Source organism: Pipistrellus kuhlii, unplaced genomic scaffold (assembly GCF_014108245.1).
Source record: "Pipistrellus kuhlii isolate mPipKuh1 unplaced genomic scaffold, mPipKuh1.p scaffold_m20_p_1, whole genome shotgun sequence".
Classification (NCBI taxonomy): domain Eukaryota; kingdom Metazoa; phylum Chordata; class Mammalia; order Chiroptera; family Vespertilionidae; genus Pipistrellus; species Pipistrellus kuhlii.
The window spans coordinates 29,432,643-30,009,358 of record NW_023425404.1 but is presented as its reverse complement, the minus strand read 5'-3'; the positions used below and the strand labels follow the sequence as shown (position 1 = coordinate 30,009,358).

General features: G+C 40.4%; 11 protein-coding genes, 3 long non-coding RNA genes and 4 pseudogenes across 66 annotated transcripts; 5 read left to right on the top strand and 13 right to left on the bottom strand.

Annotated features, from left to right (window-relative positions):
• Positions 1–3,755: 3,755 nt before the first annotated feature.
• LOC118709459 (tRNA wybutosine-synthesizing protein 3 homolog) lies at positions 3,756–5,882 on the bottom strand. Its single transcript, XM_036421543.2, is given in 5 exon segments — positions 3,756–4,201; positions 4,293–4,497; positions 4,500–4,676; positions 4,679–4,932; positions 5,473–5,882. Coding segments are annotated over 5 exon segments (1,263 nt in total). The 3' UTR covers positions 3,756–3,984.
• A 9,525-nt stretch (positions 5,883–15,407) lies between these two features.
• LOC123652257 (histone lysine acetyltransferase CREBBP-like) lies at positions 15,408–17,940 on the bottom strand. The gene is made up of 2 exons (XM_045581016.1): positions 17,787–17,940; positions 15,408–16,435 (listed from the first exon to the last, which is right to left on the bottom strand). Exon 2 carries the CDS (start codon positions 16,422–16,424, stop codon positions 15,921–15,923), a length of 504 nt encoding a protein of 167 aa, XP_045436972.1. The 5' UTR covers positions 16,425–16,435; positions 17,787–17,940; the 3' UTR covers positions 15,408–15,920.
• Positions 17,941–27,848: 9,908 nt separating this feature from the next.
• LOC118709451 lies at positions 27,849–28,342 on the top strand (annotated as a pseudogene).
• Positions 28,343–32,439: 4,097 nt separating this feature from the next.
• LOC118709449 lies at positions 32,440–33,719 on the top strand (annotated as a pseudogene).
• Positions 33,720–46,961: 13,242 nt separating this feature from the next.
• VCPKMT (valosin containing protein lysine methyltransferase) lies at positions 46,962–54,740 on the bottom strand. Of its 3 annotated transcripts, XM_036437443.2 has the most exons (6): positions 53,793–54,740; positions 53,591–53,701; positions 53,350–53,422; positions 52,519–52,638; positions 50,515–50,619; positions 46,962–47,723 (listed from the first exon to the last, which is right to left on the bottom strand). In XM_036437443.2, the coding sequence occupies exons 1-6, from the start codon at positions 54,059–54,061 to the stop codon at positions 47,709–47,711; spliced, it is 693 nt and encodes a 230-aa protein (XP_036293336.1). In that variant the 5' UTR covers positions 54,062–54,740; the 3' UTR covers positions 46,962–47,708. The 3 variants fall into 3 exon arrangements, with proteins under 3 accessions (XP_036293336.1, XP_036293356.1, XP_036293347.1); XM_036437463.2 differs by lacking the exon at positions 50,515–50,619; XM_036437454.2 differs by lacking the exon at positions 53,350–53,422 and having other exon boundaries at positions 53,602–53,701.
• Positions 54,741–54,890: 150 nt separating this feature from the next.
• SOS2 (SOS Ras/Rho guanine nucleotide exchange factor 2) lies at positions 54,891–147,414 on the bottom strand. 10 transcript variants are annotated; one of them, XM_036437384.2, is made up of 23 exons: positions 146,676–147,412; positions 125,462–125,587; positions 122,235–122,366; positions 120,978–121,142; positions 116,346–116,549; positions 109,943–110,086; positions 106,591–106,701; positions 97,181–97,279; positions 82,472–82,599; positions 81,377–82,032; positions 80,730–80,811; positions 78,862–78,984; positions 74,923–75,026; positions 72,899–73,121; positions 69,313–69,432; positions 69,002–69,164; positions 67,506–67,623; positions 66,354–66,526; positions 63,115–63,231; positions 61,012–61,273; positions 60,453–60,494; positions 57,515–57,624; positions 54,891–56,392 (listed from the first exon to the last, which is right to left on the bottom strand). In XM_036437384.2, the coding sequence occupies exons 1-23, from the start codon at positions 146,760–146,762 to the stop codon at positions 55,883–55,885; spliced, it is 3,999 nt and encodes a 1,332-aa protein (XP_036293277.1). In that variant the 5' UTR covers positions 146,763–147,412; the 3' UTR covers positions 54,891–55,882. The 10 variants fall into 10 exon arrangements, with proteins under 10 accessions (XP_036293277.1, XP_036293293.1, XP_045436964.1 ...); XM_036437400.2 differs by lacking the exon at positions 63,115–63,231 and having other exon boundaries at positions 146,676–147,414; XM_045581008.1 differs by lacking the exon at positions 109,943–110,086 and having other exon boundaries at positions 146,676–147,414.
• LOC118718649 lies at positions 75,033–76,260 on the bottom strand. The gene is made up of 3 exons (XR_004987864.2): positions 76,050–76,260; positions 75,851–75,852; positions 75,033–75,752 (listed from the first exon to the last, which is right to left on the bottom strand). It is a non-coding gene; the product is annotated as an uncharacterized LOC118718649 (long non-coding RNA).
• Positions 111,825–112,900, bottom strand: LOC118718641 (annotated as a pseudogene).
• A 7,442-nt stretch (positions 147,415–154,856) lies between the features above and the next one.
• Positions 154,857–193,719, bottom strand: L2HGDH (L-2-hydroxyglutarate dehydrogenase). 2 transcript variants are annotated; one of them, XM_036437417.2, is made up of 10 exons: positions 193,487–193,718; positions 190,629–190,744; positions 189,801–189,952; positions 183,156–183,287; positions 176,383–176,545; positions 174,525–174,559; positions 167,962–168,129; positions 166,892–167,049; positions 165,070–165,201; positions 154,857–155,796 (listed from the first exon to the last, which is right to left on the bottom strand). In XM_036437417.2, exons 1-10 carry the CDS (start codon positions 193,627–193,629, stop codon positions 155,601–155,603), a joined length of 1,395 nt encoding a protein of 464 aa, XP_036293310.1. In that variant the 5' UTR covers positions 193,630–193,718; the 3' UTR covers positions 154,857–155,600. The 2 variants fall into 2 exon arrangements, with proteins under 2 accessions (XP_036293310.1, XP_036293314.1); XM_036437421.2 differs by lacking the exon at positions 183,156–183,287 and having other exon boundaries at positions 193,487–193,719.
• Positions 193,486–203,097, top strand: DMAC2L (distal membrane arm assembly component 2 like). Of its 5 annotated transcripts, XM_036437483.2 has the most exons (6): positions 197,441–197,458; positions 199,353–199,406; positions 199,526–199,637; positions 200,923–201,131; positions 201,964–202,135; positions 202,789–203,097. In XM_036437483.2, exons 3-6 carry the CDS (start codon positions 199,531–199,533, stop codon positions 202,919–202,921), a joined length of 621 nt encoding a protein of 206 aa, XP_036293376.1. In that variant the 5' UTR covers positions 197,441–197,458; positions 199,353–199,406; positions 199,526–199,530; the 3' UTR covers positions 202,922–203,097. The 5 variants fall into 5 exon arrangements, with proteins under 5 accessions (XP_036293404.1, XP_045436955.1, XP_036293368.1 ...); XM_036437511.2 differs by lacking the exons at positions 197,441–197,458; positions 199,353–199,406 and adding an exon at positions 193,486–193,608; XM_036437475.2 differs by lacking the exons at positions 197,441–197,458; positions 199,353–199,406 and adding an exon at positions 193,732–193,862.
• A 1,464-nt stretch (positions 203,098–204,561) lies between these two features.
• Positions 204,562–252,318, bottom strand: CDKL1 (cyclin dependent kinase like 1). 4 transcript variants are annotated; one of them, XM_045580989.1, is made up of 10 exons: positions 252,179–252,318; positions 250,691–250,942; positions 231,922–232,043; positions 221,171–221,243; positions 218,386–218,476; positions 217,296–217,496; positions 215,115–215,197; positions 211,224–211,280; positions 209,220–209,411; positions 204,562–206,981 (listed from the first exon to the last, which is right to left on the bottom strand). In XM_045580989.1, exons 2-10 carry the CDS (start codon positions 250,856–250,858, stop codon positions 206,874–206,876), a joined length of 1,095 nt encoding a protein of 364 aa, XP_045436945.1. In that variant the 5' UTR covers positions 250,859–250,942; positions 252,179–252,318; the 3' UTR covers positions 204,562–206,873. The 4 variants fall into 4 exon arrangements, with proteins under 4 accessions (XP_045436945.1, XP_045436943.1, XP_045436939.1 ...); XM_045580987.1 differs by lacking the exon at positions 252,179–252,318 and adding an exon at positions 251,710–251,901; XM_045580983.1 differs by lacking the exon at positions 252,179–252,318 and adding an exon at positions 251,134–251,265.
• An 8,984-nt stretch (positions 252,319–261,302) lies between these two features.
• MAP4K5 (mitogen-activated protein kinase kinase kinase kinase 5) lies at positions 261,303–355,426 on the bottom strand. Of its 15 annotated transcripts, none has more exons than XR_006741448.1 (34): positions 355,286–355,426; positions 354,751–354,990; positions 336,038–336,095; positions 323,471–323,561; positions 322,755–322,819; positions 319,984–320,039; positions 311,775–311,822; positions 311,644–311,686; positions 310,354–310,426; positions 304,328–304,459; positions 301,873–301,935; positions 299,408–299,489; positions 298,492–298,608; positions 297,507–297,585; positions 295,334–295,392; positions 294,151–294,218; positions 292,702–292,744; positions 291,920–292,073; positions 290,510–290,607; positions 290,301–290,342; positions 289,425–289,509; positions 285,456–285,535; positions 285,066–285,126; positions 280,932–280,934; positions 280,725–280,839; positions 279,783–279,841; positions 278,078–278,181; positions 277,414–277,591; positions 275,038–275,106; positions 270,215–270,307; positions 267,999–268,069; positions 265,361–265,679; positions 265,194–265,249; positions 262,764–262,903 (listed from the first exon to the last, which is right to left on the bottom strand). XR_006741448.1 is itself a non-coding variant. In XM_045580938.1 (33 exons), the coding sequence occupies exons 1-32, from the start codon at positions 354,859–354,861 to the stop codon at positions 265,204–265,206; spliced, it is 2,484 nt and encodes an 827-aa protein (XP_045436894.1). In that variant the 5' UTR covers positions 354,862–355,117; the 3' UTR covers positions 261,303–262,903; positions 265,194–265,203. The 15 variants fall into 15 exon arrangements, 5 of the variants coding, with proteins under 5 accessions (XP_045436894.1, XP_036293222.1, XP_045436896.1 ...); XR_006741450.1 differs by lacking the exon at positions 355,286–355,426 and adding an exon at positions 269,804–269,841 and having other exon boundaries at positions 354,751–355,118; XM_045580938.1 differs by lacking the exons at positions 265,361–265,679; positions 355,286–355,426 and adding an exon at positions 269,804–269,841 and having other exon boundaries at positions 261,303–262,903; positions 354,751–355,117.
• Positions 305,283–306,395, bottom strand: LOC118718507. Its single transcript, XR_004987838.1, has 2 exons — positions 306,175–306,395; positions 305,283–305,950 (listed from the first exon to the last, which is right to left on the bottom strand). It is a non-coding gene; the product is annotated as an uncharacterized LOC118718507 (long non-coding RNA).
• A 72-nt stretch (positions 355,427–355,498) lies between the features above and the next one.
• On the top strand, positions 355,499–408,581 carry ATL1 (atlastin GTPase 1). 4 transcript variants are annotated; one of them, XM_045580948.1, is made up of 15 exons: positions 355,499–355,611; positions 368,865–369,037; positions 377,220–377,467; positions 379,438–379,572; positions 380,022–380,126; positions 382,628–382,678; positions 385,777–385,833; positions 391,507–391,599; positions 392,908–393,046; positions 399,711–399,838; positions 401,144–401,200; positions 402,471–402,542; positions 403,778–404,209; positions 405,829–405,843; positions 407,751–408,581. In XM_045580948.1, exons 2-15 carry the CDS (start codon positions 369,004–369,006, stop codon positions 407,859–407,861), a joined length of 1,677 nt encoding a protein of 558 aa, XP_045436904.1. In that variant the 5' UTR covers positions 355,499–355,611; positions 368,865–369,003; the 3' UTR covers positions 407,862–408,581. The 4 variants fall into 4 exon arrangements, with proteins under 4 accessions (XP_045436904.1, XP_036293113.1, XP_036293103.1 ...); XM_036437210.2 differs by lacking the exon at positions 355,499–355,611 and adding an exon at positions 355,713–355,731; XM_036437220.2 differs by lacking the exon at positions 405,829–405,843.
• On the bottom strand, positions 401,326–402,093 carry LOC123652240. Its single transcript, XR_006741470.1, has 2 exons — positions 402,047–402,093; positions 401,326–401,798 (listed from the first exon to the last, which is right to left on the bottom strand). It is a non-coding gene; the product is annotated as an uncharacterized LOC123652240 (long non-coding RNA).
• On the bottom strand, positions 407,653–431,889 carry SAV1 (salvador family WW domain containing protein 1). 7 transcript variants are annotated; one of them, XM_036437268.1, is made up of 6 exons: positions 431,744–431,889; positions 427,776–428,219; positions 418,438–418,708; positions 414,246–414,389; positions 410,544–410,731; positions 407,653–407,832 (listed from the first exon to the last, which is right to left on the bottom strand). In XM_036437268.1, exons 2-6 carry the CDS (start codon positions 428,212–428,214, stop codon positions 407,801–407,803), a joined length of 1,074 nt encoding a protein of 357 aa, XP_036293161.1. In that variant the 5' UTR covers positions 428,215–428,219; positions 431,744–431,889; the 3' UTR covers positions 407,653–407,800. The 7 variants fall into 7 exon arrangements, with proteins under 7 accessions (XP_036293161.1, XP_036293147.1, XP_036293150.1 ...); XM_036437254.2 differs by having other exon boundaries at positions 410,530–410,731; positions 431,709–431,846; XM_036437257.2 differs by having other exon boundaries at positions 407,653–407,829; positions 410,530–410,731; positions 431,709–431,846.
• Positions 422,118–422,878, top strand: LOC118718439 (annotated as a pseudogene).
• Positions 431,890–446,986: 15,097 nt separating the features above from the next.
• On the bottom strand, positions 446,987–550,059 carry NIN (ninein). Of its 11 annotated transcripts, XM_045580888.1 has the most exons (34): positions 549,782–550,055; positions 549,227–549,279; positions 540,262–540,465; positions 528,528–528,609; positions 519,324–519,413; positions 517,594–517,775; positions 503,365–503,404; positions 501,557–501,747; positions 497,405–497,551; positions 496,199–496,366; positions 495,313–495,449; positions 494,650–494,790; positions 494,235–494,409; positions 491,623–491,733; positions 491,147–491,236; positions 488,053–488,191; positions 484,645–484,766; positions 483,010–483,515; positions 479,709–481,844; positions 478,322–478,447; positions 478,144–478,213; positions 476,248–476,460; positions 474,459–474,572; positions 471,246–471,368; positions 470,137–470,250; positions 469,219–469,365; positions 466,729–466,908; positions 464,615–464,764; positions 460,508–460,609; positions 456,937–457,137; positions 453,427–453,540; positions 450,876–451,175; positions 448,874–450,647; positions 446,987–448,663 (listed from the first exon to the last, which is right to left on the bottom strand). In XM_045580888.1, the coding sequence occupies exons 3-32, from the start codon at positions 540,442–540,444 to the stop codon at positions 450,966–450,968; spliced, it is 6,504 nt and encodes a 2,167-aa protein (XP_045436844.1). In that variant the 5' UTR covers positions 540,445–540,465; positions 549,227–549,279; positions 549,782–550,055; the 3' UTR covers positions 446,987–448,663; positions 448,874–450,647; positions 450,876–450,965. The 11 variants fall into 11 exon arrangements, with proteins under 11 accessions (XP_045436844.1, XP_045436842.1, XP_045436857.1 ...); XM_045580886.1 differs by having other exon boundaries at positions 448,874–451,175; XM_045580901.1 differs by lacking the exon at positions 460,508–460,609 and having other exon boundaries at positions 448,874–451,175; positions 549,782–550,059.
• Positions 550,060–576,716: the final 26,657 nt, after the last annotated feature.

Below are 576,716 nucleotides of genomic sequence, written 5' to 3'. Positions count from 1 at the left end.
GTGGAGAAAAAAAAAAAAGTCAGTCAATAAATGCCTGGCTGGGTACAGATAGCAGATTCTGTTGCGATTTTTATGCCTGCACTTTATGCCAGGAACTGGCAGCTTCTGCTGTGTATTTTTTATGCCCACACACTCACTTTCTCCTCTGCTCTGCCACCCGCACAACCACATCGGATGCCGGACTATAGGTCACGCCTCCTGAATCTCACGTGACTTGTTATCTATACGCATGCGTAATAGATAGCAAGTACTGTGGCCGGGCGAGATCACAAGCCTCCTATGTCACCGTGCGTCATTGTGATGGAACGCAGCGGAGTGCAGTGATGACAGCGCGGTGCGGGCCACATTGCAAGGCCTGGCGGGCCGGATTTGGCCCGCGGGCCTTGTGTTTGACATGTGTGCTTTAAGGGCTTAGGCGTTCACATCAAGATAGTGGGGCATTCACCATGTTTATAACATTTTGGAAGTTACAGAGTTTTGGGGTCACCACATAGCAAACATTTTACACATTAGAGGGGTTTCCTTATGACCATAACACTATAACATTCCACCCAGTGGTCTCGAAGGGACACATAGGGAGGGGAATCCGAGGGGGCCAAAATTAATTTTGTTTATTATTTCTGCAGCCTACTAGTCTAACGAAGAGGGAGAGGAGGTAGATAATGGCTTAGAGAAATAAAATGGTTTTAGCTGTTTGCCAAGCAGAAGTGAGGGAGTTCCATCCTTTTGGGGTGGAATAGATGGGGGTAAAAAAATTCCAGTGTGGGGTTCAAGGTACAAACCTCCAGACGGTGGTCCCAGAGTCACGGTGTTTGTCGAGATCGGCCAGGTCCACAGCTGTGTTGAGGGTCATGCTGTTTAGTATCAGCAGCAGGTGGTTGATGGCTTTTGATATTGCTCCAAGTTTCTTGATGGTGTCATCAGAGTGTTTCTGGAGTTCTTTTTAACATAGAAATGGTGATATTAATGGAAATGGGGGTGGTATAATGCTTCTGTATTATACACAATCTGTAATTGTGTAAGAGTGTAGGGAGATTTAGGGTAGAGTATCCAACTGGGTGTTCGCTGCCTATTGTATTGTAGAAAGAATAGTTAGACGAGAATAAATTGCAGCCAACAGGTTTAGAGAAATCAACCATAGCGGCTGAATCACTCCAGGTTGGGAGGGGGGTGAATGGTGGGGAAGGAAAGTCAGAGAGTTCCGCCAAAAATTGATTCAGTTGCTGTTCCAGTTGGGAGAACGGAGTGTTTCTAGAAAAAAAGATAGAAGGGGGTAGGGAGTAATTACTTGTAAAAGATACAGAGGGTGTGGTTATAAATTGAGGAGCAAGTATCTAGTAGTTAGTGTAGAAACTCGCAGACCTTAGTCTCACTTGTTTTATTATTAGCGGGGAACAATTATGGTATGGACACCACATACAGTGGAGGGTCAACGGAATCGTCAAAAGTATGATAGGGAGGAGGAGAGAGAGGAATATGCAAGTGCAGGCGATCCTTAAATTCATTATTAAAAAGAAATTTAATCCGAAAGTATAGTGTAATAAAAGTGAGGACTGAAGAAAATATAAAAATCTGAGATAAAGTATTGATGTAAGGTATGTATCATGTCCTAGGACTGGTATCTTCTATTCTGGTCTGTTGGAGATGTCCTGAATCATTAACTGTCCAGAATAGGGATGATCTTGAGTGAGTGATTATTTCCTGTGGAGATAAGGAGCCATCCTTAGTGGATTTAGCCAAGATTTTATAGGGAAGTTTTTTAGATGAGTTTGGCGGAGGTATGTGATCAGCAATGGGGTTGTTAAGGACATGTGGTTGGAGTAATTTTTAAAATATATTTTATTGATTTTTTACAGAGAGGAAGGGAGAGAAATAGAGAGTTAGAAACATCAATGAGAGAGATACACCCCCCACTGGGGATGTGCCCGCAACCAAGGTACATGCCCTCGACCAGAATCGAACCTGGGACCCTTCAGTCATCAGGCCGACACTCTCTCCACTGAGCCAAACCGGTTTCGGCTGGAGTAATTTTTTTTTTTTTTTTTTTTTTTTTTTAATGGGGGAGAGTCTGTTTACTCTAGGTCTGGAATTTAATTGTAGACATGCCAGATTAAGGAGTTCTTGTTTAAAATGTTTTAAATGATCTGTCTATGAGGAGGGTCTGCATTTTATATTTAAGAAGACCATTATGTCTTTCTATTTGTCAGGCTGCCTGTAAGGCAGGTGGAAGGTCCAATCAATATCTAATCCTTTAACATGTTGCTGTACCGCCGAGGCTGTAAAGTGGGTGCCTTGGTCTGATTCAGTAATTTGGGGTGGGCCATAAAGGGCAAACCATGTGGTGAGTGCCTTAATGGTGGTTTTGGCATGTGGGCGCCTTGAGGCGTAAGCATAAACTATGCCAGTTGCTGTGTCCACTATAGTGCATGCATATTTGTCCTGAAAGGGTACATGCAAAGGTCCAATGAAGTCAATGTGTAGGACCTAATTAGGTATAAATGGCTTGAATAATCTAGGTGGGGTGAGAGATTTAAAGGTATATGTATCTTTGCATTGTTCACAGGAGTTAATTGCTTGTTTAAGGAGTTTAATGGGTGCCTTCAAGTTTCTTTTAAGGAACCAATGGGCTAGTGGGGAGTGTCCTAAATGTCCTAAAATAGAATGTAGCTGTTGTATAAATTGTGTGTGACTGTGAGTTCTGATGTAGATGGGAATAATTGTCATTTTCTTTCCTAAATTTAAGATGTCGCTGGGTTGAAGGCTGCTGCTCTCCATTCGCACTGGTCACCAGTTACGGAGGCTGATCTGTCTGTAAACCAGGCATTTTAAAGCTTAGGACTCTATTGTGGCCCTTTCACACCGATTGGATCAGGTGGTTGAACAAACTTGTTGGCACAGATAGGTGGTTCTACCTCAAGTTCGTTGACCTCCTCAGTGAGAAGGGCTGGTTCACTGGAGCCAGAGGTTTCTCATGTGTGAATGTACCACTTCCATGCAAGAACCTTTTCATCAATTTGAGAACCTGCTGATTCTTCAGCTGACACTTAGAGCCATGCCTTAAGGGGCAGTGTGCTGCTCACGGTTATTGGGTTAAGTCCGGTCAGCGGCTCTGCATGCAACAGAGCCACATATAGTGTCCAGATTAGTTTCTCAAAAATGAGAGAATTTGTGGTAAGAGTAAGGGAATCTCTGAGTCCAGAATCCTACAGGCATTCTTTTTTTGTCTTCTGTTCCTCTTTTGTATAGTCCCCAACTGCCATGTTCTGTCATGAAACTAATATCTAGTACTATTTTGTCCCCTGGTCTGATACTTTGTAGGGATTGAAAGTGGTGTAAGCAGTCCTTTAATTGTTTAAATGCTTGTTCCTGTTCTTGGGTCCATATGAAATCTACTGCCTTCCTGGTGACTTTGTGTATGGACTTTGCAATGTCAGCTAGGTATGGTATGTGTTGTCTCCAGTACATGAGATGTTCCATTAATTGTTGTGCTTCTGTTTTGTTGGTTAGGTAATATGTTTTTTACTTTGTGGCCCTTTCACACCGATTGGATCGGGTGTATAAATTGTGGTGTGAGTGTGAGTTCTGATGTACATGGGAGTAGACGTCTCTTTTGATTGGTTTGGGTGTTTTTAGGGCTCTAGGGGTGCTCTATGCTTTTGCAGTCCTCTATGCTTTTGCATGGGGAGTGAATATTTCTTTGATTCCTTTGCTGTGAAGGCGAATTTTTTTTGTATTGACAATCATAATTTTATTTCTGTAATGAATTTCTGTAATTTAAAAGATGGTACTTAATGAGCAAATATTATACACAGCTATTTTAAAAAGGCATCTATGTTTATGAGTGCCTCTAAAATATAGAGAAAAATTAAATCTTGCTTTTCTGATTGTCTGATACACTCAATAAACTAAAATACTTTTATAAAGAGCAGTTTTGTAATAATTATTAGAAACATCTTTTTACCAAAGAAACTGTAGAACCAAATCTCAGTAACCTTCAGGGAAGATAGTAACATTGACTCCAGGATCATCGTCATGTTCAAGTTCTTTATCATTGACTTCAGTAACACATTTGCCACATGCTTTTTCTCTGTTTCTTTTTTTCTTACGAGAATATGAATTATTGTTCTTGATGATTTTCTCTTTGGGATGTAAGTCAGTAATTCTTTCTCTTTCCAAAGCATGTTGTAGGCAGTTGTAAAACCTGCTCCACCATCCCGCTGTGGCTGACACACGCCTACCATGTTCCACGCTCTGCTGCTTGCTGCCAACGCCTGCCATGGTCTGCGTGCTCCCTTTCCATTCTCTTCTTGTTTTCATCCACTTTTTGATTTGCTGCCTCTAGTAGGAAGTCGACATATTCCTCTGTTACCATCAGTTTTCCCTTCTGGCTTAATGGAACCTCTAAGCCACGTGTGCTCCGGACAGCCAACATAGTCTCTCCTCTCTTTCCCACTGTGATGCCCGAGCTCCTGAAACCAGAATCCATCGCCACAGATTTTGCAACTCTCGACCCTGCACATGAGGAATAAGGGGTTCAAATTTCAAAATGGCATCACCATTCGCTTTTTTCAGAGCTACAATAGCATCGCCTTTTACACAAGGCATGTGTGTACCTAGGAGCCAGCAACAGTTTTGTTTCTGAACCTCAAAGCCATGTATATCGAGGAGGAGGATGCGCAGGAGCTGGTGGTAAAACACCATTCTCGCGCATTCAGGAGCTGCACAAGCTCAGCCACATCCTGGTCCACACTGTCCTTCCGGCTGAGGTCCGCTCTGCTCAGACACTGCGCCTTCCATCTCCTGAACTCCGCGCTGCGATCCACGCGGGAAGAGATGTGGGATCTGCCCGTTCCCCGTGGCCCTCGCCTTCCCTGGGGGCAGCCATATTGAAGCGAGGAGTGCGGGGGAAGGTGAAGGCGAATTTCTTTTCTGCTAATGTTACGGGGAGACCCGCGAATGACGACCACCAGTCAGCCAAATTGGAATTTAGGAAGCCTTTATCACGAACTAGAGTCCGGGCTCACGTCTCAACTGACACAGCAGCGAGCAACGAGAGCCCTGACCCACTCTAAGCATGCTACTTTTATCCCCGTCTTAGGGATGCCTGGCAGATTATGATTGGCTAAAAGTTTTAACAAAGAAACGTCACTTATAAGTTATAGAAAAATTCCACTAGTACCGTAACATTTAAAGTTTATACAACACCTGGGTTGGGGGTTTATTTTCAGCTTAAGCAGTCTCTGTTTGACCTGGTTTAGTCTGTTTGTCCTGCCTTGCGGCCACTGGAAACAGTACGTGCCTGCCTGGGGGTTGAGCCTTGCAACAGAACTACTTATGACTAACTGTTATGCTACATTCTTTGTTGTGGGTCTGGTTGCTCGGACCTTCCCTGGCCTGGAGTCCTGCCTCGACAGGGTCTTGCTAGCCATCTGGAGCCCTGCCTCCACTGGTCTTGCCGGCCACAACACTAACAGGTCTTGGTGCAGTTGGATTTTCTTTTTAACATCCTCTGCAGTGCTGGACCCTGCAATGAGGTTTTGAAGCTGCGTTTTGTAGCCATCGGGGGCATTTCTTACTAGTACTTTGACTATCCCTTCTACATCTGAATTTTCCCATGGCGTGTTCAAATCTGGTTTATTGAGGCTAGTTAGAATCACCAGTTTCCTTAATTGGGTCTGTAATTGTGTAAGAGATTCTGGAAACTGTCCTGAAGACAGGTCCAGTGATGGAAATGCTCTTCTCCATGCATCTCCTATCCAGCTCCATAAGGATCTGACTGTATCTGAGTGCTGTTCTGCAGTTTCCCTTAGTGCTGTTTTTAACTTGGCCAATTCTAATGCATCTTTCACTGCTGTGAGTTCATCTGCACTTAACATAGACATGTGGCCTCAAAGTTCATATACTTTTACAAGCCACTCGATGTCTGTTAATTCTCCTTGAATCAATAGTTTTCTGAGTTCTGCTAGTTCCTGCCTTGAAAGTGAGGTGAATTCTACTGATTGCTCAGTTGGTTCATTTTCTGATTTTATTACCTTCTTTTTTACTATTACTGGCTTGCTGGAGTATTTTGCAACTACCTTCTGTGCTAGTGATCGACCCTAGTCAGTGTCCTCCTGCAGGGGATGGATTGTTTGTAGTGATATTACTGCTACCTCTTGTGGTGGCGCTCTTTCTATTATTGGAATCAGATTGTTAGGATCTACTATGTTTTGTTTCCGCCTCACTCAGCACCATGCAGAAGGTTCAAGACTTCTTCAACAAGCTTTTCAAAACATAGTAGATCCTAACAATCTGATTCCAATAATAGAAAGAGCGCCAAAACAAAACATAGTAGATCCTAATAATCTGATTCCAATAATAGAAAGAGTGCCACCACAAGAGGTAGCAGGAATATCACTACAAACAATCCATCCCCTGCAGGAGGACACTGACTAGGGTCGATCACTAGCACAGAAGGTAGTTGCAAAATACTTGGTCCGTACCTACCAAACGGACAGAATCCTTGTGTATGCGATGTGTCCCTATTGCCGTATGTGGTTTCTAGATGGAGAGTGTGTTAGTTTCCTTAGAAAATTAGGGAGAGTTTTAGCTAGCTTCTTCAAAATTTTGTTCATAAATTAGGCGCTGCTGTAAATTTATTCTTCAAAAAGTTTCATTTTCCTTTTACTTTCAGTTTCCTTTAGTTCCTTTAATTTGAAGGGAAGTTTCGATTTTGGACCCAACGTGGGTGACCCAGTTATGCTCTGGTGTAGAGTCTTCGGATTGGGAATAGGTCGGTTGGTGTAATCTGCCAACTCGGCTCTGCTTGGACAGAGAGACTCCAGGACCCTCATGCATTTGCCATTCGGGAGTCAGCTTCTCCTGGGTATGCCTTTGCGGTGGACGACCTCTGACCCATGACCTTAGAGCTAGTTTGCTTTTGGTTGGTGCCAGGTTAATTCCCTTTACACTCGGTGGTCATTTCCTCAATACTCTGACCGAAACCTGAGTGTTTTTGCCAATTTAAATAATTATCTGCCTGTGCTGTGGAGAAATTTGTTTTGGAATCCTGCCAACTATGCCATTGTCCCAATTATGCCCTAATTAATTAATTATCTGCCTAGACTTAGTGGGACATACGCAGGTGACCAGGGGTCAGCAATAATGGCCTGTCCCCTGGTGCTTCAATGTCTAGACAGTGGAGCTGCACTGGAACACATGAACCCACAAGACAGAATTAGGAAGCAGTCACACAGGGGTTATTTACCTGTTCATAGTGGGTCCTAGGCTGCGGCAAAGGCCACCCGGCGATGCACACTGAAATACGGACAAAGAAGATGAGACAGATGGGCCGCTGCAGTTGGTTCAGGCTCGCAGAGCAGAGCAGTCAGCCAGGGGCTCGGCTCACGGAGCATCGTGAAGTCCCCCTCCCTCAGGCAGGAGATGGCACTGAAGACGGCCCAAGCCAGCTGTGAACAACTCTGTCCTATCAGTGTGGGCCCGAAGGTGTGCCTTAGGCTAGAAGCAGGGCGTTTACACTTTAAGGGCTTAGGCGTTCACATCAAGATAGTGGGGCATTCACCATGTTTATAACATTTTGGAAGTTACAGAGTTTTGGGGTCTCCACACAACAAACATTTCACACAGTAGAAGGGTTTCCTTATGACCATAACATTATAACGACGCGTATTCCTCCCAGAAGCCTTGGACAGCAGATTTGGGTTTGTTATCTGGCTGGGACGACATACAGAGACATTTCCAGTCCTGAGTAAGGAGTCTGAAGCTCATGCAGGGGTGACTAGCCCTGTTACCTCCCTAACCAGTGGCGGAGCAGTCACTGAGAGCTCAGTTGGATTGGATAAAAACAAAATCAGACATGGGGCATAATTCCTGGCATATGGACTAATTTTGTGAAATAATATTGATTTCATTTCATTTGTTAAATCAGTGGTTCTCTCTTTTTAATGCTTCAACCCTTTAATATAGTTCTTCATGTTGTGGTGACCCCCCAACCATAAAATTATTTTTGTTGCTACTTCATAACTGTAATTTTGCTACTGTTAATGAATCGTAATGTAAATATCTATGTTTTCTGATGGTCTTAGGCTCTACAGCAGAGGTTGTCAATCTGTGAGTCGTGACCCACAGGTTGAGAACTGCTAGCAAATTCTAAAAGTAGTCCTGAGCATCTTATTGATACATGTCCATCATAGATCAGTAAGGTCTCTACTCCTCTACTGCAGTCTGCCCTCAGTGAGAGACAGGCCAGCAAGCTTCCACCATCAGGGCTGTGCTGGTTACAGGCGGAGGAAAAGGAGCATGCAGGAGCCCTGTGATGGTGCCTAAGGCTTTGTGTGGGAGTTAACTATCATGGTGTTCTCCTCTCATTGGCAAGGGAAGTCTCATGGCAACACTTAACTCCAGGGGCTTGGAAACTACGATCCTACTGTGTGCTCAGCAGAAGTAAAACTGCATCTACTTGGTGAGCAGCACTGATACTTGCCACAGCCCTGAAGAGATGTGAATGAGGGAATTAAAGGTAAAAAGGTGCTTTTAATTTTTCCTAATAAATCTCACACCAAAACAAAACGCTCAGCATTCTCATTTGGGATAAAGCACTCAAAATTATAGCAAGAAGGGCACTCCCACAGTATCAGGAACAGCTTATCTGTCTCCACCTTTCCAATACAGAACGCCCTGTCTTGTCTCTATCAGCTGCTGAAATAAAATTTGCTGAACTAAAGGAAACCGGGACCAGCAGTGTGCATCACCAGGCATCCCTTAGAGAGCCATTTCTCATCTTGGTTCTTATTTGACCAAACTCTGTCTCCCAGGCAGAGCAGGGAGGGCCGGGTGCTTTTCCAGCTCACTGGGTTATGGAGGGTGTTGTGGGTGGCCAGGCTTTCTCAGCTGAGAGCCTTGAGCTTGAACTCACCAATGTCAGGGACTCCAGGAGGGAGCCTCAGGATCAGACTGCCCCAATAATGCATCTCACAGGTGAGGAAACTGAACCCTAAAGAAAGTAACCACTTGTATGTAGGAATATATGCCCTCCTAAGACCCTTTGTTTTAACATTTTCCATGCTTATGTCTGAATTGACTTTGCAACCTGGATAGCCTGGACCCCAGTCACGTGCTTTCTCTGTCTTTCTTTTTTACTATGTTAGCCATGCTGTGAATTGTGAATTGCCATGTGTTTAGGAAAAACTGAGAGAGAGGGCTGCAGGAGAGAGAGAGAGAGAGAGAGAGAGAGAGAGAGAGAGAGAGACAGAGAGACAGAGAGAGAATTATTTAAATAGTTCTGGCAATTCTGCCTGCTATTCTACTAAATGAAGGGAGGAGAATCTGCTGCTCCCAATCAGTCTTCCTCTCTTCCTGACGGCCAAGGCCACTCTGAACTTGGGAATCTTAATCACAATGTCCAAGAACTGCTCAGCTGCATGGCCACAGCGATCTCACGGTACACCGTGCCCTTCTAGAACCCAAGTGATTGATGTCACTGTTGGCAACTGGCCTCTTTTGTCTAAGTGGAATAATACGTACGGAGCAGCTGGGAGTGAGGAGTGCAGGAGAGAGGTTCAGAACCTCCTGCCGGGGGTAGGCAGCCCTCTCAGCTTCTCCTTCAAGGCCAGCTACTGCAGGAGCCGTAGAGCCACTCAGAGCTCTGGCCTGGCTTACTGATCTTGGCTGGACAGACAAGAGTGGAGAGCTCACAAAGGACTTGTATGCATGCACATAAGCCTAATCAACGGACACAGACAACAGGGGGGTGGGTGGGGGCGTGAATGGGAGGTGAGGTAATGGGGGAATAATGACACATATATAATACCTTAGTCAATTAAAAAAAGAGAGAGAGTAGAGAGCTCAGGTGCCCCTACGGTGTGAGGCGGTGAGTCTAGGGCAGCTGCGCCTGCTTGGATAACAGCTGAGGGTTCAGGCTAATGCTGCTTTGTGAGAAGGATGGATTTGTTCACCAGCCGGTGTGCAGCTGCCTCCATGGGACTTTGCCATGAAGAACTGTTTTGTCTGATGGCTATATGGCCACCGGCTTCTACAATAAAGACTCATTCCCACAGCTTTGTCTCTAAGACTGGTGGCTCCTCTGTCTCTAAGACCGGTGTCCAAGAAGGTCCAGCCCCTGGCAGAGGGGCTCAGACCCGACAATTAGTCAAGCAGTGTTTGAGAAGGAGCCTACTCTGACACTTGCTGTAGCCATTAGTGGGATTCAGAAGAATATATGGACGCTGAGCAGCTGTGCTCTAGCTGTGCTCTGACAATAGTCAAGTGAAAAAAGCAAAGTGGATGAATATGTATTTTTTAAAAAATGTGCTACTTAGAAAGGGAGAATGGATATGTATACTTAAAAGAAATCTCAGAAAAATGGACAAACAAAAAAAGAATTCCTAAAGACTTAATAGCCAAAATAGTGTGATTGTCAGGTCTCAATCTCTGCTGGTGAAACTGGAAAGAAAGGGCATGCCTGCCTGCTTCTCCCCCAGGTTCAGATGAGAGAGTGAGGAGGATACAGACAGGTGGCTGGGGAGGGGCAGAGGCCCATGAGCATTTCCTGGGTGTCTGCCATGTACAGCGCCTGAGCCAGGCCCCTCACATGCATTTTCTCCTTCAATTCTTCTCAGCTTCGCTTTGAGCTAGGTGTTTTTATTGTCCCCACTTTATAGATAAGAAAAGGAGAGCAAAGAGAAGTTAGCCGACATGGTCAAATTCATAAAACAACTAAAGTACCAGAAAGAGGGCCTTGTACCTGGGCCTTTGGAATCCTAGCTGTAGCTTCACCCTCTTTTTAAATATATATATATATTATCGATTTTTCACAGAGAGGAAGAGAGGTGGGCAGAGAGCTAGAAACATCGATGGGAGAGAAACATCAATCAGCTGCCCTTCCCTTCCCTTTGTCCCCCCCACCCCCCCACTGGGGATGTGCCCACAACCAAGGCACATGCCCTTGACTGGAATCGAACCCAGGACCCTTCAGTCCACAGGCTGTCCCTCTATCCACTGAGCCAAACCAGTTCCAGCTAGCCTCACCCTCTTGCTGGGCTCCAGGTAAAGCCCTTAGGATCAGGCCACTTGGAGGTAATGCCTCCTTAGAATCCAGTTTCTGACTTCTTCTCCACCCTCTCCTAGAGACACCAGGCCTGGCTGCTAGGCCTGGGCCCCTAGCTTCCTCCCTCCCGGCTTCTCCTCCTCTGGCTGCAGGGAGGAGTGCCCCTGAGCCACTGGCTTTGGATTTGATTGCATATGAAGTCACCTGAGGAGTTTCAAAAACTACTGACCATCAGATTCTGGTTTAATATGTATGGTTTTAGCCCAGCAGCAGAGCCTGCCCCTATAACGGGGCCCTTGGGTAAGGGAGACCCTGACTAATCACAGGAGAGCAGAGGCCCAGAGCCATGGAGAGTCATTGCATCCACATTTCTGTTCAATGCTTCAGCTTTCCCCACTCAGCAAGGGCTGCTCCTGGGCGGTGCTAAGCAAGTATTTGAACAACACTTAGTTCCTAAACCAGCAGTGGCCTGAGCCCCAGGTTCAGAACCTCCTGCCGGGGGTGGGCAGCCTTCTCAGCTTCTCCTTCAAGGCCAGCTACTGCAGGAGCCATAGAGCCGCTCAGAGCTCTGGCCTGACTGTCCAGAGACCGCTCCCGGCCCAGAAGTGTGAGCCTGGGGAAAGGGAAACACAACCAAAGGCGCAGGGGCTGGCCCCTCCTCCTAGCTTCCTCCCCAGGACACAGAGGGCTCCTTTCTTTGCTGCGGTCCTTTTGCCTTTGTACTCTGGGCTCAGGGGAAGTTGAGCCTGTGTCTATCCCTGTGAGATCCAGAGTGAGCTTTGGATTCAAGTTTCTCCATCCACCAAATGGGAATGGTAGTGCAGCTGCCTCCTGGGAGGAAGTGGAAGGCAGGACGGGGGCTGGGGGACAAGATGAATACCCCGCAGCGCGGGCCTCACCCCAGGCCTGGGGTCGGCCTGGCTGTTCAGCTCTCAGAAGCACCTGGACAGACTCGGGGTCTTCACGTTCCTAGACCAAGTGTACTCTCTCATCCCATTGACCCTTTCTCTTTGCTCCAACATAGCCTCCTTGTTTTGGAGTTACATTTACCAGGGAAGTGTGGCCTCCTCATGGCTTGTTCCCAAAGGTAGCCAGGCCCATACCTCCCCCAGCCACCCAGATCCCCTCCCCAACCTCAGTGCTCTGACATCTGAGTAAGAAACAAGGCATCTGCTTGTGTCCAGGCATGAACAGACCCGCCGGGCTGTCTCTGCTCATCCCGATCTCTATCATAAAGGGCACATTCCCGAGGAGAGATACCGCACATTCAGGGCCCTGGGTGCCTGGGGTGCCGAATCCATGAAAGGCAGTGGCAAAAGGAGCAATGCGGGCAGCAGAGGCAGCAAAGAAGAGCTGACGAATGTGGCCATCAGTTCATCCAAGGCAAACCCTTCCAGAGGGGTCAGCAGGGCCCACCCTTCTCACTTCCTGGTTTCATGGCCACTCAACCCCCACCTGAACTCTGAGTCACCAACCAGGGCTGTTAAACCAGGGGCTCCTGTCCTGCCTCCAGCAGCCTAGTCAGTGCTAGTAGCCTGCAGGGGAGAGGGCGGCCCCGCTGCAGGGCCTCACTTCCATGTGCAGGGAAGTTTCCAAACCAAAGCAACCTTCAGACTCAGCTACAGTTGCCCAGTTAAAACATTCTCAACTCCAGACCCTCCCTCAGTAAACTTCTTGTCAGGACCAAGTGTGGGGCCCCAACTTGTCTGTGGCTTGAGGATCCGGCTCTGACTTGTGGGAGCTCTGAGGCGCAGGAAGTTCCGTTCCTGAGGAGTTCCTGGGTCCCCGCAGCTTTGGGCATTAAGGCCACAGCAAAGCGCGGTCATGGGATGGGGGCTTCTACCAGCTGGTCAGTGTGACCCCGTGGTGGGAGGAGCCCCTTCCTGTCTCCCACGGGCTTAAGCTGCTCCCACTGCCCCCACATCAGGTGACCAGCTGCTTTGGGTGATGCTGCTGGATAGTGGGTCTCTGTCCAGCTACTCTTCTGGAACCACAGGCTCTTTTACCTTCTACCATCCCTGATATTTCCCAGGCCCCACTCATCCAAGTTCCCCTCAAGTCTTTCCCTTTTCTCCGTCCTCTCCCCCCTCTCTGCATCTCTCCCTCCTTATGGTGACCTTCTCCTCCCCTTTCCTGCTGCCAGAGGACTGAGGCCACCTTTCCTCCCAGCACAGTGGTCAGGGGCCTGACTAGCAGGTCTCTCTCTGAATCTACAGGGAGCCCAGAGGTGAGCATCAGAGGCCCAAGCCCCTCCCTGTGGTGGGGGGAAGAGGAAACATTTCTACTCCTTCCTAGTGAGCCACCTCCCCACCTCCCCCTCCCACCACAGAAATTAAATGGGGTGGGGGGCGTGCTTCTTACACACACACACACACACACACACACACACACACCCCAGAATGTCAGCTTACAATAAGACAAAGACTCAAGCAAATTATAACTAATAAGATTCAGCTTGTTTGCCAGCTACAGGATCAGCCTGCACATATTAACAGCATCTCTCCCACCCACAACAGCAACTAGAAAATATTACTAAAAGGAAACCATTCACAGTAGCAATAAGGATCACAAAGTATCTGGCATTAACACTAAAACTGCCTTATAAACTTTACGATTTTTAATAAAGGAAGCAAAATGATCTGAATAGTAGAGTACTTCCCATGCTATCTAGGATGACCTAATACAGAATGCCTCATCTTGGATGGCTTTATTAAGACCTAATTAAATTAATGATTAACCTACCAATTCAGTGCAATTCCATTCATTCAAAATTCCAATTGGATTTTTTTTTTGAGGAACTCAATACATCATTAGGGTAACGTTATTTGTTTTTTCTTTTTGTCTGTTGTACGCAGTTTATTTAACAATATGATATATGAGTGGGTACTTTCCATCCTATAAGGGATTGATCTTTTTGAATTTCCCTTTTCATGGTAGTTATAACACTTGCATGATTGACACTAGAATTGCTTTTCCTCACTTCAAGTTTCACACAGAAGGGAAAATGCTCTTCTCTGTTAACATTAGCATGGTCTAGGAGAGTGATCCTCCCTATTTTTTGTCTAAAACCAGTTTTATCAGAGAAACAAAGCAACATTTTCTGTATCTGCCGGATAAGAGTTTATCTTAAGCCAGCATGTCCTGATGCCTGTGTGGGAGTGTGTGTGTGTGTGTGTGTGTGTGTGCGCAGGAGCCAATTCCTATCAGTGCTGGGAGAACGCCCAGAGTTCACAATAGAAAAATCTCCACGACATCAGAAAGTTGTCGGGATACACTATAAGCCTGCATTATTTCAGGTATCAGTTTCTGAATATTGTTTTTTCTTCTCACTTTTAAAAAAATATTTAAAATCATAAAAATATGGGTATAATAGACTTGATTTTCCCATTAAAAAAGGCTTGAATCACCAGCAGTGATGACAAAAAATCCAAAAAAATCCAAAATTCTCTCCCCCAAGAACAAAATTTTTTTTAAAAAAAGCAGAGAGCTGAAACCGGTTTGGCTCAGTGGATTGAGCGTCGGCTTGCAGACTGAAAGGTCCCAGGTTCGATTCCAGGCAAGAGCATGTGCCTTGGTTGTGTGCACATCCCCAGTAGGGGTGTGTAGGAGACAACTAATCAATGTTTGTCTCTCAGCAATGTTTCTAACTCTCTATCCCTCTCCTTTCCTCTCTGTAAAAAATCAATAAAATATATTTTAAAAAGCAAAGAGAAACCAGATATTTAAATCAACTGTTTTTTTTGTTTGTTTGTTTGTTTTTTTAACAAAAACCTATGCTTTTTATTGTTTCTTTAAATAGCAGTCTACCCTTCTGTGGCTTGGAAGTAGCAGTTCCATCTAGGAATAAAAAGAGCCCAGATTCTTGGCTTTCAGTACAAAGGGTCCAAGAACATGAGAGGGGGAAAAGTGATGCCCTCACCATGCTACAAATCCTCCACAAACTTTTCTAGGGAGTCTGCTGTGGTGTCACCCACCGGGGACAGCTCACCGGGCAGTGCCCTCCTGTGGGATCCTCAGCTGTGGTGGCATTGCGTGTCTGGGCTTCCCCACGGGCCCCTGATCTATGGAGTGGGCCATGGTGACTGGGAGTGCTGGGCGGGGAGAACCAGTCTGGGGGGAGACGTGGTGTGGTGAAGGCTGGGGCGAATCCGTGGTGATGGGCTGGAATGTGGAGGCTGGGACTGGGGTCTGGAGACTGGACAGGGGCCGGAGATCGCACCTGGCTACCGAGGGGTGTGGCCGTCTGCTGGCCAGCGAGGGGGGCCTGTGGCTCTCTGAGGGCATGTGCCGCTGGGGCTCCTGGGGTTTGTTAGGACAGGAGACAGGCCAAGAGACGTTGTTGGAGCTTTAGAGATTTTATTGGTAATACACACCAGTATATCCATTTCAGCAAGCAAGGTTAGGGAGGGCGGGATATTTATGTGTGTGTGTGGGTCGGATGTGGGTGCGGGCGGTGGCAGGAAGCTGGGTCTAGAGTTGCTTTTCTCGGCTGCTTAGCTGTCTCTTGTGACACCTGAAATGAGAATAACAGGAAAACGGCAGAGGGGGCAGGAGCCTCCTGTTGTTGGTGCTCAGCCGGGACAGGTGCTGCTCCTGCTGCACCTCCCGTGCGATCTGCCGGCCACTCCATGGCTGCCGGCGGGCCTGCGCGGGGGCGGGGGCTGGCACCTGGCTAGTGGGCTTCCCGGTGCAAACTGTGGGGGGGCTGAGTTCTGGCCACTCGGGAGAAGCCGGCTGGAGACATGCTCACAGGCGAGGGCTGGGGCAGGGTCGGGGGTGTGGTGTGCAGGGGGCTGGGATGCAGTGTGCGGGCCGGGGCGGTGCAGAGGGGAAGGCACACTCGGCGCTGCTGCTGGCGCACCCGCGGGCGCGGGAGCTAGGCGTGCTGCCGGCGGTACTGGATCTCCTGCTGGCGGAGCTTCTGCTTGATGTTGAGGCAGTAGGGCACGGGGCACGGGTTTTCCTGGCAGTGCTTGGCGTGGTAGCAGCACAGGGCGATGAACTGCTTGCACACGCCGCAGCCTCCGTTGTTCTTGCGCTGGCAGGCCTTGGTGTGCTCCATGACCCGCTTCATCTTCTGGCAGGTGGGCAGCGGGCAGCCGGCGTTGCGGCACTGGCGGGCGTGCCGCAGGGACTGGATGCAGCGCTGGATGGCATGGCGCCGCCACTCCCGGAGGCTCCTGAACTGCGGCTGCCCCTGGTTGCCGCCATCATCCAGGCCCAGCCCCACCTTCACCATCTCGTGGGGGTGGCCCTTGGCGGTGTAGCAGCCGATGCAAAGGTCGTAGGTGCACTGGGGGCAGTGCCAGCGGGTCTCCATCTGCTTCTGGCACTCACCGCAGGTGTGGACACGGAGGTCCTGATCCAGCACCCCCGCCATCGCTAAGGTGACTAGAAAAGAGCAGAGAGAGGAGAGCCTCGGTCAGCAAACACCTACAAAACCTCAGAAATAACAGGGTGGTGCCGGCTCTGTCAGAGCCACAGGGCAGGGCCCCAGGGCAGAAACGCCATTTCACCTGCACACTTACCTTCCCAGCGGGCCACGCCACAAGTCACGGGTTTGTCGGGCTACTTGCTACACTCCTACGTCCTAACAGGTGCGCCTAAGGAACAGCCACGCGAGCACCTTGGGGTCCCTGAGTGACCGGGATGAACTACAAAAAGGGGGCTCCGGGGAGAGAACGGCACTGGCTGCCCCACAGGCCGCGCGGTGAGCTTCCTCCTTAAGTCAGCGGCAGCTACCATGCCTGTGAGGCAGGAAACTGAGGCCGGCGGGTGCACAAAGCACAGGCCGCCGTCTCTTCCCAGGAGAACAGTTGTGTCGCTACTGAGAGGACCAGCTCCCACCGCCAGAAGAGCTAAGGGGATGCACTCAGGCTGAGACCAAACACCAAGGATTCCACCAAACAGCCCCATTCTGAGCATCCGGCAACTTCTACCCCTCCGAACCCACCCAGACGTTCAGCTCGCCTACTCAAACAACCTCAGAAACTGTCCTTTAGGCCGAAACCGGTTTGGCTCAGTGGATAGAGCGTCAGCCTGTGGACTGAAGGGTCCCAGGTTCGATTCCGGTCAAGGGCATGTACCTTGGTTGCGGGCACATCCCCAGTAGGGGGTGTGCAGGAGGCAGCTGATCGATGATTCTCTCTCATCGATGTTTCTAACTCTCTATCCCTCTCTTCCTCTCTGTAAAAAAATAAATTACATATATATATATGAAACTGTCCTTTAGGTCATTTGGCCTCTGACAGTCGCTTCGGCTTAGACCACATTCCCTTTGCTAAGACCAGTCGCTTTCCGTTCCATCCTTGCCCAGGGTCCTGACCTGCCCAGAGAATTTCCTGCACGAAAAGCCCCTTTAGAGTCTTTTAAAACCTCTGGCACCATTTGGGGGTTGAGCCCATCTGCTTTCCAGAAGAGGGTGATCAATTAATTTATAATTCTCTATCACTTTGGCTCTCGTGCCTGTTAGGTCTGATCAAATAATCAAATTGATACCCCTCCCCCGGGAAACTGACTTAAAGATCATTTTGCAGCCGACATTCCCTTCAGCTTAGACCGCATTCCATTTGCTAAGACCCAGTCACTTTCCCCTCCGGACCCGCCCAGAGAATTCCCAATGAGGAAAAAGCCCCCCGCCTAGATCTTAAAAACTCTGACTCCCGGATCTCCGAGTGCTGGCACCATTAGGGGGTCAGCCCATCTACTTTCTAGATGACCTAGTAAATTTTTAATTCTTTACCTCTTTTGTCCTCGTGCAGTTCCTCCTTTGCTCCTTCGCTCCTTCTGCGACCCGAATGGAAGCCTCCCAGCTTTAAGAAGGAAGATAACTGGCAAAACTTCCTGGTTCCTTTTAAGCAGTTGCCTAAAGGCAGAAATTCCTGAAGAAATGCGGGATCGGCTCCTCCCCTTCGCCGCCTCCACCCTCTTCCTTGTCTCCCCTCCCTTCCCCCAGCCCTGCGCTGGGATCTCAAGGGTGTGTATTCCTCCCAGAAGCCTGGGACAACAGATTTGGGTTTGTTATCTGGTTGGGGCAACATACAGAGACATTTCCAGTCCCGAGTAAGGAGTCTGAAGCTCATGAAATTCTCTGGGCAGGTCAGGACCCCTGTTACCTCCCTATCCAGTGGCGGAGCAGTCACTGAGAGCTCAGTTGGGCTGGATGAAAACAAAATCAGACATGGGGCATAATTCCTGGCATATGGACTAATTTTGATTTAATTTTTTCATTTGTTAAATGCATCCATCAGACCGCTGTGATACGATTGACTGTAGGTTTGGAAAAACTCAGGTTTGTGTTTACATGTATGCACCCATCCCATACATACTTCAGAAGGAAAGCCCTTTCTAAAGCTTATTAGAACGAAAATAATCACGTTTCCCAAAAGGAGGGAATTAACTTTAGTTCTGTTGGCATTCCAGTGCACTTGCCAAGCAGTCTGAGCTTCTGGTTTCTAGATGTGCTTAGATTTCGAGAGGAAAATAAGTAACATGGAAGGCATTTCCCAGAAGAAAAATCCAAGTTGTCGCTCAATTATAATATTAGAAACACAAAAACGATCTCACTAAAATATATGGCACAAAAATCAGGTCTTATCAATTCTGTTTCCACTCTCTCTGCCTGTTGCCACTCATCAAGTGTTTCTATAAAGTGGAAACACTACTGGTTTTAGCAGGAGTAGTCTAGGTTGTGCTGTATAACAAGCAAACCCCAAATCACTGAGGCTTATATCTTGATCATTGTTGAAGCTAAGTAATGGGTATAGAAGTTTTAATATATTATTATCTCTGCTTTTTTATAGGTATGGTGTTGTTGTTTTTGTTTTTTTAAACCTCTGTGGCTTAAAGCAACAGAATTCTGGGTTTTTTTGCTCACACTGCATGTCCATCAAGGATCAGTAAGGTCTCTACTCCTTACTGCACTCTGCCTCAGTGAGAGACAGGCCAGCAAGCTTCCATCATCAGGGCTGCGCTGGTTACACGCGGAGGAAAAGGAGCATGCAGGAGCCATGTGATGGTGCCTAAGGCTTTGTGTGAGAGTTAACTATCACGGTGTTCTCCTCTCATCGGCAAAGGAAGTCTCATGGCCACACTTAACTCCAGGGGCTTGGAAACTACGATCCTACTGTGTGCTCAGCAGAAGTAAAACTGCATCTGCTTGGTGAGCAGCACTAATACTTGCCACAGCCCTGAAGAGATGTGAATGAGGGAATTAAAGGCAAAAAGGTGCTCTCATAAGCCATCATTTTCCCCAGTGGGTTCATCCCAAAACAAAATCACTCAGCTTTCTTGTTTGGGATAAAACACTCAAATCTATACTAGGAACAGGAGTCCCAAAGTATCAGGAACAGCTTATCTGTCTCCACCTTTCCAATACAGAGCGCCCTGTCTTGTCTCTATCAGCTGCTGAAATAAGATTTGCTGAACTAAAGGAAACCGGGACCAGCAGTGTGCATCACCAGCCATCCCTAGAGAGCCATTTCTCATCTTGGTTCTTATTTGACCAAACTCTGTCTTATATGACCTCCCCAGGCAGAGCAGGGAGGGCAGGGTGCTTTTCCAGCTCACTGGGTTATGGAGGGTGTTGTGGATGGCCAGGCTTTCTCAGCCGAGAGCCTTGAGCTTGAACTCACCAATGTCAGGGACTCCAGGAGGGAGCCTCAGGATCAGACTACCCCAATAATGCATCTCACAGGTGAGGAAACTGAACCCCAAAGAAAGTAACCACTTCTGTTTGCTTTAGGAGTAGATAGCCTCCTTAGAATCCAGTTCTGTCTTCCTCACCCACTCCTAGGCCTTCACCAGGCCTTGCTGCCAGGGCTGGGCCTCTAGTCCCTCCCTCCCGGCTTCTCCAGGTCTGGCTGCCAGGGAGGGAGACGTGCCTCTAAGCCACTGGCCTGCGCTGTATGCTACATCGCTGACCTCAATAACCCAGGAGGTGGGGGACAGTGATACTGTCTTAATTTTGCAGGTGAAAAACAGAACTCGGAACGGCTCAGGGCCTTGAGGCCAGGCAGCTATCGCTAGAGATGATCAGAATCCACCCTGCACTCTCTGTACCCCACCGTCGTCTTCAGCCTGACTTGTTTTCTCTGGGGACTTCCAGACGTGCTGCTTCTCTCCTGCCTTTGCTAGCACCGTCCAGCCCAGGCCTTCCCCATCTGCTTCCTGAAATGCTGTCACCGCTTCCCAGTTATCCTTTGCATCTACTCTTTAAAAAATCCGTTTTTACTGATTTTAGAGGGAGAAGAGGGGGGAGAGAGAAACATCGATGTGAGAAACACTGATTGGTTGCCTCCCCGACTAGAGATTGAACCCCCAACCTGAGTATGTGCCCTGACTGAGAATCAAACCTGCGACCCTTCAGTGCATGAATTAACGCTCAGCCAACTGAGCCACAGCAGCCACAGCTGCCTCTACTCCACTTTGCGCCAACTTGCCGGTGTCCAGCTGCTGTGTCATTCTCCCATAGTGCCCGGCGAGGACGCTGAAACACTCCCCTCCGTCTCCAACACAACCACCGCACACCTAGACACTCAGATGTGGCGAGCTAACATCTCCCACTTACTGAGTGCTGCGGGCCCCGCTTTATATACACATTGCACTTAATGCTCACAATGAAATGAGGTTCATCGATTTTTTCAGATCCCCAGAGAGGCCAAAGTGAAAGCCAAAGTGGGAGTGTGGAGACTTCTCGGTAAAGGAAGCCTGGACTGGGTTCCCAAGGCCCCTTCCAGCTGTGTATCATCCTATGAGCCGAGAGCCACTGTGTCCTCAAGCCTCCCCGTCAGCCACAGGGCGGGCCTGGCTTCCATTCTTCCCGACAAACAAGATGTGAAATGGCACCATCATCCTTGGATGTCTGCTTTCCAAATGTACTGTTTTAGCCGTGCTGGTCTACGCAGCACCCCGAGTTCGCCTAGAGCACATGTGTCAAACACAAGGCCCGCGGGCCAAATCCGTCCCGCCAGGCCTTGCAATGTGGCCCGCACCGCGCTGTCATCACTGCACTCCGCTGCGTTTCCATCACAATGACAGTTTATGACTGTTCAGTAAACCATTCGGCCCACGATTTAGGCTGGATTTTAGATTTTGGCCCCTTCTCTGATTGAGTTCGACACCCCTAGCCTAGAGCCTCCGGGGGCTCCAGGCAGAGAGAGATCCTGTTCCCTTCCTCCTCAAGGCTCAGGCCCCGCTCCCCTCTTCCTCCCCCATTCCCTGGGGGAGAGAGTCAGCTGAGTTCCTCTCCTGTGAGTGTGCAGCCTGAGGCAGGCCCTGGGCTTGGCCGAACTGGAGCCCGGAATGACGTGACCTCCCTTTTGATGTCTGATTTCAAAGCACAGGTCTGAGATTCTATCCTACCTGCACATTTCTGAGCCTTCATTTCATTTTCCATCCCCGCCTTAAGCATTCCAGTCTGCCCATTCCAATCTCACCCCCCCCCCCCCCCCCCCCCGCGCCTTCCCCTGCCCTCCACAACCTCTCATCCTCTGTCTTTTTTTTTTTTTGGAAGATATTTCACAGTTGAAAAAAGAAACATAAAAATTAAGACTTCCTTGTGATAAGAAAGTGTGTACAAAAGAAGTAAAATCCTGAATTCATTTTTTAAAATATGTGTTTTTTTTGTGCCTGTTTTAAAAAAAATACGTTTTTATTGATTTTTAGAGAAAGAGGGACAGGGAGAGTGAGATAAAAACATAGATGAGAGAGAACTATGGATGGGCTACCCTGACTGGGAATTGAACCGGTGACCTCTTGGTGCTTGGGATGACACCCAACCCCGGGAGCCACACACGGGCTGGCCCAAGTTCCTTAAAACCCGTCATTGAGGAATGGGCATCTCTGGAACCATCCTTTTCACCGGGCTGAGAGCTGCAAAGGATAAAACCCATCAGAGACTCAGAATAAGAAACACACGCATTCATTATGAGCAGCTGCACGCAGCTGAGTACCCGGAGGGATGGGGGAGAAAGGGCTGTCTGGAAAGGGCTGGTGCCAACAGCACCCAAGGAACCAGGCCCAGTGCCATGGGTGGCGCCTACCAGGTCCGCATCCCCTCAGGCAGGGCCATGTGGGAGGACTTTCTGAGCGGCTCTCCCCAAACCCTCCCCGGAGACAGTCCAAGGGCCCTCCGTGTGCGGCCTGCCTGACAGGTGGGGGAGGGGCAGGACCCAGCTGGTCAGCGTGCAGCCCCCCAGGGATGGAAATCCTGCCAACTGCAAAAGAAGGCCCCTTCACTTCCCGTTGGACCTTCCATTTGTATTTAGCCAATAGATATATGGGACACCCAGTTAAACTTGAATTTAAGATAATGTTTCAGTATAAATACTTTCTAAAGACTGCATGAGGCATATGTGCATCAAAACATTTTTATTCAATATCAGAAGTTCAAATATAACTGGTTCAAATATAATTTTATCTGGCTCCCCGCCCCTCGCAGTCTTCACCTCTGATGGCCTTCCCAGGGAATAGTTATCTTCCCGGTGTGCTCTCCAGCAGAAAGCTGTGCACTGCTGATTCTCCTGGGATTCCTGGTAAAAAGGCAGACTTCAGGCCACACGGACTGAATAAAATCTCCAGGGGTGGGATGAAGAAATAAGCATTTTGTCAAGTTGTTGTCTCGGTGATTCTGACACACATTTGCACTGGTTATCTCTTGCTTCTGAACAGATTGCCCCGAAACACAGATGGAAAAAAGCCATCTCTTACGCCCAGTGTGTAAGGCCGGGAACTCGGGAGGGACAGCTCTGTGACGCTGGCTCAGGGGCTCGTGATGCTGCACCGGGTGCGGGTACAAGCAGCGGCTTCTCACGAGGCGGCTGGTGCCGGAGAAGCTGCCTCCCAGGTCCCTCACGTGGCCTCTCAAGGCTTCGAGTCTGTGCTGGCTGCTCGCTGGAAACATCATTCCTCACCACAGGGCTGCTGGCTTCTCCCAGGGCTAGGGCTGGGTGTGGGGTTGGGATCGGGAGGGAGACTTCCCAAGACAAATCCAAAGAGAGAGAATTACACTCCAAGGAGGAGAATTACACGAGATGATGAATACGAAGAGGTGGGAGTCGCTGGGGCCGTCACAGTGTTCCCGTTTGAGAATGGCTCCTGCAGATCAGTCCTCAGCACCCTACAACCAAGACCACATTTTAAAAATGGTAGTCGGCCAAAACCGGTTTGGCTCAGTGGATAGAGTGTCAGCCTGCAGATTCAAGGGACCCGGGTTCGATTCCGGTCAAGGACATGTACCTTGGTTGCGGGCACATCCCTGGTAGGGGGGGTGCAGGAGGCGGCTGATCAATGTTTCTCTCTCATTGATGTTTCTGACTTTCTATCCCTCTCCCTTTCTCTCTGTAAAAAATCAATAAAATATATATTTAAAAAATAAATAAAAATAAAAACGGTAGCCAGTTTCTTTTATTATTGTTGTTCTTCTATTTCCATTCCATCTAGTATCCTTTGTGGATTTGAGACAACAATGAGGGAAGAAGGAAAATAATCAAAATGACAATTTTAGGAGAATAGCAAAAAGTTAACATTTTAAATGCCTACAAATATTATTTGAGTAGAAGGAAATTATTGGCAAATACCATACATATATAGCTTCGCACTCCTAAACAGTGCTAGCCCTCAAGATGGCTCTTGAGGAAACTCCTCCAAGGACTTTCGAAACGTAAGAAGGGTGACCAATTTTCTCAATTCTCCCACATCCTGGAAAAGCCTCCATACAAGCAAAATGAAATGACTGGCCAGCTGCTGCTGCTGCTGCTGCTGCTGCTGCTTCTTCTTCTTCTTCTTCTTCTTCTTCTTCTTCTTCTTCATCTTCTTCTTCTTCTTCTCCTTCGTCTTCTTCTTCTTCTTCTTCATCTTCTTCTTCTTCTTCTCCTTCGTCTTCTTCTTCTTCTTCTTTAAATATATTTTTATTGATTTTTTACCGAGAGGAAGAGAGAGGGATAGAGAGCCAGAAACATCAATGTGACAGGGTCATCGATCAGCAGCCTCTTGCACACCCCCTACTGGAGATGTGCCCGCAACCCAGGTACATGCCCTTGACCGGAATCAAACCCGGGACCTTTCAGTCTGCAGGCTGAAGCTCTATCCACTGAGACAAACCGGTTTCAGCTGGTAAGCTTCTTAACAAGAAGCCAGTGAGAAACCACATCAGCCACTCTGCCCCGTGCACAGACTGAGTCCACCTCGTGAAGAAGCCCAGCAATGTGTGCCCTCGGCCTTGGCCTTAAGCTCTCTCATCGGGAAGACAAGGACCATAGCGCTGCTTCAATGAAGTCTTATAATAATGATGCATGAGAGGTGCCATCTAGTTACGCTTGACTGCTGATTTGAAGAGCCACAACCAGCAGGAAAATGATCACCACCTCTTTACACCAAGCATGTCAAACTCAAAGGCTGACATGGGCCAAATAAACAAGGGTTAAGGTTATGTGGGCCGCAAAAAACAAAAGCTTCAATTTTCATAGAAACATAGGTTTATTTCAATAGAGACATGCTGAATACAAAGGGCTGAAACAAATGAGTAATCGCTAACATAAAATAATAGAACATTTTAATAAAAATTAGTATTTTTTCTTAAATATTAACCAGACGCTGATTAACTGCACAAGTTAATAAGTGTAATGCAAATGAAACCATTTTACTTGCTCTCCAAAAGCAAAATACTTCCTGTTGCGCACACTAAACAAGTCAGTACAAGACTAAAGACCTGGCCATCGGCTGCTAAAATACTCACTGCTGGTATTAGTGGAGAGAAATGGTGAGCCTGCGTGTAAGGCATGTAAGGGAAATGAATGCAACAGGATTACAGTAATTAGTCTCACTTTCTCTTTCTAAAAATCAATAAAAACATATCTTAGGGTGAGGATTTTTTTAAAAACAGACAATGCCATTTATGCATGGCCCTGACCCTAACGCCTCCTCCCCAGGGACTGTTCCCCTCCACTTTGCAGCCTAGTAACCTAGGACCTCTCTGAGGTCCAATGAGAAGAACGATACCTGGCCTACTGGCAGCAGGGGGTGTTTTGTGGAGACCAAATCGAATAAGATGAGTGTAAAAGAAAGATATTTAAAAACCTTAGAGTGTCGTATAAATATAAGGTGTTTCGTTTTGATTAGAGTCCTTCCTGTGACATGTTTCAGGTACCTGGCATCTGAGCATTCCCATAGTATTATTATTATTATTATTATTATTATTTTTAAATATATTTTATTGGTTTTTTTACAGAGAGGAAGGGAGAGAGATAGAGAGCTAGAAACGTCAATGAGAGAGAAAAATCGACCAGCTGCCCCTTGCACACCCCCCACCGGAAATGTGCCCGCAACCAATGTACATGCCCTTGACCGGAATCGAACCTGGGACCCCCCCAGTCCGCAGACCCACGCTCTACCACTGAGCCAAACCGGCTTCAGCCCCATAGTATTATTATTTGCATTATTTACTAGGTGAGAATTTCTACTTACCGACCCTAGCAAGCTTACCTAATAATTATAGCAATCTCAAGGCTGCCCATAAAGCTGTTGCCTTATGATTTCTGTTTTATAATCTTAACTCTTAAGAGGCTGATTTTTGCCTCTGCCATTTAGACCCATCTCCAAGGTGTGTCCTCTCCCTGACTTTCAAGAAGGTGATATTGCAGTTTATACAGAATGTAGCTTTTGCCGAAGCCAGTTTGGCTCAGTGGTAGAGCGTCGGTCTGCGGACTGAAAGGTCCCAGGTTTGATTCCGGTCAAGGACATGTACATTGGTTGCGGACACATGCCCGGTAGGGGGTGTGCAAGAGGCAGCTGGTCGATGTTTCTCTCTCATCGACGTTTCTAGCTCTCTATCTCTCTCCCTTTCTCTCTGTAAAAAATCAATTAAAAAAAAATATATATATATATATATATATAAAGAATGTAGCTTTTACTTTTCCACCATTTCTACAGAAGTACTGTGTTTTAAAGATCTGTTTTTGAAGTCAGCAGTTCTATCTCAATAAAATTGATTTTTGAAAATGAGCAATGTTTGGCAAGTCTTAAACAAATCCAAGGCATGTACCTCGGATGCAAGCTCTTCCCTGGCCTGTGCAGGAGGCAACCAATCGATGTGTTTCTCTCACATCAATGTTTCTTTCTCTCTCTTTCACTCTCCCTAAAAGTCAATGGAAAAATATCTTCGGGCAAGGATTAACGAAATAAAGAAAGAAAGAACAGTATAAATAAACAAAACAGAAACAGAATCACAGACACATAGAACAGACTAACAGTTGTCAGAGGGGTATGAACAAGGTGAAGGGATTGAGAAGTACGGCTTGGTTGTTGCAGAGTAGTCACAGGAAGGTAAAGTACAGTCTAGGAAATACAGCCAATAATCTATAAAGATAAAACCATAATATGCTAATTAGACCGGATGTCCTTCCAGGCGACCTTCCGAATGAAGTGGGGGCTGCGAGGGGAGCCGGGTCCCGGGTGCCAGAGGGAAGCTGGGGCCAGCAGCCAGGGGAAGGAAGGCTACTCTTGCATGAATTTCGTGCATTCGGCCTTTAGTATTGTAAGAATTACGTACAGTACCAGCTGGGTACTGGAAATATCAGGGGACCACTTTGTAAAGTATATGATTCTCTAACTACTGTGCTGTTCACCTGAAACTAATAAAAATAATATTAAGTACAAACTGAATTGAAGGGTGGGATATAAGTGCCAGATGACTGAATAAGGCAAAAACAATTATCCTCCTGTGCACCAAAAGGGCATGGGTTCGATTCCTGATCAGGGCACATATCCAGGTTCCGGGTTGATCCGTGGTTGGGTTGCATATGGTGACGAATGATGTTTCTCTCTCCCTCTGACTCTCTGAAATCAATTTTCTAAAAAAGGGACAGAGTAACAGAAGCAGGCTTTGCATGACCACTCCCCTGATCCTGGTCAATTCTTGGCACTGGTTATTTGGAAAGATGGTAGCAAAACGCCCTGGGACCTCCTGGATGAGTCAGTCGTGAGAAGTGGCAGGAGAAGTGTTTCTGGAGAGAGTCACAGCTGGCGCCATGTCCTCCTCCTCTTGACCTGGGAGGCTGCTCAGGCCCTCTCTGCAGACTCCCACGCCTCGCCTTATCCCCAGGGAAGGACAGCAAACAATGCTATTCTTTTGGCTGCACAATAATGGACACATTTTCCGAGGCTATCTGGCAAGATATGCCTGTGCCCATGAGACATTGCTAAGAAAAATAAAGCCAAAGAATTTCTCCAGCCCTTTATCAATTAATTTTGTACCTACTTACAGCATTCACGCTTCCTTACACACACACACACACACACACACACACACACACACACACTGCTCAGGTTACCCAGGTCTGGGCAGAGATCTTTATGTAAATGCAAAGCTCTGAACTGTTAAGTGGCATTATTAGCTTGTGTCGTATGTTAGCCCTAATCACATTTAAACATTTAAGCAAGATCACATAAGGCAGCACTTCTATCATTTTGGCAGTCCTAAGCCCATCTATGTGCAATTACAACATTTAATCTGGTTTCTTATTGGCTGGTAATTTAATTCTCCTACAACTGCAGCCAATCATCTGTCAATCATGAAAGCTGCTTTTAAAATCAAACTACACGCATTGTGGGAACATAAGTGAATGGTGGTTTTATGTTTTTCCATAAATGAGCCCTGTGAGTGTAAGGAATCATTCTGGAAACTTTTGAAATTCACGGTCTTCCTTTTTCTGCTCAGTTTGGTTTCAGGATGATGTATAATCACAGCGTAAAGACCTTCGGCATCCCATGTAAGAAATCACATTTTTAAACCACCTTACTGGGTTAAGCTCATGTGTGGTGGTGTATCGGCAGAGGCTTCAGCGAAAGTGTTTGGTGCGATGTCTCACACCAATTTGCTGGAACAACCTACCAAGACACCAGAAGGCAGAACTTATGCTGACTATGAATCAGTGAATGAATGCATGGAAGACGTTTGGAAAATGTCTGAGGAACATCTGAAGAGAATGGATCCTAACAGCCCCTCTATCACATATCAGCCAGCTGTTTGATTTTATTGGTGATCTGGCAGATCTCAGCTGTCTTGTTTATGGAACTGATACCTAGACAGACCAGCCTTATAACAAAGATTGGGTTAAAGAGAAGATCTACGCACTCCTTCGTTGACAGGCCCGACAGGCCAATAGTTGTGTTGGAAGCATTTGGGGGTTGGGGGTGGGCTTGGAACACAGGTGTGTACAGCTGTCTGTGGTGGAAGTTTTGTATGAGAGTAATCCTGATTCACTTTGGTACACTCTAGCCAGGACTGAATGTGTTAGATGAAATGTGAGGATGTTGGCCAATCTGAACTCCCATTCTCTCTCTCTCTCTCTCTCTCTCTCTCTCTCTCTCTCTCTCTCTCTCTTTTACTTAAACATTGTTATGATGACTTAGAAGGAAGTTTTTCTTTGTCAGTTAATGTTGATTCCAATTCTTCACATCTGCTTTATAACATTCACTGTACTAACCCTTCTTCGAGGTAGGGTGGGGGTAGTGACACAGTTTAATTATGTGCTAAGATAATGTCTTAGTGAAAAAACAAAAACCAAAAACATGTTCTTTAGTTATATTAAAAAACACGCACACACTACCTTACCAACTTATTTGGAATAACACGGTGTGAGTATCAGTTGTATGGAGTTTCAAATCTGGTGATATAAAAGATAATTAGGCTTACCGCAAACTTTTCAAATACCTCAACTGCTCTGGACTATTACATCTAAAGTCAAGTGTGCATTGTGTATAATATCTGCACCCCGAGGGTCAGTCAGCTCAGCCCCCCAGGTCCCCTCTGGCCTATCTTGGGAAAGGGGAGGTTTGATCTCGCCTCTCTCTGAGGGCCCCACGCATGGTGGGTGCCCTCCCTGCTCTTCCGCCGTCCATCTGGTGAGCTCCGCCTGGTGTGTGTGTGTGTGTGTGTGTGTGTGTGTGTGTGTGTCCGGGCAGAGGGCGCTGCTCCCTTCCCAGGGGCACCCGGAGGGCGAATGTGGGTATGTTTCTTACACTGGCCTCTTCACGCCCTGTCACCACAGTCAGGCTGTTCCCTGGTGCCAGGCTTTTCTGACAGCTGCATAACTGAAGGGAATCACAAGAAAAGAGGTAAAAAATTACAACTCCACACTAAATGGAGGCTTTTCCTGTCACTCGAGAGAGGAGCAGCGTGGGAGTTTAACCTTCCTCAGGGGACACCTTCCGTTCGGAATGTGCTCTCCGGGCGCAGACTTCGCTGCCCAAGAAGTTACAACCCTCCCTCCGGGTTTCAGGCACCCCTATAAACATCGGGGTTGTCCCAGCCTCAGAATCCACCTGTTCTCCTAAGCTGTTCGTATTCTCAACTATTGCGTATTCCCCCTAACTATGATCCCAAGATGGGGATGAAGAGGTGGAGGGGTGAACACTGGGGGCAAAGGCGGTGGATTTGCTTTTTTGCTTTTTTTAAACACAGTTAAACCACCCCACAACAGGAGTCTGTTTCTTCACTTATGCTTTCTGGCTAGTTTTATGATGTTTGCTTTTGTAGTTTGATAGGCCAAGATCTCCACAGAATGATCAACAGCCAATATTCTAGGAAGGTTGTGAGTCACGTGCCACGCAGCCCACTTCCCGGGGAAAGTGCGGCTGAAAGGCTGTGGAGGCAGCAGGAGGGCGGTGGTTGGGAGGCGCTACAGCCATTCAGGGCCTGCCCACCGGTCCTACATGGAAGGGAAACCCAACCCCACGCCAGCAGAACAGAGTCAACTGGCTGGTTCCAGAGGCTCAGACTGAACGTCAGGACAGAGTCCCGATTTCTCTCTCTGCCGCTTTCCCCTGTGAGGACTGTTACTCTCGGGCAGCTCCTGAGCGTCAGTTACCCCAGAAAAGAAGCGCCTCTTACCCAGGAGTGTTCTGAGAGGCGGACTTGGGCCGTGTGACACCCACCCCCACGCTGTGGCTGGGAACATGAGGCTCTCGATGGCCGCGCTTGGTCCTGGGGCGGGCGCAGGGGTCGGTGCGGTGGGGCAGGCGCAGGGGTCAGTGCGGTGGGTTTGGACAGAAATCTGGTCTCGTGGAGGACAGAAGTCACCGCTACAATGCCCCACTCCATGAAAGAATCATGAGCTACGACAGAGGCAGCAAAACACACTGTGCATGCAGACAAATCCACTTTGGTCAGACAGCAGGAGGGAAGCCAAAGAAGGTAAGGATATTGATTGCCAGCGTGGGAGTTCTTACTCAGCAGGCAAGCAGGCTCTGGGCTGTATTTTTTGTTTGTTTGCTTTTTGTTTTGTTTTGTTGTTTGTTTTTGTGCAGGGTGATGAGCAGTTTGAAACTCCAAGTTAGGAGCGTGCTCTGCTCTACTGTTTGCACAGATGAGTGTAAACCTATGTACGAGAAGTGGGAGGCCACCACAGGGTCATAAATGACAGGTGTTTAGGCCCAACCTGAGGCCGTGGCAGTGAAATCAGAGAGAGGAGAGGAAGACTGAGCCCCTCTGACGGGGAACTGCACGCTGCACCGATTTCACTCAGAGGCAGAAAGTTAAAGATGGAGAGAGGATAGCAATGCCACGAGTAAAAGTAGGAAGTGAGGCAGAAGAGTCCACTTGGCAGAGGTTTTGCTAATGGACATAACGCTAATGGGGCGGGAGGAGGGAGACAGCAGGCAGGCAGGTGAGGAGGTGGCCAGAGCTCAGTGAGGGGCCAGAGGCGGAGGGCTGGAGGTGGGGAGCCTACAGTAAGCTTGCAGTTGGGAACATGAGAATTGCAAGGTGTATGAAGGAGAGTGCATAGAGGTGAGCTGTGAAAAGACAGAACTCTGGAGAACCGGGAGGTAGGCAACAGAAGGAAATTAGGCAACTGATCATTGGGAGAGGGGGAACGTTGAACCTACCTGAGTCTGACAGGAGGGAAGTTTATATTCCCAAAGAGGAAATGATTAGACCTGCATGTTCCACATGAACTTCCAGTGTTGGCTCTGTATCCTTCCTTTCATAGTCTCCTTGTTCCTTCTCACAAGTGAATTGACAAACAAGATCCAATGAGCAGCCACAGAGGCTAACGGTTTATGGTTTTCTTAGCACCAGTTATTTCCACCGTGATCTAAGTTGTATTAGTTTGAGACCTGAGCTTCTTATCATTAGTAGTAGCATTTTTTTGGGCGGAGGGGGGATCTTCTCTCATTTCTCTAGAATAAAGACCAAATATTAAAATAACAGTCAAAGCACCACTGTTCCGCAGACAACTAAACTATTGTTGACAGGCAGGCAGTATCACTATGTTGATTTGGGGACAGAAGCACAAAATATGAACTTGGCACAGGAAAGGCCTGTGGAGGAGTCACTGTATGAAGGACACTAATGGGAGTTGTGTGACTATCAATGTATTTAAATTGAGGACTGCTTGTCCCCGAAGTCAAGGAAGAAGACATTTTCAAGGTTGCTTTTATTGTTTCATTTTTTCCCAAATATTCCTCTAAGCTTAGTATTTCTCAGGGCTTATCTTGAATGTCTTTTTTCAATCTCTATATTCAGGGTGATCTATAAGACCTTGTTATTCACCATCCACCCTATCCTCTGCCCCTAAACCTATGTACTTAGCTGCCTATTACATTATAGCTAACCAGAGTGTTCAGGCTAAGAACGCTGTTGGAAAGGGAGAAGATTCACATGGTAGATATTTTTGTTTTGAAGTCAAAGCAAAAAGTTAAAAGTATAGCCATTGATTCCAGAGTTGTACAATTTATATACATGACAAATTTCTAGTAGGTGGCAATAAAATCTCTACTTCTAATAAAATTAGTACAGGGTATGTTAAAACACTTGTCCAACATAAAGTGTTTTGGTTTTTTTTTAAAGGAACCCTTTCTGATGTGCACAAGGGCATGATAAGGCCTGTGCAGGCCTTGGCTCCATCGGGATGCTCCATGGCACCGACACCACTATTTCTCGTTCAGTGAGGTCCACAATGGCTCTCAACTCCTCCCCTTCCTTTCCATTTTCACGGCTAGATCCTGTGTTCAGACCCTCCCAACCCGATATCTTTGTCTGGGCCACTATTAACGATGCCTTTCAGATCTCTTTGCCTCATGTTCTGCTCCCTTCAGCCCACCAGGGGTCTTCAAACTACAGCCCTCGAGCCACATGCGGCCCGCAGAGGAGTCTGATCCGGCCCGCCAGGTGTTTTGGGCAGTGAGCGCAGCCGAGATGTTACAGTAGGAATTAGTAGTTCATATAGTCCGGCCCTCCAGCTCTCTGAGGGACCGTGATCTGGCCCCCACTTTAAAAAGTTTGAGGACGCCTGATAGACCGTCAGAGTCTTTCTAACATGATTCGAGCAAGTGACTTCACTGTTTAATAATCTTCTCATTCCCTACAGAATCCAATTTACACTCCCGAATACGGTATGGACTCTCCATGCCCTTCCTCTGCCCTCCTGCCTGCCAGTCCTTTGCTACATACACCCCATGTTCCAACTGGCACCACGTTTGATACAGTTGCAGGTATTTGTCTAGAACAGCTGATAGGTTGCCTAATGAATTCCAATTCATTCTTTACAAATCAACTCAATGGTCCTCCCATAAAATCTTCCCTGATCACCTCAGGCGGAGTTAACCATTGCCCTCCTTCATACTGCTGCTATGGCTAATTTATACCTTTATCATTGTTCTTTAAGAGTTGCAATTATTTTTGCATATGTATTTCACATTATGGATGAGTGAGCAGCTGAAGGTTATGGATTGCATTTTATAGATTCGTTTGCCCCTAATACCCAACATGGTAAAGTGGAACCTCCGTTCTCAAACTTGGGACTCAATTCATTCTAGAAGGCTGTTTGTGAAGAGATTTGTTTAAAAACCAAGTCATTTTTCCCGTTAGAAAGAATGTAAATTGAATTAATCCATTCCAGACCTTCAAAAGATTCTGTTTTAACCTTTCTTATATATAGTATAATAAATAAATATAAATAAGTACTTTAAAAACAAAAAGGACAGCCGAAACTGGTTTGGCTCAGTGGATAGAGCGTCGGCCTGTGGACTGAAGGGCTCCGGGTTCGATTTTGATCAAGGGCATGTACCTTGGCTGCGGGCACATCCCCAGTAGGGGGTGTGCAAGAGGCAGCTGATCGAGATTCTCTCTCATCGATGTTTCTAACTCTCTATCCCTCTCTCTTCCTCTCTGTAAAAAATCAATAAAATATATATTTTTTAAAAGAATAAATATCTTAAAAAAAAAAAAAAAGGACAGAGGAAGGACGGACACTGGTGTTGGGGAGACTATACCTACCACGTCTCCGGTGCTTTGCCGAAACCTCAGGCGTGTGGCCTTCTGGCCAAGCGTCCGAGATTTCCTACTGTTGGAGCCATCACTGTCTCCCTGGGGCTTGCAGCTTCCTGGAAGTTTGGTGTAGCTGAACTCAGAAAGAAGGCACATTCAGATTTGTACAGAAGTTATGATTCCAGGAAAGATTTTGAGGAGATGAGGGAGGAAGATTGGTATCTTTCAGAGTACAAAGTGATCTTGGAATGTAAAGAATTCCTTTTGAGTTGAATTCCATGAAAGTTTGCCACTGACCTGTGTTCCTAAACTATGAAACATGAATATTTGAGCTAAAGAATAGTCTCTCTTGGTAAATGAAATACTGTGGACAGTAAAAAAAATAAACTAAACTAAAATAAAAAAGAACATAAAATGTAAATGAAAATTTAACAAAAAGGAAATAAAATGTACAATACCAGTGAAAATTTACATACACACTAGAGCTTACCTTTAATGTTGAGAGCTACTGTGAGTGGAGAGGAGGGATGGAGGGATTGTTTGGAAGGGGAGACCCTTCCATAAGAAGGTCAGGTAGCTTTTCTGGGGTTCTTTCTCTCTCGTCTCTTTGCTTCACTAGAACTTGCTTCCTGCTCACTGGGCCTGTCTCACTAAAAACCTACCCTATGATGCTGAAACCGGTTTGGTTCAGTGGTAGAGCATCTGTCTGTGGAATGAAGGGTCCCGGGTTCAATTCCAGTCAAGGGATGTACCTTGGTTATGTGCCTATCCCCGGTGAGGGGTGTGCAGGAGGCAGCTGGTCGATGTTTCTCTCTCATCGACGTTTCTGGCTCTCTAACCCTCTCCCTTCCTCTCTGTAAAAAAAAAAAAAAAATCAATAAAATATATATTTAAAAAAAATATATTTTTTAAAAAAGCCTACCCAATGATGTTTGTTTTCGCTTGTGTTTTAACACTTACCTGAAGTGACACACTGCATTGTCATTGAACATGTTTATTGTTCGATTTGCTACTTGTCTTCATGATATTTCTCAACAAAACTTTGCATTTCTCCCCATTTCTTAAGTATTTCCTTTCTTTCTTTCTCTTTTTCTTTTCTTTCTTTCTTTTTTTTTTTTTTTTTGCTTGTTTGTTTTTGTTTGTTAATCCTCACCAAAGGATTTTTAAGGAGAGTAGAAGAGAGAGGGAAAGACAGAAACATTAAAACAAATCGATTGGTTGCCTCTTGAGTCCTGACCAGGGCTCCGGCCAGGGAAGAGCCGGCAACCAAGTACTTGCCCTTGACCAGAATTGAACCCAGGATCCTTTGGTCTACCGGCTGACACTCTATCCACTAACTGGCTAGGACCCAAGCATTTCCCTGATTAGTGAAGTAGGACTATCCTCCCACCCTCCACCTCTGAAGAGGGCTCCTCTGCTCCTGCCTGCGGCTGCTCCTCTGAAGGTCCTGGAGTTCCTTGGTGGACAGCTCAGTGTTGTGGTCCTCCGCCAACTCCTCCACATCACCACCATTCACCTCCAACCTGCAGACTTGCCCAGAGACACGGCATCCTCCACAGCCAACACGACTTGGCCTCAAAGCCTTCAAAATTTCAGCAATGGAGTCAGGCCACAATGCCTTCCAGGCTGATTACTGGTCTGGAAGACACTTCCCTCCAGGCTTTGTCTACGAGCCTCAAGCAAGTGAGGACGTTCAAGTGTTCCTTCCAGAATCCCCTGAGAGTTAACTGAGTTTCAGAGGTCACCTCAAAATGTCAGAAACAGTGCCTTTGTGTCAAGTTTCTTAAAATTAGAAATGACCTGCTGGCCATTTTCTTAAAATTATAAGTGACTGGCTGAGAGGAGCTGTTAGGCGGCCAGAACCTGGTAGTGATGAAGCTGTACTCTTCCACCAAGTCGGCCGCCAAGCCTGGAGGTGGGCAGGAGCATTGTCTGGTACAGGACATGCCCTGAGTGGCCATTGTTTTCCCCCGGAGGTATTCCTTCACACGTGGGGCAAACACTTCATGAATCCCCACAATAAAAAATTGCCTGGTTACCCAAGTATTGCTATCAGTTTTCCACATGACATTCAACTTGTTTTCCATGCGATTATTTTTTCTTGAAAACTTATGGGTTTTCAGAATGGTAGACGAGTAGAGGATTCAGTTTAGAGTCTGCACTCACATTCCCACACAACAATAACATCAGCCTGCCTTCAGGGGCAGTGACTCCTGCTGTGTGATGTAGGTCCTCTGGGGCATTTTCTTCCCGGAGAGGCCTGTCTCATCACAACCGGCCCTGCGCTGGGGAACAGATCTGCTGGCCTCCATGTGTTCTTGAAATTCTGTCTTAATATTATCAGCAGCTACTTTGTCAGAGCTCACAGCTTCCTAGTGCCTCACTATACTATGAATGCCATTTTCCATAAATTTGTCAAACCACCCCTTTCTAGCTGTAAACAAATCACTTTCAGCTCTTGTTTCAGGGTGTCCTTTAGGAGGTCAGAATGCAGCATCTTCACTTTTTCACATATCATTGCCTCCCAAATGCTGTCACCGGCTAACTGCTTTTCATATCCAACTCGATTGCTGTGATGGTTGTTTTGTGAGCACTTTCACACCCTTAGCAATATCAGCACACTTGATGGTCTCTTTATGTTTTAAAATTGTGCTAACATAGACTTCACCATGACACACTTGGTGGCCAGATCAGACATGCAAACACCTCTATCATACTTAGCAATTATTTCCTTTTAACGCTCTATTGTTGTCTTCACAACTCTCCTTTTCACTTTACTGCGATCACTAACCTTCCTAGGACCACAGGGACTTACTGTACATATTTAATAATAATACGTATTTAATGCACAGCAGCAAAAGCCAAAAACCCCACAAAAATATTCACAGCAAAACTTCCTGACACGCAAACAATGTGAGGGTCAGTGGAAAACTGACTCATACTTACGCATTCTCTCCTTTGCTTGCCGCCTGAGAGACGCTGGAGTGACTGACCATGCAGGTACCAGCATGAGAGGGCTGTCAGATGGAGAACCGGCTTTGTTAGATAACAGAGGCATTTTTCCACAAACAACTTGGTTTTGAGAACCAAATTTTTCAAGATGGGAGATGTTTGAGAACTGAGCTTTGACCATACTAATATGTATCCCAGACATCCAGCATAGTATATATTGTCTGAATTGAAAGTGAATCAACATGTGAAATGTTTCAGATAAGCGATGGGCAGTGGCTTTGATAAAGGCAGAAGGGTAGAAGGGGAGGTAAATGTGGGAAAACTTCAACAGCAACAAGCCATATTTCATCTGCTCTCACCTCTACAGGACTCTAAGAGTCTCCAGGAACTTCTCTGCTAGGTTCTGTGGCCTCCTCTAGTCTGCTGCATTGGGGGCTCTTTCTCTGTGTTGTTTGTTTCACTTTGGTATTACATTCTGCTGGGAAGTCCCAAATCAGTAATGCCTTTTCCCTTATTGACATTTTACAGGATCTTTTTGGGAACAGCAATCTCTAAAGAGGAGGCGAAGAAGTCCTGGTGGGACATAAAAGTAAATGACAGGCATGCTGCTGAGCGTGGAACCTCCCTTTTGACCAGGAGGCTTTTGTTTTTCCTGGACCACATACCGTGTTGTTTACTTAAGGAGACTCTGCACCTCCCTAATTTGTATGAGTTTACCTTTCTGAATCCTCAGAGTGAAGAGCAGAGGCTTATGCTGGGGAGATGCCTTCTTCCCTACCCTCATCCCATGTCACCTAGTTTAACCATCACTACAGTGCCATCCAGTAGATGGTGCTCTCATTTTACACAAAGGGACAAGGTTTAACTTGCCTAAGACACACAGCTAGATTAGATAGTAGTTTAGTGAGCCATTTCTCAAGATAAAAAACAAAATGTTTGAGCTGGGATGCATAAAAAGAAGGTGATAGGATTTAGAACTGAACTAGGGCTGTCTTCCAGAGCAAATTGGGAATTCGGTTTCTACCCACACTAAGCTTCTGATAGTCCCTCCTCGCCCTTGGACTTTCAGGTTAACAGCCAGAAACTCAACAAGACATAGAGTAATAGACTACATGTGGGTGTCAAATTCACACTACAGAATGAAAGTTCTGAACAACAGAATTAAAAAAAAAAATCCCTGTGACAAGATTTAGAAATGGCTATTTAAAATAAATATATTTTATTGAATTTTTTTTTTATTTTTTTTTTACAGAGAAGAAAGGAAAGGGATAGAGACATCCATGAGAGAAAAGCATCTATCAGCTGCCTCCTGCACACCCTCTACTGGGGATGTGCCCACAACCAACGTACATGCCCTTGACCAGATTCAAACCTGGACCCTTCAGTCTGCAGGCCAATGCTCTAGCCATTGAGTCAAACCAGTTAGCATGCCCTTGACCGGAATCAAACCTGGGACCCTTCAGTCTGCAGGACAATGCTCTAACCACTGAGCCAAACCAGTTAGGGCTAGAAATAGCTATTTTAAAAGCACATTATTGTACCTACAGTCATAAATGGAACTGAAATCCAAAGACATTTTCTGGTTAAACATTTATTATTTATGGGAGTGTGAAACTTGTTTTTCCTGTTTGTAGGTTTCAAGAGATCAGGCCTATGTTCCATTTGAATGATATGCCAGAAGATTATTTTTTGCATGTATTCTGAGTGTAAATGTAATGCTTCCCATCTAAGTTTTGGATAAAACATGCTATTTTTACTTGGAAGGACCCTAATATGCAGTTGTACTGTGTGTACAGTACAATGGGTTTTCAGAACACATTCCTAAAAGAGCAAGGTCATTTATTGAATGTAGATACATGAAATTGTTTGTATTGTATACACATAACTTGGACAGTGATTTATCAAAGCCATAATGAGCCAACATGAAGACCTGGAACTCAGACTGTTAATGCATGGGCTCAAGTTAACAAATGGGAATAAAAGTTAACCTTTAAAAGTTTACACCAACTGTGTTTAAGAGCACTGAGCCATTAGAGGTCTAACAGACTGCCAGTGGTTCTTTATTAGCACGAATACCATGAAGGAAATGTGCTAACTACTGAAACATCCAAGCCTCTAAGAATTGCATCTAGAGTAGCTTTTCCAAAAAACCTTTTTGTTTTGTTTTGCAAGGAAGAAATAGCAGTTTTCAACCATGTGAATTTTAAAGTAAACTTACTCTTCATCAGAATGTTACTGTATTATAGGTAAGTAATAAGTGTTTCTAAAAACTAAGACTATTTAGTGTTCATGACAATCTTTTCCATCAATGGAAAACAAAAAGGTCTTGAAAGTTTAATATAATGTAGTTAAGCAGGTGCCACTTTTTGCTGTCTGGTAGAGAAGCAGATACAATTCAAGGTTCTGACCTTCATTCTTGTCTGTTGGTACACAGTTTAAAAGATTAGTTAAGCTAAGTTACTGTATCCCACCACATATTCTTATCACATGGTAAAAGATAGTTTATTCAGAAGGCAACTGCTACAGAGCATTTTAGGGTCATCTTGCTCCTTTAAGAGTTAATTCAACTAAACTCTGAAAATGGTTATGCAGATACATCAAGTCCCAGACTTCAAAAATAATGACCTCCTGCTGTACTTTGCCTGCTATCTAATTGGTCTCAGTTTAACAGACATAAGAACCAAAGAAGGAAGAACTGGCTAAGAATCCAGGGCAATGGAATCTCCAGCCAGAAAGCCCAGACTCCCGTGTTTAGAAATGAGGATTTTTTTTCTGTCCCCACCCTTTACAAATGATTTTTAGATAGAGAGGAAGGGAAAGGTAGAGGGAGAAAGATCAATGTGAGAGGGAGATGTCAATTGGCTGCCTCCTGCACACCCCCGACCAGGAATTGAGCCCACTAACCCAGGCATGTGTCCTGACCAGGGAATCAAACCAACAATCTTTCAGTGAATGGGTCAATACTCAACCAGGTCACACCGGTCAGGGCTCTGAATACTCAAGGAACATGCTTTAGAACCATAAAAATGAACACCAAAGGTTCTCTTCCACCATGATTTCTTTCTTTCTAAAATTGTTCACTTGTTCAAATCACAGCACTATGCAAGTGTTCTCCACCTCCTCCCGCCGTGGTGGAGGAGTGATGTTTACATGGGTCCTATGCTGTCAAACAGATGCTCACATTTTGCACTGCATCACAGACAGAAATTAATTTGCATTATTTACATTTCCCAGTCCCCACATGTAAAATAATTCCACTCCAACTATAATCACAACTTTTATAGGACAATTACATGTATCATATGTATTCTGATTTAATCCCTATGGTGAACTATGAAGTAGATGCTACCGTGTTTCCCCGAAAATAAGACATCCTCCGAAAATAAGACCTAGCACGTGGAAAGATAAGACATCCCCTGAAAATAAGACCTAGTGCAACTTTGGAAGAAAAAATTAATATAAGACACTGTCTTATTTTTGGGGAAACAGGGTATTATGATTGTCAACTTACATGTGAGGAAACAGAGGCACACAGAGTTTAAGTAACTTCCTCAAAGGTCACACAGCTAGTAATGGCAGAACTGGGATTCAGACCCAGATAATCAGGCGCAGAGCCTGTGCTCTGACAACACTCTGTTTTCAGAATGCACATAAACATTATAAAGAGGATTTGCTCTAACATTTTTAAAGTTTACTATTTTCAAAACTATCTTGTTAATAATCTATACATATAAAAAGCTAATATGCTAAGTGTTTGACTGTTCGACCGGTAGCTATTATGACCACTGACCACCAGTGGGCAGATGCTCAACACACAGTCATGGAAACATGGAACAGACTGATGAATCTCAGAGGGAAAGGGGGAGGGAAGCAGGTGGAAGAAATTAACCAGAGATTTTATATGCATACAAGAGGCCCGCTCAACCTGGCCTGCACCCTCTTGCAATCTGGGACCCCTTGCCAGTTTGGGCCGATCCCCACAGCCCAGGCTGAGGGACCCGCCAGCGCATGAACCTGTACATCGGGCCTCTAGTCAGTTACATAAATTGAATTATATAAAATGCGTCTCACAATCAATGGATACACTAGATCTTTACAGAACTCCACCAACACATAAGACCTAAGACAATGTCTTAAATGACCTCAAATACTAACAGTTTTAACCTAACTGGTAAAAATGATTTGAGAATTCCCCGCTCAAAATAAATATGTTGCTTTTCCATTACTTGATTTTCAGTAAAATTTTGTTGCTCATTGTTTTCCCTGTAGTTGTATTAACCTGGAGGTCTCCATGGTATAAAAACTGGACAGTCTACGTTTACAATGTTTATCTATCTATAGAAAAGGCTAAGTGACCAACCAACCATCCATCCATCTCTCTGGCTGGCCGGTACATATGACATGCACTGGCAATTTAAAAATAAATGTTGACTCACACATGTATGATATATATAAAGTCCCGCTGGCACCAATCACATGCATATGTTTCGATCTGTCATTGTCAATCGTGAATTTGGTTGTTTTTGTTGACATTCTGAAGCTGAAAGAAAGCAAAGGTGTCATAAAAATATATCCAAACATATGAGTCTTTGTCCTAAAAATGAGCATGTTCATAAATTAAAGAAATTTTGGGTATATTCCATGGAGATTTTCACACCTATTTGAGTGATGATTTTATTGATTCAACAGATGATGCTGAAAAGGAAATTTTTCTCATAGAAATTCTTAATACAATAGTATTACTCCTTCAGGAATGCCATGTCATAAATTAAAATTGAAAGTAGGTGCAATCATCATGCTATTGAGAAATCTTAATAGTAAATGGGGTCTTTGTAATGGTACTAGATATATTACCAAAAGATTGTGACCTAACATAATCAAAGCTGAAGTATTAACAGGATCTGTGGAAGGAGAGGTGGTTCTGATTCCAATAATTGATTTGTTCCAGGATGACACTGGCCTCTCACTTAAATTAATTCAAAGACAGTTTCCTGTGATGCCAGCATTTGCAATGACTATTAATAAATCACAAGGACAGCCGAGACCGGTTTGGCTCAATGGATAGAGCGTCGGCTTGGGGACTGAAAGGCCGGGGTTTGATTCCAGTCAAGGGCATGTACCTTGGTTGCGGGCATATCCCTAGTAGGGGGTGTGCAAGAGGCAGCTGATCGATGACTCTCTCATCGATGTTTCTAACTCTCTATCTCTCCCTTCCTCTCTGTACAAAATCAATAAAATATATTTTTTAAAAATAAATAAATAAATAAATAAATAAATCACAAGGACAAACTCTAGCCAGAGTGGAAAATTCCTACCTGAACCTGTTTTTGGACATGGTCAGTTATAGGTTGCTTTCTCTTGAGTTTGAAGAGCATGTGATGTTAAAGTTGTAAATACTTCATCACAAGGGAAATTAGTCAAGCTCTCTGAAAGTGTTTTTACTATTAATGTGGCACACAGGGAGATATTAGAATAAGTTTAATCAATTTATCATTGTTTTTAACAATGTTTTTATATCATGTTTTTGTTGTTTATATTTCATGTCTTTGTTGTTGTTGTTATATCATGTTATTTATTAATCAATCAATAGAGGCCCAGTGCATGAAATTCATGCATGTGTGGAGGGGTGCCCCTCAGCCCAGCCTGCACCCTCTCCAATCTGGGACCCCTTGAGGGATTTCTGATTGCCCATTTAGGCTCAATCCCACTGAAGGGGGATAAACGGGCAGTCAGACATTCCTCTCATAATCCAGGACTGCTGGATTATGCTTGCCTGTCTGCCTGCCTTTAACTGTTTCTGCCTGCCAGCCTGATCACCCCCTAAGCACTCCCCTGCCAGCCTGGTTGCCCCCAACTACCCTCCCCTGTAGGCTTGGTCACCTCTAACTGCCCTCCCCTTCAGGCCCTGTCCCTCCCAACTGACTCCCCTGCTGGCCATCTTGTATTCACATTGGGGAAGCCATCTTTGATCACATGGGGGTGGCCATCTTGTGTGTTGGAATGATAGTCAATTTTCATATTACTCTTATTAGATAGGATTTTCACATACATTTTACTAATTTTATTTAATCTTTGACACTTCTATTATAGAGAAAAGGTGAATAGTGATACTAAAATATTTCTTCTAATTTCCTTTCAATGTGCATGAATCCATGCATCAGGCCACTAGTTATCAATGAATCGAAAACTTTCAAATTCTGATGTTTCTTGAAGAAAAACTGAAAGTCAAATAGCTGGCCAAAGATCACAGAACATCAGTCTTTGATGTAACAGCTACTTACAATTCTAGTGAGGAAGATACACTGACTTGAAAAACTAATTAAAATTAATTAGTAGTTTCAAGTACCTCAGATATAAAATCTTGCATTATATAAAAGGTATCTCCAAGGTGAATTTAATTTTTAGAACTTGAATTTAGCCTCTTAAATGTCTGTCTCTCATAGAAGATTGCAGAAAAATGGCTTATGAATCGCAATTTATGTAGCTTTATGAGACATTCAAAAATTCAAAAGGCATATAGAATACAATGGACAAAAGATAAATCAAATATAATTTCATAAGAAAAAAATTACACTGTTTCACTTATACTGTTATGATTATGTCCTTCCCCAAATTCATATGTTGTAACTTATTCTCCCAATGGGATGGTATTTGGAGGTTGGGCTTTTGTAGATGAGCAGATCATGAAGATGAAGCTCTCATAAATGGGATTAGTGCTGTAATACAGGAACCCCAGCCCTGGCTGGTGTTTCTAAGTGGTTAGAGCGTCAGCCTGAGCACCAAAGGGTTGAGGGTTTGATTCCTGATCAAGGGCACATACCTCGGTTGCAGGAACATCAATGTGTATTTCTCTCTGACCCCCTTCCTTCCAGTCTCTCTTAAAAAATCAACAAAAAATATATCCTTGGATGAGAATTAAAAAAAAAAAAAAAAAAAAAAAGGAGGGGGATCTTAGGGAGATCACTTGCCTCTTCTGCTATGTGAGGTTATAGTGAGAACAGCTGCTCATAGGAAATAGGCACCTTGATCTTGGACTTCCCAGCTTCCAGAATTGTAATAAATTTCTGTTGTTACTTATACATCCAATTTATAGTAATCTATTATAGCAGCCCAAACAGACTAAGATAATCACGTTATAGTGTGAAAGTAAGTCATAATAGTTAGGTAGGATTACTCTGTAAAACCTAATATAATTCATCTTTTAAATGCAAGTGTGATTCCAACCGTGATTCCATTTGAAAATATTCTTTTTTAACAACTTCCTTTCTATAAATTAAAGACAAAGTCAAGCATCGCCACCTACAGGGGACCTTTAGAAAAACAAGTCATGTTTCCATGACTCATTTCTCAAATGATACATCTGTAAGCTGAGTTTAATATTGTATTTGGCATCATATGTCATATATCAAGAAATTTTCAGGAAAAGGGTAAGAAAAATTTGAAAGATATACTATGTTAAAAAAATCCAATTACCAATCATTCTGGATTAATACTTCCTAAAATAATTAATAACCTAACCACTCCCAAATTCACCAAACATATGATCTGTGGATCCTTCTTTGGTTATGAACTAGAGCAGGTTAAGATTCAAAGCTATGCTGAAACCGGTTTGGCTCAGTGGATAGAGCATCAGTCTGTGGACTGAAAGGTACCAGATTCAATTCCGGTCAAGGGCATGTACATTGGTTGCAGGCACATTCCTGATAGGGCAGCGTTTTTCAACCGCTGTTCCGCGGCACACTAGTGTGCCGCGAGATGTTGCCTGGTGTGCCGTAGGTGCAGACAAGACAAAAATTTTATAATTTTTCACTATTTTGTTTACTTAATATTTCATAATAAAGTAATTATAAAATACTTTCTTTGTGTTTATTTGATTCCTATTCAAGAGAATTACTTTATATATAGTCAATATAGGCACAGAGTTAAATTTTTTAACATTTTCTAATGGTGGTGTGCCTCGTGATTTTTTTCATGAAACAAGTGTGCCTTTGCCCAAAAAAGGTTGAAAAACACTGCGATAGGGGATGTGTAGGAGGCAACTGGTCAATGTTTCTCTCTCATCAACGTTTCTAGCTCTCTATGGAAAATCGATTATGTGTGTGTGTGTGTGTGTGTGTGTGTGTGTGTGTGTGTATATATATATATATATATATATATATATATATATATATATATTTCAAAGCTATGCAGCCTCAAAGATCCTTAGTTGTAACTGGTATAGAGTGGCAATACCTGTTAATGATTTTCTTTTTCCAGCTATTGATTTCCCCTTTCTACTTTATTATCACCTTTACTTTCTTGGCCAGATTCTCTAAATTTTGAGCTAGTCCATTTCTAAAGCTCAATGTTTTTTTTAATATCTACTTCATAGTAGATTCTACATTGAATTCAAAGCTCTTTTCCTCCCTATGCAGTCTAGGTCCACTCTAATCATGAATAGTTTGTTTTTATATTTCTCCTCCCTTTGCTCTCTTCATTTTGGGAAGCAGATGCCGTTTCCTTATAGCAGTAGCCCTCAATTTAGGCTACACACTAAAACCATCTGGAGCCCTTTAACAAAAATACCATGCCTCTGATATAATTGGACTCAGATGGGGCCTGAATATGGCTTTTAATTTTCAAGGTGATCCCATGTGTAGCTTAGTTTGAGAAACTGTCTTACTGTGGGGGTTCCCTAATTGGCTATAGCCATGTTCTGATAAGTGCCCTAGGGATTTCATGGTGCACAGTGCAACCTGAGCAGCTCCACCCAGCACTGGCTATCCTGAGATCTGTTTGCTATATTCAGCCAATTGGCATCACACCTCACTCACCTGTTGCACCTGCCTTTGAACCTCCTCAAATTGCCACACAAGTTCTCTAGCCCCCAATTCACATATCATCTCTCTCAGGCTGGCAGGATCAGTCTCCAGTAACTCTGCATGACAGTCCCATTACCTCTCCAATTCCATTCCTGGGCTCTGGATACAACAAATGTGCAGATCTGCTGGGTAAACACATCCAACCAGGTGGAAAAAATGCTGATCTGCCCTTCTTGGAGGCATCCCAAATTTTGAATTATTCTCAGGCCTTCCTCCCATGGTTTCTAAGAGCAGATGCCCCACTTCCTCCTCAGGACATTCCTCTACAATGTGCTCCTCCCAAAGAGCCCCAGGCTCCCTGGCCGTGTCGGGGACGGTGGTGCATGTTGTATGTATGAACTGGCGCCTTTCAGTAAGCCCTGCAGCGCTCACTGGTCCAAACCACTGATCGTAGAACGTGGAGACCTGGTAACTTTTAACTCCCACTTTGGCCTTATTCCAGAATAGGGAAAAATCCTACTTGACTTTCTTTAAAAAAAAATAAAATATTTTATTGATTTTTTTACAGAGAGGAAGAGAGAGGGATAGTTAGAAACATCAATGAGAGAGAATCATCGATCAGTTGCCTCCTGCACACCCCCACTGGGTACATGCCCTTGACCGGAATCAAATCCAGGACCTTTCAGTCCACAGGCCAACGCTCAATCCACTGAGCCAAACCGGTTTTGGCCCACTTGACTTTCTGTTACAAATTACTCTTAACTCTACAGTTAGACATTTAGGTCAGTTCCCCAGAAACAGTGATGGATGTATGAAAATGACTTAAGATGTTAAGTAAATGACTGGGAATAGGATGGGAAGGGGAGAAGGAACACACAAGTGTGATTCTGGCCAAGTTGAACAGAGCCTGACTCCTCCAGGAAGTTTTGGAGTGTAAGGTACACCTGTCCGAGATAAAGGAACTGGCCTTTTATACAGGAATGTCAAGGGGGCACTTTAGGCCCAAAACCCACAGGTAGACAGTATATCCTGAAGAGGAGGGTGAAAGGATCTGAGTAATCTGGGTGCCCTATTACAGCTGGTCAATATCAAACTTAGCTTTACAAGTTTCATAATGTTATAGAACAAGCTAGGAAGTGATAATTAGTCCTAAGACTTCACTAATAACTGGTGCTCTCTGCAACAAAGTATCACATATTTAGGTTATCTAACTGCTTAATAAAATGCTAAGGACAAGATGAACAAAGTATTCGAAAAAGAACAGTAAAACAAACTAAAGACTAAAGTGAGCCTGAAGGAAAACTGTTCTCGTGTTATTCTTAATTTCTCTACAGAGGGCTGCTTGTCTTTCTGGAAAGCAGTTATCTGCTTTAGACATTCATTTTCTTCAAAGCCATTTCTGAAGCATTAAAGAAAAATCACAAGACCTCAAAAAAAGTATTTTATTTTTATTATAATTTCTAATCCTCAAATGAGGATATTTTTTCCCATTGATTTCAAAGGGAATGGAAGGGAGGTAGGAGAAAAAAACATGGACACGAGAGAGACGCATTGATTGGCTGCCTCCTACTGGGGCTCGGGAAGTGTGTGTCCTTGACTGGGTATTGAACCCACAACCCTGCAATCTGTGGATGGACACTCTAATCACTGAACAAAATTGGCCAGGGCAAGAATATTTTAACACATAAAATGTGCCACCTAGCACCAATGCCTGTAAGTACCAGAATTCTATAGTTTATCATTACTCTATATAACTGGTGGTGAGACTTAAGTTCTTGACAGATCAGTCTGTGAGCAGATGATTATCATAACATAAAAAGACTACACAGAATCAAAACCATTTGCTAAATGCATAGAGAATTACATTTGCAGTTACAGTGGTTTTTAGCCATTTTCCCCTGGAAGATTATATGAGAAAAGTGAACCAGCCTGAAAATGGGCTTTTCATTTTCACTCCAAGCCCCTTTCTAATCTCATGATTTCTTAACTTTCATTCTTACTAACTCACTGCAGTATGATTTACTTCCTCATGTATGGCAGAGGAACAGAATAAAACCTTGGCCAATGTAACTATCCAAAATACTTTGGGGCTTTTTTAACGTGAAAGAACATTTAAGTAGTAAAGCTATCTTAAAAGCAACAAAGTGGAAGATACATGATAAAAACCACTGCATAATTGTTAAAATGAAAACCTTTTAAATTTACTTATCTTGAAGACAAACTAAAATTTACTGATTTGAATTTAAACTTTATTATAGCAATATATTTTTTTCTTTAGAAACTGGATCAATTTATTTCATTTCCAGAAAATAAACCAAGTCAACCATGAAGCTTCACTGTTTATTTTTGGCAGACTTTAGGCTAATCTCAATACCTGTTTTTATTTGAGCAGTGACTAATACACAATGTTTCTTATAAGCAGAACTTGATACTGAGCTAAAAGTAAACTATGTTGGATTTCAGGTCCATTTGCTGGCAGACCGGCAGTCATTTTCTGTTTTGCAGGCAGCCCATGGTGGTGGTTGTCTATTATCAGATCTCTAAAGACATGCTGGAAAAATCTGTGAACACAATCTTCCCATGCTCCATTCACATCTTTAGCTTACCCAGGTTGTTAGAGGCTTGGGTAAGATGATTAAAGATTTCACGATGGAAATTTCTATAAGAAAAAAACAAACAAACCCAGAAACTTTACAGAATGAATTATTACAAATGAAGTATTTGCTGGGTACTTAATACTAGGTAATAGCCTACTAATGTCTAAATGCAATACAAATGAACCACCATGGATAATGTTTAGAGATGATTCTTTGCCGATACCTAAAGCACAAGTAACCAAAGAAAAAACAGATATATTCAACATCATCACAATTAAAAACCTTTGTGCTTAAGGACATACTATAAAAAATGAAGAGACAACTTAAAGAATGGGAGGAAGTATTTGGAAGTTATGTATCCAGTAAGAGTCGAATATTTAGAATGTATAAAAAACTTTTACAACTATAATTTCTTCGTACCTACTAAAATGGCTATAAAAAAAAGATGGACAATGACAAGTATTGGTGAGGACATGGAGAACTGGGACCCTCACACATGGCCAGTAGGAACATAAAACATTTTAGTAGCTCTGGAATAGTTTGGCAATTCCAAAAGTTAAACAAAGTTCCCATCAGACCTGGCAATTCTATTTGAGGAACATACCAAAGAGATTTGAAAACATGTCATACAGAAATGTTTATATGCATATTCATAGCAACATTATTCACTGGAGCCAAAAAGTGAAAGATACTAAAAGGCCTTTTAACTGGAGAACAGATGGATAAGGTATTGTGTGTCCATACAAGGAAATATTATTCAACTATAAAAAGGGAGTTAAGTGCTGATGTGTGTTACAACATAGCTGAATCTAAAAACATCGTCCTGAGTGAAAGAAGTCAGACCCAGGAAGCCACAGAGGGTGTGATTCCATTTACTGGTATCTCCTGCACATTCCTGTGGAACCTTTTATGAGCTGAAATGGCATAAAGTAAAAAGTATCCCTGCTTTTGCATTATGCCACTTCATTTTTACGAAAGGCTACACTACCTTAGTACTCATTTTCATTAAGCAAAAGAAATCCAAAGAGAATGTTCGCTTTTATAGAAGCCATTACCATACGATTATGTAAAAGGTCTTTTGTAAAAGCAAAATGGCATAACATGAACTTTCTGAAAGCAAGGGATTCCTATATACGATGAAATGGTCAGAATATGCAAATCCAGAGAGACAGAAAGAGATTTGTAACCACAAATTAGGTGCTGGGGGGCAGCAGACACGGGAAGTGACCACTAATGAATACAGGGCTTCTTTTTGGGGTAATGAAAATGCTTAAAATTAGAAAGTCGTTTCCGGCTGGCATGACTCAGGTTTGATTCCTAGTCAGGACACATGCCCAGGCTGTGGGCTCTGTCCTCAGCAGGGGGCCTGCAGGAGGCAGCCTATCAATGATTCTCTCATCATCATGTTTCTCTCTTTCTCTTCTTCTCCCTTCCTCTCTGAAATCCATAAAAATATATTTAAAAAAAATTAGAAAGTGGTGATGGTTGTGCAACTCTGTGAATATACCAAAAACCACTTTAAAAGGGTAATTTTTATGGTACATGAATTATATCAATTTTTTAAAAAAGGAATTATTCTTTGCCAAATTAAAGCCTTTATATTTAGAAAACAAACTCATTATGCCTAAAAATATTCTACTTTTAAAACGACACCACAACTTCGAATAAGGACACATATAATACCTTAATAAATAAATTTTTAAAAATGGACTCTTCTTAAGGCATAAACCATTTTTTCTTTGTATCTCCAGCATCATGCCACGTAAGTTTGTTGATTTGAATTATTAATCCCACCAATCCTCTTACTTTATAGTCCTAACATCTAATATTGATCTCAAAAATTACAAGTTATTTGCTTTTGACCAGAATTTACATAATCAGAAAACTTCATCATGAACAAATTCAAAACAAAGATAACAGAAAAAAAATGTGCTAAATTTAACATCCTAAATTCATAAAATTAATCATGTCCCTGCTTTATACCAACCAGTCACATACAGAAGGTGCTGGGATAAAAATAGACACAATTCTTCCTTTCTACAGACTCAAACTCTAGGCTAGGGGTGTCGAACTCAATCAGAGAAGGGGCCAAAATCTAAAATCCAGCCTAAATCGCGGGCCGAATGGTTTACTGAACAGTCATAAACTGTCATTGTGATGGAAACGTAGCGGAGTGCAGTGATGACAGCGCGGTGCGGGCCACATTGCAAGGCCTGGCGGGACGGATTTGGCCCGCGGGCCTTGTGTTTGACACATGTGCTCTAGGCATTGCAGTGGCAACCTGCATAAAATGTAATTGTAGTAAGAAGGAAAGGAAGCAGCAAAAGGGGAATATACATAAAACAGTGCATTTCTCATTATCAGACAGGTCTTATGTTTTACTTTAAAATTTTTTTTTCTTTATTAAAGTGTAGATGACATAAGTATTATATTAGTTTCAGGTGTACAACATAGTGATTTGACATATAACTTTCCTGACAAGGAATTAAATTTGAACTACAGTGGTGAAAGTGCCGAATTCTAGCCACTAAACCACCAGGGAAGGGTTGTTATGTTTGACTATTAAAAAATTCTGAATGGTTGAATAAAGTTCACAAAGATCAGAGCTGGCATTTTAAACTCTCTAATAAAAGATACCAGAAACTTATAAATAGCTAAGTCACCTGTCTGAAATAATGCCCGGTTTTAAAGCTGTATAATTTACAGCTGGACAGGACCTGTAAAGAAGCCTGCCTTAGAGGAAGAGCCTGAGGCCGGAGTCCAGACCAACATCTACACCACCTACAGGCTGAGACAGTGTTCAGCTACACAAACTCCACAGAGGATAAAGAGCCAGGAATGTACAGTATTTACCGATTTTTTCTTTCTGAAGTATAAAATATGAATATCTTCACTTCGATATTCTTCATCATGCTTTTCCAAAGGAATTTTTTCAAAGTCAAAGTCTAGTTGAAGGAGCTATAAATTTAAAAGAGATATACTTCAAATTCAATAATATGAACTGTCCTGTGTTGAGAGAAGTCAGAATAGTGGAGTACTGACTGGGAAGGGACACACTGGGAGCCTTTTGAGACTGTGAAAATGTTCCATGTCCTTATGCTGGGTAGAAATTACATGAAAAATTGAGTTGAACACTTGAGATGAACTTTAAAAAACACTGACCTGAGTGACAGAAGCCAGACTCAGAAAGCCACATAGTGTAATTCCATTTACAAAAGCATTTTACATATTTTATGTATCTGATACATTTTAACTCAATTGGAACTGTTTAACAATACAAAACTTGCAATGATAAAGTTTCAAGAGCTCATTAACATTCCTCACATTTAAGAGAAACATAAAAATAGTCCAGCCTGGTGGTGGCTCAGTGGTTGAATGTCCACCTATGAACCAGGAGGTCAGGGTTCAATTCCCTGCCAGGACGATTCTCTCTCAACATTGATGTTTCTATCTATCCCTCCCTCTCCCTCTGAAATTATATATATAAATTAAGAAAACCCCACATAAAAATAAAAATATTTTAACATATATCTGAAGCAGAGTCATATATTTATTTTCTCATTTAACCAAAGTAGTCCTTTCAGTGAATAAAACTGCAGGGCTATATATACAGGGGTAGGCAAAAGTAGGTTTGTAACTGTGATTACACAAAACAGAGTTTATTCTCTCTTTTTTTAAATAGATTTTTAAAAAACTGATTTTCAGAGAGAGATGAAGGGAGAGGGAGAGAAACATCACTCAGCTGCCTCCTATTATATATATACCTCCTACCAGGGGTAGAGCCGGAAACCTGGTCTGGGTCCTGACTGGGAATTGAACCAGCAATCTTCCAGTGCAGAGGACACCGCTCAGGACACCTGAGCCACACCAGCCAGGGCTAGAGTTTGTTCTTCTATTGTTATTTATTCATAATTGTATTATTTTCCATATGAACAACTATAAACCCATTTTTGCCCACCCCTGTATGAACCACTTATAATGTGATGGATTTTGTGCATTAAAGGGATTGGGCCGGCTGAGTGGCTTAATTGGTTAGAGTGTTTTCCTATACACCAAAAAGGTTGAAGGTTTGATTCCTGGTCAGGGCACATACCTAAGTAGTGGGTTTGATTCACGGTCAGGGTATGTATAGGAGGTAATCAACCAGTGCTTCTCTCTCTCATGGATGTTTCCCTCCCACCCCCTCTAAATCCAATGAACATATCCTTGGATGAGGATTAACAAGTAAATAATTAAATGAATAAATGTTTGGGTGAAACACATCAAATGGTTGCCTCCTGCACTCGCCCTGACCAGGTTGGGCATCCAAGCCTGCAACTGAAGTATGCGCCCTGGACTGGAATTGAACCCGCAACTCTGTTCACAGGCCAACCCTCTAACCATTGAGAAAAATGGCCAGGGCTGTGATTTTTTATGTTAAAAAACAAAACAAAATCAAACCCCGAAAACATAAGATTATCTTGGTTAAAGCTTCCACAAAAAAGTAGATAAACACAGAAGTAAAAACATACCATGTTTCCATGATGTACACACATATATATAAAGTATGTTCCCCAAAGCCAACATATTTAAATAAGGAAAACATTTTCTCAGAAAAGACGAGGGCATCATTATTATTATTTTACCTTGTTTTTTATATATTAGATCAACTAACTAGAAAATAAAAAGGAATAAAGGATAAAAAAAGATGAAAAAGAGGGAGAGGACTTAAAAGAATGATGGGCTGTTAAGAATCCTCCTTGGGTTCCTACAACCAGAATGCTTTCCTGACTCAAAATTACCGTAATATACTTAAACCATCATACAGGGCTCCCTGAAGGATAATCACTACAAAGACAGATGTAGTAGAATACCCACCTCAAAATACTTTTTCTCAATTTCTGGATTTTTCCCCATTGTTCGCTGTTCATAACAACATATAATACAAGTCTCAGATCCACTGAGATCTTTTAGAGTTTTCAACAGCGGCTCCAAAGACTGTTCAAAAAAGAATTATATTTTTACTGTGAAAGGGAGGTAAGGAAGGTGGAGCAATAATTGTATCTCCCCTACAATTTACCCATCTTTGAATCAATCCAACAAAGTACAAGTAGTTAAGACTCTAATAATTAGTAAACTTTTTTTTTTTTTTTAGTAAACTCTTAACTATGTATTGACTACAGTTTCTAAAGGGTTCAAATAATTGCATTTTCAAGATCCCATGGGAAAACAAATGGAATTGACTTTTTAAAATGTTAATTATTTAACTAGGGATTTAAATAATCAACAGTTTATCTACAAAAGCAAGTCTGACCTAATCTGAACATAAGTTGGCTAAATGTTCATTATTTCTTTAAAAAATGAGTGATGTCTACAATTTGCACAAGTTGATAATTTTTAAAAATCATACTGTGAGTCTAATAAATCTTGCCATAGAACAATGAATTCCTTACAATGCAATTTAATTCTCAGTATCTTGATTAACATGTTCACTAGGAACAGCTAAGTAAAAAAAATAATAATCTTAAATCAAAATCAACATGATTACAGGCCTGTATTCCCTGGTGACCTTAATTTCTCTTTATTGTGTCATTAACTATAGGGCAAATATCCTGAATTCAGATATCCTAAAGTGTGAAGAGATGTGTGCTCCAGAATCTAGGAAATACGGTACATCTTCTAAACAGACTTCTCTCATTGAATTTTTACCTCTTCGTAGTATATGCAGTCGGCCATCAGTATGTAGTCTGGCGGAGAAGGAAAGTCTTCTATTTCTTCCCCCCTTAAAAATGCCAACGAAATGTTTTAACTGTTGCTTTAATAAGTAAAATATTTTTGTTTGAAAAACAAGACCTTGAAGATCTCTTTTCTATTAGCCATTATTTTAGTAAAACGCAATTTAAAGCAAACTACAAATTGTTATTAAAACAAGCCGAAAGGCCATACAAACCATTTCAGTACCTTGGCTTGAACAGAACCAGTGACAAGATGCTTGTTCATATTAATATTCATCTTCAGCAAGTCTTGCAATTCCTCAAGATCGGTGACTACAACATCTGCCCTACAAAATAACGTCGACTGAGACGTAGGCAGCCGGTGGGAAGCTAGTAACCAGCTTCCAAACCACGAGGGGCCCTCCCGCCAGCGCTTACCCGAGGGTCGCGGCCATGAGCCCCACGGCCCCGGTGCCGGCGCCCAGCTCCAGCACCGACCGCCGGCGCAGCGCGTGGGCCCCGTCGCCGGCGAACGCGGGCGTCTCCAGGTATTTAGAGAGAACGATGGCGGCGTCCCACACCACGCAGCCCACGCCGCCGGAGCTGTACTGCTGCAGTCGTAACGCCGTGCCATCTCTCTTCTCCAAAACTCGCACGAAGTTCCCCAATGGGTCCTCCGCCGCCGAGGACTCCAGAGCAGCCTCCATGGCTGCCCGGCAACAGAATGCGGCGCACCAAGTGACGTCACGCCCCGCGCCTCCCCCTGAGGCCCCGCCTCTCGAGGGCCCCCGCGCCCCCTAGTGGCGGAATTAGAGCCTCGCGTTACCAGCAAAGGCACAAAGCCGCGAGGCAGGTTACCTGGGCGTGGCCAGCGCCGGCCGCCAGCTTCCCGCAGCCTCACTCCCCTAGATTATAAATCTGGCTCAATGAACCGGCAGTTTAAATCACTTTTCCAGACAAAGAGAGTAATTTAATCTGCTCTTTAAAATACAAAGTCAATCTCAGAATGTTTTTACCTGATTGGAGATTAACTCATACCGTAGTTATTGGCCTTAAATCCATTTTACCAAGGATGGCTATAATCCTGCTTAATAATTGACAACATGCTCCTAATTATTCATCTGAATTCATAAAAATTACTAGAATTTACGTAATCTTGCTGATTACATTTAGCAGTCAAGACAGTTATCCTCTAAATTTATATCACTTAAATACTTTGGGATTATGTAACTGAAGCTGTGCATAACCCTTTGAAAATGTGTATATAAATATTTCTACAAAACTGAACAATCTCCCCCCCTAGTTCCTGATACTGAAAACACATATTTTAAAAGTCTTTTAAAAATTAAGACTGGGGTGATTTATTAATCTTGTTCAGCACTCTGATACAAAGCATATTAAAAGGCCACAGACCAGTAAATAAACAACGTGGCTTTGGCTACCTTACAACTGCTGCTACACCATTATCAACAAAACACACTTTTTCATCACTTTTAAGGAAGGAGTCCAAATAGTAAATAAAAGTTTTACTACTTCTCTGATTAAAAAGTTTAATAAAGCTTTAAGTATTTGCTGGTTTAAATATTACCAATCTAAAAAAAATATTTAAAAAATTTTAGTTAACACAGATTTATAGAAAAAGTTACTAGGTTTTGAAGGCAAGGCATTTGGTTCCTATGCCATAAGAAACTTTTCCTTTGAATTTATCAATTAGTAAAGTAGCAGATTGTATTATAGACCTTGAGTCACTTAAATTTACATAGGTTATTAGCATTATCTTTAAATATACAATATAAACAAAACTGTACATACATGGCATATTAACTTTGTTTTTCCAAAATAATAGGCAATTCATTAGCTAAAGACACCATAGTTTGCAAAAACAAAAGGCACATCTGAAAAAATACATGCCCTTTTCTCCTCTATAATGAAGTTAGGTAGTCTTTTTGTTTACATTTTGGCTATATAATACACAGTGCATTCTATTCTTTTCATTCTATTTTTCATTTTTGTCTTTAGCAGCAAATTCTGGCATTTAAGACATGGCATTAACAAGTTTAAGAACAATGGGTGTTCACAATTCTCCTAAATGTAAAAACTAGAAGATGGTCAAAGAAGTTATAAAATCAGCAATACCATACACCTCCCATATTTGTCTAAATTTATTGCCTTAAAAAGGCAGCTATCACTCAAATCTGAAAAATTCCACAAATGCACTACCTTTTTTCAGTGCAACCAGTCACTTTAAACCATATTTTAGCAGAGACTACAGTGCAAATATAAATTCTTTATACTGGCCATTTGGCAGCACTGAGGATCCAAGACAAGGCAATGCTACTGATCACCTGAGGATAATGACGAAGGACTTCTGTATTTGTGTTTTTCTGATTTTAAAAGCTTATTTGATCAGTAGCATTTTTAAGAGCATTATTTGTAAAAAGTACTAAAATACTATGCCTTTTTTAATAAATTAAAAAAACAACCTTTACAAATATCATTCCAGTGTCAATGACTACATATGGCTAAGGTCATTGAGGAGTTTCTGCATTTTCTAGCAAAGGTAGTCTATACGCTGGGGGGTGTGAAAGCTCCCGTTTGTAAGTCTTTGGTGGCAGTTTTGGTAGGTGAGGGCTTGAATTCTGCCTTGGTGGAACAGGGGGAGCTTGAGGATGAGCAAGATTATTGTGACTAGAACTGAGCACGTAGCATCGACGTGGCACCCTTGGAGAGGGTGTGCTCGGAGGAGTGTTTGGTGAATTTGGACACGTGCTAACGTCTCTGAACCAGTCTAGATCTCTGTGAAGATGTCCCAGTGGAGGTGGCTGAAGATTAAATGGACAGTTTATAAAGTGTTCTGGAGGCCGAAGGGGAACTGGTGGAGGAGTATCAGGAAGAGGATCTCTCGGCGGCGGTGGTGGTGGACTACACAGAGGCCCATCAAATGCACCAGTAGGAACAGGAACTCTGGGTTTTACCTTTGGAGGAGGATGTTGTCTTGGTGGAATAGCAGGAGGGTCATCATCAGATTTCATATTTCCCTTTAAAAAAAAGTAATTAAATTATATTTCTATTCTCCTAAAATATCTGCAAGAAAAAGTTATTAAAAGAACTGCCCTGGTCAGTCCTCAGTGGTTAGAGCGTCAGCCAGCATGCCAAAAGTCAAGGGTTCAATTCCCAGCCAAGGGCGTGTACCTGGGTTGCAGGTTTGATCCTGGCCCTGATCATGGTGGGTTCAGGAGGCAATCAATTGATGCCTCTCTCTCACATCAATGTTTCTCTTTCACTCTGCCCTCCCTTCCTAAAAATCCACTCTTCCTAAAAATCAACAGAAAAAATATCCTCTAGTGAGGATTAACAATAATTGAATGAATGAATGAAAGAAAATTTCTATGTGTCAAGTTAAATCCAGGAGTTCAAAATAGGGTATTTTGATTCATATTTATGACTAAATTACTCTCAGTTTAATTCAGGGCCCCAGTTTAATATTTTTTATATATGAGGTGTTTTAATTGAAATCCTAGGATATAACGCCATAGGTTGTCTTGCTTTGTATATACATTTCATAAACTTACGTATTTTTATTATAATAATAGGCAAGTGAATGAAAAGTATATATAGTTTTTCAGACATGAAAGAACATGATGTTAAGAGGATTAACATCCAGCTGCTGCTTTCTGGCTACCTACTTCTACGTTTCCCAGTGAGACTTAGAGTCATGATTTAAAAAGTATGATCCAGGGACCAGCAGTAACTGCAACAGTGGGGAACTTGTTAGAAATGCAAATTATTGAGCCTCACTCCAGACCTACAGAATCAGGAACTCTTGGCAATCTGGTTTGATAAAGCCTTCCAGGAGATTCTGATGTATCCTAAAGTTTAAAGAATGCTTTGAATATTAAAGTTATATCCACCTCTACTAGTTCAGGAATGAAAATGTATTTCTGAGTATTTGTGAATCTGCCCAGTCACTTTTTTAGAAAAAAAATTATGAGTAATTATTTTAAAGTATTTTTCAATTGTTTCAAAAAACAATCCAAATGTTTAAAAACCATTAAGGATACCCACATTTTAACTGACAGACTCTTTAGAAGGACAAGCACTGTTTTTTAAAGATTTACAATTTTGAATGAGATGAGGTAAACCTAAGTCCTGTTGAGTACCTTGGAATTTGAAGCATCATGATCAAATTTTTTTCGAGGAGGAAGTGGAGGAGGAATCAGTGGCTCTTCACTTAGTTTATGTAAACTACCACACGAACTGAAGAAAGACTCTGTGGGTTAAAAAGATTAGTTTAACCACAATTTATAGTACATTGAGTATATAAATTTAATTTCAGTTTGTGATAACCTCTGCTAAGGCATCTGTCAGATTGTACTATAGCTGACTATTGGCTTATCTAACCTCTCCATTAAACTGTAAGCTTTCTGAGGGCAGCATGTATTTATTTTTGTATCCCTAGCACTTAGCACAATGGTACTACCTGGCACATAGTAGGTACTATAACTATTGTAAATAAAAGTATATAATTTCATTAAGATTAAATAGAGTTGTTGAATACGTCACTGAATATCTGAGTCTAAAGGTCAAGAGAGATTCTAGGTAGAGGAAAAAATTGGGGAACTATCATCATATAGGTAATATAAGACTGAATGAGACAATCAAGTGAGAAAAAAAGAGGGCCAAGGACTGAGTCTCAGGGCTTTGTTAATAGGTTAGGAAAATGAAGAGAAATCAGTAGGAGAGATTAAGGAGCTAAAAGTAGAAAAACCCAGAGAGTGGATGAACAATGTCATCTTCATGTATGAGATGATATTTTTGAATAAACAAAGGCTAAAACTTCGTCTTTCTTGTTTGCCACTGAATCCCTTGTACTTAGCAGAGTGACTGGTACAAAATAAGTACTCGATTTTCCGTTGAATGAATAAGACCAAAGGGAGTGAATATTTTTATGATTTGATATGTTTTCAGATTTCTTTCTAGAAGGGTCAAACTAATATACCAATCTATAAGGGTTAAGTAATGTATGAAAGAACCTTTTAACATAGGCTTGCTCATATTTTGATCTGGATGGTTTATTCATGTCCATTGTTAATGAATTCTTGCTATTTTTCTCATTGCATGTGAGCACTTTTCATATTTATTATTTTATTTCAAGATTTATTTTAGGATAGTCACAATTTTAGGCAGTTATTCTCAGTATTTTTAAATTAAATTTCAAACAATTTTTTTTTATCATGTGAAATATATATTTTATAATAGTGTTAGCCCTAGCTGGTTTGGCTCAGTGGACAGAACATCAGCCTCCGGAGTGAAGAGTCCCGGGTTCCATTCCAGTCAAGAGCACATGCCCGAGTTGCAGGCTCAATCCTTAGGGTGCAGGAGGCAGCTGGTCAATGATTCTCGCTCATCACTGATGTTTGTCTCTCTCTCCCTCTCCCTTCCTTTCTAAAATCAATAAAAATAAAATTAAAATTAAAATTAAATGACATAGTGTTATGGACTGAATTGTATTCCCTCCCAAAATATGTGTTGAACTCTAACCCCAGTGCCTATAAATGTTCACTTTATTTGAAAATATGGTCTTTACATATATAATCACGTTAGTGTGAAAGCAGGCCCTAATCCAGCATGACTGTTGTTTTTATAAGAAGAAGAGACAAAGAGACATGGAGAAGATATCCATGTGGCAGCAGAGACAGAGACTGAAGCAGTGCATCTACAAACCAAAGGATGCTAAGAATTGCCAGCAAATGCCAGAAGCTAGAAGAGGCCAGGAAAATTCTCCCCTCTGGGTTTCCGAGCGAGCATGGCCTTGTCAACATCTTGATTTTTGGTTTTCTAGCCACTAGAAATGTGCTCTATTAAGCCACTCCGTTGTAATATTTTATTACAGCAGCGATAGAAACTAATATACATAATAAAAACATTTCTACCACAGAACAAGAAAATTAATAAAATAAAAAATGTCAATTAAACCAGGAAACATCTGAATCCCGAAGCATCAATGCATGAAGGTAGACTACAATGTCTATGAAGGAGACAAATGGATAAGATGAAACTCATATGTCTACAGCCAGTAATATTGAGAAAAAGCAGCAAATATGCCCCAAAGAACCAAGTGGTGAGGAGTTAAAGGCACTTGGCACAATGGGCGGCACGGGAGTGAAAACAGAAGACTTAAGTCCATATAAAGGGCAACTAGAACTCCAACTCATTCTCCACTTTGTGAGGCCAAGCAACTACCTCATCCCACCACTGGGACTTTTATTCTCTGGAGAATCTAAAATTCAGACATGAGACACTAGTTTATGATAGGGAACTGCTGTTAATTTCAAGTGTCTTAGCATTATTTACTTTTAAAAAAATTAAAGTTTGGAATTAAACACTTAAAAGAATAAACTTACTTTTCTCATAAGACAAAGGGCTCTCTTGCTGCTATCTAAATCATATACATTTTACCATGATAGAAGCAGAAGTCCTCCAGAGGGGAGAATTATTCCCAAAGATGCTATGTCCTTCCTGAGTTATTTTGTTTTAAATAAATGACAATAGAAAGAAAGGTGACAACATTTACATCATAAATTATGAAATAATTAGGAGTAGCAGAATAGTGATATACTCAAAATACTGCTTTAATAAGATCATGTGACAAAATAAGTGATTATGGGCTAGCCTGGGAACCTAATAGACACTTAGTATATTGTGCTTATGGGAAAATGAATTGGAAGGGGTGGGGAAGAGGTAACTGATATGGAATCATTACTCATTCTATGCCCAGTTATGTGCTAGATGCTCTACATAAGTTATATCATTTGATCCTTAACAAGCTTACAGATGCTAAGTAATTTGTTCAATGTTCACACAGCCCCTAAAACATTGATAGTCTGCAAAATGATGAAAACAAACTTTAGTAAAGTTTAAATAGTACCCAGTTGTAAGCAAATAATCCAATTTATTTTAAGAATTTCACTAAAATATCACATTTTAAAAATGCCGTTAAGCCCAAAATACTCATATACAAATTTAATCAACTTAATTATCAACTTAATTATTATCTTCATAATCATTTAATTAGAATCAGCTAAAAATCTTACTTACTTGATTGTGGCAAGAGAACTGGAGCAAAAATGCTATTGCTGCCTATGGGAATGAGAAAAATTAATTTGAAAAGAAAGATATGTATGACTTTTTTAAATATGACTGCTTGAAGTAACATGTAATAACACACACACAGAATTTTATCATCTTTTGCCATCTAAATTTTTTAAAGAAATGAACCGAGTACCCTGTACCTGGAATCCAGCTTTTTCTTTATCAGCATTAGTTTACTCTCTATCACAGTCTCTTTTTAAATTTCCTTTACAGAACTTATCTGCTTGTTTTCTTAATCATTGTCTATTGCTCTCTTTAGAATAGTAGTGGTGTTCAAAAGGTACTAAAGAAATTTTGTTGAATGAATAAATTAGAAAATAATGTGCATAAACAATGCAGGAATGATGTTTTACTTCCTTGTGTTAAAGCTGTTTTCACATTTCACTGTCACTTTCTATGCTAATAGAGTTTGAAAAGGATTCTATAGTTTCCTAATTAAAATAATGAGAATTACCTTAAACACAAGATTCCTTTTTTTACCAAATGGTTTACATCAAATACATACCACAGGAACTGTTCAGATCCACATCTAAAAACACACTAAGGTCTGAAGAAGCAGATACTGGTGGAGTAGATGGTGTATTTGGAGAGGTTGGTGCTGACACTGTTGACTCCAGCTCAGTTTCAGCAATCCGACTAAAGCTTATTTTACATGGTTCTCTTTCTAATGGTGTTGGATGACCTCGTAAAGTGCCTGAGGTAGAGCCATGTCGGCCTGTATTAGGCCTTATTCCAGGGGACTTTAAAGAGAAAGTTGATTTCCTGGGCTAGGAAAAGCAAACATTATTATCATTACTAATTTGCATGTATTTTATTTTTATAAGTTAGTGCTACTTTGTTAATTCTTAGCATATAGTTATAAGGGTACAATAAAATCCCAACATCCTAGTAAAATACTTTGGATATATGACACAGACAACAGTGTGGTGACAGCCAGAGGGAAAGAGGGTTGGGGAGGTGAAAAATGGGCAAAGGGGGCAAAATCGGGACAGAAAGAAACTTTACTTTGGGTGATGGATTCAAAATACAGTACAGTATGTAATGTTTTATTGAGCTGTACGCTTGAAACTTGTATAGTTTTTTTTTTTTAATAATATATTTTATTGATTTTTCACAGAGAGGAAGAGAGAGGGATCGACCAGCTGCTTCTTGCACACCCCCTACCGGGGATGTGCCCACAACCACGGTACATGCCCTTAACCGGAATCGAACCCGGGACCTTTCAGTCCGCAGACCGACGCTCTACCACTGAGCCAAACCGGTGCCGGAGAAACTTGTATAGTTTTATTAACCAATGCCATCCCAACAAATTCAATTTTTAAAAAAGAATTGGCTTGGGGTTTGATTGGCTTAATTTTAAGATGGACTTGAATATAAGTAAACCTCTTTTCATACTGCAGAAATAAAATTCTTAAAAATCTGTATGAATAACTTTTTGCTCTCAAAACACTTTTGCCTTCAAGTCATTGATATCAATTTTACAAACATTTTCTATGGCTATAATATATGCAACATATTATTAGTGCTTAAGAAAAAAAAAGAGAGAGACCTTGCTTTTTTCTTCCTAATAGTAAATGACCAACTTCTACAATGCCACTCTAGAGAAACTGCTATCATATCCCCCCGCATATCCACCTGCTCTCTTTAAAAAATTCTCATAGTGAAATAAAAACACATAAAACTCAGATTCAGATAACTTAAATTAAAATCTCAACTATATCAATATCTTAGCTATGAAGCTCTGGAAACGTTATTTAAACTCCTTTGACCCTCAGTTTTTATGCTGGTAAAGCAAGAGTAAGATGCATATCATACAACTGTTGTAGAAATGAGCTAACAAGAAGCTACAAGCGTACTGCTCAGCCCGAGTGTTTTTACTTCCTTTCACATCTTGCTTCACTTCTAGCAACCAAGAATTGGTCTTCCACTATTTCGACTGCCACTGTAAACCCAAGGAATAACTAGGAACTGTAGCACAAATTTTAACAAAAGAGGTGGGTTCTAATGACAACCACGGTGTTCTAATGGCAGGAGTCATGGCCAAGCCAGAAGAACCATGATACACCTGCTTACTTCTCCTCAGGCCTTCCCATCATTTCATGTTTCATCCAGCTACCTGTCATTCTAGGTTCTCATTTTCTCACAGCTTTCCCCCTTATATTAGGATGGATAAAAGTGAACAGATAAGTAAGTGGTACTAAGATAAATGATAAACCAGATTTTATCAGAAGGCTAACATTTCCCCCCACAATATGTAATTTTAGAAATAGTATGCTACTATAAAACAAAACATTTAAAAAATAGCTCTTTAAGCTCTGGCTGGGCGACTCAGTCAGTTGGAGCATGGTCCCATACCCCCAAAAACTTCATGCTCCATCCCCAGTTGGAGTATGTATGAAGGCAACTAACCTCTCTCTCTCTCTCTCTCTCTCCCCCCCCCTCTATTTTTCTAAAATCAATTAAAAAAACAACATATCCCCAGGTAAGAATTAAAAGAGACCCAGCTATTCAAGTAAATTATAATTTTAATGGAAATAGGTTGTTAAACGTTGAAGATAATATTGTTTAAAAAAATTTTCTTTTTTCCCCAAAATTGTAACGAACTTACAAATCGAGGTGGCTGTTTGCAGTTTCGGGGTTCAATTTCTAGTGATTTGTTGAACAAATAATCTGTAAACTCTTTTTCAGAAGCACTTCCCATAGGGTTAAGGTTTTCAAAGAACCGCTAGAATTAAACATCCATAAGTATATGTTTTAGATCTTATTAAAACATTTATTTTAGCAACAAATTAAGAAATAATGTCTAAAAGTCCACAAGGATTTCTGATCCCAATCTTTCTGCTTTCAAATAAAATTGTATAGAAGTTACATATTCTAGTCTTAAAGTTCTATTAGAAGATGAATAGATTTTCACTTATTGCCAAATAATGGCTTTATCCTTCAGTTAATATATCCCTACTCATTATAACAACAAAATTATCACCAATAAATTATCAAAAGTGTTTACAACAGAATTATAGTTACAATCCACAATGAAACTTAGACAATTAGAAAAAGAGAAAGCTAAATTGGACAATGGTTTATTCAAAAGCAATTTTGAGAATAATAATAATAATAAACAAGTTTATCTTGTAAAATAACCTTTTTCTTTATGAAATAATATATTATAAGCTTAAGTTTTAGAAAATTTATCAATAAATGATTTAGTAAAGTGCAAAAAGACAAACAGTAATCTCATTAACTAGATATTTCACTATAATGTTTCACTATTAAATAATTATTGTTTTAACTGTGTGTGAGTATTTATGGATACATAAATTACATTTGTTATGAAAGATTGGGATCATATCACAGTTATTTTTAACCTTTTAAAACTTTATTTTCCCCTTGTGGTTTACTTATTTTATAAAATACAAATATTAACTCTCTGTATAACTATATAAAATCTGTTTATCTATAGTATGTCATCAGATAGATGTTCCAAAAAATATTTCACCAATTTCCATATACGTAATTATCTATACAGGTGCTTTCTAATTCTTTCTATTACAATAATAATTATTGTTATTTTAAACTCCTTATGCATTCATTTTTCTGTACATTTTTTATTTCCTTAGAAACATTTCTTTGAAATAAATTACTGGATTTAGCTTTATTTTATTTTGAACTGGTGTAGTTAGAATTGTACAATATATATGACAAATATTGAGTTTTAGCTTTAGCAGTACACAAAATTAACAACAGAATTTCTAGTATGAAATACTTTGATTTTCAAGCATCCTGTCAATTTCAAGAAAATTATATTACATTGAAACAGGATAATTATGTTAAATCATATGAATCAATAGCAACTTAAAGACTTTTTTTTATAAAGTTATCAGAGGCTCAATGCACGAAATTTGTGCAAGGAGCTTGCACCCCTATCCCCTACTCCTCCCCCTCTGCCCCTCCCCCCTCCCCTGCTGCAGTTGACTCTGCTTGGGGGGCCCCCCCTCAACCCTCCCGAGGCTTCATCTGGGAGGATGTCCGGTCTGATTAACATATTTTGCTTTTATTATTATAGATAACAGCAGTGTTCTTGTTTTTTTCACTGTTTACTTTTTAATATAATTTAGCTTGGTTAATTATGGTTTGAAAAGTAAATAGCTACTTGATCTACATTTGAAAGTTACTTTGGCTCAATCATAAAGAAAGCATTCTCTGCATACCACACAACCTCATCTCTAAGAGAATGCTTTAAGAGATGGTAGGAAGTATATATAAGATCATATATGAATGCTAAAAGTACTATTTCAAGTATAACCAAAGTACAATTATTTCTGTGGGGAAAATATATTGTGAACTCTAATCTGGGTTTCAAGAACATATTTCCTTAGCCATGGGAAGTTCCACATCCAAGATGGTTGGCCTGATGATGAGAGAATGGAATGAAATAGTAGCTCATCACCGTTTTTTTCAGAGCAGGTATCTGGCTACATTTTCACAATGGTGTACTTTAGACTTTAAGTCATTCATCCTTAGGATTTTAGGGTACTTTGTTTTGAACTGAGAACAAAGAACAGTGACCATCTTGTAATTTAGGAGGGAAGAATGGTGGCCATTTTCATTCAATATGCCCAACCTGCAGACTACATCTGAAAGTTTAGCATAATTTTAATGTGAGATAAACTTATTCTGATAGTTATCTTATGTTCTGAATTTCAAATAAGTATAATGCAATAAAATTCATTTAACATAAATAGCCTATATAATAAAAGGGTAATATGCAAATAAACTGAACAACAGAACTGATCAATCAAAGTATAATATGCTAATGACATATAAGCCTGCTCAACTGCTTGCTATGACATGCACTGGCTACCAGGGGGTAGATGCTCTGACCAGTAGGTTAGCTTGCTGCTAGGGTCCGGCCAATTGGTACTGAACAAGATGGGCGGGACATGCCCTGGAGGCCTCTTGCAGTCCCTCCCCAATTGTGCGCTGGTGGAGTCCCTCAGCCTGGCCTGTGCCCTCTGGCAATCCGGGAACCCTCAGGGGATGTCGAAGAGCCAAGTTTCAGCCTGATCCTGCAAGCCACTCCCCTTGGGAGGATGCCAGACACAGGGCTCATGGCTGGCAAGCACTGCTGAGGCAGCAAGAGCCTCTCCTGATTGGGACTGACTGGGCATGAGCCGCAGCAGGCACAGTGGGGACAGGATGAGCGGGAGCAGCAGGTAGGAGCTGCAGGCGGCATTGGTCACCCAGAGGGACCCCACCCTTGCAGGAATTCATGCATTGGGCCTCTAGTAATATCATAATTTACTCTAATTTAGAAGGTATTCCACATCTTACAGTACCACAGAACCAATATTAGGAATTATTGCTGAAAATTAGACATCACTTGATAGAATGTTTAGAAAAATAATTTTTGCTTTGCATATACACATACCATTCTACGAGCACCTTTTTGTTTAAACCCAGTGTTCTTATGAAGATATTAATATTTATTAGTCTAAAATAAAATAGATACAACTTGGCGATAGTAATAACAGTGGATTTTCTTTTTTACTGCACAAACATCAGAAAGGTTCTTTCATTCCATTTTCTCATATATTTTTTGCAAGTGTTATTTGAACCAGTTACACAAAAAAGCAGTATTTTCAAGAGAAAACACCTAATTAACTTTAGATTGTTAGTGTAGAATATGTAATATTTGCCATTTCTATCTATTGATTAACTATTAACAAAAGTATATTATTTTGATAGAAAATATATAGCAAAATGCGTGGTTATGATATTTTTTAAGAGATGACAGGATTTAACATGTTCTCTTTTAAAGATAAGCAAAAAATATATATATATATTTACCCTCATTTCTGGTTCAATCCGTAAACAATAAGGTTGATTCTGATACTGCTGAATTTCTCCAGTAATTTCAGCCACTTTTCTTCTTTTACTGAAATTGATTAAATCTTTCCCTTTCTTTTTTAAAAAATCATTATTCCCTTCTTCAGTCTTCAGAATATTTGTTAAATATATTCCTAGTAAAAAAAATTGTATTTGAAGATAATTATAAAATTGGTTATTTAACCATTTGGGAAAACAACCTATTTAGAAAAGTTGAACGATATCCTAAAATCCATCAATTTTACTTCTAAATATTGATTAAGTCTGACAGATATAATAATTAATTCTACATTAAGAATTTAACATGGAAATAATTTAAAATAAAAAGAATACTAGGGTTTTGAAAAACTTTGTCATTTCTTAGACTAGTGACCTAAAATAAAAGGGATTTGTTCACAAAGTTTAAATTGTAGTGCTAAATCTATTCTAACCATTTTAATATTTAGTTATAATATCTAATGCCAATGATCTTAAATAATTACTGATCAAGAAATTAATTTTAAGCTAATTCTAATTAATAAGACTAGAGATTTATAAACAAATTTTGTTCCCAAATACCCATAATTTAAATAGAAAAAGAATTATTCCTCATTCTGGGACAGTAAGAAAATTTTCGGTTCCTTTTTCATGCATAATTATTGATTTATTTAAATTAGTAGCTCTCATCTGGGAGCAATTTTGTTCCCTACGGGATATTTGGGAGTGTCTGGAGACATTTTTGGTTGTCACAACAGTTGTATGTGCCAGTGTGTATGTGTGTACACTCATGCATGCTATGGTATGAATACTCAAAACTCATGTTGAAATCCTAATGCTGAATATGATGGTTTTAGGAGGTGGAGCCTTTCAGAGGTGCCTAAGTCATGAAGGTGGAGCTGTCATGAATGAGCTCTTATAGAAGAGACCCCAGAGAGCTCCTTACAACAGCTCTATGGGTAATTATCAGTCTTCATATTACAGGTAAGGAAATAAAGTCTCTTTATTAATATAGATAGTTAAAAAAGGTAGATGGCTCTCAGATATCAAATAAGGACAACTTCAAGGATGGTTTCTTTTGTATACAATACTAGTACACTTTCCCCCAAAATATAAGTACACATCTAAATAACTTACCAAAAAAAGGCACACAAGGTGGATTGATTGACTTAAGTTTTACTAAGTATTTTTTAAAGTGATCTTGACTTAATTCCACAGCTTCATCCAAAATTTTCCTTTTTCTTTCCTGCAAGGCCTTTCAAATATATAATTAAATGTAACTTATTTTTACAATTTAATAATATTTTATGAATGCAGGCAGAGCTCTTAACTTTATACATTTTTGTAAATATTTTAACAAATTATTTTTAAATTAAGAGATAAGTATTCCTTTTTGCACTTGCCTGAAATTTCTCTTCTGAAATCTATAAATATAAAACTTAAAAATCTAGTTTTTCCCCCTAATACAAATTAAAGGATTAAACAACAAAAAAATTCTTCCTCTTAACTAATTGATTTATAAAAACCATGCAATTCCTATCAAAAACCAAACTTTTTAAAAAATGAACTTAAGCTGATTCTTAAATTTACATAGAACAACAAAGGGTCAAAAGTAGTCACTCTTGAAAAAGAACGATTGGTGGGAATTTACAGGAGGCAACCAATTGATGTTTCTCTCTTTCTTCCTTCCTCTCTCTAAGCATGTCCTCAGGTGAGTATTAAAAAAAAAAGGGAAAGGAAAAAAAGAGAATAAGCATAAAATTCAGAATCAAAACGGTAGCTGGCTCTGAAGAGACTGAATTGGTAGAAGTTCTTAAATTAGATGCCATGTATAAAGGTGTTCTTTATATTTTTATTTTTTATACCTAATAAACATTTTTAGAAATATTGTTCTGTACACAATATTATAAGAAACTAAACCTGAACCTCTCAAACTAAATACACTATTTAAGAGTATTTCAAAATCAGAATAGAAATTAATTTATTAAAAGATTAATATTTGGTACTATCTGACTGTTAATATCTTTAATACATAAAAAGTTCATACAAATCAACAAAATGAAAACACCCAAATAGAAAAATACATACATGAAAACCATTTATCTTCCACTCCCCTCTAATCACAACCTCTGATAGAACCAATGTTAAGAAAAATATATGTATCCTTCCACACTATTCTCAATGCTCATATAACTTCACTTACATGTTTAATGTTTGTTCTGTTTTGTTACATCAAGATGAAATCATATTATACTCATATTAAGTTTTAGAAATGGTTCTCTCCATGTTATTATTTCTCTATCCAAAGATGATTAAAGTAATTTGTATATTTATATCTGAAATCCTTTGTCATTATTTAAAACTATCAATCAATGTGCTTTGAAAAAAATCCATTTGGAACTTTATTACGTTTTGATAAGTATATTAACTAAATAAACAAAGTCACAAGTCCCAGGTTCTTTCATGAATCCTAGGCTTACTAGTGTATATTGGTGTAATTTTCTAATATCCTGAAATCATTGCATCTAAGGGAATAAGACAGATTTACAACAAAAGATAGGTGGTAGAAGGAATCTCTTTATATTAATTTTACTTTCCCTCAAAATAATGAAATATTTAAGCCTAAAACTTACATCAAGGGTATGTTCTAGTCTGTATACTGATACTGAGTTTATTGCACTGACTATTTCCAATACACCATTGAAATTATTCAAATCTTGAAAAACTTGCAGAATTTCTATAATTCTACTTAGTACTGCCACCCGTTCCTCAAAATTTTCTGCTTCCACAATGCACCTAACAAAAAAAGAAAAAGAAAAAAATTCATGGTTTAGAAAGCAATTTCCTTACCTCATGTAAAAATATATTTTTAGCAAGGATTTTGGCTTATATATTAGTTAATATTATTATAATAAAGAATGAGACACAGTAAATAAAAACTTACTTTTCAAACCAGAGTGTAAGATTTGTAGTATGGCGAATCATTTTTAATAAATTCGGAGAATTTATTTCTTTATCTTCTTTGGTCCATACACTCCCTACCAGTTCAGAAGGTTGAACTTTCCTGTGGAACCAAAAATCAATGCAACTTAACCTACAAAGGATTATCAAAATTATTTAAAGTTCTAATACTTAATAAGAAAAACGCAATTAACCCAAAAGATAAGTAGACAAATATAAGAAGAGGTAATTCACAGAGGAATGGACCCGACTAGCCACAAATATAAATAAATACTTCTCTTACTCAGGGAAAAGAACATTATATCATAATGAAATCCCATTTTAGTCCTGTTAGATTAATGAAAGTCTGATACCAAATGGGCAAAAATGTGAAAAAATAAGAAATTTCCAATACCGATGTGCAAGTAAAAATTGATATAGTCACTTTATAAAGCAATTTACCTATGTCTCATAATACTGAAGATATACATACTAGATCATCCAGCAAATCTATGCATGTACTCTAGATACAATAGGTTATAAGAAAACATTTATAGAAATATTCAGTGAAGCATTGTTTGTGAGAGAGAAAAATCCCAAACAACCTAGAGGCCCATCATTAATTGACTGGATAAATTATGGAGTATTCTTACAATGGAATACCACACAGCAATTAAAATAAGCAAACTAGCCCAGGAGGTGTTGCTCAGAGGTTGAGCATCGAACCAGGAGCCAGGAGGTCATGGTTATATTCCTGATCAGGACACGTACCTGGGTAGGGGGCTCAATCCCCAGTAGGGGGCATACAAGAGGCAGCCAATCAACGATTTTCTCTCATCAGTGATTCTTCTCTCTCTCGTTCCCTCTCCCTTCCTCTCTCTGAAATTAATAAAAACATTTCTTTTAAAAAATAAATGATAAAAACAAACAACTAGAGCTATATTTCTTAACTTGAACAAGAGCCAGAAACAATTTAAATAAAAAATAAGTTGCAGAATGATAAAATGTTAAAATGTGAAACAAAGTTATATATTGTTAATGAATGTTTATATTGATATAAATTATAAAGATATAAACAGGAATAGTAAACACTAAATATAAGACAGTGGTATTACTTGGGAGAAAGAGGAGGAATGGGGTTGGGAAGAATTATACAAAGGATTTCAACTTTATTCATAATGCTTTTGGTGTTCATGAGTGCTTATTATATTGTTTTCTACAGTTTTTTGGAATAATTGAAATATTTAATAAAAATGTCAAACAAAAGAACTGATTAAATAATTATACATAGTGAGTAAGGATTAAATAATTTAAAAAATTGACCAGCACCCTGGCTGGTTGTGGCTCAGTTGGTTGAGCATTGTCCCATTCACTGGCTCGATTCATGGTCAGAGCATATGCTGGTGTTGTAGGCTCTATCCCCCAACAGGGGACAAGCAGGAGCAGCAGATAGATGCTTCTTTCCCTCTCCTTTCCTCTCTCTAAAATCAATAAAAACATCTTTTAAAATAAGTTTTCTTAAAGTGGTTCTATTATTTCACCAGAAATTTAGTTTAGTGTTAATGTCTTATGTATGTTACCCATCTTCCATAATACACATATCATCTAACAAAGGTATTCCTTGTTCTGAAAGCAAGTCCACACAGAGTTAGATGCTTTTTTCTTTCTATGTCTATTCGTGTAACAGTCACCATATGAAGAAAAACTTGATTCAGTACTGTTATCTCAAGTAACAATTCCTTCCATTCCTACCTATCACAAATCCCACATTATAAACAAAAACAACTTGTACTCCAAATTACTTAAAATATAACATGACACTTTGAGTCAGATGTTGACAACCTCCAACATGTGTGCTATCGATAAATTCCGAATAACACAGCCAAGGCAAAGCACAGGCCCAATGCTAAAGAAGGCAGAGTTTTATGTCTAGTGCTAATGAAGAATATGCCTTCCTAAATTCTCTATTAGCACTAAATTTTATATAATCTTATTTTTCTGTGTAATCCCTGTAAAGAAAAAATTGGCTGCTAACCAGGATAACTTCTTTTTATATATACAGTGTCCCTCCCAAAATGTATACACACTTTGAATAATTATAAAGGCAGTGTTTATTAAAACACATTTCATTTTCAAAATTGAGCTATCAGCTGTTAAAGTGTGTAGACATTTTTTGGGACACCCTGTATATGTATATTTTTAGTCCTCACTCCAGGACATGCTTATAGGGAGAAAGGAAGAGAAAGGAAGAGAGAGAGAGAGAGAGAGAGGGAGGGAGGGAGGGAGGGAGGTATCATTTGAATCAGCAACATTTTGGTACACAGGACAAAGAACTACAACTAAGCCACTCCAGATAAAGAGTGATGGCAAGAACATTATATATAAAAAAGGTGATGGAATACATATTAAAATAAATAGCCGAGCACATTTCTAGTGATCCTTACAAATGAAAGAAAATCACATTTCTAGTGATCCTTACAAATGAAAGAAATGGTTTGGAAGGATTTAAAAAAAAATAATAATTTCATTGATTTCAGAGACAAAGAGAGAGGGAGAGTTGGAATTATCAATGATGAGAATCAGCGATTAGCTGCGCCCCGCACATCCGCTGCTGGGGATCCAGCCTGCAACCCAGGCACGTGCCCTGGTCATGACCTCTTGGTTCATAGGTCAATGCTTAATCACTGAGCCATACTGGCCAGGCTGGAAGTTTTAACTATGGCTCATCATTGTACTACTACAGAAATAACTTTTCTTTAAAGTTAATATTTACTTCAAAAAGCTAAAGTTATTTGAGATGCCTTAAAAGAAGTTAAGAAATCTTTATTCCTCCAACAATTCTGTTATTCATTTGCCTAACAAACCTAACTCTGCCAAGCTCCCAAGTAAAATTCTGATTATGTAAAATATGAAAAAAAGAAAAGCAAAAAGAATAAAGCTTGTCTCACTAAATATTCAATCTACTTAGCTGCCAGAGCCTAGCATCTATACTGACTGATTTAGCTGAAACAATTCAATAAAGCAATCTGAGAGAAGTAGTATCAGGAGCAGGAGCTCAGTGACTACTTTGAAAGTGGCTGCTATTCTATTGTATTAGTATTCTCTCTGCCACTGCTCTTGGGAAGGATTGCTAAATATCAAATCTGGGCCTAAATAGCAATACATTTTAAGACTTTAACCAGCCGAACAGACTGAAGTTAAAAACTATGCTATACCCGAAGCCAGTTGGCCTGCAGACCATAAGGTCCCAAGGTTCAATTCCGTACCTTGGTTGCAAGCTCCTCCCCAACCCGGACCCTGGTCAAAGTGCATGCAGGAGGCAACCAATTGATGTGTTTTCCCTCACATCCATGTTTCTCTCTGTCTTCCCCTCTCTCTTCCATTCTCTCTGAAAATTAATGGAAAAATATCCTCAAGTGAGGATTAAAACAAATAAACAAACAAAAAAACTGTGCTATAAACTTTCCATCATGACCAAAAGAATACACTGAGGTATTTTTAAACACCCATGACTAATTTGCTAAATGTTCCGAAAACAGGTATGTTCAAGGTTCTTGAAAACAGAGCAGCATATTATTGATAATGTCTACCTGTAGAGATCAGATTCCAAAAGTGTCAGCTGACGTGCAATTTCTATTGGATGAAGTGTCATGAGATCAAATGTTTCAAACTGTCCTGGTCTGCTGATATGCCATTCAATTGGAGGAGGTGGATTTTCAAAGGTAATATTATGGCTTATTCCATTTGCCTGAGCTTGTTTCTTCCTCTTGATGATCTTAGCAATTGACTCTACCCATTTCTTCATAGCTTTCCCTAGATAAAGGTACAAAACAAAAATGCTTTTTATTTGATAGATAACATAAACCTTTACATAATGTTTAACATTTACCTAGCTTCAACAAGAACCAACTCAATGGTGTCCTTTTGTTTCATCTAACCCCAATCATGTCCTCCCTTCTATCCCTGTTATTTAAAAACAAATCAAATATTTAAGTATACATTTATTCAAAAGTTAAAGATTTTAAAAAATAATACCATGATCACATATAAAAAACAATAACTTCTTAATATTATCAAATATTAGTGTTCAGTCTGGCTGGCGTTGCTCAGTGGTTGAGCATCAACCTATGAACCAGGAAATTAAAGTTCAATTCCCTGTCAGGACACATGCCCAAGCTGAGGGCTCAATCCAATGATTGAGGCAGCCAATCAATGATTCTTTCTCATCATTGATGTTTTTATTATATCTTCCTTTCCCTCTCCCTTCCTCTCTGAAATCAATAAAAGTATATTAAAAAGTATTAGTGTTCAAATTTCCCTGACTGTCACATACATGTTTTCTTATAGTTGGTTTGAAATAGGATTTGAATGAGATCTATACATTGCACTGAGTTAGTATGTCTCAAGTCTCTTTTAATCTCTCATTTTGCTTGTAATTTATTTTTTGCTCTGTGTTTCCCCAAGTCTGAATTTTGCCAGTTCCATCCCTGTGGTATCACTGCCATGTTTTGCTGTCCTTGTATTTTCTGAAAATCAAATACATAAAGACCTGATTTGATTCAGGGTCAATTTTTGACACAAATAATTGCTAGTATATTTTTAACAGGAGGCATAGCATATCCAGTTACTTCTCTTTTTGTGATGTTACTAGGAATTGAGAAATGGTAATCTAATTCTATCAGCCTTCTTCACTTACTAGTTATAATACTTCTATAAAAAGAAACTTTCACAAATCAACTATTTGGTTATCCTGAGGTATGTGTATAGAAAAGGCCTTTAAATATTAACTATAGACATTAATATAAAATTTACTTGTATGTATTATAAAAGCTTCTTACATTACATACAATCTAGTGTCTCCATTGCAATATAATTTAAACTAATTTAGTACTATAAATAATTTTAAAGTACGCCTGAAAATTTTATCTTGAACATCTCAAAATTTAAACTAAGAAATCATATCCTCTATTTTAAGTAAAATTTCCCTTAAAAAATAAGTAAGTGAAATAAGCTAGGTTTAGATATAGTATTCTTAATTAACACATTATACTATCAGATAAAATATAAATGTCCTTGATTCAATAACATACATTTAATGACAAATACATCTGTTTAAATGTTCATGGCCTAGAATTTCATTTCATGGGCTGTGTTCTGCTACTTCAGGTAGGAAACTCCTACCCTACAGGTGCCAAAACACACTAAAAACTTTTCCAAGGGGAAGTAAACATTATTTAAAAAGTTCTTAACTTTTCAAAACTAAAGAATAAAACTAAAGAGACTAAAGAAATAGATAAAATTATACAAAAATATAATTAGTTTAAGGAATGGCAACCTTGACGTGAGATAAAAATAAATGGCTTAAATTTATTAAAGAGGACTTTTGACTTCTTTAAAAGAAAGATTCTACTAAAAAATTTGAAAAAGCAAGGTTCTAAGACTTCAGGTGATTCTAAATATATACAAGCTCCTTGGAATCTTTAAATATCATTCCAAATCTTATTTCGGTTTTTAAAAAATAAAAACTAGTTTAGCTTTTAAATTAAAAGTCACACAAATTTCAAAATAAACTCATGTGTGACATAAGATTCAATCAAACCTTTAAATAATATACCTCTTACACTTGAAATGAAGGATTCTAGTCTTTCAAGCAACTCCAAATCTCTTTCAAAGTCATAAAAATGGTGTTCAACCCAGTGCCGAAATACATTTAAGATCCTGATAAAATGGGGAAACAAACAAACAAACACATTTTAATAAAACCTAAGCATTAAATTATACTTCTTTTACCTCTCTATTGCCATGGTGATAACTTTACATACAAAGGCCATAACATTCAGAGTCTAATTTGTATTTAATTAATAACTTAAGTGCTTCAACAATATGAAGACAGATCTCAGACTGTTCATTATTTTAAAATTACACTTTTTAAAAATTTTACAAGCATAAAATATGGTTCTTATAATGGTTCCTTAATTACAGATTACTCTTCAGCAAAAGTACCTTTTCTTTTATTCATACATACAAAATCATTCTCTATACTATACAAAGCTATTTTAAATGCTTATATTAAAAAGGATTTTTATTATATAAATTTTTATATATTTTCCACATAAGATGGAAAATAAACTACGATTTTGTATATTTGGTTAAAATTTCTATGTAATTTACAGATATGTCCACATTCTTTTTTTTTCAAAAGAAAAAATATTTCTGACAGAGCTATTTTGTTTTGCAGTATCATAAAAATATTATTTATGACTGTCCAATTAGAGATTTAATCAATCTAGACAAATATAAGATTCTACTGAGACTTAAGAGATACAGTAAATTAATTAGATTAGCATTTTTTCTTCAATATTTCAGTGGGTGACTATTCCTATATTTTTATTCAATTATTAGTGACATTAGTTATAGGTCTTAGGTGTACAATTTTATAAGATACTAGTGGCCCTGCGCACGAATCCCTGTGCCAGTAAGCTTGCCAGTAGCTCACTGTCGCCCTCCAGTAGCTCTCTGCCCGCTGCGCCACCCTCCTTAACTCCTCCCCCACTCCCTCTTCTCCCTCATAGCTTGCTGCCCTGCCCCTTCCTATAGCTCTCTACCACCCGCTTGCAGCTCGCTGCCCCAACCTCCTGCTGATGTGTGATCCAGTCAGTTATGTGGTCGGTCATTATGCAGTTGGTAGTTACGCTTCCAGCGTAATGACCATGTGCATATTTATCTTTATTATATAGGAACACCTGTTAATTGTATTGTGTTCACCACCCCAAGTCAAGTCTCCTTCCATCACCATTTATCCTTCTGTTGCGCTCTTTTACCTCCCCCATCCCATTTTCCCTCTGGTAATCATCATACTGTTGTCAGTTTATGAGGATGGGTTTTGTTGTTTTTTTCTTAATTTCTTCATCTTTTTCATCCCGCCCACCTATTCCCTCCCCTCTGACAGCTGAGTCTGTTTCTATTTTGTTCTTTAGATTCCACATATAAATGAAATCATATGGTATCTGTCTTCCTGACTGGCTAATTTCACTTAGCGTAATACTCTCCAGGTTCATTCATGCTGTCACAAAGGGTAAGATTTGCTTCTTTTATATGGAAAAGCAGTACATTCCATTGTATAAATGTTCCACAGATTTTTTTTTATCCACTCATCTACTAATGCATACTTTGGCGGCTTCCAAATTTTGGTTACTATAAATAGCACTGCAGTGAACATAGGGGTGCATATATTCTTTCAAATTAGTATTTCAGGTTTCTTTGGATATATTCCCAAAAGTGGAATCACTGGGTCATAAGACAGTTCCATTTTTAATTTTGTGAAGAAACTCCACACTGCTTTTCACAGTGGCTGCACCAATCTGCATTCCCCCACCAAAAGAACACGAGGGTTCCCTTTTCTCCTCATCCTTCCCAACATTTGTTGTTCATTTCTAGGTTAGCTTTCTTCCTTTCTAACTGACAGACAATAACTTTTCTCCCAGGCTAAGAAAACTCTTTAAATTCTCAATCACTATCATGCTATCTGATCAAAATAACCTTAGTTTCTGTATGCCTGGTTAGTTCTGTGTTTAGAAAATATTTCAAGATATCACAAAACTGTTAGTTTCTAGTTTGCACAGGGTTAATTAAATAACTATTTCCATTTCCTCTCCTTCCTAGTTTCTACAGTATCGAATGTAATTTCAAAATTATCATGTAAGAGAAAAAAAATCTCATAATTAGATTTCATCAAAATGAAAAACTTCTGCTCATCAAAATATATTATTAAGAAAAGTGATATGTAAGCCCAGATTGAGAGAAGAATTTATAAACATTTATTTGACAAGACTAGAATCTAACCCTATTCAATAACTATAACAACTCAATAGTAAAAAAATAACTCAAAAAATAGGCAAATTTTAATAGATTCTTCACAAAATAAGTATGAATAACCAGTAAGAGACAATATAAAGTTTTCAACATCATTAGTCATCAAATTAAAACCACAGAGAAGTACCACTATACCCCCTCAGTGTGGAAAGGTATAAAGGTAATCATCATTAAATGCTAATGAGTATTTGAAGCAACTGGAACTCTAACACATTGCTAGTAAGAGTGTAATACAGTATAATCACTTTGAGAAAAATCTGGCAGTTTATTTTAAAATTAAACAAACACCTACCCTACAACTCACCATTCCACTCTGAATTATTAACCCAAGATACTATACGAAAAAGTATATTCACAAAAAACTTAAAAAATAGAAGTTCATAGAAGCTTTTTTCATAACAATAAAAAACGAAAATAACCAGGTGTTCTTCAGTAGGAAAATTAACAAACTGTGGTATCTATACATATATAAAGGCTAAATGTCTGACTGTCCACCTGTCCGACCAGCCAGTACATATGATGCGCACTGGCAATTAAAAAATAAACATTGACTTGCGCATGCACAAGATCTCACTGGCACCAATTGCATGCATGTGTTTTTATCTGTCATTGTTGATCGTGAATTTGGTTGTTTTTTTTGGCATTCTGAAGCTTAAAGAAAGCAACATCCTTGACAGAATATGTCTGAAGACCAACTACTGGCACAATTAATTTCCTTTCAATGTGCACAGATCCATGCACCAGGCCACTAGTATAAATATAATAGAATACCACATCAGCAATAAAATAGAACATACTACTGATACAAGCAACAACATGCAGTGAAAGAAGTTAGATACAAAAGAGTATATAAGAATCCATTTATATAAAATTCTAAAATAGGTAAAATTAATCTATGTTGTAAGATAAATACTGCTCTAGGCAATCAGAACAAAAGCCGATTAGAATGGGCATAAAGGGACTTTCTGGGGTGATGATAACATTTTATATCTTGAAAGGAATTTGGATTATAGAAATGTATGTATTTGTTAAAAGTCAACCAAAGTGTATTGTATACAGAGTTTAGAAAAAAAGAATAAATAAATGCCATTAATGATATACAAGTGGAAATGTTTAAAGAAAAGTGTACTTTAAATTACAACTCCCAATTAGATGATTAATGGACCAATAGAATGATAAATTAATGTATGATAAAATCAGTATAGCAAAACATTAAGCTTAAAGTTATTAGATATTCATAATGAGACATGAAGAAAAAAAGATGTGTGTGTGAGGGAGGAGTTGACAATAGGCAAACTCATATGCAATTTTATAAGTTTTACTTAATAGGTATCCTGGTCTGTAAGAATATCACCTGCCAGATATCTGATGCAAATAACATCTATTTTTTCCCATTTTTTATAAGGTATTATATATGTACATAACTTACCATTGCCCCTCCCACCCCACTTCCATACATGCCCTCGCCCTCCAGCGCTTTGCGTCCTTTGGTTATGCTTATATGCATCTATTTTAATAATTAAAATTCTTCAGGGTATTTAAGAATAACTTCATAAAGAAAGAATTTAACTGCTATGAGGTTAACAACAATGCCTATACCTGAATTAAGAGATAAGACTTTTGTGCTAACTATATACTGAAAATCGAACGGCACATTAAAGATATAATATACACGCCAAACCTAAGTTGCACTGGTTGGACGTATTCCTTGCGAAACCTTTTCAGGTCTACACTAATTGGTTGTTCGCCTTTCTCAGCTGCCAATTTATCTGCTTCAGTAGGTTCTGGCTCTGGAATTTCAAATCTAAGAAGAAAAGCAAAATGAGAGAAATTTTTCCATGTTTATACAAAAGTGAAAATAATTTCAAACACAGCAGTAAGAATATTTTAACTAAGCCAAAACCGGTTTGGCTCAGTGGTAGAGCGTCAGTCTGCGGACTGAAAGGTCCCACGTTCCATTCCGGTCAGGGGCATGTATGTTGGTTGCGGGCACATCCCCAGTAGGGGGTGTGCAAGAGGCAGCTGGTCGATGTTTCTCTCTCATTGACGTTTCTACCTCTCTATCTTTCTCCCTTCCTCTCTGTAAAAAATCAATAAAATATATTTTTTTAAAAAAAGAATATTTTAACTAAGCAATATTGTTTTCTACTATTTATGTGAAAAGTATAATTACTGATAAATTTTCCTTAAAGCATTACATACTACAAAAAATTGCCCTTTGACTATACAGTACTAAGGTTTTATAGTCTTACTTCTATAAAAAAAAGTTTAGTAACTAATATTTATCAACATAGAAAAGATCAATGGAAAATACTCAAGAAAAAAATCTGTAAGGAGTATAATTTCTTTACTATCTATAATATTTAGTTTTTAAATGCAAGTAAACTTTCCTTAAATAAATGAATATAAATCCAAAGAGAGGGTCCAAACTGAATTTTAAACAGTAAAGAACATACCTAAGTGGATAAAGTAAAAAGCGAAGTTAAAAAAAAACACACACCAAAAACTGCCCATAAGAAATATAGCTAAAATATGTCTAACATGCATGCTTTCCTAATTTTGGACATGAAAATACAACCAAGTAAATGTTCCCAGCTCATTATAGTGACTCAGTCTGGTAAACTTTGTTTCATTGAAAAACATGATAGATGTCAAGATAAAATTCTGGCATTAAGTTTTTAAATGTGAAACAAAAATTATTTTGGAGTCCAGATGCTACAATTAACCTTTAAAGCATTTTAAATGCTACATTTAACCTTTAAAGCATTTAAACTAAACTCAGTAAAACATAAAAAGTCAATCTAAAACTTACTTTTAAAAATTAATCACAATAAGAAAATATTAATTTTAGGTCTAATAATGATATAGATTATGTTTTTAATAAGAGTATAATACTTATCTTTTAGAAATACAACTGAAAATATTTACAGGTGAAATACACTTCTAGAATATACTGCAAAGACAGTTACCCCTTGGTATCCCCAGGGGGTTGTTTTGTTGCTGGCGTCCCTTAGCCCTCCATATCCTCAGATATGGAGACGGATAAGAGTAGTGAACCCATGGAAACAGAGACTATAATCCTGGGATTAGGATGGTGAAATGGTAGAAAAATAGGGCACAAATGAGTTGATAATTACTGCAGTTGGACGACTGATACATGAGCTTATTATATTTTCCTATTTACTCTTGTACACATTTTGAAATACTTCGAAACAAAAAGCTTTTTTAAAAGTAAAAAAGTCTCTTTTAAGAAAAAAATTGTTTTATTGTACAGAAAACAATTTAATTAAGATACATAGTATTTTTATCCTCTAAAATGGTTCTTTCTGACTACCACTATAAACTTTGCTAAGCTCTGAAAAGACCTCTATTATAAACAAGGATTTCAGTTTAAGCACACTGTTTAAGTGAACAGAAAACTGCTAATTTTATGCCAAATTACATTTAAAAACCACTTGAGTAGATACTAGGCACTCAGCATTTTACAAGATAAAAAACAGTTCTGTTTTTACAAAATGCAAATATAAGTGAAATAAAAAATTTTCTTACCGTTCAATCAGTAAGCTTAGCAATTCCTGTGGTTTACAAAATGAACGATATGTAGTAAGAAAAGTACGAACAAAATTGGGATCTGAAAAAATAGAACATAAAACAGGTTGCATATTCAATTTATTCAGCATATTTTGGAGGCCTTACTTCCTTTTTCCTTTTATCCTGGCTTTTCCAACTGTGGCTCTTTCTGCCAATCACAGTATTTCTTGAGAAATGAGGACTGTTTTCATATTCAAGATTTATGGATATACAATTTTTATGAATATTTATCAGTGAAGTTAATAATATTGTATTTTAGAGACATTTAGCTACTTTTTCTTTTTGATTCTGCAGTATTCTTTTCATATTTTAGAGGCATTTTTTTTTTTTCAGGCCTCAAGCCTTTTGAACATTTTTGAAAAGCTTTTAGCTCCAGTGGTCAGCAAACTTATTAGCCAAATATCAATAGTACGACGATTGAAATTTCTTTTGAAAGCCAAATTTTTTAAACTTCTTCTAACGCCACTTCTTCAAAACAGACTCACCCAGGCCATGGTATTTTGTGGAAGAGCCACACTAAAGGGGCCAAAGAGTCCCATGTGGCTTGCAAGCTGCAGTTTGCTGACCACGAAGCAAGACAATCACTTGTAATGAGTTTCACATACCTGCATACATATGATATGTCAATCTTTCAATTAACTTCACCACTGTTCCTCCTTTAATAATGGGGATTCCACTTCTACTTTGCAAGTTGTCTTCAAAAACAATGTTTTCCTCAGAGTCTTTTACCACAAAACGATAAACTTCAGGACTTGGTAATCTCAGTGGTTGCTCATTTTCTTCTTTCAATAATACTGAATCTAGCATTCGATCTAGAGTACTACGATAATGAAGAGAAATAAGTGCTGCCATCCAATTATTTTTCTCTTCAGCAGATTTAGCAGCAAATATTATGCTGTTTTCATCTTTCGATAGTAATTCAAAAGCATGTTTGTATTCACAAGTATCTTCTTTATCACATATTTGTATTTTTCTCATGACAAATTTTTCTTTTAATCTATATTCTGCACTACTGTAACCTGGAAGGCGTGACTGGCTATGATTGGGTTTGCAGCTAATCATTAAGCCATCAAAAAGAAAAATATGCCTTTCATGTTTAGCACCAATTCTTGTCAATGGACCTTCCATAATGAATTCATTACAACACTGTCCAATATCTTTGCCTTCCCATCCATCTATGTTTTTCTGAATTTCATTCATTTTTTTAATAGCCAGGTGCTTGCTTCTTAATTGACGATTGTAAAAAGGGAAAACAGGATCCCTAAAAAAAATACAAAGACAAAGATAGCTTATTTAATGACTAAGCAACCATAATTGCTTTAAGTAAGCATAAACTACCTCAAATCAAGTGACAAAAATATTAAATAATCAAACACAGCATTATTTTCTTCTACTAACTTTGCCACTACAAGCCTCAGTTTCATATTGTGCAAGAGAAGTACCAGAGACTCAATATTTCATTCCAATTGCCATACGACTTAAAATTAAATAATCCTATTTCTTATATATAAATTACACAAAACTTATCAACTATATCTTTTAAATTTTTTTACAAATCTTAACAATAATACAATGCCAATTTAAAAAGACTAGAAGACCAAAATAAAAACGTAAAACCAAAGCATAATTTTCAAGAATACAACTATCAGATGTAAGTGGGATATGCAGAAGCATTCATATTTTCAACAGCTTGGAATTACCCAGGTCGGCGTCGAGGTGAATACTGCTTGTAAATTCGGTCCATACTACCTTGGAGGTTCATAAGAGCAGTAATCGCTTGGTTCAAACATTCTCTATCTTCTTGTTCTTCACTACAAGCTTTCAATTGCTAGGAAGACCCAAAAAGAAAACTTAAACCTACATTGTTCAATTGTTTCCCTTTCTCATAATTAGAGGAAGCAGCAATATTATAACTCTAAATGAAGTTTAAATGCACTTACTAAAAACCACTATGATTTTATATAATCATGTATACTTCAAATCAGTCCTCTTTCTACATATGTGTATACAATACAAATATATAAAGTCATGTTAACAAAGCAATAAGGAATAAAATAAAATAAATTTGGACATTTTCTAGATATTTAAAAATAGCTCAAAACATGAAATTTAAAAGTGATTTTTATTTGTTAATAACTATCAATAAAGAAAATAAGAGACACAAATTATTTCATATCTATATCTATCTATCTATATCTATATCTATATCTATATCTATCTATCTATATATCTATATCTATATCTATATATATATATAAAAAGCCAGCAACCGGAATACCATAATGATCAGAATGACTGGTTGCTATGAAGCCCACTGCAGCCAGCAAACCTGCCTGATCAGGGGGTGGGGCCGGCTGGCCAACCTCCTGCAGCCCCCTAGCTGGCCCTGCCCCTGATCACTCCTCACACCCTAATAGGGGGCAGGCCTGATGGCCAACCTCTTGCCATCTTCTCCTCCTCCCGACAGGCCCAGCCCAATCCGCCCCAATTGGGGCCTGGTCAGCCAGACCCCACTCATGCATGAATTCATGCACTGGGCCACTAATTCTTCACAATGGCATTCTTAAATTTTAGAGATTATGTAAATAATCTTTGTTATACAAAATAATCAAATTGCTAACTTTAGCAATTTAATCCATCATAAATTTTTCTGAAAACAGCACCTCACAAAGGATTCAACTGATATTTACAACATAAAATTCAACCATTCTAGCAAATATCAAGAAAACATGAAAGTTAATAGTCTATCTTATTAATATTCTATCTTATTAACCCTTAGAAATAAGATGTATAGTCTACGGCCATTACCACCCTGAACGCGCCCAATCTCGTCTGATCTAGGAAGCTAAGCAGGGTCGGGCCTGGTTTGTACTTGGATGGGAGAAATAAGATGTATAAATTGCAGTATCATTAATCTTAACAACTCTGGATTTATTTTACTTATCTAAAAATTTCTCATCTTTCACTTTCAAAGTGGACAAAAATTTATTTTTAATAATTCATATTGCATGATACGTCAATGTTTTAATTTGTTTGACATAGAATAAAAAATGGAGCATTATACAGATATAGAGCACATATGAATACCATTGTACATTTACTCAAGAATCTGGAAAAATTATAACCGTTTCTTTAAAAAAATTTTAATTTAAATTTATTTCATGATCTTGAACTACCTTACTAGAACTTTTGTGATGAATATTCCTTATATTCCGAGATCTACATGAAAATCATTCAGCAATGGTTCTCCCTTCTCAGCAAGAAACTGAATGGATACTGACTATTAGGTCCATTACCTCTCATTTCTATGTCTTAGAAATTATTCTCCACTAGAGGCCTTGTGCACAAAATTCATGCATGGGGGTGAGGAGGAGGGGGAGGGGTTCCCTCAGCCCAGCCTGCACCCTCTCCAATCTGGGACCCCTTGAGGGCTGTTCAACTGCCCGTTTAGGCTTAGGCCTAAACGGGCAGTTGGACATCGCTCACAATCCAGGACTGTTGGCTCCCAACTGCTCATCTGCTTGCCTTCCTAATTGCCCCTAATCACTTCTGCGTACCAGCCTGATCACCCCCTAACCACTCCCCTGCCAGCCTGATCGACGCCTAACTGCTCTCCCGCCAGTCTGATTGTCCCTAACTGCCCTCCCCTGCAGGCCTGGTCACTCCTAACTGCCCTTCCCTGCAGGCCTGGTCACTCCTAACTGCCCTCCCCTGCAGGCCTGGTCCCCCTCACAACTGCCCTTCCCTGCAGGCCTGTCCCCCCCCCCCAACTGCCTTTCCCCACAGGCTCGATCATCCCCAACTTCCCTCCTCTGCCAGCCTGGTCACCCCTAACTGTCCTCCCCCGCAGGTTTGATCACCCCCAACTGTCCTTCCTTGCAGGCCTGGTCCCTTCCAACTGCCCTCCCCTGAAGGTTTGATTACCCCCAACTGTCCTTCCTTACAGGCCTGGTCCCTTCCAACTACCCTCCCCTGCTGGTCATCTTGTGGCAGCTATCTTGTGTCTACATGGGGGCAGCCATCTTATGTGTTGGAGTGATGGTCAATTTGCATATTATTCTTTTATTAGATAGTATATGGAGCACAGAGTCTTCATATATTTTAAAGATATTTGCAGAAGTATTGCTATCAAAAGATTTGCAACATAAATAATTTGAGTAATTACCATTAGAACTAAAACCATAATCTCCTAAGAAACAAAAAATTTTAAAAATGAAGGGAGTTTTACAAAATACAAAATAACACAGGCAGTTTAAAAATAGGATCAGTACTTGATCATTCTAACTTTTAAAGATGAAAATACTACCAAGTCACTTATGCTGTTTTATTTTTTTTATTATTACTATTTAAAAAAATATTTTTATTGATTTCAGTGAGGAAGGGTGAGGAAGCTAGATATAGAAACATCAATAATGAGAATCATTGATCGGCTGCCTCCTGCACACCCCCTACTGGGGATTGAGCCAGAAACCCAAGCATGTGCCCTTAACTGGAATTGAACCCAGGACCTTCCAGTCCACAGGCAAATGGTCTCTCCATGGGCCAAACCAGCTAGGGCCACTTATGTTGTTTTAAAGATTTCTTACAAAAAGATTCTTCTCAGCTCCACTCTAAAATATTTCCTTAATAAATATAGCTATTAATAATATAAAATAGTAAATTATAGGTTTTTTGTGGGTTTTTTTGTATTCTTACTGCTTTTATTGATTCAACCTTCTAAATTATCACTAATAATGAGATTCTACCAAAACGAGAACTGGCCATAACTAGTTTGGCTCAGTGGATAGAGCACCAGCCTGCAGACTGAAGGGTCCCATATTCAATTCGTCAAGGGCATGTACCTCAGTTGCAGGCTCCTCCTCGACCAGGACCGTGATCAGGACGTGTGCAGGAGGCAACAAATCAATGTGTTTCTCTCACATAGATATTTCTCTCTGTCTTTCCCTCTCTCTTCCACTCTCCCTAAAGATCAATGGAAATATATCCTCAGGTAAGGATTAACAAAAACAAACAAACAAACAACGAGAACACAAAATTTCTACTTGGTTTTCTGGCTATTCAAACTCTTCCACATAAATGACCATATCATTTCTAAATGTCCATGAATAATGACAGCTCATCAAAAAGAGATAAAAATTGAGGCTATTAAAGCATAGGATTTTCCGATGATATAAGTATATAAAATAATGGCTCTGTTTGGTATAACTTTAGTCTAATAATTTGCTAAACATCTCTTGAATGTTCCTCAGTGAGATTTAATAAATATCAGATTAGTAAATACGCAAGCTAATTCCCTACAGATATTTGAAAGAATGCATTCCTAAACATCTTACGCTGACATAGAAACTACTAATTGAAATGCCTCCTTCCTATAAAGTTCTTATCTCCGCCACCCCTTACATTTTGTCTTTTGAAATTAATACCAAGTTTATAGAAAAATTGTAAAAATAATACAAATTACCGTATTTTTCGGACCATAAGACGCACCGGACCATAAGACGCACCAGTTTTTAGAGAAGGGAAATGAAGAAAAAAAGATTCTGAAACAAATAGTGTCCTAAAATATTTTATGTGCATTAAAACCCAACATCACAGTCATAAACACATGTAATCAACCCTGTAAAGTAAACAGCAGCATTTAGAACCATTTTAGAGCCGGGCAAGCACACAGAGACCACACAGAGCCGGGCAAGTAAAAAAACTTCTTTTTTAAAGTATGTGTAGGCTATATTTGGACCATAAGACGCAGGGACTTTCCCCCCCCACTTCTGGGGGGGAAAAAGTGCGTCTTATGGTCCGAAAAATACGGTACTCCTAATACTGTCACCATTTTGCCAATATGCTTCATCTCATTCTGTGTATAAGTGAATGTGCACCATTTTCTCTTCGGAGAATAATTTATATATATAAAAGTCTAAGTAATCGAACAACCAAATGACCAGTTGACCAGTTGCCATGATGCACGCTGATCACCAGGGGGAAGATGCTCAATGCAGGAACTGCCCCCTGGTGGTCAGTGCACTCCAACAGCGGGAGTGCTGCTCAGCTGACCCACCCATCCAGGCAGCCCACCAGCCCGGCAGCAGCCACTCACTCCCTTAGTAGTCCTGCAGATCCAATCTCTGGAGAATGGGCCAGGCACCAACAGACTGGCGCCACCGGCATGATCCCGACAGCACCGCTGGCTTCCTGGAAGTTGGCCTCAGGCACAAGGTCACTTCCCCTCCCCAGATGCTCAGCAATGAAAAAATGATATAAAAGCAGCCGCCAGGTGGTTTCCAACAACCTGTGCGAACGTCAGCAGGACGGATCTAGATCCCATGCCAGTAAGGGCATCTCATTCACCCCATCAGAGAGCCGATTGTGTCCAACATGCCCCTCCTCCCACTCCCCCTAAGGATGGGCACCAGATACAGGACTCACTGCTGGAAAATGCTACCTCTTCCAATCAGGACAGACTGGTCGTGAGCCCATGGCAGACACAGGGGGGCCAGGATGAGTGGGAGCTGCAGGCAGGAGTAGAAGGCAGTGCTGGACTGCCAGTTTCGGCCCAATCTGCACAGACCATGCTGAGGGACCCCCACCGTGCACGAATTTGTGCCCAGACCTCTAGTCCTATATAATAAAGAGCTAATGTGCTAATTAGACCTAACAGCAGAATGACCTTCTGGATGAAGCCTGGGCTGTGAGGGCCAGCTGAGGCTACGAGGGCTGAGCCCCTTGCATAAATTTTGTGCATTGGGCATCTATTCTATATAATAAAAGCCTAAACGATCATTACAACAGAACAACCAGAATGACAGGTCACTATGATGCACACTGACCACCAGCAGGCAGACATTCAGTGCAGGAGCTTCCTCCTGGTGGTCAGTATGCTCTGACAGCTGGCGAGTGCAGCAGCGGTGGCAGGAGCCTCTCCTGCCTCTGAGGCAGTGCTAAGGAGCAGGGAGTTGAGTAGTAAGGAGCAGCGAGCAGGCTGGCTGTAAGGAGTGAGGGGTGCCAGACTGCAAGAGGAATGTCCACCTGCCAGCTTAGGGATCAAACCTAAGCTGGCAGGTGGACATCCCCAAAGGGATCCCAGACTGTGAGAAGGCACAGGCTGGGTTGAGGCGTCCCTACCCCCCTGCCCTCAGTGCACAAATTTTATGCACTTTATGCACTGAACCTCTAATATTACCTAATAAGAGACAAACATGTAAATTGATCCTACCTCCGCTGTGCCCACAGCCAATCAGAGAATTAGAAAGCCAAAGATGGTGGCTGCTCAGCTGCTTCAGATGCAGAGTGGCCAGGTGGGGCAGGATGTTTGGTATGAAGAGGGAGGGGGAGAGGGAGGGCATAAAGGGATCTACAAGAGCAGAGTGCCACAGTGAAGACAAGACTGCAGACTCGAGTCTGTACTGAAGACAAAGACAGTAGACTCCAGCTGGAGTCTGCAGCAAAGTGGAAGATGGCAGACTCTGGCTGGAGTTGCAGTGAAGCAGCAAAGATGAACCACCTGGAGCCTAACGCAAAGACGAAGAAGGCAAACTCTGGTTAGAGTGAAGGCCTTGGTCCCAGGTATGGGAGGAAACCCTGTGCTAGAAGGCAGGCCTACTGTGCAATGGGCTTCTAGTCTTTATATATAAAAACCTAAGCAACCGTTTGACCATTTTGACTGGTAGCTATGACATGCACTGACTACCAGGGGGTAGACACTCAACACACAGGCATGGAAACATGGAACAGAATGATGAATCTCAGATGCAAGGGAGGGCAGGAAGAAATTAACCAGAGATCTTATATGCATACTAGAGGCCCAATGCATAGATTCATGCTCTGGTGGGGTCCCTCAGCCTGGCCAGGGGGGATAGGGCCAAAACTGGCAGTCCGACATTCCCTAAGGGGTTCCAGACTGCGAGAGGGTGCAGGGCAGGCCGAGGGACCCCATAAGTGCATGGGCCTCTAGCTTGTGATAATATTCTTTCAGATCCTTGCTGAGGGAAAGGAACCATAGCTGAATGATTTTGAGATTATTTTTGAAATATGTGGAAAATTCAAAAAGTATTAACAATTACTCTCAAATAAGTATCGTTCTTTTTTACTCCTTTACTGTTTCAGTGGTATGTCTTAGAACAAAAATATTCTGTCACAATATAATAACCAACTTCTGGAAATTTAACACTGGTAAAAATCTAATATTATATATAAATATATTATTATATATTATATATTATATAATAAAAGTCTATTAATATATAATATGTATAATAAATATATATTATATATTAATATACAATATTACCTAGCACATGTCATTTTGTCACACACACACACACACACACACACACACACCTATAAAAGCCCTATATATCTAACACCCATATTAAATTTTTTTTTTAACTTCCCTAGACATAGTTACTCCTGAGTCAGTGGTCTCACAGTACTACTTATATTAGGTACTTATATTGTAACTAGAGGCCTGGTGCATGACATTTGTGCACTGCAGAAGGGGTCCTTCAGCTCAGCCTGCACCCCCTCGCAGTCCAGGACCCCGTGGGGGGTGTCTGACTGCCAGCTTAGGCCCGGGACCCCCTCGCTCCTGCAGTGGAGGCAGGAGAGGCTCCCACCATCACCGCTGTGCTCCCCTGCCACTTCTTGCTGAGTAGTGCTCCCCCTGTGGGAGTGCACTGACTACCAGAGAACAGCTTCTGCATTGAGCATCTGCCCCTTGATAGTCAGTGTGCATCACAGTACCAGTCATTCTATTTTTCGGTCTATTTGCATATTAGGGTCTTATTATACAGGATTCTTTGTTTCATAGTCATCTTCTTCACTAAACCATGACATCCTTAGACATGGGGATATGTTTTGCTCATTATTTGTACAGTATCTACAAATGGTAGGTACTCAATAAGATAATTAGAATGAATATTGTATAAATACTTATAATTTTAAATGTTTAGACAAATGACAATCATGAACATTTACTGAGCTCTTATTCTATGCATGTCCTTTTATGCATTAGCTTATTTAATCTTTGTTTCAACTCTGTAAGGTAGGTATTATTATTATAAGTGTTACAAATGATGAAAGTGAAGCACAGCACGGGTAATTCACCCAAGACGAGTAGGAGAGTTTGTATTCAAACCTGGGAACAAAATTCAGTGCCCATTTTTGCCATTACTACACTGCCTCTCTACAATGACATCAGATACAATTATGCAAAGTACTGGCCTATGCCTAAGTCTGGTGAATAGGAGTTGAAGGGGATTCCTTCTATGTTAAAAACAAACTGGATAATGAATAGTTTAAGAAATAAAATGAAGTTAAGTGTGTTTTGGAAAAGAGGTCAAAGATATTAATGCCCTTGCAATATGTGCTTAAGTAATAAAGTAGAAGTGAACTTTTATTAATTTGTAATCTTATTATCTTAATTGAGGAATATATTCCTTTTTTAACTGACAATCATTCTTCTCCTCAGTTATCTATAAGTATATCTTGTCCAAGATTTTGCACTTCATTTAAGTTTTTTCTTAACTCTTTAAGACTTCATTTAAATACTTACTATGTTTCTCTTGAATTCCCCAAAACTGTTATATCTACTATACATATCTGTGTGCCTAAAGCAAGGGAAATTTTAATAAGTTATAATCTGTCTCTAATTCATTGTGGATATATATGTGATCAATTCTTTTTTTTTTTTTAAATAAATTCCTCTCCAGATTTTCATAAAAATAAAATTTAAATAATTTGGTGGGAAATTCAACTCATTCGAATATTATTTTTCTTTGTGTTTTAAAAAATGCATTATCTTTCTTCAGATGTCTTTGAGTGATGTGTTAGTACTGAAAAAGTAATTATGTAGTAAAATAATCTTAATAATCTTTTTCAAAAGCCAGAACATTTTCTTTAATAACATTATCTCAAGCTCTTGATTTTATGAATACACTTACTCAAATATACATACACAGGAACACAAAGACAGTGACAAAGCAAATATTACCTGTTAACAATTAGTAAATCTAGGTGAAGAGAGATCACACTATACTATTTTTTTTTTTAACTTTTCTCTGTGTCTTTCAAAGTAAAAGGTAAAAGAGTACTACCTAAAAATTCAATTATCTCATATTTGAAATACTGGCTTATCTTTTCCAATGAACCTCATTGAAGTTATTAGTATAACGTTTTCCTGTTAAGCTTTTTTTTTTTTTTTTTTTTAATATATTTTATTGATTTTTTTCAGAGAGGAAAGGAGAGAGGTAGAGAGCTATAAACGTCGATGAGAGAGATAGATCCACCAGCTGCTTCTTGCACACCCCCTACCGGGGATGTGCCCGCAACCAATGTACATGCCCTTGACTGGAATCGAACCTGGGACCTTTCAGTCCGTAGACTGACGCTCTACCACTGAGCCAAATCGGCTTCGGCCGTTTTCCTGTTAAACTTTAAACTAAAGTAGGATAGATTAAGTTCTCGAGAGGAGAATTTTTATTCTTTCCATTACTAAATTTCTAAGGAATGACCAGAGTTAGAGAGCAAAAGGATGCTATTTGACCTTGGAATAAATCAGTTCTGAAGTGAGAAAGTAGATGTGTTCTTAATAACAGAAGCATAAACATAAATGTTTCCTTAGAATATAAGAAGTATATTATAAAGTTACTTATAAATCAAGAAATATAGTTTTTTCTTTTCCTTTTACATAAAAATGGAAATATATGTGAAGAAAAAAATCTAAAATTTATCTGAAAAACACACACCACACACACAGAAAATGAAAGTAGTTCATGATTAACCCCAAAGATGTTTAAATGCAAAGAACAAAAAGAATATATTATCTATAAAATACACTTTAAAGTATTGATATCAATAAGAATAATCCAATAATGTATTCTATCATAAATTTTGATTCTGGGAAGTAAAACTTGAATAATATTTAAATGCTACGTCAACACATAAATCTCCTTTGCTATGTGTCTGAAACACATATTTCAAATTAAAACTGCTCCAGATTGTATTTACTATTCCCAAAGGAATGTAAAAGCCTTAAGTCGCACTGGTCCAACCTCTTTTCTTATAGTTATCATGCAAAATGAGCATAACATGAAATGAAATTTCTTTTGGATGAGAACTTGAGCCCAAATAATATCACAACAAGGCAATCTACAGAACAGGAGAAAATATTTAGAAATGATATATCTTCAGAAGGTATTACTATTTAAATTATGTAAAGAACTCCTAAAACAAAATATAAACAACCCATTAAAAAATGGGCAAAGGACTTGAATAAAAGAAGATATACAAATAACCAATAAGCACATAAAAATATGCTCACAATCACTAATATTTAGAGAAATACAAAACAAAATCACAATGAAATACCACCTCATACCTATTAGGATGGCTACTATCAGAAAATAAAAACACAGAAAATAACATGTGTTGACAGGGATGTGGAGAAATTGGCACCCTGCACATTGTTGGTAGAGATATAAAATGGTACAGCTACGGCCGAAACTGGTTTGGCTCAGTGGATAGAGCATCACTCTGCGGATTGAAAGATACCAGGTTCGATTCTGGTCAAGGGCATGGTTGTGGGCACATGCCCGGTAGGGGGTGTGCAGGAGGTAGCTGGTTGATGTTTCTCTCTCATCGATGTTTCTGGCTCTCTGTCCCTCTCCCTTCCCCTCTGTAAAAAAAAATCAATAAAATGTATTTTAAAAAATGGTATAGCTACTATGGAATTCGGTATAGTGTTTCCTCAAAAAATTAAAAACTACAATTACCAGATGATTCAGCAATTTCACTTCTGGGCATATATCCAAAAGAATGAAAAGCGAAGTCTTGAGGAAATATTTGTATATCCATATTCATAGCAGCATTATTTACAACAGCTAAGAGGTAGAAGCAACCCAAGTGTAAAATGACACTGTTTGCATAGCAATATTCTTATCACCACTGAACTGTACACTTAAAACAGGTAAGATAGTAAGTTTCATGTTATGTAGTTTTTTCACAATTAAAAATAAATTAATAAAATGCTATATAATACCAACAGTATATAAAAATAAAATAACTTTTCATCTGTTCATGTGATAATTCACTTAGCCTGTGTCTAGAATTAATCCTTATTTCAGTGTTTTTCAAACTGCATATTAATATCCATTAAGGCATCACAATATTTTTTAAAAGTGGAAGAGAATAGGTGAGTACACTGCATAAAACTTTGCGTGTATGTGTTTGTGTATGTGTGTGTATACAGTCATAATATTAAATGTAGTTCTTACTATGGATCACTCCCACTGTATAACATACAGGGTGATTCCCACAGGACAATAAATGCCAGAAATAAGTGGGCCACTTTTTAATTAAGTATAAGCTTACCATAAATCAGTAGATGTTTCCAAATATGTTTATGCCAGCTGTGCTTATGTTGTAATTATGTAATTTTATCACACATTTTATAAGTCAAAGAAATATATGTATAAAAATGATATTTATGTGAAAACTCAGTCAAATGATTTTAAAGGCAAGTCCCTTTAAAAAGGTATAGGGACAACAAATGTAAAAGATTTGGAAGCATTACAAAAACATAGATTTCTGCACAAGATTGCTTTACAAGCACCTTCAAGTTCATGTTTCATCTAAAAGAAAAGTGAAATAGAAATCACAGAAGAAAATTTTTGTGATTTAAATCAGAAAGATTCATATTCAAAGAAAATATTTTACCCTAAGTTAACAGATTAGCATATATTTCCTATAAAAGAAGATATACAAATAACTAATAAGCACATAAAAATAGCTTAATATGCAAATTGTCCCCTCAGCCAGGAGTTCAACCAGGGGGAGGGGCTGGCCATCTGGAGGTCTTTCCCCCAAGCCTGTCCTGCCCCCAGCCAGCCCTCCTACCATGATTTGGGGCAGACCGATAGCAACCTCCTGGCTCCTCCCTCTAGCCTGGCCAGCCCAGCCCAATCGACCCCAATCGGGGTGGGCCGGCCAGACCCTACTCATGCATGAATTCATGCACCCAGCCTCTAGCAAATACGTAAGAATATGTAAAATTTCATTTTAAGATTCTTTGCTTTATTTTAATTAACTATCCAATTACTAATTCCAATCACAATAGCTAAGAACACTTAGAATCCAGTGATTAATTGGTGATAAATGTAGATATGGCCTCAGGATGAGTAAAGTCATTGTAGTTAATATTCTGATCCTAAGTGTAGATCTCAGGGACTTTAAAAACTAAACATCCAGATGAGAAAAAAAGAAGAAGAAAAAAAAACACCTTCAATTATAGACTCAAATAGCATTTAAATTGATTTTTTACAGAGAGGAATGGAGAAGGATAGAGCGTTAGAAACATCGATGAGAAAGAATCATCAATCAGCTGCCTCCTGCACTCCCCACACTGGGGATGTGCCCGCAACCAAGGTACATGCCCTTGACCGGAATGGAACCTGGAACCTTTCAGTCTGCAGGCTGATGCTCTATCCACTGAGCCAAACCAGTTTTGGCTCAAACAGCATTTTTAAATGTTGGCCAATATTAGAAGGCAATTATAACACTAATGATAGGACTTCCAATTAGATATGAGCATTACCTAAAATGTTTTAGACTCCAATTACACATCTGGAGCTGCCAATGTATTATTCAGATGAAGTCTATAATCTTTCTTTTATGAGTTCTTTGTGGATCCATTAGTCTCCATGGAGATATACACAATCAAGCTGCTCATCTATTTGTGCACAAAGCTAGTGAACTCCAGCATCACACATTATGGGTTATAAGATTCTATAAAAAAGAATTCTTGGGGTAGGCATTCATTAGAAATCATCAAATGGATATCTTGACTAGACGCCTACAAAATATAGTTATTCTGGTCTTTATTTTATTATTATTACTAATGAGTTAGAGAAAGTCTAAACAGGTTCTTTAAGCCAACAACCTGATATCCCAAAGGAGAGGTACAAAATGCTGAAGCAGAAAGATTTCTTACTTAAAAAAGAGCAATAAAAAAGTCAGGAAGAAAATTTTACTGAGCAAGATATGTTGAAATTACAATTGAAAAGGGAAATAATCTGAAAGTAGGCAAAAATCCTTAGATGTTAGCTGAAGTTAATAAAGATCAGTAGCTATGAGGTAGAGAAATGAGAATGGAGAGTCTTAAAAAAAAAAAAAATCTCCATCTCTCCATATGCTCTTTTGGTATCTTAAATATCAAGAGAAATTGCAAATGAAACCTGAAGTGGAAAAAAGAACACTCGAATTTTGATGCCTGTCCAAAGGCAGCAGATACTCTTTTATAACTAGGCAGTAGTGCTTTAAGGCTCAAAGAATGAATAATAGAGGGAAATCACCCCATCACTCATTAGTGAAACTATAACCCTTAGGATAAATATAGAGTACATTCAGGTTAATTAATGCATAGCAACAAGAACAAATAGAAACGTGGAATACAAAGGCAAACCACATAAGACATTCAAAATAGCGAAAGACTTAACTCCATAAAAGATTATCCAAAAGACCAATAAACATACTATACACACATTCACTAATAATAAAGACACACAGATTAAAATCATCAGAGACTATTATAAATATACCAGATGACAAAAATTTTAAAGTATGAAAATATGCATAAAGAAAGATATCTCATGCATTCTGGAAGGAGTGTAAACTGTACAACCCACTTTGGAAAGCTGCTTGGCATTATCTATTAAATCTGAAAACATATGCACCCTATAGACCAAGCAATTCCATTCCTAAGTACATACTCTAGAGCAATAAAATGCACGCACACATATAAGAGATACATAAGAGAATGTCCATAGCAAGTGTTATCAGTAATAGCAAAACAACCAGAAAAGAATAAACAAATCAGTTTATTCAAACTCGAAGAAAATTAAACTATAACAACATCAATAATATAACTGTGAGAGAAGATATAACATAGAAAATAATATATACAATTTGATCTAATTTATATAAAATTCAGAAACAGGCTATATATATATATATATATATATATATATATATATATAACATTAGTGATATATACATAGGTTTTTTAAACTGGAAACAAAAGCAAGGAAGTAATTGCCACTAATGTCAGGGGAGTGGTTTAGCTCTGGTGTTTACACATTATATTTATTAATTATGTAACACACTATGTTTCTGTTTTATTACATACTTTTCTGATAAGTATGTAATGTATCATAATAAAGTTTACATTGCTTATTAGAACCTTTAAGAATTCAATATATTTTTATGTTTACTGATCTTTGAAAAGAGTTCAAGTTTTACCATAATTTTTTAAATGTTGCTTGAGTCCTAGCTAAAAGAGGGAGAATATTACACTGCATGACAAAAATGTCAACTTCAAAAGTGCTTTTCTTAATAAGTTAAAGCAAGATGAAAATTTAGAACAATGTTATATATAAACGTTATTACTTACTTAAAATAAAGTTAAGCCCAGCCAGTATGGCTCAGCAGTTGAGTATGGACCTATAAACCAGGAGGTCATAGTTTGATTCCGTCAGGGTACTATATGCCCAGGGAACAGGATCAATCCCCAGTAGGGGGCGTGCAAGAGGCAACCAATCAATAATGTTACTTTCATCACTGATGTTTCTTTTCCTCCCTCGCCCTTTCGCTCTCTCTAAAAAAAAAAAATCAATAAAAACATTAACTTGAAAAAAAGTAAACTTAAAAAAAATTATATATATAATTGATTTCAGAGAGGAAGGGAGAGGGAGAGAAAGATAGAACATCAATGATGTGAGAGAATCACTGATTGGCTGCCTCTTGCAAGTCCCCTACTGAGGATCGAGCCCGCAACCCAAGCATGTGCCCTTGGCCGGAATCGAACCTGTGACCTTTCAGTATGCAGGCTGACACTCTATCCATTGAGCCAAACCAGCTAGGGATAAATTTTTTTTTTTTTTTTTAATATATTTTATTAATTTTTAGAGGGATAGTTAGAAACATCGATGAGAGAGAAACATTGACCAGTCACCTCTTGCACACCCCCTACTGAAGATGTGCCCGCAACCAAGGTACATGCCCTTGACTGGAATCGAACCTGGGACCTTTTAGTCCACAGATCGACACTCTATCCACTGAGCCAAACCGGTTTCGGCTAACCTTTTTTTTTTTTTTTTTTTTTAAATAACATTAGTACTTAGAGAGTCTATATTATGAAATGACAGATAAAGATACATTTTCCTGTCTCTATCCACCACATGAAAATGATATGAAGCTAAGAAATACAAGCTTTTCTTCATGGTCTGTAAAAAAAGGCAAACATTTAAGATAATTTATTTTTTATAAATAAAAAGTATTTTAAAATAACCTGATCAGAAAAAAAACTAGTTTTTAAGCCTCATAAATACCAGTACTTTTGATTCAGAAAGCTTTTATCTTACCTTTAATAATTCAAAATAATGCCAACAGTGATACACAGGTACTAGCATAAGTCGTGGAAGGACATAACGAACTGCCTCTCTAAAACCATCAGCAATGGACTGCAAAGCAAAAAAATATAATATTATACCGCTGATATCAAGGATATATAACAGCAGTGCCAAACAGAAATAGCTTTTAAAATTACAAGAAACAGACTTATCAAAACTATAGTGAAAAACATGTTCTTTATTAAAATTGAAGAGCTGTCGATTAAGTTTTTTTTCTCCTTCTTACTCCTTAAAGTTGTTAAATTTCTACATACTTAAATTTCTACATCTTTTACATGGCTAAAATAACTTTCACTATAGAGCTCTCAGCTTTTCTCTAAAAAATTAGGGCTCCACATACTCTACAGGAATTTTGAAAAATGATGAACTGTTCCTCACATTTTTATGTCACCATTTGAAATGCTTTAAATTTGATAGTTACAAAGGATATTTCTGGGGGAGATGTTTTATATACACACACACACACACACACACACACATACACACACATACATATACATATATAAATAATAAATACGATTTAAATACATTTCACCAATGATTTAAATATTTCATATTTAGCTCATTTAATTTATGAAAAAAGTCTGTCATTATCACTTATTTGACAGAGCCAATCTTCACTGTCAAATTAAACAGATCAGACTCTTTTTCTGCAAAAACTCTGACTTCATTCTTAAATTCAAATATACATGTTAATGTCATATCCCCCCCCCTCCCCCCCGCCACGTGATAATGTCACATTCTTAAGTAGTGAAGCATCTAGAAGAACCTAACATCCAGGTATGAGAACTTTAACTTTACAAAAGTCTCCATCTTCTTTCTCCCAGTGTCCAATGAATGGTGAAGTAAAAATAAAAGTTAAATCGCTGTTGCCGTCTGCCTCCAAAAATTAACATTAAAAAGTAAACTCCTGCTCAGCCAGTGTAACTCAGTTGGTTTTTTAAAAAGTTAATATTCACCCTGTTAAAACCATCTTACTTCTTAATTCTTAGATAGAATTGACAAGACATAGGTAGCTATGGCATGCCATTTCAACTACCAAGAGTTTTTAACAATCAAAAAAGTTCTCTTGGAACTCTTTGCTTTGCACTCAATGAACTTGTGACATTGTGACTTATAAGTTATCTCATCTACATCACAGTTCCAGGCTCCCCAAACCCTAGGAACTTTCTAAGTTTAGAGAGTGAAAAAAAGTGCAAAAAGTGCCTTTTGTTATGTTAATGATGACTTTTAGGCTAGGGCCTGGTTGCCAAGAGAACCAACCCTGTGATTAGAGGCTTGGAATGATCAGCCCCACTGCCAGGCCTGGTTTAGGGGAGGAAGGAAGGGCTAGAGATTGAGTTCCATTTCTAGTGGCCACTAACACTGTCAACCTGGAACACTAAGGAAGCATCCATGTAAGCCCATTAGGGGAGTTCATTGGTCTTTCTGGAGAACTTTCCTGTTGGGGAACCAGAATGTTTCCATGTGCACTACACTGAGGTCCCAAGGTCCATGGGGACAAGCTTTTTTGTTGGGAACCTCACCCCATGTTATCTATTCTTCTGGCTGATGCCTCATAACCTTTAATATCTTTTTCTTTGATATACTTTTATAATAAACCAGTAATCTAGTAAGCAAAATATTTCTCTGAGCCAGTTTAGCAAATTGAACCCAAGGAGGAAGTCACTAGAACCCCAATATAGCCAGTTGGTCAGATAAAGAGCCAAGGCTTGCTTGCTGCTGGCATCTGAAATGTGTGTGTATGTGTGTGCGTGCATACGTGCACGTGTATGTGTGGGTGTGCAGCTGGAGAGCCCAATATTGCATGATTGAGGACTTAAACTGTGGAATTTGGTCCTATCTCCAGTAGTGTCAGAATTGATTTGAAATCTTGCTGGTGAACTGATTTGAAATCTTGCTGGTGTCTGAGAATTGTTTGTTGGTAGGGGTGAACCACCCCTACTTCAGAATTCTTTTTCAGAAGAAATACATTTTTTTCCTGACTGGTGCCCTGGAAGTTTTTACACCTTGGATCAATGCATAATGGGAAATTCAATATGGTTATAGGTAATGAGTAAGAGAAATTGGAAAACAGAATGCAAAAACACAAACAAGGTGGCAGGCAGACTAGAAACTGATTCCCTTAAAATTATCTGTGCTCGTATATGGCCTGAAATATCTTAGTGTATAGCTAGGGTTACATATATCTCAGTTTTAAAAACTAATAGTCTGGCCTGGATGGTGTGGCTCAGTGTTGAGCATCTATCTATGAACCAGAAGGTCACCATTTGATTCTTGGTTAAGGCACATGTCTGGGTTGCAAGCTCGATCCCCAGTGTGGGGTTTGCAGGAGGCATCCAATCAATTATTCTCTCCCATCACTGATGTTTCTATCTTTCTCTCCCTCTCCCTTCCTCTCTGAAATAAAAACATGTATTTTTTAAAAGAAAACTAATAGTCTGCATGTAGAATACATGATTTTCTAAAATGTATAAGCGATTTTTTAAAGTCAGTCATGTTGATTTTTTTTTGATTTTTGATTTTTATTTTTTTTAAATAAATTTTTATTGTTCATATTATTACAAATGTTCCTTTCCCCCCCTTCTCACCCCACCCTTTGTCCTTTCCCCACCCCCCATTGTCCTCATCCATAGGTGCACAGTTTATGTTCAGTCTCTTCCCACATCTCCTTCTCCCCTTTTCCCCAAGAATAAACAGTTCACTCCCCTTCCATACCTCTGATTCTATTATATTCAAGTTAATATTGTTCCTCAGATTTTTTTTTTTTTTTTTAGTTTCCTTGGTTTTTAGATTCACTTGTTGATAGTTACGTATTTGTTGTTCATAATTTTTATCTTTATTTACTTTCTCTTCTGAAAGAACCCCCTTCAGCAATTCATATAATTCTGGTTTGGTGGTGATGAACTCCTTTAGCTTTTTTTTATTAGTGAAGCTCTTTATCTGACCTTCGAATCTGAGTGATAGCTTTGCTGGATAGATTATCTTTGGCTGTAGGTTCTTGCTATTCATCACCTTGAATATTTCTTGCCATTCCCGTCTGGCCTGCATGGTTTCTGTTGAGAAATCAGCTGACAATCGTATAGGTGCTCCTTTATAGGTAACTACCTTCTTTGCTCTTGCTTCTTTTAATATTCTCTCTTTGTCTTTTGCTCTTGGAATCTTAATTATGATTTGTCTTGGTGTGGTCCTCTTTGGATTCCTTTTGTTTGGAGTTCTGTGAGCTTCCTGGACTTGTAAGTCTAATTCTTTCACCAGGTGGGGAAAGTTTTCTGTCACTATTTCTTTCAGTATGTTTTCGATATCTTGCTCTCTCTCATCTTCTGGGACCCCCCATAATTCTGATGTTGGTTCGCTTGAAGTTGTCCCAGAGGTTTCTTACATTATCTTCAACTTTCTGGATTCTCTGGCCTTCTTGCGTCTGCGGAGGAGTGTCTTCTGGCTCTTTATGTTCCAAATCTTTGACTTGATTCTTGCGATCTTCCATTCTGTTTTTAGGACTCCATAAAATATTTTTTATTTCAGACAATGTATTCTTTATTTCTTGTTGATCCCTTATTATTTCTAGTTGATCCCTTTTCATATCCTCATAGGTCTTATTTATTTTATCGGCCTTTTCTAGGAGATTCTTGAACAACCTTATAAGTGTGGTTTTGAACTCTATATCCAGTCGCTTTTTGTCCTCCATTTCTTTCGTTTGTGATCTATTTGGTTTAGGCATTTTCGAAGGCAGCTTTCCTGATGGGGCGGGGTTTCAGGGTGGAGCCTACAGCCTTGGCTTCCGTCAGCCCCGCCCCATGCGACTCCTGAGACTCAGGGTCCTTCAGTACTTGTTGCGAGCGCCTCTGAGAGAAAGGTGCCCTCGATTTTCGCCTGCTGCCAAACTGTCTATGCTCTCCCCCAATGAGTCCGGTATTGGGGTTCAGTTCAGTTGGTAGTGGGATTGGAGGTGGCGTTCAGAGCAGTCTGGAGCCCCTGTCTCCTTCCCGTCAGGGCAATCCCGCGGCACAGCCGGCCAGCCCTTCTCTGCGCGCAGTGCGCGCGCCTCCGGGACCTCCTTTTGCCGCTTCCCCGGAGTCCCGCCTTACAGCCGGGCTCCCTATGGATGAGCCTGGGTCCCCGGGGTCTGGCCTAGAATTGGGGTTCAGAGTAGTTGGAGCTGGGCCCAGCACAGTCGGAGCTTTCCTCTCCTTCCCGCTTGGGACTGCCAGCCAGGCACTCGGCCTCCCTCCTCTCTGGCTCTGTCCTCTCGGCGTGCGCCACATGTCTCCGTACCTTGGGCTTTTACAGCTCCTCCGCGCTTCCTTCTGGTTTTCTCCTTGCTTTTTGTTGTAGAATTTCCAGTCAGTCGACTTTCCTGTAGTTCTGGGTAATGTCCATTTTATATTTTAGTTGTATTTTGTTGAAATTGTTGTGTGCAGCTGCGGCTAGTTGCCTACCCGAGCAGCCATCTTCAGTCATGTTGATTTTAAACATTACTATGCATGACTTATTTAAATTGGTATTTCTCTTCAGATAAATACAGACAGCAATATATAATATGAAGAATCTCATATGCTACCTTTAAAATATATCCTCATAGATAAACACACCCATAATTCTCACATATTAACTGAAATTAAATTATAATTTGTTCAACAGACTTGGCAACTATTAGTTGGGCCAAAGCTCGTATTTTTAAGGTGTGCTATAAAAATTCTAAAAACTTATTTATTTATATTTCTTTTTAAAATATATTTTATTGATTTTTTACAGAGAGGAAGGGAGAGGGATAGAGTTAGAAACATCGATGAGAGACATCGATCAGCTGCCTCCTGAACACTCCCTATTGGGTATGTGCTTGCAAACAAGGTACATGCCCTTGACCAGAATCGAACCTGGGACTCTTGAGTCTGCAGGCCAATGCTCTGTCCATTGAGCCAAACCAGTTAGGGCTATTTATATTCTTTATTACTGAAATTATTACATATGTCCCCCTTCCCCCCATTGTCCTCTTCCAGCCTGGTCCCTCCTCGCACTTCACCCCGTCTATGTCTGTTGGTTATGATTATATCCATACAATTTCTTTGGTTGATCTATTCTTCCCTCATCCCCAACTCCACCAAAAAAACTTTTTAAATAGTTTTTTTAAATGAAGCATTACTTTAGCTTTTTAAAGTTAATACAGTACAAGTGGGTTTGGCCTGCAAAGGGGTTTTATCTAACTCATTCAACTTCACTGATTAAATGGGGGCAATAGCTTAAATAATTGCACCCTAAACATTAAATTACTAATAACATAGGGATGAAACATGAAATGTGAGTGCTTTAAATGAATATGCAAATAATTATTGGCAGACTGTCCAATTTAACAAATGTTTACTTTATGGTTTATATCTACATATAAGGTTAAAAAATGATTCCTTTATTGAAGTAAGTTTTGAGAATTAGATATAATTTTTATTCCACATTGACAAGTTTTTGAATAGATGGAGAATACCAGGTGTACCAGTTAACAATGCAGATTTTGTAATCAAAGAAAACATGATAATTTCAAGAGAAACATCAAAAGTACTTTATTCAAAGTAATGTCCATCGCTAGCTACACACTCCCCCATCTTTTAGGTAATTTGTGGATACCATCCCAATAGAACTTTGCTTGTTTTGAGGCAAACCAGAGACCCTATTTTCCATTTCTTCGTACTTTTTGAAGCAATGCCAAATTACCACTTGTTCAGCGTGTGCTACTGATCAGAACAAGTGGTACTTTGAAGGAGCAAGGTCTGGTGAACATAGCAGGTGGGTTAATACTTCCTAGGCAAGATCATTTAATGTGTCTTTAACTGGTTTTGAAGTGTGTGATGGTGTGTTATCATGAAGCAAAATTACTTTGCCGAGTCTTCTGGCCATTCTGGTGATTTAATGATCAAAACGTGGTTCAAATTATTTGTTGTTGGTAGTGATCAGTATTAACAGTTTCACCTGGTTTTAGACGCTCATAATACACCACACCTTCCAGATCCCACCAAACACAGAGCACTGTCTTCTTTCTGAAGCGATTTGGCCTTGCAGTCGATGTTGATGGTTGATCTGGATCAACCCATGATTTTGTGCATTTGGGATTCTCAAAATAAATCCACTTTTCATCGCCAGTCACAATTCAATGCAAAAAAGACTTTCTTTCTGCCACTGAAGCAAAATTTTACTGATGACTTTTCGGTTTTCCATTTGTTTTTCAGTTGATGTGGCACCTATTTCCCTTCCTTTAAAATCTGTCCCATTGCTTGTAAACAATTCCCAATCTTTCTGCAAGTTGTTTTCAAGTTTGACACGCATATTCATCCAATAAAGGTTGTAATTGTTGGTCTTCAAACTTTTTTGGTTAACCTGGACATTCTTTGTCTTTCACATCGAAATCATCACTTTTAAAGCATTTAAACCAGCGGTCACAAGTATCTTGAGATGGAGCATGTTCACCATAAGCTTCCCATAAGCTTCAAGCAGCACTTTTCTTCAAAATAAAGTTATGAATTAAAACTTCCCGTGAACGCTCTTTTTTGGCACAAAATTCGACATTTTTAAGTGTAAAAATATCTATGTTAGAACCTTCAGCAAATTTAACATATGAAATTTTGAAGCATACATATCAAATTGCATATATGTCAACATATGTGTAACTACATCTATTGAAAAAAATCCTCATTATTAACTGGTACACCTGGTAATGGGAATTCACAGTAAACAAGGCAGGGAAAAGATGGTAAATGAGCATTTATATATCTGAAGTGCCCAAGGGATATCTAAGTGAATTAAGGCAGCTGGTTATATAAAGTGTACAAACATTGCTCAAATGAAATTATGGCTTAAAAATACAAATATGTAGTCACCAATAAAAGGAACTGTAACCCTTTGCAACAGCATGGATTGACCTGGAGATTGACCAACAGCTAAATGAAATAAGCCAGTCAGAGAAAGACAAATAGCATATGACCTCACTTGTATGTAGAATCTAATGAACAAAATAAACTGATGAACAAAATAGAAAGAGGCATAGATACATGGAACAGACTGACAGCTGTCAGAGAGGAAGGGGGTTGGAGCCTGGATGAAAGAAGGTGAAAAGATTAAGCAAAGAAAAAAATTTTTTAGATAGATATAGATATAGATAGATAGATAAAGAGGTAATATGCAAATTGTCCATATGGTGTCACATTAACAACCGAGGCCACGCACGCATGGAGCACGTCTAGGTCCCTGCCCCCCAACCCCCACAGGCGGCGGCGGCGGATCCCTCCCAGCTCCCGTGGAAGTGGTGTGGCTCCCTCCTGGCTCCCACGGGTGCAGGTGGGTTGCTCCTCCCTCCTGGCTCCACGGAAGCGGCATGGCTGCCTCCTGCCTCCCACCTTCTGCAGAATTGGCACGGGTCCTTCCCGCTCCCATGGAAGTGGCATGGCTCCTGTAGAAGTGGCACAGTTCCCTCCCGGCTCGCTCTCACCTCCCACGGATGCCGGCAGCTCACTCCCACCTCTGGAATCGGTGCAGGTCCCTCCTGGCTCCTGTGGAAGCGGCGTGGGTCCCTCCCAGCTCCCATGGATGCTGGTGGCTCGCTCCTTCCTCCAGAATCGACACTGATCCCTCCTGCCTCCCATGGAAGTGGCACAGCTCCCATGGAAGAAGCATGGAAACAGCCAGGTCCCATGGAAACAGCACATCTCCCACTGGCTCCCACAAAAGCAGTGGACGGCCTACTGCATGATAGGATACTAGTCTATATATAAAAACCTAAGCGACTGAATGACCAATCATTATGATGCGCACTGACCACCAGGGAGAAGATGCTCAACACAGGAGCTATCCCCTGGTGGTCAGTGCGCTCCAACAGTGGGCACGCCGCTCAGCTGACCAAGGGGTGCCAGAAGCTAGGTTCATAGCTGGCAAGCACAGCTGCAGCGGTGCAAGCCTCTCCCACCTCCGTGGCAGCACTACTGAGTGGTGGTGGTGGCGGGGGCAGGCTCAGCAGGCCCGGATGAACAGGAGTGCCGGGCAACTGGCCCAAACTCAGGCTCCTCCCCAGCCACCTGCTGCTTACGTACTACTACATTCCTCAGGGAATGTTGGACTGCTGGTTTCAGCCTGACGTGGGAAACCCCGAGAAGTCCCAGACTGCGAGAGGGCACAGGCCAGGCTGAGGGACCCCACCCATGCATGAATCCATGTTCCAGGCCTCTAGCATATATGTATATACGTGTGTGTGTGTGTGTGTGTATGTGTGTGTGCGCGCGCGTGTGTATCACATAGACACGGACAATAGTGTAGTGATAGCCAGAGAAAGTGTGGGTGGGGAGTGGTTTGATGTGGGCAAAGGGGAAGAAATAAGAATGGAAAGGGACTCTGCTTGGAGTGATAGGCACAGGATGCAGTATGCAGATATTTTATTGTGCTGTACACTTGAAACCTGTATGATTTTATGAACCAATGTCATCCCAATAAATTCAATGAAAAAAAAATGAAGTCATCAACATATAGGCAGTAGATAAAGCAAAGGATATAAATAAAGTCACTCAAGAATAGCATTAGAGGAGCAGAAAATCAAAGGCTGACCATGGGGCCTGCAATTAAAGAGACTGAGAAGAAGAAATCACTTGGTTTCATGGTTAAGTTCACTGACAAGGCAGTTTTTATTGTTATACCCTGATTAAGACACAAGTAGTAGAAACTTTGAAAAATGGTAAAAAGTAATACGAAGATAATCAGCTACTGAGGGGGAAAAAACAAAAAAAGAAAATGACAAGGTTTATTGCTTGTTTTAAGACAGTAAAGAGCTGACCATATTAATATGCTAAGGGAGAAGAGCCTGTTAGATCAGGAAGTTTCTACAGCAATAAGGATCATCAATGCCAACATAACCTTCATTTAGTGTTAAAAAGTAAAAATACAAATTTTGTCTCCACTTACTTTCACTTTACCTAACTGCATTACTGAACCAATTAACTTGTATACTTCCCATTAATATGTTTATCTCCTTAAGTTATAGGCCTGATAGAGAAATAGGTATGAGTACAAATGAGGATATTCTCCACTCCTGATTATTTCAGTTCTATCTTGTTGAAAATAAGAACCTGAAATAGCTTTCCATAATCATTTAAATTCCAGATCTAGAATTTGCCAGATCAATATTTGTGATGGCATTCTTTAAAAGATTTCTATATTAAGGGAAGATTAGTTTTTTCAATATGAAATAGGATTAAAATGAACAGATTTTGAAAGATTGGTGACAATTTTCCTCAGTTGCTTTATGAAAGATCCTAGAATTACAAATATTTAGAATAAATTGGTAAAATATTTCTTTAGTTGCTTTACTTAAAAAATGACTTTAAATTTACCTGAAAGTGTAGAGCCACTGCAGGTCTGGCCATCAACTTACTGAAATGTTCATTAAATTTTGGTGAAAGAATGTCCTGTGATAATGTTTCATAAGGATCAAATGCTTGCTCCTATTTTTTAAAAAAAGAAAATGTGTTAGGTTTAAAGATCATCTTTTCTATTAATATGGCACAGATTATTTAACGGCAAATTTTTTAGAACTCTTTGCCGTTTACTTTGCAGGAACAAACAGTGACTATGGCTATAACTGAAAAATTTTTTAAATGTAAATAATGACCTTGAGCTATTGATCACAGGAAGCTTCCAGTCTTAAAAATATTGATAGTTCACTGACTTTGTGTTAACAAGTATCAAACTATTAAAATGCTTATGCACATTACTCCCAATAAGTGAAAAGTGTATCTATTAGTAAAAGAAGGCTGAGATTTTAAATTTCAGTTATTCTTGCCTACATTGAAATAAGTTTACACTTAGGATACTTTCAAAGAAAGCAAAAAGCAATACTGCTCTTTGATGGTACTGTTCTTTTGGATAAAGATTAGAAAAAGAAAGCAACGACTAATGTAGAGTAAAATAACAAGTCAGAAACTACACATATTTTGTCCAATGTTTATATTTAAATTCCTACTATTTAATAATAGTCAGTATCTTCAATGTTTAGTTAAAATTAAGAGATTTGTTTCATTTTTGTACTTTAAAATATAGCATGTTTTTCAGAAATAACAAGTATTGGCAAAAGTGTAGAGAAATTGAAACCCTCATCTATTGCCAGTGGTAATGTAAAATGGTATAGACCCTATAGAAAATATTTTTGGCAGTTCCTCAGAGAGCTAAACAAAGAATTACCATATGACCCCGCAATTCTACTCCTAGGTATGTACCCCAAAGAACTGAAAACAAGGACTCAAACAGATACTTGTATAATATAACAACATAACTGTAGCATTATTCATAATAGCCAAAAGGCAGAAAAAAACACAAGTGTTCATCAACAAATAACTGAATAAACAAAATATGACATATCTGTACAATGGAATATTACTCAACCATAGAAAGAAATGAAGTTCTGATACATGCAATGACATGGATGAACCCTGAAAAGATTATATTAAGTAAAATAAGCAGACACAAAAAACAAATATTGTATGATTCTAGTTATATCAAATATCTAGAGTCAGCAAATTTATAAAGACAGAAAGCAGATTAAAAATTACCTATGGTTAAAGGGTGAAAAAAAGGAGTTGTTGCTTAATGAATAGAGTTTCTGTTTAGGGTGGTAAAAAAGTTTTGGAAATAGATAATGGTAATGGTTGTATAATTTTGTGCATTTAACTAACAACACTGAATTGTATACTTAAAAATGGTTAAAATGGCAAATTTGTTATATATATTTTACAATAAAAAACAAAACAAAATGCCTGGCTGGCGTGACTTAGTGGTTGAGCATCAACCTGTGAACCAGGAGGTCACGGTTCGATTCCAGGTCAGGAGGCAGCTGATCAATGATTCCCTCTCATCACTGATGTTTCTAATCTCTCTCTCCCTCTCCCTTCCTCTCTGAAATCAATAAAAAATATATATTTTTTTAAATTAGAAAATTCTTTTTTGAACCAAAATATCTTTAAGATATAGCAGGCAAGCAAACTACAAATTAATATGCCAAGTTATCATAATATAACAACTTTCTAATAAAAACCAAAGCTGAATATTTTGGTTAGGCATTATAATAGTAACTGAATATTTCAATACTACATTTCATTTTCTATAAAATAGATGTAATAAAAGTGACCTATATTTTCAGAAAATTTTAAACAAAAACTAGAAAATTTACATGAGCTCTAAAGATGTACTTTTAAAAAAATATATATTTTATTGATTTTTTACAGAGAGGAAGGGAAAGAGATAGATGAGAGAGAAACATCGACCAGCTGCCTCTTGCACACCCCTTCTGGGGATGTGCCCGCAACCAATGTACATGCCCTTGACCAGAATCAAACCTGGGACCTTTCAGTCCGCAGACCACCGCTCTATCCACTGAGCCAAACCGGTTTCGGCTAAAGATGTACTTTTAAAACCCTGTTTTCCAAAAGAAATTTAAAAATGGCCAAAGAGTATGACAGGATGTTCAACATCATTAGTTTGAAAAAACAAAACAGTGAGATGCTGGAGTTTATTTTACCACTAGACTGGCAAAAATGGCATAATTTCAGAGTTAGTGGAGGTATGAGGAAAAAAGCCTGCAAATACTAGAATTTATTTGGAAGTAAATTTGGCAAAATATTTCAAAGTTCTAAAAACATGCCAAGTCTTTAGTACTACAATTCCTCTTTTGGGAATATATTCTAAAACAATTATTACGTAGACTATGAAGTCAAGTATGAATATGTTTGTTGCAGTATTATTTACAATAACAAAAATGGAAACAATAGACATGCCTAATGATAACAGATGTTAAAATGTTATGATGTCTCCATAACAACATGGTACTATTCAGACTTTAAAAATTGTGTTGAATTACTTTTATTAACCTGGGAAACATTTGTGATATATTCATTGGGGGGGGAAAAGCAGATAATAAGAGAGTAAGATCCTATTTTAGCAAGTGCACATGTCTGTTTGAGTAGAAAATACTGTATGTTATAAGGATAACTTAATTCTGGGTGTTGCAAAATGGAGTGATTTTTATTTTATTTATATTTACCTCTGTGATTATTTTTACGTGAATTACATTACTTTTCTAATAATTTAAGGCAACAAAATGATTTTCACTTTGGAAACAAAATTAAAATACAAACTTCCTTTTCAAATTTTGGAAACTAAGACTAAAATTCACAAAAGCTAAACAGGTCTAGTCAATAAAGTTTCTTTTACTTAAAATGCATTTGCCATTAAAAAAAAATCTTAAAACTTGCCCTAGCTGGTTTGGCTCAGTGGATAGTGTCGGCCTGTGGACTGAAGAGTCTCAGGTTCATTTCGGACAAGGGCACATGCCCAGGTTGCCGGCTCCATGCCCCATAGGGGGCATGCATGAGGCAGCTGATCAATGATTCTCTCTCATCATTGATGTTTCTATAGCTCTCTCTCCCTCTCCCTTCTCTGAAATCAATAAAAATATATTTTTTTAAAATCTCAAAACTTACTATTCTATCAACTTTCACTATATGTATTATCATAAACACACTATAAAGTGTCATATAAATAGAGTGTAACTGTTCTTTGCTATTGGTTAAATCTTAAGTATTTTTTATAATAGCCAATAATGTCTTCTAATTTTCACAAAGAAATCTTACTAAATCTCTTAACAACAGCATTTAAAATTTAAATGAGAATAAAGTAGTTTAATAAACTTACTTCTGCCAAATCTTCAAAACAGCTGCCAGCTAAGGGGTGAGGACTGCTCTCATCAGTCATTTCAACTGTGTCTTCAATCAAACCTAAAAGTTTTACTGTCAACTCATGTATATCTGATATGTTACTGAAAATCTTTTCAATGTCCTGAAAAAATAAAAAAGGTCAAATGTGAGCTTGAGAATTTTGTTTAAAAGTTATTAAAGTAATATAAATATTAAGGGTGTATCTTACCCAATTATTATACTTACTAATATATTTCAAGACATAGAATATATTCTAAAACACAGCAAAAGTCAGTAACAAATAAGGGAAATTAAAAGCCTTTTGGATGACACATAATAAATTTATTGGAAAATATAGATTTTGGAATAGCTATTGTAAAATTTATTTTTCATTTACAGTTCACATAAAATATTATGTTAGTTTCAGGCATACAACTCTGTGATCAAACATTTATATATCTCATGAAGTGTATATAAGTCTAGCACCAATATGTCTAGTATCAATCTGACATAGTTATTATAATATCATCGACTATATTCCTTATGCTGAACTTTGTATCTCCATGACTATTTTTGTAACTGGCAATCTGTGCTTTTTAATCCCTTTTACCATTTTACCCATCCCCTACCTCCCATCTGGCAATTATCAATTTGTTATTTATATCTATAAGTTGTTTCTGTATTTCAAATTTCACAAGTGAAATCATATATACCGTATTTTTCGGACCATAAGACGCTCCGGACCATAAGACACACCAGTTTTTAGAGAAGGGAAATGAAGAAAAAAAGATTCTGAAACAAATAGTGTCCTAAAATATTTTATGTGCATTAAAACCCAACATCACAGTCATAAACACATGTAATCAACCCTGTAAACGCAGCATTTAGAACCATTTTAGAGTCGGGCAAGCACACAGAGACCATACAGAGCCGGGCAAGTAAAAAAACTTTTTTTTTAAAGTATATGTGTAGGCTATATTTGGACCATAAGACGCAGGGACTTTTCCCCCCCACTTCTGGGGGGAAAAAAGTGCGTCTTATGGTCCAAAAAATACGGTATCTATCTCTGACTTATTTCACTTAACATAGTACCATCTAGGTCCATCTATGTTTTTGTAAATGGTAAGATTTCATTTTTTATGACTGAGTAATATTCCATTGTACATATGTACATCTTTATGCTGTCATCCACTGAAGGATACTTTGGTTGTTTCCATATCTTGGCTACCATAAATAATGCTGCAATTAACACCTGGATATAAATACCTTTACAAATAAATATTTGAAAATTTTGGGTCAGGCATCTAGAAAAGAATCTAGATTGCTGGGTCAAATGGTAGCTCTATTCTTAATTTTTTGAGGACCCTCCATACTGTTTTCCATAGTGACTGTACCAATTTACATTACCACCAGCAATGTTGAGGGTTCCTTTTTCTCCATATCCTCTTCAACACTTATTTATCTTATTGATAATAGCCATTGAGGTACTATTTCACCGTGGTTTTGATTTACATTTCTCTTATAGCTAGTGAAGTTGAGCATCTGTTCATTTATCTGTTGGCCATTTGTATATCTTCTTGGGGGAATGTTGTGTTCAGGTTCTCTACCCAGATTTTTATTTTTATTACCATTATTTTTAATATATATATATATAGATAGATATTTTATTTCAGAGAAGAAGGGAGAAAGAAACATCAATGATGCAAGAGAATCATTGATCGGCTGCCTCTTGCACGCCCCCTACGGGGGATAGAGCCCACAACCCTGGCATGTGCCCTTGACTGCAATCGAACCTGGGACCCTTCAGTCCACAGGCCGACATTCTATCCACTGAGCCAAACCAGCCAGGGCCAGTTTTTTATTTTTTATTTATTTCTTTAAACAGATCAAGTATTTAATTAGTCATTAAGAAATTTAGAACACCAATTTGTGAGAATAAGTCCCATTTGTGAGAGCAAAGACAGAGCTAAGGTAGTCCTGGAGCTGAGAAACAGCTTTGATTTTTGGCAGAATTTGCAAGTTTACGGTTTTCTGATTAACCTTGCACTGTTCTATAATCTCATATTTCTCTTCCTCTCTGTCAAAGAGTTCACCATCCTGGTGTCTAGGCTTATGCAGCCTCTTCTTTTAAAAATAAATTATTTAAAAATCTTTATTGCCTTTTTGAGAGCGAGCAGGAGAGAAACGCTGATGTGATGAGGAAACACACTACTGAGATCGATCCCACAACCCTGCCTATGAATTGAACCTGCAAACTGGGTATGTGCCCTGACTGGGAATCGAATCTGCCACCTTTTGGTGTGGTAGATAACACTCCAACCAAATGAGCCACATTGGCTAGCTTCTTCTTGAAGCAAGCCTCAGTGAGATGTTTTGGGATTTTCATACCACTGATACCAATTTTAGTGGAGGTGGCAATGACAAATTTGTACTATGTTCTATATAGAGGAACTCAATTAAGGGACAGAGGTCCAGTCACAAGTAGCAAGCCATTGTTCAGATGCTTCAGGAAAACCACCCTCTTATCTCTGTGGTGCCCAGTGAGTATAATCAGAATAGTCCCTGGGGAGCCCACAGTTTTCTTAGAGGTTAACTTAAGTGTTTCTTATTATGGTCAGTAGAATAAGGTCTACGCATTTTGCTAAGTTTAACCACTCAGGGACCATCATTCTTCTGGCGACCAATGGTTTTTTGATGGTACCAAGAACTTTCTTTTACTTTTTAATCCTCAATTTAGCTGCTGAATACTTCTTGCAAATGGCCTTTCAGGAATACATAGCCAACTGGGAATACATGCCAATTCCTTTTACTAGGATAGGGTTTAGCTGCAGTGGGGCTTCCCCTTTTTAGGTGTGTTGCTTTGAGTTACCCTTCTTAACCTTGCCATCAGCATCAGCCTTCTTGGCTTCAGGTTTTTCTCCTTAGCATCCAGATTCTCATCTTTTTCACTCACCATCTAGCAAGTTGGGAAAGAGGCTCTGCCTTTTTTCCCAAATTAAATTGTGTTCTTTTTTTTTTTTTTTTTTTTTTTTATTTATTTTATTGATTTTTTTACAGAGAGGGAGAGAGAGGGATAGAGAGTTAGAAACATCGATGAAAGAGAATCATCGATCAGCTGCCTCTTGCACACCCCCTACTGGGGATGTGCCCGCAACCAAGGTACATGCCCTTGACGGAAATCAAACCTGGGACCCTTGAGTCCGCAGGCTGACGCTCTATCCACGGAGCCAAACCGGTTTCGGCTTAAATTGTGTTCTTATTGTTGTTAAAGTTGTATGGGTTCTTTGTATATTTTGAATAATAGTCCCTTTTCAGAAGTATTGTTTACAAACATTTTCTTCCATTTGGTTGGTTTCCTTTTTGTTTTGTTTATGGTTACTTTTACTGTGCAGAAGCTTTTCATTTTTATGTACTCCCATTCATTTATTTTTGCTTTTGCTTCTTTTGCCTTTGGAGTCAAGTTCACAAAAGCCTCTCTGAGATAAAGGTCCCTAAGTTTAGAACTATGTTTTCTTCTATGTATTTTGTTTCAGGTCTTATACTAAGTCTTTAATCCATTAAATTTCTGCATTTGGTACCTATAGCAGTCTAGTCCTGGCTGGTGGCTCAGTTGATTGAGCATGGTACTGTGCATCAAAAGGTCACTGATTCAATTCCTGGTCAGGGCACATGCCAGGTTGCAGGTTTGCTCCCCAGACCCAGTGTGTACTGGAGGCAACTCATCACTGTTTCTCACAGCAATGTTTCCTTCTCTCCTTTCTTCTAAAATCAATAAAAACCTATATAAAAAAAAAAATAACAGCCAAAACCAGTTTGGCTCAGTGGAAAGAGCGTTGGTCTGCAGACTGAAAGGTCCGGTCGGGGGCATGTACATTGGTTGCAGGCACATCCCCGATGGGGGAAGGGCAGGGGGCAGCTGGTCGATGTATCTCTCTCATCGAAGTTTCTAACTCTCTATTCCTCTCCCTTTCTCTCTGTGAAAAATCAATAATATATATATTTTAAAAAATAAAACAACAATCTAGCTTCATTCTTTTGCATGTGGTTTTCCAATTTTCCCAGTACCATTTATTAAACAGGCAGTATGGTTTTGACTTAGTATCATACTGTTTTGATTACTGTAGCTTTGTAGTATAATTTGAAGTCAGGGAATGTAATACCTCTGATTTGTGTTTTTCTTTTTTTCTTTTTTCAGGATGTCTTTGATTATTCAGGATCCTTCATGGTCCCATACAAATTTGATGGAGATTTTTTGTTCTAGATATTTCTTTGAAAAATGTCATAAGGATTTTGATGGGGAATGCATAAAGCCTGTATATTGCTTTAGGTAATATGGCCATTTTAGCTATGTTGATTCTTCCAATCCATGAACACAGAATATCTTTCAATTTCTTTGTGTCTTCTCAATTTCTTACAACCTGTGCCTTATAGTTTGGGTATATAGGTTCTTCACTTCTTTTAAGTTTATTCCAGGTATTTTATCCTTTTTTGTTGTTATTGCAAATGAAATTGTTTTTGTTTCTTTTTTTTTTTTTAATATATTTTATTGATTTTTTACAGAGAGGAAGGGAGAGATATAGAGAGCTAGAAACGTCGATGAGAGAGAAACATCGACCAGCTGCCTCTTGCACACCCCCCACTGGGGATATGCCCGCAACCCAGGTACATGCCCTTGACCGGAATCGAACCCGGGACCCTTCAGTCCGCAGACCGACACTCTACCACTGAGCCAAACCGGTTTCGGCATGTTTTTTGTTTCTTTTTATTATTATTATATTTTATTGATTTTCCACAGAGAGGAAGGAAGAGGGATAGAGAGCTAGAAATATTGATGAGAGAAACATTGACCAACTGCCTCCTGCACAACCCCTACCGGGGATGTGCCCGCAACCAATGTACATGCCTTTGACCAGAATTGAACCTGGGACCCTTCAGTCCACAGGCTGACGCTCTATGCACCAAGCCAAACCCATTTCGGCAAAATTGTTTGTCTTCATATCTTTTTTAAATGTTACATGGTTAGTCTATAGGGGGAAAAATTTTTTTTTAAACAAGAGTATTTGTCTATCTGAATTCTTTAGAGTTGACTTTCAAAGCTACAGATATAAAAAGATGGACAGCCGAAACCGGTTTGGCTCAGTGGTAGAGTGTCAGTCTGTGTACTGAAAGGTCCCGGGTTCGATTCCGGTCAAGGGCATGTACATTGGTTGCAGGCACATCCCCAGTAGGGGATGTGCAAGAGGCAGCTGGTCGATGTTTCTCTCTCATCGATGTTTCTAGCTCTCTATCTCTTTCCCTTCTTCTCTGTAAAAAAATCAATAAAATATATTTTAAAAAAAAGATGGACAAAACTTCCTGGATCCCCATCCTACTCTCTCCTCTTCTGCCCTGTCTTTTAACAGAGCAGCTCTGCCTTTGTTAATGTGATATTTTGAATACATTTATTCTTAAAAAGTTCCACTGTTAAAACTTTAAAGTACTGCCTTAAAGTACTTTCCAAAAGACAGGAGAACCCTAGCTGTTTTGGCTCAGTGGATAGAGCATCGGAGCAGGGACTAAAGGGTCCCGGTTCCAATTTCAGTAAAGGGGATTGCAGAGCTCAATCCCCAACCTATGAATGTGTGTGGGAGGCAACCAATCAATGTTCTCTCTCTGTGTCTCTCCCCCACCTTCCACTCTCTCTAAAAATCAAGAGAAAAATATCCTCGGGTGAGGATTAATGAAAAACAAACAAAAGGACAGAAGACAGCATGTCTTTTCTAGACCATACATCTTTTTCACCATCTTCAAATGAATGACAATAAATCTTAGCTGCTGCATAGCAGAAAAATATTTCATTGCAATGTGATTCCCCTTTCTCATTTTATGTCAAATTCTCATTATCATCAAACTTATTACATCTATACTAATAAAAGGGTAATATGCTAATTAGACTGGACACCTTCCAGACATCTTTTGGATGTTCTTCCGGACAAAGCCATGGTGTGAGGGGCCTAGGCAGAGGCGGTTAGGGATGATCAGGCCAGCAGAGGGGAGCAGTAAGGGGGCAATCAGGCCGGCAGACAGAGGTGGTTAGGGGCAATCAGGCAGGCAGGCGAGAAGTTAGGAGCCAGCTGTTGTGGATTGTTAGAGGAATGTCTGACCGGCAGTCGGACATCCCCTAAAGGTTCCTGGATTAGAGAGGGTGCAACCGGGCTGAGAGACCCCCCACATACACCCTATGCATGAATTTTGTGCACTGGGCCTCTAGTTAGCATTATAATTTACATATTTTAAAAACCCAGAAGTCCTACATGAAATAAATTTTTTGTTTTATATACTCATAAAGTTATTATTTATGATTTTAAGCTGCTATCTGACCTTTGGAGTAGACAGAATTTCAAACCCAAAAAGTTACTTACTGAAGAGTTAAACAGCTTTTTGTCAGAAAGAAAGGCTTCTCGAAACACTTTTATGATCATATTTAGTTCTCGCAGATACTGTCGTTCTTCTGCAATTTCAGTTCTGACAAGGTCGTAGTAGTTTAATTCACCTGAAGAAGTAGGTTCATCTTCACAGAGAGAAACCAAACCTATGTCATCCTGATCAAACATGTCCATCAAAACCTAAGAAATAAATCAATAATGCATAACTTATTTTCCTTACTTTTATAAAACCATCTCAAAATACTTGCAATTAAAACATTATACTAAACAATGCAAGCTATATATATTACAAGCCAAGATATGAAAAATTTCAAAATAAGAGAAATATGAAAAGTTGAAGGGATAAAATAGTTTTGGAAATAAGATAAATTTAATAGTAAAATGTGTGTGTATATGTATGTGCGCACACACACACACGTGCGCACACAAAGAACAATCTTAGTCAAAATCCTAGTTCAACTACTCATTCACTTGTGATTACAGATGATTATTCTTTTAAAGGTAGATTCCTAATCCTATATAATAAAAGCATAATATGCAAATAGACCAAACAGTGGAACAACCAGTCAGTGTGTGGGGGGGGGGGGGGGCCCGTGAGCAGGTGGTGCCAGGCCAGCCAAGGCACGTGCCAGCGGGCAGAGGGAGGGGACGACGACGATGGGATGGGATGGGCAGTAGCAATCAGCAGGGGGTCGGGATGGGGGCCAGCACCATCCCCATTACCTGCCCAGTCACCTCCTGCAGAGGGATGGCAGTGAGGCGATTCAGGGCGGGGCTGGCCCCTCACTCTCCCCAGGTCAGCTCGCTGGAATTGCCTCCCGCAGAGGGGGGGGCCAGACTTCGGCCTGGGAGGGGGCCTAAGCCGTCAGTTGAATATCCCCTGAGGGCTCCCAGATATTATAAATAAAAATATATTTTAAAAATCTCTTACCTCCCTTTAAACTATCACATTTGTTTTAAAAAATATATTTTTTTTATTGATTTCAGAGAAGGGAGAGGGAGGGAGGAAGGGAGGGAGGAAGAGAGGAAGGGAGGGAAGGAGGGAGGGAGGGAGGGAGGGAGGGAGGGAGGGAGGGAAGGAGGGAGGGAGGGAAGGAAGCACCAATGATGGCAGAGAATCATTGGATGATTCTTGTATGTCCCACCCTGGGGATTGAGCCCACAATCTGGCATGTGCCCTTGACTGCAATTGAACCTGGGACCCTTTAGTCTAGGGGTGTCGAACTCAATCAGAGAAGGGGCCAAAATCTAAAATCCAGCCTAAATCGCGGGCCGAATGGTTTACTGAACAGTCATAAACTGTCATTGTGATGGAAACGCAGCGGAGTGCAGTGATGACAGCGCGGTGCGGGCCACATTGCAAGGCCTGGCGGGACGGATTTGGCCCGCGGGCCTTGTGTTTGACACATGTGCTTTAGTCCATAGGCCGACTCTCTATCCCCTGAGCCAAACCAGCTAGGGCTATAAAAATATATATTTTTAATATAGTAAATAAAGAAAAATTGGACCTACTTAATTATATATTAATATTATGGAAACTATTTTCTTATCGAGTTCAGGGGGAAAAAATGGCATAATCTCAAAAAGGAAACTCCAAAATATAAAACGACTTCAAAGAGATGAGAGAAAATTCTGACAAAATGCTATGAGATAATCATTCATTCATTCTTAAACTTCTGATTGACTAATTCAGCCACTGTGCTAGATATTGGTAAAATATAGCATTGAACAAAATAAACAATGCCCTCCTGATCTTGTTGATTCTCAGAAATATTTCTTAAATGTGGTCAGTTGCATCTGTTATACTTTCTCCTATGTGAACTCATCTTCTTAGATGATTCCCAATAACTATGTAGATGATAATGACTCCTTAAATGTTTATCTCTAGCTTCAGCATCTCTCTGGCTCTAAATAAGTGTTATGTAAGACTTGCTAGTTATCTGCCTTTTTGACCAAACCTATATATGTAGATGTATTTCACCTCAGCATCACTATAGCAACATTATCTACTTCATCATCATAACTAGGAAACTTGTCATTACCTTAGACTTGCCACTTCTTCAACTTCTATATTAAATCTGTCCCCAAATCCTGTTAACTGTAATTCAGAAACATCTCATAAATCTGATCAGTTCCTTGTATTCTCCTCAGTCTAGACGTAGGGGTGTCGAACTCAATCAGAGAAGGGGCCAAAATCTAAAATCCAGCCTAAATCGCGGGCCGAATGGTTTACTGAACAGTCATAAACTGTCGTTGTGATGGAAACGCAGCGGAGTGCAGTGATGACAGCGCGGTGCGGGCCACATTGCAAGGCCTGGCGGGACGGATTTGGCCCGCGGGCCTTGTGTTTGACACATGTGGTCTAGAATGTCTTCTCTTACCTTCCTTACAGCTATTACGTTTATCTGAAAAATATATAGCCATTTTAATAACTTAGCTCGAGTATAATTTTCTCTGTATAGCTTTTCCTACTCTTCCTTGGTTCCCCTTTCAGAATCTTTTCCACTGACTTCAGTCCTCTAGTATCTTCCTTCTTTCCTATGTAAACTCCTATATTGAAATTTCTAAGAGACCGGAACAATGACACTCAAATAGCAATAGCTCATCTAGTATCCAGATCTTGTATCTGGTATCTAGTATCTTTCTAAATACCACAGGCCACAAAACAGAACCAGAATATTTTAGGAAACAACCAATTCCAGGCTTGAGCAGGAGGTAAAGAACAAGTTGAACCTAGAATATCTTACGTCAAAAGAGAGTTTTCAAAGAGTGATAGAGACAAAGAAGCCAACTTGAAGCCCCACTGGCCAAATCTGGGATGATTTAATAAAGTAATGAATTAGGGCCCATTGAGTAAAATAAGAATCCATGAGTCCACATTAAAATAAATGAATAAATTTAAACTGTGCTTATGTTTTTGTTTGTAGGACACTAAACTATGTTGGAAACTTACTCTCAAGTAGTTCAGAAAACAGGCAATTTTACTAAAAGTCTGAGATTAAAAACAAAGTTTTAAAAAGCCATGCAATCATAATTTTCCAAAGTAAAAATAGAAATAAGAATTTCTACTATGAAATTTAAATAAAAAATCATTTTTATGACTATAATATAGTATAGTATAATTGCTCATCAGACTCACTTGGGATACTTTCAAAAAATTTTGAAAATCTGAGGGTTGGAGGCCCAACCCAGGCTAAGTAAATATTTGCAGGTAAGAAGCATCAGTACACATTAAAAGCTTTCTGATAAGTTTGATATACAAAGTAGAGAACCACCATCATATGCCTGGTCCTGGGGGTCATTCACCCTTAGAGGTCTAGTTTAGGCAGCCTCTTTGTGTTCTTTGTCTTCCCTATTCCTTTAGTTTATTCATTTAATAACTTTAATTACATTATGCTGCAATTATTTGTTTATAATATTTTTATTTCCCCTTAAAATAAATTCCTTTTCACACAGGGTTTGTTGACTTTTTCAGTGCTGTATCTTCAATGGTCAGAACAGTGACTGGTCCATGACAGGTACCCAAAAATATTGATTTAAACGATAAGAAAAAAAGAAAGAAAAGTAGAAAGGGGAAATAAAGAGAAGAGAGAAAAAATAATGACTCAGTTTCTTTCCTCAGTAGCTTATAGCCAGGAAGAAGTATAACAAATTATCAAAAGGAAATAAGTTTGGCATTGCAAAGTTTTTTCTCTCTACCTGTGTCCCACTAAACTATCATATGAAAACAAATTATGTTTTTCAAAATTACTTATGTTTAAAAATATCTGAGTACACTATTTGTTCCTAAAAATGTAAAATTCTAAATAAATACTATCTAATAAAGGAGTAATATGCAAATTGACCATCACTCCAACATACAAGATGGCTGCCCCCATGTGGACACAGATGGCCAACAGGGAAGGGTAGTTGGGAGGGACCAGGCCTGCAAGGGAGGGTGGTTGGAGGCAATCAAGCCTGCAGGAGGCAATCAAGCCTGCAGAGAAGGGCACTTAGGGGTGACCAAGCTGGCAGAGGAGGGAAGTTGGGGGTGACCAGGCCGGAAGGGAAGGGCAGTTGGGGGGAGGGGGTATCCAGGCCTGCAGTGTAGAGCAGTTAGGGGTAACCAGGCCTGCAGGGGAGGGCAGTTAGTGGTACAAACAGGCTGGCAGGGGAGTAGTTAGGGGGTGATCATGTTGTCAGGCAGAAGCGATTAGGGGCAATCAGAAAGGCAGGCAGACGAGCAGTTGGGAACCTTCAGTCCTGGATTGTGAGAGGGATCCCACAGAGGGTGCAGGCTGGGCTGAGGGACACACCCCCCATGCATGAATTTCATGCACCTGGCCTCTAGAAAATAAATAAAACTATAAAACTTACACTACCTTTCTTAAACTAGTTTGAGGTTCTGCATGTTTTTTTCCCCTATAGATAAAAGATTCTTGTTGAGGGGAAAAAGAGATTCCTATCTTGTCACATGGTGAAAAATCTGGAAAAATCCTGGTTAGTCTGTAAAAGCCAGCATTTTTCTGCCTTCCAAAACCAGGAGTTATAAAAATTAAAAAATGAGAGGTAGAAGTAATATATAGTATCTATTATTCAAGTTTAATTTAAATTCCTTCCAACACTTACCTTATCTGCACACATTGACACTTTAATGTCCTGCTGAGATATTTCATAATGTCGAATATTAAAAACATAATTTCCAGCTAATTTCAAAATATCAGCTGAGATATACTCTAATACAGCCACAATATATAAGGACACATGGTAGTCCACTTTGTACCCTAAAACTTCCTGTGGGGAAAAAAATAAACAATTTAATTCTAAAAAATGACACTATCAAGTACCAAACACTAAAAAATTTCACTTAACATTATCACTTATAAAGGACTCTCTATAAACCCAAAGTCTAAACTTACAGATACCATAAGATATAAATGAATTACTGGTCCCAGTACTAGGGGCTTTTTTAAGAAGGAGACAGCTGCCCTGGCCAGTTTGGCTCAGTGTAAGAGCGTTGGCCCACACACTGAAGGGTCTCAGGTTCAATTCCTGGTCAAGGGCACCAAAAAAGGAGCGAGACATCTAATCTAAAAAATTTGCCTTTAGTATCAAACTAAAAGACACAGTTCATTTAATATAGAAATCTTTGGCTGGACTTCACTGAAAACTTCTTAATACATTACCCAAAACCCATTTGACAAGTATCTGCTATCTTCAAGGACCTTGCTTTAACCAATATCCCCAAATATCAATGGTTTCTATTGAGGAGAGGACATATATATGTATGTATATACATATACACATACACAGATATATATACTCTAGTACAGCCACAATATATAAGGACACACACACACACACATATGGAAGAGAGGGTCTTAGAATGCTACCAAGGGGTATTCAAATCCAAGCACACCAAGTATTTCCTATAGATTAAATAATATTCCCTAGTTTACTTTCCAATGTATAAAAAAATCTGTGATAAATACAGATTAATTTAAAAACAGTTTTGAACTCACAGTTTTTGATATTATGCATCTTCTTAAGAAAAGGTTGAAACTCAGGGTAGTAGTCATCAGTTTATGCCACAAAGATATTGCTTATCACTAACTTTTAATATTATTTGAAACATAATCTGATTTTTATCAAAGTGTACTTATTTTTATTTTGTACACATATTAAGAAATACATATGTACATGTAAGTACAAATATAAGCACATACAAGTGCACATATACAATAACATAATCCATACTATTTACTATATGTGTATGTATGTGTATATATATATATATATATATATATATATATATATATACATAACAATACTATATAAGTATTTTTATTATGAAGAACTTCCCCAATGTTTAATTTTTTTTATTACCTTCAGTGAAGGATGGATTTTGTCCACAGGCAGTAAGAGGGGATTTCTTCGTTTTCGTTTCTCTATGGCAGATTGTGCATCAGCAATAGCCCACTTATCAATTGGATGAGGAAAGGTCTTTTGAACTCGTTCCTATTTAGATGATAGCAGTACTATTATTAACAGAAGTGTTCATAAGTAGAAAATTCATACAACTTTATTACCATTCTTAATGGTAGTAGGTAGAGTAATACGATGTTTCTATTCTTGTAATAAGTAAAAAGAAAATTTTTTAAATTAACAGGACTATTAAGATTTTCCCAAATAATCCCCATGGGTAAATAAAAAGGTGAAATTTAAATAGAAAGCTTTAAGAGTAAACATAATTAAAATGGAACTGAAAAGAAAAGAAAAAGAAATAATATTAAGATAGATTAAAACTAGCCAAAATAGAGCGTTGGTCTGCGGGCTGAAAGGTCCCGGGTGTGATTCCGGTCAAGGGCATGTACCTGGGTTGCGGGCACATCCCCAGTAGGGGGTGTGCAAGAGGCAGCTGATGGATGATTCTCTCTCATCGATGTTTCTAACTCTCTATTCCTCTCTCTTCCTCTCTGTAAAAAAAAAAATCAATAAAATATATTTAAAAAAATAGATTAAAACTAGCATAAAATACTCTATCAGTGATTGCACAGTAAGGGTTCTTAGAAAAAATTCACTCATTATTAATAATTATTATACACTCACTCTCCTTTTGCTTATCTTAGATCTTCAGATATAGAGAAGAATTTTAAAAAGAAGAGCGATCATGTACCTCTTGGAGGATCAAGTGGGTGGCGGAACTTAGAGAATGACTTAAGGAAATGCATCTCTTAGTAAAAAAAAAAAAAAAAAAAAAAAAAAAAATCCAAGCCTTTTAGGACACTATTATATTATAGTTCATTTAACCTTAATTTGAACCAGTGATTGGTATGAATAATGAGAAGTAATGATAACTGAATCAATTTAGCATAATTTCTAATTTTTTAAATTATATTAAGCTTTTAGCATATTTAGTTATTGAAAAGTATGCTTTTATTATATTTATTTAATGAGCAATTCTTACAGCAGAGATTAGGGAAACAAATGCTTTAATGCCCAGAGTCCCTGAATTTCTTAATAGCTCAATTACTCCAAAGAAAGATTTTCCTTCATACTGGAAGCTGCTGCCTTATTATAGAAACAACTAGAGACCCGGTGCACGAATTCATGCACAGGTGGAGTCCCTCTGCCTGGCCGGTGATTGGGGCCGATTGGGGCTGATCGGGGCCAACCAGCAAAGGGAGAGACCATGGGAGGTTGGCAGGCCAAGGGAGGTTGGCTGTGGGAGTGCACTGACCACCATGGGGCAGCTCCTGAGTTGAGTGTTTGCCCCCTGGTGGTGAGTGCATCGTCAAAGCAACTGGTTGATAGGTCATTTGGTCGGCCGGTCATAATGGTCACTTAGGCTTTTATATATACAGATACTCAAAGGAGAGGTGATATAAACAGTATAGTGCAAAGACAGACTTATGGATAGAGGGCAGGCTGGCAGCTGGCAGGGAGGGGTGGCTGGCTGCAGGGGTAGAGGGACTAAGCAAAAAAAAGAAAAAAAACTCATGGGCCATGGACAATAGTGGTGACTGCCAGGGGGGAGAAGGGGGTTTGGAGGAGGTGAAGAGGGTATAGGGGCATAGTGATGGATGAAGACTTATTTATTTTAATCCTCACCAAAGAATATGTTTATTGATTCTAGAGAGAGGAAGGCAGGGAAAAAGCGCAGAACAGAGCAACATCAACTGGCTGCCTCTCACATATGCTCAACCCATGGTTCTAACTGTCAACCTACTATGTGCCCTGACTGGGAATTGAGCAGTTGACCTTTTGGTGTACAGGGTGATGCTCCAACCAACTGGGCCACACCAGCCAGAGTAATATATTATTCCTTTAATAGAATGACAATATTTACATGCAGTAAAATGAACAGATCTGAAGTGTACAATTCAAAGAGTTTTGAAAAATGCTTTCCTAATCAAGATACACAACATTTCTATCATCTCTATCTCCACCCATCAAAGGCAGCCACCCATGATCCTGATTTCTATCATCATTCGTTTTAACTGTTTCTGAACTTCATCTAAATGGTATTATCATAATATGTATTCTCTGGGGTCTGGCTCTACGTTATGCCTGTGAATTGCAGCTATGTTACTGCATATATCAATAGTTTTTTTTTATTTTATTACTGAGTAGTATTCCATTTTTATAAATCTGCCACAATTTGTTTACCTATTTTCTTATGAATAGGAATTTGAGTTGTTCCAAATTTTGGCTATTATGAATAAAATCGTTTGAACATTCATGTCTAAGTCTTTTGTAAACATATATTTTCATTTATCTAAGGTTAATTACCTAAGATTAAAATTGCTGGGTCATAGGCTAGATATATATTTAGCTTTATAAGCAACTGCCAACAATTTTCCAAAGTGGTGATACAATTTTTCACACCCACCAATGTAAACAGTTCTCCTTGCTCTACATCTCATCAACACTTGATGTTATCAGTCTTTAACTTTATCCCTTTCAGTGAGTGTGAAATGGTATCTCATTGTGGTTTTCATTTCTATTTCCCTGATGACTTGTGAGCTTGTTCACCTTTTCACGTAGATCTTCTTTCATGAAATACCTGTTTAAGACTTTTGCCCATTTGGAGTAAAAGAAAGATGTCTTTTTATTTGTAGAAGTTCTTAACATATTCTGGATACAAATTCTTTGCAAGGAATACATACTAGAAAACATTATCTCCTAGTCTGTGACACCTTTTAATCCTCATTAATTTTATTCTTTAATTCATACTATACCTGAGTCCTCTGTAAAAAATACTTGCTTAACTTCAGGTTATAAAGATACTCTCCTGCAGTTTCTTCTAGAAATTTTATTGTTTCAGCTTTTGTTTAAGATAATGATCCATCATGAACTAACTTTTGTGTGAAATTAAGTTTCAAGGACTTTTTGCCCCACAAGTGAATACAGTTGTTTAGCACTTTTTTTTTTGGCTGAAAATTTTTTCTTTCCCCATTGTATTGCCTTGATATGTTTGCCCAAAATGAACTGACCATCTAATCCACATAATGGCATTAGTTTCCACAATTTAGAACAAAATATATTTGGATTCAAAAATTTATTTGTATAGTGGCTCAGTAAGTTTTTTAAATAACAAGATAGCTTTTTACCTCCACATCTTGAACAGTCCTTGGTTGGGCCATGCATAATTTACTAAGCAGCTGAAAAATCAGCTCTTCAATATAATAGAGAGATTCTTCATTAGCTGAGAGATTGGGATGTACTTGCTCCTGAACCTTTAAAAACAAAATTCTCAGTTAATATTAGTTAATATAAATATTCAATAAAGAATATTTATTGAATAAAAGTCAGAATCTTATCTACAACAAAAGGATAATATGCTAATTAGACCAAACGTCCTTCTGGGCATCATTTTGGACGATGCTGGGCTGGAGCAAAGCCCGCGTTCCAGAGGCCTAGTGGCGACAGCCAAAGGGGAAGCACCCTGGGTCCCGGATGCCTGACAACGGTGGCTGCAGCAAAGCCTGGGTCCTGGGTGCCCAGAAGGAAGCCGGTGCTGGCAGCCAGAGGAAGGAAGGCCTACTCTTGCATGAAGTTTCATGCATCGGGCCTCTAGTATATAATAATATAGTAGTATAGTTACTCATTTACAGACACGAAACACACACACACAAATACCTGTATTTGTTGATCTTTGTCAACTTTTCTTAATCCACAGAGCAGTGGTTCTTAAATTTTTTGAGATCCTATGACAATCTATTGACCCTTCTCCACCTTACCACCAAAAAATTATATACACATAAAATATTCTATATAATTTCAGAGGAATCACAGACATTCTGAAGTTAATTAATATATTACTAAAAGTCCCTGCAACAGAAGTCTCTCTAAATAACCATAATACTTTACAAATTATAGAGCTGCTCTAAAATGTTAGTCCACTTTCTTTTACGCTCCTTCCTTATTGTCATCAGGTAGTTGGACTGGGCCTCTTTTGTTAAAATTTTTTTGTGTGTCCTATAATAATTTTTTATTTTTCAATTGACATATAGTATTATGTTAGTTTCAGGTATATAATCCTGTAATTAACATTTATATAACTTACTAGAAGCCTGGTGCCCAGGTTAGTACACTGAAGGGGTCCCTTGGCCTGGCCTGCAGGGATCGGGCGAAACCGGCTCTCCAACATCCCCTGAGAGTTCCAGATAATGAGAGGGCGCAGGCCAAGCCGAGGTATCCCTAGCCAAGGGATCCGTGCACTGGACCTCTAGTATGCATATAAGATCTTTGGTTAATCTCTTCCTGCCCTCTCCCCTCCCCTCATCCCTCTGAAATTCATCAGTCTGTTCCATGTTTCCATGTCAGTGGTTTCCGCTGTGTTGAGCGTCTGCCCCCTGGTGGTTAGTGTGCGTCACTGCTATCGACCGGTAGACTGGTTGGCCGCGCTTAGGCTTTTAAATATATAGATAAAGCGATCACCCTGATAAACCTATCCTGTTTCCCCAAAAATAAGACAGTGTCTTATATTAATTTTTTCTCCCAAAGTTGCGCTAGGTCTTATTTTCAGGGGATGTATTATCTTTCCATGCACTAGGTCTTATTTTCGGAAGATGTCTTATTTTCGGGGAAACACGGTAGTACTCATAGTCATTACAATATTAGTGATTATATTCCCTATGCTATATTTTATATCCTGACTATTCTATAACTATCAATTTGTACTTCTTAATCCCTTCATCTTTTTCTCCCATCCTCCCAACCACCCTCCCATCTGGCAGCTGTCAAAATGTTCTCTGTATCTATGAGTGTTTCTGTTTGCTTATTCATTTATTTTGCTCTTTAGATTCCACTTGTAAATGAAGTCATATGGCATTTGTCTTTCTCTGCCTGACTTATTTCACTCAACACAATACCCTAGGGCCATCCATGTTGCAGATGGCAAAATTTCACTCATTTTTTTTTAATGGCTGAATCATATTTCATTGTATAAATGAACCACTTCTTTACCCATTCATCTATTGAGGGACACTTAGATTGCTTCCAAATCTTGGCTATCCTGACCTATATAAAAAAGGTTAATATGCAAATTGACCCAAAGGTAGAACAACTACTAGTCGCTATGATACGCACTGAACATCAGCGGGCAGATACTCAACACAGGAGCTGTCCCCTGGTGGTCAGTGTGCTCCCAAAGGGGGAGCTCCTCTCAGCCAGAAGCTGGGGCTCATGGCTGGTGAGTGCAGCAGGAATGACAGGAGCCTCTCCTGCCTCCGTGTCAGTCAGAAATCCCCAAAGGCTCCAGGACTGGGAGAGGGCACAGGCTGGGCTGAGGAACGCCCCCGAGTGCATGAATTTCGTGTACCAGGTCTCTAGTTGTACATAATGCTGCAATGAACTTATACATGTATACATCTTTTCAATTTAGTGTTTTGGGTTTCTTCAGGTAAATACTAAGAACTGGAATTGATGGGTCCTTTATCTCTTTGTTTTAAAATCTTCTTTATCTGGTATAAGTATTGCTACTCAAGCTTTTTTGTTTTTTCATTTCCATAAAATATCTTTTTATATCCCTTTACATTCAGTCCGTGTGTTATCTGAAGTGAATCTCTCATAAGCATCTTATGTAAAGGTTTTGTTTTGTTATCCATTCAGCCACCCTATGTCTAATTGGAGAATTTAACCCATTTACTGTATTTTTCGGACCATAAGACGCACTTTTTCCCCCCCAGAAGTGGGGGGGAGGGGAAAGTCCCTGCGTCTTATGGTCCAAATATAGCCTACACATATACTTTAAAAAAAAAGTTTTTTTACTTGCCCGGCTCTGTGTGGTCTCTGTGTGCTTGCCTGGCTCTAAAATGGTTCTAAATGCTGCTGTTTACTTTACAGGGTTGATTACATGTGTTTATGACTGTGATGTTGGGTTTTAATGCACATAAAATATTTTAGGACACTATTTGTTTCAGAATCTTTTTTTCTTCATTTCCCTTCTCTAAAAACTGGTGCGTCTTATGGTCCGGAGCGTCTTATGGTCCGAAAAATACGGGGTGTGTGTGTGTGTGTGTGTGTGTGTGTGTGTGTATATATATATATATATATATATATATATATATATATACACACACACACACACACACACACACACACAATAATTATTGCCAATTATTATTCATGACAGCTTTGCTGGGTAATCTTGGTTGTTTAAGTCCGTCCTTATATCATGCCTCCCCGGTCTCCCAAGCTGAGGAACTGTAGCATGCACCCTCCTGTTGTTGTAAGTCCTGATTGCTGTTGGCATGACAACGACAGAGATTTACTGGCTGCAAAGCATGACCTTGACTACAGCAAAGGAGCTACTATGCAGGGCCCATCCTGTGGAGCAAGACACACTTCAGCAAAGAGCTCACCCTTTGAGGATGTCCCTTGTGGAAGTGGCTGAGTAGTGTCTGATGTGATCTGATGCTGTCCATCCAGTGTGTTGGCTCTGAGTCCTCCTGGGATGTATAACTAAGATCAGAACTGCCTGTGCCCTGCCTAGGGCCACATAGCACTATAAAACAATCTGCAGATGACTCCTACTTGTGCTGGGCTTAGAGGTGCCCAGGAGAAGCCAAACTATGAACTGAGACTGGCTGCTGTTAGTATCAGGCATAGGACCCCTTAGCAAGAGGTATGGGCATGCCAAGGCCAGATGCTGCTTTTTTGAGGTTTGTGAACCTTTGAGAGATTTTGGGAAAGTCCAACGTATAAGCCAACACAAGCCATTTATGTGGGAAAGCCACTGGAAGTGTTTTATAGGTGGGCTTGAAAGTTGGGTGGGGCGTTGTCTCAGGGAATCACCAGACCTGGGTGATCTGTGTTAGCCAAATTGATGGAGACTGGGCTATGACACCCGCCTGCCAGCGGGTGAGGGATTAGGCTCAACAAAGGAACAATAATGCCTCTACCAGCACTTCTGAGAGAAAGCTGCCCCTTCAACTCTCACCCCAAAGCCAGGCAATTTGGTTCCTCCCTGGTATCTTTCGAACTGCTATCCCAGAGCTGGAGCTTAGAGTGAGTTCAAGTAAGTCCTAAGAGGAACACCTGGGATTCCAACAGCCCGTCATCTCAGCCACAACCCTCCCTGGTTTCACAGCCAGGTTATGGGGATTTCTCTTCCCAGCTGAGTGGGGAGCCTGGTGTATGGCTGGGACCCTTTGCTCCTCAGAATAAACCTCTGAAGCAGAGATATCCCTCCTGATTTTTAACCACCACACATAGATAGGGACCAGCATGTTGCACATCTCTATCCCTCTACCAGTCTCCACCAGGCTACTTCTTTATATCCTTAGTTATAGGACTTGGGTTCAACTAGATTTCTTGCTGTCTGCATGACTGTTATTTTGAAGTTTAGTTGTAATTTTGATGTGGTTGCAGGAGAATATGAATCCCTCATTTACCTACTCCACTATCTTGGCCTGTTGTTAAATTTCTTAAAGTTAGAACTTAGTAATCTGTCCTAAAAAGAATCCAAACTGGATATAAGGAATAATAAGGTAAAACATAATGCCTAGTATAGAGTAAGTATCAAGTAAATACTGGCTGAAAGAATAATTGAGTGAAGTACCACTATAACTTTTTATGCTACAGTATTAGAAGATGTAAGTGCCATTAACATAAAAAGTAATGGAAAATTTAGCCATGGCCGGTGTGGCTGTTGGTTGGAGCATGGTCCTGTACACTAAAAGGTAGTGAGTTCAATTCCCCGTCAGGGCACATAATCAGGTCACGGATTCTATCCCCAGTCAGGGCGTATGTGAGAAGCAATCGACTGATGTTTCTTTCTGTCATTGTTTCTCTCTCAAAAAGTCAATAAAAAATAAAAGTTAAAAAAATATTTATAGTCTTACTGAAAAATTCATTCAATAATTAAAAACCTTCCCACAAAGAATAGCATGAAGTTGATCACTTCATCTAAATTCTCAAAGTTTGTCATAAAACTGTTATGTCCTCTTGTGAATTTTTAAGTGTGTAAGATCTTTAGCATCTCCTTTCATTCCTATATTTGTGTGTTCAATTTTTTTTCATGATAAGTCTCTCAGAGGTTTATCAGTCCTATTTCATTCAACTTTTCAAGAACCGATTTTTGGCTCTGTTGATCCTATTTATGTTGGTAGTATATTTCAATTATATCTGCTTCATGTTCATACTTTTTATTTACTTTTCCTAACTTCTTGAGATAGGTATATGGTCATTATTTTTCAACCTTTCTTTTTGTCATATGTATATTTCTCTAAGAACTACTTCTGTAAAAAACAACAAACCCCCCTCCCCCACAGATTTTTGACATGGAATATTTTTGTAGCCACACATTTCAAAATAGCATCTAATTTTCACTATGGTTTCTTCTTTGACCTTTAGGATTTACAAGTACTTTTCTTTTTACACATATGGGATTTTTATTTTATTTTTTAACTAGAGGCCCAGTGCATGAAATTTGTGCACAAGGAGGAGGGAGGGAGGGGAGATGGTGGTGTCTCAGGCCAGCCTGCACCCTCTCCAATCTGGGACCCCTCGAAGGATGTCCAACTGCCCATTTAGGCCCAATCCCAGTGGATTGGGCATCCCTCTCACAATCCAGGACTGTTGGCTCCCAACTGCTTGCCTGCCTGCCTTCCTGATTGCCCCTAACCACTTTTGCCTGCCAGCCTTATCACCCCCTAACCACTCCCATGCCAGCTTAATTGATGTCTAACTGCTCCCTGACAGCCTCTTAGCCCCCAACGTCCCTCCTCTGCCGACCTGGTCACCTCTAACTGCCCTCCCCTGCAAGGTTGATTGCTTCCAACTGCCCTTCCTTGCAGGCCTGGTCCCTCTCAACTGCCCTCCCTTGCAGGCCTGGTGCCTCCCAGCTGCCTTCCCCTGCTGGCCATCTTGTGTTCACATGGTGGCAGCCATTTTTGACCATATGGGAGCAGCTATTGTGTGTTGGAGTGATGGTCAATCTGCAAATTACTCTTTTATTAGATAGGATAGAGGCCTGGTGCATGGGTGGGGGCCAGCTGGTTTGCCCTGAAGGGTGTCCGGATCAGGGTGGGGGTTCCCTTGGGGCATGGGGTGGCCTGAGCGAGGGGCCTGTGGTGGTTTGCATGCCCCCTCGTGACCCAAGTGGAGGCCCATAAATTCCTGGTATCTGAAATTTATTTACCTTCTACAATTGAAACTTTGTAGCCTGGAGTGGAGCCAAGCTTTCTGCTTGCTCTGTGTGGCAGCCATTTCTGTTTGGATTTGTTTACCTTCTATAATTGAAACTTTGTAGCCTTGAGTGGAGGGTTAGGCCGGCAAGGGCAGGTGGAAAGCTTGGCCTCCTGCCTGGGAAACCCAAGCTTCCCTCCTGGTAGCCATCTTAGTTGGGTTTATTTGCATACTCAGATTGGCTGGTAGGTGTGGCTTGTGAGTGTAGTGGAGTGATGCTTAATTTGCATATTACTCTTTTATTAGGTAGGATACCTCCAACCTTTATTCTGCAATAATATGCTTGTATGTACAAAAAATTCATGGGCAGATATGGTAGACAACAAAAAAATTTCTTTGGGGAGGAGGATCAAGGACTTAAGTTCATCAAAGACATTTTACTGACTCTTCTGCAGTGTCTGAATATGTTTTTAAAAATCAGTGCAAATATTACCTTTTAAGTTAAAAATAAAAAATAAATTGCTAAAGAGATCTCAGAAGCAGTTTTGAAAAACTTACTAACATAGTAGGTACAGCAGCATCATAAAGGCTACTTTTAAAATATATTATATTTTTATTGATTTCAGAGAGGAAGGGAGAGGGAGAGAGAAAGAGAGATGGAAACATCAATGATAAGAGAAAATCATTGATCGGCTGCCTCCTGAACATCCCACAACGGGGATTGTGCTTGCAACCGGACATGTGCCCTGACCTAGAATCAAACCATAACCTTCTCGTTCATAGGTTCATAGGTCGACACTCAACCACTGAGTCATGTAGGCTGGGTTCCTAAAGACTTTTCATACTACTTTGGTCATAAAAATTGCTGTGCAAAGTCCTACTGTAAAACAAAAGTCCTTAATTTTCATCTTTTCCTTTTGTTTTCCTGTACACCGTCTCTCACAAACTGAGTAGAATGTTATTCCCTCTTCTGTCCCTCTTTTTGGTTAAAGGATACATGTAGCTATAATTAATCCTTTTTTCGTGTGTGTGTGTGTGTGTGTGTGTGTGTGTGTGTGTACATTCCATTGTCTGAATATGCCACAATTTATCTTTTATTCTAGATAGATCTTTGAGTTTCTTTAGAGGTATCCTATATAATAAAGATGTAATATGCAACTGGTCGTCACGCTGTGAAGCGTAATGACTAACTGCGTAATGACTAGATCATGGATGAGCAGGAGGGTAGGGGCAGCGAGCTACAAGCGGGGTGGAGAGCTACAGGAGGGTGCAGGGCAACAAGCTAAGAGGGAGAAGGGGTGGGGAAAGTTACAGGCAGGCAGGGCAGAGGGTGGAGAGCTCCAGGAGGGTGGCAGCAAGCTACTGGCTACAAGCAGGTGGCGGAGAACTACAAGAAGGGACAGGGCAGCAAGCTATGAGGGGGTGGGGATGCTACAGGAGGACAAGGCACCGGGTGGAGAGCTACTGGAGGGCAACAGTGAGCTACTGGCACATGAATTTGTGGGCAGGGATACAAGTTACTAATAATGTTACTTAGGAGCTTTCTTATACACTGAGTGGTCAGATTAATTTGATCTCTGAATGCATAATAATCTGGCTACTCAGTGTATATCCTATATAATAAAATGCTAATATACAAATTGCCCCTTCGACCAGGAGTTCAACCAGCAGGCAGGCCGGCCCACCACCCATGTCTCCTCCCCCTGGAAGGCTGGCCGGACCCAACCCATGCATGAATTCTTTTGAGAAAAGTTCTGACAATGTTCTGTTTTCTAACATGGGTGATGGTTAAACAGGTATTCCTCAAATTGTATATTTATGTTTTATACATTTTCTGGTTGTGTGTTACCTTTCACCGTGGATAAGGTTCTTAAAACTTAAGAGAGTCAAAGGCGATGTTATCAATAGGTCAAAAGGGCTCTCCTAGTTCCCAGCTCAATGAATTACATTAAAATGTTAAAACACTGGAGACAAAGAATATCCTACAGGTTTAGGGTGAAAGGAGAAAGTGAGTCATTAGGCTAGCTCCAGATTTCAACAGTAACATTAGAAGCTAGAAGGCAATGATTTCCAACCTAGATCCTAACAAACTATAAAATGAAGACTTGCTTAGCTAAAACATGGTAAAAAAAAAAAAAAATGTATCTCCCATATACCCTTTCTCATCAAGTTTTTATAGTTTGTACCTCACTAAAACAAGAGAATAAATCAAGAAAGAGAAAAATACTGGGTAAGGGAAACAAAGGAACCAACACAGAAGGAAAGTCAAAAGAACACTCGGATGGAGTGAAGAGAAATTATGAGAGTTGTACAAAAGGCAAAGAAGATCATCAGTTCAAATTGGAGCAGATCAGAGGTTCAAGGAGAAAATGTCTCAAGAAGATGAAATTGATAAGAGTATATGATGGATCTAAAAATCTTAAAAGGATATTTAAACATCTGATAGAGAGTTTGTGCTTGAATTAATAAGTATATAGAAAAGTATACAAACAAATAAACAAGATGAGCATTAACTCTAGTCTAGTAAAAACAAAAGGTTAAGTACAAAAATAAAAGTGGTTTAACTATAAAATAGCATCTATAATCATAATAATGTAAACTTCAAATATTGATCCAACTAAAATTAAGATATAACCATGAGGTTAGGGAAAAGGCAGAAAGTATATATGTGTGGTTGGAAAAATAAATGTATGTGTATTAAAGAATATGAAATCTTTAACTTCCATGCTGAAAAGTCAACAGATAATGCACACAACAGAAAAATAAAGAAGTAGCAATATAAGTACTTTATTCTCTTAGTGATATGGAATATTGAAACAAATCACTGTAAAAAATAGAAGTGATTGCCTGTAGGAAGCAGAAAATTTTGTGACTAGGGAGGAGATACTTTTTCACAGCAAGACTTACAAAGCTTTTTATTTACATAAGTAATTTTGACAAAATATGGACTAATTTATAAAGAAACATGATTTGAAGAAAGGAAGTAGGAAAGAGGAAGGACACATGAAACTTTAGACAATAAGACTTTTTAAAAAGAAGTGTGGATAAGAGTTTAAGTAAGGCAGTTAGAAACTCATATGGGACCAACACAAAAAAAATCAGGCTTTATGTTTTCTTATAAATTCAAAATACTAATAGATTTGGCGAAATAAATATTTCCTCTTACATCTTGCACTTTAACATGACAAGAGGAAACTTAACTACATCTGACTATATATTTCTATTAGACCCACAAATAAAAGACTTTTTATATGAAATAAAAATTTATTGGCAGGTTGACAGTGGTGTTCACAAGGCTATTTCTTATAACATCCTTCCATAAAAGCCAAGGGCCCTCCTCAGTGAAAATGTGCAAGAGAATTAAGATATATCTAACTGGTATGGATTTTTTTTCTATGATTATGATTTCAGTAAATAACTTGCAAAAGAACTTCAACATTGAGCATCAAAATTTTTTTTTTATGTCAGCGCTAGCTGATTTGGCTCAGTGGCTAGATCATCGGTCTGGAGACGAAAGGGTCCCAGGATTGACTCCGGTTAAGAACACGTACCTCGGTTGCAGGCTTCTCCCTGGCCAAGGCGCTGGGAGCACATGCAGGAGGCAACCAATCAATATGTTTCTCTCACATCCAAGTTTCTCTCTGTCTTTCCCTTTCTCTTTTACTTTCCCTAAAAGTTAATGGAAAAATATCCTTAGGTGAGGATTAACAAAAAAACAAAGTTTTTATGCTAAACTTCTTAAAGTAGTTGCAAATATGAAAAGTCATTAAAACAAATATATAATGTTAAAATCCCACCCACAAATATTAATAGGCCATCAAGATGACAAAAGATAATCATACTTTGCACTTCAACCAGTATTTACTATTTCAGCACCCTAAGACACAGTAGACTTAAAGCTACCACATTAGAACAAACTCACCTATCATTTTTTTTTTGAAGGTCTAGTCAGAAAAAGAGCAATTAAAATAATTTTTAGTCTTTAGTAGTAGATTAACAAGTCAGACCTGTATTTTAGTTACATCACATTTTCAAGTTGTCAGAAGGTATTTCCTTACACATACACAGTAAACAAAAGTCATAATACTATAGAGATCCAGGCACAGACACTATAAAAGCATTAAATTTTAAATTATTTTTTATCCTAATATACACTAGATTGACAAATTTCAGAATGTTATTTCCTAATTTATATTTTTAAGTTCTCAATATTCACATAAATAAAAATTCCTACCAGTATATTTGTTTAATCAACTAATATTTTAGTTTCTGGTACAATCCTATATAATAAAAGCTAATATGCAAACTGTCCCCTTGACCGGAAGTTCAACTGGGAGTTCAATCAGGGGGCAGGGCTAGCCTGCCAACCACCCGGCCCCTCCCCCAAGCCAGCCCGGCCCAATCAGCCCCAATTGGGGCAGGCTTGCTGGATCTCACCTGTGCACAAATTTGTGCACTGGGCCTCTAGTCTATTTATATAAGACCTAAGTGACCATTTGACTGGTCAACCAGTTACTATGATGCACACTAACCACCAGGAGGCAGACACTCAATGCAGAATCTGTCCCCTAGAGGTCAGTGCGCTCCCAAAGGGGAGTGGTGCCTGTGGGTGCCGGTTTCAGCCTGATTCCCGCAGGCCACCCTGAGGGACCCCACCGGTGCACAGTTCTGTGCAGCAGGCCTCTAATGTAGAAATAAATCCCTTTGGCTACACAGTGTGATATTTATTTGTTAAATTCTTTATTCCATTGCTAAGATTTCTACAAGGCTGCAAATGTTAAGAATACTGTAAGTTTTGATTGTCATGAAAGTTAAAATTCAATTTAAAAGGCAAAAACAAGGTTTTGTGTTTTTTTTAAAATATATTTTATTGATTTTTTACAGAGAGGAAGGGAGAGAGAGAGCTAGAAATGTCGATGGGAGAGAAACATCGACTAGCTGCCTCTTGCACACCCCCTATCGGGGATGTGCCCGCAACCAATGTACATGCCCTTGACCAGAACCGAACCTGGGACCTTTCAGTCCGCAGACCAACGCTCTACCACTGAGCCAAACTGGTTTCGGCCAAAAACAAGGTTTTTAAAATATAAATTGACAGGCTGATTCTAAAATTTGTAGAGAAATAGAGACCCTAATAAGCCAAAGCAATCTTTAGAAAGGAAAAAAAGAAAAGAAAAAAACAAATTTCATTCTAAAGATATACATTAACCACTATAAAATATTGCTGATAGAAAAAAAATTTAAAACCCTAAGTAAATTAAAAGGTATAGTTTAAGGGTTAGAAGACTCAATATTGTTAAAATTTTTCTAGTAATTCCTCTCAAATGATCTATAAATCAAAATTTCTGTATCTTTTTTATAGAAATTGATCATTTTAAAACTTCTTATGTAAATACACAGGTCCTAGAATAAAGAAAACAGCTGCGAAAGTTGTTAGGCTAAAGCTGGAAAGATAAAACTACCTGATTTCAAGGATTTTTATAAAGCCAACATAATCAAAATATTGTGGTACTGATGTAAAGCTAGGCAGAAAGATCAATGGAACAGAATAGACTTCAGAAATAAAACCACGTATTTATAGACAAATTATTTTGATAAAGGTGCAAAGGTCTTTAGCAAAGGAGAAAGGATAGCCTTTTTAATAAGTGGTGGTAGAGCTTTGCACAGTAGTCAACGAGGTTTATCCGAGGCATGATTATTGCTAATTAGAATAAATAAATAGTGGTCGAACAACCAGATATCCATATGCAAAAACATAAACATAACATATATAAAATTCTCATCATATATAAAAATCAATTAAAATTGATCACAAATCAAAATGTAAAGCCTAGAACTATAAAACTTATATATAAAAAAAGGAGAAAATGTTTGTAACCCTGGTTACTAAAGATGCTTAGATGGCACTAAAAGCACGGTCTCTTCAGAAGCAAATGGATACATTTCATTAAAATGTAAAACTTTTGCTCTTCAAAAATAATATCCTATATCAGCCATCGCCAACCTTTCGGACCTCACTGGTTGGTGACCAGTGCTACAAAGGTTTCCTTAAACCAGCGGTCACAAACCTTTTGGACCTACAGGCCATCAGTGGTCCGAGGACCACCAGTTGGCAACCACTGTCCTATATGATAAAAGGCTAACCAGTCTGGCTCAGTGGATGGAGTGTCGGTCTGCGGACTGAAGGGTCCCAGGTTCAATTCCGGTCAAGAAAATGTACATTGGTTGCAGGCACATCCCCGGTGAGGGGTGTACAGAAGGCAGCTGGTTGATATTTCTCTCTCATCGATGTTTCTAACTCTCTTCCTCCCTTCCTCTCTGTAAAAAATCAATAAGATATATATATATTAAAAAAAAAAAAAAAAGACTAATATACAAATTGTCCCCTTGACCAGGAGTTCGATCAGGGAGCATGGCTGGCCAGCCAACCGCCTGGGACCCCTCCCTCTGGCCGTCCCCGTCCCTGATTGTCCTCCCCAACCCAAATTCCATGCACTAGGCCTTTAGTTCTCCCAATTAAGTTGTTAAAATAATAAAAAATATATATGATCTAAGGTAGCAGTCTTCTCATCAAGGTATATAATCATTAAATGAAACCAAACCCATCCAGTGTGGCTTTGCGGTTGAGAGTCTACCCATGCACCAAGAGGGCACAGGGTAGATTCCCAGTGAGGGTACATGTCCAGGTTTCATACTCAATCCCCAGTAGGTGGCTGCAGGAGACAGCTGATCAATCTTTTATTGATGTTTCTATTTATCTCTCCCTCTCCCTCTCCCTTTTTCTCCACATCAATTTTTTGAAGTGGAGGCAAAAAAAAAAAAAAAAAGAATTGAAACCACAGTTATATGCTATAAACTCACTAAGGTCAGGAACCATTTCTTATGTTTTTGGTTTCTTCCTATTTCCCCACTTCTTTATTCTTAACACACAGGTAACCTAGTATTTACCATACCATGCATAAAGAAAGCACTCAGTAAATACTTGCTAAATAAATTAATTTACAGTAGCAAACAGATTTCTTGGCATAACTGAAAACTAGAGACTGGGGGAAATTAAATAATCCATAATATTTGCTTTTTATTTCACTAAATATGTACCTGGAGATTTAATTATCTCATAAAACATTATAAATGAAAAGTTTCCCCCATTCCCATTGTCTTTTAATATTCACTTCTCACTTTCATTCAGTGCTCTTAGTTAGGTGCTTTCTTAACAGGTTTTCAATGTAGTTTTATTTAAAATGAAGTAAGTTACAGGCCAGGTAAATCATTCTATTTAGGATAATATCAGGGCTTACCATAAAATAATCAAAACATGTAAAAGAGACTATTAGCTGAAGCTAAAATTTTTGTCATTAAAATTTTCCTTCATTGGAATGAAAGAGCATGTGATCTATAAGTACCTTCCCATACAGGCAGGCCATTAGATCATTGGTGCCCAACTTGTCCCAGTGGCAGAGAATTTGGAAATCGCAGTGCTCTTAGCAGAACATGAAATATTAAGATTTCATCAAACTATAAGCAGGGATAATGTTAGTATAAATGACTACAATATTTTAAACTATAGGCCCATGTATGTAAGAGAAAACAAAAAGTACCATAAGCTGTTTTCCTTACAATGCACCATAGATTTAAGAAAAACTTATGAAAAAATAAAAATAAAATTGGATTTTTCCCCTGTGAACTGGGAAAAGATCACAGTTACTAAATATTCTTTCTGATATACTTTTATTGATTTTGGAGAGGAAGGGAGAGGAAGGATAGAAACATCAATGATGAGAATCATTGATCAGCTGCCTCCTGCACACCCTCTACTGGGGATGGAGCCAGAAACCCAGGCACATGCTCTGACAAGGAATCAATCCGTGACCTCCTGGTTCATAGGTCAACGATCAACCACTGAGCCACACTGGCTGGGCACTAAATATGTTTTATTCAGCTATCCTTTGTGTGTCTGACCTAAATCAAGTGAGTGCTTTACAAAGGGTCTAGAAGTGTGAGACAAGAAACAGCAGCAGATGCATTCCTGTTGGCCTGGAGGAAGCAAACAGGTATAGGGAGAGTCATGTGGCAAGGAATGGTGGCAACTTCTAGGAACTGAGGGCCTCAGACACATAATGCAAGGAAATGAATTCTGCCAAAACCCACATAAGCTTGGAAGAGGACCCCAAGCCTCAGATGAGACTGCAGCTGCAGCAAAAACTTAATTTTATACTTGTGGGACCCTGAGCAGGAACCTAGCAAACCATGTCTGGACTTGCAACTTACAGAAACTGAGAGAGAATAATGTGCTGTATTAAGCCACTGGGGTTTTGACAATTTGTTATACAGCAACAGAAATTACAATAAACTAGATGTGCAGCTCCAAGGATTCAATGAAAATATATATAGTGTAATGAGGTAAAACACATTTTATCAATAAATATTGCCATTTCCTTGGCCAGGTGGCTCACTTGGTTGAAGTGTTGACCTGTATTACCAAAAGGTTGCAGGTCAGAGCACATACCTAGGTTGCAGGTTTGAATTCCTGAATGTGTGGGAGGCAAATGATCAATGTTTCTCTCCTCTCTCCAAAAATAAGTTAAAAAAAATATATCCTCAGCCCTGGCCAGTGTGGCTTAGTCAGCTAGGCATCATCTCATGCACCAAAGGGTTGCTAGTTCGATTTCCAGTCAGGGTGTGGGCAGAAGGCAACCAATTGATGTTTCTATCTCTTTATCTCTTTCTCTTGCTTCCTCTCTCTCTCAAAATCAATAAAGTTTTTTGTTTTTTTTTAAATACTACAAACGGGGGAAGAGAAGGAGTTTAGTACTGGTTGAGGTGCCTATTATACATCTATGTAGATGTATTAAGAAGTTAAATATCCAAAGGCAAGGTTCTCAGCCAAAAATATAAATTGGAAATAAAATATTGATTATATGTGAAGTAATGAGGCTAAGTGGGATCTCTAAGAAATCGACTGTAAGTAGAAACAGAAATCCAAAAACTAAGCTCTGGGGCAGTCAGGATGATGCAGTGGGGAGATGAGGAGGAATCAACAAATGAGATCGAGAAGACACACCAGAGAGGGAGAAAACTAGCTAAGTTTTGTGTCCTGGTAACGAGGAAAGGATTTCAAGAAGAAAGAGATCAACTTTCAAATGCTGCTAATGGGTCAATTAAGAAAGAATTACAAAGTGCTATGTAAGTAAGAGGTAATATTTGAATTTACAAAGTGATTTAATAAGAAAATTGGGATACTGAAAATTTTACTTGGAAGAGACAATAGTAGTGCTCACATCTAAATCTTGATATTATTTTCATTGTGTTACTTTATCTCTACACATTAAAATGTGAAGTGTGGAACACTATGTATTTCAAAACCTTTCTACTTAACTATCATATGTTTTATATGAGAAGAATTTTAGGTTGTTAATTTTTAACGTGACTAGACTACATGAGATAATGCTAAATCCATTAGTTCCATTAAAATTCCTTCCTAATTCAAATATGCAGACTAATAGCGGCTATAATCAAACTACTGTTCCCTTGAAAGAGAGGCCATGGTTAATATAATAGACATACTTGATTTATGTCAAGTGGTAACACAGGTAATGCTTTGCATACTCAGCATAAAACACTTTAATGGAATAGTTTTGCTGCAAATATACCATGCCAAACTTAAACTGAAATTAGACGACTACTAAATCATGCCTGACAGGGAGCTAAATGCAGTAAGTTAAAATGCATCCCCAATGCTCATCCAGTTCTGGCTGGAACCCCTTGGGTCATTTTGGGTCAATCCTTAGTTTGGAATAATTCCAAATGATTCTCTAGAGTTCTACTGTTATATTCAGTGGCTTTAGGAAATCCAGAACAACCCACAAAAATCATAGGATCTCCTATTAATTCCTAGCTTTCAATTGGAGTGATGTTTTCAAAAGGCAATTTTGATCAAGTTAATCTGATTACTTTGTTATATAAATAACCCTATAAAACTTCCTTAACCTGGTCTTCCCAAAGTTTCCCAACTAGCTCCATCTCTTTCCTTCTTTAAAACAAGTCAGGTTCCTACCCTTCTCTAGGCCACAAAACTTTTCTTGCCCCCTTTCCTTTGTTTTGTTAATTCCTGTTGATCATTCAGGTATTTACTTCTTCATTTTTGCCTTTCAGTCCACTCAGCCACAGCCATTTAGAATGAAAGTTTTATTAGAGCAAGGGTTGTGCTACCACCTCAGTATCAAAATAGTGCCTGGACACTTGCCAGAGTAGTTGAGTGAGTCGAGTGTCCACCACCAGCACACCAAAAGGTAGAAGGTTCAATTCTGGGTCAAGAGCATGTACCTGGGTTGGAGGTTTGATCCCTGACCTTGGCCAGGTCAGTGGGGTAGGCAACCAATCCAGGTGTCTTTCACACTGGTGTTTCTCTCTCCCCCTCTCCCCACTCCCTCTCTTCCACTCTTTCTAAAAATCAATGAAAAAAAATATCCTGGGGTGAGGATTAACAACAACAAAAAAGAAGAGTGCCTGGCACACAGGAGGCACTCAATATATAGCACTAGAATCTTTCAGGTTTCACAAAAACATTTCTGAATGTTTTTCCTTACCTGCTATTAATTAATTCAGACACTTTCTCACACTTCTTAAATCTTAGATATTTAAGAGCAAATTAATGATTAGGATGGGGAGTCGATATTTAATTAGTCTTGGGAACAAAGTAATTCAACCAATTCTTTTTAGCTCTCTATATCTGTAACTACGGATAGTAGGACAATAGATAATTTCTTTGCCATAGCTAATCTGCAGAGGAATACCTCTCAGAAAAGACATGCACAAAGGAAATATCAGGGACTGAAAAACCTGATAAAAAGACATTAAGTCCTTGACCATGTGGCTCCGCTGGTTTGAGCATCGTCCCATACACCAAAAGGTTGCAGATTCGATTCCCAGTCAGGGCACATACCTAGGTTGTGGGTTTAATCCTCAGTCAGGGCGCATACCAGAGGCAATGGATAAATATTTCTCCCTCATATCAATGTTTCTTTCTCCTCCTCAATAAAAATATATCCTCGGGTGAGGATTATAAAGGAAAATATCATTAAGACATGTTCCCATATATAGAATGCTTACACTAACATTTCCCAGCATACAATCAAACAGTACATGCACAAAGTACCAAAGGCATTTCTAAGATACAGGTAATAAACTGCATTTACAAATATATCCCACGCTCTTTTCCCCGCCCCCCAAGTAATATGATAGCTTCAATGTTCTTGGGGAGTAGTGGTGAAGGCATTTATGTTTCTGGCTCTTTTAGGTAAGATACATAATTTAGCAGTAATGTTAACAATGCATGTACCGGTATTACCCATTAGTAGCGTCATTTTGCTCTGATTTACCCTTTGTAGTTTTGTATGTATTTAAATGTATTTAACAACAAGTTAAAGAACAACACATTCCTATTTCCAACATTATTTTTCCATCAAAGTTCATATTTCTACATAGTGAAATGAATATTTAATGTTGGTTTAAAAAAAAATCCCTTGCATTTTCAAAATCAACAATAGTGACTTTGCCAAATATATATATATATATATATATATATATATATATATATATATATATATATATATATGGCTAATATGTTAAGTGTCTGACCATTGGAGGGATGGGGCCAAAACGAACTCTGACCTCCCCCCAGGGGTCCCAGATCTCCAGAGGACACAGGCCAGGCTGAGGGACCCCACCAGTGCGTGAATTTGTGCATGGGGCCTCTTTTGTGTGTGTGTATGCACTTTTTTTTCCTCTCACAAAAATTAGACAAAATTTGAAAATAAGCAAAACAGATTCCTAAGTGTTCTTCATTGCAGTGCTGTTGATAGCTCTCTATTGACTGGGCTATTACCAATCTATAAGATTAATTTAGAGCTTTTTATCTGTCACAGATGCAAATTCTAATCAGTAGAAAAGATAACCCAAAATTTACTGTTTATATTCTTGTAGGACAAGCATGTCAAACTTGCGGTCCATGGACCGCATGCAGCCCACAACAAATATTTTTGTGGCCCAGACAATATAACAATATGTAAGAAACATTTTAATAAAAATTTCGTAACTTAATTTTTACAATATCCCGTTATACATAATTATTAATAACGAACTACAGCATTCACTAATGACTGGTTACTATAATCGTGTTGTATTCATTTCCCTTACACACCGGCACACCATTTCTCCCCACTAATACTAGCAGTGAACATTTTAGCAGTCTATTGCCACATCATTAGTCTTGGACTGACTTGTTTGGTGTGCACAAAGGAAACATTTGACTTTCAGAGGAGAAAAATAGGTTTATTTGCATTATACTTATTAATTTGTGCAATTATTCAGTGTCTGTTAAGTTACTGTTCAAGAAATTTTTTTTAATTAAAATGTCCTATTATTTTATGTTAAAGATTACTCATTTATTTCAGCCCTTTGTATTCAGCACGCCTCTATCAAAATAAACCTACATTTCTATGAAGTTAAATCTTCTAAGTCATGAGTTGAATCCAAATCATCACCTTTATCGGGGGGGGGGGGGGGGGGGGGGGGGGGGGGAGGCCAAAGGTAGGCTTACAGTTGTTCAGATGAAAAATACTACTACCAACAACTGTAAACCTATTTTTGTCCCACTCTATTGGGTGAGTATTATGATTTTATCTTTCTGAAATTTTACACTGTAACAGTTTTAGAGCTTCCAAGATGCCCAGGTGGACTACCCTGATAGAGCCAATTAAAACTACATTGCTTCTTTCATATGCATATACAAACATTCCTTACAGAACTCTGAGCTCCTAATTGCTCTCATTTATTTAAACCAAAACCTCAAAGTTTAGAATTTCAGCCTAGATGGCAAGCACTTTTTGAGCAGGGCCTTTCTTTTACTCATCTTTGCATTCTTAGAATACAGTATGGTGCCAAGTACCTAAAATGTGTTCAACAAATGTTCAACAAAGGTAGAGAACACCACATGTTCAACAGCAACACCAACTGGAAGAGAAAATCCTATTAGTCTATTGCTGCTTCTACGAATAATGGTAGTAGTCTTTGTAACTATCTGGTCAGCTGGAGGAAGGAAGCCAAGTTCCAGATGCTTTGAATGTGAAGACAGAACCTCCCCAAAAATGGCAGGAATTCTCATTGTGCAAAGACATGGGTGTCAGGTACATGCCAGAATTTAACACATCCTGGAAAGAAACCCTTAGCGGAATTATAAACTTACATGTTGCTATATCACAAATACTTAAACAATACGCAAAACTAGACATAAGCCAAATTACTAACACCAAAAATTTTCTAAAAATATATAAAAAAAGGGTCTTCTGTGAAAATATACCCCAATTGTATAATAGGAAAATAATAAATTAAATAGAAATTGGTTTTTGAATTTATCTCAAAAGACCAAATTTTCTTAGATGTACTTATTCCATAAGCAAAGGATATACAAGAACTGTAGAGTAAGACAATACAGATCTACAAAGCACATGAGTTCCAGAAAAGCAAACATAACATGTAAGTGCAAAATAATAGTCTCAAAGCAACGGATGCTAGTCCTGGCTTTGCTTCGAGCATAACCTGAAGAAATCAATTTGTATCTGTGCATGAAGGATTATCAGGGTCAAAACTACCTATTAAATAAGTTATGCAACACATACTCATATACTATTTGCTAACAGGAAATACTAGTAGATACCTGCATCACACTGCCAACAATACAGACTCCATTCACACTTCTGTGTGGTTGAAGGGTCAATTATTATCTAAACATTTTTCTTTGCTCTTAACCCAGACCGGAATTCATTATCACCACTCAGCACACGTTCCATTTCTTTCCCTCTCCTTTTAGAATAGGGCTGCCCATAGAAGGAAGGTCGATTTAATATTTTAATACCTCATATACCAGTAAAATGATAACTGCCCCTAGTCACGTCCACCAAGTTCTTTAAAAAGACATGACTTGGCCCAAAGAGGCAATATAGTTCCTTGGAAGAATTATGAAAAGAATAGAAAATGTGGAACTCTGAATGCACGAGGACAATGTTTTTACCTTTAAAATATACTACTTTCCTTTCATTTATAAGAAATTTAATGTATATTAGTAAAATTTTAGTTTCCAAATGCAGTCTTTTAATGTTTATTTTCTTTATTTATTTTATAAGGTACTTTTATTTTTGTACAAACGGCAGAAGGAACTAAGTTTGCATCGATGGCATGCAAAGTCCATGTTCAGTAGGCATGATATCGTGCACTCACAGTCTCTAAATTTGTCTTTCCAAATTTGACTTTATTATAAACTTGACATTTATAATAAATTACCTGAATTCACAGAGGAAGATGACAGCATCTACAAGGGAGATGCACTCTAGCGATGCACCCAAACTCAAAAGATCGATTAAAAAAAAAAACACAACAAAAACTAGTTACATCTTTTTTTTTTCCTCTTAACATGATTGCAAGTTCTAAACTGCACCTCGTATAGAAAATGACCAACATCCACAGGGGGAATCTCTTGTAAACAAGGACTCTCAGGAAGTGGATGGAGGGGCGCTTTAAAGTTCTCTCCGGTAAGTAAACGGCAGAGCGCGGCTCGCTGACATTTCCCACATGTCAAACACACCATGTCACCGGAGAGCACTGCCCCCGAGTGAGCAGACGCCCTCTAACTAGCAAACTGCGAGGGGAACACCTCCCGAGAGCTCGACCGAGACGAACCGCCGGGCCTGAAAACGTGCTTTTGTTTTAGAAACTGCCTCACTGCCAGCGGGACTTTCTCTGGCCGAGTCCAGCCCGAGGACAACAAATTGGTCAACGGCGGAAGTTGCCTGACGAAATGAGACTGCAACAGAGATCCAGTATCCAGAGCATAACACAACCTTCCTTCCGGGCCCAGCCAAAAAATTAAAAACAAACACAAACACACACACACACAAAAAAAAAAAAAAAAAAAAAAAAAACTTGAGAAAACGTCCTTTGGGTTGGATGCAACAGGCCATTCGGAGCGCTCCTGCCGCCAGCCGGAGAGACAGGGCTCGGCCCGCGGGCCGGGACCCGGGATGCCGCGAGCTCCCTCCCCGTTAGAACCGGAGGGGCCGCGGCCGCGCACCCCGCCCGCCCGCAGGCCGCCGGCCCGGCCCGCGCCTCCTCCCTCCGCCCGCGGCCGCCGGCACTGACCTTCCGCAGGGCCGGGACCAGCAGTCCCCGCCATTTCGGGCTGTTCTCTTCGCTGAAGAACTCGTAGGGCTGCGGCGCCGGCTGCATGGCCCCGGCGGCAGCGCCTCCGCATCGGGGGCTGCCCGCGGGCCGGGCCGGGCCGGGCCGGGGGCCTGACAGGCAGGGCGCGGGCCGCCTCGCCTCGCCAGGCGCCGCCGCCTCCCGCCCGGGCCGCAGCGACGGCCTCGGCGGCTGGGAGGCGGCGCCGGCGGCGGGCGGGCGGGGGCTCGGGGGCGGCTGCCTCGCCCGCCCGGGTGGCCCGGCCTCGCGCAGCGTCCACGGAGGAAGCGCGCAGGCCCGGGAGCCCGGGAGTCCCCGGCTGCGGCCGCGGCGGCGGCCTCCTGTCCCGGCGGCGCTGCCCGGCCTCGGGCGGGTCCTCCTCCTCCTTTGTCTGGGTCCGCGGTCCGGCGGGGTCCGCTGGCCTCGCCCCCACCCCGGCTCCGCTACGGCTGCGGCGGCGGGCGGAGACGGGCGGCGGCGGCGGCTCTCCTCCTCATCGCCTCCTCCCCGCCTCTCAGGGCCCGGCCCGCCCCGTCACCTCCAGAGGGCCCCGGGGACCGCCCGGCGTGTGCGTCGGGGGAGCAAACCGCACTCGGGCGCGCCCAGGGCCGGCCGCCGCCGCCAAAGCCTCAGCAGCCGCCACAGCGCCCCAGGGCCGCCGACTCGGCCCGCAGCGGCGGCGGCTGGGCCCGCCCCCTGGGCCCCGCGCTCTCCGCCCGGCCGCCGGGCGCCGCACGGAGCATGCGCGCCGCGGGGGCGGCGGCGCCGGCCGGGCGCGGGGGGCGCGGGGGGCGCGGGGGGCGCGGGGGGCGCGGGGGGCGCGGGGGGCGCGGGGGGCGCGGGGGGCGCGGGGGGCGCGGGGGGCGCGGGGGGCGCGGGGGGCGCGGGGGGCGCGGGGGGCGCGGGGCAGCCTGCCTCTGCCCCGGACTTGCCGGGCGCCCGATCCAGACTCACTCCTCACCTCACTGCATTTTATACGAACTCTCCCTGCTCTGGGCCTCCAGAGACAGGACTCACACGGAGCTTCCCAGGACCTCGGCCGTGGGGAGCAGGAGGGGGCTGTGGGGAGAAGAGGCGTTCCGGCTGGGCACGATTTAGGTATTGTAGCGTGGTGCTTTGGAGACTGAAGAAGGGGAGGCGTGGAAAACCCTTCGCATACAGTAGGGTCAGAAAAAGCAGATAACAAAGACATTAATGAAGCCTGGACTTCATTACATTCTTTTTTAAAATATATTTTTATTGATTTTTTTACAGAGAGGAATAGAGTAAGAAACATCTGCCAGCTGCCTCCTGCACACCCCCTATTGGGGATGTGCCCGCAACCAAGGTACATGCCCTTGACCAGAATGGAACCTGGGATCCTTCAGTTTGCAGGCCTTGCTCTATCCACTGAGCCAAACCGGTTAGGGCTTCATTACATTCTTACAGGTCCTTTCCTCTCACAGTCCCCAATGTGTTCACAAAATCGTCATTCTTGTAAAACTTTACAAATATATTTTTGAATATTTTCCTCAATGATGTCCTCCAAATTGTGTAGGCATCAGGTACCACGAAGCCTGGATCTGCCCCTGTAACCCAGTCAATACTCAATAGCAACCACAAAAAAAATCCCCGGACCATAGCTTTCCTGAGTTGAAGAGGCTGACTCTAGAAATTTTATCATTAGCATACATTTCATTCCACTATAGATGCTGAGCATATGGATTGTAATAAATTGTTCCCAGCTACCAGCAGCAAGGAAGGGAAAGGGCCTGCCACAGTTTAGTTCCAGGATCAGTAGCTGAGTGATTAACCTCCCACAAAACACAAACCAAACATTTTGTCATTCTGGCAAGATCAGAATGGCAGGGTTGGAAAATTTACAAGATTATTTTTTCTCATCCAAGAATCCATTGAATCACCTATGTCTTCTAATAAATGGTGACATCTACATTCCCATGTCCTGGGGATAAAAGTGAAATGCGTGTATTTCTCCAAGTAATCTCTCTATCAGCAAGGGCAAAGATTTTGGCTTACATAAAGTGTCTTTGCTTTTTTCTCCTCTTCCTGAACTCCAGCCATAACTATTAAGCAAACTACTAGACTGTGATTGTATTTTCTTTTAGGAGAGTAAAGTTGTTATTGGAAGTTTCATTCTTGGCCAAGAATATTGGAAGCCTTCTCTAGGCCAAACCTGGCTTTAAAACACATTTTGTTCAGCCAAGGCTAAATTTAAATTCTCAGCGCTGTTGTTAACATTTTAAAAACCAGGAGATTTTGTATACCTGGATTTTCAGCTTCTCTTGATAAAGATCTGGCAACACCGGGCCCTGCTGCATTCCTGCAAGGGGATAATCAGCAGGCAGTGAGTATGTCACTCTTTAGAAAAGTATGCCATCCTACTTCCAGTTGGCTATATTCCCCACCTGGCACTCTTCACCCTTTTATGTAACCTGCCTAGTCTCTACAGGCATCTCAGTTGTGATCTCTGGGCGAGGCAAACAGAAATGTGATCCGTGTGTGTGGAGGATAATCCAAGAATGAGAATGACACCGGTAAAAAGTTTCCCAACCAAATGGGCCATCTAGAAAACAATGTTGAATCCATACCTGCACATTCTACCCTAAGATAAATTCCAGGTGTGTCAAAGATTTCAATGTGAAAAATTAAACTATAGAATAATTTGTTTATAACGTTTGAGTACTTTCTACTACAACATAAAATCTGGAAGTTTGATTCATTCTATTTTTAAATGTATTGCAAAAAGATAACACACAAGTTTAGCCAAAAGGCAAATGACAAATTAGAAAAAAATATCTGCAACTCATCTCCTAAAGAGTTAATTTCCCTAATATCTGAAAGAGTTCCTATAAATTAAAAAGACTAAAACTCAGAAAATGTCTTAAACACAATGCAAATTTTAGTTACACTGTTATCATTTTTACCTATTTGAATAGCACAAATCAGAATGCTTGAATACACACTATGTTGGCCAAAGTATGGGGAATCAGGTACTCATATATTATTGGCGAAAGTGTAAACTGGGTTCAACTTTTACCAAGGACAACTCAACAATATTTAAGGAAGTTGCAAAGGCACATACCCTTTGACCTAGCAAATTCTAGGCATATGTCTGTCCTATAGGTATCCTTGCTAAATGTGAAATACCTTAGTACAAGGTTATTCACTGCAGTATTATCATAGTAAAAACAAAACAATAACACCCTAGAAGTAAACAATTTAAATAAACATCAGTAAGGAAAGAAGAACAAAGTTGGAGTGATCACACTACTGGATATCAAGTTATACTACAAAGACACTGAAATCAAAACAACCTGGTACTGACACAAGAACAGGCATATAGATCAATGGGACAAAAGAGAACCCAGAAATAGACCCAATCTATTATTCTCAATATGTGACAATGGTGTGAAGATGTTGGGAAAATTGAACAGGAACATGTAAAAAAATAAAATTAGACAACCAACTTACATCATACACAAGAATAAACTCAAAAGGGATTAAAGACTTAAAAGTAAGTCATGAAACCATAAAAATCCTAGAAGAAAAAGTAGGCAGCAAACAAAATATCAGACATCTCATGCAACAGAATTTTCACAGATACATCACATAGGGCAAAAGAAACAAATGAAGAAAAGAAAAAAAAAAGACAACTAAAAAGCTTCTGCATAGTAAAGGAAACCAGCATTAAAATGAAAAGGGAACCCACTGAAATATGGAGAACATATTTGCCAATGACACATCTAATAGGGGGTTAATTTTCCAAATATTTAAAGTACTCACACAACTCAACAAAAGGAAGTCAAACAATCTAATTTTTTTTAAAAAATGGGTAGAAGACCTGAATAGACATTTCTCCAATGAGGACGTACAAATGGCCAAGAGACATATGAAAAAATGCTTAGTGTCACCAATCATCTGAGAAATGCAAATTAAAAAACCACATTGAGATATTAACACCTGTCATAAAGGTTATCATTAATACATCAACAAACAATAAGGGCTGGCAAGGATGTGGAGAAAAACAACCCTTGAACATTGTTGGTGAGAATGCAAACTGGTACAACCACTATGGAAAACAGTTTCCTCAAAAATGAAAAATGGAACTGCCATTTGACCTAATAATCCCACTTCTAGGAATATATCCTAAGAAGCCTAAAACACCAACCAGAAAGAGTGTACGTAACCCTATGTTCTTGGCAGTGTTATTTACAATATCTAAGATCTGGAAACAGCCCAAGTGCCCATCAATAGATGAATGGATTAAAAAAACTGGCACATATACACAATGGAATACTATGCAGTGTCAAAAGGATCCCTTACTCTTTGAGACAGCATGGAGGGACCTGGAGAGTACTATGCTAAATGAAATAAGTAGACAGAGAAAGACAAGTATCACACGATCCCACTTTTATGTGAAATCTAATGAAGAAAATAAACTGACGAGCAAAATAGAACCAGAGACACTGAGGCATGCAACACACTGATATATTTCAGAGGGAAGGATGAAGGCGGGAATAATTAAATCAAGAACTTACATGCATACATGCATAACCCGTGGACACAGACAATGGTGCAGTGAAGAGCTGGGGAGGGGGCAGGAGCGGGATGGAGGGAATTAATGGATGGGGGGAAAGGGAACATTGTACTCCTTTCGTCAATAAAGATAATTTTTTAAAATCATCAGTAAACAGAAGGGACTAGTTCAACAAAAAATAGTAAATCCATAGATGGAACCTATAAAGTAATTTAAAAAGAATCAGGTTACTGTGATCAGGCCACTTGAACATTCTCAAAGGTACACTACAAAGCAAAAAGAGCAAGATGTATAATACAGTGTACAGAGTATGTTACTACTTATGTAAAAAAATGAAGGCAATATATTTTATTACATATAAATCTCTCTGCAAAGCTGCACAAGGTAATGACAATTCTTGTTGCCTCGGGGGTGGGACCAGGTGGCTGGCAGAGAGACAACTTTTCAACCATATGAATGTTGTACTTATTCAAAACATTATTTAAAAGCCATTTTAAAATGAAATACTTTTAACCTCATTATAAGCATCTGCTTCAAGTGTTAAAAAAATGCAACTATTGCTCTGGCTGGGTGACTTGGTTGGAGCATCATCACATACACCAAAAGGTTACAGGTTCCATTCCTGGTCAGGGTACATTACTTAGATGGCAGGTTCGATCCCTAGTCAGGGAGTATACCAGAGGTAACCAGTCAGTGCTTCTCTTATATCAATGTTTCTCTCTCTGTGTCGCTTTCTCTCAAATCAATAAAATATATCCTCGGGTGAAGATTTAAAAAATGCAACTATTAAACATACTGATACTGTAAGGGGGAGGCGCTTTGGATATATAACAAAAAGCCCAATTATAAATTGGAGTTACAATTAAAATGCTATCATGGCAGTCATTTAATAGTAATTATGCCTTTTTAAAGTTTAGAATGGCTTTTGGGAGACAACTTGAATGACCCAAGCGTATCTCAAATTTTACAATGCAGACCAAATGTTACCACAACTATTCTCTCACTGAAAACATTTTCGTGAAGGACTTGCTCAATGTTTCTCCCATGTACTCTCTCTTCCTCAATTTATTTAAAGCTACAAGTGCTGCCAGTCAGTAGCAAACCAAAGCACCACCACAGGAAACAATAAATGTCATTGTCACTCACTTTCACGGTTCTTTGCTGTAGCTAACTTTGGCTCTCTTACAGTCCACCTGCCGGAAAGAAGTTGGAGCAGGTACTCAGATCATTTGCCCTGTAATGAGAGGCTCATGTCCAGGAGCCCGAACCCCTGTAAGACACAACATACCAAACATGTCTTCTCAAGAACTATATAACCTTCAGTGAATTTCCTAAAGATGGATTTGAACTCCCTTCCCTCTGCCTCCAACCCCTGGAAAGCACTGTGTTTATAGCTATCAACATTCTGCTCTGAAACAGAACCAATGCTCCCTGGTGCTCTGGGGTATAAAGAGGACCCGGAGGTCAGCCAGATATCGGCACCACTCTCAGACAGAAAGACATTTTTGTAAGTTGGAAAGTGTTTCACTTTTACCCAAAATATACACTGCTCTACCTCATTTCTAGACTACACATAGATACAGAAGGGTTTTGTGCATTTTTAAAAGACTGGCTACTATCTAGAGCTTTGACAGTTTAAGTTCTATAAACAAAACATTTATTTGAATCAAAGTCTCAAATAAATGAAACTAAAAATGATGTTCACAACACCAAGGCTCATTAAAATATTTTTTAATATTAATATACTTTCTTCTCTCTCAGAAATACACAAAACTTTTAAATATTACATTCATATTACACAACAAAATCCTAATGACATCAATAACTTACGTTTTACAAACAGAATAGTCTACACATTCAAAAACACTTTCAATAACTTTTTCACTCATATTTTCAGGTTAGTCCAGACCCAGGTGGAATGAGGGTTGCTTTAATGAGGGCAGTTATTTTTGTAATTTCAGTTTTTCACAGCTTCGTGCACATGCAATCTCACTGTTGATGAAATAGAGAATTGTAATATTTCCCATTTCTTAACAGTCTTGTTATGGAACAGAAAAACACATCCTGTGTGCTCCATTTCTTGGAGGAGTCAGTTGTTATGAAGAACCGTTAGGGCTTGTCTTTTCTGAATGGTTTCTGAATGCTTTAAATACGCTTACTCCAAGTTTTGAATAATTGCCTAGTCCAGTGGTTGGCAAACTGCAACTTGTGAGCCACATGCGGCTCTTTGGCCCCTTAAGTGTGACTCTTCCACAAAAACCACGTGTGGATGAGCGCATACAGTGCAATTGTAATTTCGTGGCCCACGTGCAGAAGTCAGTTTTCGGCTCTCAAAAGAAATTTCAATCATTGTACTGTTGATATTTGGCTCTGTTGACTAATGAGTTTGCCGACCACTGGCCTAGTCTATTTTTCCTGGATGTGTTACTTCTTGAACATGAGCAGATGGTGTGTAGGTTTTCAAATTAATGGATGAGGTAGTTCAATCAATGTAATCACAGAGGCTTGAAGTGTAAAGGAAAAAAAAAAAAAAGCGCTTTTTCTATTAACCAAAATGTACATACTTCTAACTCATCCATTACAATCTTTGGAGTGGTAAGAGAAAAGAAAAAACAAAGAGGGCATGATGAATCCTGAGAGTACATGTAAGGGAAAGGATGAAAATATCTCACCTAAATGGTTGTTCTGTAATAAAAGTTTTCCCAAGAGTAGGCTGCCTCATTTATATTTCTGTTTTCCAATTTTCTGAGTTACAAGAATCCTTTCAATAGATACCACACACATATATGCAGCATATTATATACACTATTGGCACTGGCCAACAATTTAAAATACTCATGAAGCACACGTAAGTGTAAGGCACCTTTGCGGTTTACAAAAGTGAATGCCTCAAAGTTGGGTATTTTCTAAAATGAAGAAATAGGATCCCTGAAAAACCAAGTCGGCATGAATCACGAGTGATCTTGGCCAACATCTGAGAATCTTGGTGTAACTCAAGAGCAGAGATAAGAGGTAAATAATTTTTAAATTACAGAGTTCTGTATATCAGTGCCAGGATTCTAAAACTGCTTTCATAAAAACCTATCAGTTCTATGTTTTTTTAGTTTCTCAACCAGAGAAAACTGATAAGTTGGCAACAATCATTCATAGTGTACTGCTGTTTAGATTTAGTGTTGACACCACACCAAGTTAGTTATAAAGATCTGGGAATAAAAAAAAACTTTGCATTTCTCTGAAAATTCTACAGTTCAATAGAATCTTACTCAAACTACTTAAAGTGTGAAATTTCATGTATATTTTAAATCAAGAATTCCCAAATACAAATATTGTTGCTCTAAATGTGAATTTCTCTCTGACTTTAAAATTAAAAGATCTGGCCCTAACTGGTTTGGCTCAGTGGATACAGCATTGGCATGCAGACTGAAGGGTCCCTGGTTCAATTCCGGTTAAGGGCACATGCCTGGGTAGTGGGCTCGATCACCAGTAGGGGCATGCAGGAGGGAGCTGATCAATGAAATGATTCTCTCTCATCATTGATGTTTCTATCTCTCTCTCTCCTTCTACCTTCCTCCCTGAAATCAATAAAAATTAAAAAAACAAAACAAAAAAAAACTAAAAGGTTTGTAATCTATATTATATTTTCTTGACTACAAGAGACCAAAAAGCTTACTCTAAAGCCAAAAGATTAAGGGGATAAGCAAATTTTTGTGCCATCATTCCCAGAAATTCCAAAAGAGCTGAATCTCTAGATTATGGTTGGTGAGGGCAACGTCAATTAAGAAAGTCAAGTCCTGGTCAGCATTGCACAGTGGTTAGAGCATTGGCCCACAAAGCAAAGGGTCGTGGGTTCAATTCCCGGTCAAGAGCACGTACTTGGGTTACAGGTTCTATCTCTGGTTCAGTTGCAGTTGAGTGTGGGAGGCAACCAATTAATGTGTCTCTCTCATATCAATGTTTCTCCCTCCCTCTCCCTCTCCCTCTCCCTCTCCCTCTCTCTCTCCCCCCTTCTCTCTCTATATATATATATCCTCCACTCTCCTCCCTTTCACTCTCTCTGAAAAGCAATGGAAAAAATGTCCTCAGATGAGGATTAACAACAACAAAAAGAAATCAAGGATTCAGGACAGGTACAACTGTACCTTTCCTCTTTATTCACTAAATAAAAGAGCATGGTCTTTAAAAAACTATTTCTCTGTTATATTAGTTTAACAATTCAGTGGTTATTACATGAGATAACTAAAAATGCCACTTTCAAACCATTTTTTAGAAATTAAAGAATTTAATGAGTACGTTCTTGTGGATGTTGCTGAATGTGGTGATTAAAACGTGTAGCTAGCTCCTTCCATTATTTACAGTTTAAATCTCTGTTGTACTTCATCTGCAATCATTCCAGAAATTGCAAGGGACGAAGTAGCAGCAGGGGACGGTGCATTTCTCACATGAAGAATGCGACTTCCAATAACCCCATCTCCTCCATCAAATACAAAATCGTCTACCAGATTTCCATCTTGATCCAGAGCTTGGGCTCTTACTCCAGCTGGACCTCTGCAAAACCAAAAGTCGCAGTCAACTGACTGGAAGAAATGGGACACTTTATAAGTCAGTGGTCTCAAGGTGTTCTGAAATATTAAAGTCTTTATACTTCTAAATGCACAATCATGTGGAAACCCAATAGGCTTGTCAGTTACAGCCTTTAAACTTATATCCTTAATACCTGCCACGTAACAGTGCCAATAAATGCTCATCAAATGAATTTACCAATGGGTAAGTTACAAATATCTTTTCTTTCCAAAGTAGTAGATAAATCCATATTTAATTAGAATAAATGTATTTTTATTTAAATGTATAAAATGAATTTATTATAAATTCAATAAATTAAAATAAGGCTCTTCTGATTAATACAAAGCAATAAAAGTAGGAGATATGCATGCCAATGCATTCCTAAATCCACCATAGAGTACTATTTTTGTGTTTTGTTTTGACTGTACACTATTAAAATTTATGCAGAAAAATATTTGAAAATGGCAGCAATTTCTTATTTTGAAGGTTGTTTTAATTTTTAACAGTTTGGTCTTCAATATTGGACTAACCTTCAATTATTTAAAAAGATAACAAGATAAGAACAAAAACTAATTTGATAGTATGTTAAAACAGTAAGAGACTTTACTACTAAAGTGCTGTTTTATAACATGAGATTACAAATTAGATTTTTTGTTTTTAAAGTAGTTTAGAAATTTACAGATGAAATGTGAGTAAAATATTTTTAGACTCCAAAAGCACCTTCATTGAATCTGCTCAAGAAAACACAATTTGAAAATACCTGCCTTATACACACCACCAAAACTCAAGAAATAGGACAATAAATTAATAAACATTTTTATTGATTCTGGGCCAACGCAGGTAAGTACTTAAATAAAATACTGAGAACAATCTGGGGCTCTGCCCTCTGAGGCCTCAGCGTGGCTGAGGAGAGATAATGATAACAATAGCCATTATTTACCAATTGCTTACTCAGTGTTAAGAATTCTCTCATTCTGAGGGGGGGAAATCAACAAAATATGTAAAAAAATAAATAAATAAAATTAAATAAAATTAAAAAAAAAGAATTCTCTCATTTAATCCTTGCAACAACTCTAAGAGGCTGGTAACAGTTTATACTTAACAGTGAAGAAACATAGAGTGATAAAGTAACCTGCCTGAAGGTACACAGCTAAACTATTCATATGCAAGAAGTAAAAATAACAAGGGTGAAAGGTTCTACAATAAAGATAAGTAATCTGCCTTACAGAAGCCTGCAGAGAAATCTGGACAAGATTTTTTTGAACTGTAAGCATTTCCAAGAATCAGATACTTAGAACACAAGATGCAGTCAGCCAGCCCTAGCAGGTGTGGCTGAGTTACTTGAGCACAGGCCCACATGATGTACATGGGCTGCAGGTTTGATCCCCGGCCCCGTTGGGGAAATGTGCGGGAGGCAACAAATCACTGTATCTCTCTCACATCGAGGTTTCTCTCTCTTCCCCCACACCCACTTCCTGTAACACAAGTATTCTGTAATAGGGGTGGGGGAGTCTTATGAATCTACTAGATCAAGTGTTATTCAAATGTATATTTTATTTGCTTGATGTCTTCTATCAGTAGACCTAAGATCACTCACCATAGTTGTGGATTTGTTGTTTTCTGCTTACAGTTGTGTTAGTTTTTATTTTCTGTAGTACTTCATTTATATATATGCAATAAATTTATGGTGATCCTCTTAACCTCTAATAATAATTTTTGCCTTATGGTGTATTTTATCTGAAATGAACCCAGTACTCATCTTTCTTCTAATAAACATTTGGGTAGTATTTAGATGGATTTTTAAAGTCCAATCTAACAATCTCCATCTCAAACTATTAAGTACATTTACATGTACTGTAATTACTGAAATGTTTGATTTCTACCATATCACTGGGGTATTACTGGGGGGTTTCTGGTATTTTCACATTTCCTTCTTGACTTACTAAGTTTTCTATATTCTTTTTTCCTCCTTTACTGTCTTGAAAGTTATATAATCTATTTCTATTCTTGCATTTAATTTTATTTATTCAGATGAGATTCACTTGCATCCTGAATTTCGTCTTTTTGACAATTCCAGAAAATTCTCAGGCACTCTTCAAAGTATTACCTCTTCTCAATTTCTCTGGAACTTCTCTGAAATGTAGGCTGGAATCTTCTCATTTTCTTTTTGATGTCTTTAGTATCTACCCACATGATCTATATTTGTCTTGCAACATTTTTCTATAGTAAATGCTTCAAATTTTAATTTACTGATTTTCTCTTAAGGTTTAACCAGTTATCAAACTTAGTCATTTGAATTTTAAAATTTAAGAACTATATTTTTCATTTCTAGAAATTCTAATTATTTGGTTTCCAAATTTGCCTAAGTTTTGCTTTTTTGTTTTTGTTCTTATTCATGTTTTCCATTCCTTTTGTTTTTAATTCACTGAAGCATATTTACTTTATGGTTTCTAATATTACCATTACTCAAAGTTGTGGGGTCTTATTCTGGTATTTATTCTATCTGCTTACTCTCGCCTATGGTGTTTTATAACTTTCGGTGAAGAGTTTCTGTTCAGCAGGACTCTATCTGGGGGGAAATTGTGGGGTTGGGTTGAGGTTTTGTCCCTTCGCAGAGGTTTTACATTTGCTTCTATCCGGTGCTCCAGAGGTATTGCCATCCTGGGAACACTTTTTTTAAAATGGAATTTTAAAACATGTACAAAAATAGAATGAACAGTATAATAAACTCCCATGTATGTATTATCCAGATTCAATAAATCATCAACATAGCCAATCTTGTTTCATTTATATTTACACTCACTGCCCACCTCTCTTCACTGGATTATTTAAAAGCAGATTACAGATGGCACATCATTTCACTATAGTGTATATTTCTTTTAAAATAATTCTTTTAAAAAATGTATTTTTATTGATTTCAGAGAGGAAAGGAGAGGGAGAGACAGAAACATCAATAATGAGAGAGAATCATTGCTCAGCTGCATCCTGCACACCACACAATGGGGATCAAGCCCGAAACCTGGGCATATGCTCTGACTGGGAATTGAACCATGATCACTCAGATATACGTTCATCCACTGGGCCACGCCAGCCAGACTAAAAAACTTATTTTAAAAATAAATTAATTAATTATTGCTTAGTATCATTAATATTTATTTATTTTTAAATATATTTTATTGATTTTTCACAGAGAGGAAGAGAGAGGGATAGAGAGTTAGAAACATCAGTGAGAGAGAATCATCGATCAGCTGCCTCTTGCACACCCCCTACTGGGGATGTGCCCGCAACCAAGGTACATGCCCTTGACCAGAATAGAACCCGGGACCCTTCAGTCCGCAGGCCGACGCTCTATCCACTGAGCCAAACCGGTCCCGGCGGTATTTAGTCTGTAATCAGATTACCCTTATTTTCTCTCTCTCCCTCCTTTCTTCCATCCTTACCTCCTCCTCCCTCCCTTTCTCTCTCTCTCTCTGTCTCTCCTGGTTAAAGTGAGAGAGAGAGTGAGAAGAAGAAATAGTTTGAAGCAGGATCCGAACAAGTCTGGGCCTACTTTTTAAATTAGCTCCTCAGTATAATGTTCCTAAATTAAGCTGGGTGGTATAAATTCAAACTCCAAACAGCTATGAGGAGAGGCCCAGGGTTCCAGATTTTTAGGAGATTCTACCCACCCTTCTTTCCCCCTTCCCTCAAGACCAGGACAGATAAAATTCCTTCACACGTCCTGGTGCCAAGGGTCTTTTTTTAAGACTTCCTTTTCACTGAGGGTGCAGCCCTTCAAGAGTCCCTGGACCTCTTTTCCAGGGACTCAGTTCCAACTTTTTTTATTTATTTAATATATTTTATTGATTTTGTACAGAGAGGAAGGGAGAGAGATAGAGAGTTAGAAACATCAATGAGAGAGTGTCATCGATCAGCTGCCTCTTGCACACCCCTTACTGGGGATATGCCCGCAACCAAGGTACATGCCCTTGACCAGAATCGAACCTGGGACCTTTCAGTCCCAAGCCGACGCTCTATCCATTGAGCCAAACCGGTCTTGGCTCAGTTCCAACTTTTTACTTTTACAGATCCAAGACCTCCTTTCCAGCACTTGAGTAGCAACTAAAATACAAGTCCCTAAAATGGTATCAAACATATCTTCTATAACTTTCTTTTTATATCTTGTTTTCTGTGGTTGATACATGAGTTTATACAAAAGGAAAAATTCACTGACCACTTAAGATCTGCATTACTTTAAATCACAAAGCAATTAAAAATAAAACATAGCTATATTTATATAAAAATTAGCTAATCCTCCCCATCCCTCCAGGACAGCAGCAAGCGCCAATTCCTCTCAGTATTTGGGTTTTCTGCTTCCCTTCAGTCCTTGCTCTGGGATACCCCTTACTTTCTCGCACTCCCGGCTATATGTATTTCAACGAATTTTTATTATACTTTCTCTAGACTCTCTTCGTGTTGGGTAGTGTGCGGGTTATCAAATTTATTAGTTTACTGGTTCTCAACCAAGAGAGATTTTGCCCCCTAGAGGACATTTGGTGACGTCTGCAGAAATTTTTGGTTGCCTTAACAAGGAAGTACTGCCTGCATCTAGTCAGTAGAGGTCAGAGATGCTGCTGAACATCCTACAGTGAACTGGACAGTCTCCCACACCAAAGACTTATTTGGCCCCAAATTTCAATAGTGCCAATACTAACAAACACTGATCAAGATCACCTTTACTGCAGGAATATCTGGCTCTCACCTTTGCATTTCACAATGACACAGTATAGTCTTTAGCTATCACTCAGGATGAAAACATCTTGCCTGAAAATTTACTCTAGAATTCCCCAAATAAGAAATTTTTCAAAGTGAAGAGTGAGACAAGAGGAGATCTTGGCATTTATGTCTTTATCTTTTACATCCTTGCAATGTTAACAGATACAAACTGCTATTAGATTACTATGTCCAAATTAACAACAGAGCAAGTTAAAGGAGCTTAGAGCAAAATTAAGAACCTTTGAAATCATATTTAACAAGAAATCTTTATGCCTGATGCATATATATTGACAGATTATAACTTTACATTCCAATCTAATATTCACCAGTTAAGTTACTGTCCAAGATACTCTGGCTAGGCAATGAGAAGTCAAGCCGGATGCTCATTGGTGGTTACTGAAATTTAAAAACATCATCCTGAGCTAAATATCCCACTAAAAGTGCTGCTTCAGTTCTCTTTTATGATCCAGAACTGCTTAATATGCTTCTGTCTCAATATTACTGGTACAGCATTTATGTTTTACCACGATGGGTTGCATGATAAGCAAGATCTGAACTTCACAATGCGGGAAAGTCTATTAATCATTTTTATTATCATTATTTAATATTTCAGGCATATGACAAAGTACAGAGACTAATACGATGCACACCTGTTTTCTTAACAAACAGCTTAAGAAATAAAGCATTATAGATACGATAATAGCCCCTGTGGACCTCTCTGGATCCCATTCCCTCCTCTCCCCACAGGAACCACTCTCCTGAATTAGGTGTCTACCACTGTATTTGTTTTTATTTTCACATTACATGTGCAATCCATAAATAACATGTGGTATCGAATAACTTTATATAAATGGTATCAAACATATCTTCTATAACTTTCTTTTTTATTGATAATTTCCCCCATTTAATCATGATAAAAACTGAATAAAAGGGAAGGAGTAAATGGAATTATTTATCTATCTCCAAAGAGAGACTAATCTGTGATTGGGGTGAGTTTGTCCCTAAATGCACCTGCCTACAGCGCTGCATACTCTTCTCTACTACCTGCTAATGAAACTGGCAACCGAAGGACTTGTATACATGCATATATTGCAAGTACAACCAATGGACATAAAACTCTGGGGAGGGAAGGTATGTGTGCGAGGGAGGGAGGGGGGCAAAAAAAAGTCAATAAAATATCAATATATTTAATTAATTAAATAAATAAATAAATAAAAAGAAACTGGTAACTGAAATCAGCACCCTCACACCCAGAGACAGAGAAGTGTTCCCCAAAACCCACCAGCCCAGTCCAGTTCTAACTTAGGAAATCCACTGGTCTAAAGCGTTCCCCTCAGGCTTTTACAAAAGGGTGGTAATCAAATATGAGTACTAGTGAATTCACTGCAACTATTTATACACCTATTGTCTTTTCCAAGGAATATCAATAGCAGTAACAGACACCAGATTTGACCAACTTATTTTCAGATATAAAACATAAGTTTGCTAAAGCAAACCACTAAAAACAGAAAAGCCTTTTTTTTATATATAGATGAGTGAAAGAAAATAAAGCCTAGATATTTTTATTCCTTCCATTTCTAAAGGTAAGTAGAGGGGTGAGAGAGATAAGAGTAAAACATTAGCTGGGTTTTAGTAGGTCTTCTAAGGATCAAAAAGGCTGGACTGCAAATGATATATTAGCCAGACTGAGCAGGACGTTCCCCTAAGGGAGACAGCTGACGTGATGACTGCTCTCTTCCCAGATAGCCAAGCTGCTGACATTTTACACCAGGCAAGTTCTGCAGCTGTTACCGAGGCGACAGACATTTAGTTCTCTGAAGATTCATGGGATGGATTCATGGAGGGGAGTACCTCAGAGGACACTGCTGATGAGGCCTACCAAATGGTTTATTTGGGGAGGAAAAGGTGAGCTCCATACAAATGTCACCAAAGAGAAAAGGAAAGTATTTAGGTAGTATTTAGGACAATTTACAGATCTAGTTTAGAAAGCTTTTGACCTTTAAGGAAAAAAAACAAGACAAAACAAAACAAAAAAAATCACCAAAACAATTTAAGTAATCCTTCCTTTGACTCACATTGATATTTACTATTGGGTCTAGTAATAATTAATGTCGTTTTTAAACATTCGTTTAAAATCTTGCTTGGCGTTGACTTGTATTGACATAACCTTCAAACACGTGGTATCTACAGAACGTGTGAAGTGCAATTAACAAGTTTTGCTTGAAAAAGTTTGTGTTTGGTTTGGTTTTTGTTGCAAAACTAGGGCTAAGATGATGGCGGATGAAGAGCATATTCGGCACTGCATGCTTTACGAGTTCCAATTAGGAAGAAAAGCAAGTGAGGCTGCAAAAAACATCTGTAGTGCTCTTGGTCAAGATGCAGTTAGCGCCAGAAAATGCCAGCGTTGGTTTGAGAAATTTCGCGAGGGAAATTTTTCGTTAGATGACTAGAGTGGTCGAGGCCGTGTGTCCAATTTTGATCAAGAAGCTCTTCAAGCTCTTTTGGTGCAAAATCCTCAAATTACCCAACAAGAGCTTGCGACAACTTTAAATTGTTCTCAAAAAACAATTTCCAATCAATTGCGTGCACTTGGCAAAGTCCAAAAGTTTGGAAAATGGGTTCCTCATGAGTTGACCCACAACAACCGTAATCAAAGAGTCACAATTTGCAGTTCGCTCCTCTCTCGTCAAAACCGTTTGCCGTATTTAGAGCAAATTGTTACCGGAGATGAAGAATGGGTGCTGTATGTTAATTGAAAAGGCGGCCTCAATGGTTGGACAAAAATGAGGCTCCACAGCCCACGCCAAAACCTGACTTGCATGTGAAAAAAGTGATGTTGTGTGTTTGGAGGAATTTTAAAGGAATTCATTATGAACTTTTACCATCTACCCAAACCATGACAAGTGCAGTGTATAGTGCCCAATTGGAAAGGTTAGCCCAAGCTTTAAGAGAAAAAGAACCCGCGCTGATTAATCGGAAGGGCGTAATTCTTCACCACGATAACGCACGACCGCATACTGCAAGAATCACTGCTGAAAAACTGCGCCAGTTGGAATGGGAAGTTCTCCCTCAACCTGCATATTCTCCTGATATTGCCCCTTCCCATTACCATTTGTTTCGTTCTTTGCAAAACTTTCTTCTTGGAAAAAAATTTAATAATGAAGAATGCCTCAAAAATGCATTGACCGAATTTTTTGCATCAAAATCACAAGAATTTTACAACAGAAGGATTAAAATGCTTCCTGAGCATTGGGCACAAGTAGTAGAAAACAACGGCAACTATATTGTTGATTAAATTTTGTTGTATTGTTTAAATAAATTCGATTTTAAAAAGAATTAGAAAACTGCCGGGACCGGTTTGGCTCAGTGGATAGAGCGTCGGCCTGTGGACTGAAAGGTCCCGGGTTCGATTCCAGGCAAGGGCATGTACCTTGGTTGCGGGCACATCCCCAGTAGGGGGTGTGCAAGAGGCAGCTGATTGATGATTCTCTCTCATCGATGTTTCTAACTCTCTATCCTTCTCTCTTCCTCTCTGTGAAAAATCAATAAAATATATTTTTTTTAAAAAGTATTAGAAAACGACATTAATTATTACTAGACCTAATACACTACTTCCCACTTCTTTCCTGAAAATATAGTTGCTAAGTGGAGTAGGATCCCCCAAACGAAAAAAAGCAGTAGAGAAGAAGCAAGATAAGATGCCAAGTACAGGAGTGTGTTTCTAGAATGTTTTAAGAATCAAACAAAATAGTACTGTAATGTGTTTATTACCTAATTAGTCAATGTGGTGACCATTGATCTTACACAGAATTAAAGTAAAAAGGTTTTGGAATCACAAGAGGCCAAGGCCAGGGAGATCTTAAAATTTCAGACAAGCCCTGGATGGTATGGCTCAGTTAGTTGGCATCATCCTGTTAACCAAATGGTTGACAGTTCGATTCTGGTTCAGGGCACATACCTAGGTTTTGAGCTCAATCTCTGGTAAGGGGTGTGCAGGAGGCAGCCAACTGATGTTTCACTCTCACATTGATGTTTCTCTCTCTCTCTCTCTCTCTCTCTCTCTCTCTCTCTCTCTCTCCTCCTCCTCTCTCTCCTCCCTCCCTCCTCTCCCTCCCCCCCAACCATCTCCCTTCTTCTCTAGAAATCAATAAAAAAATCTTTTTGAAAAAATTTCAGACAAGATTTATTTTTTATTATGAGTGATAGCTAGACATGAGGTAAGGGTGGCATATCAATACAGATGCAATGGAGATTTCCATTTAATGCTGTAAGGTAGTCTAGATAATTATAAATGGTAGAGGTAGTCCCAGCACTGAGGGCCACCATGCAGCGATACCCAACTCGTGCACTGCAAAGGGGATACAACAACTTGCTGGGAAAGGGAGCACACAAAAATTCAGTGGACACACTGACTGACAGGGAGCCTATGAATCACCAAGCCAGAACCACCTCCCAAGTTCCCCTAAATCATGACTGTTTACAACCCTGATGGCTTTTTCTTACCTTCGTATATCACTGACAGTAATTTCAGGGATAAACTTCTGAAGGTGCTTCACCGTGGCACTGAGAAAACAGGCTTTATACATCTCACTGACTCCATAGGAGAAATTCTGGGACACCAGTTTAATCAAGCCACTGGAAACAGAAAACAAAGCCTTTGAGAGAAAGGAATCCTTTATTACTATGAAACATCTTTACAACTATTAGACTTGGACAGGGGCATCACAGAAATCTAGGCAAAGTCAGAAAAACCACATATTAAAAAAAAATCAACCTTTGGCCACTAGAAGAAGGAAGCCTCATCAAAGGAAAGAAACCAAAACCAAAAGTAAACACCTTTCACACTTAGATGACCTGAGAATGCTGGTTTCAAACTAGAATTCTGTGGCGTCTGCCAACCAAAAGGCTTTCTGATACAAATGTTACATGCTTTCAAAACATGCTTTTATCTCAGGACATTAAAGAAGTAAGATAGATGTTTACCACTTTTTGTTTGTTGTTTTTATCAGCCAGCGGGAAGATATTCCAGTAATGATTCTCCCATGAGACTTTGTGTAATCTATGTATATATGTATTTTTAAGCACACATGCTAGAAAACCCCATCCCAAACCTGTTTCAGAATCTGTAGAAGGTGAAATTCAAGTACAGCTTAAAAAAGCTTTCTAGCAATTTTTGATGTGAAAACCTCTGGAGAGCAACACTGCTAAAATGAACCTTTCCCCCCAAAACACAAACAACACCTTACTGAGTTCTTACAATAAAGTAAAGATTCTGTGTTTTGGGTCAACACATTGTTAATTTTCCACAGATGGAAACAACTTTGGTTCTCCGAAGGTTCTCCAGTGGTTTTCAAAATGATGGTGACTGGCTTGAAATCACTTTATCAAAGTAAGCCATCTACTGATTTTGAAACTTTTCCCCCGCCCCCAAATGCAACTAGAAGGCTAGCAAAACGAGGTTTGGATTGTCACGTACGTATGTGACTGGGTCTTGGTCTTGTTATTTTTAACCAAGACTTCACCCTGGATCATCAGAATTTCCCTGAGGTACTTAAAGCGTTATTCTTTTTTTTTCTCTCTCTCTCTTTTATTTATTTATTTTTTTAAAATATATTTTGATTTTTTTTTGCCCCCTCCCTCCCTCCCACACATCCCCTCCCTCCCCAGAGTTTTGTGTCCATTGGTTGTACTTATATGCATGTATAAAAGTCCTTCGGTTGATCTATTATCTCCCCCAGATCTTCCTCCCCTCCCCACTGTAATTTGACAGTCTACTTGTTGATATACTGTCTCTATATCTATCTTTTGGTTCATCAGTTTATAATGTTCTTTATTATCCACAAATGAGTGAGGTCATGTGGTGTTTCTCTTTCATTGATTGGCTTATTTCACTCAGCATGATGTTCTCCAATTCCATCCAGGTTGCTGCAAATGATAAGAATTCCTTCTTTTTTATGGCAGCATAGTATTCCATTGTGTAGATGTACCATAGTTTTTTGATCCAGTCATCTGCTGATGGGCACCTAAGCTGTTTCCAAATTCTGACTATTGTAGATTGTGCTGCTATGAACATAGGGGTGCATATATCCTTTCTGATTGGTGTTTCTAGTTTCTTGGGATATATTCCTAGAAGTGGGATTACTGGGTCAAATGGGGGTAAAGCATTATTCTTATTCTTCAAAGCTCTTAATTTAAATCAATAAAAAATCAACATAATAATCACAAATGTGAGATTTTACCCAATAAATAGAATTTTAAGAAAGGCAAAATTTCACATGTTAAAAATATTAACACATACAATCACTTTTTAAAGTAGGTTAGTTACCTCTTGGTAATTACATCCGTAATATCTCTGGCACTGAAGTCAAAGGGTTTGTAGCCTTCTCGTTTAAAGGCAAGAACTGCATTAGGCCCTAGCCAAATGCTGCCATCCATCCTGGGTGTGAAGTGAACTCCTAGGAAAGGAAACCGGCTATCTGGGACCTATGGATTTAACACAGCAAAGAACTGTTAGCCCTGTTCCATACGGCATTTTAGCATGCATGCAAATATTCAATTGGCAATATAAATCACTTTCTTCCCATGCATTTAATTTGTATTATTTTGATCTGTACTGAGATATACTTTTTATTTACACTTTTCTGCCTAGGGATCCCACACAGAAAACACTGATGTTATTGACACTAATATACACTCCCATCTATTCTTCTTTCTAGGTAAGGATAAAAAGAAAAAGAAAAAAAGAACTGTCCTCCTTCAGGTTATTCCCCAGCCTACTCTCCCAACACATCTCCAACTCGGGGTGTATGTGGCTGGCAAGTAAAATCAGAGCTACCAGAAACACTAACACATTCATAGCAAAGGCTTCTGTAAAGTGGGAATGTACTGGGATAGAGCACATGCAATGGATGTTTTGGCAAGGTCAAAAACACTAAATAGGGGAATAAATACTGGCTCAACCTAGTATTTCCATGCAGAATGAACTCTTCATTTAAAGGGCTCTGTCTTCTCCAACATGAACTACAGAGTGGCCACGGCCCCTTTTTCTCACCTATGGGTAGAACTGAGAGAAAGGGCTGGGTATCTGGGCATGCAAAAAGGGCAAGTTCTCTTATGAGTGTTCCCTCCACCAGATAGGAGGGAGAATTGGGTTATTTCTTGCTAGCCCTTCCCATGATGCACTCATGCTTTCTGAAGACATGTACTTGTGGACAATTTAGTATAAGTTAATGACTATAATATCAGAATAAATGTTTGGGAATTTAACCATAAGAGAAAAAGAGAAAAAGTCCTTCAAAATATCTCTTAGTTCTGACCCAGATAAAAGTTTTTGTTTCATTCCCTTTCTGTCCCGTCATCTTGAGAAGGATGAGACTGAAAAAGCATCATACCTACCGGATAAATATTTCCTTTCACAAGGTAGCATTTTTCTGGCTTCAAGAGCAGGTAATCCCCCCGAAATGGTACAATTTGAGGATCAGGACTGCAGCCACTCAGCTCGGAAATACGGTCTGAGTAAAGTCCTGCACACGTCACCACGTACTGACACTGAACTTGCTCTCCCTGGTGTGTAAGAGAAGACGGTGATTTTTAGTGAGCAGAAAAACAGGTGATAGAAGAGACAATAAATAAGTATACAGAAAAGGACATTTTTCTTTTTATTCCTTTTAAAAGAGGAAATTAAATGCAAGTAACAGCAAAACAAATTCTTCAGCATTTAGGTGGCAGCTAGAAACTTAGGCTAGTGGCAAGCAAGAGGATGTCACCTTAAATTTTGTATTTAATGATTCAATGGTTGACATACTTAGTGAGAATACTTAACAAGATACACACAACACAAACACACACACACACACACACACACACACACACACACACACACACATTTTACTAAGACCATAGAACTTCTTAACTATTTGTTGCATGATGAAGCAAACTTCAGTTAGATGTCCCCCTCACCAGTTTGGCTGCCTCTGTATTTCAAACAGCTTCTCCTATCTTATCTATGAGTAATTATATTGATAATTATCAGGTTGCATCACACTATAACGGTAACCCACCACCAACCAATTTCTCCTTCCTGATCAATGTCTACTTTGCAAACGGGGGCTACTTTCAAAACCCCATTCATTCAATCCATATTTACTGAGAACACACACTACAGTCTAGGTTTGCTTTAACAACTAGGAGACAGCTAATCTTAGGCTGTGGTATTTCCCCATAAATTTTATTTATGATAATCACCCACATATTTTTAGATGAACTCCGCTAGGGTTAGCCAATTTACTACCCTATTCCCTAAATAATTTCATTTAACCCCAATTCACCACCACACTCCAATTCCCATCTCTTAACTTCTCACACAGTAAAAACTAGCATCTCCTGGCTCGGGTAATTTGTCTTTAGATTTCCTCCCCAGATGACCTGTTTCTAAAGCCTCAGAGTTCTCATCTGTCTTAATATTCTCTTTCTTTTCAGCTCTTAGTGGTTCAGCCTTAGCCTAACTTTGTATGCATCCTATTTTTGCTCACCTACCGAGGTAAGCCTCTTTCCAAGAGTTATATGCAAGTCACACTTCTGGCAAAAATCAGATGAAACTTCTCTACAGTGAATTCAAATTAGCTAGGCAAAACCATGGTAGTTTTAAGACACTTTAAGTCAAGGGATTATGTTAACAACAACAACAAAACATGACTTCTACATTGGTTAATATCTTTCCTGTTCATCTGGAATGATATAGAAGTACAAGAAAATATTTCATGTGATATGAATCTACCAGTCCTTACTTGAAATGCCAGCAATTCTCTCATAGACATAAAACGTAGATAAGCCACATGACAAATGTAATGATAAGAGAATGTGTAGAATGGTACCAGCATTCTAAGAATTTAACGGTTCTCTTAAAAAAAAAAAAAAAAAACCCCTCAAGGAACAGTTCCAAAGGGAGATATGATTAAAAACTATCACAGGTCTCTGAAATCATTTTATGATATACAATAGATGAAACAATAATTACATTCACACTGATTTCACATCCAAAATGTAAATTAGGTAAACAATGAATGATACAGCATTTGTTAAAATATATATTTCTTTAAAAAATTAAACTATTCACCTCTATTGCTATTTCATAAGTGAAACAGACTTTTCTCCTATATGCAATCTATACATTTTAGTTTCTAAATTCTCCCTTCAAAAGTTCATTTTTTAAAAAATTCTTTTTCTTTTAATCTCATAAAAGCACAGATGTTCAACTTGGCAAATTGACACAAAATTTTAAATTATTATTTAACTATACTAAAGGAATATGTCAAAATGAAAGTCAACAATTTTAGCAATTGTGAGTGAAATATAACCCACTGGTATCCCCTGCTTATCAGCCATCATATGATGCCATACTCTAGTGAAAATAACCTGTAAGGAGGGGCAGAAACAGACTTTTAATAGTTCTTTGAATAGAGACGCTGGTTGCTCTGCCAGCAGATCTGACGGGACTCAAAGTGTCTGGGGCAGAGTCATGTTTTACGGAGACGTTGGAAGGCCCCTGAAGGTGAAATCCAAGCACAGAACTTTACAACTTTGGAGGAGTTATACCATCCTTTGCAGATAATTATCCTCCTTCTGACAAAGTGCTTCTGGCTCTAACTCAACATTTGACCACAGCCCACCAAGCTACCATGTGAACTACCCATTATTAAGAGGGTATTGTCTGACTCACCAAGCCACAAAACTGGGTGTGTGCAGTGGCACTCTGTTATCAAGAGGAAGTCGAGTATACAAGATCAGGGTTGGATAGGTCCTGCAGGCATAAATAAGTCGCAAAGGCAAGTGGCTCAAATACTCATGATTCCTACTCCTACTAAATTACCTCCTCCTGCCCTGGCCGGTGTGCTCAGTGGTTAGAACATCGGCCCATGCATTGAAGGGTTATGGGTCCGACTCCCAGTCAAGGGCATGTACCTGGGTTGCAGGTTAGATCCCTGGCTCTGGTCAGAGCATGTGTGCAGGAGGCAACCAATTGATGTGTCTCTCACATCTGTTTCTCTCTCTCCCCCTCTCTCTAAAAATCAATGGGAAAAAAATATCCTTGAGTGAGAATTAACAAAAAAATTACCTCCTTCCTCTCAACTTGCCTGTGTGCCCCCATACCAAATTCTCTACACTCAGCCAAAGAAGGAAAAACAGAGGCCTGGTTTACAAATGGTTCTGCACACCATCCTGGCACCACTAAAAAGTAAACAGTGGCAGCACCAGAGCCCCACCTGAGAGTGGCTCAAAGGCCTGCGGAAATGCTCCCAGCAGGTAGCACCTTGAACACTGTACTGGTTGTTTCTCTCTCTCAGGAGAGATGGCTAGAGGTGGGCATCTATACAGTTGCACGTGCAATGACTAACGGTTAGGCTGGCTGGTCAGGAAAAGGAGCTCTGGAGAAGAGGCATGTGTGAAGGGACCTCTCCAAAAAGGCTCGGAGGATAAAGGTGTTTAAGTTCCATATGGATGCTCACTGAAGAGTAACTGGGGCAGAGAAAGATTTTAATAATCATAGACAAGGTGACCTGCTCTGTGGACATTGGTTAGCCTCTTTCCCCAGCCACCTCTGTCCTTACCCAATGACTTCACAAACTAAATGATATGGCAGTAAGGATAGAGGCGATGTGTGGGGTCAGCAACATGGACTTACTAAGGCTGATGTGTCGATAGCCACTCAATCTGCTGTTGGGAGAATGCTCAATCTCCCAATTCAAATAAAGGGAAGGGGGGCAGCACTTAGTCCTCACTGATATAGATTTGTCTTCCCTGCCCACAGTGTTTCTGTTGAAACCACCATCTGTGAACTTAGTCAATTTTATGGTATTTTACCCAGAAGCATTACTTCTGATCAGTGAGCTTATTTTACAGTAAATGAAATATAATGATAAGCTCATGCTTGTGGAATTCACTGATGTTATCATTTCCCCCAGCATCCTGAAGCTGCTGGGTGACAAAGTGGAAAGGACTTTTGAAGATTCAGTAACAGCAGTAGCTGACTAGCAATGCCCTGCAGGGCTGGGGCAAGGTCTTCCGGCTGCACTATATGCCCTATATCAGTGACTACTATATGGTATGTTTCTCCCATAGTCAGGAACCACAGGTCAGAAAATCAAGAGATAGAAATGGGAGTAGCACCTTACAATAATCCACTAGTTTCTGCTTCTAATCCCAATTTCTGCTTCCTCGCCCCACAACTGTGGGCTCTAATGGCAGGGAGAAATGCTTCTATTAGAGAATAAGCAATGGTTCCATTACGCTAGAAGTTAATACTGTCACACCTGGCCACTTTGAGTTCCTCGTGACAGTGAATCAAAAGGCAGAGGAGATTACTATACTGAATGGGGTAATTTTTAAAAATATATATATTTTTTATTGATTTCAGAGAGGAAGGGAGATGGAGAGAAAGATAGAAACACATCACTGACAAGAGAGAATTATTGTTCAGCTTGCCTCCTGAATGCCCCCTACTGGGATTCGAGCTCACAACCCAGGCAAGTGCCCTGACCAGAAATCACACCACCTGGGACTGAATGGGGTAACTGAAAGAGAGTTGCTACCACACTGAGAGCTTGGGAATGATACAGAGGAGAATGTGTGGGCTATAGATCTCCTGGGCTATCTCATGGTAACCCCACTCATTGCTATAAAAGTTGATGAAAACCACTATAACATAAAACAGGCAGGGCTGCTAATGGCAGAGACACTTCAGGATTAAAAGTTTGAGTTTTCCTGCCAAACTAGGAACCATGACCAGCTGAGAGGCTTGCCAAGGGCCAAGAGACTATGGAATAGATAGTGGAAGAAGGAAATTATAAATATGACCACATGATTAGTGACATAAATGAGGAATATAGTTATGAGAAATGTAGTAGTTATTTCTTTCTTACTGTGAAGTATATAATTAACCAATTCTTTCTTCTTCCTCGTTGTTATAAAATGTCCCCCTTTCCCCCAAATTCATATGTTGAAGCCTCAACTCCCCATTTGACTATGCTTAGAGAGAGAGCCTTAGGAAGATCATTAAGGTTAAATGAGGTCATAGGAGTGAAGCCCTAATCTGACAGGACTGGTGTTCTTATAAGAGAAAGACACACAAAAAATAGTGTGTGCTCACATTTTCATATTCTCTCTCTCCCTCTTTCTGTCACTATAGCAGCACTGTCACTATATCAGCATGCCCAGAGGAGACCAAGTGAGGTCACAGTGAGAAGGCAGCCATCTATAAGCTGAGAAAGGTCTTACTAGAAACCAGTCCTGATGGCACCTTGATCTTAGACTGTGAGCCTCCAGAACTGTGACAAAATAAATTTCTGTTATTTAAGCTTGTGGTATTCTGTTATGGTAATAAGCATGTCTTCATTTGTATAAAAGATAGTTGAGCCTTGTAGGTAGAAGCATGATTTTATTACTGTCTGTATCTGGAAAGTAATGTGGTTATAAGGGGTGTGAATGGATGGCAAATTGAAAAGGGATGGACTGTGGGCGGTTATACTGTGTCAATTTGGTTCAACTTGACACAATCCCCTCCCTATATGGTTCCATCTGAAAGTTGACCAACACATGAATTAAATGTGATTTGACAGATAGAAGTAAAGCAGCAAGCCACTATTCATTGAAGGTCACTCTAGGCCAAGGTAGTGATAAACAATCACTACCAAGTGAATTATCGCTCCACACCCAGCTCTGCTTCCCACATACTGATCCTGCTGACTAAGTGTTGTAGACAAGAGCTCCCCCAGATCTCCTCCTGAGCTGCTCATTTTCGGTTCTACTTCAGCAGGTGGATACACTTTGGCTTCTCAAACTGGCTGGATACGCCTCTAATCTACCAATTCCCCTTCTGAACCTTGGCTTCCCAGCTGGTTTCACAATGTGTCAGATCTAATTCCTACCATAAATCCGACTACGCTCATTATGGACTCTGCTTTCCTGACTGAACTCTGATCATTCAGAAACAACACAGTGAATGCAATACTTCTATCCATCAAATAGTTCTTGTTTTAGATTATGGGAAGAGGAAGGAAGGCAGTCTATCTCCCTCTGTACAATCTACACCCTGCTCCAAGTCTTCTCATTAGTAGAGTATTGGTAAGATAAATAAGCAGGTAGAACAATAAAATATCAATCAGTTTTGCCTTAAAATTAAATACTCCAAGTACTTAAAATCATATTCTTTGCTGCCACTGTCACTATATGAATACATTTCAAGATGAAACCCTTCTTAGAATGAAAACTGTTATATTATTCTCAAAGAATTTCTTTCAGAATAACCTTACATTACACAAATTTTATTCAATGACAAAATACAGCACGGTGGTTAATTCAACTTTTTAAGAAAGAAGAGGGCCGAGACGGGTTTGGCTCAATGGATAGAGCGTCGGCTTGGGGACTGAAGGGACCCGGGTTCAATTCCGGCCAAGGGCATGTACCTTGGTTGCGGGCATGTCCCCAGTAGGAGGTGTGCAAGAGGCAGCTGATCGATGACTCTCTCTCATCGATGTTTCTAGCTCTCTATCTCTCTCCCTTCCTCTCTGTACAAAATCAATAAAATATACTTAAAAATAAAAATAAAAAGAATAGAATATTATTTAAAAAAAAAAGAAAGAAAGAAAGAAAGAAAGAAAGAAAGAAAGAAAGAAAGAAAGAAAGAAAGAAAGAAAGAAAGAAAGAGGGTCCTGGACAGTGTAGCACAGTTGCTTGAACATCATCTCATACACCAGAAGGTAGCAGGTTCAATTCCCAGTCAATTCATATACCTGGATTTGGGTTCAATCCCTGGTCCCAGTGAGTGTCGGAGACAACCAATCGATATCTTTCTCTCTCTCTTACTCTCTTTAAAATCAATAAAATAAAATATTTTTTTTTTAAAGGAGAAGGAATGAAAGTAGATAAAATAGGGGAAAGTAGTTTTGCTTAAGAATCTTTACCTTTGTATTCCTTATAACAATTGGATATTTCATCCCTAAAAAAAAGGAAAAAGGAATTGGTGAAAGATTTATTTTTAGTAAAAGAAGGCCTACAGGTTTTGAAACATAATAGTAACAAATTTAAATAAGTTTCTTGTCACAACCATGATTACTCTCCACATTTCATCCTGAAGCTTTTACCAAGTAATAAGATTAAACTAATTCATATTTGACAATATATAAAACTCTGGCATGGCCCTAACCAGTTTAGTTCAGTGGATAGAGCGAGGGTCCCAGGTTTGATTCCAGTCAAGGGCATATACTGTGGTTGTGGACACATCCCCAGTATGGGGTGTGCAAGAGGCAGCTGATCAATGTTTCTCTCTCACTGATATTTCTAACTCTCTATCCCTCTTCCTTCAACTCTGTAAAAATCAATAAAATATATTTTTAAAAAACTCTGGCATGTTTAGATTATTTTATATGAATTCATTTCATCTCTGCTTATCAACCTCCCTCCACTTCATGACTAGCATAGGCAGTCCCAGCTTTTTTTCTCTGGCCTACAAATCTAACCAACATGCTATAAAATGCATCATCATAAATCAGTATGTATTTCCCACTGGACTAATGTTATGACACTTGTTGTCCAAATGTTGGTTACTGGATCTCTTAGATTCTAGGTTGTAAAAAGAAGCAAAAGTTTTTAAAGCACAAAAAATTTTCTAATAATAAAGTATTTATAAAATTAGTTTATATCAGATACAAGGGATTTCGAAGTCTTATAACACATAAGTGCAACAGTTAAAGAATATGATCTACTTTTATCTTGAATACATTTGATTATGCTCCCTACCTATAACAATCTTAATTATTTAAGAATTTTGCTCATCATCTTAGAATTTAGTAGGACACTGGGAGGATGATTCATATGGCCCATATCTCCAAAAAGAAAAACCTGTCAAGGAAGAATAAACCCAGCACTACATTTCCCCTCAAATTTCCCCAAAGCAAATTCAAAATTTACAAACCGATTCATTTAGGTGGTTTTTTTTTAATCCCCAAAGCAGGTAGTTCGGAATGGCTAAGACATGTCTTATCCACAGACAATCTGCTTCAGTAAGACTGGGTGATGCTAAAGTCTCCAATTTTAACAAACATCCCCAGGGATTCTGACTCTAACCTACAAGCTAAGGAAGGATTTGAAGGCTAATCTACAATAATAAAAGTGTAATATACTAATTAGACTAGACAGCCGAATGACTTTCTGACGAAGCTGGGGCTGGGGCAGAGGCAGGCCGCCACAGCTGCAAGAGCTAAAGCCCTCGCACGAATTTCATGCATTTAGTCTATACACAAAATCCTAAGCAACTGGTACAGCCAAATGACCAGAACAACTGGTTGACTAGTCGCTATGATGCACACTGACCACCGAAGGCAGATGCTCAATGCAGGAGCTGCCCCCTTGTGTCAATGCGCTCCCACAGCCAACCTCCTGCGGCTGGTCAACCTCCCACAGCCCCTACCGCCCCTACCCCTGGCCCTGATCAGTCCAATTGCCTGCCAGCCAGGCCGAAGGACCCCACCTGTGCACGAATTTGTGCACCAGAACTCCAGTTCTTTACAAACAGCCTTGGCAACTCAGGTTGTAACATCAGTCAGAAGTGTCCGATCAATGCCTAGTTCTATCAACATGAGACTCAATGAAGCCCCAGTTTTCCCACATCCAATATCACCTTCTGTACCTGCCTCCAGCTCCATGCCCTAACTCTAGCCCAGCTCCTGATGGACCTCCCCAAGTACTATCTCAGCCAAAAGCAGTCCCACATTTGTTTAGAAGTCAATACAAGTATTCAAAGAAAAGACAAGGACGGCTTACCATCTTCACTTCTTGAAGGACTTTCTCTAGCCATTTCAATATCTTTTACTTCAAAATTGGTCAAGACAGAGCCACCTGCATCTTGGAAATCCTGGGCAAATGACAAAGCCACCTGACGATAGTCCACAATGCCAGTATATGGGCAATCAATAGCCATTAGACCCTGGGATAGAATTATGAAAAAGTGAAGGCAATACAATTAAAAATCATCAAGAACAGTTTGTTGAATAAATTTTATTTTGTGCTGAAATTTTTTACTGGTTATTTTGATGGGTAACACACATTAGCTTTCTTAAGGGGGAAAAAACAAAACCCTGATAACTTGTAAGAAAAATAAAATAAAAGCTTGCTTCATAGTGCCTGAATTTGAACTTGAGTATACAGGGTGGGGCAAAAGTAGGTTTATAGTTGCTCATATGAAAATGATACGATAATTAAAAATATATACAGAACGAACTGTGTTTCATGTACTCACAGCTGTAAACCTACTTTTGCCTCACCCTGTATGTATATACTAGAGGCCCAGTGCACAAAATTCATGCACGGGTGTCCCTCAGCCAAGCCTGCACCCTTTCACAATCTAGGATCCCTCAGGGGATGTCCAACTGTTGGTTTAGGCTCCATCTCTGCAGGCCAGTCAGACATCCCCCGAGGGATATAGCAGTGTCCCAAGTGACAGGCAGCTAGGAAGAAGCCAGAACTGGGGCCTGCTGCCACGCCACTTATACTCATCCTGGCCTGCTGTGCCCACTGCTGCCACTCAGTAGTACTGCCACGGAGTTGGGAGAGGCTCCCGCCACCACAGCTATGCTCACCAGCTGTGCGCCCGGCTTCTGGCTGAGTGGCACGCCAAGGTTGCACTGACCATCAGGGGGCAGCTCCTGCATTGAGCATCTGCTCCCTGGTGGTCAGTGCACATCACAGCAACTGGTCAATCAGTCATTCTGGTCATTCTGTCACGATGGTCACTTAGGCTTTTATATATATACTAGAGGCCTGGTGCACGAAATTCAGGATACCCCTCCCCCGCAGCCTGCACCCTCTCCAATCTGGGACATCCCTCTCACAATCCAGAACTGCTGGCTCCCAACTGCTCACCTGCCTGCCTTCCTGATTGCCCCTAACTGCTTCTGTCTGCCAGCCTGATCACCCCCTAACCACTCCCCTTCCAGCCTCATTGATGCCTAACTGCTCCCTTGCCAGCCTGTTTGCCTCTAACTTCCCTCCCCTGTAGGCCTGGGTCCCCCGCAACTGCCCTTCCCTGAAGGCTCAGTTGCCCCCAAATTTCCTCCTTTGCCAGCCTGATCCCTCCCAACTGCCATCCCCTGCTGGCCATCTTGTGGTGGCCATCTTGTGTCCACATAGGGGCAGCCATCTTTGACCACATGGGAGCAGCCATCTTGTGTGTTGGAGTGATGGTCAGTTTGCATATTACTCCTTTATTACATAGGATACACACACACACACACACACACACACACACACACACTATGTCCTGATATAAGAAGTAATGCTAACTAAATAAGAACATTTCTATAATCAGAAAATAATTCTCCTTAAAGGAGTTCATTTTGCTAGGCTCTTCCAACTGCTACAATGAGTTTTTCTGTTTTATTCATCCCTCACCCTAATTCATATCTGAGTTGAATTCTGTATCGCTAAACGATTGTTTTTTTTAATTTAATTTTTTCCATCATCATTTATCCCCTCTAGGCTCTCTCCCACCTCCTCTCCCCACTGTTGTCCATATCTATGAGTTCTCTTTTTTTCCCTCAACCCCTCTCCCACCCTGCCCCCTTACACACACCAGAGCTGGCTGCTGGCTCTCTATGAGTCTGTCTCTATTTTGCTTGGTAGTCAGTTCAGTTTGTTCATTAAATTCCACATATGAGTAAAGTCATATGGTACTTGTCTTTCAATTACTGGCTTATTTCACTTATCATAATGTTCTCCAATTAAAGTTTTAAATAAACTCCACTGAGATTTTCTCAGTAGTGGATCATATGTCATACACACTCAGTGAGAACTTGGTATTGTTCATATGTTTGCAGAGCATTGATTTGATTTGCTGCAGACTCTATTTTCAAGACTGCAAATACTGAATGAAGATCACATATGGTTAATTCAAACTTTATCTTCAGGTAATATGAGAAATTAACAGCCTGGGTTGTTCTTCTGGTGGTGGTGGTGGTGGTGGTGGTGGTGGTGTGTGTATGTATGTTTTGCCAAGATATGTTCAAACTCTATAGATAAATTATTTACAAGCATTACTTATTCAATGTTTTGGAATAAATGTATCCTTTTCTAATTCTGAAGAAAAGGATAAAAGTAGAATTTCACACACTAAGTATGGACTACACTTTGAGGAATCCTTAGTAACAGCACCATTTTATCTTGCCTTAATGTGTATGAGAATATTAGTTTTCTCTATCAATCTTCCCAAAGAGGATTGCCTGGTTCCCAGGATAACTAAGACCCAGAAGCTGAGTATGACAGGTAAATGCTGCTGTCTTCTTGTTTGGCCAGCACAGCATTTCACTGTTGTGGTTTTATAATATTTGATATTATCCTTTCTAATAAAGAGGGAATATGCTAATTGAGCCTCACACTGCCACAAATATGGTGGCACCATAGCCAATGAGGAGGAAATATGCGAATTGACTGCCCTGCCCTCAAAGATGGCAGTGCCCACAGCTACAAGATGGCGGCGCCCAGTCCCCTTAGCCCCACCAGGTGGCAGGAGCTTGGCAAGGCCGGGCCCACCCACAGGCAGGCGCAGCTGCTCCATGTGCCTATCTCTGGAATTTCCCAGTCTCCTCAGCCCCCCAGCCGCCCAGGGCTGGCCCAAGGTGCAGGCAAGCCTCAGATGGCAGCTGCCCAGCCACCCAGGACTGCCTGAGGCTCAGGTAACCAAGGCTGCAGTGCCGGCAGTGGCAGCAGCAAAGGTGTGATGGGGCGTCACCTTCCCCTAATTGCCGGGTTGCCTCCCATCCCTAAGGGCTCTCAGACGATGAGAGGGGACAGGCTTGGCTGAGGGATCCCCCTCCAGTGCATGAATTTTAGTTTAAAATATTTTGTTATTGTATTCAGTGCCCCACCCCAATACATTTACCTGCTTATCTGCTGAGAACAAATTCCAGCATGTAATAATTTCAAGAGTTTTGCCAAAAGGTTGGTGAACCTTGGAGAGCTCAACAGGGTTGAGTGAAATGTAGTTTACCTGTTGGAAACGGCTAAAGGGCACTTCCCCCAAACCTGAATAGGATTGTTACTGCCAGACAGCTCAGAGCATTTTACTGCCTCCTGTTGGCCAAACACCTGAACAGCTGTAGGCTATTCCCCAAACTGATAATGCTTCAGTACAAATCCTTTGATATTGTACCCTTTGAAGTATATATTTCCACCTTGCCTTAGGATAAATCCAAGTCTTTGGTCAAGGGAGAGTCTTCAGTTCCTTTTAGCTTCTTCTGACCCCAATGCCTTTTAAAAATACATTTTGTCTTTGGACTCCTTTTCAATCATCTACGTGCAGCCCCTTTCTCCAGAATGCTGAACCCTTTGTAAGGCTGGGAAAAGAACCCCAGCACTTATCCTTCAAAGCTTTTGACTTTGCCACCTACCCCTGACCAATGTTGCCATGTGCCCAGATCATACTAAAGGCTCACAAAACACCCAATAGTCTCTTTTCACGAACTGAAAGCAACATTTGAAAAACTTCACCATTTTCCTGATGTCTGCTTCCAGAATATGAGAGCATTTGCCCAAGTACAGGAAATCATCCCTTTTGTTTTGATAGAGTAGATACACTCAGATTTTATATTTGACTTTATATGGCCTGACAATCCCTAAATTCATCAGTCAATAGCTATAATTCAATTTCAACCTATAAATAATATTTTGGATACAATAATCTTAAAATCTAAATTAGGATAATACCAAGAGTTTAGTCACAAAAACTTCCTTACCTAGCATAAAACTCTGTGACAAGTATAACAGTGGGATAAAAGTGTGCTGTAAAAATGCTCCATATCAAAAGATTTTTGGAATTCCAAATATCTTCATTCATCTTATATTCCTATTACCTAGTACAATGCCTGACACACAGAAGGCACTCAAACATTTACTCAATGGATGAACTTTTGAAGGTTGCTATCTTTAAACATACCAGATAGTTACCCTTTCTAGACATTCTCTAAAAGATCTCCTTTCTTTTCTTTCCCTTTCTATTGTAGTTTTGGCCTTGGCCTTGCCCCTCCTCATGAGATGCTGGTGGGCCCTACCTATATGTGTACGTTGGGGGAAGGTGGAGTGAGTCACGGCTGCCAACCAATCCAGTGCCCTGGCCCAGGATGGGGGTTGGACAGGCTAGCAGTCTGCCAGGAGCTGGGCATGCACTGTCCAGGTTAGCAAGTCAGAACTTGAAATCTTAGGCCACCGCAGGCCAGATGGCTAGAAAAGAACCAGGCAAGCAAAACAGGGAACACTAGGAGGTAGAAGTCAGGAGGAACAGATGACCATGTGGTTGACCAACTAAAGAAAAGGCAGATGGATCTGCACAGCTAAGGTCAGACGCAGCAGTCAGGATCTGCCCAGATGAGAGCTGTTAAGAGCTATCCTCCAAAGTCAAAGTTCATAGAGCCAGTTTAAAATTTTCCAAAATGCCCCCACTAAGAGTACTTAAATCTTTTGCTGAAAGGAATCTGCTCTAAGAAGCCCTTTAGAGCTGCCCTAATATACTTTTCCTTTTGGAGGTCCTAGAAGAAACAGAAGTAACCTTGTATTATGCAAATTTTGCCCATCATTGCTGGCAGCAGTGGTGGGGTTGGGAGAGAAAGGAGGAATTTACTCATGACACCTTTATGAAATAACCAGACTATATTTTCTACTATACTACTACTGCTATATTGCCACCCTAAATAGGCATTGGAAATTACAATGTGGCATTATATAAAGCAGATCACTTCTGCAGAGGCCTCAGAGAAAAGCAGAGCATACCTCTTTCACACGTCACACTATTTAGTCATCTTTCAAGTGCCGGTTTGCCTAAACTCTCTGACTAAACTAAAAGCTTCTGATAAGCATTGTCTGGCAATGAGTTAGAAGCCAGACTCTTTAACACAGGTACCTGGAGTCCAGTTCTTTTTCTTTTTAGTGCTTTTGTTGATTTCAGAGAGAGGAAGGGAGAAGGAGAGAAGACAGAAACATTGATGAGTGAGAACCATTGTTTGGCTGCCTCCTCCATGGCCCCCACTGGGGATAGAGCCTGCAACAAAGGCATGTGCTCTAACCAGGAACCAAACTGTGACATCCCCAACCACTGAGCCACACCAGCAGGCTGGAGTCCAGCTCCTGCACATTGTCCATAAAAGGGTAGGGGAGAAGGAACAGGAGATACAGCCATTCACTGGAACAGCCAGTGGAACTAGGGGGTTGAAGTGACAGTGTCTTAAAGGCTATCAAAGAAAACTGTTATGCAGAGAATTATTATTCATGTCTCTCTCATGAATAAAAGAAAGGTTTTTCCCCTATAGCTTGTTTTGAAGCAAGATACCCTACAACCTACCCTTCACACTCATGCCACCCTTATCTTCCTGAAATACAGCCACTCTCCTCAAAAATTTTCAGTGGCTTCTGTACCTACTATATCAACTTCAAAGTTATCAGCATGAATATCAGGCCCTTTAGGTGGGCCTAATCCTGCCTTTCTAGTCTTACTTTTTGTATTTTCCTACACACCCTGTGATCCAACCACACCTCATCACTCAGTGCTTTCCAAACATGTCATATGGTTTCAGACCTTCTCTTGCATTTGCTTATGTCCTTCAGACCTGGTATTTTTTCATTGGTGTGAGTGAGAAGAGGGGTCCTATGGGAAGTAACCTCACAGGGTGATCTGATCATAAATCCCTAACTCAACCAGTCATGGTAGGTACTCATGTCCCAGGCATATAACCTCTTTAGTACAAAATTTATCTTTGCAACCTGGCTGGTGTGGCTCAGTTGGTCTGAGCATTGTCTCATGCAAAAAAAAGGTCGCTGGTTTGAATCTTGGTCAGGGCACATACCCAAGTTGTGGGTGTGATCCCAGGTCAGGGTGTGTATAAGGCAACTGATCCATTTTTCTCTCTCTCCCTCTCCCTTCCTCTTTCTCAAATCAATAAAAAAAAAAAAAAACACTATTTTTAAAGAGATTTATATTTGCCTTAAGCAAGCCTAGTCCATTGTGTGTGTGCAATTAGGTTAACACACCATAGAAATAAACTGTAACCACCCTCAAGAGAGCACATAATCTTGTTAACTATTCTAATCCCTGCCTTGCTTTCTCTCACCATCCCATAAACTTCCCTCTTTAATTTCAAATGCATAAAAGAAGCTGCAAAACTTATTCTCCAGAGCACCTGAGATCTTGCTCCCTGGCAAATGTCATCAGTTTGGCGCAAATAAGCTTACAAAAATTCTCTACAGCAAGCATGTCAAACTGGTGGCCCATTTATGTAAATGAGGCTTGCAGCCCGCTGGCCGCAAGTTTGACATGCTTGCTCTACAGGTTTGGATGTTTCTTATAATGACTTAGGGAAAGAAGAAATCAAGTGTCCAGAGTTTGTGGCAAAGCCCTCTTGTGTTTGTTACCCCACTGCTTTCGTGACAGGATTATTTGTTTCTATATAATTCCTTCCTCCTATAAATTCACTTTCAGCCTCTATGTGCACAAATCCGAGCCCTAAATGCAAATGTCCCTGTGAGTATGTGTGTGGAGTTAGTGAATCACTTACCCTACAATATGGCTCCTTCTTTTTTATATCCTCCTGCTGGATCAGCTTCAGGCCCTGGACACCATTCTGCAGGCCTCTCTCATACAGGGCCTGAAGTCTGGGAATTTCTTCTTGTTCTACAGCTACTATAAGCTTAAAAAAAATGATAATGTAAATAGAGTTAAACAAATCATCAGCTATGAAAGATAAAGTGACTAGAAAAATCATAAATTGTTACATGACAAATTGGATTGATCTTTTAAAATTGCTTTTTCTTCATGTCTCTACTTCAACATTCCTTCATGACATCATTTTCCTCCTCCACTGGAAAAAGTTCTCTTTAGAAAATTGCATGAGCCCAGCCAGCGTGGCTCAGTGGTTCAGTGTCAATCTATTGATATAAACCAGGAGGTCACAGTTCGATTCCTGGTCAGGGCACATACCCGAGTTGCAGGCTCAATCCCCAGTGGGGGGCATGCAAGAGGCAACGGATCAATGATTCTTTCTCATTATTGATGTTTCTATTTCTCTTTCCTACTTCCTCACCCTCTGAAATCAGTAAAAATATATTTTTTAAAAAAAGTGCATGAAGAATTTTCCTCAAAGTTGAGATGTAATCTCAATTTCCACATCTTGGCCATAATCAATTGTTATCACCTTCACTCCCTCAGTCCCAGAAGGGAGAGAAGCACTCAATTACTTAATCTTTACATTAAAAAACAAACAAAATTTTAAAAATCAGCAACAACAAAACAGAATGGCCTTCTTTTTTCTATAAGAGAATGTAAAATACCAGTTCATCAAGAAAACATTTGGTGCCAAGACCGGTTTGGCTCAATGGATAGAGCATCGGCTTGGGGACTGAAGGGTCCCGGGTTCTATTCTGGTCAAGGGCATGTACCTTGGTTGCGGGCATATCCCCAGTAGGGGGTGTGCAAGAGGCAGCTGATCAATGACTCTCTCTCATCGATGTTTCTAGCTCTCTATCTCTCTCCCTTCTTCTCTGTATAAAATCAATAAAATATATTAAAAAAAAAAAAAAAGAAAACATTTGGTATTCAGTATAATGGGATATCATAAACATAAAACTATCCATTTTATTTCCTATAATAAAGTATATTACAAAGTATTTACTAATGCATCCCATTGCAAAGAAAAAAATAGGTAAATTTATCAACTTTACTCAAGACTCTTTTTCTATTTATTTTTGGGCAAAGTTTCTTCTTAAAATAGTTTCTTCCTTAACAGCTCACAGCAAGGAAGGCACAGATGTATATTCCCAGGTAAATAAGAATTTACAAATTATTATTTCATAGCAATGAGTCAACATTTAATAGAGATAATATTCTTAATCAAGGTGTAAAGGTTATTTAAATCAACAAATAACTAACCTTAAGAACAAAAGTGGAGTCAAAGGACTCTATCCAGAAAATGAAAAGACAAAGCACTGAATGGGAGAAAATATTTGCAAATCATATAGGTGATAAGGGACTAGTATCCAGAGTACTATATAAAGAACTCTTATATCTCAACCATAAAAACTATAAACACAGTTTTACATATTTTTTAACTTCATACTATTGTATGTCGGGACCATTTCCCCATATAATTTTTTTAAATCTTCATAGCATTTTTAATGGTAACAATGAACTTTTATTTTTAAAAATTACATGAAAAAGACTTACAAGGGAATATTACGAATAATTTATGCCAACAAATTAGATAATCTACATTAAGTGGACAAATTCATAGGAAGACACAAGCTTCTGAAACTGATTCAAGAAGAAAATCTGAATAGACCTATAACATGCAAAGAGATTGAATTAATAACTTAAAAACTTCCCACAAAGATCAGGCCCAGGAACTATACTCATGAGTGCTACCACATGTTTTAAAGATTTAATACCAATTCTTCACAAACTCTTCCAACAAAACAAAAAGGAACACTTCCTAACTAATTCAGTGAGGCCAGTATTAGCCAGATACCCAAGCCAGACAAAGATTAAAAAAACAAACAAAACAAAACAAAAACCAAGACTGCAGACAAACATCTCTTGTGAATATTGATATGAGTCCTGACTAGTAAACTGATGCAGCAACATACAGAAAGGATTATATACCCTGACCAAGTGAAATTTACTGCAGGAATGAAAGATCAACTTAACATCCAAAAGTCAATTAATGTAATATATTAATAGAATAAAAGACAAAAACTACATGATTGCTTCAACAGAAGCAGAAAAAGCATTTGAGAAAATCCAACACCCTTTTATGATTAAAACAACAACACAACTCTCAATGAACTAGAAATAGAAAGGAAGTTCCTCAATCTGATAAAGGGCATCTACAAAAAACCCACAACTAGCATCATACTTAATAGTGAAAAGTTAAATGCTTTCTTCTTAAGATCAGGAAATCACAAGGTTGTCCACTTTCATTGCTTTCACTTTTCAACATTGCATTAGAGATTTTACACAAGGAAATTAGGCAAGAAAAAGTATAAAAAGTATCCAAATTGAAAAAGAAGTTAAACTATTTTATTTTCAGATGGTATGATCCTACATATAGAAAATTCTAAGGAATCCACATACCAAAAGAACAAATACCTATTAAACTAATACCAAGGAATAAATTTAACAAAAGAAATGCAAGACCTGCACAATGAAAAATATGTAACTGTTGAAAGAAATATCTAGTTAATGAAAAGACATCTCATGTTCATAAGATTTAATATTGTTAAGATGGCAATACTCTCCAAATTGATCTATAGATTCAATATAATATCTATCAAAATCCCAGCTGCCTTTTTAGAATTACGGACAAACTGACTCTGAAATTCATATGAAAATGCAAGGCACCCATAAACAGCCAAACAATATGTTTTTTAAAAATGTGTTGCTTTTTTAGTTTTAAAATTTATTTCAGAGAGGAAGAGAGAGAGAAACATTGATGAGAGAGAACATCGATCGGCTGCCTCCAGCATGTCCCATACTGAAGATCAAGCTTGCAACCCTGGGCAGTGCCTTGACCAGGAGACGAACCAGTGAACTCCTTGTGCATAGGACAGATGCTCAACCAACTCTGAGCAACAGTTAGCCAAAACAATCTTGAAAAAAGAAGAACAAAGTTGAAGGACTCACACTCCCTGATTACAAAATAAAGAGTTAGGGTAATCAAAATAGTGTGATAGGATATAAAGATAGGCATATATCAATGGAATAGAATTGAGAATCCTAAACATACCCTCTGACATTTATGCATAAGTGAGTTGTGATACAGACAAAAAGCAATGTAGAAAAAATAGTCTTTTCAACAAATGGTGGTAAACAACTGGATCGACACATACAAGACAATAAAGCTGGACCCCTTCCTCACACAGTATACCACAATTAATTAAAAAGTGGCCCTGGTCAGTATGGTTCAGTTGGTTGGACATCATTCAGTGTACAAGAGATTGCTGATTCCTGGTCAGAGCACATGCCTGTGTAGTGGGCTCGATCCCCAGCAGGGGGTGTGCAGAAGGCAACCATCAGATGCTCTGCTATCACATCAATGCTCCTCTTTCCCCCTTCCTCTTTCTAGAGCTAGGGTGTCGAACTCAATCAGAGAAGGGGCCAAAATCTAAAATCCAGCCTAAATCGCGGGCCGAATGGTTTACTGAACAGTCATAAACTGTCATTGTGATGGAAACGCAGCGGAGTGTAGTGATGACAGCGCGGTGCGGGCCACATTGCAAGGCCTGGCGGGACGGATTTGGCCCGCGGGCCTTGTGTTTGACACATGTGTTCTAGAGTGAGGCAGGAATCTTCTGTTGGCAGGGTCTGTGGAAAGGGCGGCCAGCTGGCTGTGAAGGTGTTAATAAGTCCTTGAAGCAACCCAAGAAGCAGGCCAAGAAAATGGGTGAAGATGGTAAGGTATTCAAGCAGAAACAGAAAGAGGGGCAGAAGAAACTCAAGGAGCTAAAAGTGAAGGCTATGGGAAAGAAATACCATACCCGGGGAGATCCCACATTTGGAATTAAGAATTCTGGCAAAAAAAATAAGCTGTTCCTTGTACCTGGGTCAATGGTGATCCTTAATTCCATTTCTGTTTCAACATCTGGATTCTCTGCCATAACATGTGTTACCACTTATAGCTAGAATGAAATGTTGCACTGAAGCCTACATTTAATAATAAACTTTTGTTAAAAAAAAAAAATCGTTCTGTAGTTCCTCTTCTCTTTAGTTCTCAGCCATTCCTACCTCAGCTGGGAAGTCAGAGCAAACCCAGCCTAAAATTCTGCCGAAGTATACTCTACGGTATTTGTTCTATCCCAAATTCTTTAGCACCTGGAATTAAACCAATTCATCTGGGGGAAAAGGAAAGTGATGATAGACCCAAAGGTGAGAGCTAAGGTTATAACAAAACTCTTCAAAGAAAACATGGGAGTAATGTCCAGCCAGTGTGGCTCAGAGGTTGAGTGTCAACTCAGGAACCAAGAGGTCATCAGTTCGATTCCCAGTCAAGGCAATGCCCAGGTTGCGGGCTTGATCCCCAGTAGGGGTGTGTGGGCAGCAGCCGATCAATGTTCCTATCTCATAGATGTTTCTATCTCTCTGTCCCTCTCCCGTCTCTCTCTAAAGTCAATAAAAACATATTTTTAAAAAAACATAGGAGTAATTTTTCATGACCTAAGAATAGGTGACAATTTCTTGGGTATGACACTAAACATACAAACAACAAAAGAAAAAGATAACCTGGACTTCATAAAAATTAAAACTTATGTACTTCAAAGGATACCTTCAAGAAAGTAAAAATCTACAGAATGGGAGAAAAACTTTAGTAATATTTTTTAAATTACTGTTACCATTACTATTATTTTATATTAAAAATAAAAATATCTTAATGTTTTAGCAGTATTTTAGTAAATATCTTGTGGCTAATAAGGGACTGTATCCAGAATATATGAAGGACACTTACAACTCAACAATGAGAAGACAACCCAATTTAAAAAGCAAGCAAAAGATTTTTAAAAATATATTTTTTTTATTGATTTCAGAGAGGAAGGGAGTGAGAGAGGGATAGAAACATCAATGATGAGAGAGAGTCACTGATCAACTGCCTCATGGACACCCCCCAGTGGGGATTGAGCCCGCAACTCAGGCATATGCCTTTGACCAAAATCGAACCATGGACCTTTAAGTCCGCAGGCCGATGCTCTATCCACTGAGCCAAACCAGCCACGGCTGAGCAAAAGATTTGAATAGCATGTTTTCAAAGATAAATGAATAGCCAATAAGCATATGAAAAGATGCTCAATATCATTAATAAATTAGGGAAATGCCAATCACAATCAAAACCACAATGATTTATACCTGTTCAGATTGAGGATAACTAAAATAAAAAAGGCATAATAATAGAAGTTGGTGAGGATGTGGAGATATTAGAATCCTCATTAATTGTTGATAGGAATATAAAATAGTGCAGCGCTTTGGAAAACAGTTTGGCTGCTCCTCAAACGTTAAACATGGAGTTACCTCTAACCCAGTAATTCCATTCCTAGGTCCATGTCCGAGGGAAATGAAAACAAGTTCATACAAAAACCTGTACATAGATTCCATAGCAATGCTATTTATAATAGCCAAAGGGCGGAAACAGCCCAAATGTCCATCAGTGTAAAATGGATAAACAAAATTTGGTATACCTACACAATAAAACATATAAAAAGATTGAAGTATTGATTCGTGCTACAAATGAATGAACCTGAAAAATATATACTAAGTGAAAGAAGCCAGTCACAAAAGACAACATACTGTATGAATTCATTTACATGGAGCGTCCAGAATAGTCAGATCCAGAAAATACATTAGTGGTTGCCAGGGCCTGGGACGAAGCAAAACTAGGAAGTAGGGGGAGTGGGGAATGGCTATTAATGGGCATATGGTTTCTTTTTGGGAAAATGAATATGGTCTAAAATTAGATAATGGTGATAGCTACACCTTCTATGACTTCACTACAAACTAAATTGTGTATTTTATTTTATTTTTAAAAAAACATTTTATTGATTTTTTACAGAGAGGAAGGGACAGGGATAGAGAGTTAGAAACATCGATGAGAGAGAAACATCAATCAGCTGCCTCCTGCACACCCCCCACTGGGGATGTGCCCGCAACCAAGGTACATGCCCTTGATCAGAATCAAACCTGGGACCCTTGAGTCCGCAGGCCAACGCTCTATCCACTGAGCCAAACCGGTTTCAGCTAAATTGTATATTTTAAAAGGGTGAATTGTGTGGTATATAAATTATGTCATAAAGCTGTTACTTTAAAAATTACATGGAATGTCCTGGCTGGTGTGGCTCAGTTGGTTGGAGCCTCATCCCGTACCCGTTTCAGGTCCCATCCCGGTCGGGGTTCATAAGGAAAGCAACCGATCAATGTTTCTCTCTCCACATCAATGTTTCTCTCTCCCTCTCCTTTCTTCTCTCTATAAAGTCATTAAAAACCTACCAAATTTTTTTAATTACATGGAGTTAGTTACACCATCTTTTAAAAAAGTTATTCTCTAATATTAGATTCTGCAAATTACTTGATATAAAGAAAGAAAATCCAGGGTTTAAAAAAAATTCAACATTAAACATCAGTAAGAAAATGTTAAGTTATAAATAAGTCGAGTAAAATACCATACCTTGCCAACCTGCTTGTAAGAAATTCCCTTTTGGTTACAGTACTCATAGATGAGGGCTGCACCCTGTACACATAATTTAGCTTTTAGAGATTCCGGTTTATAATAAATTCCACTATGTATGACACCACTGTTATGTCCAGTCTGGTGAATAGCTACCAAACAAGAGAAATAGGATAAGAGAAAAATAAATGACATACAAAACCTAAGAAGTGGGGGAACAAACATTTGAAGCTATCAGAGACCACATTATTTAAAATTCTTACAGCCAGAGTACTGGTAAATTTTCCTACCGCCATCTTTGTTGCCTGTGCCACATCCCTCCAGCCCACCTTTGTAGTTACAACTTTGGTGCACAAACTCACCTCTCACTTCCAGCATACAACTTTAAGGGACCATTATAGTTCCCTGCACTCTGCCCCAGGACCTTGTCTAATGTGGGGAAAGAGTACTCAACATTCCTAGAGGCAGTCCTCAACCAATAGGGACAGGAGCTGGTGGATAAATGACCATGGTGCTGGGAAATGTTTATGGAGCTCCTCAGAGGTCCCAGTAGAATCAAACTCACAGCAGCACCTTCAAGAAGGTACCCTCCTGTGGCTCTCCCTCCTTCCCTGTTTACTGTCCCTACCCCCTCACTCCTGTCTCCTAGAGAACCTCTCAAATTACTTACACCCAAGTCCTAGTCCCAGACTCTACTTTAGGGAGAACTCAAACTAGCATAGTACTAACATCGACACTCAGCATTACAGATGCAGAATTGACAAAATAAGAGGGTGTTCTGGATAAGCCTGAAGAGCAACACTGATAACATACATAAGCCATACATACCTAATTCCTTCTCCTTTTCCAGAACACCAATGGAAAGTGCTGGATGCCGCAGGATGAGTGCTCTGGCAGAGGCGAGCCCCACAATTCCGCCACCGATAACGACTACATCAAATGAGCTTCAAGAGAAAGTCACTTTAAAAATAATGCACGTTTACAGTAGACCTCATCAAACTTCACATGCAACACTGTTGTCATCTATGGATAATTAATTAAACTATTAATTTATAGTTGTTAAAAGCAAATATGTATTGGTTTTTGTGCTATTTGGCTTCATACTCAAGAAGATACCCTTAAAAGTTACCAGCATTGCTGGTCAGTAGAATAACCAGCTACACCCGGCAGGCAGGGTGGCTAGTTGATCAAGATGCTCTAAATCTCCACAGTACTCTGCCTGGGCCAGCTACAGGTGTTAAGCATCACACTCTTCTCTACCATCTATTCTTCTAAAATTCAAGTGCAGTATTCTTGAGGATTAGCTAACACATTAAGTCTTCAACACCTTGATATGCAACAATTTATAATCTTTTCTGTTAAAAAGAAAACAGCTAATAGGTTCAGAACCACAAGTTCAGCCACGTCAAACCCTGATTATACAACCATTCTAAAAACTAGAAAGGCCTTGTAAAGTCTAACTGCAATGAGGATGTAAAAGATTCCCTTTAGCACTGACCTTATGGTAAACAAATCTAAGTTTTAAAGGAATATTGACACTCTTGCTTCTCCCCTCCCCACCCCCATTTGATCCCCTTTGTATTATATTATTTTGATGCAAAAGATATGAACAAACATATCACCAAAGAGGACAGATATACAGGTGGCAAATAAGAACATGAAAATATGTTCAATTCTGCCGAGACCGGTTTGGCTCAATGGATAGAGTGTCGGCTTGGGGACTGAAGGGTCCCGGGTTCGATTCCGGTCAAGGGCATGTACCTTGGTTGCGGGCATATCCCCAGTAGGGGATGTGCAAGAGGCAGCTGATTGATGAATCTCTCTCATCGATGTTTCTAACTCTCTATCTCTCTCCATTCCTCTCTGTACAAAATCAATAAAATATATATTTAAAAAAAAAAAAAAAAAAAAAATATGTTCAATTCCATTACTCATTAGGGAAATGCAAATTAAAACTACAATGATATATCAGTACACTCATATCAAAATGGCTAAAAAAAACACACGATAATACCAAATGCTGGTGAGGATGATGAAGAACTGGATCCCTCACATATTACTGTAAGGAATGTAATATTAACAGTCACTCTGAAAAAAGAATATGGCAGTTTCTTAAAAAACTAAACATGTACTTACTGTAGGTCTTAGTGTCTGCCTTTAACCCAGAGAAAGAAAAAATTTGCTCATACAAAGATTGCACATAAATGTTTATAGCAGCTTTATTTGTAGCCCAAAACTGTAAACAACCCAGATATCCTTCAAATGGTGAATGATTAAAAAAAAAGTGATACAACTATACTATGTAATGATACTCAACAATTAAAGGGAATTACTATTCACATAGGTAACACTTAGATGGATCTCAAGGTGAAAAAAAAAAAAAAGCCAATCTCAAAAGATTACATACTGTGTAATTCTATTTACAGAACATTCTCAAAGTGGAAAATTATAGAGCTAGGGAATAGATTAGTGGTTGCCACAGGTTAGCAAGAGGTTAGAAAGGTGTAGAGATGAGATGTGAATATAATACAAGGGATATTTTTGTATTGATGGAATATTTGTTTCTGAATTGTGGTGGTAGTTACACAAATTAACACATAATTAAATTGCACACACAAATGAGTGCATGTAAAACTAATGAAATCTGAACAAGGTTCATGGATTGTACAGATGTCAATTTCCTGGTTTTGATATGGACTATAGTTATGTAAGATGTTATCATTGGGGTAAATAAGAGTGCTGCTTTGTTGCAAACTTTTATAAATCCATAATTATTTCAAAATAAAAAGTGTAAACAAAACCTTCCCTAACCCTACTTTTCTTTCCTTAAAAAAAAGCTTCCCCAAATCCTATCCCATTTTAATCCCCCTCCAATACAATAACATAAAGCAACCAGAGTAAATTTTTAAAAATTGATTAGCATTCAATCACTCCCTCTTCTCAACAACCCTTTAAAAGCTTCCAAACGCTCTTAGAATAAAATTCACCTTGCAATTAAAATAAAATAAAACCCCTGATGTAGCCCGTCTCCGGTGTCATTCCACACCATCTCTGACGCTAAGCTCCAGTCACACTTAACTTTGTAATTCTCGAAACAGCCAAGATTTCCAATCTAAAGAAGGAAAACAGTGGTTTCCAATGTGACCTCCAAACTTTAAATCACAGGACCATGAATTCTGCAGACTTTGATTAGACACTGAGCTGCTTCTCCTTGAGGTAACTCTACGCAGTGTCCGCCTGGAACTGATCTAAGACTGGAATCAGATCTTCTAAGGAACACCAGAGATGCCAGCTAATAAACAGCGTGATTTGATTGCTTACAGTGGGCTGGGTCCTTGAACGCTCAAAACGATCACCTGCGGGAGAGCCTAGCTCCAATTGACAGCCGAACCTTCAAGGAGCTTAAGCAAACCCGCCCAGAGTAACGTAGGTCGTGGAGGGGGTGTATTCAAAGACAGACTGTAGTAGCCCTCTACTCAACACTCTTATTCTCTTTCCTCCCGCCCACAAACACAACGAATCCATCCTGCAGCTAGCTCCTGAGATCCGAGTTTGGAGCCCGCGCTCCCCCGGACCTCGACCTTCTCTCACGCCGGGGGCAGGGAAGCAGAGCCAGGGCTCAGGTCCAGCAAGGAGCGCCTCTAAGATGCAGCGCCCGCGGCGGGGGCGGGCCAGCGGCTACTCACCTCGTGCTGGCTCCGCGGCCACCCTGGCACAGCGGCCGCGGCCACCCCAGCGCGGACCCGCACGCCGCGGCGGGGATGCCCCTGGGGAAACCCCCGCGGGCCCACCCGCAGGCAGTGCCCAGGTAACGCAGCGCGGGCACCATCGCCTGCGTCCCCTCCCCGGCCGCAGCCCCAGCTGGGCCAACGGAGCAGGACGCTCTGCAGAGACCGCGGTGTCCTCTGGGCCTGCCCCCCGCGTACGGGCCAATGAGGCGCGCGCCTCCGCTCACGTGGGAGCAGCCGCCGGGGGGCCAATGAGCGCGCGCGGCGGAGGGCGAAGGGCAGGCCGGCGCTGCGTACACGCCGGGACGCTCGCTCGCGCCCTCCCTGCGACGCAGTGAGTTGAGGAGCCGGGCCCGAGCGGGACGGGCCGAGGGTGGTGGTTTCACTCTGCCCTTTTCCTTCTCCCCGCGCGGGGTTTACCGAGAACCTGCCCCGCCGCTTCGCGGGGTCTGACCTTTGACGTCCACCGGATGCGGGGCCCGGCATGATTGTAGTGAAAACTCGATTGGACGGGCCCAGCGGCCTCCCTTCTTTTCGGCCCGCCCAGCCCCGTCGGGTCCCGGGCTCCCCGGCTCCCCGGCTCCCCGGCTCCCCGGCTCTCGGGCCCCGGCCCGGGTCAGCTCGAGGCGGATGGCTGAGCACCCGCGGTCTCCATCCCGGCGCCGCCCAGACCGGTGCCCGGTGCCCGCTGAAGGCGCCCGCCGGCCGGCCTGAGCCCGCCCCCCGGACCGAGGCCCGTACAGCCGCGCGGTCTTCTCTCCGTGGGGCTCCTGACGCGGCCATCCACCCGGTTATTTGTGGAGATAATAATACTTACCTGTACACATACGGTGGCCAGACGTCCCGCTTCTGGCGGGACAGTCCCGATTCTTAACAATGTGTCCCGCGGCGTTTTAAAAAAAAGTCCCGAGGGACTTTTTTTTTTAAAACGCCGCGGGACACATTGTTAGAAATCGGGACGTCTGGTCACCTTATGTACGCACCGCCTGGATGAGCCAGGCCACCCTTTAGCGATGATGTGTTTCCTTATGGTTCATTCTGGGCCCAGATGCAGTCAGTGTTCAGTACGCCGTGCGGGCCTGGGTTGCCGGCTCACCTGCACGGGCCACCCTCCCGAGCTCCTACCTGGAGAGGGAGGAGGTGGGCTGTGAGCTCCCCAGTACCTTATTTCTCTTACATTATGTGGTTGTCACTGTGCCAGCTTAACGCCCTGCGGAATGGCAGTTTGACGCTTGTAGGGTCAGAACAGCTGGACAGAAAAACAGAATGACACAGCTTCACTGCTGGCAGGACTTGACCTGTCCGTTTGGATTTGGTTCCAGTCGTCAGGCCGGTGGCCTCTGGAAGCCAGTTCACCTCTGTGCCCGGCCCCGCCCGCCCCCCATGGAGTAGGGCTGATTAATGGCAGAGTCTCTCTCAGAAGGCTCATCAGGTTTTATTTAGCACAGTGAAGATTCGGGCATTATTCTGCTCCAACGGTTTTAACCCTTCTGGATAAGTTGTACATGTTTTGCTCTTTGTGAAAACAACATAGAATGTTACCTTTAAAAAAAAAAAAAAGGGATGGCTATTTTTGAAATTAAAAAATTTTTTTTTTGAAATAATTGTAGATTTCCATACAGTGAAGAAACAGAGATTCTGGGTGCCATTGATACTCAGTGTCCCTCAATGATAACATCTTGCAAAACAAGGGTACATTACTACCAGGCAGTTGACATTGACACAGTTCATCAATTTTATTTAGATTTCCCCAGGGTTACGTTTATGTGTGTATTTAGCTCCACATCGTTTTTGTCACGTGTGTAGGTTCTTGTGTCCACCCCCACTGCCAGGCGTCAGCACAGCTGCCTCACTGGAATCCCTCCCCGCCCCTTTATAACCACACCTCCCCACAGCAGGGCACCCTTCCCCAAGCTTCCTCCCTTTCTAAAAAATTGTCACTTTAAGAACTTATATAAACAGAATTATACTGTGTGTAACTTTTGGGAAATTGGCTTTTTTCCCCACTCAGCATGATCCCTTGAGGGATCATGATATGTATTGATGGCTCATTCCTTCTTCCTGTCCAGTAGTATGTCATGGTACCGCAGTGTGTTCAACCATTCACCCATTAAAGGATATCTGAGTTGTTGCCAGTTTTTAACTATTTTTTTTTTAAATAAAGCTGCTGTGAACATTACAGCTTTTTATGTATGAACCTATTTTTGTTTCTCTGAGAGAAATGCCCAAGAGTACAATTGCTGGATCATAAGATAAGCACCTGTTTATTTTTATGGGAACTGCCAAACTGCTTTTCCAAAGTGGCTGTAGCTTTATACATTTCTACCAGCAATACTCGAGTGATCCACTTTCTCCTGAGGATATTTTTCTGTTGATTTTTAGAGCGAGTAGAAGGGAAGGAGAGAGGCAGAGAGAGAGGAACATCAATGTGAGAGAGACACATCGATTGGTCGTCTCCCACACGTGCCCCAACCAGGGCCTGCAACCGAGGTTCGTGTCCTTGACTGGAATTGAACCCAGAGCCCTTCAGTCCATGGACTGACGCTCTATTCACTGACCCAAACCAGTTAGCTCGGTGTCACTATTTTTTATTTTAGTCATTCTGATAGGTATGTAGTGGAGATGGTTATTTTTAGTTTGCACAGATGTAGTAGTTGATTTGTTACTAGACTGAATACAGAATTAGACACTTCCAGGGTCTGTGATCAGACTTTCATGGACCTTAGTAGCTTTTTATTGCTCTGATTTTGAGCATGTGTTTCTTATTTAACAAGGTAAAAGCACTCCAATACATGTTTTATAAATTTTTTTTCTGCTTACCCTCTCCCCTTTCAGTTAAGTAATTTCAAATCAAGAGCTCACCTTACATTTATACACCCTGTAATATATTTGGTTAGCGACATTTGTGTTCCTGAGTGACCACCCTCAGCTGAGAGGTCTGGCCTTTTCTAAGTCATAAACATAATTGCAGATTTTAGAAACATTACAAATGTATGGCTCTAAGCCATGTTATGACAGTAAGAAGGTCTTTTTAAATTATTTTAAATACTGAATTATTTATTGCAGCAGTAATTTAGTAGTAATGTTTAACACTTTAACTGGTTTAATTCCTTAGAGTTAAATTCACCAACTCACCACTAGAGGTCTCCTCTTTCCATATATCGATAGAAAGCATTTCCAGAGGTAGCTTGAATTCATTAGAAATTGCTAATACTAATTAGCAGTTACATTTGAGAATGTAAAAACCTTCCAATTTATTTTTTACCTTTATTGATAAATAAAAATTTGATTTTTATATTTAAATTATTTTAATATATCTAGTATTTTTAGAAATCATAGCGGAAGTAGTAAATTTGGCCTTTTTCTTAAGCTGATTTATAAGGTGGGCCAAAATAAGTCAAAGTACATCAGTTTTTCATAGACCACTAAATTTACCTGCTTAATAACAGTTTCTCTGGTTTTTACCTTTCTCCATGAAAATATATCAATCATTAAAGAATATTAGCAAATATTTATTAAACTATTGCATTGTGCTAGGTACTACACAAAATGGAAATGAATAAGATATGATCCTTGGGCTTCCTTTTTCTCTACATACTTTTCTTTTTTCTGCCTAACTGGAAACTTTTAATCATCTTTTAAGAGCCATCCGAAAAGAAAAGTCTTTTAGGCTCTGTCAGAATTTGTTCATATTTCTACTAAGACACCATGTTGCATACTATTTCTTTATGTCTCCTGCCTTCATTAGACTATAAATTCTCTGAGGACAGGAACCATGTCTTTATCTCATGGTTCTGTTGTTTTATTTTGTTTTTCTATCTTCCTATTATATCTCTTGAACTAGGTATGGCAGACATTCAATACATATTTATTGAGTGAATGAATAGATGGATGGTTGAAGATGGCATTTGAATAAGATCTTGAAGTTGGGTAAGATTTCCATAGACAAGATTGGGTGGGTAGAGAGGAATGGTACAGCATGAGTAGAACTGAAGCTAGAAAACCCAGATTTATAAATGAGGTTGGCAGCCAGTGGAGTTATTAGAGGTGGACACAGATGGAGGAAGCTTTAACAAAAAGCTGGGAGGGGCTGAGGTTGTGAAAGAATAGCAGGGGGGAGGGAAAGTTTGCAGTAATGCAGTCAGAGTGATGGTGGAAAAGGGAGGGAGTGGGTAGGTGATTCCAGATTCTGTCCTTAGACCTCATCTCTCACTGTTCCACAACCTCAACATCCTCTGAGGTGGCTCCCACTCAGGCCTCTTTCTATTCCTCCCTTTTTCCCTGAGTTGCAGGGCTATCTTATGACTAAGAGCTCTGGACTGGGAGTAGCCAGAACTAGGTTCAAGTTTCAGCACTGCCACCAGTTAGCCATGAAACATTGGGCAAGTCCTTTTAAACACATGCATTTATTAAAACCCCACCTTGTTCTGGAAAGGATGTAGGGTGTCAGCCAGTTACTTAATATCAGGGCTTCAGTTTCCTCGTCTCTAAATGAGGTGACATGGGGACAGTTTAGTCTAGGTGATCTGAGTTCCTTCCAGCTATACCATTTTGTGACTCTGATTCTAATCACTTGTTGGTCATTTCCTCTTAGAAGTTCTGCCAACACTTCATATTTAGAATGTGAAGAACTGGGGAGTAAACCACAACCCTGTCCTTCTGACATTGATTTCATAATGGCACCATCATCCGACCAGTGACTCAGGAGCAAAACTTGGTGTCATCTTCAGTTTCTCTGGTCCTCGCCCCTATAATCTCACTTTCTGAATCACGTGGAATCCATTCTGCAATGTCATTCCAATTCTCCTCTCCCTACTCCCCTCTCCCCCACCCCCCAGCCCTTTCCCATGGCCACATGTAGTTGAAGCCCTTGTTAGCTGTCTCTTTCTGGTGCTAGTGTACTCGATCTTGACGTTGCTGTTTGAGTAATATTCCTGAAGCATAGTTCTCAAAATGCCTGTGTTGTGTGCTAAAATTTCAGTGACTCACAGCCACCTGCAGAAGAAAGTCCAAATTTCCTGGCTGATTATGCCAGAGCCTTTCTGATGTGACTGAGTAAATTGTCTCCTCTTCTCATTACCCTCATACACTAACTAAACTGAAATGCAACATGATTTAAATGTCCCTGCCTCAGCTTATCACCTGGATTATTGAAATTCTGGTCTGTTTTTATTTTAACTTTTGAAGTACGTATTTATCAGGCAAATCCTTTATTTTAACTACTTGATAACTTGTTTTCACTCACTCCACTCTGCCTTAAGTTGTTAGTTCCTCAAAGGCAGAGACTGAGTTTCATTTCTCAGTATACCCCCCTCTCCTCCCCCGCCCCCCGTCCCCCCACCTGGCATACTTCTAGAGAAATTTGAATTGACGTAAATCTAAGTGAGATCCAATTCAAAAATCACTTTCTCAACTCATGGTTATAGGTTTTTACAGCTGGAAATCATCTGCGTACATCATCTCATTTTACAAATGAGAAAACCAAGGGTGATGGAGGTGAAGTTACTTGCCCAGTCTTTCCCAGCTGCCCTTCCTCAGCTCTTTGCACTGTTCTGGTGACGCTATTTGCACTCTTGTCATAGGAAGATATGTTTCCATGTCACCTCTTCCTTCCTGGATGTAACTGTGTGGACCATGGCACATTGCTCACTAGGTGATTTTAGTGTGCCATTTTGGTACTGGAAATGTAGATTGGGAGTGGGATTGCTTTCAGTAATTTAAATGGACACCAGGTGGCAACAGTGCAGACAGACACCAAATGAGGATAGAACAATGGGACTTCATATCAAGGCTATAAGGAACCACAGAGCTTTTTTTTTTGAAGCAAAAGAAACTGGGAAACTGAGACAGGAATGACTTGTTCAATATCGATCAAGAGGCAAGTGAATCATCAGCTTTATTGGCACATCATTGACTCTGAAGTTGTGAAGTGACTATATGTACATGACTCTGATTGCCAGTTAATGATCTAATATTAATACTGTGTTGTGTTTCTAGATCAAATGATGCTGTTTGGAAAAATTTCCTGGCAGTTGTGTGGCTTAAAAAAACTCCCATGGTCACGTGACTCCAGAAACTTCTGGGGCTGGCTGAATACAGTGTTTAATAAGTAAGTTACTCTAATTTAAACGAAGAAATGTGGGAATTGTTAAAGCTAGCTGAATTTGCAATAGGTATTTGGTTATTTCTTGTATTCCAAATGTTGTTGTTTTTTTGCATAGTATGTGCAGTGGAGCCTCATTTTGTTTAAAAACAAACAAAAATATATATACACAAGTTGAATAAGACCCCAAAATAGATGACAAAGTATTAACATAACTGGGTTGCAAGATATCAGTGACTTTTATCTTATTTGGCTTTTCCATGCTTTTCAAGTTTTCTAAAATTAACATTATTTTTATAATCAGAAAATATCAGTAATAAATATTTTAGGATATTTTATTCTATGGCTTCTTAATAGATGTAGTTAGCCTTTTGAATACTATCAAGGCAATTCAAGTTTTTAAAAAATAATTGGGAGGCATGCTTAGAAGTATCATTTTGAAACTGAAGAAGCTAATTTTCTCATTGCTTAATATAGCAATAACACCACTGACTAGGGAAAAAGGCATATATAAAAATTAATGAATATCACTTTAATGAGATTAATTTGAACATAGGTTCAAAATTATTCCCTTTAATCTTTTATCATTAATAAAAACAATAACCAGGTATATCATTCTTTCGATACAAGTTATTAAGTACCGTATTTTTCGGACCATAAGACGCTCCGGACCATAAGACGCACCAGTTTTTAGAGAAGGGAAATGAAGAAAAAAAGATTCTGAAACAAATAGTGTCCTAAAATATTTTATGTGCATTAAAACCCAACATCACAGTCATAAACACATGTAATCAACCCTGTAAAGTAAACAGCAGCATTTAGAACCATTTTAGAGCCGGGCAAGCACACAGAGACCACACAGAGCCGGGCAAGTAAAAAAACTTTTTTTTAAAAGTATATGTGTAGGCTATATTTGGACCATAAGACACAGGGACTTTTTCCCCCCACTTCTGGGGGGAAAAAAGTGCGTCTTATGGTCCAAAAAATACGGTACTTCCTGGTGTCAAGCACTGTGCTACATCTGAATCAATGAAGACTCACATTTGCCTGAAAAACTCACATAAAAATAATATACCTTCAGAGATGTTCACTTGGAAACAAAAATAAAGCAGGAAAGGTAGCAGGTAGAGCCATTGTATGTTTTTCTTTTACATGGATCTCAGTAGTATACTTGTTTCCCTCCTCAGTCATTTGAAATGAAACTTTTTTCTATTGTCTTTTTGTTGATGAATATAGTTAAAAAGGTAATGATTATAGTAAAAGCTAACTGCTTCTGTTCTCTCTCCAATAGAGTAGATTATGAACGCATCAAGGATGTGGGCCCCGAAAGGGCAGCCTCCGAGTGGCTGCTGCGCTGTGGGGCCATGGTACGCTATCACGGCCAGCAGAGGTGGCAGAAGGACTACAACAACCTCCCCACAGGCCCTCTGGACAAATACAAGATCCAGGCCATCGATGCTACCGACTCTTGTATCATGAGCATCGGATTTGATCACCTGGGTAACTGCCTTATCATTTGCTTATGAAAAATGCAGGTGATTTACAGTGACATTTTGTTGCAGTTGAATATTATAGTCATAGATATGTCCTTTTTGCCTTTTTAATACCATCCAGATTGTTTCTTCTGATTTATAATATTTTCAAATTAGAGGTTATAAGCATCTTCCTCTCCTTTTCCCCCTTACTAAGTTTGTCTCTATATGACTTTATTCTGTAGTTTATTGACTTAAAATCCAAGCCTTGTTTGTCAAACTGTCTTTGTCAAACTTTTGTCATTGAGAAATCCTCAATGATGTAGGGAATAATTCTACCCATACAGCTTCTGCTTGAGTGGGTTTTGTGTGTGTGTGTGTGTGTTTCCCCCAGTTCCTGGATGTTTCACTGCAAAATAGTCTTATCAGCACAACCTGTATGGTGAATACCGTCTATGGTTATTAAGGTGACTATTTGTTCCAGTTTTCCTGGGATTGAGCGGTTTCCCAGGACATGGGACTTTCAATCCTAAAATCAGAACAGCCCTGGGAAAACTAGGGATTGGTTATTTATTTATTTTTTTTAAAAAATATACATATTTTATTGATTTTTTACAGAGAGGAAGAGAGAGGGATAGAGAGTCAGAAAAATCGATGAGAGAAAAACATCGATCAGCTGCCTCCTGCACACCCCCCATTGGGGACATGCCCACAAGCAAGGCACATGCCCCTGACCGGAATTGAACCTGAGACCCCTCAGTCAGCAGGCTGACGCTCTATCTACTGAGCCAAACTGGTTTTGGTGAGAGTTGGTTATTTTAATAGTAAAACAGGTTCTTAAACTGCTCTTTTCCTCCTAGAGGGCCTACAGCATGTTGAAAAAATAAGGCTATGCAAGTGTCATTATATCGAGGATGGCTGTTTGGAGAGAATTAGTCAATTTGAAAATTTACAAAAAAGTTTGTTGGAAATGGAAATAATTTCATGTGGGAATGTCACAGACAAAGGCATCATTGCTTTGCATCATTTAAGGTAGGTGGTCAGTGCCAAAATGGAAACTTGATAATGATGTTAAGGTGAAAAATCAGAATTTAAAACACTTGAGGGATGGTGTCGTGTTTTGAAAAATATAAGAAAATGACTTAACTTTCGTCTTTAATACCTTAAAACAGTTGAAATTATCAACCTTAATACATTATGGTTTTATTACATTTTTTAGGAATATTGCTTAAAAAACATAAATCTAAGTAAAGCTCCAGCATGGTGCCTGCTACAGTAAGCTCTCAAAGATTAGCTATTAGGCTTCTTCTCTGTTTTTAAAACTAATTTCCCCCATGTTTTGCCAATAACCTATCACAGGAAGTTTGAGAATTTTAAACATTAGAACCAAAAGTACTAGGTTATTTGTTTCTTACATTAGTTGAGGCTTCAAGGCTTCACCTTGAGTTCCTTCAAGAACTTTCCTGGTTTGTCTCCCTTTCTAGGTTAAGATTCACATTTATCACTCTTAGGCAAAGGTATCCTATGCCATAATATACATATGGTATTTGGAAAGATTCAGCTAGAATTATTGATGTAATTCTGACAATGAATATATACATTATTTGTGTAGTTTTTTCTAAAAGTCAATAAATCAAGTTTAGTTTTAATGCTATAATTTAAATAACTTCTTTGTTTTTTTACAGAAACCTCAAGTATTTGTTGCTAAGTGATCTTCCTGGAATAAGAGAGAAAGAAAACCTTGTTAAAATCTTTAAGACATTACTACCTTATATGGAACTAAAATTAGACTTGAGTCAAAATAATCATCATCAATAAGTGCCTTATTCAATATAAAGTATCATTTAAAATTATTGACCCTAAATAGCAACAAATATTATGTAAGCATCAGTAGAATTATAAGGACATCATATCATGATATTTTAAAAGCAGAAAGTCCATCATGTAGAAAATAAATATTCAGATGAGACTCATTAAAGTTACTAAACTGGAAGTGATACAAACTTGGTAACATTTTCATTCTAATTTACTCATTTTATATAGATATCTCGTGATGTAGATACTGACTTAGAATTCTTTAAAATCATTTAAATGTACAAACAGATGTTCTTTGTTGTATTTTAACAGTAATTTATGTTGCACTTTATAGTTATTGAAGCATCCTATATAATAAAGAGGTAATATGCAAATTAACCCTCACACCCTCACAAGATGGCTGTCTACTACCAGGCTGGCAGGGGGGTTAGTGAGGGATGACCAAAAAACTAAACAAGCAGGCTGTGTGGGGCTACCAAGCCAGCAGTGGGGTTAGTGAGGGACAACCAAACAACTGAACAGCAGGCTGTGTGGGATGACCAGGCCGGCGGGGAGGCAGGTGGGGGTGACCAGGCCAGCATGGGGGCCAGTTGGGAGCAATCAGGCTGGCAGAGGGGGGCAATTGGGGATGACTAGGCTGGCAGGTGGGGAGGGGGCAGTAAGAGGTAACCAGCTGGCAGGTGGGGGGGGTACATTAAGGGGTGACCAGGCTGGTAGGGGGGGGGCAGTTAGGAGCAACCAAGCCAGCAGGGCGGGAGCAGTTGGGGGCAACCTGGCTGGTAGCAGGGGACAGGGGCAATCGGGCCGTCACACAGAGGCAGTGAGGGGCAATCAGGTCAGCAGGAGGAACAGTTAGGGCGATCAGGTCAGCAGTTCAGGATTGTGAGAGGGATGTCCGACTGCCGGTTTAGGCTCAATCCCCCAAGGGGTACCGGATTGGAGGGGATGTAGGCTGGGCTGAGCCATCCCCTGCTCTCTGGCACAAATTTGTGCACTGGGCCTGTAGTGTTACTATAAATGTACAATTTGGAAAAACTGAAAGCTAAATTTCAGATTCATTGAAGTCAGTTATGCCAAGAAGTAAGTGGTTGCAGAGGCATTCATATTGCTCTCAGGATTTGCATGCCTTTCTCATAATCCTGCATTCCTGTGTTTTTCATACTTACACCCTTTCTATGAATGACTAATTTCTGATTAATTTGTCTATTTGCTAAACTTAGTCTGGCATTTTATTATAAGTAGACATACATACTTGGATAAATTCAAATAGTTCTGCTGATTGCATTAGAATAGAGGAAACAATCATGAAGATCAGCGCTTACTTTTTGCTTAAATTAAAAAATTGCTATAAACAAAATTTTAACATGCCAATTAGAAATGGATTTTATCTCCCCATATAACATTGGATACTATTTCCTATGAGCTCAAGGATATCATAAAAAAGGATAAGCACAACATTCATTCTATATCTAGAAAACAGTGTTAAACATTAAGTAAATTAAAAAATATCTTTCTTTTTACTTGCTTAAAGTGGCCCTGATTCAGTTATTGTTAGTTATATGCCAATTTTTTTGTGGATTTCTATATGTTTGGCTTGAATATAACTTTGCAAATAATGTCAAAATAAACACTATGATACAGAATTCAGGTAGAAAAATGAATTTTAATTGTGTTCAGAAACTAGCTCATATAAATAGCACACACCATAAATGATACACTATTTACTAATATAATTGCTACTGTCATGTAAAAGAATCAGAAATTAGTACATTTACAGAAAAGACAAGGATATAGAATAGTTTCACGTGAAACAGTGGGTGATTCCATGTTAAGAAAAGATTACAGGTATGGTTAAGCATAGCATACATTTAGTAGAACTCATAAAAAATAAGCACTTCTGTCTCAGATTTGTTTGGTTACCGTATGATGAGGCAACTGATTCACCACAGTTTAGTCTGGAGCTACTTTTCTATTCTGAGTGGTTTTCTGTAAAACTATTAGATTAATTAGGCAGTTATAGTCATCTGCCTCGTCAAGTGCATTGTTTTGGGTTAAGGAAAAGAAGAAAAACACCAAATGTAAACTAGTCACAGAAATTGGATATCCTTCTTTGTCCTTTGAATCAAAGTTATATAACAAGAATTAGATAATACTGGGATTATTCAGCTTAGTATCAACTCTAGGAAGAAGCTACATACATCAGGAAGACTATGGATATCATTAAATTGGCTGGATATCATTAAATTGATTGAACAATTGCCAGAATTTGGTGGATTACTTAGCTATAAGTGAAAAAGGTCATATACTCTCATGAAAATTAACATATCAGTAAACTTAGGGTGTAGAAGAAATGTTTCAAAGATACAGTAAAATACAACTTTCAAAAACTATGGCTGAGAACTGCTATGTATAGGAGCATTACATCAACCAAAAATGGCTTTGAGTTATAAGAAACAGAATTTTATATTGCCGTTGTATCCAGGTGACAAGGATGAAAAAGCTGTTTGAATAGGAGCAGTAGGCCAGATCAGAGCTAATGCTGTCATCATTTTAAGTATCACTGTGCAAAGCTGGGAATCCTCAATAATACATTATTTTTTTAATCCTCACCTGAGGATATTTTTTCCATTGATTTTTAGAGAGTGGAAGGAAGGGAGCAAGGGAGAGAAAGTGTGAGAGACACATCAATTAGTTGCCTCCTTCACACACCCCACCAGGTCAGGGCAGGGATCCAATCTGTAACCCGGATATGTGTCCTTTACCGGAAATGGAACCTGAGACCCTTCGATGCTCAGGCCAACGCTTTAACCACTGAGCACACCAACCAGCACTTACACTACATTTTTATTATTAGTTGTTAGTATAATGTACACACACACAGAGTAGAGCAAAAGTAGGTTTACAGTTATGAATACATGAAACTCAGAGTTTATTCTTATGTTGTTATTGTTTGCTATACAAACAACTGTAAACCTACTTTTGCCCCACTCTGTGTGTATATATATTAGGTTTACAACCTAATGTCTTCCATGACCCAAGTAAAAGCTCACAAGCAATTTCTTCCAAAACCCAGACCCCTATAGCCCTACCTGCAGATCTGTTTGCAAGCCTGAGGCTGAGGTGGAGAGAATGTTCTAAATGTTTTTAGGTTGGCAGGCATAGTTCCTGTGAAGACTATAGGTTTCATTCTACTCCTTAATCACTTTGGTCAGCTGCCAATCTCCACGTCATTGTTTGCAAGAGGAATTGAGTGAACAAATATAGATGGATATAGTAAATCCATCTTGCCTAAAAAAAGTGACGAAGATGCATCCTTTACTAAAGGTAAAGACAAAAGTACGTGGGAAAAATATCTATAAACATATCACTAAATACATAAGCATATATTAGTCCTTTGTGATAATCCATGATTTAACATATTTTGAACTCAAATATTCAAAAAAAATGGTTTAAATTTTAAAAAGCAAGAGATAGAGCAAGCAGTAAATGGGACTTTAAGTATTTTGATTTCAAGAACAAAAACTTTTTAAATACGATGTTGAAACAATCTGAAAAAGCAGGAGATATAGGATCCAAGGAAATACATCTGGGTATTTTGTAACCCATTTTTCACTTGTTGCATATTGTACAATTGAAGCATAAATCTTTTTTTACATGACTAATTTTGCCAGAGGAATGGGCAGTAGATACTATTTATATTTCTGTCCATAAGTCCAGCTCCTTAGATACAACAAAAACACAAGTGGAAATCAAAATGATTTTTTCCTTTTTGTTCGGGACACCACCATCAAGCATGGAAGATTGTTTCTGGAATTTCCCTGCACATCTTGCCAAGTGGCTTCCTCCAGTTAGTTACTTATGTTTCCTCAACATTGTGATGGTCTTCAATCAAATGCATGTTTTATTTTCTTGGGGTTATTGATTAGTTCTTTTTTGTCATCAACCTCCAAGCTCCTTAAATGTTTGGAAAATGGTAGTTAAGTTTCTTGGTATTATAGTAGTACTTCTTATTCTCCAAAGCTGGGAGGATGCTGCTGCTAGTGAGCTGAGGTAGGTTCTGAAACTGAAAATATAACACACAGAATTAGGTTCAGCACCATGCACTTTTTTCATTGTTGATAACACATCACAAAAGATGTAAATAAGTAAAACTTTTAGCACAGAAATACTTTTTCTGCCCAGAATCCAGAACCTGAGAAAGGACAAAATATTTAAATTTGGTATCTGCTTTTCCTTTTAGAGGTTTATTTCATATTAAAAAGAAAAACATGCACATTAAAGAAAATTTAGAGAATGTAAAAATGAAAAAATTTAGATGTTAACATTATAGGGAAAAAGGGACATTCACAGGACCTTAGGAACCTTATAAGCCAATCCCTTGTTTTATAGCAAAGAACTGAAGTTGGGGCATTTGGGCGATTTACCCATTTACTCCTTGGTTAAAAAGAACTGCTCCCTCATACTACCAGAAAATGTCATGTGAAAGTAAGGAGAACACACATATTACCGTATTTTTCGGACCATAAGATGCACTTTTTTCCCCCCCAGAAGTGGGGGGAAAAAGTCCCTGCGTCTTATGGTCCAAATATAGCCTACACATATACTTTAAAAAAAAAGTTTTTTTACTTGCCCGGCTCTGTGTGGTCTCTGTGTGCTTGCCCGGCTCAAAAATGGTTCTAAATGCTGCTGTTTACAGGGCTGATTACATGTGTTTATGACTGATGTTGGGTTTTAATGCACATAAAATATTTTAGGACACTATTTGTTTCAAAATCTTTTTTTCTTCATTTCCCTTCTCTAAAAACTGGTGCGTCTTATGGTCCGGAGCGTCTTATGGTCCGAAAAATACGGTATTTGTATCTATATAAATAAAAGGCTAAGCGACCGTCCCACTGCAGGTAGGTATGACGCGCACTGACCACCAGGGGTCAGACGCTCTACGCAGGAGCTGTGGTGCGCTTCCAGGGTGCGTCACCCAAGAACTGCCCTCTGGCAATCTGGGACCCTTTGGGGGATGTCGGAGAGCCGGTTTCAATCCAATCCCTACAGGCCAGGCTGAGGGACCCCCACCTGCTGGAAGGATCCTGTTCACAGACAACCTTTGAGCCAGTGTCACCCCACGTCCCACCGGCCAGGGAGGGAGCATGGGAGGTTGGCTCCAGGGCGTGTCCGGCCTGTGTCTCGCTCAGTCTCACCTCACTGACTACCTAATAATTAATTTCTTTTCAGTGTGAACTGCGGCACTATTTGTACTATATGGCCGTAGATATCTGAAAAGCAGGTACTTTTTATTACGTTTAAATCAAACAGTCTAGTTGTTCAGTTCTCACAAATAATACAAATTAGTGGTATTCCCATATTCTCGCAAGTAAAAATATTTACATCAAGACCCTTTATTCTTGAACACAAAGAAACAGCAAGATATGGGGAGAAAGTCTATTTCCAGTCTCTTTTGCTATTTGGATCACATATGATAGAGAAAAAAATAAAACAAAAGCATTCTTAATTTTGAAACTGGGCTGTCTTAGGGCCCTGGAATTCACTTGGTACCTGATTCTAATGGCCTGTACTACCTCTTTCCTCCTCCAAACCTCACACACATCATCAGATATCTCTCAGCGTGCTGGGCATTGGAGGCTGCAAAGGGAAAGTGTAAGGCAAGATAATTTAAGCGTAAGGGATATCTAGGCAGTTCCGGAAGTGACTAGGGCAGCCAGCTCATCTTAGTTGTGGTTCCAACTACAGTCCATTCTAAATTTTTACGGTTTTGGCTTCTGACAAGGTAATGTAAGGCCACTCTGTCACTTTACGCCAATCATGACTCTTCACGGGCTCCCAGTGTGCAGTTTGGATGCTATCTGGTTACATGCACTGCCCTGCTGCTGTCACTGAAGGCACTCATCACTGCATTTACCCTAGCCAACTCTGCCGATAAAGGGTCAGGGCGGAAAACACTTCCTTTTGGGGATAAACCTGGAATGTCAATTAATGCTCAAGGCAAACAAGATGACCTGGGATACATCTGATTTCATTTTCCAAAACTGGACTGACGCCCGGCTATGACCTTTGCTCACGTATACCAAACACCCTGCCCTGTGTGGCAGCTGGGAACTGCCGGGCAAGGACACCTTTAGGATTCAAGGAGAAGGGGCTGTGTCTTGGGGCCCTGGTTGGGAAATCATGTGGCCAGTGCCCTGGGGCTGGAACGAGGTGCTGGAGCTGCACGTCACAATGGCCACCTCAAATACAGACTCAGACTCTTTCCCCAGGTGGCAGGTCTGAAATCATTCGCAGCTGTAACCTTGGATGCTTTTGTGATGCAGTGCCCCATTTTTACCCCAAGCAGGTGCTTTGGGTTCTGTCTGAGGGTCTTCCTTGTTGGTTTGTCATGATATTTCGCCAAATCCCTTATTTCTCTGATGCTGTCAAAATATGGGTGCTGCAGCAGCTGCTCACACGTCAGTCTCTCAGCAGGATTCATGTGAAGACAGCTCTGAAAGAAGAGAACATTCCATCTTCCTTAAAAAAAAATACTACTAACTTATTAATGTCATTTCTTTCTCTTTTGTAAGATTAGTTACAGTTTATTCAGTTGGGAACTAGATGGGGAGGGAGGAAGTAAGAGGGTGGGGAACACCCAATCATGATTTTAGTTCCTTCCATGATCATTCCTAAATGAGAAACCATATATAATAATAAATACTTTCTAGAAATAGTATCAAAAAGTCATTTATCCACCTTGTTCTCTTCTTTAAAAAAAAAAAAAATAAATATATATATATATATATATATATATATATATATATATATATATTATTGAATTTTTACAGAGAGGAAGGGAGAAGGATAGAGAGTTAGAAACATCGATGAAAGAGAAATATCGATCAGCTGCCTCCTGCACACCTCCCACTGGGGATGTGCCCGCAACCAAGGTACATGCCCTTGACCAGAATCAAACCCGGGACCTTTCAGTCCGCAGGCACTGAGCCAAACCGGTTTTGGCCACCTTGTTCTCTTCGGAGGCAGTTGGTACTCTGCCCCGAGGGAGGAGGATACGGGTCCATTTAGCCTGTTTAGTCCCTTGTGTGTACTTTGTAAAAACTAGAGATGGTGCCCTAGCCAGTTTGGCTTAGTGGGCAGAGTGTTGGCCTGTAAACAGAAGGGTCCCGGGTTCTCTTCTGGTCAAGGGCACATGCCCAGTTGTGGGTTCAATCCCCATTTGGGGGGCCTGCAGGAGGCAGCCAATCAATGATTCTCTCTCATCATTGATGTTTCTCTCTCTTCCCCCCTCTTCCTTCCTCTCTAAATCAACAAAAGAAAAAAACAAAACAATTAGATATGTGTTTTTTTAATTTAAAAAATAATACCTACACATGGTAAAAATAAAATGCCCTAGATTCAGCAAAATCCACTACTCTAGTTTTCCATTCCCCCTTCTAAAATCAGATATTTTTGTATGTTCCTTCAGAAATAGTCTATGCATTACAAGCACCCGTGTCGTCATGGAAACAGAGACATAATATACATCCCTTTATATTACAACATTCTTAACTATTTGCTTTGCCAGCAAGTAGGCCATAGGGCTCATAATTGGATAGATTAAATCTCATGACCCCATACCACAATGAACTGTCTCACATTTTAAATTATGTTATAAATGCATCAGTAAATGCATTAGATACTTTTTGAAAGGGATGGAACATTGACAGTAACTTGCAAAGATTTTAATTGGCACCTCATTCACATAAGACATATTTCTAAAAATGTGTATGTATATAAAGTTTTAAAATCAAAATCTACTTCAAGTATACTAGGGAGTTGGCTCTTTAAAAGGATCCTATGGCTAAACATTTTCTGAAGGATCCTTTTTAAAAACAAGCACCACTCCTCTGAAATTTCTATTTTGTGTAAATGTAGAAGTCAAATACAATGTTGGGTTTATTTAAAGTGGTGTGCGGCTCATTTGGTTGGGCATCTTCCCATGTACAGAAAGGTGACTGGTTCGATTCCCAGTTAGGGCACAAGCCTGGATTCCAGGCTCCATCCCAGGAGGGGGCATGCAGGAGGCAGCTGATGAATATCTCCCTCTCCCTCCCTCTTCTAAAAATCCATTTAAAAAAATCTTTAAAATGAAAAACACTTACAGATGTTATTACTGTAATAGAATAGGACCCATTTTAAAAACTGAAAATATTCATGCTTTTGAAAGGAGAAGAATTCTAAAAGGAACACTTTCCAATCTGTGGATTCCCCAGTGAGAACAGAGGCCTTGTGCTTCCTGGTTGGCTGGAAACCATGCTTTTACCTTCAAGAGCCCCAGGGCAGGATAAGAGATGTTTGGAAACTTTAATTCAAGTGGTTCCTGTTAAAAAAAAGAAAAGAAAAGGAGGTTTTATTTGCAGCATGTATTCAAATAGGAGGTGACCTCAGACTGCATTTCTTTTGAGTGAGAGAATCATCTTCCTGGCACCTTCCTTGCCTCCTCCACCCTCTGCCCATCACACCTGCCACCTGCAGCAACCTCCCTTCGCCTGTCTCCCAAGCTCCTTCTCTCCCCACCTCCACATTGCTCTTCCAATTTCCTTCCTGACCACTCCTCTTACTTCCTGGAAAACTGATGCAGGTAGCAACTTATGAGAAGACAACATTAGGAAAGAAAAAAAAAATTGTCAAGCAATTGTTATTTTCTTTTTCTTCTGCCTCAATTTCTATAACTTGCCTTTTCTTGCCTCAGAAGACTTTTTGGCACCAACACTGGCTTTTATATACAGGGGCCCCGCTATTTGCCTTCATTGGCGCTCACAGAAACCAAGCTTCCAAACAGATTTTTTTGTTACCCAGGGGACCAGATGCTTCTCGGTTTTCTGAAGTAAACGGCTGTGTCCTACCACGAGAGCCTGCTGTCTCTCTGATCATCCCGTTGTTGTTTAAACTGTCTCCCAAGCAGATATTCATCAAACCCTCTCTGGCCCTGGAAGACCAGTCACATGCTGGAGTCCATGAGGAATAACAAACAGGATAAAGTGGGAGGAATGCCTAATGTCAGACAGACAGACAGGCCAGTGAAGGAGAGATGCCGCTGACAAAGAGGCTAATCGGAGACGGGTGCTGAGGGGGAAAAAGAGCCAGCCATCTGAGTGAAACAGACGGCCAGCTGTGCTGAGCGTAAACGGCGGCGGCAGGGTGGCCAGGCTCCTGGAATGAGTCACTCCCTGGTGCTGCAAGCACAGTGTTGTCTTGGTCAGGGAACCAGCCAACAGCAGCCAGTTCCTGAGTGTGCACTTATTAATCACGGAATAGAGACAAGAGCCTCAGCTTTGGAATTCCCGGTAATGCACAGAGGAAAAAAATCCTAAAGCTCCCATCCCCTCAGCTTAAGTCAACAATTTTCAACTGCATGCTGAAAGAATTTTTAAAACATGCAATACCTGACCTCTTTTCCCTTAGGCCAGTGGTCGGCAAACTCATCAGTCAACAGAACCAAATGTCAACAGTACAACGATGGACATCTCTTTTGAGAGCCAAAGTTTTTAAACTGAAACTTCTTCTAATGCCACTTCTTCAAAATAGACTCGCCCAGGCCATGGTATTTTGTGGAAGAGCCACACTCAAGGGGCCAAAGAGACGCATGTGGCTCACGAGCCGCAGTTTGCCAACCTCGGTCTTAGGTTATCAAATTAAAAAATGACAACAGCCAACACAATAGCTGCCTGGTGTGAATGAATCAAAATTACACCTATTGCCGAAATCGGTTTGGCTCAGTGGATAGAGCGTCAGCCTGTGGACTGAAAGGTCCCGGGTTTGATTCCGGTCAAGGGCATGTATCTTGGTTGCGGGCACATCCCCAGTAGGGGGTGTGCAAGAGGCAGCTGATGGATGATTCTCTCTCATCGATGTTTCTAACTCTCTATCCCTCTCCCTTCCTCTCTGTAAAAAATCAATAAAATATATTTTAAAAAAATTACACCTATTTTTTTTTGTCAGGTTGGCAAAAATATAGTTTTTGGTGTGCACAGAGTTTTAGCAATTGGTTTCTATGTGCCATGAGACGAACTAGGTTGAAAACTGCTGGCTTACGTATTTCTCTTGCCCTGTCTGTGTGTTGAATCTGAGCACGGCCAGGGATGGACCTGGCGCTGCAGACACCGAGCCCTGCTGTCTCAGCACCAGTGCCTGCGAGGCCGCCGGCCGGCCGGCCGGCTGGGATGGGATGGGCCCACCCTGCCTGCTCGGTCAGTTTTCCGGGCCCCAGAAGCAGCAGGGTGACTGCCCAACAGAGGGACGCAGGCACAGATGTTGAACCAGCACGTTCCCTCTGCTGCTTCTTCCTGTGTTTCTGTCAACAGGAAATCCCCTGTAGGACAACCTCTGGGAAACCACGGGAAGCCTTTCACATTTATGAAACTGGGGCGGACAGGGAGCAGGAAACCACTGAGGAATATTTCGTGTGGAACTGGGAATGTCCAGGTCACCCTCGAGCCAGCTGGGTCGCCTCCCAGCTGGCCGGTGACATTCCTGCCTCTGGCCCCGCGTGCCCCCAGCACGGCCCGCTTTTCCTCTTGCCGGTGGCTGTGGGAGCGGGGAGAGGAAGCCCTCGCTGTGAGGCAGGCCAAGGGGCGGAGGGAACAAAGCTCAAGCGGAACTTGATGGACCTTCCAGGTGGACCCTGAGCACCCGAGGGTTAGTTTCCTTTTGAAAGTACTTGCTTCAACAGTAGAAACTCAGGATTTCAGAAACCTTCATTGCGCTCTGAAATGTTTTTGATGATCATACAGGCTCATTAGAAGACATAAAAAAAAAATATTTAAAACCATAAAGGAAGAAAAAAATTACCCCACCCCAGAGAGATACATGCTGTTAATATTTCGGTATGTATCCTTGAAGCCACTTGTTTCACAAATGTAAAAAGCTTTGCATGATTTCCCAAAGATTGTCAGATTTTTTTATACTTAGACTAGAGGCCCGGTGCATGAAAATTCATGCAATGGAGGGGAGGCGTCCCTCCGCCCAGCCTGCCCCCCTGACAGTCCGGGAGCCCTCAGGGATGGGAGGTAAACTGGTGATCAGGGGAAGGTGATGCCCCCATTACAACTCGGCTGCTGTCACTGCCGGCAGCGCAAACCTAGGCGGGCGCTGGTTACCTGAGTCTCGGACAGCCCTGGGCGGCGGGGCAGCCACCATCCGAGGCCTGCCTGCATCTCGTGCTGGCCCTGGGCTCCTGGAGGGCTAAAGGGACTGGGGGACTCTGGAGGCAGGTGTGCAGAATGGCTGGACCTGCCTGGGGGCAGGCCCGGACGTGCTGCATGCCTGCCACCCTAGTGGGGCTGAGGGGACGGGGCATCGCCATCTTGTGGCTATGGGTGCCTACATCTTTGAGGATGTGACAATCAATTAGCATCTTCCCTCCTTATTGGCTGTGGGCTCCACCATCTTTGTGAGGGTGTGATGGTCAATTAGCAGCATATTCCCTCTTTATTAGATAGGATATAAACACATGTATTGTGTATTAAATACCTATTAAAATTATGTCAAATTATATATACTGTTTCATAACCATTTTTTTTCCATTTATGAACTTTTTTCAAGTGAATACAAAAAAATCTATTTTTATTGGCTATGTGGTATTTCTATTGTAAGGCTATATTCCATAAATTATTTAATTCCATACTGATGGGATATTAAAGGAAATCATTTCTATTAAAGAATGCTATGTCTTTATGTATTTGTCTAATGATTTCATTGGAACAAATTCTTTAAAGTGGACTAAGAGTATGCACATTTTTAGTTTTTCAGGTTTTTTTAGAATGAGTGCATTCCCCCACATTGGTCATAGAGGACTGGCATGGGGGTGAGGCTGACCATGCAAGTTCAGTAGAGCAGGGCATTAGGACAATGCGGGATTTTCCTGGATGAGTCACTGTCTGAACGTAGGTAGCTCTGAGCTACCTACTTTCAACTGCTGAAAATGACAAAAGACAGGTGAGGTCAGGGCAGGCACCCTGCATTCCTGTCCATCAGGCTCTCTCGCCTCTGTTATCAGCAGCTTACTCTAAATTAGAACTGACGGCCAGGGCCTTGCTAGCCAATTTGCCCCAATTTCTTTTTTACTCTTAGACTGACCTTCCAGGGCAGACGAGGCCATGGGGCTGACATTCAGCCCTAACATGCAGAATTCTTCCCAAAATGGGTCACTCACCATATCTTCAGGGTCTGGAATTTTCACCCCACTGAAGTACTGATTGGTGCTAAATACTTGCTGGTGCCTAGGGATGAGATCTCCTTTGGACAAGGAGAAAGAAGAAGATAAAATGAGATGGGTTAGCAAGCCCTGACCTGTGGTTTCGCTCCCTGGTGCTGTGTCTGTCTGTGCTTACACCTCTGAAGTCTGCAGTCTGCTCTCCCTATCAGAGGGAGGGAGAGGCCCTGAGGCAAACTCAACATTGAGACCTGCAGTGCGGCAGGCGGTGCTGTGCTAGGCACAGGAATAGAAGGCTACAAGGTTCTTGCTCCTCAAACCAAACAACTCAGAAACACACACACACACACACACACACACACGCACACGCACACGCACACGCACACATCAAATAATAATAGCACCCCTCTTTTTAACAGCAAAAGTACAATAGCTATAAATCAAAATCATGTTAACTGAATCCTGATGGGTTCAGACAAAAGTGCATTGGCCTCACAGAACAGTGCCTGACACATAGCAAGCACTCATTACCGTATTTTCTGGCGTATAAGACTACCCCCCACTTCCGAGGCAACACCAGTTCTTTTTTTTTTTTAATAGACCGCCTCTCTGACTCTGGCCACTCTGAGCAGGCTTTTTTTCATTTCAAAAGTCGTCTTATACGCTGGAAAATACGGTAAACATCTGAGGAAGGAAAGGAAGAAGGGAGGGAGAGGGATCACAGAGGATCTAGCTGGAAGGAAGACATTTATAAACTGGAACCACCTTTTCTTGTTTCACCAAGTAGCCATCACCTAAAAAATCTCATTTTCTCTGCTGTTTAGAAGTATTTACAATACCAAGCAATGAAACGAAAGGGGCATGTCTGTATTCTGGGGATTATGTAAGGCTCACTCCACCCACATGTCAGCCAAATCAGATAAAACTGTCCTCAGGAAAATTCTAGGGGTAGAATCTGAAGAGGAATTTCGCTCAGAGAACACAAGGAGATCCTCAGAGCAGGGCACCCCTGAGGCACACTCAGACCCACCTCGTGGAGCAGAGTGAACAAAAACCCTCCAAATCAGGACTCCAGAAACGCTGCTACTGGGCTGGGCTGAAGTTCCTGCCACAGGGTATCACGTTGTCTAATTTTACCAGTTTAGTTTGGAACTTTACCTCCCACTCAAACCCCAAAGCTGCTGGCCCACCCCGTTTTCAACAGGAGCGGCCAAAATATACCCTCCAATGCCTCGCCCCAGACCTCAGTGGTCTTCATCACAACAGCAGTGCCTGGACCTTAATAACCTTCTTCCATCAGAGCCGGGGGGAGGCGGGGAGAGGGGGTCCTAAAATCACCAGGAGAAACAGCGAGGAAGGCGGAGTGCCCCTGCAAGGGCTCCCAGTCAGTCTCTTCTGTGCCATCGAAAAGAGCCACCAGCAAATACTTACTGCTCCTCTGTAGGCAGTAAACGCTGGCGGACAGATAGAAATGAAAGATACGTCTCACCCTCAGGCAGCAACAGGATATTTGGGGAGGAAAAGGCATGGTGACAGCAGATGCTACAAGAGTTTAGAAGAGGGCAAGTGGGTTCTCAGGGAAGGTAGTAGCTATCCTCCTGACTTCTGAAAAGGACAATCACCGATATATTATAGATTGTCTCTCTCCTTCTCTCTCTTCTCTTCCCCTCGCCCCCTCCACCCCACGAGTAGAAAGAAAGGAAGGAGTGGGAAAGCAAGTCAAGCAGAGGGACGATAGATGGACAACTCTCTCCTGACACCTAGAAGGGTGAGAATCTTTCTCTGAGTAATCTGAACAAGCCTGGCAGGCTGGAGGGAGGACAACTGACGAATGAATGACCACATCATCGTAAACGAGACGAAACACATCAGTATCCTGTACGCTGTTCAGCCCTTATAGGACTGCATGCTTTTATTGTTGCTATGATCATCATTCAGAGTTTAAGCTACGCCAAAGAGACAATCATGTCTTTTTGGACAATAGCACACACTCAAAATTGTGGATTCTTTTTATTAAAACAAATGGAACACCTTTCATAGTCATTTAAAGGAGGCGGTGGGAGTGTCCCTCCTTCTTAACGATAAAGGGCATTCAGTAAGACTAGTAACGTGGCTCTGCCCTGCACTGATGTGGATAAAACTATTGAGCTGCCCAAAAGGTAGGACAGAGACACCACTCACCCAAGGTTTTCCTGATCAGATAGAGCTGGTCCACATCGGATTTTCCCGGCCACAGAGGCTCCCCGGACAGCAGCTCAGCGAAGACACAGCCAATGGCCCACACATCGACCGGGGGGCCGTACTGCATGTCCCCCACCAACAGCTCCGGGGAGCGGTACCACCTGGTGGCCACGTAGTCTGTGTAGTGGTCACTTGGTCCAGCTGGTCGGCGATGGGACGTGGGAAACAGAGAGAACAGTGCAAAGGTGGAATCAAAACCGGGAGGGGAAGACCTGAGACATCCAGCTGTGCCCCATCATGCGGCTTTTCTAAACCAGTGGGTCCTCGACACTACTTGCACATTAAAATCACTTGGAACATAGAACTTTTAAAATTACTGGTGCTTGGGCCCCACCCCAGTCCAATTAAACCACAGCTCCTGGGCGGGGGAATCAGGATGGTTTTTATAGTTGTAATTCCCCAGGTGATTCTAACCTGCAGCCAAAGGTGAAACCCACTCTTCTAAACTAGTACTTCTGAAAGGTACTATATAGCTGGGCTACCGCATACATTTTTAAACTACTGTATGTGTCTACCTATTTCCAGTAATTACATAACTGGAATTTATCATAAGTTCTTATATTTATATACTAGTGGCCCGGTGCACACAATTCATACACATTAAAAGGGAATTAATTAGAGGAAATACGTTAATATTGCTATTTTCCCTTTCTTTATAATAGAAGTATGAGAGATGAAAGGAAATGAGTAAAATGTATATGAAAATAATATATGAACTTATTAATAAATAAACAATAACAAGATGATATAAGAACAACAAAGACATGATATAAAAATAACAAAAACATCATATGAAAACAGCAAATCCACCACCCCTGGCCGGACAAAGAGGCCCAAACACTCCAGCGTCGGGGCTGAGGGGACTGGGCGCCACCATCTCTGTGACGGAGTGACATTTAATTTGCATATTACTCTTTTATTAGATAGGATACTTACTATATATAAGAGCTAGCTTTCGATAACATTTAGATCATTTATTATATAAAGAATCTTTCCATCATTTATCCTTAAGAGAAACTTCAATACTCACTCAAAAGTCGAGCAAATCCGAAGTCACACAGCTTAATTACTGAATGTTTTGTGATGAGGATATTTTCTGGCTTCACATCTCTGTGTATGCACTAGTCACAAAAATCGAACCAAAACAGATTACTAAAGGGCAATTATACTGTGTGGGATCAATAAAACACATGAATAATGAGCAAAAATAATTGAGAAATCGTTTGAATTTCTCACTGGCCTTTTGGATAATAGGATGAAAACTAACCAAAACTGGCAAAACATAAGCATGAAGTAAATCTAGTACCACACCTATCATAGCCTGAATCATCCTCAATTCCTGAGGGTCCCAAAGGGACCAACAAGGGCACCCAGGTAACTTTAAATTGTAGTTAAACGTATTTTCTAATACGTCTTATGTCCTATTTGGCATGTATGTAATCTGGCAACCCTCCGTGAAAGGGAAACTCTGAAAAGCTTAGACAGGGCTTTGCTGGAGCCGCAAGTTGGTGCCTAAGCAGGATTCATACATAGTTCAGCTGTTTAACAGAACAGAACACAGTCCCCTGGTAAACAGGACGAGCGCTGGGCCCGCCGAGATAAACTGGGGAAGAGAAGGGCGGAACCAGCGCCTCCTGCGAGACCTCCCTTCCAGCCCTGACATTTGTCCTGACAAGATAAACAAGAGCGGGCAGCGCTCACGCTCTGCGGAGCGTCGCTAGATGTCAGCTCCGTCCCACACACCAGCGTGCTCGGAGCTGCATCCGCGCCCCCCCCCCCCGCCCCCCCCCCACACATTTAGACCCAAATCACCTGTGGTTTCCAAACCACAGCTGACATGGTTCAACAGGGAGATGTTCGAAGCATGCTTAAGGATCTTCACATGATTTTCTTATTACATACTTTCCTTGGCAAAGAACGAAACAACCATTTCATTAACAATTACATAAACACAAGTGGGTTAAATGCTTTGCAGGGTTCCCAGTAAATCATCTTGCCCTCGTCCAAGCTTGTTCCTCTCTGGAGAAGAATGTCGGCTCCTTCTGCAAGGAGAGACCCCCCTGGCTGTGGCTGACACCCTGGGGCATTCTTGGCTTTCTAGCATCTGGAAAGAGGACAGAGGTTCTTCTTGGGCCTGGCCTAGCACTCTCTCCAAAAGGCCTTCGGGGTGAGAGATCAGTGTCAGTGTTTCCCCAAAGGGTATTCATTACTCTGGAAAACATTTGGGGAAGACAATGTCTGAATTATTGTATTACAGTCTATCTGGTTCTCAGCAATTAATGGCCCTGAGATCCCTTCCACTCTCTGCCACGGGCTTCACATGTTACTATAAATGGGCATGCCCGTGGATATCATGGCGACAGATGGTCAGCAGGACTTGTAAGCAAGAATGTGCTCCTAGTCTGTTCTGGGAATTCTTGACAAGTTTCTGCACCCTCCCCCCATCAGCACATGTGGCCAAACAGTGCGGTAAGGGGCTCTCCAGGGAACGGTGGTATGCACTGGTCCTCGCTGTCTCTGATTTCCCCACCAGGGCCTGTATGCAGTCTCTCTGGCTCCCGTCCTGAAGCCTCGCTCTCAGTGAACAGCCATATAAAGCGTCCATGCTGCCCCAGCTGGTTCGGCTCAATGGATAGAGGACTCAAGGGTCCTGGGTTCCATTCCAGACAAGGGCACATGCTTATTAGGTTGTGGGCTCGATCCCCAGTAGGGGTTGTGCAGGAGGCAGCCTGTTAATGATTCTCTCTCATCGTTGATGTTTCTATCTCTTTCTCCCTCTCCCTTCCTCTCTGAAATCAATAAATTATATTTTCTAAATAAATAAGTAATTGCCCATGCTCCCCACCATACATGCATTTTGTCAAGGACTATAGCTTCAGTGAGTGGAGACTCGGTAGGGCAAAGCGCTCACTACTGTCCTATTTCCTCCACCTGGGAAAGCAGCGTCAGGGAAAGTCATTTAGATCAGCTTAGAAAGGAAGATTCAGGCCCACCAGCTAACTGACCCCAGCAGCCAGCAGGCCGGCCTATTGCAGTCAGACTGCCCTTGTGGCCGAAATTGAGCTCGAACATCAGAACTGGCTTCATGTGCAGCGAGTGGGCAGTGCGGCACTGGAGGGGCAGCAGGCTCCCAGCATCTGTGAGGTCACAGCCTGAGTCCACTGCCTCTGCCAGGCCCTGCTGTGGCCGCGAGTGGCACAGGCTCCCACTGGGCTGGCTGGTCCCAGACCTCGCACTCACATCTCAGCACAGCAGGCGCCAGCAGGGGGGCATTGTGCCTGGGACTCCACCTCCTGCATCTGCATGGGCAGAATCACGTGGGCTTCCGCTCCCTAACCGAGTGTTTCCCAAACTTTTGACATATGTGCACCCCTTCTATAATTTTCATAACGCTGAGCACCCCTCATACTCATGAGAACGTAGAATTAGGCGCAGCTAAGTATGGTGCAGTGCATATCCCCACCAAACCCCGGTGCAACGTGTACCCCCACCAAACTCTTCCTGTACCCCTGGGGGTACGCGTACCACACTTTGGGAAACACTGCAACCCATACAGACTCCAAATGGATGGGATGCTATCTTAAATTTGAGTAGTTTCTGGTAAGCATAAGTCATAAAAATGCACCTTTTATGCGACCCGAACAAGAAGGGAATCGCTGGGGTGGCATGTTTAGCCTCCACGTACCCTAACCCGGCTTAAGAAGATTTGGGTGAAAAATTATATCCACAAAAGCAGGACATAAACGTTGAACAGAGGCTCCGCCTCAGCTGAAGGGCAGCCTGCTGAGTTTTTTAAGGGAGATGATGAGACTTACATTGTGTTTGTGGCAGAAATTCACCGCTTGCAACGTCTGCCACATGATGCTCTTCACGAGATGCTCTGGGGCCCTAGTGAAGAGAAAGAAGCAGCACAAACATTCTTTAGCGACGCCACGGAATTCAGCTCAAGAAAGAAAAAGAAAAACGTAAACTAAGAAAGGCTTAGATAGGGCAAACTCCTAGGCTGCACAGAAAGTCATCTCACTCACGGACTCGCTGTTCCACAGGCCCAACATACGGGACACGGGACCAGCACACGCTGAGCTCTGGGGACAGCAGGCGAACCACAACACCGGCTCTCACCTGCGGCTCCGGGCAGCGCCCCTTGAGGACCCACAGGGCTTCTCATCCTTATGGCCGCTGACCTCAGATACCTGTGACCCCTGGGAGCTGCCTGGGCACTGAGCTGTTTCTATAAGAAGCTTTCCGTGGCTGGAAAGTGAGTTAATATAAGCTTACACTATGTCGTTCGTTTTTGGAAGAGGCCCCACGCTGTGGCCTTGCAGCAGAGTTCATCCTCTCTGTGCGCCCAAGAGGCTCCTGTGGCTTCCCCAGGCTCGTGAGGCAGGATGTTTTTAAGGTAACGAACCTTCGCTGACCTCAGGGAAGCGGTGTACACGGCACCCCGTGTGACAGAAGCTAGCGATGGTCCATAACGCACCTACTGGGGATGTGCCCGCAACCAAGGTACATGCCCTTGACCCGAATCCAACCTGGGACCTTTCAGTCCCCAAGCCGATGCTCTATCCATTGAGCCAAACCGGTTTCGGCTGCAAAGAATATCTTAAAACGCTGAGGGACGCGGGACAATTTGTTAAAAATCGGGACTGACCCGCCAAAAGCGGGACACCTGGTCACCTTACTTATGAGCCAAACTTTAAACAACGTTGTTGTGGTCCTCCACCAGAACTAAGAAGTAAGCCAGGGGTGGGGGTGGGGCGGGAGGATGAGCAGGGATAAACCGAAGAACTTACATTCTAGTATGCATAGCCCATGGACATGTACAACAAGGTGGTGAAGATGGGGAGGTGAGGAAGGGGGGGGACCCTTGGGTGGAGGTGGGTTAAGGAGGGGAAATGGGAGACATCTGTAACACGATAAACAATCATTTAAAAAAAAAAAAAAAAAAAAAAAAGAAGAAGTAAGCCAGGGAGGAAACTCCCGAGTAGCTATGTTAAGGTGACCAAAAAAAGTCACTTCCAGCCGCTGAGAGGGGACACAAGGTCACTGTTGTCACAGACCAGATGCTGAGGAAATCCTCTGCAGCAGAGAAGAGGGTGCTTCCACAGCGGGACACGTGCAAGAGGCCACATCCAGGAAGGCTGGCTGGACATTTCTACACCTGAACTGCGCCCCTGGCTTCGAGCAGCTTCTCTCCCAATCCTCTTTCTCATCCCAGTGGCATATCCACACGGATTCTAGAAAAACTCTCCTGTCTTAAGAAGGGAGCGTGGAGGACCAACCAGTTAGCCCCAAGATCCCGAGAGGGCTCAGGAAGGAACAGCCAAGGTCTCTGTGGGGGTGGGAGGGAAGGATGTGGACAAACCTGTTTGGGAAACAATCAAAGCCCTAGGCCCCTTCCCCTGTTCTACTCAGATAGGAAAGTCTCCTCCCCCGTCAGTAGAAGGCCGTGGTTTGTTTTCTGGGGAGGATAAAATCGAGCACATTTGGTACGCTTGAGACGGTGGATTACAGTTGGGGATTAAAAGATTGCAGACATACGAAGTCTAGAATGCGGAGATTCCCCAGCCCTCTTCCTGCACTAGGTCCTGAGAAAGCTGGCAGCCAGACTTTACTCTTTAGGCAAAATATTGGAAGATGTTTTTTGGTGGGAGCTCATGAGGGAGGATCTGAAGTTTGGGGGTCCCCCAGCAATATGGCCCAGCCAGATAACCCCACAGTGAGGTGCCCAGCTTCCGAGAGTTCCCTACTCTAAACCATAGACATACGAGATCCTATTTGCCCAGGAGAGTCCCAAATAAGAGAGTCAGAGACCAAAACAAACAGAACAAGAGCCCCTCAAAAGAAACAGAAACGATGGCGAGAGAAGGGAACGTTAGAACAGCAACACGGACATCCTCCGGGAAGATGGCAACAGGAAAGCAGCTGGGTCCGTGAACCGGGAACAGGCGCTGTGACCCTGGGGACCTCCAAATAATAGCGGTCAGGGGAAGAGAAAACAGAGAGAACAAAGGCTAGGACGTCAAGAACAAAGCAATTAAAATTTGTTTCCTCAGGCAGAAAGCATCCACCAAGTGCCTCCGTAATGGACACAAAAAGCAAGGCCTATGATTTTAAAATTCAGAATGCAGTGAGTAAAGAGAGGACTCTACAAGCTTCGGGAAGTAAAAAAGAAACAGAACTTCACAAAGAAGCAGAAAATAGAAGGACAACAGACTCCTTCACAGCACTGGGAGATAGAAGGCACTTAAAAATGCCTCCAAAATTAAACATCATGGTAAGCCATTCAGAGAAAGACAAGCACCATATGATTTCACTCATATGTGGAATTTAATGTACAAACTGAACTGCCAAGCAAAATAGAGAGAATCATTGCTAGAGAGCAGGAAGACAGCTTGGGGGGGAGGTGGTGGGGGGGACGGACAGTGTGGGTTGGAGGCAGGGTGGTGATGATGGGGATGGGAGGTAGAAAGGGGGATGGCAGGATTGAGTAAATAAAAAAGGAACTCATGGACATGGACAATAGTGATTTTTGGGGGTGGAGGGGGATGGGTGGAGGTAGAAGACTGCATAGAAGGAATAAATAGTGATAGAAAAAATTAAACATTTTTAAATGCATCCAAATTTTTGAAGAAATATTATTTTTCACCAAAAACAAACAAAACAGAAATCAAGCGTGAAGAGAAAATACTTTTTAAACTGAGATAAGGTCTCAGTCTCTCTCTTTTTTAAAATTTGTTTTATTGTTGAGAGTATTACAGCTGCCCCCCATTTTCTCACTTTTGCCCTCCTCCACCCATCACCCCTACCAGGCCTTCACCTGTGTGTGGCTGAGTCCATGGACTAGGCATATATACTTATAAGTTCTTTGGTTAATCTCTTTTAACCTATCGGGAAGCCCCTTGGAGGATGCTCTCCACCAAAAAGGCATAAACTATCGAAGAAGATGACAGGAGGCAGAGAAAGCTGGAGACCTGGCACACGAGGGGCAGCCGCAGGGACTTCTGGGAGGAGGTGAAGGGAAGTGACGGATGACAATGGCATTAAAGCGGCCAGCCAGCGTGACTCAAGAGCCAGGCATGCTGAGGGCTGTCATCGCCGTGCCCTCTGCCGTATACCATCTTAGACAAATACGAAAATATTTCACAAACAAACTTAAAGGCTTTGGAAGCGTCTGAGTGTCTGGCCAGACCTTCAGCCTAAAGCAGACATTCTTAAAGCTGAGGCTTATGCTGGCAGGGTGAAGGAATTCACTCCACTTCATAGTGTGTGTTTCCCAAGTGGTGGGGAATGGTGCTCATGGCTGAGGTCTGGGGCAGAGTGAGGCAGGGAAGGGGCCCAGTTCTCCCTCATTCTCTACTGTCTCTAGGAGTCCCCTCTCCTTTCCCCTCCCCTCCCTGCACCACCACCCCCCCACCAGAATTCCAAGGTTGAGAGCAAAGGGAAGTCCGAGGACAACTGGGTAACAGGCTTCTCGCAGGATGTCACACACACAAAAAAGGAATAAATGAATCATCTGATGTGATTATCTTGTGGAAAAGTATGTTGAAAGGCAATTAGAGAGAGAAAAGTTAGCAACAGGGTTAAAGAATATTAAGCAAATTTTAAAAGCAAGGCAAATATTAATTTGCAGAAAAAGTATGAAAGGAAACCCTTGTATGGGAAAATGCTCAGCTATAAGTAATACTTACATAAGCATAATAATGGAAACAGTGAATACTGAATTAATAAAATTTCAATGTAATTTTTTTTGGGGGAGAATAGAAAAGGGAAACAGAGGGGACGGTGGTGTAAGTGAAGTTTTCCTCTGTCAGGAGATGTCAGAAATGCTGAAGGAAGAACATGGACCTCTTCCAGCATTCTCAGCATAACAGCTGTTCCCAATACTGCTTTCCTCACGTTTGTGATGTTACAAGACGCCAAACAATCAAAGCTGCATGTCTACACAGGACGACAGCAAAGCTAGGGAAGACAGGGCTGGCCAAGCTCCCGTAGAAATAGTGTGGTCTTAGAAATTTATCCTATATTTATGCAAGTGGTTGGTCACTGCAGAAAACTAGAAACAATCTAAATATTCATCAATGAGGGATTGAATAAAGAAATCATCGTTTGTTTGTATAATGAAATTCTATACAGCCACTTAAAAAAAATAGAAGTAAATATGTATAAATAGGGGGACACCTCCAAAGTATACTTCAAAAATCCAGAATAGTATATAGAGTGTAATCTATTTAATATATAGCCATCAACACAATTAAAAATAATTTTTTGGCCCTGGCTGGTGTTGCCAAGTGGTTGTATCTGGGTCATAGGTTCAATCCCTGATCCCAGTTAGGGCACATGTGGGAGGCAACCAGTCAATGTGTTTCTCTCACATCGATGTTTCTCTCTCTCTTGTCCTTCCTCCTTCTCTTTCCCTCTCCCTAAAAATCAATGGGAAAAATATCCTCGGGTGGCCGAAACCGGTTTGGCTCAGTGGATAGAGCATCGGTCTGCAGACTGAAGGGTCCCAGGTTCGATTCAGGTCAAGGGCATGTACCTTGGTTGCGGGCGCATCCCCAGTAGGGGGTGTGCAGGAGGCAGCTGATTGATGTTTCTCTCTCATTGATGTTTCTAACTAGCCTTCTCTCTTCCTCTCTGTGAAAAATTAATAATATATATATATATATAGATATAGATATTTTTTTTTTAAATATCCTCGGGTAAGGATTAACAAAAAACAACAAAATAACAATTTTTCAAACTGACGATATTTATTTTTATACATTATTGTGGTGCTTGAAGCATTTTTATAACAAACAATATATCACTTTTAATTTAAAAAGAGAGATTTCTATGGTTCTACAAAGTTTGGGAATTCCATTGTCAGAAACTGAAAATTTGTACTGACAATCTTTACACACCCCATGTTCTTTGAACAAATCATACTGGGGTCAGAGGAGGAACTGGTGGTAATGGAAAGAATCAGTGAAGTACTGAGTCTGGCTGCACTTAGAGTGGGACAGAAAACTAGAGAACACCTAAACTAGTCATTTGTGAAACTTTGAGTTATGAGAGACCAATTGTTTATATGATTATAAGTAGAAAGCATATTAAGACCTACAGTAGATAAGCAATGGTAAGATGCTTGTAAGAGGGCAAATAGGAACAACTGAACCACAGCACTGGGAATTACAACAGAAACGTATTTGTGTCAGTGTAGCAGATACCTATCTTAGGGCATAAATTGGCTTTGTTAGTATTAGCATGAATCTGAATCGTCTCCAGAAGCTTTCCAAAGGAACAGAAGTTAGAAACCTGTTAATAAGGAGTTGAGTTCATACCCACTTCAGATTCAAAGTAGAAATAAGTCTTTGAGCCTGATTTGACAAGAATTATTTTAAATAAGAAAACATTGCCATAGTAGTAAATGGAACATGGAGAAACTATTTTTAAAAACTATAAATAAAATGAAAACTACCTTTATCAATCATAACTCAAGAGATAATCACTATTTAAATTTATTATTTTATTTTTTCTAACTATATATAAGATCTATCAAAATGATATGTGTATTTTTATGATAGCATTTTTTTTTCACTTTGCAACCACTTATGAACATTTTTGGTCAATGTCTGTATTATCTATAAGCATGATTATTAGTGGCTCCACTGTATTCCATTGTAAAGACATACCATAATTTACTTAACCAACTCTCTATCATTGGACATTTCTATTGATTGCAATTTTTCATTATAAACAATACTTTAACAATCTTGACATATACACTCAATTATTTTCTTCTGTAAATTATTACAAGTAAAACTATTCAGTCTAAGATTGTGTCTTTAAGGCTTTTCTTTCTTTTTTTTTTGGGGGGGGGGATGTTTTTATTGTTTTGTTTTATTAATCCTTACCAGAGGACATTTTCCCTCATTGATATTTAGAGAGAGTGGAAGAGAGAAGGAGAGGGGTGGAGAGAGAGAGAGAGAGAGAGAGAGAGAGAGAGAGAGATTGATGTGAGAGAGACACATTGACTGGTTGCCTCTAGTAAGCGCCCTCCTTTCTCTTCTCTCTCTTCCCTCCCTCCTTCCCTTCCTCTCTCTCCAAAATAAACAAAAAAACAAACAAACAAACAAATAAATAAATAAATAAATTTTTAAAAAGATAGCTATCACAAAGGAGGCCATATTTGAGCTGTATCTGAAGAACAAGCAGGAATTTGGTAGGCAAAGGAGAGAAGGTTGGACACCCCGGGCTGAGAAAACAGCACATCCTTGATTCTATGGAGTGGGAGACAGGTGGGAACAGGGTGACCCAGGGTAGAGGGCCACCTGGTAAGGCACATGGGCAATTTTCTTTAATTATCGTCAGCTGAACTCAGGGCATAGGCAGAGCCATGCCCTGGGAACATGTTTCCCCAATAAGGCTGGACATGTCAATCAGTTCTGACTTTATAGCAGCCCAGGTGCCGGCAGGAGTGGGACTAGATATGTAAATCTAGGCCTATAAAAATAAACACGCTGCTGCATGGCTCAGGTCGACGTCAGAGAGAATGGATGGCATCCCACCCAGCTCCCAGCTTTAAATCTATTTTTGCGTCTTCTTCCCTGGCCGCCTCCACTTAGAACAAGTTCATTCATCTCTCTTTCTGTGCAGGATGTAGACAGGGAGATCCCTGCCATGTCTGGCCCCCACTGCATCAGACCCCCACAATCCAGTACAGTGACGATAGTGATCACAGGACATTCTTGCATTAAGTGTGCAAACCTAAGGAGGCCCCTCCCTGGCACCAGGCAGGGCAAACACCAGCATTAGACATTATCCTTTGTTGATGTTATGTAAGAGATCACATATGAATCCAAAGGAGAACCAAAGTCTTCTGACTTCTAGGACATGAGATCATCAATTGATAGCATTACAGAGCTGGACATTCCCTTAAACTCTACCTGGCACTGAGCTCTCATTTTCCAAGTGCAGACACCGGAAGGCAACTTGTCAAAGGTCATACAGACGATAAAGACCCACTTTTACTGGAATGTACTTATAAATAACCCACTTCCATAGTAAAACGTTTTTGTATTTCCTGGAATATATATTACATATTTTAGCCAGTGGAGTTAAGAAAGAAAGAAAAAAAAAATCTGCTTTCAAAACTCTAATCGATCCTGTCCTGTCCTTGTTTTCTTCTCAAACTATGTGCCATGAAGAACTGACTCCCTATTGCTTTCAACCCCCCACAAATCAGTGTTTCCAAGGGACTCAACCTAACATAATTAATCAAACTCCCCGCAACACCTCCCTTGTACCAACCACATAGCCACGAGTAACTTACACTCATAAGTTTCATTGAGGTGACACTTCCAAGCTGTCCAAAGAGTAAATATCAACATACTAAGAAGGCTTTCTCCCTTGAATGCATTTCTCTGCATCAACGACTTTCTGAAGGGATGTGTTGTTTTCTTGGCGCTCTCTGGTTGTGTAAATTAACATGAAAAGCCTATGCCATGGTCACTAACAGACGTTAAGCCACTTTAATCCCATTTGCCTGGAGGTCAGGGTAGATCATATATAACTGCCACTACATGGCAGAGCAAGCTCTTGGCCAAGGCTTGGAAGCACTGTTAAGAGAGCCCCAGTCTCCAGCTGCTGAGTGTGAATGTGACCAGATGGGGTGGCATTCCACCACTCTGATCTACAATGCACTCTGTATATTGTCCCCAGCCAAAGTTGGGCTCCTAGGAGCAAGGCGTAAGGAGAGATGGAATATTCTTTCCTGCTTAACTTCTCTTAAATCTCCTCACCGTTCAATCCAAAGGCCACCTCCTCCACGAAGTCTTCCTTGACTGACCTGCTTTGAATCATATCTCTCAGGGCCTGCTAATCATTCTACCCTCTCCTTTTGGCCACAGTGATTGCATCAACTGAGATGAACCCATCAGAGTCTCCCGCTGGACTTTATATGCAGATACTACCTTCTTCTAGAATAGGGGTGTCGAACTCAATCAGAGAAGGGGCCAAAATCTAAAATCCAGCCTAAATCATGGGCCGAATGGTTTACTGAACAGTCATAAACTGTCACTGTGATGGAAACGCAGCGGAGTGCAGTGATGACAGCGCAGTGCGGGCCACATTGCAAGGCCTGGCGGGACGGATTTGGCCTGCGGGCCTTGTGTTTGACACATGTGTTCTAGAACATCCTTTCTTCTAGAATGACTACATAGGTTGATAAAAGCTTGTGGTCATGTTTTCTATCTCTTCTTCCCTTCCTAAGTCTTTCTATCCCCCTCCCCCCTCACACACACACATCTTCCAAAATTCACCTCATACGGGAGACTTGTGTACAAAGCAGAATGAAACCAACACCAAGAAGAGCCGAGAGAGAACAGCCACCACCTGTGGCACTCTATGTTAAGACATCTTGCTGAGGAGTGGGCGGGAGCCAAAAGCCAGCCTCTATTCTATTCACCCAGGTAAGGGCTACTCTCAACCCTTGAAAGGGAGCCCCCCTTTTTTTCAAAGGAAGTATCTGCCTGCTCACTCAGCCTTCCCGTGCACACAGAAGAGTTGTATATGCTAGAGAGATATGGCAAGGTCAGCAAAGCCTTAAAAACCCATCCTTCCTAATTAGAGAACCATCACATTCCTTTTCCACCCTCACTTGCTTCAACTGGGTTTTTGTCCCTTGTAACGAAAGAAGTCCTTCCACAGGCAGCAAAATCTCAGACGTATGCCAAAAGAACTTCTTCACTGATACTGCCCCTAGGGCAATGGAAGCTAAAGAGAAAATAAACAAATGGGACTACATCAAAATAAAAAGCTTTTTTACAGCAAAAGAAACCATCAACAAAACAACAAGAAAGCCCATGGTGTGGGAGAACATATTTGCAAATAACACCACTGATAAAGGTTTAATCTCTAACATCTACAGACAGCTGATACAACTAAATAAAAGGAAGAAGAATGATCCAATTAAGAAATGGGCAAGGGACCTAAATAGAATATTTTCAAAAGAAGACAGAAGGAAGGCCAAAAGGCACATGAAAACATGCTCAAAGTCACTAATTATACGAGAGATGCAAATCAAAACAACAATGCGGTACCATCTCACACCTGTCAGAATGGCCAACATCAACAAATCGACAAACGACAAGTGTTGGCGAGGTTGCGGAGAAAAAGGAACCCTCGTGCACTGCTGGTGGGAATGCAGACTGGTGCAACCACTGTGGAGAACAGTGTGGAGTTTCCTCAAAAAACTGAAAATGGAACACCCATTTGACCCAGTAATCCCACTCCTAGGAATATATTCCAAGAAACTAGAAACACCAATCAGAAAGGATATATGCACCCCTATGTTCATAGCAGCACAATCTACAATAGCCAGAATTTGGAAACAGCCTAGGTGCCCGTCAGCAGATGATTAGATCCAAAAACTATGGTACATCTACACAATGGAATACTATGCTGCCATAAAAAAGAAGGAATTCTCATCATTTGCAGCAACCTGGATGGAATTGGAGAACATCATGCTGAGTGAAATAAGCCAATCAATGAAAGAGAAACACCACATGACCTCACTCATTTGTGGATAATAAAGAGCATTATAAACTGATGAACCAAAAGATAGATATAGAGACAGTAAAGCAACAAGCAGATTGTCAAATTACAGCGGGGAGGGGAGGAGGATCTGGGGGAGATAATAGATCAACCGAAGGACTTGTGTACATGCATATAAGTACAACCAATGGACATAAAACTATGGGGAGGGAGGGGATATGGGGGAGGGAGGGAGGGGGGCAAAAAAAATCATTAAAATATGTTAAAAAAAATAAATTAATTAAAAAAATAAATAAAAAAAATACAAAAAAAATTAAAATAAAATACTAAGACAAAAAAAAAAAAAAAAAAAAAAAAAGAAAGAAAGAAGTCCTGACCGAGGCAGCAGCATGGACACCTGGATTGCTTTGGATGCGGCAACACATTGGTTTGCTTATTTATTTCCTCACCTGAGGATATTTTTTCATTGATTTTTAGAGAGGGAAAGACAGAAGTATCAATGTGAGATAAACACATCTATTGGTTGCCTCCTGCATGCGCCCGGACCATGGCCTGGACCGGGGAGGAGCCTGCAACCAAGATATGTGCACTTGACCGGAATCGAACCCGGGACCCTTATGTCCACAGGCTAATGCTCTATCCACTGAGCCCAACCGGCTAGGGCAACCCATTTGTGTTAGCCATAAATTTCCTAATGACTGTTATCTTTGGAATCTTCCTTCCAGTCTCCGAGTCCCCACACTTCCCTAGTCAGGCACAGAAGAAGTAATACCCCCTTTTCTTTCTTAGAGACTCGGGTAGCTTGTATACTGAGATAATGAACCAAAGAAATCAAGTTCATTCTAATAATGCTGCTCTTGCTTTCTTCATAAAAATGACTGGATAGATCTCTTTTCTAACCTTTTTGGTAACTCCTCCGATGTTGGCCCCAGCAGCAGGGCGTGCTGTCCAGACAGTGGCTACCCCGAAACAGGGTCCCACATCCCGGTGTGGCTCACTGTGTTTCGTGTGTAAGGGATGGATCGCTCACCCTCTTTGGTATCTGTCCAACTCGTGCAGGACCGTGTGGTCGCAGTACTCAAACACCAGGTGCAGCCTCCGCTTCCTCCGGAAGACTTCGATCAGGTTCACGAGGTTGGGATGCTTGAGTTGCTGAAAACATGAAGGACGAGGCGCTCAGTGTGAGGCGTGAAAGTCAGCGTTCTCTAGTTCAGACCCAATAAAAGGAAAGCTGCTTGTCCTTCAGGAAGTTTTTGTCTTCGTTGAAGTAGCCTGTAAACAGTATTACCTTACTTCTCTTCATGAGCTGTTTGTTAGTAGCTTGTACGTGAAAAGCGATTATAACCCAGGCGGTTGGTGAAGGCAGAGAGAGATAGGAGAAGGCTGGGGAAGAAGGAAGAGTGAAAGGGGAGAGATGGCTTAGTTAATACAAACTCATCCTTGAAGGCCCCGAGGAAATGCCCCTTCCTAAGGAGGTCTTCCCTGGCCCCCAGGGCTCAATGCCCCTGCATGGCTGGTAGCCCCCCTGAAGTATGTGCCCTCCAGAGCCTGTAGCGTTTACTAAGTAATTACAGAGTAAGGATTCCTTAGTTGGTTGCTTAATGTCCTCTGCTGTCATCTGATATAATAGATACATTCCACAGAATGGAAGGACCATGATATCAGGGTCTATGTTCTCTTATTTACTCAGAATGATGTTGTTGAACCCCCAGCACTGGGCCTTGGCGGTTATTTGTGGATAAATAAATAAATCATGCTTTCTAAGCTGATGAAAGATTTTAAGATGGGAAAATGAGGAAGACTTCAATCTGATGTGCCTGAAGGTGTGTATCTAGAACACAGGCCAGGGCAGAGGCCAGACACATGGTGAGAAAGGCACTGTTCAGAGATATTCTTTGTAATTGGAATAGTCGGATGTGGTGACGGACTGGAGGTGGGGGAGGGGGAAGAGGAAGTCATCAAGAATGACCAGAGGTTTGTATCATGGGGCAGAGGGTGGGGTCAGCAGTGGGAGGGGGAATGGTTTCTTTGGGGAAGAAATTACTATTGTTGGCACGTTGGGAACTTTGAGTTACCAAAGTGAAACCGTCAGGTTGGGTGGAGTTAGAACTGAAGAGAAAAGCTGGGAGTCATCTGCGTGTAAGTGAATCTATGGACACATGCGATTGCCCAAAAGAGCGAGTGAGGAGGGAAGAGGCCCAAGGAACTCCTGCGCATCAGAAGAGTGGATGAGAAGGAAGAGAGAGGGAAGATGGCCCCCCAAGATAAGAAAGAAGACAACATAGGGGAGGGTGGGGATAGGGGAGAGAGACCAACCAAAAGACTTGTGTGCATGCATATGAGCCTAACCAGTAGTCATGGACAGCAGGGAGGGTGGGGGCATGCATGGGGAGGGGTTTGGAATGGGAATCGGGGGGAATGAGGATAAATATGTGCTACCTTAATCAATAAAGTAATTACAAAAGAAAGAAGACAACAGAGCATGATGCCATGAAGCCAGGGGCATAATATGGAAGGACAGACTGCGGTGATAGATGCTGCTGAAAGGTTAAGTGGGGAGAGGCCTGAGTGCCTGGTGAGTCCCCCACCCCCCACCCCCACCCCAGCAGGGGTCACACGACCTCCCTGGAAGCAGTCAGTGCAGTAGTGAGACCAGGAGCCAGATCCTATGGATGTAGCATCTCAAACCACGTTACTCCTCTCTCTCTGTTGACTCCAGGGGCAGAACTCAGAAAGGCACCTCTGGTCTTGAAACAAGTTTGCAGTCAGTAGCCCAGAGGTTTCAATCACAGCTCAACATTCACAATGTCATTGAAGAAGGTGAGGATATTTCTACTTCAATCCTGAAAGGGCTTCTTTAGGGACACAGAGAGGAATCAGAAGAGAAGAACCAAGCAACAAGATGGATGGATGCTCACAGGCGTACTCAACATGCTTATTATATATATATTTTAATTTTTTACAGAGAGGAAGGGAGAGGGATAGAAAGCCAGAAACATTGATGAGAAACATCGATCAGCTGCCTCCTACACCCTTCTCCACCCCCCCCCCCCTACTGGGGATGTGCCCACAACCAAGGTACATGCCCTTAACCGGAATCGAACCCAGGACCCTTCAGTCTGCAGGCCGACGCTCTATCCACTGAGCCAAACTGGTTTCAGCACAAGTCATCTTAACAGACAAGACTGGATTACCATATATTCTATAAAGATTTCGTTCAGGGCTCATTTAATTAGAATCCCTTAGTAATTATGAGTATGTAGAGCCAAAGCCTCAGGCCCAGTCTCACTCCTTAGCATTCTGAGCTGGGCTGGTCCAATCTGGAGTAATCAGTGGTTCTTACCAGGCCGGTCACCGCCGTCCTTCAGCTATGCTGTATCTAGAAGCAGGTGTAATTTCTTGTGTTCAAGTTTCTGCCTTTGCTGCTGCCATTTTACTTTGGTCTTTCTTTTAGTTCCTCTCTGTATTTTAAATGTTGGATTAGTGTTGGAGACATTGGTATGAACTCATGGTTAGCTTAATGTAGGTACAATGATTACTTATAGAAAAAACTGTAGATATATCTGTATACAGGAGTTGGTATTCACACATATATGACCTTGCTCTGTCAGAACAAAGAGGCTACAAGCAACCATACCCCAGTGGCAACATGTGCACCCAAAGCTCAAATCTTGGTTGCTAATACCCTCTCTCCAGGGCTCCTGGGAGAAAACGGATGATTCTAGATAAGGAGGAAGTGTACAAGATAAAGCCAGAAAGGAAGGAAATGATAAAACAAAAATAAATCCTACATTGATGGGGGTATGTCAAAGGGACACCAATATCCATGAGTCTATGCTGTTATGAATGAATAATTGACTGACTGAATAAACAAATAGAAAAGAAGAAATACATCTATGCAGAAGAATTCCAAATAATTTCTGTAGATTCTCTGCCTCCATGGAGGAGAGCTGAACCCCCAGTCCTCACGTGTGGGCTACACATAGTCACTTCCTTCCAAGTGTACAGGATGGAGAGAAAGCAAGAGCGACTTCCTTGGAGAAATTTGACAATATTTAACACTATCTCAGCCAGGTGACATGGTTTTCCTCCCAAAATCTGGGACCCCAGTCTAACCATGAAGAAAACACCAAACAAATTCCAACAGCACTTTCTATATACAAAACACCTGACTGTAGGGAGCGGCTATAGGGGTAAGCCTCAGGTTGATCTGTGGCAGAGCCACAAACAAGTCCCAGCTTAGAGGCAGAGCCCTCCTAGCACAATTAAGCTTGACCTTAAGCGCTTCCTAGATCCTTCCTAGGTAGCTAACAGCTGTGGGAGATGCAGCAAGTGCTGCCAAAACAAGTGAAACTCACGCGAACATTGTAACTATGTTGCCCACTCCTTGTTTACCTCTGACTATAAAATAAAGCCTCAGCTTGCCGGCGGATCTGTCTGTGTCCTCATCCAGGCACGGGAGATCCACCAAGCCCCAGCTGTATTCTCTTTGTCTATCTTTTCTTTAATCCTTCGCCGCCCCTCCTCAGGCTCACCAAACCCTTGGCTGTGCTGGAACAGCACATCTGACCAGTACTCCTCAAAACTGTCATGGCTATCAAAACCAGAAAATCTGAAACTGTCAGAGCCAAGAGAAGCCCAGGGACAGGTGGCAAGGAAATGCCATGTGGTATCCCAGATGGGATCCTGGAACAGAAAAAGGACATTAGATTAAAACGAAGGAAATCGGAACTAAGTATGGACGTTAGTTAATGATAATGTATCAGTGCTATTTCATTAATGATAACAAATGTATATGTAAGATGTTAATAATACATGAAACTAAGTGGAGAGTAGATGGCAACTCTCTATAGGATAATTTCAAATTTCTGTTAATCTAAAACTGTTCTAAAAAATAAAGTCTATTGAAACACATGTACACACACACACACACACACACACACACTCACTCACACACAGAGACACTTTTACCCAGCACACCATTTAGATAAATAAGAGCACCACTGCATATAAGGATACTTACTGCAGTATTGTTTGCATAGGTAAAAAGTTGTATAGGTAATACAAACCTCCCTGGATAGAAAAAAATGGCTAAATAAACTGTGACACATGTAAACTATGAAGTATAAAATATTGTGCAGGCCTCTCTACTGATCTTATGACAATGAGGTATGTTGAGTGAAGAAGACAAACTACTGAGTAATTTTACTAAAATAGATGAAAATAGGAAATACATTAAGCTATGCAAAATTATTCTATTTTCATATATTCATTTAAAGCACATTGTTATTTAAAACATATGCTGAGCCCTGCTCTGTGCCAGCCATTATTCTAAGCTCTGGAATGACAATATTTAACAAAGATGACAAAAACTTCTGCTGTCAGGAGCTCATACAGGAGTGGTTAAAAGTATGTTTACAGTTGTTAGGACGGGAAACAGAGTTTGTTTTTGTATTATTATTATTTACTAATTATTGCAATATTTTCCATAGGAACAACTGTAAACTTACTTGGTCCCACCCCTGTGTTTGAGCATGCTGGGTGGTGGTGAGTCTTATGGAAAAAAATATGGTAGGTAGGGGACATACTATGATAGGGGTTGCAATTTAAAACAAGGTGAGCGGAGAACTTGCTGAAAAAGGTAACAAATGGGGAAAAATCTAGAGAAAGTGAAGGTCATGATGATTTCCAGAAAAACGCTCTAGGCAGAAAGAACTGCCATCCCAAAGGCTCTTCTGTGGGATCCTGCTGGAATGTTTGCCCAACAGCAAGGAGGTCAGCACTCCTGCCTCTTGCCTGCTGCTTCCCGCCCTTCAGCGCATCCTTTAATTTAGCCCTTGTTGCAGCTCCCAGCTCTGCCCAGATGTAGCCAGCAGCCCTCACCTCAGCTGTACGCTGTGCCTTGGCTTTCTGCCCGGGGCTGCTGGGTGCTGGGATATGGGATGCTGGCAGGTTGATTCTAACATTCAGGAGGTCAGACTTCATGGGGCGAACACTTGACCAATGGGGGACAGGAAGTGGTGGGTAAACCCTCTGGTCCTCAGACTTCATGCATTGCCCCTGCGTTGGCTTTTCCCCATTTCCCTCTCTCAGACCCTGGTATCACTCCTGCTCTCTGGAATCACTTCCCAAAATAAGCTACTAACAGGATCTACTTTCTGGGAGGTGTCCAGGCTGAGAGAGCTGGTACTAGAAGTGGCCTGAGCGAGCAGATCTTCAGAATGGGACCTGGAACCGGATCAGCCCCCAAGCAGATGGCCAGGCCCCCGCAGCTGCAGGCAAGTGGGGCGAGAGGAAGCTCTGGGGAGCAGCCACCACACAATTACTGAGATTCCCATCAGTCCTGCTTCTGCGTGTGGTGCAGATTGCCTTATGCATTAGCAGTGGCACGTGACTAATTCGGGGCAAGGATAATGACAGGGATTATCGAATGACTGGCTTTTGTGAACACCTTTAGGGCGTGGACGAAAGAAAAGAGAAAATGATAGATTGGTTCCGGTTAGCCATCCATCAACCGCGGGAGTCAGAAGGCCTCGATGGCAGCCCTGACCAACCGGGTAGTGCAGTTGGCTGGAGCATTGTCCTGTACATGTTTCGGATTCAATCTCCAGCCAGGGCCACATACAGGAGGCAACGGGTCAATGTTTCTCTCATTTTTGTTTCTCTGTCTCTATCTCTGTCTCTGACCCTGACTCTGTCTCTTCCTCTCTCTAAAATCCATAAGAAACATATCCTTAAGTGACGATTAAAAAAAAAAAAAAAAAGCCTCTATGATGTATTTAAAGAGACATTTATCTCCCGTAGATGCAGGATAGGTTGTGCTAAGAGCAGGCTCAGGACTTAACATGCAAGAGTAGCAGAGATACAGAAGCGACAACGCACAGTCTCAACAGATCTCTCATGCCAAAGCCAGGCTCTGGTGAGAAAGACGAAGGGCCCAGAGGTCTGGGATCGGAACATTCAGGGGGATGAGTCTGAGAGTCTTAAACCCTCACATTTCTCAGAGCCCTCTAGGCTGGGAGAAGCCGCATCTCACACCTTTGCCACAGGAAGACCTGCAAATACCTAGGTGAGGCAGGTGGCTCCTGAGGGAACCCACCTCCTCCCAGGCTCACAGACAGATACCGGGGCCGAGGCTGTCACAGTGCCTCAGCGAGGCAACATGGCTCTTGCTCCGGGAGGACATACCGTATTTTTCGGACCATAAGATGCACTTTTTTCCCCCCAGAAGTGGGGGGGAAAGTCCCTGCGTCTTATGGTCCAAATATAGCCTACACATATACTTTAAAAAAAAAGTTTTTTTACTTGCCCGGCTCTGTGTGGTCTCTGTGTGCTTGCCCGGCTCTAAAATGGTTCTAAATGCTGCTGTTTACTTTACAGGGTTGATTACATGTGTTTATGACTGTGATGTTGGGTTTTAATGCACATAAAATATTTTAGGACACTATTTGTTTCAGAATCTTTTTTTCTTCATTTCCCTTCTCTAAAAACTGGTGCGTCTTATGGTCCGGTGCGTCTTATGGTCCGAAAAATACGGTAGCTGTCCTTGAGGATGACAAGACCTGGCCCCTTCGTACCCACAGGAAGCCTAAGCCTGCTGGGCCACGAAACGGAGAAACGTAAGGCTGGAAAAGGGGGGATTCATTGGCCGGGGAGCACTGTCCCGTGACCTGGGACTAATTCCGGACAAGGACATCTGGTAACTCCCTAAGAGAGACTGAGCACCTGACCGTGTTCATCAGGCGGTTCTGTGACCCGGAGCTGCCTGTGAGCTGGGTATCAGAGACACAGACATTAAGGCTGAGAGGATGCACCAGTAACCCACCAAAAACTACACATTTGTGATCGGGCTCCAGAAGGTCCCGGGGGCAAGAAACAAGCAAGTTACACAAAGGGGTGGCTCATTCTCCTAAGCCATCCGCTTCGCTGCACGGTCACCCCTCCTATAATTGGCTTGTCTGTATGGCTCCATGGGAGTTTACAAGTAATGGAGGAGCAGAACCCAACACCCGCTCACAGATGGATCGGCTCACTATGCTGGCACTCGGTCTGCCACCACCAAAGCAGACCTGGCAGGACGGCGATGAAAGGACAGAGCTTCACGCGCTGCATGGATGGCTCTCTCTGCATGAGGAAGAGAGGACCTGGGTAAGCGTGGATCTGTGGGCAGACTGGACGGAGCAAGATGGACAGCGTTTGGAGAAGAGGCACAAACTGGACTCGTGGAGCGAGCGCAGCGCTCGAGGGTCTTTGCCTCACTGATGCCCAGGAGGCCTTGAGCCACCAGGCAGAGGTGGGTGCCAGCCTGCTCTGTCCATGGCCAGCCTGGGCTGTGTGACCGATCCACACACAGGGTGCCACGGCTGCAGGGTGGCGGCGATGCATGGCCCCGCAGCACTGGCTCCCTTTCACCAAGGCTAGTTAATACATCAGCTGTGGGGAAGGAAAAGCTATTTTCATTATTTAAAAAGCTATTTAATTATTACCATCATCTCCAGCCTAGAGGGAAATATTCCACACTCATCATTACCGTGCTGCTGAGGAATCATTCTTTAACTTTTTGGATTAAAAAAAAAAATGCCTTGATCCCATATTTCCTCCCATACCAAGCACCCCATGGCCCATACCCTGGCTGAGTTTTGTTCCCTAGAGAAGGGAAGGGTGTGACATATGCAGAGGAGGGGTCCTGAAAAGGCTGGAATCATGGGTGGAAAGGCAGTGAGGGGGGCCTGAAGCCATTTCAGGTTTGCTGTGGGCAACGTGGACGGGACAGAACGTACCAGGCTGGTCCTCTGGCCACAGACCCTGTGATCTCTCCTGGATGCCTTTCTAGACCCAGCACAGGCTAAGAATGTGCACAGTGGATGCTCGCTCTGTTTTCATGTGACTAATGACGTACGTGAAAAGTACCAGGAAAGAAGCCATAGTACAAATGTGATCAAAATGAAAATGAACAATGACCCGGCCCAAAACGAATGCAGCAATGTACTGACAGTTACAAAACAAGTTATTTGTTTGGTTTTCACATATGGTAGATAGCATCGGTTGATTTAGAAGCTCATCTTTCATTATTCTAACAAAACAAAAAACAAAAAAAGAAAAAAAAAGGAGTTAAAAGATTTTCAACCAGGCAATTTTACCCAACAGCATTTTTACCACAGTGCTTCTAAAGTTGATAAGTAATAAAGATGGTTAATAATTAGCAAGAAAATCTGCCCATTGAAAGCAAATTTGTGGCCTAACACATAAATCCTGCCAAATAAAAAGGCGAATTAAAACATTAAAAAACTTTAAAGTGAAAGACACAAGACTGGCCCACTTAAAAAAATTTTCCGTCCTGATAAAAAGTACTGCCTTCTGGTTTTATTGTATTATTCTATAATAACTATACAGGGTGGGCTAATGTAGGTTTGCAGTTGTAAGTACCCAAAACACTGAGTTTATTCTTGTAGTATTAGTTATGAAGTATTGTATTATTTTTCCCTACGAACAACTGTAAACCTATTTTTGCCCCACCCTGTAGGTAACAAGGTTGTCTACCTGTAAATTCGATTTGCTGGAAATAAAAATAATTTAAGAGGGGGGAAAAAAGCAATAGCAAGTTTTATTTTTTATATCAGTGTGTATTATAAAACCACTTATCCTGCCTCCTCCTCCGGCTCTGTGGGAGTTTATTTTCTAGAGTGTGAGCTGAGTGGCAGGATGAGTGGAGGAATGTTTAGGGCAGATGGTATGCGCTTAATCCCCTGACAAATGGGGTGCCTTTCAGAAGGTAATGAATCAGCTTGTTGGTTTCTGCCTCTTTTGTTCTTGAAATATTTGTGTGGCAGTTTTATTACTTAGGAGTTCACTACACAGCAGGAATACAATCTTCCTAGATAAACACGCTACTGAGCTAAGGCAAAAGATCTTCTAATAAACAAACGAAACAGTCAGTTACTATTTGCCCTTAGTGTGCTATCTTGTGAAAATGAAGTAGAACAGGTCTCCACTTGTTGAACAAGTAAGTAGAGAGGATGATTCGGGGACTGTTTGGTTGCTATCATTGTGGGCAAGGGATTGCTCTGGTTCCTCTTCCATGCTGCTGACACCAGCTTCCGCAAACTGCCAACACCTATCATGTGCCAGTAACGGGCGGCAAACTGATCCTCTCATGACGTGTGCACGGCATGAAAGCTGTACAATCGGAAGGCCCAAAACTAAGCCTGCAGGCCAACCACTGTCTGCAGATGTGTTCTGTTTGTCTTGAATTGTGTTTAATTTTTTTTTTTAATTGACTTGTCAATGTTCTTATTTTTTTGTTTTTAATCCTCACGGGTGATATTTTTCCATTGATCATTTAAAGAGAGAGGGAAAGACAGAGAAAAACATTGATGTGAGAGAAACACATCAATTGGTTGGCCCCCAGCCGGAATCGAACCTGGGACCCTTTGGTCTGCAGGCCGACGCTTGATCTACTGAGCCAAGCTGGCTAGGGCAATTTGTCCATGTTTTAAAGTCAGATTTCATTCTCACTGAAGTAAACTGTGCTCCTTGGGGAAATGGCTGATTCCAGAGCTGGGGCAGGATGAGCCTGAGACATTTTGCTGTGCACACAGTAAAGACACACTCAAGGAATGATAGGCCTCTGTCAGGACAAAGGACCTGCGTCCCAGGAGCCCCAAGTGGTCAGATGTGTGCAATTTGAGGACAAAAAGAATAATGACAGTGATGGTTTCTAACATGTTGAAAAAAGCCCCCGAATTCACAGTGATAGTAGAAAATGTATGTATGAGATGGGGGTGGGGTGCGAAGGAAAGCCCCCCCCTTTTTTTTTTTAAACTAAAAAATCATAACTAATGAATATAGAAAGAATTGTTGAAAGTTACCATTTTACAATAACTCTTATTAAAATTGATTGAGGCAAGGATCCTTGGGTGAAAGTTATTGGGGAACAAGTTTAGAATTATAAACCCACAGGTTACTTATTAATTATAAAGGGGAAATGTTTCTTTACAATTGAGGATTAAGGCAGACCCATCTTAACCATGAGATTAAAACTGATAGCACCAATTATGGGATCATGCACTTCCTGAGGAGAACTAGTGTGATGGGTACAGTTCACCCATGCAGCACCCCTTGGTCTGAAAACCTTGATCCTGCATCAAATCATGTGGGAACAGCCAGACAACCTACGTTGAGGCACATTCTGCAAAACTATTGGCCAAGATGCTTTAAAAACGCCATATTATGAAAGACCAAAATAAGAATTTAAAAATTGGGGAACTCTTTTAGATTAAAGGTATACTAAAGAGACATGACAACTAAATGCAATGTATTGTAAATGATTAGATCCTGGATTATATATATAGTTAGACAATTATTATTGGGACAATACGAGAAATTTGAGCACAGACCGCTATTATTATGTCAAAGATAAATTTTTTGAGTGTAGAAATCATATTGTAGTTATATAGAAAAATGCCCTTGTTCTAGGAGAGTTATACTCCATACTTAGGAAAATAATTTGGCCAAAAAAGTGTGTGTGTGTGAGTGTGCATTGTATGTGTGTGAGTGTGTGTGTGTGACTGACAGAGACAGAAAGGAAATGAAGATGTCTAACAGCTAATTAATGGGTTTAGATAAGCATATGGAGATATTCGTTGTATTATTCTTACCATTTCTTTATATTTTAAAAATGTTTTCAAAACAAAAATTTGTGGGGATAAACCAAAGAGATTTTACATAAAATTCTGACTTCTGGATTTTTAAAGAAAGACTGAAAACCTAGCCCCCTAGGCTTGCAGTCTATGGAGCTGAGCCATGGCTGCCACTTTACATGACACATTAAATCTCCAGTTACCCAGTCTCCCCTCTCCATCTTGTCTTATGGTCAACCTGTTTCACTCATTTATGTGATCAGCGGCGCTTGTAACCTCATATAAGTCATAAGAGAGGATGCTGAATGGAGCTAACACAACTTATAGAAATGTTACTAATCCATTTCAACCAGCTAAACAACTTGAAGAGAGGGGAACTAGAAATTAGCACCAATTAGCAACAGCAGGATTAAATTCTTAAAGAAGTCACAGAATTTTCCATTGAGACTTTTATTGAGTTGGGAAATATTATTAAACTACTATCAGGGAAGCAAAAGCCTTTAAAAATTGTGAAAGCTCTAATTAGATTCTAGGGCTGAGAGCTTTCACATGGCACTCCGCTAGCATTCAGTGGAATGGGGAATTAAGTGCTTAATTCCGCATTCTCTCGCCTATGCTATTGTGGTTTTTTTTTTAATTGAATTTATTGGGGTGGCATTGGTTAATAACATTATATAGGTTTCAGGGGTACAAGTCTATAATACATCATCTTGTGTGTTCACCACCCCAAATCATTTATCCCCTCTTTATCCTCTTCTACTTCCCTCTCCCTCTGGTAATCACCATATTGTTGTCTGTATCTATAAGTTTTGTTTGTTTTTTCTTAATCCCTTCAGCTTTTTTCACCCAGTTTCCCAAACCCCTCTCCTCTGACAGCTGTCAGTCTATTCTCTGTATATTTGAGTCTGTTTCTATTTTGTTAGTTTATTTTGTTAATTAAAGTCCACATATAAGTGAAATCACATAGTACTTGTCTTTCTTTGACTGGCTTATTTCACTTAGCATAATACCCTGTAGGTCCATCAATGCTATAGCAAAAGGTAAGATTTCCTTCTTTTCTGTGGCCAAGTAGCATTCAATTGTATGCATGTACCACAGTTTTCTTTAAAACAAATATGTTTTTTATTGATTTTCGAGAGAGAGGAAGGGAGAGGGAGCAAGTGAGAGAGAAACATTTATCAGCTACCTCCTGCATGTACTCCTACTGGGGATCAAACCCAAAACCCAGGCATGTGCCCTGACCAGGAATCAAACCTGCGACCCTTCAGTGCATAGGACAATGCTCAACCAACTGAGCCACACCAACCAGGTCTGTACCACAGCTTTTTTATCCACTCATTTACTGATAGACACTTGGGCTGCTTCCAAATCATGACTATCATAAATAACACTGTAAGGAACATAAGGCTGTACATATTCTCTCAAATTAATGTTGGGTTTCTTTGGATACATACCCAGAAGTAGAATCACTGAGTCATAAGCAGTACAATTTTTAATGTTTTGAGTTAACTCCATACTGCTTTCTGCAGTGGCTGCACCAATTTTTTACTGCTCTTTTTTTTACTCTATTTTCCTGCCTTTTCAGCCTTAAAGTAGGTATTTGGCCCAAAAGTACTCTGCTCCTCTCAGCAAAACGTCAGCAAAGCAATGCCAAACAGAGACATAAATCGTGGTGATAAGGCGGGCCAGGTTCCAGGAGGCACTGGAGCTTACCCAAGGTCACCCCACAGCCCTGAGCCAGACCAGACGATGGCTCCTGTCCCCAGCAGTCACACAGCCCACAGCTGCAGGAAGGTTACAGAAAGTGAGGAGACAGTAGGAAAATGGGGGTTATTACTATTCATGACGACAAAGTACACACTCCACATTCTCCCCTTCTCATACCCTAGGAATCTTTGCATATTTGTCCCCCAAAGAAGAAGTCTTTTTACACATATTTTCCCCAATCATCTCCCAAAGAAATGTTAATACCACAAATATACTTTATACCTGGATATGTTTTGTTTGTATATCTGTGCTTTAGAGAATACAAAAGTGGGACTTTTTTGCCTCCTATCCCAAGGATCAATGTTCTTCCTTGTGGGGGTGATGTGTGTGTTTGTGCCATTGCATCAGCTCTGACTCTGAGGGACCCTAGGAATGAGTGACGTCCACAAAGTCTTGTCCTCAACAGCCCGACTCAGCCCCAGTAGGCTCACGCCTGTGGCTTCTTCTGTGAAGTCAATCCATCTCATATTTGGTCTTCCTCTTTTCCTGCTGCCTTCCATTTCCCCAGCATTACTGACCTTTCCAAAGAACCCTGCCTTCGCAGGAAGTGCCTGGAGTAGAACAGCTTCAGTTTTGTCATTTTTGCCTCCAACAATGTTTTAGAATTAATTTTCTCCATGACCCACTTATTCATCTTTTTGGAGGTCCAGGGTATGTGTAGAGTTCCCCTCCAACATTATATTTCAAACAAATCAATATTTTTCTATCAGCCTTCTTCACTGTTCAACTTCCACCTCTGTACAGAGTGATTGGGAATGTGAGGGTGTGGATGATCTTAGCTTTAGTCTCCAATGACACATCTTTGTGGGGACTGTTCCTAATTCTTCCGTTGCTGCCTTCTGAGTCTCAGCCTTTTCTTGATTTTTTGCCTGCAGTTTCCATTTGAATTGACGACTGAACCACGGTAAGCAAAGTCTTTAACAATTTCAACATCTTCACTGGGCAGTAATAGTCCAGATGCTGGAGCTCCAGGGCTCAGTCTTTGATATTGGTTTATTTATTCCCTATGGTGACCCAGTCTCATGGCTTTAATTACCATTGCTATGTGATGTCTCCCAACTGAATATCTGCATCCTGGACTTTCCCCTTAAGGCCAGACTTGCACATTAATTGCAAGCCACCATCCTAGGCTTACCTGCAGCCTCCTTGGATTCACATCTCAAATGTAACATATACAAAAGAGAACTATTGATTTCCTTCCTCCCAAATTTGTACCTCATTCTCCCTATCTCTTTGCTTTTCCAGTTAATCAAGTCAAGTACACTGGAGTCATACTTGGCTCCTCATCTAACCACCAGACTCCTCTATGCGTTTCTCTGAGAATAAATCTAGAATCTGACCACCACCACCCTACCACTCTGACCCTATGATTACTCTGAAAGTCTTCTAAGTGATCTTCCTGACTGTGGACCGAGGAACCAGCAGCTAGAGGAATCCTTCTAGGATATAAGATATGCTAAGGCACCTCTCTACTCAAAACACTCGAAGTAAAATCCACAGGCCCTACCATGGCCCACAAGGCCCTCATGCCTGACCCCCTTACCTCTTTAATTTCTTCTCCCATGAGCCTCCTCATCCTTATTTACTCTGCTCCAGACACACTGACCTATTTGCTCCACCTAAAACACACGAGAACGTGCATAGAACCATCACTTGACCCTGCTTTGGGCCTTTGTACTTGTTCCCTCTGCCTGGAAGCTCATCTCCTAGATAGTTAATGAGTCCTCTCTTCACATTTCCTTTTAGTCTCTGTTTAAATGTCATTATTCGGAGAGGCTTTTCCTAACCACCCTAAATAAAAAGCAAGCCCCTCCATTACTCTTTCTCTCTTATCTTGTTTTATTTCTCACCACTTGACATATAATTGTTTGTTTAATGTCAGTCTCTCCTTTCCTATGAGAAAACAGGCCAAGAATAGTGCCTGGTACATAGCAAGAGTTCTGTAAAAACTTGCCAAATGAACATTTGTCAACTAGATTATGCACTGGTGTTTCATCAAAGCACTAACTCAAAACTTTGAATTTTTCCCTTTTATTTTTCCACAATGGAAAATGAGTTTGACAAACAAACAAACAAAACCTCACTGACACAGAACACAGTATGGTGGTTACCAGAGGGGAAGAGAGGTGGGGAGAAGTTGAAGTGGGTAAAGGTGGTCAAATATATGGTGACGGAAGGAGACCAAATTTTGAATTGTGAGCACACACTGCAATGTACAGGTGATTTATTTTAGAATTGTACACTTGAAACTTACATAAACTTATTAATAAATTTAATTTAAAAAAGAAAATGAGTTTGAGAAAGGGTAGAATAGTTGCTTTGAGCTCAGGTATTGCAGTATAATTTTATTACTGTCATTAGAAGAGAAGCTAATTTGTTCTTAGAGTAGGTTATGAGTTGACTGATTTTAACTGAAGCAACTGTTATTTTTTTAATAAAGCCTAATTATCTAACCTGAATAAAATCTAATTAAAAATTAAAAGGTTGACTGCAGTAGGACCTTTTGGTGAAGAATGGTTATATTTAGTTTAAGAAGCAGTTTATTAGTACAAATACTATCATAAAAATGTACCACCCATTTTTTTTCAAATGGCACAAAATAATGCATTTGAAAGTGTTTCAAATTTTCAGAAAAATTTTTTTTCTAAAAATATTAGCAAAATAGGTTTCTTGATAATAATTATCATCTTCAAAAGCATTGAATGGACAGTGACATTTTCATATATGCTATCAAACCAAAAATTAGAAGCATTATAGATACCCTGCCTTAAAAATTACAAAGCCAACTGCTGGACAATTAATTTCTACAGTCATATCTGCTTAGGAGGAAACATATTTTTAAGAGTTCAATAGCAACTATTGAGAGTGGCTTTAAATTGTTCAATGAACAGTTTTAAAAACAGATACTCTAGGACTTCTCTGAGGATTGATACAGACCAAATTCTACTACAGACTCTAAGACACCGTTCAATTCTTTTGTACTGTTTTTTTGTTGTATCAGATACAGATCCTATTGAGCAGGACATTACCTGATATGGAGACTCTTGTTCCGGACATAGTGCTTAGTTTCATGAGATTCAGGCTTCACAAAACAAATGATGTGCCATTTTCATCAACAGATAATGAAGTGAGAAAAATAAGGGCAATGGCACATACATACTCACATACACACAAACTGAACACAAATACATCAGAGAAATGAGTGTACATAAATGTTATTTATAGTTGTCAACTCTCTTTTGGAAAAGATTGCTTTTTTCAAAAAAAAAAAAAAAAAAGACTGTGTTTTTCCTAGTTTTTGGTTTTTTTTAAAAAAATACTAAAATGTCCCTCTATTTATGAAGTATGATAGTTGCTGGTAGTTGGTGTTTTAAAATGTTGAAAACCTTGCCTTGCCAGGTGGTTCAGGTGGTTGTAGCATTGTTCTGTACACCAAAAGGCTGCAGGTTCGATTCCCAGTCAGGGCACATACCTAGGTTCTGAGTTTGATCCCTAGTCAGGGTACTTATGGGAAGCAACTGATTGATGTTCCTCTCTCACATCAACGTTTCTCTCTCTCTCTCTCTATCCACCCTTCACTTCCTCTCTCTCTCAAATAAATTGAAAAAATAAACATATATCCTTGGCTGAGGATTAAAATGCTGGCAACCTATCCCAATCTGTAAAAATAACAATAACAAAAATTTTTTTTGAAACATTACTGGTCCATGAAATCCAAATATCCACAAATGACAAACAAACAAAACAACAAAATAAAACAAACACTTGACTAGCTTCCCTTAGCTTGGCATTCAAAGTCCTCTACATCTAGCCTTGACCTATCCTTCTGGCTTTCCTTATATAATGGGGGCAGCCAGGTGATGAGCACCTGCTGTCCTCACCTGCGTTGGCTAAGGTCACTGGAGTACCTTCAGACGTAGCCCTCCTGGCCCCTAGCTCCTGACCTCACCAGCTCTGTGAGGGACATTCAAAGAGCACCTAGGAACTTAAACTCTCCGAGTCACTGAGCTGCAGCCTTCCCCTGGCCCAGGGAACTGTGTTTTGCTCACAGCTCAGTACTTCTCCTTCCCATGAGCACTTAAGCCCTGCCTTCAATTCCAGTTCAGATGACACCCTAAAACACTTGCCTCTCTCCTCTCTATCGCCAATTTCCTGTTCTCCGGCTCCAATCCCCAAAGGCCGGCTGGGACCCAGGTACGGCCATGTGCTAGCCATCACATCCCAGGGCCAGACCTGTGTTCCCAGGAAAGTGCTCCCACTCCCTCCCATTGGACCTGGCTTCCTTTCCTCCTCTACCTGGCCTGTTGGCACCCAGCAGGCATCTTGTCCAAGTCTGGAGTTACTAATTGTGCCCCTCAACATACTGCTTTCCACTCACACCTTCTCCCTGGATAGACTGTTTGCCCCAAATGCTTTCTTTCTCATTCCATGCTTCCCTAAACATCTCAAAGTCTAACACTTTGTTTTCATTATTCAACAGACATTTAAAGGGTTCTTGCCAGGCATGGAGACACCAGGTGAATGGCACAGGCCTGCCCATTAGGAGCCCAGTCTACCCTGAGTGAGAGCCGAGAAGAAATGACTTCCCTTCCACAAGCTAACATCTGAAAGGGCGTGCAACTTGGTGTAACATGTTTTAGGCACAATGGGGCTCTATAAATAGTTACTGAGAAAATAAATGGAAAATATGACTTTATTCAATATACCCTCAATTCACTTATTCAGCAAAGTACCATAATGGTGTTAGCAATATCACAGAATTCTGAAAAGTTGAGGCTTAAAGGGACAGTCTCTACAGAAATCTAGTCCCATCGCCTCATACAGATAGGGGAGTCTACATCTGTGCACTTGATTTTGGAGGGTGGGGTGCTGTGCACACAACTCTCCCCTTAGAGCACATCAATATTCAGTTATTCAAGAGAGCAGCTCTGACTCCCCAACTTATTGGCAACATCTCCCCTTCCCAAGAGCTTATTTTTTAAACCCTTTTAAAAAAACACACAACAATAAGACTTCCTGGAGGCCTACTAAATGCCAAGTACATTTGATACAGAGATACAGAGGCGAGGTCCCCATTCCGGAGGAAGTCCGGTAATTAAGGGAGCTACACCTGTAAACACCTTAATCCTAAAGAGTGGTGAGAGATTTCAGAAGCATCGCGGGTGACCTTCAGAATCAGGAGCAGGCGCTCTCTCTCCACTAGAAGGAAACGTTCTTTTCTTTGGAGTAAAGGAACCCTTTGAAATGCAATGATCACCGTCTCCTGTAGGAAAGCCTGAGAAAGTGTAAACCTGTCCCCTGGCCCAAGAGAAATGGGGAGAACCTCTCCCTGTGCAGAGAGGGGAGGCGGGACAGAGGGGCCCAGGCGGTGAGCACCGAACACTGCTGGGCTCACCCCTCCTGAGGGGAGCACTGCGGGAAGAGGGCTGGTTGGAAGTGTCTTCTCAGAACAGATAACATCCAGGTAAAGAGCATCCTGAGCCGAATGAAGAAAGTGTTCCCAGGATCCACTCCATCCAAAGCCGCTGCTGCTCCCCTTCAGGATCCTTACCCAGAGATCAGCCCACACACCCACTTCCTGGGGGAAAGAAGAGGTTTTCCGAGAGGCCTGGGGAAACGGAGAAAATCCCGAGTGTCCATCATCTCCCCCAGAGTGGCTCTTTCCTTGTCATAGTTAGTCCACATGTCAGAACACAGGTGCTATTTAAAACCAGGCTAACCTCCACCACATTCATTACATGTCACGGGTTACCTTGCAGTTTGGGTTCATCTTCACAGGAATTCAGAGAGGAAGCATCTTTCCATGAGAGGAAAAAAATAGTTTTAGCTTGCAATAAACAATCCCCCCTGCCCCTGTTTGAAATCATGGTCTCCTAGGGTTAACTAATAAACATCTTAAAAGCGATCCTTTCACTTTTTGAGGCAGGACAACACGATGCTCAGCAGTAACTAAATGTGAGGTGTAAGGAGAACCTGTCAGCCTCCTAACAATTGGAAAACAGGTGAATGACCAATTCTCTTGATGGACTAAGACCATCCACAGAAGTCAGCCTCGGGGTGTAAGAACCATGCGTGCTCTTGTTCTATCAGTCAAAGTGGATGGCCCTTGAAGGACCAGCGCTACAGGTGACAGAGAAGAGAAGCCACTGGAAAGGAACATAAACTACCCCACAGCATCTCTGAAAGGGAATACCACCTTGCCCACTTCTGCTTTCTAGTTCCTTATATAATTGGCATCTTGTGCTCAGACGCCCCACTTGTATCCAAAGGCCATGAAGGAAGGAGATGTAACCACATCACAAGGCATTTATTTAACATGACATGCCCCGGATATTTTTTTTTTTTTTTTTTTTTTTTTTACCCCTGAACATTCACTTGGAAAGAATCCATTACCTTGAGCATGCGGATTTCTCGGAGGGCGATTTTCTTGATGACAGGGTCATCTTCTGATTCCAGAAACCTCTTGATGGCCACCACCTGGCCCGTGTCCCTGTTTCTGCATTTGAAAACAACGCCGTAGGATCCTTCGCCAATTTTCCCGATTTTTTCATACCTCTCCATCACGGAGGAACAGATCTCCGCGGAGGGGCTCTTCACATAGTCTGACAGTGTCGCTGGGCTCACGCTGCTCTGGGCGGGCGGGACCTGGGGCGGAGGAGGCACCTGCTCAGGAGCGAGGAGCGGACAGGGGAAGCCTCGCCCCTCGGCGATGGCCACGCGGCCGGATGACAGCCCACAGCCGGGGAACTAACCCACCTTCACCGCCTGTGACACGTGCCTGCGAGTTAAATTGTAACCCGCCACCCTAAGGCGAGCCCACTTGCAAGATAATCTACCTTTTCCATGTTACAGTTCATCCGATCTCAGACACAGGAGCTCCCCAAGGGCTTCCCCGGCTCTAATTTCGGGTCTGATTTCCCCGCAGCAAGAAGACACCGCCCGGCTCCGGGGAGGAGCGCAGCCCCGCCAGGGGAGGCGGGCCTGGGGCTCAGGGACCCGGGCCTCGCCGACCCGCCGCGCGCGCGGGGGGGCGGGGGGGAGCCCTTTCGGACCCGCGGCCCCGGGAGGATGCGCTGTCCCCGCGCCCCGAGCGGCGCCACGTGGCGGCCGGGCCCGCCCGGCCCGGCCAGGCCCGCTCCCCCTGCCCGCCCCGCTCCCCCTGCCCGGCCCGCTCCTCCTGCCCGCCCCGCTCCCCCTGCCCGGCCCGCTCCCCCTGCCCGGCCCGCTCCCCCTGCCCGGCCCGCTCCCCCAGCCCGGCCCGCTCCCCCTGCCCGGCCCGCTCCCCCTGCCCGCCCCGCTCCCCCTGCCCGGCCCGCTCCCCCTGCCCGCCCCGCTCCCCCAGCCCGGCCCGCTCCCCCTGCCCGGCCCGCTCCCCCTGCCCGGCCCGCTCCCCCTGCCCGCCCCGCACTCACGCGCTGCGGCCGCCGGCCGGGCCCGCTCCCACCAGCCGGCCCCGCCGCCCCGCCGCCCGGGATCCCTATGGGAACGGTCCCGCCCCCGCTGGCCTGGGCTGGGCCGCCCGGTCCGTGCGGCGGAGAAGGGCCGGGTGGGAGGTCCTCGGGCCCCTGAGGAGCGGTCCCCACCGCGGGCCTGGGCCTGCACCTCGTCCCTCTGCGGACAGGAGGCTGCGGGAAGACGCCTGCGCCAGATTTCCCCCCCCCCCCCCCCCCGCCCATCCCCATCCCCATCCCCACCCCCATCCTCATCCCCATCCCCACCCCCATCCTCACCCCCATCCCCACCCCCATCCCCATCCCCATCCTCATCCCCATCCCCACCCCCATCCTCACCCCCATCCCCACCCCCATCCCCACTCCCCTGCCCCTCTTCATGCACCAAGGGCACAGCGGTCACCACGCCGAGTAACGGCTGATTACTTACTCCCCAGTGTTTTCTGCTAAACTGTGAACGCCTTGAGGGGAGCTTCTGTGCCGGTTCTGATCAGTGGCATAGCATCCAGTCATTGAATGAATGAATGAATGAATGAATGAATGAATGAATGAATGAGAAACAGGGAGAGAAAGGCAAAGATGAAGAGGGAGGTGTGGCCGAAATTGGTGGAAGTGGGCACTTCACTCCATTGGCTTGGAGGGGAGGGTGCTCCTTGGCTGTTGACTTCCAGCCAGGCTCCTGATTGGGAGCTGGAGTTACAGAGCCTGCCTGTTTTAGGTTCCTTATTCCCCAGGGGCTCCTGCTGCTCCGGTTTACGCACAGAGGGGAGAAACAGTAAACCTGGGGAAGTCATGAAATAATCTGCCACTGGCACACTGCCTCAATACTCGATCATTGCCCTGGAGGTAAAGCCGAGGAGAGAGAATGAACATACTGTCTACAGTACAGAGGCTAGTCCCCCGCCAAGCAGCATGCCACTACGTGGAAATCAGGACAGGGGTCGGGTAGGAGCAGGAGCTGGGAGGAGAGAGGGGTTGGTGGCTGCCTTGACAACGCAGTAGCATCTAGACCAGTGGTTCTTAATCTTCTAATGCCACGACCCTTTAACACAGTTCCTCATGTTGTGGTGACTCCCAACCATAAGATTATTTTCGTTGCTACTTCAGAACTGTAATTTTGCTACTGTTAATGAATCGTAATGTAAATATCAGTGTTTTCCGATGGTCTTGGGCTCTACAGCAGCGGGTCCCCACAGGTTGAGAACCCCTCGCAGGGTCGCCTAAGACCATCAGAAAACACAGATATTTACATCTAGATTCTAGATGGTCCAGGGGCGGACAGAGTTCATCTGTGAACCTCCCAGGAATTGTTTTCGAACGGTAACCACTGCTGTGTTTTCTGTCTACAGTTTTGCCTTCCCCTGAGTGTCATGTCAATGGAGTTATACAATATGTAGCCTTTTTGAGCTAGGCTTCTTTCACCTAACGTAAATAATTTGAGATTCACCCATTTTGTTCCATTTATCAGTTTATTCCTGTTTATCACTGATTAAGTATTCCATTGTGTGGGTGTACCATAGCTTGTTCATCCATCCCCACGTAAGAACATTTCAGTTGTTTCCAGTTTGGGGGATCATCAGCCAAGCCACCGTAAACACTCACACATGGTCTTTTGTGGGAACATATGTTTTCATTTCTCTTGGGAAAATAATACTTAGGAGGAGTACTGCTGGGTCATATGATAAGTATATGTTATTGAAGTAACTGCCAAAATGTTTTCCAAAGAGACTGCGCCATTTTACATTCCTGCCAGCACCTGGGTCATATGATAAGTATATGTTATTGAAGTAACTGCCAAAATGTTTTCCAAAGAGACAGCACCTTTACATTCCTGCCAGTGCCTCTGCATCTTTGCCAGCACTTAGCATGCCAGGTCTCTTTATTCCAACCATTTTAACACGTGGGCAATGGTCTGTTGTGCCTAGAACTTGGAATTCTCTAATGACTAATGTTGAACAGTCTTTCATATGCGTATTTGTCACCTGGAAGTTTTAGTAAATTCCTTGGGATTTTCTATGTGGACAATCATGTCACTTGCAAATAGGGACTATTTTGGTTCTTCCTAACTGCTATGCGTTCTCTCTCTCTCTCTCTCTCTCTCTCTCTCTCTCTCTCTCTCTCTCTCTCTCTCTCTCCCTCTCCCTCTCTCTCTCTCTCTCTCTCTCTCTCTCTCCCTCTCTCTCTCTCTCTCTCTCCCTCTCCTTCTTATTGCACTTGGTGGGTCCTCCGGTGTGAACTCAACCAGGAGTAGTGAGGGCAGATGTCCTTATACCCATCTGAGGAGGAAAGCATTCAGTCTTGCACCACTAGGTACGATGCTGGAGTTCTTTGTCGATGCTGTGGCAGGAGCCTGAGGTGGCCCTCAGTGACCCTGCTTCCTGGTATTCATGCCCTTGCTGCTCCTCTTCCTTTCAGTATAGACTTGACCTAGTGACTTGCTTCTAAGGAACGGAATGTGTGAAAAGCAGTGACATCACTCTGGGGTTAGGTTAGGAAGAGACTATGCATTCCCCCCCGGTATTCCCTTGGGCTCTCATTTACTTGCTCTGAGGGAACAGAGGCCATGTGGCGAGCTGCCTTATGGCAAGGAACTGAGGGAGCCAACAGCCAAGAAGAACGAGGCTGATATTCTGTGAGGAAATGAGCTTTACCAACAACCCTGTGAGTGAGCGTGGAAGCAGATCTCCCCCCTGCCCCAAACCACCTTCCAATGAGATTTCAGACAGACTTCGCCCCGCTGACAAACGTAAGTTCAGTCTCGTGGGAGGCCTGGAGCCAGAGGCACCTCCAGAAACGGTGAGAGAATAAATGTTTGATATTTATGCTTTGGGGGTATTTGTTATGCAGCAAATAGAACTAATCCAGAGGCCCTTTATTAGATTGGGGAACTTCTCTTTAATTCCAATTTGCTAAAAGGTTTTTTTTTGTTTTTGTTTTTGTTTTTTAAATAATGAATTGATGTTGAGTTTTATCAAATGCGTTTCTACATCTATTGAGATGATTGTATGATTTTTTTTTCTTTATATTATACTAGAGGCCTGGTGCATGGATTTGTGCACTGGTGGGGTCTGGCTGGCCTACCCAGATTGGGGCCAATCGGGCCAGGCTGGCTCGGGGAAGGGGTTGTGGGTGGTTGGCTGGCCAATTGGGGGTAGGGCTGGAAGCCAACTGCCCACAGACCTTCTCCCCGGCTGGCCCCTCCCCCTGGTCCAAATCCTGGTTGAATTCCCAGTAGAGGGAACAATTTGCATATTAGCCTTTTATTATATAGGACTAGAGGCCCAGTGGATGAAATTTGTGTATGCAAGGGGGGTGGGCCCTCAGCTCAGCCTGCACCTTCTCTAATCCAGGACCCCTTGAGGTATGTCCAAATGTCCAAATGCTGGGGATCAGGCCTAAACCAGTAGTCGGACATCCCTCTCACAATCTTGAACTGCTGGCTGTTAATACTCACCTGCCTGCCTGGTTGTCCCCAACTTCCCCCTCCCTTCGAGCCTGGTCATTCCTAACTGCCCCCCCCCCACCAGCCTGGTCACCCCTTATTGCCCCCTGTGCCAGCCTGGTTGTCCCAACTGCCCCCTCACCAGCCTAGTTGCCCTTCACTGCCCCCCCTGCCAGCCTAATCACCCAAACTTTTCCCCCCTGCTGGCCTGGTTGTCCCCAACTGCCCCCTGCTGCTGGTCATTCCTCATTACCGCCCCCCCTGCTGGCCTGGTCGCCCCACACAGCCTGCTTATTCAGTCATTTAGTTGTCCCTCACTAACCCCCTGGTCGGCTTGTTCATAGGCACCCATCTTGTGAGGGTGTGAGGGTTATTGCATATTACCTCTTATTATATAGAAGGATGATTTTCCTTAGTCTGTTGATATAGTGAATTATATTGATTGATTTATATGTATATATTTTAAAATATGTTTTTATTGTTTTCAGAGAGAGGAATGGAGATAGAGACAGGGATAGAAACATCAATGAAGAGAGAGAATCATTGACTGGCTGCATTCTGCACACCCCCTCCTGGGGTCAAGCCTGCAACCCAGGCATATGCCCTGTTGAGGAATCAAACCATGATGATCTGGTTCATGGGTCAACACTTAACCACTGAGCTACACTGGATGGGCTGTTTTGATTGATTTTTTAAAACTTTATTGTTCAAGTTATTACAAATATCCCTTTTTCCTACTATTGACCCCTCCCCACTCCTGCCATGATCTCACTAATATATTTATTGTTTGTTTGTTTGTTTGAAAAAGGTTTATTTAATTAACAAAATATTTTTCATAAATATTGCAGTAGTATTTATTGATTTTTAAAAAATATATACTTTATTGATTTTTTTACAGAGAGGAAGGAGAGGGATAGAGAGTTAGAAACATCGATGAGAGAATCATTATCAGCTGCCTCTTGCACACCACCTACTGGGGATGTGCCCGCAACCAAGGTACATGCCCTTGATCGGAATCAAACCTGGGACCTTTCAGTCCACAGGCTGATGCTCTATCCACTGAGCCAAACCAGTTTTGGCTATCTATTGATTTTTAAATGTTGAATTAACCTTCCATTCTGGGATAAAACCAACTTAGTTATGATATTCTATTATTTTGATACATTGCTGGAGTTGATTAGTAATACTTTATTGAGGATTTTTGTGTTAATGTTACTAAGATATATTGATCCATAGTTTTCTTATAATGTCTTTGTCTAGTTTTGGTATCAGAGTAATGCTGATCTCATAAAATGAGTTAGAAAGTGTTTTTCTCTTTAATATTTTCTGGAGACATTTACATTAAATTGGTATTATTTATTCCTTAAATATTTGGTAGAATTTGCCAGAAAAGCAACCTGAGCCTGGAGTTTTCATTGTTGAATTATTTTAAATTACAAATTCTGTTTCTTTAATAAAATATAGAACTATTCAGTATATCTGGTTCTTCTTGAATGAGCTTTGATAGCTTGTGTCTTAGGAATTTGCCTATTTTATCTATATATTTGAATTTATGAGCACAAAGTTGTTTATATATAACAATTATACATTATTATCTTTTTAATGTTATTTACATGTAATAGTATTACATTATTATCTTCTTAATGTCTATAGTAATGTTTCCTATGTCATTCTTGATATTAGCAATTTCCCCCTTCTTTTTCCTGATCAGTTTGACTAAGACTTATCAATTTTACTGACCTTTTAAAGAAACAACTTTAGATTTGATTTCATCTATGTTTTTTCCGTTTTTTAATTTTGTTGATTTTATCTCTTTAATATTTTCTTTCTTCTGCTTGCTTTGCTTTTACCTGTTTTTCCTATTTCTTTTTAAAGATGGAAGCTTATGCTATTAATTTTAGATCTTCTTTTCTAATTTAAGCCTTTAATGCCACAAAATTTCCTCTAAGCACCACTGTAAATGAATCCCCAAAATATTGATATTGCATTTACATTTTCATTCACCTCAAACAGTTCTATTATTTTTTAATTTATTGATTTCAGAGACAGAGAGAGAAACACTGATTTGTGGTTCCATTTATTTATGCATTCATTGGTTGATTTCTTGTATGTGCTCTGACGGGGAATCAAATCCCCAGCCTTGGCATACTGAGACAATGCTCTAACTAACTGAGCTACCCTACCCAGCCAGGGCTAAAACATTTTCCAATTTCCCTTGAGACTTCCTATTTGACCTGTAGGTCATTTTGAAATGTGTTGTTTAATTTCTAACTATTTGGGGATTTTCCAAATACTTTTTTGTTAGTGATTTCTAGTTTAATTCTATTGTTTCCAGAGCAATTCCTTTGTATGATTTAAATTCTTTGAAATCTGTTGAAGTTTGCTTCATGCCCCAGAATATGGTATATGTTGGGGAATGTTTCTTTTTGACAATTAAAAGAATATGTTTTAAGATGAGGTAGGAAAGTCACTGCGAACTTTTCCAGAGCCACCTCATCTAAGGTTCACACGAGGCCAAAGTGAGTCTGGAAAATTAACTTTATGGTTCGGTGCCCAAGGATCCTGGGCCTGTGCCAACCCAGTGCTGGTTAAAGGAGGGAGCAAGTGCACCCGTTATTTACGCCCAGGCAGGCAGTGAACCGGAGAGCCAGCGTGCCTTGCAGCCGCACCAGTTGTTATGTTTGGAGAAAGTTGGATTAAACTGTAAGAGAACAACTTTGAAAGGGAGACAGTTGATGTCACCATTTAGCGCCAGAGAGGATACTACGGCCTCTATACCGTCAGTCTCAGCAGTCCTTTTAGTTTGCAGGACTGAAATGGGTTTCGAAATCAAAGAATTATAATTCCCGTGCAGTATAATTCTTGGGAAGCCGAAGAAGGTGGGCTTCTTTTCTCAAGCAAATGTAAAAGAACTGAAACATTATTTTCCACTTACAGTGATTCCTTTTTTTTTTTTTTTTGTAGCTCTCCATAATCAGAGAGAATACTTCGGTGTCCCTGGATAACAGACAGCACTGTGATATTTTAATCATTTAAGGAAGCAATAATCATTCAGTAGATGAATGCATGCTCAGAGAAAGAGCCTGGGATTGGGAATCAGAGACCAGGATTTCTGCCTTCTTACTGGTGTTTGATGTTGTGCAAGATAATTACTACTGCCCACACAACAGCCAACACAATGACTATTTAATTAGTGCTTATTCGTGGCAGGCATTATGCTAAGAATATTTTATACTCGAGCCTCACCACAGCCCTAGGAGAGGAGTCAGTGTTACGCTGAGGAGGAGCATGAGTTTAGGATGGATAAGTAAGGACACAAAGCCGGCGACCGGACGCAGGCAGTCTGACTCCAGAAGCTTTGCTCCTAACCGTTTTGCTAACACTACCAAACACATCATGAGGAAAATAAGACTTTTTTTTTTTTTTTGGGGGGGGGGGGGGGAGGGAAGGACTAGCAGCCTGACTCTGTACCTAGTTAATAAGTATCGCTAATGCACATTCCTGTTAGCCTATAGTTTAGTCACTGCCCCTTCCTTAATTATCTGGTCTTGCAACACCTATTTACCTAAATACTCACATTTTACAGAGGCCATAAACCATGAGCAATACACAACCACCAGCCAGGTCTTAAGTGTGGTCTTACATCCCCCATCCCAACACCCTGAACTTTTTGCAAAGCCTGAGAAAGGTCCGGAAGCCTGATCCTTATTTGGGGGACAAAGAAACCAAAGGGTATAAAGAGGACGCGTCTTCCATATTGGCTTGCTCAGGATCTGGAAACAGGCTCCCCTGAGTCACGGTACTAGAACATCTGGAAATAAATGTTTCCTGTATCTCCGGGTACTCCTGTGTATTTTCCGGTCGCCTGGTAAATTCTGTCACACACAGAGGGTGGCTGTCAGGGTGTCTGAGTGTTACTGCACAGGACATAGGGAACTGGCCTAAAACACTTACAACGCTCCACAGAGGACCCTCCTCCTAAGCTGCAGGGAGGATGGGCCTTGTCACCATGCTTCCTTCTCACAGGAACTCAGCAGCTGCATCTGTGTGCAGCCCTGACACGAGAGCACAGTCCCCAGGAGGCAGGAGAATGCCGCCGCCTCATTCGAGTGTGAGCCCAGCAGCCAAGCTTAACGTCTCTCTCCCTCCACCCCCCAATTATGTTTCCTGTAAGGAAAGGAAAGTCGAGTCACTGTGATTTTAAAGTGACACTAAAAAGCTGCTTCAGGAAATGAGTTTACTTTCCCTGTTTAAAGAGGATTTGGAAAGTTAATAGTTTCCAGGGCACATCCAGAAAATAGTTAATAACTACCACTTAGGGGCACTTACGAGTTGGGGTCATTGACCACATTATCTCTAATCATTATAACCATCGTACATGGTTGGGTTGACTTCCTGGTTGGGATGATGAAGTGCCCCGTTTTATAAAAGCAGCAGCTGAGGCTGTGAGAGGCTGTGACAAGGCCACCCGGCCACCCAGGGCTGAAGACAGGCTTCAGACCCAGCTCCACCAGGCCCAAGCCCACCCGCCAGTGGCGGATGGAGTTGTGACAACGAAGAACACCTTAAAAAAGGACCTCTGTCTTCAGATGCTCCAGGGAGCTGATGATGAGAGCCGACCTCCTGATACACAGCAACCTAAAGAGGAGGCAGGTGCCAGCCAAGGTCCTCCTGACCAGGCACTGCTACACACTACAAAACCAGGCATGTAAGTAACTCCCTCCTACCCCACAACACTACTTATCTGGGGATAGTAAAGCCCGGTGAATCAAAGTAAATACTGGAGAGTTAATTTAAATAAAATAAGAACCTTTCCTCTTGACTTTATATGTGGGCCCAGACAACATAAAATGTCCTCATCCCTCATTAATATAACTTTTTTATATGGCACCTCCATTTTTGTGAGGGTGTGATGGTCAATTAGCATATTCCCTCTTTATTAGATGGTATGTTCAGGGCCAGTAATAGCAGGCATGTGGCATGGACAGGCCCACCCTAGGCAGGTCTGGCTGCCCCACTTGCCTGCCTCCTGAGTCCCCCAGGCCCCTCAGCCCCCCAGGGCTGGCTGAGGCTTGTGCTGCCGGCAGTGGCAGCAGCAGAGATGTGATGCGGGACGTCACTTTCCCCTGATCACTGGGTTATCTCCCACCTGAGGGCTCCCAGACTGTGAGAGGGGGGGCCCAGCAGAGGGAGCCCCCTCCAGTGCATTAATTTTCATGCACCAGGTCTCTAATTTTATATAATTTGAGAATCAGCTTATCGATTTCCATACAATGTCTGCTGAGATCACACTGAATCTTTTTAAAAATTATGTTTTTATTGATTTTTAGAAAGAGGAACAGACATACAAATATTGATGGGCTGCCTTCTGCACGGCCCCCAACTGGGGTTCGTCTGCATGCAATGTGGGCATGTGCCGACTGGGAACTGAATAGGAAACCTCTTGGTGGGTAGGTCTGTGCTTAATCACTGACCCACACCAGCTGGGCTGAATCTTTTTTGCTGTTAATCCTCACTGGAGGATATTTTCCCCATTGATTTTAGTTTAATATAAGCTCAGATTTCTTTCTTCCTCTTTCAGCTGTCTAAGGGCATTCTTTGATAGTTAAGGAGCCTATTTGGGAAAGATTCTGTGGAAAGTAAAGGTTTCAAGACCTTGTTCAGCTAAAAATGTTTTCATTTTACTCTTAGGTTTAATAGTTTATTTGAATCCAGAATACTGAAGGCACTGCTTCTGTTGAAATTTGAAGCTGCTGTTTCTTGTTCCTTGGTATTTGACCTGCCCTTTTTCTTTGGAAACATAGCAGATCTTGTCACTGTGATGATCATTGTGGGGTTATCCAGCTGGGTAGTTTAGCTAGGACACCTGATGTAGTTCTTTCCTCTTGCACTGGCCAGATAGCACAGAGAAGATTCTTCCAATATTGTGGGATGGGAAGATGAGGCTGCCAGGATTCAGTGAGAGGAGGAGGATACTGGTATTCAGTATGCAAATATTTCCTGTTTTGAGTATGGTCCCCTCCCATCTATTATATCCATCCAGTGTTCTTCAGTCCAGGATCCCCATGAACATACCCCAAATAAACAGCCACACACTTACTGAAATCATACGTGCATTTTTAAATACTTTATTTGCATAACATTTTATTGTTTGCATACTGCATAATGAAAAGAACAGAGTCACAAGACTCATGGTCTGGCTCAACCCCTAACTGGCTGTGTGAACTGGGTCTGTTAACCTGCTAACTTCTTATTTCCCCATTTAAAAACAGAGATGATAATACATATTTTACAAAATTGCTAACGGCCAAATGAGATAGTTATACTGTTTTTCTCTCAAGTAATTAATTGCTCAAAATAAATCAGTAGTTTGCTATTGCTAACTCCTTGTTCATCATCTCAATGTTAACTGCCTTCAGTGAATGCATGAAAACACCAGGTACCAAGGTGACACTAACAATAGCAAAAGAGATGTAAACTAAAAAATGGCATTATTTCCTATTTTTAGAATATTGGTTTTTATAATGCTTATTTATACTATCCCATGAGGAATTCAATTTCACGTAAAACTTTTTTCTTAAACCTACTCAAAATGAACACCTACATATGTGAAAGACCCAACATTACACATGTAGTTGCTTTACAGTGTCCCCTCTGGTATAGTATATGTGAATTACATATCATGGGCAGTTAAATACTCCCCCCCCCAACACACACATCAAGGGATAATATATATGGTTAATTTTTATGCATTATCCCTACTGTAAAAAAAAAAATCACAGATATATTATACTGCTTGTCAAGAATACATACACATGGTTGTCGTATCTACATACATACCTCTTCTAATAATATTTCAACCATCATCAGTATCTTCTGTATGACCCCTTACAGCTATTTGTAGTTGAAAACACAAAATTCACTTTAAGGCAATTCTGGATAATATTGTTTTATAAAATACTTGTGTTAAACAAAATTGCATGTATGTATTGAACCTCCAAACACACTGCTTTAAACCCTCTTACTACTCTTAAAAGGTAAACAAAATTTTTATACATCATAAAAAAATGTAAGCTGCTCTGCAACCCTCCTTTGCTAAAAGTTAGATAACATTACACCACTCCAGCAAGAGATTAATAAATAAGGATTAAATATTCTATTTTACAAAAACATACAGAATAGCCAATGTAAAAGTGAAAGGCTTATTTGATAATTTCTTTATAAAATTATGTTCATTAAGAAGGAATAAAACATGATATAAAATGAGAAAACTGTCATTAAATTTATCTCCTTGAAGATAAGCACAAGTTGTTATCTAAAAATATGACACCCCTGTTACAAACATTTTTTTAAAAAAGACTGGGCTTCCTGGAACTATAGGACTATTTATCTCATAGCTTTTATTAAGCAAACTTGATATAACCACCACACAGTGGCAAGAGATAAAACAGCTGTTTCCAGCTACAGAAAATATTGAATTCTACCTTAAAGTACAGATCATTTGAGATATAACCCATAACAGTTAAAGCAAATCATAGTGTAGTTTGTACTGAATTCCCTTAAGATATTTTTGCTTTTAACGGAATATATTCATTTTCCTGTCATTTGGGATCAGTTTCTGTTGCTTAGTAACTATTTTCATGTCCAGCCAAGATGTAAAGATTGCTGTGTGCAGTAGGGTTTTCTGTTGGCCTACTTTCCAAAACGACAACCCTGCAATTAAACCAAAACAAAAGTTTTGTGTAAGAGTAAAGACAGAGATTGCAGCTTCCAATACTAACATCAAACCCGGAAAGAATACCATTGTTTACATTCTCATAAGATTGCATAAAGATCACAGACATAGCACAGTTAAGTTCAGCTTTACATTTTATAATTTAAAAACAAAACTGAGTAAGAATTGATGAATTTATGTATAAAAAGTATTGAAAACCTTTTAGGAAAGTCTCATTCTCTTATTCCAACTACACCAAATTGGCTTACTCATATGCCAATGAAAGTTATAAATAAATAGTTTTAGAAAATACGCTAAGAAGAAGGGGGTGGAAGAAGAGCTGAGGATAAAACATGATTTCTATGAGACACCTATTCAAACTGTTCAAGGTATTTAAAAAAATTTTTTTTTAAAAAAGTATAAAGTGTGGCCTAACTCCTTTGTCCATGGAACAAGGTTAAGGAAAGAGTTCAGAAAAGGACCAATAGGAAGAAAATTCAATAAAGTGCCATACCATAGGATTTACACTATTGTTGAGGGGTTTGAAAAGAGAATAAAAAATAATGTACCCATGAACAGAAAAAAGTCTTGGAGGGGGAATTTTTCTAGTGTATGAGTTTTCTACAACTAGTATAGTACTACTTTTGTAATAAAACAATAAAAAGTAATATGTACTTTGCATTATGTATTGCAGAAAAGTAGAAGCAGAAAATAAAATTACCTATAACCCAATTACCTAGTTAACCATTATTAATATTTTTACATAAAATAAAAAAAATAAATCATGAAATCAAAGAGATGCTCAAGTAAGATAAAGAGAATAAGGCAATGATCTGAAGAAAAAAGTTTTTTTTAGGGAAAATTGTGACAGAATGGAGAAAGTCAAAGGGAATAGTTGAAGGAGAAGGTTCAGGGGTGGGGGAGGTGGAAGGAAATACATAACTAAGAGAAATGGCTTAAGCAGAATTTTTTCTGACTGTCTTGTTTAGGTGCCATTTATGCCAGGATTATTGGATGACCCACAATTCTTTTGTCAGCCTTCCTGGAGAAGCAAAGAGCCTCCCATTTTAGTGTCTTTAACCAGGTGCTCCTCAAATTCTTCCCCCCCCCCCCCCCCCACCAGAACTAATTACTAAGTTGCTATGCTCTATGGCACATGTGTCAAACACAAGGCCCGCGGGCCAAATCCGTCCCGCCAGGCCTTGCAATGTGGCCCGCATCGCGCTGTCATCACTGCACTCCGCTGCGTTTCCATCACAATGACAGTTTATGACTGTTCAGTAAACCATTCGGCCTGCGATTTAGGCTGGATTTTAGATTTTGGCCCCTTCTCTGATTGAGTTCGACACCCCTACTCTATGGGCTTACCTTTTCTACTCATTAGTTACCATTTTTCAAAAAAATATTTTTTTCTCCTTAAAAAAGTCTCCTAAAAATTTTTATAGGGTCACAACTCCATCCCCCCTTTCCTTAAGTGTGTAATATTTAAGCAATTATTTTGTGACTAGACTGAACTTGAAGACCTGAGGTTCTCAATCCTCAACTTAGGACTAATGCATACTATTAGTCAATTTTGCTGCAGTAACAATTGTTGTTGAGAAAATAGAAAGGAGTGTTTATTTTTAAATTGAGTCTTTCTTGTTGTAAGTATTACTTACCTATGTCCCCTTCCCCCCCATTGACCCCTTCTAGCTAGCCCCCATCCTGTCCCCCAGACCTTCAGCACCCTGTTGTCTGTGTCCATGGGTTATGTATATATGCATACAAGTTCTTTGGTTGATGTAGGAACGGGTGTTTTATTAGTTGTTGAGGTAGACAACATAGACTTTGGGGAACAAAAACTACTAAAATTTTTCTAAGATGGCACAGTTTTGGAATTTGTCTTTAATTTTTATCACAGAGATCCACATAATTCCTCCTAATTTAGACTGACCTCAGAAAATGAGTTGAATAGGTTCTGATATAAAAGCAGATGCCAGGGGGGTACATATTCTGTTGGATTTATATAATAATAATTAGTAGAAGGTAAAAAGCTAGAAAGAAATGATGAAAACAAAGGAGCCTGAAATGAAATATGTCCTGGTACTAGATACATAAACACCTATATTAACACATTTTGTCTTGGCTGTGTATAACTATCTCTATGATAAAAGGTTGATTAATCAATTGATTAAAATACTATTCTCTCTATCAATAAAGATGCTGAAAAATCTTCTAAGAGTTATCTGACAGTATTTAAGAACACAATCCCCAAACTCCTTTGGTAATTAAAACAACCACACTCTTTACCTGTCTGATCCTAGTAAGCGGAAAACTCTTGTTTCATCTGAAATCTCTTGGGTAACCTATGAGAGAAAATACCTATTAGTAATACTTTATCCCCATATTACTTAAATAATTTAAAAATCATTTAGATAGAGCAAGTATTAAACAATTATAGTTTCTGATAGACTCACTTCCTCAAATGAAATAAATTTTAGGAATTACCTTTTGACCATCTATTAGTAGAAATAAAACATTTATGAAAACATCTGTTATGGGTCAGGCACTTTGTATTATAATCCCCGCATTACTAGATAGGAAAAAACACGAAGATGTGCAGAGGTTAAGTAACTTGCTTAAGGTTATAGAACTGGCAGACCCCGGTTTGCGATGGCAGAGTTCCTGCTCTTGCCTGGTGTCAGAGTGCAGATTCCAGCAGAGCTGCGGTAAACACGCCATGTGCCAGGTCTGACACCAGCGTACCCGGTGGTCTCTGCTCTGTCTTCTCCAAAGCTGTAGAAGGCACTCAGTCAAGCACAGGTACTATACCAAAATGTGGGGAGCTTACACTCCCAGGGAAAACCTTAGCCAAAAGGGACAGCAGATGGTGTATAAATGCACCTTCAACTGAGTCAATTCTGAGGAATATTCTACACTGTCCTCAGTGGGCGGTATGGGATTAAGCCCTGGTTGCCCATAGTGGAACCATTTATTACTGTGCTCTGTATTGGCTTTTTGCCCCTCTGTTTTACACTCCTCACTCCATCACTTGTTTTCTGGTATCTACTCCTAAATAAACTACCTACACTTGAGTCCTTGTCTTAACATTGCAGACGGATCACAGAATTCTCGCTTCTTATTACACAGTGTTTTACAAAGTATCATACTTTAAAAATATATCAGCTTTAAGAACATATAATAAATAACTTCAGAATGCAATGTGTATTTAATTTTAAAGCGTGCCTTTAACATTTATGTAAAACGTTTTTTGTACTCTTTCAATAGAAACTTATCTGGCCACTGGGTAAAGCTAGCAATAAAACTACTGGTCTGCAATGTGTTAAGGTCAGCTTTTGGAGGAACCCAAACTACAAGAGTATGGATATAAAATAACTATAAAAATAGTGTGTTATCAATGAATTTGTAGAGAGCTAGGAGATAGAATTAATAAACTTAAATAAGGAAACAAATTAGAAGATTTACTAGGTGGAGCTAATTTTCATATATTAAGTTTAAAAATGTTCCAATCATTGTGGACTGGAATGGATGAATATTATTTTATTAATTTTACAGCAAAGCCCAAATTCAAGTGTGAGAACATAAGCAGAAAGAAAGAGGTAATCAAGATGAGTTAAAAGGGAAATAAAATTTGCACTTGATGTGGTGAACAACAGGTATCTTCCATAGATTGCTAACTGAAGGAATGGTACAATGAGATCAGCATCTGAGGACAATTAATCTGATGGCAGTAGGCAAAGCTATTGGCTCAGTTAGAGGCAGGGACCAGTGATTAGTGACATGGGCAGTAACTAGATCAGCGGTCGGCAAACTGGGGCTCGAGAGCCGAGGTTTGCTGCTCTGTTGACTAATGAGATTGCCGACCACTGTCATATACTACCCTTTACCTCTTTGCACACAATATGCCACAATTGCCTACTTCTCACAGCTTCCAACTACATGGTAACAGTTAGTCTAGCAGTGGTTGGCAAACTCATTAGTCAACAGAGCGTCAGTTTGCCAACCACTGAACTGATAAACTGACATGTTCAAAGATAGCGAATTTATGTCATTTTCTCTTAGAAGTATTCTAATTCCTCACTCATATAAGTGGTGAAAATACTCAATTATAGGCAATTCAAGAAAAAGACTTTAAGGTTTAAAATAAGCCCACATACTGGTATTTGTGAGACCATGGTATACAAGAATTATACAGGTACTCACACAAATGGGAAATGTCTCTGCTAGTATTGTCTTAACTATTACTTTTGGAGATCCTTCAAATCCAGGCTATGTAATCTAGACAAGTTACTTAACCCCTCTGTGCCTGTAAAAATGGGAATATGAATAGTACCTAACCCCACTGGATTATGAGCATTAAGTGGATAATATTTGTCAATGCAGGAACACAGATTCTAGCAGAGTTTGAAATTATTTATAATTACACTTCCCTATGCCTTACAATGCTATAGTAATAGTGTTCTGCATGTAGCTGGTATCAAAAACTATTTTCTAAATGAGTTAATGTTCTTATATTTTCCTTAGTCCTGGGATCTAATACATATCAATTTAGAATTTTAAATAAAATATTAAAAAAGAAGCTATTCACTTCTAGATTATGGAAAAGGCTTACTAAATTTAGAAAACTACTACAATGCTAGTAACCATATTTAAAAATTACAAATTAAAGGGCTGAAATGTGGCCACTGAGAATTTTACAATACAAAACTGAACTGGAGAATAATACTGGCAATTTTGCTCTGCCAGTTCACAGTATTAAAACCACTAGACATACCCCTGGCTGGTATGGTTCCGTTGGTTGAGCATTGTACCATGCACCAAAAGGGTGCCAGTTCAATTCTCAGTCAGGGCACATGCCTGGGTTGCAGGTTCGATCCCCAGTAGTGAGTATGCAGGAGGTAGCTGATTGGTACTTCTCTCTCACTTTGATGTTTCTCTTTCTCCCTCTCCATTCCTATCTCTCTCAAGTCAACTTAAAAACAATAAAGGCACTAAACATAGTAATGTAGGTTCAGAAAGAAAATGTATAAAATGAACACTTCAATATTAAAAATCTTTAGTGGAAACCACTGGAGGTAATCTGAGAAACCTTACCTCATCTGATTTGAAGCTTTTCCCCTGCATTCCATGTTTCCAGAAAGCCAATACACTGTCTTGAAGGCACACTAAAAAAGATTAGGGGGAGGTGAAACTGAAATACAGCACAAGTAGTTCATTATACATTTTCCTTAACTGTTTTTAATAAACGATAATGTAAGGCTATCCAAATGCTTGGTGCAAAATTCCACTGTCTAGACCACTCGTTCCCAACATTTTTGTGGCTAAGCCATGTCTAAACTCAAATAATTTATTGAGTCGGGTAATACAAGTTAAAAAAAATATATACACACACACAAATATATAAAATAGGCATTCATTTAAACATGAGCTAACTTATTTTTTAAAAAGGTTTTTTTTTTTCAATTACAGCTGACAGACAATATTATTAGTTTCAGTTGTATAACATAGTGATCAGACATTGGTATAACTTTCAAAGAAACCTAAGTTGTATCAGATTGTTGGAAAATTAGACATATGCCCTACACTAGTAAAGGTGATGGGAGACAGTGATAGAAACTTACTGTATGTTTTATTAGAATACTAACTCTATAAAAAGCTAATGTAAGAATGTCTTGGAAACATAATTTTAATAAAGATAAAACAATTTTACTAAAAAATCACACGTTTCACTAACTGTTATGAATATGAAACCCAGTTACCAGTTTATTTTATTTATTTATTTAAAAATATATTTTATTGATTTTTTTTACAGAGAGGAAGAGAGAGGGATAGAGAGTTAAAAACATCGATAAGAGAGAGTCATCAATCAGCTGCCTTTTGCACACCCCCTACTGGGGGTGTGCCCGCAACCAAGGTACATGCCCTTGACCGGAATCGAACCTGGGACCTTTCAGTCCACAGGGCGACGCTCTACCACTGAGCCAAACCGGTTTTGGCTACCAGTTTATTTTTTAAAAGATTTAAAGGGACTCTTTTTACCCAGGAAGATCCTTGTAATTATTCCAAGATTCACTGCTGGGGAGAGATGGTAGCTTATGAGGAACACATTTTTGTGTAACAATTAAAGTTCCCTAAAAAGTTTGATACATATGAAAAAGTTGAGGTATCAGTGTGTTTCAGTTGAAATGAAGAACTATAAAGATCTCCGTCAGGATTTCTATTGAAGATATCAAAGCTTAGAAACTGGCATGCAACATCCAGGACTTAAAGAAGTGAGGAAGAAATGAGCTCCAACATTCCTTTTGTCCTGGCATCTACAGAAAGTTTAGGCTTTCTGCTTCAATAAATTAAGATTTTTCAATCATAAGCAAATTATGTTTATGTAAGATATTTACACAGAGGGATGATTATACTTTGTAACAGGACAAAACGCCAGTTGGGAAACCATTAAACTATTTTTTTTAAACACCTTTTTAAATAATGAGAAATATATTTTTTAAGGTATTTATACATTTAACTACAAAATACATGTTTTTCAAGGCCAAAATAAAAATTTCCAACTTTGTTTTAAGCATTTTTGACTTATGGTAGAGTCACATCATACTAAGTTCAGTGTTTCCAGCCACATTATTTTTTTTAAAAGTTCTATCATCCCTAGGGGGAAATACTTACTGACATATAATCAATGAGAAATATTTATCATAAAACCAATGAGTATGATAGAGTAAAACACTCACTGACAATAAAACAAATTAAAATGGCACATTAGTTTCTAAGTGGGAAAGTATCTATTTATATAGAAATAGACTTAAAAGGAATAACCATCAACACACACCAAGCAGAATCAGACACAAAGAATTATAGCATATCTAATATCATTAATCATATCACACAAATACCTTCATGATTTGGAAATAATTGGGAGAAGTATGATTCACTTGAGGCAATAAAGGGAACAATAAACAGAAATTTTAAAATGATTTCAAGTTTTAAATATTTAGGAACCAACAATAAAAGATTTATTATTGTCTACACTTGCTTTGTCTAATACAATAGCAACTAGCCATATGTAGCTATTTACTTTAAAATGTAAATCAATTAAAATTAAAAAAATGTAGCACTAACCCAGTTTCAAGTACTTAAGAGGTGTGGTTAATGACTACTATAGTTAAGAGCACAGGAAACACTTCCATATCACAGACACGTCTAAGACACTGCTGGTCTAGACAACCACAGATACAGAATGAAGGGAAAACCAAGTATTCTAATAGATTGAAGAAAAAAAAAAAAAAAAAAAAAAAAAGACTTACCTACAGACTCAATGCAAAAATCAAAAGTTAGCTCAGAGGCCAGTTTCTTACTTGACTTTAGTTTTCCTTGTAGATTTACAATTTTTACAAATTCTTAAAAAAAGAAAAAACAAGTCAAGACTGGAAATCCAAATCTGTTAAAGTAAATTTAACTTGATATATGGATATTACATGAATATAGAACAATATTCTTAATGACATTCAACTATTTAGATTCAAACATGTCCAGTGAGAAACTGTCATTAATATGTTTTATAATATAACTATAAGAGTACCTTCTCTGGTAAATGGCAATTCCGTTATTATTTTTTTCTTTTTTAGATGGTATATATTAAACACTTATATTCTAATTTTTTAAAAAGTACAATGTTAAAGAAAAGTACAATGTTTCTTTAAAAGTGGCTACTTTTAAATAAGTGATAAGTGATTTTCTCCCCTTACAAATTACAGATCATGGTAAGTATATCTGTAGTCATTCAATACAATAGTATTGAGCACTATTATAACAAAAGGGCAATGAGTAGTACTCTTAAGGGTAACAATTTCTTTATAAGTAAACTCTGGGATGGGGATATGCATAATTTTATTTTCCTTTCATCTATTTGTTTTTCATTTTAACCATCTTAGTTCTGACTTGGAAGACACCTTTCTCTGTATTGCTTTCTTATCTACCTAACATAATTTGTGATTTCAGGCCTGTCTCCAACTGGTGTTTACTAAAACCGATTCATATTGCATAGTTGATGCTTAATTTTTGAAGTCTTATATTGTTCTTTAAAAAAATATCTCAAGAAAGTCAGCTCTCCATTTACTTTGAATAACTGGGAAGTGGAGGGTTTAATCAAAGGCTTAAATTTTTTTTTTTGATAAATACATAAATCAACAAAATGAGACTAAGCACAATTTACTTTCCTTGGATGTCCCAGAAGGTATTAAGGATTTAACATTAAAGGTTCAACATTATTAAAATCAAATTGTGATTATCTGTTTATTTGCTTAATCAATACAGACCTTTCTAGCTCTTTGGGTAAAATATAATTCATCAACTATACCACATGATCTCACTCATTTATGGATAATAAAGAACATTATAAACGGATGAACAAAAAGATAGATACAGAGGCAGTAAAGCATCAAACAGACTGTCAAATTACATCAGGAAGGTTGGGAGGGGTTGAGATAAGAGATCAATAGAAGGACTTTTATGCATGCTTATAAGCATAACCAATGGACACAAAACACTGGGAGGTGAGGGCATGTATGGGAGTGGGGTGGGGGAGCATGGGGGAGATATGTACACACGTAATACCTTAATAAATAATAAAAAATTAATTAAAAATTTATCAGGTTAACTTAAATGTAATTTAATAATACTTCAATCTTATCAATATTAAAAGAATCCAAAGTACTTAAAAATGATGGGCAAATGAGATACTTTTGAGTTTTGAGTTACTTATCCATAATATTAGATTATCTTTATGATTATATAAGGTAAATCCACTAAGTAGCCTTCAGGGAAAATAAATTAGGATGGAAATACAGACAGATTTGGAAGTATAACAATTTAAAAAATAACCCTATTCAGTAATTTAAAAAAAAAATGGATCAAACATAGCAAATACTGTCAAGTTTTAAATATAGTTTCAAATTTAGGTTGGATTTCACCTTGCAGGATTCACTGCATAAAAATAAGTTTGTTTGCAAAACTGAAGTAATACCTGTTGTTAAGTTTCTCTGATTACATTATAACACTCTTCTATCAATAACATGGTGCACAAAGTTCGTGCACGGGGGTAGGGGGGTGTCCCTCAGCCTAGCCTGCATACTCTCCAATCTGGGACCCCTCAAGGGACATCCGATTGCCTGGTTAGATCAGGCCTAAATGGGAAGTCGGACATCCCTCTCAAAATCCAGGACTGCTGGCTTCCAACTACTCACCTGCCTGCCTGATTGCCCCTAACCACGCTGCCTGCCAGCCTGACAGATGCCTAAATGCTCCCCTGCCAGCCCAACTGCCCTTAACTGCCCTTCCCTGCTAGCCTGATCGATGCTTAACTGCTCCCCTGCCAGTCCGATGTCCCTAACTGCCCTCCCTTGCAGGCCTGGTTGGCCCAACTACCCTTTCCTGCAGGCCTGGACCCCCCTAACTGCCCTCCCCTGCAGGCCCAGTCAACCCCAACTGTCCTTCCCTACGGGCCTGTTTCCCCTTCCCTGCCAACTGCCCTCCTCTGCCAACCAAGTCACCCCCAAGTGCCTTCCCCTGCTGGCCTGATCTCCCACAACTGCCCTCCCCAGCCAGCCATCTTGTGTCCACATGTGGGCAGCCATCTTTGACCACATGGAGGCGGCCATCTTGTGTGTTGGAGTGACAGTCAATTTGCATATTACCTCTTTATTATATAGGATAACTCTTCCTAAATCAATAAAAACCCAACTCAATGAAGGTGTTAAATCTATATGTACATTACACCCTCACTAACATGATTCCAAAAGTCATGTTATATGACTATAAATGACCATGGTATGCACTGCATAATGATGATCTGATCAACAATAGACTGCATATATGAAGGTGGTTCTAGAAATTATAATGGAGCTGAAAATTTCAATTTCCTAAAGATGCAGGCTTGTAACATTGTAGTGCAACACATTACTCATATGTTTGTGGTGATGAAAGTGTAAACGAACCTCCTACACTGCCAGTCATATAATAGTACAGCATTTATAATTATGTATAGTACATAATACTAAAGATAATAAATGGCTATGTTATAGCTTATATTTAACATAGAGGCTCAGTGCATGAAATTTGTGCACAGGGTGTGTGTGTCCCTCAGCCCAGCCTGCATTCTCTCCAATCTGGGATCCCTCTCACAATCCAGACTGCTGGCTCCCAACTGCTCGCCTATCTGCCTTCCTGATTGCCCCTAACTACTTCTGCCTGCCAGATTGATCACCCCCTAAGCACTCCCCTGTCAGCCTGATTGATACCTAACTGCTCCCCTGCCAGCCTGATTGCCCTTAACTGCCCTTCCCTGCAGGCCTGGGTCCCCTCACCAGTTGCCCCCAACTTCTCTCCTTTCCCAGCCTGGTCACTCCTAACTGCCCTCCTCTGCAGGCTTGATCACCCACAACTGCCCTCCCTTGCAGGCCTGGTCCCTCCCAATTACCCTCCCCTGTTGGCCATCTTGTAGCAGTCATCTTGTGTCCACATGGGGGCAGCCATATTGTTTGTTAGAGTGACTGTCAATTTGGATATTACTCTTTAATTAGATAGGATAGAGCAGCGTTTTTCAACCGCTGTTCCGCGGCACACTAGATGTTGCCTGGTGTGCCATAGGTGCAGACAAGACAAGAATTTTATAATTTTTCACTATTTTGTTTACTTAATATTTCATAATAAAGTAATTATAAAATACTTTCTTTGTGTTTATTTGATTCCTATTCAAGAGAATTACTTTATATATAGTCAATATAGGCACAGAGTTAAATTTTTTAACATTTTCTAATGGTGGTGTGCCTTGTGATTTTTTTCATGAAACAAGTGTGCCTTTGCCCAAAAAAGGTTGAAAAACACTGGGATAGAGGACTGGTGCACGGGTGGGGGCCAGCTGGTTTGCCTTGAAGGGTGTCCTGGATCAAGGTGTGGGTTCCCTTGGGGCATGGGGCAGCCTGGGCCAGGGGCCTGTGGTGGTTTGCAGGTGGGCATGTCCCCTGGTGACCCAAGTGGAGGTCCTGGTATCTGTGATTTATTTATTTTCTATAATTGAAACTTTGTAGCCTTGAGAGGAGGCCAGAACCAGCCAGGAAGCTTGGCTTTCTCCATCGCCATGGGCAGCCCAAGCCTCCTGCTCTCTCCAGCTCAGTGGCTGCTGCCATTTTAGTTGGGATTTATTTATCTTCTATAATTGATACTTTGTAGCCTTGAGTGGAGGCCAGGGCCAACCAGAGCAGGTGGGAAGTTTGGCTTCCTCCATTGCTAGGGAAACCAAAGCTTCCTGTTTGCTCTATGGCTGCAGCCATCTTGGTTGGGTTAATTTGCATACTTGCTCCTGATTGGCTGGTGGGCGTGGCTTGTGGGTATAGTATTTCTCTCTTATTAGTGTAGATTATTCTACACTTTTTACTGTTATTTTAGTGTATGCTTTCTATTTACAGAAAGTAATGTTTTCCATAAAATAGCATGATGTGTTACGTTGGCAGCTGCCACACACATCTAATGTTTAGAGTGCCTCCTGAATGCACCGTTTTCTCTTGTGCTTGATTTACTCTCATGCTGTAAAGTTCATACTGTACATATATGTAAACTAGAAGCAGCAGGCTGTATACCATATATAATCTAGGCGTGTAGAGGCTGTACCATCGAGGTTTGGGTAAGTGCACTTTTAAGATGTTCCCATAATGACAGAATCACCTAACAATGCATTTTTTAGATCTGGGTATTCCCATTAAGTGGCTCATGAACATACCTTCTAGTTTTCATTAATTGAGTTATGGAAAAAAAACCTCAAAATAGTTTTACACAAGAATTTTATACAGAATAGTTTTATATAGATTTTTACCCCAAAGTTATGGCAAACTGTTCTAATATAATGTTTTCAAGTAGGCCAAACAAAAAAAAGTCACAGAGAATAGTAATGACAAACATCTATTAATTACTATTTATGATATCTGTAGCCAATTTAGATTTTCATCAATAAAATAAGGTCACTTAAGATGAAAAAAGTGAAAAATTTTCAATTATAGCATAATAGAATAATTTCAGTGAAAAGACTCGTTATATCAAGTAGAACATTCAGAATAAATTTTAAAATAGTACTTACTATCTAAACACACTAAAACGGTATCTCTTTCCAACTGTGTTACATGAATGGAATCTAACTGTTGGTTGCCTTGGAGGGGAAAAAAATAATGTTAGTTCTATAACAATCTTTAACAACCTGATGAACAAAAAGATAGATACAGAGGCAGTAAAGCACCGAACAGACTATCAAATTACAGTGGGAAGGCTGGGGAGTGTTGGGGAGGGAGGTGGAAAGAGATCAACCAAAGGACTTGTATGCATGCATATAAGCATATTGTCAGCCAATGGACAACCAATGGACACAAGACACTGGGGGGTGGGATGCGGGCATGCGACAGGGGGTAGGGGAGGCTGGGGGAAGGTCAATGGAGGGGGGGGGGGGAAGGAGATATATGTGCTACTATATGTAATACTTGAAACAATAAAAAAAAATAGAACTTAGAAAATAATTTTCTGTGATTTGAAACTAATCTTTGAAATTTAACACAAATTGGATTTTGTAATAATATGCTATTTTTTCAAAATATGTATATAGGTCAACTTAGGAGAACAATCATTAAGTCCCAAGTAAGGCTAAGTGAGCTGAGAAAAGCTAAAAATTACTGTTAATTAACACTTCAGCTAGTTCTAAAAAGGTGAGTTACAAAAATACAATGAAGCAAATGGTAAAATATACAAATGTAAGGTGCATGCTATACAATGATTAGATTTTGCTCTCCATTTTAAAGGAACCAATGGAAAGATGGAAACAAGATCAGTTATGTGAATCACAGCATCCCTGAGATAAAAAACAAATCAGTAATTCAGAAAAACAAAAATTAAATTAAATTAAAACCATAATCAAAGAAAAAATTTCCTGGTGTGTGTGTGTGTGTGTGTGTGTGTGTGTGTGTGTAAAATTCCTTATTAAAGAGGACACTTAGTAATATAATGAACATTTTTGTCAACAATTTCTTGGCAGGAAATAATTTTCATCACTTTGCTGATATTTGCAGGGTTGTTTCTTTTGATATATATACTGACAGATGTGATGGCATTTGTGTGTGTGTGCGTGTGTGTGTGCGTGTTTGTGTGTATAATGGCATTTTTGATTAAACAATTCATTTTAGGCACTCAGATTGCTTGAATAGTCCAGCTAAGTCAAAGAAAAATATTTTAGATTATTTAGTGTAGTCATTCTTTTTTAAAAAATATATATTTTTATTGATTTCACAGAGGAAGAGAGAGGAAGAAACAGAAACATCGATGTAATAGAAGCATTGATTGCACACCCCCTATTGGGGATTGAGCTTGCAACTTGGGCATGTGCCCTTGAACAGATTCTAACCCAGGACCCCTCAGTCTGCAGGTTGATGCTCTATCCACTGTGCCAAACCAGCTAGGGCTAGCGCAATCATTATTAACTGATTTTCTTTGGGAAGCCAATGGATCCTCTCCCTTAAAAACTGCGCATTTAAATGTAAATACAAAGTTTTATATATTATTTTTGGATGTTTTTGGACCTTCCAAAGCTCATACACAGAGAAGAATTCTGGTGGACAGAACTGATAAAATGGTTGGTCACTTGAGCAATAGTCCAAAAATAGTTTTTCTCAGTAAATCTATGTTCATGCATTTATTGAACAAATATTTATGGGGTGCTGACAATATGCTTAGAATAAGAGTAAAAATCAATAAAAAAATCTTAGAGCCCTAGCTGGTTTGGCTCAGTGGATAGAACATTTGAAATGAAGACTCCTTCATTTCACTTACTTATGTAGGTTTTAAAAATAAGTTGATTGATTTGTTCCAATTTTAAAGTTTGAATATAAATTTCCCAACTTTTTCTGAAATTCCATTGAGACATGTTGGATAAAACTTTAAGCTAATGAATTATTCTCAGACAGTGCAAGAGATATGTCCCCGTATATTTGAATGATAAAGCTGGATGCCACACATGGAAAGCACCTGAACTCAATGATTCTAAGCAGTGTTGAGGGAAAACTGATAAGGAAAAAAAAGATGTAAACCTCTTTGCTTGAGAAGCTGGTAAATTTGAAAAAGTACAGGGGTGGGCAAAAGTAGGTCCACAGTTGTTTGTATGAAAAAATACAAATTAATACATAATAAAACAAGAATAAACTCTGTGTTTCCCATACTCATAATTGTAAACCTACTGTTCCCCACCCCTGTATCTTAGAAAACTTAAATCATTAAAATTTTCCTTGGTAAAGTAATTTGTATCAAATTACCTCAGGCAGGTAGAGATCATAAACTGTATGTACATGATTCTCTAGGCTTCTTGGGAAACTATGATCTGAGTGTTTATTTGACTGAACCCACATCGGTTGAAATCATTCTGGTTTTTTTCATATGCAAAATCATCAATATTTTAACATAAGATAAAAACACTTACCAGCACCAATTTCTGTAAACCATGAAGATGCAGAATTCAAATTGATTGTCTCAAACTGAACTACCTGATTTGATTCCGTGCCTTTGCTAATAGCTACACAGACCATAGGGTATTCTTGTTCTGGTATTACCAGCATTTCAAAAACATTCAAAGGACTTGGCAGAGGAAAATCAAAGTGCTGCAAAAATAAACAAAAGAAGTATAATTTAGAAACAATTTCTGAATAGAAGTATAATTTAGAAACAATACTATTGCTGAATAAAGTCAATGGAAAGCCTTTAATTTTCTTGATGTAATTTTAAAAATAATCACTTATTAGGATCATAAAAATCTATAAAATATGTTTTAGAGAATTGACCACATTCATCTCCATGGCTGGGATGCTTCTAAAAGTTTATTAACGTAAATTAAAAAGAAAAGCAACCCACTTGGGTCCCCTCTTTGCTATCCTTTCTATAATAAAATTTTGCTTTTGCTAAGAAAAAAAAAAAAAAAAAAAAAAGAGGCAATCTTAAGAAAAAACTCCTAACCCAAATAAAGACCTAGCTATAAATAACTATAAACATGCCCATTCTACATAGTGATAATGGATTCTTAAAAATTTAAGTTCAGTTGCATACTAGTGTTTTCTGAAGAAGAAAAATGTAAACAAAGTAATATATACCTTTATCAACATGAATTTCTGCATTGGCTCATACCATTGAAGTAAAACAATTCCAGACTGTAAAGCTCCACAGAGGTATTTATGTCCTGTGTAAGGGTTTCTGACTGGAAGGAAACAAAACAGACATACCTAAAACACTGAATACCTTTCTATGAACATATAACTGGTTTCTTTCTAACCACTATGCTATATACCTGAATCTAATACAAAATAACATTGAATGTAAACTATAAATGAAAAAAAATATTTAAAAAATCATTAGTTTAGCTCAAAGCTAGACTCTCCTAAAAGCTAACTCATCTTTTTTTTTTTTTTTTTTTATAAAGGCAATGCTAATATACATGGGGGGGAAAAATAAGAAAATGTTGCCTTCTGTGGATGGAAGAACTATTTGAAGAAATTATTCAGCTGATAAAAAAAAATTATTGTTTCTGTTCACTAGGGTGATAAGAATGAGTAAAAAGTAAAGATGTATTTTTTTTGAGGGGGGGAGGTGTTACACTTTCCTTTTCAGTTTCTTACCTCTTTGTTTTATTTTTTTCTTTATTAAGGTATTACATATGTGTCCTTACCCCCTATTGCTCCCCGACATTACCTCTTTATTTTAAAATTAGATACATTTATTTCTAAACATCTTTAACATAGTGCACTGTTAAGCAGAGGAACTTTTTACAAAACAGTATTTTATGCACTAAAACACTTAAATTAGTATGCAAGCTGAAGAGCTGCTTCTTCTTCCTTTTTTTAAATTCTTTAAAGTTTTACATATGTCTCCTTGAAAAGCGGCTTTCTTAAGTAAATTGACTGAAAGAGAATCTAGACAAAGTCTAGGAGGAAACTGAAATCTATGATTTCATTTTTGGTATAGTTTACAGATGAGTTAAAACAAGGTGAAACTAACTGTTTTATATCTTACTAAAGATGTAACTTCCTTGACTCAAATCTTCAAAAACTTATTGGTCTTTCCTTCTCTGCAATTTGACTCTCATCAATAATGACTATAAAAGTAGTTATCTGCAATAAGCTCTATCTTAATGTACTGGTGTCCCAAAAACATGTACACACACCCTTTAACAGCTGATATCTCAGTTGATGTTTCTTTTCAGCCAGACTAAGCTTTGAATAAGGAAATTCATCCTAAAATGGTACTGGAAGTTTGAAAATGCAGTTGAAGGACAAACACTGCCTTTATAATTACGCAAAGTATGTGTACATATTTTGGGTCATAGGGTGTCCTCCCCCTCAACAAAAAAAATGTATACACACTTGTACAGCTGTTAGCTCTCTTAATTTTCACTCCTTTTCACTTCATGTTTAACTGATTTGAAATAATGGGTGAAGCCAGACTAAGCTTTGAACAAAGAAAATTTACACTAGACTTTTTTTATGGGGATAAATCAAAGATAAAGTTCAGGTACAAAACCAGCAACAGTTGATGAATTGAGGGCACACAAATACTGAACTACCCCCAGGGACTAAGGTTAGAAAATTCTAGGCACACTATGCTCTGAGAAAGGACTACTATCTCCAAGCATTTTTATCCCATGTCCCACTCTACATTCTTGTGCCTCACTGGCCCCTTAACTCCTTATAAAAAGAAATATAAAGCCTATCTTCCTTCCCATTTGATATTGTAAGTCTTTTCAGATAATTTTAAAGATGTTAAAATTTCTAACCATCAGTTTGAGAAATAGCATTTACTCACCTATGCAACATTTGTGGCAGCCTTTTGTATCAGGAATCTTTGTAGTTAAAGCAAACTTTCTGAAAACATAAGACAATATAAATTACTCTATTTTAATGGCTTCCAAACAGTGGTCTGTGAATCAGTTACATCAGAACCATTAAGGAGCTTCTTGGATTCTGACTCTAAAGTATGATTTTATAGGACTAAGGCAGGGCCTGGGAGTCTGTATTATAAAACTTCTATAGAAACAGACTCATAGACATAGGGTGGATTGGTGGTTGCCAGAAGAGACCTGGGGGGTGAGGAACTTGGTAAAAGATGTGAAGGAATTAAGAAGTTCAAATTGGTAGTTACAAAATAGTCATGGGGCCGAAACCGGTTTGGCTCAGTGGTAGAGCATTGGTCTGCGGACTGAAAGGTCCCGGGTTCCATTCCAGTCAAGGGCATGTACATTGGTTGCAGACACATCCCCGGTGGGGGGTGTGCAAGAGGCAGCTGGTCGATGTTTCTCTCTCATTGATGTTTCTAGCTCTCTATCCCTCTCCCTTCATCTCTGTAAAAAATCAATAAAATACATTAAAAAAAAAAAAAGTCATGGGGATGTAAAGTACGGCATAGGGAATTTATTCAATGATACTGGCACATATGGTACCAGGTGGGTAGTGAAAACATCAGGGGGAACACCTTATAAAATACATGATTGTCTAACCACTATGCTATATTCCTAAAACCAAAACAAAATATTGAAAGTAAATGAAAATTTAAAATAAGATGCACTAAAAATACTTCCATAGGGGAATTCTCATGGAAACACAGATCTTTCAAATTTTATATGACATGTACTTTAGTGTAAACTATCTTTTAAAACCAAGACAAAGAAAGTTTTCCAGTGGGCAAAGAATAATGGCTATTTTAAAAATAAACAATTTCTTTCTCTTCTGGAATAAAAACATTTTGTACCTTGGAAGTATGCGGTCTGGAAACCTATGAGTTTGAATATGAGCAGCTAATCCTAGTTTTTTGGCTTGTTCAAACAAAGCTATAAGATTATGTGAATAGAGCTGAAAGCTTTTTCCTATAAAAGAGAAACATGTTATTTTTATTAGAATCATCTACAGAAGAAAAAATACAATTTTTAAGCAAAAAACAAAAACAAAACATAATTACCTTCTAAAACGAGGAGTCCAGAAATGTTCAAAAAGCCAATCAATATAAAACAAACAAACAAACAAAAAACCCAGTTAATACTATTTTGAAAGATAACAGGTAAAGTTAGTTTTAAGAAAATAGACAATTGTGTTTCTTAATACACAAATTAGGACTATTCTGACTAGTAGGTGACCTGGGTAGAATATACATAAACCTTAATGAAGTCAGTATAGAAACAACATTGCTGAACATCTATGTACAATGGATTGAGTTACGATGATGTGCATGTGATTATTTTAGCATAACATGGAAACTTCTATAAAACTATGTTACCTTATTTTCTGGGATAGAGCTATTTATTAATAATTTATCAAAATATTTTGGATTAAAACTGTGAATGACATTTTTCTAACAGATTGAAATACTAAGAAGTGGAAAGCAAACTAACATATGCCATTAAACAAGGATAATAGTGATTATTATATAAAAATAATAGGAAGTAATAGCATTATTTCCATATAATCAAAACCATAGCTGTCTTAAGCATAGAGGCATATGGTAAACATCTCATTCCTTGTTATACATGGTACCTATATATATATAAAAAGACAGTGACTGGGAAGTTGGAACGACTGGAATGACTGGTCACTATGATGCCCACTGTGGCTGGCCAACTGTATTGATCAGGGGAGGGCGACTGGCCAACCTCCAGCAGTCCCTCCCCCGCTGGCCCCGATCGGCCCCCATCAGGGCAGGCCGGCTGGACCCCATCCATGCACGAATTCATGCACTGGGCCTCTAGTGATATATAAACATAAAACAGTATTTATTTATCATTTTAGCATTAGAAAATTATATATATATACACACACACATATACATTCACAGGGTGAGGCAAAAGGTTTACAGTTGTATGTAAAGCAATTTCTTATTATTACTAATTATTACTAATTATTTATTATTATATTCCTCATACTAACAACGGTAAACCTAGTTTTGCCCCTGTATGTACATATGTATGTGTGTGTGGAGAGAGAGTGTGCGCCAGTCTCATCCTCAACAAAATTCTCTATAGTTTTTTAGAATGCAAACATTCTGCCTAACATTGCACCACCCTTCTTTTCTCCATTACCTCTATACACTGAGTAGCCAGATTATGATGATCTCTGAATGTATAATAATCTGTACACTCAGTATATATATTAGAGGCCCGGTGCATAAATTGATGCATGGGTGGGGTCGGGCCAGCCTGGCCAAGGGGAGGGGGCATGGGTGGTTGGCTGGCCTGCCTGCTGGTTGAACTCCTTGTTGAGGGGACAATTTGCATATTAGCCTTTTATTATATAGGACTAGAGGCCCTGTGCATGAAATTCGTGCATGGAGGGGGGCCCTCAGCCCAGCTTGCACCCTCTCCAATCTAGGACCCCTCAAGAGATGTTCGACTGCCATTTATAGAGATTGGGCCTAGGGGTGTGGCCAGCCTGAGTGAGGGGCTAAGGGCTGTTTGCAGGCTGGCCACAGCACCTTCAGGGTGGGAGTTCCCACTGGGGTGCCTGGCCAGCCTGGGTAAGAGGCTGATAGCTGTTGGCAGGCTGGCCAAGTCCCTCAGCAGGGACCATCATCCCATGTGGGTGTGGCCAGCTGGGTGAGGGGCTGAGGTCTGTTTTCAGGCTGGCCACACCACCTTCAGGTTGAGGGTCCCCACTGGGGTGCCTGGTCAGCCTGGATGAGGGGCTGGCCAAGGTCCCTGGCAACCCAAGCTCCCAGCACCTCTTTTTGTATTTTTTTCAGCACTTCCTGGAAGCAGGTACCTGGGATTTATTTATTTTCTATAACTGAAACTTTGTAGCCTTGAGGAGAGGCCAGGGCCTGCCAGGGTGAGCAGGAAGCTTTGCTTCCTCCATCACTGGGGGCAACTCAAGCTTCCTGCTCACTCCAGCTCCATGGCTGCTGCCATCTTGGTTGGGTTAATTTGCATACTTGCTCTGATTGGCTGGTGGGCATAACCAAGGTACGGTTAATTTACATGTTTCTCTTTTATTAGACAGAATAAGACTTATCTGTATGGCTTTTAAGTTTATTTCCAAAAACAGGCATGAATAGTTATAAAAGAAGTGTTACAGGAAAGTGATCTTATATGTAGACTAGAGGCCCAGGACACAAAATTTGTACACAGAGGGTGGGTCCCTCAGCCCGACCTGTACCCTTTCCAATCTGGATTCCCTCAGGGGAGTCCTCTCCAATCTGGGAGATCTGAAGGCTTGTTTAGATCAACTCCCCATAGTTCGCTGCTTTCTGTGGAGCCTGGCCACTCTGTGCCTGCTGCCCAGAGGCTCTCCACGGTCCAGAGGCTCTCTGCGACCAGGGTGGGATGTTTGCCTCATTGCCGCAGCGATGAGACAAGCATCCTGCCCTGTCCATTCTGTGCACACACTGCTCAGAGGCTCTCTGTGGCCGGGGTGGGATGCATTTTGCGTCACCATGGCGACGAAGTAAGCATCCAGCCTTGACCACTCTGTGCACGCACTGTCCCAAAGCCCTCTGTGGCTGGGGAAGGACGCTTGCCTTGTTGCCATGGTGACGAAGCAAGCATTCCGCCAGGCCACTCATGCTGTCCACTCTCAGCAGCAGCCCCCCAGGACTGGGGGGCTTGTTTAGATCTAGCAGAGCTGAGGGGACTGAGCACCACCATCTTGTGGCTATGGGTGCTGCCATCTTTGTGATGGAGTGACAGTTAATTTGCATATTACCCTTTTAATAAATAGGATAATTCACGGTTGTAAATTAACTGAAACAATTGTGTTTAAGTTTATTTTCATCATAATCATTATCAATTAATTATTTTGTTAAACAAAAGTATATAAAATTTTGGGGAAACTTAATTTAAATCAAAGAGATTAAATACTCTTTTGAGGACCCCATCTTCTTAGAAGCCATTTATGCACAATCAAATAATAAGCTCTTCGTAAATACTGTCATTAGCTTACATATATAAACTCCTTAAGAATTTCTAATTAGATGATGGCTAGTGGAAGAATTTAAGTTACACATCCACACTTAAAATGATGAAAACAACATTTCTTAAATTAGGCCATAGTTCATAATGATCTATCTATCAACAAGTAAGAATGTGTATCAGCACTGATGCTTTAAACCAAAAGTAGCTGGAAGGTACACTTTATGCTGATAAATCTGACAGTACAGTAAATAGAGCAGGGATGTAACCCTCACCTGATCCACTGATACACAGTACAAGAGAGTATCAAACAAAAAGAATTTTAAATACTAAAATTATTTAATTATTCAAAGCAGAAAAAGGGGTGAGTGCTATTTTAATAGTATTAGGATCAAATTAAGGAACAGAGAGAAATAATTATCTTGTACTCTATCAAAATAAAAGCAAGTAGCAAATCTCTAGATAGCCAATTAAATCTAAATATAAAAGAAAATAGGTTTTTGTAGGTAAGAATGAAAAAAACTAAAAAGCCTAAAATGCCACCCATGAACCTGTCCTCAACAACAACCAAAAAAAGAAAAACACAAAAACTAAATTAGAATAGGTTGCTCTGGCACCCACTTGTTTATAAGACTTCAAAGCATCGGTCCAAGATAATATGTGGCCCAGAATAACATGAATTCTACCAGGAAACATCTGTTGAAGTCTTTACAGTTTATCAAGCACTCTGGATATTATTGCATCCAATCCTCACAGCCACCTCTGAAGCTGTTATTGTTACCATCATTCTCGTTTACAATTACAAAAACTAAGCCTGAGAGAGACTTGCTCAAGATAACAGAGAAGAGAGCAGCTAGGTCCTCTGATTCTTTCCCTTCAACTGTTAATTTTCAACAGAAGGCAGGAATAATAGTGAAGTGGAGATGGATGGGTGGAAGGGCATGGCCTCAGGTAACAATCACCAGATAGTCCTCTGATGCTGAGATCCTGGGCAGATTTGGGAAGTGCTACCTTAACGGAAGATAGGGTCCCTTCTCAAAGTTTCTTCCCATTCTAAGTTGGTAAAAAGACATTAAAGTTACTATACTAAATTATACAAAGAATAACAAATAATGTTTTTAAATAATGCATATTAAAATTGTATTTCTCTGCTTGTTTATGATTTATTTTTTACATTACGTTCATCATATACATACCCGATAATGACATTAAAGTATTATTGATGACATAGAGCCAAGTACATTTCCTTGGAAATAACTATAAAAAAAATAAAAAGAGAAGATAGTTAAAACTCTCCAATTTTCATCTTCTTACCTCTTAACCTCCAAATTCCAACAGTCTAAAATAGTATAAAAATAACTATTTTCTACATTTCAGTAATTTACCAAAATCTTACAGAAAAAAGCTTCCCCCCTTTCTCTCTCTCTCTAAATATTTAAATCATAAAATATTTAAATAAAAAATATTCACTTCTTTAAATATTCAAATCATAAAAATTAAGACTGAGGCCTATATAGATTGATTTGAAATTAAGATATTTCTTTTGCTCAATTTACTCAACTCTTGAGTTAAAACTCCTTAATTACCTGTTCCATCGTTGCCTCATGTAGCTCATTGAGATTCAATGTGTAAATACCGTCTTCAGTTCCAAAAATAATGTACTGATCTAAAATAGTTGAGATAAACCATCAGAATTTACTATCAGTTTCTGAAATCACTCATTAAAATAATGGCTCTATTTTTTTAATGGTACTAAGAGTCAACAGCTACCCATCCATCCAAAGAAAAATTTTTTTTTAAAATCCATGCCACCTTTGCCGAAACCGGTTTGGCTCAGTGGTAGAGCGTCGGCCTGCGGACTGAAAGGTCCTGGGTTCGATTCCGGTCAAGGGCACATACCTTGGTTGCGGGCACATCCCCAGTAAGAGGTGTGCAAGAGGCAGCTGGTTGATGTTTCTCATTAACGTTTCTAACTCTATCCCTCTCAATTTCTCTCTGTGTAAAATCAATAATGTATATATGTAAAATAAAATTCATGCCACCTTATTTAACTTTTTCCTATTCTTTTCTTTGGATTTATCTATACATCCTTTTTTCAACATAATAATTTTCATACCTTAAACTTTTTTATTATTAGTTACGGTATATATTTTTTACCAGACATCTCAAATAGTCTTTGAACAAGGAAACTACAAATTAAATAGAAATTATACATTGTGACACCAGAAATCATGAGCATACCCAGTATACAAACCCTGGTTCCTAAATACTATTTTCAACTTTAAAAACAAAGATTCTAATCCTGGGCAAGGAAAGTATAAGATTAGTTTAGAAATCTTGCTGTTTCAGAAAATAAGGAAGTTCTCAAAAAATGATGAGGACATATCAAACAAAAGAAGACAGGAGTTCCTATTGCTCAAAAAATTCTGAAAATTTAAGGGCTACAATAAATATTAAAAGTGATAGATCATACCTCACTGAATAAATGAAAGAATTCATACATTCAAATTGGTAAAAATACTTGAATAAATGGGAAAGGGAAAATTACTGTGTCAATAGATATAAATGGATTGTCTCCAATAGATGCTAATCTAGTTGGTGAAAAGTCTGATGAATAAGAGGATATTTATATAATTTTAATGTATCTCCACACTTATTATCAACTAGAGGCCTCATGCATGAAATTCGTGCACTTGGGTATGGGAAGGTCCCTCAGCCCAGCCTGAGCCCTCTCGCATGTTCCCCTGCCAGCTTAAGCCAATCTCTGAGAAGCCAGGCTCCCTGCTCCATAGCTCTGCCTTGGAGGCAGGAGAGGCTCCCGCCATCATTGCTGTGCTCGCCAGCCATGAGCCTGGCTTCTGGCTGAGCGGCACTCCCCTTGTGGGAGCGCAGTGCATGGAGCGTCTGCCCCCTGACGCTCATTATAGTGATGGGTCATTCTGGTCGTTGGGCTTTTATATATAGAGAGTAGTTTGGGAAAATAAGTACTTATTTATTAGAAAGCAATAAACAGTAACTCACCAGTAGAGAACCTAGCTAATGAACATTGCCTAAAACAACTGGTTAATGTTAATGTCACTAGTATTTGGATATGCTGATACGATGCACTGAGATGAGCACAATAACACTTCTGTGACATTCCTGCCAAAATGCATAACCTGATCTAAGCATGAAGACTCACCCAAATTAAGGGACATTCTACAAACTAAGTAGCCTCAAAAATGTCAAGATCAAGAGAGAGATAGAAAGGTTGATAAACTGTTCAAGACTAACGTAGATTAAAGAGACATGGTAGTTAACTATCACATGTGACCTTGAATTTTGAACTGGGGCATGGGAATAGGAGAAAGGTTGGAAATGATAAAAGATATTATTGGAGCAATTAATAAAATTTAAATATGCATTGTGGATTAAAAAATAGTATTATATCACTGATAAATATCCTGATCTTTATAATTGTATTGTGGTTATATAAGAGATGATAGGAGAAATTTCAGGAAAAGAGAGCATGATGTTTTCAACTCATTCTCAAGTAATTCAGAAAAAAATGCACATATAGAGTATAGTACAACAAATGGGGCAAAATAGATACAATCAATAATTCTGAGTTTCTTGCACTATTTTTCTAATTTTTCATAAGTTTGAAATTATAACAAAATGTAAATTTACAAACACATACACAAAAAAATAAATTTCCTTACTGTTAAAAATATTTTCTTTTTATAGCTTGAAATGACATTTAAAGCAGATAATTTGATATGACCTGTCTTATTACTGTGTTGAAATAAAAACAGACATTTCCTGAACACCCTCTACTACCTAATTTCTGTTTGCTAATTACCAGACACCCAGGCAGGCTCTGCTTCCTTGCAACAAGGTGAGTTATATAACAGTTTTCTGTTATAAATGATCATACTGAGAACCAAAGTATCTTTCCCAAGTCACACAGTAATGACAGAGGGAATTCAAACCCAGATCTGTTTGATTCCAAATTTTTGCCGTTATGTATTATGCTTGCTCACTTTAAAAATGTAGTCTAAATTTTTGAAAATAAAAATTATTTGCCATTATTTCACACTTGCAGTACAAAGAATTCCTAAATGTCCTTCACACAAGATCACACATCTGTTAACATTTACTACTTTGGCTTTATCCTTCTTTCTCTTTCCATAAACACATTTTTTGCTGAACTTTTTTCCCCCTTCAGATAAGTTACAAGCCTAATGCCCTTTTGCTCCTAAGTATTTTGGTGTACATTTCTTAAAGAAAAAGAACAACTTCTTATATAATCACAGTACAATGATCAAAATCAGGACATTCACAGTGAAATAATATTGAGATTATCAACTGTCCAAGCAGTCTTTTTACATAAAAGAAAATCCCAAAGCACAACTGTAATCAGTTTTGATGTCTCTTTGGTCTCCTTTAATCAGGAACATTTCCTATATACTATATATATATATATATATATATATATATATATATATATATATATATATATGTAAATTGATTTCAGAGAGGACAGGATAGGGAGAGAGAGAGAGATAGAAACATTAATGATGAAAGAAATTATTGATTGGCTGCCTCCTGCACACCCCAAAATGGGGATTGAGCCCACAACTCAGGCATGAGCCCTGATCGGGAATCAAACCATGACTCCTGGTTCATAGTTCGATGAACAACCATTGAGCAATACTGGCTGGGTCACTTCCTGTGACCTCAGTTCATAATATCTAGCTGTATGTACTCCTACATGCTAATATTTTATTGACTTTTTAAAAAAATATATATTTTATTGATTTTGTACAGAGAGGAAGGGAGAGAGATACAGAGTTAGGAACATCAATGAGAGAGAATCACTGATCAGCTACCTCTTGCACACCCCCTACTGGGGATATGCCCACAACCAAGGTACATGCCCTTGACCAGAATCAAACCCGGGACCCTTCAGTCCTCAAGCCGACGCTCTATCCATTGAGCCAAACCAGTTTTGGCTACATGCTAATATTTTAAATAAGAACTCTATTAACCTGCTTAAGTGTTGTAGGTACCTACACTATTTAATATCTAAGTCATATTTTTTGTTGTTTTTAATCCTTACATGAGGATATTTCCCATTGACCTTTAGAGAGAGTGGAATGGAGGGGAAAAGAAAAACATCGATGTGAGATACAGACACATTGATTGGTTGCCTTGGATACACATCCCAACCAGGGCCGGATAGAGCCTGCAACCAAGGTTCAGGTCCTTGACCAAAATCGAACCAGGGACCCTTCTAGTCCGCTGCTCTATCCACTGAGGGAAACCACCTAGGCGCTAAGTCATATTTTAAAGTAACAACCTCAGTTCATAATATCTAGCTGTATGTACTCTAGGGCTGCCAACTCACTCAAATTAGGGTATATGGTATAACCAAGTACATTTAATGTCTTTGTATTTTATAAACCTTTCCATTCAGTGGCTCAATAAACAATTTGTTGCTGTTTCTAAGGATCATAAAAATCCCTTCCCAAAGTATTTTATTGGAGATGTATATAAAAGTTCAGAAATTTTACCTTTTGTATCAGGATGTATCCAGGATGTTGCACAATTAATTTTCAAAGGGCATCCATCAAAAACTTTGGAAAAACATGCTCCCATCTTATTTATAAAGAAAAAAATGTTGATTTATTTGATAAATAATTTTGTATATTCTTAGAAAATGGCTAAGATTATTATGAAATGTTAAATTGACTCTTATTTACATATACTTATAGCTTCATTACAAAACAAGATTCATATTTCTATGTTATTTAACCTCTTCTACCAATAGGGTCTCATAATCTTTCCTGTGTAATCCATATTTTAGGGCAAAAATATCAAATTTATTAAAACATCTACTCATGTTAAAAATTTTAAGTCACTGCTTATTTTTAGGACTAACAATAATGTGAAACAATGGATGATTTTACTGAGTAATCATTGTGCTATAACTCTTTAATAGACTAATATTTATACTATATGTTAGACTTTTACTAAATAAAAAGTACAATTTATAAAGCATCCTATTCATATGGTAGGTTCTAGTGAAAGACCCAAGAACAAGCATTAACAAAAGAGTCTGTTTTTTTTTCCATTATGCATAGTTCAATGTGAAAATGGTTTCATTTGTAGAAAAATATTTAACCCATATAAGAGGACACAGTACTATTAATATTATCACATTAAAATTAAATTGGCCTTTATAGGCTAATCTGAGACCCAACTGCCCATATTTATAAAAAGTGAAACTCCAAATTCTATCCAACTCACTCAAATTAGGGTATATGGTATACCCAAATACATTTAATGTCTTTGTATTTTATAAACCTTTCAATGGCTCAATAAACAATTTGTTGCTGCCTCTAAGGAGATAAAAACTGGAAAGTAATTTATATAAAAATATTCCTTACCAGCACTTTTGGAGTGGGTGGGAGGCCATTGATGACCGGTTTCTGGGGTTAAAAAAAAAAATTAATACTGTAAGACCTCTTAAGCCTTAAAAAAACTTTATAAATTTTGAAATTTAGTTATTTAAATTCTTCAATTTAATAGACTATGCCCCTTATATGATAAATACAGCATTAGTTACAACTAATAACCAAGTGCCTGTTATACCTACAGGGAACTCTCTCTTGTCCTTTTTTCGTGGGAGCTGTGGTACTTGTGCTGATCCTTCTGTATTTTCACTGATCAGTTTTGAAATACCATCACCATTTCCTAAAAAGAATCATGGTTAAAAGTTGAAGAACCATGCAAATAAGTACTTTCCTTAAAAAACAACTTTCCCTCCCCCGCCACTATGTTTTTTTCAGTTTTACAGCTTACATTCAGGTGTACAACATAGTGGTTAAACAAGTACATACTTCACAAAGTGGTCGCCCCACTCCCCCATATCACAAGTACCCACTTGGCACCACATTTAGTTATTATAGTATTACTGACAATATTCTCTATGCTGTATTTTATATGCCTGTGACTATTTTATTACCAGCCATTTGTACTCTTCATCCCTTCGCCTTTTTCATCTAGCCTTCCAAATCACTCCTCACCTCTGGCAATGTCAATCTGCTCTCTATATCTATGAACCTGCTTTTATTTTGTTTGTTCATTTGTTTTTGTTTTTTAGATTACATATATAAGTGAAATTATATGGTATTTGTCTTTTTCTGATTTATTTCACTTAGCATAATATTGGATAGTCCTTTATTGGGAAATATTCTCTGCCAGACAGGTTAAGGTATTTTTCGTTCCTTTCTCTGGATTCTATACAGGTAGCATAGCATCTTTAGCAGTGATCTAAATGCATGAAAACAACAAATGTCTTTTCATATGCGAGAAAAACAAAATCTGATCTATTGATGCTGACATTCAAGGCCTTTCATAATTGAACTTCATTCTATCTTTTTGGTCCAATCTCTCAGTATATATCCTTTAGAAGTTCACATTTCTACCATATTAGACTGTATTTCCAATATATTAAAATTTTCATGCTTCAGTACATTTGTTTATTCTTTCTTGCTCTCCAAGAATGCCTGCCAGCACTGGCTCCACCTACTGAAGGCTCACCAAGCCCTTAAATACTTTGCAAGGGCCCACTTCCTCTCCCTATCCTCATCTCTCTTAGATATGTCTCATTCTCTATTACATATAGTTAATTACTATAGAAGACACTTATACAAACTGTCTTGCCTAATGTTATGTGTACATAACTTCAAAGGTATAACTTCTACTATAGATCCTGAACTGCTGGATAGTAGAACATCCAATCATCTTTCTAGATCCTCCAATATTTAGTGATGAATCAAATTAGAGTTGAGTTGGACTGAATCTATGTAAATATTAAAATCCCATGTGGAATTTTAAAAAATTTCACAAAGATTTAAAGACTAATAAAATTGACTAAAGAAAAAAGACATTCTTTAAAACATGATCAAAATGGCTTTCTTTTCAATTGTCACTTTCATTTATATGCCCAGATCTTAATATCTAGCTGTATGTACTCCAGGGCTGCCAATACTGTTAGCCATACCAATAGAGGAAGTCTCAGCTACAGGAACACAACTTGGGCTACTCTGTCTTCTGAGAACTTGGGGAGCTCTGTTTTCTGAGTCAGGGCAACGTTTTATAGTTGATGATTTTTCTTCATCTAGAAGGTTGTCTTCATGGTAACTGTTTATTCTTGGCTAGTGACAGTAAGATACAAAAGTACTTTAATAAATTTGAATATAAAACAGTAATACTTCATTATCATTATGTATCAAAGACTTTAGGGGGAGGAGGACATGCCTATTTTTCTTTCTTCTATAGAGTTCAATTCACTGAACTAAATATAAGCAAAGTAAGCAAGAGTTGAGTTACTGTCTCAACATAGCCATAAATTTGCCATGTGATTTTTAATCAACCATAGCTTAAAGTTGATAAAATTTTTATAACTAATAAAGGTATATAAATAAGGCATAAAATATTTAATATCTAGAAACAAGCAAGAAAATGATTTAATGAAGTATGACTTTACTGAAATGTCAAATTGTAGTAATAAAGCAGGAATGTAATGATTCCTCTCCATGCAGCCAAGTATTTTTTCAAGTGAGTAATAATCTACTTTTGCCTTTTTCTAATAGCTATTAAAATTTTATATTTCTTCTGAAATCTTCTTTAACATATACTTTACATCTCCATACCACTTCTCAAACAAAACTGCATCTAAAATATATTTAAAAAATTTTTGAACAAATTCAATAACATTATTTTAAAATTTTAATTACTTTCTTAATTATACAGATTATTATTTAAAATCTATCAACAGCTCACCTTAGGAGGAAGGGGAGGTGGTATTGCCCGTTTTGAGGTTGATCTAATATAAAAAGAAAAATGCAATTTAGATGATGATAAATTATCATAACAGATACACTATTAAATGTGATTTAAAATCCATTTATATTTAGGGAACAGAAAATACAATTAGATCATGGTACATAGTATTTTAAAAATCTGTAAGAAAACCTAAGATCTCATTCTGTGAAACTGTATTAGTATAACAACAATAACAACAACAAAACAAACAAACAAACAAAAAGACAACAACACAGAGATTTTTATACACTGAATAAAAGGCTTTTTTACTTTAGAGTTATGGTTAGCAACATTTAATACATAATAAAAACTAAATTAAACATAGTAGGAAAACCCACAGCCAGAATCTTAAGAGTTGAAACCCACAGTGAATAACAGTTTCAAATGGCCATAGCAAGTCCTTTGCTGCTCTAATTGGGGTAAACAGATCAGCAACATTAGCATCACCTAGAAACTTTTATAAATGCACTTCCTAGCCCAATGAATCAGAATCTGCATTTTAACAAGATCTACAGTGAGCATCCAGGCACATCAAAGATTGAGAATCACGATCTAGCCTACTGGTCCCATACACTTAACTACAATCACTACAATCAATTGGAAAGCTTTCAGGATTCTTAAATTCCAGTCCCAAAGACTGTGTTCAATAGGCAGGGTTGGCAAACTTTTCCTGTAAAGGGCAGACAGTAAATGCTGTAGGCTTTCCAAACCATACAGTGGTCACAACTACTTAACTCTTTTGCTGTATCATGAAAGCAGCCATAGATAATAAATAAACAAATGAGCATGGTGATGTTCCAATAAACATTCATCTATGGACACTGAAACTTCACATAATTTTAGAATATAACAAAATATCACTGTTTTATTTTTTTCAATCATTAAAATATGTAAATGCCATTCTAGTTTGTGGGCTGTACAAAAAATAGGCAGTGGGTCAAATGTGGATTATAAACCAGTTTACCAACCCTAGATTATAGGTCTAATTTGGGAGCCCAGGGATCTGCATTTCAAAAAGCTCTCTAGGTACTGCAATGCATAAACGGGTTTGAAACAAATCACCTAGGCTATCCCTATCAATTACTGTGGGAAGACAGGTCTAGAATATGAAGTAACTATATTGTAGAGATGAAAATGGGACTTTTTGACTTCAACTATAGTATTTTTTTTCTCCCAGGATGTCTTGTGGTTCATCTTTCAATATATTAACATTACATATACTATGTTCTAATTTAAAGTACAAAAATAAAAAATCTTAAGAATCTACACATAATGCATTTTGGTAATAAAAACAAGTCAGAAATTTTACAATGAGACGAAGCCTCGTACAACTTTTTCAAAAATGAAAATGAAAGCTTATTAGGATAAATCAAATAAAATAAAGTTTTATATTAGTGAACAACTTACTTTCCAGTATTTGCACCATCAAAAAAAGGATTCCATTGCAGCACAAAGTTTGGGTCTGATGATACTCCCTGTGGAAGTAAAAATTGAGTTTAAAATGTTAGCTTAAAACAGATACTAATCATTTTATTTGATTCAAAAAATCATTTAGTTCATGATTGTTGATCATCTTGGCTTTCAATCAATTTTTTAATCTCCAGCTAGATTAACTGTCATTTGATTTGACGTATTTAGGTCAATGACTCATCAGTTGGCTAAAACTTAGAAAGTCCATAAACATATCGAATAATATATATAGCTTCAAGTATAACAAGCTCTCTACCAAGCTCATTTGGTCAGAAGTAAAACAGAAAAATCAAAACTTTGAATCATTTGCATCACTACTCCATTAGCACTGAGAACTAAACATCAGACCATCATTAATTTATTGTGCTATTATTTTTTCCTACTAGTACAGACATTGAGAGTTTATTATACAGCAATGTACAGGGTGGGGCAAAAGTAGGTTTAATTGTTCATATGGAAAATAAAACAGTAATTAAATAATACAGTAATTAAGAATAAATTCTGTTTTGTGTACTCACAACTGTAAATCTACTTTTGCCCCATACTGTATATAGTAAGAACACCACTTATAAAGGTTAAGTAAGATGAAGAGGTCCATGAACAGAAGAAAACTATTATTTTATTAATATAAAGTAGGTTAAGATAATAACGAGGCTGACTAATAATATCTTGTTCTATCTACTTTCCTTTCAGATAAGGAAGGAGTTAACTAAAAAGCAATTGCAAAATAAGAGCAATAGTTTAAAAATAACCTATATTAGCAGAAAACTATTAAAAATAGTAATCCAATGCAATATGACAAATCAAAAAGCATCAATAAGAAAAAAAATTCTGAGAGCTTAAAGCTGAGCATCAAAATCCATATACAGTACTTAATAACTTCATGCAAGTTCTTCAAAAGACTCAGAAGGATCCAAATAAATGGTTAAAATGTTATATTACACATTTCACCTTAGGAAAAAAATACACCTAAATGTAGGCTTTTTTGAATTTTAACGTGTAAAGTACACTATCAAAATTAATGCTTAAGAGAACATTACTTTGTTCCATGGCCAAAGTACGCCTAACTACAAGTTTTCTAATTTTAGTGTGTAAAATACTTTAAAGTCATAATTCCTACCATTTCATCCCGTGCCTCTGTTTCTTTTCTCAAAGGAGGTTCAAACTGTAACTTGTCAACTGCAAAATATATAATAGATATTTATAAAATCTATTTTACCGCAAAGTAAGAGAGAAGAGAGAAAAGAAGAAAAGACAAAATCTCTCTTTTCTTTTTAACCATAAGAGTACTCTTACTTTATGCTTACCAAAAGAAAGTAACAATGTGGAATCATCCTAACTACTCTATTAATTCTTGGTCTGAGTCCAAAAATTAATAGAACTTTATGAGTATAAGAGATTTTTAAAAACTAAGAGTAGATAACAAAGGATTTTAAAAGATTTAAAAACATTTTAAGGATGTTCTCTAGGCTGTAGACTCTGAGACAAATTTAAGCTATAACTTTATGGTAGAGGTGAACCACTGACCCCCAAATTACTTAAAATTCTCTAAAAAAAAAAAACAAATCCCACAAGCTCTGCCTGGTTTAGCTCAGTAGATAGAGCCTGCGAACTTTAGAGTCTCAGGTTTGATTACAGTCAAGGGGACATGCAGGAGGCAGCCAATCAATATCTCATTATTGATGTTTCTATCTCTCTCTCCTTTCTTCCTCTCTGAAATCAATAAAGATATTTTTTTTAAAAACCAACAACCCACAAATGATACTTTGTCAAGTTAATATCAAGAAGGCCTTGCTTCACATAACACAAAACCCCAGTTATACAAGAAAAGAAGTATAAATTAAGACTACATTAATCGAATACTATCCAGCTGCAATTGCCCTAGCTGGTTTGGCTCAACGTATAAGAGTGTTGCCTGGGGACTGAGGGATCCCAAGTTCAATTCCAGCCAAGGAATTACAGAAAGCTTTATAATGGTACATCAACCTTGCTACTTTTCTGTCTGGTATCTGAAGCCTAGAGATTTAATTTAGAATTACGTAAGAAGGTAGCATAACAACATTAGAAATCTGGGACTAACAAAGAGATAAAATCTTGAATTACTGGTTTAACTATAAATAGACAGGACTAAAACAACTGATATGGAAGTATATTTCTAACTCCATTGACCTATATTTCTGAAGCTGTATCCAGAAAGCTAGAAATATTTGGGTTTAAGAAAACTGATCTGAAATGCTCATTTGCAATAATTCTAATTAACCTAAATACTTAATACGTTATCTTTCTCCATTATGGTTTATAATTTTATTTATATCTTATTGTACTATAAACTACTTTAAATCTTTTTGAAACAAGTATGCATTTAAATCAATATACCCATACTTAAAACTTCTTTGCAACTCTATTTTCCAAATTACTATGGCTAAAATGACAAATATTGTTGATACAAAACTTTTATCTGTCAATGATTTATTGAATAAAAATCAATTTCCTTTTATTTGTTTATTTAATCCTCACCTGAGGGTATTTTCCCATGATTTTTTAGTGAGAATGGAAGGAAGAGGGAGAGACAGAGAGAGAAACATCGATGTCAGAGTGAAACATCAAGAGACACATCGACTGGTTGCCTCCAGCACACTCAACTCAGACTGGGGATTGCGCCTGGAACCGAGTTATTTGCCCTTGACTGGAACTGAACCTGAGACCCTTCAGTCTGCAGGCTGACTCTCTAACCACCGAGCAAAACTGGCTAGGGCAATTTCCCTTTTTAAAACATGCATTTTAGAAAAGACTCACGTTAGTGTTAATGTTAAACTGCCTAGAAAAACTAAAACCAACCCAAATATCCAACAAAAAGAAACTGTTCAACTATAAAGTTGATAACTCAATGAACAGGTTTATAAAGGCTAGACTAATATGAAGAAAATACTTAAGTAAAATTTTATGTACAATATATTATAAATTCAGCCACCTAAAAACGCATGAAGAAAATTCAGCAAAATATTATCTGTGGGTTGACATAAATGATGTGATTGTAGGCAATGTTGATTTTCTAGTTTTTCCTCTTGCAAATTTTCTGCAATGGACATATATTACTTTTGTAATTAGAAAATGAAAAACTATTTTATTGCAACCTATTATAAACCAGAAAAGCAACCTCTATTTTAGAGGTATTCTGATATGTGAAATTGTGTAGCCTCAACTGGTTTGAGACTTTATTATTCCAAAAAACCACAAGAACACCCAGCTCAACCCTTCAAACCACCAATTGAAAATATATACCAAACACATACAATTTATTTCTGAAGCTGTCCGTTCAGCTCTGGCATTCCTGTTTGTAGATCTAATGGTATGACGAATGATTGCATGGGGCTGTGGATATAAACATACAGTTAAAAATTTTACTTTTCAATTAGTTTATATTCAATATTATTTTTTATTAGTTTCAGATGTACAGTATAGTGGTTAGACAATCATATAATTTACAAAGTATCCACCTGATATTTCAAGTACCCACCTGGAACCATACTTTTTACAATATTATTGACTATACTAGAGGCCCGTTGCAGGAAGATTCCTACAAGAATAGGGCTTTCCTGTGGGCTTCGCTCCCTTCTCTGCTGCCTCGCTCCCTCCCTTCGTTACCACTTTGCTCCCTTCTGCAGTGCTTGGCTTCCTTCTATGCTGTCTTCAGTCTTATATGCCATCTTTGTTGGGTTAATTTGCATACTCACTCCTGATTGGCTTGTGGGCATAGCAGAGGGATGGTCAATTTGCATGGTTCTCTTTTATTAGTGTAGAATCCCTATGCTGTACTTTACACCTCCAAGACTATTTTGTGATGACCAATTTGTAGTTCTTAATGCCTTCACATTTTAAAAAGAGATTTCAATGATAAAGTTCAAAGTTTCTCTTTTTAAATTAAACGTTCACTTATCAACAAACATCACTACCTACTAATAAATTATAGGACAAAAATTTAAAAAATATAATGAACACCAAAGTACTTTAAAAGTTTATTCACTTAGCCCTGGACAGGTAGCTCAGTTGGTTCAAGCATCATCCTGATATGCCAAGGTTGCAGGTTTGATTCCTGGTCGGGGCCCATATAAGAAGCAACCAATGAATGCATAAATAAGTGGAACAAATTGCCCTCCCCTGCTGGCCATCTTGTGGCAGCCATCTTGTGAGGATGTCACGCGAGGGCATTGTGCGAGGGAGTGATGCCACCTAGTCTTTTATTATATATGAGGATATTAGACTGCAAATACTCCTTACCTCAAAGTCATCATCATCTCCTTCAGTGTAATGTGAATGGTTGTCTGGATTGTTCACTTTGTCCAAAAGTTCAACTGCTAGGGCCCTAGAGAGACCTGGCTGTCCTACAAATGTATGCTAAGTGAAAACAAAACAATTTCATGAGTATGCTTTTACATCTATGGCTTACAGAAATGTTATTTGTATTTTTCCATTCAGTATATATCAGAGATAAGTATGTGGGAGCCTACTAGTACAAATAAATTATTAACCATGGAATCCATAATTATATATTATAAAGCTAAATAATCCTATGGAATAAGTTTATGACATTAACATATAAGGCAGTAAAGGTAAAACTGGCTATACCAATGACATTCATTACTCATGTCATTATGCTGATAAAATTACGTTAATGTACAAAGACATACAGTGAAATGATGATATTTAATAGTTTTCTTAGACTGCTATACTCATTGATTTTTTTGTACTATCAAAATATTTAACAAACACATATACACACAGAGCATTCTATAAATTAACAGAAGAATCAAAGAAAAGCAATTTTAATATTACAGCAATATTTTTAATAGTTTCCTCTATGGCAGTGGTTGGCAAACTACATACAGTTCATGGGCAAAATATGGTGCACTGCCTCTTTGTAAATAAAGTTTTATTGGGTGTTAAAGCCACATCCATTTGTATGTGCTATCTATGGCTGCTTCTGTGTTACAAGAGTAAAATTGAAGAGTTGTGGCAGAGGCTATACAGCCCAAAAGCCTATAATATTTACTGACTCTTTACAGAAAGTTTGCTAACCCCTGCTGTAAGAGATCACTAACATTTTTATTTTAAAAAACCTAAATACTTTTGTTCTAGTGATATACCTAATTGAGACATGACTATAGAAGATTCCCCTATAATTTCAATGACTTACAGTCAGAAGTCTTTCAGCAGTTGGTCTTTTTTTTGGGTTTTTGGTTAGTGCTATTTTGACAAAATTATGGAATGTTGATGACCTTAAAATAAAAGGAAACATGTACAAAATATTTCATTAATGTTAGTTTTTTGGTGGTACTAAATAAAGTTAACTTACAAGTAGTTAAAGTCTGAAACACATGATTTTTCCCCCTTAGGTCTCTTAACTCTATATAAGCTAAAAAAACTAAACCCAAAGCATAGATATTCCTTGATGTTCTGGCCAGTGTCACTTAGTTGGCTGAGCACTGTCCCACGCACCAGAAGGTTGACAGTTAGGTTCCTGGTCAGGGCACATACATGCCCAAGGGGCTCAATCCCCAGTAGGGGGCGTGCAGGAGGCAGCTGATTGATGTTTCCCTTTCACATGGATGCCCCCCCCTCTTTTTCTCCCCCCTTTCTCTCTCCTTCTCTCTCCATTTCCCCCCTCTCTAAAAAAACAAAAACAATGTATATACAAAAGAAGAAAACGTGTTATTATAGTTCCATATCTTAAGTAAAATTCAATTAGTTAACAGAATAGTAATACATGAGCTCTAAAAAATACAGTGAAATGCATAGCTGTATCACTTACAAGATTCATAATCTATTAAACTTAAAAATCAAAATGACCTTTTCTTATTGCCTAATTTATATAGTATGTAAATGTTCTGCTACATCAAAAGAGTTGAATGGTGAGAAGATAGGGTGGGTAATGTAAAAGATTATTTAAAGCCTTTAGGTCATTGAATTTCTTTTCTTTTTCTTTTTTTAATATATTTTATTGATTTTTCACAGAGAGGAAGAGAGAGGGATAGAGAGTTAGAAACATCGATAGAGAGAATCATCGATCAGCTGCCTCTTGCACACCCCCTACTGGGGATGTGCCTGCAACCAAGGTACATGCCCTTGACCGGAATCGAACCCGGGACCTTTCAGTCCGCAGGCCGATGCTCTATTCACTGAGCCAAACCGGTCCCGGCTAAAAGGTCATTGAATTTCTTAGAAACAAGGGCAAAGAAGGAGTGATTTTAGCAAGCAGAAGAGTTCCTGCCACCTGAGTTGATGAAGCAGGGAAAATGACATAAATTAAATGAATCATGCTTGGATTATTAATAGCAAAGATGAATATTTGCACCATAGCCAAAATTCTATTGGAAGAGGGGTTGGGCAAGAACCAAAGCGAATAACCTTACTTATTACCAGCAAACACACAGCATTTCTCTTCAGAAAAATCAAATTACTGCATTACATTTGGTGATTTGTGGAAAAGATAGCATGGAGTTACATAGTATCTGAGACTGGCAAAGGTATCCAATGGTAATGACTCCTCTGGATTCTGTGAATTCAGTGGTTATAGCTAATAGTTATTCATTCCTGAATGAATATTCAGTGCCTCCTGCCATAAACCCTTCCAGTTTTAATTGCTTAGGAACTTGAGGTGATAAGGAATAGGAAGAAACCTGTGTCAATACAAAAGAATACAGCTAGCAGAATATAAACCTTTTTGGAGAACAGGACTCTCAGAATCTGAAATAAGATATGAACATACAGAATTTGAGGGGGGCCCATGAACCATAAAAGAGACCCATGTAAATCTAGATGAAAAAATAACTGAATTTAAGAACTTGGAAACTTATTTGCATACTTTTAAAAAATTAAATGTATGGAAAGACATTATTAGGTAAACAATTTTCAATTTTTATCATCCAATTGAAGATGTCCTTATGAAATATAAGAATATTCAAACTGCTTTACTTTGCATAAGAAAGAAGGTATTAGAATGAAAATATGTAATAACCTTTTCTTTTTGGAGGGAAGGGGAGGAAGAAGGGAACAGAGAGAGAGAAATATACCTATGCAAGAGAGAGACATTGAATGGTTGCCTCCCACACGCTGGGGATCAAATTTGCAACCAAGTACGTGCCCTTGACCAGAAATCAAATCCAAGACTCTTTGGTTCTCAGGCCAACACTCTAACCACTGGGACACAGGCCAGGGCAGTGATAACCTTTTAGAATAGTAGGGAAGGAAGATAGATAAAAGTAATTAAAGATTAATTTAAGGGTCATGATATCTGGGAAAACTTTTCATATCTCTTCCACAAAAGTCACCAAGTAATTAATGAAAGTACAGAGTAAAAATGAGATTTTTCAAAGTCAATTTATTTATTTCAAATCTTTTCCTCACCACATCCCTTTCCCAAAAATGCCAAAACATAAGAACATGGTCAGAATTTTTTAAGAGAGCAACATATTATAAAGGAACACTGACCAGAAAAACCTAGTGCCTTACCACAGCTCTGTTTGTAAAGTAGATGTGTAACTTTAGGTAACTGTTGTTTAATGCTTCTGGGCTTCAGTTTCATTATCCATAAAATCAAGAACTAAACCTGTAACCCTTTCAAATGTAAAACTCTATAAATCTCTATATTATTTAACTTACCATTTTGTTTTGTCCTTTAGTTTTGGGGGCTGAAAATTACTTTTGGACATTAAGAAGAGGGCCCTGAAATAAAAACTTCAGTTAAAGAGCAATACCAAAATACTTTAATTACTACATCTAATAATCAGATTAATATTCTTTAATAAATTTATACAAGATTACTACAGAGGTAGACACTGATGAAACTAGTATAAAATATGGAAATTAACTTTTTTTATATTTTGGAAAACTATGGAAAATTTCCCCTGGCTAGAGAAAGGATCTTTAAATTTCAAACAAATTCTTATTCACATAGCAAAGCTACCAAATATTAGAGAAGAGTTTTTGATCATACTGGCAGATAAATAACTGGTATTTTATCTTAGGTAAAAATCTATATAAATTGTATATCATCCTGTCACACACACCTAACATTAGGTTTTATGTCTAACTGAAGATTTGTCTATATAATTATTTTGTATCTATAGGCAAATCATGTTGACTTCACAGTCTGTTTCCCTTTTAGGCCAATAATTTTCCACACCCTCTCATTATGAATGATACAGAAGTCAACCTACAAGAGAACTTTCTTTATCAGCGAGTCTACCTGTGACCCATTTTCTATGTTTTCAATGGACTAAAAGGGTTGAAGAATAAAGGATTTAAGAAGAAAGTTCTAAAATGCTCTATTTCCCTAATTCCTATAAAACCCCTTCCAGGCTTCTAAGCAAACTCTTTAGCCTTTTTTTTTTTTTTTTTTTTTTAATATTAAAGATATTTTCTCATTTTAAAAGCTAAACAGTGGTCGGCAAACTGCGGCTCGCAATGTTAGTTCCATCTCTTAAGTAAAATTCAATTAGTTAACAGAATAGTAATATATGAACTCTAAAATAATCTATAAACTAATGAGTTTGCCGACCAGTGGGATGGGGCTTAATCACAAGGAACAACAACAGCCTGTAATTATTGGAATCGAGAGTCTAAATCAGTGGTCAGCAAACTCATTAGTCAACAGAGCGGCAAACCATGGCTTGTGAGCTGCATGTGGCTTGCGAGCTGCAGTTTGCCGACCACTGATCTATAATAATAAGAGCATAATATGCTAATTAGACTGGACAGCTGAACATCCTTCTGGACAAAGCTGTGACGGCTGTGAGAGCCAAGGGCAGGCAGCCATGGCTGGCAGCGGCAGCAGCGGTGGGGTGATGGGGGCAGCACTTCCCCTGATTGGCCGGTTGCCTCCCCTGAGGACTCCTGGACTGTGAGAGGGGGGCAGGCCGGCTGAGGGAGGGAGCCTCCTGCCAGTGAGTGCACAAGTTTTCACGCACCAGGCCTCTTGTTCATATATAAAGGAAAACTAAAAAAGAAATAACGGTCTATACTCCTACAACCCTAAGATATTATTTGAAATTTTCTGTTCTTCTTTTAGTCTTTATAATAACCAATTACTACATCACTGTATTAGGTAATATTATGTTCTGCCTTTTTTTTTTTCTTTACTAATAATCATTTTCCCATGTTGCTTTGTTTTATGTAATCGCTGCCCTTAACTACTAAATAATTTGCTTAACAACTCACCAATTACTGGATATTTAGATTCCCCTCTCCCCCATTATCGAGAAATGGATAATCCTTAGGTTGTTCTTTTTCCTGAATAATTTCCCAAGTATAATTTTCTTAGTGAAATTACTGAAACATTTGGGTGGCCCATAATAAATAATGTCTAAATTACTTTTTTAAAAGTCTGAATTTTTTGACATTTCACCTAAATGTAGATATCTCTTAACTTGTATAACTTTAGTTGCTTGTGAAGTCAAATAGTTCTCCGTGTTTCTTTAGTACTTGCTCATAAATAATTTATATTTTGCCTATAAAATATTTGTATGAATTCCTTATGTAATATATATTATTCTGTTTATCATGTGAAGAAAACAAATTACACATTCTTTTGATTTTCTTTTTAACTTTATATACTATTTACTTTAAGTGTTTAAATTTTAGTCCAATTTATCTTTTCATTCAAAATATTAAAAACTTTCAAAGGCCCTCAAATTTTTTTTCTGAGATAATTTAATCTAAATGCAAACGACAATTATACTAAGCACGCCTCTTTACCTCTAGGAAAAGTAAAAAAACAACAACAAAAAACATGCTGAAATGAACAACAAAAAAATCTCATATGCAGTCTATCATGTTTATGAATCTACTTAAGACAAAAAAAGAAACAAGTTCAACTGACAGAAAAATGAATGTAATGACTTAAAGAAGATTTCAGACAGTATATACTGTTTGCTCCTTGTTGTTTTAGGAATAGTAATACAAGCGAGCAGGGTTTAGATGAGATTATCCTTAAGTCCCTTATAACACCTCTACCATTTTAATATACTTGAAAATTAGCTTGGAATATACAATTTATCAGTATCTCACTTCCCAAAAGATCTATTAATAACTGCATAATTTTAAATAGTGAGAACACCTCATTGGATGAAGATCAAACATAGGTGGTTGAAGTTCTCCAAGTTCAATTGCTGTTATTCCTACTGCCCAGATATCACAGAGCTGGTTGTAGCCACCATTCTTTTCTACTGCCGCGACTTCTGGGGCCATCCTAGAAGGAATCAGTGAATATATCATTAAAAAAAAAAGAAAAAGAAAAAAAAAGATATGAAATCTGCTACTTTTGTCATATTTACTAGACTTCCCGGAGGAAAAGGAGCTGAGAGACATTTGCTAAGAAGAAACTTTATTTTAACCGAAACCGGTTTGGCTCAGTGGTAGAGCGTCGGTCGGCGGACTGAAAGGTCCCGGGTTTGATTCCGGTCAGGGGCATGTATGTTGGTTGCGGGCACATCCCTGGTAAGGGGTGTGCAAGAGGCAGCTGGTCGGTGTTTCTCTCTCATCGACGTTTCTATCTCTCTATCTCTCTCCCTTCCTCTCTGTAAAAAAATCAATAATTAAAAAAAGAAACTTTATTTTAAAAGACTTATAAAGACCTTATACATAAAAAGACACACACATTTTTAAAATTCATTATTTAAAAACCTTGAATCCTCTCCTCTGAAATCTAGTACTCTGAGGAAAACTTGTGTTGTCTTATTTTAGTTTCTGTTTTATAAATCTTGTTATATAATATAGGAAAAGAAAAAGAACACTTAAATCCCTGTGTAAGTCAGAGAAAAGTTCCCAAAGGAGGTGAGACTTAAAGAATGAATTATCAGGGAGCTAAGAGCAGTAGGAAGTTGGGACATTTTAATCAGATGAAACAAGCGTAAATGAAAGGAGACAAGAAGAGAGCATGAGATATCTGGAGAAGTGATAGGACAGTGCTACTCAATGTATGATATGGGGCATAAATGGCTTGCTATGAGTCTGTGATAAGTACAGAAATTGAGAGTAAGCATTTACTCTTATCAAATACATAACCATTTTTCAGTTTGTCATTTTTAATTTATTTTACTGAAAGGTCATTCATTATAGACAGTTGGAGCGGGACAATAAAGTATTTGAAAAATGAACATCAGAGATGGTGCTAGATGGACCATGAATGGATTACTGATTATATAAGAAATTCAGACTTTACTGTGAAAATAAAAGGTTAAGGGGGTAAGCTTGATCTAAAACTCATGGCAACATGAAGGACAGTGTGAGAGGAGGTGAAACCAGCATTTTGCACATGAATTAGGTTATTTTAAAAGCACAAGGGAAAAAATAGGATTTTTTGAACGCAGTGGCAGAGGGGACAGAATAAAAGGGGTTAACTATAGAGAATGATGTATTAAATGTTTATATATATACAAGTATAGCTATTATCAAACAGCTGTTTTGAATATATACAAGACTGAAGGTCAACTGAGTAGTGGAGTTGGAGTTATCTACTTGGCAGTCTGTGATGTATAATGATGGTATCTGAAGTTATAAAGCATAGATGATATTGCTCAGGGGAAATACTCTTTTATTTTTTAATGTTTAGTATCTTAAAATTAATTTATATTTATATTGAATACCCAAAAGGTAGAAGTTGCTTTTATATGCACTTAGGTTACAAAAGGTTATACAACAAATGTCTTTCAGTTAAAATGTGGTTAAGGATATAAAATAGCTGAAACTGGTTTGGCTCAGTGAATGGAGCGTTGGCCTGCGAACTGAAAGGTCCCAGGTTCGATTCCAGTCAGAGGCATGTACCTTGGTTACGGGCACATCTCCAGTGGGAGGTGTGCAGGAGGCAGCTGATCGATGTCTCTCTCTCATCGATGTTTTCTATCCCTCTCCCTTCCTCTCTGTGAAAAGTCAATAAAATATATATTTAAGAAGGATATAAAATACATATACTAAAAATGCCAACATGTACATGCTCTTTGCAAGTGCTAAACACATAATAATGGGTATAGAATCTAAGAGAAGAAAATGACCACCATGGAGCAAAGGTGACTGAAGGCAAATTTCATAGAGGAAAGGAACTGAGCTAGAACCCAGAGAAAGCATGTGGGTTCCATCTCCTCTGCCCACCGGAATGAGGTGTTAGTGGCTAACTGCAGCGCCAAGCTGACCAGTGGAAAACAGAGATGTGACCAGTCAGCCATGGGTGAGATAAGGCAGAGAGCATGGCACTCTTCAGCCAGAACAGGAAGGTAATAACCAATGTCTGGAATAGTCACGGTACAAAAAAATGGTAATTTTGACTAAAGAACAGAGTTGATTGGGAAGGACAGTCACAGAAAAGAGATTAAAGAGGGAAATAGGCATATAAAGAAAGAAATTTGATAGGTAACCTAATTCACCTGTTTTCTTTTAACTTTATTTAAATGAGATTTATCAGGGCTTTTTTCTGTGGTTGAAAGTGATATATGTTGGCTGAAGAAATTTGGAATATATGACAAAATATGGAAGAAAACAAGTCAACAATTATACCACCCAAAGAGAACCACTGTTTCACATATTTTACCCATAAATTTAATACACACACATACCTTCTATAAAATGGCATAATAGTGAATATGCTACTTTTAATCCTCCTTTTTAATTAACATTATATCATGAGTTTATCCACTGATCTTTTAGAACAGGATTTTTAATACCAGCAATTTCTTTAATTTGAATGAACTAATTTCTATGGATATGCATATATATTCCCTCTATTTTTCATTATTAAAGTATTTAATAAAGTTCCTAGTATGTAAATCTGTATGTCTCTTTGATAAATTAATACAAGCAGAATTGAGACTAGAACACAAAAGTTACTTAAGAAAAAAAATTGTTACCAAATTATCTTTCAAAAATGTCCTACGAATTTCTATTTTCATTATCAAATATTTAGTGGTAGTGATAGATATTACCCATGATCCCAAATATTTTCCAATTTGATATAAAAGAATGTAATTGTTTATTTAATTTGCATTTTTGGTCATCATTGGGGAAATTTTTTTTCATATTTTATGATATCTTATAACTATGATTTTAATAACTCTGCTTCTAAGGAAACATTCTTTATTGAGTTAAGACTTACATGTTGCCCTGGCCAGTTTTTCTCAATAGTTAAAGCATCAAACTGTGGACTAGAGTCCTGGGTTAGATTCCTGGTCAAGGGCACATACCTAAGTTGCAAGTTCTCCAGCCCAGGTAGGGGTGAATGTGGGAGGCAATCAATCAATGTGTCTCTCTCACATCACATTGACGTTTCTCTCTCTATTTCCCCCTCCCCTGTCCCCCATTTCCTCCATCCCTTCCATTCTCTCTAGCAATGGAAAAATATATCCGTAGGTGAAGAGTAAAAAAAAAAAAAAAAAAAAGAAAGAACTTACATATTAAATATATTAAAACCTAGTTTGTCATATTTTAGCCATTACTTCCTGGTTACTTGCCTTTCCCTTTAAGTGGGTATACATATAATAACTTTAAATTTTCATGTATCGATAGTTAAATGTATCAATTTTCCCTTTATTTTTTAAAATATATTTTATTGATTTTTTACAGAGAGGAACGGAGAGGGATAGAGAGGTAGAAACATCAATCAGCTGCCTCCTGCACATCTCCTATTGGGGATGTGCCCACAACAAAGGTACAGGCCCTTGACCGGAATCAAACCTGGGACCTTTCAGTCCGCAGGCCGACGCGCGATCCACTGAGCCAAACTGGTCAGGGCCAATTTTTCCCTTTAACATTTTATACCAAGAAAGGTTTACTCAACTTTTTAAGTTTATTTTTATTAATTTCAGAGAGGGAGGGAGAGAGTGACAGAAACATCAATGTGCCCTGACCAGGAATCAAACCGTGACCTCCTGGGTCAACGCTCAACCACGAGCGCCACATGGACTGGGCTTGGGCTACTCAACTCTTAAAGCAGATAGTCATTGATACATCTTTTGGTTTTAGTTTTACATTTGACAAAAATATATAAATTCCTATATATAATTTATTTTGATATTAATATGAGGTATAGAGCTACTTTAAATTTCTTTCCAAATAAAAAATTATCCAAATAATAAAATATCCAACCTTTCATCAAACTTTAAATGGTATCATTTATAATATTTAGTATATGATTTTACATATTGAAATTTATTACTAGGCTTTCTATTATATTTCAATTATTTGTCTTCTCTAATGAAAGCAGTGTTTAATTAATTTATTTTTAATTTTTTAAAAAAATTGATTTTAGAGAAGGAGAGAGAGAAACATCAATGCGAGAGAGAAACATCAATCCGTTAGGTTGCCTTCTGCATACACCCTGACTGGGAATGGTACCCGAAACGTGGGTATGTGTCCTGACTGGAAATTGAACAGGAACCTTTCAGCGCACAGAACGATGCTCAATCAAGTCACAGTGGCCAGGGCTGAAAGCAGTGTTTTAGAAAGATTATTTTGTCAGTAACTGGTAGGATACATTAAGAGTAGGGTAGGATGCATAAGTTTTAACAGATAGCAAAGTCCAAGATTAAAATAGAAGCACTATCAAAAGAAGGGTAACAAAATGTCAAGAGATTGTAATATGAGTTTTTCTTTTGAAACTCTCATACCTATGAGTGCTCTCAATACAAGATCCCAGAGATGGCAGGAATTATTAGCATTTTAACATTGGCAAAGCTGGACAATGAAAAGGAGTATTAGTTTCCCGACCCAATTATTGGGTCGGCAAGTAAGTAATTGCGGGTTTCGCACATATATGGCTTCAGTTGAATTTTTAGGTTTGCAGAAGTAGTACAAATGTAAAACACATTTTGTTATTTGATAGTTGGCTATTCAGCTGTTAATCAGTAAAAAAAGTTTTTTGATCTGTTTTGTTGTTTTCGTTTGGCGTTCGTTGAAAAATGGAAAATCAAAAGGAACATTTTTGTCATATTTTGCTTTTTTATTTCCGCAAAGGGAAAAATGCATTGCAAGCTCATAAAAAGTTATGTGCTGTTTATGGTGACGAAGCCTTAAAAGAACGGCAGTGTCAAAATTGGTTTGCCAAATTTCGTTCTGGTGATTTTTCACTCAAAGATGAAAAACGCTCTGGTCGTCCAGTTGAAGTTGATGACGCCCTAATCAAAGCAATAATCAATTCGGACTGTCACAGTACAACACGTGAGATTGCAGAGAAGCTTCATGTATCACATACATGCATTGAAAATCACTTAAAACAACTTGGCTATGTTCAAAAACTCGATACATGGGTTCCTCACGAACTGAAAGAATCACAGTTAACGCAACGCATTAGCAGCTGCAATTTGCTAAAGAAACGTAATGAAAATGATCCATTTTTAAAACGACTGATAACTGGCGATGAAAAATGGGTTGTTTACAACAATATCAAGTGGAAAAGATCGTGGAGCAGGCCAGGTGAACCAACTCAAACAACATCAAAAGCTGATATTCATCAAAAGTAGGTTTTGTTATCAGTTTGGTGGGATTACAAAGGAATTGTCTACTTTGAACTCTTACCACCCAACCAAACGATCAATTCTGATGTCTACATTGAACAACTAACGAAATTAAACAATGCAGTTGAAGAAAAGCGGCCCGAATTGACAAATCGAAAAGGTGTTGTATTCCATCATGACAATGCAAGGCCACACACATCTTTGGTCACTCGGCAAAAATTAATGGAGCTTGGTTGGGATGTTTTGCCACATCCACCATATAGTCCTGACCTTGCACCATCTGATTACTTTTTGTTTTGATCTTTACAAAACTCCTTGAATGGTAAAAATTTCAATAATGATGATGATGTCAAATCGTACCTGATTCAGTTTTTTGCTAATAAAAACCAGAAGTTTTTTGAACGTGGGATTATGATGCTGCCTGAAAGATGGCAAAAGGTCATTGATCAAAATGGGCAATACATTACAGAATAAAGTTATTTAGTTCCATGAAAAAATTGTCTTTGATTTTCTTTAAAAAATCCGCAATTACTTACTTGCCGACCCAATAGAACTATCATAGTATCAAGGAGCGTGCAAGCCTTCAGCCTTCCTAAAGAAATGAAAATGCATAAAAGTCAATTATAATGTAAATTTGTCTTACCAATAAGGGGTGCCAATGAAAGATTTTCTCTTTGCAATTGTAGCTGTTATTTTTGCAGCTACACCAAAGTCAGCTGGTAGAGAAAAATATAAAACAGAAAATTTTAGTTCTTTTCAATAAAAGCATTAACATTTCTAAGTTTCATCCTTAGGCCTGACATTATTACTAATTCGAATAGTAATGCTAGGGAAATGTATAAAAGTTGAATATCTAAATTTCTTCTTGCATGATTTATAACACACCCATTAAAAGAAAATAATTTACTGGTGCTTTACTAGAAAGAAAATGTACATTATTAAGGACAAAGTTAATAAAAATATTTTTGTGACAACCACATTCAAGTTAAGTTGAGTCCGACCAGAGTGGCTGAATAATAGAGCATTGACCTATGAATCAGGAAGCCATGACTTGATTCCAAATCAGGGCACAGGCTGGAGGTTGAGGATTTGATCCCCAGTTGGGGTGTGCAAGATACAGCCCATTGATGATTCTCTCTCATCATTGATGTTTTTATCTCTTTTCCTTTCCCTTCCTTTCGCTGAAATCAGTAAGAACATATGTTTTTTTTAAAGTTAATTTGAAAAATAGAAAAAGCAAAAAATAAAACACCCACCTGAATTCCTTTTATTCTAACATAACCAGGTTAGTATTTTGGTGTTATTATTTAAAAAAGTTTTTTGAATGTACCCGGTGGGAAAGAAGATGGTGGGCTTTGGCCAAGCAAAAAAGTTCTTTTTCTATAAATAAACTGTTATTGTTGCTAAACATGGTTGTAAAAAACTAAATGCAAAATAGTTCATTTTTGTCATGTAACAGATCACAGGATTTTACTCTTATTCTTCTTAAATCCTCATCCAAGGATGTGCTTTTATTGATTTTAGAGAGAAAGGGAGGAAGAGAGAAACACCAATTGATCACCTCCTGTACACATCCTGATCAGCATGGAACCCGCAACTTCCCAGTGCACAGGTTGACGCTCCAACCAACTAAGCCACCTGGCCAAGATGACTGAATGAATAATGTTTCTTAAATGGATTTATCACAGCTTAACAGTTTTTCTATTGCTAAAACTATGCTCTCATTTTCTTCTATTCCATATAATATTATGATTAACCCTTCTGTGAATATGGATTTTTTTATCTTTAGAATTAATATCCTTAAACTGAGTCTCAGGAGTAAAATTGGAAGGTCGAACAATGAACATTATTGTGGCTCTTAACATGATTATTAAGCTTGTCTAATGTTAAAATTAAAATTTGGGAAAAATGTTAGAAATTTGAAATAACATACCTAATTTTACATCGCCATGATCTGTCAATAGAATATTTGCACCCTAAAACAAAAAAACAAGTACTATTTAATTAGTATCATAAAATTCATTCCAATAAAATTATCAATTTAAACATATTAAATAAACTTACTTTGATATCTCTATGCATTTTGCCTTTAGTATGCAAATAGGCAAGACCCTAAAATTAAAAAAATAAAAGGTAGCATTAGCAAAATTGCAAAACTGAAGCCCACACTTCCTGCTTGAATGGCTTTCTGGTGGCAACCCCAGATGAGTTTCTTTTTACTAGTCAATGTTTACTATATTTTAAGATTTCAAATTCATTTCTGATAAAAATCAGAAATATTTTACTACTGGAGGCCCGAAATTCGTGCACTGGAGTGGGGCCTGGGGGTCCCTCAGTTTGGCCTGTGCCCTCTTGCAGTCCAGGATCTCTTAGGGGATATCGGACTGATGGACATCCTTAGCACTGCCGTGGAGGCGGGAGAGGATCCTACCACTGCCGCTGCACTGGCAAGCTGTGAGCCTGGTGGCTTCTGGCTGAGCGGTGTTCCCCCTGTGGGAGCACACTGACCACCAGGGGCAGCTCCTGCATTGAATATCTTCCCCCTGGTGGTCAGTGCGCATCATAGCAACTGGTCGTTCTGCTGTTCGGTTGATTTGTATATTAGCCTTTTATTATATAGGGTAACACCATCTCCAAAATTAAGAAAATGAACATATTTATTGCTCCCAAAAGTTTCTCCCACAAACAATGAACTGCTTTTTTAAATTAAAATATTTTTTATTATAGAAAATTCACATATAAAGTCCAAGTAACAATACAATGAATCCCTATGTATCCATAACCTAGACTCAACAAGTGTGAAATCATGATCGTTTTTATTTTTATTATTATTACTATTAATACAACTACCCTGTTTCCCCGAAAATAACAGTGTCTTATATTAATTTTTTCTCCCAAAGTTGCGCTAGGTCTTATTTTCAGGGGATGTCTTATCTTTCCATGCATTTTCGGAGGATGTCTTATTTTCAGGGAAACACGGTAGTAGCCCTGCACATGAATCTGGGCACCAGTAGCTCTGTGGGGGCCTGGCTGCCTCACGCCCACTGCCCAGAGGCTCTCTGCGGTCCAGAGGCTCTCCCCGGCCCAGAGGCCCATCTGTGGCCAGGCGCAGAATGCTTGCCTCGTTGCTGGGGCAATGACACGTGTTCCCCACACCCCTGCTACTCTGTGCCCACTGCCCAGAGGCCCTCCAGGGCCAGGATGGAGCACTTGCCTCATTGTCATGGCAACGAAGCAAATATTCCGCCAGGCCACTCATGATGCCCACTTTCAGTGGCTGTCCCCCAGGACTGGGGACTCCGGTGGGGCTGAGAAGGCAGGCACTTCCATCTTTGTGACGGAGAGATGGTTAATTTGAATATTACCAATTTATTAGATAGGATGTTGTGCACCAGGGGAGAGGGCAGGAGGGGGTCCCTCAGCCCGGTCTGCGCCCTCTCGCACTCCGGGACCCCTCGGGGATGTCCAACTGCCGGCTTAGGCCTGCTCTCTGCTGGCAGTCGGACAACCCCCGAAGGGCCCTTAGCACTGCCGCAGACGGGAGAGGCTCCCGCCACTGCCAATGCGCTCACCAGCCATGAGCCCAGCTTCTGGCTGAGCAGCATTCCCCTGGGAGCTCATTGACCATCAGGGGGCAGCTCTTGCATCGAGTGTCTGCCCCCTGGTGGTCGATGCATGTAATAGCAACTGGTTGTTACACTGTTTGGTTTATTTACATATTAGCCTTTTACTATTATATAAAAATTTTTTTTTGTTAATCTTCACCTGAGGATATTTTTCCATTGATTTTTAGGGAGAGTGGGAGAGGGAAATAGAGAAACATTGATATGAAAAAAAAAAAAATATATCGATTGGTTGCCTCTTGCATGAGCCCTGAACAGGGTCTGGGCTGGGGAGGAGCCTGTAATAAGGATACTTGCCCTTCACCAGAATCGAACCTGGGACCCTTTGGTCCGCAGGCTGACACTCTATCCACTGAGCCAATCCAGCTAGGGCTCATGGTCAATCTTGTTTCATTCTGAACCTCACAGTATCACACACTCCCCCTCCACCACCATATTATTCTGAAGTCTCAGATTTCATAAAATTCCATCCACTAAGACAGTGGCTTTAAAAAAATATAATCACAATGATATTATACCTCATCATTAACAATGATTTAATACTATCAAATATCCAGTGTTCACAAGTTAAAGTGAGATTCAAACAAGGTTTGTACACTGCAATTCATTGAAATGACTCCTACTTCTCTTTTAATCTATAGAATCTTGTGCCATATCTTATTATAGCTCCCTTGTAAGTTTCTGTTAAAGAAAGTGCAGTTTATCGGTTTATTGTGTGCAGTCTCTCAGGATTTGGATTTTGCTAATGATGATGTTTTACATTTTTCTGACCCCATGTACTACCACTGAGTGCTTATATCTAGGGTCTTGATGAGACTTAAGACTGAATTATTTTGGTAAAATTCCTTCATGGGTGGTGCTATATTAGTCAGAACTATAGAACTAAAAAGGAAAAAAAACAACAACGTAAGTTATTTGAACTATAGAACTAAAAAGGAACACTGAGAGCAATAAATATTACAGCAGCAGCAACTGCAGGAAGCTGTTACCAAAACTCTAGGCCATGGGGGAGCAGGGTGGAGAAGAGAGCGGAATTATTAATACTTAGAAGCCTGGGAAAGAGTCCTGTAGGACTGAAATTGAGATATCTGAGAAGGTGCTAACGTCCACAGAAATTACACAATGTCTGGCTACCTTTTAGTGATATTAATTCATCTGATACTGATCTGATTTCTGTCATGATAGATCATTTCTGAATTTTCTAGAATTTATGTAAAAGAAATAATTCAGCATCTTCTTTTTTGTCTGTATCTTTCACAATAATTAATATGACATTCCTTGAGATGTATATATCAATACTTCATTCTTCTTTATTACTGAGTAGTAGTCCATTATACAGATATACCAAAATTTGTTTATCCATTTACCTATTGACAGACATTGGGTTGTTTCCAGGTTTTGGCTACCTATAATAATATAAGCATAATATACTATTGTAATTAGGCCGGATGATCTTCCAGACAAAGCCAGGGCTATGAGGGAAGCCGGAATACTGGGTGCCAGAGAGAAGCTGGTGCTGGCAGCTGGGGGAAGGAAGGCCTACTCTTGCATGAATTTTGTGCATTGGGTCTCTAGTTATAAATAAAGCTGCTATGAAGATTCATGTACAGTTGTTGCATGATTTTTTCCCCCCTCTTGGGTAAATACCTAGCAGTGTTAACAACTGGATCATACAGTGGTACAAGTTAAACTTCTGGTGACTGCCAAACTATATTTCAAAGCAGCTGTACCATTTTACACTGAAAACAGAGGTGCATGAGAGTTCCCGTTAATCCACAACCTCACCAACCTTCCTGTAAGGGTTTTTTTTTTGTTTTGTTTTTTTAATTCTAGCCATTTTAATTGGTTTGTAGTTGTATTGCACCATGGCTTTAATGCACACTTTTCTAATAACTAATGAAATTGAGCATTTTTTCCATCCATCTATCTTCTTTGGTGAAGTGTCTGGTTAAGTCTTTTGTTCATTTGCATATTGAGTTGTTTTCTTAATGAGTTTTGAGAGTTCTTTATATACTGTGGATGTAAGTCCCTGGTCAGGTATATTATTTACAACTTTCTACTTTTAGTTTGGTCCTTTTATTCTCTTAATAGTGCCTCTTGAACAAGAGAGTTTCAGTTTTGATGAAGTATAATTTAGCAAGTTTTTTATTTTATGGATCATGCTTTTCCTGTTATGTTTGAAAAGGCTTTGCTTAACTCAAGATTGCAAAATGTCCTATGTCGTGGTATTTGAGTCAACACATCTGTCTCAGCCTGCATTGGTGTTTATTCATTTCACAGGATTTTATGGATATGTATAAGCATATTTGTTTAAACTTTATTTCTAAATGTCAAATACAAAGATAAAAGTTTAAGAATATTCAGGTAAATACAATACTTTCTTCTTTTCTTAAATTCAATCTTACTCATTATAAATAGGTACAAGCATCTGCCTGTTTTATTATATTTTCTACTTTAACTATACCTGAGCATTTATTAAAATACAAATTAATTCATTATATTCAATATTTTCTCCTACTTTCTCTTCTATAATTTCTAGTATATAGAAATCCAACTGATTTTGTATATTGATCTTGAATCCTGCAACCTTTCTAGCTATATTTATTAGCTCTAGTAGCCACTTTGTAGATTCAATTCCACTTTCTACATAGGTAATTTTATAGTGAATGAAGAGTTTCACTTCTTACTTTCTAATATGGATCCCTTTAATTTCATTGTTTTTTTTTTCTTTCTGCGATGGCCCAAATCTCTAGCACAATGTGGGAAAGAAGCTGTGAGAACAGACACCTTGCCTTGATTGACCTTGGTGAAAAAGCATCTAATCTTTACCATTCAGAATGACACAGTTGTAGGTTTTTCATAGTTGTTCTTTATCAAGTTAAACAAGTTCCATTTTATTCCCAGCATACTGAGAACTTTTATCACAAATGAATGTTGGATTTTGCTAAATGTTTTTTCTATGTTTAGACAATCATGTCTTTTTCTTTTTGTTTGCTAATAAGGACAATTACTTGAAATTATTTTTGAATGTTAAAACAGCATTGCATTCTAGGATACTGCCCTCCGCCCTACCTTATTCACAATGTATTATCCTTTTTATATAATGTTGAGCTGCTTTTGTTAACATTTTATTTTCCTTTTTAATTTCTGTATCTATGTTTATGAAGGGTATCAGTCTGTAGTTTTATTCTCTTGTAATGTCTAATTTTGGCTTCAGATCAATGCTGGCCATAAAATGACTTGGGAGGTATTCTCTATTCTTCAGTTTTCTAGAAGACTTCATATAGAATTGGCAATATTTCTTCCTTAAGTGTTAGATAGAATTTATCCATGACATCATCTAACTTGGAGATTTATTTGTGGAAATAGATATAAACTATTCAGATGATTTCTAACTGTCTGAGCTTTGGTAGTTAGGAAATTTTCTATTTCATTTAAGTTGTAGGCTTTGTTGGCATAAAGCTGTTCTTAACATTCCTTGGGTATTGATTATCCTATTATCATTTAATATTTATAAATTGTCATAATATTAGTAACTTGTGTCTCCTCTTTTTATTTTTCTTAATCCCTCTGGCTAGAGGTTTATCAGTTTTATTAATCTCAAAGAATGATATTTCTGTTTCAATGCTTTGCTCATGTTTTCTGCTTCCTATTTAAATGATTTCCGTTCTGATCTTTATTATTTTCTTTCTCTGCTTACTTTGGGTTTAATTTGCTCATCTTTTTCCAGTTTCTTAAGATGGAAATTGAGGAAGTTGTTTTCAGATCTTTCCTTCTTTCTAGAAAAGCTTAAAGTACCTCTTTAGTGTTATAAACATTCCTCTACTAAGTACTGCCTTAGCAGTATCCCAAATTTTGATGAGCTGTGCTTTCATTTCATTGGTTTTAAAATACTTTTTAGTTTCTGATTTCTTCTTTGACTCTCATGTTACTTATTAGCACTTTATTTAATTTGATTGCATATGGTGAGAGAAAATACTTTGTATTATATAAATCCTTTTAAATGTATTAAGACATATTTTATGGCCCAGAATATAGTCTATCTTGTTAAATGCTCTATGGACACTTAGAAAAGCACATGTATCCCACTGTTGTTGGACTAAAAGGTCAGTAAGGTCAAATTGGTTGATTGTGTTGTTCAAATTTTCTATATAGTTACTAATTTTCTCCTACTTGCTCTACAGAATTATTGTGAGACGGATATCAGACTGTGCATTAATCTATTTCTCCTTGCAGCACTATGGCTTTTGCTTATTTATTTTGAAGCTGTGTTTTATTAGGAACATAAATATTTAGGATTGTTATTCATTTTTATAAAATTATCTTCTTTAGTAATAATTTTTGCTCTGAAGTCTACTTTGTCTGAAATTAATATGGCCACTCAGCTTTGTTTTGAGTAGTTAGTATGATATATATGTGTGTGTGTATATGTATATACATATATATGTATATTTATATTTTTTTCTTTTAACTTTTGATCTATTTGTCATTATAAAGGTATTTTCTTGTAGGCAGCATCTAGTTGTATTTTGCTTTATTCCATTCTGACAACTTCTGTCCTCTTTTCTTTTCATAAAAACACATCTATTTAATAAAACTGTATATACAGGGTATCCCAGAAAAATGTATACACATTTCAACAGCTGGTGGCTCAATTCTGAAAATAAAATGTATTTTAATAAAAACTGCCTTTGTAATTATTCAAAGTGTGTGTATACATTTTTTGGACATCTATATTTAAGGTGTACATAACTTGATATATATGTACAATGAAATGATTACTTGAATCAAAGTAATTAATATCATCTCCTCACAGTTGCTAGTTTTGTCAAGAGAGCACCCAAAATCTATTCTCTTAGAGTATTTTCAGTATTCAGTATAGCAGTATTAACTTTAGTCATCATGCTATACATTAGTAATTAATCTATATGATTGCAACTTTATACTCTTAGATCAACATCTCCCCATTTCTCTTCCCCAACTTAACCCAGGCCCTGGCAACCACCACTCTACTTTCTGCATCTGTAAATTCAACTAGGTTCTACAGATAAGTAAGATCATATAGTATTTATCTTTCTGTTCCTGGCTTATTTCACTTAGCAAAATGTCTTCCACATTCATTTGTGTTGTCACAAATAACAGGAGTCCCTCTTTTTATGACTGAATTATATTGCAGTGTGTGTGTGTGTGTGTGTATGTATGTATGTGTGTGTGTGTATCACACCTTCTTTAACCACTCAGAAACCAGAGGAGGAAATTTGTGAGAATAATAAGATTTTAAAATTGGAACTAATCTTGGAGGCCATCCCTTCCAACGATTCATTTTATCCTTGAAGAACTAGAACTATAGAAGAAATTATGGTCATAAACCAAAACAAGAATGCATATGCAAGTTACTGTTTCCATTCTGTACTCTGTCCATTACTACACAAGAAATGAACTTGGCAAATTAAAATATAAAACATTTAATGTCAATAATTCTCTGCTATGAGTATATGATTAGCTTTGTATTGTATGTGGATACAAAGAGACTTCTATGCTATGTGAATGTTAAAAAATTACATATATTCAATATATATGGAATTTACTTTCATATATCTAACAGTAAGATTTAACATGGTATGTCTTTTAAAGCATGTGGAAACTAAATCTTTTCAAAATGACTAGAGCTTTCTCCGAAATCAGGTCAATCTCCTTTATATGGAAGAACATACAGAACTATTAATTTCACTTCTGAACAAGCTATACAATGTAGGATATGTAGGGATATAAGCATCAATTAATAATGATCAGTTGTAAATGAACAAAATAATAAACAGAAGCACTAGAACTTACTAACCCTTTTTCTAATTTAAATATTTTAAGTATATGAACAAAACTGTGAATTGCTGATTTTCTCAATGAGTAAGTAGTCTTTCAGGACAGTGAAAAGATAAACATATTGGGAGAATTGCTGCAAACTGTATGCTATAGAACTGTGGTTCGACAAACTGCGGCTCACAAGCCCCATGCGGCTCCATGGCCCCTTGAGTGTGGCTCTTCCGCAAAATACCACAGCCTGCGCGAATCTATTTTGAAGAAGTGGTGTTAGAAGAAGTTTAAGTTTTAAAAAATTGGCTCTCAAAGGAAATTTCAATCATTGTATTGTTGATATTTGGCTCTGTTGACTAATGAGTTTGTCTACCACTGCTATAGAAGATTCACAACCTACTTTAACATATTAAAAACACCAACAGATCTGAAATAAAGAAACCTCTGCATAATACGATATTTACCAAGCTTTTAGAAAAAAAGATTCAGCTCAAATAAACTCACAAAAATTCTTTACAAAAAAAAAAAAAAGATTCAGCTATCAATGATTTTTATTAATATCACACAGAACCAGGATTTCCAGATAACATTCTGAGTAATTGTTATTCTAATTTATTTTCTTTTGGAGAAAAATGGCAAAAGACCACTGTGTATACCAGCATCAGCTTACAAGAATTCCTATCAATCATTCGTGAAAGAAATAACTAGGCTTACAGGATTACAATATGAGAAGTTAACAGAAAAAACACTGGTTTTCACTCTTTTGTGCACATCATCATTTTATAGTTTTCAATTGTGAAAGGAGACCTGCCTTTTAGCTACATAAGTAAATGTAGTACCTGTAAAGTTTCTCTGCATACATAGGCTATTTGCAATTCTGATAATGGTCCAGTAACTAAAAAGAAAAAGAAAAAAAAAATCACATTGTAATACATCAGATTAAAAATATTCTACTATTAATTTATTAATTTATTATGTTATATAGAGGAAGGGTGAGAGAGAAAAAAATTAATGATGAGAGCATATCATTAATCAGCTGCCTCCTGCATATCGCTACTGGGGACCAAGCTGGCAACGCAGCACGTGCTCTGACCAGGAATTGAAGGCGAACTTCAGTGCACAAGACAACACCCAACCAACCGAGCCATGAGGGCCATAGCAAGGCATTATTTCCTTAGTTTAATTCTTTACTACAGCTGTCAAAATAGAGGCTTGACCCAGTACCTTATCTAAGAGTTTAAAAAGGAGGCAGATCACTTCTGGCAACCAGATCTCTCCCTATTATGAAATACAAAATCCTTCTGCATGTACCCAATATCTGAAATCTAGAGTGGTGTGTGCTGACAGTGAAACCAAAGGAGGTACTTCCTTTTAATCTTTTACTGCACATTTTAATCACTAGGTCTCTACACCTACTCTGAAACATAAACTTTTGATTCTTAGTAACTTGAAATCATAGTAAAAGAAGAAAAGCCACTTTGTTAATAGTTTATTGTAAGTATAGAGGCTCTTGATTACTATGCTATCTAATATACTATTTATAGAAATGAATACTACTTAAGATTCGACTTAATTCAACAAATACCAGATTTTAATAATGGAAAGTAGAAACTTCATGAAGATAAAATTAATGTCTCAAAACAATTCTTTAACTGAACATAAGGCGTAATGAAAAAAATGCCAACTATATAGTTTTATTTATCCATATTATTGGGTTCTCATTCTGTAATAGTGCGATGAATAAAAATTATAATTACTGTATAAAAACTCTATATGAAAGATAATTATTCATTATCATAGAGGAGACTTTTTTAGTTTTTATTTTTATTGATTTTTTTAGAGAGAAAAGGGAAAGGGAGAGTAGGAAAGGAGAGGGAGAAAGAGAGAGAGAGGAAAACATCAATCTGTTCCACTTATTTATGCATTCATTGGCTGATTCTAGTATATGCCCTGACTGAGAAGCAAAACCACAACATTGGCATATCAGGATGACACTCTAAGCAACTAAGCTACCCAGTCACGGCCACAGAAAACACATTTAAATCAAGTGGCATAAGCTATTTTCTATCAATAATTATTTAAAGTCAACAGGGTAAAATAAAAGAGAACAGTCATTCTATCGATACTATGATATAATACATAAGAAAATAATAGACTACTATTAAGAAAAATCTTATTTTTCTCTTTTAAAACATGAGGTTAGTTTTTGCTTTAAGCACTTTATTATTTTGTTTATCTGCAACTATGTGGTATTAAATATTATTTTAAATAAAAATAGTCATTCCCCACTCAGGGCATGTATAGAAGACAATCTATTGATGTATCTTTCTCTCTCTCTAACTTTTTCCCTCTCTAAAAAATAAAAAAAAAGAGATAGCTGCCGGAGTTTAGACATCACAATCTTTTTTTGTCATGGCTTATTTTCTGTGATAAAATTAGATAATTATTATATTTATTAATGTATAATTAAATAAAATATCAATACATTTATAATTCAAATTTTTATTTATGAATCCCACTTCTCTCTAGCAGTAATGACTTATCAATTTGATTATGTTTCCTTTAATTTTGGTGTGCATTTATATTTGTATGTATACTTTTACATCTAAGTATGAATGATTATGTTATACAATTTTTTTCATGATTCATTTTTTTCATTTAAAAAAATGTCCTTGGAGCAATATACCCCAGACAATATAAATGGAACTACTGCATCTTTTTAATTGCTTCATAGTATTCCATATTATAGATGCAGTGTATATTTAACCACCACTTTATTGACTGACAATTAAAAATTTGACCTCTACAATCTACATATATTATTTCAATGGCTATAGCACTTGTTTTTAGAAGTACTACGGTTGCATTTATAAGCTGCATGAAATTTTATAAGGCTTTCAATATAAAGATTTCAGCATAGAAACATTAAAAAACACTTCTTAAATGTTTAAAAATACATAATAAATTATACAACACGTAATTGCAATAGTTTTACTATTCTATATCCAGTTAAATAAAGAAAGTTATTTTATAAGAATCTATGCTTAGTCTTATAAGCTCTAGAAATTCAGAAAATTGTCAACAACAAAACAAACTGGAAGCTAAATTGTAGAAACAAAAGAAAACTATATTTCTACATAATATTATGCAGTAAAATCAAATTCAACAAAAAAAAAAGTGCCGAAATTAACAGAATGCTAAACAAAAATATTACAGCAACAACTATGGTAAATTGCTTTCCTAGCAGGTTAAAATATTAAGACAGGTATATAATTTCTTTTAGGAGAGAATTACCCTTGGCATTTTAATTCGTACTTACAAGGAAGTTTAGGCAGTTTTATTGGTAGAAAAATACCTTCCTAAAAAACTACATCTAAGAAGTAAAATTTGGATTATTCAAGTACACTTGACTTTCTCAGTTCAGGCTCCAGCAAATTTAACTGAATAAACAAAAATTAAATTTAAATTTCTTTCATGCAATACTCCAGGAACAGAACAGATGAATGTAAAACAGTAAATCTACCTGTTAATATCCCTGGTTAATGAGACATGTCAAACAACACATTAAAATCAGAGTCAGTCTCAAAATATAAAAACAAATTAATAGTACCATGGTAAATATCTTGAAGTGATCCGCCACCACAGTATTCCATACAAATCCACAGTTTTTCCCGACTAACATGAAAGAGAAAGAAAAGTACATTAGCTAGTAATTCTCAACCACTGACAACTGTGAAGGCTTTCAGCACACCAAGATTTAGGATAGGGGTGTCGAACTCAATCAGAGAAGGGGCCAAAATCTAAAATCCAGCCTAAATTGCGGGCCGAATGGTTTACTGAACAGTCATAAACTGTCATTGTGATGGAAACGCAGCGGAGTGCAGTGATGACAGCGCGGTGCGGGCCACATTGCAAGGCCTGGCGGGATGGATTTGGCCCGAGGGCCTTGTGTTTGACACATGTGATTTAGGATGAATTATCGCAACAGAAAATTGCCGTGGCAGTCTCTCTTCAAGCTACAGAAAATATACTGAATTCAGCATTGTTCCCATCTTACATAGTTTGGAATCTGACATCTTTTATAAGCTAAATTAAAATTATTACTTGTAATCATTCATAATATTTCATTAAGTTTGCCAGATAAGGCATAATTGCATATATGGAGGTGTTAATAGTAATATAGAGAGAAGCAATAAGAGAACCTAAGAAATTTTAGAACTTTAGACAATATAATTTTTAAAATTTATGTGTATAACATCACTGACATAAAAGGGAAAGTGGTGGCAAAGAAATACAAAGAGAGATCAGAAGGTTTTTTTTTCTTACCTGAGATAGCTCCCAAAGTAGGCAACAATGTTGCAATGTTTACATTCTTTAACCATAAATATTTCTTGCTGAATCAAAGAAAAATCATCTCCTGAAAAACAAAATAACTTGGTCATCATATTAGATTTTGAATCTCTATATATGGGAAGAAGGATGGAAAACTTTACAATAAATATTAGAGATGAGGAATTAGACATTCTTAATACTTCAAAGAGAATGTAAACTGGTACATTCTTTCTATAAAACCAGAAGCCATAAAAATGTACAAAATCTTTGAACTCATAATTTTGCTTCAAAATTTTTTTTCTTGAGATATGCAGATGAATGTTCTCTACAGTATGACACAACAATTAAAGAATGGTTAAATAACTTATGGTATAGTTACAGTTTTATAGTTAAAAACAGATTTTGATATGAAAATATGTTCATGATATATTAAGTGAAGGAATATTTTATATAATTATGTAAGTACATATGTATATAGAAAAAAACATTTCAAAAACATACACCATATTTATGTCTGGGTATTAAAACTAAAAATAATTTTGCTTTCTTCTTTAATTTGCATTTTCCAATTTGTCTATCACAAACCTATATGAGTTAACAAGAAAAAGCTATATTAAAATGAAATATTATTCTTCGGAATTTATAGTTATTGTTAGATACATTTTGGCACTCCATTATGCCCCACTTGGGGCTCTTGCCCCTACTGGCGATTTTCCTCTCTCTCTAAAATCAATAAAAACACAGTTTAAAAAAAAAATAAAGATCTTTTGTCTTAAATATATCACAGTTTCACCATTACATATATGCATGGGCATTTTTTATTATTTACTCTGGTTAAAATTCTTAAATATTTGGTGTTTTCTCTGAATTCTGAAAAATTTTCAACAGAAATGCTCCAAAAGCCTTTGCCACAGTGTGTTCCTAATTAGACCTAAGAGAGATCTTTTCACTCCATTTTGCACTTATTTTATAGTCTTCCATATTTTTGCTTCTTTGAGCTATGTTTTGCATAGTTTCTTCAATCTATATCTTACTTGTTACATATATTGAATTTTAAATATATAATTATTTTTCATTTTCAGAACATAAATTTGGTTCTTTTTTAAATCTGCTTGTCTTTCTTTTGGCAATTCATTACTTTTTACTCATAGTTTCAAATCATTCTTTTATTTATCTAATCATACCATAAGTAGAGTATGTAACTCCAAAACCTGATGTCTTAATGGTTCTGTTCTGCTTATTGTCTCTGCTGGCTCTTGCTTAAAGCACCTTCATTCCTTGTATCTTCTGTGATTTTTTTACTCTGAGCTAATATTTCTTGGAACTTTATGTGTGGGAATTCTTTTAAGCTTGAGTTAAAGTAAGAGACTACATTAGCTTCTGTTAGGTGTGCCACCTAAAGACACATTTACAACTATTAAACCAAGAATTTTTATTTGGTTTTGCTAATCCTCACCAGAGGATATTTTTTCCACTGATTTTTGGAGAGAGTGGAAGGGAGGGAGGGGGGAGCGAAAAAGAGGGAAAGGGTAAAGAAAAGAGAGCGAGAGAGAGAGAAAGAGAGAAGAAAGATACTCATAGACTGGCTGCCTCTTGAATGCACCCCAACCCTGGACCCTTAGGTGCACAGGCCAATGCGCAACACTGGCCAGGGCAAAACTCTCCCGAGGCTTTTAAAGCAACACACACAGTGCAATTCCAATTCAAGGCAAGCAATATTCATTGTTGTTGTTTGCAGATGACATAGTACAATTATAGAAAACCCTAAAGATTCCACCAAAAAGCATTAGAACTAATAAATGAATTTGGTAAAGTAGCAGGATGTAAAATTAATAAAGAAATCGATAGCATTCTGAGCTACAGAAATAGTTAAATCATTCTTAGGAATAATCATTTGTCTGTATATAAAAATAACACATTTTTATATACCAGTAATGAACAATCAGAAAAAAATAAGAAAACAATTCCATTTATAATTAAAATTAAAAATTGCCTAGGAATAAATTTAATTAAGGAAATAAAAGACCTGTACTCAGAAAACTCTAAGACACTGAAGAAAAAAAATCAATAATACAAACAAATAAAAGGATATACCCCAAACAGTGAAAGCAATACTGAAAAAACAACAACAACAAATTTCCAATTGAGCAAAATGAATGGAGACTGCAAATACCGTACATAGGACAATCAATTCTAACGAAACATTTTCTTTGGGATGCCAAACTTAGATTCTGAAAATTCAACTAAAGAGAAAAATCCTCTCCATTTTAAATTCACTAATTTAAAACCTGGCATTGTAGTTCATCTTTTTTACTACATAGTAATAAAAATATATATATTTCAACTTTATCTTGTATTCAAAAGCAAACTGGAATCTAATTGAAAAACAATATCCTAGAATTAAGTGATTTTTACCTATTTAAATAGCAGGAAATATCTAACCATATTAGGTTTTTATACCTATTATTTTAAAGAACATATTTGGGGCCTTTTGTGACATCAAATTAACATTTTCCACCAATTCAGGCTTGAGCTTTCCAAATCCTAAAGATAGTATACTAATATTTTATTCTACAGGTTATTTTTAAAAATCGAAATTATTAGATTTTAAAATAGAAGCAAATAGTGAATAGCAAGAACATAACACTTAACTAGGATAGCTGACATTTGTCCCATTTGGTCAAAGCCCCTACTTTGGAATTTCTTTGAAGAACATTAACAAGGCAAACTAACGGCTGTTTAAATCTTTATAGACCTTGACTTTTTAAAATTTGTTCTTCTTTCTGTGCTTATCCAGGAAACAAGACAAAAGTGAGAACCGTTTTAAACATCTATTAAAAGATACTTACAGATTCTTTCTTATTTTAAAAACTGTTTACACTAATGAAATACATTTAACTTATTTTACTTAAACATACTGAACTATTTCATGATTATTTCAATTTAGTATTTAAAAAAATAAGCAAGCAAGCAAGCAAAAGTATACTGCATTAATGACTCTGGGTGGTAATTGTATTAAATTCCATCCCTATAAGTAAGACTTACAGTTTTCAACAAACTATCATTTGCATAACTTTAAAATATTATCATATAGTTTCACCATAAAAGATGGGTTATTAGAAGAGAGAAGAGAGGGGAAGGGAAAGTGGGATTCTAATGATTAAGTGTCCCAAGAATCTTGCTCCTATTCTGGCTGTTGGCTGCTACTAACTACAAATTTGTTTGGGCAAATGAACATCTATAAATTGAGTTAGAGGGCAAGCTGAAATTCAGACAAGGACAGAAAAATATGGTGACAAATATCATCATAATATCTGCCTCCCATTCTGGGATAGTTCTAATGCCTGAACAAAGAGATGGAAAATGCAACTAAAAATCAAAACGATATCACTAATATACATTATTTACTTTCAATACTAATAACTGGTATGCCAAACTTTATTTGTAAGATAGTATCATATTTAATAAGCAGTTACTATTAAAATGAAATACAGAAATGGTTAAGTCATTCTTAGAAATAGTAATTTGTCTGTGTATAAAAAGAATTAAAAAAAACATGAGGACATAGGAAGGAACTCTGACTTGTTATCTTTTTCAATTGTTTTTGTGGCTAATTAAAAAACCAATTCTCTGTGCTAATTTACTTTTATTGTTAAAGCTAATGTTCACTTTAGAATTTTTATGAGTATTAGGAAAAGCCTCAAAGGCAAATTTTCAGTAAAATTATAAAAATAATATAAAAAGGGGTAAGTCAGTAAATCAGTAATAAAATTCAAGGCTCTAATAAATTTCTATTATTTTTAACTGGGGTGAAAAATGTTATTTATAGCTGCAACTTAATTTACTTAAAAAAAAGTCTTGTTTATATTTAATCAGACATAAGGCTTTTTTGTAAGTCATATTGGCAAATAATTACCTTTTCATGTCTAAAAACAATTCTAAACCAGCTCATCTGTTAATCAATACAAGGAAGCACTTTTGTAATGTGCTGGCTTAAGTGCAATTTTTTAAAAAGCTGAATTCATTTCTGAAATACAGCTGTCTCCAGAATTATTTGACCTATCTGAATTGAATGATGAAGTAATCCTTTAGCAAACCATCAGATTTTTTATCAAAACATTTCTTTAGGTCTATTCTGAAAATGTGACAAACACCATCTACTCTGGCTTTACTGAAAATTCTAAACCAAGCTATAAAAATCTATGGTCATACAGAAAACATTTCTTTTAAAGGCAAGAAACAAGAGGAAAAAACTCCACAATTAAAATGTAATGAAACAGAAGAGAAACCAAGATGGCGGCATAGGGTAGACACCCGAATGCAGCCTACCACAACAAATTTGAATTTAGAACTGAAAAACGGGAAACATCGCCCTGAAGCGCCGGACAGCTAGCTGAGAGGAGGCTCTACCATCTGGGAAGGAGAAAGAAGGCGCGCTGAACCTCAGGAACTGTGAAGGTACAGAGAACTGTGCACACGAAAAGATGGCCGCCCGACTTTGCTGCCGGCTTGCTTGCGGAGCATGGAGAGGGGGGGCCGAGTTCGCTACTGGCTTACTCCCGGTGCGCGGAGAGGGCGGACAGCTAATGCACGGCAGCTGGCTTTCTAGTTCGGGAGGAAAACAGAACCACCCAATTGCGCTGATAAACGGCCCCAGACAGGGAGAGGCCAGACTGTCAGGCAGTGGGCAGAGATCTCTCAGAGGTGTGTGAAGCCAGCGGCCATTATTGCAGGACTCAGAAACCAGACTGTCGTAGGGAGGAGCTGAATAAAACTTGTCTGCACCACCCCGAGACTCCGCCCCATCCAAGCAGAGCACAGAAGCCCTTCCAGTGGCTAGCTTTCTCGTTCATAGTGAATGGGACTCTCCTAGGGAGTGACAGACAGGAATTTAAAGCTTGTCTGTGCCTATACCAAATAGGTGCATAGGTATGCGAGCCTGCAACCAATTCAACAAAGCTTGTCTGTGCTACCCCGAGACTCTGCCCCTTTTAAGCAGAATACAGAAACCATCCTAGCTGAGACACTTCTGATCCTCATAGCCAATTGGATCAACGCTTCCCAGTGATACCAACAAGCAAGGCTTAACAACAAGACTGCACACACAGCACACAAAGGACTACACCAAGACTGTCCACCTCAGGTAACTGGGAGGCTGACTCACTGAACCATACAGGACACCTCAGCACACAAAGCCACCCTACCAACTGAGGGAAGCTGTGAAAATGCCGAGACAAGGAAACAGATCACAAACAAAAGAAATGGAGGAAAAGAAGTGACTGGATATAGAGTTCAAAACCACGCATATAAGGTTTTTCAAGAAATTCCTAGAAAAGGTAGATAAGACCTATGAGGATATGAAAAGGCATCAACTAGAAATAATAAGAGGTCAACAAGAAATAATAAGGGATCAACAAGAAATAAAGAATACATTGTCTGAAATAAAAAAAATATTATACAGAGTCCTAAAAACAGAATGGAAGATCACAAGAATCAAGTCCAAGATTTGGAACATAAAGAGCCAGAAGACACTCCTCCGCAGAAGCAAGAAGACAAGAGAATCCAGAAAGTTGAAGATAATGTAAGAAACCTCTGGGACAACTTTAAGCAAACCAACATCAGAATTATGGGGGTCCCAGAAGATGAGAGAGAGCAAGACACCGAAAACATATTGAAAGAAATAGTGACAGGAAACTTCCCCCACTTGATGAAAGAATTAGACTTACAAGTCCAGGAAGTGCACAGAACTCCAAACAAAAGGAATCCAAAGAAGCCACACCAAGACACATCATAATTAAAATTCCAAGAGCAAAAGACAAAGAGAGAATATTAAAAGCAGCAAGAGCAAAGCAGGTAGTTATCTATTGATATAAAGAAGCATCCATGCCAAAACCGGTTTGGCTCAGTGGTAGAGCGTCGGTCTGCGGACTGAAAGGTCCCAGGTTCGATTCCGGTCAAGGGCATGTACATTGGTTGCGGGCACATCCCCAGTAGGGGGCGTGCAGGAGGCAGCTGGTCGATGTTTCTCTCTCATCGACGTTTCTCGCTCTCTATCTCTCTTCCTTCTTCTCTGTGAAAAATCAATAAAATATATTTTTAAAAAAAGAAGAAAAAAAAAGAAGCATTCATACGATTGTCAGCTGATTTCTCAACAGAAACCATGCGGGCCAGATGGGAATGGCAAGAAATATTGAAGGTGATGAATAGCAAGAACCTACAGCCAAAAATACTCTACCCAGCAAAGCTATCACTCAGAATTGAAGGCCAGATAAAGAGCTTCACTAATAAAAAAAGCTAAAGGAGTTCATTACTGCCAACCAGAATTATATGAATTGCTGAAGGGGGTTCTTTCGGAAGAGAAAGTAAATAAAGATAAAAACTATGAACAACAAATACATAACTATCAAGTGAATCTAAAAACCAAGGGAATTAAAAAAAATCTGATGAACACTATTAACTAGTGAATATAATAGAATCAGAGGTATGGAAGAGGAGTGAACTGACGATTCTCGGGGAAAAGGGAAGAGGGGGGTGTGGGAAGAGACTGAACATAAACTGTGCACCTATGGATGAGGACAATGGGAGGTGGGGCAAGGGCAGAGGGTGGGGTGGGAACCTGGTGGAGGGGAGCAATGGAGGGGGGCGAAATGAGGAACATTTATAATAATATGAACAACAAAGATTTATTTTTAAAAAAAAGTAAAATAAAATGTAATGAAACAACCCAAATGAATAAAATCACCATCACAAACAGAAGATCAATTCCTCAATTCTAAAGCACAGATGATGAAAATAAATGAAACTGTTTTCTAAAAAGAAAAGCATATATACTTAAAATAATTTAGACCCTCACATTTTATTTCTCAGGTGACTAATTTTATAGTTGATATTTACTAATTTTTAAAATTACAATTACAACTAACCATGAGTAAAAATCTAAAGGTAAAAAAGGTTAAGGCTGTATTTTCTGCATATCACAGCTTAGAGAAAATATGCAGGCAGCACGTGGTGCCACAAACCATCAGGCAGAAGCAACAAGTTACCAGGCTGGCCTTGCAGTTTCTCTAATAGTATTCAAGGGAGAAAATGCCTGTAGGTTTTTTGATGGTGAGAAAAGAATGTGTGATACAATAATTATATACCTAATTAATTTGTCAGTCTTATACAAAGACAATAGAAAGACAAATATAATATTCATCTGTACAAAGAAAATACTGTTCCAGGTGTTGCAATATGGCAGTGAAGACAGATCACTATTTTCATGATCTTACACTGTAGGAGAGACTGACTTTAAACAAACAAACATCCTATATAATAAAGATGTTACCGTGAAGTGTAACAATCAACGGTGTTACCGAGTAATGACCAGATCATGGATCAATAGGAGGGTGGGGCAGCAAGCTATAAGTGGGCAGCAGAGAGCTACAGAAGGGAAGGGGGCAGAGGGAGCTACCGGAGGGTGGGGAAGCAGGCAGAGAGCTACGGGAGGGTGGCAGCGAGCTACCAGTGCATGGATTTGTGCTCAGGGCTAATAGTCCTATATAATAAAAGCCTAATATACAAATTGACAGTCACTCCAACACACAAGATGGCTGTCCCATGTAGACACAAAATGGCAGCCACAAGATGGCCAGCAGGGGAGGGCAATGGGGGGCAACCAGGCCTGCAGGGGAGGGCAGTTGGAGGCGACCAGGCCTTCAGGGGAGGGCGGTTGGGGGTGACCAGGCCAGCATGGCAAGGCAGTTAGGTGCAACCAGGGGAGGGAAGTTAGGAGTAACTGGGCCAGCAGGGAAGGGATGTTGGGGGCAACGAGGCCTGCAGGCGAGGACAGTTAGGGGTGACCAAGCAGGCAAGGGAGGATATTAGGGATGACTAAACCAGTAGGAAAGGGCAGTTGGGGGCAACTAGGCCTGCAGGGGAGGACAGTTAGGGGTGACCAGGATGGCAGGGAAGGGCAGTTAGGGGCAATTGGGCTGGCAGGGGAGTAATTAGGCATCAATCTGGCTGGCAGGGAGTGGTTAGGGGGTGATCAGGCTGGCAGGCAGAAGCAGTTAGGAGTAATCAGGCAGGCAGGCAGGCAGGTGAGCAGTTGGGAGCCAGCAGTCCTGGATTGTGAGAGGGATCCCAGATTGGAGAGGGTGAAGGCTTGGCTGAGGGGCACCCCTCCCCCACCCCCGTACACAAATTTCATGCACCGGGCCTCTAGTGTATAAATAAATACCAAACAGTTACATGTCCTATGCAGAGAAATAAAATAACAGGGCCTGGGTGTCTACTTTAAATTAGGAGTCAGAAATGGGTCTCTCTGAGGACACAACATTTAAATTGAAATCTGAATGACCAAGAATCTCCTGAGAATAGAAGAGCTAGTTTAATCTTGGACTGTTTTATTTTATTTTAATCCTCACCTGAGGATATGCTTTTAGTGGTATTTTTAGAAAGATAGAAACATCCATTGGTTGCCCTGACCAGGTTTGAAACCTGCAACCTTTCAGTGTATGGGACAACACTCCAAACAACTGGGCTGTTTCAATAAAAAGAAAGCAGAGGCAGAGTAAGGAAGCAGAAGTCATACATGATGAGCTCAGAATAGTAGTCAGAGCAGCTCATATAGGGTTTTGTGAGCAAGGTTGAAAGTTTGAATATTCTAAGTGGATTTGGAAAAGCCAAAAATGTTTTAATCAGGAGAGCACAAAAATTTGTGTTTAAAAAGATTACTCAAGTATGATACTTTTATGGAAACTAGATGGTGGCAGATGGAAGGTGTGGGAGAGGATACAGGGAAGCCAAGAGAGTGGAGATAGCAATAATGAGTAGTAGTTGGATTCAGGAGATGTTTTGGAAGTGGAGCTGAAGGAACTTGCTGACAGACTGACCCTGGAGTACAAAAAAGAGAGAGAAATAAGGCAATGGGGTTGGCTAACTGCCAAACAAAACGGGGAAGACTGATCTAGGAAAAAGCAGGCTTGGGAAGATCAATCAATTTGTGGATTCAAATTACATTATTCTTAACACTTTCATGATCCATTCCATAAACAGCTAACCTATTGTCTATCCTATTAATAAAAGTCCATGTGGTCGTCATGCCCTCAGGCCACAACGCCCTCACACCACAAGCTATCACCAGGAGGCTGTGTGCGCAGGAGGGCGGGGCTATGTGTGCGCCCTAAAACTATAAAACTCTCAAAAAAAAAAAAAAAATAGGCAAAAGCCTCATGATATTAAATTTAGCAATAATTTCTTGGGTATGAAACAAAGGTATAGCAACAAAAGAATAAATTAAAAATTGGACTTTATGAATGTTTAAAATTTGGGGCATCAAAAGAAACTCAACACAAAAAGCAACCCAAATAATGGGAGAAAATATTTGTAAAACACAAATCTGATGAGATTAATCCAGGGGTCTTCAAACTACGGCCCACGGGCCACATGCGGCCCGCAGAGGAGTCTGATCCGGCCCGCCAGGTTTTTTGGGCAGTGAGCGCAGCCGAGGTGTTACAGTAGGAATTAGTAGTTCATATAGTCCGGCCCTCCAGCTCTCTGAGGGACCGTGATCTGGCCCCCACTTTAAAAAGTTTGAGGACCCCTGAATTCTAGACTATATACGGAACATCTAAAACTCAACACTGCCAAAAAAAACAGATTAAAAAACAAAGGACTTACAATAAATATTTCTTCAAAGCAGATATACAAATAAGCACATGAAAAGATACCAACATTACTAATTATTAGGAAATACAAATAAAAACTACAATGAGATACCACCTACTCACACCCATTAGGATTGCTACTATAACAAACAAACCAAAATAGAAAAATAACAATTGTTGGCAAAAATATAGAGAAATTGGAACCCTTGTGCACTATTGGAAGGAATGTAAAATTGCACAGCCACTGTGGAAAATAGTATGGCGGTCCCTCAAAAAATTAAAAATAGAAATATATGATCTAGCAATTCCACTACTGGTATATACCCAAAAGACTGAAAGCAGGGTATTAAAGAAATACTTGTAGCTTATGTTCATAGCAGTATTATTCACAATAGCTAAAGTTGAAAGCAACCCAAGTGTCCAACAGGTGAGTGGATAAATAAAATGTGGCAAATATATACACAATGGAACATTATTCAGTCCTAAAAAGAAGGAAACTGATGTGACAACATGGGTGAAGCTTGAGGACATTATGGTAAGAGAAATAAACCAGTAACAGAAAGACAAATATTGTATATGAAGTACCTAAAGTAGTCAAATCAGAGACAGAAAATAGAATGGTGGCTGACAGGGGCTGGGGGGAAGAGGGGAATGGGAAGTTACTATTAACTGACTACAGAGTTTCAGATGAAAAGAGTTCAGGAGTTGGATGGTGTTGATGTAGCACATTTAGCCCTGGCCAATTTTCTCAATGGTAAGAGCAATGGCCCACAGACCAAAGGGTCTTGGGTTTGACTCCTGGTCAAGAACACATACCTCGGTTGTAGGTTTGATCTCTGGCCCTGGTCAAGGCATGTGAGAGGCAACCAGTCAATGTGCCTCTCCCCCATAGATGTTTTTATCTAAAGATTAATGGAAAAAATATCCTTGGATGAGGATTAAAAAAAAATAAAGGTGTAGATGGTAAATTTTATGTAATGTTTATTTTACCACAGTAAAAAAAGAAAAAAAATATGGAGAAAAAAAGCTACTATTGAGCTCATTAGAAATTTATAATTTTGACAATATAGATGGATCTTGAGGGCATTATAAATATAACAGATCTCACTTATGGGTGGAATCTTTTAAAAAACACACCAAAAAATCAAGCTCATGGATACAGAGAACAGATAGGAAGCGAATGGATGGGAAAAATGAGTGAAGGAATATAAAAGGTAGGAGCTTCCAGCTATAAAATAAGTCATGGGATGTAATGTACAGCACGGTAACTATCCTCATATATAAAAGCCTAAGCAACTGAATGACTGAACAGGCAGTCGACTGACTGGTCACTCTGACGCACAGTGACCCCCAGAGGTCAGACCCTCAATGCAGGAACTGTCCCCTGGTGGTCAGTACACTCTCACAGCCAACCTCCTGTGATCAGTCAACCTCCAGCAATACCTCCTCTCCCTCTCTACCCTCCCTCGGCTGGCTGCCCTGATAGGCCCTTATCAGGACTGGGCGAGATGGTCCCAATGAGGCCCGATTGGCTGCCAGGCTGAGGACCCCACCCATGTATGAATTCAAGCACCAGGCCTCTAGTAGTTAATATTATTGTGTCACATATTTGAAAGTTGTTAAGAGTAAATTAAAAAAAAATATATATATATACTTCTATTGATTTCAGAGAGGAGAGGAAGAGGGAGAGACAGAAACATCAATGGTGAGAGAGAATCATTGATTGGCCACCTCCTGCAGGGCATCACTGGGGATCAAGCCTGCAACCCAGGCATGTGCTGTGACCGGGAACCAAACTCCAGTCTCCAATCTCCTGGTTCATAGGCCGATGCTCAACTACCAAACTATGCTGGCCACCCAAAAGAGCAAATCTTAAAAGTTCTCATCACAGGGAAAAAAAATGTAACTATGTATGGTGATAGATATTAACTAGATTTACTGTGATCCTTTTACAATATAGACAAATACTGAATCGTTATGTTGTACACCTGAAACTAATATAATGTTGTATGTCACTTATAACTCAATTAAAAAGAAAAAAATATTTACTGACCTATGTAAAAGTTATGTAATGTAGGTGAAGAACAGAATATAGTACATATAGTATATGCTCTCTGTAAAATCTTTACATGTATACAGAGGAGGAAAATAAGAGGAAATACACTAAAAGGCAATAATAGTTATCCCTGGGTGACAAATAGATTATTTTTATTTTCTTTATAATTTCTGAATTTTCTAATTTTTGTGGTAAACCTGGACACAATACCAATTGAATACTTTTTTTTTTTTTTTTTAAAGATGCCATTACTAAGAGAGAAAAAACCTTTGAGGATATCAAAATAATAAAATGGTTTCAGGTCTTACATAATACTTTTGTTTTCAAAGCAAATCACTCAATATGTTTTAAAAGAGCCTCTGACAGAGTTAAAAAAAAAAAAAAAAAAAAAAAAAAAAAGCATTTCTGACAGAAAGTGTTAAAAAAAAGTCTAAGACCAGAATTATTAAACCTAAATCAATCAGCAAGACAACAGCTAACATATAAAATATCATTATGCCAAATATTACCAAAAATCAATGAATACTTTCCTAATCAAATTCTCATAGAAGTTAATACCGAAGCTCAATTATCTCACTATAACTTAAAAACTACTTTAACATTGTCAATGTGTCTTCCAATTTTTGAATGTGCACATTTGAACTTTTATTTAGCAATAAAATTTGTCTTTAATTAATAACCTCCAATGCAATTTAATGTAGTCATATTTGAGAAATCCTATTGCCCTGACAATATATAAATATTTCTTTTGGAAGAAGGGAAACAAAGAAATATGGAAAATGTTTTTTAAGTTCTATATTTGTGAACTGCACAAGAAAAGTGTTAAAAAATTGTCATGAGTGTTTTAATACGTACCAGGCTCCAATTTGATAATTTTTACTGCAGCCAACTCTCCCGTATGTATATTTCTGGCCTAAAATGAAAATAAAATGTTTTAAAAGTTTAACTATATAAAAGTTATGTTAATTGTTGCTTATCAATCATGTTTTTAATAAAGCTAAAAAACAAAATTTTAATGAGTATATTTATTTTTCCATTAAAAGAAAATATACAAAATATTACCTTTACTCCCACCACTTAAAAACAGTTACGGTTTATAATGTTGGTGTACTTCCTCCAAGTCTTTTCTTTATACTTGAGTTAACATTTTTCTATTTTGTATTTTTATCTTTACTGTAGAAAGTATTACAGATGTCCTCTCCTTCACCAATCCCCTCCCCTGATATTTTTCTTAATTAAAAAAATACTCATGAGGAAACTGGCTTTGGGTGGTGAGCATGCAATAGAGTATACAAATGTTGAATTACAATGTTGTACACATGAAATTTACATATTGTCATTAACCAATGTGAGAGAGAATAGGGACCTGGGCCTGGGATCCCAAGGACATTACACCAAAAACCCCACAGAGCTGACATTTCCCCATGGCCCCTCCTGGGATTCCAAGGCTTCCTGACGGCCAGAAAAAAACCCCACTCATAGGCCCACCACAAGAATGCAACCATTCCTCCACTTCCTACCGAAATGTCTATGTCCCCCTTCTAAACTCTTGCTTTTCATACCCTGACACAACAAATTGCCAAGGCCGCTTTTTTTTAAGGTCTACCTTTTCACACAAGTCTGCTTTGTCCCCAACTTATAAAACAGCTAAGCAGAGCCAGCCCCTAAGCCAGTTCAGAGAACCTTTCTTTTCCTCGGTGCTGCCTCTCTTGTGCTCCAGCATAAGCTTAATAAAATATGTCTGGAAAATTCTCTGGGGCTTCCTCTCGATTTCTATCTTGGAGAACCCAAGAACCCCAACACTGGTAACAAAAGTTACTTCAATAAATTTAACTTAGTCCACTGGGGCGTGTCTCAGTGATTGAGTGATGACCTAAGAACCAGGAAGGAGGTCATGGTTTGATTTCCAGTCCGGGCATACGCATGATTTCCAGTAGGAGGGCATGCAAAAGGCAACCAACAATGATTTTCTTTCATCATTGATGTTTCTATCTCACTCTTCCTCTCCCTTCCTCTCTGAAATCAATAAAAAGATATTTTAAAAATTCTTGAAGTTAACTTAAAAAAAGAAAAGCAAGGAAAAATACAATTGTTATATATTTGATAAATATAGTCATAGGCCATTGAAGGAAAATAAAAATATATAAATAAAAATAAATCCCTAGCCGGATGGCTAAGTTGGTTGGAGCATCACCCCGTGTACCAAGAGGTTGCAGGTTTGATTTCTGGTCAGGCACATACTAGATTGTGGATTTGTACCCAGTACGGGTGCACACAGGAGGCAATCGATGGAGGTTTCTTTCTCTTCCTCCCTCTCTCCCCAAAGTCAATAAAACATAACCTCAGGGGAAGATTAAAAAACAAACACAAATCATCTGTATCTTACAACCTGGAGGGAAAAGTTTAAAAGCTAACATATAGTGTGTGTTTCTTTTTCTGGTCTGTGTGTGCATGCATATGTGCATGTGTGCCTGACAGTGTGTATGTGTTGTAGAAGACAATGATGTCATCACAATCTTCTACAACATGCTTTGCAAGCTGCTTAATTTTCCATAAATGGAATATTTAGTGTGTGAGGGTGTACATATGTTGTAGAAGAGGATGATGCCATTAGTCTTCTAAACATGATTTGCAATACTGCCTAATTTTCTATTAATGGAACATATAATTTAGAGGCCTGGTGCATGAAATTCGTGCATGGACGTGTGTGTGTGTGTGTGTGTGTGTGTGTGTGTGTGTGTGTATCGCTCAAACCCAGCCTGCACCCTCCAATCTAGGACATTCCTCTCACAATCCAGTACTGCTGGCTCACAACTGCCCGCCTGCCTGATTGCCCCTAACTGCCCTCCCCTGCAGGCCTGGTCCCCCCCAACTGCCCTGCCCTGCAGGCTGGGTCCCCTGCAACTGCTCTCCCCTGCAGGCCTGGGTCCCCCCCGCAACAGCCCTTCCATGCAGGCCCGGTTGTCCCCAACATCCCTCCATTGCCGGCTTGGTCACCCCTAATTGCCCTTTTTTGCAGGCTTGATTGCCCCCAACTGCCTGCCCTTGCAGGCCTGGTTCCTCCTAACTGCCCTCCCCTTCTGGCCATCTGTGGCGGCCATCTTGTATCCACATAGGGGCAGCCATCTTTGACCACATGGAGGAAGCCATCTTGTGTGTTGGAGTGATGCTCAATCTGCATATTACTCTTTTATTAGATAGCAGGATAGAGACCTGGCGCATGGGTGGGAGCCAGCTGGTTTGCCCTGAAGGATGTTCCGGATCAGGGTGGGGATTCCCTTGGGGCATGGGGTGGCCTGGGCTAGGAACCTATGGTGGTTTGCCGGCCAGCCATCCCCGCGTCCCCCCAAGCAACCCAAGTGGAGGCCCTGGTATCTGGACTTATTTATCTTCTATAATTGAAACTTTGTAGCCTTGAGCGGAGGCCAGGGCAGGGGTGGAGGGTGGTGGAAGTTTCGTTTCCTTCATCACTGGCGGCAATCCAAGCCTCCTGCTTGTTCCAGCTCCATGGCCAATGCCATATTTGTTGGATTAATTTGCATACTCACTCTTGATTGACTGGTGGGCATGCCTTGTTGGCATAGGGAAGGTATGCTTCAATTTGTATTTTTCTCTTTTATTAGCTAGGATATATCACTCATACAAGATATTAATAAAAGAAGAAACTGCCGGCACCGGTTTGGCTCAGTGGATAGAGCGTCGGCCTGCGGACTGAAAGGTCCCGGGTTCGATTCCAGTCAAGGGCATGTACCTTGGTTGCGGGCACATCCCCCATGGGGGTGTGCGAGAGGCAGCTGGTCGATGATTCTCTCTCATCGACGTTTCTAACTCTCTATCCCTCTCTCTTCTTCTCTGAAAAATCAATAAAATATATTTTTAAAAAAATAAAATAAAATAAAATAAAAATAAAAGAAGAAACTGTGTGTGGGTGAGTGGGGGAGGTGTGGATGAATATAACTCCATGTATTCTTTGCTCAATTATTCTGTAAATCTAATACTGTACAAAAAGTCTATTAATTATTTTTAAAATAACACATATAAAATTATTTTAAGTATATACTTTCAGATTCATTTGAGTCAACACAAATGCACTGTTTTAATGTATTTGAACAAAAATGTTGCAAGGACCAAAGACATCTTTACGTATTTATTTTTTAGAATTTCTGATGGGTTCAGAAAGAAATATACCATTGGAGGATTTGAACAACAATCACATAACCACATAAAATAAAGATGGTGGATAGTCTCTTCAATTAATGGTGCTGGGAAAACTGGAAAGCCACGTGCAAATAAATAAAACTGGATTACAGTTTGTCCCCAAGTATAAAAAATTAATTCAATAAGGATTAAAGACCTAAATATAAGACTTGGAACTATAAGTTACATAGAAGAAAATATAGATACCAAACTTATGGACCTGAGTGGTAGAGAACATTTATAGACTTGACCCCAAAGGCAAGGGAGGTAATGGTGAAAAAATAAATTAATGGGACCTATTTCAAACTGAAGAGCTTCTGCACAGCAAAAGAAAAGAATAACAAAACAAACAGGCAGCCACCCAGATGGTAGATGATATTTACAAACAGTAACTCAGACCAAGGTTTAATTTCCAAAATATATAAAGAACTCGTAAAACTCAACACCAAACCACCCAATCAAAAAATGGGCAGAAGACCTGAAATACACCTTTCCCAAGAAGACATACGAACAGCCAATCCTATATAATAAAAGAGTGATATGCAAATTAACCATCACTTCAATACACCCACAAGCCATGCCCACCAGCCAATCAGGAGCAAATATGCAAATAAACCCATCCAAGATGGCTATGGCCACAGAGAGCAGGAGGAAGGCTTGGGTTTCCCCGGCAATGGAGGAAGTCAAGCTTTCCACCTGCCCTTGCCAGCCTAGGCTCCACTCCAGACTATAAAGTTTCAATGATAGAAGCACATAAAGCAAAATAGAAATGGTGGCAGCCACAGAGCTGGAAAGAGCAGGAGGCTAGGGTTGCCCCAGCAATGGAGGAAGCTTTCTGCACACCCTGGCTGGCCCAGGCCTCTGCTTAAGGTTACAAAGTTTCAATTATAGAAGGTACATAAATCCCAACAGAAATGGCTGCTGCCAGGAAACAAGCAGAAGGCTTGGCTCCGCTCCAGGCTACAAAGTTTCAATTATGGAAGATAAATAAATCCCAGATAACAGGGCCTCCACTTGGGTCACCAGGGGGCATGGCCAGCCTGCAAACCTCCACAGGCCCCTTGCCCAGGTTGCCCCACGTCCCAAGGGAACCCCCACCTTGATCCGGGACACCCTTCAGGGCAAACCAGCTGGCCCCCACCCATGCACCAGGCCTCCATCCTATCTAATAAGAGAGTAATATGTAGATTAACCATCAGTCAAACCCACAAGATAGCTTCCCCTATGTGGTCAAGATGGCTGCCCCATGTAGACACAAGATGGCCGCCACAAGATGGCCAGTAGGGGAGGGCAGTTGGAAGGGACCAGGCCTACAAGGGAGGGCAGTTGGGGGCGATCAAGTCTGCAGGGCAGGGCAGTTAGGGGTAACCAAGCCGGCAGAGGAGGGAAGTTGGGTGCGACTGGGCCTGCAGGGAAGGGCAGTTGAGAGGGGCCCAGGCCTGCAGGGGAGAGCAGTTAGGGGTGACCAGGAGAGGGTAGTTAGGAACAAATAGGCTTGCAGGAGAGCAGTCAGACATCAATGAGGCTGGCAGGGGAGTGGTTAGGGGGTGATCAGGCTGGCAGGCAGAAGTAGTTAGGGGCAATCAGGAAGGAAGGCAGGTGAGCAGTTGGGAGCCAGCAATCCTGGATTGTGAGAGAGATGTCCACTGGGATCCGGCCTAAACAGGCAGTCAGACATCCCTTGAGGGGTCTCAGATTGGAGAAGGTACAGGCTGGGCTGAGCGATACTCCCTCCCCATGCACAAATTTCATGCACAGGGCCTCTAGTCCTATCTAGAAAATAGGGAATATGCTAACTGACCCTCATGCTGTCACAAATATAACAGGGCCCACAGCCAATAAGGAGGGAATATGCTAAGTGATTGCCCTGCCTTCAAAGATGGCAGCACCACATCCAATAAGGAGGGAATATGTTAATTGACTGCCCAGCCCTCAAGATGGCGGCACCCACAGCCAATAAGGAGGGAATATACTAATTGAATGCCATGCCCACAAAGATGGCAGCACCCACAGCCACAAGATGGCGGCATCCAGTCCCCTCAGCCGCTCTGTGCACCTGCCTACGAAGTCCCCCAGCTGCCCAGGGTAGGCCCGAGGCTCAGGTAACCAGGGCTAGCTAAGGCTTGCTCTGCTAGCAGTGGCAACAGTAGAGGTGTGATGGGGAGTCACCTTCCCCTGATCGCCGGTTTATCTCCCACCCCTGAGGGCTCCTGGACTGTGAGAGGGGGCAGGCCCGGCTGAGGGACCTCCCATCCCTCCAGTGCATGAATTTTCATGCACCGGGGATCCAGTAGATATATAAAAAGATGTTTAACTTCACTGGCAATTAGAGAAATGCAAATTAAAACTACAATGAGATACCACCTTACACCTATTAGGAGTCGCCATTATCAACAAGACAAGCAATAACAAATGTTGGAGAGGTTGTGGAAAAAGGGAACCCTCATTCATTGCTAGTTAGAATGTATACTGGTACAAACCAGTACGGAAAGCAGTCTGGCGACTCCTCAAAAAATTAAGAATTGAGCTACTATATACCCAGCAACCCTACTCCTGGATATATATCCAAAAAACTCAAAAATCATGTATTCTCAAAGATATATGCACTCCTATGTTCACTGCAGCATTATTCATGGTGGCCAAGACATGGCAACAACCAAAGTGTTCTGCGATAGAGGACCGGAAGATAATGTGGTACATACACACAAGGGAATACTACTCAGCCATAAGAAAGGATGAAATAGCACCATTTGCAACAACATGGATGGACCTTGAGAACATTATGCTAAGTGAAATACCGAAAGTCAGACAGAAAAAACTAAGAACCATATGATATCACTCATATGGTTCACTCATTTGTGGGATAGAAAACTGAAACTTATGAACACAAACAGCAGTGTGGTGCTTGCCAGAGAGAAGGAGGTCGGGGGGAGAAGGGGTCCTATTATGAGGTGAGAGAATATTTGACTTTGGATTGTGGGCACATAGTGCTATATACAAATTTTGTAACTTAGAAATCCTCACATGAAATCTCTATGTTCGACCAATGTCACCCCAATAAAATGTAATAAAAAATAAAATTCAGCTACACCATGCAGAGGTTTTAAAAATATATGTAGTTAAGTAAAAAGTAAAGAAAACCCCATAACCCTAACTCTCACTGATAGAATAAATATGTAAATGTCAGTCTCCACTTTGAAGACATATTTCTGTTCTCTCCAAGTGAACAACTGATGGGAACATGTTTTCATTCTGTAATTTTCCAGCTGCATTTTTAAAACAGAAAGCAGTACCAGGCTCTTTTATAATGAAAGGCAAAGAGGCTTTCAGAAAAAAAAAAGATATTCTAAATAGAGACTTTACAGATTCAACGTTCTAAAGAGATCTTTCAGGTATTTAACACTAAACATTCAATTTCACACTGAAATCCAAAGTAGTCATACGTAATATTGGTGTTTGAAATCCAGCATTTCCCTGCAACAAGTTAAATGTGACAGTCTCAAGCATTTTTGTTTTTAAACCATAAGAATTTGAAGATCCTGCATTATATTTACAGAAGAAACTAACAGAAGTACTGCAGCACTCCAATATCATCATAAATCGATAAAACAGCCTTTCCACTTAATTGTTTATACTCTCATTGCCAATGCAGTTCTCCTTAATTTCCTAAGTAACATTTTCAAGTCAATTTCCTACTGTAAAAGCATTTTAACTCAAACTCTCCTGTTTTGGATTTTTAAATTCCCAGTAAAAAGTTAGCCTTACATTTCCACCAGCACCAAGAAAAAAAATTAACGATGCTGATCTAACTAAGCCATTTCTATTTCAACAATATTATTCAGTTGCTTTTTTTTTTTTTTTTTATCAGCCATTAACTTTCCTACATGCTGTGAAATTTTTAATTCGGTAAATAATTAAAGGAAAGCTTTATGTTTATACATTTTAACTACAATTTTTCAACAAATAAGAAGATATACACATTACATCTCAGTAGCCATGCAGTCAGAAGGTAATTTTTTTAAAATTGTTTTTACTGATTTTTAGCGAGAGAGAAAGCGAGGAGAGGGAGAGGGGAAGAGAGAGAAACATCCATCAGCTACCTCCTGCATGAGCCCCACAAACAGGGCATGTGCCTGGACGGGAAATGAACTGGTGATCTTTTGTTGCGTGGGGCGACGCCCAATCAACTGAACCACAACAGACAGGGCAATTTTTCAAAACTAGGGCAAAAAGATGAAACCAGTGCCGTGGCCAATTTGGCTCCATGGTGGTAGCGTTGTCCTGTGCACTGAAAGGTTGCCAGTATGTTTCCAGGTCAAGGCACATTTATCCCGGGTCAAGGCACATACCTGGTTGTGAGTTTGATTCCCGCCACCCCATCTGGGTAAGGAAGGCAACCAAAGGATGTTTGCATCTCACATCCAAGGTTTATTTTTCTCTTTCTCTTCCCACCCCTCCCCCTTTTCCTCTTCTTCTTCCTCTCTTCCTCTCTTCTTCCTCTCTTCCTGCCCTCCCTTCAGCTCTTATATTCCACTTTACTGTTGTTCACATGAGGCCCCTTTGCCTATCCTCTGTTAATTTTCTCTTAACATAGCTTTAGAGTCACAAAACTTTTCCAGGAAGCCAACCAGGGGCATCAGTTTTAAATATGCCCTGTTCCACTAAAAATAGTCTTTAACAAGAGAAAATCCAGATGTCTCCAGGTTGTAGTGGCTAGTGACTACTACTCAGAGTCAGAATTATACAACCCAGATTAAAGAATATGAACTTCAATACAAAAGTGGCAATACAACACCTGTAAGTTTGAAGGAATGCAAAGTAGCTCATTTATCCACAAAAGAAGAACATAGTCAATTATTTCATAAGCTGTAAAACCTCTATACCTGATTTCTGTATGGAACATTGTTTTTGACTGGTTTGTTCATTCAATATATATTATTGAACTAGAGGCCTGGTACACAAAATTTGTGCCCGGGGGTGGGGGTGGGGGTCCCTCAGCCCAGCCTGCACCCTCTCCAATCTGGGATCCTTCTCACAATCCAGGACTGCTGGCTCCAAATGCTCGCCTGCCTGCCTTCCTGATTGCCCTAACTGCTTCTGCCTGCCAGCCTGATCTTCCCCTAACCATTCCTCTGCCAGCCTGATTGATGCCTAACTGCTCCCATGCTAGCCTGTTTGCCCCTAACTACCCTCCTCTGCTGATCTGGTCACCCCTAGTTACCCTCCCTTGAAGGTCTGGTCACCCCTAACTGCCCTCCTCTCCAGGCATGGTCACCCCTAACTGTGCTCCTCTGCAGATCTGGTCCCCCCCAACTCCCCTCCTCTGTAGGCCTGGTCACACCTTCTTTGCAGGCTTGATTGCCCCCAACTGCCTGCCCTTGCAGGCCTGGTCCCTTCCAAATGCCCTCCCTTGCTGGCTCTCTTCTGGTGGCCATCTTTTGTCCACATGGGGGCAGCAATCTGGTTTGTTGGAGTGATGGTCAATTTGCATATTATTCTTTTATTAGATAGGGTAGAGGCCTGCTGCATGGGTGGGGGCTGGCTGGTTTGCCTTGAAGGGTGTCCCTGATCAGGGTGGACATTTTCTTGGGGCCTGGGGTGGCCTGGGCAAGAGGCCTGTGGTGGTTTGCAGGCTTGCCATGCACCCCCCCCCACCACACCCCACCAGTGACCGAAGTGGAGGCCCTGGTATCTGGATTTATCTATCTTCTATAATTGAAACTTTGTAGCCTTGAGCGGAGGCCAGGGCAGGCCAGGACTTCCTCCATCACTGGGGGCAACCCAAGCCTCCTGCTCTCTTGAGCTCTATGGCCACCGCCATATTTGTTGGGGGTAATTTGCATAGCTGCTCTTGATTGACTGGTGGGCATGGTTTGTGGGCATAGTGGAGGTATGGACAATTTGCGTGTTTCTCTTTTATTATTTAGGATACTTACTATGTGCCAGGCACTGTTGTTGATACTTAGCATGTAATAAAATAAAATAGTTCTTGCCTTCAGGAGAGACAGAGAAGTGAATAGTGAATACAGTAAAGTGCCCTGACCGGTTTGGCTCAGTGGATAGAGCATTGGCCTGTGGACTGAAGGGTCCCAAGTTCGATTCTAGTCAAGAGCATGTACCTTGGTTGCGGGCACATCCCCAGTAGGGGTTTTTCTCTCATTGATGTTTCTAACTCTCTATCCCTCACCCCTATCTGTAAAAAAATCAATAAAATAAATTTTAAAAATAAAAATAAATACAATAAAGTGTGAGAAATGTTCCAAGGTGATATAAGACAACCTAGCAGGATTCTGAACCCAGTCAAAGTTGACTGGAGAAAACCTTCCAGGAAGAAGTAAATCTAAGCTGAGATTTAATGAGACTTTCCTGTGAGGACTTGGGGGGTAAGGGACTGTGGAAGAATTCCAGGCAAAGGTGTTAAGAAAAACATGGACATTTCAAAGTAAAACTGTCCTGTATTAGGAAACATCCTATCCTACCATACCCTACTCTACCATACCCTCCCCTACCATACCCTCCCCTCCCCTCCCCTCCCCTATCCTATCCTATCTTATCCTATCCTATAAAAGGGTAATATGCAAATTGACCAACCAATGGAACAACCGGTGCTATGACAAGCACTGACCACCAGGAGGCAGACGCTCAACACAGGAGCTGCCCTCTAGTGGTCAGTGGGCTCCCACAGGGGGAGCGCTACTCAGCCATAAACCAGGCTGATGGCTGGCAAGCAGCCCTAAGTGTCAGTTTGATACCCTCCGACGGCTCCCAGACTGTGAAAGGGTACAGGCTATCAACCACCAGGATGCCATTGTCTACTAACCTGGTCATAGCTCCTGGTTCATGTTAAGACTTTATGGCCCCTGGCTCACAGTTTTCCTCTCCATCTCTCTCATGCCATCATTCTTACAAACTTCAACATCAAGATCTCTCTGATTTCTCATTCCTTGACATCCTATCTGAATCTTGATTTCAAACACTGTATTTCCTGATCATAACCTTCTATCCTTTAGCTCACTTATACTAGTCCTCCCATTCCTCATGAACCCAATGCATTCTCCTATGACAACCAATTGCCTCTTAATCCCTCACATCTTGCTTACTTGTAAGGGTTCCATGACCCATCATGCTATTTATAATCACTCTTGAAACATCCTTAACTTTCTTACCCTTCTTTCCCTCTCTCATAATAACCTGGCAAAATCCTAATCTGATTAAGCCCAATTACTCACTAATTCTATAAAAACTAATGACTTTGGGTTTTGGACTTAAGCAACTGGATGGATGCCATTAAATTTTATTTAGATTGGGAAGGTGTTGGGATGAATGGCTTTGTGGAGCAGGTTATCACTGAGTGTTCTGTGTTAGACATGTTAAGGTTAAGATGCCTGTCAGGTTTCCTGGATTTAGGAATCTGGAACTCACTGAAAAGAGATTTGTTGTTAAAGAAGAAAATTAGATAAAGAAAAAGTGAAATTCTATCATCATCAGTCAGGATAAGTTAGAGAGGAGGGAGTAAAAGAGAGGCTGAGGTATTATTGGAGGTTTGAAAACTAGAAGCAAAATAGTTTTTATGAGAGTTGAAGAATGGAAAAATCATACCAAGCGGAGAAACTATAGTTAGATTTGTGTTATTAGAAATTAAAACAAGTTAGCATATTTTTGTTGGCTTCAGAGAGGAACGGGAAGGGAGAGAGAGAGAGAGAGAGAGAAGGAGAGAGAGAAACTTCAATGATTAGAGAGAATCATTAATCAGCTGTCTCCTGCTCGCCCACAGTGGAATTGAGCCTGCAACCCGAGCATATGACCTGACCAGGAAATGAACTGTGACCTCCTGGTTCATAGATAGATGTTCAACCACTGAGCCATATCCGGCTGGCTGTATGTATCCTTAATATAAGTTTTTAAAAGTCTAGAAAGATGTATATAACAATGCTTATATTATGGCAAAGGAGATAGAGGTAATTTTTCATTTATTCACATATCAAACTTTTCTAAAATGAACACATTACTTAGAAGGCTACCTGTGCTGAAGCAAGGAAAAGAGGCAAAATAGGAAGGCAAGTCCTACTCAGGAATAATGCTATTTCAGAAAGGATAACAGAAAATTACTTCGGAGGGGTGTGAGGGAATGGTAAAGAGACCCAAGCATCTCCACTGTCTTATTACAATTAAGATAGGAGCAAAAAAGCTTAAAATGCAAAAACTGTTACTAATTTATCAAAGGTTATGTCTATTAAAATATATTAAGTCATGCTCTTATTGGCTCATTCCGATATTGGTAAGAAGGGTTAAAAAGGGGGGCAAGAAGGCACAGGACACGTAAAAAGAGGGTGCATGTGTGTGAGAAGTGACATATTGGTTCAATTTTTTTCTTCTTTTCATATCTTTAATCATCTGCTACCATATCATACAACTTATGTATATTGCTTATTGTCTTTCTCCTCCCAGATTCTTGATGATAAGAATCTTTCTCTTTCTTCACCCAGAACAGTGTCTAGCATCTAGCACTTAAGAGACCCTCTATAAATATTGATTAAATGTACTTAAGAGACCCTCTATAAATATTGATTAAATGTCACCCACCCTGTTGCATCTCAGCTCTCCATTTATCAATGTGCCTCATCCTAATCAAACTGACAGGGGAATAACTGGGGCTGAAAATCAAGTCTTTACATCAGAGAGGAAGAGAAGGGAAGAGGGAGGAAAGAAGGGAAAAAAGGCTTTAAATTTATCGCCTACATTGGTTCCTAACAGCCCATCCTAGGTTTGTGCCTTTAATCTCCTTTCTAAATTCCCAAATTGTCTGATTTCCTTCTGTAAACTCAGTAACACTTCTGCTCACTTGGGTGATAAAACAAAATTTAAAGGATGACAACTGAAAGCTGAAATCAGTTTCAATGAAAGGAAAAAAACAGAAACTATGGGGAAAAAACATTGTATGTTTCATTTCTTTTTCTCTTCATAGCTGAACTGCATGAAGGAGTGATCTACATTCCCTCTAGTTCCTTGTTTACCATTCACACCTCAACTCTTTATCTTAATGAACCCTTTCAAACTTCTTACTTACATGACCACTCTGTGTCTCACTCCTTCAAAACATTTATTGAACACATACTATGTTCTATGCACTGTGCTAGGCTACCTGATTCAGTGGTAAACACAAGGTCCCTATTCTCATGCACTGAGTAAAGCAGGAAGACTATCAGCAACAATCATGAGTGACAAATGATGAGTATTATGGCAAGAAATCACACAGCAGATAGATATGACCTGGAAGAGACAGAGAAGGCCTTTCTAAAAGTACATTGTTTAAAAGGAAACCCAAAGAGTAGAAGATAAACAGATGAATGAGAAGAAGAGGAAGAGAGTTCTAAGGAAAAGGAAATAGTACCTGCAAAAACCTGAAGGAAGGATAGAGAGTACAGTGCACATGAGGAGCTGAAAGAAGTTTAGAATGGCGTGGCTTTTGGTATAGGCAGGGCCTTAAAGGCATATTAATCTAAGACTATTCTATGGAAAAGGGGGAATGACACAAAACCTTAGATTTATGTTTTTTGAGAAATCAGTATTTTCCTACTGCCGACAGAACTGAAGGCAACAGGAATGGATGCAGATGATATAGATGGGCTCTTGAAACTTGATATCTACAAAAATAATTTCCTATACCTTTGTTTCTTCTCAGATACTTTCAATGTACATTATTTTCTTCTGCCACTTTAACACTACAGCCTTTCCTCAACTCTACTACAAATTCTCCTGGGTGACCTCACCTATACTTCACAGGTACAACCCATCTGATAACTTCCAAACCTGTATCCCCAGACCAGATGTCTGAAAGCCAGAGCTGCATTTCCCACCATTTATTAGACATATCCATCTATGCAATCCCCTACGCCCAAAACTAAAAACAAGATCCAGACCACATAAATCTGGTATTTCCTAATTCTGTTGATGGCACTAATGTAGTCACCCAAGCCAGAAATTCTAAATGCCCTTAATGACCTGTTTTTCCACTATTAATCACCAGGGAATTTTGATCATCTCCTAAAGATGACTCAAACCCATCCTTTCCTTTTGTCTCTAATACCAGTGCCTAAATGTATACTTACATAAATTTTTATCTGGATTGGTCCTTACACTTCCAGCAACTTTGTCTAATCCATCCTCTACATCTTGAAAGATTCCCACCTAAAGTGTTCCTTCAGTTTACAGGAAGAAATCCAAATTCTTCGACATGACACACAAGGTCCATTATCTGGTCCTTTTCTATCAGAAAACAGGCTGTGGTCTACATCTATAAAGTCTCTGCCAGGTTTGGTCACACCAACCTTAGAATGCAGATGCAGATCCTTCAAAATGCATCCTGGCTGCTTAAGCCACCAGGTGTTTGTTTGCACACTATTCCCATCTTGTCCACCTAGAAGTCACCCTGCATTTTTAAAAATACATTTTTATTGATTTCAGAGAGGAAGGAAGCAGTAGAGAGAGATAGGAACATCAATGATGAGAGAGAATCATTGATCAGCTGCTTCCTGCACGTTGCCATAGGGGTTGAGGCTGCAACCTGGCATGTGCCTTGATCAGGAATCGATTTGTGACCTCCTGGTTCATAGGTCGACGCTCAATCATAAAACCACACCAGCCAGACAGCCCTGCATTCCTTAATACCCTTCCTCTGTTAATCCTCCCTGGCTCTGACATCTGGTCTGCGGATACAGTTTTGGAAGTTATCAGTTCTTTCTCCTCTCATCCCTTCTTTTATCCCCCAATAAAGACAGGATTGGACATCTCTTCTACTTATCTTCTACTATGGCACTTACCAAGTTATGAGGGTTTACATGTCTGTTTTCCTGGCTAAATTATATATTCCTTGTTGCCAGTGTATTTTGTCATGTTTGCATCCTCATACTCAACAGAGTTGACACTCAATATTTCTTAAAGAAAGGAATGCTTACAGAAGTGTTGTGATATATCAAGTCTTGTCTTTATTGACTAGAATCCTGGAATATGTTTCAAAATGCCTAAAACAATTAAAAAATTGTGAGTTCTGCCATGGGGGAGAGAAAGGGATATGTAAAAGAGAACTCAATCTAGTGAGCATCCAAAGGAACCGTACTAAGACACATGACAAAATTTCTATACAGATGATAACATTTATAATTGCAAAAAAATGTTCAAATTGGAAACAACAAATATGAAACTTAAAAATTTTTAATTAAATGAGGGCTTGTTCAATGGATCTTTTAAAAATGGCATTTTTTGAAGAATATTTAATAACCAGGGGAAATGCTGTTCTTTCCAATTAACTAGAAACAAGAGGTATATAATGATCCCAATTCATAAAAGCTATTTTAAGAAACATATTGGTTTAAAAGCATTTGGGGGGAGGGGGAGCCTAAAATAAATGATATTAAATCATGAACAGTGCTTATCTCTGAGTAATCTACATGTAAAAAGCGTAAGCAACTGAATGACCGAATGTCCGACTGACCGGTCGCTACGACACACACTGACCTCAATGCAGGAGCTGTCCCTGGTGGTCAGTGCACTCCCACTGCCAACCTCCTATAGTCCGTCAACCTCCTGCAGTCCTTCCCCTGGGCCGGCTGTCCCTATCAGCCCTGACTGCAGGCCAGGCAGAGGACCCCACCCATGCATGAATTCATGCACCAGGCCTCTAGTCTTCTATAAATAATGTCATTCAACAAATATTTATTGAGCATCTCCATATCTGCTATTGTACAGTGATAAGTAAGGGATATCTGTTCCTGTTCTCCTAGAGTTAAACATATTACATTTTTATAATCAATTAGAAAAAACAAAACCAGTTAGGAAATAATAGAAGGGATTGTCCACTCTACATTTATATTCCATGTAAGGTAAAAATGATTCCTAGAACTTCTCTGGAATCTAAGATGGGGATGATTTTGATACAAACATTCGGATACAAATATTCCTGTTAGCAGATTTAAAAATTAACAGTAATTAGCCCTAGCCAGTTTGGCTCAGTGGGTAGAGTGTCAGCCTCCGGGTTGATTCCAGTCAAGAGCACTTACTTTGGTTGCGGGGCCCTGGTCCGGGCTCATGAAGAAGGCAAGCAATTGATGTGTTTCTCTCCATCAATATTTCTGTCTTCCCCTCTCTCTTCCACTCTCCATAAAAATCAATGGAAATATATCCTCAGATGAGGATTTAAAAAAAATTATTTTAACAGTAATTACAAATAAAATTTGCTCAGCAGAAATTTTAACCCTTTATCCATCTTCAACACATTCCTTTTCTTTGTTACTTTCCCCTCCACCATTTCTTGTTCTTGCCCTCAATCATTTACCCAATCTATCTAAATAAAGCTTTATATTCCTCTTTTTTTAAACCAGGGAATAGCCAGTTTAAGATTGAGCTCTCCCATCTTGGAGATTTTTGGGAAAGAGATGTTTCAGAGGGGACCTGCAGCTTTTAAGAACATAAAAATAATTCCTCAAGAATTTGAAAGTTGTAGTTCTTTCAAAGCTCCTGCTTTATAAGGTATCTCAGGTGTAGAAAAAAAAGAAAGATAATATTTTATTAGAATAGTGACTAATTTACCTTCATTATTCTTCACTGTAATAATGTTACTAGTTTATATCATTGACTGGAAATACTTCTAAAACTTCCTATGGTTTTCAGCTAATCAGAAACACAGTGAGGATTAGCAAAATTACTCTAACTGCTCTGAGCTTTAAAAACTTCAGCACTACAGGAGAATGGTACACATTTTTAGGCACATTAAAGAGTACATATAAACTGGCAAAATTCTGTAGGATTTAGAGAGCCGAAAATAGATATACTATGAAATAGTTTTCCAGAAATACAAATTTACTAGAGAACTTAAGTAACTGAAATTTGTAATAAAAGTACATATGCAAGAAATTACAATAGTCATTAATGCAGATACTAAATGCTAACTTAGTGTTGTTATGTCAAAAGCATATAACCACAGAACTAGGTGATAGAATTATTGATATTTATTCATTCACTCAACAGATTTTTAGAAAGCACTTACTCTGTTCCTAGTTGTAATCCTAGGAGCTATTACACATAGAGCAGTGAACAAAACAGATAATGCTCCTGCCCTCCTGGAGTAGGGTAGAGGGTTGAGATAGATAATAAAGAAAAAAAATAAGTAAAACTAAGTGCACATGAAAAAACAAAGTAGGCAAAAAAAAAAAAAAACACGAAGAAGGTGAAAAAGCAAGTGGGGAAGGGAGCAGGCCATGTGGGGTGCCTGAGGAAAGACATTCTGAGCCAAGGGGATAGCAAGAACAAAGGCCCAAAGGTGGGAATATGCTTACTATGCTAAGGGACAGCCAGCAGGCCAGTGTGGCTGGAACAGAATGAAGGAAAGGGAAAAGCCGCAGATGTGGTTGCAGAGAAGGGCTGGGGGTGGGGAAGTGCCTGGAGGAGCACTTCAGTAAGGCTTTCAGGAATGGGTAGGATAGCCACAGGTTGAAATGAGGGTGGCAGGTGATGCCAGCTAATTGAACAAGAAAAAACAAACAACAAGGAAGTGGGTTGAAGATGTTGAGAAGTCAGCTGGCCTAGTGTAGAGTATACATGTAAAGGTGAGGGAACATGAATGTGAGGGAAGGGGGTTGTAAGGGAGGGGTGGTGGTGAAGGCCGTATATGATAAATATTCATCCTTTGATCCTCAGTTTAGAAACTGTGGAAGAGGGACATAGGGAAAGGCAAGTATTTGCTGCCCCTTTAATATAACCCTTTGCTTTCCTTGTCAAGAATAAAATCCTACTTCAGAGAGCTGCTTTAGTTGTTATATTTATAAAGAAAAAAAGTAGAGGTCTTCGGAGTTTTGTGGGGAAAAAGCACTTATATACATAGTGAATCACAAGACAGAGATGACTAAAAGGGAAGACTGAGAAGGCAAACAGGAATTTCAATTTTTTAAAGAGCATTCCACAAAATGACTAACCCATGGATAAACAGCTGAGATAATTACCTATCAATTCTACATAAAGCAAAAGAGGATTCTGTTATAAATACCCACTTTGAATTCAAAGGTATACAAGGCAAGAGCTGGGACCTATCTCACAATACAACACCCCATATCTGGAACAGTGCCTGGTACAGACAATTCAAATGCCTGTGTAAGGCACAGAAAGCCTACACTTCACAGTCCATCCCAGTGGAATAAAACCGCTCTAGAGCTGTTACAGCACCACCTCAAATTGTTAGTACAAATAGGGAGCATATTAAACAAAAGCCGGAAAATAGGAAGAAAAAATGTTTCCCTTCCATGCCACCACGTGTGCAAAACGAGGACATACTGCAGAGGAGCCTACAACTGGTTACTCTCAGCTACATGCAAGAGTGTTGTTTGGAATAATGGGATTACATATCGTGATTAAGTCCAATGAACATAGCTGTTGCAAAATCCAGGGAAATTTCCCTTAATATACCCACATGAGTTGCATTAATGCTCCCTTTCTGGGACAGAGAACAAACACAACGCATGAGGCAATCTAAAACAACCTCCTTCCTCTTGATCCTTATAGAACTCCGTGGATGTAGGGAATTGGGTTTGCTTCTCTGTATTTCTTAAACCCCAAACTAAGAGGAAACTCACCCTCATTTGTCTCAAATGATGCAAAAGAGCACAATTACAAAAAACACAGCAGCTCTTATCCACTCTTGGTCATGAGATGTTGTAAGTCCCAGAAAAACACACACACACACACAATCATCCACCAGATACATCACCAGCCAGATACAAAGGGTGAAACTTCTGCCAGGACAAAAAAAAAGCATCTTTCTACAAAGGATGTTTGTGCTCCCGTCATTTTTGTCCCAGTATCAGATTGTGTACAGTTATAAGTGAAAGACAGCTTTTCACACGACTTTTTTAATTAAGCTCATCCGTTTTAAAGGGTGTTTTTTTTTTGAAGTGCAAATATCGGAATGTCAATATTCTTTCCTGTCTTCCATGAAGCATTTTTTTCCCATGCTAAAGCTAAAACATCCTCAAGTGCGACTCCATAGCAGATTTGAACTCCCTTTGATACAACGAATAAGGCGTTAGCGTGCCTTATTTATAACCACAAAAAAGGACAGCCGTGGTTTGCCAAGGTGTGTGTGTGTGTGTGTGTGTGTGTGTATGTGGTTAGTTCTGCTTCTTGGTAGCGATTTGAGAAAGCCCTGAACTTCGGGTGCTCTTGCACGGAGTAGAAGGGACCCCGGCCGCTTTCATGTCCAAGATGCAACAATAAAAGCATCCTCTCCGGTCCCCCTTCCTGCACCCCGAATCCCTCTTCCCGGAGCCAGCGCCCTCGGGGGGGGTGGGGGAAAAGGGCCAGGCTCGGGGGCCAGGCGGCCTCACCTTATAGACGTCCCCGTAGGTGCCGCTGCCGACCCGCTGCACGAGCTCGTAGTCCTGCTGCGGGTTCCGCCGCAGGATGTCCGCCGCCGCAGGCCGCAGCGGGGCCTCCATCTTCGCTCGGCGCCCGGCCCGCCGCCGCCGCCGCCGCCGCCGCCTCAGCCCGCGGCGCCCCGACGACTCCCGCTTAACGAGGACGGCAGGCGCCGCTTCCCAACATGGAGCCTCCGACCGCAGCTCCGCCTGCACGAGGGACAAGCAAAGGCGGGTCGGCGGCCGGCGACGACCCCGAGCGGCGGCCCAGCCCCCTTCCTTCCTTCCGCCGCCGGGGGCGCCACGAAGTGGACCAGGAAGAGCGCCCCCCCCGCCCCTCCGGCTTCCCCACAGCCCGGTCCCCAACGCGGCCTTTCCTTCCCCTCCCGCGGCCGCCCGGGAACCGTCCGGCCCGGCCTCCCGCGTCCACTGGGCCCGCGGCCGGCTGGGTCCCCGAGGGGCTGCCCCGCTGTGAGGAGCGCCGCGCCCGCCCGCCCGGACCTACTTCCTCGCCGGCGCCTGCGTCCTACGTCCGGCGCCTGCGTCCTGCTTCCCAGCGGCGCCCGCCCGCCCGCCGCTCCCGGCAGCGCCGCGTCCCCTGCGGCCCGCACGCACGTCCGCGCCGGCGGCGGGAGAGGCGCGTACGGTTGCCGCCGCTGCGGTCACACCACGTTCGCCGCCCGGGGCTGCGTCACCGGGAGAGGGACACGCTCCCGGCCGGCGGGTGGCGGCGCCCGGCGGCGGTCCCGCTCGAGCGCGCCGGCCGCGGGACCAGGGTGCCGCCCTGAGGCCTGGCTGGGGCACGACAGCCTCCCCGGCGCGCCCGTCTGTGTAAGGCCCGGGCTCTGTCACCCTCTGCAGGGGTTAGGGGCGCCCTGGGCTTTCATTCATTCATTCATTCATTCATTCATTCATTCATTTATTCATGGGCCTGGCCCCCAGATTTGTCAGGTAAACGGGGTGACGGGTAAGAGGGAGGAAGAGTGGGCGCGAGGGCGGAGGGAACGCACCCTCCCGGGTCACGGGAAAAAGGACGTTGAGGGCGCCGCCGGGCCAGGAGGAACCTGGCATCCTTGGGGCGCTGGCAGAGAGGTGGGGGAGTGCCAGGTGAGCTGAGTCGCGGCACACCCTACTGCACCTTCCTGTTTTGCAAACTGTTCCCAGTGGTACCAGTTTTAGGCTGCCCTGCACACCTGCACAACCTGTCTTCTTACGGAGTTTTCCCCCCCAGACATTTCCAAAAAACCTGAATTCCTAGGAAGTGTCAATGGCTTATTCCTGTGGGACACGTGCGCTGTCTCACCGCCGGTGTTGCCCCTTTGATGGGATCATGGGTTCTGCAGAAGAAGAAGAAGAAAAAACAACCTGGTTCTGGTTCTGGTTCTACCACTTCCTCGGTGTGTAATCTGGGACAAGCCATTGTATTGGGCAACATCTCACTGTCCTTATCTGTAGCTTGAAAGGGATCAGGTTTTGCATCTGACATCCAAGAAAGTGTTTGTAAAGCATTTTACAGGATTATGAAGAGGCTAGTCAAACGGAAGAGGTTTAATAAGGCCTGGCTGGTAGTTCAATGGTTAGAGCGTTGGCCTACCACCCCACCCCCTCCAGGCACCTATGGGAGCCAACGAATCCATGTGTCTCACATTGATGTTTCTCTCTCTCTCTCTCTCTCTCTCTCTCTCTCTCTCTCTCTCTCTCTCTCTCTCCCCTCTCCCACTCACTCTGAAAACCAATGGAATAAATATCTCAAGTGAGGATGAGCAAAACAAACAAAAAAAGCAAAAATACTTTGAAATGTACAGATGATCAAACAGGAGTTCAGGGAAGTAATTTGATATTTCACAAGCTGTTTTGCAGTTTCAGTTCCAGTCTTGTTATGAAGGTAGAAATAAACTCACTGGACTTATGTATACTGGCAGAATTATTTCTAGGGCCCAGAAGAAGTTTTGAACAGAAAAGCCAGATGATACAAGTCAACACATTTAGGGACTGAAAAATAACAAAAGAACAAGTTGCAGGCGTTGGCTTGCGGCTTTGAACACGCAATTCGATTCTGTTCTTGGGCAGTATGCTCCTTGCTGATCGTTGTAATCAGTTGTATAATGTAGAAATTAAGTTCACACCTTAACAGGACAGGGAATATATGTATTTTCTTGTGCTCTATGCACAAAAGGCACTTATTTAGGGGACATAAGCAAGCTCAGACTTAAGTGCTTTATGGACAAAGCTTATGTGTTTGCTGTATTGAAAAAATTGTTGAAGAACAGTTCGTTCTTTCAGAACTTCTTGGCACTTGTTTTGGTGGGCACATATTAATACTTTTGGCTTCAATGACTCAAAATCTTTTCAAATGTTCTGTTAGTACCCTAGTACTTGTTTGCTGTCATAGATTCTCTTTCCTTTCTTCACCTCTGATCCTATAAGCATGGTCCTTTCTGTAGTTTGAAAATTATGTATTCTTATATATACCTTCATTATTCTACAGAAAATTTAAGGCAATAGGAAATACATATTATTAATATAACACAAGGCAAATGTAAGTAAATGAGGCAATAGGTATGATGTTAAAGGGCAAATAGGGTAGTGGAACAATGTAACAAATTAGCTAAAATAGAGTTTTATAGTATTTTTGAGATCACATCTCAAGAGAGGCATATTTTTTTCTGATACTAAGACTTCAGAAAAATTTATCTCATGAGCCTTCATAAAGTGGAAACTTGGAATTCCCAGTTTGAAATGAGGATAATTTTCTTCTGATAATCCTCCAAGCACTTTATTCTTGAAACAATGTTTGATATGAATTAAGCAATAGAAAATTTGAGGTCAGGGGTTTCAATAAGACCCTGGAGTGAAAATATTTTATGTTGCCAGTAATAGCAGGTCCATATGCTTTGACCATCAACTCAGAGGAAAGTTGAGATTCTGGAAATGGAAAAAGTTGAGATTCTATGTGGTGGTTAAAAAGTGTGTCTGCTATAATCATTTTACTTGTACCACAATTGATGCAAAGAGGAAAGCATTTGCTTTATACTAACTCCAAAAGAATATTAAGGATTTTAAGATTCTTACTGGTTGAGTTAATTTTAGTAAGATTGGTGAAGTCATAGCTAGTGGTTAAATATTACATGGTTGGTAAAGAAATTCAAGTTCAATTTCCATAAAATAAACATACAGTGCATAAATTTAATTTTATATCTTAAGCAATTAAGCATATAGTTTCAAGCTTGACTATTATATAATAATTATTATGTAACAAAAAGTTGTAGCTAACAGGTAAGTTTTTACAAACTACCCAATTTTATGATGATATGGTATAGAATAAGAACATATATACCCTGTTTCCCCCAAAAAAGACAGTGTCTTATATTAATTTTTGCTCCCAAAGATGCGCTAGGTCTTATTTTCAGGGGATGTCTTATTTTTCCATGAAGAAGAATACAGTACACATTTATTGTTAAATAATTATAAAGGAAATTTATTACCTGTATACGGTACGGTAGTATGGTAGTTGTGAACACAAACCAGACAAACTGAATCCTCCAGTATCAAGAATTTACTCAATTTATTCAATGACAATCATGTCAGCATCTTCTGGAACATCATCATAACAATCCAATTCCTGAATTTCCTGGTGAATTTCTTGTGACTCCATTTCTTTCAGAATCAGTGGACCTAATCTCTCATGTTTAGCCTAGAGGGGGCCTTATTTTTCGGGGGGATGCTTTATATTTCACTCAGAAGGAGACCTGTAAGTAGGTCTTATTTTCGGAAGATGTCTTATTTTCGGAGAAACACGGTATAATGCTTGATAAGCCCTTCACCCCAACCTAATTATCTTATATTCTTAGTGTCTTCATAGTATGTTATGTAATTACCATGTTTTTCTGTGTATAAGAAGCTATTTTTTCCTAAAATCATTAGACTGACCATTGAGGAGCATTTTATACATGGAAGTCAGCTGACGAGGGAGCTGCTCTGGTGCCTAGCTGCCTATACCTTGTCAAACAGGCTTCCTCCAATCACAAGCTTTATTGTTACTGATGTCAGCCGATGCTGTGATTGGAGGTGGAGGTGGAGAGTGCATAGGTGCAACAGGGACCAGAGCATTCTGAGCCCATAAAGATGTCAAAAAATAAAAAGATAAATACCATAAGCAATTGTCTTACTCTGCAAAATTCAAACGGAATGTAATCAGTTATGCAAAAGAGCTTGGAAATAGAGCTGCAGAGCGACAATTTGGACCTCCTCCCACTGAGTGTATGATCAGACAGTGGAGAAAACAGGAGGAACAACTCCTTAAGATGCCAAAAAAGAAGAAGGCCTTAAGTGGAAAACCAGCGAAATGGGCAAACTTGGAGCAGAGGCTTAAGACTTGGATTATGGAACAGCGCCAGAGTGGCTTATGTGTGTCCACCAAGCTTATTCAATGTCAGGCAAGAATGTGTGCAAGTGAAATGAACATTGTTGATCTTACAGGAAAGGCAAAATGGTGCTTCAGTTTCACGAGGAGAGAAGGGTTGGCCATGAGAACAGGAACAAAGCTCAGAAAATGCTACCAGTTTATGAGAATGGTCTCACATATATAGACAGTGACTCAGAAGACAGCAGTGATACAGTCGAAGTAAAAGAAATTGATATGTCTGGAACTAATAGTGATGAAGAAGAGAGCAGCGATGCAACAGAAGCTGAATAAAGTGATAATGCTGCACAATATCATAGTACTGTATGTAAACATTACCTGCGGGAATTACTAAATAAAATTTTGTTCTGTTTTATGTTTAAAATATTGATTTTTTAAATTTTGGGTTGGAAATGTTGGAGGCGTCTTATACATAGGGGCATCTTATACATGGAAAAATATGATATATTCCTGCTTTTACGGTACTCTAATCTATATATATAAAAGCCTAAGTGGCTGGAATGACCAGAACGACCTGTTGCTATGATTCGCACTGATCACCAGGGGGCAGACACTCAACGCAGGAGCTGTTCCCTGGTGGTCAGTGTGCTCCCATGGCCAACCTCCTCTGGCCAGCCAACCTCCCACAGTCCTTCCACCCAGCTGGCAGGCCCTGATCGCCCTATTGGGGCCAGGCCCTGGGCTAGGATAGGGACCTAGAGTGGGTGGCAGCAGATGCAGTCCAATTCCCAGGGGCGCCAAGGGCCAGCCCCCTCCTGTGCTCCGTCCCTCCCCCTCACCTGCAGGGGTGTTGTGGTAGCGAGAGGAGAAGGGAGTAGGGAGGCAGGGAACCACACAGTGGTGGAGCGCTGATGACGGCAGTGGCAGTGTTGGCATCCATTTCTTCTGCACCCAGCCTGGCAACTGTCGCCTCCTCTCTGGCCTGGCCCTGATCAGCCCTGATCACAAGCCAGGCCCACCCAGGCATGAATTTCATGCACCGGGCCTTAGTCTATAAATAACCCATAATGGTTTGTTCTATGCTTTGCAGTGTTTTTCCCTTCTGTCAATTTTTTATTTTTTTTTAAATAGAAGGCTAATTGTAATCTGTGGCCTTGGGTTTCAACTTTAACCAAGGTTGATTTTTAAAAATATATATTTTATTGATTTTTTTATAGAGAGGAAGCGAGAGAGATAGTTAGAAACATCGATGAGAGAGAGTCATCGATCAGCTGCCTCTTGCATGCCCCCTACTGGGGATGCCCTTGACCGGAATCGAACCTGGGACCTTTCAGTCCGCAGGTCAACGCTCTATCAACTGAGCCAAACTGGTTTCAGCGCAAGGCTGAATTTTTAAAAGTTGGAGACATAAACATTTTTAACTTCTATATAGGTAAGGTTCACAATTTACTATGCAAGGCGAATGACTAACATAAAACATAAGGACAGTATTTTAGTCTATAGAACATATAGGTTTAAGCAATATAATTTCCTGATGAATCTTCCAACCTTAACGAGTTGCAAAGTATAGCTCCATGTAATAGAGTAGGTTGTTCTATAGGTTTGTTAAATATAAATTAGTTAAATGTTGAAAGACATTTGCCATAACTATGATTTGGACTTTCAAATCTTAACCTATGTTTTCTTGGCCCTAACCGGGTAGCTCAATTGGTTAAGCATCATCCTAGCACATCAAGCTTGTGGGTTTAATCCCAGGCAGGGCAAATACAAGAATTAACCAGTGAGTGGATAAATAAATGAAACAACAAGTCGATGTTTCTCTCTCTCTCCCCTTTTCTCCCCCTTTCTCTAAAGTCAATCAATTTTTAAAAATATATATATTTTATTGACTTTTTACAGAGAGGAAGAGAGAGGGATAGAGAGTTAGAAACATCGATGAGAGAGAATCATCAATCAGCTGCCTTTTGCACACGCCCTATTGGGGATGTGCCCGCAACCAAGGTACATGCCCTTGATCAGAATCGAACCCGGGACCTTTCAGTCCGCAGGCTGACGCTCTATCCACTGAGCCAAACCAATTTTGGCTAAAGTCAATCCATTTAAAAAAAAACAAACAAACAAAAAAAAACACCTATTTCTCTTACTAATTATGCTCAGTTTTGTATGAGGTAAAAACCATGTTCTCAAAGTACATATAGGAAAATTCTATTTTCTACTGGATAGTGGTAGAACATGTATCTCATTCAGAATCAATAGCAAGTCATTAGGATGTAAGTTTTAAAAAGAAGAGTTGAGCCTGGCCGGAGTGGCTTAGGTGAGCATTATCCTGTGCACCAAAAGGTTGCCAGTTTGGTCTCAGGTCAGGGCATGTATGGAGGCAGCTGATTTATGTTTCTCTCTCTCTCTCTCTTCCTCTTCCTTCCTCTCTCTCTAGAATCAATAAAAGTTTTGTTTTGTTTTTTAAAGAGTTGAGGAAGGCAGTGCACAACCCAGCTTGAGTTGCTCATCTGATACATTAAAATGCTGTTTCTATTTTCCTGATCCTGGCATGGTAGTTTTAAGGTTTATGTGAGAATTGGTAACAGGGTTCCTGTATTCAACTCACAAATTGGTTCTGTCTGCAAATTCAGTAACTAAGAAAAGATAACATTTGTAATCTTGTAATTTGTAACCTTATGTTGTTCCTTAACAATTTTCTTAAAACATGAGTATAATGTTCAGAAGTGGTGCCTAAAGTTTGCGTATACCTCGTTTAGACTAGTATTTTGAGAAACTAATGCAGAAGAACCCACAATGCCTGACTGTGCCCTCTTTTATAGTATACAACTCTTGCAGGATACTAATAAGCTCTTTTTTCCCTCGATCCTTTAAGCTAAGAATGATAATAGCTCCCCACTGTTGCCAGTTTCAGGATGCTTCACTATCCTTGTTGGTTCCTTTAACCCTGTCCTCACTTTATAAATAGTCCTTTTATTAGCTTCTCTTTCTGTGCTCCCCTTTTATTGCAGAACCCTGATTGCTAGAGGAGTTGAAAGTCACCTCAGGAAAGAAATCCTTGCTTCTGGTATGGTATTACTCACATATCTGATGATTACCTGTATAAACTATTTGTCCGGGAAAGTGGAACAATGTTACTTCATGGCACGGAGTGGCATCACAATTACATAATTATCCATAGTGGTATGTGATAGAATGCTGATGGAAAGCATAGCATTGGGAGACCAACTTCTGGCACTTAACCTGCTTTGACAGTGATGATTACTAAAAACTATGGTGTCGTTTGCTTTGATTACTTCTTTGAAAATACATGGGGAAAAAAGACAGAGAACCTTGAATTTCAAACTTAAGGCATGAGTAGAAAACCTGAAAGCTTCTTTGACAGCTTAGAAGAAACCTATCATCTCTTATAGCGACAGAGCAGATATGGCTGAGAATCAAGCCCAGGGCCTAATGGTAAAGGCTACAGAGTTGCAGTGTTAATTAAATGTGATATCTGGATCTGCTCTGCCAAGGTAAGAGCACTGGTGGGGAAGAACTGGACCCTGCTGCATGAAATGGGGGCATTTGGACAAATATGAATGAGGTTGAAAACTTTTAATAAGAGTTAGATTTCAGCATAGCCCTGATGGAGAAGGACAAGACCTGTTCTTGAAGAAAGAGTTTATGTACTGAAAGAATCATAGGATTTTGCCAAATACTCACCTGAGGTTTAGATTTGATTTGTTGACTTGAGCAACTGGTAGTCCTTCTAAATTGGCTACTTGAAACTGGTAATTTACTAATATATGATAAGATGCCAGAACTTACCTGTCATACTGTAGGGAAAGGAATCTGAGATTCAGGGAGATGGGAATGTTGGACTTACTGTATTATGTGCATCCTGTTTAGTTATGCTCTATCCATACCATTCCTAGGCGTGCCCATCAAATTTACTTTTATTAATGCATTTAGTAAAGAGCCACAGATACCCCTGAAAAATTCTCTGGTTGGTTGGAGATGATGGCGGAGATGGCACAATGAAATTGGGATCTATGATTCAATGGGAATATCACTGTACATGAGCCTCAGAGCCAAGAGGCGGATATAGGAGTGGCTCTTCTATTATTTCTAAGAACTTACTTGAAGAATTTTTGTCTCTACAACTTTGTCTCTATAATTTTGAATTTAAAACATTGACCTTGGTGGATCTGAAGGCCCTAATGCCCAGGGCACAGATACTATTTCCTGATAACACAGTCATAGTTTAATTAAATAAGAAGCTTAATATACCACCTGGCTGATATGAGGTCTTCAGACCACTGAACCATCTTAGAGTGTGTCGTTATACTGCTTGAGGTGATTGGACCCAATTACTGAGGGTAAATTGGTTGTTGCTTCTCAAAGAGAACAAGAAGGACAATGTCTAGAACCTCAGGTATGTGCTAGGATAACTCTTGGTGTTCCTATGTCCAATATTACAGGGCAGTGGGAAACTGCAGCAACACAGTAAAGGTAAGATGACTAAGAAATTAGATCTAGGCCACTCCTCCAGATGAGATAGTGGAAGATAAGGAGAAAATGGAAGCTATGGTTATCACCTTGAGCCTTGTGCTCAAAACTGTTCTCTCCTTTCTTTACTATTGTGGACTATAATTGTGTTTACCCTTCCTGAATGGCTATGTCCATGAGAAGAGACTGAGACACTCCCTAATCCTAGAGGACAAATCTTGGTTGGCAATAGCCTCATTCCTCTTGCTAAAGGAATGCTTTAGGCTTAGATAATTCAGGACAGTGATATTTGAGGGAAAAGTCTGCTGGAATGCTTCTAGAAAAGTTTCTCACTTTTAACAAGGTACATGAGACACAGATATAACTTTTTTTTTTTTTTTTGTCTCTATGCATGACTATCTGTCTCTAATGACTAGAATGGCAGATGCCATTTTGGAGCCATGAGAAGAGCCCTCATTAGAAAATAAGCCAACACATGGAGGATGGTGGAATACAGCCTTGGTCCTGGTGGCAAAGTTGGCTGGTATTCTCCAATATTCACTTCCCTTCTTTCTTTAGTATTAGATTCCCTAAATTTTAGTTGGATACATGGTATATTTATCAACTAGGTGGGACATGTACTGGTCCTTAGTATTTGAGTAGATTGGATATATAAAACTCCTGGGCCATGTGATTCCACCTTTTGCTGTTTTTATATCATGTTTTTGTTGTTTTTATAGCATGTCTTTATTGTTGTTATATCATTGTTATTGTTTATTAACCAATTTATATATTATTTTCATATACATTTTACTAATTTTTATCTCTGACACTTTATTATAGAGAAAGGCTGAATAGAGATATTACAATATTTCTTCTAAATAATTTCCTTTCAGTGTGCACAAATCCATGCACCTGGACACTAGTTTATGATAAAATCTCTCAGCAAAGTGGGAATAGAGGGAATATACACTGAGTGGCCAGATTATTATGATCTCTGAACACATAATAATCTGGCCACTTAGTGTATATCCTATATAATAAAAAGCTAATATGCAAATTGTCCCCCTTGACCAGGAGTTTGACCAGCAGGCAGGCCAGCCAACCACCCATGTCCCCTCCCCCTGGCCAGGCTGGCCAGACCCCACCCATGCACAAATTCATGCACCAGGCCTCTAATACACACACACACACACACACACACACACACACACACACACACTGAGTAGACAGATGATTATGCATTCAGAGATCATAATAATCTGGCCACTCAGTATACCTTAACATAATAAAGACCATATATGAAAACCCTACAGCAAACATCATAATCAATGGGCAGAAACTAAAAGCATTACCCTTAAGATCAAGAATAAGAAGGGATGTCTGCTTTCACCACTTTTATTCTACATAATACTAGAAGTCCTAGCCACAGCAATCAGACAGCAAGAAGAAATAAAAGGCATACATATTGGAAAGGAGGGCATAAAATGCCTTTATTCACAGATGACATAATACTATACATAGAAAACGCTAAAGATTCCACCCAAAAGCTACTAGATCTAATATATTCTGCAAAGCAGCAGGATACAAAATTAACATTCAGAAAACAGTGGCAGTTGTATACACCAATAATGAACTATCAGAAAGAGAAACTAAAATAATCCCATTTACTATTGCAACAAAATTAATAAGGTACCTAAGTATAAATTTCACCAAAAAGGTTAAAAACTTGTACTCCAAAAAATTATAGGACTTTGAAGAAAGAAATTGATGAAGATAGAAATAAGTGGAAGCATATACCATATTAATGGATTGGAAGAATTAATATAATTAAAATTTCCACACTTCCCTAAGTAATCTATAGCTTCAATGCAATTCCATTAAAATACCAACGGTATAGCCGAGACCAGTTTGGCTCAATGGACAGAGCATCGGCTTGGGGACTGAAGGGTCCCAGGTTCGATTCCCGTCAAGGGCATGTGCCTTGGTTGCGGGCATATCCCCAGTAGGGAGTGTGCAAGAGGCAGCTGATCGATGACTCTCTCTCATCGATGTTTCTAACTCTCTATCTCTCTCCCTTCCTCTCTGTACAAAATCAATAAAATATATTTTTTAAAAAATAAAAAAATAAATAAAATACCTACGGTATATTTCATAGATCTACAAATATTCCAAAAATTTATATGAAACTAAGAAAGACCCAAATAGCCTCAGCAATCTTGAGAAAGAGGAACAAAATTGAAAGGATCACAATAATTGATATTAAACTATACTATAAGGCCATTGTAATCAAAGCAGCTTGGTACTGGCATAAGAACAGAAAAATAGATAAATGGAACAGAACAGAAAGCCCATAAATCAACCCATGCCTGTATGGTCAATTAATACTTGGCAGAGGAGGCAAGAGCAAACAATGTGTTAAAGATAGTTTCTTTAATAAATGGTGTTGGGAAAATTGGACATGCAAAAAATAAAAAATAAAAAAAATGAAAGTAGACCGGCAACTTATACCAAATATAAGAATAAACTTAAAATGGATGAAAGACTTATATGTGGGGAAACCATAAAAATCCAAGAAGAAAACATAGGCAATAAAATATCAGATATCTCTTGCAGCAATACATTTTTAATAATATTGTTTATTACATGCAATAATTATTACATGAAATAATACAGTTAGAGGAAGACAAATATCATATGATCTCACTTATATGTGGAATCTAATGGACAAAATAAACTGATGAACAAAATAAAAACAGAGGCAAGGATACATGGAACAGATTGACAGCTTTCAGGGTGGATGGGGAGAGGGACTAGATGAAAGAAGGTGAAGGGATTAGCCAAAGCACTATAAGCATAGACACAGACAACAGTGTGGTCACCGCCAGAGGAAAGGAGGTGGGGTGGGGCTGGGTGGAGATGAGCAGAGGAGGGGAAAATGGGGACATCTGTAGCGGTGTCAACAATTTTTAAAAAGAAGTCGAGGGGGGGGGGGGAAGGAAGGAGGCAGAACTAATTCTAGTTCTGAGGCAGGGAAACTTGAAACATTTTCTTGTGGAAGAAAACATAATAGTGATCAAAGACAAATAGAACATAATAAAGGATACAGGGTTGACTTGAAGAGGCTCCCATTGGCCAATTTTAGGACAATTTGAGTATCAGAATAATGATGATACATAACAACAGAATCCAAAAACTTCTTTGTTACAGATTTTACAAATCTATAACATTATGTAAGAAACAAAAATGGGAGAGAGAATACCAGCTGCTAAATATAAAATGTAAAATAAATGATGTAATTGTTTTAAAAACACCATTTTAAGATTACTAATGTAAAATTGATCTAGGTAAGGATAATAAATGAATGCTAACAACCATGGAATGAAAATTCTTGGCCAAGATATTCATACAGTTACCAAGTACATCCCACAGATTACTTATTAATTACCATGGCAAAAGGTGTTTTGTTTTGTTTTTAATTTCTTTTTCATTTAGGAATAGGTAATATAGAACAATTATTTTTGTAGAATCTATTGTACTCTTTGTTTTGTTTAAACCTCACTGGAGGGTAATTTCCTCCCATTTATTTTAAAGAGAGTGGAAAGAAAGGGTTAGGGGGAGAGAGGAGAGAGACAGAGATACATTAATTGGTTGCCTCCAGCATGTGCCCCAATTGGGGCAGGGAACCCACAACCCAAGTACATGACATGCCCTTGACTGGATTCAAACCTGCCACCTTTGGGTTCTCAGGCTGATGCTCTAACCACTGAGAATGCCAGCTAGGGCTGTACTCTTTTTTTAATAGGATTCACCTGAAAGGGACAATCAGATTAGAATGTGAGCTGGGAATTATAGCAAAATAATAATAATAATAATAATAATAATAATAATAAAAGAAGTACAGAACACTTCTTTTTGTACTGTGAATTTGGTTTGTAGGTTCAGCAATGAGATAACTCCTGTCTTCCTATGTTGTTTTATTAGTGTTCAGGGAATGCAATTCTAATGAACACAGCTCCCTTTAAAACTATAATGTGAACTTGGTTAACAGTTCTGAGGTCACTAGAACCATTAACTAAAATATATAATGTATAAAATTTGGCAGTAGTAGGTAAAAGTGTTATTTGACAAGTTGATTTTGAAGTGTCAGTTAAAAAAGTGAAGATGACCTCAGGCAGTTATAGATTCAGCTCTGTTGTGATGATCCTCCCTCAAAAGAGTTTAAGACTAGAAGTAGAAATTTGGGAATCATCAGCATGGAGGTCCTGTCTGAAGATACCATAGTAAATTATGGTGAGAGAACACAGAGTGAGGAGTTGCTGATGAGGAATAAGCAGAAACTAAGGACCTGGTAATTAAGAGGCTAACAGAAATCTCCCAGAAAAAACTGACATGTAACGTTTGGCCACCAACCAAATGCAGGAGAAAACTGTGAGGAGGTAGGAATGGGATGACGGCATCTCAAGGGTCAAGTAGCATGAAGGCACAGTGTGTCTAGGATACTGAAAACTAAATTTGTAGGCAGAGAAGAATAAAGGAAAAAGAGATTTGAAAGTATATTTTAAAGTATTTATTGCCTTTTGCTTTCCCTTTAAAATTGTTTGCAACCTTTGTGGCTGCCAAGGCTCGCCCAGACTCTGTAGCACTTCAAATATTTGCCAGTATAAATCCAGACTTTATCTCTACGAATTTAGTGGGAAGTTTTGCCTGTTAGAGATTTAGTTACAGATTATGATGAACTTCCAGCTTTCATTTATCTTGATCTAATTTTGCTATCCTAATTTTAAAAGACAGGCCTGTTCATTAGACAGGTGCAAAATGCACAATACCTTTACTAATATGACCTTGCTTTTAAAGTGGGGGGAAATGGTGCCTGGCAGATAAATGCGGATTATTTTAACTGTGTAAGCTACATAAATGTTGTCACCATGTTTGTACTAATGTGTAACTGTTCTAGAAAACAGGTATTTGAACATTCAGCGTAATACAGTATATTGGTTTGTGTATTTCTGTGACCAGATAATCCTTTTTTATTCTTTGTGAGTCTGAGGCTGGGGGAAGGGGGTGGGGGTGCTGTTTGTTTATGTGTGTTTGACACTGAAAATGTTACAGCTCACCATCCGTCACTCTCTTCACGCCCTGGGGGGGGAGGGGGCAGAGGTAGGGAGGGTGTGACGCTGATATTTGTGTGAATTCGGGCTTGTGATGCTGAGCTTGGTTCATCCGTTTTCTCCTCCCTTCTCCTTCCCACCAGCGCCACAGCAACATCCAGAGCCTGAGCGTCCTGCGCCCAGCCCAGCGGGGCACAGAGTCTCCCTCTGCCAGCAACCTGGGGCCCCGGAGCAGAGCGAGCGCGGTGACGGCGCCTCCCTGCCGCCAGTCCCCGGACCACCATGGCCAAGAACCAGAGGGACAGGAATAGCTGGGGTGAGTAGAATGAGGCGACTTGTGCTGCCTGCACGGGACCGGCCCTCTTCTGGGAAGGGAGGGCCGAGGACTCCGCGGCACCAGCATCCAGGGCTGGGAGACGGGTCGCAGCCGGCCCAGCCGCTCCCTGTCGGGCAGAGGAGCCATGGCAGAGCGGTGCCCAGGTAACTGCATGCTGTGGGCGAGGGCCCCGGTTTCCTGCAGCCACCGCCTCCCGTTCTTCCCCTGGCTGCATGGTCTACCTCCTCCCAGCATTTGGACAGCACCCACCACCCCTCGTCTCCCCGAGACTGACTGCCCGGTTCCGCTTTAGCGATAGGTTGGCAGGAAGGAGATGAGGGTGGGAAGGGGCCTGTGTTACTCTGAGTAAGGGATAGGGGATCCTCAAAGCGTCCCCCCCCCCCCCCCCCCTTCCAGGGAGCTGTGCGAGCTCCTAGGCGCAGGCTCCCAGCGGGCTGCGGGGCTGGAACAATGAAGCGGGAGCTTGCCGGGGCCCAGAAAGCATTGCAGACCTGAGCAACAGAGAAGGGACGCCCGCTTGGGAGTGCCCCCGCGCTGCAGTGCTCATTTTTAATTTGGGGGTTGGGTGGGGAAGTTGGGGAGAAGAAAGCAAAGTTGTGGTTTCCAGCCTTCTGCCCCACCCCAACCTGGCACCCCATTCAGGGGGGCATTGTTCTTTGATTTCACCGTTCAGAGATATTGGGCTAATGATTCAGCACCAGGCCGAGGGGAGGGGCAAGGAGTGGCTAGGCCGAGGGGGTTCACGCTGGGTGGGTGGGCGGTGCTCACGCACCCGGAGAAGAGCAAGCGCAGTGATGCAGGAGAAATCTCGGCCCCGCCCGCCTGCTCTGCTGCTCGACTTGATTTAGGATGCTTAGTGTGGGCAGGTTGGGCATCTTTTTCCTCCTTGAGCATCCGATTTCTTCCAGTCTTGGTACGAAGCACGCTACCACGTTAGAACTAAAGCCTTATGGGGCATTTTATTATATAGAGCGGAGCAGGTCTTAGGCTACTGTGGGTTGGTGGGCAGAGACATATTTTGTTCATGAGTTTTGAATTATTATTTGGAAACTTTATGCCCACTAGATATTTAGAGCTTCTTGATTATCTCAGTGAGATCTATAACTGTCATTCAGACCAAGAGGTATGAATTTTAATTGGTTATTTCAGAGTACTTTTATTAAAAAGCCATTATTTCTCCTTGCTCAGATTGGGCACAGGACCGGCTTAAATCCCAGGAGAAAAGGTTTACATATGACAGATTATTCAAGGTTTGTGGTAGTTATGGGGAGTTGGGAGCAGGGAGGTCTAGCTTTAGTTGTCTGAGTTTATAAGAAAGTGGTTCCATTTGTCTGAGATCACCAAACCTTAGTTTATTAGGTGTGACTATTGCAATAACACTGTTTTCTTTGCTTCTGATAATACGGGTAAGCTTTTTCAGTGGCCCCTTCCCACCCTCCCTTCCCTCGGCTTCTAGAATAAGATTTGTTTAACACTCACAGTTAAGGTATGTATGTTCAAGTCAGTTTTGGTCTTGATCTTCATGCATTGTTGATTCCACCCTGTTTGGAGACAGGCATGTGAAAGTTTATGGTGAGGATTAAAATTTTTTTCTTTCACGAAGCTTTGGATCATTATTCTTGAGTATTTCCTTTGGTTACAGATTTCCTGTTTTTTTTTTCTCTCTTGGGAATGTGTTTCTCATATGGGATTTTCATAAAAACCACATTGGGAACTTATTAGACATGCAGATTCCCATATTGTCCAGCCAAAGCTTTTGAAATGGGGTCCAAGAATCTGTCTTTTAATTAGCATCTTAGATGATTGAGAAGTAAGAGGTCTTTGGATGTTACGTTCAGAAACACTATAATTGATTATTTATATTTGATAGAAACATATCCTAAACAGTTCACCCAGAAGAGACCAAGAGAGTTTCAACTCAAGTGATGAATTAGGGAAAGAATACTAGAGTCACTGTATGTTCATTGGAAATGTTCACATAAAAGAAATAGTGGAGTTGTGGAGTCTTGTCTTAACACTCCATAGAAATGCTTTACTGCTCAGATTTTTCTTTGCAGTAAAGTATATGTGACATAAATGAGGTATAGGTTTCTGGCAAAGTATTAGTCATATCTGTTTTGACTCCATTTTATTACCAGCATCTAGTAGAATGTCTAACATGGTAGACATTTAATAATACCAATAATAGCTAATATAATTGAACTAATATCAGTGAGGTAGGAACTGTAATCCTTTTGTTACATATGAAAAGGTAAATGATAGGGCCAAGATTCCAACTCTGGCAGTTAGGCTTCAGTATCTTTACCACTATGCTATAATGCCTCTTTTTTGAGTGGATAATACCTTCTGCATTATATAGAATTACAGTTTTCAAGGCACAAATGCATTATTGCATTTGATCTTTAGTCTCTTAAGTTTGCAGGACATGTTCCCTGTTTTGCAAATGAAAAAACTGAATCTCCCATTCGGTAAATGACTTGATGAAAGTCACATGTTTGGCAAGTTGGAGGACTACGAACATAGAGTTGTCTTCTCATTTATTTTCTGTAACATGGTATTGTGGAATGTTTTATAAGATATTGGGCATGGTGTCAGGGGAATAGAGAGAACAGGTCTTTGTAGGAGCCAGAGGTCACTGATGAGAAAAAAACTCAAGTGATAGCTATAAAAGACTTACCTTATCTTAAATATTTCCCAGACAAGTTAGAAAGTTAAGACCAGAGGGCAAAGGTAGACTATCCAGATTTGATAATATAGTGATTTCTAAGAAAAAAGACAAGAGATATATTTGTAAAATCTGTACAGGAGACTTAAAATTTAGATAAGGATCCTGTAGGTCCATGTATCAGGTTTATTATTTTCTGAGTGGTCAGAGACCTGTTAGGTCTACATGGGCCATGGGAGCTAGAAACCTGAAAAGCATCTCTGCTAACATCCAGAGTTGGGGTGATATTTGAGGATCATACCTACAGGTTCAACTAGGTAGTTTGTTTGTGAGTAGGATTGAGAATCCCACCACCTATACCTAAATATACACTGAACTGAAATTTGAATAAATTTACCCTTTTAAAATTTAACTCTTCAAAGATAGGGATTATCCTTTTTTAAATATACTAGAGGCCTGGTGCACAAAATTTGTGCATGGGTTGGGAGAATGGGGGAAGAAGAGTTGTGTGTCCCTCAGGCCAGCCTGCACCCTCTCCAATGTCAGACATCCCTCTCACAATCCAGGACTACTGGCTCCCAACTGCTCACCTGCCTGCCTTCCTGATTGCCTCTAACCACTTCTGCCTGCCAACCTGATCACTCCCTAACCACTCCCCTGCCAGGCTGGTTGATTTCTAACTGTTCCCCTGTCAGCCTGATTGCCCATATGTGCCCTCCCCTACAGGCCTGCCCCCCCCCAACTGCCCTCCCCTGCAGGGCTGGTCCCCCCAACTGCTGTCCCCTTGCAGACCTGGGTCCCCCTGAACTGCTCTTCCCTGCAGGCTCAGTCGCCCCCAATTTATCTCCCCTACCAGCCTGGTCACCCCTAACTGCCCTCCCCTGCAGACTGGATCGCCCCCAACTGCCTTCCCTTGCAGGCCTGGTCCCTCCCAACAACCCTCCCCTGCTGGCCATCTTATGGCGGACATCTTGTGTCCACATGGGAGCAGCCATCTTGTGTGTTGGAATGATGATCAATTTGCATATTACCCTTTTATTATATAGTATAGAGGCCTGGTGCACAGGTGGGGGCTGGCTGGTTTGCCCTAAAGGGTGTCTCGGATCAGGGGCAGGGTTCCATTGAGGTGTGGGGCAGCCTGGGCGAGGGGCCTGTGGTGGTTTGCAGGCCGGCCACATCCCCCTGGTGACCCAAGCAGAAGCCCTGGTATCTGGTATTTATTTATCTTCTTTAATTGAATCTTTGTAGCCTTGAGCAGAGGCCAGGGCAGGCCAGCGTGGATGGGAAGCTTGACTTCCTCCATCGTCAGGAGCAACCCAAGCCTCCTGCTTGCTCCAGCTCCATGGCCGCTGCCGTATTTGTTGGTTTAATTTGCATACTCACTCCTGATTGGCTTATGGGCATGGCTTGTGGGTGTGGCAGAGTTATGGTCAGTTTGCATACATCTTAGATAGACAGTGATTGGAAAACTCATTAGACAACAGAGTCAAATATCAACAGTACAATGATTGAAATTTCTTTTGAGAGCCAAATATTTTAAACTTAAACTTCTTCTAACGCTACTTCTTCAAAATAGACTCGCCCAGGCCGTGGTATTTCGTGGAAGAGCCACATTCAGAGGGCCAAAGAGCTGCATGTGGCTTGTTAGCTGCAGTTTGCCAACCACAGAGATAGGATAAGGAATCTGAGACTCATCATGAGTTACTTGCCAGAGGTTCCATAATTTATAAGTTATAGACCTAAGATAGAAATTGAGAGTTGTTTGCTTCTCCAACCCATGGGATGGGGACAAGGAACTAAAATAGTATGCCAAAAGGGGCCACAATAAGCCTATCCAGGTTTAAGCTGGTATAAGAAATCAAGGCTCTATAAATTTGATCACCTTGGACTAGAAAAGAAGGCAAAGAATGTGCTAGTGTGAAAAGTAAAGGGAACAGATGAATATCAGGAGGCAGTGGCCCAGAAAGCAGTCTTTCAGTTGGGCTTAGAGTTTAAGTACTTCCAGAAACAAAACAGAAGTGCACCCTTTTTTGCTTATTTGCTTTTGTAATTACAGTTGGTTAAAAACTTGGGATACCACATAGGAATTTGAGTTTTCCACATCATAACATAAACTGTCTCTGCAATATTGCTTTAGAAAAATAATATTTGCACTAAAATGTCAGCTTTTCCTGGCTCAAAAAGGAGGAAAAAAAGAAAAAAGAAAGAAAAAGAAAAAGAAAACCTCTCTTAGCTGCACAGTATGTGTGGCAAATGTCTGTTAAAATTAATTTTTTAAAAATATATTTTTTTTTGATTTTTTACAGAGAGGAAGAGATAGGGATAGAGAGTTAGAAACATCAATAAGAGAGAAACATCGATAAGCTGCCTCCTGCACACCCCCTACTGGGGATGTGCCCACAACCAAGGTACTTGCCCTTGACCGGAATTGAACCTGGGACCCTTCAGTCCGCAGGGTGATGCTCTATCCACTGAACCAAACCAGTTTTGGGTGTTAAAATTAATTTTTAATAAACTGATGTGAATGTAGTCCCCTTCTTACCCCCGCCACGTGTGAAAAAGCAGCCACACCCCAACAGAATAGGAGGAATAATCTAGAACTATTTCAAGTTTTATCTTTTTTATGTATGAAAATGAAATAAAATAATAATAATATTGAAAAAAATAATTTGTAGGTTTCTGTTTTTTGAGGAGAAGTTAACATTTTTCAGTTTTATTGAGAAATAATTGACATCACTATATAGCTTTTAAGATGTGCGGTATGATGGTTTTATTTACATATGTCATGAAATGATTACTATTATATATCCATCATCTCATGTAGATACAATAACAAGAAAGGTGCTTCTATCCATTTTTGACCATGGGGTATTGAAGTCTCCAATTTTTGCTTCACATATTTTGATGGCCTGCTATTGGCAGCATAAATGTTTATAACTGTTACATCTTCTTGCTGTGTTGAAGTTTTTAATAAACAATGTCCTTCTTTGTTTCTTGTAACCTTTTTTATTTAAAGTCTATTTTGTCTCATTTAAGTATAGCCACTTCTATTTTCTTTTGGTTACCATTTGCATTGAGTATATTTTTCCATTCTTTCACTTTCAACCTGTTTGTGTTTTGGAACTAAAGTGAATCTCTTGTGGATAGGATCATGTTTTTGTTGTTGTTGTTTTATCCATTCTCTGTCTTTTGATTAGAGTTTAATCCATTTACATTTAATATAATTACTAATAAGGAGGTTCTTATTTCTGCCATTTATTGTTTGTTTTCTTTATGTCTTATAGCTATTTTGTCCCTCATTTCTTGCACTCTTGTCTTGGATCTAGTCCTAAATTGATAGCTATTAACTATGTGAACTTGGATATAACACTTGTTAGTGGGTCTGATCTTGGGAAAATCATTTATCCAATTCTTAATTTTCTCATGTGTCAAAAATACAGATAATAATAAACACCTTGGAATAAACAAATAACACAAAAAGGCATCGGTGGTAAATTGCCTGATACTGAAATTCTATTTCCTTTTCTTGGGCAAGGTCAGTTACATCTTTGGCTTTAACTTTCCTAAATCTACAATAATATTAGTAATAACATTTACTATGTACCAGCCACTGTTCTCAGTGTGTTATATGCATATATTAATTTACAAGAACCTTATGAGGTAGACACAACTTGCCTGGTTACTCGGCTAAAAAGTGAGAAGGCCTTGATTTGAATTTCAGCAGTCCAGTTTTTAATCAGACTGTGTTTTTAACCAGAGCCTGTGTTTTTAACCACCACACTATACTGCCTTTCTAAAGGAAGGAGTTATAAACTGTATTGGTTGGTTATTGCCTGTTATGCTGCATAATAAACAATCACAAAATCTCAGAGGCATAGAACAGTATTTGATCACATGTTGAAATATTTGTTAGGCAATTCTGTTGATGTTGGCTTGCTACCTCACATCACTGAGGGTTACTTGCTGCAGGGTGTGGCTGGGACTGGACAGTTTGCTCCTGTTCCAAGTGACTCTCATCCTGCAACAATCAGACTAGTCTAGGAATATTCTCATGGTTCATCGTAGAGACATGCTTGCTACAGGAAATCATGTGACTGACCCTTGAGTCAAAGCAGGAGGATATTATAAAGTCACAAAGACAGTGGGTATAAGAATGTGTCACTTGACACATTGAGGTTGTTTTGTACTTTACCACAAATGCCAAGGCCCAGGGTTCCAAAATTCTTGTATATTAAGGATGAATTCTAAAAGTTGACCTCAAAAATAGCATTTCTGATAATTTAATAGAAAACTCAGAAAACTTTAAAGTGCATACAGACATATACACACACACATGAATTTATAGAAAGTATGCAGAACTTCTTCCAGGAATACTTAAATCAGCCAGTAGTCCAAAGGGAGTAGTGGTGGTGGTGATGATGATAGCTAATGAGCTATCAACCTTTATAAGCTTGCTATATGACAATCCTATTCTCAGCACTTTACATATAGTAACTCAGTAACTCCCTCAATCTTTACAACAACCCTATTAAATAGGTACTATGAATAGTTTCCATTTTACAGATGAAGAAACTGAGAAATTTAGTAATTTTTTATAAGATTTTCACATAAAGTAACTTTCAAAAGTTTCTTATTTTTTATCAAATTATTTCAGACCTCTTTGCCATGTAAGAACTTCTGTAATCTGGCCCTGCCCAATTCAATTCTATGTCATTTCCATTGCTATGAGGTATAACTTTAGACAATTAAAAATCTAGGATTTTGTAGATGGGATGCATACATTGGAGGGAGCTGAACTAGTTGCATTAGAGATTTATTCCAGTTTCAAGAATATGTGATTATGCTGAGACTGGTTTGGTTCAGTGGATAGAGCGTCAGCCTGCGGACTGAAGGGTCCCAGGTTCTATTCCGGTCAAGGGCATGTACCTTGGTTGTGGGCACATCCCCAGTAGAGGGTGTGCAGGAGGCAGCTGATCGATGTTTCTCTCTCATCGATGTTTCTAACTCTATCCCTCTCTCTTCCTCTTTGTAAAAAAAATCAATGAAATGTATTTTTTTTTAAGAAAAAGAATGTGTGATTATGAGTCCTTTTAAGTTTTTCCTCATATGTATGTGCAACTCTAAAAAATTTGCAAGGCTCTTTCATCTGAATAACTAAACTTATTCCTAGAAGAATAAAGTATCTACTAAAGTTATTTTATCCCTCTTTCCTAAAAGTAGACTCCTTTGTTTTGGTTTTCTCACTCTATAATCAGAGATCTCTGCACTGATGTAGAACTGTTTTGAAACTAAAATTGTTTTATTTAGTCACATAATCAGAAATACCAGATGTAAATGTTTCTGAGGTATGATGTGAATGACATTAACATGTCATTTAAAAGGAGTATTTCTAATTCAACTGTGTTCCTGTTTCAGATGTTTGAGAGTTGAGAGGTACATTTACTTGCTTAGTATTTTGAGATGATTGCCTGACTACATTGCTATTATATTCAACAGGTGGGTTTTCAGAAAAGACAAATGAATGGAGCTTAGAAGAGGAGGAACCAGTGAAAAAGGCAGGACCAGTCCAAGTCCTTGTTGTCAAAGACCACCATTCTTTTGAGTTAGATGAAACTGCACTAAATCGAATCCTTCTCTCAGAGGCTGTCAGAGACAAGGAGGTTGTTGCTGTATCTGTGGCTGGAGCATTTAGAAAAGGAAAATCATTCCTAATGGATTTCATGTTAAGATACATGTACAGCCAGGTATGTAAGAATTTTTTTTTTAAGTTTTCTGCTTCCGTGCTGTCACTTTGTGCTTTTATTTAGTAGTGTCTATTATTTCTATTTCTATTATTATGTATCCTAAATATGCACTAGTTTAAAAATGCTATGCTGTAATCATTCCATCTTTGATGCTTTGGGCACCAAATTACATAGGCCCTTTTTGCCTGAAGCTACTACCTAGCTACATTACCCTTAGAACATATCTTATTTTTTACACTTAAAAATAGGTACTACATAGTAATATGATTATAAACTTTACATGTTCTAGGGTTTAAATAACTTATTTAAAAAGGTCAAATAACTTTTGTCATAACATTTTATTATAACCATTTCCCCCCAATTTATTATAATTTTCAAGCATGCAACAAAGTTAAAAGAGTTTTACAGTGAATAGCTGGGTATTCACTAATGAAATTCTACCACTAACATTAATATTCTTGCCTTACCTCATATGTCTCTAGTATTTCCATTCATCACTTCATCTTAATTTACTGATTCATGTCAAAGTAAATTGCTGATGTCAGTATACTTCCCATAAATTTTCTCAATATACATCATTATTATACATTTTAGTATTTATTTATTTCTCTTGTTATAAAATTTACATAGCTACATGCGCAAATCTTGAGTGCAATTGCTTATTTTTTTTGAAAATGTGTATACTTCTATAACCCCAAAGTCTATTTAGTATATCTTGTCTTTACTCCAGAAAGTTCTCTATGATCTCCTCCCACTCATTTCTTACCCCACCCCCAGAGGTAACAGTGTCATAACATTTGCATCAGCAGCATGTCACAGAAATGAGATATTCAGGACCTAGGATAAATAAAAAGCAGAGGGATAAATAAGAGGTTGGAGCTAGGGAGCAGAGGGTTGGGTGTGGAGAGCATACCAGTATTTTTTCTACCTTTTACCCCTAGCAATTCTGATGCAAATACGAATTTTGAGGCAGAATGGACACACTAACCAAGAAATTTGATTCTATGTATTTATACCATAATTATCTATTTTGGATTGATCTTTTCTAGTTGGGTTATTTTTGAACAATTTTGTAACGTTAACATCATATGTCTATTATCAGTTCAAACAAATCAAGAACAAAACTGCTAAAATCTCAGGCTTTGAAAGCAAGAAAAACAACATTCTCTATTTCTATCATACCAATATTAGTGTGTTATAACATAGGTGGTAAAATTGAGTGAACAAAATTAGTATACTTTACATTCTTTGGGATTATACAGTTTTATACATGTTCATTATTTTAACTGTTAAACATTTGAATGAAATGTTCAATAACCCTTGTCATGTTGCTTATGTTAAATAGCATTTTCTCAGATAAAAGCTCAGATTTATTTTCTTTTTGTCTTTCTGTAGCTACTACTAGATACCTTTCCTTTTGCTATTATTCATTTCCTCCTTCCCCAATACCAAAGCATTTGTGTATATCCTGATATACTATATTCTTTCATATCTTTATATCTTTGTTTCTGGAATGCTCTCCCCAAGTTTGCTCACCTGGAAAATTCCTAAACATCCTTCAGTGTTTAGCTCAAACATCACCTCTCATTTGAAGTCTTACATAACCAAGAGTTAATTATTTCTTTTTTATGTTTCCATTTATGCCTAATATATACTCCCATTTTAACTGGCATATATAATATAATATTAATTAGTTAGCATGTCTATCCCCTGTTAAGTTATGAGCTTCCATTGGTCTGGAATATCTTTGTGTCCCCAGGACCTAGCATAACATATGGCAGATGATTGCTTCCTCTGTAATTAATTTTTGGATTAATTAGTAAAGTAATTGTGTCAGTACAGTAGATGAGCATATGTTGTTTCCTTTTGGCTAGAATTAGAAAGAGAATGCAAATCTTAATGGATGAGTAGAAAATACTATGATATACTACACATCTGGTTCCCTATCAGAGACTTTCTTAATTTTATAGGAATCAGTTGATTGGGTTGGAGATTACAATGAACCATTGACTGGTTTTTCATGGAGAGGTGGGTCTGAACGAGAGACTACAGGAATCCAGATATGGAGTGAAGTCTTCCTTATCAATAAACCTGATGGCAAAAAGGTATGATGTGAACTTCTTAAAAAAAATAGATTTTTCACTTGCAACAGTTATCACTTTTCAGGACCCTCAAAAGTTCTATTTTGAAAACTAATTTTTGGCCATTTGACATGATATTTTAAAGGGAAGTCGGTAGCATTCTATTGCATATTTCCTATTTTCCTTTCTAGGAGTCACGATAAGCAAAATTATAGAAACAATGGAACAGCAGATCAGCTAACATCTAAACTTTGTTTCAATGATGTTTCTGTTAGGGTGGTTTACGAGTGAAAGTTAATCATTATAGTATTCAGCAACTAATTACACTTTTATTTTCTGTGGCATTCATGGCACGCGTAAAAATATTCATTATTAATGACTTATTTTAGTTTTCATGATGTTAACTTTTGTTAACCCTAAAACTAGTCTACATGTTCTATAAAATGTCAATAATGTTCTCTACTTGCCTATAGGTTGCAGTGCTATTGATGGATACTCAGGGAACTTTTGATAGTCAGTCAACTTTGAGAGACTCTGCCACAGTATTTGCCCTTAGCACAATGATCAGCTCTATACAGGTATGGAATGAAATAAATCCATATTTATGGATGTTTCTTTCACTAAAAATATGAATATATATATTTCTACATATGTGTGCTAGTGAGACAAGCAACAGAAATGGTAAATCATGTATATTATTTGACTTAATTAGCATACCAGTTCTAATTATTTCTGTAACAGTAGAATTGTTTTGATTATTTTCATCTAATTTCTGATAAGTTTTCAAATTGCCTACTTTAGTCAGAAAAGATGATAGTATCTTACCAGAGGCCTGATGCACGGAGATTCGTGCAAGAGTGGGCCTTCCTTCCCTGCTGCCAGCACCGCCTTCGCTCGAGCTGGGAGCCGCCTTTCCGCCTTCCCACGCTGCCCAGAGGCCCCGAGAGGCTGGGGCGGTGCGTCAATTTGCATCTTTCTCTTTTATTAGTACAGATTGATAAATTTTTTTTCTGTTTAGAGCATGTAATAAACTCAATAATATTAAATCTTAGTTAAGTTATATTAATTGAAATAAGATTTATAAATGCAAAATTTCATTTTATGTAGCTAGTAGAAACATTTCCAAATGTAAAAACCATGTATATGTGCTCATAGCTTTTTAAAACATATTATTATACACTTAGGAAAGTAGCTGTCTTCTTGTAAAAATTTTAATCTTTTTTCTTTCTCTGCCTTTTCTTAAAGTATTGTCTGTGAGGTTATTGTAGGCTTTATAAGTTGTCCTAAATTACTTGGAGAATTTTACTATGGTAATAGAACACATAGCATAAAACATTTTTAAGCCAAATTAAAATTATTTTCTATTTATTGTAAAGAGCAAAATCTGATAGTAGATAAGAAATATACAGTTTTTAAAAAAGGTAAGATAGTTTTAAAAGTTAGGGAAGACAAAGTGGTTAGGATGAGTAAGTGAAGGCTAAAATTATAAGCAAGTAGAGAAAATGGAGCGAGTGAACTGGCAATAAAGGCTCGGTATATGGGTAGGACAACCGTGAGAGGGTTAATATAATAGAAATAGAAGGAAGGCTGAAATAATTTTTATAAAGGACTTTAAGATAAAAAGCCATGATTATAACTTATAGTTGACTAGTTCTTAAAATTATACTTCTTAAATGAATAACCCTTTAAAATACCAACTTACCTAATTTCTTCATAATTGACAGTATAACCCATTTACACAAGCCAATTAAAACAAGATTGATTCTGCCTTTGTAATGTTTATTATTCACTATGTATATTTTACCTGAAGACATTAAATATTTTCACTGAAAATGTAAGTCCTTTTAGTAATGACTATTTATTACTATCTGAGAAATGATCTATTTAAAAATATATTATCTGTAACAATACATAAAGATGTACACATCCTTAAGTTTCCTTTGACGTTCCTGATATTTATCCTCCTCAAAAAATGTAACTTTGATACAGTGATCTGTTCATGAAGTAATAATTCATACGTTTATGGGTGTGGACATAATATTCAGAACCTAACTTCCATATGATGAAACTTTTTGTAGAGATAACTCAGATAACCAGTTTTGAAGAAATCAACATAAAATTTTAAGAAAACTTTATGGGTTATTCAGATTTAGATGGCCATCCTATGTAATAAAGAAGAAATATGCTAATTGACTGTCATGCCCTCACAAAGGTGGCAGCACCCACAGCCGATAAGGAGGGAATATGCTAATTGACTGCCATGCCCTCAAAAATGGCAGTGCCCACAGCCACAAGATGGTGGTGCCCAGTCCCCTCAGCCCTGGGGGGGCAGCAGATGTGCAGCACGGCTGAGCCCACTCCTGGTGGGTCCACCTGCTCTGCACACCTGCCTCCTGAATCCCCCAGTCCCCTCAGCTCCCCAGCCGCCCAGGGCCAGCCCAAGGCATAAGCAAGCCGCCGATGGTGGCTGGCCAAATGCCCAGGGCCAGTCTGAGGTGCAGGCAACCTTGGATGGCAGCTGCCCAGCTGCCCAGGGCTGGCCAGAGGCATGGGCAAGCCTCGTATGGTGGCTGCCCAGTCGCCCAGGGGCACCTAACACTCAGGTAACCTAGACTTGGGCTGCCGGCAGTGGCAGCAGCAGAGGTGTGATGGGGGCGTCACCTTCTGCCAGGTCGCCTCCCTTCCCTGAGGGCCCCCTGATTGTGAGAGGGGGCATGCCAGGCTGAGGGACCTCCTCCTCAGGTGCATGAATTTTAATGCACCAGGCCTCTAGTTATTTATAGGGAGTGTTTTATTGGCTAGTTGTTGAGTTCATAAAGTATTTTTCATATTCTGCCTCCAGACATGTGACTAATGCATTTCTAGAACAATTTTATGATAATTGAACATTGTTTTTTGTTTCTCAAGCTTCTTATATAATACTCCTCAGTTATGATCTTATAAATATCATTATATAAGAATGTATGTTAGAGTTGTTCACATTTATGATAACTGGTATTTAGAAAAAATAGAGAATGACAAAGTAATGCTTAGGATGATGCTAATTATTTCCTCATTTTAACTTTATTTCTTAATCAAGGTATATAACTTATCCCAAAATGTCCAGGAGGATGATCTTCAGCACCTCCAGGTAACAATATTTATAATCTTTTTTGATATCTCATAATCTTTTAAGCATGCATAGTGGAACTTCAGGAGAATTTAGAAACATAACCAAATGGAGATTGTCCTCGTTCCAGGTTTCCTGTTCCCCCTTGTATGGTTATATTCTGTCTAACTCAGTTTCCAAATGCCTTTGTTTCTGTAAAATTACTTGCTATTGACCTGCATGTGAAACTATGTGGCAAGTTGGAATGGAAAAATGATCTTTGGCTTTTAAAATGACCCAAAATATGAAGTAGAAGTCTTAAGATCAAGGATTTAATATTTGCCAGTGTGATTCCAGTTGTATGCCCATTTGTCCCTTCTGTGGACCACTTTATACCTAAGAACTCTGAGGGGCTTACCTGATGATAACTCATAGAATTCTATTTTAGATCTGAATGAGACCTCAGTGATTCCATAGTGTAATGGTTAGCACTCTGGACTCTGAATGAGACCTCAGTGACACCCAATTTATACTTCATATTTTATACATGAGGAAAGTTTGGCTGAAATAAAGAAATGACTTGCCTAAATTCTTGTGGCTAATTAGTGGTGGAGTGGGAGTAAAAATATGATTATCTGACTGGGCTTAGTGTCTCTTCTCCAAGCACCATTTAAATCTCAAGTAAAAGATTAGCTATTCTTAAAGATACTTCACATCTCTGTAACACCCTGCTCCCTTTCAATTCATGTTATATTGGTTACATAGGAAAGCCTATTGTTTCTCTGATAGTTGTCCTCTGTGTATTTTGTAGAAAATTTTGCTTTCAGTATATTAATTAATTTTTGCAATGAGAACCATTTACAAATTTAACAGAAAACAAAGGATGATGAAGCAGGGTGATCTCTAATGTCAGAAAAATCATTTTGAATTTACAACCAGTATTACTCCCAAATATATTTATTTTCTTCTTTTTAAATTAGTTTTATTTATTATTTATAAATTTTTTTATTGATCTTAGAGAGAGGAAGAGAGGGAGGGAGAGAAAGAGAGATAGAGGAAACATCAATGTATGAGAGAAACATCAATACATTGCCTCCCATGCATGGAAACCTGGGTCATGTGCCCTGACCAGGAATCCAACCTGCCACCATTTGGTGTAGGGGACATTCCAACCAAGCCACACTAGCCCTGTATATTTCCTGTAAATCTCACTGACCTTTATGACAAATAGGCCATATGCTGAGTAAGTGTTAAATTTGTTGTTGCTCCCTTTTTTTATTTCAATTTGTGTTTTTATTTGATTTGGTTTGTGTTATATATTTCTTATACAGTAATAAATATAATAACTTCTTTAAGCATGTACTGTTCAGTACCAGTTTTAGGGATTTCTTAAAGAAGGACTGATTTTGGATTTTTATATTGAGTAAATTGTCTTTTTTGAGATCACTTAAAAATTTTCCTATAAGTGACAATATCTCAGTCTTCCTCAAAAAAGATTGTGTATTCAATTTATGTTAGTAGATAATTCTAATGAGAGTGTTTAATCCCTGACCAATTGCCTTTTACTTTTTAAAATATGTTTTTATTGATCTCAGAGAGGAAGGGAGAGGTAGAGAGAGACAGAAACATCAGTGATGAGAGAAAATCATTGATTGGCTGCCTTTTGCACGCCCCTACTGAGGATTGAGCCCGTAACCTGGGCATGTGCCCTTGACTGGAATCGAACCTGGGACTCTTCAGTCCCCAGGCTGACATTCTATCCACTGAGCCAAACCAGCGTGGGCCAGTTGCTTTGTAAATATGATACTCCAGACTTTCATTTAACTACTCTAATCAAATATCTAATAATTATCCTTTGCTTCCTATATTCCCATAGCCCCCATGAAGAGGGGAAAGGATAGTAATCCTCTGTGTCAGCTTTCTTCCCCAGCTCCGAAAAGTCACTGGGGCTTGTTAATCTTGTATATCTAGTGGCATTTCCTGTGCACACATGGGAAAACTCTTATCAGACGTGCAATCACAGTCACTCCTTTAGGTCGTGATCTCCAAAATCTTCCATTTCTGACAACATAAAAACTGGTATGGTGCCTCTCAATTGGGCACAGTAAAAAATATTAGTCAGCAGTATACTTGATGTTTTGATTTTTAAGCCAAATACCTATATGACTTTGTAATAATCCAGGCCATTGTGTGTCCTCAGGCAAGAAGCGCGCACACACACACACACATATATGTACATATATGTATGTGTGTGTGTATAAATATATATTGATAGATAGATAGATAGAGATATGTGTGTGTGTATAAATATATATAGATAGATAGATAGATAGATAGAGATATTTGTGTGTGTGTGTGTGTGTGTATGTATATAAACAATTTATTGCAAATTCTATTTTGAAAGGTCATTTAACATGTCTTTCCCCATTGTTCCTACAAAAAACTGTCCTATATCTATAATAATAAAAAGTGTAATATGCTAATTAGACTGGACGTCCTTCAAGACGGATGAAGCTGGGGCTGCGAGGGAGGCCTGGGTCCCGGGTGCCTGAGGGAAACCGGTACCAACCAGCCGGGGAAGGAAGGCTACTCTGGCACAAGTTTTGTGCATTGGGCCTCTAGTTCTAGTTATAAAAGATGTTAGCTTTAAAATGGAAACTTTATTTTTAAAATATCAAATTACTGTACTGTTTTATCTAATACTTAGTTCCTTAAAATGATTATTGTAGCCCTAACCAGTTTGGCTCAGTGGATAGAGTGTTGGCCTGCAGACTGAAGGGTCCCAGGTTCTATTCAGTTCAGGAACATGTCCTGTTTCAAAACTGCGAAGATTAAAAGGGCATGTATCTTGGTAGTGGGCACATCCCCAGTTGGGAGGTGCAGGAAGCAGCTGATTGATGTTTCTCTCTCATCAATGTTTCTAACTCTCTATTCCTCTCTGTAAAAAAAAAAAAAAAAAAAAAAAAAAAAAAAAAATCAATAAAATATATATATTTTTAAAAGATTATTGTAATTTTAAGATTGGGGAAAAATATGAATGGAAGAAAGCCCAAAAGTAAAACTTTGCAGATACTGAAGTTTTCTTTGTGCATATGTGTTTGTATGTGTGTCTTTGTATGTGTGTGTGATTTTCCTTCTAGCTTTTCACTGAGTATGGCAGACTGGCAATGGAGGAAACATTCCTAAAGCCATTTCAGGTAAGTTGGGGTTAACTGATGATAAATTCCTATTAAAATTTAGCAGGTATTTTAATTAATTGTGAGGGTCTTTTTCTCTGTTTTAAAATTTCACTTCAGAAGCACTTTCGAATACCTACTTAATGCTATTTGATGCAAGAAGATAGCAATGTGGAAATAAAAATTTAACAAACTGTTTTTTTTAAAAGGGGAGGAAAAAATAAAAGAATGAATAGGTATTTTGATTCCTGCAAAAATATCAGCTTTTCTCCAACCCTAGAGATGTCATAAAAAAATAAACATCTATGGAGTGAAAAGGTTGCCTCTTTACAGTATTAAGGCATTTTTAATATAGCTAAAAAATGACTATAACTAAATTAATAGCATATTGTTCAAGAATACATATACTTATGTGTTAAAACCATATTGAAAGCAAAATTTAGGGTAGTGGTTATCACTGGAGAGGAAAAATAGGGATACATCAGGGAGGGATACACAGGAAGCTTCACTGTTATTGAAATGTTCAATTACTTCAGTGGGTTTGTGGATTCACAGGTTCATTTTACTAATGTGCAAAATAATATATATATATAAGTTATTTTTTAGGTGTTGTATTATAAAAATTTTAAATCTTAAAAAGTCAATAATATGTCTCAAAACAGCAATTACCAACTAGCAAATGTAAGTTATTTTGTATGTGTGCAGTTGGTTAACACATTTTTGGAGGATGTCAGTTCTCATTGATAATCAGATAAAAATTAAAATAATGAGATACCACTTTATACTCTTTAAATAGGCAAAAAGTGTAACATATTATAGCTACAGTTTGGATAAATGAGAAAGCCAGGACTTATTGGTGAAAGTCAGATTGGAGCAACCGTTCTGTGGAGCAGGAGAAATGTGTAAGGATATTGACTGGAGCATTGATAGAGTAGTGGCAGTTGGAAGTTGGAGGCAATTTAGTGTCCATCACTAGAAGAATGAGTACATAAGAGCATACTCTGGGATATTTTGCAACATCCAAAGAGAGTGAACCAGAAATATAAGGAGTAACACGAATAATAGAGTGTTTAAATTCATACTGAATTAAGCAGAAATTTTTTTTAGATCTATAACATACTATTTATGATTATTTAAAACACTAAATAAACAAAATATACATATTAGAATTAAGAACAGAAAATTGAGTGATGGGGAATGGGGGTCTTGGGAAAATATGATAAAGAAAAAGGGGCCTTAGCATGGAGAGGTGATGGTATTCTGAGTGAAAGAGTATGAATCCCCCAGGGTCTGGGGAAGCAGGTGTGATAAGGTAGAATAAAACCAGTTGCTGCTTACAATCTTCTGTATGGTTTACAGTACCTAATAGATTCTGTTGTCTTTTTAAAAAGTATTTGTCAGGCTGATAGTTGAAGTGTTGTATGGTAATTAGGATATTTGCTTTGATTTTTGTCTTCTCTGAATTTGTTATTCTCCAGACCCATTGGTATAGACTGGGAAAGTGCATGGTAAATTCTGGAAAAGAATGTTAAATCTTATCAGCAGGCATCATTGCTGCTTACACTTGGCCAGGTATACTAAAGTAAAAGAGACCAAGCAACGCTCAGGAGGATGGATGGATGGATGGATGGATGGATGGATAGATAGATAGATAGATAGATAAAGTCTATCTGCTTTTGGTTAAAAATACTTGTTGGTAAACTGTTGGCATTATGAAATGTCAATAAGAAAAGTTATAACTAAATGAGTCAACTAACTCCTAAACATGTTTGGATGTATAAATTCAAGTATCTGAAATTAAATTGAGAAAATCTTTAAGTAGCAAACATGGCTTCCAACACTACTTAATAATATTTAAGATTAAAACAACCAAATTCAAACCAAAAATACTATAAATTTATGAAATTAAAAGATAAGATGCAAATATATTAAATCTCAGAACATGTAAGATAGCAGCAAAATAATCCACATTTAAATTAGCATGGAGAAAAAAAATCCAAAATAAAATAATTTTGAAATAAAAGTTCAAATAAGTGCAAGCTTTCTTAGCAGAGCACTTCTGTCCTCTTCCTCACTCCAGAAAATTCAGTTTTTTCTATTGTGAATTAGTGTCACCTCTATTACCCACATAAAACATGTATTGATATATCCTACATATTTATAATATTAATAGCTATATAATGTATTTTCATATTAGTATGCCATAATTTGTAAAGTCATTTACCAATTGTTGAGCATTTGTTTTGTTTTTTTCACTGTTACTCATAGTAGTGCTATAACACTGATTATTGAATAATTTCCCAAATTATTAGTCTCCAAAGGGAAGTTAACAAAGGTTATGTTTTTCATCAATGTTGAAAAATGCTGGCTTTTGAAATAAGGGCCAAGATTCATAGAATTCCATACACAAAAAATGTAAAGCATACAAATTATCTAGGGAGAGTGTAGGGTCAATGGGTGTGTTTTTATTATCTGGCTCATACCAGTTCACAAGAGTTAACTAGTAAATATTCAGGAATTATGTAAGCCAATTATGAAACAGTTAGTAGCTTGAAATCAGCCATAGTGTGCATACATAAATTGTCGAATGTTAGAAATCAAGTCCTTTTGCTGTTGTTGGAGAGGTAGTTTACTAGCACATCATTGGATGGGAGCAATAGGTAAGGAAATAGGGAAATTGACACTGTAGAGATAGATAAATAGAATATAGATTGTTGATTTGAAGAAATAAGACTTCATATTTGATCCTATTCTACACATGGTCCTCATTATGTCGACTTGGGAAGGTGTCCAGTGAAAAAGACCAAGAAATGAAACTAAAATCACCCAAGAAAAATGCAAAATATAGCCAAATCCACATATTTGGTTTCATTTATCCTGGTTCATGAACTTCTGTTTTGTTGCTTCATAGCTAACTTCTATTTTCAAAACACATGTTTTAGGTGTAATAGTTCTGAATACAAGTTGTTATATTTTATTTTGACAAAAACTTTTGACAGAAATTGGCATATAATTAAAGATAGTGGACATATGTACTTTTAAATTCTCCTCTCCATAAGAATATCTTTTTCCCCACAAGAATCCACAAATCAAAACAAGAAGAGAGAGAGAAGAGAGGCTCTACCTTAGTGAAACAAGAAATATCCATAAGGCAAACTAAGAAGCATTCATTTTTAAGGAAAGAAGATGTGAGCCAAAAATTTTATATCCAGCAAAATTAACTTTCAAGTATAAATGGCACAAACTGTTATCAACATATAAGAATGCAAAAAATAGTGTTCCCATGAGCCCTTGATGAGAATTCTACCAAAGAATGCACTTCAGATAAGCAAAGATGACATAACTTTGATCAAGTCAGAGATAATCATAGACTATGTGCCTCCTGATAAAAGGACACTCTGCTTCCTATAGTCTTGCCAAAGAAATAAAACCTGTGTCAGACCAAGCCTCTGTCTCTAGCTGCCAATTTGCAGGAAACCCAGAGGACAAAGGAACATGCTGAACTGCTTCATGAATATGCAATCAGCAAGGTCCCAGTTATGGGAAATGCCACAGGTCAAATTCCTTGGTTCTTCAACAGATGAACTGTAAAGGGGAAAATGGGTGGAAGAGGAACCTGGAGATTAAATGAGAATTAAAAGACATAATTTTAATGGGTGAGTCTGAAAGATTCAGTTAGAAACTCAGAAAATATAAATTTTGTTTAAAACAATGAATTTAGAGAGAGGAAGAGTAAGAGAGAAACATTGATGCGAGGGAAAACATTGATTTGGTTTACCTTCCATATGCTGAGTGTGCCCTGGCTGGGAATTGAACTGGCCACCTTTTAGTACAAGACAATGCTCTAACCAATTGACCATACTGGCCATTGCAGAAAATGTATTTTTAGAAGGATCATTTAAAGATAGCTAATTTAATAAAATTATGATTTTTTTTCTTTTCTACCTGTATTTTTTTCAGAAACAAAAATTGAAATATCTCTTAATCTAATTTATAATAAGCATATTTTAATCAGTCCTTAGATCATAAACTACATATTTATACTTAACTTTGAGGAGCAGTGCAGCAGGGATTTTGAAGACCCAAGTTTACTGCTAATTCTTTCATCTTTGGCTGTGTGAATTTGGGCAAGTTACTTAATGTCAGATGAGGGTGGAGATGATTTTTAATATATCTCTTTTGAAAAGAATGATAAAGTATAACCTATCTCTTAGGGCTATTATAGAAATATATGAAATATCATGTGTACAATTCCTGGTATTGAAGCTGGCATATCACAGGCACTTTATAAATGAAAGCTAATATTACATTGGTTTCAATAGGTATGAAGTGGAGCCCAAGAATTCTGTATTTTAAAAAAGCCTCCCACGCTGAAACTGGTTTGGCTCAGTTGGATAGAGCGTGGGCCTGCGGACTGAAAGGTCCCAGGTTCAATTCCGGTCAAGGGCATGTACCTTTGTTGTGGGCACATCCCCAGTAGGTGGTGTGCAAGAGGCAGCTGATCGATGATTCTCTCTCATCGATGTTTCTAACTTTCTATCTCTCTCTCTTCCTCTCTGTAAAAAATCAATTAAATAAATAGTTTATTTTTTTTTAAAAGCCTCCTAAATTATTTTAATGATTGTTCTAATTTGGGAAACATAGTCACTGATAAATCCTTCTGAATGTGAACAAATATTTAACTTGAAGGATGATTATCAATGATTTTCTTAGAATAGTGGAAAAACTGGAAAATATCTAGGAGAAGGGCAAAATAAATTATGGTCTATCCATGCACTGAAATACCATATTGCTATTAAAATCAAAATCAAATAGCTAACAGAGCATTAACTAGATAACTAGGTAATGTACAAAACATTACAAATAAAAATTGTGAAGCTGAAACATTTCTAAACTATCAATAAAATAATGTTTTATAATAAGAAATTGGCTTCATTAGAAGAAAGACTGAATTAGCTTTCTAACAAAAATATTTCAAAATCTTCATATGAAGAAGTGATAAAATCATTTGCAGCCAAAAACTGTAGATGGAAAAATATATTAAAAGGAATGTTATCAATAGTTATTTTGCTGGGATGTGTGTGTGTCTGTCTATGTGTGTGTAAGAGAGAGAGTTGTTAGCTTTTTGGAATTAGTAATTTATTTTTCTCATTCTAAATAAATACTCACTTTTAAGCCCAATTTTGTATTCTTTTTCTTATTGAGCCTTCCCCCTACAGTTTGTGTAAGATTCAGGCCCCACAAAACCCAGATTACCACCCCTTTTTATACCCATAACGAGAACCCCTATAGAAGAGAGTGGGACACATGTAACAGAGAAAAAATATCTAGAGAGTAATAGACAAAACGTTCTTCAAATAAAACTTGAATCTTCATAAGAAGCTATTTGAAAACCACCAAGCTAAATGTATCCCACCAAGAAATGAGTCAGAGATGCCCTCAAATTGGCTCTCAAATTGGCACTATGTAACTAATCAATTTTGGGGCAGCTTTTGGTTTACATTTAGTGGAAATAGATAGAATGATCTAATAGAGGAGAGACTGCTCAGAGACTGTCAAATATTTTATGTTTGCTTTAATTCCACAATGTGGTAAAGAATATTTGAATAGTATTCTTTAATTGGTTTCAATTAAAAAGCAGTGGGAGGCAACTTGGAATATTTTTATCAATCCTTTCTTCAAATTATTTCGTAGAGTCTGATATTTCTTGTTCGAGACTGGAGTTTCCCATACGAATTTTCCTATGGATCTGATGGTGGCTCCAAATTCCTGGAAAAACGCCTCAAGGTTTGTTAGATATTTAGGTGCATGAAATTTCACCATTAGTAATCTAGAATTATTTTTGTTGAATGATTTGCTGAATACTTAGTAGCCAGAATCTCATTTGGCCCTCAGAGTATCTCTATGAATAAACTAAAACAGATACTTAATGAAATACTTTCAGAATTACAATTTTCAAATATTTTCAATAATTACGATACAGATTTATTTTGTAGGTATCTATAAAAAATGATTTATTTGAAAAAAAAACAAAGCTTTTAATTTGAAGAATTAACTTAGTTCAAGACCAACAGTGCAAATATCTGGGTTCATGTTTTAGCAGAGGTTTAAAAATCAATTTAACAAAAATATCTAATTTTGAAATCCCCAATCTTATAACATTTTGCTAGTAGTTCACAGAAAGTAAAATTAGAAGACTTTTCATTTTTTATGCCATGATAGTTTAATATTGACTGACTTACCTTGAACAGATAGCACACAAAAAGACCTACTGAGAAGTCTGGAAAAAAAAATTTAAAAATATTTCCTTTATAGAAATTGGAATTTATGAGCTTACCTTTTTAGGTTTATAATTACTTTTAGGGTAATTCATACTATTAACTGTCAAATACATGTACAAAGAGTGCAACTTAGATTATACACACCTATGTATTCAGATGCTTTCCTAGAATTTGAATGTATACCTACCAGGTGACAAGAAGCTGTTTTGAGTATCTCCTGAAAAGAAGGGAGGAATATTTTATGATCTATTCATGTCTTCTGTGAGTACTTTGAATAAATATAGGAATTTGTAGGAACTAGCTAGAGTAGGGGTGTCGAACTCAATCAGAGAAGGGGCCAAAATCTAAAATCCAGCCTAAATCGCTGGCCGAATGGTTTACTGAACAGTCATAAACTGTCATTGTGATGGAAACGCAGCGGAGTGCAGTGATGACAGCGCGGTGCGGGCCACATTGCAAGGCCTGGCGGGACGGATTTGGCCCGCGGGCCTTGTGTTTGACACATGTGAGCTAGAGTAAAACACCACTAATTTGTACTATAAAAAAGGTGAGGGCGGGGAGAAGTCCCATCTGAGTCGGCATAAGAATAAACATTTGTTAATTGTAATAATAATGCCTTATTTATGCTATACAGTTACTTAGGTATGGCAGTGTGACAGATTCACCCACGATTTTATTCGTTCTTTAATATCAGCCCTGATGTGTCATTTTTGTAAGTGTGGGCCAAGACAGAAAATATAAGATGCCACAGACTTCTTTGAAGTTCAGCTCATATTGAAAGTTGTTTAAACGTCAGGATGATTTACTGCTGCAGGTCTCAGGGAACCAGCATGAAGAACTACAGAATGTTCGAAAACACATCCATTCCTGTTTCACCAAAATTTCCTGTTTTCTGCTACCTCATCCTGGCTTAAAAGTAGCTACCAATCCAAACTTCGATGGAAAACTGAAAGGTTTGTCTGTCTTTTAATGAATAGGTTTACATCATTAGTCCGATATAAAAATGTCATTTATCTGCTGGGCTTGTGACTGCTTGCTCATTCACTGACGTGAGGCTGACGATTAGGAATTGTCAGAATTGTGACTCCGGGGCTGGTGCAGGAGCGCCTCCGTGGCGAGCTGCGGGGTTCTGTGGCTGCTGACTGTGCACAGCGGGAGAAGAGGCTGAACCCCGCGTTCACTGGGGAGGCAGTAGCCCGCCCCTTCCTGCAGCGGTTCCTGCTCACCTCTGTGCATTGAGAAATGCTCCTTAATGTCTTCCTGTGTAAATTTTCTTATTTACATTAAAGGGGAAAAATATATGTCTATATTCCTGGGATGTTGCATTAAGTTATATAATAAGAGATTGAAATATTTCATAGTACTGAATTGAAGTCCTTTAAAACTGCCACTAAATAATTATAAATAATTTTAAATAATTATAAATTATTAAAAGCTCCACTAAAAAGGAGATCCTCTTCTGATTGAGGAACAGTATTTAAAAAACCAAAAGCACTAGAGTGTTTTTTAAATAGTATGTATTAATAGTATGTAATTCTCTCTTGAACAGAGGCGTGTCTAACATTTTAAGATTCCAAAGCAACTGAACTTGTTAAAGAGGAGAGTGGAGGTAGGATATGGGGGAAAAGAAATTAATCTTTCCTAATAGATAATCACCAGGCCTTTAGATGTTTGTTTTGTAGTTAATACAGGTAGCACAAAGACATTTCTGACTTTTTTACTTGTAAACCTCGCATTGAGCACACCACTAAAGTTCAAACATTTGCTTAATATACGGTGGCCTTTCTGCGTTGTGCCATACATTTTTCAGCACAGTTGTTCTGAAAGGCCTTTCAAGTTACTTTAAAAATATATATATATATTATTGATTTTTTTACAGAGAGGAAGGAGAGGAATAGAGAGCTAGAAACATCGATGAGAGACAAACATCGGTCAGCTGCCTCCTGCACACCCCCTACTGGGGATGTGCCCGCAACCAAGGTACATGCCCTTGACCGGAATCGAACCTGGGACCTTTCAGTCTGCAGACCGACGCTGTATCCACTGAGCCAAACCGGTTTTGGCTCAAGTTATTTTTTAATGAAAAACAACATAAGTTATATCCAGTTTCATAGAACTGGCAGTTTTGAAAAGCAAACCTATCCCCCCAACTCTCAAATCGATCCATAGTATATACTCTCAGATACTTTATATTTAGCTATGGCAGTTAATATCATAAATAGGTCCCAAAATTTTCAATCATCAGCTTTGATTTTATACATGTTTTAAATGATTTTACCTTTATATAACAGAACAAATAGAGTAGGCTATTAATGCATGGATTCCAGGATCCTACAATTTCACTGTCCCTTATGAATTCCAATCTATGAGTGAACACACTGACCTCTTGATACTATGCAATTACTTAATGGCTTCCCTGTGTTTTGAATAAATTACATAAAAAGAGGGCTTCCCACAAGGCCTCTCTTTCTTCTCTGGAGTTGGGAGCTGTAAACAGGCAGAGAAGGGACAGGCCTTCCACAATAGTCTCTTATTGGACAAAAGTACTCTGTTTCTGTGGAATACAGCTACAGTTTTTAAATTAACTGGCAGGTTTGCAATGAAAGATTTCAAGGAGAGAATTTAAGACAAATCATGAAGATTTGTAATAAATCTGTCCTCCAAACTGATTTACATTTAAAACATGTATTGACCCACACAATTGGTTTACAGTTACCCATAAGTTATGAGTTTATCAAAGTAGCTGGCCCGAGAGAGAGCAGTGAAAGGCAGCTTCAGTTTCCCACCGAACATTCCATCGTTATGAGGTTTGTAGAACAACTGCAGGATCCTGCTGTGTGCTGAAATGTCCTGCTGCCTGGTTCTCCTTGGGCATGTATTGGTTTTCCATCCCATCCTGAATCTTATAATTTGGTGTGATTTCTATCCAGGATGTCTTGTGTGCTGTTCTCCACAGAGCTGGCATCTGAGTGTTTGCCGCTGGGGAAGAAATGTCTCTGAATATAAAAACGTGCAAAAATGGTTCTTTGATAATAGTTTCTCGCACACTTTTCACACACAGAAATAACTTTCAAGTTCATTATTAATAGTAATAATTGTTATAATAACTATTTGTTCATGGTCCCTCACATTATTAAATTTATCTAGTTCCAGTCTTATTTAAAACTTAAAATACTATGATTAAATTTAATTGCTGTTAGTTTAATAACTTCCCACATAGGAAATCAAAAGGACCAAAAGCACTGAATTACATTCATTCATGCTACATTTAACCACTCCTCACCAAGTGCCTACAGAATGCCTCTCCTCCTATAGCAAATCCAATCTTTTAGTTACCTTTTTTGGAGGTTGCTCTGTGTTATAGTGCCCCAAGTGGAATGACCGAGTAACCACACCATATATTGTGGAGCTGCATTCTTAGCAGCTCAGGTAGGACTTCAGAAAGCATAACCAACACCATCGCAAGGTGATTGTTGTTAAAAAGTTGTTTCTAATGATTTATCAGAGTCAGGTAATCCTGAGAAAATATCTACCTTGGTTAATTGATGTAGCAGCACTACACCAATGCATCATGTCCTCATTTATTGTGACAGATAACCACTCTGGCCTAGTCCCTGAATTCCTAGCAAGGGTTTACTCTTGTGGAAGAAATTATTGAAGAAAAGATGAAAACAGAACACCATCTTGAATAATCATCTACCCACACATATTCATTGATTAGTTCAATGAGCCAAAGCTGATTAGTATACTTTTGTAATTTGATCTGAACTGGACTGCAGATGTTTTGGATTATGTACTTATCAGTGGCCTGGTGCACGAAAATTTTTTGCTCTGGGGGGGAGAAGGGAAGGTGTCCCTCAGGCCAGCCTGCCCCCTCTCACAGTCTGGGAGCCCTCACAGGATGTCCTACTGATGGCTTAAGCCCAGCCTGGCCTCCAATCCGGTATATGGATACTTTCTGAAGGCAGCACAGACTCCTTCCTTACTTCTTTCCTCCGTGGTTGGAGAAGAGGGGACCAAAAGGTGGAGACAGAACTGTGGCCAGGCCTGGGGCTTTTGTAGGCAGCAGAAAGAGAGAGAGGGCTGGGGAAAGCCTAGACATGGTTTCCTTCAATTGTCCTTTCTTCCGGGCCCCTCCCTCCGTTTTTTTCTTGTCGCGGTGGATGCTCAGGCCTCGGAGCTACGGGAGCCTAATGACGGTGGCGTTCAGCCGCTTCACTTCTCAGCTGAACGTACAGCCGCCTCACATTCCAGGCGGGGCTGTTTTCAAGTGGCTAAAGCGCTGGGAATTCACACCTCTCGGCCTTTCCACTCTCGGTTTCCTCCTTGGTTCTGTTGCAAACTTCACTGAGACACCGAAGCAGCTCTGCCCGGGTAGTTCTGTACCAGCCCCCCCCCCCCCCGGGCCCCGCCCGGCACTCTTCCTCGAGGTCTCCAGGTCCACAGTCTGCACTCGGGGAGGTCACCCAGATCCCGTTCCCCCGGGCAGGTGGGGCGGGGGGCGGGGGGCTAGCTTGGAGAGCTGGAGGAGGATGGCAGAGTAAGAGTTGGTATGAACCAGTGCCTGCTCAGCCAGACTTCCTAAGCTCCCCACCGGGCTCAGGCCAGGCCCCTTACCCACACCAGGAGGACCTGGCTGAGGTCCCCTCCCTGCACCCAGTGCCCTCCTCCCTGTTCTACAACTGTGGATGGGAGCAGCGTGCCCACTCTGGACCCTGCCAGCCCAGCAGGCAGTGGTGCGGGAAGTGTGGCCTAGGATGCCAGTGGTCACAAGCCTCCTCCCCTTCCTGAGTGTGGGGCTGGGTCACAGCAGCTCGCAGCTGCCCCTGGATGTTGTGCATGGAGACACCACTCGCTGCTGAGCCACCTTCCAGCCCGGAGGCTGGGGTGGCCTTCGGCTCCTGTTGGCCCACCGAAGCCAGACTTGGCTTGGCTGCCCGCCCCCGCCGCTCAAGGGCAGTGCGTGCCCCACGGTGTCATTACCCTCATGAATCACCACAATCTGGCCGTCCCGTCCCAAGAAGTGGCTGTCCCGATCGCCCTGGCTCACTCCCCGGTGCAGTCAGGCCTGCCCAGCGAGCATGTAGGCGGGAGCGGGCTGCTGAGAGGAGGGAGGAGGGATTGCGGGCCGGGGCGGAAGTGGGGGACTTGGCGATGTAAACACAGCCCCCACACCATGCCGGTGCCCCTGCCCAGTGCCGCGCTCTCGGGCCTGGGGTGGGAGTGAGGACCTGGGGCTGCGGCCTGGAGTGGCCGTCACTGGCTTGGAGTTGCAGCGGTCGGTCAGGGAGGATGGGGGGTGCCATGAGGCAGCCTCACACAAGCCCCTGCGGCAGGTCCCTGCCTCTCTCTCTTTCCAAGAGGTCAGCAGCTCAGCCCGCTCAGCATGCTGTGCGTGCAGCCTGGCATTTGATCAAGTCTTTGGTCATTTTGGATGTTATGGACACTGGCTCTTTATATATACAATACATATATAGTGTTCAACTAATACTGTTAGCAAGAGATAAATTATGTTCATATATTATGAATCCAAAATTGAAATACCTGGCATTGGTCTCAGTAGACCAAGGCTAATGCCATCTTCAGAACACATTTTAAATCCAAATATGCTTATTATTTTGATGATTACCACACTTGCCAATAAATTAGATGTATAGGAGTATCTTATTCCATTCCAATTTTATAAGGACATTGGGGGGAGGGTCTAAATACATGTTTTGAAAGTGATTTTAAAAATGGTTTTATATAGAGAAGGCCTTTTTAAATCTAATACAGAAATTCAGAAAAAATCATACATTATAGATATACCAGAGGCCTGGTGCACGAAATTCATGTACTGGAGTGGTGTCTCTCAGCCTAGCCTGCATCCTCTCCAATCTGGGACATCCCTCTCACAATCCAGGACTGCTGGCTCCTAACCACTCACCTGACTGCCTGATTGCCCCTAATCACTCTGCCTGCTGGCCTGATTATCCCCCAACTGCCCTCCCCTGCTAGCCCAGTGGCCCCAAATTGCCCTCCCCTGCTGGCCTGCTTCCCCCCAACTGTCCTCCCCTGACGCCTGGTTGCCCACAATTGCCCTCCCCTGCCGGCTATCTTGTGGTGCCATTTTGTGGCAGCCATCTTGTGACGATGTGCAGGCGACAATCTTGTGATGATGTGGAGCATCCATCTTGTGACAATGTGGGGGTGGCCATCTTGTGATGACATGAGGGCACGAGGGCCACCTAGGTTTTTATTAGTATAGATAGTAATATTCTACAGATGCAGAAAAAGCATGAAATCATTAGCAATAAAGAAACCTATTAGTATCAGTGAATACAGATACATAGCAGGCAACAAAACACAACCCACGAATCTTATAACACAATACAAATACCAGTATTGTATTTCAGTGAATACTAATAACTAAATAGCACACAATAACAAATACATTTGATTAAATCTATATATAATACAAACCAAAATAATAAGTAAAATTGGTACAGTGCAAAATAAATTCAAATAAACTCCTATACAGATAGTGATAAAGCATGAGCAGTAATTTCAAAGCTATACAAAAGGTGAAGCAAAATAAGTCTGAAGTATTTCTATCTGCTCATGCATGTCATAAAAGCAGAAAGCAAGAGAAGAGAAATATTAATTCTTATGTAAACTGGTATTGCAATGTATACTGGAGCTATAAAAACAAGAGGGAAAATGCAAACACAATTGTAAGGTTTTCATCTTTAGCCTTAAAACCTCGGATATCATCAATTCCAAAGTCTGAAAACTCAGTGACTCTGCTGAAATTCAGATTTAAAAAAATTATATGTAGCTATTGCATTTACTTAGGTATCAAGTCTCTGGACATATCTTGTTTTTTACATATATAATATGTATTTTTCTATATGTTTTGAAATATGAAATAATTTATGTTTCATGAATTATCAGTGATCAAAATACTTTTTTAAAGACCTATTTGCTGTGTTACTTTGCTAAGTCTCTAATGTTAAGATTAACCTAATGGTACGATAAATAACTCCAACTACCTCTGATCTCCTTGCTAAATTAGGTTGCCATGTTTTCTTGCCATGTTATTCTGAGTTTCACCACTAGAGGTAGCATCATCATCCCAATCTTTTTGAACTTCAGTTCCTAATTACACTATACCCACTATATACTTTTCATAAGGTGGGCACACTAAACCCAGAACAATTTTGAATATATTTTCTGGAGGGAATACATTTTACCAGCTGGTAAATATCTGACATTTCTCCCCATTTATGAGCCTATATATAAAATACTACAAAAAAGAATAAAGACAGAATACATGAAATGTTTATGTAAATAGGGTGTAAAATATATGAATAATGTTTAATATCAAGAAAGCTATTTTATAGGTGGGAGACAATATAAATGTGTGATGAAGTGGCGATAAGAAAGACCAGCAGTAGAAAGTCTGGGCAAGGTGGATCATCCACCCTAAGAAAAGTGGGTTCCAGGAGTTGTTTGGATGATAGGAAAGTGACAGCTTTATCACTGGGGGAGAAACAGGGGAAATCAAAGAATGTGTTATTGTATGGCCTGGAGAACCAGATAGAATTTTTAAAATAATTAATTTGCTTTTACTTGTAGAAATAGATGATGAATTCATCAAAAACTTGAAAATACTCATTCCTTGGCTACTTAGTCCTGAGAGCCTAGATGTTAAAGAGATCAATGGGAACAAAATCACTTGCCGAGGCCTGGTGGAGTACTTCAAGGTACTGCTCTCATTTCTAGCACATTTGTGAGTACTTATATTTGACATGTTTGGAATGCAGTTCCCACTTGAAGTGGTAACAACAAAAATTATTGACTGTAATATGGGGGCAAAAGTATGAGGAATCCATACAAATGATGAAAAATTATGAGATTCCCAAGAGGAATTTTTGAGGGAACTACTTTCCTGTCCCCTTTTCTCTAGAGGGAAATATATTTGAAATATGAATGTATCTAAGAATTGGAAATATCTTTTTTGGGGGGAGGGAGGTTTCCCAGGGTCCAAACTACATAGTCCTCAGCCATGATCTATACTGAATTTCACCTTCATTCTGAAGATTTTCTCAAAGGGGCTACACCTTTCCTTCCTACTGGAGAACTGGAGAACACGCTTCCATATTTCACACTATGCACCAAGGACCAATTTGAAGTAGAATTATTTTAAATTTGCATTTACCTATTTACCTCAGGTAGCACTGAGTACAATGCCTTTTTTTTTTTTTTTTAACCAACCCACAAATATAGTGAAGAATTTCAGTTACCAGTCTAATTTGTGTATTGGTGATCTAAAGACTAAATTATCAATTTTTAAAATCAACATTCTGTCATTTAAAATGCACTCATATACCTCCTGTGAGGTTACTGACCATCACTCTGAGCAATAAAGGATATGTTATTTATCTAAAAATTGAATTCTTTGCATAAGCTTAGAATTTAGTAGGAGATTCAGGACCCTTACACAATTCTGTTCCATGAAGTTTATGACATCAGCAGGTACAAATTCCTGTGGGTAACTGAAAAAAGAAAGGTTACTCTTAGAACAGGGATCTGAGAGAGTGTTTAGAGGAGGTAGAAGTGAGCTATGCCTTCGAGAGGAGTAGGGCTGGCAAGTGGAGATGCGTGAAAAGGGCCTTTCAGGAAAGGGGAACAAAAACTAAGAGGGAATTAAAGTATGAGAAAAAGATTAGTTCCTGAAACTGCCAAGACCTTATTTTTTTGATACTGTCAAGACTTTAGACTAGGGGTGTCGAACTCAATCAGAGAAGGGGCCAAAATCTAAAATCCAGCCTAAATCGCGGGCCGAATGGTTTACTGAACAGTCATAAACTGTCATTGTGATGGAAACGCAGCGTAGTGCAGTGATGACAGCGCGGTGCGGGCCACATTGCAAGGCCTGGCGGGACGGAGTTGGCCCGCGGGCCTTGTGTTTGACACATGTGCTTTAGACCTTAGAATACAATGTAACAGGATTATAGAAATATTGAATAGAATTACTTGAACATGAGTCTTTCTCTTTTTCTTTTTAGGCTTATATAAAGATTTATCAAGGTGAAGAATTACCACATCCTAAATCCATGTTACAGGTATTTATTCATCATGAGGCATGACACTTTAAAACATGCTGTCACAGCTAAGATTTCCTTAGCTTTATGCCATGCTATGCAAAAGATGTGCCTCAATCTGATTGTCAGAAATTATCAAATTAAAATAGTAGACAGAATGATTTATTAGATTATTTTTCTAATAACTGCCTATTTGTGTGTTCAGCTAAACATTTTCACATAAACATACAGCACCCTCACTTGTGCTGAGATACAAACACTTTATACCAAAGAGTTTTCATTCTCTTTGTACTATATTTGTTTAGAAAACAGACTCACACATGTAACAAGAAGTAGAAAAGTAGTTTTAAACAAGTGGTGAAACTGGCCTTTTCCTTACTTAAAAATTTTTTTTAAGTTCTTGATAGTTCCTTTTTGTTATCAGATACTCTGTTCTATCAGTATAGCAGTCCTTAAGTTTGCCATTATATATATATATTGCTATATATTATTTCCATGTTTTTGGGTTTATAGATTTCCCCCAACCCTCAGTCTGGTGAGAGGCTTAAAAATGTTGAGGGGGAAAAAATCTTCCAAATGAAAATTTATTTTATCAATAGAACTATGGTTTATTTATTCACTATATATATATATATATATATATATATATATATATGTATATTTTATTGATTTTTTACAGAGAGGAAGGGAGAAAGCTAGAGAGCTAGAAACGTCGATGAGAGAGAAACATCGACCAGCTGCCTCTTGCACACCCCCTACCGGGGATGTGCCCACAACCAACGTACATGCCCTTGACCGGAATCGAACCTGGGACCTTTCAGTCCGCAGACCAAAGCTCTACCACTGAGCCAAACCGGTTTTGGCTACTATATTTTTTTATTGATTTCAGAGAGGAAGGGAGAGGGAAAGAGAAAAGGAAACATCAGTGATAGAGAACCATTGATCAGCCGCCTCCTGCATGCCCCATTGTGGGGATTGAGCCCACAACTTGGGCAACATACCCCAACCAGGAATCGAAATGACCTCCTAGTCTACAGGTCAACTCTCAACCAGAGCCACACTGGCTGGGCAGAACTATGGTTTATTGAGTAAACATATATGTATTATATATTTTGAAATTTTAGTTTTACTAATTTTTAAAAATATATAGTAGAAATATTTCAATGATTTAAAATTATTTGATGATCTTGGGTTCTTGCACATTTCTTGCTTATGATGCTTATAAATGAGAACTGTCTGTGGAAATTAATATGAATCCCATTTTACATAACATTTTGTACTTTATCCAAAGGCCACAGCAGAAGCTAACAATTTAGCAGCCGTAGCAAATGCCAAGGATACATACAACAAAAAAATGGAAGAGGTAAGAATCAAATTATATTTTAAACAAAATTAGTATTTTTTCCATGAAATACTGATTTCATTCCTTTTTCTTCCACATTATACTGTATAAACATATAAAGAGGCAGCTTTGACTTATTCTTTTCCTGCCTATGTGTATTACATTTTTTTTGTATTCCTAAAATATTTTAAAAGAAACCAAGAAAAGAACACTATATATGCACAATTTTCAACATATTTTAAATGTTACTTCTATATTTAATAGATAATTTTTATTTTTGTCACACCTTCCCACCAATTTATAAGATTTAGTGGCTAAAATAACATGCTACCCTCTCCACTTCACCTCCCTTCTTTCCACAGTTTCAGAATTTCTATCTTAGCTATAAAAGCATGCTAGGAAAAAAGAAATTAAACTTTAAGGGCTAATATTTCTACATACCATATTTCCTTTTTTGTTTTAACAGTTTCAATGAGGATGGACCTAAAAATTATTGTGTATCTACTAATGTAATGGGTCTTTTTCCCCCCTGAAAATGTTGTAAAATTAAAATTACATTCCAAATTGGAGTCAAGAGAAATATATTAGTAGTATATGAAATGGTGTTTATGATATAACTAACGGGTAATTAGAATGAGAGTACCTTTTTATAGTTAAATCTCAAATAACCAAAGTGAATGGTAAAAATAACAGATTTCCCTTGTAACTTCTGAAGAAAACAGAAAATGTGATCCAAGAACATTTAATATATTTCCATCTAGTCTCTTGAAGAAAATACTGACTGGGCTCCATTGAAACAAAAATCAGTGAAACTGCAATATAAAGCTTTTAATGATTTTACTTTAGAGCTTTATAGCATTGCTCATTGTTTTAAATTAAACTTCATTTGTCAAAATTGTTTCGTGCACTTAGAAAAAATTTCCTGAAGGGACTAGTTTTCTTGAATTTAGATTCATTCTGTAAATGAACTCACTTTACAGTTCACTTTGTGTCATGCCTTTTCATCTTGGATTAAGTTATGGATATTCTTTCCCGTGTCAAAAATAAAATAAAAATTAAGAATGACTTTATATAAGTAACCTATAGAGCAACAGGCCCACTTATAATCACACCTGATAGTTATTAACTGTGGATATGTGGGTTGATAAAACATATGCAGACTTCTTGGTTATTATGTTCTAACAAATTTAAGTAAAAATGTTTAGTTGCTAATTTTACTCTGCATTGCATAAACAATACTTCTGCATCTAATACAGATTTGTGGTGGTGACAAACCATTTCTGGCCCCTAACGACCTGCAGACCAAACATCTGGAGCTTAAGGAAGAGTCTGTGAAGCTATTCCGAGGGGTGAAGAAGATGGGTGGGGAGGAATTTAGCCGGCGTTACCTGCAGCAGTTGGAGAATGAAATAGATGAACTTTATATGCAGTATATCAAGCACAATGATAGCAAAAATATCTTCCATGCAGCTCGTACTCCAGCCACACTGTTCGTTGTCATTTTTATCACATATGTGATTGCTGGTGTGACTGGGTTCATTGGTTTGGACATCATAGCTAGCCTATGCAATATGATAATGGGACTGACCCTTATCACCCTGTGCACCTGGGCATACATCCGGTACTCTGGAGAATACCGAGAGCTGGGAGCTGTAATAGACCAGGTGGCTGCAGCCTTGTGGGACCAGGTAGGAACACTTTACTTCTCTTTAACTAAATTCAGTACACATTTGATTGTCTATATTATATACAGGGCATTATGTTAAGATGTTGGAAATATACAGATGAACATGACTTAGGGGCCCAGTTTTCATGAACTTTAGAATATCTAAAGATGGCCAGATACAACCAACTAACTGTATAATGTGTGAAGTCCCAACAACTGTTTTCCAGTTAACAATTCAATATTTTTAAAAAATACATGGATTAGACAGTGATTTTATTTTTTTATCCTAAAAGAAAAAGTTGTTGAAGTATGAGAAAAGTTGTTTTTATTTAGCTGCTTGTGACTCTGTATGTTAGCCTTACTTCATACTTATGACCTATTTTATTATTTGACAAGCATTGGCTTTGTTAGGATTATATACAAATCACTAAATTAATTGTGTATCACTGTCTCTTTTAGTATCAACTCATAAAAGCAATATGATTACTTCAGATTATCTTTATTTGAACTAGGCATTAGCACCAGGCCATAGCATGAGTCCAGGTCAACCTCTTGATCAGCTGCTCATGGGTCAGTTAGTTGTTCTTTATGGCCCAATTAACCATAACTTAGGGAGTCAGGCTCACCATGGTCCATTGTTTAGATAATTGATTATGGAAAGGGGAAATCATTATATATACACCTAGAACAATAATCAACTCTTTATGTCATTCTGGAAGTATCCGTTAGTTACCTCATGAAAATTTAGGGGAATTTAGTGAAGCTAAAGTTGAGATTCTCCAGAAAATTTTGGAATTAAAACTTTTGAACATTTATGGTCTGTGTAAGTGTACTCTTCTCCCAGCATGAAGAGTATACTTACACGTACAATTTTAATGGATTTACCATGTGGCTTTGAAAAATCTAGTTGAGGTAAACTAATGGTAGCACTATGGGAAAAGAAAGAATGAAAGCCCTGGCCAGGTGGCTCACTTGGTTGGAGCATTGTCCTGTACACAAAAAGATTTGCAGGTTTGATCCCTGGTCAGGGAGTGTGTAGGAGGCAACTGATCGATGATTAGCTCTCACATCAATGTTTCTCTCTCTTTCTAAAAATCAATAAAAACATATTCTCAGGTGAGAATTACAAACAAAAAAAATTAAAAACTGGATCCTCTGAGCCACTTTCTCAAATAGCTCCTCAACCTCAAAAGATAGAAGAGGGGCTATTTGAGGAAAAAAAACAATGCCCTCCTAGAATATGATGCTAAAACCTATAAGGAATATCAAATTGGGGTTTTCAAAACATTTATGTAAATATGTTAATACAAACAAAAAATTTGCAGTATTTGTTCTTCTTTAAAAATATTTTTTTATTATTTCAGAGAGAAAAGAAGAGATAACCATCAATTGGCTGCCTCCTGCATTCCCCCTATGGGGAATCGAGCCCACAACCCGGGCATGTGCCCTTGACCGGAATCAAACCCGAGACCTTTAGTTCGCAGGCCAATGCTGTAACCACTGAGCAAAACCAGTTAGAGCCTATAATTGTTCTTAAATGCTCACAGATTAATAAAGTGAACAATGCTGAATATTGTAATGCTATTATTGAAACAGAATATATACTTTTCTTTTCTCCCTTTTAAACTGCCTTTGCTACAGGGAAGTACAAATGAGGTAAGTTAAATTTTTCTAAGAGCTTATATTTGAAAACATCATGACTTTTTTTTTATAAACCAATTATCCATTAAAGGATGACTAAATGTAGATTGGAAAATCTTTGATAACTACTGCTCCTATGTTCTCCTTGCATTTATAATTTTAATTGTGAATTTTTAACATAGTTTTAAAACAATATTTAATTTATTCCAGACATCATGTGATTTGAAATGCATAGGAAACATAAACACATGAATATTGGGAATATTTTATCTGTTTCCTAAATATGTAGATTTCAAAATTCCTATGTTTCAACACTGTATTTCTTCTTCTGAAGAATGAAACATGTACAGTTATGAATCTTGAGGAAACTTAACTACTGGACAGCACTTATTTAACTTTGGCTTTTGAGTGACAGTTACCTATAACTTTAAGCAGGTTCCAGGCCAAAAGTGTAGCATACCTTTCTTGGCATACCTCAGACATGACTTGTAAATTGGTGTTCATTTTTCCCACCACCCTTTCATTCTATTACTCTCCAATGTGCTAGGATGAAGCACATTGATTCTTAGATACCTTTGTGTCTAAGGGAAGAATCTAAGCTTTCAGGAGGGAATCATTTGTTACGTAAGAAAACTTATCTCTGAAGTCAGTTAGGTCATTGTGTTCAGGAAGCAAAAAACGTCCTGAACTGCAGAGACAACGCATAATTCTTTACTCAGTTTCTGCTGTTACATGTGACTGGATTATGTCCTGTAATCAAATAACAATGATAAACTTAATATTTAGAAGTCAATAAAGAATTATTTTATATAAAATTCAATAAAATAAATTCACTAAAGTAAAAACAAATTTCAATTTCACAAAGCAAACCCTAAGGAAAAAAATCTAAGCTTAAAAGAACAAGGATTAAACTGAATGTGTTAGAATCAGAATATAACAGAACTAGGACAATACCATATTGCACCAATATGCATTCATAGAACTGATGATGGGTGGTACCATTAGACTTATGAAAATAACCATATAGATACAAAAGATAAAAATTAATGGTATTTCCTGGGAATCAATTACTATTTAAAGAATAGCAAACTTTTATTCAGTTTTTAAAAATATTCAGACTTGTTTACAGACTCCAGAATTACATAAAATAAGTTGGTCTTAGCCGAGTGGTCATAATGTGAAAGTCAAAAGAGGGAATTTATCTTAGACATTAGGTGGGGAGCAGAGAGAGAACATTAAAATATTTTAAAACTTACATAAAGCAATATGTAAAAATTCCTGAGTCAAGCACTGTTCTAAAGACACAAAGAACCATTTAGAGGTAGTTTTAATGATGAAAGGCTTTTGAGGTAGTTTCTGAATAATGGTTTGTAAAATATGAACTAATTAACAGAAATAAGGCAAGAAAACATTTGAGTGGACCCCAGTGTGGCAGAGGGAGTGGGCAACATGTTTGCTTATTTGCATTCCTGTATGAGGAAGTAATGGAGACTAAAGGGGGTCCCATTCTGAAAAACTGTAAGGAAGCCCTGAGAACAAAGGGTCTAGCTATGTACATACAGTAGCCATTGACAGAAGTTATGACCTTCTGTTATTCCTCTAACACTGACAAGTTCTCAACAAGCCCCTGGGCATAGCGAGTGGTTAGGAAGCTGAGTTCCATGAGGTGTGCAGGTAAAAAGGAAATGCAGTCTGAGAACAAAACATTTACCATGAAGGTCAACCCACAAAAGCACAAATGTACACTATAGAGGTGAAAATACTTTTGGGTTCTAAGATGTTATTAATTTATATTCTATAGAGATTAATGATATAGATTCCAAATTTAGCAAGCTTACTTTTATATAGTACCATAAACTAATTACACTAAAAAGAAAAATGTTTACATCTGTGTTTTAAAATCTGTATTCTTGTCTTTTTAGGCTTTATACAAGCTTTACAGTGCAGCAGCAACCCACAGACATCTGTATCATCAGGCTTTTCCTGCACCAAAGTCAGAATCTACTGAACAATCAGAAAAGAAGAAAACTTAATCCAAATGTTAAAAAATACAGGTGCATGACCAATTTCAGTTACATGTCTCCATGTAAACATTCAGTGCTTCCACCAGAAAGAGTAAAATACCAAACACCTCTGAAGACTGCAAAAATGGTTTTGTTCTTTTATTTCAGTGTTTAATAGCAGATGTATGTATGCATGGTTATTATTTCGTTAACGTGTACAGTTTTCTGATTTTGTCTTCAAATATACTGTTATTCTTTAAAGTTATCTATTTATGATGACAGTACATGTGTTCTGCTTGAATTTACTAAATTCTACTACAGGGTTGTAATTAAACCAAGTGGTAAAATATTACTCCCTGTTTGGATATGCTCATTTAGTTTTTACAGAAGAATTTTGAAATTATCTCATAGTCATATGTTAAAGCACAGCATCACAACTCCAAAGGCTTGATTCAGTCTATATCATCTTACATATACCATATGCTTATTTTTAAAGACATTTAAGAGATCTTTTCAGTTGCTTAATCAAAAACTATGTATTGCTTTTTATATTATGATTTAATATAGAATATAAACCTCTTGATAAAAAATGCACAATAGATCACTTTGTATGTATTTAAGTTTCTGCATTGTATATTTTTTCATTTGCTACACAAAGAAATGTATTCATCATAGGTTTATTCTTTTAATATGTCAACTATGATTAAAGTTTACTCTGGTTTCTAAAATTAAAAACAAATGCTTACTGAATTTGGAAATATTTGGGAGTGTTGATAAAGAATGATGGTTTATCTATCTTTTGAAAATTCAGAACGCATTTTTTTAAAATATATTTTATTGAGGAAGAGAGAGGGATAGAGAGTCAGAAACATAGATGAGAGAGAAACATTGATCAGTCGCTTCTTGCACATCCCCTACTGGGGTTGTGCCCGCAACCAAGGTACATGCCCTTGACCGGAATCGAACCCTTGAGTCCGCAGGCCGACGCTCTATCTACTGAGCCAAACCGGTTTCGGCAGAATGCATTTTCTTTAATGTTGACCACATTATGAATTTAGGTTTAGTACTTTTAAAACTGTGATTCTATAGTGTATTTCAAATTACTAAAATGTATAGTGGAATTTCATTGAGCATACACCCTTTAAAAAGAAAAAAAGTGTGGTAATGAAAAAAAGAAAAGCAATGCCTCTTATCTGGGAGCACTAAAACAGTAATTTCTAACTTTCTTTGAAATGGCTAAGCCATAATTAAACAGTAATATAAAGTAAGGAACAACAGTAAAGAATAATTAAGATAGAAGAGTGTGTGAAAAGTTTGATCACATGCCCTGCAAAGTAACTTTCTCAGTGATAAAATTACACTAGCTTATTTTCATTTTTCAATATCCTTTCAATGTACTGTTTTCTTTGATGATGGGTCTTATGAATGGAAAAATTGAATATTTAAGCACTATGTATAAAATATAGACTCAAACATTTAGTTTCCACAAAAATATATTTAATAAGCTGCTTGTATAAAATCAAACATTTAATATTTCCAACATTTTATCAACAAATTAAACTCACTACTATGTAACTGGGAGTACTTTGTATTTTGGAAGATTACCTAAAAAAAACCACATATTTACATATTTACAACACATGTAAATATAACTGAAGAGCTACTTCAACTAATGTTAAAATTAACGGAATTCTAGAGATTTATAGGCTAAAAGTGCCATAAATTTGTCTGCAATCAAATGTACTACACAAATTATGAACAATACCTTTGTAATTATTAACTCAAAAGGAAAAAAAAATGGGAATACTGGGTTTTAAAGTTCTATGACAAAGAAACTTTATCTTAAACATAAAAGAAAATCAATTTATTGACCAAGATTTCTTAATGAATCCCTGATTGTCATTTTTGGCAGCTCAGCCCAGCTTGTTAGGACGGTAGCATGTTATGCTATAGGGAACTCTCCACTGTCTCATCAGAGCCATGCTCTTAAATGCTGAAGAGCCCTGGCCCAAAGTAAGGAAGTGATGCTAGCTACTCTGAGTGCTGCACACAGCTCTCCCACACAGGCTTAAACCTTATGCCAAAATTTATTCCTTACAGAGTGAAGGCCCTTCACTCTTTCATACCAAAAGAATACTTTCTCATCACATTTAAAATGTTCTTTACATATGGGGGGGGGGAAGGGGGAGATACCATAAATTATATATAAAAATTTATCGCAATAAAGGTTACAAATCCCATTTTATGTTTTGAACTATACACAATAGTAACATTTAAAGCATTCGATTCCAGACAATGTTCCACACTAAAGCAGGAAACATCTTATTTTAAATACTGCATAGGTTATCTCTCACTGTTTTTTAAAGAAAGGTACTGCTACTGTAAGAGTTTATTTATCAGGTGATCATTTCCTATGTAATATCTCATAATGACATTTCTTGCTGCGTCTCCACTCAGAATATTCAAAGCAGCTTCCTAATATGCAGCATTAAGAAGTTTGCCATGTTGGCTTTAAGGTGATAAACATTTTTTTCCTCAATAAGAGTATTTTTTATAAAATACATGTAAAATTAGAATTTTATAATTTCTAAAAAGCTGCCTTTATTAACCAAAGTACTTGTTTGCAGTCTTTTATCTGTGAGAATATTTTAAAGCCCTTATAAAACTTAAATTCTATTTTTATTTTTTTAAAGTTTACTTAAAAATTCTTGCCATGTTGCTGGGCATACCACTGCTGCCTCTGCTTGCGGTTTTCCAACTCTGTGAGAAGAGCCTGTCTGTAGGCTTCATACATTTTGACAATCTGTTCCAGTTCTTTCATGAAAAGCAACTTTAGCATTCCCTGGTACGTATCGAGGTCAGCTAGCTGGAAGAGTTCCCACTTCAGAATATGGTCATACCTGTTTTAAAAACACAATCATACATATATTCAGAGTACACACATAAATATATATTTATAGTAATCAACTGGTCTATTTTTATAAATATCAACTTTATTAAAATTAAACCATAATATATAATTGAGTCAACTGCTACTTAAATATACTATTTCTTAGAGGAGAAAATAGTTACCACTTCATTTCAATTTCAAAATACCCATTTCTTTTACTCTGTCAGTTATTCTAATACTAGAGGCCCAGTGCACGAAAATTCATGCACTGGAGGGGCCCCCTCTCCCAGTCTGCGAGCTCTCAGGCAGGAGGTGACCCAGCAATCAGGAAGGCAATGCCCCCACCAAACCTCTGCTGCTGCCACTGTCAGCAGTGCAAGCCTCGGCTGGCCCCGATTACCTGAGCCGTAGGCAGCCCTGGGCAGCTGGGGGACTGAGGGAACTGGGGAACTCTGGAGGCAAGGGCGCCGAGGGGACTAGGTGCTGCCATCTTATGGCTGAGGGTGCAGCCATCTTTGAGGTGTGACAGTCAATTAACATCTTCCCTCCTTATTGGCTGTGGGCACTGCCATTTTTGTGGGGTGTGATGGTCAATTAGCATATTCCCTCTTTATTAGATAGATTAACACTAGATAGTAAAAAACACAGATTTTAAACCACTGTGGTTCTATAGTTTCTGAAGAAGACATTCTATGTTATTCGTATGTTCATCTAAAGGTCAGGAACTTAAGAATGCTTTAGACCACACTGGGCCTACAAATAGTACATACTACGGGCAAGGTCATTTGTGTCATTAGTGTCAATAGGGCTTTTTAAAAATATATATATTTTATTGATTTTTTTACAGAGTGGAAGGGAGAGGGATAGAGAGTTAGAAACACTGATGAGAGAGAAACATCAATCAGTTGCCTCCTGCACACCCTGCACTGGGGAACGTGCCCGAAACCACGGTACATGCCCTTGACTGGAATCGAACCTGGAACCCTTCAGTCCACAGGCTGACACTCCATCCACTGAACAAAACCAGTTAGGGCTCAATAGGGCTTTTTAAATTGTATGCCTTTTATTGATTGTAAAAAGAGAGGAAGGCGGAGGGAGGGAGAGAGAGAAATGTTAACGAGAGAAACATCAACATAGATCAGCTACCTCTGGCATGCCCCCTACTGGGATCGAGCCAGCAACCTGGGCTTGTGCCCTGATGGGGAACTGAACCAGGTTCATGGGTTGATGTTCAACTACTGAGCCACACTGGCAGGGCTTGATAGATGAGGCATGCTGTTCTCTACAGCAAACAAGGAACTAAAAAGAAGAAAGAATGAAGAGGAACCATCATTCGTGGGTTGAACAAAAAAATCCCACACAACAGAAAAACTCAAGCAGAAAGCAAATAAGCTCTTTTTAAAATGAGAGAATAAGTAGATTGTAGAAGATTCCACAATGTAGGGAAGGACTCATATAAAATTATATCTGTATCTCAGAAGGCCTTCTTCTGAGGCCATCACATACTGAGATAGTAGCATGCCACAAACTACTAAAGCAGTAATTTATACTTAGAATTGAAAGACATCTGAAGACAGCACTCTAATTCAATTTTATTTTACAGATGAAAAAACTGAAACCCAAAGAGGCCATATATCTCTTGCAATACTATTTAGTGACTAAAACATCAGAATGGCCTAAAGAACTATGGACCAAGATGCTTCAAAGTAATAATTTTTACTGTTAATACTAAAACTAGACAAAGAACTTGAACTAGAGAAAGGCATATACCTATGTGATAATGAAGTTATACTTCTCAAATCATACTGCAGAGCTGACATAATAGAAAGCTTTATAAATTCTGATAAATACATTTTTAATGATCATTTCAAATATTTCCTACCCAATGGTTCTTTGGTAATTCATTTACTATATTATTCTAAAAGGATCACTTGTCTAATATCAATTTTAAAAAGGGAAACAGTAATCAAATACTGAGCAGCCAGTATAAGCCACATACTGTGTATAAATATTTTGTATAAGTATTTTTAAAAAGGAAAAGGAGAAAAAACTTTAGATAATTATCTGACTTCCTAATCCCAGTATTTAGCATCAAGAATAGGATTATGGATAGAAGGAACAAAATCAGAGTAACTAGAAGATATCCTGTGGGAAGAAGAAAAAGCATTCTAAGGAACAACATAGAGAAGAAAAGTAAGCAATGTACCAACTTCTACTAAAAATTCTTGCCCCTGATGTTTCTGTATAATTTCTTCTCTTTTTGCCTATAATTAATCCTATTATGCCTAATTATTTTTACCTTCTTACTTAGCCAAATAATCTACTTCCCCAAGTTTAATTTTTAGCCACTTATACTCTAAATATACAGGTAAATCATTTAGAAAACAGGCTATAAAAACTCCTCCATAACCTCTTCTTACAGCATCTCTTTTGCTGTTTTTCCTAGGTTAGTATTCTATTCAAAATCTTCTAAATAACCCATATATGTAAACAGCCATTGCTATAAAGCCACCAATAAACCAAAAGAAACCAAAAAGGTGTTCACACTGCAGTGGATGCTGGCTTTTGGAGCAAAAAATGCTGCCTTTCTCAGCTCCAGGTATCATAATGTATTCCAACTTTCCGGCACCTGCTCCCTATAACAGGATGCCCACTGTTTCTTTCCACCTATTCCCAGAGCTGGGTCAATGGTGACACTGGAATCAAGCCACAGGAATGAAACAATCCATTCCACAATGCTGTGGGGGGGACTGGTGTTGGAGTGTGTGTAAAGAATATTACAATATAAAGTAAGTATTATACTCTGGTTTCTCTTCAGATCGCATAAATCTTTTGCCTTTTAAAGTATTTTCCTGACAGTCTTTTTCCTGTTAAAGATTAAATCTCATAATTTTATCTGACATTACAGTTATATGATGCATTACAGATTGTGAGCAGACTTAGAAACATTAACTTTACTAAAATTAAATAATTTAGAACATAATCTGTTTCTAAGTCAAGTTATGGAAGTATATGCAAACAGTATTTTTGTAAGTTACTTCTAGGAACAGAATTAAAATTTCACTATGTTAGAAAATGGTCAATTGTTAAATAGGAGGAAGAAAGGCTACTTTTCCCCTAAAACCTATTTTTTATAAGTAATTGATTCTCCATCATCTAACTCATAGACAACAGCTCACCCTTTATTGATAGAACAAGATTAACCATTTCCAGATTAACCATTTCCATATTCTTTAGTGATAAAAATTTAGGAGCAACTAAAAAGCAATGTTTCCTGACTTTTTAAGTTTTTAAGCAAAGAAGTATTTGCTCTGTTGGTATCTACTTCTGTTTTCCCAGAAAAGTTCTTTGAGGCCAAGATTTCATTCATTCATTCATGATTACATTGCAGGAACAGTGTCTAGAATGACACCCAAAAGATATCATTAATGAGCTTGGCAAACTCACAGCCATATTGAAAAACTAGCACATCTATGGTCTTCCACTCATCCCTCAACAAAGATTCGTGCTGTACATTCACTTACTTCACAGGGGCTCGAGCATAAACCTGAAGCCAGTCAGGAATTTCTGCGGTATGATAGGGATTTGCAGGTACCAGAAGGGACTGATTTCTTTCCGTTTGCTGTGCCTGGTATGTGACAGGAGGAGGTTGATCATACCGAGGTACACTAAGAAGAAAGAATTGACATTCATTAAGATAAAGGCCCTCAATTTAAACAATTACATAAAAAAATAATATTTAGGAGTTTTTTTTTTAATGTTTTTATTGATTTCAGAGAGAGGAAGGAAGAGGGAGAGATAGAAACATCAATGATGAGAGCGAATCATCGACTGGATGCCTCTTGCATACTCCCTCCTACTGGGGATCGAGCCTGCAACCATGACCTCCTGACTCATGAGCCAATGCTCAACCACTGAGCCACACTAAACAGGCTTTAAGACTATTCTAATGAGCCTCCTGCCCAAACTCAGTTCCTTCTACCACCTAAAAAACCATAAGGTTTACAAAGCATTTTCATAATTAATATGCTTTTCTCAGCAACTCTGCAATTATTTTTTATCATACTATAGGGGAATTAAAATCCACCATCTCTTAGATACTAGTAGGTCGCTGACAATGGATATAAACTAAGCTAAATCTTTACATATTTTTAAGAAATTTCTTCTGTCTTGTATTCAGTCTTTTCAAGGTTGACTTCAAAGGCTATAAAAATTAGAGCCAAGTTGTAACCTTTATACAGAGGCTTAAAACTAGAATAATAAATTCCAGTAATTACTAGTAATTAGCTGTAAATTTATGTTGGAAAGGTTGATAGTTTCTCTCAAAATGATAATGGATTTTCTTCATCATTTAGGCTGAAAAGGTTTGGAATATGTAGTACAGTAGGAATGCTTGAAATATTCACATTAACTGTAATGTTTCCTTTCTGTTTTTGCCACCTTAAGAGTATTATGGGCGTTAGATAGAACCTATTTCAAATCAGAATTTTTAAAAAAACACACACATACAAAAAACCACCACCATGCTTTTTATTAATCCTAATGGCCTCTATTTGTTGGGGGCAGGGAGAAAATAGCAACACAGTGAGAAGACTGTTATATAGAAAAATGCTAAGGAGAGCATTGAACCAAAGAGTTCTGGGAGGTCAAATGATCTATTCCAGTCTTGGAGTCAAAACTGGAAGGGCCTGCCTCCCAAAATTAGCATTTAAGTGTAGCCTGGACACTGTGGCTCAGTGTTTGAGGGTCAACCCATGAGCCAAGAGGTCACCAGTTCAATTCCCAGTCAGGGCACATGCGCGGACTATGGACTCAATCCCCAGTAGAAGGCAGATCAGTGTTCCTATCTCTTTAGCTCTCTCCCTTTCTCTCTAAAATCAATAAAAGCATTTAAAAAAAAAAAAAGATTTACATGTATATCAGAAAAGGTCATTGCAATACTAAATTGGGGTTAAAATAAGTGTTAGATTTAGACTGTGTTTAACAATGTAAAAAATCAATGTGCAAATGGCACTGAATCTTATCTTCAATTCTTTCATAACATGGTGCAACAACTGGAAGATGGGGAAAAACTAAGGCTTTGATGTCAGCTATGTCTAGGGAGTTTGGCTGTTTAGAAATTGTATGAATGAAAGCAAAACTGCTTTACTTCTCTTAGCTTCAACCTCCTTATTTATAAAACAAAATAAATCCATACCAAAGATGACTATTCTCAGGGTTAAGTGACCTAAAATAAGAGTTCTGTATAAGGATTAGCATAATATAGACAAATCGAATAGCTATTAATACTACCTACCTTTGTAAGCTAAATGAAGGTGTTTATTCTCTCCCATTTAATGTCTACAAAGTTGCTGAGAAAATCCTATTAATTATGAAAATGTTTTGCAAACTATAAAAACTATAATGTAAGTTTAATGATGAACAGCAAGTAAGTTCAATGTACTCTTAAATCTAGTTATCTGAACCACAAAGTCCTCTGTTACCTGGTAAAAATATAACCATATTTTTTTCCTATTACTTACTCAACAAATAGCTGCTACATTCCACTTTGTAACCATCTCTGAGTTGGATGCTGGGGACAAAGTAGGAATAAGTGGGACTCATCCCTGCCCTTAGGTGGGTGGCTCTGAAATATTCCTATGTGATAGGCCTGAAAACGGAGGCCAGGGAGACATAAGCTTGTTTGAGATGGTACAGAGAGTAGGCAAAGGGGGCCAGATCCCAACACTGGCAGAGCATTTGATTTGGTTCTTCTGAAGAGATGACAATTTCAGTTGTTCAATAAACAATGACGGAGTGCTACTAAGTGGAAACAAACTGCTGTTCAAATATGAATTAATAAAACTAAATATGTAGTAAAATGATTAAAACAATAACATGATAAAGCTTAGTTTTCTAGGTGATATTAAAATGTATTTTCAGGAATTTAATGATTCTAAAAAATGCAAATGTTTGCTATAACTGAAGATCGGTATTACGCTAAATACTAAACAACATCTATTAACATGCTAATGATATTCTATACATTTTGAATCTTATGGCTCAGTTCTTGAACATTCAAATCTAGTTAATCGGGCCTTTGCTGGTGTGGTTCAACAGGTTGGAGTGTCATCCTAGACACCAAAAGGTGGTGGTTCAATTCCCAGTCAGGGCACATACCCAAGTTGTGGGTTCGATCCTCCCACCGATCAATGTTTCTCTCTCCCTCTCTTCTTCTAAGGTCATTTTTTAAAAAATGTAGTTAATCAGAAATATTTGTAAATTCACTACTAAACTAATACTATTTTTTTTTATGTACTTTGAAATCCAGTTAGTATTTTATATTTAAAGCATATCTCAACTTGGATTAATCACATTTCAATGCTCAATAACCATATGCGACAACTGGCTACAGTAGTAAGAGGGTTAGAAATCTGGTAATAAGCAAGATAGATAATGTTTTATGCACTTCTAATTTTCACTTTCCTGCCAGGTAAGAGTTATAAACAGAACATAACATGTCTGAAATCGAATAAAAACAGCAAGATGTTACAATCCAAAAGAATACTTTGAAACATTAGGAGGAAGGTCTGTATTATTTATAGGAATTTGAATGTTAAGAGACACATGTTTTACTTACTTCAATTTCTGGTATCTACAGCAAAAACATTTTAATATATTAAAGCAGAAACTGATAATAAGAATACTGATCCTGTTTTTGAGGTTCTTTAATGAGAAAAGCTTTTTTAAGTTATAAAGTCATTCATTACTTTAAAAAAATGTACAGAGAAAGGTATCATCCTATATAATAAGAGTAATATGCAAATAGACCAAAAGGGAGAACCGAATAATCAATCAAAGCATAATATAATGATATGCTAAGGCTGCTCAACCACTCGCTATGATGTGCATTGACCACCATGGGGCAGAATGTCAACTGGTCAACCAGTCACTATGACGTGCACTGACCACCAGGGGGTATATTGCTTTAATCGGTAGGTTAGCTTGCTGCTGGGGTCTGGCCAATGGCTGATCGGACTTAGGGAGATGGGTCAGATATGCCTTGGATCCCTTCTTTAGTCCCTCCCCAGCCCAATCGTGTACCGGTGGGGTCCCTCAGCCTGGCCTGCGTCCTCTCACAATCTGGGACCCCCTGGGGAATGTCAGAGAGCCAGTTTCAGCACGATCCCACAGGCCACTCCCCCCAGGCACAGGGCTCATGACTGGTGAGTGCTGCTGCAGCAGCACAAGCCTCTCAATCGGGACTAGATTGGGCATGTGCCCGAGGCAGGCACAGTGGGGCCAGGATGAGTGGAAGCAGCAGGTAGGAGATACAGGTGGTATTGGACTGCAGCTTTTGGCTCAATCCCTGCAGGCCACCCAGAGGGACTCCACCAGTGCACGAATTTGTGCACCGGGCCTCAAGTCCTATATAATAAAAGGCTAATATGCAAAATTGACTCCTCGACTGGGAGTTCAACTGGAAGTTCAATAAGGGGGAGGGGTTGGCCTGCCAACCTCCCTCGACCTCTCCCCCTAGCCGGCCCAGCCTGATCAGCCCCAATCAGGGTGGGCCAGTAGGACCCCACCCGTGCACAAATTCATGCACCAGGCCTCAGTAAATTTTGAAAACTAAAGCTTTCAAACTTCAGGAAACTGGTCTCTTTGATGAAAATATGATCTCAAAATCTAACATTAAACAATCTAAAAACAAAAAGTTGAATATAAAGTCAATACCTAGGAGCACAGGGATGCCTATATTGAGCCTTCTTATTTGTGTGATCCACATAATAGGTTCCAAATTCTGATGACTCAACTCGCTCCCATCCTGGAGGAAGTCCTTCTCGCTCAAGAGGATGGCTCCAGTGAGTTGTATTTGTGTTGTGATCTATATAATATTTTCTCCCTCTCATTGTCCAGTCCACAGACCAACCAGGAGGAAGGGGTAAATCTTCAGAACTATGGTTGGTTAAATTTCCTAAAGATGTAGCAGCAACTCTCCCAATTCCTGAGAAGAGAAAAAGAGAAGAAATAGGACAATTATTCAAAGCTAAAAGATGCTATTTGATGAATGTAAGTAAAATTCTTCTCTTAAAATTCATGATTTTATCATTATAAATAAAATTATTCATAAAACTAGCCAGTATTACTATTATTTAATTACAAAACCAGGGAGAAGTAGTCTTCTTAGAAATTGGGTATTTAAAAAATATATATATTTTATTGATTTTTTTACAGAGAGGAAGGGAGAGAGCTAGAGAGCTAGAAACGTCGATGAGAGAGAAACATCGACCAGCCGCCTCCTGCATACCCCGTACCGGGGATGTGCCCGCAACCAATGTACATGCCCTTGACCGGAATCGAACCTGGGACCTTTCAGTCCGCAGACCGATGCTCTACCACTGAGCCAAACTGGTTTCGGCAGAAATTGGGTATTTTTAGTTGATGCTTCCATCACTAGGCCATACAAACTTTTAACTCCTAACAAAGCTACTTAAGTAGGTATCTGCTAAGGAAAAGTGAAGAAGAGAAAATTTCACCTCATTCAAGATTTTAGATTTGACATTTCATCTAAAACAGTAAAATGAACTTTTAAAACTATTCCCAGTTTATAACTTAAAAAAAAATAATCTGGCTGTGCCCCAGAACTACTAAGTAAGTTTATCAGGGTAGCAGGCTATAAGGTCAACTTACAAAAATCAATAAGTATCTATATACTAACAATAATTGGAAACATTTAACTACTTACACCATTTATATAGCTCTAAAAAATCAAACATTTACATATTAACCAAGCAAAATACATACAGGATCTGTATGCCGAAAACTACAAACACTGATGAAAAAATGAAAGCGTTACTACCACATTAATGGATTGGAAGACTCAAAATAGTTAAGGTGTCAATTTTTCTTAAAAAGGTTTAAGGTAATTACAATCAAATTCTAGCAGGAGTTTTTGTAGATATAGACAGATATAGACAAGCAGACTCTAAAATTTACATAAAAAGGCAAAAGAACTGAAGAACCAAAACAATTTTTAAAAGGAAGAATAAAGATGGAGGGCTCATGGTATCTGATTTTAAGACTTACTATCTATAATAATAAAAGTATAATATGCTAATTAGACTAGACAGCTGAATGAACTTCCTAATGTCATTCCAGATATCCTTCCAGATGAAGCTGTGGTGGCAGGGGCCAAGGCAGAGGTGGTTAGGGGCGATCAGGCAGGCAGGCGAACAGTTAGGGGCAATCAGGCAGGCAGGCAGAAGGATAGGGGCGATCAGGTAGGTAGGTGAGTGGTTAGAGGTGATGAGGCAGCAGGCAGAGTAGTTAGGGGTGTGATCAAGCAGACAGAATGGTTAGGGGTGACTAGGCAGGCAGGCAAGCAGTTAGAGGCATCAGGAAGACAGGCAGAGTGGTTAGAGATGATCAGGCAGGCAGGAGAGCAGTTAGGAGCCAGCGGTCCTGGATTGTGAGAGGGTGAAGGCTGGGCTGAGGGACCCCCTCCTCTGCATTAATTTTGTGCACTGGATCTCTAGTAAAGACATAGTAATATTATAAAAACAGTGTGGTATTATAAAAAAGACATCCAGATCAATGAAACAGAAAATCCAGAAAAACATCTACATATACACTGTCAATTAATTTTTGACAAAGGTGAAAAATTGAGGAAGAACAACTTTATCAATAAATGATGTTGCAACGACTGGACATCCATATGCAAAAAAATAATAATCACAACCTATACCACCTAATATAAAAATGAACTCAAGATGGAACATATATCTGATGTAAAACATATAACTATAAAGTTTTATAGAAAAATTAGGATACATTTGTGAAACAGTTTGTTAGGCAAAGGCTCTACTAACAAAACAAAACAAACAAACAAACAAACAAACAAAAAATCCCTGAATTCATAAAGATACTAAAATATAAACTCACTGGTTACTTTTGAAAGTGGCCAGAGTACCAATTCACTATTCTGAAAAAAACAGTCAATAAAAGGAAAGATCTAGTATTTATCCCGTCTTATATGAACAGCAGCCAAGTAATTGATAAGGAAAAGTTCTTCATTATAGAATTCCAACTGATAGAGAAGAAATGACAGAATTGGAGTATCACCAATTTGTAACACCTAATGAAATATTGGATATAGCAAATGATCATTAACAGCTGCCTAATTATCATTAGGTAAAAGGCTAAAGGATATCTTTATAATGGATGAATGGGCTGACATCTAATCCCATGATCAATTTTAACATTAAAGAGAAATCAGTCATTATGTGTCTCTGGAACTGATCAACAGAATGTATACAACATCTATAAAGTATTCTGGCAAAAAGGAAAAAAAATCACTCTCAGTACCATTTGGGAAGAAAAGGCTACATTCTTAAAGCAGATGGTGATTGTAGAACAAAACAAAGTCTTTTGATGAAACTGACCCTGGCTTCTGTCAATCTGCAACTGAAGGTTTATTTAATAAGCATAGCTAATGCAATTTCAATACTTAAAGAGAAAATATTTAAACAGGAAAGAGATGTCAATAACTAAACATATGCACATACATAATAACTTTGAAATCACATTGTATTAGCATGTAATGGAACTATACTTCCTTATACTTCCATCATTAAATATGTATTACTAGACACAACCAAGGATAGCAATCCCATATAATAAAAGCCCAGTGACTGAAAGGCAGAATTACAAAACAAGTGATCAACCAGCCAGGTGTTCAACACAGGAGCTTCCCCCTGGTGGTCAGTGTGCTACCACAATGGGAGCGCTGCACAGCTGACCAGGATGAGCAGCTGCTCCCGCTGCGAACCCCAAGCCACGGACAGTGCTGCTGCCACCGCTGGCTTGCAGAGCTGACCCCAGAGGCTGGAGGCCAGGTTCATGGCTGCTGCAGGACTGAGGCCTACTCCGCCACCTCTCAGTGCTATTGTCCCTGAGCCCAGCCCTGACCAGGTCCCCTGGTGAGGTGAATGCTTTGACTCCACTGAAAATGCTGGAACAGGGAGTAGCCTCTTAGAGGGTGGGTCCCCAGCTGCTGACCAGGTTTTTAATTACTATAATAGTTTTTCTTCTTAATAATGTTGTATTTATAAATTTGTACATTTATAAATACAGACCGGGATGAGCAGTGCTCCCACACCAGTGCACGATTCCCATGCACCAGGCCTCTAGTTTTGAAATTAAAACACACACACACACACACACACACACACACACACACACACACACACGGTGGGCAAGAGTAGGTTTATAGTGGTTAATATGGAAAATAATACAATAATTAATAAATACTAACACAAGAATAAACTATTTTGCCTACTCACAATTATAAACCTACTTTTGCCCCATCTTATATATACTTAAACGTATATTCAATTCAATGTACTCAGAGCAGCATGACCAAGCCTTGAGGGGTGCGCCTGAGTGAGGAAGCCTGCAAACAGGTAGATGCCTTCTGGAAAATCTTTCCCAGGAGGCTGAGGAATTCCTCTACAGATTCTTGCCATAGAAGTTCATACATCTGAATCAGCTCTTGCAAGAAGACTTCCTCAATGAGGCTGACCTGACCTCTCTCCGAGCCCCATGGACATCCCTATTCCAGATCCCTGACCCAAAGATGATGAGATGGAAACATAAGCAGGAGAAGAAAGAAGTCCCTGAGTGTGGCTTTCTCTCTGGGAATGAGAAGCTCCTGGCCCTGCTTGCCCTGGCTAAGCCAGAAATCTGGACTCTCAAAGAAAAATGTACTCTGGTGATCATGTTGATCCAGCACCTGATCCCCAAGATTGAGGATGGAAATGACTTTGGGTAGCAATCCAGAAGAAGGTGCTGTAGAGGGTGAATGCAGTCAAAACCAAACTAGAAGCCTTCTACACAACCATTTCCAAATACTTCTCAGAAGGCAGGGATGCTGTGGCCAAGGCCTCTAAGGAGACTCATGTAATGGATTGCCAGGTCCTGGTGCAGGAGCGGGATAAGGCAGCCTATGGGGAGCTCAGGGTCATACTTCTGGACCTAACGGCCTTCTATAATATGTGAGCTTTATCATATCATTAGCAGCAACCTGAAGAAAACTGTCAACCCAAAGGGTGAAGAGAAGCCATCTATGTGTTGAGCCCCGGGCTAGAAGGGAAATAAATTACCAAAACTTTGTGTGAGGGGGAAAAAAGAAACAAATCTATTGAGAGATAAATGTACAGTACAAAAAGATTGGAAACCACTGATCTAAAACATAAAGCATTACTAATATTAAATGTGTCTAGGAGACCAAAAAAAAAAGAAAAAGGCTATAGCAAGCTTTAACACATCAGATCTCCACTCTAAGTTCAGCCAGAAAGTTGAAACTTTAGTAACAAACATGCTAAATCTGGAAAAAGGGCATGAACTCTAACAATTATGAGTGTCTGTTCTGTCCCTGGTCATTTCCATCTGTACTATTTCAAACTCAAAACAGCTCTGATGTTGTAGAATCACTACCAATTTACAGAATTTGAGGAAACCAAGTTTCAAGTAAGTTATTTTATCGAAGGCCACACAGATGGTATAAGCCGGTCAAATGACAATATTACTATGTAATATTATCAATAAAAGATCATTTGTAATTATTCAAAGAAAAATATGATTACTATTAATAAAATAAAAAAAGACAAACCATCAATTTGAATTCAGTCAATGGAAAGAGAATCTTGTTTTTGAGCTATAAGGAAAAAAATATTTTACTGTCTCTGCCCCCCTCCCTCACTCACTCTTTCTCAAACAAACCCATCAACCAAAAAAAAAAAAAAAAAAAAAAAAAAATTTTTTCATAATTTCAATTGGCCCCAGAAGAATGAGTGGCATTCATAATCCTCAAAATAACTTCTATTTGCAGGAACTAATTGCACACCTTCCATTTATATAAAATAAAGCATTCATAGGTACGGGCAAATAGGTATGGAAAAAGATAAGTTATGATTATTAAAACAGATTTGTGTTTCATCTATTCACAACTGTAAACCTAATTTTGCCTACCCTGTTCATGAATTTCCAAAGTTATAGAAAAAAAGAATTATTTTGTCTCTTTACCAAGCTTTCACTACATGTCTCCAAGAGCTTAATCTCATATAACCAGGCCAATATATGTAAGATATGTCCTTACAGAAAAATCTCAAAAATTCTGGTTTCCTAATTTTATAGCAGTTACAGAGAACAAAATGGAATCTGGAACACTAATGGAGGACTATAAGCTCCAGGTTAATAAATACTAAACATTATAGCCCATGTTATAATTAAGATGTTGATAGAGAGACCTAAAAATTGAAGCAAGCCAACTGCTTCCTCTGCAAAATAATTACAAATAAAGTTGTGTTTCTAAAGATTATTAACCCCTCCTCAAAGATGACTCTGGTTCACTAAATATTTATGCATATCCTGGAATACACAGAAAGTCCAGAGGGCTTTTTTTGTAAGCCTGACACTTTCCATTTTGATTCTTATAACTTGATGACTTTTGTTGTCTTTAAAAATATATTTTAAAGTTTGTTACTTAAAACTGTATGAAACGAAATTATTTAAGTGCAAAACAAAGGAATTCAATCTGCCTTTAGTATTCTAACTAAAGACTTCCTGTTAACAGGATTCCTTCCTTAGCACATACAATAAGTGTCTGACTGATATGCTGGCCAAAAGGTTAAAGGTCAAATTTCACAGCTAAATGTAGAACTTGCTAGATACTAAAACTCTTTAGGGCATTATACAACTTGCTTTATGCTTCTGATAACTACAACAAAATGAAGTTAATAATTGAGACAGGTGTTCCGGGGAGACTAAATAACAATTGGCTGGAATTACTACTCCCTTTAACTCACTACAAAACTATTTCCTTTCATACATTTTTTATGCTTATTACATTAGTAACAGCAATCAAAATTTAAAGCTTGTGAAAATAAATGTCTGTATCACATCCTTACCTCTTACGAAAGTACTTTCTCCTTTCAATTCACTCAAATTCCTTGAACTCTCTCCAGTATAAATCTTGAAAATATAGTAAGTTTCAAATCTTTTCTAGATGACTTCATGAAACTTCCATCTATTGTCTCAAATTTCTTTCCTTCTGGAAAAGTTTCAAAATCATCCAACAGAGGTGGGGCACAGACCCTCAGCCTCCCAACCTTGTAGGGACCTGAACCCTCACCCCTCCGGAGGGAGGTCTCCTCCCTCATGGCTGCTTCGCTTCCCACGCCCAGCTCAGATCCAGACCCAGGTAACAGACAGAGACTTGGCCAAAAGCAGCTGCCCTATATCTAAGCATAGCACCAGGAATGCTTAGGGCCTACTCAAGAATGCAAATAATACTTCCCACCAATATTTACAGGGTAAACTAAGATTGTTGTTAGAGTATTAAATTTGACAGTAAAATAGAAATAAAGTTTTCAGGTTAATTTAAACTGGTTAATAGAAATAAGTGAACATCCAAGAAAATTTAAGTGTACTGGATAAAAAGCTGTTCCTAAAGTATTAACTAAAATTTCTATTGGTAGTGCATCTCACAGTAAAATTGCTTAACATGAAATGAACCTAAAGCATCTTATTTTTGTGCAAAAACTTAAAATTTAAAGTTATCAAGACTGCATTACAAAATTTACAAAAGCATCATTAAAAAAAAAAAAAAGGAGGGATAGTAGGGTAATATCATGTAAGGAAAAATATCCTGTAAGTAAATTACATCTAGAAAATTTTTACTGTAGAAAATTAATTTTCATGTATAATGCTAACAGCAAGACACCCATGAAAATCACACATGGTGTCAAAATGAGCCAAAGGAAAATTGTTTGGGCAAAAATAAAAAGGATCCCAAGTCAACTTTATAGAAAAGATTCCTTTATTAACTTTTGGTAGAGAATATATTTGTATATTTTCAGAAAACTCTCCAAGACCATGGGGATTCCTGCAACAGAGAGGAGTTGTCAGGTCTGCTCCAACCATGGAGACAAGAGGAGAAACAGTCCAGAGATGGAAGACGCTGATGACACCTGGCCACGCTAGCAGTCAGCAGCTATGCGTTGCTGCAGGTTGCCCACGACCAAACCAGAGAGGGTGGGACCTGATTGCCACCATCTGTCCATCATCCAGATATCATTGCTGACATGTACACATAAGGAATTATTTGACATTGAAACTGGGTCTCAGAACTGTTGGACATTGAAATTGGGACTCAAACGTTTTTGTTATTATATGTTTATTTCCAGTCTGCAGTTGCAAGATTTTTTTAAAGAAAAGAAATGGGGGAAAATAGTTATAAAGAACGATTGAACAGACTATCAAACTATAGCGGGAAGGCAAGGGAGGTTGGGTGCGGGGCTATAAAAGATAAATCGAAGGATTTGTATGCATGCATATAAACATAACCAATGGATATAAGACCCGGGGAGTGGGGCAGGTGAAGGCATATGTGGAGGGAGGGGGGACAGAAGGCTTGGGGGAGGTTAAGGGGGGAAAAAGGAGACATATGTACTACTATTTGTAATGCTTCAAACAATAAAAAATAAATAAATTTCAAAATCATTTTTTGTGTTAATCTTCACTAGAGGATATATATTTTTTACATTGATTTTTTTTTTAGAGAGAGTAGAAGGAAGGGGGGAGGAGAGAGGAGAGAGGGAAAGAGGGAGGAAGAGAGAGAAACATTGAGAGTCAAAAATGGATCTTTCCCTCTCCCTTCCTCTCTATAAAAAATCAATAAAATATATTTAAAAATAAAAATAAAATGATTTGCCTTTTTGAAATCTGCAATGATTTTGCTTGACTCGTTCCAATCCTATAGCCTGTTGTTTGACCACAAATCTCCATTTTTACCTTACATCTTATTCAAACCAGGCGAAACTACACAGGTCCTTGGACTTGCATGGTGTCTACTCTGTTTTCACTTGGTTATTTTCAAATTTCCAATTAAAATGCCCTTCATCTGACCCCATTAATCTAAAGTACAAGCTAAAAGCACAGATAAAGTCCTATCTCTTCCACCAATCATTACAGCCTACCCTGACTATATTTTTCTGCCTCTCTATTGTACTTACAGTTAGTACCACAAAGTATACAAACTGTTTTGTGATTATTTTGCATATATTGGTTTTGCTCCCTTAAATAAGGTACCAGAGAGGAATAAGAAAAAAAGTCAGGGAAAAATGGTCAACAAATGATTCATACTAAATGAATAAAATGTTTTCTACATGCAAAATACTCATTGCTCCAAATATTCTTAAATCAGCTTATTTGAAATTTTGTGGATCACAAAATAGATGTCTCAGGTATTTTTTTATTTTTAACCTGCCAAAATTTAAAGCCTACAACTACTTACAGGAAAAAAATAGTCAGATGAAAAAGTTTAATTTTTCAGCTTGCTTCAGTTTATTTGGTGTATTTAGGATTAAAACAAATTGTGCATTTCTCCTTTATCTTCAGCTCCTTTTATAAAAATCCTCAAGTCAGCAAATATGGAAAGCAGATTTTAAAAATTTATAACTAATATTTTTGTTCATTTCATAACAGAACAACAAAGACATACTTAACACACAATTAACTATTTCATATAAGTCTGTCTGACCAATTTGGGAACTAATTATTGAACTACGAAACCAGTTTTGTTAAGAGAAACAGTAAAGGTTCTAGCAAAGTAATGATGCAGTTGTCCATGGTATTAACTACCATGCCCGAGTCTTCCTATCTTCTAATACCTTGCCTTTTCCCATTTAAATCCAGTTTCTCTGAAACATTAATCTAGATTCAATCCAACTGTAGACATTAAATTATCTAAGTTCTCAAAGTTCATAGTGTTAGTAGTAAAGGTATCCTTCAAATAAGTACCAACTTTTTATAAAACGAGTTAATAAAATAAAGAAACACAAAATTCTTTCCCTCATTGTAGGTTAATAATTATTTGCAAGCTGGCTCAGCAATACTGGCAAATTGAATAAGTATTTCCTTAGGAATATATTGACTTCCCAAGAAAACCCAGAAAAGAACACCTTTTAAGTTGTGTTAATAAATCTAATGTAGTAGTTCTAATTTTGAATTACCTGAAGCATGCCTCCCCTGATTCTGTGGCATTCTTTGGAAGAGATCGTGGTTATATTCATAATATCTGTAATCTTCATGGGTACGATCCCCAAGTGGGCACCTTCGCTGACCATCAAAATAATTATCTGAATAATAATACCGGGAACCAGAGTCTCCATTTTCAACAGCAAAGTTAACTTCTGTTAGAAATGACTGCGAAGAGCCATATTCCCTAGGGACGTCTGCTAGACTCCTGGCAAGATAAGAAGGTGCTGATAATCTGTTGCTTTCTCTTCTCATTATTTCATGAGGTGTTCTTTGAACTGGAGTTCTAAGGAAACTCTGGTTCCTTGAAACTATCCCATCTCCAGAAGCTGAAAAGGCATTCGGGCTTGAATCTGGAAGACAGATATCAGTTCGTCTTGGAATTGTTGGACCATGCCGGATGAATGAAGGCATGAGATCTATAATGAAACAATAAAATGACCATTTCAATAAGTAACACTTTTTAAAAGTTGATCATTTGCATCTACCACCCCAAAGTACAAAATGTCAATGGACTTAAGAAAGCACAATTAAATTAAAAAATATATATTTTATTGATTTCAGAGAGAGAAGGTGAGGGGGAGAAAGATAACATCAATGATGAGAGAGAATCACCGATCAGCTGCCTCCTGCACTCCCCATTCTGGAGATTGAGCCCACCACCTGGGCATGTGCCCTGACTTGGAAATGAACCATGACCTGCTCCTGCTCGTTCACTGGTTGACACTCAACCACAGCCACAATTAAATTTTTTATTTAAGATAGGACTTGGGTTCCTGGCAGATAACTCGGTTGGCTGGAGCATAGCCAATATTTTGGGTTCAATCCCAAGTCAGTCAATGAATGCATAAATAAGTGGAGCTACAAATACAACAAATTGATGCTCATCTCTCTCTCCCCCTTCCACTCTTTCTCTAAAAATCAATCAATAACTATCTTTAAAAGGATAGTTAAGCAAATCGATGTTTGTCTCTTTCACCTTTCTGCTCTCTAAAAAATCAATCAATTTAAAAAGAAAGATAGTTATTGGATATTTTAAAATTGAGGCTGCCCTAGCCAGGTGGATCAGTTGGTTTGTGTGTTGTCACATACACCAAACGGTTGCAGGTTCAATTCCTGGTCAGGAAGCCATGGGAAGCAACTAATTGATGTATCTCATAACAATGTCTCTCTCACTCCTTTTTCTCTCCTTTCTTCTCTCTCTCTCTCTCTCAGAATCGATGAACAGCCCTGGCCAGTGGCCCAGTGGTTAGAGCATCTGCCCATGCAATGAAGGGTCTTGGGTTTGATTTCAGGTCAAGAGCATATACCTGGATTGTGGGGTTCACTCCCCACACAAAGTCAGGGTGCATGGGGGAGGCAGCCAGTCAATATATTTCTCTCACATTGATGTGTCTCTCTTGGTCCCTTCCCTTCCTTCTACTCTCTCTGAAAAGCAATACAAAAAAATATTCTCAGGTGAGGATTAACAAACAAAACAAAACAAATATCAACAAGCATATCCTCAGGTGAAGATTATTTTTTAAATTGAGGCTGATTAATCTTTCTCTATTCGAAAGGATTTGTAATTTGTACAAATGTGTTGAATCAAATATATTCTGTATACTACCATACATATTACAAAGAAGTATCAATAAGCTTAACTATGAAATACATATTAATTAAATACTCATGAATAAGTGTGTAAAATTAGTAATCTATTTTCTTTTAAAAAATTGAACATATTGCTATTCCCAAACATATAAAGGCAGAATCCTTTGAAAATATTTTTAAATTATTAACTTGGTCTTCCTATTCCTGGAATTACATAAAAGGAAAAGCCAAAAATTTAGCTATGAAAATTTAAAAATAGAAATATTTCATTTCATAGACGTATGTACACAATGTTGAATTAGTACAAAAAAAGTCAAGCCTGAAATTATGGCTCCTTTAAAACATGTAACTACAACTCGAAACAGAAGAGAATAGAACAATGGCTTTTAGGATACAGTACTTCAGGATACAGAACTTACATTAATGGTTAGAATGCAAAATACTCTTAAACATGAAGAACATTGGATCTGGTGACTTTTATTAGTTCATTGAGTAAATAATATTAGAGGGCACTCAATAAGTTTCATAGTCAAACTCTAAACAGAAATTAATACCTAAATAAACAAGTCTCAACACTTGAAACAAAAAAATATTATATTATTTGCTTAAAGGTATGACATATTTCATGATTTCAAGTAACATTTAATAAACTATTGGCAGCACACTGCAAGTTATCATAAACTTTGCCAAAAATGTGAGAGAACGTGTAACTGAAAAATGAACTGTTAAAAAAAGGTTTAAGCCCTGGATGGTTTTGATCAGTGGTTACTGGACCCACAGACTGAAAGCTTGAGAGTTTGATTCTGGTCAAAGGCAAGGTATCAACCCCCAGCCCCTCCGCTGTGTGTGGGAGTCAAACAACTGATGTCTCTCTCCTGTCTTTCTCACATCTAGTTTCTCTGTCTCTCCCTCTCCCTTCCACTCTTTCTAAAAAAAAAAAAATCAATGAAAGAGGATTAACAACAGCAAAAAAAGGTTTAAAAATCAAGTTTCTGGTTACTGGTGGACCCGTTTTAATCTATTTTGTTGCTCTATAAGAAAGTACTGCAAATACAAGGTTAAATCTGGAAGGTTGATGATGTAATTATAGTGGGAAAACATGCTCGCCACCCCTTTCTGAGTGATATTGGGCAAATACTAGGAATCTCTATGAACAGCTTTCCCAATTATGATATGAGGTAATGGTTAAGTCACAAGGTTACCACAAGCTTCCAAGAAACTTACACAGCCAGCATGTAGTATGAGCACCAAAAATATTTGCTCCTTACCTCCCAAGTAATCTGAACACACAGCAAGTATTAAAAATTCAAAAGAAAGTTTTAAAAGATTCAGCTGGAAAACCAGTCAAATACTTAACTGAATAGAAAAAAAAAAAGGTGTTGGGGGTGGTGGTGGTAGGAATACATTCTATTAAAGTAAAAAGAAAACCAAAGAACACTTTTGCCCTGACTGGTTTGGCTCAGTGGACGGGAGCGTCAGCCTGCAGACTGAAGGATCCCGGGTCCAATTCCGGGCAAGGGCACATGCCCAGGTTGCTGGTTCAAGCCCCAGTGTGGGGCATGCAGGAGGCAGCCCAATCAATGAGTCTCATCATTGATGTTTCTATCTCTCTCCCTCTCCCTTCCTCTCTGAAATTAGTAAAAAAAAAAAAAAAAAAAAAAAAAGACTTAAAAACACCTTTGGTAATTTCTCCTAAAATTACATATCATTCTGAGTATTTTTTGTCCTTTTTTTTGGGGGGGGGGGGTTAATTGGAAACAATTCTCATTAATACACGATAGTGGTTCCTCTGCTCTGAGATCTAAGACTGATGAGGCTTTGGGTAGCGGCTGCCACAGCCACGGTCAGCTTTCAGCTCGGGGCGTCAGCAGAGCTGAGGAATGCCAGCCCGAGTCCCCGAGCCCGCACGACACCCGCAATGTTTACAAACACAAGGCACATCACGACTGGCCTAGAGGAGAAAAAAGAAGTGTTCCCGGCTACTCCCTTCGACTCCTATAGCATCAGGGATTCGGTAGCTTAAGGATTTCCCAAGGAACCTCTCCCCCCACCCCAACCCCCCCAGTAAAACAACACACTGCTATAGGGAACCGGGAAGTTTGTTGTTATTTTTAGGGGGGCGAGGAGAGGAGGGAAAACTAATTTAAGTTTCTTAGTCTTTATCGGTTGCAAATAACAAACAGGACTTCAGGAGTCCTGAAAAGTAAAAACAAACAAACAAAACTACTTCAAAGAGATCAATGGGCAGGAGAAGGAAGGCGCGGGGAGGCGCGGCCGCCCGGGACCGGCAGGGGTGCGCCCGGCTCGACACTCACTCCGCAGCAGGGGCGACGTCTCCTTCTTCACGTACTTGCCCTGCACCTCGGCCGGCTTGGACACTTCGTTCTTGGTTTTCTTTCGGGACAGCATCCTGGCCGACGAGGCCGGCCCTACACCGCCCCGGGTGCCGGCCGTCCCCGCCGCCGCCGCCTCCGCCGGCGCCGCCGCCTCCTTCCCTCCGGAGCCGCCGCCGCCGCCGCCGCCGCCGCCGCCGCCGCCGCCGCCTCTCCGCAGCCCGGGGTCGCCCGCAGGGACTGCCGCATGTTCGGGGCGCTAAGCGCGCCAGCCGCCGCTCCGTCGCTGGTCAGTTCCTTCCCGGAAGTCTGCCTGCCCCGCGACGCTGCCCGAGGACTCCGGGAGGGGAGGCGGGTGCCGCCGGGCCAGGGCCATGGTCCACCGCGGACCGCCGAGTAACCGCTACCGCGACCGCCGCCGCCGCCGACGTCCCGTAAACTTTCCCCGCGGCCGCTGGGGATTCTGGGAAGCCCGACGCTGCGCCGCCGCCGCCGCCGCCGCCGCCGCCGCCCCGCCCCCACCCTGGCTGGGCGCGGCCCGGGCTGCGGGACGTCCGTCCGCCCGGAGCTAACGGGTCGCCTTGAGGCAGGTCCCGAGGCCGGGAAAGGACCTGGACGCCGCCGCCCAGGCTGAGCGCGGAGGTCGCAAGCTCACACCGCGGAGCCCCGTCTTCCCACAGACCTTCCCCCCGGACTTTGAGGGAGCGGGTGACCCCCACCCTCCACCCCCTCTCCAGAACGGGTCCCCGTCATCATCCCGGAGTGCAAACGCCCTTAGGGAGTTTCTTGGTAAATTCAGGCCCCTCATAACGCAGAATACGAATAGAATTAAAGAGCCACAACCCCCAGACTAGTGCCCTCCCCCCCAAATGTAGATGTCTCTTTTTTAAATATATATATTTTATTGATTTCTTTTTTTTTTTTACAGAGAGTAGGGGAGAGAGAGTGTGTTAGAAACATTGGTCAGCTGCCTCCTGTACAACCCCCATTGGGGATGTGCCCGCAACCAAGGTACATGCCCTGGACTAGAATCAAACCTGGAACCTTTCAGTCCTCAGGCCTAACCACTGAGCCAAACCAGTGAGGGGTAGATGTCTCTTTTTGTTGAAAACATTAATCTGGCCAATACAAATCAAACAAATATAAGGAGCGTGTCTCTCTGATAAAGAACCAAACGGAGAGGGGGTGGGGATGGGGGATGGAGTTTCTACTACCGGTACCTCTTATTTAAGATAAATTTGAAGTCAGCAAATTTTATTTAGCCATTAACTATCGTTATTATACCGGATAGCCACATACCTCCTCTTGGAGTGAAATATGACAGTCTTAGAACTTTGAAGACTGAGCATTCAACGTTCAAGATTCGAAAGGTCAAAGATGCTCGGTCTTTGCATGCTGTTGTGCTCCCTTGGTGCAGAGCTCACCATTCATTCCTGAGCCATCAAACGCTGAGCGCCCAGGATGCCCACACTGCTCTTGGTGCTGGAGGTGTAGCACTCAAGGGAAGAGAGACAATAAAGAAGGAAAATAAGCCGAAACAGGTTTGGCTCAGTTGATAGAGCGTTGGCCTGAGGACTGAAAGGTCCCAGGTTCGATTCCGGTCAGGGGCATGTATTGTGGTTGTGGGCACATCCCCAGTAGGGGGTGTGCAAGAGGCAGCTGATCGATGATTCTCTCTCATCAATGTTTCTAACTCTCTATCCCTCTCTCTTAAAAAAATCATTGAGCCGGGACCGGTTTGGCTCAGTGGATAGAGCCTTGGCCTGCGGACTGAAGGGTCCTGGGTTTGATTCTGGTCAAGGGCATGTACATTGGTTGCGGGCACATCCCCAGTGGGGAATGTGCAAGAGGCAGCTGGTCGATGTTTCTCTCTCATTGACGTTTCTAACTGTCCCTCTCAATTCCTCCCTGTGTAAAATCAATAAAATATATATTTTTAAAAATCAATGAAAAATACATATTAAAAGAAGGAAAATAAGAAACAAATAATATTACAGAGTGTTAAGTGCTGAGCTGAAAACAAAATAAGAAAAAGAGAGGGCTTGGGGTTTTAGTCAGAGTGATAGAATGACCAGAGGAGACTCCTGGGCAGTAACCAAATAGGGAATTGGTAATTGCGCTCTCTGGTCTTCCAGGCAGAAAGCAAGTGCAAGGTCGCTACAGGTTGCCATGCTCCTAGCAGCTGGGAGGGAAAGAAGGTCTGGGTCTCTGGAGCAGAGGAGAGGAGTGGGAAATCAAGTTAGATAAGTGGCAATGGCTAGGGCGCCTGGGGCCTTGTGGGCCATGGCAAGGAATTTCACCTTAAGTACGATCTGACTTAATGTTTTGATGGGATCGCTGTGGGTGCTGTGTTGAGAGTAGGCTGAATGGGAACAAGGGTAAATAAAGGGAGGAAGATGAGTCAGAAGCTCTTGCTGGCCTGGACCAGGGTAACAGCTGTGGAGATGATAAGTGGGCACATTTTGGACGTATTTTAAAGACAGCCACTAGGATTTGCTGACAGATTGAATACAGAATGTGAGAAAAAGAGAGAGAGAGAACTCAAGGAGCACTCCCTTGGGGATGTAAATCTGAACAATAGAACAGAATGGAGCTCAACAGAATAGCAGATTGTCCTCTGAGAGGAACTTTAGAAAAGCAATTACTTGTTCCTGTGGTTCAGGTGCGAGGACCAGCGCTAAACTATTGGTAATCCAGAGGGAGAAGAAATGTAATGAAACATAAATGAGTAGACAAAGGGGTTTTGTTACAGATAGGATATGAAGGCGGGGGATGAAGGAGAGAAGGGGGTGCCAATGAAGTGCCAGGATTCTGTCCAGCGCTTACCTCAGAAGGATAAGAGAACAAAAGGATATCTGGGCATTGTTAAGAAAGCCAGCTCTTCACACCTGGGGTTTTCCCACAGACTGAGATACAGGATACCTTTTCCTATGGAATAATAGAATTTTATACTGAAAATAGAATTGAGATCAGCTGGGCCCGTGGTTGGCAAACTGCAGCTCTTGAGCCACATGCGGCTCTTTGGCCCCTTGAGTGTGGCTCTTCCACAAAAGACCATGGCCTGGGCGAGTCTATTTTGAAGAAGTGGCACTAGAAGAAGTTTAAGTTTAAAAAATTTGGCTCTCAAAGAAATTTCAATCATTGTACTGTTGATATTTGGCTCTTTTGGCTAATGAGTTTGCCGACCACTGAGCTAGGCTAACCTCGTTTTATTGATGTGGGAACAAAACTAGAAAAATTAAATGTTTGCCTCAGGTTATATTCCTGGTTAGTGGCAGACTGGTCTCAGAACTACTTGCATTTTCTACTTGCATTTTGGACCCTTTTCCTCTATGGCGCATTAAGAATCCTGCTAATGTGAGTCCAGAGTGTTCCTGACACAACTATTTTGAAAGCCACCAATGTTCCTTACAAAATACTCCCCTTCTCAACACTATTTCAGTTATTTGAATTGCAGCAGAGAGAAAGCCTCAATTAGGTGCTCTTCTTAAGAGCTATAATTTGCCTTTTTATCAAGAAGGGTGCATTCCAGAATCAACAATCTGCAGGCAGCATCAGCAATAGCAATGCATAGAAGTATGTGAATCCAGTCTTTAAATGTAGATGCTTTGCATTCACATCTGTTTTCTAGGAATTCCTGGACTACTTGGAGTTTTTAGGAATCCAGATTTTGCAGCTATAATTCTTCAGACATTGCTTTTGAGAAGGTTAATACTATGTGTGTGTGTGTGTGTGTGTGTGTGTGTATTCCTCCTATATAATAAAAGGCTAATATGCAAATCAAATGGCAGAATGACCGGTTGCTATGACACACACTGATCACTAGGGGGCAGATGCTCAATGTGGGAGCTGTCCCCAGCCTGCAGGCCCTGATCACCCAATCAGGGTCTGCTGGCCAACTTCTTGGGTCTTTCGATGCCTGGCCATCAGGCTCCAATTGCCTGATGGAGAATGAGGAACCAGGGGTGGGTGGCAGTGGATGCAGGTGGTGCCAGGGCCCTGATCACCCCAGTCACCCCATACACGGAGGGTGCCGGCAGCCAGGGAAGATCAGCCCTGATCATAAGCCAGGCCTAGGGACCCTACCTGTGCATGATTTCCTGTACCAGGCCTCTAGTATTACATAATAGAGATGATTTTCCCCTTGTAGTTGCATTCTCTATGGAGAAGATATACGATCTTAACAAAAATGATTTTTTAAAATTTAACATTAAAATTTATTTTAAAGGGGGCAATAAGGTATTATTTGGGGCTAACCTCATAACTCTCTGGGTTTTAATTTCCTCATATGAAAATAAAGAAATTGGACTGGTTGAATTCCAGAGTGTTTTCCAGCTCTACAGTTTTGTGCCACACAGGCAGAAGAAAAAACACAAAAATAAAAAACAGTTACTCAAGTAGGACAATAGGCATATAGGTGATTTCCTTTAAAAATATTTATCTTGTTATATTTTTATTCAAAAGCTGCTGCCCTAGCCAGGCTAGTGTGTGTGGGATCCCTTAACACGACCCGTGTGGTTCAGGGCCCACTCAGGGTCCTGTTTCTGGAGAAGGCCGCACACTAAAATGAAAAGAGAGACTGGAAGAGTTAATTTGGGAAAACGGGGTGGGGGGGGGGGGGGGCAGGCGGGAAGTCTACCTCTAGTGGGAAGACTAACAGCTCTCTGGCCTTTTACCATTCCTTTTATTGAGATTCTGAAACAAAGACATCTCTTAAGGAAGAAGTTCCAACAACAGAAAATCAACTTACATTTACATATGATTAACAAATTAAAGTTGCCTCAAGCACCACTATCTCAACTAGACAATGAGTTAATATCTCTGACCATTCAGAGTCATCAAGGTCGGCTAGCTCTTTTTACATTTTATCTCCAGTTACAATGCTAGGTTTCGGTTCCCTGTTCCTGGTTCCAGGCAAGTGTGTTCACTGGTTGAGTTCACCTATGAAGCAGGAGGTCATGATTCAATTCCTGGTCAGGGTACATGCCAGGATTACCTGCTGGATCCCCATTAGGGAGCATGCAGGAGGCAGTTGATCATTGATTCTCATTACTGATGTTTCTAGCTCTCTCTTTCTCTTCCTTTCTGAAATAAATTTTTGTTTAAGTATAAAAATAAAATAAATTAAAAAAAGCTGCTGCCCAGGTCAGGTAGTTTATTTGGACTGGTTGAATTCCAGAGAGTTTTCCAGCTCTACAGTTTTGTGCCATATACCAAAAGGTTGCAGAGGGCAAATGAATGATGTATCTTGGTATGGTCCTCTTTGGATTCCTCTTGTTTTGGGTTCTCTGTGCTTCCTGGACTTGTAAGTCTATTTCTTTCACCAGGTAGGGAAAGTTTTCTGTCATTATTTCTTCTAATAGGTTTTCAATATTTTGCTCTCTCTCTTCTTCTGGCACCCCCATAATTTGGATGTTGGTATGCTTGAAGTTGTCCCAGAGGCTCCTTATACTATCTTCATATTTTTGGATTCTTTTTTCTTTTTGTTTTTCTGGTTGGGTGTTTTTTTTTGCTTCTTCATATTTCAGATCTTTGGTTTGATTCTTGGGGTCCTTTGGTCTACTGTTGAATTTCTGTATATTATTCTTTACTTCAGACAGTGTATGCTTAATTTCTGACTGGTCCTTTTCCACTTTTTGGCATTCTCATTAAGGTCCTTAAAGGTCTCATAAGTTCCTTGGAGATTTCTAGAAGATTCTTGAATAACCTTATAACTGTGATTTTGAACTCTATATCCAGTAGTTTGCTTTCTTCCATTTCTTTCATTCGTGACATGTTTCTTTGTCTCTGTATTTTGGCTGCTTTCCTGTGTTGATGGAGTGGCTTTGTGTGTTACGTGTCCTATAGGGCCCAGTGGCTCAGCCTCCCGTTACCTGAGGTGGACACACTTGGTGCACCCCTTGGTGGAATGAGTGCACAGTCTTGTTGTAGTTAAGCCTTGATTGCTGTTGGTATCCCTGGGAGGAACTGACCTCCAGGCCAATTGGCTGTGAGGACCCACTGAGCAGTGCTCCTCCTGTGGGAGTGCACTGACCACCAGGAGAAGCTCCTCCATTTAGTGTCTGCCTCCTGGTGGCTAGTATGCATCATAACAACTGGTTGTTTTGGTTGTTCTGCTGTAATGGTTGTCTAGGCTTTTATTGTATTATATAGATGGAACAATGCCTTCAAATAAATTGTTTTATTTTACAATTCCATACCCGTCCAAAATATCAATCAAAAGCAAAGGGAGAATAAAGACATTTTTGGACATAAAGGAACTCAAAATATACTCCCCATATATCCTATCCTAGTAAGTTGTGAGAATATAAGTTCTGCTTTAGCCAGTTTTGCTCAATGGCACTTGGACTGAAGGGCTGTGGGTTTGATTTCTTTGTTGCAGGCTAAATCTCTGGCCCCTAGTCAGGTGCATGTGGGGGACGACCAGTCAGTGTGTCTCTCTCATATCGATGCTTCTCTTTGCCTCTCCCTCTTCCTTCCATTCTCTAAAAATCAACGGAAAAAATATCCTCTGGTGATAAGTTCTAACAAAATAAACTCTTCTACATTCAAAGAACAAACAAAACAAAAGAAGTAAAATAGGGATTAAAGAAATAGTGAATCTAACTCAAGAAAATAAGAAATTTAAGTATTAGTACCACAACTATACATCTGGAACTCAATTAGTCCAGATTGAAAAAAGTTTTAAGTGGACTCTAGAAGGAAGTACCTAGGGAACGAAGGAATTTAAGAAATCTGTACAATTTGGAACAAATTAAGAAGGTGAAAAATGTTGAAGATTCAAGGACAAATGAAAGGCAGTAAACATGAAAAACCGGTGGGCCTCTTCTGAAAAGACTTGCTTGAAAATGAAATCCAACAAACCAGAAAGTCAAAATTTAAAAATCGGGATTGGAGGAGCAGTCAAACATGGACTGGTGGTAAGCATGAAATACATTTTAATATAGAAAAGCCTAAACAATTGTGGAAATTAAGATTTTTTTAAATTTTTAAAATTATGGTATTATATGTGAACATGTGTGTTTTCCCCTGTCAAATACATCTTTAATTTTTTTTTTTTTTTACTTTAAAGAGTTAAATATCTTTAAAATTTAAACCCAAATCATGCTTTTAGTCAAAGCAGGTCTGAGCAGGTCATTAAATATCAAGATCCTTTGTGTTTGCCTGGTAATGCTGTTTATCTCATGCTGATCAGGTCTGAGAAACTAGAAATAACAATGTAGACAAAGAACAGATTCAGTGGAGTGAGGACATGGAAGGGCATGAACTGGAGGTTGTGGTCAGAAAGGAATTCCAACAGTTTTAAGTAATAAATTACCAGGTGGGAGCACATTTGCCAGGAGCTGGAATACAGGTGGAAGTGATGCACTTGAGAAAGTTAAGTAATGTGAAGGCAGCATGTCAGAAGACATGTACTACAGTAACAAACAAACAAACAAACACCCGTGAGCCATTGAAAAAGGATGAAGGGAATGTCCAAGAAATCAGTTGATAAGGAAAAGGAAAGGATAGTATGAATAAAAGGCATACAAGTAACAGATTTTCACCCTTATTATTCATGAGAGGCTTTTGAATTCCTAGAACTTCTATGGAGAAGTTCTGTTTGGAACTTCTATTCCAAATCACTCAATTTAAATACAGTAGTAACATTCAAATATTGTATTTTTTCCTGATGTGTTTCACTGTTAAACTGACATTGCTATTAGGCCTCTAAACAAATTAAGGTTTAGGATTTCCATAATAGTCTCCTCCAAAATTAGAATAATTATAGAATTGCATGCCAGGGCCTAATTATTATACATAATTTATTTAAATAATCGAATTGATTATATATTGTAGTTGAGATAATTTTCTTTTTTCAAATTTATTTTAAAATTTTAAATCATTTAATTTTTTTTTCCAATTACAGTTGACATTATCATATTATTATAGTTTCAGGTATACACCACAGTGGTTAGACATTACATAATTTACCTACTGATAATCCTGATAAATTTTGCACCTATTTTAAATTATAGTATAATTGATATTTCCGTGACAATTTTGATGATATTTCTGATTAGAATGACAATAACTGAAAATGCAGGAGAAAAAAAATGAATTTCAGCTTATTTTACTTACCTATTTCCATTTCTCTCATGTAAAAACTGCTCCCATCTAAGTTCCAAACTTTGTTGAATTCTAATGGTAATATTAATAACTAATAGTTGAACTACTGACACTACCAAGTGTAATGTGACCCATGGCTAGAATAAAGGAGAATCTGTAGCTTTTGTTTTGGATGTAAAGAAATTCCTTCTCCCAGGATTAAGTCAGTGATTGGTTTTTCAGGTAAATATTGTTATAGTTGAATCCCTGCCCATGTTTGCTTTAGATTAAAAGCTTAGAAGAATCTTTGGGTCAAAGAGTGTGGTAGGGTAGATAATAGCACTCCAAAGATGTTCACCTCCTAAGTCCCAGAAGCTATGGATATGTTAACACTGGAGGCCTGGTGCATGAATTTGTGTAATAAGGTGACCAGATGTCCCACTTTTGGTGGGACAGTCCCAATTTTTAACAATTTGTCCCACATCCCACGGCATTTTTAAAAAGTCCTGATTTTCTTTTCAAAAATTGGGACTTATTTAAAACGCCTTGGGACACGGGACAAATTGTTTAAAATTGGGACTGTCCCACCAAAAGCGGGACATCTGGTCACCTTAGTATAGGAGGGGTCTGGCCAGCCCACCCTGATCAGGGTTGATCTGGGGCTGGCCAGCCCTACCTGCATTGGGCTGATTGGCCAACCTCAGTGCACGTCATAGTGACTGGTCATTCTGGTCATTCGGTTCTGGTTGCTTGACTTTTACATATATATATATATATATATATATATATATATATATATATATATATATATAGACTAGTGGGTTGTTCTGATTGCTTGACTTTTATATATATATATATATATATATATATATATATATATATATATATATATATATATATATATATATATATATATAGACTAGTGGCCCGGAACACAAAATTCATGCACTGGTAGGGTCCCTAAGCCTGGCCGGCAATCAGGGATGATCAGGGCCTACTTTCTGCCTGCTGGCTGGGGCCTGTTTTTCTTCCACACCACCCACTGATGTTCAGCGCACATCATAGCAAGCGATCGGTTTCCAGGTCAAACTCTTGTGGGGACAATTTGCATATTAGGCTTTTATATAGAGAGATGGTAAAAGGAAGTTTGCAGATGTGATTAACTTAAGAATATTAAAATGGGGAAATGATTTGTGTTTTCCAGGTGGACCCAATGTAATCACAAGGATCCTTATAGGAGTAGAAATAGGCAATATGATGATAGAAGGAGTGTCATGAGAAAGAAGCCATGAGTTGAGGAATACAGGTAGCCTCTAGGAGCTGAAAAAGTCAAGGAAATTCTCCCCTCAAAGTCTCCAGAAATAACCAGTCATGTGGACACTTGGACTTTAGCCCAGTGAGACTGTGAACTTTTAAGCTTTGGAAACGTAAGTAATGAATTTGTGTTGTTTTAATTTGTTATAGCAGGAAGCTAATGCAGATTGTTTCAAGGTTTTGATTACTAAATTTCCTATCAAAAGTGTATGCATCTCTCTTAAATCTCTACTTTATGTTCTTTTTTATATAAATAGTCTGTAAATTTTTCTAGGGTATAGAACATGTCCTCTTCCTCTCTTTTCATCTCCCACAAATACTGAGCCCGATAGAGCCACAAAAGTATATATTAGTAATGTTGATGAAATTTAGTAAAGTAAGAAGGCACAGAAAAAAATATTTTACATGATTAAAAAAAAAAAAAGAAATACATAAGTTCCACTTTGAAGCCTCTAAGTTAGGTGAAGTATCATATCGATGTGTTTTGGAATAAAAAACAAGAAATCATCAAATAGTAGGTGTAAAGAAATCAAGAACTCCTTATATCTCATGCTAAAAGGGCAAGTCACTATCTTATTTTGTGACTAAGATGAGAGAATTGGGGAAAATGATAAGAAATAGAAATATCATACTGTACGGATTGATATCCAGATACCTGAACACAGATCATGATTAATACATTCTCCCACATTCTTTTCCACCTGCATTCTAATGAAAGTTTCTATCAGGTTACCCTTTCATTTTTCTTTGTAATGGCTTTATTGAAATATGATTGATATAGAGTAAAATTATCATGTTTAAAGCATGCAACGTGATAAGTTTTTGGTATGTATAAAACCTGAGAAACCATCACCATGACCAAGATAATTAGCCTAGCCATCACCTCCAAAAGATCCCTTGTCCTCTTTTCTATCCTCTTTTCTCCTCCTCCCCACAACCTCCTGTTTTGTCTGTTTTCTGTCATTGTAGATCAGTTTTCAGGTGCTTTGAAATTTATGTTAATGAAATTATACAGTAACTCTTTTTTTATTGTTTCTTTTATTCACACTAATTATTTTGAGATTCATCCATGCTGTTGTATGAACAGTAACTTATTTCTTTTTATTGGAATAGCAATTCATTGTTTGAACATGCCACAATTTGTTTATCCATTCATCTATTGATAGACATTTGGGTTTGTTTTCAGTTTTTGGTCATTTATACTAATAAAAGGGTAATATGCTAATTAAACCAGACATCTTCCAGATGTCCTTCTGGACAAAGCCACAGTGGCAGGGGCTGAGGAGGTTAGGGGTGATCAGGCCGGCAAGGGAGAGCAATTAGGGGCGATCAGGCTGGCAGGCGGAGGTGGTTAGGCCTGCAGAGATCAGGCCTAAACCAGCAGTCAGACATCCCTCCAGGGGTCCTGGATTGGAGAGGGTATGGGCCAGATTGAGGGACTCCCTCCCACCATGTATGAATTTCATGCACCTGGCCTATAGTTATTAATAAAGCTGCTATAAACATTCATGTACATGCCTTTGTATGAACATGTGCTTTCATTTCTCTTGGTTAAATACATAGGAAAGCAATGACTGAGTAATGTGGTAAATATGTTTTTAACTTTTTAAGAATGTGACTAACTGTTCTTCAAAGTAGTTGTACCTTTTTATAGTTCACCATTCTCACCCACACTTGTCTTGTTCAGTTATTTCTTTCAGCCATTCTAATAGTTATGTAGTTATTGTGGTTTTAATGAGCCTTTTCCTAATAACTAATGATATTGAAAATTCTTTTCATGTGCCTATTTATAATTCTTATATCTTATTTGGTACTTGTTCAAATCTTTGCCAAATCTTATTGATTGATTTATTGTTGCATTTTAAGAGTTCATGATACACGGTAAAAGTCCTTTAAAAGAGAATGTGTTTTATATTATTTGAATCATTTTAAATGTATTCAGACTCCTTCCATGGCCCAGAACAAGGTTTATTTTGGTAAATGTTCTATGCACATTTGAAAAGAAAGTATATTCTACTGCTTTTGAGTGGGAATTTCTATAATGTCAATTCAAGTTTGTTGATAGTGTTCAAGTCTTTTACATTTGTGGTAGACAGACTAATAGTCCCTCAAAGATGTCCATGTCTTAATCCGCAGAATTGTGAATATGTTACTTTCCATAACAAAAGGAACTGTATTCAGATGGGGACAGTAGCCTGGATTGTTCAGTGGGTCCAGTTTAATCACACGAGTCTTTAAAAGAAGACAGCTTTTCCCAGCTGTAATCAAAGTAAGATGTGACTATGAAAAAAGGGTTAGACATTGCTTGCTTCAAAATTGGAAGACGAGAGGCTTGAAAACATAAAGAAATGGATGCTTTTCTAGAGATTCCAGAGAGGAATGCAACCTTACTATATCTTGATTGCAGCCCAGTGAGACCTGTGCTGGGTTTCTGACTTACAAAACTATGAGATAAATTTGTGTTGTTGAGGCCAAAATTTGTGATAATTTGTTATAGCAGCTAGAGGAAAAAAACAAAACTATATTTGCCCATATAGTTAGCATTTCCAATGCCCTTTATTTTTATTTTTATTTTAGATCCAGATTTCTGTGCTAATTGGTATCATTTTCCATCTATTAAAAAATTTCCTTTAAGGTTCTTGTTGTGAGTACCAGAGGGAAAGAAGGTAGAAGAGGGCAGTAGTTGGCAAACCACGGCTCGAGAGCCGCATGCGACTCTTTGGCCCCTTGTGGCTCTTCCACAAAATACCAAGGCCTGGGCAAGCCTATTTTGAAGAAGTGGCATTAGAAGAAGTTTAAGTTTAAACAATTTGGCTCTCAAAAGAAATTTCAGTCGTTGTACTGTTGATATTTGGCTCTGTTGACTAATGAGTTCACCGATCACTGGAATAGGGTAAAGGAGGGATAAATGGTGATGGAAGGGGAAGGAGAATTGATGTTGGGTGGTGAGCATACAATACAATATCAGATGATGTATTATAGAATGGTATACCTAAAACCTATATAATTTTATTAACCAATGTCACCCCAATAAATTTAATAAAAAAGTTTTTAAAAAGAAAGAAAAACGTGACAGGATAGGGGAACTATGCACAAACTTCATTAGCATCAGTTAGCTGTGAATTACTCTACTCAGAAATGGCTTAAGTTGCCTCAGGCTTTGTATTGATACTAATATATATCCTAAGGGGTAAAACCTTTATGTAATTCATCAAGGCTTTCCACCTCAAGGAATTTGGGTAGAGCATAAAAACAACAACAGAAGTTGCTTTTTTAAGAACAAAAGAAGAAAGTTGAATCATGAAATTGCTGGGTCATGATCTAAAATAAATATCCATTAGAGATTAGACAGTAAAGAGTCACTATTCAAGAGGATTTCTAAAAATAAAAAAATAGGATATGGATAAGCAAGTGTTTGAGAGTCCTAATGTAAATAAACTTTATCTGAGGCTGGGGGAGGGAGGAGAGAGAGAATAAAAATGGTGCTTATCTTAGAATGGGCAGGACATTCCATAAATGTATTCATAAACAGGAAAATCTGTCCTTGGAATCTTACTTCCAAGCCATTTGTATCCACTGCCAACACACCGTTAGCACAAATATCCCTCATTTACTGCTTATTCCTTATCTGTGAGTATTCTCTCAGGTGGTGGCCTCTGGAGTTTTTACACCAAGACACTGACCTTTGCTGGCCATAGTTGATTGAATCATAGAAATACCCTGCCTGGTCAAACAGATTCTTTAAGAATTTGGAATTGGGGTTGCTGTGTGTGTTTTTATCCTCACCTGAGCATATGTTTTATTATTTACTAGAGGCCCAGTGCACAAAATTCGTGCATGGGAAGGGTCCCAAGGCCAAAGGCGTTCTCAGTGTGCAATTTATAATCTTCAGAGCTGCTTCTTTTTATTTAAGTTTCACTAACTACTCTAGGAGAGTAGGTAGTACCATTATGAGGGGATGGGCCAGGTGAGCCTGCTTGAGGCCAAGGGGTAGCAATGGGTTCCCGGGATGCAGCAGAGAGATGGGTGGGGCTGAGGCTGAGAAACTGAGTCTAAAACTTGAAAGGAAGTTGGAGGCAGTGAGGTGTGGAGGTTGACAGTATCGTAGAAAAGCTGCTGGGTGGGGGCAGCTGAGGACCCTGGCTCCACAACCCTCTCTTCTCCTCCCTTGTGACCTGTCACCCAGCTCTCCTCCAAAGCCCTGCCTGGGCTCACCCTGCACAGCTCCTCACCACCCCAGGGCCTGCACAGCCTCGCCTACTCCACACAGCCCTGCCCAGCCCTCAACAGCCTTTGGCCTAGGGCTTGGGCCAAACCTTGGGAGCTTCCTGACAGCTCTCACCTCATACCTCACTTTCCAGTCCAGCCCACCAGCACCCACAGCAAGCTAACCTATTGGTTGGAGCATCTGTCTCCAGGTGGGCAGTGCACATCATAGCAACTCATTGAGTGGTCAAACTCCCAGTGGAACTCTGGTCAAGGGGACAATTTGCGTATTAGGCTTTTATTATATAGGATAATAATTAATCCATCACCTTTACTATATATATATTTACCTCTACCAGTGAGACTTATACGTTTTGTTACTAATGCCCTTTATTCTCAACTTAAAGAATTTAACGTTTCTTGTAAGGCCATTTTACTTTTTAAATGTTTTTATTGATTTTAGAGAGGGTCAGGAATAGAAACATCGATAAGAGAGAAAAATCTATCTGCTGCCTGCAGCATGCCCTCTACTGGGGCTGGAGCCTGTAACCCAGGCATGTGCCCTGTCTGGGAATTGAACTGACCTCCTGGTTCATGTGTTGGTGCTCAACCACTGAGCTACATTAGTCAGGAGTAAGGCTAGTTTAGGGATAATGAATTCCTTTAGCTTTTGCTTGTCTGGAAAAGTATCCTTCAATTCTGAATAACATTGCTGGTAGAGTATTCTTGGTTGGAAGCTTTTTTCTTTTTAGCACTTTAAATATATTGTGCCAGTCCTGGCCTGCAGTTTCTTCTGAAAAATCTGCTCATTGTCCTCTAGGGTTTCCCTTGTACCAACAAGATGTTTTCTCTTGCTGCTTTTAGGTTCTTTAAAAATTTTTTTTGATTGATTTTAGAAAAACATTGACTTATTTTTCTATTTTATTTATGCATTCATTGTTTGATTCTTTTATGTACCCTGACTGGGGATCAAACCCACAACTCTGGTGCTTTGGATCCAACCAACTGAGCTATCCAACCAGGATTCTTCTATTCATCTTAAAGTGGCCCTTTTAGCACTTACTGTGAAGGAGCTTCCAATTAGTTTTCAGGTCTTTTTCAGAAGGAATTGTTTCATTTGTAGTTACAGAGTGGGTGTGTGTGACAGATGAGTTCAGGATCTTTTTAAAAATTTTTATTATTGATTTCAGAGAGCAAGGGAGATAGAAAAATCAATGACGACAATCATTGATGAGCTGCCTCTTGCGTGGATGGCCCCTAACTAGGGACTGAGCCTGAAACCCAGGCATCGAACCAAGAATTGAACCATGACTCCCTGGTTCATAAGTAGATGCTCAACCACTGAGCCAAGCTAGTTGGGCAAGTCAGGATTTTAGATGTAAATTATGAACCAAAAGAGGAACAGAAACCCAAACTGACAAGTGTGAATTATCAATTTTGTGACAGAAATGGAGTAGTAGTGCCTTCAATCACCTACAAATCATTTGGAAATCTTTATAAAATGCATAATCTGTTTATTAGGTCTGGAGTAGAGACTCAGATTCTGTATTTGTAGAATTTTTAGTGCAATATTTCCATGTTTTCACTCTAAATACCAATGATAAGTACACTGAAACTGTTTGTAAAAGTTCAGGGTGTATAAAAACGAAAGCCATGTTTGAAAATTATTTATTTACATTTCAAACTCACATTAAAAATGTTCTAAGATAGAATGGCTAAGATGAAATATACAGGGTTGATATACACATTAACCGTTATTTGAGAAGAATCCTAGAGATGGCTTTAGTTGAACTCAGGTTTCCTTCCCAAAACCAATGTTCCTTAAATCATGCTGTGATGTCTTCCCATAAGAATAAATTTAACTTATCTCTCAGAAAAACGGAGAAACAAAAAACTAACTTGGATTTATTATTAAACAGCTATACATATGCCATAAAACCAAAACAATTTTGAGGCTGAGATGTTCAAATAGGTCCAAACATGATATAATGAATAAGTTTTAAATATGGAATGCTTTGGTTATTTGGCCTTCACTTGGATTTTGGTTTACTAGTATAATTATATCATTCCAATAGTCATTCCAGGTAACCCGCTCAAAATCAGATTTGCTTAATACTATTTTTGCAAAGCACTGAACCTTCCCTTGATGGGAATACCTTTAATGCTGACAGTAGCAACACCTTTCATTGTTCCTTCACTCAGGAAAAAAGAAAAAAAAACACAAAAAATAAATTCATCCCGACATGTTAAAATCTGCCATAAAGTCTTATTTATTCTTTAAAAAAAGGTTCCTCATTAATAACACATGCCCTGGGTATTGGTACATTTCTGAAATAAAGCACATGACTTGGTGATCTATTTATGTAAAATATACTTAAGATGAAACATATAAACAATGCATTTGATGCTTCTGGGGAGGATTTGCATTTAAAATCTGAGTTTATTAAGTTTTTAAAATCTGAGTTTATTAAGAATTTTAGAAAAATAAATAAAATACTGTGGTGGTCCTACCCTTCTACGTTTTTTCCTTCACAAATTTGAGCTTAAGAGCTCAGGCTTCTAAAAAGCAGAAGAGTGTAAAACAGAATAAGGTTCTATGGCCCTCTTTTAGTGCACTGTGACATTATCACAAAGGCAAACTAGATTCTCTTTCCTTGAAATGACGAGCCCATCATCTAGAACTTAATTTAAGTAACCGTTCTTAGGAAGTCAAGAAAAAGTGCTTTTAACAAACAAGCAGCTATAAATGTCTATAAAACAATACATAACTTGCTATTTTAAAGGGTGCTATTATAAAGTTTAAAAGCAAAATCTAAACATTTTAACAGTTTAATCTCCTTAAAGGGTCTTTTAAAAAGCTATAAATTATACTATAAATTGCCAGTTAAATTCCCATTTTAATCTACTTTACAAAAATAAATTGCTGCACAAATGTATCAATTAAGGAAGCTATATATTTCTCATGTTGTTCTTTTTCCCCCCCAATCTCAAAAGGGCAGTAAAGTGAGTGCACCTAGATGTTGGTTAAATAAACTTTCATTGGAGCAGCATTTTGATTTTGGATAAAGGGATCATAAATGTAGTCTAAAACTTTCCAGAAAGTCACATTCACATTCATTGTAAAGCATTTTATATACATATACAGATTTACAATAAACAAACAAATTAACCTACACTTTTCATAATGTAAAAATTAAAATACACAGATGATCGTATGCTATAGCAACTATTTGAGAAATATGTTGGTGTTCATTTCTGATGGCAATAACTTTGAGTAACTTGAAACATATCACATAAGCATACCACAGATACTAATTTATGACCTAAGCCTCGGCCAGTGGTCGGCAAACTGAGGCTCACGAGCCACATGCAGCTTTTTGGCCCCTTGAGTGTGGCTCTTCCACAAAATACCACGGCTTGGGCAAGTCTATTTTGAAGAAGTGGCGTTGGAAGTTTAAGTTTAAAAAATTTGGCTCTCAAAAGATATTTAATCGTTGTACTGTTGATATTTGGCTCTGTTAACTAATGAGTTTGCTGACCACTGGGCCCTACGCCTAACCATAGTTTTAAAAGTGAAAAATATTCTCTGTTAAATTGAATGCGGTAAAAGTAGTTGCATTTAGTAGTAATATTTGCCCTGGAAAAAAAAGATGAGGGAAGGCAGATATCAGATACTTTGAGGTACAATTGTAGGGAAGGATTAAAATTATTTGTCCGGGAGGAAATCAGGATTTTCTTATAAAAGCTGTCTAAAAATGAAAATGTTTGCTTCATGAGTATAAACTCCCATACTCTGTCAAGACTCTTGTAGTAAGGACTCTCATGTTGGCAGGTGGGACTAATGGTAGGTGGTTAGGCCTGGAGGAACTCTAAAGTTTCTTGAAGCAAATTGTGCTATGATTGAGTTTCTAACATGTGACTTCTTAGGCTTCATCTTTTGTTCCTGCCCATAAATCAGTGTCTGCTTTTGCTGTTATACCTCTTGTAAATCAATGGGTTTGGCCTTCCAGGGATATATCTAAGTGAATATTTCTTATCTAATTGCTCTCCCACAAAAACAAATAGGTGATTGTGATAAGCTTTGTTAGTGTTCTACAGCTAATAAAGTCTTCCACCAACTGCTGGCTGATGTCGGCTACCACATAGCTTTTACTTGGGGGGCAAAAAGCTATCCAGTCTACAATGTTTACTGTTCTACAAGTTCTAGTCTTGAGACTGAGTGGGAAATCCTATTTGGCACCTCTTTACCTCAGAGAGTATGCCAATGCTTATCACAGGAAGAAATTCTTATCATATTTGAGGTGTAGAGGAGTAGGAAGTGTGGAACAAACAAGTAAATAATAATTACTCTATAAATTAAAACCAAGGCCTTTTCCCCCAAGAATATTATATTTACTGAAGTATAGAAATAAAAATCCCACTATGGCTCTTAACGTAAGACAAATAAATATGTTCACATGCTTTATACATTTTAAATTTGTAAAGAGGACCTATGTTTTTTCAAAAAGACAGTTTAAAGTATTATTCCCTGAGTTCTTGAGGCAACCCCATATGTAATCTCATGAATTCCAAGACAAGACTTTGGAGAGACTGAAACCCACATGGTGTGCTTATCTGGCTGTTTTCCCAGTGGTTTGTCCAGTGCCTTCCTGTAGGTCAAATGCTTTAAGGACATGGCCTTATCCATTTTTTTGTTTGTTTTTTAGACAAGCTCCCGAATGAAGCTTACAAGAAGGAGAGAAAAAGACTGTTTAAAGAAAGTAAAGTTTTAACATTAGTTAACAGTGCAGTTGGGTAAATCAGTTTTATATCTATAACACAGCAAGAGTGATAACACTGTCACACGTGGTAGAAGGTAAAGCTCTATGAACGCTGGCTTTTCTGACCTCAGTGGTAATTGAGCCCAGTTTCTGTTACCAAGCAGAAAGTCTACCAATTCATTCAAAGAATGAAACAGAAGGACTTTCCCATATTTAAATATTAAGAAGGCATATACTTGCCTTCAAATAAAGATCAAAACAACAAAATTAATTAGATCTCAAACTTAAAAATATCTGGAATTTAATAATTATTTTTTTAAAACTCATTAAAAACTGGAGTTTTAAGGTTCTTAAATTGCTGTTAATATTTACCTTCTTGGTGGCTAATAAAATATTTAAAAATTCAAGACTTGAGAACACTTCAAACAATGAAATATGTGAATATTTGTTTGCAACTCCCATTAAAGTCTGTTACAATGAATGGAAACTCCAATTTTGTTGCTAGAAGTTTTAGGTTAGGCTTATCTTGAAGCCATTAATTGTTTCTTATCTATAAATAATAAAAGGGCAATATGCTAATTAGATTGGACATCCAGCTGGATGAAGCCAGGCTGAAGTGAAGCTCCGATCCCCGGGTACCAGGTGCTTGAGGGTGGCCGGAGGGAAGCTGCCCGGGTCCCGGGTGCCAGAAGGAAGCCAGTGCTGGCAGCTGGGATAAGGAAGGCCTACTCTTGCACAAACCTTTGTGCATCGGGCCTCTAGTATTTAAAAAAAAAAAAAAAAAAAAAAGGATAAAATGTTGAGAGAACCCACTGAAATGTTCCATCCATTTCAGTAAAGTGCACAAACATGAGTGTATCCTTTGGCTTTGCTATGACCTCAAGGGAGGGGTAGAAGTCAATGGTGCTGGTGTCAGATTCCTGACTATATTACTGAGGCTGGCAATCTTCTCTTCCAAGAGGTAATTTTTCTTCTCGGCTGTTTTTTGTCGCTGTTCAGTCATTTCCAGAGCTTTCAACAACTGGGCATTTTCAACATACAAATCCTTCACCATTGCATCTGCTGTAGTATTCTTGCAGAGCTAGAAACAGAACCAGAAACATCTTGACTCCATTTCTGTAATTCTTTTAAAGCCTGACATAAGGACAGTTGTTTATAAAGGCAAATGGCTCCTATCAATTATTTTCTTTTATTTTACAATACAGCTTTAATATCAGATTTGCATTAGAGGGACAAGTGGAGCAAATCCACTTGTTCCAGGCTGTTGCTTTGCATTATATGTTTGTAGAAGTCACTAATAGAAAGAACAAATTGGCATTTATGGGTTAAAAAATGAAAGTGTTTTCCACCTAAATAAATTGGGTATTATTTATTCTCTAAAAATATTATAATTTATAAACTTAAAATTTCTGAGTTTTAGGGTGAGACTGTGTTTAACTCCGTTCTTAACAGTAGATGTTTGAGCTTCCCATTCATAACTACAACCTACTGATTATTTTAAAATGTGGCTCATGTGTTATAACAAATAGATAAGATTTTCCTTAATTCTTCCTCTCTTGCATAGAGCCTTGTCCACAAGATATATTCTAATAATTATAGTTAGAACACATAGTCTAGGTTAGGGTGGAAAACTCTTCAGCAGCGTTGGGATAATTTTATTATTGCTTCTGTCAATATTTTCTAACCCCTCTTCCCTCATTACACCTCTAACTCCTCATTTACACCCAATTTCAAACAGGACATCTAAAAGTGTAAAGGCTGAAGGGGTCTAAAGAATGGCTAATTAATTCATTAGCATTTCATAGGGCAAGGATGTAGAAGCTAGATGACTGGTGAGTGTAACATACTAACCTATTCTCCATTGGATTGTTCTAATACAAGTTTTTCCCTCCCTCCTTTCCATTAAAAGACACGTTGATGATTCTTTAAGAATGACATTCAAACTCCATGGCTCAGCATATAAGCTACTGCCAGCCCCTCCCCGTCTCTCTAGTTTCTCCTCCTGCTTCTCCCTGGACAATGCTATGTCAAACTATTAATGCCAAAATGTTTGCAGATGTCCACACCCCGTATGTTGTCATAACTCCATGTTGTTTCCATAGCACAGAACGCCCTTCCTACATTTCTCCACCTGTTAAAATCTTACTCAACCCACAATACTAGATTTGAGGTCTTTAGGAAACGTTCTTTAAACTCACTGGGTTGCATCAAGGATTCCTTTTGTGTTCCCCTCCACTGAAAATAGAGTGGACACCGTTTTCTTTATTTTTGATACTGCTGGCCATATGCTCAGTACTTTGTAGGTGAACTACACTACATGTGGGCAGAGATATTGTTTTGTTCACTTCTGTACGCCTAGTGCTCAGAACAGTACCTGGCACATAGTAGCTACCCTGTTTCCTGGAAAATAAGACAGTGTCTTATATTAGTTTTTTTCTCCCAAAATTGCGCTAGGTTGTATTTTCAGGGGATGCCTTATCTTTCCATGCACTAGGTCTTATTTTCGGGGAAACACGGTATGTACTGAATTAATTAATGATTAGAGGGGTGAATCAATAAACGGTTATTTTACAGGACTTTTTCTTTTCATTCTGTGTCTTAAGACAAAGGACAAGGGAAAGCTCCTGTCTACCTCTGCATTAAGACCCCGTCTTGGATTATTCTTCCTAATTTTATGTATCTAGAAAACAATGCTGGACAACTTCCTTCTGCCTAACCGACATTTTTTTTTTTGTTAACCCCAACCAGTTCAACTCAAACTTTTTAAAAACCGAGTCCTTGTTGATGTCTCTCCAGTGGATGCACATATAATTTCTAAACACAGAGGCCATACCTGCCACCAGAAGGTGAAAAGGTTCAGGCTGCTTGGTGATCTTGGATCTCAGGGTCTGCATTCTAATTCAAAGCATAGCCTTTTGAGTCTGGTTATAACAATAAGGTATTTTTTGAGGTTGTCATGGCTGTTACAAACAGGAAAGCTAAAGTTCTATATATTATCCAAATTTTTAACAATATAAATTTTCTGTTTATTTAAGTAGATATATTTCCTGTCTTGATTAAAAAAAATCTGAGAGTCACTGTTAGCAAATACACATTTTAAAAATTGTGGACAAATATATGTCTTAAAAGAGTTTCAGAAAAAAGTAATGTACAATACAGGTTTCATATTTTTCAAGGGAATAGGGGAATGTGAGTCCTAAATTCTTCTATACTTTCACAGTAGAATTTGCCTTTATTAGACAACAGTTAAGTTAATGGCAATAAAGAAATGTAAAACTGGAGTTAAAAGTGGAATGTAAGGTGGGTGGGTGGAGATGACCTTGGAAGCTCACTTGTTCTTTGAGCTGATTTACTTTCTCCTGAAGAAGCCTTTTCACCAATTTCAACTTCTGTTCAACTTCCATCATTCGTTCCTCCATGGCAGTTATCATTAGTTCCTGGTTTTCCTGAAGGGGAAAAAACATATTTTCATTTGGAAATCATGCCACACTGAAATGAAAACACTATTAGTTTATTTCCCACATAAGATGTCTAGAGAAAGGAGAGCAACTATTTGCCTCTGTAACAGGAAGGGTGGGTTTCTTATGAAATGGAGTTCTGAGCCCTGCATGGGTTGCACATGTTAGAAGACTAATCCTATCAGAGGAAGAATCAAAGATTAAAAAAAAAGAATCTTACCTGTGTTACCATCTTCCCCTCAGATAAAGCAAAATTCTTAAGACCCATAATTTAATACCTGTGTGTGCTTTTTGTATTATAAAATAGGTATCTAACGTAAATTAAAATATGGATATTAACCTTCCATCTGTGATTTGGGTCTTTGCAATCCTGTGGGCCTCTTTAACAAAAAAACAAAAACTGAGTGTATTCAGGGTTGTCTAACATCTCCAATCAGCTTGCAATAAGCATGTTTGTTTTTCCTTCGAAATGGTCGATTACAAGGGAGGTGTTAGTGAAAATCAGCTTCTTCCCAGTTACTCTCCTCATCTGTTTCCAGTTTGACTTGTCAATGTGAGGCAAACATCTGGATTGGAGGATGGATTTATCATCGGAACAGATTGAAAATTAAGAATCTTCTCCCCACAAACAACTCCTAGATAAAATAGGGCAGCAAAAGAGCTCTGGTTTCTCCTCTCCTCACAAAACAGTGACAGATCAAGGAATATGTGGGCTCTGGGGAGAGATTTAGAGTACAGTTGACTGCCCCTCCCCACAGTCCTCCAAAATGTTCACAGAAGGAGTTTCAGATTTTAAAAGGTTCTTCAAATGTTAAGCAGGTGTTAGTGGCTGATGGCATAACCAGCTTTTAAAAATATTCTCAAAAAGGCATCCTTTAAAAAGCACGCAGAATGACCAAATATGAGTTGAAAGCCAACATCTGTTTGATTATTAAAAGCATTTTTTCAAACATAAGAGGAACAACTAAATATGAGACTGACTTGAAGATAAAAATCATAGTAGGCAAAAGCATAATGTAGAAAGTAAATTTCAGGAAATCAGACTTTGAGAGCATCCAGCTTTTTAAAAAATCCTATATTTTAAGATATAATACCTTTTTAAAATTTAAACTAAAAATAGAAAGTGCCTGATTTCCACTTGCCTTCAAAAATACTAAACTAAACAAATAAAAAACAACAGTTAATTAATTCAAATAACATGGAGCATGGGCAAAAGAATGGGAAAGAGGAAAAACAAAGGCAGTCATATTTAAAATTTATTTTATTGTTTCATCAAAATTTTCCTTTTTCCTGTCAGAAAAGTACTGTACATCTTATACAAAACAGTATAAATAAACCCTGATTTTCTTCAAATTCCATATATAAAAGTAGTACCTTTTATTAAAAATAGTTACAACATATGGAATGAGAAAATATATAGAAACACATCCTTTCAAAAGAACCTTAAACCCACTCTTTAAATGATATAAATAAAATGATTTGTAACAAGCTGAAATTTGTGAATTTGATCCACAAAATTTGTCATTTCTACATAAATAAATAAGAGACAGAATACTGCAAAGGCATAATAATTAATAATAATAATAATGATAATTTAAAAGAGCACTTGATTCCAAAACATTCCTCAGCTTATGTCTCTGTGTTGTGTGGTATGTGTGGTGTGTGGGTGTGTGCATTTGAGTATCTGCCATGGTAAGAAATGCCATCAATAGCAGCCCAGTGTTCACAGGTGCCCAATCCTTCTGTAGGAATCTGCATGCACTGCTCGCTGCTCCGGTAGCAAGGCCTAGAGAAAGAAGGCAAGTGGTACACTTCACCCTGATGTCCAGAATATGTTTTTTGGGGGGAGTCTAAATTCACACATTTATAATGCAAACAAGTTTTAAAAGCACACACATCAACACCACACATGCAAGCAACATAAAGAGAGAAGAAATCACATCACTGCATGCACCAGAGACAGCATGCAGATTCTAATAATATTCTTAAAAGTAGTGTCAGCTCAGTTACAGAAACAGGAGAACCAGTAGTAGCATTCTAGTGAGAGCATAAGCAGTCCCTCTGACCAGAGAGATTGTTTTTTAAAGTATAAAAATTGTAACCTTTTCTGTCTACCTAATCCTGAAGTAATTGGAGTACTAGGATATTTATTTTTAAACCTTGGTGGGAAGAGCATGCTTTGAAAATGCTGTGTTTGAGAAAGCAGTGAGCAGAGTCTTAGCCTAATCATTGATTTAAAATGTCCAGTAAATTTGAGGTCAAGGTTTTATAATTCAACTCTGTAATGAAGAGTTAAAGCATCTAATACCTCACCCCCACAATTTTTATTCAAGAATTTAATTTTAATATTTCATTGAAGTGGAGTGTATAGTAAGCTTCTAAAGACATGGATTTTAAAGCACAAAAGAAAAAAAATTGTTACGGTTTTGTTGGCAAGAATAGAGGACAGAAGTACATCATGACAAAGCATAGATACGTATTAGGAGAGGAAAAGACAACTGCTCTAATGTTTAATTATAGTGTTAATGTGACTTTGCAAAGCCACTTCGAGGGGATTACAGAAAAAGAGTTGGGAAACTCTTTTATCAAATGTTAACTGAGAAGCAAAGTATTTGAAAAAAGAAAAGCATCCAAACCAGAAAGAATTAATTTAGAATTTTATAAACTGAGTATTTAAAATTTTATTTTTAGTTCTGAGTAAACCAAATGTGCAAGACCAAATAGTAAAAGATTTCTGGAAAGGGGTGATTATGAATGAAGAGAAATAACTATTTGAAAATCTAGGCGATATAAGATTGTGCCTGGAGGTGAGCTGGGATAATGTTAATTGAAAGGAAAGGGGAAGATATTTTTTTAAAATCTTAAACTACATTATATAAAAAATTATTTTTGAAAAACTCTAGTTTAAGTGAACTATGTTATCTAAAGAGACATTCAACTTTGTTAGTTGTGAGAAGTCCCCAGCTGTGAATTCCATGGAATCAGCAGGCTGCACCCCTCTGACCAAGAAAACCCAGGAAGTTATGCGTATCCTAGAGTTGCACTTGAATTCTGTAATATTTTGGCATCAGAGAAGAATATTAGGTCAATTGTTCACTATGTGCAAGTGATCCTGATACTTCATCAATTATGAATGTGCAAAATAGACTCAGAACACTTCTTACCCAGCTGAGAAGCTGAGCACTCAAAAGCAGCACTGAACAAAACAAAACAAAACAAAAAAGGCACTGCACCTCAGTGGATTTGTAAGACAGGTAAGGTGTAATCTCCAACAGAAGATTTTACATTCTTTATCTCCACCTTTCGACTGGCATAACTTCAAGCAAACAGGTAAAATCAAATGAGGTGATCTGAGTTTCTAATACAGGGGGAGAAGCCTCCTACCTGTGGTGTGTTGGTTTCAGAGGTTCTGTTTTCAGGTTCCTCCTGCAGGCGCTGGCTTATCCTTTCCGCCTGCAGCAGCTGGTGTTGGAGCTGCAGAAACTGCTCCCTGGGCACCATGGGACAGGCTTGCTGCTGGAGAAGCTGCAGATCCAGTGCGTGAGGGGGTGGGCTAAGCATCACAGTGGACCTCGGGTGCTGCATCTGGAGGAGAAGGGCACAGCCCTGGTCAGCGGCAGTGCCTTCCGTCACAGAGCTGCCCCTCAGACACAGAGCTGCCCCTTTGTCACAGAGCTGCCCTTCCGTCACAGGCATGTTAAGCAGAGAGCAATGAAGCCTGACCCACTGATAACTTGCAAATCAGGATAATGCTTGAGCCCGAGTAAGAAGCAAATTGGATGCATCATTTTGCTTAGGCGAAAAAATGCGTAACCAATGGATACAGATTACAGTATGGTGAAGGCCTGGGGGAGTGAGGTATCAGGTGGAGGGGGTCAATGGGGAAAAAAGAAGGACATATGTAATACTTTCAACAATAAAGATTAAAAAAATAAATCAGGCCTTCTTAAAAGTTTTAGACTTAAAATTGTTCTTCCTCACTCTTGAGTGACTATAAGAATATGAGGTACATGACGTCCATAATGTTTGAATCCTACTTCATTTTATACTTACACTAGAACTTTTTTACTTATCCCTCTTCAAGAAACAACATCCACCACCAGGGTTGGAGTAGACAATGGGGAGAAAGATATCATAGAACATCTGGGAATTGAAGTACATGGAATGCAAGTATTTGTTGAAGATAATGAGGAAATGATATGTTATCACATGCCAATCAAGGTTGGGGAGAGGGAGAAGGAGCAGAGAGTGCACTGCATTTGGCCAAGAAGCATGCCAGTTCACATCTGTTGACACATTTCAGCAGCACACAGGACTCGATGAGAGGCAGGCAACAAACATGACCAAGTACTAAACTCAGGTAGGACCCCCAGGCCTGTGAGAAGGGAAACAGGGTCTCTAAGACACAACTGTAGTGACGTGTTATCATGAAACTTCAGAGCCACTATCCATTTCTTTAAATCTGAATTTCTAAGGTGGGCCATAGATTCAGAAAAGCCCCCACTTTATTTTCAGGAATAAAGTAGTATATGGAGAATTATAAATCCCATGATGTTATAACATTGGGATGGCTTTCATCACATGTCTTCAAACACTGAGTTTTAGATACTGAGGACAAACCTATGTAAATATAAACATATTCCACAGTTAAAGCAAAATGAAAATGAATATTGGCTCTTACCTGACGTACTTATTAACTTAGAAATGATTACATGGACAAGGAATTTAATGAGATGTCTCCATGCTACGAAATTCATTGAAAGAGAATGTTCTACCTTCACACACTAGCTCAGGCAGAGAACTGCACCCTTCTCTGCTAGTTCCAACCACAGAGTTCTAGGTACAGGTTAGCCACAGACAAAACAAAAACAAAAGAAAATTACAGGAGTTATAAAGAGAAGAAAAGCATTAGTTACAAAAAGAGAAAGAAGAGTACAAATTTGGTATATTATATACCTGAATATGTGTACTCTAGTCCGTAAGAACTTACAAAGGACCAACAGTTACATTTTTGAGTATATAAATTGTACAGATAATAAAAATATTTGGAAGTAGGTGGTGATGGTTGTAGAACATCATGAATGTAATTAACACCATTGCATTGTATACTTCAAAATGGTGAAAATGGCAAATTTTATGTATATATTTATCACACATTTAAAAATAAACAATACACCAAAAAAACATTGAGTTGTACATTTTAAATAGGTGAATTGTAATATGTGGATTATAAGTCAATAAAACTACCAAATAATCCAATTTGTATAGATTTATACAGAGTTAATAGCGTAGTCTTATTTTCCTAAAGGAAGTTTTGTTACAATAGTGTATAAGATGTTCTTTCCAGTGTTCCAATAAAACATTCATGCTTTTTCTTTATTCAGCTCTAGTGCCAAGTATACTCCCTCATCCATTTGTAAATATTTACTATTAGATCAGGGAGAAAAATAACGAGGGAAAATTGCGTAGGGCAGCAAATAACAAAATGGGGTTGGGAGGTAAGGGGCTTCCGAGAGCAGGTGGGAGAACTGGCCTGTTGGCAGTGCTGGGAGAGGCTCCAGCATTGATTAAGTATACCCTGTCACTTTCAACTTGGTATTAGACATGTCAGTCTCAGCGTCAGCTATGTTATTCATTAGAGTATGTAATTATTTCATCAGAAAAGCATATCTACATCTAAACACAGCCCACAGCTCAAGGTTTTGAACACATTTATTATATGCTGTCAGAGAGAGAAAATGGTTTGGATTTCACTATTTATAGCTCACTAATCTCTCTATTAGTGGATAAAATCAGGGGATATGAAAGTGACAGAAACCTCAGTGGTCATTTAAATGTCAATGTGAGCCGAAACCGGTTTGTCTCAGTGGCTAGAGCGTCGGCCTGCAGACTGAAGGGTCCCAGGTTCAATTCCGGTCGGGGACACGTACCTTGGTTGCGGGCACATCCCCAGTGGGGGTTGTGCAGGAGGCAGCTGATCGATGTTTCTCTCTCACCGACGTTTCTAACTCTATCCCTCTCAATTCCTCTCTGGGTAAAATCAATAAAATATATATTTTTTTAAAATGTCAATGTGATATATTTACCCATATTTCACATTTAAAACCCAAGCATCTATTTAAAGTTACCTTTGCATGTGCCCAGCTTCACAAAATTATGTAAACATATCTCTCCCTTCCTATAATCCTGGCTTAAAAATATTTGTACTTTTTTAGAGCACAAAAAAAGACATTTCCTACTCATGCCTCTCTACCTTTTAGAGATTTTACAGTTCACTAAACATTGGATTAATATTTTCACCTACCTAAAGCCAAGTATCTCAATGAAATTATAACTTATCCAGGAGGACCTGTACCTAAGTTGTTTCACAGCCTCTAATGGTTCTCAGTATTCAGAAAGAATCTAGTAAACTGAAACCCAAAGTCCAGTTTCACAAACCCATCTTTATAGTAGCAGCTCTCCCTCTCCCAAGTTAGTGCTGAATTACTAATGGAATGAGCAGTGGCAATACTTGAAAGTTAAAACTTCTAAATGCTAATGTTCTCATATTCTCTGCATGGATTTCCTAACTGAACAGGTTAGAGAGCAATCATATCTATAGCACACTATAATATGGAAGGTATCAGGAAATCATTACAACCATAGCAACAGTGAGAGAGCCATAGGTTTCTTGGATAGTTTTGGACAGAATCCCTGCTGAGGTCCTTATGTTTTATGATAATCAACATTGTTCCTTCCTCTGTAAAGCAGTATGAGTTCCTATGACTGTGTATTAAGCTAAAATGTCCATCAAACATGTTTAGAGAGACCAAAGAATTCAGCTTGGTTGGCAGCATACTTAGATTTTCACTTTTTCATAAGACGAATTCAATGCTATGCTAGTTTCTTCCAACAAATGGCTCATTCATGGATTAAAATATTCTTCATAGCTAAGGCCATTTACTGAAAAGCTTACCTCCATTAGCTGCTCATCCAGTTTTACTTGTTTCATATTCAGGCCTTCAGTTTCCAAATGAATTGTTTCTAATTCTCGTTCAAGGGAATTCATTTGACTGACCTGTTAAAAAACAAACAAACAAAAATTCCCTTTAAAACAAAACAAACCCATCTGAGTTGCTCTACTTTATTTTGACAAGTTTATGCTAGTCAGAAATCTCAGCTCTTGGAAGAAAGCTGAATTATTTCCTTGAAGGAAAGCAAACAGTCTAAATCAGTGCATGTATTACATTTAAGTAGTCTAGTTTTAATCACCACTCCTTATGTAGAGCAGATTCCTTAAGGGAGCTGGCTTTCCAACTTCAATGCCACTCACTGTATAAAATACATTTTACCGTGCAACCCAGAAAACACACCCACACCCACGTGTAGGTATACATGCATAATAGTTATAAGTACATATCACTGAGAAAACTTTCAGAAATAATACTTATCCTACCATGTACTCTGACACGTTGTAGAACCGTTTATTAATAAAAAATGCTGATGTTTCACTAAATCAATGTCATGATTCTCTACTATGGGTCTGCAGTAGAAAAAAATATCATCTTAAGGCAAAGTTTAAAGGTTTAAAACTGGGGCTACATAAAACCTAAATTTTATAACTACCTTCTCAATTTTAAAGGCAAAATTTAAAGACTTTATGAGTACCCATTTCTGGAATTCTCTTTATTACAGGAAGAATCTAATTAACACACACTGTGATAATTAATACTGCTAAGTACAACATATTAGACAATGTTCTAAAATGTTGATTTTTTGCTTCTTTCAAAAGAGATGAAGAGAGTAGTAAGAACTGTTAAAAGAGTATAGTCTCTCAAGGTACAGTTAAATTTCTTATGTTAAAACTTATCATTAGACTTTCGCCTTAGTGAGCAGCTGAATGAAACCCACTGTCTTTCCTGAAAAGTTTATTTGAATATACCTAAAATTAAATGACATTTCAGCATTATAGCACTGTGTTCTTACTGCCAATGCTCATTATAATTTTCACAAACTTAAAAAAAATTATGAATTAAAATTTTTTTTTAACAGAATCAACCTGCCTTCTTCCCTCCCCCTCCCTTTTTTTTTTTTTTTTTTTTTTTTTTTTTAGTTTTTATTGTTTATATTATTACAAATGTTCCTCCCCCCCCCCCCCACCATTGCTCTCCTCCACCAGGTTCCCACCCCACCCTCTGCCCTTTTCCCTCTCCCCATTGTCCTCATCCATAGGTGCACAGTTTATGTTCAGTCTCTTCCCACGCCCCCCTCTCCCCTTTTCCCCAAGAACAAACAGTTCACTCCCCTTCCATACCTCTGATTCTATTATATTCAACAGTTAATATTGTTCATCAGATTTTTTAAATTTCCTTGGTTTTTAGATTCACTTGTTGATAGTTACATATTTGTTGTTCATAATTTTTATCTTTGTTTACTTTCTCTTCTGAAAGAACCCCCTTCAGCAATTCATATAATTCTGGTTTGGCGGTGATGAACTCCTTTAGCTTTTTTTTATTAGTGAAGCTCTTTATCTGGCCTTCGATCCTGAGTGATAGCTTTGCTGGGTAGATTATTTTTGGCTGTAGGTTTTTGCTATTCATCACCCCGAATATTTCTTGCCATTCCCTTCTGGCCTGCATGGTTTCTGTTGAGAAGTCAGCTGACAATCGTATAGGTGCTCCTTTGTAGGTTACTACCTTCTTTGCTCTTGCTTCTTTTAATATTCTCTCTTTGTCTTTTGCTCTTGGAATTTTAATAATGATGTGTCTCGGTGTGGTCCTCTTTGGATTCCTTTTGTTTGGAGTTCTGTGTGCTTCCTGGACTTGCAAGTCTAATTCTTTCACCAGGTGGGGGAAGTTTTCTGTCACTATTTCTTTCAGTATGTTTTCGATATCTTGCTCTCTCTCATCTTCTGGGACCCCCATAATTCTGATGTTGGTTCGCTTGAAGTTGTCCCAGAGGTTTCTTACATTATCTTCAATTTTCTGGATTCTCTTGCCTTCTAGCTTCTGTGGAGGACTGTCTTCTGGCTCTATATGTTCCAAATCTTTGACTTGATTCTTGCGATCTTCCCTTCTGTTTTTAGGACTCTGTAAAATATTTTTTATTTCAGACAATGTATTCTTTATTTCTTTTTGATCCCTTATCATTTCTTGTTGACTCCTTATTAATTCTAGTTGATCTCTTTTCATATCCTCATAGGCCTTGTCCATCTTTTCTAGGAAATTCTTGAAAAACCTTATAAGCGTAGATTTGAACTCTATATCCAGACGCTTTTTGTCCTCCATTTCTTTTGTTTGTGATCTATTTTGTTGTCGCATTTTGCAGTTACAGATGGGACGGGATTTCAGGGTGGAGCCTGCAGCTTTGGCTTCCGTCAGCCCCGCCCTATGCAGGTCCTTCAGTGCTCGCTGCCGGCGCCTCTGAGAGAAAGGTGCCCTTGATTTTCGCCTGCTGCCAAACAGTCTATGCTCTCCCCCAATGAGTCCGGTATTGGGGTTCAGTTCAATTGGAAGTGGAGTTGGAGGTGGCGTTCAGAGCAGTCTGGAGCCCAGGTCTCCTTCCCGTCAGGGCAATCCCGCGGCACAGCCGACTGTCCCTTCTCTGCGCGCAGTGTGCGCGCCTCCGGGACCTCCTTTCGCCTCTCCCCGGGGTTCCGCCTTACAGCCCGGCTCCCTATGGCTGAGCCTGAGTCCCCGTGGTCTGGCCTGAAACTGGGGTTCAGAGCAGTCAGGGGCCCAGCACAGTCGGAGTTTTATCTCCTTTCCGCTAGGGAACGCCCGCCAGGCACTCGGCCTCCCTCCTCTCCGGCTCCGTCCTCTCCGCGCGCCGCGTGTCTCCGTACCTTGGGCTTTTCCAGCTCCTCCGCGCCTCCTTCTGGTTTTCTCCTTGCTTCTCGCTGTAGAATTTCCAGTCAGTCAACCTTCCTGTAGTTCTGGGCAATGTCCGTTTTATATTTTAGTTGTAATTTATTGAAATTGTTGTGTGCGGCTGCGGCTAGGTGTTCACCTGGGCGCAGCCATCTTGGATCTCCTCCCTCCCCCTCCTTTTTATTGAATTTATTCAAGTGCATTGGTTAACAAAATTATACAAGTTTCAGGTGCAAGGTCTACAACACACGCTTATAACAAAGTAAATGGTCATTATTCTCACCAGATTTTAAACAAACCATATGTTTCAGAAGAGGAAGGTAACTGTGAAAACTCAGTTTTAGTTCAGAAAGAGAAAGAAAAAACATGTAACAACAAGAACTCCCAGAGTCATAAGGTCCAGAACTCCTAACTTAATGAAACAAAGGACTGAACTGTGTTATAAAAGTTTAACCACGGTGGAGCCAGCCTCCAAGACGGTCCCCTGTGAGCCCCTCCTTCCTGGTCTTCACAGTCTTGCATCATCCCAGCCCATACTCTACCAGGGTGAGTCTGGGTGAGCAACAGAATAGAGCAGAACTAGTGGTGTGAATCATTCCTGGGATTAGCTTATAAAAGGTACTACAGATTCTGTGCTGGTGTTTTTTTTGGATCTCTTGTATCACTCACTGCCACATCCTTAGAAAAGGGCCCGGGTGTGAGGGCTGAGGCCTCCGGCAGTCAGTCAGCAGGAAAAGAAGCCTCCTCCTAACAGTTGTGTGAATGAGCCTGAAGAGGATCCCCAGGTGGTATCTGGACTGCAGCCTCATGACACACCCTGAGCCAGGAGCACTCAGCTAAGCGGCTTCTGAATTCCGGACCCTCAGAAACTGTACGACAATTGTCTGCTGTTTTGTGATCCAGCAACAGATCATACAGACCTTAAAATGTTCCTAGTTTTCAGGCTATAATACTAACTTAGAGAGGCTTTATAATACTAATAAAGATGACTGTCTGTCTTCTTCATGAAAACTTAAAGTTAATGGCTCCTTTTCAAACATCAATCAGAAAGAAGTATACTGTTTTGACAAGATTACAAAGAGCATAGACATAAGGGAGAACAAAAATAGGCCACTGTGGTCACTTCCTTGGAAGCAGGCAGGGGAAGAAACACACATGTAGGAACACATCACAGTCAGAACGTAGACATGTGGTATAAATGCGTAAAAACTCACCTTCCTGTTTGCAGGAGATCTTTCCTTTTGAAACTGTTCACAGTCTCTTTTCAAGCTCAGCTTCTCCTGCTCTGTGGCCTTCACAGCACCTGATGCATTTACCTGTGTTTGGTGCATGGGGGGAAGAAGGCTGGATTCCAGCTGACGGACCTAACAAGCAAATGTAAGAGGGAGAGATGCTAAGATGATCACCCAGCCAGGAAAACAAACAACGAATGGAAGGAAAGTGTTTATATAGCACTTGTATTATTGTATTAAAAACACTCTTATTTTTTCATTCAAGTCTGCTAGTTTTCAAATCCTACTTTTTTTGTGTGTATCAAAAGATCCGTTCTAGGTAAACCTAATTTTGGTCTGATTGGCTCTAAAAACTCAACACTGTAAGGAACAGACAGGGAAGGAGGGCACTTCCGGCTCTCCCAAACCACTGGAGGAGAGTGAAGGAAGCGGCCGTGGTCCCAGCGCTTTCGCTTGGCCGTGAGCGTGACCTTCTAGGTGTGAATGAGGTGGCGGTGCCACCCACTGTGTATTGGACTGTTCACTCCTGGAACAATATATTTACATCAAACAAGTTCCATGAGGACAGTGACCTTGCCTGTCTTGGGCAGCACCGCAGCTCCAGTGATGGCATGGCTGTTGGCACACAGTAGGTGCTCAAAGTGAAAATCTGTGGCTCGAGGTGATGAAGTAAAGGTTAAACATAGTTGGTTCACTACTTAGTATAAGTAAATAATGTATAAGTAAATAATGTAAACGTCAGTTTAATGGTTGGAAGAGATGACCTCCAAAGACCATTCTAGCGGTGATGGAAGGGGACTTGACGTGGGGCAGTGAACACTCAATACACTATACAGGTGATGTATTATACACCTGGAATCTATATAGTTTTATTAACCAATGTCACCCCAATAAATTCAACTAAAATGCATTTGAGATTCAGCTATGCTGCTGTGTATGCAGGTGCTCATTTTTTCCCACTGCTGAATAGTGTCTGTGGGTACTATCTACATGTGTTCATTTTTTCCCACTGCTGAATAGTGTCTGTGGGTACTATCTACATGTGTGGATGTGCCACAGTTTGTTTTTCCACGTACCAGTTAGAGGGTGTTTGGGTTCTTTCCAATTTGGCATGCCAATTAATAAATCTAATTTAGACATTAAAAAGAGACCATTCTAACCTTTAAAGACCATTCTAAATTTGAAAGGTTTACATCTAATTTTTAAAAACCATTTTAATCTGCAAATCTTAAAATAACCTTTCAAAGTGGGAACCTTTTCTCTTACAAAGAGTTAAAGCAACAAAATTTGAGCCTTGCCTAGCCAGTTTGGCTAGGGTTATAAGAGCTTCAGCCTGTGGACTGAAGGGTCCCAGGTTCAATTCTGGTCAAGGACATGCACCTTGGTTGTAGGCACATCCCCAGTAGGGGGGTTGTGCAGGAGGCAGCTGATTGATGTTTCTCTCTCATCGATGTTTCTAACTCTCTATCCCTCTCCTTTCCTCTCTGTAAAAAAAATCAATAAAATATATTTAAAAAGAAAAAGAAAAGGATTTGAGTCTTGTTCTACCATTTTTGTACTATTAGTCTCCATTCCAGCCTATTGGAAGAGGAATATATGTTAACACTTCCATGAGTTTATGTTTTGGATATGAGAATTAAAATCACAGATTTATTTTTAAAAATGTGTTTTTATTAATTTGAGAGAGAGAGGAAGGGAGAGGGTGAGAGAAAAACATCCATGAGAGAAACATTGACCTGCTGCCTCCTGCATGCCTCCTACTGGGGATCAAGCCTTCAACCTGGGAATGTGCCCTGATGGGGAATTGAACTGGTAACCTTTGGGAGCACTGGATGATGCTCAACCAACTAAGCCATACTGGCTGGGCTATAATCACAGATTTTATTACAGAACTGCTTATACAAAAATGAAAACTATTGCATGAACATACCAGGATAAAATTAAATGAAAGTACATGATAAATTACATATTCTCAAAATAAGTCTGCTGTAACAGAATACTCAAATCCACACCCTAGAACTATTTTAAACATATAAAACATTCATTTTCACCTCAAAGGAAGCATTTTCAGACATATGCCATCGTGTGCAACGTACCTTCTCCCGGGAGTGGGTGAGCTCTGCTTTGGTGTTCTGCACCACCGTTTGGAGTCTCTCGTTCTCTTGCCAAAGCAGCTGCTGTTCCTCATTCCTTAGATGATCCAACTTGTCCCACGATAGCCGCTGCTGCTGGTTGTGGAATCCTGATGGGTGGGGGGCCACTGCTGGGGCCCAGTTCTTAAGAGACAATTGCAGAGGTAAGCCTTAAAAACAAAGCTGATTTCTGTTGTCAGTGTCATGCTTACCTAATGACAATTCTTAGGAGGTACCTTTCAACCTTCACCTTTGTCTTTGAATGGGAGTGAATGTATGTATATGTAGATATAAATAAAACAATGTTATTGGTGTTTGAACAAAAAGAGGTTTGTAAACTCAGTTTAAAATGGTCTTTGGACAGATGCTGACTGAGACTTACGGTGGAACATGCCCACCTGGCAGTGCACCCACAGCCTGCAAAGCACAGGGGAGGCCAGGTCAGCCAGAAGATTTGAGAAGCTGGATGGGAGAAACAAAGACACAAAGAAAAATAGAAGTAGCCAAGGCCTGCTTCTTGAGCAGAACTGAATAGCCATGTCACTCCCCAAGACTGAGGCCTGTCCTTGGCAGTGGGGCTGAGCCCGTGGGCCCCGTCCTGGGTGGGTGGGCCCTCGCCTGCCTGGATGACTGACAGCTCTTGGAGGCCTCGGGCTTTCTGGGTGCCCCACACCACTGTGGCCTGCACACAAGCAGCAGCTGGGGCGAACTCAGGGTCGTGATCAGGAAAACCCGGGGATCCAAGGCACATCCTCCAGACTTTGGGGTTCCAGGAGCCATGGAAACACTCCCTCCCATCCATCCAATGAATACCCATCCGTCTACTGTGGGCAAAGACGAATGCCCGGCCAGTGGGAATGGAGGCTTGGTGGGAGGTGGAGAGCGGGGTCTGAGCCCAGGCAGGAGACCTGCATGGCTGCTCTTAGTGACATCAATGCAATTACTTGTGGAATACAGCAAGGACTTGATGCTACTGTTACCAATTCTCACTAACAATGACAAGACTTACTTCATATACAAGATGGTATGCTTGCACTGCTTCCTTACACCACAAACCTTGGTTTCTGAAGACACTAATGTGATTACTTACCGTTAAATATGTATATTTGTATATCTAATCATTTCAAAACAACAATTCCCCTCTTATTAGCAACCAAAAGACTACTGAATGTAGTTTAGTTTTTATTTGTGGTTGTTTTTTGTCCCTGTCCCACTTGGATTACACAAATTGTTTCAAAGTCACTCAGAACAATTCTCTGTGAGGTTATGCCATTAATTTTGTATACAGAACTGTTTGTTTCTGTTTGTTTTCTGTTAGGAGATGGCTTTTATTCTTTTTTTGTTTAATTTGGGTTTTCAGTTATGTACAATGTTTACACGGTTCCAAAGCCAACTTATGAAACAAGGTACATTGTTTGGTTTGTAAAAAATCAATCAATCAATCAATCAATCAATCAATCAGAAAATAAAATGGTCTTTGGCAAAATGGCCCCATCAAGTCTAATAACAACTGTGATTTTTTGACACGTCCCAGCTCCATTCAGGACACAAGTACATAGAGATTGGTGGCCACACAAACGGCTTCATTCTTATGAAGTTATGCTTTGAATCCAGATAACTGCTCTTCTAACAGAGGACACCGAGGGGACTCAGAAATGCGCTACTAATTTGAACGCTTTCACAAGCTCAATTCTACTTTCATTTTCACATATGCAATCACATCCTTTTTCAGATTCCAAAGCACATGTGACTGAGGCCTGAACACGGAAAAATACTTTAAGCCATCAAAGCGATTTTTTGGATCCTGAAAAATGCTTTAAAAAACAAAACAGGCAACACAACTTGATAAGCCTTTTAAGTTAAAGCATAAAAAAAGAAAAAAGGCACCATCTCATTTTGAGGAAAAAATGTCAGCTCAGAAGTAATTTTTTAAAATGGAAACAACTATTGAGAGAGAAAATAACTGAAGTAATGCCTACTTTTATGGTAAGACAAAATCTTAAAATCTACCTACGGCTGACATCTATAACATTTTCTTTATTTGTGCATAGACGAAGCAGCATTGTGATATTAAGATGAGACACACTTTCTACAACATCAACATGTTTTAATTTTACAACAAAATAGCTTAGTCATGGTCTTCTGACTTTCATAATACGAAAAGTTAACTCATCACGATGGTTCTATTTATATAAAGTTAAGAACCAGTGTCCCTAATCTATGGTGCAGAGGGTGAAATAGTGGGTCCCTTGAGGTTATCGATTGCAGAGGACAGATGAGAGCCTGCTGGGAATGTTCTACATTTTGAACGAGGTTGTGGTTAAACACACACACACACACACAGATATGTAAAATACAATATTTTACATATATATGTATATAAATAATCAAGTTATATGCTTAAAATGTGTACACTTTACTGTATAAAGTTAAACCTCAATAAAAAAAAATTACCTTGTCACCAGCATTCTGAAGTTGCTTACGTAAAGACATCACTTCTTGTTTCAAAGCCTCCTTTTCCTGCTGAGTCACTCGGAGGTCGGATTTGATCCGGGACATCTGCAGGTTTACGTTCTGTAGTGTGTCCTCTAAACTCTGAACCTGCATCACGAAAACAATCTTACACTGTGACCCAGATCCTTGTGGTCTCACCTGTAGCACGTCCAGGTATGATGAACGAGCTAGGACAAGATAACAGCTAGATCCCCTCTGTTTCTACTTATTATATCCAGTGCTCTACAGTGGTCTGTGAAAACCCAGGACATTATCTATATTTATAGGATGTTACATTACATTTATGATGACGATGAACTATGCCTGGAGTAGGTATTGCTGATACATTACCAAGTGATATCTTACAGAACCAATGAGGACCAACTGGCACCACAAAAGCTGGTTTTACCTAATTTTATAGAAATTGTAAGAATTTCTATAAAAGTTTTAGCCTGTGGTGTTGGTTTGTAAAGGGCCTCTTAGATAAAAATAAGAATATATACTGGCAGAACCCTAGCCTACCATGTAACATTTCAATTAAAAAAATTAAATTGGTAAAAGGAATGCTGACAGATGTCTTTAGAATAGGGCATGCACCTGCCTTAGAAATTCCATTTCTAAATTTGGAACAAGCAGTCCTTTTTACACATTATTCACAAGCTTTTATAAATAAGTAACCTCATAATTATAAGATAATCTCATAATAATGAAATTTGAGGGAAGTATTCAAATTATTTCACTAAATTGTAAGTATGTATCAACTACTAGTCAAACTAAATCCGAGTCCTTTTAGGCCACGGGCATTCTTTCCACTGGGGGTTCTGTTGGAAGATGCAGGAAAACATGGCTGTGCAGACGAAGCACGAATTGTCCACACACCTTTTCCTGGGAAGCCGCTAGTTGCAACTTCAAGCTTTCACTCTGCTGTTCCCAAGACTTCTGTTCTTGCTTTATAGCAGCAATTCTGCGCTCTAGATGACTGGATTTTGCCAACTGTTTCAGGGAAAGACAAGAGGTAACAGGGCATCTTTGCAAACACATCTAGTCTCAATTTACATGCCTCCATTTACACTGCAAAGATCAAGTACCATTTATTCACATGGTCCTGTAAAAATTTATTTACAGGAAGAGCAGAGCAAGGCAGAAGAAAGTTTTCCCAACCGACTCGCTTTCTACCTATAATTTGGAGGAGTGTCTTCTCTTTGGGCATTTCCATTTTCCTTTCTCATGGCCTCATATTTTGCAGGTTAGAGATGGTAGACTGGGAGGCAATGAGAAATCTCAAGAGTGTCCCATAATAGGAAAATACAGAGTACCTACTAAGGCAGGCGGGACAAAAGCAGTGTTTTGGATTTGCTAGGGAAAACACTATAGAAAAAAAAAAAGTGTCTATGTACCAGATCTCATATTATTAAAGGCAACAATATATTATCTATGCTATATATAAGTACATAGTGATATCTTTATTTATTTATTTTTTAAAATATATTTTATTGATTTTACACAGAGAGGAATTGAGAGGAACAGAGAGTTAGAAATGTCGATGAGAGAGAAACATCGACCAGCTGCCTCTTGCACCCCCACCCCCCCCACCCCTACTGGGGATGTGTCTGCAACCAAGATACATGCCCTTGACCGGAATCGAACCTGGGACCTTTCAGTCCGCAGGCCGACGCTCTATCCACTGAGCCAAACTGGTCCCGGCCATAGTGATATCTTTAAATAATATTATAGATGAAGTAGCATGGCTACATATTAAAATGAGACAGACTTTATATTACTGTATTTAATGATATAGTTATTAGATAACTACTTTAAACTCCTGTTAAAATCATGGCCTGGGGAGCTCTAAGGTCACAGAACGCCAGCTGAAATGCTATTCCAGGAGCTTCCGGAACAATCAGGCCTGTGTGCTGAAGGCACGGAGAAATGCTCATTATGTTGCACACTATACAATGATGGCAAAAAAGTCATCTTATTTTTACTACCTTATCAACGCAGCTGTTCAATTCTTCGCTCAGAGCTTCCTTTTCTTTCTGCAGTTTTTCATTGTAGCTGAGAACACTAGAAATTTTTTGCTGTAAGTCAGAGAGATCGGGACATCTGCGCAACTGGAAGAGATAAACAAACGAGCCCCCTCACATCTCATGCCGATATTTATACAAAGGTATTTATAAACGGGGCATTTTCAGGGCTGCTGCTATTTCCCTGCCTGTGGATATTTCAGAGGACACATCAACTCTTGGGGACTATAATTAACATTAACAAAATGTTCCCTGCAAATAGTTTCTCTCCATTCTCCAAGGCACTGTTGAGATGTCTGTTCAGATAGATTCAGCCAGACAGACATTGATAAATAATGGCCCCAGCTTTCTGTTTTATGTTCAGGGTAAAATAAATAACATACTGACATCCTGTCATCAATCTAACTTGTGTACATCTAGCACAATACATTTTCCTCATGCTTTCTTAAATAAATCATTTTCAAAAATCTCAGTCAAGGTTATGGAATTGGTATGCACCAAGTACAATGCATTAACACAAGAACAAGGTGAAAGACAAAACGTTATTTATTTATTTTTTTAGCTCGTTCCATATCCCTTCCCTTTGGAAGATGCCCAAACCCACTTGCTTAGGAAAATGTTGTGGTGTGGACACTCTGGCTTCCTCCTTTCCACTTCATGGAATCAGGAAAACCCAAGACTTTTGTTTCTCGTCAGCATCAGCCTTAGCACTATGGACATTTGGGGCCAGACAGTTCTTTGCTGTGGGGTCTGCCCTGTGCACTGTAGGGTGGTTAACAGCATGTCTGGCTTTACCCATCAGATTCCAGTAGCACAGCCCCCCCCCCCTGGTCGCCCCCCCCCCCGTCCCCCACACATCAGTAATAAAAAACACCCCAGACATCACTAAACGCCCAGGGTGGGGGAGCAACCTCCCCCCCTCCCCCACCACTGCTTTGAAGAGACTGGTTTCTTACACTTAACTCGTTTCCACAGTTCATGCATTTTCCATTTCCCTCCACTTCACTTGGCTTCCCAGTTTTCAATGCTTTATTATCATTATGATTTTATGGCCATCTTTCTACTTCCTCCCTTAAGTTCTTTTCCATTTAGCTTTAGGAATATGATGACAAAATAGTCTTAGAGGGCTGACTTTGGCCTTCCACTGGCAACAAATCCAGCATACCTTACAAATCTAAACACGCCAGGAGGATGTAGGGAAATGCGTTTTAAAGCACCGGGGCACTGGCTTAAGGAAGGGCCTCTCCTTTGTTCACCGCCTCGCCTCCCCAGCCCAGAGCCCTCACAAAGCCTGCTAGGCGTCTACGAACAGCCTGGTGGTTTCTGCTGACACTGTTCATGTTTCTTTTCGGTGCAACAGTTAACAAAAGTGCTCTGTGCATGAGGAGTCATTATGTCCCACAGAGCAGCCAGTGCTTCCCAGGTCCAAGCTGTGTGGCTGACACCGTTCCGCTCTGTGATCCAAAGCAGTGCCACAAAACAGCTTCCTGCCAAAGGGAGACGGGGCTCTCCGCTTTTCCAGGGCACAGTTTATGTCAACGCTTCCGTAAAATATGTGCCTTGAAGAAGTGTGGAATGATGTCCTCATCAAGCTCCCTTACTCCCAGCTCTGCTCTTCTCCTCCTGATCTCTAACTTAGCAAAGTCACAAAGCACACATTTCCCCTGCTATGGATTTGGAAGCCATCATTGTCATCTTAGAGGTTGAACAACAGGCCAGCTTTCAAAGGTAACGGAGAAAAGTGTGCCCATCTTCATTTGGATGAAGTTGGTAATAAGAGCTTTGGGATACTTATCCACCAGAGAAGGGCCCTACAAGTTTTGACTTCTGCAGTGTTTATGGGGACTGACAGCTTCTGTTATGGCAGAAGAGAGGTGCTTGGCACAGTAGCATCTGACTTGAAGAGGTTCTATGAAAGTCCCCGTTAGGCAACAGTATTGTGTGAGGGACACAAATTCCCTGAGAATTTTATAATTTTACTAGTGACTGGGAGCCAGCTGTCCTGGATTGTGAGAGCGATGTCTGACATTTCCCTCAAGGGGTCCCAGATTGGAGAGGGTGCAGTATGGGCTGAGGAAACCCCCCAAACCCCGTGCACGAATTTCATGCACTAGGCCTCTAGTTTATTAATAAACTGGGCAGGGACGCACACAGGCAGCACTACATCCCAGGCCAGGGACACAGGCAGGACGCACATAGGCAGTGACGCACCTCTGCCGGGGCACCACTGCTTCTGCTGGGGGCTGCCCCAGGGCTGGCTGCGTGGAGGCCCTCCTGGTGGTGGCACTCCCCATCCACCCGCTCCTGCTGTACATGACTCCTGCTGATGGGTCACGATGTTACAGTGTCCGGGACGATTTGCATATTCCTCTTTTATTATAGAGGATTAGGAAATCAAGACTGACAGGAGTCACTTAGAGGTCAACGTGAACAGAACATTCAGTGGTAGGGACACCGTTATGCTCATAAAATGAACAGGTACAAGAGAGAATTTTATAATCTAAGGAATATAAAGTAATCCATTTGTGAAGCAAATTAAATAAAATATTATAAATCAGTTTTGCTCAAGCAGAAAGATTCCTGTACTCACTGAAAATTTCAGAACCTATAATAATAAAAGTATAATGTGCAAATTGATGAACAACTGTACAGCAGAAAGACCATCTGGACGACTATGCTATGACACGCACCGGCACCAGGCCAGCCAAGGCAGGTGCAATGCGATTGGTCGGGGGCCCCACTATCCACCCACAATTGCCCTGCGGAGGGAGGATCAGGTCCCAGGCTAGCGACACGGTGGTAGGTGTTCGAGGCTGGCCTGGGTGGGTAGTTAATAAAGTTATAAGAAAAAAGTTACCTTCTTTTTAGACAAATTTCTATTACTTTTTCATCTGGTTTGGAGAAAGTAGAACACCAACTTTCTTAAACTGAAGTGGCTGTGGTCATTTACAGCAACAGAATTTCAGTCTACGACATATATAGGTTACAAACTAGAACTAGAGATTTAGCAGTAAAAGCCCTTAAAAATAGACTTGTATTGCAAGCCTTCAACTTTACCAAGCAATGAGCTAGCTGACAGGGTTCAGTGAAAAGGACACATGGTGGCTGGCAAAGCCAGGCCCTCAGGTACACACTGTCCACAGAGGCTCCCCGGGCCGCCCTGAAGCAGCATCTTACCTGCTTCGTTTTCTCCAGTTCACCTTTGAGAAGGAGGTTTTCCTGTTCCACTCTGTGCATCTGTATTTTCACTTCAGAGAGTTCTGCCTCCAAAGAAGACACTAAAGTGGAGGACTAAGAAAAACATTGAAAAGTTAACAGACACATTAATTTAGCCTAAAGGAACTTACTAGGCCACAAAAGGCAGCGTTAGGGGCACAGCAGCACAAATTCAATAACACACTTTTGTTTTTAAATAAGGGAAAGTTTGCTTAGAAAGTTACAGAAGTAGCTGAAACCGGTTTGGCTCAGTGGATAGAGCGTAGGTCTGTGGACTGAAAGGTCCCAGGTTCGATTCCGGTTAAGGGCATGTACATTGGTTGCGGGCACATCCCCGGTGGGGGGTGCGCAGGGGGCAGCTGGTCAATGTATCTCTCTCATCGATGTTTCTAGCTCTCTATCCCTTTCCCTTCCTCTCTGAAAAATCAATAAAAAAAATAAAAAATAAAAAAAAGTTACAGAAGTAGGAGAAAGACCCTTGGTGCATAGGAGAAAGAGAGAGATGTGCCTGTTGAGGGACAAACGAGGAAGGAGAGGCATGGATGTGCTTCAGGATATATATCTATATCTATAACTATATATCTAATATATATATATATATATATATATATATACACACACACACACACACACACACACACACACACATATATATATATATATATATATATATATATATATAGAGAGAGAGAGAGAGAGAGAGAGAGAGAGAATGAACGAGAACCAATGACACCATTTTATGGCCATTCATCCTTATACTGAATATAACCTTTTAAAAGGTTCTCTCAAAAGGCATGAACATGATTTTTAGGGTAGTTTTTGAAGATTTTCTTCAAAAGTTACTGTAAAATAACTCTCTCTTTTGGAGACATACTTGAGGCTATAAAGATCGTGTTTCTCAAATTTTTGCTTATTAATTTTAGTGTCTATCAGTAGGTTTTGTCTACAATTACTACTCTGGTGTTTGCCTACTAATGACTTTCTATTTTTTTCTACGTTTATTAATTGGAATTCTACTCTAAGGAAGACAATACGTCTTCCCCTTTTATTTATTCAGTTTTTTATATTGGTGTGGTTATATAGATATTTATTTTATCCTATGTTTATAAGCTTATTTATTTTATATTTTACTATGATTACTTTGTTGCTGAAAACTGTTCCATCTTTGGCCTAAAGGAGGTTGGGCCCTGTGTCCTTTCAACATGCCCCATCTTTTTTGAGCATTTTTTTCTTCCTGGCACCACGAAATGTTCCAGTCTCATCTTGAATTTTCTTTGTCCCCCAGCCTTGGAATCAATCATTTTTCCAAGGAGCCCTGGTTCCTTTTATAGGAGAAAGGTGTTTAGAAACCAAGATCTGGGCCATCCATAAATACACATCTATATATCTCTATCTATTCACATGCCGGTAATCACACTGCTTTCTTCTTAAATATATTTTATTGAGTTTTTACAGAGAGGAAGGGAGAGGGATAGAGAGAAACATTGATGAGGGAGAAACATCGATCAGCTGCCTCCTGCACACTCTCTACTGGGGATGTGCCTGCAACAAGGTACATGCCCTTGACTGGAATCGAACCTGGGACCCTTGAGTCTGCAGGCAGATGCTCTATCCACGGAGCCAAACTGACTAGGGCCACACTGTTTTCATTACTAAGACTTTATGTACAAGGAATGTAACACAGTGTAAGAACTTCTTTTATTTGTTGGGGTTTCCTCCACGAAGGCTGCGGGGTGGCTGCAGGCCGTACCTGCACTTTGCAGCACTCCAGCTCCTCCTCCAGAGCAGACCTCTCCTCTTCCCACTCCTCCACCACCCCGCACCCTGGCTCCTTCTCCTGGCTCAGCGCTTCCGCCAGACGTTGATTAAGCTCTTGCAGTTCTCTCTGATTTTGAGAGTTCTTTTGGCTAAGTTCCGTCTTCTCCAAATCCAACTGTTGGTTTTTGGTTTTTAATTCTGAAATCTAATTAAAATTGAAATAAGTTTTAAGAACTAGTTACCCTACTTCTGCTAAAAAACAGATTTAGAGACTAATTGGTTTTCCCCTCAATATGTAGAGGAAGTTACACACACACTTAATAACAGAAATAATACAGAGAAACTGTTACACATCCAGCCAGTTCAGAAATGTGTGAGGAAAGGATAGATCCTCAAGTCCAAATCCACGCCACATGAGTAGCCATGGTTCACAGCTGGATACATGTGTATCCCTCCAGATTGCTTTCTATGCATATAACAAAACCCGTACACTGTACATGGAGAGATTTCTTTCTTTATAACAAAAATTGGAATCATTTCAGATGTTTGGACAGCCTGTTTTCCCACTTACCCTATCTTACAGACCCATCTTTTAAATCCGTGCATTCAGAAACCACCATATGCTACATATTTTAGTGGCTGTCGGGTACTCCAAGGATCAAGACATTGCATAATGCATTGAATTTTAATGATGAAGAAATAAAGCAATCTTACACATGTTAGCATTTTGCATTTAGGATCTTTTAGTTTTTTAGCAGTGGGGCTGTTGGGTTAGGAGGCATGCATATACATTACTATTTTTATAGATATCCCCAACACGTCTTTCTCACAGTGCTACCAACTTACAGTTCTACCAGCTAGGGAAGAGCACCTTCATTTCCTCACCACCTCTTTTATTTTGATGAAATCACTTTTTAATTTTTGCTAATCAGAAAAAAGAAACTCATTTAATTTGTACTTCTCTAATCACTAATGAGGCTAACCATTTTTTTTATATGTTGTATTCTTTTTTTTCCCCCCCTGTGACTTGACTATTCATATCAGTTATTCATTTTTCATCTGGGTTTTCCCATCTATATATATAAAAGCCCAGGAACCAGACGGCGGAGTGACCAGAACAACTGGTGGCTATGACACACACTTTGGCAGCCAACCAGGCCCAGATCGCCTCCCCCTCCCACCTTCTTGATTGACCCTAACACCCTGATTGGAGGTGGGACTGGCACCAACTGCCTGTGGCCCCTCCCCCCATTGGCCCGGCCCAATCTGTGCACGAATACGTGCACTGGGCCTCTAGTTTGTTTATGAGTGTACAAAATACATTTTGGACGTTAACACCTTGTCTACTCTTTTCCCAGGATGCCCTGACTGTTCCAGACAGGTTTTTAAATGGCCTTTACCCACACAATTGCATGTTGTGAGACTGTACAAATTGGGCATTGACTTGCACAAGTTATCTAAATAAATCATAATTCTGTTAAAAGATACTAATTGGTAATCTGTATCTGTGAAATTTTGTACTTAACTTTCTGCTTTCAATCCTGGTGAGAAAAGAGGAAGGAGCTAACAGGTGCAACTAACTGTCTGAAGGATAGAACCAGTATGACATGGGTTTGGTTTTACAAGTATCACCTACCCATTCCCACTGACATAAAACTTGTATCAAGCACTCAGAGCCAAGAAATGATAATACATTATTAAACCCATAAGAAATAGAAACTTAGAGTCATCATGAGGTGAGTCTCCATTTTGAGTCTCCGAATTAAAAACCTTACCACCACTCGCTACATGTTATTCCAATAGCATATCCTATAAATCTGTAAATTTCAAATAACAAAAGGAAATTTCAGACTCAAGTAACACTGGGAAGTATGAAATACCTCCTTACCTGTTTCTTTAAATCTTCGACCATCTGCTGAACTGTGGCTTTTTCCTGTTTTATAGTTTCTATATTTTGCCTAAAGGGACAATGAAAACATAAGTAAGAGTTAGATCTTTAAATGTTGAGGTAAAATAGTTTCAGTCCCTGCAAAAATGCCTTCAGAAAACATAAGTATATGTCTTACCACATTTCTTCCTGAGATCCATTTAATTTCTCCAACTGCAGGTTAGAAATGCTATCTTCTTCACTTAGAGTAGTAATTTCATTTCTCAAAATAGAATTTTCTTCTTGAAGCTTCTCAGATTCGTATCTGAAGCAGAGATTTGAAAAGCAGTTACAAGGCGTCTTTGGAAAAATACTTTCTAGTAACTTCCAATGAAACAAGTATTTCATGCCAGTTAAAACGAGAAGTCTAAATTAGTAGTCTCTGTTCTTAGAAATCAAACTATAACATTTTGACTCATTTCTTATGGGAAGTGAGACTCTCACTAAGGCATGAGGGAAGTGTGGCTAAAACACTTGCCCGTGGAGACAGAGGGAGACGCGATGCCCACTCTGGTAGCTGAGCCTGTCTGTGGCGAGCCCACTGCTCTGAGCAAATAACTCCTTCACCTCAGTCTCCAGGCCTGCCTGCTGCCAAGGGACATACACCTTATTACTCAGTTGTACGAGCTTTCGTTTCAGGCCCTGAGGTACCCAGAGAAAGTTAGTTCACTACATGAGTGAAAGGGCCATGCTGAAATATACACAATGTTTACTTTGTGATTTTTTTTTCCATTTCATTACATCATGGTTTTTAGAACGGAAAATCATCTGAAGTAAGAAGAGGAAAAACTACATCCAGAATTAAATTATTTTGTTTCATATCATTAAGATATTTCAGACATGAGGCAATCTTTTACACATTTTTTTTTTTTAAAAACCAAATTGGCTAGAAGACAACTGCCAACATAGTCAAGTGAGCAGTGGTTCAAGTCTTTTTGTTGTCGTCTTTATTTATTAGAATCTGACAGCTCCTCATTTAAATTATATGTTCTAAGAGAAGTTTCTGTTATTTACGAAACATTGGCATGTATCTTCAAGTAGCATCAGGGAAAAAAACTATAAGCTACAAAACACATCTATCCTATATTATTATAAAAAGAGAGTCATCTACCAAGCAAGTTAATAATATACACAAAAGGCATTCATCCTCCTATAGCATGTTTCATCAACATGAGGAAGATAACATTTAGCAACCACAAAAGTTCTACCCGTCCAAAAGAAGGGCTAGAAAAGAGTTAAAGACTCGACACACATGGACGAAGCACGTGGTTAAACAGCAAACACGCTCCATTATCAGCTTTCACGCGTCAACGAGCGACATTTATTTCCTACAGAGGAAGGGGGTGCCTCCTAGGCAAGGTTACTCTACTGGTTAAGGTGACAGATGCAGAAGGAAGTCTAAGGCACGGCTCTCTTCTCGGAGACTAGCAGGTTAGTTAGTGTCTCTAGGCACAGCAAGCAGCGGGAGTTAGAGGTGGCCAGGCGCTCGGCGGGAGTCCGTGGGTGTTAGGAGGTGCATACGTTACCTCAGGAGCTCCACCTTCTGCTGCATCTCACTGCACGTGACCTGCAGGTCGTGCATCATGGCCTTCAGCTCTTCCTCCTTCCCTCCTTGAGCGGAGGCATCTCTCTGCTTCACTAAATCAGCGACTCTCTCCCTCAACTTCCTAGTCAGCTCCTGCAGCCTTTGTTTCTCCAGCTCTAGCTCCGCTATCACGGCCTGGCGCTGGACGTGTCTGTGCTGGAGGCCGAGGAGGGTGGTGTTTTCCTCGATGATCACCTGGCTCTGTTCTCCGGGCTTTTCTCCGCGGGTCTGGACTGTTCTGTGCAGCCAGGCGATTTCGCGGGCTTGGACTGTCCCCAGGATCTGGGTGTCCTCCTGCTCCAGGTACTGGTTTTCTCGATAGTGTTCTTCTATAACCCGGCATACGTTTAAAGCCTTTGGGGAAGGTGCTTCCAGAGTCTGATGGAGCGCAAGTACCTTCCCGCCGGGCCCGGGCTTGGGGGCCGGGTCCTCCAACGGGGCTTCCCACAGGGAGGAGCAGCCGCACCGGAGCCCTGCCCCTTCCTGCAGCCTCTCGATCATGCTTTCCAGCCTCAGCACCACGACGTGCAGCTCCTCGTTTTCCCTCTGGACCTCGTCGTAGCCCTTCTCCAGGCTGAGGAAGGTCTCGGCCACTTCTTCCGCCCTCCTCAGCTCGTCCTGCAGCCGGAAGACCTCGGCGGCCAGCTCCTTGTTGTTCTCCAGGGCCTCCTCGTAGTGCGCCTCCAGCGCCCGCAGCTCCTCCAGCAGACGGTCGTGGTCCCTGCCCGCGTCCTCGTACAGCCGCCTGCACGGGGGAGAGGCCTCGGCGATCCTCTCCAGCACGCCCAGCTTCTTCTTCAGCACGGACACGTCCAAGAGCAGCTCCTGCTTCTTCTCGGAGGCTCGATCGCAGTCTGCGCGCAAGGCCGTTAGCTGTTCCCGAAGCTGAGAGACCTGACTCTTCAGGTCCCAGGTCTCCGTCCGGGTCTCGTCGCTGTTCTCCAGCTCGGAAAAACTCCCCAGGGACGCCTCGGACGCCTCTGCTCGGGCCTCCTCCCGTCTCCGAACAGAGCTCGTCCCCGTGCTCCCCCGATCCCGGGCCTCGTCGCCTGGCAGGTCGCTCGGGACGCCTCCTGCCCGCTTGCCTCGGTGTTTACACGGTTCGGTTGGTTCCACAGAATTTCCAAAGAGCCCGCCGGTGGCCTCCTCGAAGCAAGAGGACGCGACGGACCCTGGCTCCAGCTTCTGCAGCCTCTGCTGCAGTCTGGAGATTTCGGCGGCCATCCGCACGTTTTCCTTCACGGCCTGCTCGTGCGCTCTCTGCAGGCTCAGGAGGACATCTCCGTTCTCCTCCAGCAGCTGCTCTCCTTGCTGGAGCAGGGACAGGGCTCCGCTGCTTCCCTCGGCCTCCTCCCCTCCCGCGTCCTGGCCGCCATTCGGAGGCCCGGAGGGAGGCGATGCCACCTGCTGCAGCTCCTTAATCTTATCCTGAAGCCGGGCGATCTCCGCGCTCAGCTCCGCCCGCTCCCGATCTGCGTTCTCGCAGGTCGCCCTGTGGACGCCCTCCAGGGCCAAGAGCTTGGACATCATGTCCTGCCTCTCCTGGTCACGTTCTGCCTGCAGCCTCTCCAGCCGCTGGCTGGCCAGCTGCTCCGAGGCGCCCGCCTGGCGCAGGGCCTGCTCGCGGTCCTCCCGCTCTCTCTGGTGAGCGCGCTGCAGCTCCAGGAGCTGGCTGGACAGGAGGCTTTGCTGCCTTCCGGACGCCTCTCTCAGGTCTTCCAGGTCTTTGAGCAGCTGCTCTCTCTCAGCAACCACGCCACCGAGGTGCTCTTTGTACGTCTTCTCCAGCACCTCCCTCTCCTGGGTCAGGACCAGGGCCGTGGCCGCCTCTCTCCGCAGCGCCTCCTGCAGCCGCTCCTGGGCCTCGGCGCCCTCCTGCGCCAGCTCGTCCTTCTCGAACTGCCACTGGGCCCGCTCCTCGCGCTGCTGCTCCCGCAGCTCCGCCAGCTCGCGGCGCAGGTGCCTCTCCAGGCCCTGCAGCGCGCTCTCACACCTCTCTGTGACCGTCTGACACTCGGCCCGAAACTGGGCTTCTATCTGACAGGTTCTTCTAGTACACTCAGTCTCCACTCTCCCCCTGGATGGGGTCAACACACAGCATTACTGAAACTGCCGGCAACTCCGGAAGCAAACAAACAAACATTCCCCACGCACAGGAGCGGCTGCCAAGCAAACACGTCCAATACGTTTCTAGAAATCGTTTTCCCGTCTCCCTCTGTGATTCACTTATACGGAGAAGGGATGTCCTGTCTGAGAGCCAAGGCCAGCAGCCATACTGGGAAAGGCTCCGTACTTACTTCTCTCTGCATTTACAAGAAAAATGTGGAAAGGGGGAAAAAAATGCTTTGGCATTCTCCTGGATGCCTTTGGTGTTTAGATTTTTAACTAAACACTGAAACTGATATTTCACGGTACATGATCAAATGCATTGGTAGCCCCCTAACTTGGGAAATAGAATTTGTTTTTCCTTTTAATAAAGTATGTATTGAAGGATAATAATCATGTAAGCCACAAGAATTACAGTCCCTTCTGTTTCTGCCTCGTATTGAATGAGGTAGCACTGAGGCCATCAGAGTGTGAAGCGCCAAGGCCTCCTGTGTGCCTGAGAGTTAGGTGAGCACACAGCAGAGTTCCATAACTCTGGGAGGAAGTGTGACTTTGCCCAGAATGTCGTTTATAAATAGCCTTTCTCAGAAGACAACAGGACAGAATGAGGAAGGGCCCACATTTGCAATAGTCTTATCCTTACCGGTGACCTTAAAGCATACACGTCTGAGCTCCAGTCGGGTGGCTCAGTTGGTTGGAGCATGGTCCCGTTACACCAAAAGGTCTGCAGGTTCGATTCCTGGTCAGGGCACATACCTAGCTTGTGGGTTTGATCTCCAGTCAGGGTGCATATGGGAGGCAACCAATTGATGTTTCTCTCTCACATGGACATCTCTCTCTGTATCTCCCTCACCCTCTCTAAAAGTCAATAAAAACATATCCTTAAGTGAGGATTAAAAAAATAAATAAATACAAGTCTGTCGTCAATCATACTTTCCCCTTTCAAAAGAAAAAGTTTCAATAACCCCAAGACGGTTCATGTCTGAACAACGGCAAAACAAGCTGAAAAACTGAAAAAGCGTTTCAAGGGGCAATTTACTAGAGTCTGATTTACTAGCGTCTCCTCCTCTGCCTGGAACTTCTGGTGCCGGGGACGGACGGCAGCCCAGGCCGCTCCATTTCCCCCTTTTTCTTACCTTTCTTCCTGCAGGTCCCTTTGGTGTTTCTCCGAGAGCTCTTTCCGCAGCTCCTCCTTCTCGAGGGCGTGCCTCTCCGCTAGGCTTCTCAGCTGCTCCTGGTGGAACTGCTCCAGCTCCTGAGTCAAGCCCCTCACCTTCTCTTCTGTCCAGGCAGGGCCGTGAAGAAGGCCCTCCCTCTCTCGGGCGAAGCTCTCCTCCGCCTGCCCCAGTCTGTCCTTGAGCTCGGCTTCATGTTCCAGCCTCAGCGTCTCCTGCAGGAGGGACTTCTCCTCGTCCCACCTCAGCTGCAGCTGCTTCTTCTCCTCCTCGTGTTTGCTGCTGGTTGTATGTTGTGCCTCCTGGAGCACCACCGCCTGGCCTCGGAGTTCTGCGATTTCATGGTTAAGGTCGCTTATTTGTTTCTCCAGGACGTGCACTTCATTCTCATACCTTTGCCTCATGGTCTCCTGCTCCTTTTCACAGGCAGCCTTGGCTTCGTCGAGCTGCTTTTCGTAATGGTGCACCTGAAGTCAGAAAGCAAAACCACCGCAAGGTCACTCAGCTCCAGGCTGTGGAAATGTGATGGGGCAGAAGTACTTCCTTCCCTACAATACATCCCTCAGCAGTCCCATTTCGTTTTAAAGTAACAATTAAAAAACACATTAAATAAGATATATGTACATCAGGCATGGTTTGCCTTCCTTTATTTTAACTTGGCTCAATTGTATTAGTTTCTGAACAACTCTATTAAAACTGACTAGACCTTCCCCTAGATGCCATTGGTCATCCCAGGCATCCTTTCCTACTGTGAACTTAGGGGCTTCACACACTTAATTAAATTCACATATTTATTGAACACCTATCAGGCACTCTGCAAGCCTCATGGGGACACAAAGATGGGTAAGACATAGTCCCTGCCACCAAGGAGAAACCTGTCTAGACATGGTTATGACAAACAGAGAACAGTACTACGAGACAGAATTAAAAAAAAAATTATATATGTATGGTACAGAAGAAAGAGCAACAATGTAACCAGGGGATTCAAAGGAGGGAAAAAGCATCTTTGGAGGGGTAGTTCAGGAGTGGGTTCAGCAAGAGGAAAACATTTTATATAAACTCTGAAGGGTAAGTAGACTTTCAAGAGAGAGAGAAATAGCATAGCATGTGATAGCATGAGCAAGAGAGCACAGTGTGATGAAAAACAGAAAACCACCTGGTTTGACTGGCAGATAGGATAACTCCAAGGAATGGTAAAAGAGAAAAATGAAAAATGTAAATTGAAGCAGCAAGATTAAGGAAGGGGTTTGGAGGCCAATATTCAGAACTTGTAACATAATTTAAGAGATATTGTTATAGTAAAGGGCTTTTTTGTTTTTTTATTTTATCAAGACATTTTTTAACAAGTTGAAAATGTAATGGCCTTCGAGTTCTATGCTTGCAGGAAAATGAAGATCTTACATTTTGGAGAAACTCTGAGGAAAAGGTCTCACCTTTGGCCTATGAAACCATCCTGAGGAACTTGGGTTCCCGGTAGCCACCAAGATACAAGAGAAAATATATAGAAAATGCTGCTGTATGAGAACAAAGAACTAAGAATCTACTACATGCAAAAGCCTATCAAAGAGTTAGAGGACAGGATTGGTAAGGACTTACTTTATCTTCAAGCTCCAGTCTTAGGTGACACAAGTCCCTCTGATGATGTTCTTTCATCTGTTCGATGACCAGCTCTGCCTCGAGGCTCATATTCAGTGGATTGCAATCTTCAGAACCAAGCCCTGAAAATACATGAGATCTACTGACCCTGATCTTTCAGTAACACAGTTGGCACCAGAGGAGGAATATCCATTGAATAAAGGAATAATTTTAGCCTAAATTGCCACAGATGAAATCTACTAGGAAACTGTAGAAGGCAAGAGAAGTCTCTTCTGTTTTTGAGCATTAGGGAAAACAAGAGAAACATGAAGGTGAGAAGATTCTGTCACGTACAGTCAATGCACCAAACCTTACAGAATCCATCTTTTTGGACAGTAGATGTGGAAACTCTCTCCTAAACAGCATTGTCTCCTAACAAAAGTGCTGTGGACTGAAGTAGTTTGGTCAAATCAACCAGCCTTCTCTCCATCCAACAAATACCTAGCTACAAATTAGGTAGGGAGAGAGGTCCAAGATGGTGGCAGAGTAGATGGAAGGTACATGGACCTCCTCCTAGGACTAAACTGGAATTAAAATTAAAATATAGAGCAATCAACTATAATAACCAAACAAAGACTATTTGAACAGAAGTCTTATAACCAAGGATTTACACTGGTAGTAAGGGAGGAAACATGAAAAGGCCTGGCCCTGTTCTCAAGGGCTGCAGCTGAGAATCTGGTGGGATATCTCAGCTGCAAAGGTCCCCTCTGAGGAGCATGGGGTCTCAACCTCATACTAGACTCCCCATCCAAGAGCACCAGAGCCAGCAAGAGGCATTCACATAACATCAGGAGGGATTCTATCCACCAGGGAGAGACAGGAGTCTGCTATTTGGGACACAGGTGCCCTCCTAAAGGGATAACACACAAAATTTCGTTTGCAGCCACTCAACCTGCATACAGGTGGAGGGAGGGCAGAGCATACTAAAATCGTGTGAGGAGAGATGGGAGGGTTGTGGTTCTGGGGAAAGGGATGATGGAACAGTTTCCAGAATTCCTGTAATGAGTCACTTTTCCACAATGGCATCTTCCCACTTTTCCATCTTTCTTGGGTGGAGCATGCCACTCCATACAAAAAGAGAATCTTAAAAGCAGCAAGAGGAAGACAGTTATCTACAAGGAAGCTCCCATAAAACTATAAGGTTATTTTTCAACAGAAACATTTCAGGCCAGAGGGCATTGTCATGAAATATCCAAAGCAATGAAAAGCAAGGACCTATAACAAAGACTATTTTACCCAGCAAAGCTATCATTTAAAATTGAGGGAGAAATAAAGAATTTCCCAGACAAGAAAAGGCTAAAGGAGTTCATTACCACCAAACCAGTATTTCAAGAAATGTTAAAGGGTCTTCATTGTTAAGAAGAACAACAATAACAACAGAGGAACATAGTTATAATGAATAAAATTAAAATGACAATACATATGTACCTGTCAATATCCACTTTAAATGCAAATGGCTTAAATGTTCTAATTAAAAGATATAGGGTAGCTGAATGGATAAGAAAACAAGACCCATACATATGCTGTCTATAAGAGACCCACCTCAGCCGAAACCGGTTTGGCTCAATGGATAGAGCATCAGCTTGGGGACTGAAAGGTCCCGGGTTCGATTCCGATAAAGGGCATGTACCTTGGTTGTGGGCATATCCCCAGTAGGGGGTGTGCAAGAGGCAGCTGATCAATGACTCTCTCTCATCGATGTTTCTAACTCTCTCTCTCCCTTCCTCTCTGTACAAAATCAATAAAATATATTAAAAAAAAAAAGAGCCCCACCTCAGAATGAAAGATATACACAGACTAAAAGGATGGAAAAGATATTTCATGAAAATGGAAATGCAAAAAAATAAAATAAAATAAAAAATAAAAAGCTGGGATAGCAATACAGATTTAAAAAACAAAGGCTATAATAAAAGACAAAGAAAGACAAATAGGGCGTAGATTGGGAACACAGATATAGGAAGTCTGGGGGAAATCTCAACTCAACTGTGTGAGTTCACCTCCACAGTGACCCAGGATGATGACTAAGAGGGACGTTGAAATGTAAAGTGTTAAGTTGGGGGCTGAGCGAGTACATAGACAAAATGATTAGAGCTAATATTATGTAGAAATCTTTTAAGGCGGGGGACTCAAAAGTGTTTTTCAGCCCTAGCCAGTTTGGATCCTAGGTTCAATTCTGCTCAAGGGCTTGGTTACAGGTTCCAGCCCCAGTCAATACACATGCAGAAGGCATCCAATCAATATGTTTCTCTCTCTCTGTCTCTCCCCCTGCCTTCCACTCGCTCTAAAAATCAATGAAAAATTCTCAGGTAAGGATTAACAACAAAAAAAGTTTTTCATGTGAGTGTACAAAGGCAGATGGGCATAAATCTTGCATCTAGAATTTACAGTCTTGCTTTGAGCTGTTTTGCTTTATATTTCATGGCATATCCTCAACTGGAGAGGAATAGTGCACCCCCAACACTTGGTCACCTATGGAAAAGTCCAGAAAAGCTTCTGCTATGTATCATATTATCAGTGGGGCTCCATCCTTACACTACAGAAAAGCTACAGATTGAGAATCAAAAGAAAAGTCTTAAGGCTTCTTCTTGTCTTTCCCCCCATCCCTTATTTATTCTAGAATAAATAGGTGAGGAGAAGAATAACTCTTTATAAGGACCTGTACTCCTGTAATAACTATTAGTGGGCAAAAGTATTTAAAACAGGAGAGTTTATTATGAGCCCTTTAGGCAATTCCAACTCAACACACTGGAAGAAAGAGGCAGAAGATCAGGAAGGAGGAAAAGAGTTGATAATAAATAGAGGAAGGCTCCCTAGCCTTGCCACTCAAAATCTTCCTCAAAGGCACAGATAACCAACACATTTATTTTATTTATTGTTTTGCAGAGGCAATATAGACATTTAACATAGCCAGCACAAGAAAACCAAATTCTGTGGTCTCTGGCGCCCCCACTTCCCACCCCTCTCCCCCTGTGCAAATCATCATCATCATCATCATCACCATACCAGTCATTCACTCTTTTAGAAAGGGAGAATTCAGCAATAGTTCAGTGTCTGAATCCTAATACTCCCAAGGCCTGGATTCTCAGACTTGTAGCCAGTTTCTTTTTTTAAACATAGCAAATATTTTTGTGGTTTGATTTTCCCATTCCTTGGTTGTTACATTATCAAAATTAGATAGAAATATTCTCATAGAGACTTCAAGAATGAATGAAAACACAGACCACAGTGAAATAGCTCAAGAAAATAGTACTGCCAAAGTCTTTCTCTGTTGTTATTGTAGCCAGAGTTTATCTGTTCTACATTCAACCGTGGCTCTAAAAGGCAAGTCAAAGGCAGAGACTCTGAAAAGATGGTGTCTGAATGGCTTACCCTGGTCAGGCTCAAGGCAACCGCTGTTAACACCAAGTTCTTCTGACAATGTGTCCTTCAAGGGAAGTCTGGAAACTTTGCCTTGTGTGCGATATTCTTCCAGCTCAGACTGGAGTTCATCCACTTGGTCTTGTAATACCTGGAGTTTAAAAACCAACATGAGTATTGGAGGTGACACCAAGCAACAAAAGAAAGTCTTTTGGGTTTCAAAGGTTACCATCAAACAAAATAAAACAAAACAAAACAAAACAAAACAAAAAACACCTAGATAATGGGAGGAAAGTTTTTGCAAATTATATAAGGGACTTGCAACTAGAATATATAAAGAACTATTAAAACTCAACACTAAAAAGACTAACTCACTTTTAGGCAAAGGATCTAAATAGATATTTCTCTAAAGTGGATATATATACCAATAAACAAATGAAAAGACACTCAACATCATTAGCCATCAGGAAAATGCAAATCAAAACTACAGTGAGATGCCGCTTCAGAGCTGCTAGCATGGCTATAATAAAAGAAGGCTTACAATAGTAACTACTGGCCAGGTTGTAGAGATGGAACTCTCATACTGGTGGAAATGTAAAATGGTGCAAACCCATTGGAAATAGTTTGGCACTCCCTTAAAAAGTTAAACATATAGTCATTGTATGACCCAGCAATTCCAATCCTCAGTATATACCTAAGAGAAATGAAAGCATATATCCACACAAAAACTTGCACGCAAGCATTCACATCAGCATTATACACAATCTTCAAAACAATCCAAATGTTCATCAACTAATGAATCTATACTAATAAAAGGGTAATGTGCTAATTAGGCATCTTCCAGACGTGTCCTTTTGGACAAAGCCATGGTGGCGGGGTGGCCAAGGCAAAGGCAGTTAAGGGTGATCAGGCTGGCAGGGGAGGGCAGTTAGGGCGATTAGGCTGGCAGGGGAACAGTTTGGGGTGATCAGGCAGGCAGACAAGCCATTAGGAGCCAGTGGTCCGAGATTGGAGAGGGTGCAGGCTGGGCTGAGGGATCCCTCCCCCACTCCTTCTGTGCATGAATTTCGTGCACTAGGCCTCTAGTGGATAAATAAAATCTGGTACAGTCATATTGATATAATGGAATATTATTTAGCAACTGAAAGAAATGAAGTACTGATACATGCTACAGCATGGGTGGACCTTGAAAACATTATGCTAAATGAAGCAAGCCAGATACAAAGGACCACGTATTATATAATTCCATTTATAGGCAATGTAAAGAACAGGCAAATCTAGAGAGACAGAAAGTAGGTGATTAGTTGCCAGGGCTGGGGTCATGAGAGAAAGTATAATAAAGTGGAGTAAGAGTTTCTTTTTGTGTGACGAAATGTTCTAAAGTGGATTATGGTAATGGATTGCACAATTCTGTGAATATGCTAAAAAACTGTGATTTGTACACTTCAAATGGGTGAACTATAAAATTATAAAAAGCTTTCAAGAAAATAGAGAAGTGGATGGATTTGGGGAATTTTTGGAGGTAGAACTGACAGATTTTACTGATGACATAATTCACTTTAAAGACATATAAAAACACTTCTATTTGATTAGAGCCAATAGCCAAACTTAATTGTAAAAGTAGCATGAATATTCCGACCACCGTTTAGGCCTGATCACACTGTCCATAAAAGTGTCCTTCCCAACCGCTCGCCTGCCTCTCCCTGAATGCCCCTAAACACTTCTGCCTGCCAGCCTGATCACACCCTAACCACTCCCCTGCCAGCCTGATCGATGCCTAACTGCTCCCGGGCTGGCCTGGTCCCCCCTAACTGCCCTCCCATGCAGGCCTGGTCCTCCCCAACTGCCCTCCTCTGCTGGCCCGGTCACCCTAACTGCCCTCCCTGCAGGCCTGATCACCCAAAACTGCCCTCCCCTGAGGTCTGGTCCCCCTCCAACTGTCCTCCCCTGCAGGCCTGGTCCCTCCAAACTGTCCTCCTCTGTAGGCCTGGTCCCCCCAACTGCTCTCTCCTGCAGGCCTGATCACCCACTACTGCTCACCAGAAGGCTTGCCCCCCTCCTCCCCCTATAACTGTTCTCCTCTGCATGCTTGGTCCCCTCAACTGCCCCCCCCTCCCCATTGCAGGCCTGGTTCCTCTTCCCCATCCCCTACCCCCCCACCCCAAATGCCCTCCCTTGCTGGCCTGGTCTCCCCCAATCGCCCTCCTCTGCTAGCCTGGTCATCCCTAACTGCCCACAACTTCTCTCCCCTGCCATCCATCTTATTTCCACATGGGGGCAGCCATCTTGGTCTTGGAGTGATAGTCAAACTGCATATTACTCTTTTATTAGATAGGATGTGCATATATATTTCCTGAGAAGGCAGACTATGAGCAATCTCAAAAGGAGGTGATGTTCTCATTTCTCTGACTGTTCATCTATAGCAGTCAGAACTCAGTTACGCTTACCTTGTTAGAATAAAGAAGTCTTTGTGATTTAAGAAAAAATAATCCAAATACCTAAGCTAAAAAACTCTATATTTCTATTATTTATATAAGGATTTTTTTTTGTCTCTTCTGGTAGTAATTTGTAATTATTTACTAGCTAAAGATTTGCATGGTTTCTGCTTCATTTGCATTTTATAAATAAAATAAGGAATCTAATCTGAAAAAAACCCCCACGGGACAAAAGCCAACTACATCCAATTAGGTCTGTAATGATGAATCAGGAAAGGCTAATTTTGGAATAAACACATCAACATGACCGCAGAGTCCTCTACTTGGAATAAACCATATTTTCCTCTAAGCACCGATAATTTCCGACCTAGATAAAGCAGACTTAGATGCAGTGTGCATGATTCCCTAATATTTCAAGATACTAAATAATAATATTAACAGCTAGCATTTGGGTTAAGTGCTTACCATGTCCCAGGCTCTGTTCTATGCACTTTCCACTCAGTTACTCATGGAATCATCACAACAACCCCATTATTTTTACCTCCTCCCTATGAGGCATCGAGGCTCCCACAGGGTCAGTGACTTGCTCATGGTCACACAGCTAGGAAACCGTCAAGCGGGGTTGGAACCCAGGCATGCCTCCACTTGCTAAGTCCTCTCCAGCCACTCACCCTGCACTGCTGCTCATATTCATTCCTCATCTGTGTCAGCCTCTCTTCTTGCAGGAAGAATTCAGCACTGCTGGGGTCAAGGTCACCAAACTAGAGAAGGAAAAGGAGTAAGCTGTCATTTTCCCAGTGTCCTTCTTTGACCTATAACATTCCAAAGGTCCCAGAGCCTGGTGTTCACCCAGTCGCTTGAGTATGAAAGGAATGTGACATTTAAGTAGGAACACTACCAACGGGATGATGGGAAGAACATTCTAGAGGGGTGTGTTCAGCTAACCCAGGGATCATTTCTCAGTGCCATGCAATGGTTTCCTCACATCCAACCTCTGAAATGAAATCTCTGCCAAGAGGGACTGCTTTCCCTCAGCCACCTACAGCCTTCCCTAGCAGACATTTTCTTGGTGGCACTGCTCCCGCTCTTCTGCGTAAACCACACTTAGGTAGCTGGGTATCAGGAAGTCACATTTAAACAGATTTACCTTTTCTGCTAACACATTTTCCAAATTTCGCTGAAGTCTGTTTGTCAGCTTCTCATACTCAGCCAGCTTCTCCGAATTTTCCAGCAGCTCATTTTCTAGTCGACTGTTTTCCTGAGGAAATTTGGGGAAATCAAATAGGCACAGATTGAGAAATAAGAAAACTGTTGTACCATTTTATAGGAGGCACACAAATCAGTGCTCTGGATTGAGAATTTGTTCATTTTGAAAGTTTCAGATTAGACAAAAGTAAATATTTTTTAAAAAATGGATGTTTATCTTATAATCTAAAAGCCTGCCTCCTTTTTCTTTTTTTTCTTCCTTTCCTTTTTTTTTTTTTTTTTTTTTTGATCCTATAGCACTGTGCTGTCCAATAGGGAGCCACTGGCAGTCACGTGTGGACACTGAGTACCTGAAACACGCACAGTGCTAACTGAGGCGTGCTGGAAGTGTAGAACACTCCCCCGATGCCTAAGAGTTAGCACAAGAATATAAAATTGTTCAGTAATTTTTGTATACTGACTCCATCAAAATGATATTTGGAGATACTGCTAGATTAAATGATTTAAAATTAATTTCACCTGTTCTTTTAAACCTTTTAATGCAGCTATCTGAAAATTTGAAATTACATTAATGGCTTGCATTATCTTTCTTCTGGACAGCATTGCAATAGAAAATTTAATGACATGAAAGACATTCTCAACATATTATCAAATGAGAGAAAACTGGTTCAGCTGTCAGAAAAACTATAAAAAGTAGAATAACCCTGAATTTTTATTTTGTGATAGAGTTTGATTTACAATTTTATTTTGGTTTAAAGATATAAAAGCTTCACACATATAGGTTTTTCATAATTGGCATATGTTTAAATTATTATAATAAAATGAAGTTCACAAAGGGTGGGTTTTTTCTGTATATATATCAATAATACTCGTTAGAGAGATTTCCACCCACAGATTTTCACACAGACACTCCATTCAACCTATTTTCTATTCCAATGTTAAAGCTGATTGGAAGAACAGTATTTTCAAAGTACATTTTGCCAAAAGCATATAGAGCCAATATATGTTAACACATTCATGTTCACACTCTCTCACAGCAATATGGAATAAAAGAGAACATGTTTGAAGCATTAAAAAAATATATACCGTTTCCCCCAAAATGCCAATTCTACAACTCTAACCCTTCAGAGTATGTCTAGATTTAGATGGCAACAATGAGCAGCAATCTTGAGGTCTTGGGTCTGAGGGGATGCTCTGGCCAAGGCAGTCTGGAGGTGGGAGGGAGTCGGATACAAATACAATGACCTATGATGGATCAGAAAATTGGCTTATTTCTGGCAAGAACAAAGTGAGTGAAATGGAAATGAAGAAGTAATTTGGCCTGCAGTGTTGGAGAAAGCGGTGAAGGAGCATAAAAGCCCAACGAGGAACTGAGAGAGCTGATGGCAGGTGCAATGGGGGTGGGGGCATGACACCAAGGAGAGGCGGGGAGGATTGCTGGTGGTTCCTGAGGCTAGAAAGGTATGGCAAGCCCCATTTTGGAGGTCTCCAGTGCTACCACATTGCACCCTTACGAAGGGTAAGAGTGTGATGGTAAGTGTTCTTTAGTAAGGCAACTTTGGTGACCATACAGAGGTCAGACAGATAAAAGAAAGGCTGTACATTATGTCCATGAGAAATCATGATGAATCCTGAGCCTATTCAGAGCCTGTGGAAATGGAGAGGAAGTGGATAAATCGGAGAGGCATTGCATAGCATCAAGACTTAAAACCTGACGAGTGAGGATGACTGAGGACTTGAGCTTCTGGGACATAGCACATGGCAATGATGCAGACCAGGGAGACAATTCAACAGAGGAAATAGTTGGATGGTTAGGAAGCGAGAAGCAGCTCCGTTTTTGATGTGCGGAGTTTGGGAACCTTTCATAACCTCAACAACAGTGACTATTCCATATGTACCAATTACTTTCCAGACACCGTATGTGGAGCGTTTCACTTAATCCCCATTTCAATGCCAGGGGGTAGGCATAACGATGGTGCCCATTTTGCACATTAGGAAACAGGTTTGGGTAACTTGTTCATGGTTTTTCATTAAGTAGTGGTATTCGGATTCGAATCAGGCAGTCTGAGTCCAGACCCCGCTCCCCGCTTATCTCTAGACTACACTGTACCACAGTATCTGGTGTCAGAGTCCAGTAAAGAGAAGGACCACTTCCTCTACAAGGCGTGGGAAAGGAGAGCAGGATGTGTGAGGGAAAAGGCACATTTGGAAGCACAAAAGCAAAGCTGATGGGCTCTGTGTGGCAGGAGACAAGCCCATTTGCTAAGAGAAAGGAGTGAGGGGAGGGCGGGGAAGGGAGAGGGCATCAAGCTGGCCAAACAGCCCTGAGGACCCAGGGAAGCTTCAGGGGGAGAGAAGAACAAGAACCAGCTCTTGACAAGCCAGAAGCCTGGATACCCCTGAAATGGAGACCCCCAGGCGGGGCTCTGCTACACCTGGGTGGCCCCGCAGGGTAACCGTAGGGAAACCTGCCCGAGCCCTGGGCGGACGCGCCCTCTCACACAGCTGCGTTTCCCCCGCAGGACCCAGGCCTCAGAACTAACGGAAGATTACCTTTAAAGAGAGGGCAAGGCGGTCCCGGATGTAGTTCTCTTCTGTTTTTGCCTTTTCAATTTCCTGCTCCAGTTCCAAGCGCTGCTTGCCCACCTGCTGCATGATCTGCTCCCTCTCCTTTCGGAGTTCGTTCTTTAAGGCTGCTATGCGTTCCTTGTACTCTTCATCCAGTTTCCTGGGAGGAGGAAAGACCAGCAAGCTGCCATCACATCTCTCAGAGATCCCTCTGTGGCTCTACCAAAAGTCGAAGCAGAGTCAGGCAACTTGAGAAAGTATCTAGTGTCTCCTGCTTTCCTTTAGGCTTAGCAAGACCTCATTCCCGCCAGCCAGGGGTGGCCAGGCAGGCAGGCAGGCTGAGCCCCATCGCCCGGGGCCAGGGGGCCGGATAAGGAGGGATCGGCCCTACCAGGCGCACCTGAGGTTGTACTCATTCCGTCGCTCTATGGCCGCATGATGATCGTCCACCTCTGAGGCCATCAGAGACTTGAGCTTCTCGGCTTTGTCCAGGTCTAACCGTAGCTTCTCTTTTTCTCTGACCACTTGGTCAACACGCTCCCTGGAATCAGAAATACACCAAGTTCAAGAGAAACTGTTTCTAAGTAACAAGTAGACCCCAACATGCTGTCATCTGGCTTGCTTCAATACAAACACAAGCCCAAACTGGTTTGGCTCAGTGGATAGAGCGTCAGCCTGGGGGCTGAAAGGTCCCGGGTTCGATTCTGATCAAGGGCATGTACCTTGGTTGCAGGCACATCCCCAATAGGTGTGCAAGAGGCAGTTTCTCTCTCATCGATGTTTTTAACTCTCTATCCCTCTCTCTTCCTCTCTGTAAAAAAATCAATAAAATATATATTTTTAAAAATACAAACACAAAACCAAGACAGCCAAACAGCTTTCAAAACGAGGACACTGCACAGCTCCCTTCAAAAACCCACAAGCACATCTACGCTCTCCCTCGTTTTTACAGCAGAGATGACAGCAGAGTAGCCACATCTGCATATGGAAACACATGTATGTCACCGGCACCCCAATGACATTTGCTGGACCAGTAGAAAAGAAAATGAAGGAAACCACTCACAGCAAATGCCGGATCTCAGCTTTGAAGCTGGCCAGAGCCGCCTGGTGGATGCTGTTCTTGGTGACCAGAAGTTCATTTTCCAGAGCCAGTGTCAACTCTGTCAAGTTGACGTTTCCATTGAGGCTAAAATCCAAGGCCTGGAGGTCAGAACAAGTTCAGGAGAATCATAAGTTCTGTCCTCTGGAGGCTGACAGTGAAGGTTAACAAGCCCAGAGAGCTAAATGTATAGTCTAGAACCATGGTCGGCAAACTGCTGTTTGCGAGCCACATGCGGCTCTTTGGTCCCTTACATATGTATTCTCATCCCCCATTACCTTCCCACCTCCCACCCCCACCTCATGGCCTGGGCGAGTCTATTTTGAAGAAGTGGCGTTACAAGAATTTTAAGTTTATAAAAATATGGCTCTCAAAAGAAATTTCAATTGTTGTACTATTGATATTTGGCTCTGTTGACTAATGAGTTTGCCAACCATTGGTCTAGGAGATGGATAATTACATTTCTTTAGTGACTGCTAAGGAACAATCTTTAGTCCGGAACATAACTAGCTTTCTTTAAGGAAACCTTACCATGGTTATTTAAATGTTTTTAAAGAAAATGCTATCTGGTACTTTAAATAAACACAATGGTATAATTCTAATCCTTACCAAGCAGAGATTAGTTAAGAGCATTTCTTTTATCAATAATTTAGGAGTTAAAAACATAGAAAGTAGTTAGTAACAGACTCCTGGTGAAAGGGGGTAGAAAAAGTTACCTCTTATTTTTGAGGTCTTGTGAATAGAAGTATCATTAAGGAGAAATCAAATGACCAAATCACAGTTTCAAAAAACACCTGGAATTTTTCAACCCTTTCCCAATATAATTTTCCTCCCATTTTTGCTGCCACACCTTCAGGATCTCCTGGCTGTTCTCAATGCCCTCTTCCTGCCAGGTGTCAAGTATTCTGTCCACTGATGCGTAGCCCAGTCCATCATCCAGGCAGGAGAAGACCCGAAAGGCAGTGGTACTCGTCATCACCAAAGGGGCTGTAGTGCGTCGTCCACTCTCATCAAAAGACTGGAGGAAGAAAGCGACTTGAGCAAACTCAGGCATTTCGACAAGGTGTTGGTGAAGGCCAAACTGGTCAGTCCTGCCCACAAGAGCAGGAGGTGTGTTTCTCTAATTTACATGAGGGGCGGGGCGTGCCATGCAGCCCCTTTGATCTCCTTTTCCCAAGTGAGCCAAGAATGCAAAGGTTATCAAAAACAAGGAACTCGCCAAAACCGGTTTGGCTCTGTGGACTGAAAGGTCCCAGGTTTGATTCCAGTCAAGGGCATGTACGTTGGTTGCGGGCATATCCCTAGTAGGGGGTGTGCAAGAGGCAGCTGGTTGATGTTTCTCTCTCATTGACATTTCTAACTCTCTCTCTCTCTCTCCCTTCCTCTCTGTAAAAAAATCAATAAAATATATATTTTTAAAAACACACACAAAACTAAAACAAACAAAAAAACACAAGGAACTCTGGCAGAGAGTTCCTTGCTCTAGATGAGATGTGTCTCTACTTAGCACCAGGTTTCTTCTTCAGTTAACATTAAGGGGCACAACTAGTGGTCTTCCCACTCTGTAATTTATGGTCATTTTGCAAACCTAATTTTCCCTCCTTAAGGGCTTATTCCTTCTTTCTTTTTTAAAATTTCTTTATTGATTAAGGTATTGCATATGTGTCCTCATTCCCTCATTACCTTCCCACCGCTCCCCTACCCCCATGCTGGCTTATTCTTTCTTATTCTTCTTTTGCCTCACTCCTTCTCCTTAGTATTTTTCTTCAAACAACTGGTTAAGTCATTAAAAATTATTCACATGGGTTTCACTTCTACTTATAAAGAAACCACTTCCACCAGGCTGGTGTGGCTCTGTGGTTGAGTGTTGACCTATGTCCTAGGAGGTCATGGTTCGACTCCCAGTCAAGGCACATCGCCCAGGTTGTGGGCTCGATCTCCAATAGGGAACGCGCAGGAGGCAGCCAACCAATGATTCTCTCACTCCCTCTCCTTTCCCCTCTGAAATCAATAAAAATGTATGTTAAAAAGAAATCACTTCCCATTTATTTCTTACCTGCATGGAGAGGTGCCTTTTCAACTGTCTATACGGAGTAGACGCTGACGGTGTAAGGGATTTCCCATTTTTGTACAAGCCATAGAAAAAGTCTTCTACACTCATTGTGCCATCAGGATCAAGGTTATGGAAGACTTCCTCCAGCGCCTGGAAAAAGGTAACCAAATACTCAAGGCCCAAAGTACACTACTGGCCAATAGAAATTGGCATCAAGGTTGATCCCAGGACTCCAGAAATATAACATGTCTCTCTATTCTAGTTTCACTAAATTTACTTTCCTTTTTAGTAATTATGTCCTTCTCCCTCACACAAACTAAGCAAAAGTCCATTTCAATATCTTCACAATCTTTACACAAGTTAGCAATTACCTTTTTTTCTTTTACTCACACTTTTAAAGCAGGAACCCTTTTTCTTTTTTAAATTTCAGAGAGGAAGGGAGAGGGAGAGATAGAAACATCAATGATGAAAATCACTGATTGGCTTCCTCCTGCACCCTAAACCCCCACTGGGGATTGAGCCTGCAAACTGGGCATGTGCCAGACCCAGAATCAAACCATGACCTCCTGGTTCACAGGCTGATGCTCAACCACTGAGCAATGGCAGCCAGGTGAGCAGGTAATCTTTAATGTTACTACACATCATTCTCACAAATTAAAAAATTACTTAAGAGATATAGCTTACTAGTGATGTATTAGTAAAAGTTAGTTGACCATTGAGTCATTGTACAGTGGTTACTTTACATAATATTGTACGTATATTTAATTTTTTAAAATGGTATGTTAGGATCTGGTCTAGAGCAGATAGCAATGGCCTAAAGACTTAGATCTGAAACCCCTGGCGTGGGATTTAGAATGTTATTTGGAACGAGACTGTGTGTTTTTATTTGTCCTCATGCTTTAGCATGGGAGAAGTGAAGATTGGAGGAAAAGGATTTTGTGTGTGTGCAATAGAAGGATTCTAAGAGGTGTAAAAAGAAGGGAATTTTTCTGGCCATTGTGCAACCTCTGACAGTAATCATGTGGTCTTCATCATATAATGGGGGGAGAGGACACTGGGCTACAGTCTCTCTGATAGGTTCGCCAGGGGAGATGGTTTGTTTCCCAGCTCAACAGGGGAAAGGAAAGGTGAATAAAGCAGAGGAATCACCGAAACACAAAACTGGGTAAAGACCTCTTTCTCCTCCTGGCAGTTGGATTCCTCTTTTCTATGGGAACATGCCGTCAGGGAATAAAGCAGAGGTTGCTGGAGGATCTTGTTAAATGTGGTCTCTGATATAGTTCATGTGGGGGCGGGGCCGAGATCCTGCAATTCTAACAAGCTCCCTGGTGATGCCTGTGTTGCTAAGTAATAAACAGAATAAACATCAAATTTAGTCTTATTGCATTAGAGCCTATGATTAGTTGGGTCCACTTTAACAAAGGCCTCTTCGTAACACATCCTTCAATTTACAATATTCATTTCCTAAGCCTGGGCTGCAACGAGGATTCCTGTCATCTCAGAATTGTTCATTTTATTCTTCTTGTAATTGCTTGAGGCATTTCTTTCATGTCAAATGCTTTTTCCCCTCCCAATCCCTATCCAATAGGAAACATCTGTTTCTATTTCTATTTATATACCACTTCCTCTGGAGAGGACTCTAAAACAAGAAAACCATTCTTAGGAGTGGAAATCTTTGGCAGAAGAAGCAATAGCTCCAAATGGAGAATTGTGTGGTGAAACTCAAAGGTATTTGGGTCAAGATTCTATGTTTGCTAAGATCCCCTTAGCTTCTCAGTCCCCTTCTTACCAGCCAAAAGCACACTTTCTTAGAGGACGAGGCCTTCCAGGCCATCAAACCGGAAGTCACGGTAAAATCCAGCTGCAGGAGACTGGAGTTAACGAGCATAGTGTGGCTCTGACCTTAGAGACCCACACTGCTTAGCTCTGAGACCCTGGCCAAATCCATGTATAGCTTCCAGATTGCCTAAACACCAGTCACCTGATCCATTCACAGGGAGCCCTGCCAGTTACTGCGCACGGGGCAGTGGGCAAATGGTGCGTCAGAAGGATGTGGACTCAGAGGAGGGTGGGTGAGCGGGGTTGGGCTGAAAAGAACACAAGTCAGCTGAGCAACTGGGGCGCCCCCTGCAGCCTGTGCAGGAGCCAAACTTAGTCGCCTGAGGACAGTCTTACTCCCCAGGCTACATCAGACAGATCTTTGGATGGCTGGTTTCCCAATGTGCAAAATAATGCACTAGAATAGGGACCTCGAATCCCAAATATTCACGGAGACCAGAAGGTGCTGTATGAGGCAGGATGGTCCGGAGATGTTAGCAAGCAGTGCCCTTTAAAGCAGTGAACCGAACCCACGAGGGCATGCCCGGCCCAGAGGCCCGAGGCACTTCCTGCTGCCAGCAAACGGAGCCAAATCCAACCTTTAAAAAAACTTCCTGATTTAAAAAAAGGGCAGCAAAAACGTTCGACTTCTAAACATTGCGCAGGCCAAATAAAACAGCCTGTGGGCCGTGTTTGGCAGCGAGGGCGACCGTGTGCCATCCGTGCCCTGTAGGTGTCCTAGCTTCTGGAAGGCAGAGTCCACACTCCTGCCTCCGTCCCTCCTCACGGTAACAGCGAGCGGCAGTGATCTCACTCTTCATCTATGAAGTGAGGAGTAACTAAACCTAAAATTGCTTTCGGTTGTACAATTCTGGGATTTCAAATCGTGTGCTGATGAGATCATGATGAACGCCCAGGTCTTCTGTGGTAAGGAAAAGCTATCCTCAGTGAGCGGTCCTCTCCTCCGGCTCCGATGAGAGGAAAATAACGGGACAGGCTGCTTCTCGCCCTGGGTCCTGGAAATTCCACCACAAAAGATCAACTGCCCGCAAGTGGCTGCCGTTTGTTCCAAGAGTTGTTCTTGGATAAATAATCCATGCTTGTGCAACTATTTCTTGGCAAAAACAACCTGAGATTGTACATTCTGCGCTGGTTTATACTTAGGAGGATGCATTTAATTTTATGACTCAACAGCCACCGCTGAAAAATAAATCATTAAAAAGGTAGTCAAATGGCATATAATGGTCACATACACAAGGAAGAAGGGAAAAAGACCTCTGCTAGCCAGGCTGCTTGGGAGCTTTGATAAGTCTCTCTCTGGTTTAGGAAATGCTACTGACTCCTGAGCAAACAGACAGCAAGGCTTCAAAATATTATTATAATCAAAGGTTCCCCAAGCTACAACGAGCCCTAACCTCTTAGTCCCTCCAATCCTTTTTTTTTTTTCTTCTTCTTCTTTTTTTTTTAGCTCTTTGAAAGACATACCTTGGAATTATTTATATTCTTATGTTTCAAAACTATTACCCAGTCCTGCCTGTTCTCTTCTTAAATGCAAAGCTCAGAAAATGCAAAGCTCACAATTTTGCTAAACAAGAGTTTTGGGTACTCCTTCAAACTCTCTCCTGTCTCTCTTCAAAACCACCAAGCGACCCTTTTCCGTTCTTCATGACTAGAATAGCATCATGGCTCCTAGCTGGTCTTCTAACCAGATGGTCTCTTTACTCCAAGACACCCAGACCACCCTCAGCACGTCAGTTTCTCCTATATGTTAGTCTGCTACAGCGCCCAGGCTGGTATTGGGATCGCTCCCAAAACCTAATCTCATCAGCCTGGCCTTCAACTTATTTCCCCAACTCCAATCTGCCTGCTTAATCCTTCCTCTACACCTTCCCCACAGTCACACCCATGAATGCCATGTCTACAAAGACAGGCTGTTTCCAAAATGTATACATACACTTTGAGTAATTATAAAGGCAGCGTTTTTAAAAATACAGTTCATTTTCAAAATTGAGCTACCGGCTATTCAAGTATGTAGACATTGTTGGGGGGACACCTTATATATCTGACACGATGGCTGTACTGATATAATATATAGTATGGGGTAAAGCGAGGGGCACCGAGTATGGGCTCAGTAGGTGTCAGCTATTGTCTGTTTTTCTTTTCTACAACACAGCTCCTCAAGGACAGGATCTTCGTGGCTGACTTCCCAGAAAAAAAAGAGAAGGAAGTCTCTGGAACATACTTCAGGAAGCCAGAACATGGCTGTTCCAGGCCTGTGGGCAGCTGAGCTTTTATGGTGATGACTCTTCATGAATAAACATGTGATGCACGGCTCACCTCTCCATCGACATTCTGCAGACCGTACTGCTCACAGAGGGAGGCTAGCTTCTTCCGGTTCAGGTGACCATCCCGAGTAATCCCCAAATCTTCACAAACCTCCTGCAGTTTCTCCTCTATCCAGTCCTGGGCAGGGGCAGGCCCACTTTGGGAGGCATTCAAGTCATCTGGGTTCCAAAATCTTAGCTGGCCTGAAATAAAAGCATACGTTGTGTTGTCTCCAAAGGGATTACAAAGAGAGAGACCAATCTCAAAGAAAAAAAAAAATAGTGTTCTTTTGAAAGTAAAAATGATAAAAAAAAAAAAAAGACTATGAATGCTGATTCCATTTTGATTTAATTCTGAAGTTCAAATGCAATGGAACCACTGGTTCTCGGGCTGCACTTAGGGCAGTGGTCAGCAAACTCATTAGTCAACAGAGCCAAATATCATCAGTACAACGATTGAAACTTCTTTTGAGAGACACATTTTTTTAGACTTAAACTTTTTCTAACGCCACTTCTTCAAAATAGACTCACCCCTGCCGTGGTATTTTGTGGAAGAGCCACATTCAAGGGGCCAAAGGGCTGCAGGTAGCTCTCGAGCCGCAGTTTGCCCACTATTGACCTAGGGCAATCAGGCTTTTTAAAATTTTGTTCACTGGCAGTCATGCCCGTGGAAGAAGTAGCTCTCGTGCAGCCATGCCGAGGGTCTAGTCCTGCCTCACTCAGTACAACGGACACATGGATAGCCTCAGGCTTTGGTGACAGCGGGGGAGAAAGCTGGGTGAGAGGCACTCCACCGAGCTTTACCCACCCACCTCAACAAGGGCTCCCGTTACCTCCACTCTCTGTCTAGTCTAAGCACTAGAAAGTCTAGTCTGGCACTGGTTTTACTGCGAAGAAAATAGTCATGTCTCAAGATTAGTTTGTTCCAAAACCTTTACACCTATCAATATTTTGGCTGGCAAAAACGGCCCAACTCCAAAGAATAAAAAAAGGTTGTAAGCTGCAAGTTATTCATTATCTATATATTAAGGGTAAGTTCTATGCAAAGGCTTGTGGATAAAATGACTTATTTAAATATCAAAGTTTATTTTTCTATTAAAAGTTCTCACTTCTAGTTATATTTTCGACTTGCCCTCTTATTGGTCTTTAAGGTCATTAAACATGAGATAATTACTGGCACAATTTTGTGTGCCCGGAAGAACTTGGAGGGTTGAGAAGAGCATTTAGTGTTATTTATCGAAGAGATTATGCCCATTACTGCTGTGTGTTTCCAGGCTGGAGACCTGGAGAACACGCTGTAATTGCACTTAAGTACACAGATAGCCTGCCAGGGTAGTCTGTGCAGCCAGCTGAGGGTCTGTCAGCTGAGCCACAGTGCCATCTGCTGGCCAAAGATCAACTTGTTTTGAATGCTCTTTTTTTTTTTTTTTTTAATTGAATCTATTGGGGTGACATTGTGCTTAATAAAACCATACATGTTTCAAGTGATGTTTCTTAAATACATCTAAAACCTGTCAAGAGATAGGTCGCTATTTAATTCAGGATGGCTCAGATTAATTTCGAAGTCTATAGAAGAGAGTAATTAGCTATAGTGAAATGTTACGTTTCAGTTCTCCTATCTTGCATGATGGTAAAAGTTAGTATTTTAGAACTATAAGCTATCAGTTGAGGGTGAATTTTTCTTGCTTCTGTTCTTAAGGTTACTTCTTCGCTGGCCTCCAGTAAGCACGGCTGTCAGAAGGCCAGGAGATGCAGGAAGGGGAGTGTGGAGAATGCCCGTGAATGGCAGCCGCCCTTCCCCCACACACACTGAGCTCCTACCTTCTGCTTCGTACTCCTCACTGGGCTGCGTCTTCCAGGGCTAGAGGAGGCAAAAGAAGGAGATCAGTGCCCCTGAAAGCATCATCTGCATGAGTCACAGTCCCAGGACCCCCTCGTGCTTCCTCCTCAACCAGCCTCTGAAGAAACACCACACAGCCTTCTGCGGAGTTTCACCACGACGGCAAAGTCACTTATTCCACAGCACAACCTGCCACAACCAACAAAACCACGCTGGAGCAAACACTCAGGTCCCACCAGCCAACAAGCATCTGAATGCATGTGTGGGTGAATGTGTTCCTCCACAGATGTGCACTGGGTGCCAGGAGTTTTGCCCCATCTTTGGAATACAACTATGAAGAGCATGAACATATTTCTTGCCTCAAGAAATGTACATGCTAATGCAGACATGCAGGCAAAACAAAACAACAACAAAAACAAACAAACAAAAAATCAAACCAGGAAGTACAATAGGGTAGTATATTACAATACATGCTATGATGGGGAAGTTCAAGGTGCTATGAGAATACATGGGATCCTTCGGACGTGGGAGATCTGGGTAGACTTCCTAAAGAATCGATCGTCTAAACTGAGACCTGAGGGTGAGCAGGAGCAGGCGACAGCCAGGTGAAAAGGAAGGAGCAGGTGCTGTTTGCAGAATGAGGCAGGAATGAGCCTAGTGTGTCTGCAGCCCAGTAAGAGGGGACAGATGCAACCCAAAAGGAGGAAGGCTAGAAAGGTCAAATGGACACTGCCAGGAACTTACACTAAAAACAGCGACATTTATCTGACCTGGGCCGTTTTACCCCCTTAGCATATGCTATGTTACTGCTACTGGGTCTTTTCCACGTCCCAGCATGGAGCAGTGGTTTGGGCTGGCGCACAACTGCACTGGGCCAAGGACACAAGTCAGAGCCCCAATCCAGGCGTTGCTCCACTGGCCAACACGGCACAGGTCTGCTCCAACCATGGGCAACGAGTAGGTCCGCAGTGGCCTTGGCCTCACTAGTGAGCTGCCTAATCACTGCTTTTGGGAGGTTCTACAATAGGGGTGTCGAACTCAATCAGAGAAGGGGCCAAAATCTAAAATCCAGCCTAAATTGCGGGCCGAATGGTTTACTGAACAGTCATAAACTGTCATTGTGATGGAAATGCAGCGGAGTGCAGTGATGACAGCGCGGTGCGGGCCACATTGCAAGGCCTGGCGGGACGGATTTGGCCCTCGGGCCTTGTGTTTGACACATGTGTTCTACAACCATCGCAGGAAAACTCATTGAGGAAAAAAAAAAAAAGGTGTATCCCCCCCCCCACCACCATCACCCTCCCTTCCAAACCTGGCTGCTGTCTCAGCAAAGAGCCAATGGTAGGAATGAAGCTCCCTTGACCACTCTCTGTGCTGGCTGATTTCTTAGAATCCCGAAACAAACTCAACAGGAAAACAAGCCTCATTACTCCCGTCTCCAGAGCTCGGATTGCTCATGGCAGGCAGTGAGCAGGTTGACTTTCAGTAGCTAGTGCGAGTTGATCTGAGTAAGCATGCCTACTTTGTTCCTCTTGGCACTCAGGCCTCTCCTCTTAACCGAAGGACAGCCATCCAACAGGGCGTCACAGTTCCATACTTTACCTAAAAACATACTGAAGGTAATACCAATTCAGAGAGTTCCCCAGATTTTGCACACTGAACTGAAACCACGCACTGACAACGACGAGTGAAAGTCACTGTGGAAACTGAGTTAGGGTGCAATGATATTTGCTTGTTAATTTGATTACAATTTTATCAGCCCGCATTTCCACATAAAGACAGATCCAACCTGGCAATGTCCACGCATGGTGGGTGTAGGGAGGGAGCAGTGGAATAAATAGTCCTTCATAGATTTTCCAATATTATTTTTTGGGGAAGAATTCAACTGTTTGTATATTAAAAGTTTTAAATCAATAAAGTCCCATTAATAAAAGCACACTGCTTGTCTGTCCTCTATTTTCTCATCCAATAGATCAAATTATTTATTTACAATACTAGAGGCTCGTTGCTCGAAATTCATGCACAGGGAGGATCCTAGGCCTGGCCAGCAATCAGGGCCAATTGGGGCCTTCTGGCTTCTGGTTGGGACCTTCTTTCATTCCGTGCTGCCCCCTGGTGGTCAGTGCCTGTCATAGAGAGCAATCGGTTTCCTGGTTGAACTTCTGCAGGGACAATTTGTATAGTAGGCTTTTACATATATAGATTTCTATTTTTTTCAGCAAATGATTTAAATTCTCGTCCGACTTTGGCACCCCAAATGTGAAAACTCATTCAGTATTATAAGTTGGACACACCCTGAAATAAAATCCATTAAATCCACCTACAACAAATAAAAATAGGTTTCTATGGTCTAAGAATCATTTGGTCAAAATAAAACCCACCAAATCACAAACAGCGGATGGTTTTGAACAGCATAAACTGGCAGGAGAAATGGCAAAATGAATCTCGCTGGATATGAATGATAGAGGGAGCCTCGCTGGGATACAGCTGGAAAAATGCAAACACACCTTCAAAAAATCCTTGGTAACAATTCCTAAAGCGACAAGCTGTGTATCTTGCTACATAAAAGTTTATTGTTCATATTTGCTCACTTCTCAATGCATTTTAAAACAGTGAGCCATTAGTTCAGAGGATCAAGAGGCTACACACTCACTGTCTCCAACATCTCACGAGGCTATGGGACCAGGTGCATGTATCTGATGCAATCCCCAGGCTGGTACTTCCCCGCACCTTCTTTTCCCGACTCTCACCCCTAACTAATAAGAGATGGAGTTGTGGGGTTACTGCACGCACGTAGGAGCTGGACTGCCAGGCTCTGAATCCTGGCTTACCTACCAGGTTGGGTTTGGACAAATCTCTTAACCTCTTTCACCTCAGTTTCCCATCTGTAAAATGGGATCAAAGTAGTACATATTTCACAGAGCTGGGTAAAACGCTTAGAATTGTTCCTGGCACATAATAAGCACTATATAAAGTCTTATTTTTAGTGGACATGTGTTTATGTAATACATATCGAATGCACGTTTACAATTGTTTTTTATTACGCTTAAACTGAAAGCATTAATTTGGGCAGCCCTGGAGAGGTATCAATTTGTAAGAAAAATGCCAAGTCTCCAGTAAATATGCACAGAGTACAGACAATTTGCATGAGAGGCAACGCAATTAAACAAATGCCAAAAGCGGCATTCTTAAGATAGCCTAACCCAGAGGCATCGGATACAGCGCAACCCCTGAAACCCCAGAGAAAGGTTCATTGCCACAGCAATCAAAGAAGGAGAAATGCAAACCAAGGGATCAGTTTGTTCCCATTGAATTAGAAAAGTGAGATGGGACTCCTATTACCATCAACACATAATTCAAAACAGGCCTGTTTATATGTTACTGGTAGCAGGGTAAATGGATATTACCCTTTTAGTAAAGCAAATGACTTAATGTATCAAAAGCCATAAAAATATCCATGCTCTTTAACTCAATAATTTCATATGGTAATAAAACCAAAAGAAGCATAAAAACACAGACATAAATACATACAATTAGCATTTTTTTTTTTGAGCAAACTATTGAAAACCATTTAAAATAGTCAACGTTGGGGCATAAAAGTGTAATGATCATCATAACGGTAGTCATTAAAAGAGTAATCATAAAAGCATGTAGGAACATGGAAACATGTCTTATGAAATGTTAGGTGGAAGACCATAACAAAAATGCTATCTACACTAATATTACCGCTGGCAAAAATATTTATACAATTAGACAAAGGCCGGAAGGAAATAGAGACAATGAAGTGGATACATTTGCTTGACGGACACGAGAAACAATCTTATGGCATTTCCTTTTGCTGTTATAAATGTTGTTTATGCAACATAAATAGGTACAACTTCACTATTCTTCAAATTTTCACGGAATGAATTTCCTGTGACGTGGGGGTGGGAGAAAAGGAAAGTCCTCTTCCTTAAATGACCGTATTTACCACAGTGCAGCACCTGTAATGTCTGTCCTCTAGCACGGGGCCCCTGACAGAGAGGTGGGTGGTGGGAGGCCCATGGGTGAAACCCAGCTGGAACCAGAGCTGCCCAAGCGGACAGAGTGTGGAAAGATCAGGGACACCCATCTGAGACCTACCTCAGGGGTTGTGACCAGGACTATCCAAAAGAGGAATTCTTAAAATAGCCTAACCCAGTGGACCGCAAACTCATTCATCAACAGAGCCAACTATCTACAGTACAAAGATTGAAATTTCTTTTGAGAGCCGAAAACCGACTTCTGCCCATGGGCCACGAAGTTTCAATGTCATTGTACGTGAGTGCCCGCACGTGGTATTTTGTGGAAGAGCCACACTCGAGGGGCCAAAGAGCAGCATGTGGCTTGAGAGCCTCAGTTTGCCGACCATGGGCCTACCCCAATGGCTTCGGAACAGCAAAACCTCTACACCGCAGGCAGCACCAGCGGCTCAAATGGCTTCACACAAGCTTGTAGAGCCAGGGGTGGCAGCGTAGGGGGTAACTTGCTTTAAAATCTCCCAAGCATCCCTCCCCTGGCCCTGTGGGAGGAACACAGGTCCAGCTAGGAGCAGCCCTGACAGGGAGAAGCACGTTTATGCTAATGGCTGCATTTTCATTCCAAGACCACCTCGGCTGGAGAGGGAGTTTGCCATCCTGATAAAGAAGGAGGTAAGCACATGGCGGCTGAACGTTTATTAAATTGCAATGGGGGGGCGGCAGCGGCGGAGTGAGGAGATACAATTCATTCGCAGCTCATTTATTTTCATTCTCACTGCCTGGAGCCAGCAATTCCAATTAAAAAGCAGGGGTGGGGTGGGAGGGAGGCAGGTTAAAAGGTTGGGGATTAGATCGTTGGCTACTGGAACAGCACCAATAGGAGGAGGCATCATTCCGGAACACGGTGGTTTAATTGCTGCAGGTTTACCCAGGCAGGGCAAGCCTGGCAGGTGGCCTGAGACACAGGCCAGCCGGGGGCACTGGAAGGAAGACGACCACAAACATCTCAGGGAAAATGGAGAGAAAGGGAGGGACAATGACTGGGATGTGTTCCAGTATTAATTCACCCCCCCCCCCAAAAAAAAAAAGGATGTTAGATTTCTTCCCTTAAAATTTCATGTAGCCCCCTCACCAGAGAAAGAGCAGATGTTAATAAATTAAAAATACTAATTCTGAGGGATTTAGTCCCAACGCCAGAGGCAGAACGGTGGCATGCATGAGCACCAGGGGATGCTGAGAGACCGTCTGCCTGGCTCGCCATTCTGGGTGACCCCTCAGTGCCTCACTTCATCTGCAAAGAGGGAACACACAGCCAATGGGGACGCGGCCCTGGGAAAAGTGAGCTCTTGTTATTATTGCAGCCACAACAATGATGTGGTGAAAGGTTTGGACTCCAGAGCCAGGCTCCCGAGTTCAATTTCAGTTCAGTTCTGCCACAGGCTGGCTGAGCAACCCTGGGCGGGGTACCTTAACACCCAAGGTGCCTCAGTCTCCCCATGGGTAAGAGAACAGCAATGCCCACCTAGGAGGGTGTGCTAATATTTGGAGAGCACTTAAAACGGCGGCTGGTACAAATTAGTGCTAAGTGTCTGTTAAGTAAATAAATATTATAACAACTATTTCTTCACCTGGCTGTTCAAACTGGGCCAAAGGCAGAGGACAGAAACGGCAGACAGACCAATGTCAGCTTTAAGAAGAAGCATAGAAGAGACCTCTAGAAATGACAGCTTTGAGCATGGAAGTTTCGATGAAGCTAGCAACTTTTCTTTTACTGAATTTTTACGGAGAGGAAGGGAGAGGGATAGAGAGTTAGAAACATCGGCCAGCTGCCTCCTGCACACCCTCTCTCCTCCCAAATGGGGATGTGCCCGTAACCAAGGTACCTGCCCTTGATCGGAATCGAACTTGGGACCCTTCAGTCCGCAGGCCGATGCTCTATCCACTGAACCAAACCGGTTTCGGCGAAGCAATCAACTTTTGATTCAGCTTAGGAGCAGGGTCTCCCCAGGGCCCGGCCCATGTGGGACAGTGGCCCCTGGCTGGCCACAGCAGGCAGGGGCTGCTTGCGCTTCCACATGACCATCCTAAGTGGCCTGGCCCACAGCCCATGGAGAGCAGACAGAGGGGAGAAGGTCAGAGTTGTAGCCCCACCCCCTCACGCAGACAAAGGGAGCCCCGCACCAGCCTCAGCCCCGGGGCCTGCTGGCCATTGTGGCAGCTCCCTACATCTGGACGAGGCTGCCCCCCCCCACATGGGCCGCGCAGGCGGCGCTGCTTTCAGGAATGCCTTCTTTGGAGGGACACCTGCTTGGCTGGACTGCGCAGCAGATGGCCCGAGCCCCTTGGATCCCGGGCCTCCAGCACCGAGGCCGGGCCAGCATCTGCAGCCTGTGGGCCTGGCACGGCCTCTGCCCACAATAGCCCGGTCACAGCCCCCACCAACCATCTGCTCCGGGGCAGACCTTGTGCCCCGCAGAATGTACGGCTAATTAAAGCGATTACGGGGGCACACATGGCTGTTCTTCCCCAGCAGAGGCTGCCGAGCTGATCTCAACAGCGTTACGCAGGGCTTTTTGTTTTTGTTTTGTTTTTTGGTCTTGCTTTGTTTTTGCTTAGGAAAGGGGAAAGTCCAGCAAGCCCAGAAAGAAGAGGGAGGAAATGTACTAGAATCGCAAAGCTTCCCAAACAAACGGAGCTGCAGGGCCTACTTGACAAGAGTAGCTCAGCAGAGGAGTCTCTGGGAACATGACACACACACAAACATTGGTTTAGGAGGACGCTTATGAGGAAAACCGCAGGACTTTGAAAAACATAGCATCTGTGGCATTTATGCCCTATTTATAAATAGTGGGCCAGCTACTGGAGACTGAGCGTGCCCCAGGTCTGGCTACTACTTCTGCAGGACACACTTCCTGGGGCTTTGGTTTGCTCCCCGCGGTCTCACCTCTGAAGGCAAAGTGGTCCACGGAGGCCCGGACAGCCCGGTTCCCAATCTCTGCTCAGAACCAGGGGCGAGTAGCTCAGCTGCAGGACTGTCCCTTCCAGAGGGCAAATCAGTGCCTTTATCTTTTAAGGCAAGGAAACGCTGCAAGTCAGTGCTGAGAACGGGAATCGGTGTACGATTTTTAAATGCACACACAGTTGGATGCCAACAAGCCTCCGGTGCTGCCAATGTGGAGAAATGTTCAATTTAAAAGAGTTTTATTCTTAATGACTCTCCTACCAAAGTTGGAAACTGGTTTTGATTCATAGGACTTAAAGAACTTAAAGGAAAGGGATTTTTTTTTTTTTTTTTTTAATACATCTGCTCATGGAATCTGATAGTGTGAATACTGCTTTTCCATTTGGAAAACACTCAGTGGTGTGTAATTGGCAAATGTTACTATTATCAGTAAACTTGTCACTTTATTTTTTATACATTTTTAAAAAATATATTTTTATTGATTTCAGAAAGGGAGAAGGAGAAAGAGATAGAAACATCAATGATGAAAATCATTGATCGGTTGCGTCCTGCATGCCCCCTATTGGGGATCAAACCCGCAACCCAGGCATGTGCCCTTGACTGGAATCGAACCCGGGACCCTCCCTCTAGTCCGCAGGCCAACACTCTATCCAATGAGTCAAATCAGCTGGGGCTAACTTGTCATTTTTTTATTGGTTGTCTGTGTTAGTTAGAAAGTAAGTATTAGAAACCGCTGACTGGAAGATGGACGAGGAGGGGGCTGACTCCAGGGGAATTCCCTTTAGGGTCACCTCAGGAAGACTTTCCAGAACAGCAAAGCTTGAAAGCCTCCACACCCTATTAGCTTTGTAGGGGCTTCTTTATAGCACTTTCAAGTGATCTACAATTGCATCTTGGATGAGTGTCTCATTTCTGGGAATAGCCAGATGATCTAATCAGACTTAAGAAATGTAAAGGAAAACACTGGAATTCCATGAATAAAAAATGTATCCTGGTGATGACATATTGTTTGATGGAAATAAATGACCACAGTATTGAAACTGCTTACAGACTGTCAAAGTAAAAAACTAGACAAAAAATGTTATGGAATGTTAAGACCCGGTAGGTGTGGCTCAGTGAATTAAGCATCATCCCATGGTCTGGGCACATGTCCTGGTTGTGGGCTTGGTTCCCAATAGGGGGCGTGCAGGAGGCAGCGATGGTTGTGTCTCTCTCATTGATGTTTCTCTCTCCCTCTCCCTCTCTATCTAAAAATCAATAAAAACATATTTTTAAAAAACTGTCTGAAAGACAACGTAAAAAAAATGCTATGGAAATAATGGGAAAACAGGTACATTTCAACTACAAAAGCAGAACTTCTCCCAGTTATTAAGATGTTTATTCCAGAATTAAATATTTACTCTATACAATGTAAATGAATAATTCATAAAGTTTAACTGCAAAGTGATACATATACGAAAATGAACATAAGGCGACTCTAAGTCAGTTGCACATGTCTTAAAGACGTTTGATTTTATGTAGAGTAGTAAAATCATTTTCTTAAAAGTTTTTAAACCAACATTGTCTCCCATCTTCCTAACCCCACGGTCCCCACAAAGACTTAACTGGCTTGTCCATTCTTGGGCAAATGAAGCCATTGGCTTTCACTTTTCTCCCAGGTCCTCACTTCAACTGCAGGGTTTTGGCTTACCCTATTATTGTCTACAGTCGAAAAAATAATTGTTTAAAGCCTCTTGCTCTTGATAAGGATCTTACTAGACCTGATTTATTCCCATGGAGGAAAACAGTTAACAAGGCGTCCCCTGTTTTCAACCAGGGCAGAAAGCAGAGTGGCCCTGCCCCAATTGTATTAATTGAACAACCTTTCCTACCAGGGCCAAGCGATACAGAACAGAACTGGGGATTTGTTTTGTTTTGTCTGCGCCCTTGCCACCTACCTACCCTTAGAAGAAGCATGAACATAAGACTCAAGGTCAGTTTAGGAGCCACTGCATATATGCATATAAAAGGCTGGGGTGGGGGGGTGGGGAGGATGTACTCTTTAGAACCTAAAAACTCACTTCTGTTTCTTAATGACGTGAAGCCAGAATGATGACAACCAAAACCTTCTCACTAGTCACACCTTACACGTCTGGATCAAGAATGTGCCCTTTGTTCGTGTGGGTTAATTCAGAATAGAATGTCCAGTTGAATTGCCTCGAGGGAAAAGGACCCCATGAAAAGAGAAAAAAAAAATCACCACTTTCCTTTCAATACCACCCAGAATGAGAGGGCAGACTCCCGAGGGACCCACCTGCCAGATAAACGCATTAAGCAGAAGGTGGAGGCCAGTTTCAGCCTGAGGGGGAACCGACCTGTCCCTGGTGAATTAGGACATTTTGCTGCAGGGCTTCCAAATGAAGTCCCATAATACACGTTTCAGGGCTGAGAACCCAGCAGATAACAGTGGTCTTTCTCTACTAAACTCGGTAGGGGAGGCATAGCTAGGTGACATATTTCCTGTTTCGGCATAAAGATTCAAGCTGCCTCAATAAAGCTGGGGGAGGGGGAGGGCGGGATGCAGACAATACAATGTTTACTATTTGTTGAGGGCTTTCACACATGTGCACTGAAACAAAAGTGGCCTATGATCAACACCACCTCCCAACGAGATTTATTCCCATCTATTCTATTCAGCGTCAAGGCCGCGTGGTGGAGCGTCTGTCACTGCAGACGAACCACGACGGTGCTCACCCTCGGCTCCCATCACCACGGGGCACCCCCAACGGCCCCGGGAGGCGGTCCAAGGCGCTGTCACCGAGGAGGCCTGGGGCATCACGTTAAAAATAAAACCTGTCCCAGCACCGCTCTCCCTGGTCTGCGTGTCTATGTTTTCGTGGGTGGGAGGGGAAGGGTGGTGTTACAGGTGGACGCAGAGAAGGATGACTGCGGAGGATTATCTGGAGTGATTGTTATGGACATGGTGGGAGAAGGCCTTCCGAGGGAAGACGCAGAAGAAGGTTCTGAACCACTAACCCCGGAGCCTCGGAATGAACTGTCAGCCTTTAGCAAACTGCCCTGTTGTGGAATCACCCTGGAGAGACGGAGGGGGTATGGTTTTATCCCTTCAGCTGGCTGTTTGCTCGCATAGCCCTCCAGGATGAGTGCCTAGAAGGAAGCGAGCCAACCACGAGGACAGCTTTTACAGGCGCCTGTGACCCTCTTCCTTCCCACAGTCCACCTCTACCCAGTCCTCAGATACACAAAATAATTACTTGAATCACCCTAGAGCTAAAATGAGTCTCTTGTATTAACTACAGCCAGACCTTCTCTCCCCCCTGCCCCCCCCCACCCCAATTTAACTTCTGACAGCAGGTACGCGTGCTTTAGTCTTCATCAAAAACCTCAGGCATGTCAGAGAGCAGCAGAAATATGGGGGAGATAAGAGATCAACTGAAGGACTTGTATGGATGCATATAAGCATAACCAATGGAGGAAAAACTATGGGGAGGGAGGGCATGTTTGGGAATGGGGGTGGGGTGGGGATTGGTAAGGTATGCACACATATAATATCTTAATAAAAAAAAATTTAAAAAAAGAAAAAGAAAAGAAAAGAAACTGCAGCCGGAAGGCAGCCCAAGTCCCATGGCTCCTGAGCCAGGATCCAGAGTCAAAGGAAACACACTATCAAAACCAAGAAGCCGCCTCCTGCTCTCCGTCTGACTGGCTTCTCATGAAATATTCCCTTGGGGGAGGCCCAGCCCGTCCATGGTCCCCCCCCCCCCCACCTGTGTGGCCCAGTGGTATTGCGAGGAAGTATAAGCCACTGATAAAACATTTAAAACATTCCTAACACCCAAGGGCAGGAGACCAAAGGGCCTCAAGCAACCAGAAGGAAGAAAAAAGAAGTCAACAGTACAATAAAGAACGCCTGGCAAACTGAACGCTTTATGAGTGAAGAATAAATAAATCCCACAGGTCACTGAGAATGGTTTCCTCTCCAGCTCCCCCATTGGTGGCCACCTGGCACTCCGAGGAGACCCGGACAGCTTCTGCAGAAGGGACGAGGCTATTTCTCACACAGGCCCAAGCTGCCCGTGCTGCCCGTGTGGACATCTGTTGGCCAAACTGAGGCTACTGTAGAGATGGGCCAGGAAAATGGGCTGCTATCCGGGCCCAGAAGTCTGCACAAGACGAACATATGGGTGACACTGCCAGCAGGCTGCAGGTGTCCGTGACTGTGACCTTCGACTACGGGGACTGCATGAAGCTGGGGTTGGCCTGCCTTAGTGCCAACAAGAACATCCAAAATGTCACACAGGATGCTCTCATTTTTTAAAGCGATGAATTGATCTGAACACTGACAGGCTCCCTTCTGCTCCCCACATACTTCATTTTTAAGCAAAAAAAAAAAACACAGCTCAAAGAGCTTTGGTTTGAGTCCACATTCCCGAATTTAAATATATTTTATTGATTTTTTACAGAGAGGAAGGGAGAGAGATAGAGAGCTAGAAACGTCGATGAGAGAGATACATCGACCAGCTGCCTCTTGCACACCCCCTACTGGGGATGTGCCCACAACCAATGTACATGCCCTTGACAGGAATTGAACCCGGGACCTTTCAGTCTGCAGACCGACGCTCTACCACTGAGCCAAACCAGTTTCGGCCACATTCCCGAATTTAAAAAGACAGGCTGAGAGGCGGTGACTGGAGGCTCTCTGGGGAAGATGTAACAGGCCATCGAAGTCGAGGCCCAAGTCCTCGGGAAGCAGACCATCAGAGAAATGACCCCTCCAGGCCTCTATTAGCTATTCGGTTGTCGGTGGGAGTTGGACACCAAAGCCTCTATATTTAGCATCAAAAGATCATACCTGCCCCAGCCAGTGTTCTCGGTGGGTAGAGCCTTGGCCCCAGCACCGAAGAGTCTTGGGTTCCATTCCCAATAAAGGGCATGTACCTGGGTTTCAGGTTTGATCTGGCCTCTGCTAGAGATGTGTGCGGGAGGCAACCATCAATGTCTGTCTGTCGCTCTCTTTTTCTCTCTTCCCCTCCGTTCTCTGTCCCCTCCCTTCCAATCTTTTGCCCAGACTCAGGCCTCAACTCTTATCTTTATTCAGACATGAAACCAGACTCTCACTTTTTAAACAATAAATCTCGCTGGAAGTCAGTAGATAAGATAAAAAACAAGGCTGTAAGAAATATACTGCCAGCAACAAAATCAGCTCAGCCCGAGAACTTTCTGGGTATCCCCAGGTGGTAACTAGAAACTATCTTATTAAAAACTAAGTAATTAGCCTGGCTGGTGCGGCTCAGTGGTTGAGAGATGACCAGAAACCAAGAGGTTGCTTGTTCAATTCTCAGTCAGGGCACATGCCTTAGTTGTAGGTTCAATCCCCAGTGGGGAAAGTGCAGAAGGCAGCCAATCAATGACTTTCTCTCTCATCAATGTTTCTCTCTCTCTCCTCCCTCTCCACCCCCCCTCTCTCCCTCTCTCTCTCTCTCTCCCCTTCCCTTTCTTTCTCTAAAAATCAATAAAAATATGTATTTTAAAAAACTAAGTAATCATTTAATTTTTTAACACCAAATACTAATGCCTCGGGTACTCAGAATAGCTGGAAAAGGGAGATGCCAGTCTTAAAAGTGTTCTCTGCCTAATAAAAGCTTACCTCCTAAAGTGTGGAGACATGTTTTAACCATGTTTCCATAGAGAGGTGTCTCAGACACATTCCACAGGACTCAGGGTTACTAAGCAGACTTTGTGTAATAAAATGATGCCCTCCCTGACAGCAAGATAAATATTACCCACACTGTAAAAACTGAAGCATGCAAATTACTGGCCTCCCTGAAACTGTAGATGCAAACTGTTGGTGCATGTGAATGTGTGTGCTTCACTGGGGAAAAGGCTCTATCTACATTCTCAATGGGACCCGGGAGAGGGTCCGAAACCCAGCCCAGCCCACGGAGCCAAGACGGGAAGGAGCCGCTGCCTCAGACTGACTGGCCCCCAGGGCCGTGACGTTCCGGGTTCCAGACGGCATTTCCCTTCCTGCTTCTCACGGCGGCCTTCTCTGTTTTCATGTCCCTTCTCAGACCACACGACTCTGACACCACTTCCGTGGTTTCTCTCTCTCTTCTCTAGCTACCTTCCTTCCGTTCAGGCTCACAGGTTTGACACTGCTCTTTCACTTGTGGGGTGAGAACTGGTATTGTTTTTTGTTTTTTTTTTAAATGGTGCAAACTTCTGATTGGCCAACCAGTCACGTGTCATCTAAACTGCAGAACTTGTGGCCAGTTTCATTTCTGCTCAGGGCTTGGGCTCTTTCATTACTCTGGGTTTGTGAGTATTCTGGAAAGCAGAGGGTGCTCTCTGATTGCTGGAGAAATTAATGGAGCAAGCTTCCTGTAAGTCATAGTAACCTGCACATAGACATTAGACAGAAATGAACACACACACACACACCACACACACATACAGTCAACCCACAACCTACAGACATTTGGTCTCTTTTCCAGTTTATATCAGTATCTGAAATATCTGCAACCCAGGCTGAGCTGGGATGTGCAAGAAGTGTTTAGAGCTTGCTCAGCATGACACATTCAATCACGTCCTATAAATGGCATGCCAGTCAATGGGCTGGAAAAAGGAATCAAGAAAATGTTGTTACTGCTTCTCTTTTATTGGTACACGATGGCAGCGTGTGAAATGAAAAGGCGGGGGATGAGGGAGGCAGGTGCGTCTGACTGCTGGAGAGCCAGACAGACGAGCCTGGTGCCGAGGAACTGCTGAGAGCTGTGACAGGAACCAAGTTTTAAACTGCTTCCCCCACAAGAGAGAAGATGCCTGCTCTGGCAGTGCCTCAACACACTGCCTGCATGTCCTACTGTCCCGGGCACCGTTTTCTTGTTTGGGGACGGGGCTGGTTAGCTTTTCACCACTGAAAATGACAGGGTCATGGGGGAGAGATCTATTTCTAGGAACAGCTAGAGGTAGCAGACACCAGATCATCTGAAAATAACTGAACCAAACAATGTATGGACAGAAAGCATGCACAGAAGCATCAGCTCTCCCAAGGCTGAAACGGATGAAAACATTCAAACAATAGAGTGGTTAGCCATGTGTGTCCAAAAGGCAAGTGAGAAGGCTAGCAAGCAGGTGGTAACGGAGAAAAGCCACAAACTCCCCCAGGCTTCCTGTCTGCATCACAGACACGCAGTGTCCTGGCCAGCCACGCCTGCGGTCTGGATGGCTGTGTCTGTCCCATGCCTTACCTCATGCTGCTCATCGGCCGGGATGTGTGAAGACCTTGCCTCTTCTTCTTCTTCTTCCTCGAGGGGCTCAATCACGGTCACCTCCGCGAACTCCTCCACGGATTCTTGAAACTCCGGTAAGGACCTTCGTCCGTAACGCTTCCCGCCTCTGACATATTTGGGCTGAGCTTCCAGGGAGCAGTCTGGGCAAGGAGACAGGAGTTGAGGCCACATTACAGGACGATCTCAGCCCCGAGCTGACACTCGCAGCCGTCAGACGCGGCCTCTTATACCAGCCCCAAAATAAACCGCCACCATTTGCCAGCTGTGGTGGACGGGGGTGTGTGTGACCCACCAGGTCAAATGCTGAGCGCGGCTTCTAATCCTGAAGGATTTACCGCACCCCAGTACCTCTCTGCGTATGATGGGAGAGAGGCAATGCCGGAAGGGGCGAATTGGGCTAGAAGTACGAAATGAAGATGAGGACAAAGCCAGGGGTCATATTTGTTCTGTGTATTAAGCTGCTGTTTTGCAGGAAAGGAAGAGGGAGCGATCATACTAACAAGGAGACACCTGGAGGAAGTCTTAGAAAGTCATGATAAAACCACCACCGCATCAGCACTGTAAAGTTAGGATTCACACCAACTAGTCTGAAACGCACCCCTCTCGTGCCTCAGGGGCCCCTTTGTTAACCATCCTCCTTCCTGATCTATCAGACAAGCAGGATGACAGAACAAAGGAACTGACATAGCAGCTCCGAATCAATTAAGGACAGCTCATCGACTATACGAAATCTGGCATCCAGAGCTCATTATCAAATTAAACGCTGTGGAATTAAATAGCAAATGTGAAACCGCATTAGGAAAAGTGGTGCACTATGTTTTTTTCCTTCTTCAAGAGTTTCGGTGTGTACAAAACAAAAAGACTTATGCATCAAGAGAGAGTTATCTCTTGACCTTAAAGGACTTCAGCATTTTGACATAATGTGTCACAGGTTCAACATTCACCACCACCACCACCATCACCATCATGATCACCTTTATCATCATGACCACCGCCACTACCACCACCACCACCACTACAAACTATCCGTTTCCCTTTAACAGCTTTAAAGCAATAAAACAAATACTTCACTCTAGGCACATGTCATCTTAGATATAGGCTTGTTTTCTGTTGTTGTTGCACAGAATTAGAAGACAACACTTCATTAGTATACGGAAGACTGGCAATACTTTGACTCTTCTCATCCGCACAGACAGAATGTCTCTCTGGAGAACAAAAATCTGTTCTGTTTGAACATGACAGCCCTAACTAGACATGCCTGAACTCATGCATGTAGATTTGTAGAGGAGGTCTATACATACACCAACAAAAGGAGGGTGGCTGATTAGATAAGAATGAGAAGTGCAAAACCTTTCCTTTATCATCACTAAAACCATGTGAGGGGTTCGCCATTCCTTGGTAGTTTCCCTGGAAGGACGGGTGACCTGGTTTGACTATCTCAGTCTCCCTCCCCCATGGCCCTTCCTCTGCATCAGCTCAGATTTCACAGATGCAGTCAGAAGCATCCTGGAAATGCTCAGCAGAGCCCAGAGTGAAGTACTTATGCTTGCTCTATAATTTCTAGCGATATTTATATCCAGCTTTCTCAAAGTCCAACCAAGTCATTGCATTAAGGAGAGCGATTCTCTTACAGTTGCACTGAGGCATACGACATTTATACTGAAACCCGCATGCACATAGGAAGGTACCTTTTATCAGAAGAGAGTGTGTCAGCCTGTGAGTATTCAGGATCGGCCCAGACACCCGAGCTACTTGCTGGCAGCTGACACCCACAGATGCTAGTCAGATAAGAGGCAATGCAGAACCATCCTTAATTTATGACATATCCTTACATTTTACTGACAGACAACAAGATACACCATTAGGAATGGCGGGGGCTTGGAAAAGATGAAAAGGAAAACGGTAACATCAGAAAACGTGACGCAGGATTTTCCCAGCGGGAGAACAGCCATGGTCTGTGGACGGAAGTGGCCCAGGAGCTCCGAATGCTCGCCACACTTTCCCCCGAGGAGAGCCAGCAGTGGGTCCAAGCAACCATGTTGGAAAACCCACTGTAATTCAATCCAAACCACCCGTGCAAGACATGACTCCTTCGCTGTCTACCACTCAATACCCATGCTGCGCGGCAAGCAGGGATAGATTTGAAATAGCCTTTTTCTAAGCAGTGGAAGGTAACGGATTGTGAACCATTAGGAATCCTATGGGTTTTGAGTCAATCTATTCACTTACCTATTTTTGTGTTGCCAGAAACTTTAAAAAAAATTACTTATTTTAATATAATTTTGAGCAAACTTAAACATTTTTCACAGAACGTACATATAGATCACAAAGTCAATTTTCAGAGAAATTTTATTAAACAGTACCATCTCTTTGGAATAGGGATATTAGCACGCACGAAGGATAAAGGGGGTATTAGGGTTTCCTCATACTGAATTTCCCAACTTACCCAGGTGACCAATAAATGAGGCTAATCGCACCAATGAAAAAGTTACTTCTTGAATTTACACACTCACACATCCCTCTCCTATCCAGAGCACCAGCATCACTGTACTTACAAGATTAAAAAAAAAAAAAAAAAAAAGGAAAAGAGGGCAAAAGGAGATCCAGAGAGAACATACATGGTCAACAGTCATGGTTGTTAAGTATCTGAAAACTCCATTATTCTCCTGTCAACCTCCGTCAGGCCTTTTATAAGTGCACAGCAGCAGACCACGGAGCAGGCCTCATGGGGACCTAAAGACACGGACCCACCTGAGTGGAGAGTGCCCGCCCCTCCCGCACCATGCCCAGTGAAGGCTTGTAGACCCGCAGCCCTGGGGCAGAGTTCATGTGTCTTATGCGTGCATCCAGATGTAACTTACACAGTTCTGGGCTTCATACTGGAACACCTTTATCTATGGGCCATTTTACATCCTCTTCTTCCCCTGACATAACTGTAAGTAAATGTCCCAGTCATGAGCTCCAGGGTGAAAGGGGAAACGCCAGTGGAACAAACACAGTCATAAAGGAGTGCCCTGCTCTGGGTGTTTCATTCCCTTGAACATCTTCATAATCCCACCTGGATTGTCCCACATCTACGTCATTTCCCCTACGTCCCCGTTTTCCACGTCTCCTATTTGTCATCACTACTTACAAGTAAAAACGGGCCTCGAAGGAAAGCAGGCAAGCCCTGCCTGCCTGGAGGAGTCTGGGATGTCACCCTGGAGACCTTATTATAAGACGCATCCTACCTGACCTAATCTGATGGCCTAGGCCTCTGGTCCGCAAACTGTGGCTCATGAGACACATGCGGCTCTTTGGCCCCTTGAGTGTGGCTCTTCCACAGAATACCACGGCCTGGGTGAGTCTATTTTGAAGAAGTGGCGTTAGAAGAAGTTTAAGTTTTAAAAAATGTGGCTCTCAAAAAAGAAATTTCAATCGTTGCACTGTTGATATTTGGCTCTGCTGACTAATGAGTTTGCCAACCACTGGTCTAGGCTTTATTCCATAAACCAAACAGTTGGTTTGATTCAATTTCTAAAAACTGCTGGAGTAATCTGGAAGCAACTCACAGTCTCTAAAGTGCAGGTGGGCAAAGCATTTTAAAAATCTAATTAGAATTCAGAAGACAAAAAACAAAGCAACAACAACAACAAAAAACCCCAAACCGTTGCTTCTAGCCTTAGAAATGAAACAAAATCTGGTAGCCCAGACACCACATTCTTTACTCCACATCTCATCTGTCCCAAGAAGAGGCACCTGTGATCATGTTCACCTTCCAGAAGCAGCACAGGCCGCCTGGCACAGGTATGACTTTGTGACCAGAACGTCTGTCCATACTTATAAGATTGAAATACAATGTCAGTGAGATAAGCCTCGGGATAAGCCATCTGCAGGCAGAGAAAATGAATGACACTCACTCTCCCACCCCCAACCCTGACCCAACTCCCTTCCTTCCCCTACTCTGCCGGAGCAGTGCCCTCTCCCAGAACCGCCACAGCCCCCAGGGTGACTCAGGGTGTCAAGTGGAATGCTGAACTCTCCTGAAGCCAGAAGCAAAGCGATGAGGGCCCCAGAGGAAGCCGAGACAGTTACCAGAAAGCCTCAACACCAGTCATTCAATCCATCAACGCTCTGGGCACAAAAACACAAGCTGAAGAGCTGGGACGAAGAAGCATCCCCAGCACATTGTGGGAAGTGAAAACAGAGTTTCAAGATGCATTCCGGTACGAGGCCGGGTCACTGAGCTCCTGGTTACAGAACACCTGCCATGGTGCTATCTTGTACCTATTGAGGGATAATATGGATATTTTATCTTTTTAAAAAAAATCAAAATTCCTTGTTCCTAAAAATGAGGATATTTCCAGGAGGCAGAAGATAGCCCTGCCTTTTTGGTGCTGATATTCTTATTTTGGAATTGCTCACGCAGGGCCTTGCTCTCTGCCTCCCTTCCTGCCCCATTCAGTGAGCCCAGGAAAGCACTCCCAGGCCTGGACTTCCTTCCAAAGGACCTCAGCACAGGGCACCCCTCGTCTGAGGCTCTCTCTCCACACTCCACGCTGCCCAGTTCACAGGAGTCCTGAAGTCTATGGGAGAGAAGACAGAAATGAGGCGGGGGCCATGGTTAATGGTAAAGCACGCCGGAAGCTTCCCTGGGAGAGGGCAGTCATGCAGCAAATGAGCACCGGCCAGCCCACAGCACATCCCACCTCCTCGCCCACTATGTCTGCGCCTTACCCAGTATCACACAGTGAGAGGCAGCCTACCTGGTTCTACAAGAGGGAACAGGGAGGAGAAAGCACAAAAGGGGAGACCAAGACATATCAATAGTGACTGCCAGAGAGAGAAAGGGGGGTGAGGGGAAGAGACTGGAGGGGGGGAGAGGGAAAGAGGGAGATGGAGAAAGACAGAGTACACATGTCAAACTCAAAGGCTAACACTGGCCAAATGAACAAGGCTGAAGTTTATGTGGACTGCAAAAAAATAAAAGCTTCAATTTTCATAGAAACATAGGTTTATTTCAATAGAGACATGCTGAATACAAAGGGCTGAAATAAATGAGTAATCCTTAATATAAAATAATAGAACATTTTAATAGAAAGTAATATTTTCTTGAACATTAACTTACCAGACACTTAATAACTGCACAAATAAATAAGTGTAACACAAATAAACTTATTTTTCTTATTTCCGAAAGTGAAATATTTCCTGTTACACACACCAAACAAGTTAGACCAAGACTAATGACGTGGCCATCAGGCTGCTAAAATATTCTCTGCTAGTATTAGTGGGGAGAAATGGTGTGCCTGCGAGTAAAGAAAATGAATGCCACATGATTACTGTAACCAGTCATTAGCGAATGTTGTACTTTGTTATTAATAATTATGTCTAACAGGATATTGTAAAAATTAAGTTATAACATTTTTATTAAAACGTTTCTTACATACCGTTACATTGGCTGGACTGCAAAAATATTCATTGTGGGCAGCATGCAGCCCATGAACCATGAGTTTGACACGCTTGACATAGAGAGATAGAGACAGGTTGAGACTGACAGAGAAGGGGGGGAAACAGAAGATGGGCAGAGACCCAGAGGCTAACGGAGGGCAGGGGAAGTCAGACCAGGAGGAACAGATGGGGGAGGAGACCGAGATCTTAAGGAAACGTGGGAGAGGGGAAAGGAGGAGAGGAAGGAAGAGGTGAATGGGGTGGTAGAAAGAAATGAGGTGGGGCTGTCCCAAGGAGGGAAAGGGAAGGGAAAGGCCAAGAGAGAACGAACAACATAAAAAGGACATCAGAAAAGCCTCCCAACAGGACCCACCATTCCTTCTGCCTCCCAGCGTGCTCCCAGCCCCTCAGGAAGTCCTCACAGATAAGGCCATCACCCACACTGTGTGCACACAGCCCTCTGGGGCAGCGGCTTCCAGGCCCATTCCACAGTGCTCCCAGCTCCTCCTCTCTGCTGATGCTTTCAGGTCCTCCCTGGATGCAAGGGCATCAGTTCCTATCAGTCTCAACATGCATCTAGCCGAACACAGCTGCTCCAGACAGAGAGGTAATGGGGTGGCTCAGAATGGCCTTGCCTGGGAGGGATGTTGGAGGGAAGGTTAGCATCGCAGGAGAGTGACTGCGGGTGAAGATCAGTCCAGAGAAAACCCTTTTGAGTAGATAACGATGATAGGATTATTTCTCCAGCCTTCTCCCAGGAGGAGCCAGGGGTCAGAGGGAGCACCCCCATGGGGCCCCAGTGCAGCCAAGTCAGGGAGAATCTCACAGCCCTCAATCTCCCAGCAAGTTTCCTTGACCTCATTTTGTGTGGTAGGCAAGAGCAGTGGCAAATGCACAGTGACGGTATCCAGTCCATCATCTCAGAAACTAGAGCTGCCTCCATCTCATTATTGGCCTCCTTTTCTCTTCCTCTCCCTCCGGCAATGGGCTGATGTGAAAGGGACACAGCAAAAGCTCTCACACTCCCTGTAGAAACGATCGTCGATCATTCCCCGTGTGAAACCTTCTCATACACTGAGGTTGAAATAAACTTACAACATCAGCAGAACTCCCAAGTAAACTGTTTCATTATAAAAATTCTCACCACCCGTACTGATTTCATTTTAAATAACATGAATATGTTTTTGCACACATCATATATATTTTTTAAAGATTGCTTTTTTACCCTTAGTAAAGTCATCATCATAATAAGTATTTTCTACAGCACAGTTTAATAGCTTTGATTATACAGATACATCATAATTTGCCTAACCAATTCATTATCAAATATTTACTTTAAATGATTATCCTTATATACTTGTCCTTGTACAAATTCATAATTATTTCTATAGTATAAAATCGAGAGTGTGTAATAATTAGCCAAAGGCATTTTTACAGTTTTTGGTCCCTAATGTTTTTCATAATTCCAGGAGGTCCTATCATTTTACCTGACCACCATTAGGTGGGAACGTTATCTGTTTCCCCTGACCTCATGAACTGATGCCCCTTACTCTCCTCTGTAGTTGGTAGTGATAGTGGTAGTGGCTTTATTTTGCTTAAAAAAAAAAAAAAGTTTTTGTTGATTTTAGAGAGAGAGGAAGTGGGGGAGAGAGAGAAACACTGATGTGAGAAGCCAGAACGAAACCAAAAAAACTTGGGCCTGTGCCCTGACCAGGAATCAAGCCCACAACCTTTCAGTGCATGGGATGGCACTCAACCAACTGAGCCACACCAGCCAGGGCTGTTTTGCTTTTAATTTATGGAGAAATGTTCTGATCTTTACTGGTAGCATCTCACAGATCCAATTCTTCATTATCTTATCACTCAAAGAGAGGGCAGCAGAACATGCCTGTTGGGCTACCTGTGTGTAATAACTCTTAGGAAAACAGAAGGGCCTGGCCCAAGGCCTCTGAATATAGGTACAAACCCAAATCTTCAATCCTTGCAATTCAGGATCTAGTTAGTATAACGTTGGGTCATCAGACCTGTTTTAAGGCACATTAGCCAACTAAATGAAGGGTATTCTGTTTATTATCATCATAACTTCTTCATAATATAAGGAAAATAATTACAAGTAGGGTAGTTCCTAGAATTAGGAATGTTTATTACAAAAGAACCAAAACCATGTCTAGTCTTATTATTCTAATGCTTTGGCTTTTCTGAACCTGAGTTTTCCCTCACCAGATAAACAAAGGAAAGATATTTTACATTAACCATTTCAGGGAAAGAAAGGAACGGCTGCTCTATGCTAACATGGACTATAGAACAGAAAATCTAACGCAAGATTCATCAAATGAGGACAAACTCTCCGGTGGCAGATTCAGGCAGCATGCTGATGCTACGCAGCTCTCAGCCTGTGCCAGCAGTTCCATCCAAACACCCTCTACTCCAAGGCCATAGCAAACTGACTAACAATTAAGTTGCTGCCCCTCACTTCTTCCAGGAAAATAATTAAAAAATGAAATTGTAGATGTAGATACGAGGGAGTTATGCCACTGGCAATGTTAATCAGTTTGGAATTTACAAAATGATTCCCTACAACCCCAATCCATTTTTCTGCCCTTATCTGAATTTCAGTATTTTTCATTATATTGTCATATTGTTGTGGTGGTTATTTTTTGCTTTTTAAAGAAAATGCTCTCTTCCTAAAATTTAGAATTATAAATATCAGAGTTAAAAGGATGCTGAAAATAAACTAGATCTAAACATAAAGAAACTGTACCTGAAAGAAGATATAAATGGCAGAACCCAAGACTATGGAAATAATGACATAATTCCATCATCTCTCAAATCCTATTATAGCTTTGTTTTTGTATTATTTATAGATAACTGCCTTTTATTAGGGGGATATGATAGTATGTCACATATTGGGCATCTGTCTTAGGAAGCAAAACTTGATAGTGTCAACTTATGTTTGGTAAAATCTTACAGAAACAAAAAGCTAAGTTTTTTTAAAAAAAGTAGATAATGTCGTTCAGCTATTAGGAGACAACACAATGAAATCTTGGAGCCGAAAGTATTCTAAGTATTTATAAGCCGAAATTATTCTAAGTATTTCCAGTACAAACACTTTTACATACAAAGTGACCACTCACTTAAAGGGCCAGGACAGTCTTTCATAACCTCCCGGCTGTAAGCTCTTTCCATCACATCAAGCTGGTTTTTCTATTACGATTTGGTATAGCATCTTGGATTTCTAATGCATAAAAACCATAGGTGTTATGAAATATCAATTCATGACCCATTCAGTTTCCAAGGCTATGTATGTATTATGGCCCTCATATGTTTTCAGTCACCTTCCAAAGTCTAGGAGATCCTCTGATTTCAAAAGGCAAGAAGAAAATACCACAGCCCTCCTGGTAGAAGATGAATGAAGTGCTCAACAGCCAAATAACACTGAGGGCACAGGTCTCCCCGGCACTAACGATCAGGTAAAGCTCACTCTTATTCAAGCCTTCCTACTGTCTCTGTAAGAATCCCCCAGGCCAGGTTGCCCTGACTAAGGCTGGGTTTATCCCCAGCTCACCCATCTGAGGGTCAACATCCTGAACCTAACGGCTCCTGAAGTCATACCCCCTGGCGATACATCGTCAGCCTCCTCCTCTGCCACTATCTGTGAGAATTTCAGCTATGTCCTTCTTCAGGCCTCCATTTGCTCATGAAAAATGGCGGAGTTCTCTCCAGCCTGACAAAGACATGGTCTATAATTTAAGGGACAGCACGGGTTTTTGAAGAAAGGGCAGCAAGAGGATCATTTGGACTAGTAACAGGCATGCCCCTTCCAAACCTGCATAAAAGCACATTCCAGTCTCCAGGATAATATGGAAGGAACTTATGCTTCCATTACCTATGTTCACATTAACTACAATGTGATGTCACCATAGCTCTATTCAGGGACCCTGCATATTGCACTATTGTTGTCAAGATGACAGACAACCTTAAATGAGGGAAAACACCAATAAAACAGGAGACCCCAGAAGAGCAAAAGTCCATGTTCCAGCGTGGCCGCCCCCAGAAATTCTAATGTTAGTGTGGAAGGTGACAACCTCCCTCCCAGGCCCACTGTGGGCTTCCCAGGCCCTGGCAGGCCTCAGGCTAGCGATAGCCTTCACGGGGTGGTCACCATATGCAAAAGGGGGAGAGCAGACCCGGAATCCAGCAGCGCTAACCACAGCATTCATACATGTGACACGAATCCGGAGCACTTCAGAGGGTGGACGAAGAACTGGATCATCAGAGAGGATAAGAAACGAGTTCCCATCTGTGCTTCGCTTAAATAGGTCACATTGAATGACTCCTTGTAGCGGTAAACGTTAATGATTTCTCCTCAGACTCAAAAACTGGACTATATTTTTGATGTTCTTCTTTGAAAAGTAGAGTTTATTAAGATAAGTAAAAATCTTTACAGAGTAAAATTCCATCCGTTTAGTGGACAGTTTTGTGGGTTGGAAAAAAACTCATGAAATCTGTTAACTACCACCAATAGTGTAGACATGAAACAGTTTCATCACCACCACTCCAAATTCCCTCATACCCCATTATAGTCATCTGTAGCCCTAGCTCAATAACCACTGATTTGATAAAACTGGACTGTACTTAATTCAAATTTCAACACTGTTTAAACTTCCCCTTACTATATGTTTATCATATTTCATTGATTATCTCACACTGCCCTCCTCCTACCCCTCACCCCCTCCACCCCCACAACACACACACACAAATACACACCTAGATTTGAACACTGAAATTAGGATGTGTCTTACAATTGATTCCATTTTACAATAATTGGCAACAAGTTTTCTTCTTAGATATACATAAAAGAATGTGTTTTATAATCTCCGGTGCCTTTTTAAAACTCAATGAAACATATTAAAGCCATTAACATTTGAATGCTTACTGTGGGTTAAGCATTCTACTAGGCCCTGAAAATACAAACATGAATCAAATGGTCCTCAAAAACGTTCACTTGAGCTGGGGGGAGATAAACAATTATATTAAATGTAATCATGTCTACAGTGGAGTGTTATCCATTCACTGGGAACTAAATATGATTATCTGTAGATTGGCCACCCTTCTTTCAGCAAAACTCCCCTCTCCCTCAAGCGTATCTTTCCATGTACATGGGAAATAAGGGCAGAGGACGTATCATCCGAATGATATGAGTTATTGCCCACCATCTGACATATTGCCTAGGAACAATCCAATTATTTCTTTCCCAAATCGCTGTTATTGTAGGAAGTCTCATTTTAGTGTTCAACAGCTGCAAGGCTTTTAAGATAATATCAAAAGACAAGCCACTGGAAATAACTGCTCAATCTGGGACAGGCAGATGCCCCAAATCTCTCCCAGACATGCTTCGAGGTCCCCACATTCCTCCCTGCACAGCTCTGAAAGGGGAACAAAGAGAAAACACTTGGTGTCCTTACCTGGCTCCTGGAAGTGTTCTTTATTTGATAGCGTTCTGGACAAGATAAGTATTAACGCTTCCTTAAACTGGTCAAAATGCACCTAGAAACAAGCAATTAAAAATAAGTTCACAACAGTTCCCACCATCTTAAGGTAACAAACCCGTCTACATACAAGGTATCAGAACCATTCCTTAGCTGCCTGAGAGCCTTGAAGTAAGTCATAACCGGCTTTTGTTCCCTTTTCCCTCCCCTTCCCTTCATTTCTCTAAAGCACTACAGGGAAAGTGGGCTGATTATTTTTGACACCACAGTGTCAGAAATGCTAATATCAATATCAATATTTATTCAAGCCAGAGTCACAAATGCTAATATCTATCAATACTTATTCAAACCTTCTTAATAAAACATAGAAGAGGGTGTGTTTGGAACTCTTTCCTACTTTTATTTTTCTGAACAAGACCAGAAAAGAAAGACGTTAGGTTAGATATGAGGAAAAACTTCTCAAGTAAATGATCCATTCTAATGATGCCCCAAGGATGCTTTTCTCTCTTAAGATTTCTAGAAAGAAGCGAGTTGCTTTTTGAGGATGACTTGAATACTGTCTAGCCTGGGGCAGGTATCTAATATTTATGTCCTAAGGCCCCATATGACTCTACAAACAAGCAGGAATCGATAGCAAACACAAAGGATAAAAGGACCTTGGAAAGCATTTTCCTGAATCCTTAAATACACAGTTACCTTCACTTAAGAAGGAAAGAACCCAAGCTTTATTTAAGTAAATACCTAGGAATATCGCTTTGGCTAAAGGGGTTAATAATTTTCTTTCTGGCCAAGTATACTCTCCTGTAATGTAAATGAACGGGATCGCACCATGGGTCAGAGAGAGACTGTATTTCTTCTCACCATCATTCTAGCTTGAAAATGTGGCATCTACTTATACAGAAGTCCACATTAAACACAAAGTCAGCAAATGTATAATCTGTGCTGTTATGGTCTCTTTGGATATTATTACAAAACAGTGCCCAGGAGTTTAAATATAGGTGACAGATAAAAAACACTTTCAAATTAAAACCGGAAAAGCAACAAACCTCATTAGTCATTTAAACAATGGAAGAAGAAGCATATAATGTCTTATCCATGCAAATCAAGGCAAAGGAGAGGACTCCACTGAGATTCCTATCATAAAATTGTATATACTTGCAATTCATCAGCCTCTCCCAAAGCACACGTGATTTCCCTCCCACATTGGTTTTGGTTAATTGGAATTACATTCTAAAATCATATTCCTTCAGATCATGCAGACTAAAAATCAGCATAATCAGAGCCATGGCAGAAATCTGTCAAGGGAGCCAGCGCCATACAATCAATGAAAGGGTTAAAAGATTGTAGAAATGGAAGCTGTGCTAATTAGGTTTCACAGATGACAAATCGCTGAGCAGCCTGGGGGAGGGGGAGGGACCCTGCAGTGCCCCAAGGTCAGAGGAGGAGTTCAGGCAGGTGGCATCCCAGCTCCAGTTCCCAGAGGCAAGGCCATCTTCCCAATCACCCAGTGCACAGACATCACACATCCTAGGGCTCCCTGCTCAGGGGCATGTCCAGGCATTTACTATTTCCTGCCACAGTCACGCCTCCTAGGGAGGTGGGGGGAGGAAAAGGTTAGGAGCACAGGCTTTTGGTTCCCATCCCGACTCAGAGGCTCACTTCCTTCTCTGACCTGGCTAAATCACTAAACCTCTCTGAGCTTTGGTTTGCTCCTCTGTAAAAATGGGGCTAACAACTAACATCTATGATTCATTCAACAAACATTTGCTGAGCATCTGCTATGCACCAGGCACTGCCAGAGGCCCTGGTGATACAGCAGTGAATGAGCGACCCAACGAGGTGCCTGCTGCCACGGAGCACACATTCTCAGGAAATGCCATGGAAGTCAGGCGCGTGCTGTGTTAAGAGCACTGCACACACTTCGTTATTTATAATATCACCTCCCTCAGAGAAGTGTTAGGGAGTTTTGTAAAGTGTCTAGAACTTCCCGGGACTTATTAGATACTCACTCAGCAAGTGGAAGTTACTACTACTAACAGGTATAATATTCATCTTAACTGTCCCCACCACTTTTACAGAGAAACATGGCCGGATTCTCAAGCAAAGCCACTGGAGTAACCAACGAGCTGAGTAGGAGTAAGTGTGTATGTGTGTGTGTTTGTGTGTGTGTGTGTTTATGTGTGTGTTTGTGTGTGTGTGTGTGTGTGTTTGTGTGTGTGTTTGTGTGTGTGTTTGTGTGTGTGTGTGGGGGGGGGGTGCGTGAGGGTGATAGCAGGGAAGCCAGGAGCCTGCCTTGTCCCCACGCTCTGGAAGTTGTCCAACACTGGAGCAAATGATCCAGCCTACTGTGCTTAGGGACCCCGACCCCAGGTTTCTACTCTGTCCTAAGGCATTAATGGAGGTGACCTGAATGAAACCGAAGCCTCTCATCGCCAGAGTTATGAAATGAACAGAAAGAGGCTCCTGATTCAGTAGTGAGGTGCTCGCTCTGAGACTTTCAAATCCTTTATCCTTGTCCTGGAACCTCTGCTGGGTCTTCTGAAGATATTTTGAGAGAGGTAACAGGAAAGAGCCCTTCTAGATTTTGTCCTAACAGTTCAATTCAGTGAGCATTAGCCATGAAAATTATCCTGGGGTCTCTGTACTTCAGTTTTACACCCCTTCCCCAAATGACCAAAACAGCTATAATCTGGAAGTTAATTCTAATCAACTCCCAAGGCTCGGTTATACCATACTTAAGGGACAGTTAGGCCTCATACAAGCACACCCAACTCTGAGAGAGTATCATCCTCATGTATGTGAAGCTGCCATGTGACCTAGAGCATGGCAGACAATCGGGACACACGCAGTGGTATCCAAAGCGAGGACAGCACCATGAAGCTCTCGGTCCTCTCCCAGAGAATGCCACAGAACCAACTCACAAGCTCTTTATTCTCACTCTACCTGGTTTATTTTAAGCTTCATTACCCTGTTTCCCAACCGGCTACAGATTAGAAGCAGAAAAGAAAAAAGAAAAAAGAAAAAAAAGATGGAGTACTCCAAAGCAAGTACAAGAAATAAGACTAACCATCCTCCCTCTAACAAAAAGAGTATAAATATTTTGTACTTTAACTATTTTAAAAAACTATATAAATTACATAAAAGAGGTCACATGCCCTAAAAACCTTAATAGGTTGGGATTCTTTAGTGTTAGGGCGAGGATCTATGTGCTGCTAAGTAATCCTGAGGGTATCAGTCCTGGCCAGTGTGGCTCAGGTGATTGGAGCATCATCTGCTGCCCAGAAAGGTCTCGGGTTTGATTCCCAGTCAGGGCACATACCCAGGTTGTAAACAACAGATAGAAGTTTCTCTCTCGCATTGATGTTTCTCTCTCTCTTCCTCTTGCTCTAAAGTCAATTTAAAGAATTTAAAAATTATTTAAAAAATCTGAAGGGTATTACTAGAAGAATATCACTTATAGAAGAATAAGTGATAGACCAGGAAGATTTAAATGATCAAGAAAAATCTTGTATTGCATAATATACTCTCTAATAGGGCAAGACAGTAGTAAAAAAGTTTTAATTCCCAATGGTTAACCTATTTTTTCTTTTAAAAGTCTGCCACTGATTGGGGTAGGAAATCCAGTTATTAGGAAATATTACTAATGTGGGTCCTGGATAAAACTACTAGATGAATGGGGGAATTAGCATGGGTTCTTCCTTTCCTGAGCATCTGGCCATCTGGCCCTCACAATATCCATGTGAATGGTCAAAGCGGGCATTCCTCCTTAGAACTGAGAGAGGCTCAGAGAAGCGGTGCCTTGCCCAGGGCCACGCGTCTTAAGGTGAAGGAGTTACTTGGAGAAACCAGGCCTTCTCACTGGACACAGTACAGAGCAGCAACTCGCCTGCCCCAGGCTGCTGCAGCCTGGTCTGACCTCTCAGGGAATCCCACCGCTGCCCCAAGCCAAATCCTCAACTCCACACAAAGCCCCTAAGGAGAAAGCAGCCCACTGGGGCTTCAGAGGATACAAGATCAAGGGACACAGAACCTCTGCCCTCACGGAGTTTATCAGCTACTCTCTAGACTCTAGAGCAGTGGCTTTCAACCTTTCTACTGTCTCGACCCTTTAATACAGCTCCACATGTTGTGGTGACCCCCAACCATAAAATTATTTTCGTCGCTACTTCATAACTGTAATTGTGCTACAGTTAATGAATCGTAATGTAAGTATCTGTGTTTTCCGATGGTCTTAGGCTCTATAGCAGGTTGAGAACCACTAGCAGGGTCACCTAAGTGGGCGGGTGGAGAGGGGAAGAAAAGGAGAAAGTGTATTAGTAACACAAGGTAGAATCTGGTAAGTGCTCTGAAAGAGACAAAAACAAGCTGGTAGGGGCCTCTGACCAATGGGCATATCCTTCCTGGCCAAGGGGAGGAAAAGAGGGACTCTGGTGACATCTGACTTCTCCAAGATATTCACAGGCAGAGCTTAAAGTTTCCAAAATGGACTTATAATGTATTAAATCCAGCACATTTTAGAAGAAAAGGGTCTATAAAATTCTACACATCATTATTAACTCAGAGAACTTTATAATCCAACAATGTCTACCTGGGTGAACCCTTCTTCCCCTACAAACAAAAAAACTTAAAAATGCAAAAAGAGAAACCTGGCAAATTGTTCAAAACCACTGGAGCAGTGGGAGAGGGTGAAATGGGTAAAGGGGGTCAATTCTATGGTAACAGATGGAAACTCGACATTTGGTGGTGAGCATTTTGCAGTGTATAAAGATAGTGAATTATAATGCTTTATACCTGGAACTCATATAGTATTATTTATTAACCAATGTTACCTCAATTTAAAAAATATTGGAACAGCTTTAATTCTTACATTGATCTTTATTTCCTTCTTGCAAGGGTATATAGATTCTGGACCCTCCACTTGAAACAGAAGTCAATGTCATATCTTTCAAGAAGATAGTTCTCTAACAGAGGCAGGTGACTGCTATTTTCCATCAAAGCTCATGAATACTGATGGGGCAGAAAAGCCCCTTAGGGCGCAACCCAGAACCAAAATGTTAATAAATGCCCTCTATTGTGAAGAATCTTGCATCAGTGGGCTCACTGACTTCAGTAACTGGAATTTTTAAGTACCATTTTTTTTCTCCTCCAAGGAGTTTTACTATTGAATTATGTTAAAATTTAGAAATCGCCACAAATATACAATGCAATTAAGTCTCACGGGGTAACAAGCTTCAGAGCTGTGCACACCCTGGCTGGTACCTCCTCATTTGAATAATAATTGCTGCCATTCATTTTACAAGCATTCCTATATCTTGTATGCCTCAAAGGGCAGTTTGCAGCAATGGGAAAATTACATGACTGACTGAAAACACACATGACATTTAAACTAAATTAACAGGAAGACCAGTCAAGTCTGATCTTTTCTGTCATGTGTCACCACCGCTTAATAGAAATGTGCCTCATCACTTTTGCTCCCCAAATTTCACATGAATGCTTTTTTAGAAACACCATTTGCCTTTCTGAAAAAAGAATTTAAGCACCACATAAGAAACAAATGCTATTTTAAACCACACACACACAAAATGCCACAGGAAGTAAAATAAGGAACCTAACATTGCATAAAATCTTGTGCAGTCTTGGAGATCAAATGCATACAGTTTCCATATGTGTGCAGGCAGTGCTTCAAACAGACCCAAGATGAGAGAGCTAGAGCCAGTATTCAACAAAGCGAGCTTGTAAAACGAGACAAAGGTCCATGTGACTACCTGCACACGAAGGAGGTTTGTATCTCATATACGAAGGGAAGCCAAGGAGAGAACGTTCAAAATAGTGTTAGTTGAAATGGGTATAGAAGTATGGACTCCTCAGAAGGTCAATGTAGAGGAAAATAATGCTTCCGGCATTATGCAAAGAGAAATGACATAGAGGAACAAAGAGATGGAGTTTCATAATGAAAGACATAGTTATAAAATGTTAGTAAAGCATTCAAGTTATTGCAGCTTAGTTGTCATGCACTGCAGACAATGTGGAGAGAGGCAAAGGCCATTTGAAAAGGCAAGTTTTAAAAAGTGAAAACACCAGTAGGAAGGTGTGCTCCAAGCCGCCCTGCTTGTGGATAGAAATAGATGATACCACCACCATATGAGTTTCTAGAAAATCTATTCCCTATTCTTAAGATTTCTCAGAAAATCATTGCTGGAAACATTATTTATCAAATATCCATCCTAGGTGTGTAAGAGAAGGAAGGAGTATAGAGCACAGAAGTTAGCTGGGTACCTGGCTCTATGATGTATGTGAAATACACAATCTAGGTCAACCCTAATCATAAGCTTACAAGGAGGGCATTATTTTCCCCATGATACAGATAAACAACCTGAGACTCAGAATATTTAAGATAATATGCCCATATGGCTAAAATGTGGCAAGAGTGGGCATATGAATCTAGGTACGACTTCAAAGACAGTGCTCCATTAGTATACTACCTTAATGTGGTGGGTGGGGGCAGGTTGAAGGGGGACAGAGAATGAGATTCACCCTTGCATATTTGAAATCTGAAGAGGCTGTGGAGACAGCAATTATACTTGGGGACTGGGAAATCGGGGTTTCCATTCTGGTGCTGCTTCAAGTGAGCTGCCTGACCTTGGACAAGTCACTGCACTTTTCTAAGTTCTGGAGCTCAGGTTTCTCTGTCATACAGATGGACATCTATGTCTAAAAACCTGTGACAGACACGGAAGAACTTTAAGTGCCCTCATGCAGACAAGATGCTTGCTACTCATAAAAGTGTCGATGGGATATTGTAGGAGACTTAGTGAGTGTTCCTGGCCATACTTTCTCTGATGAAAGAGATGATCACTACTGCGATAAAGCAGGTGGAAAGAAATGCTATTTAGTACTTGTTCTCAACATCTGCTGAGAGCACAAGGCCCTCCTTCCCAACGGCTCTCCCCTATGCCCTTGCTTTTGTCGGACTCAAGGTTCACAGTATGCGAAACCAAAGTTAATTCTGCAGTGAATTTGACAAGAAACTGTTAATACAGAATGGAGACAAACTCTTGTAGCCTCTAACTCAGAAAGTCTTCTTGTCTATAAGTGGGGATCACATGCCCTTAGGAGTTTAAATCAATCCCAGATGAGATTATTGTAAAGAAGGGAGTGATGGAGGGATACCGAGTCACAAGACCAACCTAGGAATCAGAAAATACCCTTCACTATTTCAGGTTACTCTCTGGTGGCTAAACCATAAGATACAGCTCAGCTTCAGACATTTAAGAGATACAATGAGAAATGTTTCCTCTATTCCCTCCAAGGCGTTCAAAAAAGCCTCAGATCAATAACATGAAACTGGAACGTGAACACAAGGTGGTTATAAATAGGCACTATATGATCAAGCGTAATCTTGCACACGGAGAACAAATCCAAAAAATCACTATCAGAAAGTACTTCTGGACCCTGGCCAGGCAGCTCAGTCAGTTAGGGCATCTTCTCAATACACCAAGGTTGCCGGTTCAATCTCCAGTCAGGGCACATACAAGAAAAGCAGCCAATGAATACATATGAATACATAAATAAGAGGAACAACAAATCTCTCTCTCTCTCTCTCTCTCTCTCTCTCTCTCTCTCTCTCTCTCTCTCTCTCTCTCTCCCTCCCTCCCTCCCTCCCTCCCTCCCTCCCTCCCTCTCTCTCTCTCTCTCTCAATCAGGAAATACTTCTATATTTTTTACTTATTTTTCAAATGGTTAAAATGTGTATAGGAGAAAGAAATCTTTAAAAGCTTTTAATGAACTGGAAATAACAACAACAAAGCAATCCTCCTTGGGAAATTAACTTTGACATTTGCAAAAGAACTCCAAGCACTTTAAAATAAAAGGTGGGAAAGCTGAGCTAAATTTTATATTTGTACAAATATCAAATTTTAAAACTAAAATGTTCAAAGTGCCTTTGAGGAGTAGAGTCTGCATACCCACGGAACTCTCGGAGCGACGATGAGTTCTGCTTCAGGCGGCTTGTTCTGAATCTAGAGGGTGCCAAGGGCAGGGGGCCCTTCAGTGTCCAAATTCACATCAGAAGTATAGCAAGGAAACTGACCAGAGTCCCAGGGGGCTGTTCTGTCTCAAGTTGGAATATTCAATAATGAAAGGAAAATGCATTTTTAAAACAGGATAGAACTAAAGGCTTCAAAAAACCAAGATAAATGATCATATTTATGTTCAGATTTCTAATGAGAGAGAGAGAGAGAGAGAGAGAGAGAGAGAGAGAGAGAGAGAGAGAGAGAGAGAGAGAGAGAGAGATTTAGAAACACTTCATTTAAAAAACACAAACCAGGAAGCACCTACAATGGGTATTGGAGGTTTGGATGAAAACTTAGTTCAATGAAAAAGAAATCTAATGAACAAAACAAGTTGGTGAATAAAACAGAAAGAGGCATGGAAACATGGAACAGACTGAAGAATCTCAGAGAGAAGGGGGACAAGGGGAAGAGATTAACCAAAGATCTTACATGCATATAGGTATTGCCTATGGACACAGACAATAGGGTGGTGACGGCCTGGGGTGGGGTGGGAACCGGGTGGAGGTGGGTAACAGGAGAACATATGTAACACCCTCAACAATAGAGATTTAAAAAAAATATATAATGTGGTTCCCTTTTTAAAATGTTTGTAGTATTTGCTCCCAGTACTACTCACATTATGTGACCCGACTACAAATTCTTCAGTGTCTTGAGGAGTCCCTTGTCTTGGGGGTCTCACCCACCTGACAACTGCTTAACTGGGACAAAGATATGAATGGAGCTCATCTGATAAAAGTAGGAAATATCTATCAGCAATGTCCTCTTTCCTTCAAATTGGTGATTCCCAATCTTTCGGCTTTTCAAACACACACATGGTGAGGCAAAAGTAGACTTACAGTTGTTCATAGGGAAAATAATACAATAACTACTGAGTAATAATACAGGAACAAACTGCTTCCTGTACTCACAACTGTAAACCTATTTTTGCCCCACCCTGTATAACCACTGTGCAGGGGGAATATGGCTTCAAGTTATAAAGCAAGATCAGACAGATGAATGGACACATAATTTGGGGGTAAATGGCCTATTAGAAAAATTCATGAAAATGGCAAATCAATTTAAATTACTTTCCTTAAAAAACTGTCAAAAGAAACATTGGACTTTAAGATAAAAAAACAAAAAAAAACACAAGGAATTATTTAAGATGGATTTTAAAATAAAATAACAGATGATATTAATGTTCTTAGTTCAGTGCTTTTTATCTTATTTATTTTCAAGGAAAAATGACTAACTGAGCCTAAATTCAATAAAGGTAAACTTTAAAAGTTTTATTTTATTTTAAAATTATACATTTTAAGATTTAAAAGATAAAATTTAAACCAGGAAACTGATCAATACTGACGCACCCAAAAGCCAATTTAATGGAAAACCGTAGTTTACAATAAACATAAGTTGCACCCATCAGACTAGTAGAATGCCTGGACATGCAGGACACATACAGCAGAATACATATCTGTTGAATTAACGAACGGATGACTATATTTAGATTTGTCATGCTTCTATTCCCTTCTCCTGTTTTATTAAACCAAACTCCTAACCCTTATAAGTTTTCTATAAATAATATCTAAAGAGAAAACATATGGCTGACATTAAAAACTTAGAATCTTACAACTTCTGGCTCTACCCAATATTCCCAAGAAGGTGCTAGCACATGGATGGCTTCTGTGAATTCTAAGGAATTTTACCCCCACATTTTAAAATTACAGACCATAGAGTGTCTTAACAGCATATGGCCACGTTTATGTGATCAGCTGAGGAGAATAATTCAATTTCATAAAAAAATGCACATTGAATATAGTGCATTAATTCATGGCAGCCCTGCTCTCAAGGCCATCACCAGGAACTCCCACCTGAAATCAATATGCAGACATCTATTTAACTCTTATCACAGGCCCACTAAGTAAATATCACGCTATGGACACTTAGGTGTTCCTTATTCCCAGGCACACAGCCTGAAGAGCAGGCTGGCAGTGTCAGGTCGTTAACAAGTCAATCGATAACGGCTCCCGGCTCCAGCTGGCCAGATGAGGGCGAAGATGCGCCACATCTGGACAGCACACTGCGGACCTGCTGCCGAGGTGAGATCTGTTTACAGCAGGGGCTTCCACAGCGCCACTGCCTCCAACACACCTCTCAAGGAAACCTCAAGTTCTATCCTGTCTTCTTGGGCTTTACTAAGCCTTAAATGAGAGTCCCCTCTTGCATACTATTTCTTAGACCCCACCATGCCTGAGATCTCCATGGCCCACAGTGAAAACACTATTTTTTATTTTTTATTTTTTTATTTTTTTTGTTTCCCCAAAGTGCCTGGGAGTGAGGCAGAGCTAAAAAGCTCCTATGTACATTACATGATGAGGAGCCTATGGTTTAACCCTCAAATCCCACGTTTCTACGGTTTTCAAAGCAAAAATTTTAGCATTTTGGGGGGAGACCACATGTACCCACACGTAGCTAACGCCTCCAAAGTGACCAAGAATGATTCCCAGTTTTGCAAAAACTTCGTGTTTTGTTTTTTCCCCCCTTTAAGTCTGAGCCCTGTGAAACACCACATTCATGGTGCCAGCCCCTGAGAATATCACCCTTTGGCATTGATTTCAGGGTGGTTGCTCCTCCTGCCTGTCTCACGTGACAGAGAGCCAGTGCATCCTACAGTGTCTGCAGTCACTTACCCAACGTGTCAGTTAAGAGACTATGAAAATGAAGCGAAGAAAAGGAAGTTCAGTCACTGGAATAAAGTAGAGATCCCCAACTGCTTCCTCAATTTATACCACATGCTAGAAACACCTGTCTGCAAAGTGACAGCAATAACTGCAGCAGGGCTCAGAAGTACTGCCCATTTTCTCCTCTCATTCATTAAAAAAAAAAAAAAAAATTAACAGCCAGGTTCAGCCCAAAGCCATACACATGATGCTCTTAATCATATTTATGAGAATGGAAGGCAATAGCAGGTCGTGACGGATCAAACATCCTCCCCCCGAACAGCAAGAGGAGGAAAAAAAGATCTCCGTGACTTGATCTACAGGGAGAACATGACTATTTGTCGTCAAACGCAGACGTTAACATCAGCACACACGGCGCTGCTGGAAGCGGGTCATGCTGGGTTTTAAATGAGCCTGCACTGTATTTACTTATCCTCCTGTCTTATGTCCTGGGTGAAGAGTTTAATTAATACTTCACCCCAGAAACAATCCACAGAACAAAGGGCTTTGTCGGGAGTAAAATTCGTAACGGCAATCTGCTTTCCTGTGAATGGAGCCTCCTCACTGCTCTCCCAGTCTCTGCCCTGGGAATCTGGCACCTCCCTGCTGGCTCAGTGGTGAAAGTGGAGTCCACACAACGACCCACGAGTAACAAGAAAAGGGTTAGAAAACATCCTCTTGTTACCTCTTTCTCTCTCTTTATCTAAGATGCTCCGGGCACACCTTTCCAGGGTGCAAATCACAGCAAGCGCTCATCTCCGGAGCAAACGGCACGGTACCTCACACCCATGACCCTTGGCCTGTGTCTCAGGTTCAGAGCTGAGGGCGCACACAGCCGGGATGTCAGAAACAAGTAGCGATCGGTGTGGTCTGCCCCACCCCCAGCGCCCCACCAGAAACCGCACCCACTTCCACCCGGGGCTCTTCCCCGGGCCTTACCCTGCCCAAGAGGTTGTCCTGAAGCAGCGTCTCTTGCAGCACTGGGGCCACCTCCTCCAAGCTCAGCATGTGGCAAAGGTCGGTGAGTTCCTCCTGTCCCAGGGACCCAGTGCCCGTCGTGTCAAAACTGTCAAACAGCTCCTTGAGTCGGGCCTCATGCTGGTCCTGCTCCACCTCATCCATCCCATCGCCCACAGGGCTCACCTGTATGGGACAGAGACAAGGTCAGGTGGTGGCAGCCCCTGGAATCCCGCCACTGCCACCCTCGGCACCACTATCCCTGTCCTCTGCACGCCCTGGTCCCCTCGTGCAGGCCGAACGGGACCTTGGTGAGAGCCAGCAGGAGAGAGAATACTCACACCCACCAGCGAGAGCATGGGTCTCTCCGGGACCCAGCCCTGACCAGGCCCAGGCACTCCCACAGGCACACCCGCGAGGTCCGGCCACCTCAGGCTAGCTTTACCAGAATGAGGGAGTCTTGTAGGCAGAAGGGCGCCCCCACAGGCGGGCAGCCAGTCTCTCAAACTCAACACAAAGAGCGATTCTCTATCAGCTCATCTGGCCCAGGACGTACAGACAGGGAAAGGCCACTTCTGACACCCAGTCCTTTCAAATACAGTAACTGCCGGTGCCAACAGACCACAGGGCCAGAGCTTCCATGCAAGTCCGCACGCTCTAGCCGACCTGTCCAGGTGTTGCAGTCTGCTGGTGGGATGAGCTGCTGTTTAGTTTCTCTTCCTGCAGCCTGGAGGCCCCCGTTGCAATCAGACCAAATGGCTGCAGCAGAAAGCACTGGGTGAGCACGTCTGATACAAACCACCTCCCTGTTTACATGGGACCAATGCCTTTTCCAAGAGTTCCTCAAAAAAGCAACTCAATTAACCATTGGTGCAATCGCATGAGGTGTGACAGGAAGAGTATTCCCTGAAGCTGGCGTTAGTCCCAGGGAGGCTTAGGTAATGATTAGTTGCCTAGAGAGAGGAGAAAACAATACTCCAAGCTTTCAGACGGTGAGGTTCGAAGGAGCCACAGATCATATGAGTCTCACGGAATCTCAGGGGGCCTCTAGCATCTAGGCCATCGCCCCCCACTGCATCTCTCTGACCCACGCAAACCCCAGACCTTCCGCTTTCCCACTTTCCATGGGATCAGTAACAACACGGAGTCATCTATAACTCTCACATTCAGTTTTACTAAAATTATACCTCATAAAATACTAGGCCCATCATACCTGAAGAGTGATATCTGTTTTTTTGCTTGCACAATAGTTCATGGATTATGTGTCGGGCCTTCCCATCAGAGTCTGGCACCTGCACATCTGGAGGTGCCTTCCCCATGATGCAATGGAAGCCACACACGACATAGACCCTTGAGACGATGACCTCAGCTCTCTGAAACAAGGCTCTCTGAACCAGCCCTGGACTGTAAAAAGCAGCACCTTTAAAAAAAGGTTTTTCTTTATCTTGCAATAGAATTTGTATTGTGATAAGCCACATACCATGAAGCCCAGCCTTCTAAAATTTTAAGTGTGCAGTGGTATTGTTCACTACATCATGCACGTTGTTGTACAGCAGATCCTAGATCTTCTTCATCTTATGTGACACGCTCTATACCCACAGGACAGCAACTCTCCCTTCCCCTCCCCAGCTCCTGTAAACACCATCCTACTTTGAAAAGCAGCACTTTTTTACAAAAGTAAAACAAGATGTGGATCAGAAAACTCTGACTTAGAGGTGATGTTCCAGGGAGCAGATCACGACAACATGGGAAGTGAGTGAGCTGAGGTGTTGAACATGGCCAGAATTGAAAATAAGAAAGCCTTTCGTACAAGTCAATGATGCTCTAGGCTGTGTGGCTTTCTTTCTACCGACAACTGGACAACACATGACAGGATGAACAGAGCCCGATCCTCCTGATCTTCAGCAGAACCAGTGGGTGGAGTGGCCCCCCTCTGGTCCGGGCTCCTGGTGTGAGAAGATCTTTCCTAATTACCAGTCTCTCTATTACTAAGGTGCTGCTGGTTCTGGCTCCCTTCCTGGTTGGCCTGTTGGGTTAACTAATCACCATGTCAGTGTTTTCAAACGAAGCTGAGAGTGCTATATAAACATCAAAGCAACAGAAACAAAACACCAAGGTGTTAAGCAAAGCCACAAAAGTTGGGAATTCAGAAGAGGCAAGGCTTGGCTAATGAGATCCACTTAGCGCCTGCCAGGTAATTGTCAGCTGAGATCGGGGAGAATCCCCAAGGTGCTCTGGGGCTTTCAGGGTTGCCATAGCTCTCAGACTCTCTCTCCTGAGTTTAACTGTCCCTTGGGCTGTAATCTGACCAACTTCATAAATGCCAGACTATTCTGCTTTTGCTTGATTTTGCATATTAAAAAAACCCAAAGGGAAAGAATTCGAACACTTCCTCTTTTAAGAACTATTTTTAATGGTTGGGTCTTGTCCATAAACCAATGAAAGAGGGCCACAAAACTCACAATATACTGAGGAGTCCTGAGCTGATGCATGGCTTTTGAATTTGACCAATGGTTCTCAACCTTTCTAATGCCTCGACCCTTTAATACAGCTCCTCATGTTGAGGTGACCGCCAACCACAAAATTATTTTCGTTGCTACTTCATAACTGTAATTGTGCTATTGTCAATGAATCATGATGTAAATATCTGTGTTTTCCTATGGTCTTAGGCCGTTCTCAACCTGTCCCACAGGGTCGCCTAAGACCATCGGAAAACACAGATATTTACATTACGATTTATTAACAGTAGCACAATTACAGTTATGAAGTAGCAACAAAAATAATTTTATGGTTGGGGGTCACCTCAACATGAGGAACTGTTTTAAAGGATCCGAGGCATTAGAAAGGTTGAGAGCCACCGTGATAGACTATCATGCCCTGCTCTTTGGCAGATCACTGGATTTTTGCTAGATAAAATTCTTTCATTTTACAGTAGCTTTCTTTTCTTTTCTTTTCTTTCCTTTTCTTTCTCTTTCTTTCTTTCTTTCTTTCTTTCTTTCTTTCTTTCTTTCTTTCTTTTTTTTTTTTATCTCTGTATTTCATCTCTCTCCTTCCCAAGACACCAGGCTTAGGAGAACATTCTTTTCACTTAAGGGGGAAAACAGGCCTACCCCTGCAGAACAAAGGATCGAAGGATCGCATGTAAGGAGACGTCCAAAAGACGTTACATATGGTGACAAGTTGTCAGTATTCTCCTGGCACAGAATGCGTGTTTACTGGTTGATACGATTCCCCAAATGTTCCTCAGTAATTTCATGTGCAAGAATTTCGTTCTCCCCACGTGCCAGAAATGTCTTTACGGAGAAGGCCCACACTTCTATTTCTTTTGTAGTGTCCCCCACACCACAGGACAGCGTGACTGACCCTCACACCAGGACCCGGTAAACATGGCCTGACTGGGCAATGGAGATTTCTTGAGTGGAAGCTGAACCTGAGTGAGAGCTGCAGACATAAATGAGCACACACAGAGTTTGAAATGCCTATTTCTTCCACATACACACACCTCTACGCCTCTGTCCCCCACCTCAGCCCATCCCTTTCTCAAAGGCATTTTCAGTCCCAGACATAGCCAACGGAAGTGGAAAGCCAGCACCCACTGCCAAACTGCATCCTATGAAGTCGCCCACCTGAAGTTTGGTTCAAGGAGTGAGTAAATGAGCCCATGGACTCTTACCCTTGAGCTGCGTTTGCTTGTTATGGAAATTGGCTTTGGGGGGCAGTCTGTCTAAAATACCTCCCATGGCCTCCTCGTTTATAGAACGGGAAGGATAATGCCCATCTGGAAAGGATGTCCTGAGGGTTACATTTGATAAGCAGCTGAGAGGAGCAAGTCCCAGAGAAAGCTGATACCAGAGGGGAACTGAGAAAACCACCAGGAAAACATGTGACTTATGAAGAAGGGGTTAAATTGGAGAGCGGTCACTCACACAGGCCCATCAGCCACATATCTGCCTTTACAGGGGCAGCGCAGGAGCCGTGGATGCCAGAATCCAGAGAGCAAGAATGGGCAGGGTACATGTGACGTATATTAAAATGCTATATTATTAAACCATAATGGCAGCAGGTAATGCTCATGTTGCTTCAATCGTTAATGGCAGATTACTAATAAACTTAATGTGTACCCTAGCTGGTGTGGCTCAATGGATGGAGCATTGGCCTGTGGACTGAAGGGTCCTGGGCTCGATTCTGTTCAGGGGCACATTACCAGGTTGCGGGCTCGATCCCCAGTAGGGGGCATGCGGGAGGCAGCTGATCAATGATTCTCTCTCATCATTGATGTTTCTCTCTCCCCCTCTTCCTTCCTCTCTGAAACCAATGGAAATATATTTTTTAAAAATAAACTTAATGTGGAACAAAAGCAATAAGGCTGAAATATAGTTGGGAGTTCAGCAGAAACAAATTTAAAAAAAATTTTTCCGAGCAGTTACTGTAAGTCTGGCCTATGCAGACTGCTTTACCTATATGATCTCATTGAATCTTCCTAACACTTTAGATAGCTTTCACCTTCCCACTTAAGATGCAGAAAGTGGGGGCTGGCAAAGGTACAGAACTTGTCCAAGAATTCAATACGAACATGGGTGTAGAACCCTGGTCTGACTCCAAATTCTACTGCCTCTCAATCCTGCACACCATAACTCATGAATGGGCCCCCTGCAATGACATTATCATCAGCAAATCACTTCTCTCCGCCTTTATGTGTCAACCAGCTGAACTGTACCCCGTACTGGAAACCATGGCCGCAGACTCCTCCAGGCCAGAATGGGGAATGGTGGGTCCTTCCTCTCTCCCACCCATGAGCCATTTATTGAATATTTATAGCCTCCAGGCCTTAGGGATACACAGGAAAAGCAATCTCTTCTTACTCAAGCAGCTTTGGGATTTAGCGCAAGGAAGACAGACACTTGTTTGTAAAAATGATCATGAAGAATCCCATCTCTTCCATAATGGGCAAAGCCTAGGCACTGAGAGCTGTTAATGAATTCCCCCAAACACTGAAATAGGTCTGATCTGTGCAACTCCCTGCTTCCCAGAGTCACAGCCTAACGGACATCCGCCAGCGATGGGAATCTTACTCAGAGATGAGAGAGTGGGGTTTGGAGTCATGAATCTTTTTTTCAAGTGGCAAAGAACAACTCCAGGTTCATAAAGCCTGCCACTGACCTGGGCCTCCCTGCAACCATCTGCCTTCCCGACTGAACTGTCAGAAGCCTTGACCACTCTTCTGGAATAAAAGGGCAGCGCGGGCAATATTTTGAAGTTCTAGCTGGGGGGATGGTTAAATAAGAGGCAGATGCACCGAGCCATTCATCAAAACATTTACCACCCATCATGAGAACTATTCGGAGCGCTTCTCTTCCAGATAACTCAAAACAAGGCTGCCAGAATGCGCAGACCCTGACAGGGAGGTCCATGGCAGAGCTGTGTTATTGTGCTCCGCTAGGCAACCCTGGCTGCTGAAGTCACAGTGCCAACGGGGGCCGAAAGAGACATAGGTGCGGGAGCAGCCAGAGCGATGAAGTCCCCATCATAAGACCAGCATGAAGTGGATGCGTGAACTTATGAACTTTCCAGCAGCCAAGACATAGAAAGGAGCTTGTAAGAATGGCAACCGGGCCAAAGGGGACGTCTGCTCTGGGCCACAGGGAGTGAAAGGGGGACAAAGCCTGGCAGGGGAGGCCCAGTAATAAACGAGCACAATGCCAGAGCCCCTAGCCCAGGCCTTTTATTTCCCCTCCAGATGGTCCAGCAGCTGAACAGCTACGAGGAATGTCTGCCCGTCCCCCATTGGCTCAGCCACGTTCGCTGGGTGTTACAATGGATGCTTCTGGGTCTGTGATCAGACATAGCTGTTGGGGGCCCACAGACCAGACAGTGACCATCAAGTGATAATGTAGTTACTTTATAACTAAAACGATAAACAAGCTTTCACCATTTGGCAAATCAGAGCCTCATAATGCCAATGATCAAATTAAAATGTTTCCTTTTTCTTCTCTCTTTTCTGCACTTCGATTTGCTGCAAAGACTTCCAGCATTCCTCGTTTGGACTAATTTCAGTGTAAAATGAAATAGGGACAAGACTAAATTTAAGTTTAGCAGAAGCCTAATAGAAAAAGCAATTGTCCCCATTCACGTGGTTATATGGGATATTTCTGCCCCAAACTGCTGCCCACACTAATTACTGTGAGATAGCTTCCTCTCTGCTCAGACAGCACCTCATTTCTGGCTGGGTACCAAAAGCACAAAGAGTATCACCAAGAATAAAATCATGGTATAAAACCATAACACAAACGCTTAAATGCCACCACCCAGAGAGGGGGGGGGAAAAGCCACTTTAAATTAGAAAAAATAACCACCGTTGCTAACCACACTATAAAATTTAATTTCGCTAAGGGTATCCTACCAGTATTTAATCTAAAACACAAACTTTGTATTTTACTATCCTGAATGATGTAGCACAGCCAAGCTTTTGTTAATTCTAATAGCAAGGTGAGTACCCAATTAAGTTGTTACCTCGGGACAGCTGGAGGGATACAATCATGAGCCTCCCACACTGTGGGGTCAATAACCTGTAATCACGTACCAAGTAAAACTACAGAAGCCAAAAACTGGGGCCTGTGTGTCCCTTTCTTAAAAGGGACTGCTGGTAACAGCTTTCACTTCTGAGCCGTATTAACTCACATTAATGTAAAGTGCCTGCAGGCCTGAGAACAGTGTGTTGGGGTCAATGTGAAGAGCTTCACTTTTTACATCTATAAACAGTAGGTTTTCTCAACTTTTTTTTTTTAAGTGAGCATTAGGACAGGAATACTTGGTAATTTTCCCATCCAAAAGCTGTAATAAATGGCTAATTGCTGCTCTAAGTTGCAATACAGACACATCCTCCTAATTTCAAAGTTGCTCACTTGCATATACCCATCATCTTTTTAAAATTCTATTTTATTTGTAATTAGGATAAAATATCTTTTTTTTTTGCAAGCTTCAGTATGTCTCTTCACAAGCCCCTGCTTAACAAATGTACGTTCAATAGCCAGAATTCAAACCACACAATCTGCTGGCCTACAAATGAATCAGCCTCTACAAAAATAACCCCCCTCAAAAGACGTTAGGCTGTTTGAATGCCTCAAACATGCTCTGGTTCAACTTGCCAGCCCTTTATCAAGGTTAGCCTGATAAAAATGTATTTTCATTATCAGCATAAAGTGGAAGCATCAAGATGGCTGAAATGTTAGTTTAGAAAGCCATTTGCAGTGACATTTAAAACCATTTATTTGAACAACACTTAACATATGATGAGAACGTTACCTATTAAGATTGGCTGTTCAGGATTCATTGGAGCCCCGTTCTCCTCCTCTGAGTCAGTTGATATCTTTTGGTATTAAGGATCATCACATACTTAAAAGGGAGGAGAGGGGTTGGTGGAAAAGACATCCATGCCATTCTGAGTAAGTGCCTATTGAAATGACTGATCCGTGACATTTTAATGCAGAGACTTGGCCTGTGATGGCTTCCTTCACGTTGTCCCCTGTAAAGCCTTGTCCTGCCTTAGCCCCATGTTTGGCCCATCTGGAACATCCATAAGTCCTTCCCTTTATCTATGCCCGGCTCAGAATGCTTTCCTCTAAGCTCTCACCAGAGAATAGGTGAAAGTAAACAAATCTGCCAAGAGACTCCGCAGCAGTCCCCTTGATCTCCCTAAGGACATTGACAACAGCTGAGGAGACCATAAGAAACTGGGTTTGCGGTCCGCCTGTAAGGCTACTTTTACACGCAGTCTGGGAATGCTCACAGCCCCCTCCGACTCCAAACAAGATCTGCCAGCCATTCTAGGTCAGCCACCAATGTGCTGGCCACTGGGGAAGATCAAGATAAAATTAAGCTGACAATGAAAAACAAACCACAAACAAAATGCTTCCTCCTTGCAGAGTGTTGAGCCACAGGAAAGAAGTAAACGTATACATTTATTTTGATTGTCGAGGGTCTCAGGAGCTTAGCCTAAACAGCTACCACCTCACTCTCAAAAGACAACCCTGCCATCTGATCTCATTTCACAAATTCAGGAGTTAAGTTGTGTGGCAAGCCCATCTCAGGAATTCCTCATCACCAGGAGGGGATCTGTTCCCGGGAAGTCAAGACAGCAGAAGATCTCATTATAGCTTAGTTGTCTAGACACCGGGGACCTGGGAGAGCCATCTCCCCAGCCCCCATTTAACTTGCAGGGTTGGAGCTAGGAAATCGCCTCTCCCTATCTCTATCGCTTTCAACTTCACAGAGAGAGTTCTCTGCAGGCCACTGTTCCCACCAGCTTCGTCCTTTTGTCCGGGACCGGTTTGGTGGCTGCAGAAGCCCCGCTCCGGACCCTGGACGCTGCTCCCGCAGAACTCCACACTTGATTCTGCCGTGCCGACCAGCAAAGGCTTTCAGGCAACAGAGTATCATTTTGTTCTTTTCCCTTTCTTAATAGTAATTGCCCTGGGAAAGTCTTTCTCTATGTATCGATCCCACACCCCTGGGGGGGAAAAAATCACACTTTAAGAGTAGCTACAATAGCTCTCCGATACTCAAGACGACAGACAGCCCAGGCTAACACCTCGGGTCTCTCCAGACAGGGCTCTCTCTTCAGTTGCTCCACCACAAGGCTGCCTGGGTGGCACACGGCCACAGAACAAACCACCCTTTCTGCTCTCTCTGGGACTCAGGTCCGCTCCTGGACCAGCACATAGTGGCCGCTTTCAGCGGGCGGCCGCGGGATGGGATGGGGCATCGCGGCGGAGGCGGCGAGGCGCCCAGACCCGCTGCGCCGCCGGGCGGGGCGCGGAGGCCGGGTCCCTGGCAGCCTGCGATGGAGATGCGTCCACCACCCGGCCGCCCATCGCCGCCTCCAAGAAACCTCAGACACCCCACGGTACGGCCAGACCGCCCGCCCCCCGCCCGCGGCGCCCGCGCCTACCTCCTGTCGGCCTCTCCGTCGCGCCCGCACAGCCGGCCGCCGCCTCCGGTGCCCTGCGGAGCCAAGCGGGCGCTTTGTTAGGGCGCACGGAGCGGGGCAAGACTTCGCGGAGGTTCGGGACTGGCGTCCTTCAAAAGGACGCGCCCGGCGACCCGCGCGACCGTCATTTCCATATGTAAGGAGCCAGCTTTCCCGAAGTGCGGCTCCGGGGGCCGCGGCGCCCGCCGTCCCCGCCCCCGGCCCGCCCCGGCCGCCCCCGCCGCCACCACCGGCCCCTCCTCCCGCCCCCGAGGCCGCCCCCTCCCCGCCGGGCCCCCGGTAGCGTCCGGGCGGGACTGGCCTCCAGGCCACTCGCTTCCTCAAAGCTGCTCCCAGCGCCGGGCCCGCAGGGACCGCTCGCGCCCCGGCCCCGGGCCCCGGAGGGGGAGCTCCAGGCTGGCCCGGTGCCCGGTGCGCCCGGGGCGCGCAGGGCCCCCCGACGGCGCGGGGCAGCGCGAGGCCTCCGGGCGCCCCCAGGCCGCAGGCGGGGGCTCCGGAAGCCGGCTTCTCGCTCACCGCGTGCGGGGGCTCAGGCGCCGGGGGCCGCCGCGGGGACCATGGCCGCGGGGCGTCCGGGCTCTCACGCGCCGGCAGCGGCAGCGGCAGCGGGACGGCCGCGCCCAGCGCGTTCGGCTCCCACTCGGCCGCGGCCACGGAGCTCTGGGCGCTGGTGGGAAGGGCCGGGCGAGCGCGGGAGGAGGGCCCGGGGCGGGGCCGGCCGGGCGCGGCGCCTCCTCCTCCTGGACCCGCGCTGCCGGGACAGCGGAGGGGAGAGCGTCTAGCGCCCGCGGGGTCTGTCTCCCCCGCCTAGACCCGGACTGTCCCCCGGGGTCCCAACTGCTCGTGTCGAGGAAGCCCGGAGGAGCCCGGTCCCGTCTCGGCTGCCGCGTGACGCTGGGGGGCGGGGCGGGGGCGGGCGCTTCGAGATTTGAACTTGGAGTGGCCAGGGCCCGGGAGGTGCGGATGGAGGAGACCTGAGCCCCGAGGTCGCCGCGGGACAGCGACTGGCGCGTCCACCGTCCCACCCCTGCCCGCTCGCCTCCTGGGCCTTGCAGCGCGCCCTCACACACTCCGCTGCGCCCCGACACCCGCGGCCACTTGTGGGTGTGGAGAGGAAGGGCTCGCCTCCAGCCGGTGGTACTTGTGGGCGAGGATTTAGGCGCCTCTTGCCCCCGGGCGGCCCCGAATTTGTCAGCCCGGGAGCGCCCTTGGGCCGTTCTTGGAGGAAAGGTCCAGGAGGGGAAGGGCACCCTTTGCAGCGAGTACCTCTCTCCTACCAGGTCTAGACTGGCTTCCCCAAGGCTCCCCCATCCCTACACGTCTGATCTGGATGCAAACAAATCCCGAGTTCAGCCTAGATGGATATCCGGCCCCTGTGGGCTGGGGCAATACCCAAGGCTCTCTCTTTGAGCTGCAAGGTTAAAAGTGTTGCCCTTGAAGAAGGAGCTGCTGATTTACTAACCCACAAGTCTGGTTGTTCCAACAAGAAACTGGAGGAAGCCCCCTTGCTACTGAGAGAACTAGGGATAGTCAGGAAGGAAACTAGCGTCTGAGATTCCAGTGGACAAATATGCCCTTCCCTAATCCTTGCCCCGCCTACAGGAGGCAGACATTATTATTCCCATGTTGCAGTTAAGGACCTCGCTCAGGATCACACAACTGGTACTCAGAAGAGCTGGGATTCAAAAGCAGGTCACACACATGATAAAATTACACAGAACTAACTAAGAACACAAACAAACCAGTGCATGTAAAACTGGCAATATTTGAATAAGGCCCTAGAATTGCATTAATGTCAAATTGCCTGGTGATAGTGAACCAGTTATGCAAGAGGTTATCATTGAGGAAAGTGGGTAAAGAGTATATAATAAGTAAATAATAAGGAATTTCTATATTATTTCTTACAACTTAAAGTGAATCTACAGTTACTTCAAAGTAGAAAGTTAAAATAAAATAGAGCAGATCAGCCTTATTTTAGAACCCAAGCTCTCTTCATTCAACACAGTATGCCTGGAGAATAAGAGGAGAGGGTCATGTTCATGTACTTTATGCATGGTGGTTCAGACCACTAATTAATTAATTAAATAATTTACACTCTGTTAGGTAAATAGCTAACTTATTATCAGAATACTTACATAGGTGTCATTCTATGTGTAAGAATAATGTTCACTGTGGACTAGAACAGCCTAAATAAAGTCTTAGAAGCTAAAAATAAAGAAATGTTTTTGTTGTTTTGCCTCATCTCTGCCATGGGAGCCCCTTCTACTGGAGCCCCTGCTCTCCAAACTTTGATTTTTAACCTGCCAAGAATTCTTAAGAATGAGACTGCTCTCTAATTTATAGCATAGTGATTCTGGGGGGCCAGAGATGTTGGGGTGGGTATTTGCTCTCTACAGAGGAAGATCAGAATTGGTAAGGGTTATTTAATGTGAAAAATAAAAATATTCTTTCTTTTTTAAAAAAAATTTTAAAATACATTTTTATTGATTTCAAAGAGGAAGGAAGAGGAAGAGAGAGAGATAGAAATATCGATATCAATGATGAGAGAGAACCATTGATCAGCCTCCTCCTGCACGTCTCACACTGGGGATCGAGCCTGCAACCTGGGCACGTGCCCTGACTGGGAATCAAACCATGACCTCCTGGTTCATAGGTCGATGTTCAACCACTGAGCCAACCTGGTCAGGCAAAATATTTTTTTTTTTTTTAATATATATTTTATTGATTTTCCACAGAGAGGAAGGGAGAGGGATAGAGAGCTAGAAATGTCGATGAGAGAAAAACATCGACCAGCTGCCTCCTGCACACTCCCTACTGGGGATGTGCCCGCAGCCAATGTACATGCCCTTGACCAGAATCGAACCTGGGACCCCTCAGTCCACAGACCGACGCTCTATCCACTGAACAAAACTGGTTCTGGCAAGATATTCTTTATTAAGAGTAATGAATGGCATAGAATTAGTGCTGAGGCTAAGAACTGGAAATTACATTTAACAGTCTCCAGTCTCCCTACAAAAGTGGAAGAAGTAGCATGGTTACTCTATGGTGTAGTTTTGCAAGAGCCATTTTACTAAGGTAGATAATTTAGCACAATGTCCCTGCAATTTAGGTTGCACAGGGTGAAAGATTAGTCTTAGCCCATTCGAGTCACTGGAAGAAAATGGACTTCTCTTAGACCCTATCACTTGAGCTTTTCTCTCTGTTATAACAAAAATGAAAATAACAGTGGAAATAGTAGCCAAGTTCCAATTCTGCATTATATGCGACACTAAAGGCCCAGTGCACAAAATCTGTTCATCCCCCGCTCAGGGTCTGCTGGTCACCCCCTGCACCTTGAGGAAGCAAAAATATGCACCCCTGAGGGAATAAGGGAAGAATGTGAGGTGGCACTGGATTCCAATCAGGCCCTCCGGTTGGAGGGCACACATATCGCATGGCAGAGAAGAAAGGAGTGATTTCCCTTTAAACATGGCTTCCGGCAGGTCATTCAGACCACGGCTTCTCATAGCAGGTCCTAAGTCTCCTTCTCAACACTCAAGGCCCTGCTGGTTCATGCAAACACATGTATTCTCAACGTCCCCAGACAAGCTCCCCTCCCCCCCTCTGCTCCTGTGTGCTGCTGAGTCTTCCTGCTGCTGCTCTTCCTACCAGGTCATCAGTCCCCGAGGCACAGTTGATGCCTTATCTCTGTCCACTGTTCTTTATTTGACACAGCGACTCTTGCACTTCAGGAAGTGGTTATTAATTATGTGGTTTCGGAACTCATGGGTTGAGCATTTAGGTGCTTTCCAAATAAGGTGGCACTCACATGGAGAATCGATGTTGCATACATGTGCGTGGGGATGGGGGTGGCTGGTCATCACTTTTGGAACTATCCTTTTTCCTGGCATCTGAACATGCTCTGCTATTCTCAAGACTGAATTGCCTGAAGATAGATAATGTAGCTTCGTTTGAAGTAGCAGGAAATGAAATCCTAGTTTAAGAAACATTGGTGTTTCTTCCCCTCACACTCTCTTAGTAAACTCTTAGCCAACTTGAGATGAAATCTTCACCTTTTTGTAAAAACAAAACAAAACAAAACAAAAACCTTTGGCCTTGGCTGGTTTGGATCAGTGGATAGAGTGTTGGCCTGGGCCCTGGGACTGAAGGGTCTCGGGTTCAATTCTGGTCAAGGGCATGAGGGATGCATGCAGGAAGCAAATAATCGATGTGTCTCTCCACCTCCCTTTCACTTTGTCTAAAAATGAATGGGGGAAAAATTATCCTTGGGTAAGGATTAACCAAAAAAATAAAATGAAAAAGATTTTGACTAGAAAATGCTGTAACATTTTTTCCCCCCAAACAAGACTACTTTAAGTTTTCAGGAATTTGAAGGACACACAAAGGAAATGGGAACCCAGAAGTATATATATTAAAATAGTTCTTAAGATAGATAAGTAAATAAATAATAAAACAGCCCTGTCCAACAGAAATATAGTGTGAGGCACATGAGTAATTAAAAAATTCTAGTAGCTACATTTCAAAAAGTAAAATTTTTATATTTTATTTTACCCAATATACCCCAAAATAGTGTCATTTCAACATGTAATCAAAGTAAAAAGCATTAGTGAAATCATTTTCATTATCATGTGTATGAAGCCTTCGAGATCTGGTGTGTATTGTGCACGTAAGCAGGTCTCCATACAGACCAGCCACCTGGGCCAGTGGCACTGATCAGACTGTGCGATGCTAGAACAGGAGGAGGCTCAGCTTCATCTACCCCACTCCCCCATTACAAGGAACCTGGCTAGGAGGGTTGGGTGCCTTGCTCAACACGATCATACAACGATTGCGATAGACCTGTAGGCTGGGCCCAGCACTGGCCTCCTGTGAGGGTTCATGGGTAGTGCAAACCGCTGTTTCAGAATGAAACTGTTTAAAAATATGTTTGAAATCACCTTCCCCTAAATGGGACCTGTGGATTCCCAACGTGTTTTAATAAATACATTTTCAGAGAAAATAGCCCACATGTAGTACACTCTTTTAGTGCTTAGAAAGGACAGCCCTGTGTGCCATTTGTTCATGCCTGTCCCACAGCCTGCCTGTTCCTCCGCAGCTGTGGCTGCGTCTGCAGCGAACCCAGCAGCGAGGAGCTGGAGGACCAGAAGGCAGTGCGGTGTGGGCCCTCCCGGGACCCGTGGGAGTGGCGCCTCTCCATCTCCCACCCTCCGTCCCACCCGTCCCGCCCGCATCAGCTCCTGCAGGCATCCCGAGGACCCATGTTGTTTTCCGTGTTAATTTCAAGACCTTGAAATAACTGACTTTTTGTCTTCCACTGGCACGCTTTCTGAGTCAAGCCAGAGCTGAATTCAGAGAAGTGGCCATTTCAAACAGAAAATGAGGCTCATAGGAAGAGCGTGGCTTCCAATAACGAGGACATTTGGGAGAAAACCGAACAATGAGGACATCTTTGCACTTGGATTGCTGAGACAGCAATACATACATCATTTCAAAAGGCAACACAAACCTTTGATTTGAATTTTGTTTTCAATTGGGAGAGGATGGGCATGGTTCTCTAAGGATAAATTTAGGCCTCTTTGCACAAGAATCTCTGAGATCAAAGTGATGGCAAATCTTAAGGCAGTGAGCTCTGGGAGGCCGATTTCAATCTAAGTAAAATGCCACTGTAGAGGCTGAGGGTTGGGGGTTAAGGCTGAGATGCCCAGATGCCATACTCGGGCTTCAACACAAACATATTTGGTCTAATCTTGATGACTGAGGTCTCTTCCCTGACATCATGCAGCTGATTACTGGGCTCCTAAAATCTAGCAGAGAGAAAAATCAGTGCCCATTTATGTGTCACTGGTCACAAGTCAACAAGTCAATAGCAGATCAAACTGTGTGTGTCTGTGCTGGTGTGCATGTGAGGAGAGAGAGAGAGAGAGAGAGAGAGAGAGAGAGAGAGAGAGAGAGAGAGAGAGAGAGAGGGAGGGAGGGAGGGAGGGAGGGAGGGAGAGAGAGAGAGAGAGAGAGAGAGAGAGATAGAGAGATATTAGGTAGATGTGCTCAGTAGCTTGTTTGTTCTCTCTGCCCTCCTCCACTTGCTCTATGCACTAAGAAGCCAACCTAGATAACCTAGATGCGCTGCATCAAGGGCTCTAGGCATACCATTAGGCCCAGCTGATGGAGTCACTGGCAAAAGATTGGAAGGAGGGAGCGAGAGGTTGGGCCATTGATTCTCCCAGCTTGCTCTCTATAGGGTCTGTGCAGTCCGGTTGCATCCCTCAAGATCACAGCTCTGCCACGCAGACCTCTCCACAACTCTGCCACCAGCTTTCCTCTTGCCAGTGAGGCCTGGGATGGCTAATGAGGCCCCTGACATCAGCTTCCAGGCAGACACTAGGCTTGTTTCTCTGCACCTGGCCCACCATCTTGTAATTAGACCCTTTGTTAACTATTCTCCAAATACCTGACTTATCCACTAGTTCCTTCTGAGATCTTGATTGATGAAGTAGTTTATATACACTCCATGCCCCAGAAACAATGACCCTTCTCTCTATTAGCATAAAATTCCTTGACTTTTCCATTGTCCGGAATTTTAGTTCAGTTCCCACAAGCAGACCCTGAGATGAGGATCGGTGTGCAAGAGTTTCATTCAAGAGATGCTTCGAGGAGAAACCTGCAAGGGACACGGTGTGGTGGAGGAACAGGAGGGGAGAGGGGAGCAACACGGAGAAAGCAAAGGAGTCAGCAAGGGTGCAATTTCAGGCAAAGGCCCAGCCTCAGCGCAAACCCGAGTGGCCCTCTGAGGCACAGACTGCATCTCAGAGTTTGCACCAGTAAATCAGGGACTCAAAGGCATCCAAGCCAAGCACCATCAGCTTATCCTTTCTATATATCCCCCTGGAACTTGAAAGTATTTAGGGAGGGAGACACACTGCATATACACTGGTTCCCAAAATGGAGTTGTTGATGAAGAGGAAAGAGAGTTACCTTCAGGTACCAGAAAAGTGACAGAGCAGATATGAAGGGACACACCCTTTGAAAAAACACCGCACGTAATTAAATAGCATTTGCTTTCACTACACTTTGGTGAATACACTTTAAATAGTACTAAAAAGCTAATCAGGGCCAGAGTCTTCTTCAAGAGCAAAGGTGACTTTGTGGGAACCTTAGCTACCAGATGCAGGCAGCAGCTCCGTGGCACGTGTGCTTGTGGTTGGGGGTGGGGGTGCATCAACACTTGCCATTTCCCTCTGAAGCTTCTAACGCTTGGAAATTTGTCATAGGAGCTTTTCTCATCTGCAGTTCAAACACTTTTTTTTCAGCAAGAATTTAGCTGAAGTTGAAATCGCCATCTGGCATATCATATTGAACCAGGTTCTCTGTGTGCCAAGAACTTTCTCTCTTGGCAATGGTGTTGACTGTGATCTTTCAGAAACGTTTCTTGGGCTGGCAGTCTTGCCTGAACAGAGAGAGCAGCCTGTCTTGGAATTTAGGAAGAGAGGTGTGTGGAGCAAGTGGCTGCCCCGGGCGGAAAAGTGTGAGGTGAAAAGTTGAGCCTTCGGTTCTCAAACCCCAGGCACCGAATCTGTTATGGTGGAACTAGAACCAGCTGGGAAGTAGAATCCCAGCAGTACGATTAGGAGTAGCAAAACGTCACACTAGACCTAGAAAAGGAGCGCTCGATTTGTATCAGCAAACGCTATTTAAGCAGGTGCAAAATTGATATACATCTTCCATGCCTTGGGGCAGCGATTTTTCAACCGGTGTGCCGAAGGAATTTTTAAACCATGCAATACCTGACTATTTAGTCAGGGGCACTGACCTCTTTTCCTTCGACTCTCAAATTAAAAAAAAAATGACAACAGCCAACACAACAATAACCATCTGGTGTGAATGACTAAAAATTGTGCCTATTTTTTTTTGTCAGATTGGCAATATATATATATATTTGGTGTGCTGAAGAATTTTAGTAATTGGTTTATGTGTGCCACGAGGTGAAAGAGGCTGAAATTACTGCCTTAGGGGCATAAGGCTGACTAAGAAGGGTCTTTGCACCCTAGTGATTCGCCATCCAGTGGCCGGGAGATGCCTGGGAGGCAACAGGGCCCACTATGCTAAGGAGTGTAGCTGACACAGTCTGCCTCCTCCCAGATGCTCACAGATGCCCTTTGCCATGTCTGTGTGCCCCTCCATCAGCTCTGATACACTTTTGCTTCCAGTGGCCGGCACCTCTGACTCCCCTTGGGCGGCTGCCCTTGGGTACCATCTACGTATGCAGACAGCAGAGATGCTTGGGAGCTTAGTTGCTAGCCAGTGGCTGCTCAGGGTGAGGGGAAGAAGGCTCAGGTCCCTTGCCTGACAGCAGGACATACATTGATATCCCCGTGGAATCAGGCTGAGCTACTCCCCCTTGGATTTTGGCTAAACTCACCCTTCGTCAGCCAGTCTCTTGCCCTTCCCTCGCCTACTTCACACATCCAGGTGCTAGTGTCTTCTGGAAACATTCCTTAATAAAATACTTCTTTACAAATCCTCCTCTCAGAATCGGCTTCTGTGAACCTGACCTTAGACAAGGGGCATAAAAACAAAAGTCTATAAAACCACAGAAGGAGTGACTAATTCTGCTGGAGATTAAGGAAGTTTCCATAAAAGGCATGTTATTTGAGCTAGGCCTTGAAGGGTAATTTAGGTTTTGCCAGGCAGAAGGAATTGAGGAATGTCATAATACATCTGGGGAACATACATACACATGCAGGTATAATGAAGGTGATGGTGAGGAATGACAGGAGATGAAGCTGCAAAAGTAGGCTAAGATTAACCAAAGAAGAGTCTTAAATGTTTTTAAAGAATGTTGGCTTTAAACAAAAAATTGGCAATACTAAGCCATTGTGTGTTTCTAAGTAGGGTAGAAACACGATACATCTCTCTTTTAGAAAATAATGAAATGGAAATGTAAGGAATGTGATGGAGAGATAAGAGATAAACAATGGAAGCCAGTTTGGAAGCCATTGCAATATTCTGGGTGAGGATGATGAGGGACTTACCTAGGGGCCTGGGCCTGAGAGTGAAAAGGAAAGGATGGATCTAGAGAATGAATGAACGAACTTGTCAATTAACTGGGTGTAGTGAGAAAATGGCAGCCATCAAAAGTGGATGAAGTGTTGGATTGGGTCAGAAAGTGAATGATGGAGCCATCTATCCAGAGAGAAAACCCGGGAGGCAAAAGCCAGAGAAATAAATGAGTTCAGTTTTGGGATATGTGAAAATTGAAAGAGACACCTAAAAAAAATTTTTTTTAATAGCTCAAAGAAATTTGAACAAAGTCTGAGAATAAAAAGAAAAAAAATGGGATATTGAGACACTGAAGATCTAATTTAAGGTTAGATCAAAGAGAGACACTTTTTAAGAGGAACTTTATGGAATGGAATCAAAATAACAAAACCAACCACAGAGACTTGGACACCCTTTAGGACTAAGAATACTTGAAATTTACTTACGACAAAGTGCAATGCTTCAGTTTCATTATGGTTTTACTTTACTGATTAAAACTAGAGTGGGGGCATCTATATGATCTAAAGATTATATCTGATATATTAAATTTGTCTGGCTATTTGGAGCAATCTGTGAAAGCAGAGTCCTATGACAGCAGTGCTGAAAGGGAGAAGGATAATAATGCTTTTAGTGTTTGCCTATTATCTGTCCCATGTAACACATTGCTGCTGGAGGGACTGCTGGAGCAATAAATCCATCAGCTGACAGTGGTCATTTCCTGGCCCTTAATTATTGCTGCTCACTTGCTTATGGCCTTGCACTGATTTTTAAGAAATAAATCAATATATCCATGTGAGAACTGGCACCCCTGCATTGGGTTGACATTTCAAGCAGCACACAATTAGAAAAAAGTCCAAATTCTTAAAGAATGTTTCTGTTGAGGAAAAGCCTACTTTACATAGACTCATTGTTTCAAAAGCCAAATGAATTAGAGAGCAGCAGAGAGGCCTCACTCCTATCAAAGTTACATGTAAACTCTTCTCTTTGAGAATGCTTAATACTTAGAAACTAACACTTCCCCCATCCTAAGGTAAGATGTAGATTTCAAATGCCAAGATACCCATAGAAATAACAGAGAAAGAGAAGATAGAAAACATAGAGGGCAAGAGAAGGAGGATATTAATTGTGCTTCTTCATTCCATCTTTCTTCCTCTGTTCTTCACTCCTTTCCTTCATCCTTCACTCAGTCCTTCCCTCCCTCCCTCACCCACTCCCAGGAATACCCAAGAACCTACTGTGTGCAAGGAACTATACTAGGCATAAAAGGTAATATACTGAGCAAGAGAAACATACATGATCTTTACCCTCAGGGAATTTGTCTATCAAACTTTGCTTCAAATTATATCCTATCTAATAAAAGAGTAATATGCAGATTGACCATCACTCCAACACACAAGATGGCTGCCCCCATGTGGTCAGAGATTCTGCCTTTATGTGAACACAAGATGGCCACCACAAGATGGCAGCAGGGGAGGGCAGTTGGGAGGCACTAGGTCTGCAAGGGAGGGCAGTTGGAGGTGATCAACTCTGCAGGAGAGGGCAGTTAGGGGTGACCAGGCCAGCAGAGCAGGGAAGTTGAAGGCAAACAGGCTAGCAGGGGAGCAGTTAAACATCAATCAGGCTGGCATGGGAGTGATTAGGGGGTGATCAGGCTGGCAGGCGGAAGTGGTTAGGGGCAATCAGGAAGGCAGGCAGGAGAGTAGTTGGGAGCCAGCAGTCCTGGATTGTGAGAGGGATATCTGACTGCCAGTTTAGACCAGATCCCAATGGGTCTAAATGGGCAGTTGAACATCCCTCGAGGGGTCCCAGATTGGAGAGGATGTATGCTGGGCTGAGGGACACCCCCTGAATTTTGTGCACCAGGCCTATAGTATATAAATAAAAGATAAAAATCACTTGTTTTTTTTCCCCCCATCCCTGTTCTTTCTCACCTTCTTGTTGTATAATAAAAGCATATTGGGTTCACCCATTTGTCTGGCAAAGGTGGTAGGCATAACCCAGCGAGGCTGCCTGCATTTGCAATCCAACTCTCTCACTTAATACAATAGTTGTCTATAGCTGGTCAAGTGATTAACCTTTTGACCCTCTGTCTCTTCATCTATAAAACATAGAGTATAATAGCATATACATGCCTCACAGGACAGTTTTGAGTATTACAAGAATTAATTCATTTAGGACGTAGAATGGGCTCTGATACACAAGGAGTGATCAATCGATGCTACCCACTCTTATTGCTATCATGCACAGGAATAAACAGGTGAAACAGACCGTATCTTCTGAGGAGCGTAGTCTTGCAGGTGGAGACAGACAGGTGCACAGATAAAGGCGTCAAGTGTGGTGGGTGGAATGACGAGGGAAGAATGCTTAGGCTATCCTGGGGGTTTCACAAGCCAGGGAGTGGTGAATTCTTTGGGTCAACTCTTTTGAGACGGATGTAATATCAGTCCAAAGTAGTTTCTTATTTCTCTGACCCTTAGGTAAACGATCCTTCCCTATTAAATGCCTGTTTTGCTTGCTTTATTTGCCCATAGCTATCCCACTGTGAATAATTACGTAAGCACAGATGAAGGCTTTTTTTTTTTTTTTTTAGAAGGGACATTGTGGTCCCTCTTTATTTACACTCTGAATAAAGGAGCCTACCAAAATAGGTGGAACTAGGTTACATTTTTCTGATTTCTTATGTCCGGTGGCATATTTCTTATAGAAATCAGAGTTGTTTGTGCAAAGGGAAAATAGGCCTTTTCTCATCCCGGAAAATGATCTTGTTGCTTTGCCTGTGTCATGGCCGTATGATTTCATTCTGGCCAAAGGAAGCTGGCGGTTCTGGAAAGGTTTTTCTCAATAAGGTGAGACGAATGGAAAGAAATACCACTGCTCTTCTCTGGCTTGTGTTTGTCTGCATGCGATGGCTGGTATTGCTCCAGCCATCCCCTGACCAGAAAGGAAGATACTCCTGACATGCTAAGGATGGCAAAGGAGAAAGATAGAAACAAAGTGGGTCCCTGAAGACATCCTTGAGTGGCTGGATTTACCTATCTGGGCCTCAAGACAACTTGCTGTGTGAGAAAATAACCCCTTAATTGCTCATGCTGCTTTCAGATGGTCTTCCTTTCAGTTAACTCCTTGTGGTAGCTTGTGCCTAAGGATTTGCACATACCCTTCCGTTTAAGCCCAGGACACATGACTTGCTTTGTCTCAAGAACTGTGAGCAGCATGATGGGGCATTTCTGGGGAGAAGCTTCAAGGGCCAGTGTCTGGCTGGCCATGCCCCCTCTCCCTGCCCCTTCGATCCGGGAAGCATGTTGAGATGGAGCCTCTACCCACCTGGTTCTCAATGACTGCCATAAGCAGCGCCTTCTGGTCCCTACCGTGATGGGCTTGTGGTGTGAGCAAGAAATGAACTCGGTCACGTTAAGCTGCTGGGACTTGTTCTTGTTGTTGCCAGGGATAAATCTATTATAGTCCGTTTTGACTGGGGAACATCCTAAAAGCTGTAGCGACTAAAAACAGTGACCTGAAGGTAAGAGTTTGGGGTGCAAATGCTTAACTCTGAGTAGCTGAGTAGCTGAGTAGCTACTGGAAGGAACAGGCTCACCCCTGTCTACTTCACACACTGCCTGGCTAGTGCGAAGAGCCTCTGAATGGTAAGTAATTCAATCCAAAGAATGCTTTCAAAATGTCTTCACTTCAATGCATTATTCAGAGTAAATTAATCACAACTTATTAAGTGTCTCTTTAGTATCTCTGACATTGGCCTCATCCCTTTGCCCCACCAAGCAGTTTTTGTAATGACCTCACCCAGGCACTCCCCTCATCACCCATCTACTTAGACACCTACCTAGGGGGCTTTCGGTAATCGCCCAGTGGCCCCATAGCTGAATTTCAGTTGTACAAATGTGAAATGAGGGTGATGCGTCAGGGGTGGGCATGGCGGGCAGGAGAATGATGATGGTGGTAAGTGACACACAATCTTCCTTCTATATCAAGTGTATCGAAGCACCTGATAACTGGTAACTCACTTAACCCTCATCTTATGAGGCAGATGTTACTATTCTCTCTCCTTTACAGAGGAGGAAACAGGCATACCGTGGAGAGGTTAAGTTCTTGTCCAAGGTCATGCAACTGTAATGTGGCGATGCTTGGATTTGATGCCAGGCAATCGGTTCTGACTATGATGCTTAAGCAAGAGGTGCAGGGGGTGTCCATGGGCATCCGCTCTTAAAAAAGCGGGTTAAGAGCCCACTGAAGTTTCACTGAATTTAAATCCTAGCTGAGTGCTGTTTAACCATTTGCAAAACATGCCAATGTCCTGGTTCCTCACTGGTAAGATGGCGTGCTGATGGGCTGTCCTGTTTCAAGCTGGATTTCGGTAATGGTATTGGGGCTGCTGTAGCATTCTAGGGCGAAACCTCCCTCCCTCTCCCCCGAGGGTGTGGAAGTCTAGGCATGTGAAGAGTCATGCACAAAGATGAAATGGGCCTTTGGGGATTTCTCTAGGAATTTGTAGGGGATGGCGGGGGGAGATGCAGGCTGTAGGGTGACAATAGGACATGGGAAAGGCTGTCTGGAGAGCCACTTCTGGATCTGTAGACACAACAGCAGCTGAGATGCACTTGATATTCTGGAATGGATGGTTGGTGAGCCTTTTGTGATTTAGAGAGTTTGGGGCAGAATACTATTGAATGGAAACTATAATTGGAAATTTAAAAAAAGAGAGTTGGGGCATTTTTCTGAGGTCTAAAAGGGGTGCATAGATATGCATATGAGTAGAGAGGTGAGGGCAAGGAACTTTGATCTGAAATTGTTTCAGAAAAGCTTTAGAAATATAGCTCAAGAGACAGAACTTAATACTTTGGGGGAAATGCAATTCACTTCTAGCAGGTCCTTGTGGTTGTATATCTGAAATGTGTTTTGAAATTGAACACTTCTCACCATCGCCACTGTGGCCACTTCCAACACTACTTATGGCCATCATCCTATCTCTCCCAGACTCTGAGTCAATAAATAATCAGAGGTCCTCAAACTTTTTAAAGTGGGGGCCAGATCACGGTCCCTCAGAGAGCTGGAGGGCCGGACTATATGAACTACTAATTCCTACTGTAACACCTCGGTTGCGCTCACTGCCCAAAAAACCTGGCGGGCCGGATCAGACTCCTCTGCGGGCCGCATGTGGCCCGCGGGCCGTAGTTTGAAGACGCCTGATGGTCTCCCTACTTGTCCCTGCCCCACCCATCTATTTGCCTCCTAGGAGACAAAGTGATCTTTTTAAAGAATATAGTCAGTTCCTGTGCTTCTTCCCTCTCTTAGAAGAATCCCCAAATCTTTACCACACAATCCAGGTGCCTAACACCTGGACCTCATCTCTCACTTACGCCCACCTCCCCCATGTTCTCCAGTCCAGCCCCTCAGGCCTTCGCTCCGTGATATGAACATACAATGCTTCTTCCTGCATCAACTGTTCCCGTGGCCTACAGTGCTTTCCCCAGGCTCTTTGCATAGCTGGCTCCTTCTCCTCCTCTGCTCTTGACTCAAATACCACCTTCTCCCATGTCTCAATCCCCTGCCCTCTGCTCCTCACCCTCTCTTGGCCACCCTCTATGCCATTAGCTGATTTCCTTTCCTTCACAGCACTCACCACTATCTGAAATAGTCCTGTTCGTTCATTTGCTCATTTATCTTTTATTTTAAAATTACATTTTTATTGATTTCAGAGAGTAAGGAAGAGGGAAAGATAGGAACATCAATGATAAGAGAGAATCATTGATTTTGATCAGCTGCCTCCTGCATGCCCCCCACTGGGGATCGGGCCCACAACCCAAGCATGTGCACTGACCATGACCTCCTGGTTCATAGGTTGATGCTCAACCACTGAGCCATGCTGGCCAGACCATTTGGACATTTAAAGGACTGTCACCATCTTCCCTATGAGCCTGTCTGGGCTTTGTTCACCTTATTCATGGCTGTATCCCCAGCACCCAGATCAGTTTCCAGTGCACAGATGCTCCATAAATTAAGAAGTAAGCAATTTACATTTAATTTCCGTCAGTCATACATTTCAAACAGTTTACTTATATGTCTCCCAGTGGAAAAGAGGATAAAAAATTAATTTTATTCACATTTAATTGAATATTGATGTATACTTTGAATAATGGCAATGAAATAGTGATTTCTGAACACAGTGTTGTGAGGTTATCTACCTCTAGAAAATCTGAAATTACATTTGGCTCAGAATAAATTATTTTTACATAGAAATACTTAAACCCAGGAGCCTGATTGATAGATTCCTATTTTTAAGTATTATGAAAAGACAAAATTTAAATATTATGAAAATGTCAAATATGAGCTACAATGTTTCTGTAATAAAGAGCTTATAGTTATAAGGGTAAAAAATACACTATCAACATCTAGCAAACTATTTTCTTTACTGATTTCTTTGAATAATTTATTGATACTGAATATTTATTTGAGATCTTTTGAAATAGTAACATTCTACCTGGCTATCAACTTCATTTCCTTATTTGTCTAATTTCTGGACTTGATTAAGCATTTTTATATTTAGAGATGGAGAGACCTCTGGGATATAATCATCTTCAACCCACATGTGGCTAAATTTGGTCAAATTTGCTGACTGTGTAAAGAGCCCTTTCTGAGAAGTAAATATTAATGCTGACTGGTTTTGAAAAAGGAATCCTTGGGGCACCTCTCCTCCTTCTTTCCATTTTTAGACACCTCTGCTAGCTGCCTTAACACTTGAGTGGAAGTGTTTCTCAAGGAGCCTGTGAAGATTTGGAAAAGATTTCATTTTCCAGATCCCAGATTGCAGCCTCTGCATTTGCTTGGTGTTGATACATGAGCTCCATCTGTCTTGGAGATATGGAAGACTCGGTTGGGAGGAAGGGAAAGGGCAAATCTGTTTCCCCAGTTCTTTAACATGTCCAAAGATTCCTTCACATGTGAGACCTAGCACAGGGCTTCCTTCACTTCTAACTTCCACAGTGCTCACCGCCCAGGTGCCTGCCAACCTGCCATCCATGGAGGGAGAGGAGAGATTGCTCAGTTACTTCCTGGCTAGAAAGTTTGCAAGGTTGAAAGCCTTTTGCACAACCTCTACTCTGAAAGAATCCTGTCAGATTTCTCATCATTTCAGGTGAATTTAATGAAACACACAGATTGGTTCTTTTATTATGAATATACTTTACAAGACTATAATCGATTTACTTGCTGGCTGCAGTGGATCTAGGATTTCTGATACCTTTCTTTCCTGTTTCAGGCTAAGTACTGGCTGAAAAACAACACATTTCTTTGCCTATCCCCAGCTGCACCTGGTGGTGAAAGAAGTTGAAATCTTACTCCTCGCTGGACATTACATCCAATTTCAAGCTTCTATTTATCTGCTGTTGTTTTTTAAGCCGCTGGAGAATACCTAGTAAAGTTTTGTGTTTCTCTGAGAATCAGCCAGTTATATGTGTAATTGGAGCATGTCATGAATTGGGTGTCTGGGAGGCCTAAGTACTTTTATCTGTACTATTAATATTATCATTTAACATCATGTTTATGTATCTATTGAGTGTCGTGTAGCCTTAGAAGGTGAACTTCTGGAGACTAAAGATCTTTTGTGATGTGGGTAGCACCAAATAAAATAGGGATTCTTCAACAGCTTCTCAAAAGGGACTTTGGTGTGGAGTTCTAAAGCGACACTTCTTTTATGTATGTGAATAGAATCAAATCCTTCAATAAGCAAAACTCACAGCCCCCAATTTTATGAACCTCTCTCCTGAATTAACAAGATGTTAGTATTCCAGTTTGTTAATGTGTGGAGAATCATTATTTTAGAATTGTTACAAATACAGTATTTTAAAGCAGAATGCACTGTTTAAATATCATGTGCTATATAAAGCCAGGTTACAAATCATGGCTCAAGCTGATAAATGTGTACGTTAGTGCCTAACCCACACACTATCAAATTTCCTCCCATCCTATGACTCATCTGAGTGCTCTCTTTGCTGGCCATCAATATCACCTATCCTGTTACCAGACCTTGTCACCACCTAGAACTGCTTCACCTCTGAAATCTTGAACTTTGAAATTCCACTCTCACCTCAACCTTACACCCTTGTCTCCCCTATACATTCACCCCACCTATCTTCAGCCCTAATAAGGCATTGGCCTTCCATTTCCCCTCCAATAGCCTCAGCCCTCTTGGGTTTAATGGCACTCCCATCATCTGACTCAGACCCCTTCCTCCTCGACTTTCTGACACAGCCAACCAACAAACCTCAGTCTTGGACACAGCCATCTGTCTGTTTTCTTTGGCTAGTAAGCGTTACTAGGAGAAAAATCACATAGCACCTAATCATGAAGTCAGGTGCTAACACAAATTTTGAATTTCAAACTTCAGCTGGACATTCAAGACCACCTGAACTTCTTTGATGATTCCTCGTTAATTTCTTACCTGCTCTGAGACACGTGGGATTGGATCACAGGAATCATAGCCACTCAGAACAGAGCTAAATTATCCTATTCAAAATGTATAAAGTTCCCCTTTCCCCTTGGATTTCACGTGGACCAAACTTTTCCTATTTTTTTTGGGGGGGGGGTAATTAAAGAGTTTAGAGGAGTATTAAAGAGTTGAAAATAGCCCAGCTGGTGTGGCTCAGTGGTTGACCTATGAACCAGGAGGTCACAGTTCAATTCCTGGTCAGGACACATGTCCAGGTTGTGGGCTCTATCCTCAGTGTGGGCCATGCAGGAGGTAGCTCAGCAATGATTCTCTCCCTTCATTGATGTTTCTATCTATCTATCTCTCCCTTCCTCTTCCTCTCTGAAATCACTTAAAAAATATGAATAAAAAAAAAAAGAGTTGGAGATAATCACAGGGATACAGCAGTGAACAAAATAAACATGTCTACTCTCATAGAGTCTTACATTTTAGTAGCAATGTACAGAAAATAGGCAAATCAGTAAAATATACTAAGTCTCATAGATGGGAGTGTGGAGTCCTGCAGTGGTGGTGGAGGCTGTGAGGCGTGCTGTGGGAAGGCTGCTCCATGGACTCGGTGCAAGCATGAGACAGGCTGCCTGGGTTCAAACCCCAGCTCTGGCATTTGCTGTGTGACCCTGAGCAAGTTACTGAACCTTTCTGAGACTTAGTTTCCCTATCTATGGTATAAAATAAAGAATTTCATATGGCCAACAACTGAGGGTTGATATGAGGATTAAGCATCAAGCCTTTCTCCTTGTAAGCACCACATAATTTTCAAAAATTTTATTTTCAATAGTTGTCTCAAATGGCCTCACCGTCACATTCATGGCCCATGCCCTAGAGGCAGAGATAGACTGACCACGAAGGGAAAGGCCCTCGCAGTGTGCTCATGGGGTGCTTTTGTCACATTTGCCAAAGTGAGATATTTTCATCACAACTGGTTAAGACACCATCTGTTTCCACATGCTCTCCTTGTGTCAGTTAGCAATGAAGTAGTGTCTGCTGGCATTTAGGAATCAGCTAAGAGGAAGTTAAGTTTGAAACACATTTAGTTTAGTTGGATTCAATGGGGAATATCTGTGCGGTTTGGTCACTTCCATTCGATTCCAATTATTGCTGGTCATCCCAGGACTCCTGCCGCCCACTGTGCCTCGGTGCAGACTGAACAAGGTGATGGGAACGTGTCTCACAGAGCCTGGCTCCAGAGGCATGGGGGTAGAGGGGAAAACAGGGTCTGAAATGCACAGAGCCAGAAGTTAGTCTGTGGAAAGTTCTTGTAATCTTCTGGTATATAAAATTGTAAGTAGAGGATTTGGTTCTCAGGACATAGTCAAAACAGAAGTCTTTTAAATAATTATTTACTTATTTAGTAACTAGAGGCCTGGTGCATAAAATTTGTGCACAGTGGATGGGGGAGGAGTGTTTGTGTGTGTCCCTCAGCCCAGCCTGCACCCTCTCCAATCTGGGATCCCTCTCACAATCCAGGACTGCTGGCTCCCAACCTCTCACCTGCCTGGTTGCCTGATTGCCCATAACAGCTTCTGCCAGCTAGCCTGACCACCCCCTAACCACTCCCCTGCCAGTCTGATTGATGTCTAACTGCTCCCCTGCTGGCCCGATTGCCCCAACTGCCCTCCCCTGCAGTCTGGTCCCTCCCAACTGCCCTCTCCTGCAGGCCTGGTCCCCATCCCAACTGCACTCCTCTGCCAGCCCAGTCACCTCTAACTGCCCTTCCCTGCTGGCCTGATAGCCCACAATTGCCCTCCCTGCAGGCCATCTTGTGGCAGCCATCTTGTGTCCACATGGGGGCAGCCATCTTTGACCACATGGGGCAGCCATCTTGGTTGTTGAAGTGATGGTCAATTTGCATATTACTCTTTTATTAGATAGGATTAATAATTATTAAATACTTATTAGCACACAAAGTTCATGTACCGGTGGGGTGGGGGTGTTGCTCAGGCCAGCTTGTGCCCTCTTGCAGTCTGGGACCCTTTGGGGGATGTCTGCCTGCCGGCTTAAGCCCGATCCCCCCAGGCAAGGGATTGGGCCTAAGCCGACAGGCAGACATCCCTCATGCAATCTGAGATCTCTTACTCCTTACTGCTGCCTGCTCACTCCTTACCACTTGGCTCATTGCTCCTTAGTGCAGCCTCAGAGGCAGTGAGGGGAGTGGGGAGAGAAGGAAGGCAGGATGCTTGGATTGTAGATCCGTGATGGGATGGGGTGGGCATACTGCTGCAGCCTGTTCCTCAGGAAATAGGTACCGAAGGACACAATAGCCATTTAATATTCTTTTAGCAAAGGGGACTGCAACAGAAAGAGCAGAATTTAAATATCTGTGTATGTATATGTATATATACATATATTTTAATGTAATTTACTGATATTAGAGAGGAAGGAAGAGGGAGAGCAAGATAGAAACATCAATGATGAGGATCATTGATTGGCTGTCTCCTGCATGCCTCCTCCTGGGGATTGAGCCGATAACCTGGGCTTGTGCCCTGACCTGGAATCCCATGGTGATCTCCTGGTTCATAGATCGGCCTCAACCACTGAGCCACACCATCCAGGCTAAGTATATTTTTGAAGGACAGAAGAGAAAAACCTGCTGTGTGGAGTCATGGCTGAGGGCACGCCCCACATGCTAAAGGCTCTGACTTTAGGGAGAGCTGTCCTCGTTCCTTCCTTTGAAAACACTGCAAAATAATTCATTAAAAAAAAAATTAAATAATCCAGGAGGATAGAAAGTCAAAAACAAAACTGACTCAGCCCCCAGTCCTACTCCCATTATCCAATCTATCCAATTCCAGATCAGGGCAGCTTTCAAAATCCACACGGGGATGACAGCAGCCGCCTGGCCAGCAGGGCCACAGCCACGCTCAAAAGACCAGAAACACGGAATGATGCCGAGCTGTGTCCAGACAGACACACAGGATGGAAGAGTACAATAAACACACGACTTGTACAGTGAGAGAAAGAAACTATTTAAACCACATGTGTCAAACACAAGGCCCGCGGGCCAAATCCGTCCCACCAGGCCTTGCAATGTGGCCCGCACCGCGCTGTCATCACTGCACTCCGCTGCGTTTCCATCACAATGACAGTTTATGACTGTTCAGTAAACCATTCGGCCCGCGATTTAGGCTGGATTTTAGATTTTGGCCCCTTCTCTGATTGAGTTCGACACCCCTAATAAACTGTAATACCCGCGGGAACCCTTTATTCTCAGAGGAGGCCTGCGGTGTGGGAGCAGAATGGAGAGCAGGCCTGGGTGTTTGGCTCTGGCTCCACAGGTGGGCACAGGTGACCTGTCCCACACACACTGGGAGAACCGTAGAAGGGCCTAGCATTCAGGGTGCTCATAAAATGAGGCCGCCCTTCCTTAGGAATTGTTTGGTTTAAAATGAGGATTGAAGGCCCCTGGTGGGATGGGGCAGGCAGCTGCCGGGCTGGGCTGGGAAGAACCCAGGAAGAATCCAAGGGCCCCCGCCCCGGCCTTCCCCATCTCCTCTCTTCAAAGCAATCATCAGTTCTTACAACTTACCCAACAAAGCAAAGGAACATGCACAGCACCTGAGCTCCGGCTTTGGGAAACAGAAGCAACAGCTGTGAGAGGGGAAGCCCCGAGCAGGAGGGCAGCCCTTGCTGAGTCTGAAAATAAAACCGGACTTGACAGCCTAACAAAGGCCTCCTGTCAGCACAGCAGGAGGGGCTGTCCTGGCCGCTCCCTGCCAAGCGGTCTGGGCCCACCACATAGGAGTGACCCCCGCCCCTACCCCCCTGTCCCCTCAGGGAGTCACTGCCCTCAGTAAACACCTCTTCCGTGGCCAGCCCCTGCCCTTGGCTTCCAGGCATCTCACTGCCACGGTGTTGGGACTTTAAAGATGGATTGACAGTGGTACTTTTGTTTACAAAACCTCCTGCCCACAGTGAGAGCAAAGCCCGTGGGGCCTCTGCTGTTCTTAGGTGTTCAATAGGCAGCCGTGAACCTGGCTGGTGGTGGAAGTGCCTCCTCCCCCAGCAGAGAAGGAGCCCTGGGGGAGAAATCGGCTCTAGCAGCAACACAGTCAGCTCCTCCCTGGCAGCCTTTGCGCCTCACAGAGCTTGTGTTTGTGCCCTGGGGTTGGGCATATCTTGCTCCTCTCTCCGGGGTTCAACTTGGATTGGTCAGGAAGAGGATTCTCAGCTTGAAAAGGATGCAATTCCTACATGGATTAAAAAAGAAAATTGTCAATAGGAAAAGCAAAGTTATCTGGAAGCAAGGAAGTATATGCTAGAAGAGTGAATACTTCTAATATTGAATTTTACAAGGTTTTAAAAAAAATGTTCCTTTTTGGTTGGACTAATGTTAGACAGAGCTAGCTGCGGTCTCAATGACTCCTGTCAAACTTTCTGGCTCAAAGGGGTCACCATTGTTCACGCGCCTCGTTGGCTCACTACTGCCCCCAGGTGTCTGATCTAAAAACCACATCATAGAACTTGATGGCTCTTCTGTTTTGCAAATAAATGGTGGAAACTCCCCACCAGTCTACTATTAATATTAGCTCTCCTGAAAATTAACAGCATAGAATGAAAGCAACCTTTTAGCTCGTTAGTGAGAGCTGTATAACCCAGGTGAGTTTCCACCAACTCTTCCATTTTAGAACACATTATTATCTCACTTTTTTTTTTTTTTTGCAAGTCATTGTGCCTTTGCTGAAGGGATACATCTAATCCTTAGAGGGAGTGGTTATGATTGCATTAGTGATATAATTCATAATGAGACTCCCTCCCAGAGAAACCATATGACTTATTCACTGAAGTTCAGTAGATTTTATTTTATAGCACTCGATAAAAAGCCTATATGCAGAATGAATGAAAGTTTGCACAAAGGGTATCTGATGGGGGATGATTTCTGATATGTGGCTCACACAGATGCATGCCCAAATGCAATCTCCTTGTGCTCACCTTTGCTTCAGTGAGCAGATTGGGTCGCCAAGTTGATGTGAAACTAGGCTGCCTCTGGGTTTGTATTAATCGCCAGTTCTTCCTGTTTCTTCCTCACTCATGTAGCTTCTCTGATTCACTTTTTGCTTCATATAAGCTGAGACCACACAGAATACCACGTTGTCCTAGAGAGGATTTGGAAGGGACTTCCATCCTGAATAGACCCGGAGGCTGCTCCCTTATGCAGAAATGTTGCAGCCGGCTCCCCTTCTGCAGATGGCCACTGCTCCCCACACACACCACAGGATCTTTCTACACGGCAGTGGCAGCCTTGGTGTCGCTTCCCAAAGCATTGAGTGCTTACCTTTCGACCTTATTGATCTATCTCTGGTTAGGCTCTGAGGGAGAGGGCTCAGGCTTTACTTCCCCCCAAAAAACAACCAAGCAACTCTGGTCAAATTCAGTGCCTACATAGGACCCACGTGGGCAGATTCCCTTACCCCTGCCCCATGTCTGTTCCCAAAGGAAAGGTTCCTGAAAGCAGAGCGCCTGGTAGAATGGTCTCCATGTTTTATAATCCCTTCTGAGGCTCCTGCGAACTAGGTCAACACCAGCTTTATCACCCGGGAGAGTAAGGCAGAGATTATAAGATACAAAGTGAGATATGAGTCCAGTATTTCTGGGCCATTTGAATCGCTCTGAATAAAGTCTTCCCTATATTTCATGTGATATTCCAGGTTTGACACATCTGTGGACTTTTGCATCTAAGAGTCCAGGTAGCTGGCAACATGTGCAAAGGCAGCCGGGATCTAAGCAGCAGGGGCTGCAGAATTTCTGTGCAGAGGGCGCTTTGGGGTAACTACCTGGTTGAGAATCAGTGAGTCAGTCCTTCAGTGTTTCAAATAATGGGCTCTAAGTATGGAAACCTGGTGTGAAGAGTTTGATTAGTCCAGGTTGAAGTTTCTTTGACAGAACAAGAGACCTGTGATTGTTTAACAATTTGAGATTCTCCGAATGGGCGGGGGGTGAGGGGGCAGTGCCACTACAACTTCAGGCTTGGCAGCCAGCCTTCAGGGCCCATTTCTCCAGGTGCTCTCCGTGGGGAGGCGACAGAGGGCCTGGAACTGTGCTTCTGCCTCTGCCACTGACCTCTACCATCTTCACACTCCTTGTCATCATCTGGTTGCTGCACGTGTGCCCATAGAGAAATGTGTGTGTGGGGGAGAATCAGGGCTCAGTGGGAGTTATCTGAGGCTACAAGATAAATATAGCATATCTCCTTGGATTGTTGGTTTTATTGAAAGATTAGGGACATGTACAGTTCTATAAGAGAAATAATGATATATCACAGGTGTAAATCCGCTGGGATTAAGTTCAGCTGTAAGTAACAGAAAACCCCAGAATGCCAGTGGCGTGATGAAAATGGACATTTCCTTTTTTCTTACATTCAGGAGATTGAGAGGCAGTCAGCTCAGGGCTGGTCAGGGTTTCCACAGAGTCAGAGACACAGGCTCTTCTGTTTATTGCTTGGCCTTGAGTAGCTTCCATTGTCAAGGGCATCTCATGGTACAAGGTAGCTGCTGGGGAAGGAGCCTTTACTAGTAAACTTGTATTCCAGACAGCAGAAAGGAGGAAAGGCTGTCCCTTTAAGGATACTTCTAGGAAGTCACATATATCACTTCCTTTATGCCACAGAGGCACAACTGTCTGCAAGGGAGACTTGGAGAAGTGATCTTTATTGGAGGCACAGGTATGCTGCCTGAAATCCGATAGTCTTATGGCTGTAAAAGAAGAGAAATACAGATTGGGGGTTATTTTTAACAAACTCTCAGGTAATGCTGATACTGCTGGTCCTTGGACCACACTTGGAGTATTGAGGGACATGACCTTGCTTGACCTGGCCCTTGCTTGCTTCTTCAACCTGTGTCCTCTCTCTCTCCCCGTCACTTCCTGTGCTTCCTGATGGGGCTTGGCCACTTCAAGCTTGTGTTCCCACCAGGGTGACTTTGAACTTGCTGTCTCTCCAGCTGGAACTCTGCTCTCAAGTCTTGTCATTAATAAAATAGTTTCTCTGTGGTCTGATTTTGTTTTAAAGGCACTTATTTGGATTTATAGTATGTTTTTTTTAATGATTATTTTTTTGCCTCCCCCCTCCTCCTCTGGAATGTCAGCACCATGAGAGCAGGGAAATTATGTGCCTTGGCTAATATTGAATTTCCAGCACTTTGAACAAATCTGAGCACATATGCTCAATACAGCTCTCCCTAACTATAATATTAGTTCTTGAGATCAGGAGCCATATCTTATATTTCCACACTCCTCCACAGTGCCTGGCATGGTGTGACATATACTGTCGGCATTTGATGAATGCTTGTTGAGTGGGATTGCACAAGAAAAGGAATGCCTATCTAATCTTCAGATGGGTCAGAGGCAGAGTCAGAGCCTACCTTTACACAGGCCTTGATGGCTGTGCTAAGCTTGGAACTTGGCTGTGGGTGGAGGCGGTGAGAACAGGCCAGCGGACCCTGCAACAGGCCTCCACAGTAGCCCGTCCTGCACTTTTGCTCACCCTGAGTTCTTCATTCCCATCATCATGCAGCTCATAATGTTAGAGGAGTGTGTCAGAAAATGCCAGAGGTGCCTATAGAGAACGTATGTGATGGGGAGATTGGCGTTTTGTGTTCAACTGGCTACTGTCCAGATTCAAGCGTTTCCATTATTCATCTCACCAAACACACATTGAGTACCTGCCATGTGCCAGGGAGGTGCTGGGCACACACACAGCCTGCATGTATGACATTTTCTCCCAAACTTGACAAGTAGCACCAAACTTAGCAAGGATTCCTGATTCATATAGCCCTTCAGCTTCAAGATTGTTTAGCAGGTCACCTTGCAATGCTACCCAACATTCACTGGATGGATGAGCTGGTTGCTAAGTAATTTGGGATCGCTGGGCTGGGAGGGCTCCATCGGGAGCTCTATCCTCTTTGACTCTTAGCAGGCAGAGGGGGGAAGAGCATTCCCACCCCCCCACCCTCACACAGTCCTGTGTCTCTCACACTGTAAAGAAGAGATCAATGTTTAATTCGTTTTGGTTGGTGGTGAAGGAGAAGAGAGTGGCTGCATGGGTACATTAGGGTATGTATTAGTATTTACTGGTAATTAAACTTCTTTGTTAACCAATAAGCCATAATGCTGATGATTGTCTTTTTAAGTGAATATGGCTAGGAACCTGACAAAGACAGTATCAAACATATTCATTAATAAATAATATCCGTACTGTGCATTTGTAGGCTGGCTTTTTTTATTTTTAACTTCAAAGAGAAGCTTTCATATCTATGATCTCACCTCACACCACATATTATTTTAAAACTCCTCTCTAGGGGCAGGTCCTTCCATGCATGCAAAGCAGGCGGGGTTAGGATAATAAAGACCTGCCTCAGGCGACCCAACCTCATTCAGAAGCAGCCCAGCCCACAGGCTGTGGCCATGGAGGTCCAGAGGCGGGTGGGAGGGTACCTCTCGCTGCCTGTTTCAAAACTAAAGGCAAAGATGAAAAGATACACTAATTGTAAGTTGTGCTGGAAGCACATAGGCACTCGGGTCATGACTAGGGAGCCAAGGAAATGAGCTCTTTACAGATTCTACAAACAAGAAGAAATCTATTACTCCACACGCATGTCGGACCTGGGGAAAGCCCAGGGTTGGGGACCTTGTGTGGCCTGGGACTGAGAGCCAGTTCCTGTTCACTTCGTCCATGGCTGTGACTCTCTTCCTGTCTTCTATCATTTCTCCATGCGTATGCCTTCATTGCCAGGGAGCTATTTTTACTTATTCTCACAGAATCTTGAGCTTTTCCTGTTTGACTTCCTCCAGAGTAAGAAAACCCCTCGTCACTGTTTTCCCTAAGGCAGGACCATGGGCTATGCAAGTGACTTTCCTCTGACTTTGTTGGAGGGGCACTGGAAAAAAGGACCCAAGTAGAAGCCAAGGAAAAAATAATCCTTGCTGGTAATGCGGGGGGCTGTTTCTCTGTTTTCCGTCTCCATCTCCATCATGCAAAAGGAAATAGTCAGGTTCCTGAGTGGAGGAGCTGGGGATTAAGAAATTAAAGAAAGAAGAAAGAGAGCAAGAGGCAGAAGTAGATTCATCAAGCTGGGCGCTAGGTGGGCGCCATCCTCTCTGATGGAGAGGCAGCGAGCACTGAGCCACGCAGCAGGTTTATTTTATAGGGTCAAAGGAGCTTATTTGCATTCTTAACTAGGCCCTAGCATTACTGGATTTACATAACTAGACCCGCCCCTGTTGACATCTGGACAAAGGTAAGTCAGAAACTGAATAACCCCCACTTCTCTTGGGGGAGAGGGGGGGTGTAATGGGACATGGACTCTGCCAGTGCCTGGGGCTCAGCTGACAACTTAAAGGATGTCCATGTGCCTTCTCAGGCGGCCCTCTACAGGTAAAACTTTCCCCACCTCCCTGTCTATGTTGTTCCTAAACGCAGTGCCAGGTTTCCACGCCACAAAGACGCAGGCTGGGCCACCTCCGTGGAGTGGACACTGTAGAGATTGCCTCAGAAGCTCCTGCCAGGAGATCTGATGAGATGACTGGGAGCCGTAGGTGGTGGTAAATTCTTCCACCCCGGTTACTCACAAAGCAGAAATAACTAACCTGTGATTAACTATTTTAATTCTTCTTTTCTGAAGGGGGAGTGGAAGAATCAGTAACCCAGTTTACAACTCCCAGTGGATCCCACCACCTTGTCCCTGGGGATGTTTGACATGAGTTAGTTTCCTTTTTCTTTTAAAATATATTTTTATTGATTTGAGAGAGGGTGAGAAAGAGATTGACACATCAATGATGAGAGAAAATCATTGATTGACTGCCTCCTGCATGCTCCACACTGGGGACCGAGCCCGCAACCCAGGCATATGCCCTTGACCAGAATCAAACCCAGAATTCTTCATTCCTCAGGCTGATGCTCTATCCACTGAGCCAAACCGGCTA

Excerpts from the sequence above, each read along its gene's own strand:
- CDKL1 (XM_045580983.1), bottom strand. The coding sequence starts at position 251,154 with ATGAACTGTAACATGGAAAAG. Across the intron at positions 218,477-221,170 it reads ATTTCTGCCACAAACACAAT|TGCATACACAGAGATGTGAA; the intron begins GTAAGTCTCATC and ends TTTTGTGACTAG. Across the intron at positions 217,497-218,385 it reads CGGATTTGCTCGACTTTTGA|CTGGACCAAGTGACCACTAC; the intron begins GTGAGTATTGAA and ends ATCGCCGACCAG.
- SOS2 (XM_036437384.2), bottom strand. The coding sequence starts at position 146,762 with ATGCAGCCGGCGCCGCAGCCCTACGAGTTCTTCAGCGAAGAGAACAGC. Across the intron at positions 110,087-116,345 it reads AAAAGCTGTTTAACTCTTCA|GACATTGAAAAGATTTTCAG; the intron begins GTAAGTAACTTT and ends TTATTTTTTCAG. Across the intron at positions 69,433-72,898 it reads TTGGAATCTGATCTCTACAG|GAAAGTTCAACCTTCTGAAC; the intron begins GTAGACATTATC and ends TTGGTTCCACAG.
- LOC123652257 (XM_045581016.1), bottom strand. The coding sequence starts at position 16,424 with ATGGCGGGGGTGCTGGATCAGGACCTCCGTGTCCACACCTGCGGTGAG.
- L2HGDH (XM_036437417.2), bottom strand. The coding sequence starts at position 193,629 with ATGGTGCCCGCGCTGCGTTACCTGGGCACTGCCTGCGGGTGGGCCCGC. Across the intron at positions 190,745-193,486 it reads GGCCGCGGAGCCAGCACGAG|CTCATTTGATGTAGTCGTTA; the intron begins GTGAGTAGCCGC and ends TTTCTCTTGAAG. Across the intron at positions 165,202-166,891 it reads ACGGATGTAATTACCAAGAG|TGGCTTGATTAAACTGGTGT; the intron begins GTAACTAACCTA and ends TTCTGTTTCCAG.
- MAP4K5 (XM_036437329.2), bottom strand. The coding sequence starts at position 354,861 with ATGGAGGCCCCGCTGCGGCCTGCGGCGGCGGACATCCTGCGGCGGAAC. Across the intron at positions 311,687-311,774 it reads AAATGCATAGAGATATCAAA|GGTGCAAATATTCTATTGAC; the intron begins GTAAGTTTATTT and ends TTTTTGTTTTAG. Across the intron at positions 277,592-278,077 it reads AGAAATTCATGTTGATAAAG|CACTTTGATTTTCCTCTGCC; the intron begins GTATATATTACT and ends TTATTTTTGCAG.
- SAV1 (XM_036437236.2), bottom strand. The coding sequence starts at position 431,802 with ATGCTGTCCCGAAAGAAAACCAAGAACGAAGTGTCCAAGCCGGCCGAG. Across the intron at positions 428,220-431,708 it reads GACGTCGCCCCTGCTGCGGA|ATCTCATGCCTTCATTCATC; the intron begins GTGAGTGTCGAG and ends GTTTCATTATAG. Across the intron at positions 407,833-410,543 it reads GTGGTATGCCCAGCAACATG|TAGATTCTGACTTTGGTGCA; the intron begins GCAAGAATTTTT and ends CTGATTGTTCAG.
- DMAC2L (XM_036437511.2), top strand. The coding sequence starts at position 199,531 with ATGATGCTGTTTGGAAAAATTTCCTGGCAGTTGTGTGGCTTAAAAAAA. Across the intron at positions 199,638-200,922 it reads CTGAATACAGTGTTTAATAA|AGTAGATTATGAACGCATCA; the intron begins GTAAGTTACTCT and ends TCTCTCCAATAG. Across the intron at positions 202,136-202,788 it reads ATTGCTTTGCATCATTTAAG|AAACCTCAAGTATTTGTTGC; the intron begins GTAGGTGGTCAG and ends GTTTTTTTACAG.
- ATL1 (XM_045580948.1), top strand. The coding sequence starts at position 369,004 with ATGGCCAAGAACCAGAGGGACAGGAATAGCTGGG. Across the intron at positions 391,600-392,907 it reads TCCTGGAAAAACGCCTCAAG|GTCTCAGGGAACCAGCATGA; the intron begins GTTTGTTAGATA and ends TTACTGCTGCAG. Across the intron at positions 399,839-401,143 it reads GCCTGGTGGAGTACTTCAAG|GCTTATATAAAGATTTATCA; the intron begins GTACTGCTCTCA and ends TTTTCTTTTTAG.
- VCPKMT (XM_036437443.2), bottom strand. The coding sequence starts at position 54,061 with ATGGAGGCTGCTCTGGAGTCCTCGGCGGCGGAGGACCCATTGGGGAAC. Across the intron at positions 53,423-53,590 it reads CAAGCCAAGGTACTGAAATG|GGGGGAAGAAATAGAAGACT; the intron begins GTTTGTATGGCC and ends GGCATTTTTAAG. Across the intron at positions 52,639-53,349 it reads ACTGCATATACTACGAAGAG|TCTTTGGAGCCGCTGTTGAA; the intron begins GTAAAAATTCAA and ends TTTTTTGAACAG.
- NIN (XM_045580886.1), bottom strand. The coding sequence starts at position 540,444 with ATGGATGAGGTGGAGCAGGACCAGCATGAGGCCCGACTCAAGGAGCTG. Across the intron at positions 470,251-471,245 it reads TGAACAGCTGCGTTGATAAG|TTGGCAAAATCCAGTCATCT; the intron begins GTAGTAAAAATA and ends TCCCTGAAACAG. Across the intron at positions 451,176-453,426 it reads TAAATCAGCTCAAAGAACAA|CTCTGCAAGAATACTACAGC; the intron begins GTGAGCTTCCAA and ends TTCTGTTTCTAG.